This window comes from Monomorium pharaonis, chromosome 4, assembly GCF_013373865.1.
Source record: "Monomorium pharaonis isolate MP-MQ-018 chromosome 4, ASM1337386v2, whole genome shotgun sequence".
Classification (NCBI taxonomy): domain Eukaryota; kingdom Metazoa; phylum Arthropoda; class Insecta; order Hymenoptera; family Formicidae; genus Monomorium; species Monomorium pharaonis.
The window spans coordinates 13,855,930-14,306,872 of record NC_050470.1 but is presented as its reverse complement, the minus strand read 5'-3'; the positions used below and the strand labels follow the sequence as shown (position 1 = coordinate 14,306,872).

The 450,943-nt window shown below is 34.9% G+C and overlaps 15 protein-coding genes, 3 long non-coding RNA genes, 1 other non-coding gene and 1 pseudogene across 52 annotated transcripts in view; 13 read left to right on the top strand and 7 right to left on the bottom strand.

Annotated features, from left to right (window-relative positions):
* The window catches only part of LOC118645059, a 23,229-nt gene extending 17,352 nt beyond the window's left edge, over window positions 1–5,877 (top strand). The window contains exon 3 of the mRNA XM_036285385.1: window positions 4,857–5,877. Coding sequence (XP_036141278.1) covers window positions 5,316–5,849 — 534 coding nt within the window. The 5' untranslated portion in view covers window positions 4,857–5,315 and the 3' untranslated portion in view covers window positions 5,850–5,877. The remainder of the gene's footprint in view (window positions 1–4,856) is intronic.
* Window positions 5,878–18,084: 12,207 nt separating this feature from the next.
* Window positions 18,085–383,803, bottom strand: LOC105832409 (fasciclin-1-like). 5 transcript variants are annotated; one of them, XM_036285356.1, is made up of 15 exons: window positions 383,686–383,803; window positions 374,610–374,958; window positions 351,779–351,914; window positions 210,467–210,660; window positions 195,534–195,664; window positions 182,349–182,442; window positions 141,995–142,160; window positions 120,721–120,881; window positions 107,611–107,850; window positions 101,352–101,387; window positions 78,635–78,849; window positions 60,295–60,451; window positions 46,336–46,477; window positions 23,946–24,239; window positions 18,085–18,253 (listed from the first exon to the last, which is right to left on the bottom strand). In XM_036285356.1, exons 2-14 carry the CDS (start codon window positions 374,838–374,840, stop codon window positions 24,049–24,051), a joined length of 2,094 nt encoding a protein of 697 aa, XP_036141249.1. In that variant the 5' UTR covers window positions 374,841–374,958; window positions 383,686–383,803; the 3' UTR covers window positions 18,085–18,253; window positions 23,946–24,048. The 5 variants fall into 5 exon arrangements, with proteins under 5 accessions (XP_036141249.1, XP_036141248.1, XP_036141251.1 ...); XM_036285355.1 differs by lacking the exon at window positions 383,686–383,803 and having other exon boundaries at window positions 374,610–375,360; XM_036285358.1 differs by lacking the exons at window positions 351,779–351,914; window positions 374,610–374,958; window positions 383,686–383,803 and adding an exon at window positions 283,177–283,927.
* On the top strand, window positions 184,821–194,204 carry LOC105829668. Of its 7 annotated transcripts, none has more exons than XM_036285361.1 (10): window positions 184,821–185,087; window positions 187,076–187,549; window positions 187,682–189,118; window positions 189,280–189,490; window positions 190,187–191,134; window positions 191,950–192,098; window positions 192,392–192,491; window positions 193,354–193,571; window positions 193,681–193,861; window positions 193,974–194,204. In XM_036285361.1, the coding sequence occupies exons 4-9, from the start codon at window positions 189,373–189,375 to the stop codon at window positions 193,846–193,848; spliced, it is 1,701 nt and encodes a 566-aa protein (XP_036141254.1). In that variant the 5' UTR covers window positions 184,821–185,087; window positions 187,076–187,549; window positions 187,682–189,118; window positions 189,280–189,372; the 3' UTR covers window positions 193,849–193,861; window positions 193,974–194,204. The 7 variants fall into 7 exon arrangements, with proteins under 7 accessions (XP_036141254.1, XP_036141255.1, XP_036141253.1 ...); XM_036285362.1 differs by having other exon boundaries at window positions 187,076–187,939; window positions 188,054–189,118; XM_036285363.1 differs by lacking the exons at window positions 184,821–185,087; window positions 187,076–187,549 and adding an exon at window positions 185,118–185,231 and having other exon boundaries at window positions 188,725–189,118.
* Window positions 205,130–205,236, top strand: LOC118645446. Its single transcript, XR_004963139.1, has one exon. It is a non-coding gene; the product is annotated as a U6 spliceosomal RNA (small nuclear RNA).
* LOC105830832 lies at window positions 238,627–244,982 on the top strand. 3 transcript variants are annotated; one of them, XM_036285378.1, is made up of 9 exons: window positions 238,627–238,986; window positions 239,083–239,297; window positions 239,355–239,450; window positions 239,523–240,240; window positions 240,935–241,148; window positions 241,361–241,735; window positions 241,801–241,994; window positions 242,056–242,218; window positions 242,495–244,982. In XM_036285378.1, exons 5-9 carry the CDS (start codon window positions 241,121–241,123, stop codon window positions 242,638–242,640), a joined length of 906 nt encoding a protein of 301 aa, XP_036141271.1. In that variant the 5' UTR covers window positions 238,627–238,986; window positions 239,083–239,297; window positions 239,355–239,450; window positions 239,523–240,240; window positions 240,935–241,120; the 3' UTR covers window positions 242,641–244,982. The 3 variants fall into 3 exon arrangements, with proteins under 3 accessions (XP_036141271.1, XP_036141270.1, XP_036141269.1); XM_036285376.1 differs by having other exon boundaries at window positions 238,629–238,986; window positions 240,960–241,148; XM_036285377.1 differs by having other exon boundaries at window positions 239,355–240,240; window positions 240,960–241,148.
* Window positions 250,165–289,257, top strand: LOC105840373 (zinc finger BED domain-containing protein 1). 4 transcript variants are annotated; one of them, XM_036285369.1, is made up of 8 exons: window positions 250,168–250,904; window positions 252,125–252,183; window positions 253,227–253,811; window positions 279,567–279,764; window positions 286,407–286,618; window positions 286,956–287,036; window positions 287,247–288,926; window positions 289,001–289,257. In XM_036285369.1, coding segments are annotated over exons 7-8 (1,506 nt in total). In that variant the 5' UTR covers window positions 250,168–250,904; window positions 252,125–252,183; window positions 253,227–253,811; window positions 279,567–279,764; window positions 286,407–286,618; window positions 286,956–287,036; window positions 287,247–287,421; the 3' UTR covers window positions 289,002–289,257. The 4 variants fall into 4 exon arrangements, with proteins under 4 accessions (XP_036141263.1, XP_036141262.1, XP_036141264.1 ...); XM_036285370.1 differs by lacking the exons at window positions 252,125–252,183; window positions 253,227–253,811 and having other exon boundaries at window positions 250,165–250,904; XM_036285371.1 differs by lacking the exons at window positions 252,125–252,183; window positions 253,227–253,811; window positions 279,567–279,764; ... (2 more) ...; window positions 287,247–288,926; window positions 289,001–289,257 and adding exons at window positions 265,014–265,267; window positions 267,561–267,612; window positions 267,753–268,085 and having other exon boundaries at window positions 250,172–250,904.
* Window positions 259,170–275,835, top strand: LOC118645052. Of its 2 annotated transcripts, XM_036285353.1 has the most exons (4): window positions 259,170–262,430; window positions 262,589–262,862; window positions 275,342–275,386; window positions 275,765–275,835. In XM_036285353.1, the coding sequence occupies exon 1, from the start codon at window positions 259,208–259,210 to the stop codon at window positions 261,836–261,838; it is 2,631 nt and encodes an 876-aa protein (XP_036141246.1). In that variant the 5' UTR covers window positions 259,170–259,207; the 3' UTR covers window positions 261,839–262,430; window positions 262,589–262,862; window positions 275,342–275,386; window positions 275,765–275,835. The 2 variants fall into 2 exon arrangements, with proteins under 2 accessions (XP_036141246.1, XP_036141245.1); XM_036285352.1 differs by having other exon boundaries at window positions 259,170–262,862.
* On the top strand, window positions 291,043–294,184 carry LOC105834728. Of its 5 annotated transcripts, none has more exons than XM_012677404.3 (5): window positions 291,043–291,070; window positions 291,444–292,168; window positions 292,301–292,543; window positions 292,712–292,910; window positions 293,784–294,184. In XM_012677404.3, exons 2-5 carry the CDS (start codon window positions 291,873–291,875, stop codon window positions 293,970–293,972), a joined length of 927 nt encoding a protein of 308 aa, XP_012532858.1. In that variant the 5' UTR covers window positions 291,043–291,070; window positions 291,444–291,872; the 3' UTR covers window positions 293,973–294,184. The 5 variants fall into 5 exon arrangements, with proteins under 5 accessions (XP_012532858.1, XP_028047284.1, XP_028047285.1 ...); XM_028191483.2 differs by lacking the exon at window positions 293,784–294,184 and adding an exon at window positions 293,110–293,256; XM_028191484.2 differs by lacking the exon at window positions 293,784–294,184 and adding an exon at window positions 293,110–293,256 and having other exon boundaries at window positions 292,712–292,927.
* LOC118645062 lies at window positions 366,433–368,473 on the bottom strand. Its single transcript, XR_004962818.1, has 2 exons — window positions 366,804–368,473; window positions 366,433–366,717 (listed from the first exon to the last, which is right to left on the bottom strand). It is a non-coding gene; the product is annotated as an uncharacterized LOC118645062 (long non-coding RNA).
* A 7,774-nt stretch (window positions 383,804–391,577) lies between the features above and the next one.
* On the top strand, window positions 391,578–395,933 carry LOC118645328. Its single transcript, XM_036286200.1, has 5 exons — window positions 391,578–391,851; window positions 392,193–393,273; window positions 393,359–393,988; window positions 394,136–395,524; window positions 395,648–395,933. The coding sequence occupies exons 1-5, from the start codon at window positions 391,578–391,580 to the stop codon at window positions 395,931–395,933; spliced, it is 3,660 nt and encodes a 1,219-aa protein (XP_036142093.1).
* Window positions 395,934–396,239: 306 nt separating this feature from the next.
* LOC118645054 lies at window positions 396,240–397,770 on the bottom strand. Its single transcript, XM_036285372.1, has one exon. It carries the CDS (start codon window positions 397,752–397,754, stop codon window positions 396,438–396,440), a length of 1,317 nt encoding a protein of 438 aa, XP_036141265.1. The 5' UTR covers window positions 397,755–397,770; the 3' UTR covers window positions 396,240–396,437.
* Window positions 397,771–404,315: 6,545 nt separating this feature from the next.
* LOC118645327 lies at window positions 404,316–405,515 on the top strand. Its single transcript, XM_036286198.1, has one exon. It carries the CDS (start codon window positions 404,316–404,318, stop codon window positions 405,513–405,515), a length of 1,200 nt encoding a protein of 399 aa, XP_036142091.1.
* A 732-nt stretch (window positions 405,516–406,247) lies between these two features.
* LOC118645057 lies at window positions 406,248–407,795 on the bottom strand. Its single transcript, XM_036285382.1, has 2 exons — window positions 406,952–407,795; window positions 406,248–406,847 (listed from the first exon to the last, which is right to left on the bottom strand). The coding sequence occupies exons 1-2, from the start codon at window positions 406,996–406,998 to the stop codon at window positions 406,265–406,267; spliced, it is 630 nt and encodes a 209-aa protein (XP_036141275.1). The 5' UTR covers window positions 406,999–407,795; the 3' UTR covers window positions 406,248–406,264.
* A 2,213-nt stretch (window positions 407,796–410,008) lies between these two features.
* Window positions 410,009–411,633, top strand: LOC118645063. The gene is made up of 3 exons (XR_004962819.1): window positions 410,009–411,098; window positions 411,192–411,354; window positions 411,439–411,633. It is a non-coding gene; the product is annotated as an uncharacterized LOC118645063 (long non-coding RNA).
* A 1,018-nt stretch (window positions 411,634–412,651) lies between these two features.
* On the bottom strand, window positions 412,652–418,082 carry LOC118645177. The gene is made up of 2 exons (XM_036285781.1): window positions 417,599–418,082; window positions 412,652–413,662 (listed from the first exon to the last, which is right to left on the bottom strand). Exons 1-2 carry the CDS (start codon window positions 417,901–417,903, stop codon window positions 413,278–413,280), a joined length of 690 nt encoding a protein of 229 aa, XP_036141674.1. The 5' UTR covers window positions 417,904–418,082; the 3' UTR covers window positions 412,652–413,277.
* Window positions 418,083–420,398: 2,316 nt separating this feature from the next.
* LOC118645178 lies at window positions 420,399–429,988 on the bottom strand. Of its 5 annotated transcripts, XM_036285785.1 has the most exons (8): window positions 428,698–429,608; window positions 425,914–426,119; window positions 425,263–425,388; window positions 425,008–425,097; window positions 424,763–424,882; window positions 421,083–421,128; window positions 420,848–421,007; window positions 420,399–420,747 (listed from the first exon to the last, which is right to left on the bottom strand). In XM_036285785.1, coding segments are annotated over exons 2-7 (435 nt in total). In that variant the 5' UTR covers window positions 425,966–426,119; window positions 428,698–429,608; the 3' UTR covers window positions 420,399–420,747; window positions 420,848–421,006. The 5 variants fall into 5 exon arrangements, with proteins under 5 accessions (XP_036141678.1, XP_036141676.1, XP_036141675.1 ...); XM_036285783.1 differs by lacking the exon at window positions 428,698–429,608 and adding an exon at window positions 429,622–429,988 and having other exon boundaries at window positions 420,848–421,128; XM_036285782.1 differs by having other exon boundaries at window positions 420,848–421,128.
* A 1,871-nt stretch (window positions 429,989–431,859) lies between these two features.
* LOC118645224 lies at window positions 431,860–432,785 on the top strand. Its single transcript, XR_004962998.1, has 3 exons — window positions 431,860–432,020; window positions 432,308–432,397; window positions 432,709–432,785. It is a non-coding gene; the product is annotated as an uncharacterized LOC118645224 (long non-coding RNA).
* Window positions 432,786–432,862: 77 nt separating this feature from the next.
* Window positions 432,863–436,393, top strand: LOC118645326 (annotated as a pseudogene).
* On the bottom strand, window positions 434,330–449,719 carry LOC105840333. Of its 10 annotated transcripts, XM_036285210.1 has the most exons (15): window positions 448,612–449,215; window positions 447,296–447,366; window positions 446,604–447,152; window positions 445,918–445,980; window positions 444,653–444,856; window positions 444,268–444,589; window positions 443,724–443,942; window positions 443,540–443,596; window positions 443,344–443,448; window positions 441,981–442,025; window positions 440,211–440,255; window positions 439,871–439,918; window positions 438,571–438,630; window positions 437,633–437,925; window positions 434,330–436,635 (listed from the first exon to the last, which is right to left on the bottom strand). In XM_036285210.1, the coding sequence occupies exons 2-14, from the start codon at window positions 447,344–447,346 to the stop codon at window positions 437,639–437,641; spliced, it is 2,055 nt and encodes a 684-aa protein (XP_036141103.1). In that variant the 5' UTR covers window positions 447,347–447,366; window positions 448,612–449,215; the 3' UTR covers window positions 434,330–436,635; window positions 437,633–437,638. The 10 variants fall into 10 exon arrangements, with proteins under 10 accessions (XP_036141103.1, XP_036141101.1, XP_036141104.1 ...); XM_036285208.1 differs by lacking the exons at window positions 447,296–447,366; window positions 448,612–449,215 and adding an exon at window positions 449,222–449,719; XM_036285211.1 differs by lacking the exons at window positions 447,296–447,366; window positions 448,612–449,215 and adding an exon at window positions 449,222–449,719 and having other exon boundaries at window positions 439,871–439,888; window positions 440,226–440,255.
* A 196-nt stretch (window positions 449,720–449,915) lies between these two features.
* LOC118645325 lies at window positions 449,916–450,635 on the top strand. The gene has a single exon (XM_036286197.1). It carries the CDS (start codon window positions 449,916–449,918, stop codon window positions 450,633–450,635), a length of 720 nt encoding a protein of 239 aa, XP_036142090.1.
* Window positions 450,636–450,943: the final 308 nt, after the last annotated feature.

Below are 450,943 nucleotides of genomic sequence, written 5' to 3'. Positions count from 1 at the left end.
AATGGAAGACCTACAAAAAATAATACGAGGTGGAATGCAGGCGTCAGCGGAAAATGTGCGCGGCAGTTACAGTGAGGCAATAAAGAAAAAGAAGGAAAACATCATAATCATCAAACCGAAGACTCAGCAAGAAAGTGAGACCACTAAAAAATAGATGTGAAAAATGTGAGACTAAAAAAATAATAAAAGAAAACGTTAATATTAAGAATATGCCAATGGGGATAACAAAGGTACGAAAAGGAAGAGAAGGAACAGTAATTCTAGGATGTGAGACCGGAGAAGAAATAGATAAATTAAAAGATGTAGTACAGTCTAAACTAGGTGACAATTATAATGTTACAGAATCACTACAAAAGAAGCCGAAAATAAAAATTGTTAATATTAGCGAGAAAGAAATAGAGTTGGATGACAATGAGCTAATAGATACAATAAAGAAACAGAATAGTATTGGTGAATCTCATATAAGCATAGTTAAGAAAATCCCGAAAAGAAAAAATATGGATGATAATCAATCTAGAAGAAAAGGAAAAGTAGGTAGATCTTTAATAATTGAAGTAGATGAAGTAACACATGAATTGATGTTAAAAAAAGAAAAGTTGAATATAGGCTCGAGAAAATGTCCCGTGTTCAATCACTTTAGCATAAAGAGATGTTTCAAATGCTGGGGATTCTACCACATTGCAAAAAACTGTACGAGAGATGAAACGTGTCATAAATGTACAGGAAAACATAAAGCAAGTGAATGTAGAGAGAAGCAGAACAAATGTGTAAATTGTATGTTTAAAATAAAAACATATAATTTAAAAATAAAAGACGATCATGATGCTCTGGATCCGGAATGCCCGACATACAAGAGGGCTATCAAAGAGGAGAAGAGGAGAGGTGGATGGGAAGCCAAAAAATAGCAATGACAGAAAGAAGAAGATCAGATAATATATACAAACGCGCAAAGTTTAATGGCACATAAGGACGAGATACAGCATCAGATTATGAAGAAATTAAATCCGGCAGTTATTGCATTGTCGGAGTCGAGACTGATTGCGGAAATTGAAGACAGTGAAATAAGTGTACCGGGATACAGTGTAGTTAGATGCGACGCGGAAAATAGAAATACAGGGGGGTTGCTCTGTATGTAAGAGACGATATCAAGTATGAAATAGTAGTATTGAAAAAATTAGAAAGGATTGTGTTGTGCGTTGCAATAGAAGTAAAAGAGAAATCGTTTAAAGGAGTGTTAATAGTAATATATCATTCACTGAGTGCGTCACATGGAGAGTTTATAAGATTCTTAGAGGAGGTAGTAGAAGAATTAACGATAAAAAAAAAGTGTATAATATGAGGAGACTTTAATATAGATTGTATGACAGACTCTTATTATACAAATAAACTGCTAACGACTATGCAAAGTCTAGGTATGAAGCAATATGTTGATAAACCAACGAGAGTTACCGAAAATAATAAAACAATTATAGATCTAGTTTTTGCGAATAAAGATATAAATGTAGAAATCAAGTACGAACCTAAGATAACGGATCATGCGTGGATAAAAGTCGTGATAAATACGAACAAGATTGTAAATATAAAGAATTCAGTGGCAGGGATTATAGTAGATATAATGCGGATGAGTTTATTAAGCTAGTGGAGAGTAATTTAGAAAAAGGATATGATTTAGATATTAATAAGTTAGATATTAATGTAAGGGCAAAAAATTTAATTAATAGTATTGTAGATGCGCTAGACATCTCAGCACCTAAGAAAATTTTCAGAATACCGAAAATATGGGAAAGGAAAAATGGTATTCAAAGGAAATAGAAGAGCTAGCGACTAGAAGAGATGAGGCTTATAGAAAAGCACTGTACGATAGCACGGAACAAAACTGGCAACAATTTAAAATAGAAAGAAATGCAGTAGTTAGTTTAATTAGAACAAAGAAAAAAGAATATTATCAAAACATGATTGAGCATAATAGTAACAATCCCACAACTATGTGGAAATCATTAAAAAAAATTTATTAGAGGAGGACCAATAGGCGCGAAAATTGTAGGAAAAATAGATTTTGAAATATTAGACAATAATATAGAGTGTGATATAGCTGATAAATTTAACTTATATTATATACAAAGTATTAAAGACACAATAAAATCTATAGGTAAGAATTATACAACGAGCACAAATAAGAGAACTATTTATTGTATTGAAAAGAAGGGAGAGCTAGAAAAATTTGAGTCAATTACAACAGAACAAGTAAGAAAGTTCATTAGGGAATTACCAAAAAAGAAAGGTACAGAAGAAGGAATAACTAGCAATATGTTAAAAACAGTGTTTTGTGTCATAGAAGAAAAATATTGTGGTATAATGAAAAATGTACAAAATTTTAATAAAATTTTCTTTTCCCCCAAAAACAACAAATAATTTAATTTTTCTACAAAAGTAATGATATGAAGAAAATGCGCCAACCATGAAAATGGATGTTTATACAAACTAAAACATCCACTTTTACAAATAATTATTTGTACAAATATTATAAATAAATATTTTAATACAAATTTTACTACAAAAACTTGGCGCCGCTAAACCGAATAATTTGCCAGCTCTCTTTCTTTTTCTTTAGGTTTAGCGGCGCCAAATTTTTGTAGTAAAATTTGTATTAAAATATTTATTTATAATATTTGTACAAATAATTATTTGTAAAAGTGGATGTTTTAGTTTGTATGAACATCCATTTTCATGGTTGGCGCATTTTCTTCATATCATTACTTTTGTAGAGAAATTAAATTATTTGTTGTTTTTGGGGGAAAAGAAAATTTTATTAAAATTTTGTACATTTGTAGTGCCAAATTAAAATTATTTTGTACAAAAATAGATCTTTGAGGGCGTTTCATGCGCGCGTATACTTGGCGCTTTTTTATACCTTTTTTTTAAAAAGGTAATTTTGTTGGGATTTCACTCATTTTGTAGTGTCAGATATCTCATTTCTTTTTATAATATATATAAAAGTTAACGTTACTTTAAATAATATTGGAATATTAAATATATTCTAATTTTTTAAATATAAATGTATAATAAGTGTGCTAGAAGGATTTGAAAAAGAGAGAGGGAAGGCGAGAGAATAATATTGCGTAGTAAATCTTTTAAAAAATGTCTATCCCAAAACACTTTATTATAATACTTTTATAATTATGTTTATTGTTCTCTTACAATTATTGGCAATAAACCTATTTTGTCTGTGTTTCACTTAATGCTCTTGGAACATACATATGCCGGCTTGTAATGGTGAACAATTTACACATATTTGTTATTTATACGTATAAATAAATTATAATTATTGTGCTAGAAAAAGTATTATTGTTAAATTAAGAAAGAGAAAGAGAGAGAGAGAAAGAGAGAAAGAGAGGGAAGGAAGGGAGAATAATATTGTGTAGTACTGTCTATCCCAAAAAACAATTTATTATAATTAATGCAATTCTTTTCATGCATTCAAAAAGACATTAAAAAAATTTTTTATTTGTAGTTAAATTATAATTGTACTTTTAAAATTATGTTTATTGTCTTTTACAATTATTGATAATAAACCTTTTGTCCATGTTTCACTTAAAGCGCTTGCAACATATTTTGTCCATGTTTCACTAAAACGCTTGCAACATATAATCATGTGCCGGCTTGTAATAATGAACAAAGCGTGGCTGTCACAGAAACTTCTCAAGTTTGCCAAGCTGACATGATTATATGTTCGAAGAGCATAATAAGAACAAAATAGATTCATTAACAATAACTGTAAAATTTTGAATATGATCTGTGAATGTATGAAAATTTTTCTTACCATATAGAAATTTTAAATCCAAACTAAATAGTGAGCATTGTAGTATTAAGAAAGAGTAACAAATTATTACTATCCAGTACTAGTAGCTTACTCAGTAACATTGTAGAACTAGTAGCTTTGTAAGTAATGTTGTAGAATTAGTGATTTTGAACGCTTCCTGCTGCTCTTCAGTCAACTTCAGCTTCTTTAAAATTGGCTTAAGTCTAACAAGGGGACCTTACGGGTCATGGAACACCGATTTTTTTTATACTTATAGGATTTGAAGATCAGTACCCGGACTTCAATTTCCTAAAGCAGTACGATGCGCTTCTCAAAAATACTCGAGAAAATCGATTTTGAAGATTTCCGATATCTGTAAGTACAGAAAATTTTAACCTATTGTCAGAGCCGCTCGTAGCCAAGCGCACAGAGCTCTAGTTTCGTAAGCGCGGAGTCGCTGGTTCGATTCTCGTTCTGGCCTCAATTTTTTTTTCATAAGTTTGTTATGAGTGACACACTCATAACGATAAGGTGTCAGTAACACGATGACGTAAGTCGGTCAGCTGCAGTCAGCATCGAGCGCATCGCGCGAGGTTTCGCGCAATCCGCTCGACAATTAGCGCAATGCTCCTTAGACAGCACTTGCTGTCTAAGCAATAATTTGGAATACTGACCGATTTACGCCCTCACGCAATCCTCCCCTTCTTTCGATCCAACTACCGAATTATCGGATATATAAACCGGCGAAAGAAGGTGAGGATCGGGTCAATCCGAAGTAGACAAACTAAGACTACACACGACACTCTGCTTTGCGGGGTCGTGTATCGCCGAGATAACTTATACTAAATATACAACCACGACACTCTGCCTTGCGGGGTCGTGGACAACAAGTTCCTAGACGCGACACTCTGCCTTGCGGGGTCGCGATCTAACTATTGTAACTGAATACAAGAATAAAAGTGTTCAAGACAAATAACGGTGTATGTGACGAAATACCTTCCTCGCGAGATCTCTGGCAGCGATCCCAAAATCGTACTCACAACGAGGGGTACAACAGTGGTGGCAGCGGTGGGGATTTGCACTGCCAAAAGGAAGATCCAAGAGGAACCAAGCGTCACCGAGCAATCAGCTGTACAGGCCAGGAAGCCAGCCACGCCGGAGCGTACATAGCGCGTCAGCGATAAGAGTAAAACTCGAGACGACGCCGAGACCTACCACGACAAGGCTCAGCTGATCGCCGCACCATGCAGCTCATCGTACTTATGTAAGTCCGACAAACATTAAATTGTAACGCGAAACAAGCGTAAGACGACATAAAATTGTAACACGAAATATCGGTTGACCCCCGGTAACTGCAATTACCGTAAAAGAAATAGCTAGGATAGCTGCTGTAATTCAAAGGCATACGCACTAGCACAACGCGACATACGCGATATTACAAAATAAGCCGTAACGCGAACTCAGCACGCACGCTTATAACCAAACGTAAATGTCCACCAAGTAAAACATTGACAATATGGACACACGTTCATTAACGGGGACAGACGTAGCGGGACGGTCGGCACGCTCTCCGTTACATGCGTTACCCCGCGTAATCCGGGAAGAACCCGAAGAAAAAGCACAAGAGCTTCAGGACTCACACGAGCAAAATGGAAATACACCGGCAACGCCACAAATAAATAGGCGACCGATATACCCCATGGAGAACATGCTCCATGAGCTATTAATTGAAATTCGCAAACTTCGTTCTCAACTTGGAAATCAAAACGAAGTCCACTCTCCGCCGAGGAAAATGGCCAGGAATACGCGACGCCTTACTAGCCACACGCTAGATCCTTCACATGGGCGATCGTTCAGAGATTTACGGCACCAGCACGGATCACACATCCAATATTCAAGCTTAAAAGAAGCACGAAATATAATCCCCGAGATTAATAAGACTTCGAGGGATTGGACAACTCAACATTATGAAACAATCGCAAAAGCAAGCGCAGAAGGAAAGGTCAAGGGACCTAATCCACGAACCAATGGACACAAGAAAGAGGTCTAAACTGAATCTCAGCAGAATAATCATAAACCGACTTCCCAATGCGAAAAGTGCGGGAAAACTGGCCACAATGAACGAGAATGTCGAAACAGTCGACATGCCAAACAGTTTAAATTACCGAGACCGAAAGGACGCTCTCGCGTAAATACATTAAACGCATACTGCGATTATTGCAAAAAATCCGGACATGCCCGGAACAAATGCTGGAAATTACACGGGCACCCTAAAAAAGAAGGTGACCCTTGGCCCAAAGAAAGAGCCAAAGACGATATAAAGGCTAAAGCTAAAAATAGCAAAAATAAGAATAAAGAAATTAAAAAGTCAAAATGCTCGGAATCAGCGAGCAGCAACAGCGATGAGAGCTCGAGCGATAACTTGAGTTCGGCGCACACAGCCGCCGCGTATCAAGTTACGCATGTAAAGCGAGACGCACACAAAGATAGCGGACTCGACTTAGTCACACTTTCAATACGAGAGACCAAATCAGGCAAAATCGACATGTTATTCGATTCCGGAGCCACACTCTCGTTAATAAAAGTAAAAAATTTAAAAGGCGAAACCAAAATACGCCATAAAAGAATAGCCCTCGTTGGGATAACAGGCCACAAGGTCTACACCATAGGAAAAATACAGGCAACAATAGAGCTAGGCAAGCATAAGATAAAACATCCGATGTACGTAGTAAAGGATGATTTTCCGCTAGAATACGATGGCATCCTAGGATTAGATTTCCTACGAAAGCAACAAGTAACGTGCGATTATAACCAGAAAAAGTTAACGATAAGAGACGTTACTCTGAAATTCAAATCATATCAACAAACCGTGTTAAAACCTCGCAGCGAAACAATTGTAAGGGCCGTGACTAATCGAAACAAAACTGGAGTCGTACGGGCCCAGGAACCAGCTCCAGGGGTTTACATTGGCAGATGCCTTGTAAAACCAAAAAATTTTTCATGTCCAATCAGTGTAATCAATACCACTGATAAGACAATACGAATTTAAATTTGACACACCCATACTTTTTAGGTTAATGAATATGAATCCGGATTCAAATTAATTTGAAAAATTCATAATTGCGGATCTAATATGGCAGATAAAATTATCAAAATAGACTGGGGGCTCGATTCTTGAATTCATTCGCAAGAAAACGTATGCGCAAATACCCGCTCTAACAGAAAAGTTGCAAGTTTATTGGTTAAAAGTCATACGATAGCCAATAAATTTTCAACTTTTCTGTAAGAACAGAATTTGCGAATACGTTTCTCTTGCAAATGAATTCAAGAATCGAGCCCCGGATTCGCTTGAAATTTATTATTTATGAATTTTCGTGGTCGCTGATCACACAGGCACACAAAATTAAAAAAGTGGTTGGTCCTGCGGACCAGACTAGTCAATTCCTATGTATTTTGATCCGCTGAATCCGAATCCAAGGTCAGAATTGCAAAGTTAGCTCGCATTTTCTAACCTAAAAAAAATTTTTTTTTTTAATGTTGGTCCGGCAAACCAGACTAGTTTATTCTTATGTATTTTGACCCGCTGAATCCAAATCCAAGGTCAGAATTGCTGAATTGGCTTATTTTTTCCTAACCTCAAAAAAAAATTTTTTTTTAATGTTGGTCCGGCGGACCAGACTAGTCTATCCTTATGTATTTTGACCCGCTGAATCCAAATCTAAGGTCAGAATTTCTGAAGAAGCTCATTTTTTTGTAACCTCAAAAAAAATTTTTTTTAGGTTAAGAAATGCGAGTTAACTTTGCAATTCTGACCTTGGATTCAGATTCAGCAGGTCAAAATACATAAGGATTGACTAGTCTGGTCCGCCGGACCAACTACTTTTTTTTGTGTGCCTGTGTAATTAAAAAAGAATTTTTTTTGTGGTTATAAAATGCAAGCTAACTTTGCAATTCTGACTTTAGATTCGGATTCAGCGGGTCAAAATACATAAGGATTGACTAGTCTAGTCCGCCGGACCAACCACTTTTTTTGTGCCTGTGTAATGATAGATCGGAAGTTTTCAAAATTATGCATTTGTTTCCGATGACCGAAGAATCATTAATTAAGGTGGAAGATTGGATTAACGCATCAATCGATAATGCAATAGCATTGGTATGAATAGACTTTCTATCTTAATTTTTATATAAATTTTGTTTTTTATAATAACAACTAAATATGTACTAAAGTTTAATGTTGATCTCTCTATAATAGCCTTTATTTAATAAACTTTTTATATTTTAGACTGAAGAGTTGAGTCGGATAGGGGGATCTAACTTAAAAGAGTTGATTACAAGAATGATGTATAGAATACTACTAAACGAGGTCGGAATGCTATACTCTTGGGAAGGTGCGAAAAAGAAAAAAGTATTCAAAAATTTAAACATTGCAGCTGTTATTTTAGATAAAAATCATAATATAAGTTAGATAGAAATTGTGAATAATTTCATAAATTAAAAAATCTTATTTTATAAAAGTATACATTATTTATTTTTTCACGATTTTCAGATGTCGTTCGTAAAAATCCTAAATTTCCTAGCGCCACTGAGGTCGAGGCAATAAACTATATAAAATCTTGGCTCGTCAAAAGTAAGGATCGATACATTAATGCACAGAAGAAGACTAACCAAATTCAACCCAACACTCTTGATGACAATGATACGTAGCCATTTGCCACTAGTATAATAGTGTGCTTATATTGAACGTATGTCATTTTATTTTCTTTTGAACAGACTGATAGTCTAGTCTCGACTTAACAGTTATTACTTCTACACGCATTGTTATTACATGTCTAAAATTGTTTTAATGTAATCTAATTTTTCCAATTTTTAATAATTAATATTAAATTTTGTATGAAAGGTTGAACTACGAGATATAGGTTTTTTTAGTTTAGCTAACAAGCTTTGTATTCAATGGGTGTGTAGGGAATTAGCTATTATTTATAATATTTGTGGTTATTAAAGCTTAGTTTTGTTAAGTATATATGTTCGATATTTCAAGTGAAAATGAATGAAACAAAGAGTTTCCGAGAAAAACGTTCTAGATATATTTAAAAAAAAGTAAACCAATCTGTAGCAATTATTAACAGTACTTATCAATCTCATGTTCAAAATTTTACGGTTGAGAATACAATTGATGAAACCAATCGTTACTACTCAAATAAAGTTGATTATAATTCTGATACCAAGAACATTGGTTCAAGTTATTTAGACATTGATAACTTGACGTTCAACGAACAACCCTTCTATAATTCTGACAGCACAATTAGAGATACAAATTTGCGTTTGGACCATGTCGAAAATAGTAAGCAATTATCTTCAAAAATTGCTGAATGGGCTGTAAAAAACAGCATTAGTTTCTCTGCACTGAGAGAGCTGCTTACCATTCTGCGCGAAGATCCTTCTTATTGCACCAACAATTTACCAGTAGATCCTCGCACTCTTTTAAAAACGCCTAACAAATCATATGGTAAAAAATTGGGATCTGGTTTATTTCACTATTTCGGGGTAGCTGATGGGCTCCCCCTGAGTAAAAGTTCTGCCAGTTCGTTTTGGCCTATTTTGTGTTCAGTCAAATCAATCATAGCCCTTAAAAATGAAATTTTCTTAGTAGCTCTCTATCATGGAAATGAAAAACCAAATCCAAATGATTTTTTACATGATTTTGTTAACGAATGTGTAAAGTTAACAACAAATGGCATATTAATCAAGATTGTTAAATGCAAATTTAAAATTGAAATGTTAATCTGTGATACACCTGCAAAATCATTTGTTCTATCACTTAAAAGTCATTCAGGTTACTTTTCCTGCACAAAGTGCAATCAAGAAGGAGAAATGATTAACAATGTTATTTGTTTTGTTGAAACGGAAAATCTTGTAAAAAGAACAAATGATTCTTTTAAGAATAAACTTCATCCAGAACATCACATTGGTGAAACTCTTTTCATTAACATTTCAGGCTTTAATATTATTGATAATGTGCCATTGGACTATATGCATAATTTTTTGTTAGGCGAAATTAAAAGATTGCTATGCAGTAAACGCTATGGATGGATATTTGGTAGACCTCCTCACAAATTACGTGCAAAGGATGTCAATGATATTTCTAACTTCCTTCTTAAACTAAGAAAATATATTCCCTGTGAATTTTCAAGGAAGACTCGATCTATTGTAGAATGCAAGCGATATAAGGCAACTGAATTTAGACTTTTTTTACTATATACAGGTCCAATAGTCTTAAGGCAAGTGCTGCCTCGTAAAGTTTACAATAATTTTATTACACTTAGCTTGGCAAGCACTATCTTAATTAATAATTATTATTCAATGTACATATGAACATTTTATTTCTTACGCTCACGAGCTCATGAAGCATTTTATTACTAATTCTATTCAAATTTATGGTCCAGATTTTATTTCGCATAATATACATAGTTTTCTGCACTTAAGCGATTGTGTAAGATTATTTGATTCACTAGATAATTTTAGTGCTTTCCCATTCGAAAATTTTATGCAAAAGCTAAAGAAAAAAGTTCGTAAAGCTTCTCAACCCTTGCAACAAGTTGTTCGTCGAATCGTTGAAGAAAATAATATTTTAAGACCTATTAAGAATACTGATAATAATTTGTCTACAAAATTGTTAATGGAACATTCTGATGGCCCTTTAATAAATACTTGTAATCCTCCTCAGTACAAAAAGTTCAAAACTACTGAATATTGTTTAAATATTAATAGAATTGCTGACCGATTTGTAGAGTTGAATAATATGTGACGTGACGTTTTTCGTCAGTCACAAGGGCCGGATGGCCCGACCGGGAAAAGGTCATTTGGGGCCGCTCATTACCCCGAGCGGGGGAGGAGCGGCCTCTCCTTTTCTAAATAAGATTTCTGTAGTTCTTAAGACACGTAGGTATCCGCGAAGCGGAAGTCGCGACCCGCGGGAGAAGTGGTGCGCCAAGATGACCATTTGTGATCAACGGAGCAGCCGTCGAGGGAAGATGAGTAAGAAGCATAGACGATCGAGCGGCGGGGCCCCGGACAGCCGGAGGACAGCGCGAGCAAGGGCAAGTTATTGCGTACAGTACCGAGGTACGTTGGAAAAGTCAGGGGACAAACACTGCCGTTATACTGTATTGTAGAGAAAGGAGCAGCAGTCCGGTGCAGCCGGAGGCGACGCCGGGGAGGAAGCATGCGCACTTACATCCGACTATCAGGGTGGAGGAAGCCCCAGCCGGCGCGGTAGCCACGGCTCCGAGGAGTAGGCCGGACGGGGCCTGATCAACCCCGAGCCGGCCCAGCGGCAGCCGACACAGCAAAGGACATTGCGGCGTGCAATCCGCGGCCTTCAAATTAGGCGGCGTCACGACCAGAGGCGCCCTCGGACGCTGAGATCCTGCAGGACGGGCGTAGGACCCCCATCGACTAGCGATCGGTGTGCGCAAATCGAAGCGCGATCGATGCGCGGGACGCTGCCGGCGTCCGCGGCGCCCCCGACCGGTCACGGTTCGTCACTGTTCGGCGAGATAGCAACGAGAGCGGTTCCACGGCCATCGACGACGCTACCCTGCTTGTAAGGCCACCACTTCGACCACGCGGTAAGAGCGAAGCCGGCCGGCCCGGCCTTTAGTGAGAATTAATTACCCTACCGAGCGTTCGGTGGGCGGATCTATTATCCTCGGGATACCGAGAGTCGAATCACCGCCCAGCAGGGCCGTGTCGATCTTCGCCTCGTATAGATTAGTTATTACGCCCATTGTCTCCTCCCTGGGGGAATATGTCGAGCAGACAGTCGATCTTTGTATTTGCGTAAGAAGTATAGTCTCGCGACGGGATAGCGTGTAAAGTAATATTCGCCGGGATTCATCTGCCGCATACCGAGAGTGTGAGCCGGTTGCGCAGTACCGAGGCGGGCTTCCGCAAAGGAGAATTTCTGTACGGAATGCGCAAGTTACGTAGCGGCCTATCCCGTTCATTGCCTATTAAGTATTGTTAACGTCGTGTGCCGTCATATTGAACGTAGATTGTAGTCTGTGCAGAGTAAGCTTTGAGCTATTGTGAATGTTGAGCTAAGTACGCTACAGCCGTACCAGGCAGTCATGTATCACGATTAGATTGTACTCGATGACAACGTTGTTGCCATTCTAACTTCAATACATACTTATTATATTTATTCAGTCGATCTAGTTATTCACATGAGACCTCTCCTCTCCTATTCCGCGTACCGAGAAAGAACCTCGCCCCTCTGCCATTTCGTGTGGAGGCGGGCTAGCCGGCATTCGGCCGTCGTGCGAAGTACCGAGAGTATTGCGAGTTTTGTGCGGCGCGGATTACGCGCCTGGCGCCCAACCCTTTTGTTGAGAAGCACGGCAAAGTTGTAGACGCGAAGAAAAATAACGTCGCAAATAAAACAATAATTGAAATAAAAAATTTTATTTTTCATGAAAATTCAGCAGTCTTCTTAGGTTATAATTACAGTTTACAAAATGATTTTTACTCCAAGCCATGTAAATCTTCTTTCTTTGACATACAATATATAAAAAAAAGTAATAATTTACTGGAAATGTGGTCCATTGATGACATAAATAGGAAATTAGTAGTTCTACCATTTAGAGATCAATACGTTTCTTTTCCACTATTACACTTATAATCAGAGTTAAAAATAATTTTAAAAATTGAAAAAATTTAATTGTTAATATTTTATGGAATTAATACATTTTAATTAGTAAATAAGTTTAATTATATTTGCAATCCTTAACAGTATTTTAAATAAAAATAGAACGTTTTTTCCAACTTTTTTAATAAAGCCAATTAAAGTAATGTTAATAAATCTTTATTAATATAAGGAACATTGTAAACATTAAAACCTATATTTTTCAGTGCAATCTTTAGTTTTTATGTAGTGAGAGCTTTTATGAATATACTTAGATAAAGCGTTTCGTTCACAAACTTGTCTCATGCATTTTTTAAGAAAAATTAATTAAATGTGCATTTTATTCAGATTTTTGAGTTTTATAAAAGTCAGAATCTTATGTAAAATTATGTTCATAATTATATTTTTTTTTAAATGCAATTTTGAAAAAAATTTCCAAAGTTTATTTATAATTATTTATAGTTTATTATTAATAAAAGAGATGTTACACATGTTTTGGACTTTAATATCGAAATATATTAGACAAGTTTTGAAACAGATCGCCTAAATATTATATTGATATTATTTAATAAATACTATCTCAGATAGCAAATATACGTCAAAATAATGTATGCTTGCTATTAGGATATTAATAGAATATAAGTAAAAAGTATGCCAATTATCGTTATTTTTTCTATATTATAAACATAATTTTAATTATTGTACAATTGCTGTTTCCATACATATATATAATCTTCGTTTATTTAATTGGTAACGTGAATTTTTTTGGCTTCATACTTGGAATTAAAGTTTGTAAAAAATGCTTAATCTAAATATTTGTAAAATTTTTGTAAATATTTGGTTTATTTATAAAATATTAGAGAAATTATACAAATTTTTTTTGGTAAACTACATTGAAATGAATAAGATTTTTCGAATGCAATTACTCGATAATATAGATTAATGAAAACCACCGAACACTCTTTTTGATTCGTAAATCTGTAAATGTTGCTCAATCATCACAAAGTTCACGTTTACTAAAACTGTAGAACATATGCAAATGAGTTACACGTGTATTTATTAACAAGAAAGAGAGTTTGGTTGATTTTACCAATTCATACTATCAAACACGAATGATCGCATTCAAAAAAACTCATTTATTTCGATATATTACACAAGAAAAAAAGTTATGTCATTTTTGATGTCATAATTCAACATAGCTGTAGTGAATCAATAGCTTTAAACAACACAAAGTTAATTGTTTTAATTTTTTACAGCATATCTGTATTAATTATTAATAGTATTATTTTACAAACATTTTGATTCATTTAATATTTTTTCAAATAGATAAAGTCCTTTTTAGAACGAGCTTCTTAACATTGTAACTTAGCATGCTTTTGTCTTTTAATTTTTTTATTTATGGAATTCTTTGACCAAAGAAATGTCTAATTTTATGTTGAAAATAATTCAAAGTTTAATTTTAATCTAATATTAGTAAATGTAATACATTAAAAATAAATAAATGTATATATATTATATATACACATATATTCGTAAATATGTATATTTCATTGCATAAACCTTTAATCCTTTCTCATTTTAATATACAGAATATATAGAGAAGAGGATCATAATATGGAATGCTATCTTTATTTTGTGTGATTGCCGGAAGTCTATGAGTAGAATTTAAAAACGTAGTAGCTCATTTTAAAAGGAATTTAATAGGCCTTAAGATGCTGAAATGGAAAAATTTATTTAAATAATTTTTCTGAAAATGAGTAAAATGTGAAAAATGAGAATCGCTTTATGCAGAATCGTAAAAGTGTGCTCCTAATATATGGGATACCTCGAGAAAACGCTAATAAAGTGCAAAATTCATGTGTATTGCAATTACAAAATTTTATTTAATATTTTTCAATACATATAATGTAATATTTATTTGCAAAAGCTTATATATTTCAAAAATCATAAAGATACTTATATCTTAAATTGCCAGTACAGCTAGTGTGCGCCCAACATGAGTATGTGGTATTGCATCCAGGGCTCGTCTTTGGATTATTTGAACAAAATATCTTAAAATATTCTCCCGACATTTAAGTCTGGGCGTTTAAGGAATTCGTCGTTTGTTTGCACCCTGAATATCCTATATTACGGACACCACGGCTTGCGATTTCGCGATCATCAAATCCAACCTCTACAATTAAGCAAGTCAATATATCTGTTATTTTCCTATTAATAGGAACTTACTCTATCGCTGCATGCAAAACTCATTGCCAAATATTTATTTATTATTTAATAAATAAGACTTACCTGTCGAGTGTTTTACAACCTTAAAATTAACAATTTTCACGTTTCCAACGAGTGAACGCATGATCGAACAATGAATTTTACACTAAATAGGTTTTACCGCAAGGATAATAAGTTCATGATGGAACCAAAAAATTGGACGTATTTGTTTAGCAGAAACCCCGCTATCCCATATTTAGCGTATGTAACATATTAGGGTCCTCTCCTCTATATATAAAAGTACCTATGTCTGTAGATACAAGTATATAGAAGTATATGTAAGGTATTTTCGTAAATTTATAATGTAAATATACAATGTAAATGTATAGTATATATTCGTGTATGGCTATGACATATGCTATGTACGTATAGTGCCTCGTTTGTAGATCACTGTATATACATACAATGTCATCCATAGATGTATATGCAATTTACATACATTGGATATGAAATAAATATTCAGTGTAGATGTAAATTATCTGATACTTTTACGAATATATATGGAATGTACCTCACTTATACATATGTATATTATACGGATATACATTGCACATACATAGGATGTGTCATATCCACTCATATATATGCAATGTATATACACTGGATATCTAATAAATATTTATTGTACATATGAAAAGATATCTGCTATATGTACTTCTCTGTATGTACACATATACATATACGTAGAATATTTGGCAAATATACACATGTATATTTCGTGAATATACACTGCACATACATTGTGTTGCATTTGCACATACCTACGATATCCAATGTATGTCGTTTGTATTTTACTGTATGTTCATAGGATATGTCATATTCACTGATGTATATGCAGTGTATATACATTGGATGTCTAATAAATATTCATTGTACATATGAAAAGATATCTGCTATATGTACTTCTCTGTATGTACACATATACATATACGTAGGATGTTCAGCAAATATACACATGTATATTTCATGGATATACACTGCACATACATTGTGTTGCATTTGCACATACCTACGATATCCAATGTATGTCGTTTGTATTTCACTGTATGTCCATAGGATATGTCATATCCACTGATGTATATGCAATGTATATACATTGGATGTCAAAATGTTTTCTGGGTTATTGAGAAGTTTGAAACATTTAGTTTATTATATAATTCAATTTGTACAATATTTAAAGTTTATTATATAATATTCAATTTATTATATAAAATACACGCGCATAATACGCGCGTACACGCGCGCGCGTGCGTGCCACATTTTGAAGTACCGCCAATTTCCTCCACCACTTATTTTAGTTCATATTTCTGAGTGCATGTCATAGGCGGTGCTGAAAGTGTCTCCCACTTCCCCAAGATAGAAGTTTGTACCCCCTGCACGATATCATGGATTTTGTTAATCATATCCTCCGTCGTCACCTCAATCGGACGGCCTGGGCGCTCTTCATCAAAAACGGACCACGCTTGAATTAATTAAACCAATATCTGATGGTAGTCATTGAAGGTGCATGGTCCTTATAAACAGCATGCAACTTTACTTTGATTTCCTCACATGTCTCCCCATCCAAAAAAAGAAATCGAATTACTGATCGATATTGCTCTTTCTCCATGGTTGCAAACAAACACAAACTTGACGACTTTCAACAGTTATCAAAACAAAACTACTCGATAAATCTGTCTGAAATTTTGATAGTCATCGTTTTAAAGATGGCGTTAAATGATGGCATCATAGAGCTTGTATTAATCATAAACCTTATAGATATGGACCGGCAATTGCCTACAGTTTGTGTATAGAAAACGGTGTCCAGAAGAGGTGCGAGAGAGAAACAGACTTTTTAGTACTTCTTTCTCTAAAGTTACCGGAAATAACTATCGCGCATGTCAGCACACATGCATACATATGTATATACATATATATACACACACATAAGTTAAAACACGTGACCAAAACGTATCCAATCATTGGATTTCAATGTATAATATGTACAAGCATGCGCGAAACATATTTCCGGACTCTTTAGAGAGAGAAGTATGGACACGGTTTCGCTTGGTATTGCCAGTCCATATCTATAAGGTCTATCGTATTAATGGAGGGGCCTTGGTGCATCGCGACGCGCGCGGGGAGAATCGACAAAGAGGTGGATATATTCTGTCTTTTTTCGTGTGGGAACAGGTTTGCAACTATACAATCTGAGGCCCGATTCTCGAACTCGTACGAAAAAAAATTGCTTACAAAGATAACACTGTGCATTCATTAAGTGGTACATAATTTAGAATCTAAAAGATGCATACCAATCAATGAATGCACAGTATTACTTTTGTATGTAAAAATTTTTTGTACTAATTGTAACAACCCAAAGCCCAAGTAGGTAGGCTCATACCTGTCGTATGTGTGCTTTTTTCTTTCTAGAAAACGGAGTGGTGGGGATATCCAACACGAAAAGAGATAGAATATATGAGAATATATTCATGTCTCTGTTGATTCTCCCCGCGCGGACTCCGGCATATAACAATGACTCCTCCATTAATACAAGCTCTATGGATGGCATACACATTTTGCGTCAGTGGTGCCATCAGTCGGTAAACACGGGTACTTATCATACAGCCCTCGTATGTATAAACATATATGGATATATTTTATATATGTATATTTATATATATAATATTTACGGTAAATAAAAAATGAAAATTTGTATAAGTAATATTTTGTAAATATTTATAAATATTTTATAAATATTTTTATAATATTTATGATAAATCTTTATGATTTGTCAAATCTAAGACCACAAAGATATTTATAAAATATTTGGATAAAATATTTAAATAAATATTATGAATATTTTATAAATATTGCGTGCTGTCTGGGGTATAATTTAGCTTTATCGAAAGAACAAAGCAAAAACATATTTTTATAAGTTATTCCACATGTTATTTTGCATATGTAAAAATCAGGAAAAAACTGCAAATTTATATTTATTTATAAAAATATTAATTAACTACAAGTTTCATGTTTCTGACATCTATTAAACTGATCTATAACAAATATGTATTTATGAGCATCAAGTGTTCATGGATCATCATGAAGTACTAGGTTGCGTACGATTTTCGAAGTCAAGCAACGTCGACGGTGATTCAAAGTTGGATGGGTGACCGCGGAAGTAGGCAGTCCCAGATGTGTAACTATGGATTTTTTTACATTATAATTATGTTATTTTGATATTTTTACAATGCAATATGTTATATATTTATTTTATTACAGTTATGTTTTTATTGTGTCAATAATATTACATATACGTAACTGTTACAATTAAATATATAGCTGTTATATAACATTGTTGTTTCCTTGAGTGGGAAATTACGAGGAATGAGTATATTACAAGTTACAACTCTATTATATAACTTGTTATATTCGATTATACTGAATTATGTAATTGTTATAGCATAGCATAAAAGTATGTTTGCTGGATAAAATAGTTTATGTCCTTGTGAATCCTGACTTCTTTAGTCCTGAAACAGAGGAACATAACTGAAAATTTAATGAAAAGGGAAAAAGAAAAAAAAAGAAAAGTTTTAAGACGACGTCACATGGCCATTCTGAATGTGGCCATTTCGGACGTGGCTGTTTCGGATGTGGTCAAATTTACGCGTGGCCATTTCGAATGTGGACAAATTATATCCACTCAAAAATATCCAATAAGAAATTTCCAAGACTTATTTACAGCAACTAACATAAAAGTTAAAACCTGACTAGCTGTTTTATCATAATGACCGGTATCTATATCTACTAAACCATAATAACGATGGCCATTCCACTCAACATATTTGTGAATAAACATTTCATCAAATGGATTTCCGTTTTGACGCATTGGATTGGGCGACCGTAACCGTAACTAACTAAATGAAGTATGTGATTGGTCAAAACGTTACTGGTATGTTTTACGGAAAGTGTGTGTGCCACAGGCCTATTTTTTCTCACTCTAACTTATTACACCAGTGCAGCAGTACAGCAAAAAAGAACAGGCCAATTAATAACAGTATGCTGAGAAAACTCGAGAATCAGATCAAGCTTACTGTCTTGCTCGCTCGCGTAATGCAAATATATTATATATGCTTAAAACCGACACCTTTTTTACTTAAAAAATGTATAATTTCTCAAAGATTTTTTTAAAAATTCGTAAAATTCTGGACACACACACATAGCAACATACACACACTTTATATGAACGAAATCACGACACTCGAGTTAAAGTGTCGTGCTAGATAGTTATAACAATTCTGTCGACAATTTTCCATAATTTTCGTATAGTTCTGTGCTTCGATATCGTTTATAAACAAAGTTCTGGCATTTAAACGTGTGCACATAATTTTATATATTCTGTTGTAGCCCAAACTACAACGTAGCTCACAAGGGAACCTCGCGAACTCGAAAATTCTGATTTTAATGAAACTTGGCATAAATGTAGAGGGGGTAAATACATGAATTTATAAATTCATTGTAGCTGCCCATAAACGGTTTGAAGAGGTGAAACCACCCTTCAAAGATTGAGACATTTTTCGTTTTCTTGATATATCTCGTAAACTAAACAAAATATTAAAAAATGTTTTATACAAAAGTTTTACAATAAAAGTACTTCTATCTAACTACAATAATTAAATAAAAAAAAAATTTTTTTTAACAATTTTTTTTTAATTAAAAAAAAAAGGTTTTTAATTCTATTAATGTAGTTAGATAGAGATATTGTTACCATAAAACTTTTGTATAAAACATTTTTTGATATCTCCAATACTTTTTGAGATATATCGGAAAAAGCAAAAATCTGCTCTACACTACGCACTGAAAAAAGCATGAGAGAATGCTATAGCACCGCGACGGAGGGCGTTAAAAAATATTTTAAAGAAATTTTTTAACGCCCTCCGTCGCGGTGCTATCGCATTCTCTCACGCTTTTTTCAGTGCGTAGTGTAGAGCAGATTTTTGCTTTTTCCGATATATCTTGAAAAGTATTGGAGATATCAAAAAATGTTTTATACAAAAGTTTTATGGTAACAATATCTCTATCTAACTACATTAATAAAATTAAAAAAATTTTTTTTTAATTAAAAAAAATTGTTTAAAAAAAAATTTTTTTTTATTTAATTACTGTAGTTAGATAAAAGTACTTTTATTGTAAAACTTTTGTATAAAACATTTTTTAATATTTTGTTTAGTTAACAAGATATATCGAGAAAACGAAAAATGTCTCAATCTTTGAAAGGTGGTTTCACCCCTTTAAACCGTTTATGGGCAGCTACGATAAATTTCTAAATTCATGTATTTACCCCCTCTACATTTATGCCAAGTTTCATTAAAATCAGAATTTTCGAGTTCGCGAGGTTCCTTTGTCAGTGACGAAAGACGTTGCAAAAGAAGTCATTGTTCGTAACGTCTTTGGAATCCGCCGTGCTCACGAAAGTTCATGCTAACTTCCGTGATCTCACAAAATTTAATGAGTGAGTCCCAGATGCGCACAGTAATAAACGGACATAGCAGGCTGAGTGAAACGGACACAGTAACAAACGGACACAGACCAAACGGACACAGTAATAAACGGACACAGTAACAAACGGACACAGTAACAAACGGACACAGTAACAAACGGACACAGACCAAACGGACACAGTAATAAACGGACACAGTAACAAACGGACACAGTAATAAACGGACACAGTAATAAACGGACACAGTAATAAACTGACACAGTAATAAACGGACACAGTAATAAACGGACACTGCACATGCGCACGGACCAAATGCACACACGAAAAGTCGCAAACCCATGTGATGCAGTGAATGCTTTGCACGCGCGCGCGCGCGCACACACACACACACACACACACACACACACACGGGGAGATGCAAGGGGGACTTTGCCCCCTCCTGCACCCACCCCGTCGGTAGAGGTGCCCGAAAAGTTGCAACTCATGTGGTAAGTTTGTAGGTTACTGTGTCCGTTTGGTTTGTGCGCATTTGGTGTGTGTCCGTTTCACTCAGCCTGCTGTGCCGTTTATTACTGTGCGCATCTGGGACGCTCCCTTTTGGACAGCAAAAGGAGTAAGGCAAGGATGTCCCCTAAGTCCAATATTATTTAACATGATCCTGGCGGACCTAGAAGAGGAGATGGGCAGGATAAGATGGGGAGGGGTGGCATTAGGGGAAAGAAGAATTTACTCGTTTTCATATGCACGACATAATGTTGATAACGGAAGGGGAGGATGAGATGAGAAGTATGTTGGAAAGATTGGAAGGCTACATGGATAGGAAGAGATTACAATTAAACGTGGGAAAGACAAAAATAATGAGGTATAGAAAGGGGGGAGGAAGGAGAAGGAAGATGAGGTGGGGATGGAAAGGAAAAGTGATTGAGGAAGTGAGAGTTCAAGTATTTAGGATATACAATGTAGGCGAACGGAGGGCAAGAGGCGCATATAGAGGAAAGGGCAAAAAAAGCGGCGGCGGTGATGGGAAAGATGTGGAGGATAGGGAAAAGAAGATATGGAAAGGACTGGGGCAGGAGAGTTTAATTATTTGACAGGTTGGTGTGGACGGTGATGGGATATGGGGTTGAAATATGGGGGTGGAAGGAGAGAGAGAGGAGATGCAGAGAGTGCATAAGAGATTTTTGAGATGGGTTTTAGGAGTAGGACACCAGAGTATCTGATTAGAGAGGAACTGAAGAGGGAAAAAATGAGAAGTAGAGCGGGAAGGAGAGCATAGGGTTATAAGAGAAGAGTGATAGAGAAAAGGAGGAGAGTTGGTAAAAAAATGTTTAAGAGAGATAAAGAAAAGAACGAGGAGAGATCGAGAGCTGTCCAAGTGAGAGATAAAAAGGAAAGATTATTTTGGAGTGAGAGGAGTGAAGGTAAAAAATATAGGGATGGAAGAGATGGAAAGAGAAGGGATGTGGGAGGGGATTGAGAGGGAAAGCAAGATGCAGAGGGAAGAGAGGGAGAAAAGGATAAGGAACGGAAGATGCAATATATGGTATAGTTGGATTAAGGAAGAGCGTATCCCGCAATATCTAAGAAGAGGTTATGGAGGAGAGATGAAAAAGGGTGGCGAGATATAGATTAGTAATGAGGTGCTAGAAAGTAAATATTGGGAAGAAGAAGGGAAGAGGGTTTGCAGGTTGTGTGGAGGGGAAAGGGAGAACACGTATGGGAGAGATGTAGGGGGTGGAGAAGGAAGTTGGCAGGAGGAATGTGGTAGGATTTTGAGAAAGGTGGGAGGAAGGGAAAGATGGATAAAGGAGGTGGATAAAGAGAGGTAGGTTTAGTGAGGGAGGAGGAGGGGGCAGGGGGAAGATGAGGGGAGTAGAAGTGAGAGTAAATGGAGAGGAGTGAGAGAGACAAACTAGCAAAAAATTGTAAAAGGAAACGAAAATTCCTTAGAGCGAGGATAGGTAGGAGCGAGGAAAGAGAGAGGCAAAAGTAGGCAGGTCCAAATAGGGCTTAGGCGTGCGTTTGGATGAAAGAGAAGAGAAGTATATAAATAGGCGAGATAAGAGGGAGAGAGAGAAGGGTGAGATGCAAGATGATGTAAGCGATGCGGATAGAATAAGTGAAACGAAAGTTGTAAAATTTTCGTAAGAGTTGCGTAAAGATATAAGAGAAGTTGTAAAGGTTTGGGTACGTTTCTAATATAAAAAACGCCATTCAATCCCTCAGGGGAAGAATAAAGTTCATATATATATTAAATAAAATACTTTCCTCCCAATTTAGTATATATATTCTTACTATTAAGTATATATATTCTTATATTAAGTATTTGTATTTTTATATATTAAGCAGGGACCCGGACCGAATGAAATTAAGGTTCGGTTACGGTTACGGTTTAATAAAAAGATTTGAAAACCGGTTACGGTTTCAGTTTCGGTTTCAGGTTCGGTTTCTTAGCAAATGCAAAAACCCAAAACCGTTTAATTACGGATTTTTTCGGTTTTTTCCAGTTACAGTTCCGGTTCTTCTAGTATTATTATTTAATAAGTATTTATATAATAGTAATTATTACATAATTTCTATTTATATTTAATAATTTATAATATTTAATATATTATTAAGTATTATAATATTTAATAACATTTAATAATGTTTAATAATAATTTATAAAAAATTATTTCCGTATGAAAAAAGAAATCAATTTGAATTGTGTTACCAATAAATCTATTGAAGGAAAAGGCAAAAAAAGTATGAGTAATTAGACAAGAATTCGCAAAGTTGCGAATAAAGAGTAATAAGTAAAATGTGTACAATAATTTTTTATATCCAGAATATATACAGGGTATCCCGCATCAAGTATGCAATACTTCATGGAAAAATAGACGGGATCAAGGTGAACATAAAAGTCCACTTAGTTTTCGGATATCTCCAATGATAACCGAGATATTAATTTTTCAAATTGTACAAATGAGAGCCGCTTGAGCTATAGCACTACTGTGTTAATCAGTAGTTGCCGGTAGCAGCTTGAGCGGCTCAGCACTTTCCTCGGCGTGCTCTTATTTGTACAATGTGAAAAATTGATATCTCGGCTATCATTAGAGATATTCAAAAACTATAGTGGACTTTTATGTTCACCTTGATCCTGTCTATCTTTCCATAAAATATTGCATATCTGATGCAGGACACCCTACATAAAAAAAAATATACAAATATGTAGTAATAAGACTAAATGCAGTGGTAATAAAACTAATATGGTACGCTGTAGTACATCTTAAACTAAAAAAGTTTTAATTGAAAACACTATGTTCATGTCACATACGATTGTTGCAATTTCATAATTGCAATCTCAGTTCAAGGATGTCACATTAAAAACCAGTCAGATATAAGAAACAGTAATATTTAATTAGACTCGAAGTATTATTAAGTAAAAATAATGAAAAGAAAAACGACAAAACATTTAAATTAAAAATATATAAATATTATGTAAAAGTAAATTAAAAAAACCAAAAAAATATACCGAAAAAAACCGTAAACCTAAAAAAATTTAATGGTTTTCGGTTATAGTTCCGGTGCTATAAATTTAGCAGAATTCGGTTGTGGTTTACGGTTTTGGTCCGGCTAAAAAAACCGGTTATGAACAAGTTATCGGTTTCGGTTTCGGTGTGATCCGGGTCCCTGGTTGAGAATATTTTCGGTGTGTGGAGAATATCATCGACTGTGCTTACCCGCTCTGCCTTCTCGCGTTGCGTCGTCATTATCGTTGAAGTACAATCACAGGCGGCTCCCAAAAAGAATTGCTATGATGATGCGACGCGGCGATGAGGGTTTTTACAGAATCCATTTATTTATCAGTATCATGATTAATTGAGGTGCAAAGGTGGACAGTACTGCACCGCTTGTCATTTGGAAATCACTCTTCTTAAAAAGCACTTCACTGATGACGTGGATGACACCGTCAGTACACACAATATCTGGGTAGACAACTTGGACAGTTGTGTTTCCCCATTCAAGATAATAAGCTAAAAAAAAACCTTTCGTTAGTTGCTGCAATCGTGTATTATTTTCTCTTTTATTGACGACTAACTGGATCGCGTTTCTCGCTAGCGGACGTCTCCACAAAAATTTTACAGTCACGTAACTCCAAGAATTTTATTATCCTTATTTTACGTATCGCATTAAGCACGTTTGAGATCTCGCAAAAAGTTGCATATGATAAATTATCTATAAAAAAACCGTGTGTGTGTGTGTGTGTATGTGTCCGCGCGCGCGTGCGTATGGTGTTTTTAAGGAGAATGCTATTACATAAATCTGACAATAAGTAATATTTTATTTTACTTTTATTCTTTAACATAATACTTTTACATATTACTTTTATACTTTTACATAATACAAAATAAATTTAAATGTGGGAAATCACAAAAAATTGTGTAACAGTAGCCCCCGCTGTAATCACGTTCGGCCGTCCAACCGTCGGAACCGTCGTCCAGGAGACGACCAGGGCGCTCCGCGCCCGCCTAAGACTCCCCACTACCGCGAACGTTTGCACCGCCGAACGACAGTACTCCCGCCGCGCACTAGCTGACAGCTCGCGCACCCGCCCCACGTCAACAACAAGCCGCGCAAAGCAGAGCGGAATAACAACCTCCGCAAACAAAAAACAATACCAGGCCGTTAAAAATTCAAATTTCGCGTACCCGTGAATAATGAGACAATTTTCCCCGGTACAACATCCCCCACGACGAAAAGATCAGCCTCCACCGCACCGGAGGTATAAAAGAGCGGCAGAGACGGGGGAGCGCTCAGATTTTTCTGGCGAGTTAAACTTGCCTCCTTCAACCAGGTTCGAGATACCTAAGGTCTGCGAATAGCGGCCCTGGCCGGATATTACTGGCAGACTCGCAACATAGTCACAAATTCTCTCCTATACGGCATAGCGTGGGGCTAGGGCTATCCCGCCTCCGTCGGACATTACCGGCCCGCCAAACCTTACCTTCCCGTTGATTCCCGGCAAAGGCTATCGAGGTAAAAAGACTTCCTGCCCCGGCCGGACACTTCCGGCTAGCCACCGCCGAAACGATACATTCCAGCCGCCTGACGCGCGCATCGCTCACTGATCGGCGCACACGTGCGCGCAAAGTTTGCCGACGGCCACCTGATTCGCCGAACGCCCCGCACGCGTCGCATTCGACCAATCACGGCACGGAACCGACAATTCCACGTTTTCGGTATCTGCGATAAACGAGCTGTAATCAGTTGTATATTATACGAAGTTCGGCAAGCTTCACATTATATCTTACCATTCTTATATTATATTTCTTATCGTATCTTAACATCTCATATTATATTTCATTTTGTACGTTACTCTTTAATATAATAAAATTATACAATTAAATAATGGATTCTAAAGTGTCTCTGGACTTGTCTTCTCTGACCCCGATCTCGACGCACGACCGCACGGAAAAGACGGGTCGTTACATAGCACCCGAACAGGGACCGTCCTACTCCGTGAGACACTTTTAGAGAGCACCGATGCCGAAAGCATGGATACAGACGCTATGTAAAGACGCGCTAATCAGAATCGCGTGCGAACTTCGACTCGAGACCGACGGAACGATCGACGAATTACGTCGCTGCTTACGTACATATTCAGATAGCCATCCGGACATGGCTCAGCCAACACTATCATACGCAGCGGGGCCGTCCACCGCACCCACGATTGCCATCGTACCAAGCCCGGATGAAGAATCACCTGCACCGCCGGCTAAGATAATAAGCCAAATCAGGAAGTGGGACTGTCATTTCGAAGGCAAAGATCCATGGGCCTTTCTCGAACGGCTAGAAGAACTCCAGCGCGGATACGGTTTCACGGATCAACAGATGTTACTGGTACTATCCGAGCTATTATGAGGCAAGGCCCTGCTATGGTGGCGTAATAACCGCGACACGTGGTCCTCCTGACTGGACTTCGTGGAAGATTTTAAAGCAACCTCCTGCCGCCGTGCTATCGCTTGCAGCTCTGTAACAAGATTTGAGATCGAATGCAACGAACCGACGAAGGGTACGCACGGTACGCCACCGCCCTTACCACATTAATGCGGCGAGCAGGGGGCTTCACTACGGAAGCGCAAGTAGAGCAACTTTATAACAACATGCACCCCGACTATCAATTGTACATATGACGTGACGAAATCCGGCAAACATGAGAATTATTAAAGAGGGCCATGGAATATGAACAAATCCAGCTCCGCTGCCAGACCGCCGTCAAGAAGAAAGAAGTCGCCAGAGACGCACCCGCCATAGCCGTTGTATATAACCAAGACTACTGGCGGTGCAAGTAGCGCGGCTGCACCAGATTCGACTGTCGACGGCCGCCGCCGCTTCTGCTCGCAATGCGGCAAAGATGGCGCATTCATCAAAGACTGCTATCCGCCAGCGGAAAACGCCGATCGGACCGGGGAGAGTGCGGCCGTCGCCCGGTCCCAGAAATAGACTATCAACCACAACCGCACCTGACCGTAACAGTAGCAGGAGTCCTTGTACGAGCCCTGCTGGACACTGGCTCCAAGGTGTCCTTTGACAACGACATCACCGCTCGTAAACTACGTGCATTGCAGTTCACCCCGAAGGCCTTGGAGGGTCGGGTGCAACTAGCGGACGGCACCAGCGTGCGTATATCCGGGAGTGTCGAACTACCAATACGACTGGCTAGTCGGACGCATGATATAATAAGAAAGGTGAACCAACATCACGTATGCGCAGTAGTCGACCAATAAGAATTGGGTCCAAATGTTCAAAAGAAGAAGATTATTTGCGCGGTGCATTTGGACCCAAATTTCATTGGCTCCGCTCATCGTGCCGCCATCGCTATATGCGCAATGATACACCTTTCTTATTACATCATGGTCGGACGTTGACGCACCGTTTCTCAGTGATGCCACGCTTGGAAAGCGAAATGCTCATCGAAGTCAACTTGTGGACGCGCACGAACATCATCCTTCGACCTCCACCGACATCTCGACATTGGCCGGCCTTCGGCCACCTGCATATTCGCAACCAAGCCCGACCTCAAGACCACGCAGAAGTGCGACGCGCTACAACGATTCCTGCGGGACGAGCTAGTCAAACTCGACAAAGTCAAAGGGCCGACCACAAAAGGCGAGCACATAATACGCCTGAAAGCGAACAAACCGATTGCCCCGATCAAGCAGAGATACCGGCCCCACAATCCAGCCATGCAGGCCATTATCGACACAGAAGTGGACAAAATGATAACCGAAGGGGTCATCGAGCCGTCCAATAACCCATGGAGTTCACCCGTCGTGTTAGTACAGAAAAATGATGGCCGACCTCGTTTTTGTATCGATTTCCGGAGAGTGAACGATGTCACCGAGTGCGACGCGTACCCCCTGCCGCACATCTCAGCCACGCTGGATAAATTGCGAGGGGCACGATATCTGTCCACGTTGGACCTAAAAAACGGCTACTGGCAGGTACCACTAGCGCCAGAAAGCCGACCAATTACCGCTTTTACGGTACCCGGCAGAGGATTGATGCAGTTTCGAGTAATACCCTTCGGGTTCCACTCCGCACCGGCCACATTCCAGCGACTATTGGACAGGTTCCTCGAACCGGAACTCGAAACAAAGGTCTTCGTCTACCTTGACAATATCATTGTTGTCAACCAGACTTTCCAGGAACACTTGGACACATTAAAGGAAGTGTTCGCCCGACTGCTGAAGGCACGGCTGCGGCTTAATCCCGAGAAGTGCGAATTCTGTGTTGATAAACTGCGCTACCTGGGTCACGTGGTCAACCGCGAGGGCATACACACGGACCCGGAGAAGACCAGCGCCATAAACAAATGGCCCGCGCCGAAGACCGTAAAGCAAATACGACAGTTCTTGGGGATAGAATCGTGGTACCGGCGCTTTGTACCCAGCTTCGCTATCTTGGCTGCCCCGTTGACGCGGCTAACGAAGAAGAACGCACGATGGCAAGAGGGGAAGGACGAAGAAAAAGCCTTTCACCAGTTGAAATAAAAACTGACCACCATCTCCGTGCTGGCCTGCCCCGATTTCACTGAGAATTTATCCTGCAAATAGACGCAAGCGTGCATGGACTGGGCACTGTCCTCACGCAGTTCTTCCCGGAAGGAAAAAGAGTCATCGCCTACGCCAGCCGGACGCTAAACGACGCAGAAAAGAACTATAGCGCCACCAAGTTGGAGTGCCTGGCAGTCGTGAAGTGCGTGGGGCTAGAGCTATCTCGCCTCCGCCGGACATTATCGGCCCGCCGAACCTTACCTTTCCGTTGATTCCCGGCAAAGGCTACCGAGGTAAGGAGATATCCTGCTCCGGCCGGACGTTCCTGGCTAGCCACCGCCAAAACGATACATCTCAGCCGTCTGACGCGCGCGTCGCTCACCGATTGGTGCACACGTGCGCGCAAAGCCCCGCGCGCGTTGCATTTGACCAATCAAGGCACGGAACCGCGCCGACCGACGGTGTAATTTTACGTTTTCAGCAATTGCGATAAAACGAGCTGTAATCAATTTTATATTATAGTTCGGCAAGTTTCACATTATATCTTACTATTCTTATATTATATTTCATATCTTATCGTAACATCTCATATTATATGTCATTTTGTACGTTACTTTTTGATATAATAAAACCATACAATCAAATAATAAATTCTAAAGTGTCTTTGGACTTGTCTCCCCTGACCCCGATCTCGACGCACGGAGTGGCACACGTTTGCCCACGTCAATATTGACCACGGTCCCGATTGGCTACGTCAATATTGACCACGTCAACATTGACCACGCGTCCATATTAGTCACGTCAATATTACTCACGTCAATAATGGCCACAATCCCGATTGACCACGGAGTGAATTGGCCACGTTTATATTGCCCACGTCAATAATGACCACGCGTCAATATTGGCCACGTCAATAATGGCAACGTCAATATAGGCCATGTCAATATTGGCCACAATCCCTATTGATCACGGGATGAATTGGCCATGTCCATATTGGCCACGTCAATATTGGCTACGCGTCAATATTGGACACGTCAATATTGCCCACGTCAATAATGGCCACGCGTCAATATTGGCCACGTCAATAATGGCCGTGTCAATATTGACCACGCGTCATTATTGATCACGTCATTATTAGCCACGTGTCAATATTGGCCACGCGTCAATATTGCCTACGCGTCATTATTGCCCACGTCAATATTGATCGATTTTTTTTTGTTTAGCCTGGAAAGTCGCAAACCCATGTGGTGCAGAGAAATGCTTTGCGCACGCACACACACACACACATACACACGGGGGAGTGCAAAGGGGGCCTTCGGCCCTTCCTCTCGCACCCACCCCGGCCAAGTCGCAAACTCATGTACAGTAATGACGTGGCCAATAGTGACGCGTAGGCAATAATGACGCGTGGCCAATATTGACGCGTGGCCAATATTGACGTGGCCAATTCACCCCGTGGTCAATCGTGATCGTGGCCAATATTAACGTGGCCACTATTGACGTGGTCAATGTTTACGTAGCTAATATTGACGTGGCCAATCGGGACTGCGGCCAATATTGATGTGGGCAAACGGAACGCTCCCTGAAAATTCAATACGTATGACAAGTCTGAGCTTCTGTTAATGAATAGCGTAGAAAATTCACTCCTCTTTTATATCTAACTTTTTTTATTCTCGAAGGTTTTATGCAATGGCTTTCTCTTATATTTCTTCCCTTTTACAGAGACATCTCGTTTGAGCGTCAAGCAGAAATCAGTTATCATGTTCACATCCCATTTGCCTTGATATCGATGCTCCATCTCCTCGTTTTTCACTATAATCACCTATATTTTCTGGGAAGTAGTCAATATAAGATTCCAAGAAATGCAACTTAAGATTCATTAAGCAACCTAGTTTCTATAATTTTCCATTATTTCCGCCATTTTTTCTCTGTAATCTTGACTTTTGTGGTTTCCTTGAAAATTTTTTGTGACACCTTGAAAACTCAGCCACGCTGCTCTTTCGTCTTCATTCATTTTAGTAACAAAATTGTCGTCTTTTAACATTTTACGTATTTCAGGTCCATCGAAAATTCCTTCCTGCAATTTCACACTAGAGATGTTAAAAAATTTTTCTTGTAATTACTGATAGCATTCACCTTTTTTATTCAAAGCTTTCACTTATTGTTTCACGAGTCCTAATTTGATATGAAGAGGTGGAAGAAAAACTTTTGAAGGCTCAACTAACGGTTCATTTGTGATATTTTTAGACCCTGGTTGCAGAGACGTTCTTGTCGGCCATTCTTTTCTTATGTAATGGTTCGTTCGATTTCTACTATGTCATTTACATAGAAAACATGGATTTTTTGTGTAACCTGATTGTTGACCCATAAATATAGTGAGAATTTTCAGATTCCCACAAATTTGTCATTTATGTATTGTATATTTAATTTTTTCACGAATTGTTTTTAGGTTTGTGTACTTTTCTTTTATCACTACCGAGTGCGATACAGGAATGGAGGCATATACATTAGTATTATACAGCAACACTACTTTCAAGCTTTTCTTAGAAGAATCGATGAATATTCTCCAGTCATCAGACTTGTAACATCCAGGTTTTAGTTTGTTCATTAATCCGATAACATCGTGACAATAGATTAATGAATGTTATTCATCTGCAGAGAAATATTGCCAATATTCTCTTTCTCTGTCACGATAATAGGAGGTTTTTACATTTTTCGCCTCCCTAGCATTATGTTTCAACCAGGACGCCAGAAACTCTGCTCCATCCTCGGGAAAACCCAAATCTTGAACGAGATCGTTCATTTTTTCTTGTGTTATTTTTCCTGGCTTTTTTGAAATATTATACGGAACATAGTCACAATCAGTTGATTTACTTTCACTCTCAGTCTTGCTCTCAGTTTCACTCTCAGATTCTTCCAAACTTCCATCAATTTCCATTCGATTGAGTTTAGAAGTAATACTTATATCCATGACTTCATCGTTAGTTTTGTCGGATGCTGATACATATATAGGTTTCGTTAAACTCGAAACATTGACGTAGCATAATGCCGACTTTTTTGTGTTGTTTATTCCATTCAGACTTGTCATACAGAAATAGTAATCTTCTCTGGTCATCAGGTTCTTTCATATGGCAGGTACTTTCATTTTCAGTTTTGTCTTGTTTCTTTTACAAATTCGCAACATTTTATAACGAGAACTACATATTTTCTTTGGGGCCCAATCGGATTCTTGGTTCGCGATTTCAATACAGAAGTAATTTTTGTAAAGATCTTCAATTTTGTCATTAATGTTTCTCCAGTTTTGTGGTATCTCATATTGAAGGTTAGGAAAAAACAAGCCAATTCAGTAATTCTGACCTTGAATTGGGATTCAACGGGTCAGAATACATGAGGATAGACTAGTCTGGTCCGCCGGACCAACTTTTTTTTGTGTACCTGTGTAATTTTTCGCCCCGACGGCCGGAACACATTCGACACAACCGCAAGTACGCACACAAAAGTACGAGGGATCGCGGTCGATCCGCGATTGATACCGCAAATCTTCACTAGAGACTGCGCGTTGGCTCTCGCGCATCGCGTGGCCCCAATCACAATAGGGCGAGCAGTCCTGTTACCGCAGAATCATTGCGCGTTCTAATCCTACCGGGACCCTACGGGTCCCCCGCGAAGACAGAATTTTCCGCCGGCATCCCCCGACGTTTCTCGACGGCCCTCGCTGCCCTCCACTTCTCACGAGGGAATCACACAGTCTGCGGGGGCGATTCCGCAACTCTGGTTCCTATATCGCCACCTCCAGTGTGTCCGCCGTCCTGTTATTAGCCGAGCGCGCCGATTTTCCATCTGCCGGTAGCGTTACACCCGCTCGAGCTCCGCCCGCCCGCTTTGCCTCTCTGGCGGTCCCTTGCTTTTGGCTGCCGTTAGTCGGGCCGACGAAATTCCTTCGGCTTGCTTCTCTTTCCGCACACGTCCCTGACTTGCTCTCAAAATCCTTGCTGATCACGTGGCGAGGCATCCGCCGCGTTAACCGAAAAGAAATAAAATACTTAAACGTAATTATTTTACAGTCGTCGCAATTCTCCGGGAGATCTCTTTTTCGCCTCTCGTTTCTCCACCTGGCGCGAATTTGCAGCCCGTAACGGGGGAGGGACGCTGTTCGTCGCGGTAGCGGAATTGCTACGTCACTATATATATATATATATGACTATTTTTCCCACGCGGTGTTACGCCGCTCACACGGGCGAGGGCTTTGCGACGCACGCGCTCGTCACTCTTTAGGAGAACCGCCAATGGGATCCGCTCTCCTCCTTGGCCACGATACCCGACGCAATGCAGCCCCTTTCGCTTGAGTCTGACAATGCACCAAAATCGCGAGGCCGCCCTGCGGCTGACGCAACACTAACACAAAACTATGTCGGACGCAGAACGAGAATGGGGTGGCTCGCCGGCCAGTGGCTTTACAATACACGTCGCAAATAAATGGGCCACCCCATCGGTAGCTCTCCTTGCTGGCTTCCACTTCTCCGTCACCAACGGCTGTCCTCAGGGCACCAAGCTCTCTCTCTTTACCCCGGGACGGGCTCGATTGCCGAAACCAATATTGCGCTCAAACTCGATAACGCCGCAAATGCTGAGCACGTTCGCCCCCACTACAAGTACGCACGCAAAAAGCACGGAGGATCGCGGTCAATCTGCGATAGACGCCGCGAACTTTTACTACGGACTGCGCGTTAGTCCTCGTGCATTGCGTGGCCCCAATCATAGCAGGACTAGTAGTCCTGCGTCCGCAAGACCGTAAGCGCTCTAATTCTTCCGGGGACCCTACGGGGAAGAACTCCCCTGCGAAGACAGAATTTTCCGCCGGCAACCTCCGACGCCTCCTGGCGGTCCTCGCCGCTCTCCGCTTTTCGCGCGGGAGTCCCGCATACCGCGGGGGCGATTCCGTGGCTTCAGTCTCCATGCCATCGCTTCCAGTGTGCCCGCTGTTTGGTTATCAATTGGGGCGCCGATTTTTCTTTCGATGGCCCCACCTTTCTTAGTTCTCGGTACGCTCGCTCACGCTTTGCCCACTAGCCTCGTCCCTGGCTCTCGGCCGTTCCGGGTCGGCGAAATTCTCCTGACACGCCTCTCCTTTCGTAATTGCCGCTGTCTCTCCTTTGAAATCCTTGTTGCTCGCGCGGTGAGATGCTCGCCGTGTCACCGAAAAGAACGCAAAATATTTACACTAACTATTCTATTGGCGTCGCGATTCCCCCGGAAGATTTCTCGATCGGCTCTCGCTTTTCCGTCCGGTGCGAATTGGCAGCTTGTGACGGGGGAGGGACGCTACTTGTTGTGACAGCGGAACTGCTACGTCACAATATATATATTATATACAGGGTGTCTGTAATTTTTCGGCACAACGCTTGCATAGAGGTAGAACGGACCAAACCGAGTAGAAAAGTCCTCTACCATTTTACAATTGTGCCATAGTTAACGAGTTATTAATTAAGAAAAAATAGCCATTTTGCCCGGCCTACCGCCGAATGCCGGCAAGCGCGCGGCAACGCGCTTCGTGCGTTGGCGTAGCTATTGCTGCTTGTAAACAATTCTCTGCGTGCTTAGGACCGCCGGGCCACGCGCCGTGGCGTCTCGCTGGGCGGTTTTGTCTTGCCGCGCGTTGCCGCGCGCTTGCCGGCATTCGACGGTAGGCCGGGCAAAATGGCTATTTTTCTTAATTAATAACTTGTTAACTATGGCACAATTGGAAAATGGTAGAGGACTTTTCTACTCGGTTTGGTCCATTCTGCCTTTATGCAAGCGTTGTGCCAAAAAATTATAGACACCCTGTATATACCGCTCAACAAAATTAACGCATACAAAAATTTGTGTTACGCATACAAAAATTGTGCATAACTTTAAATAAGTATAACACCGCAAAAGATTATCGCATTTTCATTTTCTAAACAGCATTTTAAAATTTGAACTTTCTACTTTTCAAATGAATTTTGGCGATTTCAATTACTTTTTTTTACATAAGACAGCACAATAATAAAGATTGACCCGTCAAGATAAAAATTCTTATGCAACTTTGCTAAAATGTACTTGATGTAGAAAAAATTGCAAAGACTTTTTGCTACTTGCATCTTACAGCGGATTCTTTTTTCTTTATATTGAGTGGTCGTTCATCGCTGTGCGATTTTTTTGGACCAAGTTATCGGGAGCGCTCTAGATGCGCACAGTAATAAACGGAAACAGTACACTGAGCGAAACGGACACAATACGAAATGGACACATTGCGAAACGGACACAGTCGCAAATCCATGTGGTGCAGAGAGAACTTTGCGCACGCACATGCACGCACACATGCGCGTACGCATACACGCGCGCACGCACATACACACGTGTCCGCGCGGTGAGGTGCAAGGGGGACCTTCGTCCCTCTTTTCTGCATCCACTTCGTCCAAGTTGCTAACCCATGTACATTGTACTGGAAATCTGCAAATACGTATAAACTTCACTTTGCCTGATTGACACTGTCCGTTTCGCACTGTGTCCATTTTGCAGTGTATCCGTTTTACTGCTGTATCCCTTTATTACTGTGCGCATCTCGGACGCTCCCTTAAAAAATGCGATAGTTTCTTGCGCCTAATATAGAAAGACACGCGAGATCTTTCTCAGACAAGTTAAGTTATTTTTGTAAACATAAATAAATATGTAATTATACATTGTGACGTGACAGCTGCGGTCTGTCGTTCGTCCCAAGGGCCTTAGTGGCCCTTACGCGTTTTCATCACGCAGACCACCGCGGACACTCCCTCGGGAGTGGACGCGCAAGCGTGGCGCGTCTGGTATTATCTGTGTGTTTTCCCGTGTATTGTTCCTTCTTATCTCGTTAAGATTTTTCGAGCGTTATTTCGTCATTTTGTGAGTGTGGCTGAAGTCGGCGACCGATGGGAGTTCGATTTCTGCAATCTTGACGCCTCGTCCTGCCAGATGACATCCCAGGAAGCCACGGTGCGGCAGGGATGGACGAATTTTTGCCGAGAAATCTCAGGGAGACCCCATTTTGAGGGAAGCGTCCCAGATGCGCACAGTAATAAACGGACACAGCAGGCTGAGTAAAACGAACACAGTAACAAACGGACACAGACCAAACGGACACAGTAATAAACGGACACAGTAACAAACGGACACAGTAATAAACAGACACAGTAATAAACAGACACAGTAATAAACAGACATAGTAATAAACGGACACAGTAACAAACGGACACAGACCAAATGCGCACACTGCACATGCGCACGGACCAAATGTAATCCATGTACATTGCAAGCAGAGTAAAGTCCACATAGGTTAGCGACTTGGACGGGGTGGGTGCGGGAGGGGCGCCGAAGGCCCCATTTACACCCCCCTCCCCGTGTGTGTGTGTGTGTGTGTGTGTGTGTGTGCGCGCGCGCGCGCGCGCGTGCGTGCAAAGCATTCACTGCATCACATGGATTTGCGAATTTCCGTGTGTACATTTGATCCGTACGCATGTGCAGTGTGCGCATTTGTTACTGTGTCCGTTTATTACTGTGTCCGTTTATTACTGTGTCCGTTTGTTACTGTGTCCGTTTGTTACTGTGTCCGTTTGTTACTGTATCCGTTTGTTACTGTGTCCGTTTGTTACTGTGTCCGTTTATTACTGTGTCCGTTTGGTCTGTGTCCGTTTATTACTGTGCGCATCTGCAACGCTCCTAAAGTGAATTAATTTCGAGCGATCATCGGTTCATCGTACAATTGTCACCGCAAAGTATAGTCGCCACTTAATCGTGCGGCCGAAGCCACAATGCAATTATAATTGCTCTTGCCTATAAATATAATCATTACTCTTTGTTATCAAAATAATTATGTGTGACTGTTTTTTTGCCTTCCCAATTCTACCCGCCCACATCGAATTCCACCCGCCCACACCCAATTCCACCCGCCCACTCTCCCTCTACCAAGTTTTAGAACTGGGTAGCCGGCTGTTGAAGCCGACGACGCCCCGATCGCCTACAACTGCTCGCCCTTTTCTCGGCATTATCGCTTGAAAGATCATTTTTTGTTTTTACGCGAAAGAATGTACCTGGCGCTGAATCTTGCACCTTAGCGAGATTTGCGAAGACACTTGCCCCATCACTCGGATGACGCAGGGCCACAACCGGGAATGGAGGCGAAGTTGGTCGTCGCTCGCGAACACGGTTACAACATATATAACTACTGGACAAAACTAAAGGAACAAAAGTTTAAAATAGCGCCAAGTTTGTAAAAGTTAAGCAAAAAATCTGAATTTTTTAATATGATGTAGTCCGAAGTGTTGACTTGACCATTACAAAATTTCCCCGCTGTGGATTTCGTAGTTTTGTAGTTACGTCCCTCGAAGCAACTCTCTGTCAAAAACAAAAGTTACAAGGTTGCAGTTTGGAAGGTACAGGGCAATCTGATGCAGAAAACGGCCAGGAAAAATTCGGAAATGGGCTAAATCGGTTCTGTAAGTGCCTCTTAGTGTCCCCGTTGCGTCCTGACACTCCTATCCTTTTTCAATCTTAATTCGCTATCTCTTTGTTCTGACAATGGAGACAGCGTTTTGCATCGCGTCTGTCTGATAACTCTCTAACACCGCTCGGTTTTAAAACCGTTAAATGTCGAAGGTTCTATCCTTCTTGACCCCTTCCACCCCGCAAGGGTGCATTGAATAACTACCCCTAACACCAATCAGCCTCCGCTTGTGTTTTCATGCGTCCGGAAAATTTGAAAATAGGCCGAACTGCTGTAGAGGTCTCTGGTATGTCTGACCACGCACGATATTTATTTTTTTAATCTCTACCTGCTACTTGTTACTTGTTTAATTGGACAACGAGTCACAGTTGCGTCAAGCTACAAGTGATTGCTTCAAGGCACGATTTGCATTTGAGACAAAAAAAATCATTTGTGTTCTCTCCAGCCATCTTGTTTTTATCCCTTTTTTTGTGTTAAGCTTTTTCTTCCCTAGATTTTCTTTATATGCATTTTTCTTTGCTTTTATACCTCTTTCAGCTGACTTTTTGTCTGCGTTCTTTTCCGAGGCGACAGCCTCGGAATCCGCGCACCAGAACGCCCGGTCAGACTCTCGAGCGACTGCCTCGGAATCCGCGCACCGGAACGGCCGGTCGGACTCTTGAGCGATAGGCTCGCATCCGCTAACTGGGGGAAAAAAAAGGGATGAGAACTCTAAGAAGGAATTATTTATAAATAATAGGAGCGTGTCTTAAAGAATTAAAACAGAAGGGAGTAGATAAGCAACGTAAAAACAAAAGAAATTGTGATTGTGGGACTTACTCATTACTGGTTTTCGAGCAAATCTGTCGGAATCGAAGAGCCTTCTTGACCGGATGGAACTAAAGTTTATTCGCGCACTGATTCTACATGATTATTTCTTTTACTAACTAACTACTAACTGAGGAAAAAAACTACTAAACTATTGAAGTAGTGAACTAGACTGAACTGAACTCATTACTGATTACTTACTTGTTTACTGAATACTGACTAACAACTGACTATTAACTGCCTGTTAACTAACTATTGACTAACTAACTACTGACTGGTTCTCTTCAAGATTTGGCATTATATATACGGAGTCTTACAGGGGGCGGATCCAGATGTAGGTGGTTCAAATATTTTAATTGGTAAGACTCTTTTTCAGGATTGTGTGGTGAACAAATTCTAACAAGGGAACGGACAGAACTGTCCCTCACCGATTTTAATGAGCTTCGGATATGTTATAGAACATAAGAAAATATTAGACCCATATTTTTTTTTATCTGCGTATCTCGACATTTAGGGGTTGAAACCACCCCTCGAAAATAACGCATTTTTTCGTTTTTTGCGAATATCTTTGAAAATATAAGGTTTATGAAAAAATGTTCTATACGAAAGTTTTATGGCATTTTATACTCTTTACAACAGTATATTTATATTTTTTAAAAATTTCAAATTTTTTAATTTAACCCACCCCCCATCCCTTTTTTTCAACATTTTAAAAATTTTGTAAGGACAAAAATTAAAGAGCATTAAAAGCCGAATCCACCCATATATAATAACATATGGGTTCCATCATTCTCAATTATTAGCAAAACGAGATAGTAATCTCGCGCTATAGGTGCTGCGCTAGAAGTAGTGTCGCGTTATTTCTTTAGTCGCGTCACACTCAATAACTGCCTCTTCTGCGTATATTTTTATATTAAAACATAAAAATGGATTAATCTTAATTATATAATACGCAACGTATTACACGATATAAAGCATAAATGCATATATATAACAAAAGTAGCATATATATACGTATGTGCCTACGTACATTTTCATTGTTACAAATGCGAATATAAATTAATATGAAGCAAAATATTTTTTAACATTTAAAACTGCAAATACAATATAACAAAATATATAATATCAAGAGAAAAATATAAAACATAAACTGCAATAACTATTTGCATAATTATATTATTTACACTATATGCACGTAGCACGCTCTGAGAATAAAGATAATGTAAGTATATAAGTATATAATTTAATTTAATTTGAAGTTTGAAAATACATTTATACAGATGTATATATACATTTTGCATACGACACGGACAAATAACTTTAATATCAGTGTTGATAGAGGGACCGGTTGTTTTCGCGCAAGCACATCACGTAAGGCTTCAATAAAATATCTATTAGTAATAGGAAGGAGATCTTTGATCGTACATCTTGCACACGACGTATAAATATAGTAACAGTGATAGACGGATCGGTTGTTCTCGCGCAGGCGAGAGGCTTCAATAAAGTATCTATTAGTAATAGGAAGGAGATGATGCTTTATTGAAGCCTCACGCCTGCGCGAGAACAACCGATCCGTCTATCACTGTTACTATATTTATACGTTGTCGTGTGCAAGATGTACGATCAAAGATCTCCTTCCTATTACTAATGGATATTTTTTTGAAGCCTCACGTGATGCACTTGCGCGAAAACAACCGGTCCCTCTATCAACACTGATATTAAAGTTATTTGTCCGTGTCGTATGCAAAATGTATATATACATCCGTATAAATGTATTTTCAAACTTCAAATTAAATTAAATTATATACTTATATACTTACATTATCTTTATTATCAGAGCGTGCTACGTGCATATAGTGTAAATAATATAATTATGCAAATAGTTATTGCAGTTTATGTTTTATATTTTTCTCTTGATATGATATATTTTGTTATATTGTATTTGCAGTTTTAAATGTTAAAAAATATTTTGCTTCATATTAATTTATATTCGCATTTGTAACAATGAAAATGTACGTAGGCACATACGTATATATATGCTACTTTTGTTATATATATGCATTTATGCTTTATATCGTGTAATACTGTTGCGTGCGTCGCCCGGTATACTCCGCGACCGCGACTCAGCTGTTCGAAGACGGATCAATACTATTGATTTCCTGGACCGAGCGTGGTCAGCTGACGAGCGCTTGACGACACGTGTAAACAACGAGTTGAATCTCGGTCTCGAGCCTGGTCGGACGTGTGAATAAAGCTGCTTGGTTTTACATTATAAAAAGTGTCTTTCATTTCCGCGGCGCGCACGCTACATTTTGGGGGCTCGTCCGCTTGTCGGACCTTGAGGAACGCGCGCGGATCTAGTGATAAGTGCGCGGAGTGAACAGACGAGAAGGAGCGGAGAATTCGAAGGATGTCAATCCACCGTTCTCCTGTGATGACCCGATCTCACGCTTCTGCCGCTGCGGAGGGAGACAGAACGGATGTTCGAAACTCGGAGCAGGAGACGCCGGGGATCGTAAAGGCGCTCCTAGAGGAGATGCGGTTGCTGCGCGAAAGCCTGACTCAAAGGGAGGAGGAACAAGCCGCGACGCTGCGACGGCACGAGGAGGAGCTGCGCTTTTTACAGCTGAGTCTTTTGAATAATATTCCGCAAAACGGAAACGCGGGCAGTGAGTCGCGTGTGTCCGGGGCGGGCGCGGACGCGCGGCGAGAGGACGCGTTCGGTGCGGACGCGGACGCGCGGCGGGAGGATGCGCGAAGTGAAGCGCGAATGTCCGTCGGTCTAAAATTAAAGCCCGATACCTACGACGGGACGGCTCCGTTACGCGAGTTCCTCGCTCAATTTTCGCTTATCGCGAGTGCGAATCATTGGAGCGAGTCTGAGAAGGCGGTAGTTCTTGCTTCCTGTCTGCGGGGGAGGGCGCGTTCACTTTTGGACTCGTTTCCGGCTGACGAGGGCTCCATTTCGTTTGCGGAGCTCAAGTCAAAGTTAGAACTTCGATTCGGGGAAAGTGAGCTTGCGCAAAACTTTTATATGCAGTTCACGAATCGGAAGCAAGGGGCGGGGGAAGATTTCGCGACGTTAGGCGCGGATTTGGAGCGCCTATCGCGTAAAGCGTATCCCGAGTGCTCGTACGAAGTGCGCGATAAAATTTCTTGTTCGCAGTTTATCGCTGCGCTGTCGGACGGGTTCGTCAAACGCTCCCTTCAAGTTGAAGGGGTAACGTCTTTACGAGTAGCGGTTGAGCGCGCGAAGATGTTAAAGTCTTTTAATTTAAATAGCTTTTCGGAAAAAGGAGGGAGTGAAGCCGATGTGAGTTTAAATCGAACCGATACGAATCCGAGCCCGAATACGAAATAGGGGGGTTTATTCTAATGTTAACACCGTTTTGAAGTTAATTTTAGTTCATGTTTTTGTGTTTTTGTTCTGTTTGTTTTCTTGTGTGTTTCAGTTACTCTTCGGAGAGCAGTTTCTTTTTAGAAGAAGGGCGGACGAAGAGGGATCTCTTTCGGAAGGAGGTCGCTACTTGTAGGGAAGAAGACTGCCTCATCCACGGTTTTTGACCGTGGTTTTCCCGTGGAACTTAGGGCAAATGCCGAGGCAGAGGACGGGGAGCTTTTTAAAGCGTTGGGTCCACGGAGATAAATTCCCCCCCCCGATCCTGAAAAGAGAAGAAAGAAGTGCACAAGATCCGACGTCGAGGGACAGTATCGCAAGGGGAGTGGAGCACGGGGACGCGGAAGGATTCGGGAGATCCTGCGTGAGAGCTGGATGAGCTCGGCGTGAGAGGATGCCCGTGATAGTCCTTGCAGGGGACGAAAAACTTCGGTGGACGTGGCTCGGGAACCCGTTGCAGCAGCTCGGGAAGAGCAGGAAATCGTCCGGGAACCGAGGGAGTCTTCTGCGGAGAGCGCTAAAACTGTTTCCCTGATTGTCGGGACGACAATCTAGAAGAAGGGGGGCAGTGTTGCGTGCGTCGCCCGGTATACTCCGCGACCGCGACTCAGCTGTTCGAAGACGGATCAATACTATTGATTTCCTGGACCGAGCGTGGTCAGCTGACGAGCGCTTGACGACACGTGTAAACAACGAGTTGAATCTCGGTCTCGAGCCTGGTCGGACGTGTGAATAAAGCTGCTTGGTTTTACATTATAAAAAGTGTCTTTCATTTCCGCGGCGCGCACGCTACAATACGTTGCGTATTATATAATTAAAATTAATCCATTTTTATGTTTTAATATAAAAATATACGCAGAAGAGGCAGTTATTGAGTGTGACGCGACTAAAGAAATAACGCGACACTACTTCTAGCGCAGCACCTATAGCGCGAGATTACTATCTCGTTTTGCTAATAATTGAGAATGATGGAACCCATATGTTATTATATATGGGTGGATTCGGCTTTTAATGCTCTTTAATTTTTGTCCTTACAAAATTTTTTAAATGTTGAAAAAACGGGTGGGGGGTGGGATAAATTAAAAAATTTGAAATTTTAAAAAAATATAAATATACTGTTGTAAAGAGTATAAAATGCCATAAAACTTTCGTATAGAACATTTTTTCATAAACCTTATAGTTTCAAAGATATTCGCAAAAAACGAAAAAATGCGTTATTTTCGAGGGGTGGTTTCAACCCCTAAATGTCGAGATACGCAGATAAAAAAAAATATGGGTCTAATATTTTCTTATGTTCTACAACATATCCGAAGCTCATTAAAATCGGTGAGGGACAGTTCTGTCCGTTCCCTTGTAAGTTTTCTTATTGAAGAAATAGTTTTTCCTTTTTGACCAATCATACGTCGAGTAATTTGTTGAAAGTTTCTCTGTTTCCTCCCACATTCCTTTAATTTTATCGAAGGAATCCGACCTATTGCGTAGATTATCTTCCCTTTAGGTTTAAAAGATAAATAATTGTTTATCGTGCTAGACGTGTGACGGTATTGTTTGCAGATGGAGGAAACGGTTATTTATTTTTTGCTAATGTTTGGATTCTTTATTGCCCTTTTTTTGTGAGGAAACGTGAAACTTTGCTTCGATCTCGAGTTTGTTTTTTGTATTTCTACCTTCAAAATTTATTGTTTGTTGACTCGATATTCAAAAGAAGTTGAAATTATCATCTTGGTCGTTTCATCTATCCATGTTGGTCGTTACGTTTCTAATGGACTAATCCTAGATGCATAAAAAATTATCGGGGACCGTTGAAACGGAATTTCTTTTGTAATCTTATTTATTTCTCTGACGAAGAGAAATTGTGGAGTCTGCCGGACGTAACAGTTGTAACATGTACACGCACCGGCAGAAATGGTGTCCCGCGACGTTCAGCGCTCGGCGATCACCCACACACGCGAAGCGCCGTACGTGTTACTGGGCGCGCGGAGGAGCCGAGGAGATGGGAGAGGAGCGAAAAAAGTGGGGATCGCGCCGGTGTTGCATCCTTCACCAACGTCGCACGTTGAAGAAGGATAGAGCTAAGATGAGTGAGAAGACGTGATACCGACTCGATGGTGTCCCAATATCCGTTTCACTCGCACTCGATACTAATATCGTCTCTCGCTCGCCAATACCATATTAATTATGTTAAATGTTAGATGAACAAAAAATTAACTTACAATCTATCTTACAAACTACAATTAACTTACAAACTATCAACATTAAATAAATCTAAATGTTAAAATAAAATTTTTATTATCTTTTAAAATTATTATTTACACAATTTTGCACACACTTACTTACAATACAAGAAATTAATCTTATACTCTAAATTTGTAAATGGATAAGAAACTCTTATAGTGAGTCTGAAAATTATCCGTAACGATGGTTATAATTTCACACAAAAATTTGTTACGGGATGAAAAAGAAGCATTATTACGCAATCATAAGTGAATCAATAATTAATTGGGATAAACGTTAATTTTTTTCTTTCTATGTATAACATAATTAATATTTCAATAAAAATTTGTGTTTTTTTAAATTAAATTTTATCACTTTACATAATATAAAGTAATGAATGACATGCTAATAGAATAAATGTCGACGCTTCGTGCACTCGGATAGCCGTCTCTCAAAGAAAAAGGAAAGCACGACGCATCGGTATTGGCGAGCGAGAGACGATATTAGTATCGAGTGCGAGTGAAACGGATATTGGGACACCATCGAGTCGGTATCACGTCTTCTCACTCATCTTAGCTCTATCCTTCTTCAACGTGCGACGTTAGTGAAGGATGCAACACCGGCGCGATCCCCACTTTTTTCGCTCCTCTCCCATCTCCCCGGCTCCTCCGTGCGCCCAGTAACACGTACGGCGCTTTGCGTGTGTGGGTGATCGCCGCGCGCTGAACGTCGCGGGACACCATTTCTGCCGGTGCGTGTACATCTCGAGAACGGTTGGTGATACGAACTTGGAATAAGCACTAGTATTATCAGATGTCTTTGGATTAATTAATTAATTAATTAGTTTCTCTCTACTTCCAATTAACATTTATTTATTGACTATCCTACAGTATTAAATAAATAGTACGTAATTATAAATAATTTTAGATACGTATTGATTCTTTGAAGTGTTCCGATAATGCCTGTACTTATCTCAAGTTCGCATCTCCAATCGTTCTAAAGATATGCATATTTTAACATTAATTAATTTTAGAGATGTATTGACTCTCTGAAGTGTTCCGATGATACTAGTTCTTATCCCAAATACGCATCTCCAACCGTTCTCGAGATATGCATGTTTTAAGGTTTAATTAATTAATTAACTAATTTTAGATACATATCGATTCTCTGAAGTGTTCCGATGATATTAGTGCTTATCTTAAGTTTGCATCTCCGTTCTAGAAATATGCTGTAACCGCGCTGATAATGACGGATAACTTTGCCTTCGTCCTCGGCACGGCCCTGCGTCACCCAGGTAGCGGGGCAAATGTAATCTAATTATTCTTGAAAAAAAAAAAACGAAAAGTTAGGCGCCAGGTACGAGGGAGCGTACCAGTCGTTCGTTAAAATCAATAGGAATTAACATTCCAAACGATAGCGCTAATCAACGGGCGGAAAATTAAAAGTAACGTAGACGTCGGCTCTGACAGCTGACTACTTATCCCTAAAATTTGGTAGAGTGTGAAGTTCGATGCTGGCGGATGGAATCGGGAAGACGAGAGAACTATCGGGAACACTTTATCATTTATACAATAAGAAATAACAAGTATATTTGTCAAATCAAGGAATTACAGAATCATAACGCTCGGTCGAGTGGTGACTACAATCCACGCACGCGACGAGCCGGTATTTGCTGAGTTCAAATCGAGCCGAAAGGCGATTTGGTATATTAAATTGAAACAATTTTTGTGCTTAAATATTGAGAGATACATAAAGATTTCGAGCAAGTCATGCATTTCAGAGACTTCAGAGTCGACAGTTCCGATGGATAATTGGAAGCAAACTTTATTGGAGTGGGAGTTACGCACGGCAGGTTTATCCACTCGCGCGCACACAGCATGACGTTACGGGTACGCATGTACACGCGATGCGTAACGCGGTGCGTAGGAAAAGTGCACTCCTTCGTTACTCGCAATCAGTAACTATGCCGCTTGTATAAAGTAAAAGCACTCGCATCGTCGCATGTCAACGACGTTTAAACATATGGCTCACTCATCGGATATATTTCGGCGGATTGTGTTTTTGTCGTACTTCTCAGCCACATGTAATCACCCTGCTCAAAAAATCCGATAGAATCAGATAAGAAAAAGTTCTATCTAATTGAATCGTGTTTTTGGTTCGTAAATATTAGATCGGTTATTATATAGTAATAAGTAGATAAGATCATATAGAAAAATAATCGTATTCAGATAAAGTTTTAATCGTTTAATTCAGATACGATAAAAAACGATAGAACTTTATGTCCGCCGAAATTGTAATACATCTGATAGAAACGTATAGGAACAATTTCAGATTAATTCATATAGAGTCTTATAGACCTTGAAGCGTAAATTTCATATTCAGTACGATAAGTAGATAAGATCATATAGGAAAGTAATCGTATTCAGATAAAGTTTTAATCGTTTAATTTAAATACGATAAAAACGATAGAACTTTATGTCCGCTGAAATTGTAATACATCTTATAGAAACGTATAGGAACAATTTCAGATTAATTCATATAGAGTTTTATAGACCTTGAATCGTAAATTTCATATTTAGTACGATAAGTAGATAAGATCATATAGGAAAGTAATCGTATTTAGATAAAGTTTTAATCGTTTAATTTAGATACGATAAAAAACGATAGAACTTTATAACTTTTCTATCTGGCAGGAAATCTAGTGTCCGATAGAAACAATAGATTCAGGTAAAATCATATTAAATTTCTATCAAATTTCTATGCTTCTATCAGTTTCTATCGTACTTTTTGAGCAGGGCAGACAGTAACCGCCAGGTTAAGTTTGAGAGTATCAATGATAGGCTTTTGCGACGCAACGGTTCGAGGTTTTGGTCGCTTGCAAGGACAAACGTGAGCGAGCGCATTGTAAGAGACGGTAGCAAAACAGCTAAATATGTTTGAGCGACAGAACACGTTTGCTTCTAGAAAACTCTATGCTTTTACCGTAGCTGCGAATTTGCGCGTCTAGATTACGCTTGCGTGTGAATAAGACGGACTTCGCACCGTACAGACAAATAAAATTTTCGTGAGACGTCCGTCACCCTGAGGTGACATTAGGATATCTACGCGATAAACGCCAATGAGTACGCGTACAGTTCTAAAATTTATCTACTCACAATTGTTATATACCCGGATGCAGAGGTCTAGGTTGCCTCTTATTGATGGAAGGGTGAAGTATTGATTCATTCTTACCATTTTTGACATCGTATATGTCACCTTGTCGGCTATTACGAGGTGTCGCGCCAATATCTGTTTCGTCTGTAAACAAATTACATATATTTTTACAGTTAAGAGACATCTTTTTGGGAAGGTCTTTTTGCGTCATGGGTATTTAAAAAAAATAATAGAAAGGAAAATGTTTAATCGTTTTTGACTATCGTATTTGAATATTGTTGATTCTTTTTAACGTGTCAGTTGAAATGAAAGAAAGAATGAAATTAATTGATTCTTAATGTTATAAAGTAGCCAAAACAATTTATTCAGATAATAATATTAATAGTAGTAATTTGAAGTTATTATAAAAAGAAGAAGGAAAACACAGCTGTACAAATTTATGTTAATTATACTTATGTTTAAATACTACAAGCAAGCGTCCCTTTTTTACTTAATTTCAATTTAGATAGAAAAGACTTAGTACTATTTTAATTATACAGTACGCTATTAAGAGAGAAAGAAAAAAAAATGGAGATGAACAAGACAAATATAACTTAATATTAAATTAGTGTCTCAGTCGGTTACGTCTCGAAACAGAGAGTGTATGAGACTAGAACAATTTCAATAGAATTTTAACATTTTTTCTTTTTGCTCTGTTTTATCCGCGAGTAGTGAGAGCTGCTGACAGCCATCGCGCTCCTTGTAATTCATTCCTTCGATGCACCCAGTCGCGCGGCGCTGTCACTAGCTCATCACGCGCGCGTCTTTCGTTTTCTCGCATCGTGGTAACTATGCAAATAAACATGCCCAAAAAAGGTCACGTCAAAATCAATGCCCAAATAAGTCTCGAGATCTGTTCCCTTACCGCCCCCTTTTTCGCCTCCAAGATCATAATTGTCTTACGACAAAAAATTAACCAGTCCCTCGCAGCCCGGCACCGACATTAGATCGTCCCGCAGATCTCTCGCGTCATCCGCCGATCCTAGCTGCGGGGATTTACTTCTTCCATCCCTAATTCGGCAACTTATGTTAATTCATTCTTAAGTTCGAATATTCGTATGAATGTGTGAGTGCATCACGTCAATGCACGGGTGACCGTACCTTTCCCGCGAACGTCCTCTACCTCGTGCACAAGATCTCCGTCGGATCGCGCGCAAAATTTCCGGATTTGCGAGAGCTTCGATCTAGAGGCTCTTCAAGATTTTGCCGTCGATTACAGGCAGCGTAATATCGGAACGTGTCAAGATTTCCGTAAAATTGTAAAAAATACGGTTCGCCCTCGCTCCAAACGTCCGTTTTTTAATAAATAATTAAAGTGTGAGTGACACCATCGCCTCCTTCTTCTTCCTATCACCCCCCGTGAACCTACCGCATTCCTCTCCACTCGCTTCGCGTCTCTATCGGGACGGATCCCGGCATTCTCTCCGTGCGATTGCGTTTCCCCTACGCACGCACAAACAAAGAGATAGGCCCAAAATTGCAATAGCAAACAAGTAAACGTACGTAAACAATAAACAAGAAATTGATAAATATAATATAATAGATAGCAATATAAGATATAGAAAAATTAAAACGTACGTGGGTATTGCAAAAAAGCAAGTTCGCTTAAAGATAATATTATTATACATACGGGTTTCAATCAGGTAATTCGTGTGTGTTACATAATTTTTACGCTTGTACTTAATAGCAAAGAAGCAGATGCTATGCAAGAAGCAGTACTATGTTTACGTCTTTTGTTATGTAAATCAAGATGGCCGTATCGCCACGCATTAGACTGCCAGCCTCTAGAATGTGCGTTTACTGTTCTGCGCTTTGGTTCGTCAATTGACTATTCTGGTGGCCACCGTTGTAAAACAGGCTAACAGCCTCAATCAATCTGCAAAAAACTTGGGCTAGCAGCCCCAATAAACAGGCTGACAGCCCCTCGAGCTCGATAAGATATTCACTTTGTTTTGTAACTGAATAAGATCACCGGTCGTAATTTCGTCTTAAGTGCACTAACATATTAGACAAATAGGGCGTGAAACAATCGTTAAGATTGTTTATGCTGATCTACGAGTCAATTAATAATGTTCTACGACGCGACTGGAATGTTCTAGAATGCGCGATTAGAATGTTTGATCAAGACTATGCGAAGGCGAGCACGTGCGACGCAACAGTGCCGAGAGCGTGCGTAGGAAACCGCAGCCGGACCTACGGCCCTTCCGATCTTGCCCGAATAGCCCCGACTCGCCCCGAAGCATTGGCAAGCGTATGAGAGCGCAAGCTGACTGCTGGGCCGATCGATGTTGCCACATAATTCTATGACCCCTACCAGGGTCCAGTGATTAAACTTATTTTTTTTTATTTAACATTCCGCCCGCTCGTTAACCGGTGTTACCGAAATAAACTACAATGTTTCTTGGTGAACAGGAAAAGAGAAGATTTTGTGTATAGATCGTTTGATGGTAGAAGTCTGGGTTTTCCGTTAATGCGTTAATGGCCCAGAATTTAGGACATTTTCGACCTGAGTCAAAAGAGTGAGTGTTGTAAGCGACCTCCTAAACGTAATAATTTGTTAGAGTCTAGAAACGGAGTGAGTCTAAGCAGAGAGTTGGAAGTCGGCAAAGATCTTTTGTTACGACGTACGTCAAGCTCGGGACGAAAGTATGACCCTTGAATTGATTTTACCCAGAAAATTCTGGCTTCTTCTAATTCTCTCGTAGTACTCGTAGATGAGGATGAAGTTGCAATTCTCTTGAATTTAGAAATCGCCCTTTGAATTTGTGCCGTAATACGCAGAAGTTTATTGAGACTAGAATATCTGTGTATAAACTCCCATATCGTAGGTGTGTTGCGAGCAACGTTTACATTTACCGGTCTCTTATCGAGAAGTTCCAATTGAGGAAATAAGACAAAGTTAGAAGGCCAGTCAGTGGATGGCTGTTGCAGCCACGATGGGCCGCTCCACCATTCTGTTTGTTCTGCGAGGTGGGAAGGTGTCAACCATTTAGTGACTAAATCTGCTGGACTCTCTGTACCGGATACAAATCTCCATATCGCTTGAGGCAAAATATCATGGATGCAGCAGACTCTGTTGTGGACAAAGTCTTTCCATCTTGACGGATGATTAGTCAGCCAAGTAAGCGTTATGGAAGAGTCGGTCTACAGGTAGATTGGTATATTTTTCATTTCCAATGTATTTAGTAATTGTGAAACAAGCTTTGCCAACAAGAACGCGCCAGATAACTCCAAGCGTAGAATGGTGAGCCTCTTTGGTGGAGCTACTTTAGTCTTAAAAGCCAAAAATCTGATAGTAAGTTTTCCTTTCGTATTGATCGTGCGCATGTAGATAATGACAGCAATAGCCTGTTGAGACGCGTCACTAAAACCATGAATCTCACCGCGTGATTGGACTCGTAGTTTATCCATCGACGAATCGTAATAGACCGAGAGCTAGCTACATAAAATAGCATCAATAAGCATTGTAGAATATCTCTATCTAAAAAGAATTCTTTGGTATTGTCGAACACTAAATCGCCAGTCTGCCTGAGCGGTCAGAAAGATTAAGGGGGAGGGCCCCAATCAGCAGGCAATATTTTATAAATGTTTTTTAAATATTTATTTTTGATTATATTATTTTTACATTATTAGCGTTTATTGTACAAATAATATTTATTTAATATTTATTAAACATTTATTTTATATCAATTATTTATTTTAAATAATGATAAAAAAATATTTATAAAACATTTATTCAACGTTTATTTAATATTAAAAAATTATTAATTTTTATTAAAAATAATAGTTTAAGAAAATTATTTATTTAACATTTATTTAATGTTTATTCAAAATTTATTTTAAATTTAAAAAAGTATTTAAAATAATATTTAAAAAATTAATTTAATATTAATTTAATATTTATATTTTAATAATTAATTATTTAAAATAATGATTTAGGGCAAATATTTATATAATATCTAATTAATATTTATTTAATATTAATTTAACATTTTAATAAAACGTTTAAAATAATATTTACATAACATGTTTGCGCGTGCGTAGGGTAAACGCGATCGCACGGAGAATGTCGGGATCCGTCTCGATTGAGACGCGAAGTGAGTGGTGAGGAATGCGGTTGGTTCACGGTGGGGATGTAGGTGGTGGAGAAAAGAAAGAAGAGGCGATGGTGTCACTCACACTTTAATTATTTATTTAAAAACGGACGTTCGAAGCGAGGGGCGAACCGTATCTTTTACAATCTTACGGAGATCTTGACACGTCCCGATATTACGCTGCCTGTAATCGACACGGAAATCTTGCGCACGATCCGACGGAGATCTTGTGCACGAGGCAGAGGACGTTCGCGGGAAAGATACGGTCACCTGCGCACTGACGTGATGCACTCACACATTCACACGAATACGCGAATTTAATAATTAATTGACATAAGTTGCCGAATTAGGGACAGAACAGAAGTGAATCCCCGCAGCTAGGATCGGCGGATGACGGGAAAGATCTGCGGGACAATCTAATGTCGGTGCCGCGCTGCGAGAGACTGACTAATTTTGGTTACACGACATTTTCCCGAAAACTAGATGAGAAAATGTTGGTAGTAACAAATTTTCTAGGCAATACAATTTCAATTTCCGCAGGTTAGTAACACTATTGAAGTAGTAAATCTGTGTGTGCAGAGTCGTTTTGACGTATGAGTGCGTATGTAACCGGTCACAGTGTTACTAACCTGCGGAAATTGAAATTATATTGCCTAGACTCTAGGCTTGCCGCCCTCTTTTTTCTCCTTCGCGATCGTAATTGTCTTAAGACGCAAAATTAGGGTTACACGACATTTTCTCGAAAACTAGATGAGAAAATGTCGTGTAACCCTAATTCTGCGTCTTAAGACAATTACGATCGCGGAGGAGAAAAAAGGGGGCGGCAAGGGAACTGATTTCGAGTCTTATTTGGGCATCGATTTTGACATACCTTTTTTTGGGCTTGTTTTGCATAGTTACCACGACGCGAAAAAATGAAAGACGCGTGCGTGATGAGCTAGGGACAGCGCCGTGCGACTAAGTGCATCGAATGAACGAACCACAACGACGCGATGGCCGTCAGCAGCCTTCACTACCCGCGGATAAAACAGAACAAAAAAAAAACTGAAATTCCAATAAAATGGTCTGATCTCGAACATAACATTTAATATTTATGTAGTAACGTTTCATTAAACATTTAATATTTATTTAATATTTATGTAATATTTATTTGAACCTTAAAAAAATTTTTTTTAAAATATTTAAAAATGTTTATTTAATATTAATTTAATATTTTTGTTACAATAATTAATTATTTAAAATAATAATCTAGGACATATATTTATATAATATATTTAATTAATATTTTTTAATATTAATTTAAGATTTTAATAAATTGTTTAAAATAATATTTACGTAACATTTATTTTATGTTTTTGTATTAATTATTTCACATTTAAAAAGTTGTTTAGAATAATATTTTTAAAAATATTTAAATTATGGTTGGAAAGCTTTATTAATTATGTAGCGTAAATCAAGTGTAAAGAGGAAGTGAATCTATGTAATGAATGAGTCACAAAAACGTATAAATAAAACCTCTGAGGCACAAATTGAAACATCGAAACATAAAGAAAATGGAGATTAAGATAACATTGCACTTATTGAAACAATATAGCATGTTAACAATACTTAAAAATTATAAGAAATGACACCTATTTTTTATTTTTTTACGAACAGAGTAAAAATAAATCTTTTCATATTTCACATAATATTTCGTATATGTGAAAATCAGTAAAAAATTGTAATAATTTATATTTATATTTATTTATAAAAATATAAGTTAACTATACATGTTTCATCCTTCTGACAACATCTATTGAAATAATCTATAACAAATATGTATGCATTAACATAAAGTATTCATAGATCATCACGAAGCATTAGGATGCGTACGATCTTTGAAGTCGAACAATGTCGGGAGTGGTTGGCACTTGGATAGATGATCGTTTTTTTAGGCGCAGAAATTAAACATGTTCTAACAGGTACTGTGGCTTGGCTGAAACATGTATAGTCTTCTCCCCTTTATAAAATTATCGTAGACATTTATTAGATTGGTGAGGTTACGTTGAATATATCAAAATTATTTAATAATGCAACCAATTTTTTGCTTTTGTTGTAAATATGTTTAGTAAATATTTAAAAAATCATTAACTAAATGTTAAAAAAACAATTTTCTTAAATTTTAAAACAAATATTTATTAAATGTTAAAAATATATTTGTCCAAACATTTCAAAAAACGTTTTTCTAATTTAAAAAAGGGAACTTATTTCATTACTTTTAACGTTTTTAGAAATGTTTTTTAAAATGTTTTTTTAAATATTATTGAAAACATTTTTTAAATATTGTTTTGCTGATTGGGACAAGCGGCTAAAGATAGTAAATTTCACGACAAAAAAAAAGAATAAGATTCAAGCATAAAATCTGTGGGAATGTTTAGTGTTTATTGAAACAAAATATCATAATTATTGGCAGACTGTTTCCTGGAAGATAAAGTGTCGGCAGACCGCTTCAAAGTAGCGAAAAATTAGCAGTAAAAGAATTAATAAAATTCAAGGCTAAAAATTAATATAATAATTGTTTATACGTTTAGAAAACGATATGCAAAAAGGCAGATTGAAAAGTGAAAGATAACATCGAGGCAAACTGCGATAAAGAGCGCGAATCGTAGTTCGGGTGATCGCAGCGTACGCTTGTTGCGTTTAACAAATAATAATAAATAACAACAGAGAATAGCAGAGACTGATAAAAGTTAAGCTAAAAACTTACACTACCTCCTCAATAATTTTAAAATAAGTTTAATAAAGCAGATCAAAATTCAGATGCTAATATATTCGTAGGGTTAAATGAATGTAGTAAGTGCTCATAATAATACGCGATCTCATGATTTTACCATTCTCTTTACACTGAAGTATTCATTTTTTAAATCATTTTCTAAACCTGGATGTGTGAGATGAACTTGTAACAATACATCACAGACGCGCGCTAATTAACTTTTCATTTTGTACTTTTTAAAAATAAATTGCAACGATGATTGTATAGATAATCATCTATAAAAATTTGACAGCTGTCAAAATTCAATGTGTTTAACGTTAATTGTAACAAATTAAATGTAATTTATTCAACGTTAGCAGTTTTTAATAAACACAAAAAAATTTGCAGAGAGTCAAAAGTAAAAACATGATAAAATTATATATTTGACGAAATCGGAAATTTTTTGGTGTTTCTCTCTTTTCTCTCTTTTGCTATCTCTAGTTAAATTATTTTTTTTATAATTATTTTCGTTTTCTCTATAAAAAAGTAGATATTATATAATAATGCTATCAAATATAGATTTCTAAAATTTATTTAACAATTGAACTGTAACAATCTTTCTAGCATTTTCTGAGGTATTAAATTATTTATTTACATATTAATTATAATTTATTTACATATATAAATGATTTACTTTATTTTACTTTTTTTTTCTTATTTCTTCTTAAGTATTTTTAATTTTGTTTTTCTCGCAACTGTCAATAATGAAATTACTTACATGACTTTTTAAAGAAAGAATTTATTCTTATTTTTTAAGTAAATTGCAACAATAATTTTATAAATAACCATCTACACTCACTCGAAAAAAAGCGGTACACCTAAAATTTGTCAAAAAATCATTAAACTTCCAATGACGATAACTACGCGAGTAATAAAGATAGAAAGGTTTCTAAAAAAAGAAATTAAAGCTTCAAATGTCTACTTTAAGAATTGATTTAATAAAATTTTGCGTAATAATTTTTTTTTAAATGGCGTATGACAAAGTGAGAGCATGCAAAATTGAAAAATATTAGTCCGAGTTTGCGACGATCCATGGCGTGAGGCAAGTATCGCAACTTAATGGGATAAAAAGCATGCAATAGTACAGAGTTTTCCCTTCAAAATGCTTTTTTACTCGTCTCAATACGATGATTTTTCGCTGAAATATGCGCATTTGAATAAAAAGGCAGTTTTTTACTTTAAATGCGCATATCTCAGCGAAAAATCATCGTATCAAGACGAGTAAAACAGCATTTTAAAGGGAAAACTCTGTACTATCGCATGTTTTTTATCCCATTAAGTTGCGATACTTGCCTCACGCCATGGATCGTCGCAAACTCGGACCAATATTTTTCAATTTTGCATGCTCTCGCTTTGTCATACGCCATTTTAAAAAAAATTATTACGCAAAATTTTACTAAATCAATTATTAAAGTAGACATTTGAAGCTTTAATTTCTTTTTTTAGAAACCTTTCTATCTTTATTACTCGCGTAGTTATCGTCATTGAAAGTTTAATGATTTTTTGACAAATTTTAGGTGTACCGCTTTTTTTTCGAGTGAGTGTATATAAAAACAGCTGTCAAAATTCAGTTGCAATGATAGTTACTCTCGCAGCTCGAAGTAAGCATAGCAAAAAACCAATCAGCATCGTGAAAAAACGGCAACAATAAAATGGTAACATTTTCTTTTTACAAAGTGGATTGAGGCAGTAATATTCTTGTTTAAAAAATTTATTTTACATGTTTGGTGATAATAAATCAAATTATTTTCTTGCACAGTTTCAATTTTTTCCAAAGTGTTTATATCATTTAAAGCAGCCGATTAATCAGCTTCATCATCTACGAGCAAGTACTTCTGTTTTCACATTCCACGTCTGACGTATTAATAGGAAAAATATTTTCTAATGCTATTGCTTTAAATATGTATAAACAATTATTATATTAATTTTTAGCTTTGAATCTTATGACTTTTTTTTTACTGCTAATTTTTTGCCACTTTAAAGCGGTCTGCTGACACTTTATTTTCCAGGAAACAGTTTGCCAATAATTATGATATCTTGTTTCAATAAACACTAAACATTCCCACAGATCTTATGCTTGAATCTTATTCTTTTTTTTGTCGTAAAATTTACTATCTTTAGCCGCCCCCCCCCCTTTAATCTTCCTGACCGCTCAGGCAGACTGACGATTTAGTATTCGGTAATACCAAAGGACTCTTTTTAGATAGAGACATTCCACGATGCTTATTGATGCTATTTTTATGTAGGTAGCTCTTAGACTATAATCCTATTTAGGTCCTGTAAATTATTCACAAAATCGTTCCAATTTTGTTATCGGCTCAGGTAGAGAATCATTCCAGTTGAGCTTAATTGACCACAACTCTTATATCAGGATCTTGGCGGAAATGATAAATAGGTGAGAGAAAGCCTAGCGGGTCAAATAATTTAGCTACATTGGATAAAATTGTCCTTTTAGTCGTTCCTCTGTTAATAGTCATTTTTGTTGAAAATTGGAATGTATCAGCGTTAGGTTAGGTTGCCAACACAGTCCGAGAGCGTGTACGACCGAATAATCATCAAAATTGATGACTGTGGCAGTTATCTGTTTTTCTCATGGAATGAACTGAAGCACGGAAGTTTCGTTGCTAGTCCATTTTTGCAAGCTAAATCTGCCCGCCTTGCAGAGTTGTACCAGTTATTTAACAGACTCTTGAGCTTGTTCTATGGAGTTGGCTCCACCAAATATGTCGTCTACGTAGTGCCCTTTAAAATGTATAGGTACCGCGAGGGATATTTTGAACCCTCATTTTCTATTAGCTGCTAAAATAGTCGTAACGACAAATAGGGCGCACAAACCAATCCATAAGTAACTGTCGAGAGCTCGTAGATGTGAAGTCCATTGACGGGATCCATTCAAAGTATTCGTTGAAAGGATGGACCTTGATTTGTCTAAATATTTTTTCCACGTCGATAGAAAAGACGTACCAAAACTTCCTAAAACCAGTGAGCACGTTAAAGATTTACGTTTGCAGTTTAGCTCCGTTGTGCAGAATGTCCGTAAGAGAGTATCCAGATGTAGTGGGACTGGATCCATTAAAAACTACTCTCAATTCTGTGGTGGTACTCTGCTCCTTCTATACGCTATGATGGGGTAGATAATAGGGAGCGGTGCACTTGCACACGGTTCAAATGGACATGGTGCATTTGGACACGGTGCTTTTGGACACGATATTTTGCGCACGGTTTAAATGACCACGGTGCATTTGCACACGGTGCATTTGAACACTGTGGATTTGGACACAAAAGAAATTTTATTAAAAATTTACACCAGTTACATACAAACGTAAAATTTGGCCACCAGATATTTGCACACAAAAAATGCTCACCGTTGACTTGGACATGTAAAAGTTGCGCACTATTCATTTGCACACCGCTCACTTGCGCACCATTCACTTACACATTGTTTACTTGCCCACTACTCATTTGCACACCAAGAAACGCGCACCAATCGATTGCACATGGAAAGATGCACACCGATCATTTGCACACGGAAAGATACGCACTAATCATTTGCACACTAAAAGATGTGCTCCAATCATTTGCACACCGTTCATTTGCACATCGTTCAGTTGGGGTGACCTCTTTTTGGACACGTAACGATTGGACACCGCTTGATTGGACACGCACAATTGGACACGGCTCGATTGGACACCGCACGATTGGACACCACACGATTGGACACCGCACGATTGGACACCGCACGATTGGACACCGCATTATTGGACACCGCACGATTGGACACCGCATTATTGGACACCGAATTATTGGACACCGCACGATTGGACACCGCACGATTGGACACCGCATTATTGGACACCGCAGTCTTCTAGTGAATAACATTTATATATCATATGACAGATTATCTAATCTTAGAAACATCTGGCAGAAAAAAGCTTCGATTTGCCAGAAAAAAAATTGAATTTTAAATATCTATATACGTATTTTTACTCGTTTTGCGTGGAAAGTTTCAAACCTATGTGGTGCAGAAAATGATCGCACGCACACACACATACACACACATACACACACGGGGGGGTGCAAGGGGGGCCTTCGGCCCCCCTCCCGCACCCACCCCGTCCAAGTCGCTAACCCATGCAAACTGTATTAGAAATCTGCATACACACACGTAAATGTGTGTGTGTGTCCAATTGTACGGTGTCCAATAATGCGGTGTCCAATAATGCGGTGTCCAATCGTGCGGTGTCCAATCGTGCAGTGTCCAATAATGCGGTGTCCAATCGTGCGGTGCCCAATCGTGCGGTGTCCAATAATGCAGTGTCCAATCGTGCGGTGTCCAATCGTGTGGTGTCCAATCGTGCGTGTCCAATTGAGCGGTGTCCAATCGTTACGTGTCCAAACGGGATACTCCCGTTCAGTTGCACACCGTTCAATTGCACACCGTTGAATCAAACGCGTATTAAATATTCATACATTATGGCTGCGTTTGCAATGTGTACATGGGCTAGCGACTTGGACGGGGTGGGTGCGGGAGGGGGGCCGAAAGCCCTCCTTGCACCCCCCCCCGTGTATGTGTGTGTGTATGTGTGTGTAAAGCATTCACTGTATTACACCAGTTTGCGACTTAAATGGTGTGCAATTGAACGGTGTGCAATTGAACGATGTGCAATTGAACGGTGTGCACTTAAGCGGTGTGCAAATAATTAGTGTGCATCTTTCTGTGTGCAAATGATTAGTGCGCATCTTTCCGTGTGCAAATGATCAGTATGCATCTTTCCGTGTGCAAATGATCGGTGCGTATTTCTTGGTGTGCAAATGAGTGGTGTGCAAGTGAATGGTGTGCAAGTGAGCGGTGTGCAAATGAATGGTGTGCAACTTTTACGTGTCCAAGTGAACGGTGGGCATTTTTTCGTGTGTAAATATTCGGTAGTCAAATTTTACGTGTGCATATAACTGGTGTACATTTTTAATAAAATTTCTTTTGTGTCCAAATGCACAGTGTCCAAATGCACCGTGGCCGTTTAAACCGTGCGCAAGATATTATGTCCAAAAGCACCGTGTCCATTTGAACCGTGTTTAAGTAAGTGCCACCCAGATAATAGACATCTGTAGGTACTGGTTGTTTTTATAATCCAATTGTGCGCTGGGTAGGACGGCAAACGATCCAGCCTAATTTGGTTTGTTGAGCAAACGGAGAGTCGTCTGTTGGTCCTGTTTTCCAGCTGGATTATCGACTGATTCTTTAGATTCCTTGGAAGCGGGCTTGACCTTATTTTTTACATTACACACTTGATGTATTGTGGTGCTTTGCGGCACAATTCTGACACCGTCTAGTGGATCTACATTGAGAAGACCGTTGTGGTTCTAAACAGTCGTAGCATAGTTTGTGTTTTTTGAAGAAGTCCAATCTCTGCTGTGATAATTTGTGAGTGTATTCTGAACAAGCCCTGACAAAGTGTTTCTCTTTACACATAAGGCATGATGTTTGATCGGTAGGGCCTCCATCGCCTACTTTTCCATGATAGTGCGACTTAAGAAAATTCTGATGGGGTTGAAAACTAAGTCTCCCGTAGCGGGATTCTTTGTATGCCTATAATGAAAGTAAGCGCAACACAAAAAACTCATGTAACTAAGACCATGAAGGCAATTCCTTTGAGGAACCTAGATGTTGTTCCCAAGCTTCAACGAATTCAAAATCTATGGCCAATATTGACGCGTGGTCAATATTGACGCGTGGGCAATATTGACGCGTGGCCAATAATGACGTGGTCAATAATGACGTAGCCAATAATGACGCGACCAATAATGACGCGTGCAAGGCTGCCAGTTTTGATGCTTTGCCACCTAGTCGGTGTGACGCAAAGCTGTAGTGGTGGCAACACACACGGAAGAAGCCGTGTACATGTGAGCGCCGAGCAGCACACGTACACAGTTTCTTCCGTGTGTGTTGCCACCACTACAGCTTTGCGTCACACCGACTAGGTGGCAGAGCATCAAAACTGGCAGCCTTGGACGCGTGGCCAATATTGAGGTGGCCATTATTAACGTGACCAATATTGACGCGTGGCCAATTCGCTCCGTGGTCAATCAGGACCGTGGCCAATATTGACGTAGGCAAACGGGTGCCACTCTGGGTTTCAGTCAGGTAATCCATGCGTGTTACATAATGTTTACGCTTGTACTTAATAGCAAAAAAGCAGATGCTATGCAAGAAGCAGTACTATGTTTACGTCCTTTGTTATGTAAATCAAGATGGCCGTATCGCCACGCATTAGACTGCCAGCCTCTAGAATGTGCGTTTACTGTTCTGCGCTTTGGTTCGTCAATTGACTATTCTGGTGGCCACCGTTGTAAAACAGGCTAACAGCCTCAATCAATCTGCAAAAAACTTGGGCTAGCAGCTCCGATAAACAGGCTGACAGCCCCTCAAGCTCAATAAGTTATTCACTTCGTTTTGTAACTGAATAAGATCACTGGTCGTAATTTCGTCTCGAGTGCACTAACATATGTTAGACAAGGCGCGGAACAACCGTTAAGCTCGTTTATGCTGATGTGCGAGTCAATTAATTAAGTTTTATGACGCGACTGGGATGTTCTAGAACGCGCGATTAGAATGTTTGATTGAGACTATGCGAAGGCGAGTACGTGCGACGCAACAGTGTCAAGAGCGTGCGTAAGAAACCGCAGGCGAACCTACGGCCCTTCCGATCTTACCCGAATATCCCCGACTCGTCCCAAGATATTGGCAAGTATATGAGAGCACAAACTGACTGCTGGGCCGATCGGTGTTGCCACATAATTCTATGACCCTTACCAGGGCTCATTGTTTAAACTTTTTTTTTATTTAACAGAAAACTTAATTTCACTTGTGCACGGACTTGAAAGTAAAACGGTACAGTCATTTAAAAGACTGAAGAATCCAACAAGACAAGAAGAAGATTAAGGAATACGTGGTTTCTGACGACTCGAAGATAATTTTGGAAATTCAAGATCAATAAAAGTTCAAGATTTTGCAATATGCATTTGAGAAGTTTACTCACGTAATAACTGTACTCGGGTTCGAAGACTTTTTTAATGGTTAACGAATCATTTTTCGGATTCGTCCAGGCCTCGTTAAGTGGAACAAAGTAAGTAAGGTTTTTAGTACTGTTCAATTGGTCGTTAAATCCGCATTGCTGGCCCAGGAAGTGTGTCAACCTGAAAAAGACAGAAAAAAACATTGGCGAATTAATTTGATAAAATGTTGACGATCTTGTGAAAGCAATTTCGAAGACAGAGAATTATAAATAATGCCTGATAATGCTCATCCGCGTTGCTTAAATCGTTTTAATTAAATTTGGGGGGCGTGTAAGGTAAGCATCACGTGGAAATTTTTCAGCGACAACTAGAATTGTGAGAGCAGACCGTAGTAACAATGCGGTGTTTATTTTAATCCTCGCTTCCCTGGGGGCTCTTACTTTCGCGCTGCCTCTTACAGGATTTAATCCGCCTTCTACTATGGAGTTGATCTCTTTGCTTTTTATAAAGCCGCGAACCCCGCTTGTCGTCGTCGTCGTCGTCGTCGTCGTCGTCGCACAGTGGGGCGAACGCATCATTTTTTGGACATTTGCTTATAATTTCTATATTTTTCAATGGAATGGCTTAAAATTTGACGTAAATGATGTACGATTAGTGTATTTTTAGTATATGAAATCAAAATTAATATATAATATTTTTTTAAACAAAAAACGAAAATTGAAATTAATTTAATTTTTAATTACGGCCTTGAGTTAATAAGATACAAAAATAGAAGTATTCTACTAAACAATTTAGATGATAACGTATTAAAATTCACACTTTCATTTTTTAATACTTATGTCCCGCAATTTACATTGTTTGCCCCACTGTGCGTCGTCTCTCTCTCTCTCTCTTACTCTCTCTCCCCCCCCCCCCGCACGTGAGTACATAGACATGTTCACTTTTGCTCGTATTTCTTGGCTTTCTTTTGCCGCTTTCTGCCCCCCGGGGCTTTTTTTTCCAGATTATTTGTCGAAAGCTATTTTGTTCGACCCAATTGTTCCACAATTGTAAGTACCTTTACTTTTTTAAAGTCTTTTTTAACTTGTTTTTGGACCTGGTCATCTTGAATTTTTTACGAAAGTTTCTGAAAACGTGTCGGTTGGTGTTTCGCGCCTGCATCTGATAGTTGTATTCAGGATCCTCGACTTGTCAACATTGTCGAAGACGTGCGCGCTCCCCACTCTGTGAGTTAGCTGTTTCGTTTGGGATCCTTGACTTGTTAACATCGTTGGACATGTCTGTGCTTCCCACTCTGTAAGTCTATTGTTTCGATCATCATCGACGTTTGGTGATATGATTCTCTCTTGCGGAATGTATAAGCGCTTTATTGCGGCTACCAATGCGCTCCACTGCGAGCGTGTCTCGAAGCATGTCTTCCACAAGGAATGCTACTGAGACTCGCTTGTCGGACCTTCCCGACGCTGAGAATCTCCGATAAAAATAGCTCTCTTTTCTCTGTAAAATTAGCAGACTCTTCCAACAAACCGTAAGCATCCTCTTAGTGCTGCCGCCAACTGGTCTTCGGCTTCGGACGCCTCCGACGGGGAGTCTGGCTTGCTTCGGGATCTTATCACCTCGCTCCTCGGAAAAATAACCAACATTAAAACTAAACTGAAAGATTTAACCACCATGAGATCATTAAATTCGAGGTCCTCTCCGCGCGGACCGACTGTCTTTCGGCTTCAACGTCGCGCCTTGTGGACTAGCAGAACGACCTTCTTAAATGGGTTGGCGCCTTTGAATCTCGACCTTGCCGACCAAATGGCGACGGAGTTCGGGCCGACTTTGAGGCGGGATTGGATGTTCTGGAGCGTGACAAGTTTAATACCGAAATTATTCTTTCATCGTAAAGGTTTCGCGCTGTCACCTCCAGTATTGGTTCAGATCTGCCCGTTGCTGTTTCGCCGGGTGACATTATCTTCTGCTACCGAATCTCTGCCAAGGTTAATCACTCCCGTCCTCTGGTGATCAGACTCTCCTTCAATGATGTTCACAATTGTTGGATCGACGGCAAACGGGTTAAAAAAGTTCTCGGAGAAGCGGTAATCTCTAAGTCTCTCGTTAGGTCCACTATAAAGGTCAATGAGAGACTGGCGGCTTTCACCAGAGGTATTCTTCGTGAGGCGTGACGTGCTGTCGGGGGGAGGGGAAGGTCGACTTCACCACGCATGAGCCCGCAATGGCTCCGTCTTCGTGAGGCTCCAGAGTACGGTCGCACCAATCAGGTTGCATTATCTTGGTCATTTTGCTAAGGTTACTGCTAATGCCCCTCGGCCACGGGAGCGCCCCGATTGACCATCCCGATTGTCCCAATTAATCGTAACTTTTCTAAATGGCGGTTCAACAGAAAAACTTTAAGCATTCATAGCTGTAAATAATTGTGGTCAATTGCAACGTGGTCAACCGGGACGCTTCCTCGGCCACCATCGACTCACTCTGTACCTACTCTGGCTGATGCTGCAGACCAATCTGCTTCATTCTTTTGGGATGGTACGGCGTCTCTCCGCTCTTCAAGCGCGGGACAAACGAGCGATCGTTTTCCGCTGCAGTGCTCCCGAAGCGTTCCACCGGCACTGGCTTTATGACTAAACAACCTTTTCAAAGAAATGTCTGACGCGACTCTTGCGTGGCGCACCTCGCTCTCCATGGGCCCCTTCGCCTCTGTCATGTCAATTGCCAATCTCTCTTCCCGCACTTTGCGAAGTTTTCTAATTTCTTTCTACAAAATTCTTATGATATTATCGCTATGTCTGAAACATAGCTAAAACCGTATGTTTCTGATTCCTTTGTCGACCTGTATGACTACCGACTTTTCAGGCTCAATAAAAAGAATAAACTGAGAGATTGGCCTTTATGTGCGTCGTGGGCTCAGAATACGGATTCTCGTCGCGTCGCCTAATCATTATTGTTCTCGGCCGGAATACTTGCTTCTCTCCATTTTCGCGGACAACTGCTGGTCTTTCTTTTAGATATCGTTTATCGAGCCTCTAAATTAAACTTCCTCTCCTTGTTTCAAGCAGACTTTGAGCGATTTTATCCTTTGTTTGCAGCTGCTGTCGTCATCGGTGATTTCAACATCGACATAAACCAAAGCTGATTCGACTTTGATATTTTTCTTGACTTTTGCACTAGCGATCATTTCCACATTGTTTCTTTCTCCAACACATATCGCATAGCTACGTCTCTTTTCGTATCAATCACGGGATCAATGCATTTGCACACGGTTCAAATGGACACGGTTCTTTTGAACACAATATTTTGCGCACTGTTTACTTACGCACTGTTCAGTTGCATATTGTTCATTTGCACAACATTCAGTTGCACATTATTCATTTGCACACCGTTCAATTGCACACCGTTTATTTGCACACCGTTTACTTGGACACAGTGAAAAATAACTATTGGTCTGTTTTTTTCGCTGCATTACTGCTAAATTGGAATGAAAAAAAATATGTTTGTCTTACTTTAACTTATTGCATCAATGCAGCGGTGCAGCAAAAAAATGCCTTTTACGCCGAGGGCATCCTATCGACAGAGTGGGTGCGGGAGGGGGCCGAAGGCCCCCCTTGCACCTTTCCGTGTATGTGTGTGTGTGTGTGTGCGCGCGAGCCCGTGTGTATGTGTCCGTTTCTGTTCGTGTCTAATTGAACGGTATCCAAGTAAATGGTGTCTAAGTTAACAGTGTCGAAGTGAACAGTGCACATTCTTTCATGTACAAGTGAACAGAGCGTATTTTTTTGTGTCTAAACAAACGGTGTCCAAATGAACGGTGTCCAATTAAACCATGTCCAAAATTTCGTGCTCATTTGCACCGTAGCCACTTGCAACGTGTTCAAATAAACGGTGTCCAAATGAAGGTCTTTCGGAAAGTGCAAAGGGGGCCTTCGATCTCCCTCCCGCACTAATCTCGCCGGTAGAAACGCCGTAAACATAGTGAGAGTGTCCCAGATGCGCACAGTAATAAAAGAACACAACAGGCTGAGTGAAACGGACACAGTGTGAAACGGACACAGTGCAAACGAGACACATTGCGAAACGGACACGGGAGTGGTTCACTTGGACACAATACAATTGGACACAGTGCAAATGGACACGGTGCAAATGGACACAAAATAATGTACACGTTTTAAATGGACATGGCTCATTTCAACACAGAAATTTTGTACACAGGAAAAATGAATTCTGGACAAATTAAAATTTAGACACGATAAAAATGTACACCGTGCAATTGGACATGTAAAATTTGTACACCGCAAAGTTGTACACCGCAAACTTGTACACCGTGTATATTGTATTGGAAACCTGCTAATACATATAAATTTTACTTTTTTGCAATGTACAACATGGGTTAGCGACATCGACGGGGTGGGTGCGGGAGGGGGGCCGAAGGCCCCACTTACACTCCCCCCCCCGCGCGCGCGCGTGTGTGTGTGTGTGTGTGTGTGTGTGTGCAGACCATTCTCTGTACCACATGGGTTTGCGATTTTCCACGCAAAACTTCGTGGTGTACAACTTTGCGATGTACAACTTTACGGTGTACAACTTTGCGATGTACAACTTTGCGGTGTACAAATTTGCGGTGTACAAATTTGCGGTCTACAAGTTTGCGGTGTACATCTTTGTGGTGTACAAGTTTGCGATGTAAAAGTTTGTGGTGTACAAGTTTGCGGTGTACAAGTTTGCAGTGTACAACTTTGTGGTGTACAAGTTTGCGGTGTACAACTTTGTGGTGTACAAGTTTGCGGTGTACAACTTTGCGGTGTACAAATTTTACGTGTCCAATAGCACGATGTACATTTTTATCGTGTTCAAATTGTAATTTGTCCAAAATTTATTTTTTCTGTGTACAAAATTTCTGTGTCAAAATAAACCGTGTCCATTTAAAACGTGTACATTATTTTGTGTTCATTTGCACCATCCATTTGCACTATGTCTAATTGTACTGTGTTTAAGTAAAGGCCACTCACGGACACAGTGCAAAACGGACACAATGCAAAACAGACACAGTGCAAAACCGACACAGTCCGAAACGAACACAGTAACAAACGGATACAGTGCGAAACGGACATAGTAACAAACGGACTTACTACATAGATTTGTGTCTTTTCAGGGCACCCCTACTGACGAGGTGGGTGCGGGAGGCGGGGCCGAAGGCCTTTTTTAGCACCCCGCCCGCGCGTATATATGTGTGTGCAATAGGATTCTTTGCACCACACGGGTTTGCGACTGTGTCCGTTTTGCACTATGACCGTTTTGCACTGTGTCCGTTTGGCACTGTGTCCATTTTGCACGGTGTTCGTTTCGTTCTGTGTTTGTTTCGCATTATGTCCGTTTTGCACTGCATTCGTTTCACTTAGCCTGCTGCGTCCGTTTATTACTGTGCGCATCTGGGACTTATTCGACTTATAAGGGAACCTCGCGAATCCGAAAATCCTGATTTTAATGAAACTTGGCAGAAACGTAGAGGGGGTAAATACATGAATTCTGAAATTTTTAGTTGGTGTTTATAAACGGATTGAAGGGGTGAAATCACCCTTTAAAGTTGAGACGTTTTTGCATTTTCTCGATATATCTCGCAAACTAAACAAAATATTAAAAAATGTTTTATACAAACATTTTACAGCATAAATACTTTTATTTAACTATGCTATTTATTTTTTCAAAAAATTAAAAAAAACATTTTTTTAAAAAAAGAATTTTTTCTGATAAAATAAATGGCATAGTTAAATAGAGGTATTTATGCTGTAAAACTTTTGTATGAAACATTAATATATATTTTTTAGTTTGTGAGATATATCGAAAAAACGCAAAAATGTCTCAACTTTGAAGGGTGGTTTCACCCCTTCAAGCCGTTTTTGAACCAAAATAGAGTATTTCAAAATTAATGTATTTACCTTCTCTACATTTATGCTAAGTTTCATTAAAATCAGATTTTCCGTTTGGTCTTATAAACGGTTTGAAAGAGTGAAACCACCCTTTCAAAGTTGAGATATTTTTACCTTTTCTCGATATATTTTGTAAATTAAACAAAATATAAAAAATGTTTCATACAAAAGTTTTACAGTATAAATACCTTTATTTAACTACGCTGTCATTTTTCGAAAAAAAAAAAAAAAATTTTTTTTAATTAAAACAAATTTTCAATAAAATTGACTTTTATGTATATAGCATTTATAAAGTAATTATATCATCTTATACTACGTTTTATTTATATTATCTATGTGTATATTATGTATGTTATATATTATCTACATTATAATACTATACATTTATATTATCTGCATCTCTGTATGTATTAGTTTTTATCTAACAGTTGCGCAATATTAGAGTAGTCACGTTGCTTTCACACAGTGTTCATTCTGTCTACGTCACATATTTCGCATTCAAGTTTTATATTTGTCATGTCACGGTATGTATCATATATGAAATGGAAATCACGTATTAAGGGGTTACATGCACCTAGAAATTTTGAAAAAATGCATTTTTCGTTTTTTACATATTCGTAAAGTATAAAGTTTTGAGAATATTCCCTGCAAGTTTCAAAGTGATTTTTTGAAAATTGTCGGAGATATAGCGAGAAAGGTCCAAGTGCGTTCAACGACACTGGAGCGCGATGGGCGCCTTCTAATCCTTCGCAGCAGGTAGTTTACGCAAGAATAATACACCGGCAAGTTAAAATTGGAGCCTTTGATGCCGCTACATCTGGAGAGAGTTCACTGTATGGCCCTGGAGTAGATGACTCCATGTAAGTTCGAAAAAAAGTTATCTACGTTTTAACCGAATGTCAAACTTTAAACGCGTTTTTCTCGAAACTATGTTTTCAAAACGCGTGCCAAAAATATCTTGGAAACGGCTGGACCAATTTACTTGAAATTTGGAGGGCTTAATCTACACAAAAAAGGCAGTCTTTATCGTAGCGGTTTTTTTAGAGCCCTTACTTTTTTTTAAAGTTAAAAAACGACCGATTTTTATCCTAAAAAATTGCTTCTTTTCTTTAAACGGCTGCCATTTTGCCAAAAATCGATATTTAAAAAATTGGCTACGGCAAAGACTAGATAATGTCATTCAGTTTATAATGACGCGTGGCCAATATTGACGTGGCCATTACTGACGTGGGCAATATCACGCGTGGCCAATATTGACGTGGCCAATATTGACGTGGTCAATAATGACGCGTGGCCAATAATGACGTGGCCAATAATGACGTGGCCAATCCACCCCGTGGTCAATCGGGATCGTGGTCAATAATGACGTGGCCAATATTGACGTAGCCAATATTGACGTGGCCAATCGGGACCGTGGCCAATATTGACGTGGGCAAACGGGACACTCCCGTTGTCTTCGCGTGGATCTTGCACGTATAGCAAGTTAGCATGTTTCTCCTTCTTGTCGTTAGAGAGTCGCAGCGGGAGAATTTTATACGTTTCAATTTGATCCTTTTGGATCTCGTAGACGTTGACTGAAATGTTATTTAGTCTCTCAAATTTCTTAATGTCTTTTAACACGATTGGAAACTTAATGTCCTCAAAATTCAGAACCTTTGTATAATGAGGGTACAATAACTCTCTTTTACAATGTCTTTCTATGGGATATAGAGTGACTACCACCGACCATGCGAAACACGCATTGTCCATCGATTTCACGTTAACAACCGCATGCTTTGTCACTATTTTTTGCGGTAATGTCACGTGACATTCCGCATGCATAGAATTGTATTTATTCACGTTTACAGTTAAATTCTGTATACGCGACAGCGCCCACCCACTATCGCGTTCTTGAAATTTTTTGAGCAATGCTAACGTGGGCTTAATAACACACCGTTTGTACCACTTATCCAAGTCTGATGTTCTAAAGAGATCACTGTTTTTCGTGGTAATACGACAAGAAGGAGAAACATGCTAACTTGCTACTTTTATTGGCGCGTTTGTCGCCCGTTACAAATACGCCATTGAACGCGGTGTTCACTTTCACACAGTTGTGTTTTCGATAGCGTCCCGCACTCGCTCGAGTACTATACCACCAGCGTCTTCTAAAAACTTTTGCGGTTCAATATAATTCGCATTGATAACCGCACCTGTCAAAACGCGATTCTCGAACGCGGTTTCAATCTCTCGCCACACAAGTCTGTCCGCGTTATCACTCACGTAATTACCACCGACGTGCACGAAACGTCGTTGCAGTCGTGTCTTTTCACCCGCGAGTCGCGCGATTCTCGCCACCAAAGATTGTCTTTGTCCAACGTTGAGTCGAGGGCGCTTGACGTGACTGTGTTCTTCGAGTCGTTCGATGCACTCGTCGCACCGCTGCAACCACTCAAAACACTCGCCCAAGGTAGCAACCCTGTTAATTTGGTCCAATAGCTCGTGCTCAAAATGTTCTATTTTTTAAGCGTCTTTTCACACTTTTTAAATTACATTACATTCTTCAACGGGGCACTTGCACGTGACACGTCCATGTGACATGATTTGCAGTATCGCACCGAGTTTTGCGTTTTATAGTGCATTTTTTTGTATTTTCTTTCGCGCCATATAAAAAAATATGCTTTAATCCTATGCTCTAATCAAAATTATCATTATTATTCTTATCGTTTTTATAATCGTAATGATTGTAAGCATAAAAAAAGTGGGAGCGTCCCAGATGCGCACAGCAATAAACGGACACAGCAGGCTGAGTGAAACGGACACAGACCAAATGCGCACAAACCAAATGCGCACAGACCAAATGCGCACGGACCAGATGCACACGGACCAAATGCGCACAGGCCAAACGGACACAGTAACCTACAAACTTACCACATGGGTTGCAACTTTTCGGGCACCTCTACCGACGGGGTGGGTGCAGGAGGAAAGGGGGGAGCTTCCTCCCCCTTGCACCCCTGCGCGCGTGCGCGCGCGTGGTGTGTGCGTGTGTGCAAAGCATTTTCTGCACCACATAGGTTTGCGACTGTGCGCATTTGGTCTGTGTCCGTTTCACTCAGCCTGCTGTGTCCGTTTATTATTGTGCGCATCTGGAACTCACTCAAAAAACTTGTACGTGCACAACATATTTGTTATTTTAGGATTTTTAAAAGACCCTTTAGCCATGTTGTTTATCACCAGTTCGATACACCTTCCAATACCAGCAGGAATTTTAATGTACATGGCATCGAATGTATATAGCATTTCTTGAGCGACTTGCTTTGCCCAATAACGATTACAATGTTCTGGATACACGATTTCATCGTTCCGACACTGGTTCAATATCATGATATATATTTTCCGCCTCACGTGATAAGGTCAATTATAAATATATTCATTGTTTATATACACTCTATGTATCGTAACGCGTTCAAGCGTTTCACATATACCAAGTTCTCGATCATGTATAAATTGCACTGGTGATATTCGTTGCACATTCATGTCTTCTTCTTCTTCCCAATCTTCTAGCGGTTCATTGTTAAGAACATGTTTGATATCTTCAATGTCTTCCTCATCCATGTTTTGCAGTTTCATACTAAAAGTCTGTACAGTGCGCACTCTGGGCATATTGCATGGAATTATTACATACACGGGTTGACGGCAGTTCGAGCAAGCCCGATAATTTAAATTTTCGAGACGATCGGTTTGATGCTCCTTAATAGCACTCATTCCCTCTCTAATGTCCCACATATCAATTATACACTCGGCACAGAAGGCCAGAGCACCATCCGTAGAATAATAGAAAAATATTGCGCAATGTTTAGTGCGTTTGTTTAACGTAAGAAAGTCCGCATGTGATACAAATTTCTCTACGTGGTCGGTAAAGCCTTCGCTGAAATAACTCGCGGAATCGCTAATAATTGAAAATTCGTCTTCATCGCTTATCATATCTTTATCGGGATTTTAAAAATCATTGTCCATGATAATGTCTTTGTCATTAGACACAATCATGATGCCTTCGTTGTTTGAAACAATCACGACGTCTTCGGTTGTTAACAGGATCGACCGTATTCACGATCCTTAGGTACGATTTGCACGCATCGTAAGCTTCGCACCAACTGTGGTACCTCGCGCTTCAAAACCAATTATATATTTCACAGGGTCGGGAAGTAACGCGTTATTCGTAACGTCGTTACCGTTATTGTTACTTTTAAATATATGGCCGGTACATAAACGTGGAAATATTTGCCGTCTGATAGAAAGTAAGAAGACGAGAAAACAGAAGAATTCTAGTGGTGGGAGTGGGTCAAAATATGGCACGCGCTGTTTGCAGTATGGTCGCTGGTCAATTCATAAACTACGAACTTTAAAGTTATATTGGTCGACAAATTCCGCCTCTGCCTCCGAAATTTTGTCGTCTAATATATAAACAGTGTATACTGAATTTGTTCAAGATGGGTTGCATCGATTTTTAATTTCAAAAAATACTAAAATTGACATGCTAAATGGTTTTCCTCAAATTAAAAAATTATTTATTAAATACATCACTGCACTACCCAGTAGTGCATATCTGTTAAAAATAAACAAAGGATATTATTAAATTTTATTATATAATACATGTGATCTATATTTTTACATATTAGAGATTTATATATAAAAATATAATAATTACTTAAAAAATAAGTATACCTAGATAGCATAAAGATCGAAAAAGAATTCATTTTTATGTCACCAATTGTGAATTTTTTTTAAATGAAAACAGAATTCTTCTTAAAAGAATTTTTTTAATCTAAAAAAAAGAATTCATCTTAGAAAAAGATTTCTTTTTACATTTAAAGAATTCATAATTGGTGACATAAAAAAAATTACTAAAAGAATTATTTTGGATTCTTTGTGCTATCTAGATATACAATAGATATATTAAAAATAAACGTTTAAAGTGTACAAAGTATATAAAAAATTTAATATGTAATATAGATATGTACTGAAAATACACTGAGCAACAAAATTAACGCAACAAAAATGTTTACCAAAATTTCACTCAACTTCAAATAATCATAATTTCGCGAAAACTTATCGTATTGGAAAGTTTTTTTTTTTTTTCATTTTAAAGCTTGAAGTCTCTACTTTAAAGAACATTTGTCAGATTTTGATTCTCTTTGTTTCTCTTTTCGGCATCTCTTCAAAAGTAATAACGTGTTTTGTCTTCTAAAAATTTTCATACTTTGATGCGTTCCACGGGGTGCAGTGAATTTTTCTCGTATAATTTTATAAAAATTATCGTAAAATATAAATTTTTCCCTACAAATTGAAAAAAAATTGAAGTCTGTATGATTTTTTTGGCGGAGTTATTAAGATTTTAAGAAAAAATAATCATTTTGATTTTCATCGCTTATTACTCGTAAATAGATCAACGTACAGCTCTCCGCAAAAAAACAATGAAAAACTGAAAATTTGCATTTTTAAATATTAATTGATAAGTTGGGAAAAGCACTTAGGCAAATTTGGCACAAAATTCCGCAGGAAATTGAGAGTTGCATAAACATATGAGAACGTTACAAGCAGTAATTGATCAAAGAACGTTAGTATTCATTACTGGAGAGTAATCGTACTATAAAACTTTGCTTTAGCGATATGATTGGATCTTTCTTCACGACAGTATATTGAACTAAATGAAAAGCGTAAAATATGTGATTTTCTACATAGTCTTTGAACGCGATTTGTTGTTAAAAAAATAAATCTATAAAAAAATTAATAATAACATTTGAAAGTGCAAACTTTCAGCATGCCAATGCTTTTTTGTTGAGCGCTGTACGTTGATCTGTTCACGAGTAACAAGCGATAAAAGTCAAAATGACCATTTTTTCTTAAAATCTTAATAACTTCGCCAAAAAAATCGTACAAACTTCAATTTTTTTCAATTTGTAGGGAAAAGCTCATATTTTACAATAATTTTTATAAAATTAACGAGAAAAATTCACTGCACTCCGTAGAGCGCGTCAAAGTATGAAAATTTTTGAAGACAAAACACATTCTTACTTTTAAAGAGATGCCGAAAAGCGAAAAAGAGAGGATCAAAATCTGACAAATGTTCTTTAAAATAGAGACTTCAAGCTTTAAAATGAAAAAAGAACTTTCCAATACAATAAGTTTTCGCGAAGTTACGATTATTTGAAGTTGAGTGAAATTTTGGTAAAAATTTTTGTTGCGTTAATTTTGTTACTCATTGTCAGTATATATAAAAGTATTTAAAGATAAATATCTTCCAATTTTATATTCTGTACGTCTTAGACTGGTATTCATAGTCGAATCTTATTTGAAGATCGTCTCAAGCAATGTCTTAAGATGCTAATACGGGTCTGTGATTGGCTGATGGCATTTTAAGACAGTACTTAAGATAATCTTAAATATAAGATCCGACTATGAATATTGGCCTTAGTATCCTATTTTATAAATCTGTCTTATCATTAAGAAAAAAGTAACGAAAAGTAACGATTTTTCGTTATTTTTAAAGTAACGGTAACGAGTTACTTTTAAAAAGTAACTTTCCTAACCCTGATATTTCATCTATAACCCTTTGTCTCTTTGTCTCAACCGGAGCATTTGCCATTTTTTATTTATACTTATACAATTTCAAAGCGAGTTGCTGTTTCTACAAACAGCCTGATATAGGCGCTAGACCGTGAATCGCATCCTGCAAATCGTGAGGTACTAAAGTGCGATCTCAAATCGTGTTTACAAATTTTTTTAGCCGCCGGGCGACACATTTTGTCTATCGCTAATAGCGGAGGGGTTTTAAAGACTTATTTCCCCCCTCCCCATACATCTTTTCTTATTAAAATATCGCGAGCACGATAGTGAGTACCGCATGGGTGGGAGCGAGAGCGTGCAATGGGTGGGAGTGAGAGCAAAGGTAGCATAAGAGAAAGAACGCGTATTATATGCCGCGACAAATGCTCTTCTTCCACCATCTCGCGTAACCAACATAGTATATGTATGAGGGAGAGAGGGTAAAAAGCGGTATTTTTTGATACCCCTAATAAAAACATGTCGGCTTTTCAAAGGCGTAATAATTTACGTCTAATAAGCAAGATATATCGGCTTTTCAAAGGCGTCCCCGAAATTGTTTACGTCTGATAAGCGGGATATTAGTTTACTTCTGATAAGCGATTCTTCCCGGAGCCCCGGGTAACATCATCCCTCCCCGCTGTAACACCCCCCGCGCCTACAAGTTCCCCCCGCACACCTGCACCCCCCTAGGAGCTCCCGGCCAGAATCCTCCTTGTATTTCTACTAACTATGCTATTTATTTTTCAAAAAAAAAAAAAAAAAAAGTTTTCCAAAAAAAATAAATAGCATAATAAATATAAATGTATAGTATTATAACATAGATAATATACAACATACATAATATACACATAGATATAAATAAAACGTAGTATAAAATAGTATAATTGCTTTATAAATGCTATATACCATACATAAAAGTCAATTTTATTAAAAATTTATTTTAATTTAAAAAAAATTTTTTTTTTTTTCGAAAAATAAACAGCGTAGTTAAATAGAGGTATTTATACTGTAAAATTGTAGTATGAAACATTTTTTTATATTTGGTTTAGTTTGTCAAATATATCGAGAAAGCGCAAAAATGTCTCAACTTTGAAAGGTGGTTTCGCCCTTTCAAACTGTTTATAAGCACCAACTAAAAATTTCTAAATTTATGTATTTACCCTCACTACATTTATGCCAAGGTTTATTAAAATCAGAATTTTCGGGTTCGCGAGGTTCCCTTGTTAGTTATTTTTCATTGTGTTCAAGTGAACGGTATCCAATTAAACAATATCCAATAAACGGTGTCTAATAAACAGTGTTCAAATGAACAGTTTTCAAGTGAACCGCTCCTGATTTACTGTCCAGGTACTTTATCGATACTCAAAATCACCACGTTTCTCTGCGCTCCTTCATAGCCAAGCGGCCTCCTGCTTCTTGGCTTAACTCATCCATCCGGTCACTTATGCGCAAGAGAAATGCCTTGCGAATGATTCTTCTTTAACATCCATCACCCGCTAATCTCTATGTCTTCATCTCCTTGTGGAATAAAATCAGCCTTCTCATTACCACTGCCAAGGATAATTATCTCTTGTCGCCCCTCAGCACCCGCTCCTCCCCTTTTTGCCTCTAGGTAAAAACCTACTGCTCTTCAGATGATCTCGATGACCATTTCTCCACGACTCACCTCCCTTCCTGCACTATCCCACTACTACCCGTTTCTCTCTGTTTCACTCCTTCTTTGTCTTCCCCCACTTTTTCCGATCCTACTTTTTATTTTGAGCACATTACTCGGAAGCGATCCATTTGCCCATGTCAATATTGGCCACATCAATAATGGCCCAATTAATAATGGACACGCATTTTTGCCCAGGCACCCCTACCAACGGGGTGGGTGCGGGAGGGAGAACCGAAGGCACCCCCTTGTGTGTGGGTGTGTGCGTGCGTGCGTGCGTGCGTGCGTGCGTGCGTGCGTGCGTGCGTGCGTGCGTGCGTGCGTGCGTGCGTGCGTGCGTGCGTGCGTGCGTGCGTGCGTGCGTGCGTGCGTGCGTGCGTGCGTGCGTGCGTGCGTGCGTGCGTGCGTGCGTGCGTGCGTGCGTGCGTCCACCCAAAACAAAATCCTTATTGGCCAATATTGACGTGGGCAATCGGGACCATGGCAAATATTGACGTGGACAAACGGGTGCCACTCTATTACTCTAGATATTTTGCGCAAAGCTCTCATTAAATATTATTTCAACGCTGTTGATTCTGATAATATCAGCCGACGGCTTCTCCTCAATAGCCTTCCTGTCACCTTCCCTGTAATCCTTGACCTCTTCAACTCATCCCTAAACACCTCTATTTTTCTTTCCTCCTGGAAATACTCCTACGTTATCCCTCTTTCTAAAATCAAAAATCCCTCAGTCTTTGCCTTTTATCCTATCCTGCCGTCTTTGCCTTTCGTCCTATCTCTCTTTTATGCTTTCTCTCCAAGGTTCTTGAACGCATAGTTTACGATCAGCTTTCATCCCACTCTCTATTATCCGCTTGATTCCTTTTAGACCGGCTTTCGACGAGGTAATAGTACCCAAACCGCGCTGGTTAATCTTGACGATGTTAGGCTAGCGGTGGACAAAGGAATGGTCATCCTTCTCATCCTATTCGACTTCTCCAAGGCCTTTGATTTCGTTCATCACTACCTCCTTTTATACAAGCTATCCAATCTCCGTTTGTCGATAGTAATCGATAGTCTCTTCGTGAACCCTTGTCTTTGCTGGTATTCCCCAGGGTTCCGTCCTTGGCTTGCTGTTTCTCGTCATCTTCATCGATCACATTCAGCATTCTATTTCCTACTGCTATCCTATATGCAGATGATTTGCAGATATACATACATTTTCTTGACCTTGACTTTGCTTCAGTCGTGTCAGGAAAGATATCGCTTCGTTGGAGCGCTGGTCAGCACGCAATGGCCTTGTGCTCAATGCGGATAAAACTAAGGCTCTTCTTTTAAGCAGTACTTGCTTTGTAAGGTCTATTCGCGAAAATGCCCGCCTCTGTTTGAATATCAACGGTACTCCAATAAATTTCGTCGACCATGCGACCGATCTCGGCGTTTGTACCTTCAGCATCTTAGTTAAACCGAACAGATCAGGGTCACGTCAAACAGCATTATCGGTACTATATGGCAACTAAAACCTTATCAAAGCTGTCTTTCAACATCCATGCGCACACAACTTGTTACATCGTTGATATTTCCGCTATTTGATTACTGCTCAGCTGTGTTTTCTGATCTGACCGGTCAACAGTGGCTCAAACTGAAATAACTGATGACACCTGCATCCGCTTTATTTTTAATTTACAGGACGAACATGTTTTCTATCACTATAATTCTCTGGGATGGCTGACTGCCAATGATATAAGAGCCTACCTTACCGGATGCTTATTCTTCACTATTCTACAATCGGGCTGTCCTTCTTATCTAGCGTGCAACTTTTGTCCCTGCGTCGCACAGTGGGAAAAAAGCTCATGTTTTGGACAAAAATCTACCGACAGTGCAATTCTCAACCGATTTTAAGTTTGTTTGGCTTGTTTTACTCGTTAAGGTTTGCTCTTTGACGTAGTGCTGCGGCATTACCGATATAGAATTGAGATACAAAATGGCGGATAAGAATAGAGCGTCAAAAGCACTAAAATGCTATCAAATGATACTTTTTGTCTATGATATTAAACATATTTACCTCAAAATGGGTACATATGTTTTTTGGGCCGCGGAACACGAATTTGAGGTCAAATTAAACATTCAATAATTACAATTTATTATAACATTTATTATAATAGTCAAAAATACTAAATCTTTACAAGATTCATGGATGTACAAGAGAGCAATATTATGCACTTGATGTATCATTATTTAACAAGTTTTCATATAATTACATTAAATTTTTTACAAAATGGCAGAATTTTGTCATACTGCTTTATAACTTTTTAAATAATAAAACAATATTTAAGTTCTTATACCACGTCAAGGTATCTGCCATTATAAGAGTTCTTTTTATTTTTTTTGTTTTTGTATTTTATCTTTTTTTTTACTCTTATTGTGTGTGTGTGTGTGTGTGTGTGTGTGTGTGTGTGTGTGTGTGTGTGTGTGTGTGTGTGTGTGTGTGTGTGTGTGTGTGTGTGTGTGTGTGTGTGTGTGTGTTAACACGCGCGCGCGCGGATCATCATGAAGCGTTAGGATGCGTATGGTCTTTGAAGTCAAGCATCGTCGGCGATGGTTGATACTTGGATGGGTGACCGTTTTCTCGGGTACAGAGATTAAACATGCTTTAACAGGTACAACTGTCGCTGAAACATGTATAGTCTTCTTCCTCTTACAAAATTATCGTAGAAATAATTAGAACTTTTAATTTTTTGTTAAAGTTTTTTTTCAATTCTCAAAAATTGTTAAAAATACTTAGAAATATTTAAAAAATTTTCTAAATTAATCGGAATTTTTTATTTTTTAAATTTTTCTGAGAAACGTTTCAATTCTTATAAAAAATCGATACATTTATCAAAAATCTTAAAAAAAAAATTTTAAAAATCTGACAAAAAGTGGTCATTGTTTGCTATTCCTGAGGATGTCCTGAGGAAATCCTATGGTATCCTCAGGACGTCCAATGGACTGTCCTCAGGATGTCCGATAGACTGTCCTCAGGATGTCCTGAGGACTAAAAAGTGACGCTCGTTTGCTATTCCTCAGGATGTCCTGAGGACGTCCCGGGATAAAATCAGAACGTCCTCAGGATATCCACGAAGTCCGTCCTGGACGTCCTAAGGACGTCCGTATGCTATCTGGGAAAGTACAAAGTTCAATTTTACATATGAATCAAGAGTAAATAAAAAATTCAATAATGAATAAAAGAATTCAGAGTTTCTTTTATCTTTAATTGCATTATTAATTACGACAGATTTTCAGTGACTTATAATGTATTAACAATAGAAGAAATTTGAAGTTCTCTATCATATACAAGAGAAAATCATTTCTAGTTAACCATACTAACGATACTTGACATAACATTGATCTCTAATTACCTATAATTACCGTAGAAGTTGCATCGAATAATTTATCCTGAAGTCGTCAGATCAAACGTGAATATTTTTCTATCGTGTTATTTTACAAAGAGTGCATATTAAGGATAGTATTTCGTGCATTTCGTAATTTTCTAATAAGATGGTTACGAAAGGAGAATGTATAAAGAATCAATCGTGATAAATCTTCGTTAATTTAATATTCTATAAAAAACGAGAGAATTTGATGCGGCAAATATTATATTATTTGCAGGTTCCATACGTTTCCATCGCTTTCTCTCTTTCGACTTTCTTATTTACAAAAGTTTATTACGATTTAAATTTGTCCTATTTTTATTAATAATTTATAATCTCGTCATGTAATCGCGAGTGTGCGTAGCAGCCATCGACGCGAGCTTAGGCGCGGTGCGGCGAGACGTGGGAACGGCGACGACGCCACGCTTCTCCTTCTTTCCCCCGCCGCCGCCGGCAGCCAATGCTTGAAACAATAGGCCGTGCTATGGCTCGAGCGGCTCGAGCCCTTCCTTCGGCGCGCAAGGCGCGCTCTCATTCGCATAATTAAAAAAATTTATATCTCGATTATTAGCAGACCAAACCCACAACAATATTGAACTTTTATGTTCATCTCGATCCCATCTACCTTTTTATGAACAGTGACCAGTATGCTCTGGGACTCCCTGTATATATTTTACGCGTCGTCCCCTCTTTCCGCGTTTGCTTTTTGTGTTTTTTAAAATGCAACCCAGGCGCGACCAGAAACCCGATAATCCAAGTCGCTTTGTATGAAGATAAATAAAGATGAAGAAAAAGATAGGAGACTCACTCGAGCGCCGGATAGGTCCTGAGTTTCTCAAGAACATTAGTATAGGGTACCCCGAGAACCCTGTCGATTATATGCACAATTCCATTGGTAACGGCGATGTTGGGGATGATAATAGTGGCGTTTCTACCGCCGCCCTCTACGGTGAAGGTTTGAATCTCCCTTGATCTCTCCACTACGTCGAAGTAAAGTTTTTTATTGTAGATGGCGGTTGGCTCCTGCAAAAATTCAAGCCGGGCTCTCTGAAGGAAAGGTTTGCGACCCTTTAAGAGTTACATTAAACATCGAAACTGCGCCAAAAAGCAAAAGACAGAGAGACACGTAACGCTTCACGTACAAAAAAACATGCACACAGACAAAACACTACACAGAAAAAGAGGACATTCTTTCTTTGAAAACATTCGTATTTTTTAAATATTGTTACACGCACTCCCGATTGAAATAAATTGTAACACCACTGAAAACTCACACGGCTCTTTAATGTAACACAAATACAAGAACACAGTGATAGAATTGCAAGAAATACGTCCGAACAGTTTGACAGCTCGGAATCTAGTCGCAAAGGCACTTGTTTGTAAATAGCAGCCCGTCGTCAAGGAACGCCACGCGGCCTTCTCAGTAATCGTACAGCAGCGCGGGCGTAACACTACCCTCTCTCTTCAAGATTGTCGTCCCGACAATCCGAAAGGGTAGTACCAAGGCAGTCTTCCGTTTCCCCGATTAGGACACAAAAGTTCCAGGACGGCCTCCTGCTCTCCCTGAGCTTTGTCCCAGGTTACCGAGCGCCGCTCCTAAATAAGTCCTAATTGTCTTCAGGGAAATCCAGGACCTCCATCCTTTCCAAAAGTCCTTTTAGAACCACTATTCGGCATTCTCTGAGGAAGAGACGATCTCCCTCTCCCTGGGCCGACTCCTGAGTGAACTCCACTCCTCTAGGTTCTCGTCTACTGGATTTGATCCAAACGCTGCCCTCCACGCTTTAACCGACGTCGCCGTTCCTCTTCGGACAAGAGGGGGGTAGCCACCGTGGACCCGTCGTCCTGAAAGGACTCCTCTAGTCCCTGCCTCGGCATTTGCCCTTCGCCCCACGGGAAAACCACGGCTCAAAAACCGTGGGTGAGGCAGTCTTCATTTAATCACAAAGAAAAGAAATTGATCCCCCGTCGAAAGGATTTCGCTCACTTTCCAGGAAAGCTTGTAAAGCATCTCTCGTTTCGTAATTTTTTTTTCTTTTCCTGAAAAGAAAATAAAACAACAAGCAACAAACTTCTCCAATTTCCAAAAAAAAAAAAAAAAAAAAACAATTCCTTTTTTGTCAACGTCTCGTTTCCTTTTTTTATTTTCTATTCCGGGCTCCGACTCACCTATCGCACCAATTTCCTCTCATAAAAAGGAGCTAACCTATCTGAATGAACTATCTTTCTTCTATGTTTCGGAGTTTTCTGAATACAATAAACTACTTCGCTCAATTTCCTAACAATAAAATAAGGTCCCTCCCAATCACTTTGTAATTTAGGAGCCTTCCCCTTAACTCTTCGGGGATTGAAGAACCAGACCTTCTGCCCCTCCTGAAATAAAATATGTCTAGCTCTGCGATCATAGCGAGACTTAACACGTGAAGATCGAATATCTAATCTTTCCTTAACACTCGCATGAAATCCCTCCATTTTTCGTTGAAAATCCTTAACGAAACCTTCCGCAGTATGAGGGTCTTCCTTACAAGATTCAGGCGGTTTCCCTCGTAACAAATCCAAAGGCAATCTAAGATCTCGCGCAAAATACAACTCTGCCGGAGTCACTCCAGTAGCCTCATGCTTTGAGGTTCTATAGGCCAAAAGAAACATAGGAATCCAACGATCCCAATCCTTCTGATTTGAAGAAATATACTTCGCCAAATAATTAGTAATGGTTTGATGCTGTCTTTCAACCTGACCATCCGATTGAGGATGCAAGGCAGTAGTTCTTGTCTTTCTAATTCCGAGAAGTTCCATGAGTTCAGTAAAAAGCTTGGACTCGAAATTCCTTCCCTGATCCGTATGAACTTCGAAAGGTGTCCCATGCCTGGAAACAATTTGATTAACAAAAACCTCCGCCACTGTTTTTGCTCTAATATTTCTCAAGGGAAAAGCTTCTACCCATTTGGTAAAACAGTCGACTACAACAAGCAAATACTTATTTCCAGAAGAAGTAATGGGAAAAGGACCAAGAATATCCATTTGAACTCTTTCAAACGGAGTTCCAACATTGAAGATTTGCAAAGGAGACTTTCCCTTTCCCAAGGGGCCCTTTCTTGCCACACACACTTCACAGGATTTACACCAGTCCTCTACATCTTGTTTACATGAAGCCCAGTAAAACCGCTTCCTAATTTTCTCCAAGGTCTTATTCACCCCGAAATGTCCTCCCGACAAAGAATCATGGGCTTTCTCTAAAATTTCCTTGACTCGTTTACGTGGAACTAATAATTGAAGGAAGCTAGATTTCAAATTTGGAGCATACCAACTCTTATAAAGGACACCGTTCTTAAGATTTATAACGTCCCAATACAACAAGTAAATACGGGTAGAAACATCCGAAACTTCCGTGCGTAAAGGACGTACTCCTGTTTCCTTACCGCGAAAAATTACCGACAAACTAGGATCCTCTTTCTGTTCCCTTTGCCATTCTTCTAAATTTTCTTCAGCCAAGGTAATACGAGCCAAGGTAATAGTTTTCCTCGACTCTCGAGCACAATTTTCTTCGATCTTAGCACAATATCTACAACCTTGAGATTCACAGTGACGTCTAGACAGTCCATCGGCATTTCCGTGAAACTGTCCTTTCCGAAAAACAATTTCAAATTCAAATTGTTGGAGTCTCTCCAACCAACGCGCGAGCTGTCCTTCAAGATCTCTGAAAGACAAAAGCCATCTAAGGGAAACGTGATCTGTACGAATCAAAAATTTTTGTCCCAAGAGGTAATGACGGAAAGCTTTGATTGCTTCAACTATCGCCAAAAGTTCTCGACGCGTAACGCAATAATTCCTCTCGGCTTTATTCAAAACGCGACTAAAATAGGCTATAACTCGTTCCTTTCCATCCTGTTTCTGGGAAAGAACTGCACCAATACCGATATTAGAAGCATCGGTATCTAAAATGAATTTCTCCTCCTCCCGCGGAAAAGAAAGCATAGGAGAAAAAGATAACACGCGTTTCAATTCGTCAAAAGCATTTTGACATTCTTCTCCCCAAGAAAATTTAACTTTATCTTCCGTTAATGCATAAAGAGGTTTTGAAATAAAAGAAAAACCTTTAACGAATTTGCGATAATACGAACAAAAACCTAAGAAGCTACGCAATTGCTTCTTAGTATGCGGAACTGGCCAGTCTTTTACTGCGGAAATCTTTTCCGGATCTGTAACTACCCCCTCGGCAGAAATTATATGGCCCAGATATTTAACATTTTTTCTGAAAAAAACACATTTCTCCGGATTAATTCTTAAATTTGCTTCCCGAATTCGCCGAAAGACTTTACTAAGATTCTCTAACATTTCTTCAAAACTTTTTCCAAAAATAATCACGTCATCAAGATAAACTAAACAAATTTTCGTTAACATGTCTTTTAAAATTTTTTCCATTAGGCGCTGAAAAGTTGCGGGGGCATTACATAATCCAAAGGGCATTACAGTAAATTGCCAAAGCCCTTTACCAACAGAAAAAGCAGTTTTTTCCCTATCCTCCGGACGAATTTTAACCTGCCAGTAACCACTTTTCAAATCAAGCGTAGTAAACCAAACATTACCTGAGAGTTGATCAAAAATGTCATCGATCCGAGGAAGAGGAAAGGAGTCTTTAATCGTAACCGCATTCAATTTTCGGAAGTCCACACAAAATCTCAATGCTCCATTTTTTTTCCTAACTAACACCGCAGGAGAAACCCAAGGACTTTGAGATTCCTCTATTACGCCATGTTTTTTCATCTCCTCTATTATTCCATAAACTTCGTCTCTCATATGATAAGGAATACGTCGGGGAACCTGTTTTATGGGAGGAGAATCTTCAACATTTATAGAATGACAAATAATATCACAATTTCCTGCAATTATCTCTTCAGAAAATATATCCTGAAATTCATTCAATAAACCAGCAAAAACTTCCTTCTGAGAATCAACAAGATTTTCAGAATTTTTTTCAATGAGCTCCCTTAAGACAGAAGGGACAGAAACAACACGAGAACAATTAAAATTCTTTTCTTTTTTTGATTTAAAATTTCCGAAGGCGGATTCAAAAACATTTTCTAAACTAACCTTTTTAAGAAAGTCAACCCCTAGTAAACAATCGTCATGAATTTCCGCCACGAACATAGGAATCTTCAAAGAATATTTACCAATAAGAATATCAACTAAAATTTTATTTTTGCAAAGAATCTTTTCTCCGGTAGGATATCTCAAAAAACAATTTACCGTTTCCAACTTTTCTCCATAATCTTTCACTAATTTTCTATTTACAATAGAGATGTCAGAGCCCGTATCAATCTTAAAGGAGCAACGTTTTTCATTAAGCATTCCTTCATAACAAAAATAAGAATCATTATCATTATTAAAACTAAGAGAACGATAAACACAATAATCTTTATTCAAATTATAATTAGAACGAAAAATAATCGGGGCATTACCCTTCGGAGTTGAACTCGCCCCAAAAAGCTCAACTAAGCCGCGTTTCCCTTTGCGTCGGGACATTCAAAACGGAAATGTCCTGTTTTTCCACACGCCCAACATTCTTTATCTTTGGCTGCAGATTTGAGACCACGCCAATTTTTTCGGGGCCCCCCTTCCTCCGATTTCTCACCCCCAACACTCCGCGCGTCCTTCCTCTCCTCCCTCTCAAAATTCCTCCCAAAACGATCAAAATTTCTCCCGAATTTTTCTTTTCTTTCAAAATTCGCCCCCTGAATGATTTCGATAGCTTTGGCTCTCTCCACGGCCGCTTTCAAAGAAGAAATCCCTTCCAGCTGGAGAGTTCTTCTAAGAAAATTATTGGAAACGGCGGAAATAAATTGCGAACATGCGATCTTGTCCCGCACCGAAAAAGGACACTCCGGATATGCTAAACGCGAAAGCCTTTCCAACTCAGCTCCAAAAGCAGCCAGGCTTTCCCCAGATTTTTGTTTTCTATTGGTAAAAAGAGAATAAGAATTTTGAGTAAGAATTCCCTCCCCAAAACGCAACTCGAGCTTTGATTTTAATTCTTCAAAACTAAAAACCTCTACGTCCTCTAACGATTCTAAGACTGTTCGCGCTTCCCCCCTTAAACTCGCGGCCAAAGCTACAGATTTCGACGCGTCGTCCCAAAGGTTCGCGCGCGCGATTAGGAGAAATTGAGAGAGGAACTCCCGCAGCGGAACCGTCCCGTCAAAAGTGTCAGGCTTCAATTTGAAACCCAATTCCGTTCGCGCACGATTCCCGCACGTGTCCCCCGCGGACGCGGCCCCCAATACATTATCGCCCGAGGCTCTATTATTAGAAGGACTTAGCTGGAAATTTCGTAAACGAGAAAGCTCTTCTTCTCTCTGCCGCAACAACATTGCAAATTCCGATTCCCTTCGTGCTTGCTCCTCACGTATCGCACGCATCTCCTGGAGAACGGCTTGCAGTACCGCCGTCTCCGACATCGTAGATTCAGAAGTCTGCTCTCGAGCCCTTTTCCTTGTAGTGGGCATTTCGGTTCCCTCCTCAACGGAAATATCTCGCGGGCTCGGACGTGTCGGGGTCCTCGAAACCATCCGGACTCTCTCCCTCTCTCTCCTTAAAGCTCGTTCCGATATCCGCTCGTCCGATCCCGGACGAGCCCCCAAAATGTTACACGCACTCCCGATTGAAATAAATTGTAACACCACTGAAAACTCACACGGCTCTTTAATGTAACACAAATACAAGAACACAGTGATAGAATTGCAAGAAATACGTCCGAACAGTTTGACAGCTCGGAATCTAGTCGCAAAGGCACTTGTTTGTAAATAGCAGCCCGTCGTCAAGGAACGCCACGCGGCCTTCTCAGTAATCGTACAGCAGCGCGGGCGTAACAATATGCTAAACATTAGAATAAAATTATACAAGCATTAAATAGACATAATCTGCTTATACATGATCTGCTTATTACATGAAAAATAAGTAGTTTTATCAAGAAAAATATATTTTTATTATTCAATAATAATTTTCGTAAAAGAAAAGAATTGAAAAAAATGTCGAATAAAAAATGACATTTTTAAAAATTAGAATTTTTAATATTATTATTTTAAAATAAAATCACATATTATGCTTGTTAAACTAATATAGAGACCCTTTACTAAGAGACGCGACAATTCTGTATTCTGAAACAAAATGGCGACAATGTATATAGCAAACTGCTATAACTGATTGTAATTGTAATTGTAATTGAACGTTTGAAGTCATAAATAAGTTTTAACTCATAAATAAGTAAGGCCATAAAACAAAAAAAACATTTAAAACATAAAACATAAAACATTTAATAAAACATTTAATTATTTTTATGAAATGGAAGTAATTTTTCGAAGATATATTCCTTATTTAAATAACATAAACTGTAATTTAATTAAATTTTTCACTCAGAAAATAACTCATGTCCGATGTGACTCATTACAAAATTGTCATGGCTTATTTGATAAAATAATGAAATATTTTATTCGATTTCGAACTAGAATTTTGTGCAAAAAACAACCAATGTTTAAAAAAGCAGTGTATAGCAGTAAGACTATGGCAATGCATTCTATTGTTAAATAATAAACTATCTTGTAATGTTACAATGTACTTTTTTGTATCTTTGCCCTAGCTTTTCCATATCCTACCGCACGCTAATAATATTTAAAATGGGAATATGACAGTTGATTGGTTCCGCCATATTGTTTCACACCCAATAAAAACATATACAGGATTGTTGCGTCTCTTAATAAAGGGTCTCTAGACTAATATAATATTAGAAAAATATACTTTTTGTTAAAATTAAAAATTCTGAAATTCTTTAAATATTATTGTACAAACAAAAAATTTTTTAATATAAAACAATAATTGATAAATAAAATATTAATTTAATACTGTTTTAAGTATTGCAATTAAATTACTGTTTTAATATTTGATATTAATGTTTGGAACTATTTTTTCCGTGTAGTCGTAATACAATAGACGTCGATTCTTCGAAAGCACATGATTTTTACCGTTTAGATCATGATGTTTTTTAATGTATAATTTGTTAACTAGATTAAAGAGATTTTAATTCACGTAATTTGAACAAGTTTTATAATTTAAAGAGAATATTTCACTCAAAAGATAAATTAAGCGTACAGAGATTCAAGTGTAGGAATCTGTTCAAACTAATTAAGCCTAATCAAAGTGATTTCGTCTTCTTCGGAGAATTGGCACATAAGTCGATCTCGTGCACAAATAGGAACCATCACACAGCACAGACGTAGATTCTCAATCGGAGAGGCAACAGGAATTAAAAGTTATGTGCGTTCCCGTGTCCTCGCACACCTAGAGGTGACACAAAAAAGCGAAGCTTGAAATGTCAGACAGTTAGAAATGAAAGAAATTTTGTACAGAGTTACGTGCACGGGATATATAGATATAACAGTGACACGCCAATATTGATGGAAAGGATTAGGAATCCAATCGACGAGAAAAGCGACGAGACAAGAGCAAAAGTCGGCGTGTTATGTCTTTTTACGGTTTACAGTTTTTGCGTTATTTTTGTTGTTTTATTTGTTTGATAACGTGATGGCTTCCCGTAATCGTCGCGGGATAAAGACCGGTCCGGGAAAAAAATCATAAAAGAGTGCTTTTGTTCTCTTCGTAACAGGGTTAAACATTTGATTGATGAGGCGAAGGCCGAGTACTGGAAGAATCGGCTGGACTCAATTACAAATACTGCTCGTCTCTGGAATGAACACAAGTCTCTTGGTCTCGCTAAATCCAAATAATTTCTAGTCATTGACTCGAGATGAACTAAATGCCTTTTTTACCACTGTTCACTTTTTTGATGAACTAAATGCCTTTTTTACCACTGTTTACTTTCCTGGTTCCTCTCCTGATCCTAATCTCGCTCGCCTCTTTTTCATCTCGACCCACTCTTTTTTCCGACTCATTATCATTCTTCATCTTCTCCTACCTTCCCGTGCTCTTTTTCCAGACTTGATACTTCCTCTTAGCTGACCCCTCTATCTTTTATTTCTTTCATATCACCCCCTTCATAGAGCTCTAATCAGATCCACTTCGTACTTCACTGGACCGGATAGCATCAGTCGTAGACTAATTATGGATAGCCTGCCTGTTACCTTCCCTGTCATCCTTGACTTGGTCAACGCGTCCTTGAACTCCTGGAAACTTTCCCATATTATTCCAATTCCAAAAACTAGAACTTCTACATCGTTCTCAGATTACTGTCCTATCTCCATCTTCTTCCATTCTCCATCCTCTCCATCCTCTCTCATTGATAAAAGGATGGTCAGCCTGTTAGTTTTGACTTCACGAAGGCATTTGATTTGGCTCGACACAACTTGTTTTTTCACAAACTAGGATATCTTTTAGTCTCTTCCTCTGCCTTAACTTGGTTCAAGTCCTATCTCTTTGGGCGCTCTCAATGGAGTTAGTCCCAAATGCGCATAGTAATAAACGAATACAGTGCAAAACAGACACATTGCGAAACAGATACGTTGCGAAATGGACACAGTACAAAACGGACACAGTGTGAAACGGACACAGTGCGAAACGGACACAGTCGCAAACCCATGTAGTGTAGAGAATGCTTTGTGCGCGCGCGCACACGAACACACACACACACACGCGCGCGCGCGCGGGGTGTGTGCGTACAAGAGTGGTCTTCGCCCCCTTCCCGTACCCACCCCATCCACGTCGCTAACCCATGTACATTGTATTGAAAATCTGCAAATACATATGAATTTCACTTTGTCTGATTGACACTGTATCCGTTTCTCACTGTGTCCGTTTTGTACTGTGTCGGTTTCGTACTGTGTCCGTTTCGCAATTTGTCCGTTTCGCACTGTATCCGCTTCACTCAACCTGTTCTGTATATTTATTACTGTACGCATCTGGGACGCTCCCTCCCAGTGTGTGTTCGGCCCTGACGGTTTCTTTTCATCTTAGGCTCATGTCTCATCGAGTGTTCCTCAGGGTTTTGTTTTTGGTCCCCTTTTCTTTGCAGTTTTCAAAAATAATCTACAGTACTCGTTGCAACACTCCAAACACATTCTATATGCCGACGATCTGCAGATTTATCCTATATATACTTATGCTATTTGTAAAGTCACGTGACTATTGAAAAGTCACGTGACTATTGAAAAGTCACGTGACTTTTGAAAAGAATTTCAGAAAAGGGGAAAACTGAAATTTAACATGTTGCTGCACGTTCAATTGTTTGAAAGAAATTTTTTTTCAGGAGGGGGATAATATTAAACGCAGACTACAGTATCCGAATGTTATATTTTTATTTTTTAATCTAATATTTTTTAATATTTTTAAAGTTTATAATATCTAGCAGCCTGACATCGACGCTCGCTAGCAGCCAAGATAACGGCGCTGCTTATACGAATAGTGTAGCGGGAGAGAGATAGAGAGCAAACCGTAACTGGGGTGGAATATACGTAATATAATTTTTATTATTTAATTATTTATAATTTAAATTAGAGTACATATAAATATATAATCTAACTCAAATTATAAGTAATCAAATAAAAATTACATTACATATATAAAATAATAATAAAGTCTCTTTACCTATGTACTTGAGCGGCGGTGGTGGTGATGAGGACAAAGGACTTTGAAAAACATGTTGAGACAAGTTTCTCATTTGTTAAAAAAACAATAAACAAAAGAATTTTGAAATTTGTGACAGATCATTTGTTACAGAGAAATAATAAAGAAAAGGAATTTTTTAATTAATGACAGTGTCATTTTCTATAGAGAAACAAAGGAATTTTGAAATTTGTAACAGGGTCAATTGTTACAGAGAAACAATAAACAAAAGAAAAAAAGAAAGTTTGAGATTTATGACAGGGTAATTTGTTAAAAAGAAACAATAAACAAAAGAAAATTTATGACAGGGTCATTTGTTATAGCAAAACAATAAACAAAAAAAATTTATGATAGGGTTATTTGTTATAGTGAAACAATAAACAAAAGAAAAAAAAACAATAAACAAAAGAAAAAAGAAAGTTTGAAATTTATGACAGGGTAATTTGTTAAAAAGAAACAATAAACAAAAAAAAATTTATTAACTTAAAATTTAGGTGACAAGTTAACCCCCCCCCCTGATAAATTAATTGATACCCCTCCTCCTTTCGCAATAGATTAATTAATCCTCTTGATTAATTTCCTTTCCCCGATTAATAAATTAATACTCCCTCCCCTCTATTAATTACCCTCTCCCCTACAATTAATTACCCTCTCCACCCTCAATTAATTACCCTCCCCTCTATTAATTACCCTCTCCTCCTCGATTAATTATCCTCTCCTCTACAATTAAATACCCTCTCCCCTCAATTAATTACCCTCTCCTCCTCGATTAAATACTCTCTCCCCCTCAATTAATTACCCTCCCCTCGATTAATTACCTTCCCCTCCCCTTATCCCCACTCCAACTTGGGTTAAAACGGCCTAGTCCTACTACTATTGTGATAAGAGCAATTGCTGATCTGGATGATTCAAGGTGCTGTAACTTGCGCTTTTTTTAAATCTTTCAGTTAAAAATGATAAGATAGCTGTAGTACTGGCATTAAATCATGGCAATTAAATAAATAAAACTGACATCTAAATTATTTTCTTCTGCAAATTCTACCCATAGTTTTAATGCGCTTTCGTATTGTTTGAGAGTTGACGGCATTATTGATGCGATCATGACGTCCGCCAATTCTTCTTTTATTCCTTTTCTGAGAAAAGCTTTTCTGATAGTCGCCCTGCCACCAATGAAAGCTTTGTTACTAGTGAATGGACCTTTTGCCTACAGGGTGACAATAGAAGTTTTTTATCTCGTAAAATTACAAGTGGTTCCGAAGATAGAAGCAAATTAAAAAGTGGATACCAAGATTGACTCGCCCACAAAGGTACTATCATCGTGCCTTCTGCTTTATCTGTGATTATTTTTCGTAATGTTCGCAAAATTAGTGCAAAGGGAGAAAAAGCATAGATATTTTTATGCTTCCACAATATTATAACCGCGTCTACGTATGTTGCTTCCGGGTCCGGAAACCTGGAGCCAAATGTCTTACATTTTTTATTTAGTCGCGATGCAAAAAGATCTATAGTGAATGGGCCAAATTTCTTATTAATATTCCGAAAAACCTTATTAAATAATTCCCATTCTGTGCCCATATTAGTAATTCTTGATGCCGTATCGGCTTCTATATTTTTATTCGAAGGAATGTATGATGCTACTACCCATAGCTTCCTCTTTTCGCACCATTACCAAATTTTTCGCGCTAGATCACTTTGGTGGGGGAATTTTATTCCGCCTGTCTTGTTAACGTAGGCTATTGCCGTCGTATTGTCTAATCTTAGCAAAATTTCACAATTTGATAAGTCTGATGCACAACTTTTTAAGACTAATAGGGCTGCTAAAAGTTCTAAATAATTTATATGATATTCTTTTTCTTCCTTGCTCCAAAACCCATGAATGCTAACTCCGTTGCAATGGGCTCCCCATCCGGTCAATGAAACATCTGAGTAAATTTCTATCTTAAATTTATAATTTTTAATCGGGTTAAAACCGAGATCTATATTATTTTTTCACCAACTTAAATTTTTTATCACTTGCTTGTTCATATACATTTGTCCTTCAAAATCATTACCGTTAAGAATTAATGCTAGGAATTTTTCCCGTTCTAACTTTTTTGTATAATACAATGCCATATGCCATTGCAGGACATGCTGCTATTAAAACACTAAGTAATTTTGCAACATCGCGAATTCTGTACCATTTTTCTTTGATGTATTGACTTAATATACCTTTAATTTGCTTCTTCTTTTTCTCTGTTAATTCAAGGCAGAATTTTTTTGAATTAATATTAAAGCCTAAATAATTGCATTCTTGACTGGGTATCAATGAACTTTTTTAGTAATTAATGATAAATCCTAGGTATTCTAATAAATTTATAGCGCGGTTAATATTACTTTGGCAAACCTTTTTGGATTTATGTATAAAAAGAATATCGTCTAAGTATATTACTGAGATTATTCCTTGTAGCCTTAAATGGTTGATAACTGATTTTATTATTTTTGTAAAAACATAGGGACTGGTGCATAAGCCAAACGGTAAACATGTAAATTGATATAATTTATCCGAAAATCTAACTCTGAAGAATTTTCTATTATTTTCTCGTATCGGGATCAAGTAATATGCGTCCTTAGGATCTAACAGATCCATGTATGCTCCTTTTAATATAAAATTTTTTGCTGTACAAATATTTTCCATTTTAAAGTGAATGGGATCAATAAATTTATTTAAATTTTTTTAATTATATATAAATCTATTTGTACCGTTTGTTTTTTTAACAAAAAAATACGGTGAGATAAACTGTCCTGTTGATTCTGTACATTCTTCTATCTTTTCCAATAACATTTTTTTCTATTTCTACCGCGATCTCAGCTTGATCACTCAGACTACTCTTATATTTTTAGGAAGTTTGACATAGACTTTCTCGAAATGGGATTCGATATCCATTTAACCAGCTTAGGATATGCCTATTAGACGTGATATCTCTCCAGTTCTTTCTATATTTATAAAGACGACCTGCTATGGTTTTTACCCTCTTTATTTCTTCGATGATGATCGGTTCGTCATCCGATTGTTGGACTTCCCTGATTGATTCGTCTTTTGCGTTTTAGGTTTGAATAAAGTTCTTCGGCTGGTACATATTTCGTTGATATGCATTTTGATATCCGTGGTAGCCCACCTGCCAGTATCTGATAGGTGGGTATCTTACGTTTCCCTGGCTCCAACCAAAAGTTTTTACGGTCTTCTGAGTACTTGATTTTTTATCCTGAGCTTTAATGTTAGCGCAAGCTTTCTCCAAGGATTTTGTCTTTTTGACTCGCTCTGCAAATTTTCTTTCGTACAACCATTGGTCTGATTTTTCTATTTCCAAGGTTGGCTTGACGGTTTTATTCATTAAAGGCGTAATAAACACCTTTCTTGTTATTGATTGTTGATAAAACATCTCGGTTAACAGCTGACCTGTATCACAGAGGTATTTGGTGAACTTATCCTGGTCGATGCCTTTCTCGGGAATGTCCAACAACATGGAGATTTAAGGCCGTCTGAGCATTCACGGTTGGAACTCTCGTGTTCTGTGTTTTGCGCGACCAGCAGACACGCACATGGCAGCTCGTGGAACTCGGCGGCTCGAACGTTTTTCTTTATTCGTAATGTACGACAGACGCACAATGTAGCGGGGCCTTTCATTTTATCGCTATTGAATACGACTGACATTTGCATTCAGATTTAACGCAACTAAAACTTTAGAAAGTTATGCGAAGGAATTAATGATCTATTTGCTATAGAAAGATTAAATTGTTACATTTTAGTTTAATCTTGTCCTGCAGAGATGATTGCGATTCCATGATGTAATTAAGGTTTAATATCTTCTTGAATTGAAAACGGTTTCTTCAGTTCTTAAAATTTTCTGTGTGAGATTTATTTATGCAGGTATATTTAATAATAAACGGATATATAATGTCCATTTAATTGTTATTACTCATCATTAAAGGATTGGATAAAATTATTGTTCCCATTCTGCAGCGCTGACCTGGCGCGTGCCTCGCGCCAAGTGTACGCGCAGCGCGAGGCACCACCGCTGCTTCTTTTACGCGAGACGTCGTTTGCGAAAATTCGTAGTTATCGGATTCTCAATAACGACTAAACCGATAGATTTCTTAATAGGCTTAATGAATAGTTTGCATCCGATTTATATAATAAAAGTGTTTTTATTTTTCCGCTATATGACTTACGAGCGGAGATATCGCGATTAAAATTTTTCGCTCAAGAATAAATTTGTTTAAGAAACGTAGTCGTCGTCATCGTCGCCCGGTGCCTAGGACGAATGGTGGAGATTTGTACTGTTGTATCCTCGTTTAACGTTTGACAAACAACAAGGATGAATAAATGCACCATGCGCATGAAACTGAACGCACCCTATGTATTCCCAGCGAGAAACGGTAAATGAATTCGACATCAATTCGACGTCGAATCGACATCAATTCGACGTCGAATCGACATCAATTCGACGTCGAATCGACATCGAAATGATGATTCCGATGTCAAATTGATGTCGATTCGATGTACTATTTCTTACTGGCTTGTGATTGGTGATCGAATGCGCGCCACCGCGTGTCGATCAAGTGACAGTTCGAGATTAGAGACGTGTTGACGTGCGCGAGGTTAGTTATAATTTTAGTTTTATGCATAATTTGCATATTGCATCGTGGATTTCATCGTGGAAGGAAATACTGCTGTGCCTAACTTGAAGATTGGTATAACACTGCATTGTATAATCAGATAAGTTGCACAAAATGTTTATTTTTTGTATGAAATAAGTATTCTGAGATAACAGTAATACTTTGTGTTTTATTTTTAGTTATTAAAGAAAAGAAGAAACGCTTGATTTGAATCGGAAAAAAAAATAGAAAAAGAAAAGAGTGGATGTGTAAAATATCAAAGCTCGGAATTTACAGTGTGTTGATAAGAATTCACCGAGGTTCATCCCCTTTTGAATTGAGTGAATTATTATATAGAGAATTGGCAGGGCAATTCATATTGAGCACGTTTACACCGTACGTTTAGTCCGCGACCTATACACTACATTCGACCCAACCCGATAGTTCACAATGGTGTAAACGCTTGCAGACTTGTTTGGGTCAGGCCACTTTTTGACGATCCCTGACCCATCTTAGGCCACACAACATAACGCGTGTAAACAGTTTATTAGTAGCCTACTTTAGGTCGGGGTATAGGTTAGGGCATAGGTCTGGTCGCGCGGTGTAAACTAGGCCATTGAAAGGATTTAAAGGTGTTGTTGTACCCCTCGTTGGGAGTACGTTAGGGATCGCTGCCAGAGATCTCGCGAGGAGGGTATTTAGTCACTACACACCACTCTTTGTGTTGATCACTTTTATTATAATGTCCGTTTTACAGTGTGCGGTTAGATCGTGACCCCGCAAGGCAGAGTGGCCTAGTTTACACTGCGCGACCTGACCTATGCCCTAATCTATACTCCGACCTAAAGTAGGCTACTAATAAACTGTTTACACGCGTTATGTTGTGTGGCCTAAGATGGGTCAGGGATCGTCAAAAAGTGGCCTAACCCAAACAAGTCTGCGAGCGTTTACACCGTTGTGAACTATTGGGTTGGGTCAAATATAGTGTATAGGTCGCGGACTAAACGTACGGTGTAAACGTGCTCAGTGTCGTGGTTGTATTTATTACAATGTTTTGTGTCGGCGATACACGACCCCGCAAAGCAGAGTGTCGTGTGTTATCTCGGATTGTCGACTTCTGATTGACCCGTCCCTCACTTTCTTTCGGCAGTTTATATATCTGTTAATTCGGTTGTTCGATCGAGAAAAGGGGAAGATTGCGTGAGGGCGTAAATCGGCCAGTATTCCAAAATCTTGCTTAGACAGCAAGTGCTGTCTAAGGAGCATTGCATTAATTGTTGAGCAGATTGCGCGGAACATCGTGCAATGCGCTCGATGCTGACCGTTGCAGCTGACCGACTTACGTCATCGGTGCTACTGACACCTTTCTTATCAGTATGAGTGTATCACTCATAATAGTGTGCTTTTTAGTTCTTTAAGTATGTCATTATCTTATGGGCAGGCCAGGTAAGAGAATAGTTACAAATTTTATATTTTCATTTTAAAAAATATCGTATTGCAACTGTGTGGCTCTTAAAGATATTGTACAACCATCTTTTTTAGATTTTAAAATAGGTAAAATACGTGAAATCGTCTCTAAAACTATTACAAAGTATACAGTCTAATAATGTTGCTTAGCTAGCCTATCGATGAAGTGGTCACAGGTTGTAATATTGGAGATATGTTAATATAGATGTTTATATGCAGGATTCTCTCTACGTCTGTCTATTTAGTAACTGTCATGCATTCTATATGAGTTGGATATACGGATAAGGCACAGAAATATACAGATATAGCTTTTAATCAAATCGAAAACTAAAAAGTAGGTGTTATGTATTATCTAGGTAGTATACGTTTTCAAATTGAGCGCGCGTTTTCAAAAAGGACTAAGAAGATGTGGCTATGTTACGATTACTCAAAATCCTGCAAACTCACGCCGGAGAGTTCACGCAGTTAGTCCGTGCCGCTTCGTCTCCGAGAGCGCACGCTCTTCTCCGATTAAATAAACGTTACAGAATAAATGTACGGTGTCTTGTTCTTGACCGAATCTTATTACCAATTCCGGATAAAATACGACAGCTGGCGACGAGGACGAGATTTTTTTTTTACGTCCCACACTTACGAGGAAGACGGAAGAAAACGGAGCAACGCAAAGATTTTTTTTCTTTCCTCGGCGGGCGGTATGAGAAAGGAATAGGCGAAAACGCCACGTGGCAGGTAGAACGTATAAGTGTAATTTAAAAATTAGAAGAAGAAATAGAGGTATTGGAAACCAAGGATGTTGACACGGGCTAGTTCGGGCGGACAAACCCCAGTATCGGGAACAAGTGCGGAGCAAAAAATAGCGATCGCAAATCCACTGCAAGTCGATGTGTTTGATCCGGCGCGCCAGCTTTTGGGACGATGGTTACAACGGTTGGGGATGGTGCCTTTCGAGTTTTTCAAATCCGAGAAGATGCCGATTGAGTAGCCTACCTGTTACATTTTGTGGGCGTAGAGGCATTTGGAATATTATGTGATCGGCTGGACCCTATGGACCCATATACGCAGTCATACGATGCGTTGGTGGAAAAATTAAAAGAATATTACGAGCCAGAGCCATTGGAAATCGCGGAAATATATATATTTAAAAAGCGTTTACAACGCTCAGACGAGAGTGCGCAAGAATACATGGCAGCCTTGCAGAAATTATCTTTACACTGTAAATTTGGAGAATACCTGCAAACGGAGCTTAGAAATCAATTCGTTTTCGGCTTAAGGAATCAAAAGATACAGTCCAGACGAGAATCACTCAGAAACCACATTAGAAAATCTTGACTCTGATTGCTCGGGATGCTATCCAGAAAACCAAAAAACCATGAACTGCGAGGAAGGGAATATTGCTAAAGCCGATGTCCCACACGCGATTACCATGGCACAAACACGAACACGAGCATTAATAAGCAACAATCGAATGCGATTTCCGTGGGTCGACCACAACGAAATAGGAAACCCCCGGAAAGATATGGAGCGTACTTATCACCGTTTTAAAAATGTATTATTTTCTTCTTCGTTTTTCCCCTTTTGTATTTTGAGTTCCAAATTTACATGGGGAAGAGCTGTTATGTATTATCTAGGTAGTATACGTTTTCAAATTAAGCGCGCGTTTTCAGAAAGGACTAAGAAAATGTGGCTATGTTACGATTACTCAAAATCTTGCAAACTCACGCCGGAGAGCACACGCAGTTAGTCCGTGCCGATTCGTCTCCGAGAACGCACACTCTTCTCCGATTAAACAAACGTTACAGAATAAATGTACGGTGTCTTGTTCTTGACCGAATCTTATTACCAATTCCGGATAAAATACGACAGTAAGTATTTAAATACTTTGTTCCCGAAATAATTTATTCTAATTAAGACAATTTTTTTCATACATCCATAAAAATCACATTAAAAATTTCTATTTATATTTTTGATTCTCTAACTTATTTTTTTGTAAATGATACAATACGTTATCCCATATTTTACTTTTCATTCTCTTTGCATCAATTTAATATAGCATTATATTTATTGTTATTTTACAGTTAAGATTGTAGTTAAATTGTTATGGTACATTTATAATTATATTGATTGTTCCTTTACAGTTATTGATAATATGCCTATTTTATCCATGTTTTAATTAATGCTCTTGGAACATATAATCATGTGCCAGCTTGTAATGGGAAATAAACGTATAGCTCTTACAAAAATTTCTCAAGTTTATTAACTTTGCATGTGATAGCCTATGTTACTTAAAGGCTATAGACCACATTCACAATAAAAGCTACTTTTGTTTCCCATTACAAGCTGGCACGTGAATGTATGTTCTAAGTGCATTAAATGAAACATGGACAAAATAAATTTATTATCATTAACTGTAAAAGAACAATAAACATAATTATAAACGTACAATTATAATTTAGCACATTAACAAATAACAAATTTTTTAAATGTGATCTTTATGAATACATGGAGAGAATTGTATTAATTATAATAAATTGTTTTGGAAACAACAAAGTATTTAAATAATTACTTTTTAGTTTTTCAATTTGATTAAGAGCCTTATCAGTATAATTCTGTGTCTTATCCATACATCTGGCTTGCATAGAATGCATGACAGTTACTACATAGACTAAGATCTTGGGCATCCATATAAACATATTTCCAATATTGCAGCTTATGATCACATTATCGACAGATCAGCTGTGTGGCATTATGATCTCTATACTTTGTTGCCCTGGTGGAAAAATTTCTCATATTTTTTCAAAAATTTTTTCAGAATTTTTCATTTTCCATATTTCTGAAAAATTCTAAAAAATTTGAAAAATTTTTTTTAAATATTAAAAATTGTTCAAATTTTTTCAGAAATAACTGAATCGGAATTCTCAGAATATTTCAACATCTTTATATATGACAATTTCTGAGAAATATAACAAATTTTTCAAATTTTTTCAGAAATGACTAAATAAGAATTTTTTAAATATTTTGATATTTTTATGTATGACAATTTCTGGGGAATATAAAGAATTTTTCAAATTTTTTCAAAAATTATTGAATGAGAATTTTCAAAATATTGCAGTATTCTGTGGAAAAAAAAATTTCTGAATAATACTAAGAATTTTTTAGATTTTTTTAGAAATGATCGAATAAGAATTTGCAGTGTTGTACCCCTCGTTGTGAGTACGATTTTGGGATCGCTGCCAGAGATCTCGCGAGGAAGGTATTTCGTCACATACACCGTTATTTGTCTTGAACACTTTTATTCTTGTATTCAGTTACAATAGTTAGATCGCGACCCCGCAAGGCAGAGTGTCGCGTCTAGGAACTTGTTGTCCACGACCCCGCAAGGCAGAGTGTCGTGGTTGTATATTTAGTATAAGTTATCTCGGCGATACACGACCCCGCAAAGCAGAGTGTCGTGTGTAGTCTTAGTTTGTCTACTTCGAATTGACCCGATCCTCACCTTCTTTCGCCGGTTTATATATCCGATAATTCGGTAGTTGGATCGAAAGAAGGAGAGGATTGCGTGAGGGCGTAAATCGGTCAGTATTCCAAATTATTGCTTAGACAGCAAGTGCTGTCTAAGGAGCATTGCGCTAATTGTCGAGCGGATTGCGCGAAACCTCGCGCGATGCGCTCGATGCTGACTGCAGCTGACCGACTTACGTCGTGTTACTGACACCTTATCGTTATGAGTGTGTCACTCATAACAGCAGATTATTTCAATCTCTGTATATATGAAAATTTCTGAGAAATTAAAAAAATTTTTCCGATTTTTTCAAAAATAATTAGATAAGAATTCTCATAATTTGTAGTATTTCTACAAATGAAAATTTCTGAATAATAATATGATTTTTTCAGAAATAACCGAACAAGAAATCTCAGAATATTTTAAAATCTGTGTATATGAAAATTTTTGAGAAATATCCTGGGTAGCAAAGATTAGAGAGCCTCTGAGGGAGAGAGCGACAAACTGATCATGTGACTGCGTGCTTAACGCCCGCATCGAATCAGAAGAGACGCGGTTTGCCACTTTCTCCCTCAGAGGCTCTCTAGCAAAGATAAGTCAAATTTTGGTCATATTGGTATGAATGATTCTATGATCAAAATGCGACCATGACATTTAGGCTGCGTTTCGATATTCACTGCCAGTACTGAAAATCTATAGTTTACGTCACATACACTGTAGAATTTCAGTACTGACAGTGAATATCGAAACGCAGCCTATAATGACGGCATATTGACGTTATTTAATGACGTCTTTATGACGTAATATTTTGGTCCTATTTGTCGCCGTCATTCCGTGACGTTATTATGACATATTAATTCGATCCTGCTTCTCGGTTAGCAAATATATTAATTTGAATTTTATGCGTTTATTTTTTATTAATTTGTATGAACATAATCCAACATATAAACATATAAACAAACATAAAAAAACTATTAATTCTAAAGACTATATATTAATCATTATCAATCTCTATAATATTTAGAATTATCCTAGACAGCACACAATATTTATGATAAATATTTATAAATATTTATAAATATTTTTTAACATTTATTTTTAAAAAATGTTATATAAATATTTTATACATATTTTATATATAGTACATAAAGAAAAAAATCTGTATTCAACATATTATTAAAATATAGACTAAATATTTTATACAATATTTATGGTAAATAAAAAATAAAGATTTGTACAAGTAATATTTTGTAAATATTTACAAATATTTCATAAACATTTTTATAACATTTATGATACATTTTTATGATCTGATAAATCTAAGACTACAAAAATATTCATAAAATATTTGGATAAATATTTATAAAATATTCAAATAAATATTATAAATATTTTGTAAATATTTTATAAATATTGTGTGCTGTCTGAGATATAATTTAACTTTATCAAAAGAACACAACAAAAACATATTTTTATAAGTTATTCCACATGTTATTTTGCATATGTAAAAATCAGTAAAAAAACTATAGATTTATATTTATTTATAAATATTATTTAACTATACGTTTCATGTTTCTGACATTTGTTAGGCTGATCTATAACAAATATGTATTCATGAGCATCAAGTGTTCATGGATCATCGCAAAGTGATAGGTTGCGTACGATCTTCGAAGTCAAGCAACATCAACGGCGGTTGAGAGTTGGATGGGTGACCGCAGAAGTTAGGCAATGCCAGATTTGACTATGGTGTAGTGGGGATAACGATGCTTGTTGAGAAACAACGTAAATTTATATATTTTTTTTTATTATAATTATGTTATAATGTATCATCATGATACATGAAATGTATCAATTCTCAGAATTTTTTTAGAAATATTTAGAAATATTCAAAAATACTCTAAATTAATCAGAATTTTTCATTTTTCATCTAAGTTTTTCTGAGAAACGTTCCAATTCTTATAAAAAATCGGATAAATTATCAGAAATTCTGAGAAAAATCTAAAAAATTCTGAAAAATTTTTCCACCAGGGTGTAATTATTTTTGACAAGATTTCATGCTTTTGATGTATTTCAATACATTAAGAAAAAATAATAAACCGTTCACTTCATCCTATTATTTTTTTGTAAGACTATATTTGGTACCTTTAAGTTCACATTCAGTTAGCCACATTGTTAATTCCGAGTTTTGAAGTTAATTAGATTATATAATTATAATATTCAAAGGAGAGAATCACTTACACACACACACACACACACACGCACGCACGCACGCACGCACGCACGCACACACACACACACACACACACACACACACACACACACACACACACACACACACACACACACAGAGAGAGAGAGAGAGAGAGAGAGAGAGAGAGAGAGAGAGAGAGAGAGAGAGAGAGAGAGAGAGAGAGAGAGAGAGAGAGAGAGAGAGAGAGAGAGAGGGGGGGGCAGCATTGTGTAATAATGTCTATACATATACGCGCGCGCGTGCGCGTGTGTGCGTGTGCGTGCGTGCGTGCGTGCGTGCGTGCGTGCGTGCGTGCGTGCGTGCGTGCGTGCATGCGCGCGCGCGTGTGTGTGTGTGTGTGTGTGTGTGCGGAAATGAATTAAAATATAATCAGAAAAATAACAAAACCAATATGACTTTGTTTTGTCATTTTAATTCAATCTCGGTTTCGACCTTTAATTTGATATGATGTGGACTTCAAAATTGTTTTATGAACCTTCATGTATATTATAAAAAAAAAAAGATACCTGTCTCTACAAAATGAATGAAATCACAAAATTATTTTTTTAAAAAAAGTTATAAAAAAGCGCCAAGTATACGCGCGCAAGAAATGCCCTCAAAAATCTATTTTTATACAAAATAATTTTAATTTGGCACTATTGTAGGAAATTTTAATAAAATAATCTTTTCCCTAAAAAGAACAAAAAATGTATTTTCTCTACAAAAAGTAATGATATAAAGGAAATGCGCCAACTATAAAAATGTTCATACAAACTAGAACATCTACTTTTACAAATATTAATTATACCCCAAAAAGAACAAAAAATTATTTTCTCTACAAAAATAATGATATAAAAGAAGTGCGTCAACTATAAAAATGGATGTTCATACGAACTAGAATATTTACTTTTACAAATAATTATTTGTACAAATATTACAAATAAATATTTTACTACAAAAACTTGGCGCCGCTAAGCCGAATAATTTGCCAGTTTTTCCTTTTTCTTTTAGATGTGCATTTGAATGTGTGTGTGTGTGTGCGTGCGTGGGTGCGTGTTGTGTTATATATACTTTGTTTATACTTACCCCTACTAGGTACCAGTGCTTCTTTAAGCTTTTCCCCTTTAAAAGAAAGAAAAAGGATGGGTTAATTAAAATGATAATATACCTCACGTGTATAAATATATCAATAATGTGTCGAGCTCTTCTTGTAAGAATACACGAAGAAGAATCTATCTAACAAGGAAACCTCGCGAACCCGTAAATTCTAATTTTAATGAAACTTGGCATAAATGTAAAGGGGGTGAATACATAAATTTAGAAATTTTTAGTTGATGCCCAAAAACGGTTTGAAGGAGTGAAACCACTTTTCAAAGTTCAGACATTTTTGCGTTTTCTTGATATATCTCGCAAACTAAACAAAATATAAACAAATGTTTCATACAAAAGTTTTACAGTATAAATACCTCTGTTTAACTATGCTATCTATTTTTTCAAAAAAAATTTAAAAAAAATTTTTTAAATAAAAATTTTTTTCTAAAAAAATAAATAGCATAGTTAAATAGAAGTATTTATGTTGTAAAACTTTCGTTTGAAACATTTTTTTATATTTTGTTTAGTTTGCAAGATATATCGAGAAAACACAAAAATGTCTTAACTTTGAAGAGTTTCATCCTTTCACCCCTTCAAGCCGTTTTTGAACCAAAATAGAGAATTTCCAAATTAATGTATTTACCTTCTCTACATTTATGCCAAGTTTCATTAAAATCAGAAAATTTTCCGTTTGGTATTATAAACGGTTTGAAAGAGTGAAACCACTCTTCCAAAGTTGAGACATTTCTACCTTTTCTCGATATACCTCGTAAATGAAACAAAATATAAAAAAATGTTTTATACAAAAGTTTTACAGCATAAATACCTCCATTTAAATACGCAGTTTATTTTTTAAAAGAAAAAAAACAATTTTTTTTTTATTAAAATAAATTTTCAATAAAATTGACTTTTATGTATATAGCATTTATAAGGTAATTATACTATCTTATACTACGTTTTATTTATATTATTTATGTGTATATTATGTATGTTATATATTATCTATGTTATAATACTGTACATTTATATTATCTGCATCCCTCTATTAGTTTTTATCTAACAGTTGCTCAATATTAGAGTAGTCACGTTGCTTTCACACAGTGTTCATTCTGTTTACGTCACATATTTCACACTCAAGTTTTATATTTGTCATGTCACGGTATGTATCATATATGAAATGGAAATCACGTATTAATAAAAGTTTGGTGTCTTTATTAATGATGTTACGCGTCATTTTCACATCAGTATTAAGTTTAACATGTGCTTGATCAGTACATCAGTACCACATCTAACGTGTGCTTGATTTTTCCGTTAGATTGTTTTTAATTAAGCGAAGCATAATGTTACACATAAATGTTGCGAATGTTCTTAATGTGTTAATTATTTTATTTCAAATTATACATATTCCACCAATAAATGAAAGCCTATAAATGAAAGATGCAGATAATATAAATGTATAGTATTTAACATAGACAATATATAACATACATAATATACACATAGATAATATAAATAAAACGTAGTATAAAATAGTATAATTACTTTATAAATGCTATATACATAAAAGTCAATTTTATTAAAAATTTATTTTAATAAAAAAAATTTTTTTTCCAAAAAATAAACTGCGTATTTAAATGAAGGTATTTAGGCTGTAAAACTTTTGTATGAAACATTTTTTTACATTTTATTTCATTTACGAGATATATCGAAAAAAGATAAAAAATGTCTCAACCTTGGAAGGGTGGTTTCACTCCCTTAAACTGTTTATAATACCAAACGGAAAATTTTCTAATTTTAATTAAACTTGGCAGAAATGTAGAGGAGGTAAATACATTAATTTGGAAATTCTCTATTTTGGTTCAAAAACGGCTTGAAGGGGTGAAGCCACTCTTCAAAGTTGAGACATTTTTGAGTTTTCTCGATATATCTCGCAAACTATACAAAATATAAAAAAATGTTTCATACAAAAGTTTTACAACATAAACACCTCTATTTAACTATGCTATTTATTTTTTCAGAAAAACAAAATTTTTTTAAGAAAAAGTTTTTTTTTTTTTTTTTTTTTTTTTTTTTTTTTAATTAATAGATAGCATAGTTAAACAGAGGTATTTATACTGTAAAACCTTTGTACAAAACATTTTTTAATATTTTGTTTAGTTTGCGAGATATATCGAGAAAACGCAAAAATGTCTCAACTTTGAAGGGTGGTTTCACCCCTTCAAACCGTTTTTAGGCATCAACTAAAAATTTCTAAATTCATGTATTCACCCCCTCTACATTTATGCTAAGTTTCATTAAAATCAGAATTTATGAGTTCGCGAGGTTCCCTTGTAAGTAAAGCTATAAATGATATATACGTTAAAAAATATATAAGCAAAATTGCAATATAACATAAACCTTAGGTTTTATCATGACATTTAAATAAATAAATATACTGGCGCAAAAAAACGAGACAAAAATTTCGACCAAATTTTTAGGCTATCTTCAAAGTGATGCAACTTTTGCGAAAAATCATCCAAATTACATCTACTTTTTTTTAATTAAAGGGCAAAGATTCTACTTTGAGAATCCTTAGACAAAAGTTTGATTTGTTAAGTGCGAACTTTCTATATCGCATAAAAACCAAACATATTATTTTAATTGAAAAAAGTAAAAGTGTGTTAACATTTTTCACAAGTTTCTCGTTAAAATCTTGCTAATATTAATCCAGATTCTTAAAGTTTATTTTTTTCTAATCAATTAAAAAAAAACATGTTGATACAATGTTTTTTGTTGATTGCAAGTTTGAAATTTGCACTGCATTTTAGGGTATTTTAGCGAATAAATATGGTATTTTTTGAATATCATGAATTTTGAGTATCAATATGATATTGCACATTGATTTTATTTGGGTTTAACTCAATCATACCGCTTTTATCAAAGTAACTCGACGTGTACTACGTGGAGGTTGACGGTTGGATTTTGCACATCATGTGGCCTTGAAAAGGCTGATTTTTTAAATAAAATTTGAATTTTTATTTTTTATGTAAGAGTATGTGTATATGTATGTTTACGTATATGAGTGAGTTTATGAGTATAAATGAATGTGATCTTCTGTTGACTTCAATGAAATTGGTACGTCAGCTATCCGTTACATTCAGATCAGTAGGTACAAATTTTCACCGATGTATTTCAGAGCCACATAATGTGCAAAATTCGACCGTCAATCTCCACGTGGTGCACATCGAGTCACTTTGATGACGGCGGTATGATTGAGTTAAACACGAATAAAATCAATGTGCAATATCATATTGATACTCAAAATTTATGATATTCAAAAAATACCGTATTTATTCGCTAAAATGCAGTGCAAATTTCAAATTGGTGTGCAATCAACAAAAACCATCGTATCGACATTTTTTTTTTTTAATTGCTTAGAAAAGAATGAACTTTAAGAATCTGTATTAATATTAGTAAGATTTTAACGAAAAACTTTTGATAAATTAAGACAAACTTTTACTTTTTTCAATTAAAAAAAACATGTTTGGTTTTCATGCAATACGAAAAGTTCGCACTTAACAAATTAAACTTTCGCCTAGAAATTCTCAAAGTAGAGTCTTTGCTCTTTAATCTAAAAAAAAAGTACATGTAATTTGGATAATTTGTCACAAAGTTGCATTACTTTAAAAATTACCTAATAAAAATTTGGTCAAAATTTTTGTCTCTTTTTTTGTGTTAGTGTATAAAGGGAGTCCCAGAGCATACTGGTCACTGTTCATAAAAAGGTAGATGGAATCGAGATGAACATAAAAGTTCAATATTGTTGTGGGTTTGGTCTGCTAATAATCGAGATATAAATTTTTTTAATTATGCGAATGAGAGCGCGCCTTGCGCGCCGAAGGAAGGGCTTGAGCCGCTCGAGCCATAGCACGGCCTACTGTTTCAAGCAATGGCTGCCGGCGGAGGCGGGGGAAAGAAGGAGAAGCGTGGCGTCGTCGCCGTTCCCACGTCTCGCCGCACCGCACCTAAGCTCGCGTCGATGGCTCCTACGCACACTCGCGATTACATGACGAGATTATAAATTATTAATAAAAATAGGACAAATTTAAATTGTAATAAACTTTTGTAAATAAGAAAGTCGAAAGAGAGAAAGCGATGGAAACGTATGGAACCTGCAAATAATATAACATTTGCCGCATCATATACTCTCATCGTTTTTTATGGAATATTGAATTAACGAAGATTTGTCACGATTGATTCTTTATACATTCTCCTTTTGTAACCATCTTATTAGAAAATTACGAAATGCACGAAATACTATCTCTAATATGCACTCTTTGTAAAATAACACGATAGAAAAATATTCACGTTTGATCTGACGACTTCAGGATAAATTATTCGATGCAACTTCTACGGTAATTATAGGTAATTAGAGATCAATGCTATGTCAAGTATCGTTAGTATGGTTAACTAAAAATGATTTTCTCTTGTATATGATAGAGAACTTCGAATTTCTTCTATCGTTAATACATTATACGTCACTGAAAATCTGTCGTAATTAATAATGCAATTAAAGGTAGAAGAAACTCTAAGTTTTCTATGGTTATAAAAGAAAATCCTTCGTTGTGTTAACAATACATGATATTGAACATTAATTTTTAAGCATAATTATCGTAGCATCGCGCCTAAGCTATCGTGAAATCGTTACATCAAGAGGGAATATTTTTTTGTGTTATTACAAAGAGTGTAACATACTATGGATAAGTATTTCGCGCATTTTAGTATGACACCTCCCCCCTCCCTCTCTCTCTCTCTCTCTCTCTCTCTCTCTCTCTCTCTCTCTCTCTTTCCCTCTCAAGCACTACGTAGTACACAAATACAATAAATATTACCACGTTTAACAACATCTTTAGTTTGTACTATTCTACTTTCATTATGTGTAATTTGAATAAAATTTTAACAATTATCATTTCTTTATATTTTTAGTGTTACACACGATCGAAAAAAAAATTATCAAAAGTTATCACTAAAACTGCGATAAATAATCAGCACGATACTTTCTTTCTGAGTGTCGTATCGTGTTTAATGTTAAAAATGTTAAAAAATAGTAATCTTGTTAAAAAAATTTTATGACATTTAATGAAACTCTAATAATATTGATTGGAACTGTTATTGAAAATGTCGTTTATCGTGTTTCTGTAAATACTTTAGAGGGAAAGATATTCCTGCTAAATTACAAAGTATAAAAGTACAAAGTTCAATTTTACATACGAATCAAGAGTAAATAAAAAATTCAATAATGAATAAAAGAATTCAGAGTTTCTTCTACTTTTAATTGCATTATTAATTACGACAGATTTTCAGTGACTTATAATGTATTAACGATAGAAGAAATTCGAAGTTCTCTATCATATACAAGAGAAAATCATTTCTAGTTAACCATACTAACGATACTTGACATAACATTGATCTCTAATTACCTATAATTACCGTAGAAGTTGCATCGAATAATTTATCCTAAAGTCGTTAGATCAAACGTGAATATTTTTCTATCGTGTTATTTTACAAAGAGTGCATATTAAGGATAGTATTTTGTGCATTTCGTAATTTTCTAATAAGATGGTTATGAAAGGAGAATGTATAAAGAATCAATCGTGACAAATCTTCGTTAATTTAATATTCCATAAAAAACGATGAGAGAATTTGATGCGGCAAATGTTATATTATTTGCAGGTTCCATACGTTTCCATCGCTTTCTCTCTTTCGACTTTCTTATTTACAAAAGTTTATTACAATTTAAATTTGTCCTATTTTTATTAATAATTTATAATCTCGTCATGTAATCGCGAGTGTGCGTAGCAGCTATCGACGCGAGCTTAGGCGCGGTGCGGCGAGACGTGGGAACGGCGACGACGCAACGCTTCTCCTTCTTTCCCCCGCCGCCGCCGGCAGCCAATGCTTGAGACAGTAGGCCGTGCTATGGCTCGAGCGGCTCGAGCCCTTCCTTCGGCGCGTAAGGCGCGCTCTCATTCGCATAATTTAAAAAATTTATATCTCGATTATTAGCAGACCAAACCCACAACAATATTGAACTTTTATGTTCATCTCGATCCCATTTACCTTTTTATGAACAGTGACCAGTATGCTCTGGGACTCCCTGTATATTTAAGCTCATAAATATGACAAGAAATAAGCAAAGTTAATTACTGTAATTTTATGTTAATCTTGTCATAATTTTTAATAATTTCACACATAGAAAGAAAAATGGACTTACTATGATGGTTTTGGCTTCGATATCCTCGAGGGTCAGCCGCTTCTTGACGTAGTGAAGTTGAAGGATTTCTCTCAACCAGTTCTTGTCCTGCAGCATCTTCTTTACAGTCAACTCATCCAGCGCGTCATTGCTGGGCGCAAACAAGGTAACATCATTCAGGCGATTGATCGAACTCATAATCTTGCCTCCATAATTGCGAAGTATCTCGTAAAATTTGCCCACCGGTCCATTTTTGTTTTCCTGCACAGCGAGAAGAAATGTCTGTCGATCATTTACGTATTGCTTGTTGCGCCTCAGTTCTACGTACGAAAAGTGGTGTCGAGAAAATAATATATGAAAAAACGGAAGTGGTTTACTTGGACACAGTGCAAATGGACACGGTGCAAATGGACACAAAATAATGTACACGTTTCAAATGGATACGGTTTATTTCGACACAGGAATTTTGGACACAGTAATTTTGTACACAGGAAAAATAAATTCTGGACAAATTACAATTTGGACACGATAAAAATGTACACCGTGCAATTGGACACGTAAAATTTGTATACCGCAAAGTTGTACACTGCAAAGTTGTACATCGCAAAGTTGTACACTGCAAAGTTGTACACCGCAAAATTGTACACCGCAACCTTGTACACCGCAAAGTTGTACACTGCAAAGATGTACATACGTACTGGGCCATCGACGCTCGCATTTATTATTCTTAATTTGCATATTTTATTTGCAGGAAAAGACAAAACGTTCGCAATTTTATTACAGGTGATTATCTTCCTTTCGCGGAAATTAGAAAAAGTAATTCTGCAATTTACAAAAACCGTGTGCGCATAAAGAAATTGCGAATAACACAGGCACACAAAAAAAGTAGTTGGTCCGGCGGACTAGACTAGTCAATTCTTATGTATTTCGACCCGCTGAATCCGAATCCAAGGTCAGAATTGCAAAGTTAGCTCGCATTTCCTAACCTAAAAAAAAATTTTTTTGCAGAATTGCTGAATTGGCTTATTTTTTCCTAACTTCAAAAAAAAATTTGTTTCTTATAATGTTGGTCCGAAAAACCAGAATAGTCTACCTTTATGTATTTTGACCCGCTGAATCCAAATTCAATGTCAGAATTGCTGCATTAGCTCATTTTTTCCTAACCTCAAAAAATATTTTTTTTTAATTATGGTCCGGCGAACCAGCCCAAATAGCACAAGGACATCTATTGTATGTCCAATGGATATCCGCTTCTAGACATTCGAACGTCCATTAAGAGTCCAAATAAGGTTCGTCGGACATTCGATGGACGTTCATAGAATATACGTTTGGGACAACTTTGTACGATCATAGAAAGTCCTTTAATGACATCCATGGGATATACGTTTGTCACAATTTTGGACATTTATAGAAATAAACCACATTTTGGACCTATTATGGTTTGATTATTTCTTTTGGGCCTTTTTCAATTAAAAGGCTTGCTGCAATAGTGGGTTAATCCACATTTTGTAAAAATCATCGACATAAAGCATAGACTGCGCATTTCCTGCAAAAAGCTCTTGAAAAGTGTTCCGGCAGAAAGTCAAAGGGGAGACATGGTCCGGGTCAATTTCTTTCTCTGTCTAGCGCCCATTATGCTACTGGTTAGATAGAGACAGCGCTTGACCCAGACCAATTGCTGTGTCCCTCTTTTGGTCGGAAAAAGAAACGGAAAAAAAAACAAAAAAGAAAAAGAAACGATAATAAAAAAGAAAAAAAAACGAAAGTAAAAAACGAAACGATAAAAAACAAAAAAAAACAATAATATATTATAACAAACATTTAAAAAAATACCAATAATTAATAATGTTAATAATAAATAAAAAAATAGTACGTATTATTTCATATTATTTCATATTATATCTAAAAGTAGACCAATTAAAATAAACCTTTTGAAAATTAAAAATAATATAATTTATTATTATTTATAAATTAATGTTAATTAGAAATATTGTAAATAATACATATATATATAATTTACAATATTTCTTTTAGATTATATAATAAAAATAATAAAAATAAATTATATAAAAGTAAGATCCAAGTGCGGACATAAATCAGATATCCAGCATAGGACGTTCTGAAGGAATAAAACATCTGTTTTAATTTCAATAATGGACATCCTATGAATGTCCATTTTATGTCCATGAACATGCGGACCTGAATTGGACTTAAAATGGACGTCCTTGAAACATCCAGTGCTATTTGGGAGACTAGTCTATTTTTATGTATTTTGACCCGCTGAATCCAAATTCAAGGTCAGAATTGCTGAATTGGCTCATTTTTTCCTAACCTCAAAAAACACCTTGTAATAGCAGTTTGGATCACAAATGTATAATCTGGAACGTGCAAGCTTGCGTAACCACATTACCCAGGGAAAATTCAATACGTATGACAAGTTTGAGCCTCTGTAAATAGCGTAGAAAATTCAGTCTTTTTTTCTATTATATCTCTTTTATTCTCGAAGATTCTGTGCAATGGCTTTCTCTTACGTTTCTTTCCTTTCACAGAAACATCACGTTTGAGCGTCCAGCAGAAATCAGCCATCATATTCACATCCCACTTGCCTTGATTATCGATACTACCCAAATAGCACTGGATGTTCCAAGGACGTCCATTTTAAGTCCAATTCAGGTCCGCATGTTCATGGACATAAAATGGACATTCATAGGATATCCATTATTGAAATTAAAACGGATGTTCTATTCAGAACGTCCTATGCTCGATATCTGATTTATGTCCGCACTTGGATTTTACTTTTATATTATTTATCTTTATTATTTTTATTATGTAATCTAAAAGAAATATTGTAAATTATATATATTGTTACGCCCGCGCTGCTGTACGATTACTGAGAAGGCCGCGTGGCGTTCCTTGACGACGGGCTGCTATTTACAAACAAGTGCCTTTGCGACTAGATTCCGAGCTGTCAAACTGTTCGGACGTATTTCTTGCAATTCTATCACTGTGTTCTTGTGTTACATTAAAGAGCCGTGTGAGTTTTCAGTGGTGTTACAATTTATTTCAATCGGGAGTGCGTGTAACATTTTGGGGGCTCGTCCGGGATCGGACGAGCGGATATCGGAACGAGCTTTAAGGAGAGAGAGGGAGAGAGTCCGGATGGTTTCGAGGACCCCGACACGTCCGAGCCCGCGAGATATTTCCGTTGAGGAGGGAACCGAAATGCCCACTACAAGGAAAAGGGCTCGAGAGCAGACTTCTGAATCTACGATGTCGGAGACGGCGGTACTGCAAGCCGTTCTCCAGGAGATGCGTGCGATACGTGAGGAGCAAGCACGAAGGGAATCGGAATTTGCAATGTTGTTGCGGCAGAGAGAAGAAGAGCTTTCTCGTTTACGAAATTTCCAGCTAAGTCCTTCTAATAATAGAGCCTCGGGCGATAATGTATTGGGGGCCGCGTCCGCGGGGGACACGTGCGGGAATCGTGCGCGAACGGAATTGGGTTTCAAATTGAAGCCTGACACTTTTGACGGGACGGTTCCGCTGCGGGAGTTCCTCTCTCAATTTCTCCTAATCGCGCGCGCGAACTTTTGGGACGACGCGTCGAAATCTGTAGCTTTGGCCGCGAGTTTAAGGGGGGAAGCGCGAACAGTTTTAGAATCGTTAGAGGACGTAGAGGTTTTTAGTTTTGAAGAATTAAAATCAAAGCTCGAGTTGCGTTTTGGGGAGGGAATTCTTACTCAAAATTCTTATTCTCTTTTTACCAATAGAAAACAAAAATCTGGGGAAAGCCTGGCTGCTTTTGGAGCTGAGTTGGAAAGGCTTTCGCGTTTAGCATATCCAGAGTGTCCTTTTTCGGTGCGGGACAAGATCGCATGTTCGCAATTTATTTCCGCCGTTTCCAATAATTTTCTTAGAAGAACTCTCCAGCTGGAAGGGATTTCTTCTTTGAAAGCGGCCGTGGAGAGAGCCAAAGCTATCGAAATCATTCAGGGGGCGAATTTTGAAAGAAAAGAAAAATTCGGGAGAAATTTTGATCGTTTTGGGAGGAATTTTGAGAGGGAGGAGAGGAAGGACGCGCGGAGTGTTGGGGGTGAGAAATCGGAGGAAGGGGGGCCCCGAAAAAATTGGCGCGGTCTCAAATCTGCAGCCAAAGATAAAGAATGTTGGGCGTGTGGAAAAACAGGACATTTCCGTTTTGAATGTCCCGACGCAAAGGGAAACGCGGCTTAGTTGAGCTTTTTGGGGCGAGTTCAACTCCGAAGGGTAATGCCCCGATTATTTTTCGTTCTAATTATAATTTGAATAAAGATTATTGTGTTTATCGTTCTCTTAGTTTTAATAATGATAATGATTCTTATTTTTGTTATGAAGGAATGCTTAATGAAAAACGTTGCTCCTTTAAGATTGATACGGGCTCTGACATCTCTATTGTAAATAGAAAATTAGTGAAAGATTATGGAGAAAAGTTGGAAACGGTAAATTGTTTTTTGAGATATCCTACCGGAGAAAAGATTCTTTGCAAAAATAAAATTTTAGCTGATATTCTTATTGGTAAATATTCTTTGAAGATTCCTATGTTCGTGGCGGAAATTCATGACGATTGTTTACTAGGGGTTGACTTTCTTAAAAAGGTTAGTTTAGAAAATGTTTTTGAATCCGCCTTCGGAAATTCTAAATCAAAAAAAGAAAAGAATTTTAATTGTCCTCGTGTTGTTTCTGTCCCTTCTGTCTTAAGGGAGCTCATTGAAAAAAATTCTGAAAATCTTGTTGATTCTCAGAAGGAAGTTTTTGCTGGTTTATTGAATGAATTTCAGGATATATTTTCTGAAGAGATAATTGCAGGAAATTGTGATATTATTTGTCATTCTATAAATGTTGAAGATTCTCCCCCCATAAAACAGGTTCCCCGACGTATTCCTTATCATATGAGAGACGAAGTTTATGGAATAATAGAGGAGATGAAAAAACATGGCGTAATAGAGGAATCTCAAAGTCCTTGGGTTTCCCCTGCGGTGTTAGTTAGGAAAAAAAATGGAGCATTGAGATTTTGTGTGGACTTCCGAAAATTGAATGCGGTTACGATTAAAGACTCCTTTCCTCTTCCTCGGATCGATGACATTTTTGATCAACTCTCAGGTAATGTTTGGTTTACTACGCTTGATTTGAAAAGTGGTTACTGGCAGGTTAAAATTCGTCCGGAGGATAGGGAAAAAACTGCTTTCTCTGTTGGTAAAGGGCTTTGGCAATTTACTGTAATGCCCTTTGGATTATGTAATGCCCCCGCAACTTTTCAGCGCCTAATGGAAAAAATTTTAAAAGACATGTTAACGAAAATTTGTTTAGTTTATCTTGATGACGTGATTATTTTTGGAAAAAGTTTTGAAGAAATGTTAGAGAATCTTAGTAAAGTCTTTCGGCGAATTCGGGAAGCAAATTTAAGAATTAATCCGGAGAAATGTTTTTTTTTTCAGAAAAAATGTTAAATATCTGGGCCATATAATTTCTGCCGAGGGGGTAGTTACAGATCCGGAAAAGATTTCCGCAGTAAAAGACTGGCCAGTTCCGCATACTAAGAAGCAATTGCGTAGCTTCTTAGGTTTTTGTTCGTATTATCGCAAATTCGTTAAAGGTTTTTCTTTTATTTCAAAACCTCTTTATGCATTAACGGAAGATAAAGTTAAATTTTCTTGGGGAGAAGAATGTCAAAATGCTTTTGACGAATTGAAACGCGTGTTATCTTTTTCTCCTATGCTTTCTTTTCCGCGGGAGGAGGAGAAATTCATTTTAGATACCGATGCTTCTAATATCGGTATTGGTGCAGTTCTTTCCCAGAAACAGGATGGAAAGGAACGAGTTATAGCCTATTTTAGTCGCGTTTTGAATAAAGCCGAGAGGAATTATTGCGTTACGCGTCGAGAACTTTTGGCGATAGTTGAAGCAATCAAAGCTTTCCGTCATTACCTCTTGGGACAAAAATTTTTGATTCGTACAGATCACGTTTCCCTTAGATGGCTTTTGTCTTTCAGAGATCTTGAAGGACAGCTCGCGCGTTGGTTGGAGAGACTCCAACAATTTGAATTTGAAATTGTTTTTCGGAAAGGACAGTTTCACGGAAATGCCGATGGACTGTCTAGACGTCACTGTGAATCTCAAGGTTGTAGATATTGTGCTAAGATCGAAGAAAATTGTGCTCGAGAGTCGAGGAAAACTATTACCTTGGCTCGTATTACCTTGGCTGAAGAAAATTTAGAAGAATGGCAAAGGGAACAGAAAGAGGATCCTAGTTTGTCGGTAATTTTTCGCGGTAAGGAAACAGGAGTACGTCCTTTACGCACGGAAGTTTCGGATGTTTCTACCCGTATTTACTTGTTGTATTGGGACGTTATAAATCTTAAGAACGGTGTCCTTTATAAGAGTTGGTATGCTCCAAATTTGAAATCTAGCTTCCTTCAATTATTAGTTCCACGTAAACGAGTCAAGGAAATTTTAGAGAAAGCCCATGATTCTTTGTCGGGAGGACATTTCGGGGTGAATAAGACCTTGGAGAAAATTAGGAAGCGGTTTTACTGGGCTTCATGTAAACAAGATGTAGAGGACTGGTGTAAATCCTGTGAAGTGTGTGTGGCAAGAAAGGGCCCCTTGGGAAAGGGAAAGTCTCCTTTGCAAATCTTCAATGTTGGAACTCCGTTCGAAAGAGTTCAAATGGATATTCTTGGTCCTTTTCCCATTACTTCTTCTGGAAATAAGTATTTGCTTGTTGTAGTCGACTGTTTTACCAAATGGGTAGAAGCTTTTCCCTTGAGAAATATTAGAGCAAAAACAGTGGCGGAGGTTTTTGTTAATCAAATTGTTTCCAGGCATGGGACACCTTTCGAAGTTCATACGGATCAGGGAAGGAATTTCGAGTCCAAGCTTTTTACTGAACTCATGGAACTTCTCGGAATTAGAAAGACAAGAACTACTGCCTTGCATCCTCAATCGGATGGTCAGGTTGAAAGACAGCATCAAACCATTACTAATTATTTGGCGAAGTATATTTCTTCAAATCAGAAGGATTGGGATCGTTGGATTCCTATGTTTCTTTTGGCCTATAGAACCTCAAAGCATGAGGCTACTGGAGTGACTCCGGCAGAGTTGTATTTTGCGCGAGATCTTAGATTGCCTTTGGATTTGTTACGAGGGAAACCGCCTGAATCTTGTAAGGAAGACCCTCATACTGCGGAAGGTTTCGTTAAGGATTTTCAACGAAAAATGGAGGGATTTCATGCGAGTGTTAAGGAAAGATTAGATATTCGATCTTCACGTGTTAAGTCTCGCTATGATCGCAGAGCTAGACATATTTTATTTCAGGAGGGGCAGAAGGTCTGGTTCTTCAATCCCCGAAGAGTTAAGGGGAAGGCTCCTAAATTACAAAGTGATTGGGAGGGACCTTATTTTATTGTTAGGAAATTGAGCGAAGTAGTTTATTGTATTCAGAAAACTCCGAAACATAGAAGAAAGATAGTTCATTCAGATAGGTTAGCTCCTTTTTATGAGAGGAAATTGGTGCGATAGGTGAGTCGGAGCCCGGAATAGAAAATAAAAAAAAGAAACGAGACGTTGACAAAAAAAGAATTGTTTTTTTTTGGAAATTGGAGAAGTTTGTTGCTTGTTGTTTTATTTTCTTTTCAGGAAAAGAAAAAAAATTACGAAACGAGAGATGCTTTACAAGCTTTCCTGGAAAGTGAGCGAAATCCTTTCGACGGGGGATCAGTTTCTTTTCTTTGTGATTAAATGAAGACTGCCTCACCCACGGTTTTTGAGCCGTGGTTTTCCCGTGGGGCGAAGGGCAAATGCCGGGGCAGGGACTAGAGGAGTCCTTTCAGGACGACGGGTCCACGGTGGCTACCCCCCTCTTGTCCGAAGAGGAACGGCGACGTCGGTTAAAGCGTGGAGGGCAGCGTTTGGATCAAATCCAGTAGACGAGAACCTAGAGGAGTGGAGTTCACTCAGGAGTCGGCCCAGGGAGAGGGAGATCGTCTCTTCCTCAGAGAATGCCGAATAGTGGTTCTAAAAGGACTTTTGGAAAGGATGGAGGTCCTGGATTTCCCTGAAGACAATTAGGACTTATTTAGGAGCGGCGCTCGGTAACCTGGGACAAAGCTCAGGGAGAGCAGGAGGCCGTCCTGGAACTTTTGTGTCCTAATCGGGGAAACGGAAGACTGCCTTGGTACTACCCTTTCGGATTGTCGGGACGACAATCTTGAAGAGAGAGGGTAGTGTTACGCCCGCGCTGCTGTACGATTACTGAGAAGGCCGCGTGGCGTTCCTTGACGACGGGCTGCTATTTACAAACAAGTGCCTTTGCGACTAGATTCCGAGCTGTCAAACTGTTCGGACGTATTTCTTGCAATTCTATCACTGTGTTCTTGTATTTGTGTTACATTAAAGAGCCGTGTGAGTTTTCAGTGGTGTTACAATTTATTTCAATCGGGAGTGCGTGTAACAATATATATATATATATATATATATATATATATATATTATTTACAATATTTTTAATTAACATTAATTTATAAATAATAATAAATTATATTATTTTTAAATTTCAAAAGGTTTATTTTAATTGTTCTACTTTTAGATATAATATGAAATATGTAATATGAAATAATATGTATTATTTTTTTATTTATTATTAACATTATTAATTATTAGTATTTTTTTAAATGTTTGTTATAACATATTATTGCTTTTTTTCGTTTTTTATTGTTCTGTTTTTTTTATTTTCGTTTTTTTTCTTTTTTGTTTTTTTTTTCGTTTCTTTTTCCGACCAAAAGAGGGATACAGCAATTGGTCTGAGTCAAGCGCTGTCTCTGACCTAGTTTACACTGAGCACTTGGTACGCATATCAAATAGTAAATAACTAGTGAATGTGTTTAATCATTGGCTGATCAGCTTAAATTCACTACTTGATACGCGTACCCAAGTGCTCGGTGTAAATTAGGGCTCTGTCTAAGCAGTAGCATAATGGGTGCTAGACAGAGAAAGAAATTGACCCGGACCATGTCTCCTCTTTGTCTTTCTGCCGGACACTTTTCAAGAGCTTTTTGCAGGAAATGCACAGTCCATGTTTTATGTCGATGATTTTTACAAAATTTGGATTAACCCACTATTGCAGCAAGCTCTTTAATTAAAAAAGGCCCAAAAGAAATAATCAAACCATAATAGGTCCAAAATTTGGTTTATTTCAGACTTTCTATGAATGTCCGAAATTGTGACAAACGTATATCCCATGGACGTCCATTAAAGGACTTTCTATAAACGTACAAAGTTGTGCCAAACGTATATCTTATGGACGTCCATCGAATGTCCGACGGACCTTATTTAAACTCTTAATGGACGTCCGAATGTCCAGAAGCGGATATCCATTGGACATACAATGGATGTCCTTGTGCTATTTGGGTACATCTTCTTGATCTCCTGATGAAATCTTTCTTCCTGTTCTTCACTATAATCACCTAGATTTTCTGGGAAGTAGTCGATATGAGAATCTAAGAAATGCAACTTAAGTTTCATTAAGCAACCCAATTTTCTATAATTCTCTATCATTTTCGCCACCCTTTCTCTGTAATCTTCACTTTTGTGATTTCCTAGAAAATTTTTTGTGACACCTTTGAAACTCAGCCATGCTGCGCTCTCGTTTCTTATTCATTTTGGTGACAAAATTGTCGTCTCTCAACATTTTACGTATTTAAGGTCCATCGAAAATTCCTTCCCGCAATTTGGTATTCAGAGACGTTGGAAAATTTTTTTTGTAAATACTGATAGCATTCACCATTTTTATTCAGAGCTTTCACCCATTGTTTCATAAGTCCTAATTTGTTATGAAGAAGTGGAAGAAGAACTTTTGAAGACTCAACTAACGGTTCATTTATGATATTTTTAGACCCAGGTTGCAGAGACGTTCTTGTCGGCCATTCTTTTCTTATGTATTGGTTTGTTTGATCTCTACTATCCCATTCATACACATAGAAAGCATGGATTTTTTGTGTAACTGGATTGTTGACCCAATAATATTGTGAGAATTTTTAGATCCCCACAAATTTGCCACCTATGTTCTGTGTATTTAATTTTTTCAAGAACTATTTTCAGGTTTGTGTACTCTTCTTTTATCACTACCGAGTGCGTTACAGGAATGGAAGCATATACATTAGTATTGTGTAGCAACACTGCTTTCAAGCTTCTTTTAGAGGAATCGATGAATAGTCTCCATTCATCAGATTTGTAACATACTGGTTTCAGTTTGTTCATTAATCCAAACCTTCGAGAATAAATGAGTTGTATATAATAGAAAAAGGGAGTGAATTTTTCACGCTATTTACTCACACAAACTCAGACTTGTCATACGTATTGAATTTTCCTCGGATAATGTGGTTACGCAAGCCTGCACACTATGGATTATACATTTGTGACCCAAACTGCTTTTACAAGGTGTTTTTTGAGGTTAGAAAAAAATGAGTTAATTCAGCAATTCTGACCTTTAATTTGAATTCAGCGGGTCAAAATACATAAAGATAGACTAGTTTGGTCCCCCGGATCAACAATAAAAAAATTTTTTTTAGGTTGGAAAATGCAAGCTAACTTTGCAATTCTGACCTTAGATTCGGATTCAGCGAGTCGAAATACATAAGAATTAACTAGTCTGGCCCGCCGGACCAACATTAAAAAAAATTTTTTTTGAAGTTAGGAAATGCGAGCTAACTTTGCAATTCTGACCTTGGATTCGAATTCAGCGGATCGAAATACATAAGGATTGACTAGTCTAGTCCGTCGGACCACTTTTTTTTATGTGCCTGCAGGCCTGCCAGATTTCCAGATCTGGTACCACGTTTTGGCCGTGGAGGGGGTAACTTATACCACAAGAGGTTGAGAGTTGACACAGCCAGGTTTTAGATGTCCTTTAGCGCCCTCATGATATTAACGACGTGGACATGTACTACGTAACCAATGTTCACGTTAGGGCCAAGGAGTAACGCGTATCTGTATAATGTTGGTCCCGTTCCGTGCTATTGTGCACGAAATGTCTTTGCGATAACACAAAGTTATCATGCAACATAATCTCGAAGATCCATGATCGGATTGATCCTTGCACGCTTTTATTATCACTTTGTTCGATTGTATTATTGTCTCGCTCGTTAACATAATTACGTTATAAGACCGGCATATTTTTAAAATAGAAATCAAATAAATTTTTTATTTTTTTTTTATACATTAAATGTATGTGTGTGTGTGTGTGTGTGTGTGTGTGTGTGCGTGCGTGCGTGTGTGTGTGCGCGCGCGTATATTAATATCACAATTACATTAATATATAATCTAAAACAAATTATTCATAAATAATTCTGTGATTTAATGCAAATAGAAAAGTGACAATTTTTTGAATTAACTCTTACTGATTGTTATTATTTTGTAAATAAAATGTTGTAAAATTGTATTCAGTCTAATAGTTATATTCTTGTTGTGCTCTCTATTAGAATTAGGAATATATACAGTATTAAAATAAAATAATATATATATTGACGATTATTTAACAACACGTTGCAGAATGTCAATGATAACGATTTGTAAACGATTAAATGCACAATTTCCAAACATTTATTAAATAAAGAAATAAAGAAAAGAAAGAAAGTAAATGATAGAAATCCACTCTTGGCCAATGTGTACATCTGCCTAAAAAAATTAACTGTTAATTTAAAAAGATTTACGATTTGTGCGAAAATAGAAGATTAAATTATGTTATATCTGTTTTAATTAATAAATTAATTAATTTTTTTACTCTTTACGGAATGGAACCAACATTCTACACATATGTGTTACTCCTTAATCCTAATGTGAATTGGTTACGTAGTACATGTCCACGTCGTTGATGTCATGAGGGCGCTGAAGGGCACTTAAAACATGACTGTGTCAGCTCTCAACTTTTTCTAGTATATGCTGGTACCAAATCTGGAAATCTGGCAGGCCTGTGTGCCTGTTATTAATTATTCGGCCCAATACTACGAGACAGAGCGTTCTCTATCTCTCCGAGAATTCTCGGTACCGACGCCTTCTTTTCCCGAAATCCTCAAGACACAAGAAATCATCGGACGGAAAGAAAACAACACCTGCCTCGCGTCCCGTACCGCGCACCACCAAACTCGAGCACGAGCAAGTACCGCCCATCGCGCCGCACACCGCGCCGCGCTACAAAACGCGAGTACCTCGCCGCAGGGCATTACTCGCCGCCGTCGCGTCACCAGACCCCGCGACCATCACAAACGCCGCACGCGACCGACACACAGCTAATCAGAGCAAAACTCACGTTTCTTTGTATATATCTTGTAAATATTGTACATACGACTTAATTTCTGTTAAAATATACTGTAATTTTATAAACGTAATTAACCTATTGTCTCAGGAACCCTTTCCTACACCCTAGATCCCGGCGAGCTAGTCAGAGTGGGAAATACGGTCGTTACACTATACTATAAACAAGTGCCAAAAAGTTATGCATGGGTGTACCTAAAACATATTTCTTGCTATATTATCCATTTTTGTGGACCAATTGAAACCAAACTGCAACAGATAATCTACTATTATCTAAAGGAACAACAACGACTTATCGTTACCTTATGCTTTCTTGAAATTGTATTATATACATGAAAATCATTGAATGATTTATTGTAGTCCTATTTAACAACTTATTCTAACAAGATGCAGTCGTGTTTCAATGTATTGTAATCGCTTTAATGATGTCGATAATGAAGCCATGCAACGTGATGCGACAACATAACGCACCGTTCATATTCATTGTATTTGCTATCTATTAAGCCGACCAACAATATTTTCATTACTCTTAATATTTAATAATTGAGCGATATTATCGATTAACGCGTTAATTAAAATGCAGAATTCTATTTTATTACGAAAGGACTCTACAGATAAATTGAAAGAATTAATATAACGTCTGTGACCAAAAATTAGTGATTTTGGCGTTAATAAAATCGACTGTCAAAGCGTAATTTTAAAAATCCGTACAGCTGACCGTGGCAGCCGAATGTATTAATGCCAATAATTTGATATGATTCTCGTGAGCTCGGATCGGGTACTAACCTCCAGAAAATCCTTAACGGTGATATCAATTATCATTAGAGGTCGTTGAATTAAATGAACGACTCCATTCCGTACTGGGATATTAGGTCTAATTATCTTCGTAATCACTCTTCCTCGTGGATGGAAATGATCGCCCACCAATGTGTCCGATTGCACGTAGACTGAAAATTAAACTATGAATTAGTCATTGAAACACAATACGCGCGAGGGAGGGTTCTATCTTTGGCGCTGTCTCTAATAGTATTAGTACGTTTTTGATTGGAAGTAGTTATACTATGGGAGTTCTAACCCAAACAATAGAATGGGGGAAGGAGGAGGGGGTAATTACCTGTCACATAAATTTCAAAATTCTGTTGTTTATTGTTCTTTATAACAATTGACCCTGTCATAAATTTCAAAATTTCTTTTGTTTATTGTTTTTTATAAGAAATGAGAAACTTGTCTCAACATGTTTTCGAAAGTTCTTTGTACTCAGGAGTCGCCGCCGCCGCTCAGATACATAGGTAATTTGACTTTGTTATTATTATATATATAATGTAATTTTTATTTGATTATTTATAATTTGAGTTAAATTATATATTTATATGTACTCTAATTTAAATTATAAATAATTAAATAATAAAAATTATATTACGTATATTCTACCCCAGTTATAGTTTGCCCTCTCTCTTTTTCTCTCTCTCCCACAACACTAATCATATAAGCAGCGCCATTATCTCGGCTGCCAGCGAGCGTTGATATCAGGCTGCTAGATTTTATAAATTTTAAAAATATTTTTAAAAAATGTAACATTCGGATACTGTAGTAATGATAATATGATGTGAGAAAGAAAGACAAAATATCAGAATATCTTAATAAGCGAAAGGATATATATTTATGTTCTTTAAATTATTTTACAAGTTTAACGCAAGATAAAAACTTTTGGCTCGCGACTCGCGCTGTCGTTATTGCTCCGGTGTCTCGTCGCGAACTGCCTGGACCCCCGAATCACCGAACGTTCCGGCGCGAAAGTACAATGTAAAGCAGACACGAATTGTTCACGTGAAAACATACAGTCAGAGCGTGTACAAGACTTCGGAACAGCTGTGAAGATCACGCATGTACATATTCGCTCCTACAATACTGTAGTCTATGTTTAATATTATACCTGAAAATTGTCTTTCAATTGAACGTCTTGCAACATGTTAAATCTCAGTAGGACTTTTTCTCTTTTTCTAAAATTCTTTTCAAAGATCACGTGACTTTACATATAGCATAAGTACATATAGAAACTCTTAGAGCACCCCTTAGACGTTTTCAAGTCAGTTTTCGAGCCACTTTGCCCAAAAGCTTGTGTATTCTAAATTTTTTTTCCAAGTGCGATTTAGTGAACATTTCAGTTTTTCCGCAAAATGGCAAATTTCGAACGAGTGGAACGCAAACTTTTACAACAAGCAAACGGAGTCGCTACATTACGTGAATTTTTTACATGGTTACAATAATGTGAGGAATGCATCGAACAACTCGAGGAACGTAATTGTATCAAGCGTCCTCGACTTGCCATTGGACAGAGACAATTTTTGGTGGCGAGAATCGCTCAACTCTTGGGTGAAGAAACGCTCCTGCAAAGACGTTTTATGTACGTCGGCGGCAATTACGCGAGCACTAGTGACGATAGTAAACGCAAGACTTGAGTGGCGTGAATAAATACTGCATTCGAGAGCCGTATTAACCGGTGCAGTAATTAACGTGCGTCACATCGAACCTCGTCATTTTTTAGAAGATGTCAAAAACATTGTGCTCGAGCGAATGCAGGAGGCAATAAACATACACAGTAGTGTAAAAGTGAACACCGCGTTCAATGGCAAATTTATAGCAGGAGATAAACGTGCCAACAAGAGTGTGAATAAAAAAAATAATGCACTTTTCCAGTTATCAGATTTGAACGAATGGTATGAGCTGTACGTTATCGAGCCTACATTAGCGTTGCTCGAAGAATTCCAAGAACGCGATAGTGGGTGGACGTTGCCGCGTATACTAAATTTAACTATTAATACAAATTTAACTATTAATATAAGTACAATTCTATGCGTGCGGGATGTCATTTTACATTACCACGGTCTATTATATTGAAAAAAGCGGTAATCAACGTGCAATCTGAAGACAATGCATGCTTCGCATGGTCGATGGTCGCCGTTCTACATCCTGCAGAAACACACAATGATAGAGTGTCGTCGTACCCTCCCAGCTAGCCAGGCCTGTTAAAATCACATATTGTGAAAGCTTTACAGCAAGGATTGTTTCAATTATTGTTTCAATTTTAACAACAATTTTATGACAAGTAATTGTTTGTTGCTTTGTCTTCTAAAAGTTTCGAGCAAATTTACGGAAAAAGTTTTCATCACACGTGGCTGCAAATAACAGAGAAAGACTTGTACAAAGTCTTTCTCTGTTATTTGCAGCCACATGTGATGAAAACTTTTTCCGTAAATTTGCTCAAAACTTTTAGAAGACAAAGCAACAGACAATTACTTGTTATAAAATTAGTAGCAAGAACAAAATAAAACTTGCCGAGCACACTTTTGCAACAAAATTGCGACAAGGTATGTCCGTAAACAGCTTAGTTTTTGCTCGCAAGGCTTGTCGCAAATAGTATGACGCACATTTCATACAAATAACAGGGTTGCATTATCGGGTTTTAAACTTTATTTCTGGGTGACTTTACTATCTATCTCGAGATGGCGCATTTTCCGTGAAAAAGATTTACCTACTGGATTAATAAAAGGGGCTCGTCGAGAACAGAAAACCAAGTATAATTGCACCATTCACATATGATATTGGACTAATCAGTCCAATATTCCATTTTTGTTGATCTTAATTTCGATAAGATTTGTCCTGTTTTTGCCACAAATTTGCTATCATATTGTGTACAGCAATGTTTGCCTTGTTCTTGCTGCAAATTTGTTGTTTACTTTTTGCTTTATTAGCAAATTTTACCCTGTTATTTGCATAAAATATGCGTCATACTATTTACAACAAGCCTTGCCAGCAAAAGCTAAGCTTAATGCGGACATACCTTGTCGTAATTTTGCTGCAAAGGTTTTCTCGAGTTTGCAGCAAACTTCGCGCAAAGTTTGCGTTATTTTACTATCTGGGCTCATTACGGTACTGTTTGGAATTTCGGAGATATAGATTTTCCAATCGCTCTGAAATACATTAGAAAATTCGAGCAACTTAATAACAATATTTCCATCAACGTATATGGCATCGAAGAAAATAGATTTGTCCCCCTGTGACTCTCAAGTGAAAAGAAGGAGAAACATGTAAATTTATTATACAAGATAACGAAGGCAACGTGGGACACTTTGTGTGCTGATATAAAATCTCTCTCGGCTCATAAGCTCACAATTGAGCAAACGCAATGGGAAAAAATACATTTGCGATCGGTAAGTAATAATTCTTTTATAAACATATTCATAAATTTTTATCAGATAATAGTAAATTAAATTTTTTTTCTTTGTTATTCACAGGTGCCTACATTACTTCTATTCCGAGGAAAAATTACAATCATACGCTGTAGACTGTAATCGGATGAATGACTGCGCCATTCTATTACCGAGTGAAAAGGACAAGTGGTTGAAGTTCCGTAACCCAAACAATAAGGAGCGACTTCCCTTTGTCGTATACGCTGATTTGGAGTGTGTACTGCAGAAGACGCAACCTGACACAGAGCAAAGATCGTACAAATATCAACATCATCAGATATTCAGCATCGGATACTATGTGCGATGCTCATATAACGACATGTTATCCATGTATCAGTTTTGTCGCGATCCCAATTGCATATCATGGTTTACGAAATAATTGAAAAAATTGACGCATAACGTTAAAACTTGTTTATCCGCTAATGTTTCCATGAACGCGTTGTCAAAGAAACAGTGGAAGGCGTACCGTAGCGCAACACATTGCCATATCTATGATAAACCGTTCGCATCAGACGATACGCCAGTGCGCAATCATTGCCATATAACCGGTAGATATCGTGGTCCCGCGCATTCAAATTGTAATCTAAATTACAAAAATTCATATTACATTCCAATAGTTTTTCATAATTTATCAGGCTACGATTCGCATTTTATAATAAAAGAAATAGCAACCGCGTTCAAAGGTAGCGCCAGTTTGCTACCAATAACAAAAGAAAAGTACATTTCTTTTACCAAAATTGTTGAAGATACCACCGAAGAATACTCGCAAAAATATATGCAGTTACGATTCATAGATTCATACAGATTCCTTAACACCAGTCTCGACAAATTGGCGTCATATGTATCTTAATAATGACAAATTAAAAATTGTACGGTCTAAATTTGTAAACCTATCTGATGAAGAAATTAGTTTATTAACTCGAAAAGGTGTGTTCCCGTATGAGTACGTGAATTGTGTGGACAAGTTGCAGGACACGTGTTTACCGTCGCGCGAATTATTTTTTAGTTCCTTGACCGATGATACGGTATCCAAGAGCGATTATGCGCATGCCGAAACTGTTTGGAAGTGATTTTCTATCAATACCTTGGGTAAATACAATGATTTATATTTAAAAACAGATATTTTATTATTAGCAGATATTTTTGAAAATTTTTGCGACACGTGTATCAAAAGTTACGGTCTCGATCTCGCACATTATTAAACATTACCAGGTTTCACGTGGGACGCTATGCTGAAATATACACGTGTCAAGTTTGAGCTACTCATGGGTATCAATATGGTATTGTTTATAGAACGCGTTATACGCGGTGGTGTCAATGTACAGGTAGATATGCGCGAGCCAATAATAAGTATATGCAGTCGTACAACTTATCAAAACCATCGTCGTACTTGATGTACTTTGACGTCAATAATTTGTATGTATGGACAATGTGTCAACCTTTGCCTTACGCTAAATTTCAATGGGTCGAGGATGTCTCAAATTTTAATGTAAATGCAATCGCTGTGGATTCGCCTACGGGTTACATTCTCGAGGTCGATCTCGAGTATTTACAACATCTTCACGATGCACATGCCGATTTACCCTTCTGCCCAACGCGTGACAAACCGCCCGGTACGCGGGAAGAAAAACTGCTTGCAACTGTTTACGATAAGAAGTGTTACATTATCCATTACCATAACCTGCAGCAATGCCTGCGCCACGGTCTTCGCGTAAATCAAATACACCGTATATTGCAATTTGTTCAATCTGCATGGCTCCGCAAGTACATAGAATTAAATACACGATTTCGAACCCTCGCGAAAAACGACTTTGAAAAAAATTTATACAAACTCATGAACAACGCAGTATTTGTTAAAACGATGGAAAATGTGCGCAATCACGTTGACGTAAAACTTTTAACAAAATAGGAGGGACAATATGGCGCGGAGGCAAAATGATCGCAAGACCTAATTTTCACAGTAGAAGCGTATTTTCAGAGAACTTAATTGTCGTTGAATTGCGTAATCTCGAGGTGAAATTCAACAAGCTGATCTATGTAGGAATGTGTATACTCGACATTTCAAAAATCTGTTTGTATGAATTTCACCACGAGTACATGCTACCGCTGTACCGCGACAAATGCGAAGTAATGTATACCGATACCGACAATCTCATATATCACATCGGGTGTAAGAATATTTATGAAAATATGAAACGCGATATTGTAAGATTCGACGGAAGCGATTATTCGATCGGCAATGCGTACAGTATGCCTCTCGAAAATAAAAAAGTGCCGGATCTAATGAAGAATGAGAACAACGGTGCGATAATGACCAAGTTTGTTGGACTCAGAGTGAAAATGTATACAATGGGCGGAAGAAGGATACCAAAAAAGCTAAAGAGTAGCGTCGTCGCGCGAACTATAACGTTCGAGGATTACACGCGCTGTCTCCGCGAAGAGATTGAACTAACACGTCGCCAGTCGTGTATGAGATCTAACTTGCAGGAAGTATACACAGTTTCCGAAAGGAAAATTGCCCTAAGTCCGTACGACAACAAACGATGTATCGTACCGGATTCGGTTGAGACGTTGACGTGGGGACATTGGGGGATACCTTTGTAATATATTTAATATTAAACACATATTTCGTATTTGTATGTATTTTACATTGTGTATTTTACATTTTACATATATTTTATAGTTTTACATTTTTTGTACCGTATAATACATTTTACACATATTTTATGTATTTCATATTTCTGCGTCTTTTGTATTTCATATTTCACGCGTATGTTATTTTTATATATCTAAAACTTGTACGAAATAAAATTTTTATATATATTATGTATTAAGGATAATGGAAGGATAATAAAGATACTCTTTATTATGTATCATAAAAATTTATTTGCATGTTTTATACATTATACTTTCATAGGTTTCAATAAATAAACTTTTTTCTATATGAATCAAACGATATTGTCTTTGTGTATCCATGAATTGTGTAATCCATCGAATCCCAACCACTTTACGTGGACCTCGTCACTCTTCCTGCGTAATACTTTCTCCACAAGAAATACATCCGGATGAGTTGCGCGATGCAATTCGTGCTCATAGAACGCTCCAGCTATAGATTTTTCGCGATAATCCTCGAGTAGATAGGTTACGGGATTGATATGCTGGACTTTAACGGTCTTAAACACCTCAGTCGTCCAATTTGGTGTATACTCCTTCTCAAAGACAGTTTTGTACTTGCTTATGCGTACAGAGTCACCGACTTTAAATTTCGCCGGACCGGCAATCTTTATAGCGTTGTATACTGTAGTCAAGAGTTTTTCAGCTACCGCAGACGTTATGTCAACGGGTCGCATGCCAACTGTTTGATGCTTTCGAGTATTATAATTTGACACGAGACGTGGTAACAAGTCGATCCATTTGTAATTGCCGTTGAATGTAAATTGCTTCTACATGTCGTTTTTCAGCGTGCGATTAAACCGCTCAACGACCGGCGCCTTCATTATAGAGTACGTAGAATAATGATTGATATCATGTTTTTTCAAGAGTTTCTGCACGTCAGCGTTGTAAAACTCTTTCTCCATATCGATTTGCAAGTTTTTCGGATGTCTACTGCCCTCTCGAATTATTTTTGCAATAACGTTAGCCGTCTCGCTTCCGCCCTTGCTCTTGAGTGGTACAGTCCACGCATACTTGCTCAGCACATTGATGACAGTGAGTATATAGTGATAGCCTTTGTTGAAACGCGAATACGGATGCATCTCGACGATATCAGCCTGCCACAAGTCGTCGTATCCTCGAACTATAACACGTCTTCGTGGAAAATTTCTTCTTGCTGGAGCGTGCAGTTCCTCGACGAGTCGCAGCCTCCCAGAACTAACGCGTCTATTAAATTTCGATGATTTCATGTTTCACAAACTATCGATCAAGTAATAACGCGTGCGATGAAATTACACTACGATTTATTTTATTCATTTATTCATATTTTCTTTACGTTTGTTTCGCGTTTTTTTTTACGTTCTTTTACATTCGTTTCATGTTCTTTCACGTTCGTTTCACGTTCTTTCACATTTGTTTCACGTTCTTTCACGTTCGTTTCACGTTCTTTCACGTTAGTTTTACGTTCTTTCACGTTCGTTTCACGTTCTTTGACGTTCTTTCACATTCTTTCACGTTCGTTTCACGTTCTTTCACGTTCGTTTTACGTTCTTTCATGTTTGTTTCACGTTTTTTCATGTTTGTTTCACGTTTGTTTCATGTTTGTTTCATGTTCATTTCACATTAATTTATAATAAGACCAGCCTCGCAAAGTTCCTCAATTATTGACAGCATCTCGTTGTGATGTGCATTGTGACCAGCTTGACGCGAAGCTTCAAGCAAACGTAAGCGATCCACTAGCTCGTTGGGATCATCCCAATGCACGTAATCGATCGCGTTATCATTTAATGTCACAGCGTTAGGTAATCTTTTTCCAATCGTAAATTTATCATTTAATAACGGTGCAATTATATATTTATACTTATATTCCTTGTTACTCAATAATCGACCGTGTGAAACGTTATTTTGTTTATGCGCGTTTGTAACCAACAATATGTTTTTATACTTTTGTTTATTGTTTTCTATGTAGAGGGAGTCATCAAGATATCTCTTAAAGATCAACTCGTAAAGACCGGGTGTGCCAACATATCGCATACCGTCGACAATTATGTTATCTTTGCTGTCCACGTCAAACATTTTACTACCAAGCATCATTCCACATTCTATCCTTGCCCAGACAAACACCATAAACGATATCTATAATTTTCTCTTTTTCACCATTACCGCTGAGGAAATCTACGATGTACTCAAGAGTAGGTCAAGACCTAGCGGACCAAAATGCTGCGACAACGCTTTTTGACCCTTTAGTATTTGCAAACGATTTCGAACAATTGCTGCAAACAAATCGTCTGCGGTTTCGAAAACATCTTCGTTCTCGAGCGACTTGGATATTTGGTTGTACAAGTACCGTACTCGGCGTGGATACTATCGCTAACGAATCCATCACTGGTGAATCCATTGCATCGTTTGACGTATGCTGCTGCTGCTCTTGCTGTATCGATGGTAAATCTACCGCATCGTTTAATGTATGCCGCATAAGTTTGTACGATTCGTTTAAGACGTGATCCATCGAAGTGTTTTTTTCGTTTCCTCTTTATCTTACTCTGTATCATATCCTTCTGGACAAACGACATTTTAACGTCATCGTCACGAGACTCCTCTTTTATTTCGTACTAGAATTGTCAACGATCTTTTGCAGCAGTTTAATGAGAGGCTCAAAATGTCGCGATATCCTCCTCGATCCTACCGGTCTTCAAGGCGCGATGTTTTTTTCTAATTGATTCACTCGTTTTCTCAATCTCCTTTGCGATTTTTTGCTCGTGTATATCTTTGTTTTCAGCCATGTTGACGTTTGTTTAACGTTGATGTATCGATAACGACTAACCGTTCCGCGGTATCGCGAACTCGTTAAATCCTCTTCTATATCGTCCGTTAGCAAGCTCACTGTCCTTGTCTATCACTAGAAATCCATAATCACGCTGCTAACAATCGCGGCACAATGCACAAAAATAATCGTACGTCATATCGGTATTCATGTGATCGTTGTACACATGCTTTAGGTTGGTATTATCCTGCTTGAACAGGATCAATAAGTTTGCGTTGTCACGTATAAGATGTTTAGGTATTCTAGCATACGTCTGACACAGATAAAAACTATCAACGTTTGAGTGTCTACCCATTGAAAAATATTCTCTTATCGTATTTTGCTTGTCGCACGCCACGTCATCAAAAATAAAGATTGAGTTTGGATGCACCTCGCTCGGAGGAATGACGTCACTGTTATTAGAGAATGTAAAGTAACCGATTTCATCATCGATCGATGTTAACAAATTCTCCAAATATCGATATTTTGACTGTTGCAACGACTTCGAGTACACGTACACGTTCTCGAAACGTACGCCGTGCGGACTTTCCAACAAACTCATGGTAACATTGGTTTTACCACAATTCGAGGGTTCGCAAATAATCGCACGTATAGTATTTCTCCGCAGTATTTCACCATGCTTACGCTTCTTACCACTGCAACCCATCAGTGACAACTTGTCGTCGTAATTTGTAACGCCTATCGCCAACGGTTGTCGCACGAACTTTATTTTCTACTAAATAAAAAGGTAGGATCGAACGCCTATTTATATGCGTGCAAAACTGCGAATCGTTCAGTAGAAATTTGTGCTGTTATCACATCTCTTTGATATTCCTGATTTAAGCGCTATTCGATGGTCCCGCACCGTTGATAAAGAATTGTAGCGAATGTCATCGGGATGTGGTTTGTTAAATCGCTTGATAAACGCGCTTCCTTTCGAGCTACATATCCCTGGATATCAGTTTTGCGGCTCGGGAACACACTTGAAAAAGCGATTAGCCACAGGCGATCAGGGTCTAAATCCATTGGACGCAGCGTGCCGCGAACACAACATTGCTTATTCTCAAAACAACAATCTCGCTAAACGACACGCGGCGGATAAGGTACTCGCCACGAAAGCGTTAGGACGCGTAATCGCAAAAGATTCGGCTCTAAAAAAGGAAGCTGCTGCTGCAGCCGTTTGGGTAACTATGAAAGCTAAAACAAAGATCGGCATGGGCATGAAAAGGACGTCGATAAAGAAAAAGACAACAAAAAAGAAACGAGTACTTCCAACAGTGAAACGAGGCGGCACGTTATCATTCTACCGATATTGGGTGCACTTGGATCCATGATCGGTGGAGCGGCTAGCGTGTGGCGAAAGCAGTAAATGATAGTAAAGTCGCGCGAAGTCAGCTTGAGGAGTTACAACATCATTATCACACGATGGAAGGTCGCGAGGTGTATTTTGGTCCGTACACAGGAGGAAAGAGACTCTATCTCGCTCCATACAAATACGGAAAAGGTGTAACTGCGAAAGGACAAAAAACGTCGAAAAAACGTTAAAAATGCCTGCGGGTGCAATGACAAATGTGCAACTGCAGCAACTGACTATTTGTATTCGTATTCCATACTTTAGAGATATTTTCATGCGTAACGCATTACCGATAAGCGGTCCATGACGAAACAAAAGCGGTATCGTAAACTTGAATGATGTGACGGATCCCGTTACTCATTGGATAGCGTACGCAAAGAGAGACAATCACGTGATATATTTCGGTAGTTTTGGTAATCTTCGGCCACCTAAAGAACTTGTACAATATTTCAGAGACGGTGTAAGAAAGATAGAGTACAATCGAACGTTCTATCAAATCTATAATCAAAGCATTTGTGGACAACTGCTTGCAGTTTCTCCAAACGGTTGATGCGTATGAATTTAACCTTTTAACTGCACACTGGGTTAGCCACACCTAAGCCGATTTTCAAACGTGCGCCATTTTATAACGAGCAGTAGTGGGGAGATGGAACATGGGGGAGAAAAGAGTTAGGTGTCTCTTTTATCTTATGCGTGCTTGATGCGGTCATTACTCGCTTAGTGCTTACAGCAGCGTAAATGAAAGTTCGATTCTGGGTGTGATACACCCAGTGTGCAGCGAACGTTACAAAATTGTGCAGAGCGGAAATTTGAAATGTAAGTAAAAGTAATTGCATTCAACTATAAATTACTTTTTTTTAAATAAACCAAATAAAAGAACATTAGTGAAGTATATTTTCGTGTATGACAAATTAATTTTTGTACACGAAAAAAAATTACTCTCAAATTGAAACTTATGTATTCAAATTAACGCGATCCTTGTTTCATATGTAAGCAACAATATATAATCTTAGAAGAATTTGAAAATCTTGAATTTCAAAATATTATAATCTTATTTCAATACTATAAGTATTATTTTAAAAATATGACATAATTGTTTTGATAATTTCAGTCTAAAAAAATTATAATCTTCGATTTAAACATGTAGTATCTTTATCCGATATTTTTTCTTTTGCATTAAAGAAAATTATTCTTAAGTAACAAGAATATTATTTTCTTGGTTAAACTATATAAAATTTTGAAATAAATCTTCGTTCAAGTAAATCTTTTTGATTTAACAAAAATATTCCCTTACTTTTTGTGTGTTTCTAGAGAAGTGAATACACGAAAGAGTGGATAGTTGAACTTTCATTTCTTTATATTTGAGTTAAATAAACAATAAATAATAATGAAAACAATAATTGTTGTCATTTTGTTCACAAATATTTCGATGATTTCGATTTTACGGTATTAACCGTCAAATCGAAAAATAGTAAATATTCATATCTTAAAAAAAATATACTTTTTGGTACAAATTAAAAAATTGATAATAGATTCTTAAAATATAACTCTTCAGCTTTCCAATTACTATATTTTGAAGTTTTTTTTTTCTACAAAATGCAACCGTTTGAAAAAAAAAACAATTTTTTATGCAAAATTTTTTTATTTATTGTCTGTCTATTAAATATATCTTTTTCCAGTTTATATTACATACGACTTTCTAACCTATTTTATCACAATTTTGAGAAATTTTCCTTAGAATTAAAAAAAATGGATTGAAATTCGTCGATTCTTGTCCAAAATACAAATCGTCAAAGTTTCCCGGGTGTCGTACACCCATGTGTGCAGTGAACGTAACTTTTTGATAGCGTGCAGTCAGAGGGTTAAAGCTCGACAAGAGCTTGACTAACCAGGACTAACCAGGAAGAGCAGCATCCTCACTACAACGTACTTTCCAATTATAGATTTGAGCGATGACAATTACGAGCTCGGTCTAATAAACTTTGAGACTTAAAACACGATTTTGAACGTAAATGCTTCAAATAATAAGTTTTACTTTGATGAAGAAGACGTGGAAATTACGATTCCCGAGAGATTGTACGAACTACAAGCCATAAACGAGTTTTTGAAACACACAATTCTAAAACGTTTCGAATATGTAGCTAACGATGATGATGAAAAACATGACGATGGTAGCGCCACACTTATATCGCGCGGTGACATCTCAATTGAAGACAATGATGTCGATAAAGACAACGGTGACAATGATTTCCCGATAGTACTGCGCGAATAACAATACGATGAGAAGCGAGATAAAATGCGCCTATAAAATAAATTTTACCAAACCCAACAATATTAGATTGTTGCTAGGATTTTCTTCAGATCGTATATTAAAGCCGTGGAAATGGTACAAAACTGACTTATCAATTAACATTATCAACGTAAACATTATCCGCAAAGAATGTAACGTGACCTCAAGCGCATACAGTAACGACAAGCGCGTGCATACGATACACGAATTTTCTCCGAACGTGGTACCAGGATATAAGATTTCAAAAACATCGAAGCAGATCATTTATCTGCCAATCACCGCACGGAGCATTTCGAATTTGACGATACGCGTCGTCAATCAGCACGATTGCTTAATTTTCGAGAAGAAATCACCGTCAGATTGCACGTACGACAACTATGACGATAACGCTTGTGTAGATGCAGCGTGAGATGCTCGTGTTGAACAGGCACGTAAAAGATAACGCATGTGACGTGGCGCGTCCGGCCGCGCTCGTCACAAGGACGTAAGCCCGACTGAGGGGGTCGGTCTGGGGCTCCTCCTCGCCGAGTCGAGGGGGATACGACTTTGTTGTTTTATTATCCTTTTCTTTTCTAGCTTCCGTGTTACCGTTTTTCAATTTTAGCTATTAGTTATTTAGAGTTAGGGCGCCGAGTGTGAACTCATTTCAAATTGTATAAAAAACGGAGGAGGAGCAGCCGTCGGGGGAATTTTGTCGCGAGCTATCGACAGTGGACGAGGTGCCTCGCAAGGAGTTTCCCCGCCGAGCCGTGCATCGGGCCCCGCTACGCGTTGCCGCCCCTGAGCTACGAGGGTACCGACCACACAGAGATACCACGTTGCGGCACGACGATTCTCTGCAAGGATCACACCGAGGGCACGCCACCGGGCTGCAGACCGGGGAAGCGGCCATATCAATGCCACCCGCCCTCCACCAAAATCGGTTTGATCGCGGCCTGGCCAGCCGGACCAGCCGAAACGGCAGGGCAAGAGAGATCCCACCTGTGGAAGTCAACACGTGCTGATCACGGGAAATTTCGAGGGGTGAAGCGGCGCAGCGATAGACCGAGGATCCTGCGACGCACGCGGATCCACCATCGAAAATCGAAGCGCGCACGCGCCTGCGCGGCGGCTCGAATCGGCCGGCGCGGGATCGGGGCTCCTCATTGTTCGGAAAGCCGTGCGATAATACGTATCGACGAGGACGAGCCTGGGTTACCGCATTTTGGAGAACCAGCCACTGCTACCGACTCTGGTGGACCAAGTTACCGCATTGTAAGGCCATCACTCGGCAGCCACCCAGATTTACGTAAGATTCGGTTAAGGCGGTCGACTCTCGTGCGGGTCCTGATAAAGGATACCGTTTCTTGTTGTGCTACCGGTAATCCGGAATCCGTTACCGTATTGTGTTTACTTGTGCTTTTGGGAGAAACTCAAAATAAAAGTAGAGTCTCGTGGCCGCACGAGAGATTGAATTGACCAGCCCCGAATACTGGTTAAATAAATACGTCCCTCTCAGACAAAGCCGGCACCGACAGTCATATTTAGTTATAGTAGAGTCGATTGTTACCGCGAATACTATTTCCGAATAAATTATCTTTGTTGTTTGAGCAGAGAGTCTCGCTGGTCTCTCGCCTCGTATAGTAGATTTTCTAAGTTTCCGCATTTTCTTTGTCTTGAATTCGTGTTTTCGTCTCAATCAAATATATCTGTGGATTTATTGTGTTTTGATAATTCGAGTAAAGTCCATTATTTTTGTTGTTACCGTATTCTTTAATCACTTAAGAAATATAGTTTGATTCTTTATTTATTTAAAAATTGAGTACCGAATCTATTCTGCGACCTGCCTCGATCCGACATCTCCACACGTCTCATCTATTTAAGAATTACGCCCCTCTACCGCTTTGAGTAAAAGAGTTACCGGCATTAGTAACGCTTTCTCTTTGGTTACCGCATTATCGCTAATTATTGTGTGGCGCGAGAATTCGGGCCTGGCGCCCAAAATATAGAGTACTGTGAAGATACCGTTTACGCAAGTTACCGATATCGTTGAAAGGGCATTCTCGAGCGATATATTGAAGATACCGTTTCGCGAGCTACCGATATCGCTGGGGGAACTTCTCAAGTTTCATTTGGGGGACACCGTTTTCATAAGCTGCCGATTTGAGTTGAAAAAGCGTTACTCGTTACTATTAATCAAAGTTACCGTTTAATTGGGCGTAGCCCCCTCGGACCTAGCGGTTCCAGAAAGAAAGCAACGTCGCACGCAACATTTACGAAACCGACATTTAGTAGTAAATTTTAATCACCAAAAAAAGAAATTTGCACCGAAAAAAAAGCTTACCGCGTCGAACGTTGCATTTCTACAATCTTTGGGATTTGCAGTACGACAATGACGGACATCTTGAACATTGAGAATGAGCCGATCTTCGATGATCGCATCATCAAGATCGAGACTCACACGTACAATCCGTTCGCCAATACAACGTTTGATTATAGTGATGAGATAAGAATACATATACAACATCAAGATTTACACGCTACCGTCTGAAAGTTTTCTATACATCAAGAAGAAACTTACAATAAAAAAAACCAGTTGCGGGATCTGATGTGACATTGGGGAATAATTGCATTGCGTTTATGTTTGCTGAGATTCGATATGAACTTGATGGCGTGGAGATTGATCGCAACAGAAACGTTAGAATAACCAGCACGCTCAAGAATTATATAATCATTTCATCCAACAGAACCAGAATCGCGAATAACGCTATTTGAAATCCGTGGCATCCTCCAAATGGATACTTTAATTTTTGTGTACCGCTTAACATGCTATCGGAATTTTGCGAAGATTACATACGCGTGGTGATTAACGCTCGTCACGAGTTAATCTTGATACGCTTGCGCAACGACAATAATTGTCTAGACGGTGATCCAGCGCGGAAACCGGAAATTGAATTATTCAAAGTACAATGGCGAATGCCACATGTGCTTTTGAATGAGAGAAATAAACTGTCGATGCTGCGTGCTCTGGAAAGCGGGCGATACATTAACATGGCTGTTTCGCTCGTGGGATTTGTACGAGTTTCCATTATTGTAACGCACAACCAAACATTCGTGGGCTATCAAGACCACTATTCAGCTTGAAAAACCGCGTTACGTCTTCGCTTTGCAGACTGGTAGGAAAAACGTCATGCTTGAGGATACGAGCCGATTTAATCATTGTAAACTGACAAATGTGAAACTATATCTAAACTCGGAATGTTATCCGTATGACGATATGAATCTGGATTTTGAAAAAAACAGATGGTCAATTCTGTATGATATGTACACGCGTTTCTGTAAAAACTTTATTATGGGTACGATAATCTTGAGCCGAATCAATTTGTCACGACTTTTCAACAAAAAGGTCCGTTTGTGATTATCGATTGCTCTCGACAAAATGAATCGATCAAAACTGCAACTGTAGATGTACGCATAGAATTTAAGTGTAAGGAGAACGTGCCCGCGAGTATCACCGCGTACTGTCTTCATTATACACGATCATGTAGTTCAATACAATCCGTTGACCAACGTTGTACGCAAAATTACCTAAGACGACGATGACGCCGCTCTTTTCCCCTAAAAATACATTTGAGACGATATAAAAATCTATAACGCATCAATGTGGACCACAGTCTTCTCAACGATAACAGTTATCTCTGTATTATGTTTGTAGACCTGCAAGGTTTTCTCGTTGGGAGAAGCTTTGTCGTGGAAGAATTTGCCTCTTTCAAAAATGGCATCGAACTCTCTCACTATATTTCTGGCTGCTGTGAATCCTAGAACAATCTCACTAAGGTAGAGAAACATCAGGCATGTGATTGATTAATAATCATCACGGTATACAATGGGAGGATGGGATGATTCCATACAGCATGGCTAGGAGTTTGATTACAACGGCGGTGATAGATGCAACGGCGGCCAAAGATGAAATTACTGTATACGTTAAGAGACGTAAGAAACGAGAATGGCTATGGGATTTGCTCCTGGATGAAGCGATACAAGAAGTCTATGTCGAAAACATCGAGACGCATTATGAAAATATTGAATCTCTAAACAAAATGGATGTTACGTATACCTTACGTTGTCAGAAACATGTAAACAATTGCCCTCTACAAAATGTATTTAAACTATTCAATTGGTGGTCTAACAATAAAAAATAAAAAACATATATGGAACGTTTTTTGTAAAATCGCCTCTCTTCCCCCCTGCACATTTTATTTCTTGAGATAAATAAATGGTCAAGTGCTGAACATTTTCGTTGATCCTTCTACTTTTAAATGCCATTTGGCAAATTTGGAAATGTAAAATGGCGAAACCAAAATGGCGGTCAAAACAAAAAAAGAAGCCATTATTTATAATATAAAACAACTAGTTCAAATTATATTATTTGTTCGTCGCAATAACTATTGAAAGTGGCTTTGGGTTATTTTGATCCAGTGTATTATACCCATGTCTCATACAGGAAGTGTATTTTAAGGGTTAAAAATAGCATAATTTTTCTAATCTGTAGCCTATAAGATATGGTATTTCATATTCCATAAAATGAAAAAATATTTTGTTTTTAACAACTCTACTCTCAGGTTACGTAACATATATACTTATTACTTGTATTAATATGGCCACCATGGCTACTTTACTTTCATCATTAGAGTACCTTTTTATAAGTACCTTAGTGACAAAATTCATCACAAATCTGTGATTTTATAGAATATGTGGTAACCTCGGAGCAAAGTTATTAAAACAAAATATTTTTTCATTTTATGGAATATAAAATACTATAATTTATAAGCTATAGATTTAAAAAATTATGCAACTTTTAATTCTTAAAATACACACTTCCTGTATAAGATATAGGTATAACACCTACTAAGGTGTCAAAATAAAACAAAGCCATTTTTAATGTTACGGCAAAAAAAATAAATAATTCTAAACTAAAAATTATGTGTATTTTTTTAAACATTTAAGATTAAGATTAATCCAATTGTTTCAAAATGAATATCAATAAATTTTTATTTTTATTTTTATTTTATAAATTTCTTTTCGAGTTATTTTAAATCAGAGTATATTTTAAAGGTTAACAACACTGCCTAAAATCAGGATACACCTGAATTGCCCTTTTTAAGGTCCAATAATGTGCAAATGTTATTTTATATTATAAATAATGGCTTTTTTTTGTTTTGGCCGCCATTTTGGGTCTGCCATTTTGCATTTACAAATTTACCAAACGACATTCAAAAGTAGAAGAATCAACAAAAATTTTCAGCACTTGGCCATTTATTTATCTCAAAAAATAAAATGTGCAGAGGAAGGCCGATTTTACAAAAAACGCCCCATATACAATTTTTTTTTACTTTATTTTACGCCCTCATATTTTTTCTACCCTATTTTATTAATTAAATTAATTTTTATATATTAGGATAATTGGTAGAAGATAGAAATAATTCTTAAATAATTTTTTTTTAACTTTTATACAAAATAAATATTTACTTATCACACAAAGCATTATATATAATATTATTAGAAGCATAAGTCACCAGTTTGCAATCTATCATACAAGTTTTATCGCATATTTTATTTAATAATTTTACTGCGTCACACTCGGTATGAATATTATTTTTTTGTAAGCAGTTTACAAATTTATTATATTTTTCTTTTACTATATACATATCATGCCACAACTTAAAGTATACATTATTAATAACATTTTCAAGTTTTAATAAAAATTGTACAGTTGATGGTTTCATATATATAATTTTAGTTTAACGTGAACTTCATAACACTCTCGTTATGTATATTTACAAGTTCGATTAGAAGATTATTAATCCACAGCGATGTAGTTGAATCCATAGTGATGGTTGACTGCAGGAGCCGCTCGATATCCGTACGTTTCTGATTCATCATTACCCAGGTGTCACGTGAAAGTGGTATCTCGTAGCCTTTGTTGTCGCCAAGCATTATTTCCACAAAAGGCTCAGGCCCCACGTTGATTTCCCATATCCAAATATTTGAATGAAGTAGCCGTAAGAGGAAATCTCCTTTTCAGGATGCGGGGAGTATGGCGTGACTGTGATATTGTTCTGTAAAGAAAAAGATAATGCAAGTTAGAAATAAAATCCAAATAAATATGTAATAAATTTTGATTTAATGAAAAAAATACTTACGGTTTATCACAAGCTTTGTTTTCGTGGATTGGAACGTAATAGTTCATGTCGTACATTTTTCAAAAAATCTTCCACCGATCGACTCCAGCAGTCAACGTTGTCAGGAACCCTTCCGATGTCCGTAATGAGCGACTGTAGTGAGGATGTCCGTAATGCGCGACTGATGTATGGAACTCTTCTTATATGATGCGCCCCTCCATGTCTTAATAGTGGTAATAGTAATAGACATGATCCCATTGGTCTTCCAAATTATTTTCGTAATTATAAATAAGCATCATGATTTCTTGTTGGCTGGTAAAAATATGGTAGGTGTTTTCTAACTGATTGTGACTGTGGCTATGGTTGTGACTTGGCTATGGTTGAGATTGTAACTATTGTTGTAATTGGTTTTTAGTGTGTGCAAACAGGGCAGATGTTGCACGATATTAAAATAAAAACTGTTCTTCTGCAATTTGAACAGTATTTGCCGTTAATTGCAGAAACCGTGTTTGTTATATGTTCGCGCACGACGAATAATTTGCTGACATCTGCGTCCGCCACTTTCAATCATGCATTCGGCACATGCTATGTATGGACCAGATGCATATTCTTCGGTTTTATAATATGAAAAGATGACACAATGTTTACTTTCCATATTCAAAGCCCGCCCTTGTGACATTGAGATGTCTTTCTCGAGCTTCACGGAACTCCTCACTGCAGTCACTCATATATTGATTGTCTTCGGACACCACACTGTTGTGATCCTCTTCTTCGAGATCATCCATATTTTTATTATCCATGTGTTCAAAAAATTCATTGACAATGTCCATAGCATTTTCATTATCCGTATGGAGGAAAATATCGGCGATTCTTTGATGACGATTGTTGTGTTCATCAAAGTGTTCATTATTTACAATATTATTTACATTTTCATTATTAATATTATTTACATTATGTACATTATTTACATTATGTACATCTATAATATTTATTATTTCGACTTCTCTATCCTTGTCCGCGATAATTTCAATATTATCTTCCACTCGTTTGAAATTTTCCATTTTTGCGGAAAAATTGAATCGTTCACTTGACTTTGAAAAACTAATTGCACACACTAGCTTTTGGATAAACTGACTCGAAAACTGACTTAAAAACGTCTAAGGGATGCTCTAAGAGTTTCACCTATAAATACTTATGCTATTTGTAAAGTTACGTGATTTTTGAAAAGAATTTTAGAAGAAAGAAAAAAGTTATACTGAAATTTAACATGTTGCAAGACGTTTAATTGAAAGAAAATTTTCATGTATAATATTAAACGTAGACTACAGTATCTAAATGTTACTTTTTTTTTAAATATTTTTAAAGTTTACAAAATCTAGCAGCCTGATATCAGCACTCGCTGGCAACCGAGATAACGACGCTGCTTGTATGATTAGTGTAGCGGAAGAGAGAGAAAGACAGAGAGCAAGCTGTAACTGGAGTAGAATATACGTAATATAATTTTTATTATTTAATTATTTATAATTTAAATTAGAATACATATAAATATATAATCTAACTCAAATTATAAATAATCAAATAAAAATTACATTATATATATGAAATAATAACAAATTCTTTCTCTTTACCTATGTACCTGAGCGGCGACGGCGACCCTTGAGCACAAAGAACTTTCCAAAACATGTTGAGACAAGTTTCTCATTTCTTAGAAAAAAACAATAAACAAAGGAATTTTTAAATTTATGACAGGGTCAATTGTTATAAAAAACAATAAACAAAAGAATTCTAAAATTTATGTGACAGGTAATTACCCCCCCCTCCTCTCCGGTGACGTCCTCCCTCCCCTTCCCCCATTCTATTGTTTGGGTTAGAACTCCCATACTATAACTATTATTGAATTACGTTATTACTCTCTGAATCAAATCGAGGGCCTTAAGAGGATGCTAAACTGCCCATCAAACTTGATTAAGGTCGATAATGCAGAGTCATTATTTATCCTTGTTCATGAAAAAATTTGCTTTAAAATACAAGTTATATAGCTTATACTTACAAATAAATGGTGTCTCGCAGTTTGGAATAGAAGGAATAAAACTATATTTGTCAAATTACGTTTACAAGCCGTAAAAAAACATATTTATGTGATCAAAAATTTTATTCATTTAAGCGCTTTTATTTTTAAAATATCTTTTTTGTACGGCTTGTAATCGTAATTTGACGATTATAATCTTATTCCTCAATCTATTCCGGACCCGGAAACACCATTCATTTGTACGTATAAGCTACATAATTTGTATTTTGAAGCAAATATTTTTATGAACAAATAAACTTTAAAAAATTTTTTGCATTTTTGGTCTTTATCTAATCGTCCCTGGGTTTATTTGTGTACGTACTTTGAAAGTGTAAAAGGATTATCAATTCTGTAAATTCAATTCGAAATTAAGTGATAAATACAGAATGTCGGTAAAATACACTGCTTTAGCATCCTCTTAAAAGATCTGAATATCCCGGACGTCGATTGAGACGTGGGGTGCGAAAATTAATGATCATCACCTTTATTTTGTGACTTGAAAAAACTGACGACGACTGACAGTTTGTTGGAGAATGCGAGAGTCTCATACGACACTTTCTCCGGTGTCGGCGCGGTGAAAAGGACCGTGTGGGGTAATACATGACCCTTGATTACCAGTTGATCGATTTTATGCAATCTCTGTTCCGGCTGTAACACAGAAAAGCGGAGGTTATGTAAAAAGTTCTTAATCGCAATAGGAAAAATATTATTTCATAACTAAAATTGGAAAACGTCGCTTTCATCACTTCAACGTCGCATTTTTGCCGCTCGCCAAAAAAGAATCTTACAAGGTAACGGACAGAACTGTCTCTCACCGATTTTAATGAGCTTTGGATATGTTGAAGAAAAAATATTTGGACCCATATTTTTTTTAGCAGCGTATCTCAATGTTTAGGGGTTGATACTATCCATTGAAAATAACGCATTTTTTTGTTTTTGGCGAATATAGTTCGGCAAAACATAGCTCAGATTTTATACTGGTGTCGATGAGGTAGATGAGATGTTGCGTGATGTAAAATGTGTATTATTGCTGTAATTGTCAAATCATATAATTTAAATTTTTAATTTAATGAGAAATTTTGAAGCGAGTTTCTTAATTTATTGATTGATTTTTGTCTTATGTGTAAATGCTTAAAGTTATATTTGTGGATTCAGCAAAGTATATATTCTTAATTTAATATAAATGTAAATTTTTATAAATATTTAAAAAACTGAGAAATTCCGAAGTGAGTTGTTTAATTCATTGATTGATTATTTGTATTATGTGTAAATGTTCTTTTTACACAATCAAGTTGTATTTGTGCATAATGCAATTTATTAATCAATGATTAAAATATTCGCTTTACTTAATCTATGTTACATCATAGGTTAAATTTGATGAAAAATATTTTATCTTGGATTTATTTGATACATAAATAAATGTGATATGTATGTATTTAGGTTGAATCAAAAGTGTGATTTTTTTGTTTTTTGAAAGAAGCTCACTCATATATATTACCTAGGTTGAATTTCATAAAAAGTATTATCTTGAATTTATTTGAAACATCCCACAAAACATAAAAATATACTCAGTACATACATTGTACATACATTTATGTATATTACATATTCCAGGTATATACTTTCTTCATGTAATTTATATACATTGGATGTGAAAAGTATGTGCAAATGAAACCGGGTTAATGTACATAAAAGATCCATAGTATATACATATGTATATAATATGTATATTGTATGTATGTATATTCTGTATATACATTTTTATATGTAATATGTATATATTATGTATATACATAAAAATATACTCAGTACATACATTGTACATACATTTATGTATATTACATAATCCAGGTATATACTTTCTTAATGTAATGTATATACATTGAATGTGAAATGTATGTGCAAATAAAACCGGATGTGTATCTAAATATACCCCACAAAACAATTTGATATACAATGTATATATTATGTATATACATTTATGTGTGTTGTATATACTATGGTTCTGTATTACACGGTACATCCATTGCATATGAAATGTTACAAGGAAAATATCCATTGCAGATCGGAAGTATATACACATGTATATGATTCGTATATTACATGTATATACATAATGTATGTCCATTTATCATTCATTTTATATACATAACATGAACATAGAATGTACATAATACATGCATAATATTATACATATGTCCATAGTATATATACATAAGATGTACATAGAATATACATGATACAAATTTGTGGAGATTGTGTGTTGGTACGGTACCGTACTCGAGGCACGGTAGCTAATAAAAATCAGATTCGAGATCTGATTGCGGAGTTGCAAGTAACCTCCTTATATATGCAAGAGAGAATCACTTGACTCCGGAGAAAGGGCTAAGTTGCACCGTCTAGCGGTGATTGCGAGAATTACTCCTTACACGTGAGCGTACAAGTTTATGTTATAAAGGAAAAATATCTTGCATATGAAATGTACATACATTTAACATTGTGCGCTGTATATACATACTAAATACATTAATGGATATGCACTTTATATACCATAATGTATATTCGAATCATGTATGTGAGATGTATATACATTTAACATTGTACGCTGTACATACATATCAAATACATTAATAGATATACACTTTATATACCATAATGTATATTCGAATCATGTATGTGAGATGTATATACATTTAACATTGTACGCTGTATATACATATCAAATACATTAATGGATATACACTTTATATACCATAATGTATATTCGAATCATGTATGTGAGATGTATATACATTTAACATTGTACGCTGTATATACATATCAAATACATTAATGGATATACGCTTTATATACTATAATGTATATTCGAATCATGTATGTGAGATGTATATACATTTAATATTGTACGCTGTATATACATATCAAATACATTAATGGATATGCACTTTATATACCATAATGTATATTCGAATCATGTATGTAAGATGTATATACATTTAACATTGTGCGCTGTATATACATACTAAATACATTAATGGATATGCACTTTATATACCATAATGTATATTCGAATCATGTATGTGAGATGTATATACATTTAACATTGTACGCTGTACATACATATCAAATACATTAATAGATATACACTTTATATACCATAATGTATATTCGAATCATGTATGTGAGATGTATATACATTTAACATTGTACGCTGTATATACATATCAAATACATTAATGGATATACGCTTTATATACTATAATGTATATTCGAATCATGTATGTGAGATGTATATACATTTAATATTGTACGCTGTATATACATATCAAATACATTAATGGATATGCACTTTATATACCATAATGTATATTCGAATCATGTATGTAAGATGTATATACATTTAACATTGTGCGCTGTACATACATATCAAATACATTAATGGATATACACTTTATATACTATAATGTATATTCGAATCATGTATGTGAAATGTATATACATTTAACATTGTGCGCTGTATATACATATCAAATACATTAATGGATATACACTTTATATACTATAATGTATATTCGAATCATGTATGTGAGATGTATATACATTTAACATTGTGCGCTGTATATACATATCAAATACATTAATGGATATACACTTTATATACTATAATGTATATTTGAATCATGTATGTGAGATGTATATACGTTTAACATACAAGATATTTTTTTCACATTATGGAAAAAAAATGCATATACATAGAATATCCGATGTTATATGGGATAAATAAATGTGATTTTTTTCATCTAAAAGTATACATATTATTTAAATTGAATTTGATCAAAAGTTTTATCTTGGATTTGTGATTTTTTCCTTAAAATAAAATATCACTTATTGTTAGTCTATGTTACATCAAATAACGTTTTAGTGACTAAACATAATTATTCTTTAAAAAAAAGGTAAAAAGGTGTGGACTTCTTTAAGGAAAGACACAAATTCAAGATAATCGTTTTGATCAAATTCAACTTAGGCCTGGCTCCAAAACATGCTCTAAAGGAAAATTTTATTTAAAAATTTATAGCATTATATCCGTTATATAAACTTTAGTTTTTTAATAAAATTTTTCTCAAAGAGAAAGTTTTAGAGTGTAACCTTAAATGGTCTATAAACCTAAGTAGTTTATAAAAAAATATAAAATGCGTGTTATTCAAACAAAATTACCTTTTTAAAAGGGGTAAAAAGAAGCGCCAAGTGTGTGGTTTTTCTCTAACGAAAAATTTACAAAATTCAAGATAAAACTTGATCAACTTCAACCTAAGTGATACATATATGGAATAGAAAAAAATAATTTACTTATACATATACGTGCATATACTTATCGAAATGTGTACAAATGTACTTTCTGTGTATATTGGATGAATATACTTTCGTGGATCAGTTATGTATATTTTTTTGCCGGTGAAGGGTTTGAAAACTTGGCGCTGCAAAAAACCCCATTTGAAGTCTGAACATATATGATCTATATAGTTAACCATCTAATTAACCATTTAAACGCTTCAAAGTATTAGTGCTAAATAGATCGCAATTTCCATCAAATTATGAAGGTTACGGAAAAAGATAAATTTAACAATGAAATTAATAAGTAAATAAATTAATGCTATTTATTTTTAATGTTTTGCAAAATTTAATTGCTTTTATAAAAAATAATATAATTGCGACAGTTTATAACATATAGGTATATGTAGACAATAACAAGATCCATATCGACGAGTCAAATTGGCGTAGCAGATAGAGTACAAGGTTCGTAATCCTAAGGTCCCGGGTTCAAACCTACCAGCGGCAAGTAAGAATATAAAATAGAATAATATAATTTAAATTTAATTAATTAATAAAAATTTGTCCTAAATTTAGTATGTACTGTTAATAAAAATAATTAAAAAAAAATTTATTTTATTTTTTTAACAACATATTTTGTGACAACATATTGTTCACTGGGTATATATATATGATATACGTAGAACGTGCAGCTGTATGTTTTATGGATAAACAATAGATCTCATATGGAGTGCATTTGCTGATACAATGGATATACTATAAATGCTAATTTAAGTACATGTGGATATTCCATGGACATCCAATATCCATGAACATATATATAATGTATATACATTGTATATTTTTGTGCTATTTGGGACGTTTCTTTAGATTTTTATTATCTGCTTTACTATGATTTAATACTACTGGGAGGGTTAGCACAATTTTTGAAGAGACGACAAAGATATTCTCTTCTTTCTACAAAAACCTTTCAAAAATTACAAAATAACAAGATTTTACAAGCGTTAAGAATTCCAATTTTAGTAATACCTTTATTATTTATAAATGCATACACATACCCAGCTAGCCAGGCCTGTTAAAATCACATATCGTGAAAGCTTTACAGCAAGGATTGTTTCAATTTTGACAACAATTTTATGACAAGTAATTGTCTGTTGCTTTGTTTTCTAAAAGTTTCGAGCAAATTTACGGCAAAAGTTTTCATCACACGATGCTGCAAATAACAGAGAAAGACTTGTACATAAATATTACGTATAGAAATTACAAGATTTGTTCCGACACGATAAAATACAAAATTTAAGCAAATAACAGAGCAAACCTTGCTACACGACATAACAATAAATTTATGGCAAAAACAAGAAATTTTGTTAAGCACAGAATAACGGCAAATTAGTAGCAAAAACAAAATAAAACTTGCCGAGCATACTTTCGCAACAAAATTGCGACAAGGTGTGTCCGTAAACAGCTTAGTTTTTGTTGGCAAGGCTTGTCGCAAATAGTATGACGCATATTTTATGCAAATAACAGGGTTGCATTATCGGGTTTTAAACTTTATTTCTGGGTGACTTTACTATCTATCTCGAGATGGCGCATTTCTCGTGAAAAAGATTTACCTACTGGATTAATAAAAGGAGCTCGTCGAGAACAGAGAACCAAGTACGATTGCACCATTCACATTTAATATTGGACTAATCAGTCTAATATTTCAGTCTAATAATCATTTTTGTTGATCTAAATTTCGACAATATTCGTCCTGTTCTTGCCACAAATTTGCTATCATATTGTGCATAGCAAGGTTTGCCTTGTTTTTGCCACAAATTTGCTATCATGCTATGTACAGCAAGGTTTACTCTATTCTTGCCACAAATTTGCTATCATATTGTGTACAGCAAGGTTTGCCTTGTTCTTGCTGCAAATTTGTTGTTATGCTTTACTAGTAAATTTTATCCTGTTTGTTGCGCCTTGCGGTACAACAAAATATTTTTGCCGTACCTTGCGGTGCGACAAAAGATTTTTTGGGATTCGTTGCTGCCCAAGGAGTTAGAACTCGCGGAAAGAGGCGGTTTTGTAGGCAGGGTCCTCAAATCACTCACTCACTGATTTTAATTTAAACTGATATAAGATTTATTTCTGTTGTTGTACACTGGTTGCGGTCGGCGAAGGTGCCGCGTCGTGTTACAATAGATTAGATACGACGCGTGACTCGGAGTTAACGCGTCGTCTCGTTGCTCGCTTGAGGCTTGCTAGCGGCTAAGTCCCGAACTCTTAATACACTTGTACGGGCCGTACGTATCGGCTTGATTTCCAATTACTGATCCCGCTGGCCGCTGTTCGGCAGCGGCTTAAATAATGTCGCGGGTTTAATTGTTAGTGGGGGCATCGGGCCCTCCGCATGACCATATATGGTCATTCCCGCGCGCATCCGGCGCGCGGGAAATATTTGCGAGTTTAGCAACAATTGCCAAAATGCAGGTATGCATTTCCGGTGGCATGATTGTTGCTAAGCTGGCTTCGCTACTTCTTTAAGGTGGCTGGTGCGTTGCCCAGTGCGATGACCGGCCGGCAGCGCACGAGGCATGTGTCACCTGACACCTTGTGATAGCGAGCCTTCCTCGGCGAGCTATTTTAATATTTTATTTCCTTTATTCTATAATATAAATTTATTGGTTGTGAGTGTTTCGCTCACAACATCCCTCCCCCGTTGAGAAAACAAAAACGGAGGTACGAGGTTTTTGTATATTTAATTAAAAACGTGTGCTACTGCTACGCTTTAGAATAGATCTGGGAATTGTATATTCCGAATCTATGTCTAGTGTGACTCGCTTCTCATGGCTGTTTCTCTTTTTCTTTTTTATTACAACAACAGTTATTATTATTGCTAGTATTATTACAATCACTGTTCCGCTGGTAGCCGTTGGATAGATAAAGTGTGGTGACTGAAAAATTGTATTCGGTTCATTCAATTTTTTGTCCATTTCGATAATTTGTTTGTTTAATTCCTCTAACTTTGAGGAATGTAGGACAATGTTTTGTAATTTTATCGGCTGCACTGCATTTATGTTTAGCTTTGTTTTGTTCTTTAGTATAGAAATATTGTACTGTGGTAAAAATGTTTCTATTTCTGTACTGTGTGATAACTTAGGAGACTTTATTATCGTGTCTTTCGTCATTAATTTGCAGTTGTTCTTCAATGTTATTTTTCCCGTTTTTTCAATCACTTCCTTTATCTGTCCGTGGTCTTTACAGTAAAATGTTACAGTTTGTTTTTCCTGTACGGAATATAGCCATGAGTGCGAGTCGCCTAAGGCTATCCAAAAACTATGATTAGACGCTATGTTTTTAATGTTACAATTTTCGTGATATCTATCGGTTTCTAAAAACGTTTTAACTTCACACACGGAGTGTGGATTAATCCTGTTCGCAGGATAATTTCGCTCGCATAGGTAATCTTTATTTATCTTCATACAATTTTGTAAATCGTTGCGCGGTAAGGTTATATACGTGTGCTGATCCCCGTCTATCGCTATGGTCGGATACCTGATGTCTATTTTTATTTATTTATTATTATTTCTACTTCCTGCGTTAGCATGTGTGCATGAATGTGTGTATATATTATTTTATACTCTCTCTCTCTTTTGTTTTTATTTTCGCATTATCCCTCAATAAACGGTTTAATGCGATTTACGTGTACGCGAACTGTCCGTCTTCCCCTTTTTACCGTATAATTAACATGCGAATGTCTTTCGGTAACTGTATAGGGTCCGGTCCATTGCGCGTCTAATTTTTTAGAACGTCCTCGGCGAAGCGTTTCGTCGAAGAGTAGAATTTTATCGCCAATTTTATAATTAGTTTCCTTCACGGATCGATCGTAATAATCTTTCGATTTTTGCTTTTCATCTCTTATATTATCTTTGGCGATACTATTAGTGGCACGTAGTCTCTCCCGTAACTCGAGCGCATAGTCATCGTAGCTGTACGTCCTTTTAGGCGGCTTGGCTAGCGCTGTAGGTAATTCGGGGGGATGCCCGTAAATTAATTCGAAGGGAGTATACCCTGTTGCGGTGGGGGGTGGTATTATAGGTGTAGTTAGCATACGGAATCCACTCGTCCCAGTCCGTCTGATCTTTATTAATGAAATGCCTTAGATACTCGGCTAAGGTTCGATGCGATCGCTCTAATACGCCGTTGCTTTCAGGGTGATAAGCAGTCGTCTGTATCTTCTTAATTTTAAGCAGCTTGCAAGTATTCTTAAATACTTCGCTCATAAAATTAGTTCCCTGATCCGTTAAAATGCATTCTGGAATTCCATATTCTAAAACGATTTTCGTCACGAATGCCTTACTTACGGTATTCGCTTCTTGGTTAGGAAGGGGCATAGCCTTACTAAATTTTGTTAGGTGGTCCTGAAATGTCAGCAGATACCGATTTTCGTTATTTGTTATGGTTAACGGTCCGACGATATCCAGCGCGCACTTTTCAAAGGGTCGGCTTGGTGTATCGGTGATAACTAGCGGTGCTTTAATTCTGCGAGAGAGTTTGTTCTTCTGGCAAAGCTCGCATTTCTTTATGTATCTTTCTACGTCGGCTGTTAATCCATGCCAGTTGTGTTTTAGGCGTATTCTTCTTATTGTTCGCTCAATTCCCTGATGTCCTCCTGTCGGGGCATCATGGTATTCATATAGAATTTGTTTCTTTTCTTCTTCAGTATACTCCTGTATACTTTCATTATTTTTTATCGGCGTGCTTAGTTGTGTGTGTACACTGTCTTCTTCGAGCGCGAGGATCTTATCCGAGTCTTCCGTAACGTGAGCCTCCCGCTTCACGTTTCGACTCAGCGCGTCGGCGTTCGCGTTCGCTCGACCGGCCTTGTGTATGATCTCGTAGTCATACTCTTCTAATTTTAATCGCCATCGAATCAGTCGCGATCCGGGGTCATTTACGCTAAATAACCATGTAAGTGGCTTATGGTCTGTCACTATTTTAAATTTTACGCCGTACACATATGGGCGGAAATGCTTAACAGCCCATACGATTGCTAGCAGCTCCTTTTCGGTAGTGCTATAATTTTGCTCCGCGCGATTTAACACTCGGCTTGCGTAAGCAATAGGACGGTCGCTACCTACCGGTCCCTGTGACAGGACTGCTCCGATTGCATAGTCGGAAGCATCCGTGGTCACGTTGAATTCCTGGGTGAAATCCGGATATTGTAGCACGGGTGCCGTCATCAATTTTTCTTTCAATGTATCGAACGCTATCTACTGTTCGGTAGTCCAGACGAACTTTTCAGTTTTCTTTGTTAGCTTCGTCATTGGCTTAGCAATTTTAGAAAAGTCGCTGATAAATTTCCGATAGTAACCTGCAAGTCCGATGAAGGATTGAATATCCTTGACCTTGCGTGGTTCTGGAAAATCTTTGATTGCCTGTAATTTTCCGGGATCGGGTGCTATCCCGTCCTCAGAAATAATATGGCCGAGGTAATTCACCTCTTTTCGAAGGAACTCGCACTTATCGGGTTGTAGCTTCAGATTAGCTTCCCGTAGGCGTAGTAGCACTTCTTCTAAGCGCTTGTTATGTTCCTTTAGACTTGAGCCGTATATGACAATGTCATCTAAATACACGAGGCATCTAAGTCCTTGCATTCCAGTAAGCACAGAATTCATTAGCCTCTGGAATGTGGCTGGCGCATTTTTAAGTCCGAACGGCATCCGATTGTACTCGTAGTGTCCATACGGTGTCGAGAATGCGGTTTTCGGCTTATCATGCTCAGCCATGGGTATCTGATGGTACCCCAACGCTAGATCTAGCGTCGTGAAATATTTGGCATTTCCTAACTGGTCTAATATTTTATCAATATTCGGCAGTGGAAATGAGTCGCCAATAGTTAAATCATTCAACTTTCGAAAGTCAATTACTATTCGAAGTCGTGATTTTCCAGTCGAGTCAGCTTTCTTCGGCACAACTAACAAAGGTGCGTTCCACTGGCTCGTACTAGTGCGGATAATGCTATTTTTCAGCATTTCCTTTATTTGTGTACTCACTTCCTCCTTATGTTTGGCGGGGAGGCGATACGGTCGCACGTTTACAGGCGCGGCGTCGGCTCGCGTGCTGATCTCGTGTTTCACCGTCGAGGTACACGTCAGAGGTTCTCCGTTTAAATGAAATATATCCTGATATTCGTTGCATATCCGATTTAGTGCCTTTCGTTCCTCAGGATTGAGATGCTGTGTGCGTAATAGTAGTCATATGCGTTCTCCGCGGGGAAGCTTTGTCTCGCAGTCCTTTTCGGAGTTCACGACATAGACTTGTTGCATGACATCTTCTTCGATATCTTCTACGGTAACGATCGGTGTGGTGATTTCCACTGGTTTATCCGTGGTGTTAATTATGCTTATAGGACACATAAAATTTTTTGACTCTACCATGCATCTGCCAATATAGATGCCGGGCGAAGTTTCTTTGGCTCGGATTACTCCGGTTTTATTTCGGTTCGTTACTGCACGAACGATGGTTTCGCTGCGCGGTTTTAAAATAATTTTATTATATGGTTTAAGTCGCAGGGTGACATCTTCTATAGTCACTGTCTTATTTTTATAGTCGCATGTTACATGCTGTTTGCGCAGGAAATCGAGACCGATTATCCCTTCGTATTCCATAGGGAAATCGTCTCTCACCACGTATATGGCGTGTTTAATTTCTCGCTCGCCTATCTTGATAGTGGCTTGCATCTTTCCTATAGTATGCACTCGGTGGCCAGTTATTCCTACCAATGATACTTCTTCGGGATAAATTCTTGTTTTTCCCTTTAGGTTTTTTACCTTTATTAATGATATCGTTGCGCCTGAATCGAACAACATGTCGATTTTACCAGCGCGTGTTTCTCTGATTGGGAGCGTAATTAGGTCAAGACCGTCGCATCGTGTGCCGTCTCGTCTTACGTGTGTCACTTGATACGCTCGAGCGCGCGTACTCTGCGTGCGGCTCGTCGCTCCTTCTTCCTCGCTACTGTTTTCGGAGTCAGAGTTTCTTTTCTGCGTTATCGCTTTCTTTCTCGCTCCCGTTATCTCGGCGCTTTGCATCTTTCCTTGCGCGTTTGGTACCTTTGCTTTAGGCCGTCCGTGTAGATTCCAACACTCGTTACGAGTGTGTCCGCGTTTTTTGCAATAGTTGCAATGCTTGTCGATTGCATTTATACGTTTGTCGGGTTGCGGCAGGGCGTATCTATTACTGCTCCTGTTATTCCGGCAATCCTTACTGTAGTGGCCATACTTGCCGCAATTTCGGCAACGAGCATCGGACTTGTCGTAGTGTCTCGGCGGGTCGGGTGTCCGTCTCGTGTTACTCACGGCGGGACCCTTGATTCTTTCCTCTGCGCTTGCGGCTGCTATCGCGTCCTGTAGCGTAACGTATCCGCGCGATCGGACTACCGCCTTTGTATCTTCGCGTAGCCCTATTTGATAGTTTTCCAATGCTTGCTGTTGCAGCATTTCTAAAATGATGCGCTTATGTTCGGCCGTGTATTGGTGTCGGCCTTCGATCATCGACTCGTACAGGTCTATCGTGAGCTTATCTGTACGCAGTCCGTAGGCTCGAGCGCTTTCTCCTGGCTTTTGCTTCAGGGTATTGAAATCGAGCTGTAAATGTGTCGTACTTCGCTTACTCGCATAGCACGATTCTAATTCCGTTCTTAATTGCACGAAATCGCTTATCCGTCGTGTCTGAAAATCTAACATGGCGCGTCCCTTCAGTTTGGTACACAATATCGCGCCTAGTAAGGATACTTCATCCGACGGATCTATGTTCTCGATCGCGTAGGTCATGGCACTCAAGAATTCCTGTAATTTACTCGCGTTGCCGTCGAACTCGGGTATCATTCCTCGAGCTTCTTTTAGTGACAATATTCCGCGACCTCTCTGTCGGCGCACGTCGTCGTCCGGGTACTCGAACGCGGTTTCTCGCCGGCTATATCGCGTTTGTCGAGGCGCGTGCGTACGTAGTGTTCGCGAATTTGTTTCTCGCACCTCGTTGACTTCAGTGGTCAGTCTCCGGACCTCGTGCATCATTGCACGTAAGGCTTCCCGTATTTCCTGCACATCGTCTCTTTGCGTGACAGTGCGGGCAAGTCGTGGCGCATTAGCACTTAGTTCGTGGTGCAGGTTCTGTAGTTCCTGTTCTGCACCGGCGATGTACTGTTGAGTCTCTGCTTGTTCGTCGTTATGCATCGCGTCCGTTTGAAAAAAGTCAGCTGGGTCGAAAATGTCGGACTCGTATGACGTGAGTGAGAACTCGCCTCGTGACGAAACGCGACTAGGGGTGCGACTCTCGTACGGTCTTGTTCGTCGTTCTACACGGTGTTGCCGTGTCGCGTTGAATTCGTTTTGAAACAAACTCGCGTCGAGGTTCGCGAATGGAAATTCTCGTTCGCGGACGACGTTTTCCGGTAACTCGCTATCGTACGGATCTAGTTCTCTACGGACTCTATCGCGTGCTTCTATGACGGCTTGTTCGCAGTATTCGATAGCTCGAGTGGCTTGCTCGCTATGCAACCACGAGTCGTTTGCTATAGCAGCGTTGTTGTCTTTCGACATTCACGCCTATCCTACGCTTACGATAATCGTTATGTGATTACCGGGGGATCAGCACGTTTTTTACTATTAGTAGGGCTTATCGCTTTGCCCTTCGTATTTCGCTTTATACAATATTATTTCGACTTACAGTAACGCTGCGCTTCGCTTCATGTTGTCAGCTGTGTTTTGCGGTAGGTCGGTACTCCGGTGTCGCTGATTACGCTGCGTCGAGTGTTGAGCCGTGGCTGAGTTCTGCTCGGCGGGCTCGTCCAGCCAGCTGGTCCTCGAGGTCGTTCAGCTGCTCTCGACTCGTGACGTCGGTCCCTTGGCCTTGTAGGTAGTTCCTCGTTGGAGTTGTTTGCCTTCCTTCCTGGCAGTTGATCACACCGCTGCCACCAATTTTGTTGCGCCTTGCGGTACAACAAAATATTTTTGCCGTACCTTGCGGTGCGACAAAAGATTTTTTGGGATTCGTTGCTGCCCAAGGAGTTAGAACTCGCGGAAAGAGGCGGTTTTGTAGGCAGGGTCCTCAAATCACTCACTCACTGATTTTAATTTAAACTGATATAAGATTTATTTCTGTTGTTGTACACTGGTTGCGGTCGGCGAAGGTGCCGCGTCGTGTTACAATAGATTAGATACGACGCGTGACTCGGAGTTAACGCGTCGTCTCGTTGCTCGCTTGAGGCTTGCTAGCGGCTAAGTCCCGAACTCTTAATACACTTGTACGGGCCGTACGTATCGGCTTGATTTCCAATTACTGATCCCGCTGGCCGCTGTTCGGCAGCGGCTTAAATAATGTCGCGGGTTTAATTGTTAGTGGGGGCATCGGGCCCTCCGCATGACCATATATGGTCATTCCCGCGCGCATCCGGCGCGCGGGAAATATTTGCGAGTTTAGCAACAATTGCCAAAATGCAGGTATGCATTTCCGGTGGCATGATTGTTGCTAAGCTGGCTTCGCTACTTCTTTAAGGTGGCTGGTGCGTTGCCCAGTGCGATGACCGGCCGGCAGCGCACGAGGCATGTGTCACCTGACACTTTGTGATAGCGAGCCTTCCTCGGCGAGCTATCTTAATATTTTATTTCCTTTATTCTATAATATAAATTTATTGGTTGTGAGTGTTTCGCTCACAACATCTGTTATTTGCATAAAATAAGCGTCATACTATTTACAACAAGCCTTGCCAGTAAAAGCTAAGCTTAATGCGGACACACCTTGTCGTAATTTTGTTGCAAAGGTTTGCTCGAGTTTGCGGCAAACTTCGCGCAAAGTTTGCGTCATTTTGCTAGCTGGCTACATATACACGCGCGCATGCATACACACTTATATATACATATATATTATATAACAATCTATATGTATTTTATCATTTTTTAAAATTATTGTTATAGCTACTTAATTATCAGTATCTGCGAATAAAAGTGGAACATGGATATGTGAAAACATTTTCAAATAATGATGAAGTTAACATTGCATTACAAAATGAAAATAACGAGGATATCAATATCATATTTAATCCAGGAGACTCCTTATTAATCGATTTAGTGCGAAGTTATCCTCATCCATACAATAAATCATCATTAATTCTTTCTATATGTCTTCTTTTTCTTCTTAACCTAATCTAACCTACTAAAACCTAAAACTTTTCTTCGCGCCTCGACCTGTCCAGGGTTCAAGGCTAAACTCTCTTTTATATTATAAACTATATTTATATAGGTATATCTTTTATATATATTAATAATCTTTTAATATTTTGTAAAATATAAATAAAACATTTCACAACTATTTATATATATTTTTTTCTATTTCTTTTATCTTCTAAAAGTCATTTATACCCAGCTAGCAAAATGACGCAAACTTTGCGCGAAGTTTGCCACAAACTCGAGCAAACCTTTGCAACAAAATTACGACAAGGTGTGTCCGCATTAAGCTTAGCTTTTGCTGGCAAGGCTTGTTGTAAATAGTATGACGCATATTTTATGCAAATAACAGGGTAAAATTTACTAGTAAAGCATAACAACAAATTTACAGCAAGAACAAGGCAAACCTTGCTATACACAATATGATAGCAAATTTGTGGCAAGAATAGAGCAAACCTTGCTGTATATAGCATGATAGCAAATTTGTGGCAAAAACAAGGCAAACCTTGCTATGCACAATATGATAGCAAATTTGTGGCAAGAACAGGACAAATATTGTCGAAATTTAGATCAACAAAAATGATTATTAGACTGAAATATTAGACTGATTAGTCCAATATCAAATGTGAATGGTGCAATCGTACTTGGTTCTCTATTCTCAACGAGCCCCTTTTATTAATCCAGTAGGTAAATCTTTTTCACGAGAAATGCGCCATCTCGAGATAGATAGTAAAGTCAGAAATAAAGTTTAAAACTCGATAATGCAACCCCGTTATTTGCATAAAATGTGCGTCATACTATTTGCAACAAGCCTTGCCAACAAAAACTAAGCTGTTTATGGACACATCTTGTCGCAATTTTGTTGCGAAAGTATGCTCGGCAAGTTTTATTTTGTTCTTGCTACTAATTTGCTGTTATTCTGTGCTTAACAAGATTTCCTGTTTCTGTCATAAATTTATTGTCATGTCGTGTAGCAAGGTTTGCTCTGTTATTTGCTTAAATTTTGCATTTTATCGTGTCGGAACAAATCTTGTAATTTCTATACGTAATATTTATGTACAAGTCTTTCTCTGTTATTTGCAACATCGTGTGATGAAAACTTTTGCCGTAAATTTGCTTGAAACTTTTAGAAAACAAAGCAACAGACAATTACTTGTCATAAAATTGTTGTCAAAATTGAAACAATCCTTGCTGTAAAGCTTTCACGATATGTGATTTTAACAGGCCTGGCTAGCTGGGTAATAGGTCAAATTATATTTTATGTTTACTGTTACGGATAATATCTTATGGATGTTCTATGATTGGTTGAATTGTTCTATCTTCTGATTCCATTGGCTAATTCTTACGTTACGTCTTATGCTTATGGTTACGGAAATTCATGTGCGAGGGCCTTAGGGCCACCGCACAAACTCTTCCATAACGCGTTACGTTACGTTAAGTACTCCATACGAACCTAAGTTGTACTTAAAATTTAACTTAAATCAACGCACAAAGAAATCCTTAACGTAAGAACTTAAGAACTTACGTTAAAAGTTTCTTTGTGCGTTGATGTAAGTTTAATTTTAAGTACGAACTTAGGTTTATGGAGCACTTAACGTAACGTAACGTGTTACGAGAAAGCTTGTGCGGTGGCTCTTAAGGAGACGTATCTTCTATAGTGTTGAACGAAAAAGTTGGTTACGAAAAATGTTCCGTATGTGGCCACGTTTGCCAAATGGAAAAACCTGGACCATTTCGTCGCCATCTTGAAATTTGTATATGTACATAGTATTACCCCAGACGGCACCTAAGACTAAAATATGACGAAAAGTTGACATTTTTAAGTCATCTTTTCGTCAAAGTTAAAAGACGTCAGTAAGACATCTTTTCGGCAAGTCAAAAAAGCCAACATAAAACTGATATTTTTTTGTCATCTATTTTTTGTTACGTTTTCGGCAAAGTAAAAAAACATGATAAAAATATATTTTTGACAAATTTAATATAGTTATTATTTTATATTATTATTTTAAATTTATATTTGACAATAAAATCATTTTAAAAATTACAAGAATATTCCATCGTACATGTGTTTACAAAGATAATATAGAATTCACTTGTATTGACCGAGTACTTTGTGCCTGACGATTTGAGAAGAAAGCAAGTTTAATTTATATTTATGGTGCAGTCGAGTGGAGTTAAACTCTGTCGCGTGGTTAATTTAAGTCTTTCGGGCGCGCGAGTGTTTACGGACATATTTAAAGCCGAACAAATTTTTAAACGTGCTATTTTGGCAATTGGTAATGGCATAAATTACTCCATAGTTTGCGTCGCTGTGTGACTCTATTCACTCTGCCATGAGAAACATAACCTCCAAATGACAGGTACGTTTTTTTTTTTTAATATGCTAATCTACTTTGTTTACTTTCTTGATGGATCAAGCCTTAATTCTTATTTAATCTATCTCTTATCTATTTTTATAACTGATTGTCAATCAAGTAGATCATGTCCATAATATTGTTTTACAGTTTCCTCAATGTGGTGGACTATATAAACAATTTATTTCCCATGGAGCAGTCACTATCAAACATCAATGATGTGGTGAATAATATAAAAAATATCTCTATTAATAGGAAGATACGCTCAGTTGTGCGTGGACAGATAAACATGGATCAGGATGATAGAACAGCATTGGAAGATGCGCAAAAGGTGATAATGCAATTTTAGTTCATTTATAATTAACTTAAGTTTAGCACGCATTACATATAAATTAATGTCTAATTTGCAATCGTATATAATGAGATCAATACAATTGTAGAAAATATAAATGTATTAATAAAATTAATATGGCATCAAGTAATCTTAAAGTAACAGCGAGATAAATTTAATCTAATTGCATTTTAGGAGAGGAAAGTCATTGTTCAGAGAGCAATCTGCGTGCATGTCTATTTGAAATAGCAATAACAGATCAGAAGATGGAGATGCAAAGATAAATGAAACCGAAGAAGTCAGGTCAAAAGATAAAGAAACAGTGGAACCAGAAGAGGAACCTGAAGGTAACAAAGTGTCTAAGATGCAAGAAAATTTTATGTGTATGAATGCAACTCCAATAATCTTTTTGTAATATTTTTTACAAATTATTTTATAATTTTTTATAATTATCTTATTAATTCTTTCAAAGTTTATTTCTATATAAACCATTATCAATCTTGCAGAAGTGGTTTCGGACTGGAGCTTGTGGTACCATGGCGATGGAATTAAAATGATTCTAAGTGAAGACCGTGAAGCTGTCGGCACCTTATCTTCGATCATTTGCATATGCTGGTGGAAGGAGTAGAGGAAGGAGTGAGTCCCAGATACGCACAGTAATAAACGGACACAGCAGGCTGAGTGAAACGGACACAGACCAAACGGACACAGTAACAAACGGACACAGACCAAATGCGCACAGACCAAACGGACATAATAACAAACGGACACAGTAACAAACGGACACAGTAACAAACGGACACAGTAACAAACGGACACAGTAATAAACGGACACAGTAATAAACGGACACAGACCAAATGCGCACACTGCACTTGCGCACGGACCAAATGCACACACGGAAAGTCGCAAACCCATGTGATGCAGTGAATGCTTTGCACGCACACACACACACACACACGGGGGGTGCAAGGGGGCCTTCGGTCTCCCCTCCCGCACCCACCCCGTTCAAGTCGCTAACTTATGTGGACTTTACTCTGCTTGCAATGTACATGGATTGCATTTGGTCCGTGCGCATGTGCAGTGTGCGCATTTGGTCTGTGTCCGTTTGTTACTGTGTCCGTTTATTACTGTGTCCGTTTATTACTGTGTCCGTTTCGCACTGTGTCCGTTTCGCACTGTGTCCGTTTGTTACTGTGTCCGTTTATTACTGTGTCCGTTTGGTCTGTGTCCGTTTATTACTGTGTCCGTTTCACTCAGCCTGCTGTGTCCGTTTATTACTATGCGCATCTGGGACGCTCCCAGAGGAAGGAGTAGATAATCTTAAAGTACGCATATTAAAAATATATAGACTCTATATTATTTAGATATTGTCTTAAAATTATGAAATCTACTGCGGATTTCTTTGGTTTCAAAGTATTAACACAAAGAAAACAATGGAGAAATTATTTTACCATTGCAAGGAGTGATGCAGATGATGCAACATTTTAACAGCTACATAAATATACCATAAGTGAAGCAATTATCTGATCAAGTACCCAGGTAGCAAGGTGTCGTCTAATTCACGGCATTTTTTGGTCATTTTATGACGAACCAGACGTCATAATGTCGACATAAAATGACGTCTAAATGTCGTAAAACTGACGTACATTTGTCTCATCTTAACGACGTCATATATTGACGTCAAAAATACGTCATTATTTTCATATTATTGACGTCATTTTCAAAAAGCTAGTATCGTACATTTGACGGTATTTTACTGTTATTTTTATGACAAAACATACGTTTTTGGATTACATTTTATAAAGACGACATTTTAACGTCATTTTTATGACTATCCCAGGTAGTAAAAGCCGTTACCATTATTTTGACACTTTAGAAAATATTTCGGGTAGATGTCCTATACAGGGTGTTTGGTAAAGATTTATGCAATTTTTATAAGCAGGTAGAGCGCATTAAGCTGAACATAAAATCCTCATCGTTTTTCCATTTTCACAATATTTAACGAGTTATAGACTTGTAAAATTTTCTGTATTAGCCCGGCCTACCGGCAAATGCAAGCACGCCGAGCGCCCGACCGCGGCGGCCGCCCCTCCCTAGCGCTTGAACCTTGTGATTGCTAGGCGCGCGGGGGAAGTTGTTACAACAAGCGGCAATGGCTACACACAATGTATACGTGTACATGTGTACAAAAAAATATCAGTTCTAATGCTTAAAGAAGCAATTACTAAATTTATATTTTTTTAATAAATAATGATTATTTTTAATAAAAAATTTTTTTGTGATAGTCTTAAATGTCGTAAACTGTCATAAATTTTAAAAGAAGCTATTATCATGTGCTCAAAAACAAATTTATCCTTCTTTAAACAACATTAGAAAATTTTATCGATTTAAATGGAAATAACAACCAAATAAAATGTTTGTTTTAACTTTATATTCTTAATTAAAAATTAAATAACGAGGATATTTATATTTTTAATAAAATTAATCCTTGTGATAGACTTATAATACACGGAAAAAACTTTATGGTAAAAATTACTCTGGTAAGTAATAAACGCGTGACAAGGAGAAATTATGAAAATTTTTATTACGTTTTTCATCAAATTACGATAATATTTACATTACTTATATCATATAATTCTCTGAAATTTCTTCTTACAGTTCGTGGTTACTATCATAAATAATAAATCATACATAATTTTACTTTAAAATTTCTCCGTGTAGATTTACGAATATATGAATTTATTAAATGTTTGAAAACTTATAAACAATATTTATTTAATTCAAGAAAATTTAGTATGTAATGTGTGTGTATTTGGTGTGTGTGTGTGTGTGTGTGTGTGTTTGTGTGTGTGTGTGTGGTGTATGTACGTATACATACGCGAGAAAAGAATAATCACTTTGTGACAGTAAAATGAATAATCATTCCTTAGTTCGCGATTTTACATCACTATTATTATTCATGCTGATTACTATACAATACACGCACACGTAAAAAAATATGATTCTAGTTTTAAGAAAATCAATTATTCATTTTTAATTCTATTCTTTTTTAATAATTATCTTATTTTTAATGGTTGAAAAGAATATTCTATTGATAATAAACATCTCACTTTACACAAAACAAATAATGTTTAACATTTTCGTGTATGTATCACACACACACACACACACACACACACACACACACACACACACACACACACACACACACACACACACACACACACATTACATACTAAAATTTTCTTAAATTAAATAAATATTGTTTATAAGTTTTCAAACATTTAATAAATTCATATATTTGTAAATCTACACGAAGAAAATTTTATAGTAAAATTATGTATGATTTATTATTTATGATAGTAACCACGAACTGTAAGAAGAAATTTCAGAGAATTATATCATATAAGTAGTGTAAATATTATCGTAATTTGATGAAGAACATAATAAAAATTTTCATAATTCCTCCTTAGCACGCGTTTACTACTTACCATAGTAATTTTTACCACAAAGTTTTTTCCGTGTATTATAAGTCTATCACAAGAATTAATTTTATTAAAAATATAAATATCCTCGTTATTTAATTTTTAATTAAGAATATAAAGTTGAAACAAACATTTTATTTGGTTGTTATTTCCATTTTAATCGATAAAATTTTCTAATGTTGTTTAAAGAAGGATAAATTTGTTTTTGAGCACATGATAATAGCTTCTTTTAAAATTTATGACAGTTTACGACATTTAAGACTATCACCAAAAAAAATTTTTTATTAAAAATAATCATTATTTATTAAAAAAAAATAAATTTAGTAATTGCTTCTTTAAGCATTAGAACTGATATTTTTTTGTACACATGTATGTACACGTACACATTGTGCGTAGCCATTGCCGCTTGTTGTAACAACTCCCCCCGCGCGCCTAGCAATCTCAAGGTTCAAGCGCTAGGGAGGGGCGGCCGCCGCGGTCGGGCGCTCGGCGAGCTTGCATTTGCCGGTAGGCCGGGCTAATACAGAAAATTTTACAAGTCTATAACTCGTTAACTATTGTAAAAATGGAAAAACGATGAGGATTTTATGTTCAGCTTAATGCGCTCTACCTGCTTATAAAAATTGCATAAATCTTTACCAAACACCCTGTATATACACACACATAAGTTAAAACACGTGACCAAAACGTATCCAATCATTGGATTTCAATGTATAATATGTACAAGCATGCGCGAAACATATTTCCGGACTCTTTAGAGAGAGAAGTATGGACACGGTTTCGCTTGGTATTGCCAGTCCATATTTATAAGGTCTATGCAACCAGCTCGCCGTCCAAACCCTGAATCCCGCAGCTATCCGCAGCCAATTAAATTTGAAATTTACGGTTACAATACAAAATATCCCTTTTTTCAATAAATCAAATAAGACTAAAATTATCGGATATATGCCTGACATAGTATTGCGTATAGATTTTATAAACACACATTTTTTCATGGTTCCTACATTTAGGACAATCGCTTTTGTTGCATTTCGTCCAAAATTACCCAGCAGACACAGAACATTACAGCAACATTGCGGCAATTTTGTAATATTGTTGTAATGTTGCAACAACGTTATAAAATTGCTCCAATGTTGCTGTTATGTTCTGTGTTTGCTGACTAAGGACGGAATTCATAGACCGAGTCTTAAGTTCAAGAATTGTTTTAAGGGGATGCTAAAGCTATCTTGTCTTATCGATTTTTTTTTTTCAATTCACTCACAATCAAAATAATCGGTAAAACAGAAGGAAGTGTCCCAGATGAGCACAGTAATAAACGGACACAGCAAACTGAGTGAAACGGACACAGTAACAAACGGACTTACCACATGGGTTTGCATCTTTCCAGGACACCCCTACCGACGGGGTGGGTGCGGAAGAGGGGGGCGAAGGTTCCCCTTTGCACTCGTCCGTGTGTGTGCGTGTGTGTGCGTACGCGCGCGCGCGCGCGTGCACAAAGCATTCTCTGAAGTGAGTCCCAGATGCGCACAGTAATAAACGGACACAGCAGGCTGAATGAAACGGACACAGACCAAATGCTCACAGACCAAATGCGTACGGACCAGATGCACACGGACCAAATGCGCACGGACCAAATGCGCACAGTCGCAAACATATGTGATGCAGAAAATGCTTTGCACACACACACACACACACACACACGCGCGCGCGCAAGGGGGGCTTTGCCCCCCCCCCTCCCGCACCCACCCCGTCGGTAGAGGTGCCCAAAAAGTCGCAACCCATGTAGTAAGTTTGTAAGTTACTGTATCCGTTTGGTCTGTGCGCATTTGATCCGTGCGCATTTGGTCCGTGTGCATCTGGGGCCCGATTCTTGAAGTCATTCGCAAAAGAAACGTATACGCAAATACTCGCTCTAACAGAAAGTTGTAAGTTTATTGGTTAATAGCCATACGATAGCCAATAAATTTCTAACTTTTCTGTAAGAACAGAATTTGCGAATACGTTTCTCTTGCGAATAAATTCAAGAATCGAGCCCCTGGTCTGTGCACATTTGGTCTGTGTCTGTTTCACTCAGCCTGCTGTGTCCGTTTATTACTATGCGCATCTGGGACGTTCCCATTCTCTGCATCCCATAGGTTTGGGTCTGTGTCCGTTTCGCACTGTGTCCGTTTCACTCACCCTTCTGTATCCGTTTATTACTGTGCCCAACTAGGACTCACTCAAACAGAACAGCTTTAAGTCCCCTTAAGTCTAGCCACAAGCAGACTTAAGACTTACTTAACCAATATGTAAAATAAAGCCGATATAAAGGCACAAAAGCCTTTAGTACACTCTAAAAAAATTATGTAAAATTACAACTACAATAGTGAGTGTTTGAGATCTCGATCGCGACGCGATCGTCCCGAAAAGAGCACCGGAACTCGCTCACGATTAGAGCGTGCGCCGTGGGTGGCGCGGAAATTAGTATCCGCTAAAGGAACGAGGAAGGAAGCGAAGTTACGTAATGTGGTTCAATGTGTCAACAAATTCAATTATTTATTCTCATTATAAATTCTAAGGCGATCGACGTCTCGTGTCGCGCAAGGATGATCGGAAATCTTCCTGTCTGTCTCTTTAACACAGCCGGAGTCGCGGATTGGAGATTTTGTTGAGTCTCGGCTTGAGGCTCACGCGGCAACAGAGATCTTGTTCGCGATCGTGACAGAAATCTTATCCACGAGGCTGTGGACGGTCGCGAGCGCTCCACGAACGTCGATGCACTCACTTAATATAATCACTCATGCCGTTAATACAAAAGTTTCCGTGACAATAAGAACACAAGAGTTTAGACTTAGATTAATGCTCTCGGCGGCGCGGAACGATATTCTCGAAGCGGCGGGCCGGCGTCAGAAATAGTCAGGGTTGGGAACGTTACCTTAAAAAAGTAACGCGTTACCGTTACCGTTACTTTTTGTAAAAAGTAACTCGTTACCGTTACTCGTTACTTATTTTAAAAAGTAACGCGTTACCGTTACCGTTACTTAGAAAGTAACGATTCGTTACTTTTTTCGTTACTTTTTTGAAATGCTAAAGTAAAATGTTAGATTATAAAATTACATTATTTAATAATCAATATTAAAACTTAAAACTTTAAACTAGTTTCTAATATATAGCAAGCTTTTTTATATTAAACTCAATTAATAATTATTCTAATTTTTTATATTAATATCTTTATATTTTTAATATACTTATCTTTATAAGAATTTATATTGTAATTCACAAATGTCATTTTGTCAAAAATTTTTAATAAACCTTGTTTTTAAAAATTAATGTTATATAAGCATTCCAATATTCATTACCAGTATTGAAAATCTATAGTTCAGTTTCATATACATATACTATAGACTTTTAGACTTTTAATACTAGCAGTGACTATCGGAATGCAGCCTATATAAAGTAGAGAATATTTTTCAAACATATATTTAAAATATATATTATAAAATATGGAAATAAATATTTTATAATTGCATTTATTGCACGTAACCTATAATCTAGCAGATAGGTTATACATATTGTATGTATTTGCGTATTGAAGACGACTATCTACAGTCTTTTAAATCTCAAAATAAAAGGTTTACGCATCGCATTAACAAGATATTTCAACAGGGCATTCTCATGTGACATTGACTTCCAGCGCCCTATATCGGAATATTTTTATCCAATTAAGAATAATGCGCGCGACCAGTACGCGATCTATTGAACAGATATAAAAAATATAGGGAACTAAAGTAACGATAAAAGTAACGGCTGAATTCGTTACCGTTACTGTAAAAATGTAACGTTACCGTTACCGTTACAGACATAAAAAAGTAACGAGCGTTACCAAAAAAACGTAACGAAAACGGTAACGGCGTTACAAGTAACGCGTTACTTCCCAACCCTGGAAATAGTACGGGTTACTTCGCCGTTATCCCGACGGGGTAGCTTAGCGAATTATTCGTCGCGCACTTGCACCCGTTCAACTGACGAAAGAGAGACAAAGCGAGGCAAAGAAACCACTTCCCGAGCGAGACACGCAATGTTCGATTGAGTCGGAGAGCCGACAGCTCTTGATTCTGAGAAGATAGCGGTGTTCCGTCGTCATGAAAAGATTGATCGACGGGGACCGACTGACTACTGCCAGACGATCATGAAAACGTACCACACCGTCCCGTGCTCTCGCTCAGGGATGCTGTTCACCCGCCACGCTCTAAACGCTCGCTAGCAACGTGAGATCCAGAGTATCGATGCGTGATAGTGCGTCAGCCGATTTCACGCCGCGAGCGAGTTGTTGCGATCGACGATCTCGGAATCGCCGAGTTTACTCCGAAGAGATTTGTTTGAATCTCAAACAGTGAGTAATTTTAAGACTCACTATAATAATTGTAAATTTTCTCGTGTCTATAATTTTGCAGTGTACAAGTAAAAATGATTTAAATTGTAATAAATTTGTTTACAGTGTATACACAGGCTTAAAAAACAAATTAAAAAATTGTACCCGTGAATTTTGAATATGATTGGCTAACGGATACCCGCGGGATTTAGGGTTCGGGCGGTGGACTGGTTGAGTGACGAGACAGTGGTTTCTATAACTAATGACAGTGATTTATGAACCCTTTGAGCCTCGAATTATTCTTGCTTACCAATTTCCATAAAACTTAGTATCTAGAGGTTTTTGAGGTCACTAATTACGAATCCGTTGTCAGATTTTCAAAATTCAAAATGGCGGATCCAATATAGCGGGCATAAAATTAAAACTTGACTAATTTTTGTGAAACTTAGTATCTAGGAGTTTTTGGGGTTGCTGATTACAAATCCGTTGTCAGATTTTTAAAATTCAAAATGGCGGATCTAATATGACGGGCATAAGATTAAAAATTTAACTAATTTTTGTGAAACTTAGTATCTAGGGGTTTTTGGGGTGCTGATTACAAACTTATTGTAATCAGATCCTGGATGATCTTATTGTAATCAAATTTTTAAAATTTATAATAGCAGATTCAATATGGCAGTTGTCAAAATTTTACTTATTTAAAATCAGGTATTTAGAGTGTTTCAGGTTTCTGACGGCATATCTGTTTTCAGATCTTTTTATTATTGTTTAAAATTTACCTCCTTCATTTTTCTTTAACAATAATAAAAAAATCTGAAAATAAAAATACCATCAGAAACCTGAAACACCCTAAATACCTGATTTTGAATAAGTAACATTTTACGACTGCCATATTGAATCTACTATTTTAAATTTTAAAAATCTGATTACAACGGATCTAATTACAATGAGTTTGTAATCAGCACTCCAAAAACCCCTGGGTACTAAATTTCATGAAAATTAGTTAAATTTTTAATTTTATGCCCGCCATAAATCCGCCATTTTAAATTTTGAAAATCTGACAACGGATTCGTAATCAGCGACCTCAAAAATCCCCAGATATACAGTTTTGTAAAAATTGACGCTCTTCTCTGAGAGCAAATGAATTTAAAAGAAAACAGCAAATTTTTGGTATATGTTTATTTATAGCAAGTAAATAAATACAAATTTGTGGTCATATATTGTTTGCGACTCGGCGAAGAGTTCGCTAGTTAACCCCTGAGGATGGTAAGCAGGGTGAGAGGACATTCGAGTAACAGGTGTTAAAATGAAATGCACTGCAATTACATGGACTCATCATGATGTCCGAGTCGTACCGTATATTTATCACAGATATTGGTTGATACACATTACACGCGTTTACTGTTTAATGAGCACAAGAATGAGTCTCTGGATGATAATACTGTCTTGATCACTTACGCGGAAGAGATTATATTATTCTGTTAAAGGTGGTGATGATAATGCCCGTGAGCCGGTACCACGCGGCGCCGGCGTGCGCGTTGCGTGGTGAGCGTGAGGGTACCGTCACATGCGGCGTAACTTGCGTAAGAGCCACCGCACAAGCTTTTTCGTAAGGCCGGATCTACAATAGGTGTAGTAAGCCTTATGCCATAAGAAATTGACCAATTATAATCGAATATGAGAAGAATAATCGAATATAATTGGTTAATTCCTTATGGCATAAGGCTTACTACACTATTGTAGATCCGGGCTAATGCTAAAACTCCATGTCTGCGGTGAGCTCCGGCAAACGCATGCGGTGACCAATCAGAATTCAAGCGCTTGCTGTGACTTGCCGGAACCCGACCTGCGCCTGGTTGCTGATTGGTCACCGCATGCGTTTGCCGGAGCTCACCGCAGACATGGAGTTTTAGCATAACACGTTAGCCCTAGTCTACAATGAAAGATTTAAGCTTTAAGCCGTAAGAAACTGGCCACTCACAGTAGATTTTTATAAGAATACTCGATTGTGATTGGTTAATTTCTTACGGCTTAAAGTTTAAATCTTTATTGTAGACAAGGGCTTACGTTACGTTAAGTGCTCCACAAACCTAAGTTCGTACTTAAAATTAAACTTACATCAACGCACAAAGAAACTTTTAACGCAAGTTCTTAAGTTCTTACGTTAAAGGATTTCTTTGTGTGTTGATTTAAGTTAAATTTTAAGTACAAACTTAGGTTCATATGGAGTACTTAACGTAACGTAACGCGTTATGAAAGAGCTTGTGCGGTAGCCCTAATGCGTAACTTGCGTCGACCAATCACATCGTTGTAGAACACGTTAAAGCCGTCTTTAACGTGCCCCACGACGATGTGATTGGTCGACGCAAGTTACACATCACGCAAGTTATCCCTAATAAAAAAAATCGATAGAAAACGATAGAAACCGATACGATTTGCAAAAAATCTTATCGTTTCCTATCGTAATCCATCATTTCATATTTAAAATTCCGAAAAAAATGTTATTGTTTCCTATCGTTCTTAGTTGAAAGCGGATTTTATCGTCGGAATACGATAAAATTATTATAGTAAATTATTGTTTTTTATTGTTTTGTTGGAATTTATCAAGAAAAAACGATTGAAAATCTATCGTAATCAATTTTATATTTATAATAAAGAAAGTTGTAAGTTTTCTATGATACAATAACAAAAAAAAAACATATAATTATTAATAGTGCATCAACGATAGCCGATTCAAAACGTTTCTTATTGTAAAGTTACAACAGAAAACGTTTTGTGATTTGTCGTAAAGTAACGACGACATAAAAGAATGGTTTTCTATCATGTAATTACGACAGGAAACTCATTGTTCTTTATTGTGCATTAACGATAGATGATTCAAAACGTTTTTTATTGTAAACTTACAATAGAAAACGTTTCATGATTCGTCGTAAAGTAACAACGGCATGAGCAAATGGTTTTCTATCATGTAATTATAATTGGAAACTCACTGTTATTTATCGTGCGTCAACGATTGACAATTCAAAACGTTTCTTATTGAAAGTTAAAGTAGGAAACGTTTCGTGATTTGTCGTAAAGTAACGACGGCATAAGAGAATGGTTTTCTATCATGTAATTACGACAGGAAACTCACTGTTCTTTATCGTGCGTCAACGATAGATGATTCAAAACATTTTTTATCGTAAATTTACAATAGAAAACGTTTCATGATCTGTCGTAAAGTCACAACGGCATGAGCGAATGGTTTTATATCATGTAATTACGATATCAATTTTTATCCAACTTTTTAGTTAGTACGCGATGCCGCCGATAGGCTGGTAAGTGATTGAACTCTTTCGGAAGTCAGATGCAGCCGACCCGCTATATAAAGACCACCTTAACACGATTAAAATAAGCAATAATCTGTTTCTTTTGTTACGAGAGGACGAGGTGGAAAAAGACTGCCACATATTACTTTTATGATTTACTCATTTTAATTGAGTAAACGATTCTGTAGAAGAAAAGTAAAACGTTTACATAAAAATAAGATATTTACGAAAGAAAACGCTAAAGAATTAATCGTACATTTACAATAATCTTTGGTGAATTTCTGATTCATAACAACGATTAAAAACGATTCAATTTTTTTTCTATCAATTACGAAAGATAACAATAAAAGATTAATCGTTAATTTACGAAAGGCTTTTGTATATTCACGATTATTAGATACGAAAAGAAATGATAAAAAACGATAACATATTAATAAAGTATTCACGTAAAGAACCGTTAAACAATTAATCGGACATTTACGATATTTTTTTGTGAATTTCTGATTCATAACAATGATTTAAAAAGATTCAATCGTTTTCTATCGATTATTTTTATCAGGGATGTGACGGCACCCGCAGTCTCTCGTTGGTGATGTACCTGAGCGATAATTATGAGTCTCTCTTAATTACCAAATGAGTCCTTCCGTGGAGCAGTCTCTGAGTAATTATTTGAAGATCCCACGAATAGACGTGAGCACAAAACTACGTTGAAACGATCGCACGAAATAAAACTTGAACTGCCGCCATAGAGCACACGAGTGAGTCCCAGATGCGCACAGTAATAAACGGACACAGCAGGCTGAGTGAAACGGACACAGTAACAAACGGACACAGACCAAACGGACACAGTATAAAACGGACACAGTAACAAACGGACACAGTAACAAACGGACACAGTAACAAACGGACACAGTAACAAACGGACACAGTAACAAACGGACACAGTAATAAACGGACATAGTAATAAACGGACACAGTAATAAACGGACACAGACCAAATGCGCACACTGCACATGCGCACGGACCAAATGCACACACGGAAAGTCGCAAACCCATGTGATGCAGTGAATGCTTTGCACGCACGCACACACACACACACACACATACGCGCGGAGGGGGGTGCAAGAAAGGCCTTCGGCCTCCCTCCCGCACCCACCCTGTCCAAGTCGCTAACCTATGTGGACTTTACTCTGCTTGCAATGTACATGGATTGCATTTGGTCCGTGCGTATGTGCAGTGTGCGCATTTGGTCTGTGTTCGTTTATTACTGTGTCCGTTTATTACTGTGTCCGTTTATTACTGTGTCCGTTTGTTACTATGTCCGTTTATTACTGTGTCCGTTTATTACTATGTCCGTTTGTTACTGTGTCCGTTTCGCACTGTGTCCGTTTGTTACTGTGTCAGTTTATTATCGTGTCCGTTTGTTACTGTGTTCGTTTCACTCAGCCTGCTGTGTCCGTTTATTACTGTGCGCATCTGGGACGCTCCCGAGCACACGTACCAAAGTAAAGTATGGCGCTGCGCACGCGCCAGCGCGCATGCCGCGGCGCTCCGTGATCTACGCGGACGATGATCGATAACTGCTGCCATCTGACGCGATGGCGCAAGCTCAGTATTTACTGAATCCCGAATGTATATATTTTTTAAACATACTTTACGGTATCCCAAATTATCAGAAAGAAAAATAACTGATTTTAAACGGTTAAAAAATTGTTAAAATAATTAAAAACTGGAGAGACCTTGGTGTGCTACTCAGTGATACGCCGTTGTTGTACCCCTCGTTGTGAGTACGATTTTGGGATCGCTGCCAGAGATCTCGCGAGGAAGGTATTTCGTCACATACACCGTTATTTGTCTTGAACACTTTTATTCTTGTATTCAGTTACAATAGTTAGATCGCGACCCCGCAAGGCAGAGTGTCGCGTCTATGAACTTGTTGTCCACGACCCCGCAACGCAGAGTGTCGTGGTTGTATATTTAGTATAAGTTATCTCGGCGATACACGACCCCGCAAAGCAGAGTGTCGTGTGTAGTCTTAGTTTGTCTACTTCGAATTGACCCGATCCTCACCTTCTTTCGCCGGTTTATATATCCGATAATTCGGTAGTTGGATCGAAAGAAGGGGAGGATTGCGTGAGGGCGTTAATCGGTCAGTATTCCAAATTATTGCTTAGACAGCAAGTGCTGTCTAAGGAGCATTGCGCTAATTGTCGAGCGGATTGCGCGAAACCTCGCGCGATGCGCTCGATGCTGACTGCAGCTGACCGACTTACGTCATCGTGTTACTGACACCTTATCGTTATGAGTGTGTCACTCATAACATCCCTCCCCCCTGATAAAAAGAAAATGAGGGGACTGAATTTTCGCTGTTAGCTTAAGATACCCGCTGTATCGGGCCCTCGTATATCGGATTGCTTATGAATTTAGTTTTTCTACGCTTATTAACTATTACAATAATAATTACAATACTAATGATTACTATGCTTATTAGTGTTGCTGATCCCATTGGATATGCAATTGTCTCTATAAAGTTAGTATTGTTCGTTTGAGACGTTATTTCGTCCAAACTTTGGCTGAGTGCCGTTAGTTCGTTAGAGTCTTTTATAACTTTTTGTAACTGCGGTACCGACACTGGTTTTAGTCTTCTTTTATCCTGTTCGCGGAGTCGCGAGAGATTGTAGCCGGGCACGTGGGCTACGATCTGGTGTGTTATCTCTTGTTCTGGTGCTCGTAATATGACGAATCTTGAGGTCAGGGAACATCCAGCATTCACTGTTATTTTGCCCGATCGATTGAGGGTATGCTTTTCTTCTTGTTGATCCGTGCAGGTTAGTGTTATCTCCTGCTCTTTTGCCGTCGAAAATATCCAAGCCCTTGGCTCTGTTAGAGCTATCCAGATAGTTTCGTTTGTTACAAGGTGTCGGGTTTCGCATTTTTTATCAGTTATTTCTATGTAAGTTTGCACTTCGCAAGGTGCATTTTCTTGCACATGGTAGATAGGCTGACCTTGGTCGCACGTGTAGGTTTCACGTTCCTGTACACATGTGCTTAGTTCGTGTTCTTTTAATACGAGGTAGTGGCGATTAGCTTTGTCAATTCCCAATGTTGGGTGTGTAATTTTCGCTATTGTGAATACGTTGCCATGCTCGTGTACAGGCAGTGGTATCACGTTGACGATATCGTACTCTGGTTGAGTAATCATTGGAAATTTCAGGATCGTATATACGAAGGGGCTGTTGAAATATGCGCTTGTTTTTACATATTTTACGATGGTTCGCCAGTTTCCAAGTTCCACCTTGAAAGGGAAATGCTTTTCTTTTGCCAGCTGTAGAGTGGCTTCATCCAATTCCTGGATTATTTGATCGACAGGCAGTAGGTGCGTCATAATGGTTGCATCCCGTGTGTGTGTGAGGTATTCGATGATGTCCTCCATGTCGTTGGTTAGATCCATTATTATTGCATTGATGACTGTTAGGTATTCATTGATTTCTTCTCGTAGTAGGGTGTCAGCTTGCTTTTGGCGGATTTGGTTTGCAATTTTGGCCAGCAGATTTTCGTTGTAATTTAGTGTTTGCTCGAGGGATTTCAAGTGCCCTATTGTGCCGTTTATTATCTTTAATTGATTTTTTATGACGTGGTTATTTATCCTTTGATTGTTTTGCAGCATTTTCATCTGCTCTTCTATTCTGCTTGCGTCTTCGGAGTCCATGGTCCCGAACAAGGTTTTTCCTATAGTGCCAATGGCGTTTATTAATCCTCGTTTGCTTCTAGGGTGTTCATACATGGACATTAGCCGTATCATCGTCGCCATGCCTTTTGCGTTTTCTTTACGTAGTATTGTTAGTGTGTTTTGGCACATCCTGTTGGTGCTTCCTGTTGTTTTCTTGCAGTATTCTTCCGCTCGTTGGATGTACTCTTGTAGTGCGTGCCATCGATGGCTGATGCTAATAACGTCAGTCTTGATCACTATTTTCCATGTAGATTCTATTAATTGTAGTTTTCGATCTTCTCAAAGTACATTCCTGGCTCGTGTGCAAATTTTTCAATTTTGCATGGTATGGCGTTTTTTGTTTCCGCTACTCTCGTGCAGCTCCACGTGAGGAGTCCCCTGCAACGATAGTGTAATTTTATGCGGGTTTTTATTTCATTATCACATTTAATTCTATCGCCGTTGATGCGACTTTCTTCAGTCCGCGTCCGTCAGTTCTTGTCGTCTTTACGGTCTTTACGTTGTGTTTCGCGTCATGTGTTTCCGAAAGCCTTTGTCTGACGCGTCTACCGTTCGTGACGGTGAAGAGGAGAATCCGGACGTATTTTTTTCTCCTCTCGTTAGTGACATCGAGAGTGATGACGAAGATGATTTCTTCGATGAGTTTTTTGTAGTTGACGACGATTTTGCTGTTTTGACAGCTATGGATTTGTCGACGGTGCTTCCCGCGGATGCTGAGTCTGATTCAGACTCTATTCATAGTGCTGAGACTGTAGTTTTGGTGCCACGATCTTCGGATGAGGAGGCGTCTTCTTTGCCTGAGCAATTGTCCGAGGTGGACGCTTCGGCTTCTCTAGCCGATTTTATCAGTGACCTTGAGTGGGGTCACGAAGAGATTTTTGGATTGGTTATTAGTTTGGACGGTGCCTTGCCCCAGGAAGGAGGGGAACCGGATATTGAGAAAGTCGACTAGCACTTTTTCCATATATACTTTTATAGTGTTTAGTGTAGTTTTAATTAGTGAATAGTGTTCTTATTTGGGCCCTTTCTTGGCGATTTCTCTACGTACTGGTGAGTCTTTCCTTACTTATTTTTATTTTCTTTCATTCTTATGCTTCTATGAACGGTTTCAATCTATTTGCGTGTACGCGTGTCGACGTCCTGCCCTTTTTTATTGTATAATTTGCGTCTGAGTGTTTTTCAGTGATTGCGTAGGGTCCCATCCATTTCGCGTCTAGTTTTTTAGATCTCCCGCGGCGGAGAGCCTCATCATACAGGAGTACTTTATCTCCTATCTTGTATTTTATTTCTTTAGTAGTTTTATTATAATATTTCTTGGCCTTTTGTTTTTCTTTTTTAATTTTTTCCCTCGCGATCTGGTTCGTTGCCCTTATTTTTTCTCGCAGTTCCTGTGCGTAATCCTCGTAGTTATACGTAGGATTCGGGGGTCTGCTCAGGGCTGTCGGTAGTTCGGCTTGTCTTCCGAAAACTAGCTCGAACGGAGTGAATCCAGTCGCCGTGTGGGGAGTAGTATTATACGTATGCATTGCATACGGGATCCATTCGTCCCAGTCCGTCTGCTCTTTATTTATAAAATGCCGCAGATATTCCGCTAATGTTCGGTGCGATCTCTCAAGGGTGCCGTTGCTCTCAGGGTCGTAAGCAGTGGTTTGGATTTTGTCTACCTTTAGTAGCTTACACGGGTTTTTGAAGATTTCGCTTGTAAAATTTGTCCCTTGATCTGTCAAGATACATTCAGGTGTACCGTATTCTAGGACAATCTTTGTGACAAACTCCTTGCTTACCGTGTTTGCCTCTTGATTTGGAATCGGCATCGCCTTGCTGAATTTTGTCAGGTGATCTTGGAACGTTAGCAGGTACTTATTTCCATTTGCTGTCTCTGTCAGTGGTCCCACGATGTCCAGAGCGCATTTTTCGAATGGTCGGCTGGGGGTATCCGTAATTACTAACGGTATCTTATTTCTTTTAGATAGTTTGTTTTTCTGGCAAAGTTCGCATTTTTTAATATGTTTTTTTACGTCTGCCGTTATTCCGGGCCAGTTATATTTTAACCGTATCCTTTTTAGGGTTCTTTCGACCCCTTGATGTCCTCCGGTGGGTGCATCATGGTATTCGTATAATATTTTTCGCTTTTCTTCTTCCGTGTAGCTTTGCACGGTCTCATTATTTTTGTTTTCTTCGTTGCTCATGTGTATTTGATTGTGCTCTCCGTCTTCTTTTAATGCGAGCATTTTATCAGCCGTCTCCGTAATGTGAACCTCTGGTTTCACATTGCGGCTCAACGCATCGGCGTTTGCGTTCGCGCGTCCGGCCTTATGTACGATTTCGTAATCGTATTCTTCCAATTTTAAACGCCACCGGATTAATCTCGATCCAGGGTCGTTTACACTGAATAACCATACAAGGGGCTTGTGGTCAGTGATAATTTTAAACTTGGTGCCGTATATGTACGGTCTGAAATGCTTGACGGCCCATACTATAGCCAGTAATTCTTTTTCTGTTGTGCTATAGTTTTGTTCTGCACGGTTTAGCACTCGACTCGCATATGCTATGGGGCGGTCTTTGCCTATCGGTCCTTGCGATAGTACGGCTCCCACTGCGTAATCGGAGGCATCCGTTGTTACGTTGAATTCTTTTGAGAAATCCGGATACTGAAGTACCGGTGCGGTCATTAGCTTCTCTTTTAGTATGTCGAAAGCAATCTGTTGCTCTGTGGACCATACGAATTTTTCTGACTTTCTTGTCAGCTTAGTTAGCGGCTTAGCTATCCTCGAAAATTCGTTGATGAACTTTCGGTAATATCCGGCGAGGCCTATGAAAGATTGCACGTCTTTCACCTTCTGAGGTGCCGGGAAATCTTTTATCGCCTGTAATTTGGCGGGATCAGGGGAGATTCCCTCTTCTGAGATTATGTGTCCCAGGTAATTTACTTCTTTCCGCAGGAACTCACATTTGTCCGGCTGCAGTTTTAAATTGGCTTTTCGTAAGGGCTGTAGTACTTCCTTTAGACGTTTATTATGGTCTTCCAGACTTGAGCCATAAATAACTATATCGTCTAAGTATACAAGGCATTTTAGCCCTTGCATTCCCGTGAGTACTGAGTTCATCAGCCTCTGGAATGTTGCAGGTGCGTTTTTTAAACCAAATGGCATTCGATTAAATTCGTAATGTCCATATGGAGTGGAGAACGCTGTCTTTTGCCTATCGCGTTCTGCCATGGGTATTTGGTGATACCCTGACGCTAAATCTGGCGTAGTAAAATACTTGGCGTTTCCTAGTTGGTCCAAAATTTCTTTGATATTGGGCAATGGAAACGAGTCGCCGATCGTTAGATCGTTTAATTTTCGGAAGTCGATGACTATCCGTAGTCGCGGTTTTCCGCTTGAGTCAGCTTTTTTGGGAACCACTAATAAGGGTGCATTCCACTGACTCGTGCTTGCTCTGATTATTCCGTCCGTGAGCATCTGCTTCATTTGATTATTTACTTCCTCCTTGTGCTTGGTGGGGAGGCGATACGGCCGTACGTTTACAGGTGCCGTGTCAGCGCGCGTGTGGATCTCGTGTTGCACGGCGGCCGTGCAAGACAGGGGTTCTCCGCTCAGATGGAAGACGTCTTGATAATCTTCGCATAAGCGCAGGAGGGCTTGCCGTTCCTCTGAGTTGAGGTGTTGCGTTCGTAGCAATTGTCAAATCCGCTCCTTCCGAGGGAGGTGAGATTTGTTTTTTGGTTCAGCGACCACGGTGTAAATCTCGTGAGGATTTTTCTCGCTTAAATCCTCTACAGTAACGACCGGTGTGTTGATCCGTATTGTCTTATCAGTGGTATTGATTACACTGATCGGACATAAAAAATTTTTTGGTTTTACAAGGCATCTGCCAATGTAAACCCCTGGAGCTGGTTCCTGGGCCCGTACGACTCCAGTTTTGTTTCGATTAGTCACGGCCCTTACAATTGTTTCGCTGCGAGGTTTTAACACGGTTTGTTGATATGATTTGAATTTCAGAGTAACGTCTCTTATCGTTAACTTTTTCTGGTTATAATCGCACGTTACTTGTTGCTTTCGTAGGAAATCTAATTCTAGGATGCCATCGTATTCTAGCGGAAAATCATCCTTTACTACATACATCGGATGTTTTATCTTATGCTTGCCTAGCTCTATTGTCGCCTGTATTTTTCCTATGGTGTAGACCTTGTGGCCTGTTATCCCGACGAGGGCTATTCTTTCATGGCGAATTTTGGTTTCGCCTTTTAAATTTTTTACCTTTATTAACGAGAGTGTGGCTCCGGAATCGAATAACATGTCGATTTTTCCTGATTTGGTTTCTCGTATTGAAAGTGTGACTAAGTCGAGTCCGCTATCTTTGTGTGCGTCTCGCTTTACATGCGTAACTTGATACGCGGCGGCGGTGCCCGTCGTGCTCGAGTCATCGTCCGAGCTCTCGTCGCTACTTGCCGTATCGGCATGTTTTATAATTTTGACGGCCTTACTTGTACGCTGTTTAGCGTCCTTTTCTATTTTCCTTTTTGGTTTTGCTTCCGGGCGATCCTCGTCTTTCGGTGGAGGTCGTCCATGCAGGGTCCAGCAGTCGTTTCGGCTGTGGCCCGTTTTCTTGCAGTAACTGCATTGTTGTACTGCTGTATTTACTCGTGGCCGTCCTTCCGGTCGGGGTAATTCGAACCGGTTGGCGTATCTGCTGCTTCGGCAGTCTCTTCCATCGTGCCCGATTTTTCCGCACTTTCCGCAACGGATGGTCGGAGCACGGTTATTGCGTTGGGCATTTGGCATATCCCGCCTATTGCCGTTGAGGCGCGTGCTTGCCCCCTTAACTTTTTCTTCCGCACTAGCTCCTGCGATTGCTTCTTGAAGCGTGTTGTACCGTTGGGCTCGAACTAATAGCTTTATTTCTTCGTGTAGCCCTATCTGGTAGTTGTAAAGGGCTTGTTCCTTGATGCTCTCAAGTATCGCCCGCTGCTGTTCTATTGTATAGTTTTTTTCCTTCCTCCATGGATTCGTATAACTCCATGGCCAAGTTGTCTACTCTTCGTCCAAATTCTTGAGCGGTTTCGTTTGACTTTTGTTTCAGGGAGTTAAATTCGAGCTGCAAATGGGCGGTGCTGCGCTTGCCCAGATATTCATTTTCTAATTCCCTTTTTAACTGGTCGTAGTTTTCTATATCGCGAGTGTGGAAATCCATCATCGCCTTGCCCTTGAATTTGGTACATAGTATCGCGTCGAAGAGTATGAATTCGTCCGACGGATGTATGTTTTTCATCGCATAGGAGCTGGCGTTTAAAAATTCTCGTACTCGTTCCCTCGAAGTTCCATTAATTTCGGGGATCATATTTCGCGCTTCTTTCAAGCTTAAATTGTAAGTGTTGGTCCCATGCCGATGTCGTACATCTCGGGGTGAGTGCCCATACGACAGATCTAACGCATGGTTAGTCGGTTGTCGCGTATTTCTAGCCGTTTCTCGCGGCGGCGGCTGTGCTTCGTGTCGGTTTCCAAGCTGGAAACGAAGCTCGCGAATTTCGAATAGCAGGTCATGGAGCATCATATTCTCCATGGGATGCGTCGGTCGCCTATGAATTTGTGGCGCCGTCGGTGAACTTCCGCTTTGTTCACTTAAATTATTACGGAGCTCTTGTGCTTCCTCTTCGGGTTCTTCCCGGATTACGCGAGGCGACGCATGTGGTAGGGGGCGTGTCGACGGTCCCGCTACGTCTGTCCGCGTTGGTGAACGTGTGTCCATATTGTCGTTATTTATTAGACTAAAGTCTGGTCCCTGTATCGGGAACGCGCGTTCAGTCGTGATATTTGGCGAATTTGCTCGACTATTCAAAAGTCGAAGCGCGTTATTGAATATTTCTTCTAACGCGTCTTGAACAACGTTAAGCGCTGTATCAGTGTTTTGGTCGGACATTTACGTTTGAGTGTAAGCGCGTGTGTTGAGTTCGCGTTTTATTTCGCGGTATCGTATGTCGCGTTGCGCTAGTGCGTTTGCATTTGTATGCCTTTGAAGTACAGTAGCTATCTTAGCTATGTCTTTTTACGGTAATCGCGGTTACCGAGGGTCAACCGACATTTTGCTCTATTCGTGTTACAGTTTTATGTCGTCCTACGCTCGTTTCGCGTTACAATTTAATGTTTGTCGGACTTACATAAGTACGATGAGCTGCATGGTGCGGCGATCAGCTGAGCCTTGTCGCGGTAGGTCTCGGCGTCGTCTCGAGTTTCACTCTTATCGCTGACGCGCTATGTACGCTCCGGCGTGGCTGGCTTCCTGGCCTGTACAGCTGATTGCTCGGTGACGCTTGGTTCCTCTTGGATCTTCCTTTTGGCAGTGCAAATCCTCACCGCTGCCACCACTGTTGTACCCCTCGTTGTGAGTACGATTTTGGGATCGCTGCCAGAGATCTCGCGAGGAAGGTATTTCGTCACATACACCGTTATTTGTCTTGAACACTTTTATTCTTGTATTCAGTTACAATAGTTAGATCGCGACCCCGCAAGGCAGAGTGTCGCGTCTATGAACTTGTTGTCCACGACCCCGCAACGCAGAGTGTCGTGGTTGTATATTTAGTATAAGTTATCTCGGCGATACACGACCCCGCAAAGCAGAGTGTCGTGTGTAGTCTTAGTTTGTCTACTTCGAATTGACCCGATCCTCACCTTCTTTCGCCGGTTTATATATCCGATAATTCGGTAGTTGGATCGAAAGAAGGGGAGGATTGCGTGAGGGCGTAAATCGGTCAGTATTCCAAATTATTGCTTAGACAGCAAGTGCTGTCTAAGGAGCATTGCGCTAATTGTCGAGCGGATTGCGTGAAACCTCGCGCGATGCGCTCGATGCTGACTGCAGCTGACCGACTTACGTCATCGTGTTACTAACACCTTATCGTTATGAGTGTGTCACTCATAACACCGTGGCTCAAAGGGTTAATAATACTGAACGTCCCTAACTAATATGTACAATAGTCCTTGCGCTAATATTTAAGTATATGGATTGCCTCGTCTTGTAAGGTACGCAGTGTTTATAGTTGGCGACGGGTGTTTCGGCGCGCGTGTGCACGGAGTATTTCGCAGTAAGGCCGGATCTACAATAGGTGTAGTAAGCCTTATACCATAAGAAAGTGACCAATTATAATCGAATATAATTGGTTAATTCCTTATGGCATACGGCTTATTACACTATTGTAGATCCGGGCTAATACAGCGCTCGGAATGGTTGCAGCGGTGCGCGGCTGTGCGGTACTGCGCGGAGCTCCGTGGTGTGTTCGTGGAGACGCTATTAGCGCTATCAGCATCAGTTTGTTCTACTTTTGTTCTACTTTTAATGAGTAATGAAGATGGACTGATGCTGGTAGCGCTAGTAGCGTCTCCCCGAACGTACCCCCGGTCGGCTGTTGCGGTGATCAGCTGTTGACGTCAATGGCCTAGTTTACACCGCGTGTAATTTACCTGTCCTATGCCATAATGTATACCCCGACCTAAAGTAGGCTAGTAATAAACTGTTTACACGCGTTATGTTGTGTGGCCTAAGATGGGTCAGAGATCGTCAAAAAGTGGCCTAACCTAAACCTAAACCTAAACAAGTCCGCAAGTGTTTACATCGTTGTGAACTATCGGGTGGGGTCGAATATAGTGTACAGGTCGCGGACTAAACGTACGGTGTAAACTAGGTTAATCATCCCGCGTGGATGATTGTTCGCGGCGTCGGTTCCCCCTCAGTACGGTTGTGTGTTGGTCCGCTCAGTACGCGGCCGAGAGCAGGATGCGGGATGCGTAGAGGATATTCCGCTCAGTGCGCGGTCGTGAGACACTCAGTGCGTGTCCGGGTAGGATCGGGCTTTTTTAGGTTAGGCGCTTAATACGCGCTCAAGAGTGCCTGATTCAGCCCGTCAGGAAGAAACGACCAGCTCATTTCGCTCGGTCGGAAGGGCTTCACCTCTCTCAGCATCCTGACGCTCTGCTCTTTTGAAATCGGTGAAGGGCTTTTATACCCTCCATTCGATGGTGAGAAGAGTAAAAAACGTGAGAAGGGCCCACACGAGGTGGGGGATAATGGCCCTGTGACGTACCTCCGTAAGTAGCGGCGGATAGTTTGTTTCAAAATTATTGCAAAATTTATATACAAAATTATATACACATAAAAATTTACAACTTTTATAATGGATCTCAAAATTACCCACTATTATAGTTGTAATTGTAAAAAAATTTTTTATAGTGTAAAGTGAGATTTACGAACAAAAAGTATGTGAACCTATTTTGGATAGACAGACCTGCGTCGCATGGATTAAGCGTTAATGTATACGCGCAGTAAATTATTTGAAGTCTATGCATTACCCAAGAGAAAAAGAGAAAGTGAGAGACAAACATCAGGCAACCGAATGCGAAAGGAAAATGTGCTGCGTAAGTTTAGTTTTTTGGCAGCAGCCATTATGACAAAGATTTATCATTTTTTGTACACTTAAATAATAAAATTAATCTCTAAATTAATTCTTTGCATTCTACTATTAAAACCTCAGCACAATAAAATAACAGTATTGACGTCTCAAGATCGTACTTAAGATGGATCTTGAATAAGATCGGTCTATGAATTTCGTTCTTAACTTTGGACGAGATGCAACGAATGTGATTATCCTCGAATTCTATAAGGGAAAAATCGGTCACAGCGAAAGATATTACAACCACATCACCTTCAAATAAATAATTTGCAAAAGTCGCTAAAGCTATTTACCTTGAAACCCTCATCAACGGGGATGAAAAAGGTATAACGACCCTCGGCCTTAAAGATATCTTCATTCTGTTGGATGATCTCCTGTCGGAAAGTACTAGAAAGAAAAAAAGAGTTAATTATAAAGGTGTGGTGTACGAGACGCGTTGACGTTAACAAATAAGACAAACGAGAAAAGTTTAGGCATTTATTTACGTTATTCAAATACAACATAAGTTTTTGTATTTATATTTAAATTAGGGAGAGGAGGGGGAGACTGCACATTAATTGATGCCAGCGTTATAATACTTTAGAATGGTACGCAGAATCACTCGAAAGAAAGAAGATAATTAATATATGATATCTTTGCAAAAGATATGTGAGGAAAGGATGCGTAAATATCGTCACGACTGCGAGATTATTGAACAAATTATGTTTTATTGATATTGTTGCGCCGGATCGCCGAAAGACACTCCGTGCACACACACTCACTCGCGTCGAAAGAAAATCAATTCGCTTAAAGATCTCAAGAACTTTATTGCTATATGAACTCAAACAGAGAAAGCGCGTGACACGTCCTCCTCGGCAGGAGTCCGACGTTAAACTGTCTACAATTCTTGTTTACAAATATTTCCCGGCAACCAGCCGTTTAATTCAATTATTTTAATAACAAATTCTTCCGGCAACCGGCCGATCGAAAATATCGATCGGTCCGTCAGCTGACTGGCGCTTCAGGGATGTATCGGGCGACACGCGGCGCGCAACAATATATTGTCCACAATGCCCTATGTAGTATGCCCTTCAAAAGAGGATGTTTCTGATTTTCTTATGAATATGTTGTCACTAAATTCTAAATATTTAGAATTTAATCAGTGGCAACGTATCTTTTGCAAAGTCGAGTACACCCAAAGTCTAATAATAATAAACCTCGTGATTTACCGAAACTTTGGTCAAATATAATTTTAATTAAATTTAAGATTAATATTTTATTAATTTACTATTTATTATTATTTAAAATTGTATTATTTAATTAAAATTAAAATTGGTAATTATTGCACTAAAAAAGAAATTTTTCTCATATTTAAATAAATTATTATAAAGTAATAAAATACATTTTTCATAAACTTGAAAAATAATAAGATAAATATGTGTTTAATAATAAACTATTTTTTAGTGTATCAAACAGTTGGTTACTATTAATTATTGATCATTATTGTACTTGGTAATATATATTGAATATTGCATAACGTACGCAAAACAAAATAATTACTATTATAAGATTTGATTATGAGTGGCTCGTGATATTGAAAAATTCTTAAAAATTTTTGAATTAAAAGATTAAAAAAAATAGCAATAACTATATTGAAATATTTAAGGAAATTGTCAAGTTTTGAGAGACTTAACAAATAGCAATAACCGTTTAAAGATCTAAGAATAGGTGTAAGGGTATTTTTAATCTTTTAAAAGTCACGCTCGAAGAACGCGAAATACGCGCAGGGATGGATTATCGCTTCGAGATTCGAGAGCGTGAAGAGTCCTCTTCCCTTTTTTTTCCGGTGCAATAAATGTTCTTGTGAGTGAGTCCCAGATGCGCACAGTAATAAACGGACACAGTAACAAACCCCAGGGGGAAATGGCAAGTCGGATCGACATTGATCAGACGTCGATGGCGTCTACAGCTTTCTTAGATAGAAATAGTAAATCAGATCGATGTCGATTAGACGTCGATAGCATTTACGCGGTTCCATGAAATGGTAACAGAGGGTGCATATATGTATAACTATGCGATATGTGTTGCAACTGTATATGTTCATTTTCTCTTTGAATTCTCTTTGAAATCTCTATCAAACTGGCAAACATAGCACTTATGAACTTAGTAATAACAATGAATATTTTGTTTTTTTTTAATATTTTTATTGAAAACGTTTATATGTAAAAAATTATAAATTTTTATAAAATTTATATAGAGTTTATATAAAAGATAACCCAGATAGCACAAAAAATTTATAAAATATTTATAAAAAAAAAAATATTTATGATAAATATTTTGTACATATTTTTATGTTTGAGTTTGTCAGGTATAAAAAAAATATGATAAATATTTATGAAAGTATGTAAAATAAATATTTATACTATTATTATCAAAGAATATAAAAAATATTTCGAGTTCATATATCCTAAATTATTGGTTAATATTGGTTAATAGCCATACGATAGCCAATAAATTTCTAACTTTTCTGTAAGAACAAAATTTGCGAATACGTTTCTCTTGCGAATAAATTCAAGAATCGAGCCCCAGGAGCGCAACCGCTCACTGAGCGGCTAAGTAGCAATTGAAGGTGATTGGGTCTTACCTTTGGATCCAACAAATCACCTTCAATTGCTACTTAACCGCTCAGTGAGCGGTTGCGCTCCTGAATGCACCCAATGGGGACATCCAGGAGCGCAACCGCTCACTGAGCGGCTAAGTAGCAATTGAAGGTAATTTGTTGGATCCAAAGGTAAGACCCAATCATCTTCAATTGCTACTTAGGCTCTCAGTGAGCGGTTGTGCTTCTGAATGCACCCATTGCTAGACACTCTATGCTGAGCGCACACGTGCATCCGTATAGTTTCTCTTGGCGTCTATTTCGTGCTAGTTCCTATATCTTCTCGACCGTTTCACGAAGCCGTGTCCTGCACGGTGTGGCATTTCACTGGAATCGTGCTATTCAATAAAAAATTGTCAGCAATCAATCATCGAAAATGAGTGACAATCCACCGGTAAGTGCTTCGATATAAGGTGCGTTCGGGGAAACGCTAATTAGCGTTATCAATATCAGTCTATCCTTGGTTTATTTTTTATGCGTAATGAAGATAGATTAATGCTGATAACGTTAATAACGTCTCCCTGAATGCAACTATAGTGTGAGTTCTCATTTATCTGTCTTCAATAACTTCGCAAGAATCTCATTTTCATGATCTATATATTTGATCGATTCAGATTATTTTATTTACTCAATAGTAAAATCTTATTGTTCGATGCAGTGTTATCAGTGATATCAATAATAGTCATAATTGGTTATATATAATGCCAAAATAACATCTGTGATATAATGACACAGCTTATTTGAGTTTTGCATCCTCGAAGAGTATATATTAGATAATTATAATTACTTTATAATTAAATAACTTATAAAATTTAATTTCTATGTACTTTATAATTTATTAATAAATTTTTGTTTAGGTTTAGGTTTAGGTTTACTTAATTAGAAACTATGTGTGCTCTCATATGCTTTTCTTTATAACCTCATTGTGCAGATTAAATGTTACCCCGTTGAAAAGATGAGATGGAAATCCAGATGGTTATTTACATGTATATGCATTCCCATGGATTTTTGATATAATTTTGTATGAATTCCATGTAGATAACCATATGGAATTTATACAAAATTATCTAAAATCCGTGGGAATGCACATACATGTAAATAACCATCTGGATTTTCATTTTATCTTTTCAACGGGGTATCAATCATCAATAATTCCACTTTATATTTTTTGCTTTTGCTATGATTTATATAAAGTTTTCATACTATCTAAACTTTTATTGTAAATGCATCATAAGCAACATTTAATATTATTGTTTTTATTTATTATGTTCTTTATATAATAAATATTTTAATCAAAAAATGAGAATTCCCAGACAGCATACAATTATTTATGATAAATGTTCATAAATATTTATCTACATTTATTTTTTAAAAATATTATATAAATATTTTACACATATTTTATGCACATGAAGGAAAAATCTTTAAAATATTATAAAAATATAAACTAAATATTTTACATAATATTTATAAATAAAGATTTGTAATATTTTGTAAATATTCATACATATTTATATATATTGTACAAATCTTTATGATTTGTCAAATCTAAGACCACAAAAATATTTATAAAATATTTAAATAAATATTATAAATATTTTGTAAATATTTTATTAATATAGTGTGCTGTCTGGATTAGAATATCAGCAATAAATTAACAATAATTGTAGTGTTTGACAACAACTGGCTATAATTTATTTGTATTATTTGTAGTTTATATTGTTTTATTTGTATTTTGTATCATTGACACATCAGACACATAAACATTTTTTTCTTTATTTTTTTTCTTTTGTAATTAATTTTATTTTCTGACGTTTATTTAATGTTTAATTTAATTTATAATTTTCTGTTTACCAATCTATGTTAATTGTTAAATACTTATTTTTTATTTATCTAATTACTTTAGTTTCAATATGTTAGTTTCAGCAATTTCCCATGTTTAAGGGATGTTCTTGATAGAATGAGATATTTTTTTATATGTATACTATAGGTAACCTTTCTTTACTTCTTGTTAAATTTACATCTTAGAATTTTGTCACATATTATTTTTATAACAAAGGAATCATATTGTTTTCTAGCTGTACTGAAAAGGACCCAAACCAAGGGTCGTTGTACCTTTTTTTATTGTGAAATAAATTATAGCCAGTTGTTGTAGACGAACACTACAATTATTATTAATTAATATTTTATATTTTATGTATTGTTTTTACATGTGCATATTGAAGTATCATAGAAATGCGAAGGAGCAAGCTATCAAGGAATTAATTCGCCAAAATAGGAATAAAGCAAAACTAGATGATTTAAGAAGACGAATAACCAATATCTACGAAGCAGAAACTTTGTCCGATGATAATGAAGAAATTCATATGCTATCTATTCCAGAGATCAACAATGGAGATATTCTTTTAGAAACGAATAGTTCGGAATTATCAACAGTATTATCAACAGGATCTGATGCATTTAATGATAGTTCTTTTGAAAATGAGAACAATATAAATCTTAATAATAATTATAATGATGTTAATGATGAAGTACATTTTGAAGATGAGGACAGCGACAGTGATGGAATTGGTGAAATGGATAATGTTGTTAATATAAACAGATGTAGTGATTATGAAGATAATGACCTAATGATTCAATTTGAAAATGATGAACAGAGAGGTTTTTATGCTTTAAGAACATTAAGAGAGTGGGCCCTGCAAGGAGGTGTGTTATCCATGAAAATGTTACAAAATTTACTTATTAGATTGAGAGTATTGTTTCCTGTTTTACCTAAAAGCTACAAAACTTTACTCGAAACACCTTCACACTTAGGTGTTCAGCAGTTACCTGATGGGTCGCAACTGTGGTATAAAGGTATAAAAGAAAACCTCGATAACATGCTTCTTGCTGAATATTTAAATGTTTACAATTCAATTATTATCGATGTAAATATGGATGGCCTTCCACTGTCTAAAAGTTCTAAATTAAAATTTTGGCCGATTTTAGGTTATTTGGTAAATACAGAAAATGAACCTTTTATTATTTGTTTGTATTTCGGTGATCATGATCCTGCTGATTTGAATTCTTATCTGCACGAATTTGTCAATGAATTGGAGGATTTATTGGAAAATGGGTATGTTTGGAATGACTACACATACTCGTTCAGAATACGAAATTATATTCTTGATGCACCAGCTCGCTCATTGGTGAAATGCTGCGTTGGTCATGGAGGTTATGGAGCTTGTGAAAAGTGCACCTGTGTTGGTGAATATGTTGCTGATCGTATAATCTACACAAATTTGAATGCTCCATTGCGAACTGATCATTCGTTCACCACTCAAGAAGATCCACTTCATCATATAGGTTGTTCTATTTTAGAGAGAATACATACAGGAATGGTTTCCCAATTTAGATTGGATCCGTTTCATTTAGTCTGGCATGGAGTCTTCAGACGATTATTGATGACATGGATGAAATGGAATGGACCATGGAAACTTAACAAGCTTGCCAGGAAAAAATATTTCTGACAATCTGATTTTTTTAAAGGATTTCTGTCCAAGTGATTTTTGCAGACCACCGAGATCAATTAATGACTGGAAGATGTACAAAGGTACAGAAGAAAGGCGATTGTGCCTTTATGATGGACTCCTAGTATTTCGTAATAAATTGCAGGAAAATGTTTACAAAAACTATCTCTTACTTCATGCTGCTCTATATATTCTCTCTAGTCCTTTGCATTTCAATGTACTTAATGACTTTGCTAATGAATTACTCAGAACCTTCATTCAGCATTCTATTAATTTATATGGAAAACGTTTTGTGGTGTATAACGTTCACTCACTCTGTCATTTGGCTGAAGAATGTGCAGAACACGGACCTCTGGAGAATTTCAGCTCTTTCAAATTTGAAAATCGTTTAAAATCAATCAAAAGTAGCCTGAAATCTGGATATAAACCACTACAACAAGTTGCACTACGAGATTTGGAGCGAACCAGAAGAGTAGAAATTAAATTAAAAGCTAAAGAAAAAATTGTTTACCTTTTTTATAGACATGAAGATGCAGAAGAACAATTACCAGGAATATATTTTCAATGTCTTTCTATTGATGATGTGGTTTTCCGAACTAATATAAAGGACTCTTGCTTCTGCACAACAGATGGAAATGTTTATATGTTGAAGAATATTATACAGCAAGAGAGAAGAGTGATGCTTGTTTGTAACAAGTTTCAGAAAATGGAAGATTTCTATACATATCCTTTGCCATCATCTAGACTAGGCATTGTTACAGTTTCAGAAATAGACGAAGAAAGGCTTGTTGTGCCATTGCAGAGTGTTCACGCTAAATGTTGGTTAATGCCTTATTCTGATGATTACTCTTTTTCATGTGTTCCTCTTCTCCACACAATGCTATTGTTTTTATAATATTTAATATTTTCAGCTAAGGTATTGTATATGTGTATAATTTTTGATATATATACAATTGTATGTAATGCAAACAATTGTAAATATTTTTCAATTAAAAACATTGCCATTGCTCAGAAAGAAATTTGTGATATAAAAAAACGTGATTATTTAATTTTATTTTTTACCTTTTTATTTTATAGTTTGTGGTCGTGAAGTTCTTACCTACCGATGGTGACGAAGATGAATATTACGAGGTAGCTCTCTCAAAATGGATTCAAGATTTAGATGAAAATATGATCGGGAATATACTCTGGCCAGGAGATAATTCTGCAGCAGGAATGTTAGTTCGAACTCAAGCAAACGCGCAATCAAATTGGTCCACTTATATAGTGGAAGTTAAAAGATACTATGGTAAGCAATTTTCCTTTGTTTTTGTTTTACTTAAGGATGAGACGGTACAGGTATTTTTTCCTTGCTAAACGTTAAATTGCATATTTTAAGAAGTAAATCATTTTTTGGATTTGACAACATTGCATGGCATTCCATAGTGTACGTGTCACTTATTAAATAAAAAAACACTATTAAACACTTAAATGAAAAAAATATTTTCTACTTAAGCTAAAAATTGGTATGGACAATTATATATAATCTTAATTGTTTATAGTCTTAATTATATAGTCTTAATTGTTTTGCTTGCAAAATTTCATATTTTTTAAATCATTTTTCACTGAGATATAATTTTTCTCTTATTTTCCATAAGACTAAATGTAATTTTATGTTCTAATTAAGCTAAAAATTGGTACGGATAATTATTACTTGGTCTTAATCGTTTTGCTTACAAAACTTCATGTTTTTTACATGTTTTTTACACAATTTCATTTTTTTACTGAAATATAATCATTTTTCCCCTATTTTCCATAAGATTACGTGTAAGTTTATTATTTAATTTTTTTAGTAACAAGTTTTCTAAACAGCTTTAAACTTTGACAGAATTCTTTTTACGATGAAATTTACAGAATCTAATAGGTTTCAGCAAGCTTTTATTATTTTAATCTAATGCCTCAACATTCTTAAAAAAATCTTAGTAATAATGTTTCTCTGCTACAGATACATACTTTAATGCACGAAAAGGATTGACAGGAATAATGGAATATGCCTCAGCCTATGAGACTGATACTGGAAAAGAAATGAGAAAAGGAAAAAGGAAGAAAAAAGTTAAACAAATTTCATCTTCATCAGATGAGTCTGATCAGTGTATAGAAAATCAATCTAAGAAAAAAAAGTCAAGCATTCCTTCACCACCAGCAATTCATGTTCCTGAGGCTTCTATTTCACTTAATAAAATTTCTGGTCAAAAGTGCAAAAAATATATTATTCAAAATTCCTCAAACGTCAAAGAATTGAAAGTTGCGAAACACTTAGGTAAACCATCAGAAAATAATCGTGAGAAATTGCTTGAAAAAATTATAAATGAAAGGAAGAAGGCTATGAAGAATACTGAGGAGAAAAATAAAGCTATGTTACTCAGTGCATCTTCAAAAGTTCTACAATCATCATCACAAAAACAATCTAAATCTGAACTTGGCACCTCTTTTTCTGGACATTATATGAAGAGTTCATGTACATTCAAAAATGTGAAATCTCCAGAGAAGACTCTATCTAATAATCTCAGAGAACTAAATAATAATGCTAAGACAAAGACCAAAGAAATGGTCAAAAGCTTTAAAAACTCCACATCTTCTGCAGTTTCCTCACAAACTTCATTATGTGCTTCGGAAGATGAGTTTACATTACTTCTTTCTGAAAAAGAACCATTAATTGTGAGCCCCTCAAAAGTGTCCAATATTTCAAAGCAATCTGACGATTCACCTAGAAGTCTACAAGAATCTCCCTTGTTAAATATGGAATTAAAGAAAAAGTGTAAGCAGATAAACCCTTTGTTTCAGTCACCAGTGAAAGTTGATACTTTGGTACCTGCACAGGAAGAGCGTAGCCCACTTTCCTCTAAAGAAAATTTATATCCACCTGTTCGTAATTTGTTAAATCTTAGTGCAGGTACGTTGAATATTCTTTTTGCACTTACACACGAACGTGTAGGAATGCTTAGTTTAGATATATGTCAACGACATATATCTAAACTAAGCATTTCTATGCTTTTGCTATAGAGAGAGTAAAGCCGGAAGTTGGCAGTTTATGATTAAGAGAGATTGTTTGCAGGGCCCACTATTTCATTTTATCAGTAAGACGGCCAATTGCATCAGCCATCTTGCCAATGAAATGAGACAGTGAGCCCTGCAAACGAACTATCTCTTTCAATTAAACATACACACACATATATGGAGTGATTCAGAACAATTGTTCCTAGTGAAATCAGCTTACTTAAAATGATGTCAATATGATGTAAAAACCGTCATTTATTATCACTTTTTCTATTTTATCTGAGGGTCTATTGTATACTTTAAAAGTTAATGAAAATTACAAAAATGAGTGGATTTACTAGAATATTTAATAATTTCATTGGTAAATACCTAGTGAATTCGCTCATTTTTGTAATTTTCACAAAGTTTTGAAATACACAATTGACCCTCTGGGCTGCGTTTGAAAATCCTACTCAACGGGTAGAGTAACATAATTATTATAACCAATCATTATACAGAAATCTTTGCCCTTTTCATCCTGATTGATCAATAAATGCTATTCTACTCATCGAGTAGAGTTTTCGAACGTAGCCCTGAAATATAAGCAAAATTCGGTGTTATTTATGTGTAAACATATATTTTGATTCGTCAATTAATTATTATATATATGTATGTGATTAATATATAAGTCCTATTAATTTAATTCTGATATAACGGAAACTGGTTCTTCAGATGCAAACGAATCTGTAGAGAAAAATGACATTCCAAAAAATCCGTCAATATTGTCTAGACCATATTTAAGGAATAAGAGACTGAAACAATGTCGACTTAACATTAAAGCTGACAGAGTAAACGGCTGGGATTGCTGGGAATGCAGAAATGTAATACAATAGTAACAGTACAGTTATATGTATATAAAATATGAATAAATAAATAAAATATTAATATAGATAAATATAAAAAATAAATATAACCTTAGTTCGACTTAATTGGCCAATTTATTGAACAGATCAATCACAGCACTTCTGCTGTGATTGATCTGTTTAATAAATTGGCCAGTTAGATCGAACTAAGATGTTATTTGCGTTAATTATTTACTGGCAAGAGTACATTCATACTTAACTTAAATATAAATTTTTTCATAAAAAAATAATTCATGATATTTAATGTTTAGTATTATAACAATTTATTATTGTCGAAAGAAGAATTACAAAAACGGAAGAATCAATGCTCGCGACATCGACATAAACATAAGCGACCAAATACACCAGAAGGTATAATATTTTATTTTATTATCACTTTTATGTACATATAATAAATATAATTTTTTAAAGGTTTTTGGGATCCGGAGTTTCCTCAAACATTATTGTAATATCAACTTATTGTACCGTATGTAATATATTTTATTTTTATTTTGCTCTCATTCGATTCAATTTAGTTTTAATCGTGCATTTATATTCTTGTACAGAGCGACTGCCATTTCGACGTCTGTTTGACGTTAAGATGACCGTCATCTTGTATAAGAAATATAAATGCACGAACACCATCATGGTATGCTTTGCCATCATTTTCATCACTCATATGAGGGATGTTTTTCCATCGTTTTCATCACTCATTTAGACATTATACTTCTCATGAATTTGATGTCACTTTGACATTTTGACTAGGTTGTTTTCACTGGGTTACTCCTTGAAACGTCATTTTCTTAGGCATATTTCAAGACGTTTTTTCCTTTTGTCAAATATATTTAGGTGTCTGCAGACGTTGACATATAAGGCTCTTATGTACATGTTGATTATAGGTTGTTAAATTAAATAGTCAAACTAAATGCAAAAATCCTGTACCATTTTCCAAACAATTATGCAATATTTTCAGTTATTAATTAAACAATATTGGTAATTGATTGCATAATTACATACCAATCTTCTTTAATTAAAAACTAAAATTTTACATAATTCCTAAAATTATACAAAAATTTTTTATTCAATTTGACCTAAAGTACACTTACATAGTACTTACGAGAGTTTCATATGCATCGTCAAACATCCTATGTATATATTATATATAAAATAACATTTTATTACAACTTGTACAAGTGATAATAACTTATGTCATTTTATGTTAATACATTTTCAGATAATGAACGTTTTATAAAATTTGAAAAAAATTTGGAAAACATTAGTAGCAAGCTTGATGTTGTTATTATGAATCAAGCAAACTTAAATAGAAGTCTGCTTCCAAAACAAGCTGTCATCAATAGACCTTCAAATTTACCTTCTCTGCCTCTGAGTAATATGAAAAGTCTTAAAGAGTTTGAGAAATTTTTATCACAAGATGTAAATCTTTCAGCAGCGGTAAGTAACATTTTAATATATTTATACAACCTAATATATTTTTACTGTTTGCAATGTGCATTATAAATACTGATAATTCTTTTACATTTTGCTTGTTCCTTTCTTGCAGTGCTACTATTTAAAGAGTTTGGCTTTGGGGACTAATGAGAAAATTGCAACGTCAAAACTTATGACCAAATTGATGACCAATTCTTTAGCTATACACTTTAATTTTGATGGTCATAATTCTCAGAATACTACGAAAATTAAAAGACCCTTTAAAGAGCTGAAACTGTAGGAATTATTTCAAGGTATTTTATCTTCTTTCAGTATTTTGTTTTTTAAAGTTTTTGGTTTATTGTACAATTGGTGAATCAGAGACTCGCAGATTATTAATTTTTCTTTGTTGTACTTTTGTTCTAGGAGTGATGCTATTAAAATTTCCGGATAGTGATTTATCAGAAGCTTTAAATGCAATTAGAAGTTGGCTACGAAATGCTGCTGGGCGTAAACACGATTAAAATGGAAAATTTTATGATTTTTAAAAATGTGCAATTTGTAAAGCCTTATGTTATTGGTTCTCTTTTTTATTTTATTGCACTAGAGCAACTATATAAAAGTTAAATGCGACTATTTGTTATTACTTTTTTAAACGGGTTTTAAAACGGTTTAAACAATTATACTATACTGAAAATTTATACTAGTCGTTTTCATAAATGTAATTCATAAATTTTTAATTTTGATAATAAATGCTATGTTCACGAAGCCATATACAGTATAGTAGAATTGTTTAAACCGTTTTAAAAAGTAATAACCCGTTTAAAAAAGTAATAACGAATAGTCGAATCGGGCAGCGTACAAAATCATACTGTTTATTTTTTGTTATTTTCCTTATAATTGTTTATTTACGTATTGAGGAAGATTTTACTTGAAAAAATTTTTTATGTGCACGTATTTGTGTTAATGTACTGCGTACTCTGTCAAATATGATACTGTCGATATTGTTATTAATTAACGTATAATTGAAATATATGTACAGATAAAGTTATGTAAAATAAAAAATTTTTCTGCACCTGTCGTTTAAAAAATAATTAATATAATTCCAATCAAAATACTAAGCGGTTGCATTACCGAATGCAGCCATTATATTCAGTAGATGTCTACTAGATGTTGTACAGACGTCGATATTAACATCTAGATAGCGTCGAAATTCAAAGATTTGAACGTCTACATAGACGTCAAATTAGATCTTATTTAGACACATCTAAAAGACGTCGATTCAATGTCTATCCGACCTGTCATTTCCCCCTGGGACGGACACAGTAATAAACGGACACAGTAATAAACGGACACAGACCAAATGCGCACACTGCACATGCGCACGGACCAAATGCACACACGGAAAGTCGCAAACCCATGTGATGCAGTGAATGCTTTGCACGCACACACACACACACACACACACATGGGGGGGGTGCAAGAGGGGCCTTCGGCCCCCCTCCCGCAACCACCCCGTCCAAGTCACTAACCCATGTGGACTTTACTCCGCTTGCAATGTACATGGATTGCATTTGGTCAGTGCGCATGTGCAGCGTGCGCATTTGGTCTGTGCGCATTTAGTCTGTGTCCGTTTATTACTGTGTCCGTTTATTACTGTGTTTGTTTATTATTGTGTCCGTTTGTTACTGTGTCCGTTTATTACTGTGTCCGTTTGTTACTGTGTCCGTTTCGCACTGTGTCCGTTTGTTACTGTGTCCGTTTATTATTGTGTCCGTTTGGTCTGTGTCCGTTTGGTCTGTGTCCGTTTGTCACTGTGTCCGTTTCACTCAGCCTGCTGTGTTCGTTTATTACTGTGCGCATCTGGGACGCTCCCGTTCTTGTTACTCCTTTATATCTGCCGCCAGACACTCTTACCAAAAACAATCGGCATGTAAATAGCGAATTTCTCGAACAGTATTCTGATTTACCAACCAGTCCACTTACCGTACGTGACAGTCACACAAATTGAGATTCTCAATCGTGCTTAAAAATTCAAAAGCGTTTGGATTATAAACTGATCTGTTTCTCGAGTTGTATTGTAATGGCTCCAGCACTTCGTTTATGATATGCAGGATCTGAAATCACATAAAAGTGTCCATTGTTATTTAAGAATGGTACCAATCTTGCAGAATATTAATCCCTTTGCTGGATGATACATATATGTGCAAAAATAAGATATGCCACCAGTGTGGATGACATATATGTACATCTCACCGCTGGGACCGGAGCCGGTTGTCGGGATCTCCTTCTGTTTGGGCAGGGGGAGTATTAGAAGCTGGCTCAGGGAACAGCACCTTGAGTATTAGAAGAAAGAAACGGAGGTCAAGTGCAAACAAGCCAGAACTTTGCTGGAGGAGTGCCCTAGCGGGGGTTTGACCAGAAGCATAAGATCTCTAAGCAGAATGGACGCCAGGCTCGCGACGCAAATGCTTACGGGTCATGGCAATCTTAACTATCACCTGCACAACTGGGCCGTAACGATACGCTCGACTGCAGGTTGTATGGTGAAGAGGAGGAAACTAGCCACCACATTCTTGGGTACTGCCCAGTATTGGTCAGACCAAGAACACGCCTGCTGGTTTTCTGGAATCAGACCAGGTGAGGCAGTTGCCTATGGGGTGTTGTACCCCTCGTTGTGAGTACAATTTGGGGATCGCTGCCAGAGATCTCGCGAGGAAGGTATTTTGTCACATACACCGTTATTTGTCTTGAACACTTTTATTCTTGTATTCAGTTACAATGGATAGATCGCGACCCCGCAAGGCAGAGTGTCGCGCCTATTAGCTCGTTGTCCACGACCCCGCAAAGCAGAGCGTCGTGGTTTTGTATTTACAATAAGTTATCTCGGCGATACACGACCCCGCAAAGCAGAGTGTCGTGTGTTGTCTTAGTTTGTCTACTACGGATTGACCCGCTCCTCACCTTCTTTCGCCGGTTTATATATCCGATAATTCGGTAGTTGGATCGAAAGAAGGGGAGGATTGCGTGAGGGCATAAATTGGTCAGTATTCCAAATTATTGCTCAGACAGCAAGTGCTGTCTAAGGAGCATTGCGCTAATTATTGAGCGAATTGTGCGAAACCTTGCGCGATGAGCTCGATGCTGACTGCAGCTGACCGACTTACGTCATCGTGCTACTGACACCTTATCGTTATGAGTGTGTCACTCATAACATTCCTCCCCCCTGATAAAAAGAAAATGAGGGTACTGAATTTTCGCTTTTTCGCTTATAGTTATATTGCGTCGTCGTGTATCAGATTGTTTACAATTTTTGTTTTTCAACGCTTATAAACTACAATTACAATAATAATTACAATAATTACATTAGGTGTCAGATGTCGTATACACAATCTTTCGCAAAAAAAAAAAATTTTTTTTAACTTAAATGGCACGATTTATGCGCAAAATAGAATGTTTAATTGTGTGTGCCCTATTATAAAATTTGTTTCTGTCTTCTTCTGAGGTGTTCTCCTCGTTTCGGTTTTACCTTTTTTCTTTTTCGTTATGCTTCTATGAACGGTTTTAATCTATTTGTGTGTACACGCGTTGACGTCCTGCCCTTTTTTATTGTATAATTTGCGTCTGAGTGTTTCTCAGTGATTATGTAGGGTCCCGTCCATTTCGCGTCTAGTTTTTTAGATCTCCCGCGGCGGAGAGTCTTATCGTACAGGAGTACTTTATCTCCTATCTTGTATCTTATTTCTTTAGTAGTTTTATCATAATATTTTTTGGTCTTTTGCTTTTCTTCTTTCATTTTCTCCCTCGCGATTTGGTTCGTTGCCCTTATCTTTTCCCGCAGTTCCTGTGCGTAATCTTCGTAGTTATACGTAGGATTCGGGGGTCTGCTCAGGGCTGTCGGCAGTTTGGCTTGTCTTCCGAAAACTAGCTCGAACGGAGTGAATCCAGTCGCCGTGTGGGGGGTAGTGTTATACGTATGCATTGCATACGGGATCTATTCGTCCCAGTCCGTCTGCTCTTTATTTATAAAATGTCGCAGATATTCCGCTAATGTTCGGTGCGATCTCTCAAGGGTGCCGTTGCTCTCAGGTGGTAAGCAGTAGTTTAAATTTTGTCTATCTTCAGTAACTTACACGCGTTTTTGAAGATTTCGCTTGTAAAATTTGTCCCTTGATCTGTCAGGATACATTCGGGTGTACCGTATTCTAGAACAATCTTGGTTACAAATTCCTTGCTTACCGTGTTTGCCTCTTGACTTGGAATCGGCATCGCCTTACTGAATTTCGTCAGGTGATCTTGGAACGTTAGCAGGTACTTATTTCCATTTGCTGTCTCTGTCAGTGGTCCCACGATGTCCAGAGCGCATTTTTCGAATGGTCGACTGGGGGTATCCGTAATTACTAACGGTATTCTATTTCTTTTAGATAGTTTATTTTTCTGGCAGAGTTCGCATTTTTAAATATGCTTTTCTACGTCTACCGTTATTCCGGGCCAGTTATATTTTAACCGTATTCTTTTTAGGGTTCTTTCGACCCCTTGATGCCCTCCGGTGGGTGTATCATGGTATTCGTGTAGTATTTGCCGCTTTTCTTTTTCCGTGTAGCTTTGCACGGTCTCATTATTTTCGTTTTCTTCGTTTCTTGTGTGTATTTGGCTGTGCTCTCCGTCTCTGTCTAACGCGAGCATTTTATCAGCCGTCTCCGTAATGTGAACCTCTGGTTTCACGTTGCGGCTCAACGCATTGGCGTTTGCGTTCGCGCGTCCGGCTTTATGTACGATTTCGTAATCGTATTCTTCCAATTTTAAACGCCGCCGGATTAATCTCGATCCAGGGTCGTTTACACTGAATAGCCATACAAGGGGCTTGTGGTCAGTGATAATTTTAAACTTAGTGCCGTATATGTACGGTCTGAAATGCTTAACGGCCCATACTATAGCCAGTAATTCTTTTTCTGTTGTGCTATAGTTTTGTTCTGCACGGTTTAGCACTCGACTCGCATATGCTATGGGGCGGTCTTTGCCTATCGGTCCTTGCGATAGTACGGCTCCCACTGCGTAATCGGAGGCATCCGTTGTTACGTTGAATTCTTTTGAGAAATCCGGATACTGAAGTACCGGTGCGGTCATTAGCTTCTCTTTTAGTATGTCGAAAGCAATCTGTTGCTCTGTGGACCATACGAATTTTTCTGACTTTCTTGTCAGCTTAGTTAGCGGCTTAGCTATCCTCGAAAATTCGTTGATGAACTTTCGGTAATATCCGGCGAGGCCTATGAAAGATTGCACGTCTTTCACCTTCTGAGGTGCCGGGAAATCTTTTATCGCCTGTAATTTGGCGGGATCAGGGGAGATTCCCTCTTCTGAGATTATGTGTCCCAGGTAATTTACTTCTTTCCGCAGGAACTCACATTTGTCCGGCTGCAGTTTTAAATTGGCTTTTCGTAAGGGCTGTAGTACTTCCTTTAGACGTTTATTATGGTCTTCCAGACTTGAGCCATAAATAACTATATCGTCTAAGTATACAAGGCATTTTAGCCCTTGCATTCCCGTGAGTACTGAGTTCATCAGCCTCTGGAATGTTGCAGGTGCGTTTTTTAAACCAAATGGCATTCGATTAAATTCGTAATGTCCATATGGAGTGGAGAATGCTGTCTTTTGCCTATCGCGTTCTGCCATGGGTATTTGGTGATACCCTGACGCTAAATCTGGCGTAGTAAAATACTTGGCGTTTCCTAGTTGGTCCAAAATTTCTTCGATATTGGGCAATGGAAACGAGTCGCCGATCGTTAGATCGTTTAATTTTCGGAAGTCGATGACTATCCGTAGTCGCGGTCTTCCGCTTGAGTCAGCTTTTTTGGGAACCACTAATAAAGGTGCATTCCACTGACTCGTATTTGCTCTGATTATCCCATCCGTGAGCATCTGCTTCATTTGATTATTTACTTCCTCCTTGTGCTTGGTGGGGAGGCGATACGGCCGTACGTTTACCGGTGCCGTGTCAGCGCGCGTGTTGATCTAGTGTTTCACGGCGGCCGTGCATGACAGGGGTTTTCCGCTCAGATGGAAGACGTCTTGATAATCTTCGCATAAGCGCAGGAGGGCCTGCCGTTCCTCCGAGTTAAGGTGTTGCGTTCGTAACAATTGTCAAGTCCGCTCCTTTCTAGGGAGGTGAGATTTGTTTTTCGGCTCGGCGACCACGGTGTAAACCTCGTGAGGATTTTTCTCGCTTAAATCCTCTACCGTAACGACCGAAGTGTTGATCCGTATTGTCTTATCAGTAGTATTGATTACACTGATCGGACATAAAAAATTTTTTGGTTTTACAAGGCATCTGCCAATGTAAACTCCTGGAGCTGGTTCCTGGGCCCGTACGACTCCAGTTTTGTTTCGATTAGTCACGGCCCTTACAATCGTTTCGCTGCGAGATTTTAACACGGTTTGTTGATATGATTTGAATTTCAGAGTAACGTCTCTTATCGTTAACTTTTTCTGGTTATAATCGCACGTTACTTGTTGCTTTTGTAGGAAATCTAATCCTAGGATGCCATCATATTCTAGCGGCAAATCATCCTTTACTACGTACATCGGATGCTTTATCTTATGCTTGCCTAGCTCTATTGTTGCCTGTATTTTTCCTATGGTGTAGACCTTATGGCCTGTTATCCCGACGAGGGCTATTTTTTCATGGCGTATTTTGGTTTTGCCTTTAAAATTTTTTATTTTTATCAACGAGAGTGTGGCTCCGGAATCGAATAACATGTCGATTTTTCCTGATTTGGTCTCTCGTATTGAAAGTGTGACTAAGTCGAGTCCGCTATCTTTGTGTGCGTCTCGCTTTACATGCGTAACTTGATACGCGGCGGCGGTGCCCATCGTCCAAGCTCTCGTCGCTACTTGCCGTATCGGCATGTTTTATCATTTTGACGGCCTTACTTGTACGCTGTTTAGCGTCCTTTTCTATTTTCCTTTTTGGCTTTGCTACCGGGCGATCCTCGTCTCTCTGTGGAGGTCGTCCATGCAGGATCCAGCAGTCGTTTCGGCTGTGGCCCGTTTTCTTGCAGTAACTGCATTGTTGTACTGCTGTATTTACTCGTGGCCGTCTTTCCGGTCGGGGTAATTCGAACCGGTTGGCGTATCTGCTGCTTCGGCAGTTTCTTCCGTCGTGTCCGATTTTTCCGCACTTTCCGCAACGGATGGTCGGAGCACGATTATTGCGTTGGGCATTTGGCATATCCCGCCTATTGCCGTTGAGGCGCGTGCTTGCCCCCTTAACTTTTTCTTCCGCACTAGCTCCTGCGATTGCTTCTTGAAGCGTGTTGTACCGTTGGGCTCGAACTAATAGCTTTATTTTTTCGTGTAGCCCTATCTGGTAGTTGTAAAGGGCTTGTTCCTTGATGCTCTAAAGTATGGTCCGCTGCTGTTCTATCGTATGGTTTTTTCCTTCCTCCATGGATTCGTATAGCTCCATGGCCAAGTTGTTTACTCTTCGTCCAAATTCTTGAGCGGTTTCGTTTGACTTCTGTTTCAGGGAGTTAAATTCGAGCTGCAAATGGACGGTGCTGCGCTTGCCCAGATATTCATTTTCTAATTCCCTTTTCAACTGGTCGTAGTTTTCTATATCGCGAGTGTGAAAATCCATCATTGCTTTGCCCTTAAATTTGGTACATAGTATCGCGTCGAGGAGTATGAATTCGTCCGACGGATGTATGTTTTTTTATTGCATAGGAGCTTGCGTTCAAAAATTCTCGTACTCGTTCCCTCGAAGTTCCATTAATTTCGGGGATCATATTTCGCGCTTCCTTTAAATTTAAATGGTAAGTGTTGGTCCCGTGCTGATGTCGTACATCTCGGGGTGAGTGCCCATACGACAGATCTAACGCGTGGTTAGTAGGTTGTCGCATATTTCTAGCCGTTTCTCGCGGCGGCGGCTGTGCTTCGTATCGGTTTCCAAGCTGGAAACGAAGCTCGTGAATTTCAAATAGCAGATCATAGAGCATCATATTCTCCATGGGGTGTATCGGTGGCCTATGAATTTGTGGCGCCGTCGGTGAACTTCCGCTTTGTTCACTCGAATTATTACGGAGCTCTTGTGCTTCCTCTTCGGGTTCTTCCCGGATTACGCAAGGCGACGCATGTGGTAGGAAGCGTGTCGACGGTCCCGCTACGTCTGTCCGCGTTGGTGAACGTGTGTCCATATTGTCGTTATTTATTAGACTAAAGTCTGGTCCCTGCATCGGGAACGCGCGTTCAGTCGTGATATTTGGCGAATTTGCTCAACTATTCAAAAGTCGAAGCGCGTTATCGAATATTTCTTCTAACGCGTCTTGAACAACGTTAAGCGCTGTATCAGTGTTTTGGTCGGACATTTACGTTCGAGTATAAGCGCGTGTGCTGAGTTCGCGTTTTATTTCGCGGTATCGTATGTCGCGTTGCGTTAGTGCGTTTGCATTCGTATGGATTTGAATTACAGTAGCTATCTTAGCTATGTCTTTTTACGGTAATCGCGGTTACCGGGGGTCAACCGATATTTTGCTCTATTCGTGTTACAGTTTTATGTCGTCCTACGCTCGTTTCGCGTTACAATTTAATGTTTGTCGGACTTACATAAGTACGATGAGCTGCATGGTACGGCGATCAGCTGAGCCTTGTCGCGGTAGGTCTCGGCGTCGTCTCGAGTTTCTCTCTTATCGCTGACGCGCTATGTACGCTCCGGCGTGGCTGGCTTCCTGGCCTGTACAGCTGATTGCTCGGTGACGCTTGGTTTCTCTTGGACCTTCCTTTTGGCAGTGCAAATCCCACCGCTGCCACCACTGTTGTACCCCTCGTTGTGAGTACGATTTGGGGATCGCTGCCAGAGATCTCGCGAGAAAGGTATTTCGTCACATACACCGTTATTTGTCTTGAACACTTTTATTCTTGTATTCAGTTACAATGGATAGATCGCGACCCCGCAAGGCAGAGTGTCGCGCCTATTAGCTCGTTGTCCACGACCCCGCAAAGCAAAGCGTCGTGGTTTTGTATTTATAATAAGTTATCTCGGCGATACACGACCCCGCTAAGCAGAGTGTCGTGTGTTGTCTTACAAGGAAACCTCGCGAACTCGAAAATTCTGATTTTATCGAAACTTGGCATAAATGTAGAGTTGGTAAATACATCAATTTAGAAATTTATCGTAGCTGCCCATAAACGGTTTAAAGGGGTGAAACCACCCTTCAAAGATTGAGACATTTTTCGTTTTCTCGATATATCTCGTAAACTAAACAAAATATTAAAAAATGTTTTATACAAAAGTTTTACAATAAAAGTACTTCTATCTAACTACAGTAATTAAATTTAAAAAAAAAATTTTTTTAATTTTTTTTTAATTTTGCAAAAAATTTTTTTTTTTCAAAATTTTATTAATGTAGTTAGATAGAGATATTGTTACCATAAAACTTTTGTATAAAACATTTTTTAATATCTCCAATATCTTTCAAGATATATCAGAAAAAAGTAAATCGCAAAAATCTGCTCTACACTATGCACTGAAAAAAGCATAAGAGAATGCGATAGCACCGCGACGGAGAGCGTTAAAAAATATTTTTAAGAAATTTTTTATTAAGGTTTATTTATGATATTAAATATAGTATGAGATACTAAAAGTATAATAAAATAAAATAATATAAAATAATATTTTGTATAATGTAATAATATGTAATAATATAATATAATAATGTCGCACATGAATGCATGCTGATGTGAGTGAGAGAGAAAGAGTAAATAATATTAATAATAGTAATATAATAATATAATATAATATAAAATATTTATATCCAGACTTCTTGGTCCGGATCCATTAGCGGTGACATGCCAAAGAGTCGACGCAGATCGACGACATCTGCCAATCCAAATCGGCCATATGATTCGTCAATTAAGGCATTATTTCGCTCTCTGTCGATCTTGCAAAAGTATCGCGTCCAAAATCTTTTTCTTATATTGATAAATCCATGTATGTGGATGTTATCGAGATATATCCATGTCTAGATACAAAATTAACATATTTTAGTGTGGCATTATACATTGAACCACAATATACTTCGAATCAGGGTAACGAAAATGCAAATTAAAAAATAATGCATTATTTATTAATTTTTTAATAAGTAATTATTTCTTTACTTATTAATTATTAAAACAATAATACGTAATGAAAAAACTCGCATTAATTATTTCAAAAGTAATGCGTAATAAAAAAAATCGCATTACTTATTATAAAAGTAATGCGTAATGAAAAAAATCGCATTACTTATTTAAAAAGTAATGCGTAATGAAAAATATCGCATTACTTATTTCCAGTGTTGTAATAAATCATTAAATAAATAATCTAGATCAGATCAAGATCTTTATCAAAATATTAAATCTAGATCAGATCACATATCATTTTTCATACATTTGATCTAAATCATAGATTACATTAATTTTGATTCAGATCGAAGATCGTTTCTTTTTTTTACTTGACAATTTGGTAGGAGTATTAATCGAAGTTTTTTAAGCTTCTTTAATGGGCTTTTAGGAATGTCCCAGAAATCTTCTCTAATGGATCCGGACCAAGAAGTCTGGATATAAATATTTTATATTATATTATATTATTATATTACTATATTATATTAATATTATTTACTCTTTCTCTCTCACTCACGTCAGCACGCATTCACGTGCGACATTATCATATTATATTATTACATATTATTATATTATACAAAATATTATTATTTTATATTGCTTTATTTTATTATATTTTTAGTATCTCATATTATATTCAATATCATAAATAAACCTTAATAAAAAATTTCTTTAATATATTTTTTAACGCTCTCCGTCGCGGTGCTATCGCATTCTCTAATGCTTTTTTCAGTGCATAATAGTGTAGAGCAGATTTTTGCAATTTACTTTTTTTCGATATATCTCGAAAGGTATTGGAAATATTAAAAAATGTTTTATACAAAAGTTTTATGGTAACAATATCTCTATCTAATTACATTAATAAAATTTTGAAAAAAAAATTTTTTGCAAAAATTAAAAAAAAATTAAAAAAATTTTTTATTTTATTTTAATTACTGTAGTTAGATAAAAGTACTTTTACTGTAAAACTTTTGTATAAAACATTTTTTAATATTTTGTTTAGTTTACGAGATATATCGAGAAAACTAAAAATGTCTCAATCTTTGAAGGGTGAATTCACCCCTTTAAACCGTTTTTGGGCAGTAACGAAAAATTTTTAAATTCATGTATTTACCCCCTCTACATTTATGCCAAGTTTTATTAAAATCTGAATTTTCGAGTTTGCGAGGTTCCCTTGTAAGTCGAACTTTTCGAGGAGAGTTCGATTAGTAAAAATTATTCCCCGAATGTTGAGCGATCTTTTAATATGAAAGTTAATAGAATTAAAGAAAATTATGATTATTTCTTGTTTAAAGGTAGAGCGGATGGAAAAGAATGTTCTTTCAAGGTCGATATGGGCTCTGGTATTACAATTATAAATGGTAAATTCGTTTTGAAGGAAAAGAGAAAGATTTTGTCGGAACATTTAAATTTTAAGTATCCCACTGGTACTTGCTTCGGCAGTACATATACTAAAATTGGAACGATACAGAGAAGATTAGCATGGCCCCTGCGCAAGGATGACACGCAAAATCGTGAAGCGTTCCACATTTTTAATTTTATTGGAACATAACTAGCCCAATTGCCCCAAGGGTTAGTTTTGGGTTGTAGACCCAGTTAACGCATGGTACTGTGACCCTTCATTGGGTCGGAAATCCATAAGGGGCCTTTTAAGAAGAAGAAGTATCCCACTGGGGAGAACGTTTCTGTTAAATTTCAAGTCGAAATAAAGGTGGAAATAGGAAAATATGTTATTCAAGTTCCGATGTTCGTTGCGGAAATAAATGACGATTGTCTTCTCGGAGTAGATTTCTTAAAAATTGTTAATTTAGAAGGAACTTTTGAAAATGTTTTTGGTTCTCCTGATTTAATTGAAGGAGTGGCTCAAGTTGAAGTTTCTTGTGAAATAGTCCCGATTTCGAAGACAGGTCTCCGGACTCCGATTCGCCCCAACTTTATTAAAAATCTCTCCTCAAAAAAGGAGCTCCAACCTATCCGCATGAACCACCTTCTTTTTATGCCTGGATGTCTTCTGAATACAATAAACATCAACTTCTTAACCACCAAAAAGTGATCTTCCCAAAGAGAAAATCATTGCATATTTTAGTCGTGTTTTAAGTAAAGCCGAGCGCAACTATTGTGTAACTCGGCGAGAACTTTTAGTGATAGTGGATTCAATTAAATGTTTTCGTCATTATCTTTTGGGACGTAAATTTTTGATCCGTATGGATCATGTTTCGTTACGATGGCTTTTGTCTTTTAGAGATTTGGAAGGACAATTGGCTCGCTGGCTAGAAAGGCTCTAGCAGTACGAATTTGATATTGTTCATCGGAAAGGACAGTGTCACGGAAACGCGGACGGATTGTCCAGACGGTTATGTGAAACGCATGGTTGTGAGTATTGTGCTAAAGTTAAGCAAAGAGATGCTGAAGTTTACGGTAAGGCAGTCGCTCGCATTGTTTTTGAAGGGGAAAATTTAGAAAACTGGCGTAAAGATCAGAGACAAGATCAAAGCATTTCGATTTTTCTTCGAGGCAAAGAAGAAGGTATTCGCCCGCCTCGCACAGAGTTTACTTCGAGAGATGTTCCTTTTCAGATTTACTGGTCGTACTGGGATGCCTTGGTTTTGAAAGACGGGATTCTCTATAGGAAATAGGAAGCTCCAAATCTTAAATCCAACTTTCTTCAGCTTATTGTTCCTCGTAAACAAGTTAAGAAAATTTTACAAGAAGCACATGACTCTCCTTTTTAATGGACACTTCGGAATAAATAAGACTTTGGAAAAGATCCGCAAGCGTTTCTTCTGGACTACCTGCAAACAGGACGTTGAGGAATGGTGCAGAACTTGCAAGATCTGTATTTCTAAAAAGGGTCCCTTGGGTAAAGGAAAATCTCCTCTTCAGATTTATAATGTTGGAGTTCCCTTGGAGAGGGTTCAGATAGATATTCTTGGTCCTCTTCCGGTGACTAGGATTGGGAATAGATTTTTGCCCGTCATCGTTGATTGCTTTACAAAATGGGTGGAAGCTTTCCCTCTGAAAAATTTTAAAGCGAAGACAGTGGCTGATGTTTTTGTTAACCAGTTTGTTTCTAGGCATGGAGAGCCTGTGGAAATCCATACGGATCAAGGGAAAAATTTTGAATCCAAGCTTTTCCCGGAATTGATGAGACTTCTCGGAATAAGGAAAACAAGAACTACGCCACTTCATCCTCAGTCTGATGGACAGGTCGAACGTCAGTATCAGTCAATAACGGATTATTTAGCGAAATTTGTTTCTGAAAACCAGAGAGATTGAGATTGTTGGGTTCCTATGTTTCTTTTGATTTATAGATCATCGAAACATGAATCTACCGGACTCCTGCAGAGCTTTATTTTGCACGTGATCTTAGATTACCTTTGGATCTATTACGAGGAAGTCTTTCAAAACTTCAAGAAGTGGAGTCGTCTTCGGGAGGAAATTTTGTGGAAAATCTTCAGGGAAAGTTGAAAGAATTCCATTCTTGTGTTAGGGAAATGATGAATTTAAAATCTTCTCAAATGAAAGCCCGTTATGATCGAAAAGCTAGGAAGATACTTTTTCAGGAGGGAGAAAGAGTCTGGTTCTACAACCCTCGGAGGATTAAAGGTAAAGCTCTAAAGTTGCAGGGCGATTGGGAAGGTCCCTTTTTGGTGGTTAAGAAATTGAATGATGTTGTTTATTATATTCAGAAAACATCCAGGCATAAAAAGAAGGTGGTTCATGCGGATAGATTGGCTCTTTTTTGAGAAGGGATTGTTGTGAGCGAAACACTCACAACCAATAAAATCATATTATAAAATAAAGAATATAAAATATTAAAATTATCAGATAGCTCGCCGAGGAAGGCTTGCTATCACAAGGTGTCAGGCGACACATGCCTCGTGCGCTGCTGGCCGGTCATCGCACTGGGCAACGCACCAGCCACCTTAAGGAATTAGCGAAGCCAGCTTAGCAATAATCATGCCACCGGAAATGCATACCTGCATTTTGGCAATTGTTGCTAAGCTCGCAAATATTTCCCGCGCGCCGGATGCGCGCGGGAATGACCATATATGGTCATGCGGAGGGCCCGATGCCCCCACTAATAATCAAATCCGCGACACTATTTAAGCTGCTGCCAAACAGCGGCCCGCGGGATCAGTGATTAGCAATCAAGCCGATACGTACGGCCCGCACGAGTAAATTACGAGTTCGGGACTTAGCCGCAAGCAAATTTTGAGCGAGCAAAGAGACGACGCGTTAACTCCGAGTCACGCGCCGTATCTAATCAAGTGTAACCCGACGCGGCACCTTCGCCGACCGCCGCTATTGTACATTACAAGCAGAATAAATCTTTTTATTAAATTCACGTAAAATCAGTGAGTGAGTGATTTGAGGACCCTGCCAACAAAAGCCGCCTCTTTCCGCGAGTTCCTACTCCTTGGGCAGCAACGAATCCCGAAAGATCTTTTGTCGCACCGCAAGATACGGCAAAAATCATTTGTTGTATCGCAAGGCGCAACAGGATTTTTAATAAAATTAGGACGAATCGGAGTCCGGAGCCTTGTCTTGGAAAAGAATTACTTTTTTTGGGGAAGGGAAACTTGAACTTTTAACTTTAGCAATTTATTGCGGAAAATTTTGTTTTTCTTTTTTAGAAGGGAGGTCTTTGGTCCTGGAAAGGGTATTCCGGGAAGGTTTTTCTTCGAATTGTTTTGAAAATGTCGACATTGAAGTCTTTCTAAAAAGAAGGGAATCTAAGAAGACCGTCATGGTTTTCGACCGTGGTTTCCCGTGACACTTTGGGCAAATGCCGAAACAGGGACAAGGGTGCTCTTGTAGGGCGAGAAGGATCCACAGGAAATTACTTCCCCCTTGTTCGAAGAGGAGCGACGTCGGCAGCGGATACGAAGAGCAACAGCAAAGAGATTCACGCAGTCTTTGGAAGCGGAGTTGTTGAGGAGTTTTCCCTGAGCTGAGGAGGAGAGCCTGGCTGGTTGCCTCAAGGAAAGGGAACGAAGATTCCGGAAATGCAGAAGTACAGGAATGGAAGTGTAGCCCGGTAACCTGAAGCCGCAGCTCAGGGTAGGGCAAGGAATCACTGACGGAATCTTGACGCCTGCTGGGAAACGTGTGACCGCTTGAAAACTGCTTTCCAGGATTGTCGGGACGACAATCTGAAGAGGAGCGGGACAGTGTTACGATCGCGCTCGGTGCATTTCAATTCTCAGCTGCGCGGCGGCCTCCTTAGCAACCGTGTTGCTTACGCGGGCGCGCTTGTCAGATTTGTTCCAGAGCTGTCAATCCGAACGGACATGATCCGTTTCTTTATCCGTAAACGATCTTTATATTTTAAAGCCTCATTAAAGAGTTTTACGAAAGAGAGTGTCTTTGTTATTTCGTGCGGAAGTGCGCGAGTGATCGAGCGAGGCAGACTTGTCGGGCGAACACAACAATATATATGTGTGTGTGTGTGTGTGTGTGTGTGTGTGTGTGTGTGTGTGTGTGCGCTGTATATTTATATGAATGCATATGTATATTATTACTGAATTAAAAATAGCGCGCCTGTTTTGTTCTAGTTCCACATAAAAAAACAAAACTTATTTCCATCCCATATAATTATGAGGTTTCAACTTAAAAATATTAATATTATTAACAAAGTTATTGTGTAAAATGTAAATGGTTGGTTATATTAGCACCTTCTCGTCTATCTATTAAAAAATCGGGAAGAAAAAATAAGATGTGCGATTTATAGACCGACATTTTCATGCGCTGGTGACGAACAGGTAGTAGCCGGAGCATTGAAACTTGCGGGTTAAGTAGATGAGAACATTTTTCTTGATGAGAAATGGATTCTGAATGAGAAAATATTACTAGGAAGGAAGAAAGAGATTAATTTGCAGGCGAGCTCGTCAAAGGGATTAGTCGCAGCTTTGGCTAATCCCATGCGATTTTCATCAGATAATGGTACTTTAACTATAGATTAAAGAATTTATCCGACAACCTAAAATAAAATCTTCCCTACGAAATCAAAAACTCAAATCAGGCCAAGACGGATACGGGATTGACAACAAAAGGAATATATTTGAAAAAGATTCCAGTTTCATCCCCGCGAAACCTTCAATGAGTCCACTCGGCTGCATTTGCGCAAACACATCGCACGATATATTTTCTTGAATAAGCACGCATTAATATAAGTTCGCTGCAGTTCACGCTCGACGTTCAATTAAAAGAGACACGAGTATAATAGCTTACAGTTTGACGCGCTGATTATTATAAATTGAACCTTTAACACATCGGGTTTAATTTGCAAGGAGCGTTGGACGTTCCATTGATAACCGAGTTGATGACTCTCGTGAGAGAGTGCAAATGCCAAGAAGCGCCGTTCGACATTATCGAAGCCCGCAATCTCCATTAGCCTAATAGTCTCGCGGCTAAAGTGAGCGTCTAAAGCTCATTAAAAGCTCATTAAAAAGCCGCCACCGACACGCCAGGACAGTTAAAGTGGCTGTTGGAAAAACGGTAAAAAAAGTGAAAGGTCAAACGCGAGAAAAATAAAAACGATTGAGATAAACTCGCAATTTACCGATTCCGTCGTTAAACAAGTCTACTTGTACATACTTTTTGTGTAACGGCGGCAGTCGTTGCTTTGTAGCCTGTATACAGTGTTGCGTACATAATTTTATACATAATAGCATAAGTTATGTATATATATTTAAGATTCACTAACGTTTTACAAGTAAAATATAAGTAACGTAATATAAGTAACAAAATCAAAATAATACCTGAATCACGGTTTTGCCGTTGACATTTAACGTTGATTCAATGTTGCTCTGGTTAAAGGAGATCATTACGTTGTTGACGTACACGTCATTGTGTATATGTTTTCCTGGTCTCATAGTAATCCATAAGGGTTTGTGGTCGTCTTCGGTGATTATCGAAGTCTCCTTCCACTTGTCGGTCATCCTAGACTCTTTTGCTGAAATTGACAAAGACAATATTTTGTTAGTATTTAGAGCACCAGAGTATCGTAGTTCCATAGAAATACTTTGGATATTTGAAATGGTGTTTCTCAATTTTTTTTATGTCGTTGTGCAGATGAATATATTTCAAAAAATCTGCTTAAGTTTGGGTTACTGCTGAGATCGCAATTTAGTTATTTAATTGAAATTGCAAAACTTTTAGCTCTTCAAGATTTTTATTTTTGGTAATAAAAGAGAAAGCGAAAAATAGAATAAAAAAAAGGAGGACGCAAAGAAAAATGCTGTAAGTAACATAAATGGCGAGTGGGATAAAAGAACAACTTCAAAAAATCTATGATAAAGCTGCAATGCTCGTCACTTTATTTTTCCGTTACCGGAGAACGTCCTCGTAATCTTGAGGTTAATTTTTTCTCTCGTCCTCGACATTTAAGATGTTCGTCATTGTCGCACCGCAAATCCCAGAGATTTCAAAAATTCAACGTTCGACGCGGTGAGCTTCTCGTTCTTGGAACAACCGGATGATCAAATATTCCTGAAAGATATAGCAGGGATATCGGATGTCTGTTGTAATGTTGATGTTTTCGTCGTAAAGATGTTTGCGTTTATTTTTCTTGCGCGTTCCGACACGTTTAGTACGAGCATCTCACATCCGCGTTATCGTTGCAGCCGTCGTTGCAGCCGTTGTCGCACGTGCAATCTGACGGCGATTTCTTCTCCTTAAAGATCAATCAATCCTTCGTACTAGTCGACAAGTATTGTTAGATCCATAACGCTCCGCACAATAATTGGCAGATAAATAATAATCGGCAACGGCCTTTCCGAGACTTTATATCCAGGTGACACATTCGGTGAGAAAACTCGTGTATCACGTGTACGCTTCTATCGTTGCTGTACGCGCCCACGGTTACGTTGCACTCTACGCGGATGATGTTCACGTTTATTATGTTGACACGTCCGACTCATGCCATATTCACGGTTCTAATATACGCTTTGACGTAAATCCCAGCAGCGAACCGATGTTGTTGGATTTACCAAAATTTATTTTGTATACGTATCTGATCTCACATCTTATCGTATTGTAGTTTGCACGGGGAGCGTCCAAAATGGCCACATTCGGATTGACCACAGCCATTTACAAATGATTGCCACTATACCTTTTCTCTTGTATCCACCAATTAGAAAACTGTATTTTAAATTATCCAATCGATGGACGTGGCTATTCTGGTGCCGGCCGTTTGCGCGGCTCGTTATCGGGTCTTCATCCCCACCATTATTGTCTTTAATCGCGATGTTATCGCGCGTAACATTTGAACGGACCTCATCGCGTCGCGGACGTATTTGAGAAATCTTGCGTTTTAAAAACTTGTTTATGGCATGCAGTTTGTACGATTCCTCGAGAATCGTAATTTCCGTGTTGTCGTTGTCAAAATAAAATTTGTTATTTAAAGCATTCACATTCAGTATTGTGTTATATGTTTCAAAGATCGCTAGACCGAGCTCGTAGTCGTCGTCGCTCAAATCTATAGCCGAAGGGTACCTTGCCGCGAGGATACTGCTTTTGCCGCTCAGCGTAAGCGTTAGCAACATGTTTGAACAAATACTGAGTTTAAACAACGCAACGTCAATCTTTAAATCGAGTGTAAAAATAGCAAATAAAGTTGTCCGCAGATGCTCTGATCGTAAGTTTGATAGGACGTTTAATTGTACTCTATTTTTGTCAGACTGTCTCCGAAATATCGTACCAGTTCTTTAGGTGGTCGAAGATAGCCCAAAATATTGAAATACAATAGAAGCTTTGCATTGCCACTCTCCGATTTATTGCGTTTCCCCTCAATGCCTTCTTCATTGTCTCACCAAAGTGTTTTTAATTGCTTTATATCATGGTTCAGGAAAGCCTACTAATGAGTTTTTCAAGGATTTTGTAAATAAATGCATCCATTTATCGACCAAGAAAATATTAATAAATTATTTTAGACATATATATTTTTCGAATTTTTATTTTAATATGTGATTTACCTGCAAAATCATTTATATTAAGTATCAAAAGTCATACAGGTTATTTTTCGTGCACGAATTGAGATCAAGAGGGTAAATTTCTCAATAATGTATTGTGCTTTACCGAGACTAAAAATTTACGCAAAAGAACTGATAGTTTATTCAGAACTATGGCTCAATTAGAACATCATATTGATAAAAGCTTACTATTAGATATACCACATTTTAACATGATTAACAATGTACCTATAGACTACATGCATACTCTTTTATTACCAATATAGCACATGATATCGTTCAAATATTCTGTACTCGTACTATAAATATACGTACTGTATATAATATACTTCAAACATTTCTACAACATCTCTAGTAGTATATTGGTTCTTGTAATTTCTCAGAGTGTACTTGTAATATCTCACAATAGTATATTATTTTTCGTAAATTCTCGTATATTACTCAGAATATATAAATTGAATATTAGGAATCAGGGGATGACTTTCAAGACCGACGCGCGCGCGTAAAATATTTTCGGCTTACGGCGCCCTAACGGGCCGGGCTGTCCGTTTTCTTGTTGATAATTAACTGCAAAACAAACTGTCCTGGGGTCCAATTCTGTACACGGTTACCGATAGTTGTCGGTTCGGTAAGTGTTGTTGCGCATATATTTTTATGTATGAAAAAATATGCGCAACGACAGTTATTGAACTGACAATTATCAGTAACCGTGTACAGAATTGAGCCCCTGGCTTTTTGCGTATACGACAGCGCCGAGAAGTCCGCTCTCGGCGTGTTGCTTTTGCTTGGGCCTGGGATAGTTCTATCATCATATCACAGATTAATAGACAGATAGCCAATGGTCCCGATTTAGGCGAGACCGGCACTTTTCACTGGTTTCAGCGCCATATCATGGTAGCGGCCAACACAGTAACTATTCCTAAGATAAAACAGGTCAAAAATGATATTATATTGGTAAAAGCGCATCAGCGAAAGATTTTAATACCCAGTCAGAAAGAGTGAGTCCCAGATGCGCACAGTAATAAACGGACACAGCAGGCTGAGTGAAACGGACACAGACCAAACGGACACAGTGCCTAGTGACGTCAGTCGAACGGGAGCGCGCTAGTGCGCAGCACCTTAGAACGCGGTCGCGACCCGTGGTCGCCGGCGAGAACCGGCGGGCAGGGCGGCCAGGTAACCTGCCTCGTTGGGGATGACAGGGACAGCCGAAGGCCGGCAAGAACCGGGCGGCAGAACGGCCAGGTGGCCTGCTCCGTCGGCGGATACAAGAATAGCCGAATGCCGGCAAGAACCGGGCGGCAGAACGGCCAGGTGGCCTGCTCCGTCAGCGGACACAAGGATAGTCGAATGCCGGCAAGAACCGGGCGTCGGAGTGGTCCGGAGACCTACTCAGTCGACAGGACGGGACTGGTGTCAGGTCTAGATTGCGCCCGGCTTATATACCCACCGGGGCGATCCCCACGCGCTCTCAGCTGCGTGGTGGGAATGGTTTCCCGTGGGGGAACTCTAGACTATCGGGGAGGGCGTCCGTAAACGCCGAGTCCCGTAGTGGGGCGAATGGTCGGCCCGGGACTCAGTGACGTATCGTCACAATATTTTACAAAATAATTAATGGACAGTTTTTGTACGCACAATATATCTGTACAATTTTCAATTCAAGACATAATTCAAAAAATTTTTATAATAATTTTTGTGCACACTTTTTCCACGTACAATTTTTTTGTGTACAATTTATTTATGTACAATATTCTAATTGTGCACAATTATTTTATGTAGAATATGATCAGTGATTTTTACTCTTGATACCTTGTCGCGCTCCCGGCGTTTAAGTTGAAGCGGTGTCTAAACCGAACGAGCACTTAATTCGCCGTTTATATATCTCAAAATAATACTAAATAAGAAACATTTTGATACTAATAACAATAAAACACTTAATTTTTTAATACCATTTTACTCTTGTTTTGGAGTTAATTATCGCGTTCAACCGTCCTATTCAAATCCATACTAATCTATTAGGAACATTTATTGTACAACTATTTAAATGTATTTAGAATATTTATCTCGAACATACATTGATCATTTATAATTAAGCTCCCCATTTATAATTAAATGGATTCGTTGAATTGAACCATTTAGTTAAATTATAATTACATTGAGACATTTAAAATACTAATTCTTTCTTCATCTTTTGTACGTGATATTTTAAAATGTTGTCATATTTTTTTTACGGCAGATTTCTTAGAATTTTTTAAAATAAAAATTTTAATACAAAAATAAAGCTGTAAAGTTTTTAAATAAAAAATAATTATAATATAAGTGACTAATATAAACTCGACATAAATTGATGTAACACGATAATTGGAATTATAGATTAATGATTAAAATTCTACATATTAATTAAAAATAATCCAATTTGTGTCACGTTTAGTGTCATATTTTAATCACAAAAATATTATTAATCCGTAAAAATTATCGATGTGAGCCAGATTGGATTTTATCTTTAATAAGGTTAATAGATATTTGTACGAAAGGACTTTATTGTAAATTATATTTTTAAAAGAATGTTAACAAAAAATTAGTATAAAATTACTTTGGCAGATTAGTGCATTAAATTTAGAATTTAAAATTTAATAATATATAGGTAATAATTATAAATTATGAGCATTATTTATTATTAAATTTTATTAGATTATTTATAGTTATAGTTATTGTTTTAATTGGGATTGCATTTTTAACTTTATTAGAGCATAAGATTTTTGGATATATTCAGTTACGTAAGGGACATAAAGGTTGGGATAGGTGGAATTTTACAACGGAATTGGAATTCTTTAAATCGATAAAATATGAAATAAGAGTTTTAGTTTTTATATTATTCCATTTTATAGATAATGGAGCCCTTTAAATATCTCCGATGCTAGACAATCGCCAAGAGCGTGAACGAGAACCAGTAGTTCAGTCAAATTAGACTTTGAAAATAAACTAATTGTAAATGGCACTTCTTTTTATCAAAATGTTCGGAAGGTGATTAGAAATAAAATATGTGTGTTTGAGACGCGCAACTAGTTTTGGAAAGTTGTAAAAAATAGGCATAAAGGTGCAAGAAACAAGTTTTTTGCATGTGCAACAAAAACATTTTACAAAAAAGAAGTTTTAAATAAAAAATGTAGGTTTTGGAAAAACCTACAAAATGAGTCGCAACAAGTTAAAATTCGTTCATGCGTTTAATTGCAAAGAAATTAAAACTTTGAAACAGGCCTTTTTTAACTTATTTATTATTCATTAAGATTTAAACATGTGGCTTTAAAAATGGTGTACGATTGCCTCTCGTAATGATAAAAAAGTGTATAAAATTTTAAAATTTTAGCCCAAAATCTTCATTAGTTTTTGCAAGAAGCTATTTGTTTATTACAAACTCATCTCCAAAGAAATTAATTTCTTCAGCTTTGGCAAGTCACACAGCAACAACTTGGGTGCCTTTTATTCTTTAAAAGTTGTACTATCATGTACAATTTGGAACAAAGTGATTTTTATAATTTAAACTATTGAAAAATGGTTCCAAAAAGTAGGTACATTTTTTCTTGCTAACAAATGGAATAACTCTTTTAATTTTTGTCATAGAGAATTGGCGCAAAAACCAATCAATAGTTTTTTTTTTTATACAAATTTTAAAAAAAGATAATTTACTCTATCTCAATTTACAACCAAAATAACTTTTTTTTAAATTAAAATTTATTGTAACTTTAATTATTAACATTAAAAGCCGAAACTTGCACCAAATCTAGAAAAAGAGTTGAATTTACTGTTTGTAAATTTTTAAATAAATATCTTTAAAAGTTTTGTTTATATAATTGTATAAAGTTGCAATGTACGAGCAAGACGCCGCCGCCGTATGGCGATGGAGTGAGAGATGCGACGCTCGACGCGGCTCTCCGCTCGTGCACGTGCGTGATATTGAATTTGCGCCTTTAAATTGTTGAAACTTACAATATCTCAGCAATAAATTAAAGAATAAAAAACACCCAAGTTGGTTGCTGCGTGACTTGCCAAAGCTGAAGAAATTAATTTCTTCGGAGATGAGTTTGTAATAAACAAATAGCTTCATGCAAAAATTAATAAAGATTTTGGGCTAAAATTTTACACACTTTTTTATCGTCACGAGGAGCATATTGTATCACATTTTTAAAGCCATATTTTCAAATCTTTATAAATAATAAATAAGTAAAAAAAAGGCTTTTGACGGTTTTAATTTTCTTGCAACTAAACGTGTGAATTTTAACTTGTCGCAGCTCATTTTGTAGGTCTTTCCAAAACCTACATTTTTTATTTGAAACTTTTTTTCGTAAAACGTTAAGTTTAATTGCACATGCAAAAAACCTATTTTTCGCACTTTTATGCCTTTTTTTACAACTTTCCGAAACTAGTTTCAAATCTCGAACACACACATTTTATTTCTAATCACCTTCCGAACATTTAAAAAAAAAAGTGCCACTTACAATAAGTTTAAATTTTGGCCCTTTTTTAGCTAATTTGACTGGACTATAAGAAGCAAGCAAGATAACTAACATTAAAGAATTTCTAAGTCTTGCTTGCAAGGCTTACTGTGTCTTCAATTTTTCGTATTGTATTTTATCTTACCACAAAATATCCAACTTTAATATTTAACATTTTATCGATCCAAAAATAATTCTAATAGATTAATGAGATTTTTGCAATTAAAATAACACTAAAAATGATACAAATTGGATAATTTTTAATTAGATTAATTGACAAATAATTAATTTATTTTAATTATTAAACTAATCAAAAATTATCCAATTTATATTGTGTTTGATATTATTTTAATCACAAAAGTCTCATTAATTCTGAAGCTGTTTATTCAATAAGATACAAACAATTATTAATAAATTTCTACCCAAATAGCACAGAGATTCAAAAAGAATTTAATTTTATGTCACCTATTATGAATTCTTTTTGAGATACAAAAAGAATTATTTTTATGAAAAAATATTCAAAAAGAATTCATAATTGGTGACATAATTGGTGACATACAATTAAATTCTTTTTAAACTCTCTATGCTATTTGGGTAATCTCTGTTTATATTTAATGTTCCCACACAGCACACTTTATCCTGAGGATATCCCAAATTATCCCAGACAGACGAAGGCGATCCCACGGATATCTCAATGAGTAGCTCCCGGGATATCCTACAAAAATATCTTAAAATATCGTAAAATATCTTAAGATATCATATGATATCTTATTAATATATTTCGATATCTCCAAAAAATATCTTAAAATATTATAAGATATTGTAAGATATTCATTAATATCTTACGATATCCTATTACATCCAAATAATATTCCATCATATCTTTTTTATCTCTACAATTAATGGAGCATAAATCAAGTGTAAAGTGAAAGTTAATTATAATGTAACAAAAGAGTGACAGAAGTGTAAATTAAATCTTTAAGAAACGTAGATTAAAACGTCAGAACATAAAGAAAATACACTTATGAAAACAATGTGGCATATTAATAATATGCCACATATACTAAAAAATTATTAAAAAATGACATTAAAAAAATTTTTTTATTTTATACAAACAAAGCAAAAACAGATTTTTTAATAAGTTAGTCTACATAATATTTTGCGCGCATATATAAAAATAGTAAAAAAAGTAAAAAAAATTGTAAAATTTCATATTTATTTATAAAAATATAAGTTAACTATACATGTTTTATCCTTCTGACAACATCTATTGTAATGATCTATAACAAATATGAATCTATAAACAAGAAGTGTTAGTGGATCACCACGAAGCGTTAGAATGCGTACGGTCTTCGAAGTCAAGCGACATCGGCGAGGGTTGACACTTAGATGGGTGACCGTTTTTTCAGGTATAGAGATATTAAACTATTAAACATGCTTTAACAGGTACGACTGTGGCTTGGCTGAAACATGTTGTATTATAGTCTTCTTTCTCTTACAAAATTGCCGTAGAAGTAATTAGAATTTTTTATTTTTTGTTTAAGTTTTTTTCAATTCTTAGAAACTCTCAAAAATACTTAGAAATATTCAAAAATTTTTTAAATTAATCAAAATTTTTTATTTTTAAAGTTTTTCCGAGAAACGTTTCAATTATAAAAAATCGAAACATTTATCAGAAATCCTGAAAAAAAATTTTTTAATTCTGACAAATTTTTTCACTAGGGTATATTACGATATCTCAGGAAATCCCTTGGACATCCTCTGGATATTGTTTGAGATATCTACAGGATGTCAAATCGGTGGACATTTGTGCATCCCTTGGATATCCCTCGGATATCGCAGACGGTCCACGGATATCCAACAATATTGCGATATCCCAAAATGACATCCCAGGGACATCCCTAGGATAAAGTGTGCTGTGTGGGTTGTTTAATTTTAAAAAATAGTTATTTCTAAGAGATGTAGCATATCAAATGGTCTTAACGTGACGTCTTGTAGAAAAATATTCTATACATTTATATAACTTGATATGACTTTCATTGTGTCATAAAAATATGTAAAATTTATATATATAAATAAGGATTAACAATATAAAAAATATAAATTATACAAATTGTAAAGCTATTTTATTTTGCAAGAATTCTTTTATTTAGTACAATAATTTATACTTTTATATTAAATTGTAATATAAACTTTTATATATTTAAACTCTTTTTGAATATACATAAAAATATGTTAAATGTAATATGTATAGATATATAGATATGTATATCATACCATATACTTAAAAATTATGAAACTTAAATACAACACATAAAGAATATTTTCTGCAAATTTCAAAATGGGGAAGCAAACAATTTATTGTTGTTAACCAATCAATCGCGCGCTAGACAGCTGGCTGCGCGCTCAACATGACGTCTTAAAAAATTTCTTATTAGAAAACCATACATTCCTTTGTTTTAAAATTTACAGAAGATATTCTTTATAAGTTGTATTTTAGTTTAATATCTTTTATTTTGATTTCAAGGATGTCATATTTTCAAAAAATAGCAATAAAGTTTAAATAAATTTAGTTTTACTTAAAAAGTAAAATTAATTAAACTAACAGCACCATTAGAAAATAGAAAAAATCTATCGATTTATATATGCAACATATTTTTCTAGTTTTATATAATCTCGTCATTGCTCAAATACTAATTCTACATGTTATATTTACTAAATTATCCATAAAATTATTACGGATAATTTAGTAAATATTGTAGATCTATAAAATGTAGAACGAGGCGTAAAAAACGTTTGACTAGAGAAACAAAATTAACATTTTAGAACTAACTTTTCTTCGCAAATTTATATCCGTAAAATAAATTACTAATTTGTAAGTGCTGTATTGGAACAATCATATATTGGAGTTTTTAATAGGGCAATATTGCTTTTAAAACTAAATGTATGTACAAAGGATCCCGCAGAAAACATGGAAAATGGCTTTCGGTAAAATTGGGTGAAACTTTGCCATTTTGTACTTCAAGTAATGCTGATCAAAAGTTAGCATTGTCATAATTAAGTCAATCCTACGAGCCGTTTTCGTTCTGAAAAGACTCAAAGTTCCATAATAGTACTTTCTTGTTTTCAGCGTTATCCACGATCAACGATGTGGACGTAGCGAGTATCTGATTCTTTTAAGTATGTGTATGGGTGTGGATGTGTGTGGATGGGTGTTGGTGTGGATGCCAGCAAAGATAAGGATGCACATGGTTCGTCACTTCTGCGGTAGTTAACTCCAAACTCTCTCTGCTCTGCTCTGCTCTGTGTGTGTGTGTGTGTGTGTGTGTGTGCGTGCGTGCGTGCGTGCGTGCGTGCGTGCGTGCGTGTGTGTGTGTGGGGAGGGGGTGTGGATGATATTTATGTTTCTCTGATCAACACTGAATCCCGCAGATCAAGAATCTTCAGATGATCCTCAGGATCCCAGAAATATTGAGATTATTAATCAATAGATGTACGTCATAAAAACACAATAATTAATACATATACGCATAATATGTTATAAATATCATGTACGCACGCATCCACCCATACTGATGCACGCGCACACGCACGCGCGCACGCACGCGCACACACACACACACACACACACGCACACACGCACACGCACGCACAGCAGAGAGGGTTTGGAGTCGTTAACTACCGTGAAAGTGATGAACCATGGGATTTTTATCTCTGTTGACATCCACACCAACACCCATCCACACACATCCACACCCACACACATACACAAAAGAATCAGAAGGCAGAGAACGAGACGTAGGTGTCGCAGTCGTAGTCGTAGGGTAAAAAAATATAACGCAGTTGTAATATACTACTATTCTAGAGTCTCGAATAGGAGTGAGTCCCAGATGCGCACAGTAATAAACGGACACAGACCAAACGGACACAGTAACAAACGGACACAGTAACAAACGAACCCAGTAACAAACGGACACAGTAATAAACGAACACAGTAATAAACGGATACAGTAACAAACGGACACTGTAACAAACGGACACAGTAATAAACGGACACAGTAATAAACGGACACAGTAACAAACGTACAGAGATCAAATGCGCACACTGCACATGCGCACGGACCAAATGCACACACGGAAAGTCGCAAACCCATGCGATGCAGTAAATGCTTTGCACGTACACACACACACACACACACGGGGGGTGCATGGGGGGCTTTCGGCCCCCCCTTCCGCATCCAACCCGTCCAAGTCGCTAACCTATATGGACTTTACTCTGCTCGCAATGTACATGGATTACATTTGGTCCGTGTCCACAGACCAAATGCGCATGTGCAGTGTGCGTATTTGGTCTGTGTCCGTTTGTTACTGTGTTTGTTTATTACTGTGTCCGTTTATTACTGTGTCCGTTTATTACTGTGTCCGTTTGTTACTGTGTCCGTTTATTACTGTGTCCGTTTATTACTGTGTCCGTTTGGCACTGTGTCTGTTTGTTACTGTGTCCGTTTGTTACTGTGTCCGTTTGGTCTGTGTCCGTTTGTTACTGTGTCCGTTTCACTCAGCCTGCTGTGTCCCTTTATTACTGTGCGCATCTGGGACGCTCCCCCTACGTCTCGTTCTCTGCCTTCGGCCAGATACTCGCTACTTCCACGTCGTTGATCCTGGATAACGCTGAAAGCGAGAAAGTATCATAGACACTATTATTGAACTTTGAGCCTTTTCAGAACAAAAACGGCTCGTAGGATTGACTTATGACAATGCTAATTTTTGATCAGCATTACTTGAAATACAAAATGGCAAAGTTTTACCCAATTTTACCGAAAACTATTTCCCATACGTTTTCTGCGGGTTCCTTTTTTAAGACCTTGAAATTTTTTCCGGTGCTCAGAATTTTAGTCGCAAAATTGATCTAGTTAACATGAAATGACCTATATAATATATTATATATGATCAATAAATAAACAATTTCTTTATAATTTTTTATTCATTTACAAATTTGTTATTGCTGGTATACAACATATTAAGTTAATAAGAATATTAATAAAAATATTTTGGTTATATATATAATATAAAAATGTAAATTATATAAAAATAGCAATAAATATTTTTTATTTGTAATTAACTTTTATTCATATAAATTTTACAGAGTAGTAAAAAAATATTATTATATATATAAAACATTTGTTATTTATAAAATTTTTATTGTAAAACATTAATATTAATATTATAATTTTTATATTATAAATTTTTATCATATATAATTTGCTTGATTTGCTATTATCATTTCTATATAATACGTACGTTAACGTACACAATTTGTACACAATTGTGTACAATTAATGTATATTATACATATATTATATTATAATATTTATATATGCATATATGAATATTTGTACATGAAAACAAATATTTATATAATAAGATCGAGAATCAGAGAAAGAAAATATTCTATAACAGCTGGCTATTAAAGGCAAGGGACAAAGTCTGTTGAGGAGTTTAGCACGGATTCGAATTAGAGGCAAACTCAGTTTAGCCCGGATTCAAACCAGGGGCAAAGTCTGTCGAGGAGTTTAACACGGATTTGAATTAGAGGCAAACTCAGTTTAGCCTGGACCCAAACAGAGGCAAAGTCTGTTGGTAAGGGGCAAACTTTAAAGCACTGAAATGGTGGCACGCCTAAATCGGGATTAGCTGTCTATTAATTTGTGATAGCACTACCCAGCGAAAAACGATAATGAATTCGACACCAATTCGACGCCGAATCGATATCGAAATGATGATTTCGACGTCGAATCGAAGTCGATTCGATGTACTATTTCTCATTGGGTAGTGTGTGATGAGGCCTTTGATAATGGACTTGTTTTTTTTCGCTGCACTGCTGCACTGGTGCAACAGGTTAGAGTAAGACAAATATATTTTTTTTCACTCTAACTTATTGCACTAGTGCAGCAGTGCAGCGAAAAAGAACAGGCCATATATATATACATAGAGGAGGAATGCCGGCACTAAGGCCCGTATTCATAGTCGAGTCTCAAGTCAGTACTTAAGATGATCTTGGTCAAGTCAATCTTATTCAATCAAGACCGTCTTAAGAACAATAGATTTCATAGTCGTGAAATAAGACAATCTTCACGAAGAAGATTGTGCTCAAGTAAATCTTATTTGATTCGAGATCATCTTGACGAAGATGTTCTTAAGGTTGAACTTGTTTGATATTCGGCAACTTCCGTAATATTTCTGTTGGATTTTCCAATAGGAACGTTGCATTTATTATCATCTGCTCATGTTTTTACGTTATTGTCATAGTTCATGGTGCAATAAGCAGTCACTGCAAAAAGACACTACTAATTATATTATTAAGTTTAATATTAATATTAATTTATAGAATGCTATAAACAAAATAAGTCGAATATTTAACTTAATAAAATTTATTAAAAAATTTTCCTAATTGAATTATGTATTTATTAACAAAATGTCGTGCAAAGAAAATGTAAATTCAAGCAAAAATAAACACAACAATGGAAAAAAAAGTATTTAAGTATTTAGTATTTTTTTTTAATAAGCATTTTATAAGCATTCTTTATTGTACTAAAACCTTATGTGATACATATGCGTTTCATTTATAATTTATCAATTTAATAAATGTGTTTTTATATAAAAAAATATATCAACAATTATTTATAATCAAATCAATTTATATATTATTCATTATTACAATAATCCATTTATTTGTAATAGTAAATCCTCTGTTATTTATTTTAGCAAGTCCTTCCTTTATTATTAGTAAAATTCCATACATAATGGATTCTTTCAAAAACCAGAATCTTTTTTTAAACTCATTTTTATTTCAAAAATTAAAAGGATTGTGACCATCTCGATTATATCTTTTTGGAAATTGTATTTGTAATTCGTTTTCTTCATTTTCTTCCTCCTCTTCATTAGATAAGTTAATATCTAGGATTTCAATATTTCTTGGTTTTTCAAAACTCATTATAAATGTACGTAATACTGTCGCAACTTATATAAATTAGGTTAGCGTTCACTTCTTAAGTTCACTACAGACACGACTTGGCGAAGATCGTCTTATTTGCCGATATATGTATCAAATAAGACGATCTTAAATGACTATGAATACGTATCATCTTAAGCCTATGCTTATATTAAATAAGAAAAGTTTATGAAACACATTTAGGCGTTCTGAAATAAGATCGTCTTGGTCAAGTCACGACTTGAGATTTTGCTCAAGTCTTTGCTTATTCGTCGACTATGAAACTAGAGGGCATCTTAAGACCAAACTTAAGACGGTCTTGGAAATAAGTCTCGACTATGAATACGGGCCTAAAAGTGAGTCCAAGATCTGCGCGAAAGGTATCTCTGCGCATGCTCAAATTATGGACGCTATCCCAAGGAGAAATGAAAGATTGGATGAACGTCTATTAGACGCCGGAGCCATCTATATCTAAAATAACATTTAGAAATATCTGATTTGGTGTTATTGTGTTCGTTTAAAACCTTACAATAACAGTCTTATACAATAACAATAAATTATTAATAAAAAATTATTTTAAGCTGCAAATCATTTCTCGACGTCTAATAAACATCTAATAAACGTCTAAGTAAATGATAATAATTTTAAAGAGACGTCGCATTACTTTTTAAATAATTAATGCGATTTTGTTCATTCCCAGACAGCACACAATATTTATAAAATGTTTAAAAAATATTTATAATATTTATTTAAATATTATTTTATAAATATTTATCTAAATATTTTATAAATATTTTTGTAGTCTTAGATTTGACAGATCGTAGAGATTTCATTCCCAGACAGCACACAATATTTATAAAATATTTACGAAATATTTATAATATTTATTTGAATATTATTTTATAAATATTTATCTAAATATTTTATAAATATTTTTGTAGTCTTAGATTTGACAGATCGTAAAGATTTATCATAAATATTATAAAAATATTTATAAAATATTTATAAATATTTACAAAATATTACTACAAATCCTTATTTTTCGTTTACCATAAATATTGTATAAAATATTTAATTCATATTTTAATAATATGTTGAATAAAGATTTTTCCTTCATGTATACCCAGGTAGCAAACTCACGTCATTTTGACGTCCCAAAATGATCATTTACTGACTATTCTTGACGTCACGAAATGACGCCCTTATGACGTTAAAATGACGGTCGAATGTCACAAATTCCTGACGTCATGAAATGTACCGTATTTTGACGTCATAGAATGACATGAACAATATGTTGTCAAAAAGATCTCTAAAAGATATCCTGTTTCTGAAAATCTGAAAATAACATAAAGAGACTTTTAAAAGATAACATATAATGTCAGAATGTTAACCAATGCGTCGTTTTTTGAGAACAGAAAGATATCATGAAACTAATATCTAAAAGATTTCTTAAATCGGATATCTTTAAACTGCAACTAGAGATAAAAAAATAAAATAAAAACTTCTTTTTTTTTTATTATTATTCTTATCAACAGTACATACTAAATTTGGGACAAATTTTTATTAATTAATTAAATTTAAATTATATTATTTTATTTTACTCTTACTTGCCGCTGGTAAGTTTTGAACCCGGTTAGGATTACAAACTTTGTACTCCATCTGTTACGCCAGTTTGAATTATCGATATGGGTACTTGTTATTGTCTACATATACCTATATGTTATAAACTGTCGCAATTATATTATTTTTTATAAAAGCAATTAAATTTTGCAAGACATTAAAAATAAATAGCATTAACTTATTTACTTATTAATTTCATTGTTAAATTTAACTTTTTCCATAACCTTTATACCCAAATAGCATTGGATGTTCCAAGGACGTCCATTTTAAGTCCAATTCAGGTCCGCATGTCCATGGACATAAAATGGACATTCATAGGATATCCATTATTGGAATTAAAACGGATGTTCTATTCAGAACGTCCTATGCTCGATATCTGATTTATGTCCGCACTTGGATCTTACTTTTATATAATTTATCTTTATTATTTTTATTATGTAATCTAAGAAATATTGTAAATTATATATATATATATATTATTTACAATATTTCTAATTAACATTAATTTATAAATAATAATAAATTATATTATTTTTAATTTTCAAAAGGTTTATTTTAATTGTTCTACTTTTAGATATAATATGAAATATGTAATATAAAATAATACGTATTATTTTTTTATTTATTATTAACATTATTAATTATTGGTATTTTTTAAAATGTTTGTTATAACCCAGGTAGCAAGCCCACGTCATTTTGACATCCCAAAATGGTCATATCTGGTCATATGTCGTCAAAATGACCATTTTTTTACATGACCTAAAATTGATGTCATGATGTGACGTCATTTCGAAGTCATATTTCAGTCATGATCTGACGATTATTTTCCCAGACAGCACGCATCCAAAATCGGGACATTAAGACGTATTTTAGACACGGTCTAAAGCGGTGTCTACATTTAAGGCGTAAGGCATAAGCATATTATATAAGCATATTATATTCAACTTTAAGAGAACTTTTTTAAGAAAACATTTAGATATCTTGAAAATGATGTCAAAATGGTAACATTTATTAGAGACGATCTACTAAGAGCGGTCTTTGAGATATCTCATTGAAGAGTTTCATTTAAGTTTCTTAAAAATGTTATCCTTATAATATCAGCTTATTGTCTCATAAAAGATATCACAATGCTGTTCGATTTTTGAGCCATGCACGTCGTAGTTGACTCAGAAATCAGACAACACTATGGCTGCGTTCCGATATTCACTGCCAGTACTGAAAATCTATAGTTTACGTCACATATACTGTAGATTTTCAGTACTGATCAGTAAATATCGAAACGCAGCCTATAACATCCTGAATGAGATCCATTTGATATTAAAAAAAATTATTATAAAGATAATGTTTTCAAAAATAACGGCTTGTCTACAATTACTGCGCACAAAAAATGCACAAAATCTAAATTCATCATGTACTGTAAAAAACAGGATAATAAATGTACTATAAGTTTTCTTAGAATGTATGATCTATATAGTTAACCATCTAATTAACCATTTGAATGCTTCGAAGTGTTAATGCTAAATAGATCGCAATTAATTTCCATCAAATTATTAAGGTTATAGAAAAAGATAAATTTAACAATGAAATTAATAAGTAAATAAATTAACGCTATTTATTTTTAATATGTTTTGCAAAATTTAATTGCTTTTATAAAAAATAATATAATTGCGTCAGTTTATAACATATAGGTATATGTAGACAATAACAAGTACCTATATCGATGAGTCAAATTGGCGTAGCAGATAGAGTACAAGGTTCGTAATCCTAAGGTCCCGGGTTCAAACCAGGGTTGCAAAGATTTAATTCCTTTTTAGACTTAATTCACAAATAATTAAAATTCCGAAAGGGTTTGTGAATTAAAAGTGAGTTTAATTCATAATTCCGAAAAGGCTCGTGAATTAAAAGTGAGTTTAATTCACGATTCCGAAAGGGCTTGCAAATTAAAAGTGAGTTTAATCCACGATTCCGAAAAGGCTTGCGAATTAAAAGTGAGTTTAATTCACGATTCCGAAAGGACTTATGAATTAAAAGTGAATTTAATTAATAATTCTGAAAGGGCTTTTGAATTAAAAGTGAATTTAATTAATAATTCTGAAAGGGCTTATGAATTAAAAGTGAATTTAATTCACGATTCCGAAAAGGCTTGTGAATTAAAAGTGAGTTTAATTCACAATTCTGAAAGGGCTTGTGAATTTAGTTTGAAACAAGTCCAGATGATTGGATTAGAAAACAATGAATTAATTCACAGATGATTGATTTAGGTTCCGTGCGAGGAATGAATTTATATTTATGAATTTTTATAATATAATATAATATAATAAATACAAATATTATAAATAATAATTTAATAAGATAAGATAAGATAAGATAGACTTTATTGTGTCCCAATATGGGGTTACAAGGCGCTTTTTCCACGGAGCGTTCCCGAACCGTTCACAGTTGTATCCTCTCTACTCCCGAACCGACCTGGCCATTTGCGACCCTTACATTCTAACACCCTCCCCCCCCTCGCACGCCCTTATCCCCTTTTCCCCACCCCCTAATCCCACTCTCTCCTCTCTTTTGCCCCTTCTTCATTATCCTTCTTCTATTCATCTCTCTTCATCTCTGCTCTCTTCCTTCTACTTCTCCTCCTTGATTTCCTCTTTCCGTTTTTCATCAAGGGGCCTCTCCTCCTCTCCTCTTTCTCCTGTCTCCCTCTGCTCTCTCCGCCTCTTCGTCTCTTTCCCCTCATGCTTTCTCGCCGTCTCTCCTTCTTTCCTGCCTCTCCTCCTAAGACAATCAATTAAATCATTATTCTCCTTCCACCTCTCATTCTTCCCAACTTGCCGTCTCTCTGTCATCTCTCTACTTTCCGTGCTGTTGAGCCCCCCCGACTCTTTACGCTCTTCTCTGCTCTTTTCACTCTCCTGCTCTTCTTAACCTCCTCTCCTTGTCTCTCTTTCTCCTTCTCTGATCTCCTCGGCTCCTCTCTCTTCCATCTGTTTGACCGTTCTTCTCTTTCACTAGCAAGCCGTTTATCCATACATTCATACTCTACATATCAGCCATACATATAAAGATATAACATATATAAAATATATAATACAACACAGGAACAAAATATACAATAACAAGACAAACACAATTGTAAACGAAACGGAAGTCCACCTGTCCCCCAACTTCTTCCCTATCAATATCTCATTATAATATATTACATGTCTAATCTCCTCCTACCAACCTGGCCCTTGAGCAGCCTTACAGACGTATACCCCTCCTCCCCTCCACGGCCCTTCTATACCTCTTTCTCCCTCTCTCCCCTTCCTTATCCTTCTTTATCCCCTCTCGCTCCCTTCTCCAAATGCCTTCACTGCCGCATCCAAGTTAATTCCTCTCTGCTCCCCTCTCATTCCATCTAACTGTCCTCTCCCGAACTCCAATTCTTCTGGTTCCGTCATCCTCTGCCTCCTCCTCTACCCTCTGTCTCTCCTCTCTCCAGTTTCTGTTCCTGTTCTCACCTCCTTTTTAACTCCTACCTGTCACTTCCTCCCTCCTCCTTGCCGTCTCTTCCTGTCCTCCTTGTCTCTGCTTCCTTCCCCCCACCAGTCTCCATCGTCCCTCCACTCCGCTCCCTCTCTACACCGACTTTCTTTGCTCCTTGTTCCCTTTCCGCCTCTTCTCCGCTTGTCTCCATCCGACCGTCTTTTCTTCCCCTCTGCTTCCTCTTCTTTCTCCCTGGCCGCTTCTCCATACCTTTCTTCCCCTCTTTTCTTCCTCGTCTGGATCCAAGTCCTCTTCTCCCGTCTGCCACCTCTCCAGTCTCGCCTCCAGACTTCTAAATCTTTTCCTAACCTCTTTTAACCCTTTTGGCATTTTCACTCTGTTTTCTTACTTCTCTTCCAATCTCTTCTATCCTCCTCTCGACCGCACTTTTTTCCCTCACTCTGTCCTTTTCCGTCTCCTTCATTATCCCATTCTCTTCTCCTCATTATTACATTTCATCTCTGTCTCTATTTTCACCTCATCTGCTTTCTCTCACTCTGCTATTACTGTTTCTGCGTCGGCTATCTTTTCCTTCGACGGACCACGTGCTGTGAGAATCTGCGTTCCCAAAGCTCGCTACCGTCTGCCGCCTCACTCCTGCCAACCTGTTTTCCACCATCTTCTCCATCCTCGCCATCTCTCCTCTCCTCGTCATCTTCCTCGTTCTCGTCTTCATCTCCTGCCAACCGGCTTTTCCTTTCTTCTCAGCGCCCTCTCACTGTCCTCTTCTTCTCCACGGCTACTTCACTCCACATTCTTTCCTCTCATCTCCCAAACTCCACCACGATATCTTTTCATATCTTTTCTTTTCCGCCGTCTTCCTGCTTCCCTCCAATTGCCCGACCACCACTCGTCCTCTTCTACCCGAATTTTCACTTTCCTACTCTCCCTCTCACCTCCATTATCACTTCACTGCTCCTTACTTTGGAGCTTCCAAATTCACACCCGTTCTCACCGACGCCATTATTCCCCCTCAATAATAATTTAATATAAACACAAATAAATATATATAAATATAAATAAAATAAATATAAATATAAATAGCGATTCTTTTTAAACAACTGCAATATATTACCATCACTTATAAATATATTGTTAATATAAATAAATAAATATAAATAATATAAATAAATAAATATAAATAATATAAATAAATATAAATAATATAAATTAATAAATATAAATAATATAAATAAATAAATATAAATAAATAGATATAAATAAATAAATATAAATGATATAAATAAATTGTACAACAAAAATCTAAACAAAATTAAATTTAGAAACATTTTATATATATTTACAAATACTTTTTCGTTGCATTAACTTTATATAAAACTTGTTTTTCGAATTGCGAATCGCTTATTCTATTGAATTTTGGCAAATTTTGTAAAGTTGCAAACGAAAAAAGTCTCTCTACTGGCGCAGAGGATGGCAAAGCTGTGTTGTATTTTAAAAATACTTTTTTAACTTCTTTAAAATCCTGCAAAATTTTTAGCTCTGTTGATTCTTGTTGAAAGAATCTCAATAATTCATTTTTTTTTCTCCTTGCGGTATAAAATTTGTTTCAAGGAAACTGCTGTCGTCATCGAAGTCAAAAAAGTCATCCGATTTCTTCTGCGTTATTGAAGTTGATGGCTCTTTCTCTATTATAAGCTTTTTAATTAAGTCTTTCACTTTGAGTTGTACTGTATTACTCAAAGCGGACATCCAATTTGTCTTAAATCTTGGATGTGTGAATGCAGCTATTGCTACAAATTCGCCTTTATTGTCAATGTTTAACACATCTCTAATACTTCTTTCTAAATCATTTATTAGAATCTCCACTATTGGTTTATTTGTAGGGATGTTTTGACCTTCCAGTAATTTTTTCCAGCTTTTTCTAATAATTAGCAATGATGGTAAGAGATATCCGTAGTGGCAGTATTCATCTCCTTGTAAAATGTCAATTGCGGTTGCCAATGGTTTGCACCATAGCAAAAACCCTCATTTGAAGTCTGAACATATATGATCTATATAGTTAACCATCTAATTAACCATTTGAACGCTTCAAAGTATTAGTGCTAAATAGATCGCAATTTCCAAATTATTAAGGTTATGGAAAAAGATAAATTTAACAATGAAATTAATAAGTCAATAAATTAATGCTATTTATTTTTAATGTTTTGCAAAATTTAATTGCTTTTATAAAAAATAATATAATTGCAACAGTTTATAACATATAGGTATATGTAGACAATGACAAGTACCCATATCGATGAGTCAAATTGGCGTAGCAGAGAGAGTACAAGGTTCGTCATCCTAAGGTCCCGGGTTCAAAACCTACCAGCGGCAAGTAAGAATAAAATAAAATAATAATAATATTATTAAGAATTTAATTTTATAAAAAAAATTTAATAATTTATAAATTAAGAGTTGAAGTAATTTTAAAAGTGTGGGAGTTAATTATTTAAGAAAATATTTATTTAAATAATAATTAAATAAAGTAAAAATGATAGTATTAGTAAAAAAATATTTATTAAAATTTTATTAAATAGAATAAATTAAGTTAAGGAATTAGGCAAATTTTAGGTTCACCTGTTTAATAAAAACATGGTTTTTTGATTATAATATAAGATTGGTCCTGCTCAATGAAATTTTTAAATAGCTGCAGTATCTATGACTGTGTATGAATTTAAATTTAATTAATTAATAAAAATTTGTCCTAAATTTAGTATGTGCTGTTGATAAAAATAATTTAAAAAAAATGAAATTTTTATTTTATTTTATTTTTCTCTAGTTGCAGTTTAAAGATATCCGATTAAAAAAATCTTTTAGATATCAGTTTCATAATATCTTTCTGTTCTCAAAAAACGACGCATTGGTTAACATTCTGACATTATGTTATCTTTCAGAAGTCTCTTTATGTTATCATTTTCAGAAGCAGGATATCTTTTAGAGATCTTTTTGACAACATATTGCTCACGTCATTCCAGGACGTCAAAATACGGTACATTTTATGACGTCAGGAATTTGTGACATTCGACCGTCATTTTAACGTCATAAGGGCATCATTTCGTGACGTCAAGAATAGTCAGTAAATGACTATTTTGGGACGTCAAGATGACGTGAGCTTGCTACCTGGGAATATATTATTGTTTCTTTTTTGTTTTTTATCATTTCGTTTTTTTATTTTTGTTTCTTTTTCTTTTTTTTCTTTTTTGTTTTTTTTTTTTTCGTTTCTTTTTCCGACCAAAAGAGGGATACAGCAATTGGTCTGAGTCAAGCGCTGTCTCTGACCTAGTTTATACCGAGCACTTGGTACGCGTATCAAATAGTAAATAACTAGTGAATGTGTTCAATCATTGGCTGATCAGCTTAAATTCACTACTGATACGCGTACCAAGTGCTCGGTGTAAATTAGGGGTCTGTCTAACCAGTAGCATAATGGGCGCTAGACAGAGAAAGAAATTGACCCCTCACCATGTCTCCTCTTTGTCTTTCTGCTGGACACTTTTCAAGAGCTTTTTGCAGAAAATGCGCAGTCCATGCTTTATGTCGATGATTTTTACAAAATTTGGATTAACCCACTATTGCAGCAAGCTCTTTAATTGAAAAAGGCCCAAAAGAAATAATGAAACCATAATAGGTCCAAAAATTGGTTTATTTCGGACTTTCTATGAATGTCCGAAATTGTGACAAACGTATATCCCATGGACGTCCATTAAAGGACTTTTTATGAATGTACAAAGTTGTGCCAAACGTATATCTTATGGACGTCCATCAAATGCCCGACGGACCTTATTTGGACTCTTAATAGACGTCCGAATGTCCAGAAGCGGATATCCATTGGACATACAATGGATGTCCTTGTGCTATCTGGGTAATTTGATGGAAATTGCGATCTATTTAGCACTAAGACTTTGAAGCGTTCAAATGGTTAATTTGACCATTTTAAAATTATTTCCAAGATATCTAAATGTTTTCTTAAAAAAGTTCTCTTAAAGTTGAATATAATATGCTTATATGATATGCTTATGCCTTACGCCTTAAATCTCATTGTATAGACACCGCTTTAGACCGTGTCTAAAATACGTCTTAATGACGTCTTTATGTCCCGATTTTGGATGTGTGCTGTCTGGGAAAATAATCGTCAGATCATGACTGAAATATGACTTCGAAATGACGTCATCATAACGTCAATTTTAGGTCATGTAAAAAAATGGTCATTTTGACGACATATGACCAGATATGACCATTTTGGGACGTCAAAATGACGTGGGCTTGCTACCTGGGTATAAAATATGTATAAAATATTTATATAATATTTCAAAAAAATAAATAGAAATAAATATTTATAAATGTTTATCAGAAATATTGTGTGCTGTCTGGGTTACACATTACTTTTTAAATAATTAATGCGATTTTTTTCATTGCACATTACTTTTTTAAATAATTAATTAATAAAGAAATAATTACTTTTTAAAAAATGATAAGTAAACTGCATTATTTTTTAATTTGAATTTTCATTACTTTGCATGGGAGTAATTTATTTTCTAATTAATTTTAATTAATTATTAAAAATAAATTAATTTTATTGATATTAATTAAAATTAATTAAAAAATAAATTACTCCCATGCAGGGTTGGGTAATATGCGCGTCAGGGAGCTATTATGCACAACTCTCGCATAATAAGCATAATACGCATAAAATGTAGAAAACGCGCAGAATACGCAGAAAACGCAGAAAATCCATGAGATACCCATTCTAACCCTAAGGCCTGAGGCACACGCTTTTCATAAGACGTAACAGTAACGTTTTGACGCATTGAATTGGGCGACCGTAACCGTAACTAGCTAAATCGAGTATGTGATTGGTCAAAACCTTACTGTTAAGTCTTACGGAAAGCGTGTGCCATAGGTCTTACAATTCTACTGGTCACTGACGCTCATGCTCATCGTGCTTGAATTAATTTCATTAATACATCTGCATATTAGACGTAGTCTACAATAAAGACTTAAGCCTTGAGCCGTAAAAAATTAACTAATCACAATTGAGTATTTAATAAAAAATGACTGTGATTGGTCAATTTCTCATGGCTTAAGGCTTAAGTCTTCATTGTAGACTGCGCCTTAAATACATAAAAATTAAAAAATAGGAAACAGCAAGGAAGAACTAAATACACAATTTCATGTTTTTCATGAACATGGACAAATGTTTATGCTTTGTCTTATCCTAACTATTGTACGTACCGATGAGTTTTCGCGTTCTACTGCAGTACATAACTTTGTATTGCTCAATTCGCAAATTGAAAAATATTTTCTATTTTCTTTAATTCTGATAAACTGACCTTTATTGTAATAATCATGAGAAGGTCTTCCTCCTGTATTTGACATTTTCACTAAAAAACCATAAGTTTTTTTTGTTGATCGTTATCCCTGCAGGCACCCTAGGTTTTCTGCCTAAATAGGTGTTTTATGCAGGAAAAAATCTCGCTTCGTTATCTGCGCAGATTACTTAGTTTTCTGCGCATACATTTCTGCGCATAAAACGTGAGGTATTATGCGTACCCAACCCTGGGGCTCGATTCTTGAATTCATTCGCAAGAAAACGTATGCGCAAATACCTGCTCTAACAGAAAAGTTGCAAGTTTATTGGATAAAAGCCATACAATAGCCAATAAATTTTCAACTTTTCTGTAAGAACAGAATTTGCGAATACGTTTCTCTTGCAAATAAATTCAAGAATTGAGCCCCTACTTGGTACGCGTATCAAATAGTAAATAACTAGTGAATGTGTTTAATCATTGGCTGATCAACTTAAATTCACTATTTGATACGCGTACCAAGTGCTCGGTGTAAACTAGGTATTGTTATTTTTATTGTTTTAGAGCAAAAAAATATTTATCGTAGCAAAAAAATTAGTAAAAAAGTGGAATTTATACATATTATATTATATTATAAGATAATAAAAATTTTTTTTTAATTAAAAACAATTTTGATGTTAGAAAATACTCTTCCGATTTCCGTAAAAAATTTCTAGATCGATGATTTAGGCCCGGTTCCACAACTCACGGTTAACTGCTAACGGGAGGTTAATAGATTTTCTGTCTCTCCTTAGATAATAATATAGAGAAAGATAGGTAGTCGATTAATCTCCCGTTAGCAGTTAACCGTGAGTTGTGGAACCGGGTCTTAGGCCGGTATTCATAGTCGAATCTTATATTTAAGATCATCTTAAGTATTGTCTTAAGATGCCATCAGCCAATCACAGAGCCGTATTAGCATCTTAAGACATTACTTGAGACGATCTTAAAATAAGATTCGACTATGAATACCGACCTTAGAGGTTTAAGCTCCAAAGTTCACGTATCCAGAGCATATGGTTCTATATATGGGATACGAGTTTATAACCTAGTATTTACATCGTGCATTTGATACGCGTATCAAGTAGTGAATTTAAGCTGATCAGCCAATGATTCAACACATTCACCAATTATTTACTATTTTAACGTTTTCGATTTGTTGACTCGACCCGACTCCGGGTCAATGGTCTGTTCCTTTTATTTGCATTTCTTGCAGTTTATCACTTTTTTTGCAGTGGAAAAGAACAAACCATTGACTCGGAGTCGAGTCAAGTCAGCAAATCGAAAACGCTATTTGATACGCGTATTAAATGCACGATGTAAACTAGACCTATAGGCTTGACCACAGTTTAGCTATAACCAGTTAAGCCCTGTGTACACGATGCAAGAAATTGGATAAAGAAATTGAACCAAGTTCTTCGTGCAAGAACCAACATCTTGCATGGAATCAGATGGCGCTAGAGTAGAAAACTGTAATGAAATGTCGTACATAACCTACATATAGTGGATATCTAAAGAAAATATTGTGTATAAAAATTTTGAACTTGTAAAATCTTTTTATTAATTCTACTGCCATTTGTTAACACTCTTTTTGGACTTTGGCACATTCTGACTCTTTACAGAGATCATAAATCAGGCAACGCTCATGTAAAAATTCTTGATTATTTGTACTCGTTAAGAGAAATATGCCCAAAAGGTACATCTGATAGACAAGTGTATTGAAGAGTTGAAAAATAATGACAAGTGGGCTATTCCTACATTGAAGCAAATTTGGGAAATATGTTGCCTTTAAACCAAATCCCAACCTAAATCATAGTCAGTGTAGCCATCATTTGTATTACAGGTTTATGGCAGATTAATAATATTTTATATTTATAAACAAAGATATATAATCAAGCGTAAAAATAGCTTATATTGATTTACATGTACAATAACAAATTTGTTATTATTAGACACAGAAAAATTATTATTAAGCTTCAAGATCTACTGTAGATTGATGTGATTGTAAGCTATTTTATCTTTATTGTTGATATTTTTGTTAATCTTAATTTTACTCTTTATTGTTGCTTTATAGGCAAGAAGTAATAGAGCATTTACAAAGTGAACATTCAGTAGTAATTCTTGTAACAAATAGCTTAATAAATTATATGAATAAAGTGCGGCAGTTGGTGAAAGAAAATCCTGATATTGACGCAAATACTTGTATGCCTGATTGTCAATATAATCATATTGTGCAAGTGCAAGAAAGATTGCATTTCTTACATTTCTTATTAAAAGGAGTGAGTCCCAGATGCGCACAGTTATAAACGGACACAGCAAGCTGAGTGAAACGGACACAGTAACAAACGGACACAGACCAAACGGACACAGTAATAAACGGACACAGTGCGAAACGGACACAGTGCGAAACGGACACAGTAACAAACGGACACAGACCAAATGCGCACAGAGCGAAACGGACACAGTGCGAAACGGACACAGACCAAATGCGCACACTGCACATGCGTACGGACCAAATGCATACACGGAAAGTCGCAAACCCATGTGATGCAGTGAATGCTTTGCACGCACACGCACACGCACACACACACACACACACACACACACACACACACACACACACACACACACACACACACGCCTTCGGCCCCCCTCCCGCACCCACCCCGTCCAAGTCACTAACCTATGTGGATTTTACTCTGCTTGCAATGTACATGGATTGCATTTGGTCCGTGCGCACGTGCAGTGTACGCATGTGCAGTGTGCGCATTTAGTCCGTGTGCATTTGTTCCGTGCGCATTTGGTCTGTGTCCGTTTCGCTCTGTGCGCATTTCGTCTATGTCCGTTTGTTACTGTGTCCGTTTGTTACTGTGTCCGTCTATTACTGTGTCCGTTTGTTACTGTGTCCGTTTCACTCAGCCTGCTGTGTCCGTTTATTACTGTGCGCATCTGGGACGCTCCTATTAAAAGTACGTTCCAGATTTTATAGTACTATAGAGTATTTATAGACATGATATAGAATTATAGAATTTCTGTGAAAAATGTGGATAATATAATTTTTTATAGGGTGGACAATTATGGCTATGCGCTGATCAAGCTAAACAAATCTGGCAATATTTAACTAAGCAAGGTATATTTGTTTCGGATCATAAGGCATGCTTTGGATGTTTTCTAAACTTATGGGAAACAAAACGGATTTATTTGAAATAAATGTTAAAATATTACACAATTAAAAATAAAATACATAGAGATGAACAACAAAATGTTTAATATATTTATATGTAAAAGAATTGATATGTAAGAGAAATTATTATGTAATATATTAATATATTAAACTATACTAAATTATATTTATATGATATTAAATTAATTTTACTAATAAAACATTTTCCAACTTTTTTTTCCAACATTTTCCATCTAGTTTTTCGGGAAAATGTCGTGTAACCACCTGATGTATGATCAGACTGAGTATGATCGTAACTTTTCAAAATATTTTCTTTATTTGCCATTACTTGCACAATTAACTTTACCTTTAAAAATGAAATAATAATATTTATTCAAGTTAACTTATAGATTTAAAGTGTTCTTGTTTTACAAATCAGCTTTTTTTGATATATAAATTGCAACATGCTGCATTCGACTTTTCGCTTGGTTTGGTGCAATTTCTTGGCCAAATTCTCGACAAAAAAATTTGATTCAAGTTTTATGCGACAGTTCTTGCATTGTGGACACTATCATAATAGAACTGTGTTCAATTTATTGTTAGAAAAAAACTAGTGTACACGATACAATTCTAGTTCCAAAAACTTGGTGCTATAACTTTGTCCAATTTTTTGCATCGTGTACACAGGGCTTTACGACAGTCAGCGAAATTCTTCGTATAATATTTTACGACGCATGCGTCAACTGTACTATCTAAAATATAGCGGACATGGCGAGCCACGCAGAGCCACGCGGTACAAAGGCTGCGTTCCGATATTCACTGCCAGTTGCTGCCAGTACTGAAAATCTATAGTTTACGTCACATATATTGTAGATTTTCAGTATTAAAAGTAAATATCGGAACGCAGCCAAAGCTATGAGCTAGACATGTGATAATTGCGTGTTAGAGGTTATATTGTGTGAATAATTTTTCAGTGATATTAATTAGGTATTATTTTGAAAAGATTATTAATGAAGATCATCTTCAATGTGTTTTTTTTCAATATTATTTATTTTGAAATAAATTATAATAATGAGTAAAGTTAGTAAAGGTGGATTTTCCTGTGTCATGTGTAAAAACATATCTGGACGAAACGCAGGAATAAAATTTTTTCGTTTTCCAAAAAATCCAGAAATGTAAGTTAAATATTTTTTATAAATAATGCAGATTGCGATGTAGTATATTAAGTTTATATAATAATATTATAATTGTGTAATTACTTTTTTGCATAGGTCTAAATTATGGCTTAAAGCTTGCAATCGTACGATAAAAAAAACAACCGAAGAACTTTATAAAAATTATCGAATTTGTAGTGCTCATTTCAACGAAAACATGTATCTTAATGATTTAAAAACTAGACTCCTACCTCGAGCTATACCCAATGCGATACAGACCACCTCAAATTTTATGGCAAATCCAAATGGTGACACTAACGTTATTTTACAAGGTAATGTTTTGCTTTATTTTTTACTTAATTGAGGGTACTAATAAATTTTTATCACAGAAAGTACAGGATATGGATAGGAATTCTATCACAAATTAGAGACAAATAAATTATCATTAGAGGGACAAATGGAATTAACTGAAAATAAGAATTCCAGTAAGTTTCAAATAGCAGAAATAAATACAATAATTTAAAATAAATTAATGATTAGCAATGTATTACTTTTAGTTAGTACAGTGTAACACATAATAAAAATAATTGTGTATTGATGTTATTTGTAACTGATGGAATGCTAATGATATCAGAAGAGCGCAATATTTTAAGAGAGGAAATTGAAAATCTTGAGTCTTCGAAAGCATTCAGTAAACAAATACAAACGCCTCTGAACCCAGGCAACCAGCTGACGTCGAAATGACGTAAATTTACGTGATTTTTGTCACTAATTGGTGACTATGACCTAAAAATGACGTTATTTTAAACGTCATAACAATCACGTCAGTATATACGTCATAAGTATACGTCATATATGACGTAACTATTGGTTTTTGGAGTAACGTCAGTTGGAAAAAATAAATAAGACGTCATAATGACGTTATTTAAATGACGTTATTTATAAACTTTATTTAAATTTTATCAAAACACGGTTTTGTTAAAAAATTGTGTATATTTATGTATTATACGTAAATATTTTGTACATTCGTTGTTCGTCCACCCACTGTTGAGAATTAACCACCTTTCATGCGCACTCTCGACAGGCAAAAGGGCTGCGCGACGCGCAGCGTGAGTCTGGACTCGTCGCTGCCGGAACCATGTCGTATATCTCAACGGTCTCAACTTCGTTATAGCACTCGTAATGTTATCAATTGATGTTGGTTTTATCACATTCGTTATTCGTCAGAGTGGATGTAATTATTTATTTTAAGTGTATAGCCGTGTCTTTATTCAGGTATGTATATCTTAATTATACTTATTCTTAATATTTTGGTTACAATCAGAAATAGATGCATGGGTGCACGTGGTTCATGGCAAAGTAAGATATATATATATATATATATATATATATATATATATATATATATGGCATTCACGTGCTATTCATTAAATCAAAATTCTTTACAAAAAGATTTTGGCAAATTTATGCAAGCAATTATTACCACTAAAGTTATTTAACAGCTAAATATCTTTTTAAAACTGTTCAATATATTTCAAACAGGAACATAACCTCAATTTTTTAATCCAACGGTTATTAAGTGCCTATCCAGACAAATGTGTATAGACATAAGTAACTCATATGCACAGAAAAATTAACCAATCACGCGTCTAATATACGAAGAACAATATACTATTTTTGTATTAGACACTTGATTAGTCAATTTCTCTGTGCATATGCATTATGCGACTATGCAAGTTTGTCTGGATAGGCTCTGACTGTTAATTCTTAATAATGGTACGTTTTGCTTCTATGAATTCATACAGCAAAGTAACGTAACAATAATGTTATAATTTCTCACTCAACAATGTAAAATGGTTTGTACGTAGCAGTTATATTGTTAAGTAGGAAATAATAACATTAATATTGTTACTCTTACTTTGTGTTTGCATTAAAAAAAATTTAATTTAATTTAAATCATTATTTTTAGATTAACATGAATAAAAAATATTCAGTTATAGAATTTAAAGGATCCTTGGAAGTAGCCGTAGTGTGTACAAAGTGACTAACACCAAGAAAAAAAGAAGTTTTCTGGCCACCATACAAAGAGAATGGAATCTTTATTAGAGCACTCAAAAAAGAAGAAAAACTCGATCCAAAGACATGGAAATTACATATGGTCGAAAGAATATTTTATGAAACTGGTAAATTACCATTTAATATGATGGTTTTTCTTTTTTGATATACCAACCAACGTTTTTTTTATCACAGTCTATATTATATTTTTGAAAATAATAAAACAGCAGTAAAGGCTTATATAGCTTTTATTTAGGCTAGAACTGAAATTTATCTAATTTTTAATTTAAGGTTGAACGAAAGTACAATATTTACATTTTTTAAACAATTTTTTTTACAGATAATCTAGACGTAGCATTTAAGAAAAGGAAAAAAGTGGAATACACATCTAACGTAGACACCGACAGTGAGAAGGAGAGAAAAAGGCGAAAAATAATAGCGAAAAAATTAGCTTTTAATAATAGCAGTTCTAATTCTGAAGCTGAAAAAGTTTCCTCAGTAAAACAGCCAAAAACAATAAAAATTTCTCAGAAGAGTAATTCTTCGATTTCTTCAAATGAAGAGGGGGATGTGAGAATGACATCACCTCAATCAATCTCCAGTCTTTCGACTAGCCTTACTCCACGTTCTATTAATAATACTCCTGCAGAGCCTACTCCATCAAGAAATCGTCCAAGGGATGAAGCCGGCCAAGATGTGAGATTTAATAAAAAAGGTTAGTACTAATTTATTCTTTTTTATATTAACAAAATGTTTACTGGTTCTTGGTTAATGTTATAGGTTTTTATTTATTACTTGAACATATTTTAACAATTAAGGAGCAAAACAAACAAATGTTGGCATTGTTGACACAGATACAAGCAGAACGGCAAATTTATCCAGATAATCCTTTTGATTTACGTCTTAAATCATACGATGACGTTAAGGCATTTGAAGAATATTTAAAAGCTTCAAAAGAGAACTGTGAAAAAATGGTAAGAAATTATTTATTTATTAAAAAATTTAGTTTAACCTTCTTATGTTTTTTGTTTATAGATATCTTACCTTGCTACTCTCGGAGGAAGCGGAACAGTCTCCATAACCAATCGGATTTTGAAGTATCTTATCAGCGACTTAGCAGCAACAAAATTTAATTACTTCGGGTCACGATCAAACAAAGAACCGTTTCACAAATTAGAAATAAAGAAACTTATTTTATGTTAGTAACTATTCTAATAACAATTATAATTTCTAAGAACATCTATAAAAAAAATTAATGTTACTAGTACTTGCGTAATCAATGTTTACCTATAGAAAATTTTGATATTACAATATTTATTTTTAATGAGTTTAAAGCAAAATTAAGATGTTAATGCAGTTTTAAAAGTTATTAAATTTGACAAGACAACAAACAATATAAAATATCTTATTTCAATCGACTTTAGTTTTATGAAAACATTTAACAATGAATTTTAATAATTTTTTAAATTTTCAGCTGCAGTTTTGAAAAATAGACAAGGGATACGAGATATTGAAGTAGAGAATGCAATGAAAGTTTGGCTCAAACACGCTCCTCAGAGGCATAAGAATATGTTAAAGAAGCAAACAAGAAACGATGATCCGGAAGCTCAATCGACCTAAGCTATGTTGACTGCTGCAGTAAGCCTATACCACCAAAGTATTACTAGTTTTGTTATGTACATTTGACTTTACATAAATATTTCCAATTTTTATTTTTTCTAAACTACGTTTATTAAAAAAGTTAGTAATAGTAGTTTTTAAAAGTATATTTGTTATTATTCTTTATAAGTGTAATTATACAATGTTTAAGAAAAAATTTAAGTTAAAAGAAATTGTTAGTAAACGACAATTAAATAGGAGAATTAATGCAACTGTCCAGTCGGAAACGCAAGTTGTGTGCAATAAATCTTTGCGATTTGGTAATAGCTGTTATAATGAATCTACGCAAGTTGACAATAGTCTCAATCATTCTTTACGCTTTGAAAATAATTGTTTTGAAAATCTTTTACAAGTTGACAATAATTATAATTGTCCATCTAATAATATTTTAGAAGGCTATGATTCAACTACAGATAACATATCACAATTAACAAATTTTGATAATAAATTTCACAATCAATCAAATCTTCAATATTCATCTGTTGTTACATCATTTGAACATTCCAGTTTAAAAGAAAGATTAACATGTTGGGCTTTATCTGAGAAAATACCACATACTTCAATTACTAATCTTCTACATGTTCTTTATGACTTTCATCCAGATTTACCATTAGATTGCCGTACATTGCTAAAAACTCCTCGAAAAATTAAATTAAAAAAGTTGTTTAATGGCGAATACATTCATTTTGATTTAAACGATACTTTGACTAACATAATAAAAGTAAATAAAAATTATTTGTATAATCCTTTGAAAATCAGTTTTAACATTGACGGTTTACCTATTTTTAAAAATTCGAATAGTCAATTTTGGCCTATTTTAGGTCTAATAAAACAAAAAAAAATGAAGCCATTTGTGATTGGAATTTTTTGCGGTGAATCGAAACCAAATACTTTAAAAATGTTTTTAGAAGATTTTATTGCAGATTTAAATTTTTTATTGCATAATGGAATTAGCTATGAAGGTATTTTTTTTGCTGTAGAAGTTCATAGTTTTGTTTGTGACGCGCCCGCAAAAGCATACATAAAATGTCACAAGTCACATGGTGGATATTCTTCTTGTGACAAGTGTACAGAGTACGGATCTTATGTAGATGGACGAATAATTTTGCCAATTAAAAACAATGCTAGTAAAAGAACTGATTTAACATTTTCTGAACAAACAGATGAAACTCATCATTTAGGTGTCTCACCTTTAACAGACTTAAAAATTGGCTTAGTTAGCAATTTTCCAATTGATTATATGCATGCTGTTTGCTTAGGGGTTATGCGAAAACTTCTTAACACTTGGACTGGGGGTAATCTTAAAGTTAGACTTAGCAGCAGGTTGGTAAAAACATTATCTGATCAATTATTGTCATTAAGAGGTTATATTCCTGTAGAAATTAATAGAAAGCCCAGAGCTATTAAGGATTTAGCAAGATGGAAAGCCACTGAGTTCCGAACATTTTTATTGTACTTGGGACCTCTCGTTCTTAAATATATTCTTGACATTGGAGTTTATGAAAATTTTTTATTATTTCACTGTGCAATTTTAATTCTTTGTTCTAACTATTTGATTAAAAAAATTGGGGTGAAAACTGCTAATAAATTATTGAGAGAGTTTGTAATTCATTGTGAACGGATATATGGAAAACAATATTTAGTATATAATGTACATATTTTAATACATCTTTGTGATGTAAACATATTTGGTAATCTTGATATGTTCTCGACATTTCCATTTGAAAATTTTTTAGATCAATTAAAACAACTTGTTAAAGGTCCATATAAACCTTTACATCAAGTTTATGGTCGTTTAGTTGAAGGAATGAATAATATTCAAGCTATTTCTCAAAGTTCAATTGAATTTCTTTACGAGCATAATTCTGGTCCATTACTAAACTTTAATACAAGCTATAAACAATTTATGAAGGTTATTTTCAATGATTTTTTATTGACCAATTGTGACTCCTCAAAAGCAGATTGTTATTTTTTAACAAAGGACAGAAAAGTTGTAAAAATATATAATATTGTTAGTAACAAGTGTGATAACTTTTTGATTGGAAAATATTTTACTGAATGTTCTTCCTTGTACGATTATCCATTCTCTTCAACTTACTTAAATATATATAAGTTACGAGGTGGTTTTTCAAATTTGCAAAAGTGGGCGTTCTCAGATATAGCTACTAAATGTATTATTTTTCCTTTGAGCCAAAATAATAATTTTGTATCGTTTCCGCTACTTCATACAAGAGAAAGCGACAAATAACTGCGTGAGAGTGATTAAGCTTGCTTTTGAAAATTTAATTTTAAGTAAAAAAAAATTTTTTCAAACTTTCTACGATGTTTACTTAAGCCTTGTTCGTTTTGTCTGTTCTGGGTCTACTCGAAGCAAACCCAAGCAGACCAACGCACTCTAAGGCCGGATCTACAATAGGTGTAGTAAGCCTTAAGCCGTAAGGAATTAACCAATTATATTCGATTATTCTTCTCAGATTCAATTATAATTGGTCAGATTCTTAAAACTTACTACACCTATTGTAGATCCGGCCTAATAGGTTGATTCCAATGACGCCAACCTATTAGAGTGCGTTGGTCTGCTTGGGTTTGCTCTGAGTAGACCCTGCTCTGAACAGACAAAATGAACAATAATTTAATTAAGACTTATTGATGTAGCCCTTATGGTATTCGATTTTCAGACACGTCATGATTGCAAAATTAATTGTTTTAAATTTATTCTTTTTATTAATTGTTTTAAATTTATTCTTTTTATTAATTGTTTTAAATTTATCTTTTTCATTACGTTTGTTTTAATTTAAAAAAAATAGAATTTGAACATTGCATATGTAATAAAAAGGGTTCATTTAGGGCTTTTAATTTTGCAATTATGTCAAATAGCTGTATTTTATTGAAAGTAGAATTTTAGTTTTGTGATAAATGTTCTTTAAATCAGTTCGGCCGTGACATTTTCCATTAATTGTGCAACAGTTCATATTAAGTGTTATTAATCTTCAATTTACGTACCGATCTATCATTTCAATTTTTTAAAACTATATTTTGTTTTTTATTTCATTAATGTTCCTCGATCTCTGTAGTAAGGATTTCTGCAGCTATAATTTTTGCTATAAAATTTGTGATTTTTTATTTTACTTGAAAGCGTTATTTTTATTTTATGTTATGTTTCTTAATAATCGCATATAACACATAATGCAGCAATATTGCAACAATATATAACAATGTTGCAGTAATAATGCTGCAATATTTGTAATATTGCTGCAATGTTATGTGTTGTATGAGAATAAAGTAATTATAATTACGCTAAAAGTAGTGAATTTTTTTTGTTTATTTTACTTAGCCTGCGTTTCGATATTTACTGCTAATACTGAAAATCTACAGAGTAATTGAAAACATACTGGTCAACGCTCGTAAAAAGGTAGAAGGGATCGAGATGAACATATAAAAGTCCAATATTGTCTTGAGTTAGGTTCACCAATAATCGAAATATTAATGTATGGAATTGGCAATAATATTTAATTTATTTCTATATCGTAATTGTGAACAGTAAGATATATTTTTTCTTCCATGTTATGGCTCGAGCGGATCGAACTCTTCTCTCGGCGTGCTCTCATTCACATAATTTGAAAAATTAATACCTCGATTATTGGTGGACTAACCCAAGACCTAATCCAAGACAATATTGGATTTTTATGTTCATCTCGATCTCTTCTACCTTTTTACGAGCGTTGACCAGTATGTTTTGGGACACTCTGTATAGTTTACGTCACATATACTGTAGATTTTTAGTACTGACAGTAAATATTGGAACGCAGCCTTAAATAGTATTTTTATGTCATTTTCCTCCCGACTATTGTCAACCGAAGGTTAAGAAGGATTGAGTATGCGTTTCACTGAGAATCGATCGGTAATGTAATATGATAAAACTGATATTTTATTGTTTGTTAATATGATAAAACGGATACTTTATTGTTTGTTAATATTACTCAATAAATATATTATAATAAAACATTTCATGCTGTATTTTTAATTATTACCTATGTTTTAATTACGTATAATATTAGGTCTTTATTACGTGTTATATGACGTCATTATAACGTATTATATGACGTTTTTATTACGTGATTTATGACGTTTTATAACGTGATTTATGACGTAAACAAGACGTCAAGTTAATCACGTTACGTCAGGTTAATGACGTTTATTTACGTCATTAACCTGACGTCATTTTTCACAAGACAAACTCACGTCGTCATTACGTCAATTTGACGTCATAAACTGACGTCGAACGGGTCAAAAACTGACTTTATATTCACGTCATTTCGACGTCAGCTGGTTGCCTGGGAAGTTGTCTCACAATACACCAAGAAAGAATAAATTAAAGAGAACAATAATACGATTGCAGCGAGAAAACAAAAAGTTAAAAGAACAGTTGAAGAATGCACTAAAAAAACAGAAATTAAAGATAATTTAGAATACTACTGTCAGCTAACCGACAAATTTTGATCTCCTTCTATAGCAGCCTTAGTAAAAGAACAAGCTAAATTAAACCAACAGTCAATAAAAGGCAGGAAATATTCTATGCAATTTAAACAATTTTGTCTTAGTATCTATTTTACTAGTCCAAAGACTTATAAAGTATTGCATAAGGAACTAATATTACCAAGTCCGAGAACTCTTCAGCGTTCAGTTGAGTTGTTACAAATATATCCCGGACTTAATGATTTAGTCTTCGATATGATTAGTAAAAAAATTGTTAATTTCACATGTTTGGACAGGCTATGCGTAATTTGTATCGATGAAATTTCGTTAAAAGCTAGTCTTTATTATAATATTAGTTGAGACGAAATTATAGGATTTGAGGATCTTGGACATGAAAAAAAATTTTTGCCAGCATGTAACGCGGCTGTAATTATGATAAGAGGAATCTGTACATCTTGGAAACAACCAATCGCTTATTATCTATTAAATTCAACTTTTAATGAAGTAGACATACAAAATGCTATACAAGAAACGATTAGGAGATTACAGATTATCGGATTAAAAGTTCTTGTACTTGTTACAGACATGGGTAAAAACTTTTAAAATATGACAAAGCGGCTTGGTCTAAGTTTTGAAAAGTGTTATTTTGACATTGATGGCAAACATATTCATTATTTGGCGGATCCACCACATTTGATCAAAGCTACAAGAAATAATGTTTATATTAACAATATTAAATATAATGGTCACCAAATTTCTTGGCATTATATTATAACTCTTTACAATTACGACAAATACCAACCAAATCGATTAGCTTATAGACTAACAGATACTCATGTTCAACCATCAGGATTTGATCGAATGAAAGTAAAATATGCTGTACAGGTCTTAAGTGCTACTGTAGCAGCTGCCTTGAAAACATTATACGTTCTAAATATCCTATTAGCGAGCGTTTTGGCGACTGTCGAATTTATTGAAAAATTTGATGCTTTGTTTGATATGTTCAACTCCTCCATGCTAACAGATAAGAAAAGTCATAAGCGAGCTTTTACTGGCGCTCAAGATCAAATACAGTTTTTACAAAGAATGTTATATTACGTGTCAAGCTTAAAGGTTTTTTCAAAAAAATTAGGAAAAGACATCTCGAATAAAGTGCAGGTTTTTAAGTTTTGGATATTTAACATAAAATCTCTGCAGTCACTGTGAACTTATATACGAAGCACTCTGCCAGATGTTAAATTTTTGCTTACTAGACGTTTAAGTCAAAATGCATTGGAGAATTTTTTTGAAAAAATTCGAACTTTAAATGGCGCAGCGTATACAGTTACGCCTGCACAGTTTCACTTTGGGTTTCGAAAATTATTTTCTACAATTTATTTGACAACAGGAACCGGAAACTGTGCTGAAGATCGCGACTCAATGATTATGGACGTTGCTAATTTTAAAGCTCAAAATGTACACATTAATGTAAATCAGCAGGATAAAGGAACAGCAATTTTAATCGATGATCATGATTACCGCCAAATCAGTCTACCAAAGGAAAATGCTTTACGTTATCTTTGTAGATACTTAATGCGAAAGTGCATTATAAAACATTCCTGTGATATTTGCCTCAAGTATGCGAGAGAATATATAGACTTGAATAATAATTCGTATTATTGTTTTTTCCGAGCTTATGAATCAACAGAGAATGATTTGTTTGGTAGTTTGTTTATGCCAAATAATGATTATGTTACATACATAAAAGTTTTGGAATACAATTTCTTCCAAAATATAAATACCTTGATATTGCAAAAAGGTGTTGTAGCTAATTTAATTGAAGTTTTTTCTCATGTACCATTTGAACATCCATGTTCAAATTTTTCTAAAGAATATTTGATAAGGCTGTTTGCTCGAGTCCGTCTTTTTTTTACTTTAAGAAATATTAATAATACATTTAAAACTCAACGAGGACACAGGAAAGTAATAATTTTGAAACATTAATTACTATTTTATATTTAATTATAAGAGGTAATTATTTATATCTGGGAAACTTTCAACTCGTTACGTATTGAAAATTTTATTAATGTTGCACCTACTTTTAGTTATGTATGTATCTACTTTGTAGAATATTTCAGTTTTATATGTGATATTTACTTTTATGTTTCTTACTATTTTAATTTTTTTTAAAAGAGATATATATGTATATGTGATATAGTTTTTATGTTAAATACATTATTATATTATTATTTTTTATATGAGATAATTTAATGTTGAGACACACATTAGAAACAAGATGTACATGCATGAATAATAAATATGAATTAAATACTTTGAAATATAAAATTAATTCTAAGGCCGGTCTTTATAGTCCGGTCTACAGATAAAGAAAAATATAATGTTTTCATAGAAAAATTCAGTAATAAGTATACTATTCCCCACTGCCACAATGATAAAGATCATTTCAGGTTTATTTTAAGATACTATGTAGTCAATAAGAAATTCTATTATCATCACAGATTTTAATTAAGACAATTTTCAATGTTAGATCCTAGGTCTATAAATGCTGACTTTAGTATTATATTTGAATTAATTTTTCCCTTCTCATTACAGATAAAAAAACATGATAATTGGAACACCAATACAATCAAGAGAAAATACCATTCATGGTAACAATCAAACAAGTAGCTTTAGATCGAACAAGTAATTTAATCAAGGATAATTTTTAATAATCGTGATTTAATTTTTATTACAAAATTCCTACGTGTATTTTGTTATTATATTTGTAAATTACATTATTAATATTTCGATTTCTTTACAATAATTATCAGTTATATAAGTATTTTTACATTACAATTTATATTTACTCGTTACAATTGTAAATATTTTTTAGCATATTGTCCACCACAACTAGTTTAAAATAGTATTTTTTTACAATCTAAAATGTGTGTTTTATTTATTATTGTTTAACCTCATTTCAAAATTTAACTTTTTTTAACTTTTTATGTCATTTTTTTTTTTTTATTCACTTATCTCTTTAATAACAATTCGACACGAATCATAAGAAATATTTTTACTAACTTTTTTTGTTTTATATCTTCGAATAACGCGCTTTCTTACAATCCAAAACATGGCGGATGATCACGTGACTAGGTAACATAAACATCAAAGGTTCCAACTGTACTGTCGTAAGGGGTTATAGCTAAACTGTGGCTTGGCGTATATGGGACTAGGATTAATAGACTTGAGGGCTTATAGGAGGGAGATCGATTCGAACAGCCGACCCGTACAGACGTAGACTGCGTTTCGATATTCACCGTCAGTACTGAAATTCTACAGTGTATGTGACGTAAACTATAGATTTTCAGTATTGGCAGTGAATATCGAAACGCAGCCGTAGTCCTCTCGCCTCTGTTAATAAGTGCTAGGCTATTCGCCAGGATTAAGATTATAATTAATATAGTGGGAACCATCAAATTCAGTGAATATACGGGGTCGGTTTTGATATCAGGCTAATCAGACATATTCCAAGGATAACCGCAAAAGATAAAAGAACTTCTAGCTGTGCACGTGCACGGCCATACAAGCCATACATTGGATGGATGAACTTGGACGGCCATTTTATGGAAGTATCACGCATAAAAGAAATGAGATGGAGTAGTAAAAATCTACAAGAAGATTGAATTATATCCAAAACATCACCTCCGGAGAATAGACTGCTAATCATTTTATGACTATAATTTGAATAATCTAGCCCTCGACTAAAAGAGGTAAGTCTGGAGGCTTAAAACCCGATAAGATTTTTATTGCTTGATCCGCATGACTTATTCTATTTCATACTTTTCAATTTTGCCTAGACATATATACAGTAAGCTTATAACCACTGCCTTATCAATCTTTATATGAATTGTGATATATATTGCATCACGTGAGTTCGCGGACTTAGTACTAACAATCTAATGCGAAAAATATTAACGGTGCGTCACGATATATCCGTATGACGCCGTAGTGGCATTCCTTTTCTTTGTTCAATAATAGGGTTTTAAATATAATTTTTAATTACATCCACATTGGCAATTCTTTATAGTTCCTATAGGAAAATTATCCTCATTTATAATAAAAAAAATATATATATATAATAAAGAAAGAGGAGGCTTAAATGAAACTGATTACATATAATATAATTGGAATAATTGTTAAGATAAAACCGAGTCAATACATAGTGCAAAGTATTCTGGAAACTTAAAATCAAATGTAACTGTTATTTCGACTTACAATTAGATGGATTTCACCTTGTTCTTTCACGACTCTCATACGTGAACTTTATATACACAAATAAGAATAAGGTCAACACATATTTTGCTTCTCAAATTTATCCATAATACAAGACCCTGTGAAAACCCAAGTCTAAAAGAAACTTAATATTCCATCTGTGATTTTTGAAGTACCTTACATTTACAACAGTAATCGATAAACATTATATTGAAGAATGAACTGATTTAAAGCGATCTCACATATTTTCAGTCTTATATAAATTAACCCCAAACCTGTTAGAACATTGTTACAAAATTAATTTATAATAAAAAAAAAGATATTAATTGAATTCAAAATTAATTCTACAACTATTTATTAATTAAAATAAATAAATAAATAAATAAATAAAATAAAAATTTAAAAAAAAGGAGAGAATTAACCCTATAAAATATTAATATAGTTTGGAATAAATTTATCTATTTTGTATTTATTTATTTGTTATATTATTGATGAATGTCATAATTTATAAATTGTTAATTATTGTGGATTTCCTAACTTATTGCATGGTTACTTAATGCTGGAAGAATCTTTCAGCTGTATTTTCGTAAGTCGTTTATCGTGTTATTTATTGTATATTCAACAGGGTAATAATCCTGACAATTGTATATACAGAGAAATGAGATTTTTATAATAATAATAGTAAGTCACTTCTCTGGGGGGTGTTATTCTCTTGCAGAAGTCACCAGTTAGCGGGTGCTGGTTGATGATCGAATTTATCTCTGTTGATTGATTCTAGTGAGTAATTTTTGGTTATAATTTTACACCCTTCATTTTTCATATAGTTGATTGGTTATCTGAGAATCATTAATTAGATTTATGGTCGACTCGTGTATGAATTAATATCATTATCAAGATAAAGTAAACAATAATTAACTTATTCAATAACATACTTAACAAATCTAGTTCAAACGTCTAAGAGCAGCACTAGATCGGCTAGCAAAAAAGCCTCCTCGAATCTAAAACTATTGATTCCTGGAAGAGCTGATATGGAGATTCCAAGCAATCAAAAAAATAAAATCGTATCCCCATCAATTAAAGAACTCAATAAATTCACTAGTACCCAGGATTGTTCGCTATCTCAGCAACCTTTAATTGACGTATTCCCTACTGAGTTTGATCGGGAAGTTATAGTCTCTACAATCCTGGGTCCTGGTGATGATGACAATCGAGATCCTCCTAATACTATAGAGGAATTGGCAAGAATGAGTTTCATTAAAAGTCAACTAAACAACCGTTATTCGGTGGAAAATGGGGGTTCATATCTAGTATTTATAGAATCTCAGGATGCAAGTTCAGAGAAAAACATTGGTAATCTTCATCCGAATACTATCGGTCAGAAACTATTTAAAAAGAAAATTAAATCCAAATATAAATTTATCTATGATAATATTCTGAATATCAGTAGGAAGGGGAAAAAAGTAATTAGTATCGGCTTTAAAATTCTAAAGGAAGCCAATAATTTCCTAGATCACAAAGAACTGATTCCGGAAGATTGGATTGCGTATATCCCCAATTTTAGAATTTTCAGAACCGTAATAATTAAGGATGTATCGGTTGACCTCTCAGAGATGGACATATTGGAGGGGTTAGAATTTTCTAATAGTAATAACTCTTTTAAAATAACCAAAGTGGAAAGACTGAAGGTCTTAGATCGAAGAAGTAATAACTCTCTTAAGTCATCAAATAGTGTCAAAGTTACCTTTGAAACCAGTCTTTTATCCAAATTTGTATATATGTGTATATAAATATAAACATAAAGTACTTCCTTTTGTTAATAGACCTAGAAAATGCACCAGATGTTGCCGTTGGGGCCACTCAAGTAGGATGTGTAGAGGGGATGAGAGATGCTCGAGATGTGGGGGAGGGGGGATCACCCTCTCGAGGAATGTAACCAAGAAACATTCAGATGTGTCAATTGGATTTCGTTCTGGGCTGCCGTATTGGAAGGACGTGGTCCGTCTTTGCTCTCCATTTGTATATAAGTGCTAATATCAATATATAATTTTGAAGTATCTCAAGCTAAGGTGTTCGGCTTGATTAATCTGATCTTATTCGGCGCCCAATTAATCGTAAAACTTGAGGGCATAGTGCTACCTCGTTCATCACCGCCATTGCGACGCCTGTTATTTGGAGAGGCAGGTGACGTCTCTTGGAATACAATATTTCGGCCATTTTGTATGGGTAGAACTAAGGAGTTACCGCATGGTGATCACGTTTTTTTAAAACCGTCCTTTGGAGAGGAATCGCACCATCAACATCTACAAGGAAGTAATAACTAAGAGACGAGATCTACAGATTCGAGCTCAATCTTAAAATCCAAATAAAGGACGAAATAAGGACTCTTCACACCTAGAATCGGAAAGGTTAGTCCCTCAAGGTAGCATGCTCAGCAATTTTGAGTTTTGAATAATCAAAATTTAATTATAAAAATTATCATCTTCTGTTAATCAACATAAGTTGACATTGGCTTCTAGTATATGATTATATTTGGATTGTAAAGAAAAAAAAATCATTAATTAATATGACTAATGAATGATGAAAGTATTATATAATTAAAAAAAAATTAATTAAATAATTTAATGTAATTTTTTAAATATCATTATATTCAAATTATTCACTCGTCTAATGCCTAAATGGGTTAAAATTCATATTAAATTTTTGTATTTAATTTATTGAGCTGAAGATTCACGAAACGAACTTAACAGAGTATTATATCTCTCTCGAAGGTCATAAAATAAACAGCGAATAATCACCCTGTTGTGGAACGCTTTTTCCATGCTGGGTACATGTACAAATATTTTCTCGCTTGTGACCAAGGTCGAACATTGAACTCACAGAGAGTCATACACTTTCCAACGAATCTACCATGCTTTTCACAAGTACAATGTCATCAATTAATACTCTTTTTGCGAATAACTCAATTTGATTTGATGTAATCATCTACACCAAACATTATTTGGAGTCATATTGAATTCCAACAAATTTACTTGCAAGTAATTTAAAAAAAAAACGTACATTTAAAGTGGTAAATTGAATTTTTGACTCTATTTTGGTATATTCTGAATTTTCTACCTGGTCGAAACCGTACTTGATGTATATAATTCAATCTGTGATACTATTCTGTATAATGTGATATATTGAACAATATGTGATTTTACAATATTATTTATATTTATGTGATATTTTGTTTATATCTTTAGAATTAAGAGTATTTATTAAATAAATATAATAAAAAATTAAAATACAAAGAGAGTTAAATTTAAAAAAAAAGGATTTTTCATTATTTGCTATTTTATTATACAATTTATTTATCTTTTTAGAGATCTAAAAAGATAATTTATTTAATCTAAATGTTAAAAATATATATAATAATAATAAAAAGAGTAAAGAGTTAACTTTGAAGAAAGATTATTTATATATTGATTTATTTATTCTAGTATAATTAACCTTCACTATAATCGAGACAAAGTTTATAATTGATATGTTGAAGAAGTAATAATAGTAATAAATATTATGTATTTATTTAATAAATTAGTTAGAACTAAACTTTAGAGATTTATTAATTTTGGTTGAATAAAAGTTTTTTAACTTATAATTGGTAGAAAAAAAAAATTTTTTTTTCAAAGCTAATTCATTAAATTAAAAGCGTATATCCAGCAGATAAGTTAGTAATTGCCATACGAGAAGCTATTTATTCTGTGATTTTTTTTTATTAATGTAAGAGAAGTTTTGCTTATTTAAAAATTATCTTTGAAAAAAAAAAGAGAGGCTTTTGAGTCGATCATTGTAATTGTTTAGGCTCAAATAAATTATTTATACTGTTTACAATTGTACATAATAATTTTATATACTAATTTAAATTAAGGTGGGGATCAATTTCTTTATACCAGTGTTTTGGGATCCCAGCTCATATGTATATTTAAGAGATCTTGTCTTATTCAGGTGGGATTACAGTTTTGATCCTCAAACCCTAGCTAATGTTGAGCCGGATTGATAAATTGTAATTAAAAATAAATAATAAGTTGTATTATTTTAAATATCATTGGAGCGAAAATTCCCGCTCAATTTAATTTAATTTAATATCTCGCGCTTTTTAATATTCGTTACATATAATAATTTATTCAATTTGAAATTTAACCTAAAGTGCATTAAGATAGAGATTGACAAAGGCAGTCAAGTTTGCGTATATATCCTGGGTCTTTAATAAGTTTTCTGCATTCCCCGATCTTCGCAATGTCGAAACAAGAAGGCAGAAGCGCTAGCAAACCCTCATCTACAAGCACAAGTAAAAGTGTTAGAGCGGTTTCAAACAAAGAAAGCAAATCAAGCAAGAAACGGAATCAGGGCTCTCCAACCAGAGACATTTTTAATAAAGAGACCTACTTCTTGGATCCATCTCCTTCTATAGATCAGACTCTGGCTGAGCAGTTTCCAACTACTGTAGATCAAGAGGTAACAATCTCTAGTGAGAATGAACCCATCATCGCTACCCAAGATGACGATATGGACTCGAATAGAATTGCCTTTATAAAATCAGCTTCGAATAACAGATATTCATCATCTATCTCTGGTCCGTATGTGGTCTACATTGAAACTCTGAGGGGTAATTCCGAACTGAATATAGGTAATCTGCACCTAATGAGCATAGGACAAATGATATTCAATAAGACCAATGAGGTAAATATGAAACAACTATATAACAACATTTTGAATATAAGAAAGAAAGGGAAGAATATCGTGAGTATTAGCTTTAAAACCTACGAAGAGGCCAATAGCTTTCTGGATAATAAGGAACTTCTTCCAACGGACTGGATGGCATATATTCCGAATTTCAAGCTATTCCGGACAGGAGTTATTAGAAATGTTTCAATGGATTTCAGTATAAAAAATATATACGAAAGTTTGGAGTTTGCTGTGAATCACCAAAGGAAAATAAACATCAAGAATATTGAAAGACTCAAATATATGGATAGGAAAGATAAGATTCTTAAAGATTCATCAACCGTTAAAATTGTCTTTGAAACCAATCTGTTTCCAGAGTTTGTTTATCTGTACAAGGTCAGACATAGGATTCTTCCATACATAAATAAAGTACGAAAGTGTAATAATTGTAGCAGATGGGGTCACCTAACGAGAACATGTAGGGGAAAAAAGAGGTGTGAATATTGCGGTCAAGAGCACGACTCAAGTGGCTGTAACGTGATTAACCCTAAATGTGGTAATTGCGGAGGAGAACATTCCTCGTTGGACAAGAATTGTATGGCTTTTACTTACCATCAACTGATTAACCATGTTATGGCATATGCTAATTGCACTCAATATAATGCTAAAAGACTCATAAAATCTAAAAATATTTCAAGCATTTCTCAAATACCACATCTTTTCAGATCGCTAACATATATTGGATGGTCATTTCAAAATCATACAGATAACTTCATTAAGGATAACAAAATGAGAAATAAAGAATTAGCAAATTCAAACAGAAGCCTCAATAGCATACCTAGACAAAGGTCTAAATCCATTGATCAGAACTTACTTATAGACATTGAATCTCCAATGCGTGAAGTCAGTGAGTACCCTATCCAATCCTATGAAGAAAATACGTATTTAACTCAAATTGAAAGAATTCTGGATAATCCGACCTCTGAAAAAGAGCCGAGTCTTCCACCGAGTTCCCGCAGGGGCTCACAAACATCAAAAATTTCCACAATTTCATCAAAGGATAAATTTAGTTCTTTATCTCTGCAAGATCTCACCAGAGCTCGTTTATCCAAAAGTTTACTGTATAATAAAAATCTAAATACAAATATAATAATGAATGACGTTACAAAGTTAATTTACGCTGACCAATCAAATGAGAAGAAAGTCAAAGAATTGATTTATTATATAAACGCCATTCAGGAAGGCTTCAACAACAAATAATTACTCTCGTTAATTACTTAATTAATGGCATATCATATATTATATTCTTTCTCTCTATTATCTTCAAGGTGCTACAGTGGAATTGCAGGGGTATCATTGGTAAAAAACTTGAATTTTCCAATCTTATGGGCAATTTTGATGTGATATGCCTTCAGGAAACTTGGCTTTTACATAGACATAAGTTTGAATTTGCTAATTTTTTCACTTCTAGAAATGACAGACCTAATAATGCTATAGGAGGCGGAACGGCTATTCTTGTATCAAAAAACTTAGATGTGAAAAAACATACCGTATTAATCCCTCAGGAATTGGGTTTTGAATGTACAGCAATTTCAATATTAAACAAAAGGAAAGAAAAAGAAATAATAATTATATCATTATATAGACCTCCAAATATACATACTAACAGGGTTAAGTGGACTGAACTTTTCACTTGCATAATCAATTCAGCTGGCCATTCTAATTTCTGCATATGTGGTGATTTCAACGCTCAAAATCCCTTGGGGGTTCATCTTACGTAAATGCTGTAGGAAGGTTCCTGGGAGAAGTGGTAGATGTTTCTCCATTTATCATCATAAATAATGGTTTAAACACAAGGATATCAGCGAACTCTGATTGTGTTAGCTGCCCAGACTTAACACTGGTCTCGGAAAGTCTTCGGATATTCGAATGGTCAACAGACATGGATCCAATGGGAAGTGACCATCTGCCTATCACTTTTGAAATTGAAATCGGAAATATGAATTATACTTATAAATGCGAAGCTGGCATAAATGATCGAACTAGAGGAAAACTAGATACCTTAAATATGAGTAAGAACCTCTTTATTGAAGGAATGGTAGAGGAGATAAAGATTATAACAGATTCTCAGTTGTCAGGAAAGGATTTATATGCCCAATGGTACAATGTAATTTTAAATGGAGCATTAAGAGCAGGTGCCAAACTTATGGATGGTAAAGGTGGAATTAAAATATTCGATTCAAAAACAAACAATTTTAAAACTAATAAGCAGATTATTAATAGGAAGATCAGAAATAAACCCTGGTGGGACAACGATTGCAGGAAAGCTGTTGAAAATAGGAAGAAAGCATATAATTTGCTTAAAAACAATTATTCCCGTCTCAATCTCGCTATGTATAGAGAAGTTGCAGAAGAAACAAGGAAAACAATCGGAAGAAGAAAAAAGTGAGAATTTTAAATCATTGGTTAATAGTCTAAATTCAAACGTGGGTCTAAAAGACTTCTGGAATACTGTCAATCCTTTCAAAAAAAAGTGCTACGTTGAACCCAGTTAAACCTCCTGATTCCTATAAAAGAATAAAAATTTGGAACACGATTAACAACATTACTCCTCCTTGGACACATCAAAGTTTTGAGGATACTATTGTCTTTGAAACTGAAGATGTTTGGAACCTTCCATTAAGGCCACATGAAATTCAATCAATAGTGTTTGCGACTAGAGATAGGTGCGCACCGGGCCCTGACCTGATAAATAACCCATTATTAAAATGCCTTCCAATAGAGGCTCTGGAGAGTTTAATATTAATATTTAATAGAATAATTGAGGATGGATCATTTCCAACTGAATGGCTCAATATAGACATAACGTTAATTCCGAAACCAAACAATAAAGATTTTAGACCTATCTCATTGACTTCTAATGTTCTCAAGATCTATGAAAAGTTGCTATTAAAGAGAATCGACAGATTTATAGAAATAAACAGAATCTTGCCCAGATGTCAGTTTGGCTTTAGAAGGGGTGCGAAGGGGTAGACCGTGCGAAGACTGCTTGGCATTGGTTAACCTGGAGATTTATAAAGCGTTCTCTGAACGGAAAATGACAGGAGCTGTATTCCTAGATATAAAAGCTGCATACGATAATGTTAATCGGCAAATATTATTTTCTGTTATCGACAGCTTTTCGATTCCAACTAAGATTAAAACAGCCATAAAAAACTTGTTGTATCCTAGAAGTGTAGATTTTTATGAATCAGGATGTTGGATAGCGAATAGATACATCCAAAAGGGGCTACCCCAGGGGTCTGCACTAGGTCCATTACTATTTAATATTTATGTTAAAGACATTCTCTGGCAAATTCCTCATAATTGTAAAACGATTCAGTTTGCGGATGATATAGCGATACTTAGTACAGATGGTGATTTAAACATTATTAAAAATTCCTTGACAACAGCTTTCATAAATGTGGAGAAATGGCTCAATTCCTTAGGATTGGATATATCAATCCCTAAAACTCAAGCTATTATTTTCAATAGGAAAAGGTCAACTCCAAATGAAGGAGAATTAATTATAGATACAAGATCACTTAAACTACAAAAAGTAGCTAAATACCTAGGAATGACACTGGATGAGGGTCTTCGATGGAAAAACCATATTCAATCGCTTAGAGTCAAAACTATGAAATACAATAATATTCTGAAATGGCTAGCTGGATCGTCATGGGGAGTTAATCTACGTCAAAGCTTAAGTTTCGCAAACGCGACCATTAGATTAGGAGCACAATTAGATTGGGGAAGTATGTGGTTCATTAATGCTGCATGCTCCAATATAAAAGTTCTAGAAAGAATATTATGTAATGCTTTCAAGATAGCTATCGGTCTTCCCAGGTCGACCCCTAATAGAGTAGCATGGAAATTCAGTAATCAGAACTGTCTTTTGAATAGAATCAGTGCTAAAACAGATAAATATATGTGTAAACTAATTCAGTTGAAAAGTAACGCCATAATCAATAAAATTAAGAATTTTCACACAGTAACACAAGTCAAACAAATAGCTAAAAGAAATATACCATTTATAGTCAAAAGATGGCCAGTGATCAAGCCATATGAAAAATACCTGGCCAAATGGGACTTCCATCCTACGCATATCTGTCCTTTCCAGCCTGATTTAGAGGAAGTTGAAGTGGACGTCAGATCGGGTTACCTATCTTTACAATGTAACAATCCTAATAATGCCTTTGTCAATCTGATTAATCTTAACTGCACGTTTAATGATGAGATAACAATATATACGGATGGATCACGTACGGAGTTAAACGATGGGAGCTTCCTAGTTGGAAGCGGTATATTCATATATAATTTCAACACTTGTTTTAAATATAAACTTAATTCGTATTCAAGTAGTTTCTCTCCAGAATCAATAGCCATTAAAAAAGCAATAGAATTAGCAGTTGCAAATAATTGGAGTTATATTAATATTTGCTCGGATTCTCAAAGTAATTTGGATATTATTGGGTCATCTTCTGAAATTTATAGAAATACAATTAAAAAACTCAATCCCACAATTGAAGCAATTAGATCGGAAATCTTGCGTTTTAAGGATTCGGGGGGCTCAATAAGATTTACTTGGTGCCCCGCCCATAAAAATATTATTGGAAATGAGAATGCAGATAATGCGGCTAAAGAGGCCGCTTTAATAGGTGAAGTAGTAGATAATCAAATTACTTATTCTGAAATTATTTCATCATTAAAAAATAGTTACGCACAAATTAACTTGGATTATCTGCACAGTATTAACATCGGTACAGGAAATTATTATATGAATAGTTTTGCGAATATTAATGTAAATACATTATCTAAATTTGGACTATCTAGGAAACATCAGTGTATATTAATAAGAGTCATAACGGGTTACCCATATACTAATTCGGTTAAAAAGAAATTTGGTTTGAGAGAATCAATGGATTGCAAATGTGGATTTGAGGCCCAAGACTCTAACCATATCTTTTGGGCGTGTCCTAATTATAATGATTCAAGAAGAGTTCTATATGGAAAACTTTTAGATTATAAGTGTCAAACTCCGTTTTCAATTGAATATATAATATCTGTTATTAATAAGAGAATAGCCAAAGCCATGGTCAACTTTGGTTGGCAAGCTGTCAAACATGTGTTGGTAGCAACGCCTCGCGCAAACGGACAGGTAGAACGTTTCAACAGAGTTATTACGCCGATGCTAGCGAAATTGTCCGAACAGCCAAATCGTTGGGAAAAGACTTTAAGCGCGGTAGAATTCGCATTAAACAATTCTGTGTGTCGATCGACCGGCGAAACTCCAAGTCGCTTACTATTTGGAATCGATCAGTTAGGCGAAATTAACGATAATTTGCGTCTTGAGTTGGAATTGGAGGAAGAGCGAGATTTGTCCGCGTTGCGTAACAGTGCCGCTGAAAAATTGCAAAAGGCCAGCGAGCAAATGGAAAAAAATTACAATTCAAAACGTAAACCAGCAACCAAATATCAGGTTGGCGACTATATCATGATTTCGAATCGTGATACTACACCGGGCGTAAATAAGAAATTAATTCCAAAATTTAAGGGACCTTATGTAGTAACAAAAGTTTTAGATAACGATCGCTACGTCATAGAGGACATAGAAGGATTTCAGGTGACACGCGTGCCGTTTACTGGAGTTGTTAGCCCCGACCAGATGAAGCCGTGGATACGATACTAAATTATGTATATTGAATATTTATTTATTGTGACCGAGGTCGGCCACGGTGTCAGGACTGGCCGAGCTGTGAGCGATATTATAAGTTTGACGATGATCATCGATGATGATCCGAGATACCCATTGTCACGCGTATACATCTGTGTCGTGCGTGATCGTGTTTGCTCATTCCCGTTCGAAAGCAACAATGCGCGGTGTAGATTCGCTCTCGACGAGCGGATATCCACACATTCCGACGCGAGCTTGACTCGAGACCACTTGACTTTTGTAACATTACTAAATAATGAATTCGCCTACAATATAATATCTGTTATTAATAAGAGAATAGCCAAAGCCATGGTCAACTTTGTGGACACAAGTAATATTAAGATTTAATATAGTTAGTTACTATTGATGTTGAGCTGTTGCCAGGGGACTTACCTTGCAGGTGTAACGGAGGAGAGAAGACTCCCAATCAAAAGAAATATATTAAGAAAAAAATTTGAATATTCAAGACGTGATCTACCCCAACGGTCATTGTCTTGCAAGATTAGTAATTTTGGTACTGTGTCCCGCTGGGACAGAAATCCAAAGGGTAAAGAAGAAGAAGAAGAAGGTGTGTCAATTGTGGGGATCCGCATGGTCCCTTTAAAAGTTCTTGTCCCTCATTTCAATATCAACATTTAGTGGCTCATGTAATGGCCTATGCCAACTGTTCTAATTTTAAAACTAAGAGAATTATAAAAAAATAGGGACATTTCCGACGTTTTTCAGGTTAGCCAGTTGCTTAGGTCCCAGGCCTATGCTGGATGGAATTCACGACTTGATTTGGGTGTACTTCGCGGTCTGGATAGAGATGTGCGTAAGGAGGTGTCGATTGAAGGATCAAGACGTGGTTCATTAAGAATAACTGGAGAGGTTTATACTAACAATAATACATCGTATAAAAATCGGATCCCTGATCGTTCACTAATTAATCTAAACAATAATCAGGCGGCTCCCTCTCAGGATTCAATGGTTTCATCCATTCGACACAAGGATTTAGGTGGTAAGGGGTCTAAACGTATAGATTCATTGATATATTTGGCTACATCTCATAATTCTGGTGATGGACAAGCATCGCTACCTTCCCAGAGCCAAGTCATTTTACCACCATCTAGGGTTATACTTGATAACCGGGCAATTGATGTGGATATGTTGTTTTCTCATATTACTCGACTGTTGTCTTCGGACAGTTCCAAAGAGGAAAAATGGAATGAATTTAATTATTATATGATTGCTTCTAAACTTTTTAAGGAACCATAATTCGATTTCTTTACTTCTCTTGCAGACATACTTGATTATATTATACTAAAAAAAAAAAAGGATATTAAATTATTACAATGGAATGCCAGAGGCATCTTTGGGAAAAAACAAGAATTTTCAAATTTATTATTGAATTTTGATGTAGTATGTCTGCAAGAGACATGGTTGCAACTTGGAGTCAATTTTAATTTTAAAAACTTTATTACATATAGGTCGGATAGAAATAACGGTAGACCAGGTGGAGGCACGGCAATTTTTATTAATAATAAATATGAATCGGTTAATATAAATCTAAGGTTACCTGAAGACATAGGATTTGAATATACGGCAATCTTAATCAAATTTGATTTCATGACTAAAAAAACAATCCTAGTATCATTATACAGACCTCCTGACGCTAGGATGAATGAACTTAAATGGACTCAATTTTTGGAATTAATTTCTGGGCTTTCCGTGAATCATGGAATAATAATATGTGGAGATTTCAACGCCCAAAACGAAGTATGGGGATCCTCGATCGCAAGTTCGGCTGGGAAAGTATTGGCTAAAATAATTGACGACTCTCCCTTGTGTATTCTAAATGATGGATCTCAGACCAAATTATCGGCAAATGATAACTATATCAGCGTTCCTGATATCTCCCTGGCTTCAGTTGACTTTTGCTCGACGCTGTCTTGGGAAGTCTGTGATGACACAATAGGTAGTGACCACATTCCTATAATTATTAGAATTAGGGATTCTTTTAGAAATAGTATTAGGTTTGTTGAATCAAATGGTGAGACGACTAGAGGGAAACTATCGTTGATTAATGTGGACGATGATATATTTATTGAGTTGGTGAATGAATCAATGACGGGGGGGCCTCTTATTATGAGAAATGGGCTACGGTAGTTCTGGATTGTGCAGTATCATCTGGAGCGAGACTTTTTGACGGAAAAGGAAATGTAAGGATCTTTGACTCCAAAGGAAACAGAATAAAAAATCTAAAAAATAGGAATAATAGAGGGAATGGAAAAGTTTGTTCGAAGTTATGGTGGGACGATGAATGCTCTCAAGCGGTTGCTGAGAGGAGAAAAGCTTTTAAGAATTTAAAGGAATGTCATTCTCGAACTAATCTATTGTCATATAGAAGAGTCTCTGAAACTACTAGGAAATTGATAATTTAAAAAAAGTGTCAGAACTTTAGAGATTTTGTTAGTGGACTCAGCTTGTCGGTCCGGGTGAATTTTGGCAATCTATTAATAGATTTTTAAAAAACTAAACTTAAAAAAGTGCGTATCTCTCTCCGCTAAACCCTCCGAAATCATTTAGAAGTCACAACATGGAAACCTTCCTGGATGGAAACTTCCCGGCTTGGGTCTCTAATGCATTCCAGACTCCATCTGAACCACTTACTAATAACGATAATTTTACTTCATTTATGGTACAGGAAATTTTAGATTGCGTTAATTCTTTAAAAAGCAAAAGCTCTCCGGGACTGGACCTTTTATCCAGTTCGTTGATTAAGGCTTTACCGATTATTGCACTGGAAAAATTAACTACTATCTTTAATAAAATCATCACGGATGGATCCTACCCACCGTCGTGGAGAAAGGTTGACATGATTCTGATTCCGAAACCCCATAATAAGGGTTACAGAACCATATCTTTATCATCGGTTACGGCTAGGATCTTTGAAAAGTTGATGCTTAAGAGACTTGGTAGATTTGTAGAAAAAAATAGTTTGTTACCAAATATACAGTTCGGTTTTAGAAAGGGCAGGTCATGTGAAGATTGCTTGGCACTATTTAACATTTTAACCTATAGAGCTTTTGCTAGAGGAGAAATGACGGGAGCTATACTACTTGATATAAAATCAGCATACGACAGCGTTAATCCGCAAATTTTGTTTCAGAGTATCAATCGGCTGGAGATTCCTATAGGCTATAAGTATACACCTAGGAATTTTTTAGGTCCAAGGGAAGCTAATATATTTGAGGCAGGTACATGGTACGGAAATAAAACACTTCAAAGAGGACTACTTCAGGGATCCGCCCTGGGTCCAATATTGTTTAATATATACGTCAAGGATATACTGTGGAATGTCCCATATAACTGTCAAACGATACAGTTTGCGGATGACATAGCTGTCGTATGCTCGGACAGAAGGTTGGATAATATCAAGAGAGCAATTTCATCGTCATTCTTAAATTTGGAAAAATGGTTAAACTCCATTGATCTGGAGTTATCATTAAACAAAACGCAGTGTATCATCTTTAATAGCCCGTATGGAAAGGAACTATTGAGAACTATTAAGAACTATTCAAATTTTTATAGTTATTATTCAATTTCTGTAATAACTTGAATAGTAACTATTGGTGACTACATGCATAAATAGTAATTGAATAGTAAATACAATTGTTGATGAATAGTTCTGAATAGTAACTATTCGTGACTATGTAACCGAAGAGTAATTGAAAAGTAACTACGACTATTGGCGCATAGTTCCGAATAATAACTATTTACAACTACCTAACTAAACAGTAATTGAAGAGTAACTACATGAATAGTAACTATTTGTGAGTAATATTACTAATGATTTGATAATAATTGTAAATCCGAACACATGATATTTTTCTATATTTGGCTTCAAAATATTTCAAACACACGACACACACGACACATGCCACACACACACACACACACACGCGCGCGCGCGCATATATACTCTGTAAATTATAAGATTTACTTATTCATGGTAGAATTAATAAATATTGGATTACGATTTATGTATTTTTACAATTATAAAAATTTTAATTATAAAAATTGTACATTTTGCAAAACGTATATATACACATATTACACATATCTATTATAATAAATTTGTTTGGTGTGCCTGTCTGTTTGTTCGCTGTGTAACTCGAAAGCGGCACAATAACATTTACAAATTATTTTTACATCACCATCTTCACTATGAGCTAATCAAGCTGTATTAAATTTGAACCCACTAAGACTGTGCCATCCCTTGAGATGGCTTCGCTTTCTCGTTTATCATATTTACATATTCTAATATAATATATTAATGTATAATATATTATATATTATATTATTATTATTATTATTTAATATACAGGGTGTAACAAAAATACCTAACACAAAATACACGAGATTCTTTGTATAAAAGTGAGTAAAAAATGTTTTGTGAGTAAAAAATAAGCTATTAAGAAAACTACAAATTTTGGCCAGTATTCATAGTCGGATCTTATATTTAAGATCATCTTAAGTACTGTCTTAAGATGCCATCAGCCAATCACAGAGCTGTATTAGCATCTTAAGATATTGCTTGAGACGATCTTGAAATAAGATTCGACTATGAATACCAGCCTTTAAGTAGTAAATTCGAACATTACTATTCATTACTATTGACGAACGCCTATAGTTACTATTCACTTTAATAGTAAACTATTGACGATTCCAATAGTAATGAATAGTAAACACCTACAGTTACTATTCACACCAATAGTAAACTATTAACGATTCCATTAGTAATAAATAGTAAATGCCTATAGTTACTATTCATTTTAATAGTAAACTATTGACGATTCCAATAGTAATGTCCGAATTTACTACTTGAAATTTCAAATAGTTCTCTCAATAGTTTTGAATAGTTATTTTTCAAGAGTTTTTAATAGTTTCTTTCCGTACGGGAGAAAGAAGAATCAGGTTAATGAGGGTTGTGTTCATCTCGATAACAGATCCATAGGATTATTGAATAAGGTGAAATATCTGGGTGTAACAATGGATGCAGGCCTTAGGTGGAAGGATCATATAAACGAGTTGAAAAGTAAATTTAAAGCATATTCAAACATTTTAAAATGGATATCGGGTTGCTCATGGGGGATAGGACCACTGGATAGTATTCGGTTCATTAATGCCACAATAGGGGCCCAAATAGAGTGGGGGTGTTTGTGGTTTTATAGTGCAGCAAACTCTCATATAAGATCCTTGGAAAAATTGCTATGCCAGACATATAGAATTGCGATAGGACTACCTCGCTCCACACCTAACAGAGTGGTATGGAAATATAGTAGGCAGGATAGTCTCCCTAAAGGAATTAGAATAAAATCGGATAGATATTTATGTAAAATGATTCAACTAAAAAGATTCGTGATCATTAATAAGATCAAAAATTTCTATGACCTGACACTCTCTAGGAGGATAGCCAAGAGAAATATACCATTCATTATGAACAGATGGCCACTTATCAAACCGTTTGAAAAATTCTTGTTTCGGTGGAGCATACACCCTGCATTTTCCTTCTCAAATGATTCTATTTTTATGAAAACTGAAATAGACCTAAGATCGGGTCCTATGGCTCTTCGTTGTAATAATCCAAACATCGCTTTTAATAATTTAATTGAATACTTTAGACCCTCAAATAATGAAGTTACAATCTTTACAGATGGTTCAAAAACTCCTCTGGAAGGTGAAGGCTCATTGGTGGGTTGCGCAGTGTATGTCCCCCGCTGGGATTGTTCCTATAAGTTTAAGCTATATCAGTATTCTAGTTCATTCTCCGCAGAATCCATAGCAATTTTGAAGGCTATGGAGATTGCTCTAAATAAGGAAACTAAGGAGATTAATATTTGTACAGATTCCAAAAGTAATTTGGAAGTAATGAGGTCTTCGCTGGATCTCCATAAAAACACATGTAAAAAGTTGAGCCCATGGTTTGAGAAAATTAGAAGACTGATGATTTCTATTAGAGATAAGGGATATAAAATAAGGTTTACATGGTGCCCTGCGCACAAAAATATATATGGTAATGAAATAGCTGACAGGGCTGCTAAAGATGCAGCACTGACGGGGGAAAGTGATAATGAAATTGAGTTTGTCGCTGCTTCGGAAGTGATTTCAGCATTGAGTAACAACTATGACTAGGCGGATCGGGATTTTCTAGACCGAATAAATGTGAATACTGGTAAATATTTTATGGACAATTTTTCAGAGTGAAATATAAAGCATATATCCAAATACAAATTCCCTAGAGCTTTTTCCTGCACTCTCTCAAGATTAATTACTGGATATCCCTATACTAATACAATAAAATATAAGTTTGGACTAATAGAATCTCCGGATTGCGAATGTGGTTGCCAAATACAGGATATTAACCACTTATTTTGGATATGCCCTAATCTTTCACAGAATAGAAATGACCTTTATATTAAACTGTTTGAATTAAATCTATATGCTCCCTTCACTGTAGAATATCTAATTAAAAATTTAAATAAACAGATTGCTAAGGCAATGATCGGGTTTATAGTGGATAGTAAAATTAAGATATAATATTAACTGTTCGAGACTATAACAATCATTTTAGAGTTTTAACATTTCCTTTTATTGGCTCTGTTTTATCCGCGCGTAGTGAGAGCTCCTGACAGCTATCGAGCTCCGTGTAGTTCATTTCTTCGATGCACCGAGTCGCGCGGCGCTGTCACTAGCTCCTCACGCGCGCGATTTTCGTTTGCTCGCATCGCCAGTAACTATGCATCTTGGTAACTATGCAAATAAACAAGCCCAAAAAAGGGCACGTCCAAATCCATGCCCAAATAAGTCTCGATATCGGTTCCCTACCGCCCCTTTTCTCGCCTCCGATCGTAATTGTTTTACGATGCATAATTCTTCAGTCTCTCGCAGCCCGGCACCGAAATCAGATCGTCCAGCAGATCTCTCCCGTCTTCCGCCGATCCTAGCTGCGGGGATTCACTTCCGCTTTTCCCTATCATTCGCGCCGTGATAGTGCGAGTGAATTATTAATTAATCCGCTCCGGCCAAGCAATTCTTAATTTTCATATCCGCGTGAATGTTGTGAGTGTATTACGTCCGTGCGCAGGTGACCGTATCTTTCCCGCGAACGTCCTCTGCCTCGCGCACAAGATCTCCGTCGGATCGCGCGCAAGATTTCCAAATTCGCGAGGGCCTCGATCTCGTGGCTCTGCAAGATTTCCGCGTCGATTAGGCAGCGCAATATCAGGGCGTATCAAGATATCTGACACAGTGTAAAAGATACGGTTCGCCCCTCGCTTCGAGCGTTCGTTTGTGGAATAAAGAAATTAAGTGTGAGTGATATTTACGCTTTCACCTTATTCCTATCACCTCCCGTGAACCTCCCGCATTCCTGCCCACTCACTTCGCGTCTCTATCGGGACGGATCCCGGCAATTCTCCCCGTGCGATCGCGTTTACTCTACGCACGCGCGAACATTAACCAATGATATCGTTCGATATGTGAATTTTTCTATATAATTATGATAATTATCAATCTTATCGAGATCAAAAGCCAAAGGACTCTCCTTGCTAGGTGGAGGGTAAATGCAGTCTCTGCATAAAAAACAAAAGAAAAAGAGAAACGAAATCAGGATTACAATACCGGCAACAAGGGTGCAGTCACTCCCCCACGACTGTTACCCATTGTCAATATAAAGCGTGGTACTTTGTCCTAGTGGGACAGAAATCCATTGGGCGATAAGAAGAAGAAGAGGGCTTATAGTATTAGGGTGCAGTCCCATTAAGCACGGATCGGAATGACGGAACGGATTCTGCTAGAGACTTCTAGTGAATTCTTGATCCGGCTGTTCCGTCCGATTGGAACGTGTATATTTCCTCAATTCCGGACGGATCGTGCGAGCGTTTCTGACCGCACAAGTGAAAAAACATCATTAGTAGACCTATTCTGTAACTCTTAACGACAGTTCGGTATCGTTATATTGTTATAACGATACAAATACGATACGATACGACACGTATTGTTATATTGTTATGTTGAATGCTTTCGCACTCTCTCGAACACCGATACAGCATGCCAAGTTGGCAAATTCTTCGCCGTTTGCAGTTTTTTTAACATAATTAATAAGATGTTTTTTCATCCATCGTTATGTGTTTCAAAATATATTTTCATACAAGCTCCAGCAAGCTGATATTCAGCAATGTCCAGATATAAATGTAGAATTGTCCAGACAATACGACTTCTCGCCAAAAATATGTAGTTGAAATCACAAACTTTGAGTCCAAAGAGCACGTGCGCACTCACACGTTAAAATTAAACCTGTCTAATATTACAAAGTATTTTGTTTACGTTTCTTACAATATATTTCTTCTTTCAACCACGCATGTTCCGTTCCGTAAAAAATTTCTCTACCCGTCCCATGTAGCAAAAACGGAACGGAATCTGGTTATAAAATATATTTTATTCTTACAATTCAGTATTTCAGAGTACTCACATCAATGTTATTGGCAAGATAATTAAACAAATTATGTATGTTATCGCTTCAGTCGCATCAAAATAACGAAATATCGATGGATTAAGCATATTAACCTGCGACCGATGTGACATTCCGTTCCGTTTTGGCTACATAGAACTGGTAGAGCAAACTTTTACGGAACGAAACTGGAACGGATCGCTCAATTCTAGTGAGAAATCCGATCCGTGCTTAATGGGACTGCACCCTGAATTGTGATATATATTGCATCACGTGAGTTCGCGGACTTAGTACTAACAATCTAATGCGAAAAATATTAACGGTGCGTCACGATATATCCGTATGACGCCGTAGTGGCATTCCTTTTCTTTGTTCAATAATAGGGTTTTAAATATAATTTTTAATTACATCCACATTGGCAATTCTTTATAGTTCCTATAGGAAAATTATCCTCATTTATAATAAAAAAAAAATATATATATAATAAAGAAAGAGGAGGCTTAAATGAAACTGATTACATATAATATAATTGGAATAATTGTTAAGATAAAACCGAGTCAATACATAGTGCAAAGTATTCTGGAACCTTAAAATCAAATGTAAAGTGCAGTTTTTAAACTGCAACTAAAGATAAAAAAATAAAATAAAAATTCATTTTTTAAAAATTATTTTTATCAACAGTAACATACTAAATTTAGGACAAATTTTTATTGATTAATTAAATTTAAATTAAATGATTTTATTCTTACTTGCCGCTGGTAGGTTTGAACCCGGAACCTTAGGATGACGAACCTTGTACTCTATCTGCTACGCCAATTTGACTAATCGTTATGGGTACTTGTTATTGTCTTATACATATAATACTAATATGTTATAAACTGACGCAATTATATTATTTTTTATAAAAGCAATTAAATTTTGCAAAACATTAGAGATAAATAGCATTAATTTATTTACTTATTAATTTCATATTGTTAAATTTATCTTTTTCCATAGCCTTAATAATTTGATGGAAATTGCGATTTATTTTTCCCATTAATAGTTTGAAGCGTTCAAATGGTTAATTAGATGGTTTTTATTATTCTGTTTTTGTTTAGTACATGATAAATTTAGATTTTGTGCATTTTTTGTGCACAGTAATTGTAGGCAAACCGTTATTTTTGAAAACATTATCTTTATAATAATTTTTAAATAATATCAAATGGATTTCTCATTCAAGATATTATAATGTTATCTAATTTATGAGTCAACTACAACGCGCATGGACGGCTCAAAAATCAGACAGCATTGTGATATCTTTTATGAGACATCAAGCTGATATCATTTAGCTAATGTTATAAGGATAACATTTTCAAGAAACTTAAATGAGACTCTTCAATTAAATATCTCAAAGACCTCTTAGTGTTGTCTTATTTCTGAGTCAACTACGACGCGCATGGACGGCTCAAAAATCGGACAGCATTGTGATATCTTTTATGAGATACCAAGCTGATATCATTTAACTGATGTCATAAGAATAACATTTTCAAGAAACTTAAGTAAGACTCTTCAATGAGATATCTTAAAGATCTCTCTTAGTAGACGTCTCTGGTAAATGTTACCATTTTGACATCATTTCCAAGATATCTAAATGTTTTCTTAAAAAATTTCTCTTAAAGTTTTCATTCTGACAAGCGTGTTGTCTGGGTATAATATGTATGTTTATAAATGTAACTATTAAATATTGTAAAATGGGGAAAAATGTTATTTACAAAATATTAAAATGTTTATGTAAAAAATTAAATTTTTATTGTAAAATAAATATTAAATAAATGTCAATTAATAATTACAAAAAATGAATATTTGGTAAAACAATGTTAAAACGTTTATGTAAAACACATTTTTTTACATTTGTTTATTATATATATTTATATTATATATGTATTACATATGTTAATATCGATATACGGACCGCAATACAGATTTAACAAAACTTATTAATTAGCACAGGCGCAGTGTGTGTCGCGCGCATTGGCGCATATCGATTCATGTGTCGATCAATATTTCGGTCAATATTCTCGCACATGTATTGCACGCTGATGGTCGCAACACTCGCAACGTGAGACACTACCGGTTGTTGCTGACTGCTTTCTGTTGCTTTCGCACTATTCTTATGTTCCTTTGTTCTGTGAGTTGTGTTGGGCTGCGTTCCGTTTTACACATAATGTGCATAATGCAACCATCCTCGTTTAACATTAAACAAACAACAAGGATGGACGATGCACTATATGCGCATCATGTGTGAAACGAAACGCATACTTGGTTATGTTTTTACCGTTGATGCGATTCCGTTGATGCTTAATGAACGTTGTGTGACTTGACGTTTTACACAAGTAGTTTGAGAGTGAGTTCGTGGTACTGTGTCCAAGGGACGGAAAACCATTTGGAAAGAAGAAGAGAGTGAGTTAAGTCACACCAAGTCACACTTTCAATTTATACGTCATCTAACTAGGTTCACGACGTTTTTTCTAAAACCCCTCCTACGTTGTGATACAACTACTACAAAGTTAAAAAGGATCGAAGAATTTCTCTATTCTACTGTCATTTGTAAGTGTTACGCTTTAATTACTGTGTGTCTAAATTGAATAATTTCCACCTTTCTTTGTTGTACATTTTGGAAGATTCTATAGGCAGATTTCTTACAAGAAACTTGCAGTACACATACTTGCTGCAAATCTTGCAGTCTTGTGACAGATTGCTGTAACAATAAGACACTATCAAACTATTACATCAGTGTAGCATATTTTGTCCCAATAAGATTTGCGCAAGTTTGTTGCAAGAATCTGCCAACAATGTGCTTTATTATTTATTTATTCATTTGTTTAATAATGAGATAAATTCCAATTACCAAATACTTTAACAGAATTAAGTACCGTTGATGAGAAAAGTAAAGAAAAATGTCTATAATTTATCTTAATATCTGAATCAGTGAAAACTGACTTATGAAATGTGTATTGTATACATATATCAGGGTTGAGAGAAAGTTTCTTTGTAAAAGTAATTAATTACAGTTACAGTTTTTCATTAAAAAAGTAACTAGTTACAGTTATAAGTTACCAATTTTGAAAAATAACTTGTTACAGTTACAGTTACTAAAAAAATAACAAGTTGTAACTTCAGTTTTTTTTAAATATTTTTATATTATTTTAAATATAAGAAATAAGAATCTTAATTTTATGCTTTACTAATTGTTGTATATTATATGCTTAATTATGTGCTTTAACGAGTTATTTTATGTACACTAAATGAGAACTTCATAAAGGTAAAAGACTAAATCATATGTTACTGTTACCAGAATTTAATGAAATATAATGTTACATCAGCTATCATACATTAATTTATATGTTCTCTTTGTTACAAAATTTTGATAAAAATTTTTATTAATTTTATAGAATTGATATTCAAATACATCATCATTAAGATGATCTCTTTGTAACGTTATTATAGAGCCACCGATGCTAAATATATGTTCCATAGATGAACTCGGAATACCTGTTATATTTAATAAAAAGTTTTCTTAATCATAGTGTAATTATTTAGCATATTAATACTGCAATTATTTAATTTTAAGAATCGATATAATTTCTTTTGTGTAAACTAGACTTTTTTAATGAAACTATATTTGGCAGAAAAGCCGGAATATGGTTGTCTCAAGCCCCATCACGGATACAAAAAAAAAAGTGGGTTTTGTGTGTGATTAATGAGTATTTATAATTTTTCATACCTACATATTTTTTTATCATTACAGATGTAATAATAACGGCAGCAATAAGGAAGATGTAGAAAGCGACAATAATTGCGATGCAGACACATGTAACAACAACGACGATGAAGAAAAATATATGAAAAGCGACGACGATTGCGATGCAAGTAAAAGTAGTAATGCTTCTAAAAGCGATAATAGAGAGATGGATCTCTAAAAATCGACAAAAAAACTGGGTTCTAACTAAGCTGTTTATATTATATAACGTTATTATAATTACATATAATTATATGTAATTTATGTTGTGATTACCTTTTGTATTCATAAATTGAAATTAAAAAAATTGTTTATACAAACAAATAAGTATTTAGCAAATACAATACAAAAACTAGTTAAGTCTGATTAATATTTTTTTCAGATTTTACACTCAAGCGGTTTTGGAAGTTCGGAATATAAAAATTTTGAATTTTTTAAGACTAAAACACCTTTTTTATTAATAACAAACGTTTTTTTTATGTTAAAATAATATTACTTTAACATTTAAAAAACGTTTTTTAAATGTTAAAGTAATATTATTTTAACATTAAAAAAACGTTTATTTAATAAATAAAAAAGGATCTATCTTATTGATTAAACGTTTTTAAAGATATTTTTTAAACATTTTTTTTAAAGAATAAAAAAGGATCTATCCCGTTGATTAAACGTTTTTAAAAATATTTTTTAAACATTTTTTAAACGGTTTTTAAATGTTTTTTGCAATGAAAAAAAACGTTAAAAAAACATTTTTTTGCTGATTAGGGTGGCCAAATCTAACTTTAAAATTGTAGATATGACCACAATTTTCAATTCTTAATTTTAATCTTTATATAATTACATATGCGTATATTTTTACGAATCATAATAACTTTAAGCTAAAGTTTATTTTGTACGTTTTAGTGATGAAAACATTATTATATTCTATATATCTTTATTATTTATTATACGCTGAAAGAAAATAATGTGTTCTATTTCACACATAATGTACCTGGTGTGGTATTTCGTTCCCATTCTTGTTGTTTGTTAAACGTTATGTTAAATGAAGATAAATGATGCATTATGCACTCATGCGTGAAATAGAATGTACCCAGAATAATACTTTCAACACAAAAGCATGCAAGATGAGTTTAACCTTGATAGTATAAGTATGTTTAAATCGTAATATTTATATTTTTACACAAAAAATGTCTCTTTTATTTTGTTTTAGATATACACTGATACGAGGACTAGAGGTGGGTTCACGAGGTACAAGGTACATCGTACAGATACAATTATATATATCTTTATTATTCATTATACGCTGAAAGAAAATAATGTGTTCTGTTTCACACATGATGTGCCTGGTGTGGTATTTCGTTCTCATCCTTGTTGCTTGTTAAACTTGCTTGTTATGTTAAATGAAGATGAATGATGCACTATGCACTCATGCGTGAAATGCAGAAGTGAATAACATTGTGTAATAATATTTATATATAGATATGTATGTATGTACATGTATAAATATAAGTATGTATGTACATATACAATATACATATATATGTATATGTATATTTTATCCTTCTTTCTTTTTCTTTGTGTAAGTAATGTTTTCTTCTGAATATTATATAATATAATTTTTGTCTTTTGATAGTGAAAACGAAGAATATTCTAAAGATAAATTTGACTAGACTGACTAGAGATAACGAGAGAAAAAGAGAGAGAAAAAAATACAAAAGAGAATTGATACAGTAAATAAATAAAAGAAAAACCGAAAAAGAAGAGAGAGAGAAAAAGAAAGAGAGAGAAAAAGAAAGAGAGAGAGAAGAAATAAGAAAGAATATTAGGTAACAACAAAATAGAGAATAACGTTGCTAATAATGTGCTTATATGTATGTATTTATTTTTATATGTATGTATGTATGTATGACACATAAGGATGTACGTACCTACATGTGCGTGCGTGTGTGTGTGTGTGTGCGTGTGTGTGTTTTTTATCTCTTTCTCTTTTTTCTTTATATAAATAATGCTTTCCTTCTTTTTTTTTCTTTATGTTATACATAGTTCTAATAATTATTTGTTATTACTCGTATACTATATTTATTACGAGCAATTATTTAAATTATTAGAACTATGTATAACATAAGGAAAAACAACAAAAAAAACATTACACAAAGAAAAAAAGGGAGAGAGATAAATAAAATTTACAAACAACACACACACAGAGACACACATACACACACATATGTAGATATATACATCTTTCTATATACATATGAACATATGAAAATACTTACTTATATATATAAACATACTTATATGTATATATAATTTAGACAATCTAAGACATTATTTTTTCCATAAATTAGCATGTAGAAATATAATATGGATATATGTATACGGTTTTTTTTTTTTTTTTTCTTTTAAAGAACCTTCGAATCATTGTGATTGTTTCTCGATTATCTGCTGAAAGAGAAGAAAAAAGAGAGAAAAAGAGAATAATAAGCACAGCCATAGAAAATCTTTTTTTAAATATATAGCCACAAAAAATTGACAAATTACAAACAGAAGTTGATAAAAGTAATATAAAGAATAAAACTCTACAGGAAATTACAAAGCATGCAGTATTAGGTAGTTATATAGTAACAAATGCTTGTTGCTGCAGTTATAAATATTTAGAGTCTATGTATAAAACAATATAAAATTATAAGTGTTGAACAATTACAAAAATTTGATCTATCTGGCAAAAGTAATAATTTAGGAATACCTTTGTTTCTCTATTTTAAAAAAATGATTTAGCAAAATGCCATCGAAGTTTGTGAGGAATTCAAGACGCTACGCAAGTAGTATAGGGGCAATATATTATTGTTAGACATTTAAGAAGACAAAAATTTGATACATTATTTACTACCGCATTTCACTCTTTAAATCTTAATTAGTGGATATTCACTGATTTGCAGTGGCATACTTATAACTGTGATAATTAGTGAATATTCACTGACGCAGCCTAAATAAAATGCTTAATACTACAAAATGCATGATATCCGAACAAAATTACCTTTTTAAAAAAAGGTAAAAAAGGCGCCAAGTATGTGTATGTGCGCCCGTAAGAAAAAAACTATTATATTAGGTAAAGTGTCTTACTGTTCTATTGTTTCATTGTTTTTTCTACTAAAATAATGATATAAAGTAAATGCGCCAATTATAAAAATATTTGTACAAAATTTATTTATTATAACTTTTTATTAAAATATTTAATAATAAACGGGCTTGATGATCAAATAATTAAATAATTAAAATTAACCAACGGGATTATAGTAAAACAAAAACTTGGCGTGCTCGGCTCGCATTTTTTCTCTTCTCATTCCAAGAATAACTTGCTTAGATAGTATGGGTAATGGACAATATTGTCATACAGGATTTGCTGAAGCTATTAAACAGACAATAATGGAACGACTAAAATTAAATCACATATTTAATGATCTTAATTTTTTTATTAATGTTAATGGTGCTTCTATAGGATTATCTAGTGAAAAAGTTTTATGGCCTATATTATGTATGGATGATAAATTAAAACGGGTTAAAGTTGTAGGTATTTATTATGGAACCAATAAACCTGACAATGCTAACGAATATCTATGTCCTTTTATTGAAGAAGTAATACAATTTATTGAAAACGGTTATAAATTACAAAAAAAATCACAATATTAAAATTAAAGCTTTTGTTTGCGATTCTCCAGCAAAAGCTTTTATTTTAAATGTTAAATGTTATACCGGATATAACAGCTGTTCAAAATGTATCATTGAAGGTGACTAAAGAAAATTGATTATGTTTCCCGACACCTACATCTTATCCATTAAGGTTAGATGAACACTTTCGAAATCTACAATATGACGAATATCAATATGGAGATACTATTTTGACTAAAATACCACATTTTAATCTAATATCAAATATAGCATTAGATAGTATGCATCTTGTTTACTTTGGTGTAGTAAGACGTCTTATTATGCTGTGGATGACAAAAGAACCGTTATGTTCGATTTTCAAGTCTACAAAAACATAATATTTCAATTCAACTTGAAAATATTTTGAAAATTTTAACAAATGATTTTGTAAAACGTTCTAGAAGATTAACATATTGGTATCGTTGGAAAGCCGTTGAATTTCGGTACTTTTTACTTTATAGTAGATCTGTCATTTTAAAAGACATTTTGGCTCCTGATGTTTACGAAAAATTTATAATATTGCATACAGCCATTACAATTTTAAATGATTTTCTGTTAATACAAGATGATGATAATTTAAAATCAGTTGACATTATGTTAGAAACTTTTGTTAAAGAATTTGCAAACATTTATGGATCCGAAAATGTAACATATAATGTACATAATCTGACTCATTTATACGACGAAGTAAAATTTTTTTAAACTACTTTAGATTTCTTTTCATTTGAAAGTTATATTGATAAAATTAAAAAATGTTATGAAAGGGAGGCACTTCCTTACAACAAATTGCACGGAGGCTTCAAGAATGTAATAATGTAGATTTCGTAATTTCTTTTTTACAAAATAAAAATTCTTTTCAATTAGAGAAACGTTACATAAATATGATTACAGTCAATTTAAAGATATTCAATACTCAATTTGAAATATTAAAGACACCTCAATATATACTTAATTGCAGTGAAAATAAAAATGATTATGTCATGTGTAAAAATGGAGCTGTAATTAACATTCATAGTTTTGCAATTTATGATTCTCAAGTAATTGTAATAGGAAGAAAATTAAAACCTGTACGAGCCTTGTATGATAAACCATTATCGTCTGATTCATTAGACATTCAAATAATGAAAGATGAGAACTACCCGTTAAACGAATGGAATTGTAATAATATTTTAAGAAAAATGTTTAAGATACCATATAAAAATTATACAGTTGTTTTTTCTATATTACATACTTATCAAGATTTATGATACTCGGAAATATAAAAAAAAAGCATTATATAGTCTGTATTTTATATTCAATTTTATTAAATAACAGACATAACATAATATATTAATTTTAATCATTGTTTTTTTACTTTTATACATAATTGTAATGTTATATTTACTCACTCCTCTTTTTAATCTCTTTTTTACAACTATTGTTTTAGCCAATATGAATACGTTATGCAATATAACTTAATTAATTAAGCATTAAGACAATGAACTCATTTATACACTTATTTATGTATTTATAGATTTATATTAAAAAATATTAATATATTTTATATAGAAATGGCACAAATAAAATATTTTTATTATTTCTTTATAAAATATCATTTTAAACATTTATGACATTTAAATAATAGGTAAAAACAATTTTATATTTGAAATGTGTATAATAAATGTATAATGTAATATACAATTACATAATGTATATTGCAATATAAAATTACATAACTTTTTTTTTAGTTGGAAATGTTTTCTGTATTAAAATTTGAAGACCCGGAGGCGCCCGAGATAATACCAACCATATGACTAAATGAAAGAAAAAAAAGTGATAAAGTGGTCACTATATAATGACAAAAAATCAATATTAAAAGCGATTATGCATTTGGAAGAATGAAAATTGGAAAAATTTTTCATATGAAAAAATCCTGTTCCAACACGGTAAGATTATTTTTTCCTCTATGTAATGAAATAATAGATAATTATACAGTTATATCCTTCACCTTTAATATCACTGAAAGTATATTTAATCGACACATTTTTGCACGTAGAAAAGGAATCTGACAACAGCAACGAACTATATACCATACTGGAACAAGCACGGCTCTGCTGATTGGCGGCCAGTAATGTGCGACTGCGATAGCTGTTGCGTTTCAGACCTGTCCTTGTCTAACTAATTACATTGATCACGTGACCAGATGTACTATTCGTTCTAAAAACATTTACTATTTATATGTTTCTTGTATACAAGTAAAATGTAAAATATACATTTTATATAAATTATAAAATGTTTTAAAATACATTTTACCATCTTTAACAAACCACAACAAACCACAACAAGCAACAAATAAAAAATGGTTTGCAGCATCGCAGCCAAGAGATCACATGTGATTGCCATAGAGATATATAATATAGAGTCAACCTTCTGTGAGCGGAGCTGTCCGCATCTTCTATGGGATAGAATGATATGTAGTAAGGTGTTGTCTTCGTCACTCAGCTAGTCTGGTGGGAGATTCAGAGGCGCGCCCCCGCTCCCCGTATCCCACGATGCCCTTCGTATCCCACGCACGCTTCGTTATACGGGGAGCGGAGAGCGCTCTCCCACCAGACTAGCTGAGTGACGAAGACAACACCTTACTACATATCGTTCTATCCCATAGAAGATGCGGACAGCTCCGCTCACAGAAGGTTGACTCTATATTATATATCTCTATGGTAATTGCGCAGAACAATGTTTTCAATCATGATAGTACACGGTAAAAAGAGATAGCACTGAAACGCTGCAGCTATCCTTTAGTGGCCGCGGTAGTAGTGATGGGGGTATGGCTGTGCTTATTCCAGTATGATATATAGTTCGTTGGACAACACTGTCATTTAAAGTTATCCAGTGAATAAATCTCAAGCTTAACCAATTACGTGCATGGATCTAGTTTATCTCTTAGATATTTAACCGCAAGATAACTGGACGTGAAGAAATTGCCTACTCGGCAAGTAATGTTGTTGAAATATTGTAATATTTGAAAATGGTACATAAATATTTCGTTAATATTTTAATTGTAACTTTGCATGTGAAATATTTTAAAAATAAATCTGCACCATATTTTTATAATAATGCAAATGCAATATTTCTGAAATCTTTGAGAGAAGATAAAAAAAGTTTGCTTTCATATTTGTATGGCTCTGTAATATTACAAAAGAAATGTGACAAATGCATTATTTCAAAAATATTTCTGGAAAATTATAAAGTAATATTAATATTTCTTACACAATAAATATTTCTGCAAAATATCAAACGCAACATTGCATTTAAAGTATTTCTAAAAAATTTCTGAACGATTGCGTAGGTAATAAAAATTAAAATTGCTGAAAAAAAATTTCTGCAATACTGCACAAAAAATATTGCAAATATAATAATTTAGAAACATTTCTGAATGTTTAAAATTGACATAAAAACATTCTCTATATAATTATATAGTTAATAATGATAACATTAAAGTATACATGAAATAAACAATAAAAAAGAACCTTATTTTAATGTGCATATATTATTTTATTTAATACTTTATAAATATTTAATACTTTATTGCAATAATTATTGAGATATTACCTTTTCGAACTTATAGTTTCCTCGATGCGTTCTCATTCATATAAGTTAAAAAAAATTAATATTGACTATTGCAACATCGCAAAATAATATGAGACTTTTACTTCAATTCTTTCTATTTTTCTAGTTATTGTACACTTTAGAGCACTTACTCTAAATATTTATTTATTTATTTTTATTATTTTCTCATGTAACAAGTCTCTTTTTACGATATATTACTTTTTTGTAATGTTATAAAATGAATATCTTTTTTTTAATATTACTAAAACGAAATAAAGTTTTAAAAAATTATGACAAAATGGAAGTGTTCTGTTACAAATTTCTATAATAATGCAAATCTATAAACTTTTATTAAAGTAAACCTTTATTAACATAATCAATGTATTAAACGTTTTTAAAATATATTTATTTTAAAACTGTTGTATTACATAAAAATAAGATTGCTTACATTTAAAACATATTATCTTTTTATTATTTTTTGAAGATAAGTATGTTTATTTTGTAAAAATTAATAATATATAGCTATATATAGGAACAATATATTATTGTATTGATTATTTATATGTAAAAATTATTACAATTTTTTATACTTATATATAAATATTTATTGCTTCTATGTATATATAGTTGTATTTTGCAAGAAATGGTATTCCAGAAAAATTTTTTTAATAATATACATACATATAATTAATAATATTAAAGTACAATTTAAATAGTAATTATATGTAATAATAATAATTATATGTAATTTTGTATTTTTCTTATTGTAAATAAAACGAAGAATTAATATGTATGCAATAAAAGTTTTTACCGATGTTTTTGAAATACGCGGTTTTTTACATTTATCGAACTTGAGAAAGACGGAACGGAACAGAGGATTGACTAATCAGAGACCAACAGAATTACTCTGATTGGTCAATTCTCTGTTCCGTTTCTATTCCGTTCCGTTTATTCTTCTTCATTGGGACGCACCTTTAGGGCCACCGCACAAACTCTTCCATAATGCGTTACGTTACGTTAAGTACTCCATACGAACCTAAGTTGTACTTAAAATTTAACTTAAATCAACGCACAAAGAAATCCTTAACGTAAGAACTTAAGAACTTATGTTAAAAGTTTCTTTGTGCGTTGATGTAAGTTTAATTTTAAGTACGAACTTAGGTTTATGGAGCACTTAACGTAACGTAACGTGTTACGAAAAAGCTTGTGCGGTGGCTCTTACGCTGCTTACGCATACCATAAACAAGTTCATTGTGCATATATCATTTCGTGCTTCTAGAAATCTGACAGTATTTCTGCAAATTTGTTTGTGTTCTGTAAAGAGGAATTAACAATAATATACTACTTAAGAAGCATCGAAAATAAATATATACTAAGTATATACAGGGTGATTCCAAATAACTATATGTCCTTGCATACACATATTCTTAGTAATATTCTGAGTCAACTTTTTCTATCGCAAAAAATTATCCAGAGCTTAGATTTCTAGATATAATAAGAAATAGTTTACGTATCCTGAATCAGATACAAGAGGTAAGCAGGGGTGGCACAACTCACCGCTGCTCGCGGGCACCACGAGGCGTCTGCTGCGCTCAATAATCGATAATCATCTCAATTATCTTTAACGATGGTATTTAGTATTTTGAATCATCCGAATATTATGTAATAAAGAAATGAATAGGTGACAGAGAGAGAGAGAGAGAGAGAAAGACTGAGAGGAGAAAGAGGGGAGAAAGAACCTGTTCGAACCTGTTTACGCACGTACCATTCCGCAATCAATTGATTGTTCTCACGATCCATCCTTCAGTTTATCGGATTAAATCTTTCTTCTTTCTTCTTACATTTTATCACTTCACTCGTTTACACAGCCATACACACGCGCACATACACACACACACTCTGTTCACTCACTTGATCGAATTTATTTACACATCAAAAAAATAGTACGAAACATTTAACTATTAAACATTACTAATCACTCGGCACGTCAAAATTACTCGAAGAAAGAAACACGTATTTACTCGACGAACACACAACACGTGTTTACTAGTTACTCGATGTCAGCTGACATCGAGCTCAGCTAAGCAAGCAAACAACTGACTTTATTGGTTATTGTGTGGTAACACTGTCGAATATGTGTCTGGGAACGCGGCAACTTAAAAATAAAAATATTGATTAATATTTGATTTACTATTATAATTTGTTGAAGAATATTGTTGCAAACGTGAGCTTCGCGAGCGTGAGCTTTGCGCGCATTGTGAGCGCAAGCTTTACGCGGAAAAATCAATATATCGATTGCTTCAGTCAGCTGAGTCTATCGGCCCCGGCGTTGCTTAGTTATGTATAAACAAATGGTTTTGTTGAGAACTTCATGAGACGTCAACTCGTGCGGACGTGCTCGGAATAGTTGTAATCGTGTTCGCAGCTTTTAATAAAGTTTTCCTTTTTAAGTTCTCCTCTCAGTCTCTCTCTCTCTCTCTCTCTCTCTCTCTCTCTCTCTCTCTCTCTCTCTCTCTCTCTCTCTCTCTCTCTCTCTCTCTCTCTCTCTCTCTCTCTCTCTCTCTCTCTCTCTCTCTCTCACCGTCACCTATTCATTTCTTTATTACATAATATTCGGATGATTCAAAATACTAAATAACATCGTTAAAGATAATTGAGATGATTATCGATTATTGAGCGCAGCAGACGCCTCGTCGTGCCCGCGAGCAGCGGTGAGTTGTGCCACCCCTGCTTACCTCTTGTATCTGATTCAGGATACGTAAACTATTTCTTATTATATCTAGAAATCTAAGCTCTGGATAATTTTTTGCAAAAGAAAAAGTTGACTCAGAATATTACTAAGAATATGTGTATGCAAGGACATACAGTGGAACCCCGCGTTAGCGGACTGTTCGGGGCTCTGGTCCGCTAACGCGGGGTTATCTCCTATTGCTTGGTTTCACTCCCACTCCGTGAAATTCAGGGACGTAACGGTATTGCCATCTAACCAGTTAATGTTTACGCTTAAGACTAAATGTATTCGATCATAAAATTGCAAGCAGAGCGTCTCAGATTAAGTCAATCGTATCTATAGCCGTCCAAAAAACTTTCATCTCGTACCTCTAAATTATATTCCCGAATATTTTATATTCCCCACACTTCTAATTTATTATTATTTTCTAACATATAATTTATAAATAAAATATTATCAAATTAGAAATCCAGCTTTGATTGCAATCGGTGTTCTTTTTTTTATGTGATTGCATTAAACAATTTATTTTAAATTAGTGTTGGCTATTTTATTTACATGTGCGTGAATTTTTCAAATAAAAATTTATATAAAAATATATTTTTATTTATATTACACGAATAATATTTTGAAACAACTTTTTGAGACAATTTTTAATGACCATGTAGACAAAATAATAAATTCTTAAATTTAAAAAAATATTAGCCATTTCTTAGTCTTAAATGAATTTAATACACATTAAAATCTTGCACAAATCTTTAAGAATACGTCGTAACTGCTTACATACTACGTGACTGCATTGCTATCCCTACACACGCTACTCATGTGGGCCGAGTGCATATGGAGGGGATAGTTTCCGCTAACGCGGAGTACGCTAACGCGGGGTTCCACTGTATTTGAATTTTATCTGGCTGGCGTTTGGAGTAGAATAAACGGACCGGGCTGGCCTTTTGCACTGAAGACTTTTCCCCCCCGAGGTTTTTTTTAGTATAACTTTGATGGCGCTAGCATCGTGGTTATACAAGAAATTAACAATAGTAGTTTTAAGCAGGACGAAAACGACCCATAGGGAGGGATTGAGGGTTAATAATAAAGTAGTTTAAGATAAAATAATAACAACTAATGACAATGCAAAAACAATTTCACATGATTTAACTGACATTAATACAACTCAGGCTTCAGAAAATGAATCTTTTATTGTTAAATTTATCAATAACAGTCATGTTGTCCTTAATGATGAAAGCAGTTCTTTTTTTGCTAAATAATTGCAGTGATTTTCAAAAAATCGATAATTTCAGTGATGAAAATGATTATGAGGAATCTACAAGTAATTCAGAGAATGATAATAATAATGATAAAGCTCATAACAAAGAATTTCAAAATCTTTTAGCAGATTGTTTAAAAAAAAATAAAATATCACATATAGTTGGTAAAGACATCTTGAATGTAATAAGAAGTCATAAATGTTTAACTTATCTGCCAAAAGATTCAAGAACGTTACTTAAAACTTCTCGGGAAATAACAAATATTACGATTGAGCCGGGAGAGTATCTTTATCTTGATGTAAAAAAAGGAATTTATTGAACTCTTGCTCAAACATTTGTTATACCTGAAATCCTTTAATTTATTTTAATACTGATGGCATGGCATTAGATAAAAGTGATAATAATGAACTTTGGCCTATACAAATTAGAGTAGCAAACATATGCGATAGTAAGCCAGAATTAGTAGGTATTTATAAAGGTCCTAAGCCGTACAGTGCTGAAGAATTTTTTGCTGCATTTGTTACCGAAATGAAAGAAATCTTACTAGAGATGTTTATCGAAAATCGATATTATCGAATATTCAATATTTTTTTCACTTTGATATAAAAATATCGAATAAAAAAATATGAATAAAATATCGAATAAATACTTTTAACCTATTTCAACAACAACATTAAAGACGAATATTTTTTTAAAGAGATCATTTTAGAATACAAGTCCTTAGGGCCATCACACACGAAATAACATAAGCTGCATATGCATAGCATAAGACCGTTGAACCAATGAGCTCCTAACATAAAGTCGCCATATTGATATACATAAGATGCTTATTGGCCTAGCGTTCTTATACTATGCATATTAATGCAATAGCTTATGTCATTTCGTGTGTGATGGTCTTTAAGGACAGCCGCACAGACTTTTGCATAACACATAACGTATGTACGCATACGTATGTACGTATGTACTAACTCTACTCTATTGTACAGTTCGTGTCGTTCGTGACATCAAAATGTTCTGTGTTATTATCTGCATTCGAAAATGAGCTGTGTATGGAAATATTTTACAAAAACCGAGAAAAATGTTGCTAAATGCACATTATGTTCCAAAGAAGTGAAAACTTCTGGAATGACATCCAATTTGTTTACTCATTTAAAAACAACATTTATTTGCATTTGACGAATGCATGAAAAAGAAAAAGGTATGTGTTACTTGTACTGTTTTTTTAAGATAAAGATATTCTGTTACTAATTTGTATTTATATAAAAATTTTAATGAAATATTTATGTATGTAAAATTTATTACATTTCTTTAGGGTTACATCATGTACTCTTTCTCTCCCCCTCTCCCGTTTATTCATCTTATTCTCTCTCTCTCTCTCTCTCTCTCTCTCTTTTTTATTTTAATCAAATATCAAATTATTTTTATTTTTACTTTTTAAGTTTATAATTTATAATATATAAATTAAGCTTTTAATTTAAATTAAAAAATGTTATGTAATTATATATATAAGTTCTGTATAAAAAAATTTATTGCAGAAAAAAATGAACTCACAATTAAAAAGATAATTTAAAAGAAAATGTAGAAGGATCCAACACTTGTACAAGTAGACGTAGCAGGTAATGTATACTTATTGTTGGAAATTAACTTAACATTAAACTTGTTTTATACGATAAAAAATTCTGCTCAGAATTCATATAAAGCAGTCATGATGAAATAAGTTAAGATGAAATAAATTTATAATAGATAGAAAAATGTCTATAATTTTTTATAATAGAACAGAAAATGAGAAATGTAAAAAAAATTATTTTTTATTTTTTTCTTTATAGATCACGAAGTCCACTGTCCAAGTCCATTGACAATTTATCCTAAAGTTCTACGTCGTCACACTCTTTGCAAAATACATTGTCAGAAGTCTTAAATAAAAGAACAAGTTTTGAAAAAGGAGGTTCAAGAAATATAGCGATCACAGAAGCATTAGTAAATATAATATGCAAAGATAACATGCCTACTAGGACTGTCGAGAAAGGGGGTTTTATACAATTTGTTAAGACTCTTTGTCCTCTATTTAAAATTCCTTCAAGATCTACGTTAACAATTCTTTTAGAAGAAAAATATAAAGTATGCAGGTCACAACTGAAAGAAATGTTGGATCACGTACATTACGTATCTTTGACATCAGATATATGTACCATAATGAATTTAACTAGAAGTTTCTTAGTGATAACTGGACATTTTATCAATACAGAGACTTACAATCTTGAATCCGTTTGCTTGGAAGCAGTGCCTCTAACAGAAAGACATACAGCAAATACTATAACTGAACAATTTAATCAGATTTGTGAGGAATATTATCTGAATCCATTAAAAATAATTTCAATTACTACAGATGGAGCTTCTAATATGCAAAAGGCAGTTGAATTGTTCTCAAACTCTTCAAAATGGATTTGGTGTTTTGCACATATAACTAATTTAGTTGTACAAAATTCTTTGAAGAATACACCTGAACTTGATAAAATTATTGTACAAATTAAAAGAATTGTTACGTATTTCAAGCAAAGTACTATTGCATCAGATGAACTTAGAACAGAACAGATAAAGCGTGGAAAAAGTGAAGGCAACATAATGTATCTGACACAAGACATTTCTACTCGATGGAATTCTACCCTTGAAATGGTAGAAAAATTTGAGAAACTAGCACCCATTCTGGGAACTATATTGGCTAATAGAAGTCATAAAGATGGTCCACAAATGTTAGCAGGATATCATATTGAAGTAGTATCTGAAATTATTCACCTTTTAACACCTTTTAAAGAAGCGACTACTCAAATATCAGGTGATAAATATGTAACTGCCAGTATCGTTTTGCCATTGTGTCATAATGTATTAGAGACATTAAATGATTTGAAGCCTGCCACCAATGCTGCAATGGAATTTAAAAAAAATTTATTAAAGGAAATCGAAGTAAAATATATACCTCTTAAAAAAAATAAACTTTTAACAATTGCAACTCTACTTGATCCTAGATTCAAGAGAGTGTACAGCTTTTCTTCTCTCTGCCAGGCAGCAGCTATATCACAAGTATGCTGCGAAATTAGAGACGTAGCAAGACAAAAAGGCGACACTTCTGCAACGTTAGAACAAAGTCCATCCAAAGAGACTCAAAAAAATTGTATTTCTATTTGGACAAAACATACAGAAAGGCTAAAAAAACATTCAGACGAAGATGAATCATATACACATCAAATGCCACCTGAATTAAAATTATATTTTAAATCTGCAATACTTCCATTATCGGAGGATCCTATTAAATATTGGTACAATTATAAAACAGTATCTCCTGAATTGGCAGAAGTTGCTCTAAAATATTGTGCAATAATGGGGTCATCCATGGCTTCAGAGAGAATTGTCTCGGCTATTAACAATGTCGTAACTGATAAAAGAAGTAGATTAACAAATCGTCACATAAAAGAGGCTGTTTTCCTTACTAATTTTTTTAGAAATAAATAGTAAGTGTAATATATGTATTTTTACTATACATATGTATTTTTAAGATAAAATATACTTTTTTGTTTTATTTCAGATTCTTCGATTAATGTTTGAAATGTCACAAAGTGTTATATATACATATTCGAGTACAAATTGAACTCTAGTGCAAAAAATATGCATAATTATTTTTATTTTAATTATATATATATTTTTTTTATTTTATATAATATAACATATGTAATTTTTGTTCTGTGATGCAATACTTATGTGTAATACTTATATGCAATACTGTATTTTAATACTTTAATGTAAAAAAAATAAAATGTTTTCTTACACTTTTTATTAAAAAAACTAAAATCATTATAATAAAAAGTTTATAATAGTTTTTATAAAAAAATATGGATTATTCGATATTTTATTCGATATATTAGATATTTATTCGATACGAATATAAATACTTTTTAAATTAATGAATATATTCACATTCGATATTATTTTTCGATATCGACAACTCTAAATCTTACAGAAGGGAGGCATCATATTTAACGGAAAAATTATACCTGTTTCTTTGAGATGCTTTATTGCTGATATGCCAGCTCGTTCATTTTCTTTAAATCATAAGGGTCACATGTCTATTAAACCTTGTTCAAAATGCAAAGTTTCTGGCAAAATGCGTGAAAGACGGCTTGTTTTTCTAGGTTTAAATCATCTTTTGAGAAGTGATACAGAGTATGAGAAAAGATCCGATGCTAATTATTACAAACCAGGCGCTATTCCGCTATCTAGTCTCCCAATGGGATTAGTTTCTCAAGTACCTTTTGATTATATGCACTTGGTATGCTTAGGTGTGGTTAAAAGAATATTACGGGCATGGGTTGATGGTGGATTTGAATCAACAACTCGTCTTTCTGCCAAGTCTCTTGAAATTATATCTACTAGACTGGCGATCGTAAAACATTACTGCCCTCGCGAATTCGCTCGTTTACCTCGCTCAATTATAGATTACGATAATTTCAAAGCCACTGAATTTCGGCAATTTTTGTTATATACTGGGCCTGCAATAATGTATGGAATTCTTCACGAAAGTATTTATGTTCATTTTCTTATTTTACATTCTGCGATTCGTATTCTTGTGTCACAAAATCCTTCAGAGAATTTATTAACATTTGCAGAAATGGGATTGCAAATTTTTGTAGAACAATGCCCTTCTTTGTATGGTTCCCATTTTGTTTCGTATAATATCCATGGATTATTGCATCTTGTTCAAGATTTTCGCAATTTTGGATCATTAGATACTTTTTCTGCTTTTCCGTACGAAGACAACATGACTGGTATTAGAAGATTGTGTAGAAAGCCGGATCAAATTTTACAACAAATTAGAAGTAGAATGCGAGAAGGTAGCACTAGAAAACAAATTGTTTATCCACAACAAAGCTTTATCAAGATGTTTGACAGTCATAAAAATGGACCTATTACGGATAATTTTTTATCTGAATCTGTACAATTTCGAAAATTGAAAACTGAGAAAATGTTTTTATCTATTTTTCCACAAAACAATTGTTGCATTTTACACGACCTGACCATTTGTATAATTGTAAATTTTGTCAAAGTACAAGGCAATCCTTATTTGATTGTAAAAACATTTACAAATGTAGAAAATTTTTATGACGTTGGAATTGACTCAGCATCTGTGGGTGTTTACAAATGCAATAAATTATCAGACAATATCCATACAGTTCCTCTTTTGAATGTAATGAGCAAGTGTTATGTTGTACCTTATTGGCCAATCTCCAATTTGGAGGAGTCTTTCGACAGTTGCAGTCAACCGCTAGAAGATCAATTTATTATTACTGTTCTTAATATTTAATAAGTGTATTTATTTTACTGTTAACAATGCAATGTGCTGCTTGGTATTATCCAGTATATTTCGGACATTTAGTTGTTCATCAATTTTATTAATAAAAATTACTAATTTTACATAAGTTTTATTAAAATTTTGACTAGACAAATATATTTACACATTACTGTATGTATAGAAAACTTGTAAATTTCTTTTATTAATTTAATGTGTAACAGAATAAAGTAATATATAATGTATTAAATATTAAAATATTCATATATATGCTGCTCTACAAGACAACTAGCTGGAAAAACAAAGAATGTTGTAAGTAAATACTTTTTTTTTATTGAATTGACATTGCATGTGTAAAGAATATTATCCATTATAATACACCTGAAATACCTTTACTTCGCTTACATTTTTTTATTTTAATGATTTATTTTATTGCATTACGGGTACTTATACATCTAAATACATGTATGGGTATATTTTTCGTTATTGTTTGTTTACAGAAATAGTTTACAGAAATATATATACTCTTCATTTTTTCTCTTTTTTAAATGAATGCTAAATTCAATCTGTTTTATCCTTTATTTGATGATTAATACTTTGCTAGCAGCACATTAATAAAACATTTTTTATCTTTATGTTTAGAAACTCCGTGGTATTATTAATTTTTATTATTTAAATCTTTCAGCAAATAACACATTAAATTTGAAAAATGTCTTCAATACGCCGGCCTCAAAGAAATATTTTAAAGCCACGAAGATTTCGATCTTCATTTAGTGAAACAGAAAAGACGGGGACGATTAAAAAAAGAGGCAGGCGAGGACAGATTACTGATGCACAAAAGCTTAAAAATCAAGCGGATTCCGTTAAGGAAAATGTATCAGTTATAAAAAGAATTCTTCAACTTCAGAATTTACAAACTTATAATCCAATTCCTTTTGGCTCGTCTAATTCTTTATTCGTGCCTACAACTCAGGAAACATCAAGTTCAAATATTTTACGGAAAAAAGCAATCACAACTATTGCGCAGAATCACGCAAGCGCATCCGTTAGAAATAGTTAATTACCCACAACTGAAACCGCACTTATTTCTAACGATAATTTAGGATGTGCAGCTATGAATCATGAAAACTGTACTTCATTTTCACCGATGCAACGTTCAACAACTACGACTTCTCAGCATATTTCAACCAACATAGTAAGCACGAAATCTGGGCCGAATACCGAAAATTATTTGTCAGTTTCATCGCTGCAGTCTCCAACTTCTACATTTGTCACTTCAAGAAATTTTGCTACACCCGAAACAACACATCGTTACGATTGCTTGACTACAGACACAATAGAACGTAATCCGCCATTTACAAGTTCAACATATGTATTACCGTCATTAAAACCGACTTTTCAGCAATCCACGTAAGTTGCATGTACGACAGCTTGTAATTCTACAAATTTAACTTGTAACCCAATGGTATATGCTGTGAAAACATGTTTGATGTCAAACACAAATTATATAGATGACCAATTCAATGTCTCTATGACACACAGGCAACGACTTGAAGACAATCAGAATCTTGCCGAATTAGAACCGATAGAAACAAGTACTCCAGAATCTCACGAAGACTTATCTAACAATCGAATTAACGAAACAGATAAACAAGATGAAAGTGATAACAATGAGCAAAGCAAAGATACAAATGAATTAAACGACGAAGAAGATGAAAGTACCAACCATTTTGTAATATCCAACACTGAACATTTAAATCCTAATGCCGATGATAGGCAACTTAAGTAAGTATATTAGATACATTATTATTCATAAAAATGTTTAGAAATTACATAAATTTCAAAAATAAAAAAGAGTACAATGTATTCACTTGTTATGCAATATATTTGAAGAAGTAAATATTTATACATTATATATTACATATTTAAGTAAACTAAATTTTTTTTTTCTAGTCTCGGCGATGACTTTAAAAGACTATTTGATCTCTTGGAGAACATTTGCACAGAAATGAGAACTGGTTTCAACAGAATTTGTCTAGAAATGAGAAGTCAAAAAAGAACCGTTATCAAACCTGATATCTTGCCAAAGAAAACAATACAAAATGTTGAGGAATTTAACCATTGCGATGATGATCAATTATATACTGACGTTGTAAGGTTCCAAAGAACGTATTAAAATTATACAGTAACATGCAATAATGTATTCTATCATCCTTAACAATATAAACTTTTTGTTTTATTTCAATTTTTTTAACTTCTTCAAGATGTTAACAAACTTTAGGAAATTTTAAAACAATATTATCATTTACACAATACTAATATTCCAAATCATTTGTGTTTAATTTTTTCAGGTTGATTTTCTTACATTTGGAGGCTTTGATTTAAGAAATGCTTTTAATTTGTGTATGAAAGAAAGTATGACAGATGAACTGTCACTTTCTTATTCGTGGTAGGGAAATCAATTGGATAAGACATTGCCATTTCATTCAACTAAATTGTCTAATGCTATGCAAAGTATGAACGCTACTTTAAAGCTTAAAATAATATTTTAATCAGCAAATAATACTTAAAAATTTTTGTAATTAAAAAAATTTTTTTTAACCGTTTTCAAAAATGTTTAAAAAATGTTAAAATAATGAGTTAAGGTCTTTTATATTTATTAAAAAAGTACTTATTTTAATATTTATAAAATAAATATTTCTTAAACGTTAAATAATTATTTTACAAATTTTACCTACAAATAACTTGTAAAAATAATATTTATGTTTATTAAATATATATTTTACATAAACATTAAAATAAACTTTCTTTAATAAATAAAAAGGGACTTAACCTATTTTATTTTACATTTTTTAAATATTTTTGACAATGGTTTTTAAAAAATTTTTTAACACTTTAAAATATTGCTGGTTGAGATAATATTTTATAATTATATTTTTTGTTAATTATTTATCGTTATTTTTTAATTATTTTAATATTTATATGCAGGAATTAAATTATTAACTTCTTTAAATATATTTTTCAGATGCTATGGCCAATAATGAGTACTTTCAGCCTCCAACACAAGCTGAATATAAAGCAGGAATGCAGGAGACTTTGCGTGTTGCAAAGCAAAGATTCCGAAACGCTCAACGAAGAACGTTTCGACATGCTGAGAACCAAAGAAAAGAATAATGTGATATTAAAGAGTTTATATTATATGTTTGATATATGAATAAGAAAAAATATTTTATATAACTTTTAACTTTATATAATATTTTATATAATTTTTATAATGATTTTTGTTGATAATAGATATAATATATATATGTGTATAAGTACAATTATAAATCACGAAAGAAAATTAGTAACCTTTACCTTAAGCGCACAGATAATAATTATTCGCAACAGCGTTATAATAAATTTAATTAAACGTAAGATAACATATTACGCGTTGATTCAATTGAGTATGTCTCCAATAAAAATTTTCCCCAAAGCTGATAATCTTTAGGGCCGTTATACATAAAAAAATTTAGTCGTAATCTTAAGGCTGTAAGCAAATTGACCAATTATTGTGCGAAGTAATGATTTCGCTTGTTTTACTACGCACTGTGATTGTTTTGTTTACAGCCTTATTATACGATTATGATTAAAATCTAGGCTACAATAGTCATAAATTATAAGAAATTAACCAATCACAGTTAATAAATCATACATAATCAAATATTTTTCTCTAAATTCAACTGTGATTGATTAATTTCTTATAAAATTTACGATTCTATTGTAAACTAGGTCTATTAGTATTTTGTCGGTAATACAATTAATGTTAAGCGCATTGCTACCAAATACGGCCAAGAATCTGATAGCAGCCTCGTTGAAAAGTTGAGATAGAAATCCAGATGGTTGTCCACATGTATGTGGATTTCCATGGATTTTAGATAGTTTTATATAGATTCCATATGGTTCCATACGAAACCATCTAAAATCTATGGAAATCTACATACGTGTGAATAACCATCTGGATTTTTATCTTATCTTTTCAAGGAGGAATATGCTCAAAATTAATGATGTAGCTAAGCATTTAATGATAGCATAATGTTTGGAAAGTGCAAATATTTTATTTCCGACATTGAATGCTAGCAATATGTTCAAAATTAGTAAACAAGATCAGTGATGTAGCTAAGCATTTAATGCTAGCATAATGTTTGAAACGTGCAAATAATTTATTTCCGATATCGAATGCTAATAAACAACAGCACAATGGACGACATACGTGCGTAGCAAGATGCTAACATCTTTATTAACAATATGAAAACAATTTGTGTTCATACTGGCTATCTGGGTTTAGATCATTTGTCAATCTCAGGTCTATATCTGACATTAATATTAAATTAAAATCAAGGTTGGTAACAAAGGTTGTGTGTGTGTGTGTGTAAACTTAAGTTTATCTCAATCATACCTAACAGAAAGGTGATCGTGAGCTGAGTTTTAGATTCGTGATTAGGTTTAGAATACATCAGGCGACTTTGGACATAGCTTTAAATTCATGATCGGGTTTAGCATAAAGTTAAACTTGGGTTTACATTGGATTTCATCATTGGGCCAACTAATGAAACGAATTTTGGGGTTAGATCAATTGCGATCTCGAGCTGTATATAGTTACGGTCCATTGTTCGTCCGACAATTGGCCGATCATCGCTGCCAACATTGCGGGCCCGGTTTGCGAGCTTGGGCATATGTTCGGCCACATTGACTACCCCTACATAGGTTGCCACTCTTGCCAGTCGCCGTGTTTAGTCAGTGGCGTTTGGTTATCATCATCTACTCAAGTAGTGGTTTCATGTGTTTGCGCCGCATGTTTCTGAGATAATTATCTTTTCTCTTATCTGCGTGGTACACAGAAGAAAAGAATATTGTTTTGACAATATCTCCAGTTTCAAAACGGAAATCTTGAAATAAGATTATATCGCGTTAAATCAAAAAGATTTACTTGAATATAAAGATTTATTTCAAAATTTTATATAGTTTAACCAAGAAAATAATATTTTTATTATTTAAGAATAATTTTTTTAAATGGAAAAGGAAAAATATTAGATAAAAAATACTACATGTTTAAATTAAAGATTATAATTTTTTTAAAATAAAATTATCAAAACAATTATATTATATTTTTAAAATAATACTTATAGTATTGAAATAAGATTATAATATCTTGAAATTCAAGATTTTCAAATTCTTCTAACAAGGGGACCTTATGTTAAGATATAGGATTAAAAAAAAACTTTATTAACTTATTAAAAAAAAATTAAGGCCAGAGCGAGAATCGAACCAGCGACTCCGCGCTTACGAAACTAGAGCTCTATGCGCTCGGCTACGAGCGGCTCTGACAATAGGTTAAAATTTTCTGTACTTACAGATATCGGAAATTTTCAAAATCGATTTTTTCGAGTATTTTTGAGAAGCGCATCGTACTGCTTTAGGAAATTGAAGTCCGGGTACTGATCTTCAAATTCTATAAGTATAAAAAAAATCGGTGATCCATGACCTGTAAGGTCCCCTTGTAAGAAAATTATACATTTATTGTTTCTTATATATAAAACAAGGATCGCGTTAATTTGAATACATAAGTTTCAATTTGAGAGTAATTTTTTTCCGTAGAGAGTGTACTTAAAACGGGTGTATCTTGATGGCGTTTACGCCAGTCGCAGAATACAAAGTGTTTCTCTGTCCAAGATAAGCGATACGACCTGTTGCGTACGACCTGTTGCGTGCGACTAGTTGCATGCAATCTGTTGCGTGCAACCTGTTGTTACCGCCGGCTTAACCTTAAAGTGCAAAGTTAGCGCGGAAATGCCAAAGAGTAAAGAATCACTGTTTATCACATGTGTTTCTTCACTTAATAGGACATTCACACCGAATAATGATTCATACACTGCAAAAAATTGGCGTGTTCAACGTACCCCAATCAGCAGACAATGACCTAGTTTACACCGAGCACTTGGTACGCGTATCAAATAGTAAATAACTAGTGAATGTGTTTAATCATTCGCTGATCAGCTTAAATTCACTACTTGATACGCGTACCAAGTGCTCGGTGTAAACTAGTAGAATGTGTAAAACCAGAGAGGAACCTGAGAGCGGCCACCGCGGCTTTTTTCGTGCGACCAATATTTGACTAGCATCAGCGCCAAACGTGGATGTAAAGCCCGTTCTACATTAATTGCAGTCGCCGGTTGCAATTTGCAACACCCAATAAATGTCGAGCTTTAACTAGAAACTAAGCGCCTATTGGATGTCGCAAGTCGCAACTAGCTGCTTGCGATTAATGTAAAACAGACTTTACATCCACCTTTGGCGCTGGTGCTAGTCAAATATCGGTCGCACGAAAAAGGCCGCGGTGGCCGCTCTCAGATTCCTCTCTGGTAAAACATTTTGTTAAAATTAAAATAAAAAAATAATTAATATTTTAATTATTTGTTTTTTTATGATGTTTTGTGTTGTGGTTAATTCGATCTTCAGCGTGTTGTAGCCAATTCTTAATTACAGTTTGAATAGAGTGAGAAGAAATTTTCCCACTAATACTGATAATTACTTCTGAAAAAATATATAATTTTGTAAAAAATTAAAATTATGAAAATTATAAATTTTTTAATAAATATTTATTATTTTTTATAATTAATTTATAAAAAAATATTATATTATATCTAAAAATTATTAATTACTTTCTAAACTTCAAATGAAAATACTGCCACTTTACACAATACAATTTTTCGAGTAATTTTCCACTCAATAAGAGTTAAAATTCATTTTAATTGAGTAAATTTTTAACTTCTATTAGAATGGAAAATCACTCGAAAAATAACTTTTATAGAATGGAAAATCAATTGAAAAATTATAGTACGTGGCAGTATTTTCACTCTAAGAAATTTCCCTAGTAGCAAAAAATATTGGCGCAATATTCCCACATAGAAATTGGCATCCAGTGGATGTCCAATGGACGTCCATTAAATTTCCATAGATCCATGGGACGTCTATGTCCATGGTGGAAGTCAGGTGGACGTCCATTAGAAGTCTAGTAAACTTCCTTAGCTCCATTGGAGGTTTACCTCTATGGCGGAAGTTAGATAAACGTCCATTAAAGATCCAGTAAACTTCCATGGCTCCATTGAAGGTTTACCTCCATGGTAGAAGTTAGATAGACATCCATTAGGGATCCATTAAACATTCATAGCACTATGGAACATTTACTTCCATGATGGAAGTTAGATAGACGTCCATTAGGAATCCATTAAACTTCCATAGCTGTATGGAACATTTACTTCCGTGGTAAAAATCAGATAGACGTCCATTACCTAGCGAGAAACGATAATGAATTCGACATCAATTCGACATCAAATCAACATCGAAATGATGAATTCGATGTCGATTCGATGTACTATTTCTCACTGGGTAGGGATTCACTAAACTTCCATAGCTCTATGGAACATTTACTTCCATGGTGGAAGTTACCCAGACAACACGCTTATCAGAATGAAAACTTTAAGAGAACTTTTTTAAGAAAACATTTATATATCTTGGAAATGATGTCAAAATGGTAACATTTATCAGAGACGTTTACTAAGAGAGGTCTTTGAGATATCTCATTGAAGAGTTTCGTTTAAGTTTCTTGAAAATGTTATCCTTATGACATCAGCTAAATGATATCAGCTTAATATCTCATCCCATACAGCACAGAAAGATTGCAGCAACATTGTGGCAACATTTCAACGCAAGATTGCAATATTGCATAAACGTTGTGAAATGTTGCTGCAAGGTTGCTGCAAGATTGCAGCAATGGTAAAATGTCCGCTTTTAGAAATATTGTTACGTAATATTGTAGCAATATTGCAGTAAAATATGTATGCAATATTATTCAGAAAAAGATTATTCAAAATAATTCATCTGATTTTAAATAACTATTTTGAATTTAACAAATACAGAGTGATTAGTGAAACTTCAACCAAAAGATAAACTTTGCAAGTTTTGTCTTTTATCTTATATAAGTACATTATAAGATGAGAGAGACAAAACTTACAAAATTTATCTTTTGGTTGACGTAATCACTCTGTTGTTAAATTCAAAATATAGTTATTTAAAACTGAATGAATTGATCGGATGATCGTTTAGTTGATGTCACTATAATCACTCTGTATTTGTTAAATTAAAAAATACAGTTATTTAAAATAATTTTGAATAACCTTGTACTCTGTTATACACAAATCTACATAATAATAGTTTTACAAACAAATTAAAACTACTCCAGAATGCATGTATCTCTATAGATGAAAAATTTTAAATAATATAGAACGATCACTTTTACATTATTTTTGAAAAGTTACTGTAATATATTTATTCAAACTCTATTGAATATTAATTTTATCTATTTTCACTATTTTAATAATATTTTAAAATGTTGCTGCATCATTGCTGAAGTAATATTGTAAAATAATGCCTTTGCAATATCTCTGAAACATTACATCGCAATATGCAATGTTGCAACGTTGCAGCAATGTTGCTGCAAGCTTTTGTGCTGTATGGGATAAAAAATATCACAATGCTGTCCGATTTTTAAGCCGTCCATGGGCGTCGTAGTTGATTCAGAAATCACTCAACACTATAACATTCTGAATGAGAGATTCATTTGATATTTAAAAAAACTATCATAAAGATAATGTTTTCAAAAATAACGGTTTGTCTACAATTACTGTGCACAAAAAAATGCACAAAATCTAATTCATCATGTACTGAACAAAAACAGGATAATAAATGTACTACTCAATTTTTCTTAGAATATATGATCTATATAGTTAACCATCTAATTAACCATTTAAACGCTTTAAAGTATTAATGCTAAATAGATCGTAATTTTCATCAAATTATTAAGGTTATGGAAAAAGATAAATTAATTAACAATAAAATTAATAAGTAAATAAATTAATGCTATTTATTTTTAATATGTTTTGCAAAATTTAATTTCTTTTATAAAAAATAGTATAATTGCGTCAGTTTATAACATATAGGTATATGTAGACAATAACAAGTACCCATATCGATGAGTCAAATTGGCGTAGCAGATAGAGTACAAGGTTCGTAATCTTAAGGTCCCGGGTTCAAAACCCACCAGCGGCAAGTAAGAATAAAATAAAATAAAATAATATAATTTAAATTTAATTAATTAATAAAAATTTGTCCTAAATTTAGTACGTATTTGTCGATAAAAATAATTTAAAAAAAAACGAAATTTTTATTTTAAATTCTTATTTCGTCAATCATCTATTGAGGCTCCATGAAGTCTCTACTAATGATCCACGAAACATCCGCCAGTCATCCACCGAGGTTTCGTGAAGCCTCTATCAATAATCCACACAATGTCTAATAACTCTAATAGACCTCTTTGACGACGTCTAATGGAGGTCTAATAGACGTACGCAGTGCGGAACTATGGATTTTTAATGGCTCTATACTGGACGTCTAATGGACGTCCACTGGAAGTTCAAACTTCCATGGCAGACGTCTAATGGACGTCTATTAGAGGTTTCATTTCTATGTGGGTTGGAAAGTAATATAAAAACAATATTCCCAATATTGGTCTAATATTGTAAAGTTGACGCTTCATCTTATTTAGCCAATTTGTCTAAGAAGAAATATTGGTTCAATATTGGTTCAGCATTGGGCCAATATTGAACCAATCGATTTTTCATATTGGACATTAATTGCATTTTAATTTGGAGCCAACATTTTATAACCAATATTGGCATTACATTGGGAAAACATTGGCCAATGCATTCCCAATATAACCAATATTTAACCAATATTAGCCAATAATGGCCAATATACTGCCAATATATTTTGCTACTAGGGTTAGATAGAAAGAAATTTAAAAATATAATTCACAATATTTGATTGTAACACTATATAATACTTATCAATTGAATTATTCCTCGACCTTTTATAATTATTCTAATTTCTAATTGACTCCCACAAATCCTTTCTTCACAACAAACGGTGTTACCCTTACGGAAAAAACACTAAAAATAACACTTAAAAAAATACTCAAGTTGAGTACAATTTGGGACAAGGGGTAAACACTCAATTCAGTGTTAACATTCAACTTGAATGTTCGCTTTTTAATTTACTTTTAGACTGTTATTACTCTTAACTTGAATGTTCGCCATCTAATTGAGTGTTAATTTTAATGTTAATCCTAAATTTAAGAATAACATTAATAAAATTAACACTCAATTAGATGGCAAACATCCAAGTTGAAAGTAATACTCAAATTAATACTCAAAGCCAGCTGAACACTCTAGTTGAATGTTTATTTTAGATATTCGTTTTATGTCCATTTCTACCAATGCAGATTAATTTTAATCTTGGTTGAACTTGCTTTTTTTGCTTTTGTTTTTATTTAATATTTTCTAATCCAATGTTTGAGAGTGCACACTCAATATTAAGTGTATACCTTCAACCGATAGATGTTGAGTGTACATCCCCAACGTTTCAGTGTTCACACTTTATGTTGGAAGTATACACTCATTTATTGTGTGTCATATCCAAATGTTGAGAGTATACTTTTAAATATTCAGTATTCAAATTCAAACTTTAGTATGAACACTCAATCATTGGGTGTACACTCAATGTTCGAGTATAAACACTCAATCTTTAGTGTAAATACTCAAGATTTGAGCGTATACACCTAAATTTGGGAGTAAACTCCCAAAATCGAGTATTAACACTCAATTTTGAGTGTAAACTCTCAAAATTAGTGTTTTTTCCGTAAGGGTAAAAAAGTATTATTCTCTGTTTGGGCTCTTTAGCTCTTTAGCATTGAGTTTATGTTTTTAGAGAAACCCCTTGCAAAAAGATAACTACTTATTGATATCATTTTCAAGAGAAATTAATGAGATTTTTTAAAAGTCCTCTTAAACCCTTACGGAAAAAACACTAAAAATAACACTTAAAGAAATACTCAAGTTGAGTATAATTTGGGACAAGGGGTAAACACTCAATTCAGTGTAAACACTCAACTTGAGTGTTCGCTCTTTAATTTACTTTTAATTAGAGTGTTATTACTTTCAACTTGAATGTTCGCCATCTAATTGAGTGTTAATTTCGAGTGAGTCCCAGATGCGCACAGTAATAAACGGATACAGCAAGCTGAGTGAAACGGACACAGTAACAAACGGACACAGACCAAACGGACACAGTAATAAACGGACACAGTTTCTTAAATCGGATATTTTTAAACTGCAACTAGAGATAAAAAAATAAAATAAAAGTTTCATTTTTTAAAATTATTTTTATCGACAGTACATACTAAATTTGAGACAAATTTTTATTAATTAATTAAATTTAAATTATATTATTTTATTTTATTTTTGCTTGCCGCTGATAGGTTTTGAACCCGATTATTAAATGTTATGACATAACATTTATTAAATATTTAAAATATTGAAAAAACAAGAATTAAAATGATTTTTAATATGTTATTAACACATTTATTAAAAATAAGAAAAATATCAATTAATATAATTCATTGATGTTGTAATTTTATCGGTTCTCTATATATAATGCGTGTTCAAAAACTTTTTTACAATTTTTTTAATCTAAATATCTAACATCAAAATACAAAAAAAAGTGTATTTAAATTTTAAATTAAAATTAATTAAATTAATGTTTTTTATTTTTAATAAATGTGACAATAACATATGAAGAACTATTTTGACTTATAAATATGTAAAATGTTTCAAAAATATTTGAATAACAATTTATGTCATAATGTTTAATGATATTTAAAAAACGTATTAACATATTTAAACAATTTAAAAAATATTTTAAAAATATTTGTAAAGTAATGTTATCATATAATATTTTCACCATATATTTATAATTTTTTTGTATTTTAACCCTTCGAGGTCACACTTTTTTTTTCTAACGTCGAGGTCACACTGGGTGGTTACCACCCATCGTCATCTTTTTGTTGTGAGTGTGATGCACTCACACAAGAAATGTCGCAAGCGATATAAGGTGTCAAATGACACCTCGCGCGCGGACATCGCCCGGCCTACATACCGGGCGTCGCACCGGGCAATACACCCGATTGCTTAATAAACAACACCCAAAATCTCCTAATTTTGGGGTGGAATCTGCATAGCTAGCAATTGCTGGCTAAGCAAGAACATTGACCAAAGGCCAGTGACCGGGAAGTACCCTCTCCGGTTATACACCAAAAATCGGTGTATATAAACACCGAGGTACAGACAACGAGCGGGCTTTGCTACACATTATACAGCGACGAACGTATGTCGCTCATCCTTTTATATTTGTCACGGGTATTAACGAATTACGTCAGTGTAACTCAGTGTAATCAAGATAGAAAATATATACACATTGTTATATGACAATCGGCTACAATCTCTCAAGAAACCTGACCCGAGGAGTATCGACGGACGATCCCAAATACCTGTGACCCTTTATCCACCAAAGGGCCACAACATTTTAAATGCTGTATTTATGTAATTATCAAAGATATGCTAACAAAAAAATTTATGGATAAACTTGAATGTTTGGAAAATGTATTCTGATATTATTTAAGCAAAAATCTAAAACCGTTAGTACCTAAAAAATTTTTTAATTTTCCAACATTAGAAAAAAAGTTTTTACAAAATAAATCATAACTTTTCTAATTTTCAATATTTTTAATTAAAAATTTAGACTTTTATTATTCAAATCTTATACTTTAAGAAAAAAAAGTCTTTGACTATTTTTTCAAAAAAAGTATTTATTTTGCATACTAAACATCGAGTATTTTAGTATACTAAAAAACAGGTATTTTCATAGAAAAGTCATGTTACGGTAGTATTTACTTGAGCGTCACTTTTTTGTATGTCACGCAAAACCATTTTTTCCTCGCAAAATAGATTGCGGTCTACCGCGTGCACGCAATGTTAGAATGCGTTAATCTAACGTTACATTTTCAAGATCACTGTCCATCTCGTCCACAGATTGCTCTGAATCGTTTGAATATGATTCTTTGAATATGATTTTCCTCGACATCCAAATTAACATTGTTGAAATCATTACGTACATTATTTTGTAAAAATTGTATCTTACATCGGCTGCTGTCGTAAATTATAGGCCATTATGCTGCATATTTTTGAAGAATAAATTAGCATAAAGATTTTTTAAAAATTCTAGGCATAAGAATCTGCATTATATCATACTTTTACACTTCTTAGACCACAAAAAACACAAAAATTCGAACCACTAAAAAACACAAAAAACTTACACAGAGGTCACACAGAGGTGGCTATCACCCTACCTTGTCTTTGGACGACTGCCAAAAACAAACCAACGCGACTTTCAGTTACAGAATAGTACAAGAGCATAGATGAAACCTTGAATTACAATTAAATGGCGTTACTAGTATCATTTTTTCTTAAATCGGAAAGATATAATGTGTTGAATTTAAGCGATGGGTGGTAACCACCCAGTGTGACCTCGAAAGGTTAAGAAAAGTTAAATTTTTAGGTAAAAAATTTGGAAAAAGTTTTCCAACATGCATTATAAAGAACCAAGATAAAATTTTTTATCAGTACTTTTATATTTTGCTTTTATGATATTTCGTTCCTAAATTACATAAAAGCATTAAATAATAATGTTTAAAAAATCTATAAAATATTAATATTTAAAAAATGTTGTTCATATATTTCTTGCTGAGTAAACATCTTATCCATCTTGTACCATTAATGTCGTATTATAATTATATTTAGTTTTTGAGAAAGAAAATATTAATTTAGAAAACTTAATATCAATATTTTCGATATTGAAAATTTTTTTCTATATTTAGCAATTTTTACATAAAAATAACTTATTGTTATTATTATTAATATTATATTACTATATTGTATTATAATTATTATTACGTATTACTATTGTTTCTTTTGTTTCAGGAAGACGTTCAAGAAGCTCTTAAGAAGACATTCATATAAAATTATAAAAATTATTTTTTATATATAAGTATTAATATTATAATTTGTGTTTAATTAAATGATATTGTAAATATTAATGCAAAGTTTACGTAATAATGAAGTAAAATTAAATATTTAATAATTATATTTAATTATTATTAAATAATTATACTATTATATTATAAAGTATTGTTACCATATGTTACATGTCATATATTTATTAAATATTTCAATATATTAATATTAGAAAATTATATCTCATTGTATTAAATTTTGAAATTAATAAATTTCATTATTGTAATAATAATGATTATAATGATGACAATGATGATAATAATGATGATGAAATAATGATAATAATGATAATGATTATATTGATGAAAATAATGAAAATAATGACAATAATTATGATAAAAATGATTATAATAATGATAATGACAATAATAATAATTACAGATATTTATGACTAATTATTACTAATTTTTGTTATTTTATAAATAATACAATTTATTTAATATAATTACTTATTACATATACAAAATTATGTGTAATTATTAATATAATATTTTAATTAAATTAACATATAAAAATTATATATAATAAACAAATACATAAGCAATTAATTTCTATTTTATTAAGTTTTTATTAATATATATTTATATATTTAAAGAAATATATTTTTTTTAATTTAAATAAGATATCTTCTAATTTAATTTGCAAAATGCCAAGATGTAAAGCAAATTGTACTTCAGAAGAAGAAAAAAAATTTAATCAACACCGCCTAGAAAAAAGTAAAGAAAATCAATGTCGTTGTCGTCAGACGTCAAAAACATTAGCTATCAATGTCCATTATGCCTAGGGTCTTGTCCGGATGGACTTTTAACTATGTAGTAGTGCATCCCTGCACGTCGTATCAACGGAATTTTAAAAAACAAAAATAAAAACGCGTCCTAAGGGCCTACTTTGATCCGTGCGCTCCTTACATATGCGCGCGTCCATAGATACGCGTACGTCCGCCATAATTCTTCATTGTTTTTCTGTTCGTCGATCAACACACATTGACACGTCGGTCTTTTCGTTTCTATTTGCCAAAGTTATTCCTTTTCTGAGACCCATTATGGGTAAGTTCTTGCGGAGATACCGTTCTAGATCTCCTAGAAGTCACAAGTGGCACAAGCGTGGTTCTCCTCGGGATTTTTCAGGCGATGGAAGAAGATCGCGTAATCCGGAGAATATCGGATCGCATTCCCGAGAAGCCTCTCTCTCTCTCAGTTTCTCTGGATCGTATCCTGGAGCTCCTAGCAAATCAAGGAAATCGGATCGCTGCGATCGAGGCGAATTCGCATGTTCCCGCGGTATCTCCGTCTAATGCTCCGGCGAATACTCCTCCCTTTCCTTCTCAAGGTCAGCGTCCAGCGGACGACATCATGGTGTCGCAAATAGATCCAGAGCCTGTAGAGTTCGCAGCTGAGCTGCCTCAGGCCCCTGTTTCTGTCCCGTTGCAGCCCCAGCCGGAAGAGGCTGCGTTGTCGCAAACGATTGCCTCTGTGCTGCAAACGGAAGGTAAGCGCTTACATGAGGTCTCTGACGGTTCCTAGGAACCGGAACGTCATACCAGGTGCATTCCCTCGTCGACCCTTTTTGTTGGTCTATTCACAAATTGGCATAGAGGGAACGATTCCGATCGAGTTCTCGATAGCGTTTATTTATTACACCTTCCTTCCGCTTTTTGCTCGTGACACCGTTCACAATGGTCTTCCAGACTCTCTGAGAACTCATTTACTTTCCGAGCACAAGGTTAAGGGCGATCTTTCGATTCGGGCCCTCCTAAAATTAATAAGGTTTTACTGCCTACCTTGAAAATTTCAGTATCCGCTCTGAAGTGAGACGAAACCCAGGCTTCGCATCAATTTTAGCTTGCGGCGGCCTTGAATGTGCTCGGCTCAAGAATTTCGTCGGTGATGTTAGAGAAGATGGGCCAACTATTACCGGAAGAAGGAAGGAAGGCCCTTCTACATGTTGCTGAAGGAATCCTCTTACTTGCTGACCTTTAGTATCGTCTCTCGTTGCAGAGACGAGCTTTTATCAAACCAGCTTTGAACTTTCTGGGCAAAAATACAGTAGACTCGGCCCCGAATGACGAGTGGCTCTTTGGCTGCTCTTTTTCAGAGGAAATCTAGGAGGCCAAGGCCTACGAGAAGATTGCCAGAGAGCCCCAAGCCCAAACTCCTCTTCAGCAAAGCAGCCTCTCATCAACCCTCTCGAGTACAGCCACAACCTAAGTCTATTTCGACTCCAGGAAACTCGAAGGGCCCCACTCGCCGGAACAATCCTCCACCTCGACGGAGTGAAGCTCGGCAGTCGAGGGACAGGTCTCGGAGACCAGCTTTTCACTCCCGTCATCGTCGTTAAAAGAGGTGAGACTGGCCGGTAATCTACCGGATTTTGTTCATGCCTAGGAATGTATTACTTCGGTTCCTGAAGTTCTCAACGCCGTACGGAGCTATAACATTCCTTTCTCTTCTCCACCATCAATGCGCCCGTTTCTCAACAAATCAAGCTTTACCTTTTCAATCAAAGCCCATTGCGACGCGGAAATCCAGCGTCTCATCAATAAAGGTGCCATTGCTCAGGTGGAGCTATCGAAGGATCAATTCCTGTCTTCTTTTTTCTTAATAGAAAAAGCTTCAGAAGGGATGCGCTTTATTTTAAATTTAAAAGATTTAAATTTTTATATTTTCCCGCCACATTTTAAGTTAGAAGATTGGCGTACGGTTGTTCGCCTCATGCTGCCGAGATCTCAGATGGCCTCCCTCAACCTTGAAGACTCTTGTTTTTTGGTCTTGATCCTCCCGGAGCACAGAAAATTTTTACGTTTTCAATGGAGAGGGAAAAACTTTTCAATTTTCAGTTTTACCCTTCGGACTCGCTACGGCTCCTTATATCTTCTCTAAGCTACTTCGTCTTTTTGTGGCTTTCCTCCGGGCCCAAAGTCACGAGTCAGGCCTCTACCTGGATGATTTTCTTTTACTTGCCCTTTGCAATGCAGCCTGTCGTCTTAATGTCCAGGCTCACATCATTAATTTTCTTTCTGGGCTTTACTATCAATTTCCGCAAATCGGAGCTCGAACTTTGCATGAGCGAAAGTATCTGGGCTTCATCTTTAACTCTACTCAGCAGTCGGTTGCCATTCCAGAGCAACGTCGTCGTAATCTTTACTCTCTCGTGTCTAGCTTATCGAAAAAGTCTTTTTTTTCGTTTTAAACCTTCGCGAGCATGATTGGCTCTCTTGTGTCTGTTTGTCCAGCAGTTAAATACGGCCTTCTTTATACTAAGGCCTTTAAGAGAAAAATTTTTTGCCTTAGAAAAATCCTCCAATAACTTCTCGGTAGAATTGAAATTATCCCTTTCACTCGAAGAGGATTTTCTTTGGTGGTTTTCATTTTTACCGGATCCTCACCAAAAGAATTTTATTTGTTCAAGCAATTATGCCTTGGAAATTTTTTCAAATGCGTCTTTCACCGACTGGGGTGCTTCATGCTTTATTAATCGTATCCATGTAAGGTGATCTGAAGAAGATCGTCATCTTCATATTAACGTTCTCGAATTAAAGACAGTTTTTTACGCTCTCAAGTCCTTTGCGTCCGCATGCAGACACTGTGATATTCTTCTGAGGCTCGATAACACGACTGTTTTATCGCATATCAATTATTTTGGTTCTGTTAAATTGCCTCTCCTTCCGTCGAAAGGTGAGGAAATTTCTTTTCTTGCAAAGGATATCTGGCAGTGGTACGAGGAGAGAAATATTTTTCTTTTTGCATCCTATATATCCTTGTCAGAAAATGTTTTCGCGGATAGCAAATCTCAGCGTTTGGATACAAATACCAAATGGCCTTTGTCAGAATTAGCCTTCTTTTTTCTTGGAAAGGTTTTTTCTTTTACGTCTTTCCTCCTTTTATCTTACTTTCCAAAGTGTTACGAAAAATTTTTGATGACAATGCTGTAGGTGTTGTTATTATGCCATAGTGCCCTTTGCAACCCTAGCTCCCTCTTTTCCAGCGTATGTTAATTGAGAAATCTCGAATATTTTCTCCTTTTAATAATCTTCTCTTCGCCCCTCTTAGGTCCCAACATCCAGCGGCAAACTCCCTTTCCCTGGCGGCAGGGAATTTATCCGGCAAGCTTTTGAAGCGCGACAAGTTCCAAAACCGGCACTGAATGCGATGCTTGCCTTACTCGCCCCTTCAACTATTCAGCAGTACTCTCGCCCTTTACGAGTATGGTGGATTTTTTGCCATAGTCGCTCGACCGATCCATTCTCCCCAGGAGGAGAAGACGTCCTCGCCTCTTTTTGGCAATGAATATAAGGGTGCTGTCCCATGGCAGCCGGAATTCGAAAAACGGAATCTCGGAAAAGTAATAAAGAGGGGATCAGCCAATTAGAAATTTCGCGCGTTTCTCGGCACGTTCAAAAAACACAACAAAGATTAATCATTTACGAGGTTAACGAGGTTTATTTTTTAGAGAGAAAGAGAGAGAGAGAGAGAGAGAGAGAGAGAGAGAGAGAGAGAGAGAAGCAAGTCGCACGATCCTCCCGCGTGCCGCGAGCGAACGCTGAAACGCGCTCTCTCAGCGGGTGACGAGGGCCGCTACGCTCCTTATGGAACTGCAGCTCTAAGCTATGGTTCACCACTCTTACCGTCTATGAATGGAGAAAGAAAAAAAAATAAAAAAAAGGGGGTCGAAGCACCACCGATCGTCTCGCACACACGATTCCGCGACGCGGCGAAAAAGAGGAAGAAAAAGAGAGAAAAAAAAGTCTCTATCTTAATTATACTAATTTTAATAAACAAAAAAAAATTGAAATAATAGAAGAACTCGCACCTTCACAATTTCCCGGGTTCACACCTATACGGTTTGCACGCACGTCGCTCGCTGTGATCGCTAGTCGCGGTCTATAATAATAAAGAAAATTAATTAGTAACGGAAGGGAGAATTTGCCATCTCAAGTCTCTCTTGAAAGTCTGAAGTAAAATTGTGAGAATATCCTAAGGTTAAGTTAAATCAATTGAACCAATTTTGAGTGCCGATCAACGAAAATAATCTGAGTCCAAAATACCAGAAATATTCTAAGTTCAAATCGCGTTATTTGAAATAATTCTAAGTTCCGAATCCCGAGAAATATTCTAAGTTTGAATTTTAAAATGCGAAAATACTCTAAGTTTGAATTTGAAAATGTGAAAAATATTCTAAGTTCAAATAGGTTCGCGGAGTGACTCTTACAGCCTTTCGGCGCAAGAGAAGGAGGCAAAATCTCTTATTTCGCCCGAAAATCACGGCTTATATACCCGCAAGTGAGGGTATTCGGAGGTGAAGAGCGCGGAAAGAGGAGCAATAAATCATCTAATGCCTGTCACTTAATTTGATAATTAGTTAATTATCGTGTTTGATTTCGTGGTCATCAGATGAAGTTTTGCTCTCTTATTCATATTTTCCAGTCGCGGGGCGCGCAACTATCGCCCGCTTCTTCTAATCGCTCGCATTCCTTAATTGAGTTTTTCTAAACGGAGTTGAGGATAGGAGATTCCTGTACAACGGAGGTACAGCGTGCTCCTTCTCGTGTTCGAATTTGATTTATGCCGTTTGTTAATTAATTAAGGGTGTTCGGCCTTTACTACCCTACCCCAAATGGTCCCACGCGAATGCAAATGCACCGGCGCTAGTGGGAGCATAGGTTTGCCTCCTCTCCAAGGAGTAATTAATTAATTGAATCAATTAATCGGTTTGCGCGAGTACTACTAATAATCCAGAGTCGTGGCGCCTCAGGGGGGCCCGGCACCGAGAGCGCGTGAATCCGCCAGCGTTCGGTTACCGTGGTAACGCGTCATCGCAAGGCGCGATCCTTGCTTAAATCGTGACGGCCGGCGCGAAAAATCGGCCAGACGTAACATCTTACTGATAAGTCAGGTTTAGATTTTGAAATTGTACATAATCTTGAACATATAATAAGAGAATCAAATGTATTTGTTCAATCTTATCAAATAATGGGTGAAAAATTAGAGAATTAACGACGATTAGAAATAGAATCTGGAGAATTGATGCCAGAATTACAATTATCATTTATATTAAAACCAGGTATGGATCGACGTCGATATAATATTCGAAGGACCAATAAAGTTGCTACTGTTTTTCGTACAACTGTCGATGGAGAAATTCCAGAATCATATGTAACAATACGTAATAGAAATATTAAAACTTTGCAAAAGGTTAGTTCTATAGATCCAAATGTTGAACCATAATATCCATTATTTTATCCATATGGTACTCAAGGATAGCATCGTGACTTAACAAAGTTAAATAGTAATAAACGAATATCTAGAAGTCAATATATTAGATATCGCATAGCTATTCGTGACAAATTTAACATTTTTTTATCAGGCCGTCGTCTATTTCAACAATGGCTTGTAGATAATTATGTTAAAATAGAAAAAGACAGAACAAATTATTGTGAAGATCATCAAAAAGAATTACGCATTGAAACATATCAAGGTTTAAAAGATTATATACAAAAACTAGCAAATAATTTAAATGGACGTGTTGAAAAGGTAATTGTACTTCCATCCACATTTATAGGGTCACCACGTAATATGTTGCAAAATTATCAAGATGTAATGGCAATTGTTAGTGAATTTGGTAAATCAGATCTTTTTATTACTATGACTTGCAATCCTAAATGGCGAGAAATTGAAAAGAATCTCTTGCCTGGTCAACAAGCTTCTGATAGACCTGATATTTGTGCACGCGTTTTTAATATTAAAAAAGATTACTTAATTGATTTAAATGTAAAGTTAAATTTTTTTGGAGAAGTAGCAGCCTTCGTATATGTCGTAGTATTTCAGAAACGCGGTTTACGACATGTTCATATGTTAAATTACTTTAAAATACGATTACAAAATAACAACTTTCCAAATCGTTGACAAATATATTTCTGCTGAAATTCCTGATCCTCTTGAAAATCGAATATTACATAACATAGTTATGAGACATATGATTCATGGACCTTGTGGCGATTGATGTTTGATAGATGGAAAATGTTTGAAATATTATTCTAAATCATATCTCGAAGAAACTAGAATAGATGAAAATGTTTATTCTTATTACAGTCGACAAAATAATGATAAAAATTATGAATGTCTAGGTGGATATATAGTTGACAATTGTCATGTAGTTCCATATTGCCCTATTTTATCAATTATATTTAATTGTCATATTAATGTTGAAGTTGTTTCAAGTATCAAGTCGGTTAAATATTTGTATAAATATATTTATAAAGGACATGATGTTGCTGCTATAACAATTGAGCCAACAACAAACAATATAATTATTGATCATGACGAAATACGTAATTTTATAGAGACTCGTTATGTTGATCCTGTAGAAGCCACTTGGCGTATTCTCGAAAAAAAGTTACAAGAAAAAAGTCATGCTATAATACGTTTGCCAATGCATCTTCCTCATCAACAAAACATTATAACTAAAAATGAAGTTATTGAAGAAGCAATAACGTCTACTTTGAATCAAGTTACAATGCTAATTGATTACTCTTCCTTAAATTTACGCGATAAAGAAGCAAGACAATATTTATATGTAGAAATTCCATAATATTATACGTTTAAAAAAGAGAAAATTAATGGAAAAAGTATTTCACATTGGGTTAAACGTAAAAGTCATTATAATTGTATAGGACGAATGTATTCTGTTAGTCCAACACAAACAGAATTATATATTTCATTTACGACTATTATTACTTACTGTAAAGAGAGCTACAAGTTTTGATGATTTAAAAACTGTAAATAGAGAAGTACATCAATCATTTTCAACGACATGTCTAGCTTTAGGTTTAATTGAAGATGATGATGAATGGGAACGAGTAATGAATGAAGCTGTTGGATGGATAATGCCAAGACAACTTCGAAGATTATTTGTACATATATTATTACATTGTCAACCGTTATATCCTGAGGAACTCTGGAAAAATTTTAAGGTAGCAATGTCAAAAGATTATGTTCGACAATTTGGTATATTACAAGGCCAACAGAAAACTTATGCACAAATTGGTTCTATACTTTCTATTGAAGATAAAAGTTTTAATGGTTTTCCACAAATAAAACAATTGACAGAAATTTATGAGGAAGAAGATTACGTAATATTTGAAAAAACTATGGACATTGGTATCAATCAATACGAACAGTTAAATAATAAACCAAAAAAAGTAGATGTTGTATTAGATTAGATAATAGTAATCATAATAGTAATTATTTCTATATCAATGGTCCTGGTGGTTCAGGTAAAACATTTATATATACAATTATCTATTATTTAACCAAAATTTGTAATAAGCATGTATGTACAGGGTGTTGAGGCAACATATAGGTCAGTATGACGGGTTGCCTATTCTTGCAGGCGCGCACGGTAATCCACAACTGCGTAAGCTTTGACGCATTATGATGTCATTTTGACTTCATCATGACTTCATGTTCTGCTTGTGCAAATTTACTGTCGCTACTCTCGCGACATAATGCGTCGAAGCCTACGCAGTTGTGGATTACCGTGCGCGCCTGCACGAATAAGCAACCCGTCATACTGACCTATATGTTGCTGCAACACCCTGTACGATGGCTTTCACGGGCATTGCAGCAACATTATTACCAGGAGGAAAAACAGTTCATAAAACATTTGGATTACCAGTTTCATTATTTGCTGATTCAACATCTAACATTAAAATCCAATCAAATGAAGCTCAATATTTAAAGAAAACAGACATTTTTATTTAGGATGAAGCGCCAATAGCACCACGATATACTTTAGAAATTATAGATTGTACGTTATGTGATATCAATAATAATTTACCTTTTGATGGAAAAATTATTATATTAGGTGATTTTAAACAACTACTTCCTGTTAAAAATACATAGTATTTGAAATGAAATCGTGAATCTTTCGATTAAGTTTAATTATACTTGGAAACATTTTCTAAAATTTTCTTTAACAGAAAACATGCAAGTTTTTCCAGAAGAAACTGAATTTGCAAAATTTTTATTGGATATGGGAGATGGCGTATTAAATGAATGTAATAATAATATACATCTTCCAGATTATTGTATAAGAATCGGCTGATCCCGGGCCTATCTGTCACTCCAGAAGCGCGTGCCATAGTCTTAGGGAAGGGGGGGGAAGCAGCTCATCTCTCTCGCTATCCGGTTTCACGTGTCAGGATCGTGAAAAGCGCGCATGCTTAGTGCTCCGAAAACCGCACGTTCGAATGTACTGACGAGGAATCGGCCTCTTTCGTTCCGGGGCGGTCGTCGGACTTCCATCTGCAAGAAGCCGTTCGTACTGGTGTTTTCTCGAGGTTGGCGCCGAGGTCCCGATCATCCTCGAAATATATGGATTATCAGGGAAAAATCGATTAAACCATCCTTTCCTGCCCCAAAGAAGGAAGGAGGGAAACTCCGGCCGGAGTCCGATCGAGATCTGCTCTGAGGAATCTTGTGCTGCCGGTAGTAAGGAAGAGAAAAACGGAGTCCGACGGCGCGGCCTAGGAACAGGTGAAAGAGCCAACGAGGGACATAGCTGGCTATAACAAGCGTTATATAAGTATTTTACTTTTTATTAATATTGACATCGCGCAAGTAGGGCGTCCGACGAGATATCGAATTCGATCGGTGAATTTTATGGAATCTGGAGATTTTTAGGGTATGGAATTCCGACTTTAATAAGTGACTCGAGAGCTACGCGAATAATGGTCGAATGTTCCAAAATTTGTAATATGAAACAGGATATTTTTGTGTGTTAACGTAGATCGGACCATCGGAATTATATCGAGTAATAAAGGCGAATATTACTATCCTGAACCGCGAGTATTTCATCTGCTTTACTATATCTCCGTGCTCATTCTTTCCTGTGACCGATAGAATTTAATTATTCAATAAAAGAAATTGTAGAAATCTTACAAATGGCGCCCAACGTGTAGGGTACGATGTAGTTTGGCATCGTAAACCCATAAGATAAAAAGAATAAGAATTAGAGCAAACGGGAAATAGTAATTTGAATGGCTGATGAAAAAAAAAAATATACGTATTTGACAAAAGCCGGTAGAGAATCGAAACAAAAATTTAGTAATTATAATTTTGTAGGTAAGAGAGTAAGAGACGATAAAATGCCGAATCTCGCGGACAAGCGTCCCAACGAAATGGAGGAGAGCGATGTAGGAGAGAGAGAGCGGGACCAGGAGAGCGTGAACGCATTGCGAGAAGAAATAGAAAAAGCGCGCCGGGACCTTGAAACATTGAAAGCAAACATCAACCAACAACATGTGCTTATGAACCGAATTGATAACAACCAAGGGCAAAATCAGGTAAACGCTGATGAGATTGTGACGATTATGAGTAACGTACAAAATTTCAATGTAGAAATTAGAATGCCGAATTTTAAAGATGAATTAACTTCGAATCCGGTGGAATTCTTGGAGGAGCTGGAAAAGTTTTTTAGAACAAAAAATGTAAAAGAAGAAAAGAAAATGCTAATAGTAGAACACGCATTAGAGGGAAGGGCAAGTTTGTGGTTTAAGATACAAAATATTCAGGTTTTTGATGAATTTAAATTACGGTTTCTAGAGGAATTTTATTCGGTGCCAGCTCGCGTGCAGTTCAAAAATAAATGGATGGAGAGACACTATGATTCGCGTAGGGATTCATTACAAACGTATTATTACCGTCAACTGAAAGAATCACAGTATTTTGTACCAAAACTTTCGGAGTACGAGATTAATTATAATATCATCCAACAATACCCACTCTGGGTTAAAGAAGCCTTAGCAACCGTAAATTATAGTGACGCGACGTTGATTGTACGAACATTGGCGAATTTAGACGGAATTAAGGGAGAAAGGGAGCGCGAATATAATAATGATTTGCGACATTCAAATCCGAGAATACGGCAAATGAATTATTCGGGACCGCGAAGGGAATATAGAGAATTTTACGGAAATAGAGCATATGGGGGAAATGCATATAACCAGTATCAGGAGGCGTCGAACGGTTACCGTCCAACATATAATCAAAATTGGAGGAGGGGGTATTCTAATAGATTGCCGGATACGCGTTTTCCACCACCGCATGCACGGACAGAAAATAATGATGAAAATATAACGCGAATTCAAGAAATACCAGATGATAATAATTTAAACTAAATATCGGTGCGTTGAGAATGGGTCCGGCAACGCATCGTGGTAGTTTTGATTTTTGTGAAACGATAGCTCAAGAAGTAATAAGAGGCGAGGACCAAAATAATTATGAAAATATAGATCGGATAGCCAAATGTCCGTATGTGCGGGTGGAAATTGGAGAAAAAAAAATAACGGCGTTATTGGACTCGGGCAGTCAAGTATCCGCGGTATCAGAGTTATTTTATAAAGAATTAATATCGAAAAATCTGGTTAATGAATTGCCAGTCACGAATTTGATTATCTCAACAGCGATCGGGAAAAAATCAACGACTATCAAACGACAAATTTATATTCAATTAAAAATCGAAAATATGATGTTTCGGGACGCCTTTTTAGTTGTACCTTATTTAACGTCAAAAATAATCTTAGGACATGATTGGTTGTCAAAAAATAGCGCGATTTTAGACTATAAACGAAACTGTTTAGAGATTCGGGGAAAACGATTAGCGGACACATCGGTGATTTTCGAAAAAGGTACATTAGAGGCTTTGGTATGTACACAGAGACATAATGCGGTATATGTTTACGTGGTAGAAGTACAAGAATTTGAAGGGGAGGATAAAAGAACGAATGACGTAATAAGTAAAGATAATATAGTAACTAAGGAAAATAATAAACAGATACATGAACATAGTAGGGAAGTTGCCAAAGAAAATAAAGAAATAAGCGATAAGAAAGATATAGTTTTAGGGGATAGGGAAAATTGGGAAAGTGAATTCCAAATAGTTACGGGCAAAAAATCGGAACTAAATACGTCGCAAACGATCGGTATTTGCGGGGTATTGGAGGAGTTTCAAGGATTATTTTCGAAAAAGCCGGGATGCGCGAAGGGATATAAACATCAATTGAAACTTACAATAGATAATCCAAAAATTCGCCATAACTATCCGATACCATACGCGTTACGCGAACCGACGAAGAAAGCAATAAATCAAATGATTGAGGACGGGATAATAGAAAGAGGAATTAGTCAGTATTGTAATCCGCTGAGAATCGTAAAAAAAGAGGACGGTAGTGTAAGAATATGTTTGGACGCGAGATTTTTAAATAAAGCAATAGAAGATGATCAGGAATCCCCGCCGTTGATTAGTGAGTTAATGCAAAAATATTATGAGGTTGAATGGTTCACAAAACTCGATTTGACACAAGGATATTGGCAAGTAGCGTTGGAAGAGAGTTCACGTAAATTTACAGCATTTTTATTCGAAAATAAAACATATCAATTCTGTAGAATTCCGTTCGGAATAAAGACAGCGGGTAGCGGATTTATACGTGCGTTAAGTTTCGCCTTGGGCGATGAGTTCAATAAATATATCTCTTGTTATATTGACGATATCTTAATCGGGACAAAAACTTTTGAAGAACACCTCGTGATACTAAGAAAGATATTTCAGAGATTAATTGACTATAATTTTACATTAAACTTAGCCAAATGCGAGTTTTGTAAAAAACAGGTATCGTTTCTCGGTTTTCAAGTATCAAAGGAGGGCATTTCCCCACAGCAAAATAAACTGGAAGCAATTATGAATTTTGAGGAGCCAAAAAACAAAAAACAATTACAACAATTTTTAGGAATTTGCAACTATTATCGGCAATTTAATGTAAAACATAGCAGGGCAGTGGATTCTCTTCGGGAATTGTTAGGAAAGAGCGAACTATGGATCTGGACAGACGTTCATGCTTCGGCTTTTGAATCGCTCAAAAGAGATTTAAACCAATGTATCGCGTTAAAACATGTCATTCCAGAAATACCATTTAGATTACAAACGGATGCTAGCGATCAAGGAATAGCAAGAATTCTATATCAAATTGATAAAAAGGGAAATCATAATATTATAGGAATAGTGAGTCGATGTTTATCACAAGCAGAAATTAGATATACAACTACAGAGAAGGAATTGTTAGCGATTGTGTATTCGGTAGAGAAATTTCGAGTTTACCTTATAGGTGTGCATTTTGAGATCGTCACAGACCATAAAAGTCTTACATTTTTGCAGTCGGCACGATTTCTAAGTAATAGAATTACGCGTTGGATTTTGTTATTGCAGCAGTATTCTTTCTCGGTGTCATTTTGCCGCGGAGTGGATAACAGGGTAGCCGATTTTTTTAGCAGAAATCCGGAAAATAAGTTTAAAAATGGATGCGAGGAAAGAGTGATGATCTCGCCGTTGCATCAGTGTTTCCCACCCGCAGATAAAGGGGAGGCATTAGGCGCGATGATTTCACTGCTTCGTAGCGATGCAAAATTTGCTCGGAATCTAAAAAGATTGGGGGAATTGCAGCGCGGCGATCCGGAAATTGGGCGTATTATAGATGCGAACGACGAGATGGGGGAGAATGTTATGTATACGATTTACAAGAATATCTTATTCCATCGTGATAAAAACAGTACGAATTGGAGAATCGTAGTACCGGGGGAGATGCGGCGAGGGGTAATGGAAGCAGTACATACAAAGTTAGGACACCCGGGGGTTTATAAAACAAGCGTATATTTAAAACAATTCTATTTCTGGAAGGGCATGGCAGCCCAGGTTAAGAAATTCGTGCTGCATTGTGACTTATGTCAACGTGTTAAATATCTTACAATTCCGATGGAGGGAGAGTATAGATTGGTCGAATCAAAGGAGCCTAACGACTTGATAACGGTAGACTTTTATGGCCCTCTTCCAATAGGACGCGGGGGTATACAATATATATTTGTGGTGTTGGACGCCTTTACAAAATATGTGAGCCTCTACCCGATGAAAAAAGCAACGATGCGTATGTCTCTTAAAAAAATATTCGAATTGTTTATTCCTAAATTTGGAAAGCCGAAGCGTATATTGTCAGATCACGGAAGTCAATTCACAGCTACTGCATGGAAAACACGACTCGAAGGGGAGGGTATCAAGGTTTTATACAGCTCGATTAGACATCCACAGTCGAATCCCACAGAACGTGTTATGCGCGAGTTAGGCCGATTATTTAGAACTTTATGTGCAGATCGACATACCAAATGGGGGGAATTTATACCAAAAATCGAGGAAATGTTGAACGTGACGGTTCATCGCAGTACGGGGATGGCGCCGTGTGAATTACAGTTCGGAAGACCGGTTAAAGACGAAATCCACAAGCTTGTCCAATTCCCAGAAAACACAAGACCGACCCATGAGTACCTAATAACGTTGGCTAAAGAAAATATAAAAAGAAATTTTCACTATCGCAAAAAGGGACAAAAGAATACTTCGAGGGTCGTGCTATCGGTTGGGGATTTGGTGTTATTAAAAGTAAAACATTTGTCGAACGCATGGGATAGGGTAATTGGAAAATTTTTCCACCTCTTCGAAGGTCCGTATCGGATAGGCCAATGTAGGGGAAAAAATGCGTATACTTTGGTGGACTCGGAAAATGACAAAATTAACATAGGCACTTATAATCGTCTCAATCTCAGAAAGTATTACCAGGAAGAAAAAATACAGAAAAAGGGTTGTATAAAGATAATCGCACTCTCTAGCGAACGCTCTCTCTCAATCAAATAAGATCGGAAAGTATAAAGCGTAGTTATGTTAGGGAAGATACGTTTTACTTTTTGACGCGGATTGTCATTAATTGGCGCCTAATTATATGTAGTGGTAAAGTTGTAAATAGCCAGCGATTTATATTTATATATTGTATGTATTATGTAGTAGGCATAGTAGCAAAGGGAGGTTCGTCCGACGCTACGCATAGCTGACAAAACACTTGGATAATTATTTTATGCTCCCCCATCCAAAGGTGTCGCATAAAAGGGGGAGAAATATAAGAATCGGCTGATCCCGGGCCTATCTGTCACTCCAGAAGCGCGTGCCATAGTCTTAGGGAAGGGGGGGGAAGCAGCTCATCTCTCTCGCTATCCGGTTTCACGTGTCAGGATCGTGAAAAGCGCGCATGCTTAGTGCTCCGAAAACCGCACGTTCGAATGTACTGACGAGGAATCGGCCTCTTTCGTTCCGGGGCGGTCGTCGGACTTCCATCTGCAAGAAGCCGTTCGTACTGGTGTTTTCTCGAGGTTGGCGCCGAGGTCCCGATCATCCTCGAAATATATGGATTATCAGGGAAAAATCGATTAAACCATCCTTTCCTGCCGAGGAGTGAAGGTGGGAGATGTGAAGGTGTGTACGTTAGCATATGCAGACGACTTGGTGTTAATAGCGGAAGACGAGGATCAGATGAGAAGTATGTTGGAAAGGCTAGAAAGATACTTGGATGAAAAGAACTTAGTTTTAAATGCAGAGAAGTCGAAAATAGTGAGGTTTAGAAAGGGAGGAGGTAGGGAGAGTAGAAGAAATTGGTGGTGGAAAGGAAATAGGATAGAGGAGGTGAAAGAATTTTGCTATCTAGGGTATGTGTTTCAAAAAAATGGGGGGCAAGAAGCGCAGATAAAAGATAGGGTGAGAAGGGCGGCGGCAGTGATGGGTCAGGTTTGGGGGATTGGGAAGAGAAGGTACGGGGGAGATTGGGGAAGGAGGGTGTGGCTATTTGACAGGTTGGTATGGACGGTTATGGGATACGGAGTGGAAATTTGGGGTTGGAAGGAGAGAGACGGTTTAGAGAAGCTAGAGGGGAGGTATCTGAGATGGATGTTAGGCTTGGATGGGCACACGCCGGGTTATATGGTAAAAGAGGAGATACAAAGGGATAAATTGAGAGGGAAAGCGGGAAGAAGGGCGTGGAAATATGAAAGGAGGTTAGAAGAAGGCGGAGGTAGCGAGTTGGCAAGGAGGTGTTTAGAAGAGATAAAGGAGAGGTGTAGGACAAAAAAAGTAGGGAGTGGTTGGGAAGGGGAAAGAAGAAGTTTTTGGGAGGACAGGGGAGGGAGTTTGGAAGAGTTAGGCGAGGAAAGAGAGGAGGATAGAGTAGAAGCGATATTTAGTAAGGAGAGAAGAATGCAGAGAGAGGAAAGATGGGAGAGAATTGTAGGTTCGGATTATAATAGGTGGTATAAAATGGTAAAGGAAGAGGGCGTACCAGGATACTTGAAAAAAGGGTGGGGAGAGAGCAGGTGGAGGAGAATTATAAGGTGTAGATTAGGTAACGAGATGAGAGGCAATAAATATTGGGAGGAAGAGGAGAAGAAAAGATGCAGATTATGTGGAGGTGGCGTAGAGACATGGCAGCATGTATGGGAGGAGTGTAGAGATTGGGGTTTAGGCAGAGACAGTTGGCAGGAGGTGGTAGGAAGAATTTTAGGGGCAGATGGAGAGGGAGAGAGTTGGTTTAGGGATTTGATGAGAGAGAGGGAGGGGATAGAGAGAGGCGAAGATAGTATGAAGAGTGGAAAAATCGATAATTAATTGAAGGAAGGCAGAGGAAACGGAAGTCCACAGATAGGCGGTGTGTGTGTGTGCGTAGGATAGGTTGTGGAGGCAGCAGCGGCTGCCAAAGCAACCAGGAATTAGATTTAAGATAGAAATAAGTTAGTATAAGATAGAATAAGTATGTTGAGATTGTAAACCCCAAGGGGATTCAATAAAATTCATTTACAACATCCTTTCCTGCCCCAAAGAAGGAAGGAGGGAAACTCCGGCCGGAGTCCGATCGAGATCTGCTCTGAGGAATCTTGTGCTGCCGGTAGTAAGGAAGAGAAAAACGGAGTCCGACGGCGCGGCCTAGGAACAGGTGAAAGAGCCAACGAGGGACATAGCTGGCTATAACAAGCGTTATATAAGTATTTTACTTTTTATTAATATTGACATCGCGCAAGTAGGGCGTCCGACGAGATATCGAATTCGATCGGTGAATTTTATGGAATCTGGAGATTTTTAGGGTATGGAATTCCGACTTTAATAAGTGACTCGAGAGCTACGCGAATAATGGTCGAATGTTCCAAAATTTGTAATATGAAACAGGATATTTTTGTGTGTTAACGTAGATCGGACCATCGGAATTATATCGAGTAATAAAGGCGAATATTACTATCCTGAACCGCGAGTATTTCATCTGCTTTACTATATCTCCGTGCTCATTCTTTCCTGTGACCGATAGAATTTAATTATTCAATAAAAGAAATTGTAGAAATCTTACAATTGTATTGCATCTACTAATGCCAATATTGCAGAAGATACATATGTTGATATAATACGAAATAAAGAATATTATAAAATGGCTAAACGTGCAATACTTTCTGCAAGAAATATTGATGTAGATGAAATCAATAAACAAGTTGTCAAATTATTAGATACATTTAAAGAACGAATTTATACAAGTATAGACAGTACTGAAAATTGTGGTGATAATGGTGATATTAGTAAAGTTTTATTACCAGAATATTTAAATACTTTATCTCCATCGTCTTTACCTCCTCATGAATTATGTTTAAAACCAAATTGTATCATTATGTTAACTAGAAATTTTAGTATTAGTGAAGGTCTTTGTAATGGTACTAGATTAATGATTATAGAACTTGGTGATCATTTGTTAAAATGCAAAATCTTAACAGGTGATAAAGTAGAAAATATTATTTTCTTGAATCATATTACACTGTATTGCAAAAATGTATATCCTTTCACTTTTAAGAGAAGACAATTTCCAATAAAATTAGCTTTTGCAATGACTATTAATAAATCACAAGGCCAGACATTTGGTAGAATAGGAATAAATCTTCGCAAAAATGTTTTTAATCATGGACAACTTTATGTTGCCTTTTCACGTGTTTGTTCTTGGCAAGCATTAAAAGTTTATCTTGGTAATTAGCGTGATGGTAAACAAGTTAAAAATTATGTATATAAAGAAATATACATATAATTTTTTTAATATAAAAATGAAAAATTAAACATTAATAATGAAAGATAATATATACTGAATGGGATGATTGATCAATAATTCACATGCGTATAATATAAATTTGTTACAGCAGAAAGTGATAAAACGTAAATTTGTAATTGCAACTTTCAATCACAACGATAACAAATTTTATTATTTTTCTTATAGTTGCGAATTAATGTTGTGAATTATCTATATAAATCATTTTTACCAACATTAATAAAATAAAATATTTAATTGACAAAGAATAAAAAAATATCGCTTTAAAAAATTTAAATTAGTAGTATTAACAACTTCTCATATAAAAATTTATAGCGCGCATTTATTTTATTTTATGTACATTATATATATTTTATATTCTCATATAAAATATATATAATGTACATAAAATAAAATAAATGTGCGCGCGTAGCGCGCGCTTGTAATGTACTAGTTTCTTTAAAATCTTTGTTTTTAAATAATGACTATTAGTGACTACTGATAATCTTTAAACATATTTTAGTTTAAGCAATAATTAAAATTTTTAAATATGGCAGACTGGGGCTAATTGTGACGGGGTATGTTGTTACAGCTGTCTAATAGATATTATGTTATGTTACAAGGGCGTTGTATGCGGTCTTCGGTATATCCTCTTTCGCGACCGGTGTCTAGTGATACGCCCTTACCAAATATATTGTGAAAATTTTACATCTTTGTAACGTTTGCATAAAATCTTCAATATGGCGTATGGGATAACGGTCCGGGATCGTCCGTGCATTTAACACGATAGTCACCACATGATCTCCACTCCTCGTCTTTCTTCGATACTTAATGCAAAGGAGAGGACCAGCTATTTTTCGAGAGTGCTATATCGAATTCAATCAATCTCTGGAATTCGTGCTTTGCGGCCGCCAAACGTTCCGGGGCCAGCCTCCGCGGTCGGCAAACCACGAGAGATCCCGGCGTCGTTCTAATAAAATGTCGCGTGTCGTGTTTTATTTCGTCCGGTCGTCCTTCCGGTCTCGTTAAGTTCGTAGTATTTACTCGTGCGGTTTACTGTTTTGACGCTTGGGGCTTTGTACCGTAGATATTGTCCGTGCACTGGGAATGGGCAATACAGTATCGATATTTAATAATGTCGATATTTTTAAATAAAATATCGATAAAAAACATCGATAAAATCAACACCGATATTTTGGTATATCGATCTAAATTAACTTATATTGTTGTTTGATACACATCAGAGAAGAACCTGAGAGCAGCCACCGCGGCCTTTTTCGTGCGATCGATATTTGACTAGCATCAGCGCCAAATGTGGATGTAAAACCCGTTTTACATTAATCGTAAGCAGCCAGTTACGACATCCAAGAAGTGCTTAGTTTCTAGTTAAAGCTTGACAGTCATTGGGTGTTGCAAATTACAACTGGTAACTGCGATTAATGTAGAACGAGTTTTACAGCCACGTTTGGTGCTGTGCTAGTCAAATATCAGTCACACGAAAAAGGACGCGGTGGTCGCTCTCAGATTCCTTTCTGATACACATACACCCAGAAGCGCCACCGGTCATTAAATTTTACACACTTTTCAAATCGTACCAACTTTAACCAATCGAGAAAATTTACTAAGGCCCGAATTTATAGTCGTCAAACTTGGCACTTGGCACTCAGTCGCCTTGTTTTACGGAACGTGGACGAAAAGCAACAAGATGACGGCGACTGAGTGCCAAGTACCAAGTTTAACGACTATAAATTCAAGTCTAAGACGCATAGACATAATTTGACCCGTTTTTTTAGCTACACTACTGCTGTACTGGTGCAACAAGTTAAAGTAAGACAAATATATTTTTTCTCATTCTAACTTATTGCACTAGTGTTGCAGTGCAGCGAAAACAGCCTATTAAAATAAACTGCTTATAAAGACTGAAACTTTAGATGAGAGTTTCTTTAAAAAAAAAAGAAGATAGAATTAACAAGTTATTAAGTCATTTTCTCTGTAACATATATCATTAGGTTAGAGAAAGAAGCTGCCCTATTAATTTGTTCTTTCCTTTTCTTCCTCACGTTTTTATTTTAATATATTAATGCTAAAACAAAATTAAACCTATATATTTATATGAAATAATTGCAATTTTTAATAAATTATAAAAAATCTCTTAAAATAAACGTTATTGTATTAATTATACCTATATCATTAGTCTGCAATTATTTGCAATAGAATTGCTGCATTTGCAAAAATTGTGCTGTAAAAATTGTAAATCTGATCGATGCATGTTTTTAATTTTGGCCGAACCTGAAAGCATACCAATCAGATTCATCAAGAAGCACGGTAGTGCCTCGCGCCAAGTGTACGCGCGCGAGGCACTACCATGTCTCTATTTACGCGAGACGCCGTTTACGAGATTCCGTAATTTATCGGATCTCAATAATGGCTGAATCGATTGATTTCTAAATAAGCTAATGGATAGCTTGCATCCGATTTATGTAACAAAAGTGTTTCTATTTTTCCGCTACGTGACTCACGAGCGAAGATACCGCGATTTAAAGTTTCGCATCAAAAGTAAAATTTTAGAAAACGTCGTCATTATCGTTGCCCGGGACAGATGGTGGAGATTTGTACTTTTGCTTTTCGTGCGACAGATGGTTACGAACATGACAGAGGCACGAGAATTGACAAAAAATTTGTGTCCGCGGAAGAACAGAACGAGAAATTACGTGTCTTGATTGGCGATCGAGTCCAGTCGAGTCCGCCTGTCGGGGTAATGTCCGCGGCTAGTTTTACGGCGGTAAGGTTACCATATTAAAATTTTTGAAACTATATAGGACTTACAGGTCTAAAACCCCGGACGTTTCTGTTGCAACCCCGGACATATATGATATAATGAATTAGTTAATTACACATAATAAATATTATAAAATTATACAATAGGAATGTAGTAAGCAAGGAACAATTTAAAGGAAAAAAAAAATTATACAAAACTTTTTTTTTTTTAAGTAAAATAAGAGAAATACTTATTTTAAAATACTTAAAAATAATCAACACATTTATAAAAATTAAACATTTTTTACGCTTAAATAACAGAATTATGCAATTAATGATAATTTTCTGTTATTACCATTATTTTGAAATAAACATTTTATAAACATTGATAGTATTTAGTAATATTTAATAATATTTAATAATAAATATTTGTTAATAAAATTATAATTACATTCTTTCACTCGTTTTTATTTAAATATTTTTTAGATTTTCCAATATCATCCAACAATTTTTTATCACACTGTAGAAGATACAAATAAATCTATTGGTATATAAGAGTCTTTATTAGCGTAACACAAACGTTACTGAGCCACTGAGGCAATAACAGTAATCGAATGTGATTGGTAAAAAAGTGAAAATGATTATCCCCAATTATATTTAATTGTTACTCAGTCGCTCAATAAGTGGTCGTGCCATTGGAAAAAAGCATGGTGAAGGAAATAAATAATTAAAATGTTTAAAACCCCGGACGCACATAATTTTTCCGGACAAATTTTCAACACTTTCAAAAATCCCTCTGGACGTCCCCGAATGCCCTAAAAAAGAGGACAGTGTCCGGGGAAGAAAGGACGGATGGCAACCCTATATACACGGCGGTGATGTGACAGTTCGAGGTTAGTGACATGTTGGCGTGCGCGAGGTTAGATGTGATCTTAGTTTTATACATAATTTGCATATTACATCGTGGATTACATCATGGAGGGAAATATGGCTGTGCCTAATTTGAAGAATAGTATAACACTGCGTTGTATAATCAGATAAGTTACACAAAATTTTCATTTTTTGTATAGAATAAGTATTCTGAGATAAGAGTAATACTTTGTATTGTTTTATTTTTAGTTATTTTGAAAGAAAGAGAGGAAGAATCACTATTAAAAATTAAAGTAAAAGAAGAATGGATAAAAAAAAGAATGAATGATGAGAAGAGAAATATAATTAATTTCAGTGCTTAGAATTTACAGAGTGCTCAACAAAATAAGTGGACCTCGAAGGTATGAAATAACGTAATTTTTCCCCAAATAATGATAGGATGAAGTTAACGGTTTATTTTTTGTGTCAGGAAGTATTTGTAGTTATAATTTTATTCTAAAAAATACTAGTGTGTGGCTCTTAAATTAAGATATTTTATAATCTTTTTTTTTTTTTAGATTATTGAAATAGATGAAAATTGTAAAATCTTGTCTAAAATAACAAAATTACAACAAAACTACAGATTATAAAGTCACCCAACTGGTTTGCCGATGACGTGGTCACAGACTGTAATATCGGAGACATGTTTATATGAATACCAAGGATTATCTGTATCTCTTATTAGTCTATTTAGTAACTTCTATGGATTCTATGCGAGTTGGATATGGATAAGGTATAGAAATATACTAATAAAGTATCTTATCAGTCAAATCAGAAACTAAAAAGTAAGTATTTTAATACTTTGTTGTTTCCAAAACAATTTATTCTAATTAATACAATTTTCTTCATATATTTACAAAGATCATATTCAACATTTTTAACCATTCAACTTATATTTTTGATTCTCTAATTTATTTTATTGTAAATTGTAAATTAACGAGGCATACATGAAACGAAAGACTACAAAATGATTACGAGTCAACTTCTTAAATATGGAACGACACGTTATATTTTACTTTTCATTCTTTTTGCATTAATGTAGTATTATATTTAATTATATTTATTGCAATTTTACAGTTAAAATTTTAGTTAAATTGTAATTGTACATTTATGGTTATATTTATTGTTCTTTTACATTTATTATTGTAGATAATAAATCTATTCTGCCTGTGTTTTAATTAACACTCTTGGAACATATAATCATGTATTGGCTTATAATAGAAAAAAAGCGTGGCTTTTACGGAAATTTTTCAAGCTTGCCAACTTTGCAGATTACTTAAAGACCATAGATCACATATACATATTCTGTAAAGAGCCACGTTTTTGTTTCTCATTACAAGCCGGCACATGATTATATGTTCCAAGAGCATTAAGTGAAACATGAGCAAAAGTAGGAATAAGAAGAGAGTTCTAACTACTGGGCTCCGAGGGGGGGTGCGGGTGTGCGGAGAGGACTTGTAGGCGCGGGGTATGACGTCACGTGAACGGGGTAGGCGCATGGTGACGAGTTCGGGGAAAATGTTGGTGGGAGTGGGGGATCCCTTTACGACGTTTAGACACTTATAAGGTGTTATAAACAAGGGTGGCATGCGCTAGTGAAAAAATATCGATGGCGCATAATAATTTGGAGAATTCTTATTGCGTTTTTTGTCAACTTATGTTCTTTCTCTTTCTCTCTCTCTACTATCTTCGCGATACTTGCGTTCACAGCGATCCATCGCTCTCTCTCGCTCTCACCCATCGCGCTCTATTCCTCGCGGTACTTGCGGTCCATCGTGCGTTTTCGCTTGCTCGCGATATTTTTTATTTAGAAAAAAGGTATATGAAATAAAAAAATATGGAATATACGTTTACTAAATTTTTTATTGTCGATTTTTCACGGCGTAGCGTCGATACCTCGGCTGTTAAATTTTTTAAAGTAAACGCTTCATTTTTCGATCTAGCGTCAGTATCTCAATCGCTCGTAGATTTGCGCGGACATTGCACAGGTGTAAACAAATACCGATGCTCCGGTTGAGACAAGAGATATAGACGAATTCTCACGTCTTTAGCGTCGATACCTCAGCTTAAAAAATTTTTTAATAAACACTTCATTTTTTGTCTCGCGGTCTAGCACCGATATCTCGGCCGCTCATAGACTCGCGTTGACGCTGCACAGATATAAACAAATACTGATGCTTCGATTGAGACAAGGGATATAGACGAAATATAATTTAGTTAGGAAGCGTACGACACCACAGTTGGTGCGAGGTCCGCGACACGAGAGAATCAGAAAAACGCAACTGCAAAGACGTTTCGTGCACGTCGGCGGTAATTACGCGTGTGATAATGCGTAAAGACTCGTATGGCGAGAAATAGATACCGCGTTTGAGAATCGTGTTCTGACCGGTGTGATAATTAACGCAGACTATATCGAGCCGTGGCAGTTTCTCGAAGATGCTGGTGGTACAATGCTCAAGCGTGTGCGGGACGCTCTAGAAAAATACAACAGCGTGAAAGTGAACATCACGTTCAATGGTGAGTTTGTAACGGGTGAAAAATACGTCAACAAGAGTATTACTACGAAAAATTGTGAACTATTTCAAACGTCAGACTTGAATGAGTGAAACGAGCAGGGCGTCATTGAGCCCACGCTAGCGTCGCTCGAGGAGTTTCAAGAACGCGATAGTGGGTGGGCTTTGTCGCGTATATTAAATTTAACTGTAAACATAAACAAGTACAATCCTCTACACGCGGGATGTTACGTGACATTGCCGCGAGAAATAATGATAAAAAGAGCGGTAGTGAACGTTAATTCAAAGGACAATGCGTGCTTCGCATGATCAGTGGTCGCCGCTCTGCATCCTGTGGAAAGAAACACGGGGCTGGAGTCGTCGTACCATTATTATACGACGATCTTAAAGTTCGACGACATCAAGTTTCCCATTACACTAAAGGACATTGGGAAATTTGAGAGACTTAACGATGTGTCGGTTAACATCTATGAGATCTAAAAGGAAATGGCGATGCTAAAGATTCTTCCACTGCGGCTTTCCAACAACAAAAGGGAGAAGCATGTCAATTTATTGTACGTGCAAGATCTGCGCAAAGACAGCGTAAGTCACTTTGTCTGGATAAAAGATCTATCCCTCCTAATGGGCTCGCAACTGAGCAAATATAATGAAAAAAAATACATTTGCGATCGGTATGTATATTATACAAAAAAATAAATACTCTCGTGTCCTCTTACAAAAAAAGTAATTAAAATTTTTTTATTACAGGTGCTTGCACTATTTTCCATCATGTGAGAACCTGCAATCGCACGCTGAAGACTGTCAGAAAATGAACGACTGTGCCATCGTATCGCCAACTGAAAAGGACAAGTGGCTGAACTTCCACAACGCAAACAACAAGGAGCGAGTATCATTCGTCATCTACGCTGACTTGGAATGTGTGCTGCGGAAGACGCAACACGATACGGGGCAAACGTCGTACACATATCAGCATCACGAGGTAATCAGTATCGGATATTACGTGCAATGCTCGTAAGACGACGCGTTATCCGCGTACCGATTTCGTCGCGATAAAGATTGCGTCGCATGGTTCGTTAAGCAATTAGAAGAATTGGCGCATAACATTAAGGTTTGTTTATCCGCCAATGTCCCCATGGTAACTTTAACGAAAGAGAGCAATGGGAGGCATACCGTAGCGCGACGCATTGTCATATTTGTGAAAAACCGTTTGAGGCGGATGATAAACGGGTGCGCGATTATTGCCATCTGACCGGTCGTTACCGCGCTTCCGCGCATTCTCCTTGCAACTTATTTTATCGAAATGTATCATACATATCGGTAGTCTTTCATAATTTATTTGGATACAATTCACATTTTATTATTAAGAAAATAGTGACAGTATTTAAATGAAACATCAACGTGCTCCACAAAAGAAAAGTATATTTCTTTCTCCAAACATGTCATAAGTACCGCTGATAAATTAGACCCATACAATCACATAAAGTTATGGTTCATAGATTCGTATAAATTTCTCTATTTCAGTCTTGAAAAATTAGCATCATTTCTGGGTAAAGAAAAATTAAAAATTATACGTTCCGAATTTTCACACTTATCCGACGAAGAATTTGATTTATTGGCACGAAAGGGTGTATTTCCGTACGAGTACGTTGACCGCGTCGAAAAGTTAGAGGACACGTGTTTACCACTACGCGAATCATTTTACAGTTCTCTGACAGTGTCTGAGAGCGATTACGTATGTACACGCTGTCAACGTATGGCATCGGTTCTCAGTTCGAATGCTTTCGAATGCTGGGTGAATACAGTGATCTGTATTAAAAAACAGATGTCTTGTTATTAGCCGACGTTTTTGAAAATTTCCGCGATAAATGTATCGAAAGTTACGGTCTCAATTCCGCGCATTATTACACTCTCCCCGGATATACGTGGGACGCGATGTTGAATATACCAACATTACTTTTGAATTGCTTACCGACATTGACATGGTAATGTTTAATGAATGCGGTATACATGGCGGTCTAAGTCAATTCCAGGGGGAAATAACAAGTCGGATCGACATTGATCAGACGTCGATGGCGTCTACAGCTTTCCTAGGTAGAAATAATAAATCAGATCGACGTCGATTAGACGTTGATAGCATTTACGCGTCTCCATGAAATGGAGATAGAGGGTGTACCGATATAATATGTGTTGCAACTGTATATATTTCATTTTCTTTTTGAAATCTCTTTAAAACCTTTATTAAATTAAAAAAAAAGATAAATAAATGAACGAATGAATAAATGTGTGAATGAAAAATGATATGATATGATAAATAATATTATAACTAAAAATATTAATAACCGATGTCAGATCTGGCTCGGTGAACGCTCATGGAGCACATAAAAAGGAGAACGTATCCCTTCTAATTAACCTGTGATCTATATAAACTCAAGGACATCCTTGCCAATACTTGGGTACTATTTCAAGAAAATATATTAAAATATTTATAATTGTCTGAAATAATATCGTAAGAATATATAGCGGCTTTTAGCTAAAAGTATTTACTACAATGTATGTAAGTAGCGGCTGTTAGCCAATAACATTTCCTTTGTCTATATTGAATGTAATTTGAAGGCGCATGTATTTGATTGATGTTAAAAAGCGTTCATATCCTACTGTTTATCGTTAAACAGCCTAAGTATTCGTATTTATAATTAACCACGTAATTAAATTTTCCATTAGTGTATTAAAATTATGTAATACAATAACTATTTCCCTTAATTATAAAATAATTAAACTACATATTTACAATAAAATAGTTAATAAATTAATTTTTTTTCGTTATTATTTAATATTATTAAATAAAATTCACAATAAAACAATATAGTATATTAAAAAAGAATAAAATATTTAAAAATTTGAACCTATTTTACCGGTAAATTCAAGTATGCTATCGAACATTTTCGAACATTTTTTTCGAATATTTTTTTTTACATTTCTGGTTAATACAATTAATCTCCAAAATGTTTATTTAAAAAAAATATTTATTATTAAAATTTATTTGGACTTTTAAAATATATTAATTATTTTAATGCTTAAATAAAACGTTTATAAACGTTTTTTTAATAAAAAAAATAAATTGTCTCTTTATTTTTAACATTTAAGAAAATGTTTTTTCAAATATTTTTTAGATATTATTTAAAATGTTTTTTAAATATTATTTTTCTACTCGGACAATATCAGACTGTCCGCGCACGCAATTTCAATTCGATTTCTATCGTTAATTTGCTGCCAAATTCTATGAATCAACTTTGCTAACAAATTGTATTGCTAAAATAACGAAATAAATAATTTACAAGCAACTTGTAAGGAAATCTGTTATTCCGTTAATGTAATGCACGCTAATATTTTGTTTACAAGATGTTTACTATGTTGTTTGTTCTTTTTTATTTAAATTTATAATTTTAAGATAGTAATAAGTGTAAGAATTATACAAATTATATAATTATTATATATATAGTAGATATACAGAGTGTCTCAACGCACGTGGACCATTACTCGTAAAAAGGTAAAAGGGATCGAGATGAACATAAAAGTCCAATATTATCTTGGGTTAGGTCTTGGGTTAAGTCTCGGTTAGGTCCACCAATAATCAAGGTATTAATTTTTCAAATTATGCGCGTGAATGATAGCGCGCCGAGAAAAGAGCTCGATCCGCTTGAGCCATAACACGGAAAAAATCTATTATGAATGTTTGATAAGCTTTTATTATTTACTGTTCACAATTACGATAGAAATTAATTAGATTATTTGAGAATTCTATACGTTAATACCTCGATTATTTGCAGACCTAACCCAAGACAATATTGAACTTTTATGTTCATCTCGATCCCTTTTACCTTTTTACGAGTAATGGTCTACGTGCGTTGGGACACCCTGTATATATATATATATATATATATATATATATATATACTAATTTAATTGTATAACGTACTATAATTAGAATAATAGTTATTTGATTTTTTTATATATTATTAGATATAATAACTAGGATATTACGATACTTTTTGTAATGTTCTATTTGTAAATACATTTTTTTACATATATTAATTGCTAAATCAAAAACAGATTAAAAAATTCAATATTTCTTGTAATGTAATCTATTGACATTGTATTTGAACTTAATTGGAACGAATCGTTGACGCACAGTGTACAGATAAAAGTTATGTAAAATGAAAAATTATTCTCCTACATCTATCGTTTTAAAAGTAATTAATATAACACTCCAATTAAAATACTGAGCGGTTGTAATACCGAATGCGGCCATTGTATCCAGTAGACGTCTATTAAATGTTTTATAGACGTCGCGCGTCGATATTAACATCTAGATAGCATCGAAATTCAAAGATTTGAACGTCTACATAGACATCAAATTAGATCTTACTTAGACACATCTAAAAGACATCGATTAAATGTCTATCCGACCGGCTATTTTCTCCTGGGATGTTCCGGCAGATACGCGCAGGCTAACAACAAGTACATGCAATCGCACGACCCGTCGAAACCATCCTCTTATCTTATGTACTCTGATGTTAATAATTTGTACGGATGGGCAATGTATCAACCGTTGCCGCGTGGAGAATTTAGATGAGTCGAAGACGTCTCGAATTTCGACGTAAACGCGATCGTTCCGGATTCATCCACGGGATACATTCTCACGGTCGATCTCGAGTATCCTCAAAACCTTTACGACGCACACACCGACATATTCTTCTGCCCGACGAGCGACAAACCATCAGGCAAGTGAGAATATAAACTTCTTGCCACGCTCTACGACAAAAAGCGTTATGTCATTCACTACCTTAACCTGCAGTTGTGCACGCGCCACGGTCTTCATATCGCGAAAATACACCGCGTGTTAAAATTCGCGCAATCTCCATGACTTTATAGATACATAGAGTTAAATACACAATTCCGGACCCTCGCTAAAAGTGATTTTGAAAAGAATTTATATAAATTAATGAACAATGCAGTTTTCGGAAAAACAATGGAAAACGTACGCAATCACGTTAACGTTAAATTATTAACAAGATGGGAGGGTCGGTACGGTGCGGAGGCAATGATCGCGAAACCTAATTTTCGCAGACGTAGCATTTTTTCTGAAAATCTAATCGCCGTTGAACTCAGAAAACTTGAGGTGAAATTATATAAACTGATTTACGTAGGCATGAGTATCCTCGATATTTCTAAAACATGTCTATACGAATTTCACCACGAGTACATGCAGCCTCTATATCGTAGTAAATATAGATTTATGTACACCGACACTGACAGTCTTATATACTACGTCGAGTGCGAGGATGTTTATGAGACGATGAAACGCAATATCCTTAGGTTCGACACAAGCGATTATCCAATCAACAAAGCGTATGGTATACCTCTCAAGAATAAAAAAATGCCGGGCTTAAATGAAAAACGAGAACAATGGCTCGATAATGACTGATTTCGTTGAACTCAGGGCAAAGATGTACGCGTTGAAGGTGGACGGAAAAAAGGACCAAGAAAGCGAAGAATGTCAAGAATAATGTGGTAACGCGAACCATAACATTCGAAGATTACACCCGCTGCCTGCGAGACGAGATCAAGATGACTCGTCGCCAGTCGTGTATAAGATCTAAGCTGCACAAAGTATACACGGTGTCCGAAACAAAAATTGCCCTAAGTCCGTACGACAACAAGAGATATTTCGTACCCGATTCGGTCGAGACGTTACCGTGAGGACATTATCGAATACCTTTGTAATATTATATTTTTACGTTTTCTCATTTTGCGTTTTGTTTTATAGTTTGTGATTATGTATTTTATATTTTACATAGTATATTTGTTAATATTACATTTCGCATTTTATAAATTTTATAGTTTATATTTTACATATTTTACATTTTACATTTATAGTTGCACATTTTGTTTCATCTATTTTTACATTATACACATATATTACATTTTATGTATTTTTTATATTTTGTAATTTATACTTTATAGTATGCATTTTGTTTTATTTTCTCTTTAAAAAAATGTATGAATTAATACTAAAAACAATGTGTTAAGGATGATTATCTTTTATGCATTATAGACATCTTATAGTATTTTATATCAAAAACGTGTATGTATTAAAGACTATATATAATAATAATATTATTATATATATAGGATAATAAAGAAGCTATTGATATATTATTCAAAAAAATGTATTTTATCTTCATATGGTTATATTGTACTTTTATATGATTATAATAAAAACAATTTTATATGAATTAAATAACATTGGCTTTGTGTATCCACGAATTGTGCGATCCATCGAATCCCATGCAGCCACTTTACATAGACCTTGTCTCTCTTCCTGTGCAATACTTTCTCCACGAGAAATATGTCAGGGTGAGTTGCGCGGCGCAACTCATGCTTGTAAAACGCTCTAGCTATAGATTACGGGATTGGTACGTTATACTTTAATAATTTTAAACACCTCGGTTGTCCAATTCGGCGTGTAACCTTTTTCAAAGATTGTCTTGAATTTGCTCACACGTATAGAGTTACCGACTTTAAATTTCACCGGACCTGCAATCCTTATCGAACTGTACACCGTATCCAAAAGTCTTTTAGCCATAGCGGGGGTTACGTCGATGGGTCGCATACCAATCGTTCGGTGTTTCCGAGTATTGTAATTTGACACGAGATCCGGTAACAGATCAATCTACTTGTAATTGCCTTTGAGCATAAACATCTTCCACATGTCGTTTTTCAACGTACGGTTAAACCGTTCGACGACCGATGCCTTCATTGCCGAGTAGTGGAATAATGACTGATGTCGTGTTTTTTAAGTACTTTCTGCACATTGGTGTTGTAAAATTCCTTTCTTTTATCGGTTTGCAAGTTTTTCGGGCATCTTCCGCTTTCTCGAATTATCTCAGAGATAGCGTGGGCCGTTTTGCTTCCACTCTTGCTCTTAAGCGGAACGGCTTACGCGTGCTTGTTCAACACATCAATGAATACATAGTGGTAGCCAGGGTTGGGAAAGTTACTTTTTAAAAGTAACTCGTTACCGTTACCGTTACTCTTAATAAAAAGTAACTTGTTACCGTTACTCGTTACCGGTTGTAAAAAGTAACGCGTTACCGTTACTTTAAAAATAACGAAAAATCGTTACTTTTCGTTACTTTTTTCTTAATGATAAGACATATTTATAAAACAGGATACTAAGACGTACAGAATATAAAATTGAAAGATATTCATCTTTAAATACTATTATATACTTTCAGTACATATCTATATTACACATTACATTTTTTATATACTTCGTACACTTTAAACGTTTATTTCATATACCTATTATCCAGATAGCACGAATAATCCAAAATAATTCTTTTAATAATTTTTTTTTATGTCACCAATTATGAATTCTTCTTTAGATGCAAAAAGAAATCTTTTTCTAAAATGAATTCTTTTTTTAGATGCAAAAAATTCTTTTTCTCTCCTGTTCTCTAGTCTTCTTGCTTTCTTAGCAAGACGGTAAGTATTTCGTTTATGTACCGGCCTTATATTTAAAAGTAACGATAAAAGTAACTGCGTTTCGTTACTTGTTACAAAAGAAAATATAACGTCGTTATTTTTTCGTTACTAAAAAAGAAAAATAATAGTGTTACCAAATCGTTACAAAAAAAAGTAACGGTGACGGTAACGACGTTACAAGTAACGCGTTACTTCCCAACCCTGGTGGTAGCCCCTGTTGAAACGTGAGTATGGAATCATCTCAACAATATCGGTCTGCGATAGATCGTCGTAGCCACGAACTATGACACGTCTTCGTGAAAAATTTCTTCTCGCCGGAACATGCAGTTCCTCGACGAGTTGTTGCCTTTCGGAACTAATATTGGATTTCAGCGATCTCATGTTATTTACTTTATTATTGATCAAATAATAACGAATCCGTTCTTTCGTATTCTTTCACGTTCTTTTGTATTTGTTTCACGTTCTTTCTTGTTCCGTTTCCGTTTTTCCCCGTTCCATACCCGTTCTTTTCCTGTTCCGTTTCTGTTTTTTCTATTCCGTTTCTGTTTTTTCTATTCCGTTCCCGTTTTTTCCCGTTTCGTAACCGTTCTTTCCCTGTCCCGTTTCTGTTTTTTCTGTTCCGTTCCTGTTTTTTTCTGTACCGTTCCTGTTTTGTTCCTGTTTTTTCCTGTTCAAAGACGGGCGAGGGCTGTATCTCGCCTCATACAAGTACGGAAAAGGTGTAAAAGCGAAAAGAAAAAATACTTCAAAGAGGCGTTAAAAATACCTGTGGATGCGATAACGAACGTGCAATTACATCATTTGGCTATTCGTATGCGTATTCCATATTTCAGAGGAGTGTTTATGGGTTACCGATAAGCAGCGCGCGTCTAAACAAAAGCGGTATCGAAAACCTGGACGATGCGGCGAGCCCCGGTACTGGGCTAGCATGTAGCTGGCTATAGATTTGAACGACTACGAACTCGGTCTAGCAATCTTTGAAACATGTAGCACGATACCGAACGTGAATGCTTCAAACAATAAATTTTACTTTGGTAAAGACAACGTGGAGATTACGATTCCCAAGGGATCATACAAGCTGCATGCCATAAACGAGTTTTTGAAACGTGAGATTTCGCAAATACGTCCGCGACGCGACGAGGCCCGTTCAAACGTTACGCGCGGTGACATCACAATTAAAGACAATAATGGTGGGAATGAAAACCCGATAACGATCCGCGCAAACTACAATACGATAAGATGTGAGGTCAGATGCGCATACAAAATAAATTTTGGTAAACCCAACAACGGCTCGCTGTTGGGATTCACGTCAAAGCGTATACTGGAACCACGAAAATGGCACAAGTCGGACGTATCGATCAACATAATGAACGTGAACATCATCCGCGTAGAGTACAACATGACCGCGGGCGCGTGCAGCAACGACAAAAGGGTGCACGTGATACACGAGTTTTCGCCGAACGTGCCACCTGAATATAAGATTTCGGAAAAGCTGTCGCAGATCATTTACCTGCCGATCATCGTGCGGAGCGTTACGGATCTGACGATACGCGTCGTCGATCAGAACGAACGATTGCTTGATTTTCAAGGAGAAGAAATCACCGTCAGATTGCACGTGCGACGATTGTAACAATACCGTGATCGTGAAATACTCGTACTAAACGCGTCGGAACGCGCAAGAAAAATAAACACAAACATCTTTACGACGAAAACATCAACGTTACAACAGTCATCTGATATCCTTGCTATACCTTTCGATAATATTCAATTACCCAGCTGTTCCAAGAAAAAGAAGCTCACCGTGTAAAACGTTGAATTTTTGAATTCTCTGAGATTTGCAGTGCGACAATAACGGACATTTTAAACATCAAAGACGAGCCGATCTTTGACGATCGCATCGTCAAAATCGAGACTCACACGTACAATCCGTTCGCCAATACAACGTTCGAACACAGCGACGAGATAAGAATACCTATACAACAGCAAGATTTGTACAGGTTACCATCTGAAAGTTTTCTATACATTGAGAGAGAACTTACAATAAAAAAACCAGTTGCTGATGTGACATTGGATAATAATTGCATCGCGTTCATGTTCGATGAGATTCGATACGAGCTCGACAGTGTAGAGATTGATCGCAACAGCAATAACCAGCGCGCTCAAAAACTATGTAACTATGTCATCCAATAGAATTATGATTGCGAGTAACGCCGGAATCCGTGGTATTCTCCAAATGGATACTTTAATTATTGCATACCGCTCAACATGCTACTGGGATTTTGCAAAGATTATACACGTGGTGATTAACGTTCGTCACGAATTGATTTTGATACGCGCGCGCAACGATAACAATTGTCTAGTTGGCAATTCGACGCGGGAGCTTAAAATTGAATTATTCAAAGTACAGTGACGAATACTACACGTGCTGCTGAACGAGATAAATAAACTGTCGATAAATAAACAGCTGCTGCGTGCTTGGAAAGCGGGCGATACCTGAGCATGGCTTTTCGTTTGTGGGATCTATACGAGTTTCCGCTATTGCAGCGCACGACCAAACATTCGCGGGCCATCAAAACCGCTACTCAGCTCAAAAAGCCGCGGTACGTCATCTTCGCTCTGCAGGCTGGTCGGAAGAACGTTATGCTCGAGAATACGAGCCGATTCAATTATGTAAACTGACGAACGTGAAACTGTATCTAAACTCGGAATGTTATCCGTACGATGACATGAATCTGGATTTCGATAAGCAGATAGTCGATTCTCTACGACATGTACGTACGTTTCTGTAAAACCTATTACAGATACGATTATTTCGAGCCGATTCAAACTGTCGCGAATTTTCGACATAATGGTCTATTCGTGATTATCGATTGTTCTTGACAAAATAAATCGGTCAAAAGCGCAACCGTGGACGTGCGCTTAGAGTTTGAATGCAAAGAAAACTTGCCCGCCAGTACCACCGCGTACTAACTCATCATACACGATCGCATGGTTCAGTACAATCCGTTGACAAATATGCAGAAAGTCACCTAACAACTTTGTCTCGCTATACATTAAAGGAGAGGGAATGGAAATGAGACAATATAAAACCTACGATGCGTCAAAAGTTGAGTGCAGTCTTCTCGGTTACCGATAGAGAGTTCATCGTGTCTATACCAACGTTCGTGGACCTGCAAGGTTTTATCGTTGAAGAAAAGTTTATTGTTAAGGAGTTTGCCGCTCTTGGAGATGGATTCGTCCTTACATTTTTCGAAATTCCGTGCCGTGGCATCGACTCAATAACGCAGACAAACGCCAGGCATTGTGGTTGTTTACGCGTTATCACGGATTACAATGGAACGACGGAATAATTCCATACGGCATAGCTTATAAGAAATTGATTACAACAGCGCTGACTAAGAACGAAACACCGCCCGTCATCAAGGGACACGAGAAACGAGAATGGCTGCGAAATTTGCTCCTGAATGACGCAAGAAAAGACATATACGTTGAAAATATCGAAATGCATTATAAAAATATAATATCTTTAAATGAGATGGACGTTATGCATACCTTACGTTGTGCACAGCATTTAACAAATTGCGTTTTACAAAATGTACTTAAAGTAATCAATTGGTGGCATTGTCATTAATAAAGGTCTTTTTTTAAATAAATATATCGTTTTTTTTTTTGCTTATTATCCCTGTCCTCGGAATCTACGTTATTTTTTGACGTTCTTTTAGCGTTTTTTAACGTTTGAATTGGAACATGTTACGACACGTTCGAGATTATTCCCTAAAGGGAAGATATTAAATTTTAACGTTGCTTCCCTCTCTCTTCAAAAAATTACCCCCCTATCGTAACTTATAAGTCGGATTATTTTTTCATACGATCAGTATTGTGTCAGCCGCTCGAACGAAATGTTCTCCGCCAAAGAAAGCAGCAGTAGTGCAAAGCGTTGCTACGATACTATGACGTGCGAGAAGAAATGCAACGCGTAAATTTGATTTTCTTTTAAACTCTTTTTATTTTTTCAACTTTTATATTATTACTTTTATATTTTATTATTTTTATATTATTTTTTTATACAGTACTTTGTCGGAGCGTCGCGCGGTTCACGTACTAAGCAAACGTTACGCGCTTACGAGTACGGTGTATAAATATCTCGAGATTGGCATCAACGTTGGTCCGCCGAGTTACGTGGAAATCGCCATAGGAGATCATCATGGGAACGAACTGATAATGTCTCTCGAAACATGGAAGGGACTTTATGAACAGCGACTGAACATTCTGAATCTCCTTCTAACCAATTATAAGGACTTGTACAATTTTATAAGCGTTGGATCGCTAACGGCCAGAATTTGTGTAATCAGTGACGTTAACTTTATACGTTTAGAATCACACGTACGCATGATAATGACCGATTTGACGGTACATCGTATGTTTGATCTGGACAATTGTGTCGATTTAATGTTCGATCGACTAATTAAAATCACTGATAATGTCGATATGCAGTTTATGCAGTTCTCTAATATTGCGTCCACCACAACGAATCCCGATCAAGTACCCAACGCGATACGCATGAACGTCTTTAATAAACATCGGCTTCTCGATTGTGAGCTTTTGGCCTTAGCGTTTAGTACGTAAGAGAAAAATTATTACACCGTTTATATGTCTAAATTAAACATTAAAAAATAAAAACTTATATTACCTATTTTTCTTTATTTTATATACCTTTTTTTCCTTAATAAAAATATCGCAAAGCAAGCAAAAGCGCACGCGATGAGTGAGAATCAGAGCGTGTAAAGATGGCGGCGTACGGGTAGGAGCGAGAGCGCACGAGAACACGTACGCGATGTGTGGGAGGGAAAGCGTGCAATAAGTGTGAATGAGAGCATGCAAGAAATGAGTGCGAGTATATTCCATTTTTTAAATTTCATATACTTTTTTCTAAATAAAGAAATATCGCGAGCAAGCGAGAGCGCGTGATGAACCGCGAGGAATAGAGCGCGACGGGTGGGAGCGTTTGATTTGACTAAGAACTGTATCGGTAAGTTTAAATTGTAATTTTAAATCATTATTATTCCAAGCTATAAGTTAAATTGTAAAAAGCGATTTTGTATTAAAGCAAATTATTCGGTTTAACGGTGCCAAGTTTTTGTAATAAAATATTTATTTGTGTCAAAATATTTATTTGTAACATTTGTACAAATAAGTATTATATTTGTAAAAGTAGATGTTCTAATTCGTATAAACATTCATTTTCATAGTTGGCGCATTTGGATTTTTTAAGAGGTCAACCTTCTACTAACCTAAAGAAGAAAGATGAAGGTGATTTTGTTTCTAGACTCAAGGATAGGCTTGATTTGATTTATCGTTTTGCACGACAACGTCTTCAAATCTGTTTTAAGAACGCAAAATCTTGGTACGATCGTCGGCAACTTTGAGCCAGGGCAGAAGGTTTGGTTTTACAATCTTTGTCGTGTTGCAGGAAGAGCTCCTAAACTGCAAAGTCCTTGAGAGGGACCATGGAGAGTTAAAGAGAAACTGGGAGATGTTTTATATTGCAATGAGAAGTCCTCTTGTTCTAAAAATAGAGTTGTTCATGCAGAAGCTTTAGCCCTTTTTCAGGAAAGAGATTAGTTTGGTTAATTTAGAACTCTTCTTTTTCTGGGCCCGATACGAATCTGAGCCTGTACGCGTGCGAATTAGAAGGAGAAAAAAAAGTTTCGCTTTAAAAGTTATCGTTTGTTGGTTTTCTGCGTTTATTTTTTTGTTTTGTTACAGTTACGGAAAGGAAAGCTGGACTGAAAAGGAAAAAGAAATTTAAAAATACTTCCGAAGAAACTGCCTCTCTCACGGTTTTTGACCGTGGTTTTCCCGTGGGATTTTGGGCGAATGCCGAGGCAGGGGACAGAGAACTGAAAAACCTTGGGTCCACGGAAGTTATTTCCCCATCTGATCCAGAAGAAAGAAAAAAAAAGCGCCCAAGACCCGGCGCAAGGAAGCGAGAAGTGCTCAAGGCTCAAGATAGAAGGAGAGCACGGGCAGCGGAGTACTGGGATTGTGCGTGGAAGTTTCCGCAAAGGAGCATTGCCATCTCTACAGGGAAGGACGCACGAAGAGGTCCAGTAAAGAGGAGGCATGCAAGGGTGGACGTGGCTTGGTAACCCGTTGGAGCAGCACGGGGAGAGCAGAAAATTGTCCTGCACTGCAAACCCAAGTGTGTAGTTTTTACACACTTAAGTGTGTAAACTTATGTATAGTCACTTTTTACGCGTTTGTATGTGTGTAATTTTTTTACACGGTTTATCTGTGTAAAATTACACAGATTTCTGTAATGCGTATTTTTACATGTTTATACATTAAATCATATATTTAAATGTTTATATAAAAAATTTTACTACGCTACGGTAAAATTTTTTGTATGACCACTATATAAAAAAAAATTTCCCAATTTAATACAAACCACAATTAGATGATCTATAAACGCTTGATGTTTATAAATACGTATTACCCTTCGAGGTCACACTTCTTTTTTTCTAACGTCGAGGTCACACTGGGTGGTTGCCACCCATCGTCATTTTTAAAGTGCTGTATTTATGAAATTATCAAAGATATGGTAACAAAAAAATTTATGGATAAACTTAAATATTTGGAAAATGTATTCTGATATTATTTAAGCAAAAATCTAAAACCGTTAGTACTTAAAAAAATTTTTGAATCTTCCAACATTAGAAAAAAGAGTTTTTACAAAATAAATCATAACTTTTTTAATTTTTAATATTTTTAGCTAAAAATTTAGACTTTTATTGTTCAAGTCTTGTACTTCAAGGAAAAAAATATGTCTTTGACCATTTTTTCAAAAAGAGTATTTTGCATACTGAACATGGAGTATTTTAGTATACTGAAAAACAAGTATTTTCATAGAAAAGTCATGCCACAATAGTATTTACTTGAGCGTCACTTTTTTGTATGCCACGCAAAACCATTTTTTCCTCGCAAAATAGATTGCGGTCTACCGCGTGCACGCAATGTTAGAATGCGTTAATCTAACGTTACATTTTCAAGATCACTGTCCATTTCGTCCACAGATTGCTCTGAATCGCTTAAATATGATTCTTTGAATATGATATTCCTCGACATCCGAATTAACATTGTTGGAATCATTACGTCCATTATTTTGTACAATATCTTATATGGTCACTGCCGTAAATTATAGGCCATTATGATACATATTTTCGAAGAATGAATTAACATAAAGATTTTTAAAAAATTCTAGGCAAAAGAATCTGCATTATATCATACTTTTACACTTCTTAGACCACAAAAAACACAAAAATTTGAACCACTAAAAAACACAAAAAACTTACACGGAGGTCACACAGGGGTGGCTACCACCCTACCTTGTCTTGGGACGACTGCCAAAAACAAACCAATGCGACTTTCAGTTACAGTATAGTACAAGAGCATAGATAAAACCTTGAATTACCATTAAATAGCATTACTAATATCATTTTTTCTTAAATCGGAAAGATATGTGTTGAATTTAAGCAATGGGTGGTAACCACCCAGTGTGACCTCGAAGGGTTAATACATATGAATTAAATTTTATATTTAATTATGAGATACTAATTTTTTGCCATAATCAAGTAAAAAAATTTTTTTATATATGTTTTACTGTACTAAATTAATAAGTTTATCCTGTTTTTTTTTGAAAAATTAATCTAGTTGAAATTATGCATAACAAATAGTAATTTTTTTTTATTTCTTTACCACTAAATTTACACTTGACGTTTGTATTCGGTTTATAATGTCAAGCATGATACCTTTTTCATAATCTTTTTTCTCCGTGCACGGAGAAAATTTTATATAAAAAATTACTATGCTCGATAGTATATAACGGACCATCAAAGAATTAGAAAAGATTTTTTCTATGTTTTTATGTTTAAGTATGTGTTCATTAATATTGTTCATTAATCAGAAACATGTTGAATTTTACGAATAAAATATCTTTTTTCCAAATATAATAAACCAAATATATATACATATATAATAATTTTACACATTTACACACTTATATTACACACTTGGTTTGACTAGTTACACGTGAAACTCATGTGTAACAAGATTTAAATGTGTAAAGTTATATTTTGCGTGTATTTTTACACATTTAAATTATTTGGAGGTACACGTTTTTACATTTAAATATGGAAACGTGTACTGCTACACGGTCAAATATGTAAATTCATTATCTTTACGCAGCATAATGTGTTATTGTTACACAGAAAACTGAATTACACACATAAATGTGTAATTTTACACATATAAATGTATAATTTTGCACACTTACACACTTATATTACACATTTGGTTTTGCAGTGCAGATGTCTGGAGCCGGGCAACGGGATAAATTTATATAAATAAACAGTTGGGAAGTGACCGCGAGCCTGTGAAGACGTGTATCGAAAACGCTACCAATAAAATTGATTTGAACGAAATAATGTCTCTTTATTTCCAAGACCGCGCGCGTTACAATACTAAACACATACACACACACACACGCGCGCGCGTACATTCAGTACACGCATAAAAGAAAAAGAGAGCTAGTAAATTATTCAGTTTAACGGCGCAATAGATACAAAATTAACACTTTTGTTAGATGTAATTATTATCTCGCCTTCTCAGTATTGAGTCCAGCAATAAAAAATTTTAACTTTTATGTTACTGGTTTTTAAAAGAAAATTTTTTGTATCGATATTGATATTATCAATACTTCTTTTATTGATATTTAGGTACATTGATATTATAATTTACGATACGCATCAATACAATATATCGATACTATTGAACTATATTGTCCATCTCTATCATGCGCCGTGAAATTAGTTACTCCGTCCATTTCCGGATGTCAACTAACAGTCCGTAAAACGATAAGAATGCCCGACAATCGGCCTCGTAACATCTGCCACGACGAATCGCCTGCACGTAAACACACGCCACAGTCCAAAATTCAACATTAGCGTCTCTGTTCCGAATGTGTAAATCGAAATTCCGTTCGCGGCCGAAAGTTCGTATCTGGATTTTTGTCACGGTCCGTGCACTAACCGTCGCGGATACATGCACAGGTCCACGCCGGTATCCACTAGAAATCTGATCTTGCTGTGCCAGTCGGTAACGAACAGGCGCTGACGCGTCATTTGGCTTGCATCAACGGCCGCCTCTACTGATGTGCCACCGTTTCCCGTCGCTTCTAAGCACGGCGGTTCGCATTGCTTAGAATCCGGGCCGAATCGCCAATGGTACCAGGATAATCCGTTGCTGCAGTGTCCTCTGCCGCGTGAGCGCGAACGTGAGCGCGGTCGTCCACGAGTTCCGCTACGGCCACGTTCTGAACGTGCGACTGCTTCGACGGATTTTTGCCAAGTGGTAATCCACCGCTTCCTTCTGTATTGTTAGACGCACAGCTGGGCCATTTGCAAATTTATCCGCGCTTCGAGAGCTGCTGTATCCGTTTGCGCGCCCCGGGATATCGGTAATGCCGTTCGGTCACCTGCAGAGAAGAAGCGCGTATTGTTCCTACAAACACGTCCGCGATGTCCATTAACTAATCAAGTAAATCCTCAATGCGCGTCACGAGATACGGCTGAACATTCGCAGGAAACCGACTTAACCAAATCGTTTTCAAGATGCTATCCCCGATTGCCTTATCGCTGAGCCGGCCGAGCCCACGTAAATGACGCAGAAATTGTGAGGGCTTGCGATTTCCGATCTCCTTGTGTTCTAATAAGCGGCGCGTTTTATATTCCTAGGATATACTAAATCGCTTTGTTAATTCGGTTTCTAATATTTCGTACGCGCGTTCCATAAGCGGACTTATCATCATATCGCGTACCTCGGTAATGTACGTAGGCTCTAATGCCGTGAGGGCGTAACCAAACTTAGTGTCGTCAGTCGTAATTCCGGGAGTTCAAAAACTTTGATTGGCTACCTGAAACCAAAGCTCCAGGTCGTTCGGCGTGAAATCTGGCACTCATGTTTCCACGCGATTTACTACGCTATTCGGTAGTAGCATTGGTCTCATTTTAGTCGCTCCTTTGGGCTCCGACTCGGTTGGCTCTTCCGGTTGTTGCCTCGCGGTGTTGTCATTTTGAACCGACGGCATGATTTTCTTCACACTTTCACCATACTACCGAGAAAAATGCGTTCTGATTTTCGTGGCCACGTTCTTTCGAATCACGTCGGGGTCACTACTTTGAATATCAATGTAAAGAATTAATATCGAAATGCCTAACGGTAGGAAGACCAAGATAAAATGACTTAAGGTAAAAGTAACACTGAGTTTATTGCTGTCTTTGAATACACCGGTAGTCCGCACAGAAAAAGTTGTAACCAAAATAAATCATGTATCGAGCGTCGTGTACGGAAGAACAGTGAACATTTTACTAATGGCGAATTCGGTTGGGTGCACCAGTGCGCACTAGTGCGCACTCGTTTAGTGTTTCGTATTCTGTTGGCTTGTATTCAAAATGGGAAAAACTAAACTGCACTAAACGAGAGCGCACTCAATGCGCACTAGTGCACACTGGTGCATCCAACCAAATTCGCCATAAATTTTCTTCTTTTTATATACTTAAGAACCGACGTTTCTAGATTTTTCTTTCACCTTCCTGTGCAGGCAATAAGATTACCTGACTCAGAAAAATTTTTCGATATTTCTGTGAACACGCGGTAGTGGCAAAATAGTTTTGCTACAATATTAAAAGTTATTAACTTTTTAACTTTATTATTAATTTTCAACTTTTTAAATAGTTAATATCCAACCATGGTAACAACTTACCCTGCATATGGAGTTAGTTGTTACATGTGCAGTCATCTCATATTTTTTATTAATGCGTTTGAGTCAGTAATACTATTTATTAAAAAAATATTTTCCTTTAGTTTAAGGATGTAGCTATTAAAAAATATTTTTGCGGTTTGCATTCCAGTTTAATTTTGTGTAAAAATAAAATTATGAAAGAAGTGTAACAACTAGCCCCGGTCTTCCCTGTATCAAATGCGACTTTCAATCCGAGCACGGCTTTATAGCTCGTCGACAACGGATGCATTACAGATGCATGCGCGGTTGCGGCCGTTCAATATCAAAGGGTAAAATACTGACACTTGATTCGGCAAAGCTAGTGCACTCCGACGAACGAAAACTGAACAAGAAATGGAAATAATGCTGATGCGTTACGATGCATCGATGGCGGGGATGGTCTCCGCCAAACCGTGAAAATTGAATTTCAACGACTGTGTCGAAAATTTTCTTCGCGTTTCTCTGACACAGCTTATCTCAGGAAATGCCGTATGAAAAAGCAACAGAATTCTCGATTTAATTGTTTGTTGATTTTGCAGATTTGTAGTTTCGATTTGAGTATTGCATTACGATTACTTTGTTCTATTGCACATTATTAACTTTTATGAAATATTATTTTATACTTGTTATTAATAGATATATTTCCAGTTTTTTGTGTAATTGTACACAAAAAAATTTTATAGTACAAATTATTATGTATGATAGTAATCGTAGATCATAAAGATAAATTTATATTATATTGTACCATAAGTAGTGTAAATGCTACGATAATTTGATGAAAAATATAGTAAAAATTTTTATAATTCCTTTATTGATCCGCGATTAATATTTACATAGCTATTTTTAGTATAAAATTTTCTCTGTGTAAGTTTTATAATCTAGCTGCAGCTATTACCCCAATAAAACAGTACGTGATATCCATATTAATGCTACGTGAATCGGCATCCACGTGGATGCCACGTAACTGTTTTTTGGGGTAATCCTTGACGGGTATTCTTTTTATTACATAAAAAACATTGTTATTGATTCTAATATATTTTAGAATGCACTGATCCCATACAGTACAGAAACTTTCAGCAACAGTGTTGCAACGTTACAATATTACGAGTTGCAATGTAATATTGCAGAGACGCTTTAGAAACATGCAATATCAATATTACGCCGGAACATTCCAGTAATGTTGCAGAAATATTATAAAATTCCAAAAATATACATATTAAAAAATATGCATCAAGTGTTCCAATATACGTGCAAATTTGTGTAAGAAGACATTTGTGACATTTTTAAATAGTTTTGTGAGATTTACATATTTGGATTTGTGTGCAATATTTATACCAAGAATTATAATCTTTTTGAGATTTATAATAGAACAATAAATTAAACAATTTTTTTAATAAAAAATAAAATTATCATATATGATAATTTTATTCTTTTATTTGAAAAATTTTTTAATTTACTATTCTATTATAAATCTCAAAAAGTGCAATTAATCGGCTATAAATATTAATGCTAAAAATTTCATATGTATTCATTAATATTATTGCTTTTGACAATAACTAAAATAATGCTACATAATAAAAATAATGCTACTTAGATAATAGAATATTATGTAAGTTTTTATTCTTATATAAAATGTAATAATAATTTTCTAATTTTTTACTACGCTTCTAATATATTTTAGATTTTAATAGGTAAACTTTGAAAATGTATAAAAATATTTCAGAGAAATTTTAAAAAATTCATTGCAATTGCGTAAATTCACAATTTTTTATCCGAATTTTGAATGGAAAGAGAGATTATAAAGTTACATAAATTGCAACAAATTTCTTTTTATCTCTCTTGTCTTTACATATTCTCAAAGTTTATCTATTAAATTTAAAGCGTTATGCATATTTATAGCAACGCGTTTTAATGCATCAAATACATTGCACCGTAACATTGCAGTAGTCTTACATTGTAATATTTCTCAGGGCGGACATTTCAGCGTTGCCGCAAGCTTGCAGTAACATTGCAGAACATTTTGCAACGTCCATGCAATATTACAATATTTCAATGTACGGTTTCTGCAATGTTTTTGTAATCTTTCGGTGCTGTATGGGATCATATTCTACACAAATAATTGTGCACGATCAAAATATTCTACACAAATGTAGATAGATATATATTTATTATACTGCGCCCCCTCAGGGTTTGCAGTCTCTTCACATTATACATATTTTCTAAACATAGGATGTCTCTTTAGCCCTACACGCCCTGATCATTCTGCAACCTCACAATTAACACTTCCCTCCCCGTTCGACCCTCTATCAACATCTTCTTATACCCCGTTCTACTACATAAAATCACATCTGTGCTGCGCGCGCGCATCCGTATCTCCATATCTCTCTCTTATCAAACTCTTTGCGACTTGACCATGTGCAACCTTACAAATAATACCTCTCCCTCCCTTCCACGCATATTTACCCCTCATTCTTCCCCCTTTTTCATGATCATCCTCATACAGTCTTCCTTCTTTTCCGAGTTACCACCTTCAACCCCTTTCCAAATAATACACCTTTCTCTCTTCTTCCTTCTTGCCTCAATTACTTCCTCGAACCAACTTCTCTGTCTCTCCTCCCATTTCAACCTCTCCCTATCCATCCTCTTCTCTTCCAGCCGCCTCTCCTCCATCTTCTCACCCATTCTCTTGTACCGGAACTGTGCACCCTCCTCCTCTTTCTCCCCCCTTGAACCCCTCTCGCTTTCAATTTTTTCCTCCAGTCCGTCCTTGTATCCACTGCGTTCCCACCTTTCTTCTCTCTCATTCTTCCTGTTTTCCATTCTCTTTTTTTCCTACTGTCTTCCTTCTCCTGTCCTCTCACCTATTTTCCTCTTCTCCCTATCTTCAAATGTATTCCCCGATTTCTCCAACCTTTATCCCCTCTCCTCTTTCTCGTCATTTTCTTTTCTACCTTCGTCTTCTCGATAATCCTCCTCATCTCCACCTTGCTCTCTCCTCCAGCCGTCATCTCTCTTTCTCTCCGTCCATCTCTCCTCTTCCTCCTCTCTTTCTCTCTCTAGCTTCTTCGCGTTTACCTTCAGCTTTCTCTTCATCTCTCTCTTTCCTACCATCCTTTTCTTCCACTCTCACTTGGATCCTTGTGGTCAATCTTCCTCCTTCTTCTCTCCCTTCACCGTTTTCTCCACACCTGCTCCACACTCCTCAACTCTTTCTTCCTCTTTCTCAACTCCACGCAGGTCTCCTTTCTTTCGATCATTCTCCTCCTTCTTAACCTCTCTGCCAATGCTCTAATCTCTCACTCGATACCTCGACTCGTCTCACATTTTGCACTCTCTTCCAACCACCGCTTTTCATCATTCATCGCGATATATCGATGCGTCAATCTCCCAATCGCTCTCCAACACCTGCTCCTGCCGTCATCTGCACAGTTCTTCTACACACACTCCGGCCAATCTCTCGCACCCATGCGTTCACCTCGCTCTTACATTGATCTGTGCATCGATCTCTCGTCACAACTCCTCTTGGCTCCATCTCTCACCAGCCGCTACTTGCCATCCTCCGCCACTCTCGCTCTTCACCAGCGTCCTCCGAGCACCTCCTCCCCTCTTCTCCTTCAGCAAACGCTTACTCACCTCGCCATTCTTCTCAATTTATAGCTTAAAATCTTTCTTCACTTTTTTTGTAGCTCATTCTTTCTCCTTTTCCTTTCCTCCAATGACCCGACCTCCTCTCACTGTCCACCTCCTTTCCAATCACCTCTTCTTTTACTCCACCTTCCTCAACTCTCATTAACTCCAAAAAACTCCAGAACTACAATCCTATCCAACTATTTACTCCGCCATCTTAACCCTCTCTTTCTATTCTACATAAATATATTGTACACACAAAAATTGTACGTGGAAAAACTGTACACAAGAATTATCCTTGAATTAAAAATTGCACACGAATGTATTGTACGTAAAAAAACTGTCCACTAACAGTTTTTCTACATACAATACATTCGTGTGTAATTTTTAATTCAACGATAATTCTTGTGCAGTTTTTCTACGTACAATTTTCTTGTGTACAATATATTTGTGTAGAATATTTTGATTGTGTACAATTATTTTATAGAATATGATCAGTATAGATAAAATATGATCAGATAAAATATGATCAGTACTTTTTAGAATGTATGATATATAAATACAAATAATCTTTTTGTATTTAAAATAATTTAAATATATAATTTTGAAAAAGTAAAAAACAGCTGAACAAAAGTAAGGCTGATCTTAGAGAAAAATTAGACTAACTAGAATCACTGATAAGTCTAGAATATCAGTAAAGAATTAAATTTTCTTCTAAGTTGCTAACAAATTGTTCATGTCTGTATATTTTAAATTATCAAATGTGACATAAATAAATGTAAAGTTTCTACTTACCCATGTGATACAAAGCCAAGTTCTCCAAGCTCCCATTATACTTCTCAAACGCTTGATTAGTAGGTGCAAATACAGTTAAAGGCATATGTGTAAGCTGAAAATATGCTGCTTCATTAGTTTTCAGAAGGTAATAAAACTGCAACACAGAAAAGCAAAATATGGCTTTACAGTCTGTTTAATCTGGTCGTCTCTTTGCTAATTGATCACCAATTATCAAATATATTGACAATAATCACAGATATCTAAAAAATAAAATAAAATTGTATTTTATTACATTTTACGATATTTCTACATTTTCTTAAGTGCGGACATTAATACATTCCAGTAACGTCTAATGGCTACTCAGACGTTCATCAAATATCTTTGAGATATTGCAATATCTTGACAAGATATCTTGAGAAGAGCCCACAAATATATTTTGCTGTGTGGGATATATGTGTATAAAGTATTAATAAAATCTAGAATTCAATATATATAATTACAAAAAGAAACGTTTATCACATTCTTTTGAGTAAACACTTCTGCATCCTTTAACGGCACATTTTTTTAGTGTTATCTTTCTGACTTTTGGTATCACTATTTTTATATAAAATTATTACATATGTATCAATTTCACCTAATGTTATCCCTCCGTTATACAAGGTGTTTGGTAAAGATTTATGCAATCTTTATAAACAGGTAGAGCGCATTAAACTGAACAGAAAAGTCCTTTACCATTTTAAATTTTTGCAATAGTTAATAAGTTATTAATTACACAGGCACACAAAAAAGTGGTTGGTTCAGCAGACCAAACTAATTAATCCTTATGTATTTTGACTCGCTAAATTCAAATCCAAGGTCAAAATTGCTGAACTGGCTTATTTTCTTCTAATTAAAAAAAAAACACTTTTCTGTGTACCTGTGTAATCAATAACTCGTTAACTATTGCAAAAATGGAAAAACGGTAAAGGACTTTTTTGTTCAGTTTAATGCGCTCTACCCGTTTATAAAAATTGCATAAATTTTTACTAAACACCCTGTATACTCAGTGAGTTAAAACTCGCACAACATATAATATTGCTATAGTATCACAGTAATATTATAATATTGTAGTAATATTACAACGGAAATGTAATATTATAAAAATCTTGTTGACATATTGCATTGCGATATATTTTAATGTAAAATTTAGTTTTATCAGAAGAACAGATTAAAAACAGATATTTTTATTAGTTATTTCACATGTTATTTCGCATATGTAAAAATCAGTAAAAAACTATTTATATTTATTTATGAAAATACTATTTAACCATACATGTTTTATCTTTCTAACATTTATTAAACTGATTTATAACAAATATAAATTGGAAGAGGCGCTTCATACAATTATGATAGAACTTCACTTACAGGTAAGTTCGTTTAATCATACAATTATATTGCTCCTGTACGTTATGAAATGGGCAAAATATTTCGTGCTACGAAAGATAATGTTCCAAGAAACGCAGGCATAATTTTATAAAGAATATTCTTGAAATATCCTCGAACGTGACTGTAACCAAAGTGTTTAAAAAATTATTGAAAACTATTGGAACTAATAGTAATACTATTAGACACACTATTAGTTCTAATAGTTTTTTGGTGAGTTCAATAGTATTTTTTCATGAAGGATTTACACAGCATTGCGCGCACGTGTATATTATATATATATACACACACACACACACACACACACACACACACACACACACATAAAACATTTATATAGATTAGGTAACAATTTTATTCTTTACACTTTATAAGTATTTTTATTTTTATTTTGTATATATAAAACATAATGTACATACGTATGTACATAATACACTAAAATCATAAAATACATATATAAAAAACAATACAATATATTTATTTAAAACATTTTTCTTTTAATCATATTACTCTATCAATCAAGTCACTCTATTTCTCTTCCTTTTCCTCTTTCCCTTTTCATGCGCTCTTTTGCATGAGCAAACCATATTTTTAGTGGAGTTGACATTTCTTCGTCGATTGCGTTAGCATGTGCATTTCTTAACACCCCTGCAAAAATAATAGATTTTTAGATTATTTTATTATTTTATTCTTTTTTATAAATAAAAAATATCTCTATCAACAAATGTGTAAAATTATTTTACCAATTATTAACATGTAATGTAAATAATAATAAAAATAAAAATATAGTTTATCAATATTTTACTTACTAATAATTACTTTGCATATCATCAATTTCGAAAAATTTTCTTTTTTTTAGCATCATACCAGCTGTAATGAATTGCTACCTCATTTGAAAATGTTTGCTTCATTATACGCAAATACGAAGCTTTCAAATCTTTACATGTTGAATATGCCAATTGTTTAATCTAAAATTATTTTAAATTAATATTATTAATAGTTAATTTCAAAAAATATAAAATTCAAATTTATTACTTGAACACCTATTTTTTAATCTCTTGTTAGGACAATCCTAATAATTAAAAAAAAAAGGATATTATCTTATAATCTGCAATTCTAAATTAAAATACTACTGTAAATATATACATACATATGAAAACGCTCTGTCTCTTCTACAAAAAATTATATATATATACATATACAGGGTGTCTGGTATTTTTTTATGGGATGTTTATGAGCAGGTAGAGCGCATGAAACTGAACAGAAAAGACCTTACCGTTTTTCCATTTTCGCAATAGTTAACAAGTTAGTGACTTGTAAAATTTTCTGCATTAGCCCGGCCTACCGGCAAATGCAAGCGTGCTGAGCGTCCGGCCGCGGCGGTCGCCCCTCCCCAGCGCTTGAACCTTGAGATTGCTAGGCGCGCGGGGGGAGTTGTTACAACAAGCGACAATGGCTACGCACAAGCGACGCGTAACGCTAAATTCTCCCTTTGAGTTATGATAGTTCCTTACGTTTTTTAATGAAAATAAAATGTTCTAACGACAAAAAGTATGTGTGTACGTGTACATACATGTGTACAAAAAATATCAGTTTTAATGCTTAAAGAAGTGATTACTAAATTTATTTTTTTAATAAATAACAATTATTTTTAATAAAAAATATTTTTTTGATGATAGTCTTAAACGTCGTAAACGGTCATTATAAATTTTAAAAGAAGCTGTTATCATATGCTCGAAACAAAATTTATGCTTCTTCAAAAAACATTAGAAAATTTTATCGATTGAAATGGAAATGACAACCAAATAAAATGTTTGTTTCAACTTTATATTCTTAATTAAAAATTAAATAACTAGGATATTTATATTTTTAATAAAATTAATTCTTGTACGTACATACGCGAGCTAAAGAATAATCACTTTGTGACAGGAAAATGATTATGCCTTAGTTCTGCGATTTTATATCACTATTACTATTTACGCTGATTACTATACATGTACACGTAAAAAAATATGATTCTAGTTTAAAAAAAATCAATTATTCACTTTTAATTGTATTTTTTTTAATAATTATTTTATTTTTAATGACTGAAAAGAGTATTCTGTTGATAATAAACACCACACTTTACATAAAACAAATAATGTTTAACATTTTCGCGTATGTACACACACATACACACACACACACAAATTACACACAAATTACAAACCAATTCTTGAATTAAGGAATAATCATTTTCCTGTCACAAAGTGATTATTCTTTAGCTCGTGTATGTATGTATCCCCCCCTCCACACACACACACACACACACACACACACACACACACACACACACACACACACACACACACACACACACACACACACACACACACACACACACACACACACACATTACAAACTAAAATTTTCTTAAATTAAATAAATATTGTTTATAAGTTTTCAAACATTTAATAAATTCATATATTCGTAAATTTACACGAAGAAAATTTTATAGTAAAATTATGTATGATTTTATTATTTATGATAGTAACCACGAACTGTAAGAAGAAATTTCAGAGAATTATATCATATAAGTAGTGTAAATATTGTCGTAATTTGATGAAAAACATAATAAAAATTTTCATAATTCCTCCTTGGCCCGCGTTTACTATTTATCATAGTAATTTTTACCATAAAGTTTTTTTCGTGTATTATAAATCTATCACGAGGATTAATTTTATTAAAAATATAAATATCCTAGTTACTTAATTTTTAATTAAGAATATAAAGTTGAAACAAACATTTTTTTGTTTGTCATTTCTATTTTAATCGATAAAATTTTCTAATGTTTTTTGAAGAAGCATAAATTTTGTTTCGAGCATATGATAATAGCTCTCTTTTAAAATTTATAATGACAGTTTACGATGTTTAAGACTATCATGAAAAAAATATTTTTTATTAAAAATAATCGTTATTTATTAAAAAATAAATTTAGTAATCACTTCTTTAAGCATTAGATCTGATATTTTTTGTACACATGTATGTACACGTACACATACTTTTTGTTGTTAGAAAATTTTATTTTCATTAAAAAAGGTAAGGAACTATCAAATATTCAAAAAGGTAAGGAACTATCAAATAATTCAAAGGGAGAATTTAGCGTTACGCGTCGCTTGTGCGTAGTCATTGCTGCTTGTTGTAACAACTCCCCCCGCGCGCCTAGCAATCTCAAGGTTCAAGCGCTAAGGAGGGGCGGCCGCCGCGACCGGGCGCTCAGCGCGCTTGCATTTGTCGGTAGGCCGGGCTAATACAGAAAATTTTACAAGTCACTAACTTGTTAACTATTGCGAAAATGGAAAAACGGTAAGGACTTTTCTGTTCAGTTTCATGCGCTCTACCTGCTCATAAAAATCCCATAAAAAAATACCAGACACCCTGTATATATAAGAATGTAAATATGTGTGTGTGTATAATAAAAGTTTAAAACATTAATAATATTATAATTTCAGATACCAATAATACACAGCCAATATCCAATGAAAATAATGACATTTTTGATAAACAATCTGCTATCGAAAAAGAATTAATTGTTAGCGAAAACAATGTACAGAATTTAGAGATAAATAGTTCGTACAGCGATAATCCATCCATAAACGATGAGAATTCAGAATCATATACTCCTAATCAAAAAGAAAATTTTGAAAAAAATAACTTTGCAACATTAATAACTAAAATAAATGGATTAAAGTATGTACTAAAATTTTTTTTAATAAAAATAAAAATGTTATATTATTTTGCTACTTTTTTACTTTAATACTTGATCAATTTAAATAATATTTATAAAATAATATTAAAATATGTAAAATATTTGTAAAATATATAAAATAAATAATATATTTGTAAAAATTTAAATTATGAATAATTTTTTCAGGCATTTGTACAACAATCTAAATGAAAGACAATTAGCTCTTGTTGAAAAACTGGAGTGAGTAAATCTAAAATGGAAATATTAAACTCGTTTTTTTTAAATTTATTAATGTATTTGTAATTAAAGTCACTAATATAGAATAATATGTAATATATAAAACAAAATAGTAAGTAGTTAAAAAGTTAAAATAATAAAGTTAATAATAAAGTTAAAAAATGAATAATTTTAACTTATTTAATTTTTAATGATTTAACTTTTAATTTAAACTTATTTTTAAAACACGTAAACTTTAACTTATTAATTTTTTTCTAAGTTAAAAATTTATTTCTGTGAAAAGAAATATATTCCAACACACTAAATAATATATTCTTTGTTGTTTTATGTAAATTTTATTTGCAAAGAAAAGTATTAATAAAGTATTAAAAATATTTAATAATCTATATTCTAATTGTTTTGGTAATCAAACTTAAATACATGACTTTATAATTTAATATAAATCATACTATACAAAATTAATTTTTAATTTAACTTGAGTGTTACATTAATCTTTAACTTTTAATCGGATTAGTTATTTATTCATGTAACTTTTATTTTATCTGAATTAATTTTATAAGTCATTACCTTCAGATTAATTTAGTTAAAAAATATATCAACTTACTCAACCCTGATATAAAACAATGTAGTATATTAAATAAAAGTATATTACTATAGTGTACTTTTCATAAATATGCATAAATTTATTATATCTTTTTTTAAATCAGAAAGTTTTATGGAATTTTATCTTACAGCAATTTTATCACAGAAGTGCGACAATTAAAGAGAAGTAAAAGAAAACCTACTAAGCCGTCATATTTACCAATAAATAATGAGGAACAACTTATGGCTTTGGAAGACATCTCAGATGAAAAATATAATAAACTTGTGAGTTTGTAATTTTACTACTGATGAATAAATAAATTATTGATATATTATTATGATTAATAAAAATATAATTCTAGGTAGATTGCTTTCTTTTCTTGGGCGAAGTAAATCTATTTGAATTTATAAATTTTATAACACAAGAAGCATTGACAAATAATTTTTGCAATAACCTAACATGGTCAAAACAAGCAGTTGAAAATATCAAAACAATTCCCATTCAAAATACAAAATTATGTGAAGCATTTTATGGTAAGATATAATATTATTATTCACAGTAAAGTTTTAACATTGTTTAATAAAATTTTTAATAAAATAAAGTTTATTACAGAATCATTGTCAGGAAATTTATATTATCCAGCTCTAAATGAGCAAGAACTCCAAAATTGCGTGACAGCAGCATTAAATAATGCAAAACAACGATTTAGAAATGCTCGTCTTCAAATTTAGCAAAATTTTTCCAATACGTCTGAACGTGAATAAAAACTCCACTCAACCAAAGATATAAGAAAAAATATTCCAAGAATTAATTTTCTTAATATTACTTTACTTAATATTCTTTAATGTTACGTTAACATTTAATTTCTAAAAAATTATAAAAATGGTAGAAAACTTTCTAACCTACGTATATATTAAAATAAAAGTATTTTTAATAAATTTTATAAAAAATGTACAATTGTTTTACCTTTATTATTTAATTCAATGCTAAAGAGCTATATACATATACATATATATAGTTTTTAAAATTTGTCCACTTAAACAACTTGTAATTAATACAAAATTGACATTTTAAGATCATATTGCCATTAATCTATTATAAAGTTACAATTGATTTAACAATTTTAGTTAAAAAATCTTTAACTCAATTGATGCAGAATTGGGCCACAATTAAGAACACTTATGTTCAGCTTGAGATTGATTTAAAATTGTGTTATTTTGCGAACATATTTAGACCAATAGTTGACCAATATTCTCAATTGTGTTTATCAATTTTGTAGGAATTTTAGAGATATTTTGCTATTTGGGGATAATTTATATAAAAATTAATATTGGCATCAAGATCTGCTTTGACCAAGAAATTGCAATTATTCTTATTTTTTATATAAGAAATTTAGTAATACAAATATATATATAAGAAATGAGAAATATAGATAAAAGTTTTACAAGTTACACATAAAATGTTTTGATAATTTTAGTTAAAAATTATTAACTTACATAATCCTGGACATAATTATACTCAGCTGTGTACAAATCCGTGGGATTAAACCATCAGTGGTATAATAATCGAATAAATCCTGTCTTTAGTGTCGGTCTCGCCGCGCTAGACGATAGCTGAAAAAAATCATTTCACACATCTGGAAGCTATTGCGAGAAATGAAGTATAATATCTGTTGAATACGCTGAGATGCGTTGGGAAATTATGCTCAGATAATTGTAGGTTATAACCTACATTTTATATATATATATATATATATATATATATATATATTATTATAGTTTACGTTACTATATATAATATTATATCTTATGTGCATACCAGAGTTATCTGAACGTAATTCCTGAACGCACGTCTGAAAATGATTACGCATCACCTTTATGTTGCCTTTAAGCTGAGAACGTTTTGCCGGCTGATAAATAATCGCGACGTGATTTTCGAATAGCGATCACAACCCTGGTAAAAATGTAAAATCGGAGCGTAAGTCGAATGTAAAGAGAGAGTAATAGAAGCGTTAACGATTACATTCAATTTACGCTCCGACTTTACATTTTACTAGAGATTGAATTCAAGCGCGACAGCGTCACCCATTACTGTAACAAATTCCGTATTGTCCTAGACAGAGGTATGGTGGAAAAATATAAAACGGATTTACTTACCTCTAATGAAAACCACGTTGTCCTGCGTTGTCCGTAATGCCCGTGAGCTTGTGTTTGCACATTTATAAATTCACACCCCACACTTTACCACGTGTCTGCGTCACATGGCAGCCGAAAATGCGTAACGTTACAGATCACAGATGGCGTTAACATGATTTACTTTCGATATTACGCGGATATTTTAAAAATATGTGATAAATATACATGAGATATATCACAGGATATTCTACGGATGTTTTGAGTATATTAGATATAATCTCAGTACATTCAGTAGGAGTTGCGAAGTTTAATCGCTATATTCTAAGTTTATCTTGAGGATATACCAAAATGACATTCTACTGAGACGTTATATGAATATTTTACGTATATTCGGTACGATCACAGTACATTACGAATGAGAGTAGAATATTCGCACGATATCTGATGCTGTCTGGGATAAAAAAACGAAAATAAAAAATTATTCTTATAATAACTTATGCAGCAAGTGTGTGTGATAATTTTTGACAAAAGACTTTAACGAATAAGTGAATTCAAGTGAATTTTTGCAGCGATATTTTTTTACATTTTAATATAATTATACATCTTAATGTAAGAAATTTAATTTAACTCGTAATGCTACTTTTTTATGGAATTTACAAAAAAAGTACAAAGTATAATTTTACATAAGAATCAAGAGTAAATAAAAAATTCAATAATGAATAAAATAATTCAGAATTCAAAATTTTACACATAAATTTAAACGTAATAATAGAACAAACCGTAAAATTTTTATATTTTTCGGTAATGCTTTGAGATGTGACTTACTTAATATCAAAAAAATAATTCCACTAACACTTCTACAATTTTAGAGTTTTTAAAAAAAATAAAGCAGAACGTTGCTGCAATTTTTATATTAAAAAGACAAAAATAAAAAGATGTATTTCGCGAATTTAGCAGAATATTTTTCCCTCTAAAGTATTTACAGAAACACAATAAACGTCATTTTTAATAACAGTTCCAATCAATACTATTTGAGTTTCATTATATGTCATAAAAGATCTTTTCAACAAGATTACTATTTTTTAACACTTTTAACATTAAATACGATACGACACTCAGAAAGAAAGTATTGTGCTGATTATTTATCGCAGTTCTGATGATAATTTTTGCTAATTTTTTTCTTCGAGCGTGTTTAACACTAAAAATATAAAGAAATGATAATTATTAAAATTTTATTTAAATTACACATAATAAAAGTAGAATAATGCAAACTAAAGATGTTGTTAAAAGTGGTAATATTTATTGTATTTGTGTACTACGTAGTGCTTGAGAGGAAGAGAGAGAGAGAGAGAGAGAGAGAGAGAAAGAGAGGTGTCGTATTAAAATACGCGAAATACTTATCCATAGTATGTTACACGCTTTGTAATAACACAGAAAAATATCCTCTCTTGTAACGATTTCACGATAGATTAGGCGCGATGCTACGATAATTATGCTTAAAGATTAATGTTCAATATCATGTATTGTTAACACAACGAAGAATTTTCTTTCATAACCATATCATAGAAAACTTAGAGTTTCTTCTATCTTTAATTGCATTATTAATTACGACAGATTTTCAGTGACTTATAATGTATTAACGATAAAAGAAACTCGAAGTTCTCTATCATATACAACAGAAAATCCTTTGTAGTTAACCATACTAACGATACTTGACATAACATTGATCTCTAATTACCTATAATTACCGTAGAAGTCGCATCGAATAATTTATCCTGAAGTCGTTAGATCAAACGTGAATATTTTCCTATCGTGTTATTTTACAAAGAGTGTATATTAGGGATAGTATTTCGTACATTTTGTAATTTTCTAATAAGATGGTTACGAAAGGAGAATGTATAAAGAATCAATCGTGATAAATCTTCGTTAATTTAATATTTCATAAAAAACGATGAAAGAATTTGATGCGGCAAATATTATATTATTTGCAGGTTCTATACGTTTCTATCGCTTTCTCTCTTTCGACTTTCTTATTTACAGAAGTTTATTACGATTTAAATTTGTTCTATTTTTATTAATAATTCATAATCTCGTCATGTAATCGCGAGTGTGCGTAGCAGCCATCGACGCGAGCTTAGGCGTGGTGTTGCGAGATGTGGGAGCGGCGACGGCGCTCTTCTCCTTCTTCCCCCTGCTGCCAGCAGCCAATGCTTGAGACAGTGGGCCGTGCTATGGCCTTTAAATATATATACATGGAGGAGGAATGCCAGCACTGAAAGTGTGTCCAAGATCTGTGCGAGAGAGAAAGATATATCATGATACTCGCTTTCTCTGCGCATGCGTTAATATCATTATCTGCACCGCAGTTTCAACACTTCTTGTGCACTTCTTGTGCACTTTTGTACTTATTTACGGATTGTATGTGTGTGTGAAACATACAATGCCAGTCATTGTACATATAGCGTTTGACTCATTCTGATTATGAAAACCGGACACTCTTACGTGGCGCAGAGTTTTCGGGCTCCGCGACCTTTTGACCATTGATAAGCCTCAGAATATTTCTAACTTATTTATTTCTAAAAGATCAGCGTATGATAAAATGTGAAGTCCCCCGGACGTAACAAAATAAATCAATACATTCAGAGGTAAGAAAACGTGAACATGAAATATTTACTATCTTTTTTTTAGAAACAAAAATAATTTCCAAATTATGTTGTTTTCTGGTATAAAATCACTAATCCTCTTATAATCCTCTTATAAAATAGCCATGTAACCCTAAAGTTGCCTGCTAATCGCGATTGCATTGTTGCCTCTTTATTCCGATCGCGATTGGCTGTCTCGCGCTTGACTCGCTTCGTTCGTGTGTGAAGTTTGACAGTTTATAGTTGACAGTTTTTGACAGTTTGACTGTCATTAACGAGAGACGGAAAGACACAAAAAGAAGCAAGAAAAATACCGGGAAAAAATTACTTAGACTGGAAGATTATAAAATAGCAGAGAGTATTTAGCCGGAGCATCAGCTATTATTATTGGAGCAACGACTTTTGATATAAATGTTTCATTATTTTCTGGGTGAATCCAAGTAATACCGTGTTCAAAACATTTTTGAAGTTTTATGCTAAAGGGATGCAGAAAAGTGTTCATTGTCGGTTTGCAGCTATCGTACCATAGCCCAAAGACCACGATAAATGAGTTCCTTATATATGGTGGTAATTCAGCGATTGTGAACATCAATGACCAAAAGCTGGCTTTTGAACTTTTCATAAGGAATATTCCATCTGTATTCATAATTAGAGTCAAATCAAACGGTCCTCTTCCTCCTTCCCTTTCCAAGTAGTTAACTCGAATATATTCTGATCCATCAGTTACATCGCTTATAATATTGGAATTAACAGCCACCGCCCGAGTAGAAATTTAAACTCGCCGGCGTCCAGTCATTATCTAGCCAAATGCGTGTCTTATCTAGCCCTTGTCTGGTAAATGTAACGCTTAGAAGTTTTAGCTACTCGACAAATTAATTGTCTCATAGCGAGCTTAAGAAAACTATCTAGCTACAAGATAACATTGTAACGCTCATTTTTTCTAACAGTAATACAAAATAAATTGGTTAATCGCTAGACGCAACAACTATCTAGTTGCTATCTAGCCTGGGCTAGACAGCGATTATATACAATTGCTAGACAGTTTTTTTTAAAACAATTCCTTTTTTTGTTTTTCCGAAGAGGTAAATGCCAATACTTTCTATTCCTGAAAATGTTAACCATCACAATTTCATTTAAAATGTACTTAGAAAAAATTCACTTATGGTGAGACTCGAACCTGGAACTCTTGGTCACAATCAGCAAAACAATATTTAAAAAATGTTTTTTATAATATTTAAAAAACATTTTAAAAGACATTTCTAAAAACGTTAAAAATAATGAGATAAGTTCCCTTTTTTGAATTAAAAAAATGTTTTTTTAAATGTTTGGACAATATTTTTTTAACCCTTAATAAATATTTGTTTTAAAATTTAAGAAAATGTTTTTTTAACATTTGGTAAATAATTTTTTTTATATTTACTAAACATATTTACAACAAAAGCAAAAAATTGATTGCATAATTTAATAATTTTGATAAATTCAATGTAACCTTACCAATCTAATAAATTTCTACGATAATTTTGTAAAGGAAAGAAGACTATACATGTTTTACCCAAGCCACCACAGTACCTGTTAGAACATATTTAATTTCTGCGCCTGAAAAAACGGTCACCCATCCAAGTGTCAACCATGCCCGACGTTGCTTGACTTCGAAGATCGTACGCATCCTAATGCTTCGTGATGATCCATGAATACTTTATGTTAATGCCTACATATTTGGTATACATTATTTCAATAGATGTTGTCAGAAGGATAAAACATGTATAGTTAACTTATATTTTTATAAATAAATATAAATATAAAGTATTACAATTTTTTACAAATTTTCACATATGCGAAATAGTATGTAAAATATAAAAAGATCTATTTTTGCTATATTCGTAAAAAAATAAAAAATAGATGTCATTTCTAAAAAATATTAATTAAATATTATATAAATATATATCCTAGATTATTATTTCAAAAAATTAATTATTGTAACATAAATTTTAAATTAATATTAAATAAACATTTTTTAAATACCTTTTTAAAATATTTTTTTAAGGTTTAAATAAATATTACATAAATATTAAATGAATGTTATGTAAATATTATTTTAAACGTTTTATTAAAATGATAAATTAATATTAAATAAATATTAATTAAATATTCTATAAATATTTGCTCTAAATCATTATTTCAAACAATTAATTATTGTAACATAAATATTAAATCAATAATAAATAAACATTTTTAAAATATTTTTTTAAATATTTTTTTAAAGGTTTAAATAAATATTACATAAATATTAAATAAATCTTATGTAAATATTATTTCAAACGTTTTATTAAAATGTTAAATTAATATTAAATAAATATTAATTAAATATTATATAAATATTTGCTTTAAATCATTATTTTAAATAATTAATTATTAAAATATAAATATTAAATTAATATTAAATTAATATTTTTTTAATATTATTTTAAATACTTTTTTAAATTTAAAATAAATTTTGAATAAACATTAAATAAACGTTAGATAAATAATTTTCTTCAACTATTATTGTTAATAAAAAATTAATAATTTTTAAATATTAAATAAACGTTAAATAAACGTTTTATAAATATTTTTTTAAATAATTATTTAAAATAAATAATTTGTATAAAATAAATGTTTAATAAATATTAAATAAATATTATTTGTGCAATAAACGCTAATAATGTGAAAATAATCAAAAATAAATATTTAAAAAACATTTATAAAATATTGCTTGCTGATTGGGTTATTTCATAAAAAATATATCTAGTGACTGCCTACACTGAGAAAAATGGTTTTATTATAATAATAAAACGGTTCTGGTTGAGCGTATTCTTATTAAACGAAACAGAATTTCTGGTTATTATAACAAGATTTTCCAGCTTATAACTACACCGTTTGGTTAACTGTACTATAAGGATTTGATTAAGTGTTTTCTTGTTGGATCTACAAAACTTCTTGTTGAATCTACAAAATAATACAAAACTTCTTGTTATATTTACAAAAATAGCGATAATGCTGGCACCTTCGTTCTTGCAGTGCAAGTCGGTGCATGCCAATCTCGCGCAAACCAACGCGGTATCGATGCGATACTAATATCACGCGGTACCCATAAGGTAGCTACATGCTTTATATTTGTTTCGTGTATCTTACAATCGTGTATTTACATTATTCTATTCAACGGCATGGCGGACGAAAAAACGTCTTCTCTTCTGCGCGAATGGAATTTCGACAGCTATATAGAGATTTTTAGAGGTTAGTAAAATATATGTAAAATATATGCAGTGTACTTTAAACCAAGATATATTGTTATTATTTTAAAAACTCTATCCGAACTCGTTTTTTAACCAAAAAATTGTGTTAACCTAATAAAACAATATAATAAGATTAACAAGAAATTTTTGTAGAGTTTTGTAACCCTAACAAAACGATGTAGTAAGATTAACAAGAAATATTGGTAGATTTTTGTAAACCTAACAAAACGATGTAGTAAGATTAACAAGAAATTCTGATAGATTTAAACAGTATGGAATTAACCAGAATCCTCTGGTAATTTCAACTACAAAATTTGTATCGTCCATTTTCGAACAAACGGACAGGTTGAATCAACCAGAATTTCTCATAAAACAACAAAACTTTTTTTCCAGTGAGTTGATCGATTATATCCAACTTGTAAAAAATACCATTATGTTCAGTTGATGAACATACTTGACACTCGCGGACCGATTTATTTTTATCGCCATAATAAAAATGACACGATTTGCAATAAAAATGTTTGATAACGTCACGTACAGGGGCTTGACTTTCTACGTATTGAAATAGTTTAAATACTGTTCTCGGCATATTATTAGGTGTCGGTAACAAGTCGCAAATTACTTTGAGCGTATTTTTTAAGCATGTTTTTGTCATTTTGTTGTCGAGAAATAATTGCAAGAGTAATAAAACACTTTCATCAGTGCTTTTAGTACTTTTTTCGTATAATAGCATACTTTGATTGTCTTGTTGTTCATCATCGTCGGAGTCAATTTCATTTTCTTTCGCTGCATAATTGTCATCATCATTTATTCTATCATTTCGAGCATCGTAAAATTTTGATTCATTGCTATCTGATGGATCACTGATTTTACTAGCAGTTGGCTCGTTATCGTTGTATTGATCTGATGCATACGAGTTCATATTGCTATTGAATGTATCTGGGGTAAAATTAAATCAATTATCATTATTTAAATATTTTTATAATATGTTTTTATCTATATTTATTTATATTTATTATGTATACCTTGAACATTTTTGTTTTCCGTTGCATCTAAATCAACATAAGAAATGTTATTTTCTTTTTGTTTCCACCTTGAGAGGGTCCTTACTGGTATCAAGAGAACAAATATATATTAGGAATAATTTATATTTAAAAAACAAAATAAAAACTATTTGGCAATAGTAACTTAATTATGATTACAAGTTTAAAATATTTAGTAACATAATGTTTGTATATAACAGATGATTGATCAGCTATTCGTATATAGCAAATATTTGATCAGCTATTTGTCCATGCAAGCATCAATAAACAAGAAAATCTTTTTCAATTTATATAGATATTTATAAAACTGTAATTTAATTACCTGAAGGTTTTTATCCTTGATGTAAGTTTTATATTTTCCTCTTGTAAAAGAGGGGGAATCTTTTTTTCTTTTATCAGACATGTTATTATTTGTCACTAATAATATACTTGGCACAGTCGATTGAAAATCAAAAGCAAATCATTTCAAAAGTTTTATCTGTACATTTGTTCAACACGAACGGCCTGTTCGTTTTGTCCGATCTGGGTCTACTCGGAGCAGACTCAAGCAAACTTGGCCAATCACCGTCTTGCTTTCTGTTAATACTAAATTAGTATTTGCTTTGGTGCTTATAGCGCTTGAAGCATCATTTCATCCTTATTGTTTATCAAATATTAAACAAAAACAAATGATACTCTTACAAGCGCTGTGAGTGCCAAAGCGAACGCAGCCATACACTCGCATACATATATATATAATGCATGCGCAAAGGAGAACGTATCATACGTATGGATAGACGTAGCCGGTCTTTGTTTCACGCGTGTTGTCTCGGCATCCGTAATTTTGTTGATTCTGTTATTAGTGCCACAGATTTTCACTGTGCACATCATGTTTATTATTAATTGTAAGAACGATGGTTCTTATTGCCTAGTGAATGATAACGCGGTGATTTGTGATTACAAAAGTGTAAAGTTAAAGGAGATACAGTCACATTTTTTTACAATCAAAAATCATACCAGGAAGTTGTTATTATGCGATCTGGTAAGCGAATTTTTAGTATTTATGATTATATTATTTCTGTATTTATAGGTTAACAAATATTAGATAAGTCCGTATAGAGGTTATATGTAAAAATGACAAATTCACTACGTGCTGTAGTAAAGTATAAAAGTATATTTATTTTATTTCACACACTGGAAAAAGTTTTGTTGTTTTATGAAAAATTCTGGTTGATTCAACCTGTCCGTTTGTTCAAAAATGGACGATACAAATTTTGTAGTTGGAATTACCAGAGGATCTTCTTATAAAATAGCCATGTAACCCTAAAGTTGCCTGCTAATCGCGATTACATTGTTGCCTCTTTATTCCGATCGCGATTGGCTGTCTCGCGTTTGACTCGCTACTGATGAAGAAAATATCGAAACAAGAAAGGTAAAAAATATTGAATATTAATTGTTTTTAAAACGAAATATTATACGTTTATACGTTGACGTAAATTTTGTCGAATTATGTAGACTCAGTACTCAGCTACAAAGAAAGCTGACATTAGCGCTTTAAAGACATTGAATGTCACAAAAAAAAGGGAAGGCAGTCCTACAGAATATTTTGAGAATTCTTATTCAATAATTTCTGAAAAAAATTGAAAAATTCTTTGTATTTCTCAGAAATTGTCATACATAAAAATATTAAAATATTTTAAGAATTCTCATTTAGTCATTTCTGAAAAAATTTGAAAAATTTGTTATATTTCTCAGAAATTGTCATATATAAAGATGTTGAAATATTTTGAGAATTCCCATTCAGTTATTTCTGCAAAAATTTGAAAAATTTTTAATATTTTTTTAGAATTTTTCAAAATTTTTCAGAATTTTTCAGAAATATAGAAGATAAAAAATTCTGAAAAAATTTCTGAAAAAATATGAGAAATTTTTCCACCAGGGTGAAGCTCTTTTGCGGTATACAATAACAGGTCAATCTGTTCGATCGCTAGGAAAGACTCAATATGAAGAAAAATTCGATTACCTTGATCCTATCGCACGAGATGTTATTATTGGTAAGCATTATAATTTGCAACAGCAAAGAATTAACAACAATTTTCAAAAATTAATTTACTCCTTCAGATTATTCTATAAAACATGGAGTTGCAAAACAGTGGCCGACACAAGAAAAAAAAACTATTATTGCTGCAATGTCCCAGCGGTTGGGGGAAATGCGGAGGACGGAGAAACTTAATAAAGCTGAACAAAAATAACGAGCGACTTCTATACTCGCATCTTTAAAGACATTTTTTTTAAATAAAAAATAATATTTCCTTTTTTATTCCACACAAAACATTCCATTCAATGATATATACACTACCGCTCAAAAATATTTATCTATACTTATTTATCTTTTTTAATTCAATGATGAGAATTTTAAAGAAGAGTGAATTTCAATCTTCTCTCCTAATGGTCTGGATGTTAATAATAATCTTGATGGCTCAAAATATTACATTAAACATATACAGGGTGTTCCGAAATTCGCAAATAAAAATACTATACCAAAAATTTCAAATAATTAAGTAAAATAGTTATTTGCATGTATTTTTTCAAACAGTAATTTTTGAGATATTTTAATTTTATATCTCAAAAATTACTGTTTAAAATAATACAAATAATTATTTTAATTAATTTTGTCGAGAACTTTTTTGCTACATCAGTATTTTTATTTGCGAATTTCGGGACACTATACATGTTTAATGTAAATAAGCCATCAAGATTATTATTAAACATTTTTTAATTAAACATTTTATTATTAAACATTTTATTTTTAACATTTTATTATTAAATAGGAAATTAGGAAAGAAGATTGAAATTCACTTTTCTTTAAAATTTTCATCATTGAATTAAAAAAGACAAAGTGGGCAAATACTTTTAAGCGTATATGATACAAAATTTGACAATTTATTTTATTTTTTTCATTTGTCATTATTACACAATTGTGATAAAAAAATTTTGATTTATTATAAAACATCTTCTAGCTATCTTATGATCTGCTTTGTAACGTAACTAGCAATTACATTATTTTGTTTTTATGCTTATGAAAAAATGATAGCAGTATTTATTTCATAAGAGATTATTGTAGCGGTAAGAAATTTAATAATTGTTATGCAATTTATGCTATATATAATTTTTTATGTTTATACATTAATTTCTGTTGCATGGGATGCTTTGTGTAAAAATATACGTGTATTAAGTATAAAATATATTTGTATTTACTTTGCCTAAAAATGTAATATTTATACTTGATAAGACTAAAACATGTTTATATTATTTTTATTGCAGTATAATATAATAATGTATAATGCATGAACGGTGATGCATAATTATGCATGAATTTTATCAATGGTATAATCATATATCGTAATGCACGATTGTACATCGTAATGCACGATTGTACATCGTAATGCACGATTGTACGTCGTAATGCATGATTGTACATCGCAATGCACAATTGTACATTGTAATGCACGATTGTACATCGTAATGCACGATTGTACATTGTAATGCACGATTGTACACGGCCAAAATTTGTGCATGATTATGTATCGTCGTTTATGCATTATTTTGCATTATTATGCATTATTATTTTTAAACGGGCTCATTGATAAACATAAGTTCTTTACTATAGAAATATTAAACGAAAGGATTTGTACTGTCAGTTCAAGTTATGATAAAAACGTAACTCCTGTTTTAAAACATGTAGCTATAAAAAATGGGAAAATTATTTTTTCTGCCTCAGAAATGCATTATCGTGTCGATAATTTGGTTATTTTTGTTGACGATTTAGTCCTTATAGAAAATCCGATATGGCAACTGTATCTTATGATGCGTCAAATCACTAATATTGTTTTATTCAATATTATTTCTGATGAAATAATAGATTTTCTTCATCCACTGTCTTGCAATATTTGAAGTTATACTTGAAGCTTTTTAAGAGTAAACTTCGAATAAAACATCATAATTTACTTCATTATGGTCAGGTTATGCGTAAATTTGGTCCATTAAAGTATATGTCTTCCATTCATTTCGAAGACAAGCATAAAACGTTTAAAAATAATAGTAAAGTGGTTACATCACGCAAGAACTCACTTTATACTTTTGCTGTTAAGCATTAATTGTATCTTTGTAATAGATTCATTAATGATAAAGGTTTTTTATTACAAGTGATTAAAGGAGCAATACAATCAGAAACATTTTTAGTTGAAAATTTTGATAATATTAAGCAGATTCTACCTTCGGAGTCATTTTATGATTATGATTCAGTTTCATGGGTTACAATTAGTGATACGTCTTACGCAATCAATAATATTATAAATACCAATAATAATTTTTGTTTTTCAGTTGCAAAAATTAAGCATATATTAGTAAATTCTTTAAACAAAATTTATTTTTAATGCCAAACATATTCAAATATTTGTTATTGCAATCATTTTCAGTCGTTTGAAGTAAAACAAAGTAACAATTAGATTATAATACAGCAAAATATCCTCGTAGATTATAAAATTTATAAAAAACGTTTCTCATCTAATAAAAAAAATTATATTCCATGCATACTTTTTTCGTAATGTAAGCTTTTACTCACTTTGATTAAGTTTTTCTTGTTGGATCTACAAAACTTTTTGTTGAATCTACAAAATAATACAAAACTTCTTGTTATATTTACAAAAATAGCGATAAACGGTAGATCAACTGTTCATCGCATTCATTTGTTACACTGCTGCTGGCGCTTTCGTTCTCGCAGCGCAAGTCGGTGCATGCCAATCTCGCGCAAACCAACGCGGTATCGATGCGATACTAATATCACGCGGTACCCATAAGGTAGTTTTTTATATTTGTTTCGTGTATCTTACAATCGTGTATTTACATTATTCTGTTCAACGGCATGGCGGACAAAAAAACGTCTTCTCTTCTGCACGAATGGAATTTCGACAGCTATATAGAGATTTTTAGAGGTTAGTAAAATATATGTAAAATATATGCAGTGTACTTTAAACCAAGATATATTGTTATTATTTTAAAAACTCTATCCGAACTCGTTTTTTAACCAAAAAATTGTGTTAACCTAATAAAACAATATAATAAGATTAACAAGAAATTTTTGTAGAGTTTTGTAAACCTAACAAAACGATGTAGTAAGATTAACAAGAAATTCTGGTAGATTCAAACAGGATGGAATTAACCAGAATCCTCTGGTAATTCCAACTACAAAATTTGTATCGTCCATTTTCGAACAAACGGACAGGTTGAATCAACCAGAATTTCTCATAAAACAACAAAACTTTTTTTCCAGTGTATTAAAGTTCTGTTTCTTAATATAACGACAACTTGCATTATACTTACACATGGACGGAAAATTGATTTCAAATTGATTGTATAATAATTTTATTTTATATATATCAAATTGAATAAAATGTTGTTACACGAAGAAAATCTTATAATAAAAATTATTATGTATATAGTAATTGCGGACCGTCGCAGGACCGTATTTAAGTGTTATATAAAACTGTAAAAATTATGTCAATTACGCAATTTTTGTAGTTTTACATAGCACTTTATTTTAAAATAGTCCTGTAATAGTTCGCAGCTATAACATCATATAATAATTTTTTATATAAATTTTTTTCTGTGTAACATTTTATTCAACTTGAGATTTATTATATTAGATAAAATTAATATAAAATTAATTTGAAGTCAATTTTAATTATTTTAAATAAACAATATATTACCTTTCAATAAATATCTAGTAAAGTTCATAAAATATTTACTGAAAACAATCTTATTTGTATATGTAATAAAATAAACATTAATTTGAAAGAAGATAATGTTTTCTTATTTTTACAATCAAACGTTAAATTTTAAGTAAATATTTAGCCTATTTTAAGTTTATAAGAAAGTCTTTACGAAACAACTAATTAAATTTAAGTTAATTTTTTATCAACTAAAAAAGAAGCGTTTATTAAAATTTTATTTGTAAATTGCTTAAATTAAACAATTATTTATTAAAATCTAATTAATAGTTATTTAATTTTAGTAGCACAACATTAAAAAATAGTTAATAATTATATAAATAAATATTTTTTATACTGTGATAAAAAAATAAGGTATGAAAGTGGATGTTCATACGAACTAAAACATCCACTTTTACAAATTATTCGTTTTAATATTACAAATGAATATTTCAATATAAATTTTATTACAAAAACTTGGCGCCGCTAAACCAAATAATTTGTTTTAATACGAAATAGCTTTCTTATAATCTAACTTGCATAATAAAATGATAATTACTTGAAATTACAATTTCTCACAATAGAAATCGTAATGGCAATTTATACGTGTAACATTATACACGTATTGAATGCCATTACGATTTCTATTGTAAGAAATTGTAATTTCAAGTAATTATTATTTTATTATACGCGCGCACGCGAGACAGAGAGAGAGAGAGAGAGAGAGAGAGAGAGAGAGAGAGAGAGAGAAATTGATTGATTACAATTTATTTAAGCGGAGGGTAAACCCTGTACGGCTCCCAAAAATAATATATACATGATAGTAAACATAAAATATAACAGTGGTACAATTGAAAGAAAATGATACAAAAAATCGATAGAGATAACAATACGTAGCAAAATAATATAGAAAAAGTAAAAGTGTACAAAGATGAAAAACAATATTACAAAGAGTATGTAAAAATATAAATACTAACAAAGGGAAGAGAATACAAGAAAGTAGTATGATGCAGTGCAAGTGAGTAACTAAAATGAGATGTAGCAGTAAAATACTAAGATAGAGCATAATGCGCGTCTATTACGCTATAGAAACTACAACGAAAGAATAGTAACAGAAGTGGAAATACAGTAGTAATAATAATAATAATAAAGATCGAATGATGAAATGATATGAAACAAGTATAGCAAAAGTGATACAAGAAGCAATACAAAAAATGTGCCACTCAAACGTAATAAGTCTTCTACTTGAGTGATGGCATGTTCGCTGTAGTAGCAAGGCCCTCGACTTCCACTAGGTGAGCCTAAGCTACACTGTCGCATACAGGAGGAAGGAGTGAGATATAGGCCTGAGGTATGTATGTCAAGCAATGGAAAAATAAAAGAGACGGAGAGATAAAGAAAGTAATCAGCGAGAGAGAGAGAGAGAGAGAGAGAGAGAGAGAGAGAGAGAGAGACATTCGAACGTACGCACGCATAAGAAACTGAGATATTAAAAATTGCTTTCTTATAAACAAAATTATATACTAACACACATACACACATACACGCAGCGCGCGCACGCACGCAAACACGCACTTACACATTCAGATGCACGCACAAAAGAAAAAGAAAGAGAGCTGGCAAATTATTCGGTTTAACGGCGCCAAGTTTTTGTAATAGAATTTGTATTACTGTACAGTCCAGTAAAAGGTTTATAAACAAGTAGTTAAAAAGGGACAAAAATACCTCTTTAGAACGCTCTCACACAGTTATTTTACTTTATTTATTTTAAATGTTAAAAATAATTCATTACCCTTTAGCAGACAATCTCTCATTCTAAACAATATTATAATTTAATTCCAATTAATTAACCTTTGGTATTATTTAATCAAATTATTTATTCAAAACAACTTTTTTTTGGATTGACTACATTTTTTTTCTTTTTTTTTTTCTTTTTTTCCCATTTTTTTCAATCATTAAAATTTATAACAATCACAATAAAATATTAATGAGTATAATAATACATGTATATATAATAATTAATCGCTGAACAGCGTCTTACCTTAGATAAATCCTTGTTATACTGGATTCTTTGCTCGACGCTTTCGCTGGCGACGAGCACCACAGTCATTAAATTAAAAATGATCATGGCTTGTGTAGGCCTCTCTCTCTCTCTTCCTCTCCTTGATCTCTCTTTCTTTTTCTCCACACTCTTTTCGCTGTACGTATTCACAATACGGAGGGTAGCACGGTACTGCTGCTCCCGCCATTGAGTTCTGGCCAGTAAATACATGTCGCACCACGAGCGCTATCAGGCATATTGATTGACTGTTACGTAATGCGCATGCGATCATTCAATTTAATTCTACCAGATACTTGGTAACTATTACAAAACTATTTAGTTCGGCCAACTATACTGGAAAAATTGATTGTTAATAGTCACCAAATACATTTAGTTGTGACTATTAATTAAATGTTTAATAATTATTACTATATTTAGTAATAGTTACTGAATCTTTGATTGGTCCATTTATACACGCGAATCTAATGTGAAACATAATAGCGCCGCGAGCTATCATTACTGAAGCAATCAAGCATCGGTTAATGTCGTGTTCCTGCCTGTCGTGTATTTTGAACTTACAAGAATAACTATCCCTCATATATTGATTCGATTGCATTGTATCATTTCTATGTATAAAAAAATAAAGAAAAAGAGGTTGTTGTAGCGCCCCAATCAGCAAAACAATATTGAAAAATTGTTTTTAATAGTATTTAAAAAACATTTTTAAAAACTATTAAAAAATTGTTTTTAATAGTATTTAAAAAACATTTTTAAAAACATTTCTAAAAACTTTAAAAATAATGAGATAAGTTTTCTTTTTTAAATTAAAAAAAACGTTTTTTTAAATGTTTAGACAATTTTTTTAACATTTAATAAATATTTGTTTTAAAATTTAAGAAAATGTTTTTTTGAGATTTGGTAAATAATTTTTTTAATATTTACTAAACATATTTACAACAAAAGCAAAAAATTGATTGCACTATTAAATAATTTTATAAATTCAACGTAACCTCATCAATCTAATAAATTTCTACGATAATTCTGTAAAGGGGAGAAGACTATACAGAGAATCCCAGAGCATACTGGTCACTGTTCGTAAAAAGGTAGATGGGATCGAGATGAACATAAAAGTCCAATATTGTTATGGATTTGGTCTGCTAATAACCGAAATATAAATTTTTTTAATTATGCGAATGAGAGCGCGCCTTGCGCGCCGAAGGAAGGGCTCGAGCCGCTCGAGCCACAGCACAGCCTACTGTCTCAAGGATTGGCTGCTGGCAGCAGGGGGAAAAAGGAGAAGAGCGCCGTCGCCGCTTCCACGTCTCGCAGCACCACGCCTAAGCTCGCGTCGATGGCTGCTACGCACACTCGCGATTACATGACGAGATTATGAATTATTAATAAAAATAGGACAAAAAGTATAGCGGAATAAGCAGGTGAAATCTGCCCCCGCACTAATCAAGCTCAAATTGATATCATTAGTTGGCACCTTTGAGATGTAAAACTTTCCCAAATATTAGCTACAAAATTGCATTTTTTGGGGAGTTATGGAGGGGAAATAAAAATAAAGAAAGTGGTTTTTTTCGAAAATGGTTGGACCAATTTTAATAAAAAAAAATATATGTTGTAAACATCGTTTAGACAAGTTTAAGAAAATTTTAAGTAATTTTTGTGATAAAAAAACCCAATAAAAAAATTTTTTAATTTTTTATGAATTTTTTGGGGGGTGATAGTTCTGAGATACCACGTTTATATTTTCACAAAAACATCTCTAGATTTTCTTCTTTAACACATTTTTTTCAAATCAATCGGAGTGGTGGAACATGGTTAAAAATAATAATTCACACCGCGCCGTTGTGCCGCGCCGCGCCGGCTGGGCGACCGCGCCGCGGCGCACGGCGATTGTTGTCATGTTGAACTTACATACTAGTTGCAGTGTTGCAATGTTTAGTTGCCAAGAAAAATTATGATATAATAATATAAAATATAATAACACATATAATATTTCCAGGACGTTTGCAGTTAGCCTATAAAACTTATCGTTTCGGCAGTTTATCACGAGGAGATTGCAGTACGTTTTTAAATTCCATATGTTCGGGGTGCTTTTTTAACGTGAGTTCCCTTGCCTCTCACATTATTTATCATCGGGGTGCTTTTTGAAAGTGAGTTCTCTCGCCTCTCACATTATCTTTTTGGCGAGTGGACTCACATTAAAAAAGCACCTCGATGATAGATAATGTGAGAGGCGAGGGGACTCACTTTAAAAAAGCACACCGATGATAAATAATGTGAAAGGCAAGGGGATTCACAATAAAAAAGCACCCCGAACATATGGAATTTAAAAACGTACTGCAATCTCCTCATGATAAACTGCCGAAACAATAAGTTTTATAGGCTAACTGCAGACGTCCTGGAAATATTATATGTGTTATTATATTTTATATTATTATATCATAATTTTTCTTGGCAACTAAACATTGCAACACTGCAACTAGTATATAAGTTTAACATGACAACAATCGCCGTGCGCCGCGGCCGGGTCGCTCAGCCGACGCGGCGCGGCACGGCGGCGCGGTGTAAATTATTATTTTTAACCATGTTCCACCACTCCGATTGATTTGAAAAAAATATGTGTTAAAGAAGAAAATCTAGAGATGTTTTTGTAAAAATATAAACGTGGTATCTCAGAACTATCACCCCCCAAAAAATTCATAAAAAATTCAAAAATCTTTTTATTGAGTTTTTTTATCACAAAAATTACTTAAAATTTTCTTAAACTTGTCTAAACAATGTTTATAATATATATATTTTTTTTTTATTAAAATCGGTTCAACCATTTTCGAAAAAAACCACTTTCTTTATTTTTCTTCCCTTTTCCATAACTCTCCCAAAAATGCAATTTTATTGTAGCTAATATTTAAGGAAGTTTTACATCTCAAGGGTGCCAACTAATGATATGAATTTGAGCTCGATTAGTGCGGAGACAGATTTCACCTGCTTATTCCGCTATGTCCTTTAAATCGTAATAAACTTCTGTAAATAAGAAAGTTGAAAGAGAGAAAGCAATGGAAACGTATGAAACCTGCAAATAATATAATATTTGCCGCATCAAATTCTCTCATCGTTTTTTATAAAATATTAAATTAACGAAGATTTATCACGATTGATTCTTTATACATTCTCCTTTCGTAACCATCTTATTAGAAAATTACGAAATGCACGAAATACTATCCCTAATATGCACTTTTTGTAAAATAACACGATAGAAAAATATTCACGTTTGATCTAACGGCTTCAGGATAAATTATTCGATGCGACTTCTACGGTAATTATAGGTAATTAGAGATCAATGTTATGTCAAGTATCGTTAGTATGGTTAACTACAAAGGATTTTCTCTTGTATATGATAGAGAACTTCGAATTTCTTCTATCGTTAATACATTATAAGTCACTAAAAATCTGTCGTAATTAATAATGCAATTAAAGGTAGAAGAAACTATAAATTTTCTATGGTTATAAAAGAAAATTCTTTGTTGTGTTAAAATACATGATATTGAACATTAATTTTTAAGCATAATTATTGTAGCATCGCGCCTAAGCTGTCGTGAAATCGTTACATCAAGAGGGAATATTTTTCTGTGTTATTACAAAGAGTGTAACATACTATGGATAAGTATTTCGCGTATTTTAATACGACACCTCTCTTTCTCTCTCTCTCTCTCTCTCTCTCTCTTTTTCTCTGAAGTACTACGTAGTACACAAATACAATAAATATTAGTACTTTTAACAACATCTTTAGTTTGTACTATTCTACTTTCATTATGTGTAATTTGAATCAAATTTTAACAATTATCATTTCTTTATATTTTTAGTGTTACACACGATCGACAAAAAAATTATCAAAAATTATCACTAAAACTGCGATAAATAATCAGCACGATACTTTCTTTCTGAGTGTCGTATCGTGTTTAATGTTAAAAGTGTTAATTCTTGATTTTTTTAACAAGATTACTATTTTTTAACACTTTTAACATTAAACACGATACGACACTCAGAAAGAAAGTATCGTGCTGATTATTTATCGCAGTTTTAGTGATAATTTTTGATAATTTTTTTTTCGATCGTGTGTAACACTAAAAATATAAAGAAATGATAATTGTTAAAATTTGATTCAAATTACACATAATGAAAGTAGAATAGTACAAGCTAAAGATGTTGTTAAAAGTACTAATATTTATTGTATTTGTGTACTACGTAGTACTTCAGAGAAAAAGAGAGAGAGAGAGAGCGAGAGAGAGAGAGAGAGAGAGAGAGAGAGAAAGAGAGGTGTCGTATTAAAATACGCGAAATACTTATCCATAGTATGTTACACTCTTTGTAATAACACAGAAAAATATTCCCTCTTGATGTAACGATTTCACGACAGCTTAGGCGCGATGCTACGATAATTATGCTTAAAAATTAATGTTCAATATCATGTATTTTAACACAACAAAGAATTTTCTTTTATAACCATAGAAAATTTATAGTTTCTTCTACCTTTAATTGCATTATTAATTACGACAGATTTTTAGTGACTTATAATGTATTAACGATAGAAGAAATTCGAAGTTCTCTATCATATACAAGAGAAAATCCTTTGTAGTTAACCATACTAACGATACTTGACATAACATTGATCTCTAATTACCTATAATTACCGTAGAAGTCGCATCGAATAATTTATCCTGAAGCCGTTAGATCAAACGTGAATATTTTTCTATCGTGTTATTTTACAAAAAGTGCATATTAGGGATAGTATTTTGTGCATTTCGTAATTTTCTAATAAGATGGTTACGAAAGGAGAATGTATAAAGAATCAATCGTGATAAATCTTCGTTAATTTAATATTTTATAAAAAACGATGAGAGAATTTGATGCGGCAAATATTATATTATTTGCAGGTTTCATACGTTTCCATTGCTTTCTCTCTTTCAACTTTCTTATTTACAGAAGTTTATTACGATTTAAAGGACATAGCGGAATAAGCAGGTGAAATCTGTCCCCGCACTAATCGAGCTCAAATTCATATCATTAGTTGGCACCCTTGAGATATAAAACTTCCTTAAATATTAGCTACAATAAAATTGCATTTTTGGGAGAGTTATGGAAAAGAAAAGAAAAATAAAGAAAGTGGTTTTTTTCGAAAATGGTTGGACCGATTTTAATAAAAAAAAAATATATATATTATAAACATTGTTTAGACAAGTTTAAGAAAATTTTAAGTAATTTTTGTGATAAAAAAACTCAATAAAAAGATTTTTGAATTTTTTATGAATTTTTTGGGGGGTGATAGTTCTGAGATACCACGTTTATATTTTCACAAAAACATCTCTAGATTTTCTTCTTTAACACATATTTTTTTCAAATCAATCGGAGTGGTGGAACATGGTTAAAAATAATAATTCACACCGCGCCGCCGTGCCGCGCCGCGTCGGCTGAGCGACCGGGCCGCGGCGCACGGCGATTGTTGTCATGTTAAACTTATATACTAGTTGCAGTGTTGCAATGTTTAGTTGCCAAGAAAAATTATGATATAATAATATAAAATATAATAACACATATAATATTTCCAGGACGTCTGCAGTTAGCCTATAAAACTTATTGTTTCGGCAGTTTATCATGAGGAGATTGCAGTACGTTTTTAAATTCCATATGTTCGGGGTGCTTTTTTATTGTGAATCCCCTTGCCTTTCACATTATTTATCATCGGTGTGCTTTTTTAAAGTGAGTCCCCTCGCCTCTCACATTATCTATCATCGAGGTGCTTTTTTAATGTGAGTCCACTCGCCAAAAAGATAATGTGAGAGGCGAGAGAACTCACTTTCAAAAAGCACCCCGATGATAAATAATGTGAGAGGCAAGGGAACTCACGTTAAAAAAGCACCCCGAACATATGGAATTTAAAAACGTACTGCAATCTCCTCGTGATAAACTGCCGAAACGATAAGTTTTATAGGCTAACTGCAAACGTCCTGGAAATATTATATGTGTTATTATATTTTATATTATTATATCATAATTTTTCTTGGCAACTAAACATTGCAACACTGCAACTAGTATGTAAGTTCAACATGACAACAATCGCCGTGCGCCGCGGCGCGGTCGCCCAGCCGGCGCGGCGCGGCACAACGGCGCGGTGTGAATTATTATTTTTAACCATGTTCCACCACTCCGATTGATTTGAAAAAAATGTGTTAAAGAAGAAAATCTAGAGATGTTTTTGTGAAAATATAAACGTGGTATCTCAGAACTATCACCCCCCAAAAAATTCATAAAAAATTAAAAAATTTTTTTATTGGGTTTTTTTATCACAAAAATTACTTAAAATTTTCTTAAACTTGTCTAAACGATGTTTACAACATATATTTTTTTTTATTAAAATTGGTCCAACTATTTTCGAAAAAAACCACTTTCTTTATTTTTATTTCCCCTCCATAACTCCCCAAAAAATGCAATTTTGTAGCTAATATTTGGGAAAGTTTTACATCAAAGGTGCCAACTAATGATATCAATTTGAGCTTGATTAGTGCGGGGGCAGATTTCACCTGCTTATTCCGCTATACTTTTTGTCCTATTTTTATTAATAATTCATAATCTCGTCATGTAATCGCGAGTGTGCGTAGCAGCCATCGACGCGAGCTTAGGCGTGGTGCTGCGAGACGTGGAGCGGCGACGGCGCTCTTCTCCTTCTTCCCCCTGCTGCCAGCAGCCAATCCTTGAGACAGTAGGTCGTGCTATAGCTTGAGCGGCTCGAGTCCTTTCTTCGGCGCGCAAGGCGCGCTCTCATTCGCATAATTTAAAAAATTTATATTTTGATTATTAACAGACCAAACTCATAACAATATTGGACTTTTATGTTCATCTCGATCCCATCTACCTTTTTACGAACAGTAACCAGTATGCTCTGGAACTCCCTGTATACATGTTTCAGCCAAGCCACGGTACCTGTTAGAACATGTTTAATTTCTGCGCCTAAAAAAACAGTCACCCATCCAAGTTCCAACCACTCCCGACGTTGCTTGACTTCGAAGATCGTACGCATCCTAATGCTTCGTGATGATCCATGAATACTTTATGTTAACGCATACATATTTGGTATACATTATTTCAATAGATGTCAGAAGGATGAAACATGTATAGTTAACTTATATTTTTATAAATAAATATAAAATATTACAATTTTTTACTGATTTTTACATATGCGAAATAGTATGTGAAATATGAAAAGATCTATTTTTGCTCTGTTCGTAAAAAGATAAAAAATAAATGTCATTTCTTATAATTTTTGAGTATTGTTAATATGCCATATTGTTTCAATAAGTGCAATGTTATCTTAATCTCCACTTTCTTTATGTTCCGATGTTTCAATCTGTGCCTCAGAGGTTTTATTTATACGCTTTTGTGACTTTTTCTTTACATAGATTCACTTCCTCTTTACACTTGATTTACGCTACATAATTAGTGAAACTTCCCAACCATAATTTAAATATTTTTTTAAATATTATTCTAAACAACTTTTTAAATGCAAAATAATTATTACGTAAACATTATATAAATGTTACGTAAATATTATTTTAAACAATTTATTAAAATATTCATTAATAATCAATAAACATTAATTAAATATTATATAAATATTTGTCTTAAATTATTATAATTATTGTAACTTAAATATTAAATCAAATCAGATAAATAAATATAAAATATTATTTTTAATATTTTTTTAAAGATAAAGTAAATATATAACATAAACATTTAATAAATGTTATATAAATATTATTTTAAACAATTTATTAAATTGTTAAATTAATATTAAATAAATATAAATTAAACATTATATAAATATTTGTCTTAAATTATTATTTCAAATAATTAATCATTGTAACATAAATATTATATTAATATTTAAAAAATATTTTTAAAGTATTACTTTAAATATTATTTTAAAGATGAAATAAATATTACATAAACATTAAATAAATAATGTTATGTAAATATTATTTTAAACGATTTATTAAAATGTAAAGTCAATATATTAAATAAATATTAATTAAATATTATATAAATATTTGTCCTAAATTATTTTAAACTATTTTAAATAATTAATAATTGAAATATAAATATTAAATTAATATTAAATAAATTTTTTTTTAAGTTTCATTTTAGATATTTTTTTTAATATAAAATAAATATTAAATAAACATTAAATAAATATTGCGTAAATCATTTTTTTAAACTATTATTTTTAATAAAAAATTAATTATTTTTAAATATTAAATAAACGTTAAATAAACATTTCATAAATATATTTTTTAAATCGTTGTTCAAAATAAATAATTTGTGTAAAATAAATATTAAATAAATATTAAATAAATATTATTTGTACAATAAACATTAATAATGTAAAAATAATTAAAAATATTTGAAAAACATTTAAAAAATATTGCTTGCTGATTGGGGCACGACGATTCACCGTTTCGCGCGCGTGTGAACGTGTGTGGCTTAAACTCTCGGAAATAATCTTATATATGGAAGAAATGGATATTTTTTTTAAAAATTGTGAATTGTCTCATCTCTATATTTTTCAAGGTAAGTCTAATTTATTATTTCCCTTCATTATTTATTTTCTCGAATGTTTGTCACAATAAAGTGATAAACTTTTATGAAGTTTAATCTGTAAAAAAATATGTAAAAATATATAATTTAAAATATAATTATATAAATATATAATAATTATATTAATTATATAATAATTATATATTAATGGACTCAATAATGATATTATTTTTGTATTACTTGTTTTTCTCTTATTTTAATTATTAAAGTCTGATATATATTTGTTATTATATATATTTGTTTGATATATATTTGTAATTAACATGTCCAGAAATAAGATTAATTTCAAGTGATTCGGATGCGCACTTAATAGCACTCATTCGTAACAAAACTTTGTCCTCAACTCATCCCAAATCAATTTTTACGAATATATTCCAAATATGCTACTTTAGGTTTAGATATTTATTTTAAAACTTACGAAATTAAACTACCGCACGAAAATAATTCGTATGACATTTATACTTCTTCATGCTTCTATTTTATTTGGTACAGATTTTGTTTCTCGGCTGACAATGATTTTAATACGAAGAACCAGATTTCAATTATAAACCTTGACTGTCAAGGCACATAAAAAAAATTGAAAATTATTTTATTAGTAATTAATTTAATATAATATAAATATAATTTAGTATAGTTTAATATATTAATATATTATATAATAATTTATTCTCTTACATATAAATATATTAAACATTTTATCTTGTTCATCTCTGTGTATTTTATTTTTAATTGCGTAATATTTTAACATTTATTTCAAATAAATGTCATAATTTACTTACTCACAAGGGAAGTATCACAAGTGTCCGACGCCAATTTGATTTCCCTTGAAATATGTTGTCAAACACACAAATTTAAGAGACACGTATTTTTTTTATGAGCGGAGTTTTATGTTTAGAGGGTGAACACCCCTTTGAAAAAAAAACAATTTTTTTCTTTCGAAGCAAATATCATTAGAAGTATAAAAGATAAAAAAACATTTTTTAAATAAAAGTTGTACGATTTCAAGAGTACTTTGAATTGGTAAAGAAAAAAAATGTTTTTAATTTTTTTGTTTAACAAAAACACCCCCACCATTATTTTTTTTAAATTAAAAAAAATTTTTTTGCTATATTAAAGGATTGCTTTTTTCTAAATTCAACCATGTATATTACAGTTATGTTACGAAATATCATTTTTGAGAATTAATTATAAAGATTTCCGTATATAAGCTATCCGTGCTCATATGCGCTTTGTATTATAATTTAAAAACAATTTAACAAATTGCACACACATTTTAATTGAAAACATATGATTTATACTTATCTTGAATATACTTATCTTGAATGTAAATCTAATAAGAGATAAAGATTAATTATATTTGATGAAAACATATAAATTGAAAACATGTAATTCATCACGTTCTTGATATGAGGGATACGTGACTAGTTCATTATATATATAAAAGAAAACGTACAAAAATGATTGCTATATATATACAGGGTGTAATGTAATCGGAAGCCATCCCGTAATGGAAAGATAGACGGGATCGAGATGAACATAAAAATCCAATATTGTCTTGGGTTAGGTCTATCAATAATCGAGATATAAATTTTTCAAATTGTACGAATGAGAGCGCGCCGTGTGAAGAGCCGAGACGCTCGAGCTGTAGCGCGGCCCACTGTGTCGAGCATTGGCTGCCGGCGGCGGGGGGAAGAAAGAGAAGCGGTGCCGCTGCCTGTGCTTCGCCGCCCTCGCGTCTCACTGCACCGCGCCAATACTCGTGGCAATGGCAGCTATGCACATTCGCGATTACTTGACAAATTAGGACAGTTAGCAAAGATATGACAAATTAAAACCGTAATAAACTGCTGTGATTAGGAAAGTCGAAAGAGCGAAAGCGATAGATACTTATGGAATCTACAAATAATCTAATTTCTATCGTAATTGTGAATAAGTAAATTAATAAAAGTTTTTCGTACATTCACGAAAGATTCTTTCTTTTTCTTAAATATCTTATTTACAGTATCATACAATTCTAACTTTGTTTCTTATCGAATTGTGTCGTACTGTTAAATCCTTGATGAAAACATTAATAAAAAATTAACATAAATTTACAATTGATTCTTAAAGTAATAATTTTCTTTTATAAGTGTATTATAATATTTGCCGCATCAAATTCTCTCATCGTTTCTTATTGTTTTTTTTCCATGGAATGTTAAATTAACAAAGGTTTATCACAATTAATATCTACGATTGATTCTTCATACATTCTCATTTTGTAAATATTTAATTAGAAAATTATAAAATGCGCGATATATCCATATAATATGTTACACTCATTGTTCATAACACGATAGAAAAATATCTCTTGATGTAACGATTTCACAATAGATTATGCCTTCTACGATAATTATGCTTAGAGATGTTCAATATCAAATGTTATTAATATAACGAAGAGTTTTTCTTTCATAACGATAGGGAACTCGGAATTTCTTTTATCTTTAATTACATTATTAATTACAACAGATTTTTACTGATTGATTCAGAATAGATATCAAGAAAAATACAAAAATCTAATTGGTTTCTCTTTCGTAATCCACTTGTCTGAAAAAAAAAGAATTTCAAGAAGTGATATCATTGTCTATCGTTCTCTCGTTTCCTGTTAGGAAAGTATATTTTCTCGTTGGAATATGACAAAATATCTACGGAGACATCGTGTTTAATAGTTCTGTTGGAATATTTCGTAAACTTAAGTTCTCTATTGTATAATAACGAAAGAAAACGCTTTGTTGTTAACCATACTGGTGACATTAACATCTCCAAGTATAATTACGATCGTATCGTATAATTTAATCACGAAATCGTTAGATCAGGCATGATACAAGATATTTAAGAAAAAGAAAGAATCTTTCGTGAATGTACGAAAAACTTTTATTAATTTACTTATTCACAATTACGATAGAAATTAGATTATTTGTAGATTCCATAAGTATCTATCGCTTTCGCTCTTTCGACTTTCCTAATCACAGCAGTTTATTACGGTTTTAATTTGTCATATCTTTGCTAACTGTCCTAATTTGTCAAGTAATCGCGAATGTGCATAGCTGCCATTGCCACGAGTATTGGCGCGGTGCAGTGAGACGCGAGGGCGGCGAAGCACAGGCAGCGGCACCGCTTCTCCTTCTTCCCCCCGCCGCCGGCAGCCAATGCTCGACACAGTGGGCCGCGCTACAGCTCGAGCGTCTCGGCTCTTCACACGGCGCGCTCTCATTCGTACAATTTGAAAAATTTATATCTCGATTATTGATAGACCTAACCCAAGACAATATTGGACTTTTATGTTCATCTCGATCCCATCTATCTTTCCATTACGGGATGGCTTCCGATTACATTACACCCTGTATATATAATAAACTAAAAGTCACGTATCCCTCAAATCAAGAACGTGACGAATTACATGTTTCAATGAAAATGTTTTCATCAAATATAATTAATCTTTATCTCTTATTAGGCTTACATGTACACTCAAATAAGTATAAATTGACAGTATAAATATAGTCATGTAGCAGTCTTACGTTCAATCAGTGCAATCGTTTTGTAATAATCATATGTGTGCAATTTGTTAAATTAATTTTAAATTATAATACAAAGCAAAGTTTAACATCTTTACAAATGATTTTCAATCCGCTTAATGTTGTTAGACTTTTATTGGCATATAAGTTCAATATATCTAACAGAAACGCCTGTAACTGAAGCAGAAATACAATTAAAAGAAAACATACAAAAATTATTGCTAGATAGCATTTTTCACTATAATGGATTGGAAGTGATGGAAGAAACCTATCTCGATTATCAAGAACCTTATAAATTACACAGTTTCGAAATAATTGAAGATGACGAAGAAGCATGGAGTGAAGATAATTTAAATTCTCATCTACAGTGTTCAAACAGTGAGGTAAATTTTGACAGTACTTATAAAAGACGAGCTGTTGAATATTGGCGAAATTTGGACGATAATAAAGAAATTAACCACAGAAAAAGGCATCGTTCTCTAAAATCAGTATAAAGTAATTTTAAAAGAGTTTCATCTGAACGTCAGTTAAGACGATGGGAAGAACAACTACAATCAACTGGATAGAAATCGTTTGGAAAAATTATCTTATATCTCCAAATTTACACACAATAAATTTACTGCAGCTATTGAATCAGGATTTATGGTTCATGATATCGATTTAAAAAGATGGGCTTTACAAGCTCAAGAAGAAATAGGAAATGTAATTCCTATATTTAAAGCATCTCACAGCTGGATATCAAGATTCAAGAAATCCCACCGAATTGTTTCAAGAAAAGTTACAAAGTTTGTAACTAAAAGAACAGTGGAAGATTCTATTGATTTACAAAATTCAGCAAATAATTTTTTAAAAACAGTAAAACCACTTATTGAACAGTTTGGAGCAGAAAATGTTTATAATTTTGATCAAAGTGGTTTTCAATTAGAAATGCATTCTGGAAGATCATGATCTCCTAAAGAAATAAAAAAAGTAGAGCGTATCGTACAATCTGTGTCATCAACAATCCATTCATACACGATACAACCAATAATATCATGTAATGGTAATTTGCTGTCACCTTTATTTATTATTTTGAAAGAAGCTAACGGCGAATTTGGACCAAGAGTACAAGAAACTTTATTTAAACCAACAAATGTTATTATAAAAGCATCGAAATCTGGTAAAATGACATCAGGTAATATAAATTTCCTTTTATAAGATTTTAGATTTTTAAATATTAATAATTTAAAAGAAATATAAATTTAGATAAACAATTACATAAAATTATATAATAAAATTAATCTCTGATACATAATCAATTATCATCTTTATGAAATTTTATATTTAATTTAACAATCTAATAACAATCATAAGAAAGTTATTAAATTAATTTATATTTGTTACAGATCATTTTAAAATGTAGTTAGAAGAAACTTATTTTCCAAACATTGGTTCTAATAGCGTTCTTCTTATCGATTCATGGACCGGACATTGTCTCAATATCATTTCGGATTTAACACCTTTAGATAAACATATTATTACTATGATTATACCGAAAGGTACTACAGGAAAAATACAACCATTAGATGTTTACGAATTTAGAATTTGGAAAAATTTTGCTAAAAGATTTTCAGATATAGTTTTATTATTGGAATGTGATATAAATTTGCATGAACGAAATAATATAATAAAGTTGTAATCTTTGATACATAATCAATTGTCATCCCCGCGATATCATAACTTATTTAAATATTCGTGATTTAAAAGTGGTTATACAAACGAAAGACCACAGGAATTTGAAAATCCAGTAAAATTTAGTTTGGATGATACTTCAACAACATGTGATATCGAAGGTTGCAATAATGTAGCTATAGTAAAATGTTCATGGTGCAAAAAATCATTATGTTTAAAACATTTCTTCGTTGAGTATCATTATTGCAATGAGTATAATGAGTAAATGATACAATACAAAATGTATAAATTTATTGTATAAATATTTAAAAATTATTTTATTAATAAATCTTTAGAAATGATTGTGATAATGTAAATCACAATCTTATTAGGTAAATAAACAAAATATAAAAGCATAAGACCAAAAATAGCTTTAAGAAAATAATCACAAAATATTATAAAGAAATAATGTACAGAAATTAGTAAAATTAAAAAATTTACTAATTTTAAAGAGAAGTAATAAAAACCATTATAATTCTTAAATATTATTATTTATAATTTGTGATGCTAAAATCAATTATATAGATTTCTATTATATATCTTATCAAAATTATGTATAATCTTGTTTAGACGATAATTATTTGCGTACATGAGCACGGATAGCTTATATACGGAAATCTTTATAATTAATTCTTAAAAATGATATTTCGTAACATAACTTTAATATACATGGTTGAATTTAGAAAAAAAAAATCCTTTAATATAACAAAAAAATTTTTGTTATTTAAAAAAAATAATAGTGGGGGATGTTTTTGTTAAACAAAAAAATTTTTAAAAATTTTTTTTCTTTACAAATTTAAAGTACTCTTGAAACCGTACAACTTTTATTAAAAAATTTTTTTTTATCTTTTATACTTTCGATGATATTTGCTCCGAAAAAAAAAATTGTTTTTTTTTTCCAAAGGGGTGTTTCACCCTCTAAATATAAAACTCCGCTCATAAAAAAAAATACGTGTCTCTTAGATTTGTGTGTTTGACAACATATTTCAAGGAAAATCAAATTGGCGTCGGACACTTGTGATACTTCCCTTGTCAGTATTTATTATTTGACACTTACGGACACATACGTCAAAGCGACTCCGCACACTCGGATTTACTATTTCGACAGTGTTACTAACCTGCGGAAATTGAAATTGTATTGTCTAGAAAATTTTGCTGGTATTAACATTTTCCATCTAGTTTGTCGAGAAAAAGTCGTGTAACACAAGTACATAAAAAATCTTGCCGCATGACGCAAACTTCACTGCGCAAATGTCATGGCCGCTACTAATAAGCTTTATCTGGAATTTAGCTGTCAAATTCACTTTCAGTTGAAATATCTCAAAAACTAAAATTATAATCAAAAATCTAATAGCAATTTTATTATGTAATATTAATATGAGCTTCTAGTAGGAATAGAAGGGTGGTTCTGACCCATGGGATCTCAGGGGGGGGTGAGGGGCGGGGGGGGGGTATGACGTCACGGGGGGGGGGGGTATGACGTCACGGGGGGTATGACGTCACGGGGGGGTATGACGTCGCGGGGGGTATGACGTCACGGGGGGGTATGACGTCGCGGGGGGTATGACGTTGCGGGGGGAGGGGGGGGGCTTATCAGTGTAAACATTTTTATATAAACTCAGTTGTAACCTGATATAAACATTTTTATATAAACTCAGTTGTAACCTGATATAAACAAATCCCAGCCGCTTATCAGTACAAACTTTTATGTAAACAACATGCTAGTTGTAACCTGATATAAACAAATACCAGTCGATAACCGTTTATCGGTATGAGCATTTATGTAATCTCAGTTGTAATCTGATATAAACAATTACTTAAATCTTTCTAAGTAAAACTATATGCGAGCTGCAACCTGATATAAACAATTAGACCCTGCGGCTAAGGGTAGGTATAAACAATTTTTATCTATGGGTTTTTCTGTCACTTATCAGTATAAACATTTTTAAGTAAAATAATATGCGAGTTGCAACCTGATATAAACAATTAAAAATTTCTAAGAATATTTATTGCACGGAGCGCCGAATCGTCGGCAGCTGATAAATTTATTTGGTAGCTCTTGGAAGCTAAAAAAACAAATAACGTTAACCATATCCGGTAGCTGCTTGTTATAAACAAATTTTTTATCTCACGGAGCGCCGAACCGTCGGCAGCTTAAATTTCTAGATAATGAATCGGCAGTGAGCACCGGTAGCTAAAGTATTTAAACATTTGATCGACATTTATCACCCGACAGCTCTAAGCGGCTATTTATGCATAACTATAAACAAATGTATGAGACAAAGGGCTAAGGGTGAAATATAATTGGTCTGGAAGAGCACGGTGCCACAGTAAGCGTGAAGTCTTCAACCTGAACGAATCAAAGTCTTGTGAATTAATTTCTAAGTATCGTGAAATTTATAACTTGAAGAATGGCTAATCAGTTAAATAAAGTGGAAATTATAGATATCGCGGACGATACAGAAATTATAGATATCGCGGACGATACAGAAATTGTGGATATCGCGGACGATATAGAAATTGTGAATATCGCGGACGATATAGAAATTGTGAATATCGCGGACGATATAGAAATTGTGAATATCGCGGACGATAAAGAAGATATTGATATTGCAGGCAGTGATTACGAAAACTCCAACGATGAAGATATGATAGTGATTGATGATTTCGAAAATTTCTACGAGGATGATGAAGACAGCTTAGTATCCGATGCTAGTGATTCTACGAGCTATTCCATTGATGTTGTCGATCGCGTGGAAAAATGTGTTTCACACGAAGATTTTCTTAACTTGAACGAGCGTTCCGAACATTGCGCATTATTTTTCTTTTATTCTACGGGTGGTGCTCTAGCTCTCTGTGCCGAGTGTATGATTGACATGTGGGACATTAGAAAAGGCATGAGTGCTGTTAGGGAGCATCAAACGGATCGGCTAGAAAATTTGGATCATAGGGCTTGCTCGAATTGCCGTCAATCCATGTACGTGATAATTCCGCGCAACATGTGCCCAGTGTGCGGCTTGTAAAGACTTTAAATACATAACCGTACAACATGGATCAGGAGGACATTGAAGATATCAAATATGTTCTTAACAATAAACGAATATCACCAGTGCAATTTATACGCGATCGAGAACTTGGTATACGTGGAACGCTTGAACGCGTTGCGATACATAGAGTGTATATAAAGAATGAATCTATTTATCCCTGGCCTTATCACGTGAGACAGGAAATATATACCATGGCATTGAATCAGTGTCCGAATGATGAAATCGCTAAAAAGATGCTACGTGAATACGATACTATGTACATTAAAATTCCTGCTGGTATTGGAAGGTGTATCAAATTGTTGATAAATAATATGGTTAAAGTGTTCTTAAAAAATCCTAAAATAACAAATATGCTGCGCACGTATGATGATTTTTTTAATGCATGCAATCGTTATGCTTATAAAGACAATGAGAATAATGATCATTTTGGGATCATGATGAGAACCTCTGTTTACATTCTGCATGAAAAAGAATGCAAAAAAATGCACTATGAAGTGCAAGATTCGGTGCGACGCTGCAAATCATGTAGACGTGTCACGTGCAAGTGCTCCGTTGAAGAATGTAACGTGATTTAAAAAGTGCGAAAAGACGCTAAAACATGGAACAATTCGATTTAGAGGAACGCGAGCTCTTGGAGCAAGCGAACAGAGTCGTTACTTTGGGCGAGTGTTTTACGTGGTTGCAGCGATGTGATGAGTGTGTACAACGGCTCGAGGAACATAGCCGCGTCAAGCGTCCTCGGCTCGCCGTCGGATATAAACAATCGTTGGTGGCGAGAATCGCGCGACTCGAGGGTGAAAAGACAAGATTACAAAGATGTTTCGTGCACGTCGGCGGTGATTACGCGAGTGATAACGCGGAAAGACTCGTGTGGCGCGAGATAGATACCGCGTTTGAGAATCGCGTGCTGACCGGTGCGGTTATCAATACTAACTATATCGAGCCGCGACAATTTCTCGAAGACGCCGGGGGTATAGTGCTCGAGCGTGTGCGGGGCGCTCTACAAAAACACAACTGTGTAAAAGTAAACACCGCGTTCAACGGTGTATTTGTGACTGGTGAAAAAAGCGCTAATAAGAGTATCACCACAAAAAATTGTGAACTCTTTCAAACGTTGGATTTAGACCAATGGTACGAGCGGTGTGTCATCGAGCCCACGTTAGCGTCACTTGAAGAGTTTCAAGAACGCGATAGCGGGTGGGCGCTTTCACGAATTCTCAATTTAACTGTAAACGTGAACAAATATAATCCTCTACACGCGGGATGTTACGTAACATTGCCGCGAGAAATAATGTTGAAAAAAGCAGTTGTGAACATTAAATCGAAGGACAATGCGTGCTTTGCATGGTCAGTGATCGCCGCTCTATATCCTACAAAGAAACATAGTGATAGAATGTCATTGTACCCTCATTATACGACAGTCTTAAAGTTCGACGACATCAAGTTTCCCGTTATATTAAAAGACATTGGGAAATTTGAGAGACTCAACGATGTGTCGGTCAACGTGTACGGGATCGAAGAGGATAAAATTTTTCCACTACGGCTCACGGATAACAAGAGGGAGAAGCATGTCAATCTTTTGTACGTGCAAGATCCGGGGGATAACAACGTGGGTCACTTCACATGGATCAAAAATCTGTCCCGCCTGGTGGGATCGCAATTGAGCAAACATGTATGCAAGAAATACATTTGCGATCGGTGAGTAATAATTCTTAATGAATGTGTTTATAAATTGTTTCAAATAACAGTAAAAAAAAATATTTTTTTCCTTTGTTATTTGCAGATGCCTACATTACTTCAGTTCCGATGAAAAGTTACAATCGCACAATGTGGACTGCCAAAAGTTGAATGACTGTGCTGTCGAACTACCAGATGAAAAAGATAAGTGGCTGAGCTTCCGTAACATACACAACAAGGAACGAGTGCCCTTCGTCGTATACGCCGATCTCGAATGTGTGCTGCGGAAGATGCAACCTGACACGGAGTCGACGACATACGCCTACCAACAACACGAGGTATATAGCATAGCGTATTATGTGCGATGTTCGTACGACGATACGTTATCCGTGTATCGGTTTCGTCGCGATCCCGATTGCGTGTTGTGGTTCGCTAAGCAACTTGAAGATTTAGCACATAACGTTAAGATTCGTTTATGCGCCAATGTCCCCATGGGGATGTTATCGAAAGAACAATTAGAGGCATACCGTAGCGCGACACATTGCCATATTTGCGAAAAACCGTTTGCGCCGGATGATAAGCGGGTGCGCGATCATTGCCATCTGACCGGTCGTTACCGCGGTCCCGCGCATTCGCTTTGCAACCTCTATTATCAAAATGTGCTATACATACCGGTAGTCTTCCATAATTTATCCGGATACGATTCTCATTTTATTATCAAGGAAATAGCCACAGCGTTCAAAGGAAAAATTGATTTATTACCCATCACGAAAGAAAAGTATATTTCTTTTACAAAGCATGTCATAAGTACCGCCGATAAATTAGACGCACATAATCACATAAAGTTAAGATTTATAGATTCATATAAATTTTTAAATGCTAGTCTTGAGAAATTAGCATCATTTCTGGATAAAGAAAATTTAAAAATTGTACGTTCCGAATTTTTACACTTATCCGACGCAGAATTTGATTTATTGACACGGAAAGGCGTATTTCCATACGAGTACATTGACCGCGTCGAAAAATTGGAAGACACATGTTTACCACCACTCGAATCCTTTTATAGTTCTCTGACCTCCAATACAGTATCCGAGAGCGATTACGCACACGCCGTCAACGTCTGGCATCGGTTCTCAATTCGAACGTTGGGTGAATATAGCGATCTATATCTGAAAACGGATGTCTTGTTGTTAGCTGACATTTTTGAAAATTTCCGCGATAAATGTTTAGAAAGTTACGGTCTCAATCCCGCGCATTATTACACTCTCCCCGGATACACGTGGGACGCTATGTTAAAATATACCGATATTACTTTTGAATTGCTTACGGACATAGACATGATAATGTTTATCGAACGCGGTATACGCGGTGGTCTGAGTCAATGTTCAGGCAGATACGCACAGGCTAACAACAAACATATGCAGACGTACGACCCATCGAAACCATCGTCGTACCTTATGTACTTTGACATTAATAATTTGTACGGCTGGGCGATGTGTCAGCCGTTACCCTACACTGAATTTCAATGGGTCGAAGACGTTTCAAATTTCGACGTGAACGCTATCGCTCCGGATTCACCCACGGGATACATTCTCGAGGTCGATCTCGAGTATCCTCGAGACCTTCACGATCGGCACACTGACCTACCTTTCTGCCCGACGCGCGATAAACCGCCCGGCAAGCGAGAATGTAAACTTCTCGCCACGCTCTACGATAAAAAGCGTTACATCATACATTACCGAAACTTACAGCAGTGTACGCGTCACGGTCTTTGTATCGCAAAGATACACCGCGTATTAAAATTCGCGCAATCTCCATGGCTATGTAAATACATAGAATTAAACACGCAATTCCGAACTCGCGCCAAAAATGATTTTGAAAAAAACTTGTATAAATTAATGAATAACGCGGTATTCGGGAAAACCATGGAGAATGTGCGTAATCACGTTGACGTTAAATTATTGACGAAATGGAAAGGTCGGTATGGTGTAGAGGCAATGATCGCGAAACCGAATTTTCATAGTCGTAGCATTTTTTCAGAGAATCTTATTGCCGTTGAACTAAAAAAACTCAAGATAAAATTCAATAAACCGATTTACGTAGGCATGTGCATTTTAGATATTTCTAAGACGTGTCTGTACGAATTTCATCACGAGTACATGCTACCTCTTTATCGCGACAAATGTAAAGTCATGTATACTGACACCGACAGTCTCGTATACCATGTCGAGTGCGATGATGTTTATGAGACGATGAAACGTGATATCGCTAGGTTCGACACGAGCGATTATCCGGTCGACAACGTGTACGGTATGCCTCTTAAAAATAAAAAAATACCGGGTCTAATGAAAGACGAAAACAATGGTGCGATAATGACCGAGTTTGTCGGACTTAGAGCAAAAATGTACGCGTTGAAGGTGGACGGGAAAAAAGACACCAAAAAAGCAAAAGGTGTAAAGAATAACGTAATAGCGCGAGCCATAACGTTCGAAGATTACACCCGCTGTTTGAGAGATGAGATCGAGATGACGCGTTGCCAGTCGTGTATACGATCCAAGTTACACGAAGTATACACGGTAGCCGAAACGAAAATTGCTCTAAGTCCGTACGACGACAAGAGATATCTCGTACCCGATTCAATCGAAACGTTACCGTGGGGACATTATCGGATACCCTTATAATATATAGTTGTATATATTTTATCTTTTGCGCATGATGTACTTTTAATTTACCATGTATTTTATATTTTACATATATTTATTAATTTTACATCTAGCGTTTCATATATTTTATAGTTTATATTTATTATTTTTTACATTTTACACTTATTTTATAATTTTACATTTAGCGCTTCATGTATTTTATATTATACACATATATTACATTTTATGTATTTTTTATGAACTTTTTTTTATACTATTGTAATTTGTATTTTATAGTACGCATTTTTTATGTTAATTTTCTATTAAAAAAATTAATACTAAGAATAATTAAAGTTGGTTACATTTTATAGTTTTACATTATACATTTTATAATACGTATTAATAAGAAAATGTATTAAGGATGATCAATGGATGGATAGGTAATAAAGAAGTCTCGTATATACTTATTATTAAAAAAAACTGTATTTTTATTTTTATAAATTTACATTACACTTTTATATGATTATAATAAAGAAAATATTCTTATATGACATTGTCTTTGTGAATCCACGAATTATGTGATCCATCGAATCCCAACCACTTGACGTAAACCTTGTCACCCTTCCTGCGCAATACTTTCTCCACGAGATACACGTCCGGGTGAGTCGCACGATGCAACTCGTGCTCGTAGAACGCTCCAACTATAGATGTTCCGCGATAATCCTCTAGTAAATAAGTTACGGGATTGGTATGCTGTACTTTAATAATTTTAAACACCTCGGTTGTCCAATTCGGTGTGTAACCCTTTTCAAAGACTGTCTTAAATTTGCTCACGCGTACAGAATCACCAACTTTAAATTTCGCTCGACCAGCAATCTTTATCGAACTGTACACCGTATTCAAGAGTCTTTCAGCCACAGCAGGGGTTACGTCGACGGGTCGCATACCGATAGTTCGGTGTTTCCGAGAGTTGTAATTTGACACGAGATCCGGTAACAGGTCAATCCACTTGTAATTGCCGTTGAGTGTAAACTTCTTCCACATGTCGTTTTTCAGCGTACGGTTAAACCGTTCGACGACCGATGCCTTCATTACCGAGTACGTTGAATAATGATTGATATCATGTTTTTTCAATATTTTCTGCACATCGGCATTGTAAAACTCTTTTCCCTTATCAGTCTGTAAATTTTTCGGGCATCTTGCGCTCTCTCGAATTATCTCGACGATAGCATCAGCTGTATCGCTTCCACCCTTGCTCTTGAGCGGAACGGCCCACGCGTGCTTGCTCAACACATCGATGACGGTGAGTATGTAGTGATAGCCTTTGTTGAAACGTGAGTACGGAATCATCTCGACGATATCAGCCTGCCATAGATCGTCGTAGCCTCGAACTATGACGTGTCTTTGTTGAAAACTTCTTCTCGCCGGAGCATGCAGTTCCTCGACGAGTCGTCGCCTTTCGGAACTAATATTGGATTTCGGTGGTTTCATGGATCGCATACCGATCGTTCCTGTTTTTTCTATTCCGTTTCCATTCTTTGTCTGTTCTGTTCCTGTTTTTTTCTGTTCCGTTTCTGTTCCGTTTCTGTTCTTTTCCTGTTTTTTCTGTTCTGTTTCTGTTCTTTCCCTGTTCTGTTCCCGTTTTTTTCTGTTCCGTACCCGTTCTGTATCCGTTCCGTTCCTGTTTTTTTCTGTTCCGTTTCCGTTCTTTTCCTGTTTTTTCTGTTTTGTTTCTGTTCTTTCCCTGTTCTGTTCCCGTTTTTTTCTGTTCCGTACCCGTTCTGTATCCGTTCCGTTCCTGTTTTTTTCTGTTCCGTTTCCGTTCTGTACCCGTTCCATTCCTGTTTTTTTCTGTTCCATTATGTTCCGTTTCTGTTCTTTTTCCGTTCTGATACTGTTTTTTTCTGTTCGGTTTCTGTTCTGTACCCGTTCTTTCGCGTTCGTTTCACGTTTGAATTATCTTTTATCACTGCTTTCTATCGTCTTTCAGCAGTGGTTCTTTGTCTTCCGGTCTTACCGATCGATCAGACAATCGTTCGTAACTATTCCTGACTTGATTTACAACCGTTCGGTAACCGTCCGACAATCGTTCCCGAGTCGTTTGATAGCGATCCTGCACCGTTCGATAGCTATCCGACAACCGTTCCTGAACCGTCCGCTGTTGATTCAGGAACCGCTCAAAATTATTCGTTAAACGTTCGTAACCGTCTTTTCGCCGTTCGTTATTACTCATTGTTTTTAATCTTGATACGATATGGGTGACATCGATCAATCGACTGACACGTTTCGCGATTACGCAGATTAATTTATAATAAGACCCGCTTCGCGAAGTTCTTCGATGATGGACAGAATCTCGTTGTCGTGCGCGTTGTGACCGGCTCGACGCGATGCTTCGAGTAACCGCAGACGATCTACCAGTTCATTGGGATTGTCCCAGTGCACGTAATCGATCGCGTTATCATTTAACGTCATAGCGTGAGGTAATCCCTTTCCAGATTTCTTCGTTTTCGGCGTAGGTTCGATCGACATTAACGGTGCGATCAGGTGTTTGTACTTGTATCCTCTGTTGCTTCGTAATTGACTGTCCTTGGTGTAATTGCGTCTATGCACGTTTGTAGCAAACAATATGCTTTTGTACTTTTGTAAATCATCATCTGTGTAGATGTCATCGGCGGGGATTTTCTTGAAGATCAATTCGTAAAGACCAGGTGTACCAGCGTAACGTACATTGTCGATAATTATATTATCCTCGTTGTCCACATCGAAATGTTTATTACCGAGCATCATTCCATTATTCTCAAGACGAACACCGTATATATTGTCTATGTCTACATCGCTCTCTCGGTTACCGCTCAGGACAGTCACGACATATTTTTGACTCAGCGGACCAAATTGAGCTTGCAATGCTTTTCGTCCTTGCGACGTCTGTAATTGATTTCGAACAATCGTCGCAAGCGAGTCATCCGTCGTTTCGAAAACATTCTCAAGCGATTCTATCGGTTGTACGGTTGTAGGACGCGGTGTAGAGGTTATCATTGGTACGTCGTTTGAAATTTGTAAATGATTAGATTTTTGCGGTGTTGCAGAGATATCGAACGAGACGTTCGACCGTTTTTTCTTACTGGCATATTCTTCCCCCTCTTCCTTCTCACGTTTACGGGTGAACGAAACGTTACCGATCGGCTCCTCTTTTATCGCGCGTACGCCGGAATTGTCAATAATCTTTTGCAGCGGTTTGATCAACGGTTCAAAGTGTCTCTTAGTCACGATATCCTCTTCGATCCTGCCGGTTTTTAGAGCACGATGTTTCTTTCGAATCGATTCGCTCGTTTTTTCAATTTCTCTCGCGATTTTCTCGCGCTCACGCATATCTTTGTTTTCAGCCATGTTAACAGAGAGTGTTGATCGCACGTTTCACCCCGACAAGGTATCAATAACGACTAACTGTTTCGCGGTATTGCAAACTCGTTAAATCCTCTTCTGTATCGCCCGTTAGCAAGTGCACTGTCCTTGTCTATCATCAAAAATCCATAATCACGCTGCCAACAATCGCGACATAATTCACTAAAGTCATCATACGACATGTCGGTGTTTACATGATCGTTGTACACATGTTTCAAGTTGGTACCGTCCTGCTTAAAGAGGATCAGCAGGTTGGCGTTATCGCGTATAAGATGTTTAGGTATTCTCGCGTACGACTGACAGAGATAAAAACAGTCGACGTTCGAGTGTCTACCCATTGAAAAATATTCTCTCACGACATCCTGCTTATCGCAAGCAACGTCATCGAAGACGAAAATCGAGTTTGGACGCGCCTCGCTCGGTGGAATGACGTCACTGTTATTGGAGAACGTAAAGTAACCGATCTCGTCCATCGACGACAACAAATTCTCCAGATATCGATATTTCGGCTGTTGTAGCGATTTCGAGTACACGTACACGTTCTCGAAATGTACACCGTGTGGACATTCCAACAAATTTATCAGAACGTTGGTTTTACCGCAGTTCGACGGACCGCAAATGATGGCGCGTATAGTATTCGGCAGCATCGCACCATGCTTACGCCTCACCCCGCCGTCTCCCATCGATTGTAATTTATCGTCGTAATTCGTTACGCAAATCGTCAAAGGTTGTCGCACGAATCTCATGTTTTCCGAATCTGATTACACATCGGAATCGAACGTCCTATTTATAGGTGTGTGAGTGCGGTGTACGATCTATGGAAATACGCCTTTGTATGTTTGCACATGCGTGATAGAGGTGTGTGCGTGTGTTTGTGAATGCAGCGCACGGAGAAAGAAACGTATGCGCGCGTCGTGTGTGCTAGAGAGGCGCTTGATAGAGAAAGACGTGTGTGTGTGTGTGTGTGTGTGTGTGTGTGTGTGTGTGTGTGTGTGTGTGTGTGTGTGTGTGTGTGTGTGTGTGTGTGTGTGTGTGTGTGTGTGTGTGTGTGTGTGTGTGTGTGTGTGTGTGTGTGTGTGTGTGTGTGTGTGTGTGTGCTAAAAAAGGCACTTACGCATGTGTATACGTAACAGAGAAGACGGTTACACGTGTATGCGTGCTAGAGAAGGCATGAGTATGTGCGCGTATGTGTGAACACAGCGTGTAGAGAAAGAAGCGTATCGATGGTCGCGTGCTAGAGAAAGCGTGAGTATGTGTGCGTATGTGTGAACACAGCGTGTAGAGAAAGAATATCGACATCAACGGTGCGACATCGCATATCGACGGTCGCGTGCTAGAGGTGTGTGTGCGTGCGTGTGTGCGTGCGCGAGTGTGTGTAAACGCAGTGTATGGAGAAAAGGAATGTATCGACGGTCGTGTGATGAAGAAAACATGCAGGATTGAGGGGTGATTAAAAAAAGATACGCGATATATCTATTATATATATATATATATATTTAAAATATTAATAATAGAATTATAATGTATCGACAGTCGTGTGATGAGGAAAGCATGCAGGATTGAGGGGTGATTAAAAAAGATACGCGATATATCTATTATATATATATATTTAAAATATTAATAATAGAATTATAAACTGTATAAAATAATTATAAAACTAAAAAAAGAAATTGTATAATACATTTTTTAAATACTACATATAATTATATCTAAATATAATCATAAAATATATCTAAAATAATATAAAATCTAAAATATAAAAAGTACTATATAACTATAAAAAATATATATATTTTTTAATTTCTATAAAAAAAATGTATTTTCTATTTGATCTAAAACGTAATTTGCGTAACCATTATAATCCCAGTTTTCCGGGTTTTTTTGCTTTTCCACCACCTCCATTCCGAATAAATATCGTAAGTCAAAAATATCTTCGTAATTGTAATCGTTGTCATCTTCAATATCCCCCCATATCCAGTCATGATATTTTCGATCTATCCGGCGGCTGCACTGCACCCGCAATCGGTGCTGTTGAATGTTTACGTGCTGCGGAATGGATATCTCGGTTCTTAATATTACGTTGCCGGAACACATGCACTAAAACAAGCACAAAGTATATTATTTAATTATTTATTAAAAATACGCAATATATACGTTGAAATATAAAAAATGGTACTTACAATGATTGCAGGCAAATCGATGTATGCAGCCGGGTCTAATGCGGGAAAAGTTGTTGGATGGCGATGAGCCGTGCGCACCGCCTGCCGGCTATGGATATATATATATCCTATAGCCGGGAAACTTTTTGGAAGTGCTATATGCACCTCTTCCTCACAGCAAAGGCACTGCAAAAATGAATTAATATTAATATAAATTAATCTAAATGATATAAATTAATATAAATTAATCTAAATGATATAAATTAATATAAATAATGTAAAAATAGGTAAGAAGTACTTACAACCAGTGCCATTGTTTCGGAATTGTAAAAGTCCATTGTGTCTTCGCAAAACTTCAGACTGAACTGACGGTCAGTCCGACTTCGAAGGCTACTGTTTATGATTTTGGTACTTATCATCCCCACGCTGTGGAGATGTCACTTGAGCCTATCGTCGATGCTCGAGTAAACTATAGCCCTGTGACGTTTCACTCATGGCTTGAAAACTATTTTTTCATAATAGTACTCGCACAGTTTTTTAAAGCAAATAATAAAAGAATTACTAGGAAACAAAAACCTCGCAGGAACCACTATTTATAGGCATGCAAAATCGCGCATCGCTCAGTAGCAAACATGTATCTCATACTATCACATCCCTCCAATATTATAAATTTGAGCGCTGAACAGTTACAATTCGTACCAAAGATCGTTCTGTTACGCGAGTGCGCCAACTATATCGAACACGTGTGGGACAAGCTCCCGGAATATATAAAGACTGATTTCGAAGTTCAACAATATCGTCGCTGCAACGAGCATTATAATCAGCCGTGGCAGCAAACGCACATCGACGGACCCGCGCCGTTGATCAAGAATTGTACCGAATGCCAGTTGTCGCAAAGGTAAAAAGCGGCTGCGGTCATCTTTTGAATCGCGCGATAAACGCGCTTCCATTCGAGCTACATATCCCCGGTTATCAATTTTGCGGACCGGGAACGCACTTGGAAAAACGATTAGCTAGAGGCGATAGGGGTATAAATCCGCTGGACGCGGCGTGCCGCGAACACGACATTGCGTATTCTCGCAGCAACGAGCTCGCCGACAGACACGTGGCGGACGAGATACTCGCCACGAAAGCACAAACACGCGTAATCGCGAAAGACTCGGCTCTCGGAGAAAGAGCAGCCGCCGCTGCCGTCTGGGCAGCCATGAAAGCCAAGACAAAGATAGGTATGGGCATGAAGAAGAAAAAAAAGGTAACGAAAAAAAAACGTATACTTCCGACAGCGAGACGAGGCGGCATGTTACCAATTTTACCGATATTGGGCGCGCTCGGATCATTGATCGGCGGCGCGGCCGGTGTGACAAAGGTGGTAAACGACAGCAAAGCTGCGCGACGTCAGCTCGAGGAGCTGCAACGTCACAATCGCGCGATGGAAGGGCGCGGAGTATATCTCGCCCCGTACAGAGGCGGACGAGGGCTGTACCTCGCCCCGTACAAGTACGGAAAAGGTGTAAAAGCGAAACGAAAAAATATGTCAAAGAGGCGTTAAAAATACCCGCAGGTGTGACGACGAACGTGCAACTACATCAATTGGCAAAACGATTGTGTATCCCGTATTTCAGAGGAGTGTTTATGCGTAACGCGCTACCGACGAGCGGTGCGCGTCAAAACGAGAGCGGTATCGTAAATCTAGACGATGCGGAGGGCCCCGGTACTCACTGGGTAGCGTACGCAAAGAGGAGAAATCACATGGCGTATTTCGACAGTTTCGGCAATCTGCGGCCACCCAGAGAACTCGTACGATATTTTGGGGACGATGTGACAAAGATAGAGTACAATCGAACGTCGTATCAAACTTACGATCAAAGGAATTGCGGACAACTTTGTCTGCTATTTTTACACTCGATTTAAAGACCGACGTTGCGCTGTTTAATCTCAGTATTCGTTCAAACATGTCGCTGACATTTACGCTGAGCGGCAAGAGCAGCATTCTCGCGGCAAGCTACTCTCCGGCTATAGATTTGAGCGACGACGATTACGAGCTCGGTTTAGCGATCTTTGAAACATATAACACGATACCGAACGTGAATGCTTCAAACAATAAATTTTACTTTGGCAAAGACAACGCGGAGATTACGATTCCCGAGGGATCGTACGAGTTGCATGCCATTAATGAGTTTTTGAAACGTGAGATTTCGCAAATACGTCCGCGACGTGACGTCGCGGCTGAAGATAGTAATGGTGGAGATAAAGATCCGATTACGATCCGCGCAAACTATAATACGATGAGATGCGAGATCAGATGCGCACACAAAATAAATTTTGGCAAACCAAACAACATCGGCTCGCTCCTGGGATTCACATCGAAGCGTATACTAGAACCGCGAATATGGCATGAGTCGGACGTGTCAATCAACATAATGAACGTAAACATTATCCGCGTAGAGTGTAACGTGACCGCGGGCGCGTACAGCAACGACAAAAGCGTGCACGCGATACATGAATTTTCACCGAACGTTCCACCTGGATATAAGATCTCGGAAAGACCGTCGCAGATCATTTACCTGCCGATCATCGTGCGGAGCGTTACGAATCTGACGATACGCGTGGTTGACCAGAACGGACGATTGCTTGATTTTCGAGGAGAAGAAATTACCGTCAGATTGCATGTGCGACGACAGCTGCAACGATAACGCGAACGTGAGATGCTCGTACTACACGCGTCGGAACGCGCCAGAAAAATAAACATCTTTACGACGAAAACACCAACGTTACAGCAGTCATCTGACTGTTCCAAGGAAAAGAGGCTCACCGCGTCGAACGTTGAATATCTACAATCTCTGGGATTTGCGGTGCGACAATGACGGATATTTTAAATATCGAGGACGAGCCGATCTTTGACGATCGCATCGTCAAGATCGAGACTCACACGTACAATCCGTTCGCCAACACGACGTTCGAATACAATGATGAGATAAGAATTCCTATACAACAACAGGATCTTTACACGTTACCGCACGAAAGTTTTCTATACATTGAAGGAAAACTTATAATAAAGAAACCAGTTGCGGGATCTGATGTGACATTGGCAAATAATTGCGTCGCGTTCATGTTCGATGAGATTCGATACGAGCTCGACGGTGTGGAAATTGATCGAAACAGAAACGTCGGAATAACCAGCACCCTCAAGAACTATGTAACTATGTCGGCCGCCAGAAGCGTAATCGCGAGGAACGCCGGCTGGGATCCGTGGAATCCTCCGAACGGATACTTTAATTTTTGCGTACCGCTCAACATGCTGTTGGGATTTTGTGAAGATTACAGACGCGTGGTGATCAACGCTCGCCATGAGCTGATTTTAATACGCGCGCGTAACGATAACAATTGTCTGATGGGAAGTTCAGAATTGGAGCCAAAGATTGAATTACTCAAAGTTCAGTGGCGAATGCCGCACGTGTTACTGAACGAAATAAATAAACTGTCGATGCTGCGTGCTCTGGAAAGCGGGCGATACCTCAGCATGGCATTTCGCTCTTGGGATTTGTACCAGTATCCTTTATTGCAAAGCACAACCAAACATTCGTGGGCCATCAAGACCGCTACTCAGCTTGAGAAGCCTCGATACGTCGTTTTCGCTCTGCAGGCTGGTCGGAAGAATATCATGTCTGAAAACATGAGCCGATTCGATCATTGCAAATTAATCAACGCAAAACTCTATTTAAACTCGGAATGTTATCCGTACGATGATCTGAATCTGGATTTCGATAAAAATAAATGGTCGATTCTGTACGAGACGTATGCACATTTCTGTAAAAACTATTACGGATATGATTATCTCGAGCCGAATCAATCCGTCACCACGTTTCGACATAATGGTCCATTCGTGATTATCGATTGCTCTCGACAAAACGAATCGATTAAGAGCGCAACCGTGGACGTACGCTTAGAATTTGAATGCAGAGAAAATGTACCCGCGAACACTACAGCGTACTGTCTCATTATACACGATCGTGTGATTCAGTACAACCCGTTGACCAACGTTGTGCGCAAAATTACCTAAGTGCGGCGCCACTTTTTCTCCAAAACAATATCAGAATGATATAAAAATTTATAACGCGTCGAGACGGATCACAGTATTCTCAACGACATCTGTCATGTCTGTACCAACGTTCGTGGACCTGCAAGGTTTCATCGTTGGTGGAGAATTTATCGTTAAGGAATTTGCCTCTCTCAAAGATGGATTTGAACTCACCCACTACATATTTACACCCACCTATCCATGGGAATACCTTACCAAGGCAGAAAGACGTCAGGTGGCGTGGTTGAAAGTGAATCATCGCGGAATATCATGGGAGGATGGATTGATTCCGCACAGCATGGCTAGAGATTTAATTACCAAGGCAGTGATGGGTACAACTGCAACCGATGATGAAATTGTCGTGTACGTAAAGGGATGTGAGAAACGAGAATGGCTGCATGACTTACTCCTGGACGAGGCGAAAGAGGAAGCTAATGTCGAAAATATCGAAGTGCATTACGAAGACATAAAACCTCTAAATAAGTTGGACATTACGTACACCTTACGTTGTCGAAATCATGTTAACAACTGCGCTTTACAAAATGTATTTAAACTGTTTAACTGGTGGTCTAGCAATAAAAAATAATTTTTTTATGTGTTGTGCATTTTTTTTATATTTCCATTACCCCCGTTTATATTTCCTCTTCTCCGTTTTATTAATTAAAATAGTTTTTTAAGTTAGGATAATTGATAGAAAAAAATAATTCTAAAACGTTTATAGAAATACATATTTATTTATTATTCAAAGCATCATATACAATATTGTCTGATGCATAAACCATTAGTTCGCAGTCTACGAGCGAAGTTTTTACACATATTTCATCTAATAGCTTTACAGCATCGCACTTATTATTAATATTATTTCGCTGCAAGCAGTTTACAAATCGATTATATTTTTCTTTCACTACAAACATATCCCGCGACAATTTAAAGTATACATTATTGATGACATCTTCAAGATTTAGTAAAAATTGCACGGTCAAAGGTTTCATATACAAGGCTTTGTTATTTAATGTAAATTTTACGACACTCCCGTTATGTAATTTGACGAGTTCTATAAGAAGATTATCAATCCACAGCGATGTAACAGTGGTTGACTGCAGGAGTCGCTCAATATCCATGCGTTTCTCGATCATTATTATCCATACGTCACGTGACAGCGGTATCTGATTGCCTTTGTTGTCACCAAGAATCATCTCCACAAAAGGTTCAAGTCCCACACTGACTCCGATATCCAAATATTTGTAGGCAGTGACGGTTAAAGCAAATCGCCTTCCCAGGATGCGAGGAGTATAGCGTGGCTGCGATAATGTTCTGTAAAAAGAATATATCAAGTTATAGAAAAATATAAAAAATATATAGGATTTAAATATATAGGATTTAAATATATAGATTTTTTTTTAATTAAAAATACTTACGATTTATCGCACCCATCATTCTGTTGGATCGGAACGTAATAGTTCATCTCGTACGGTTCTTTCTTCAGACACTTTACAATCTGACTTCCACCAATCAACTGCTGCGGTAACGTAGATGAAGCTTTACCGTTCGTATTCCACTAACTGACTGATGTAATAACGTTGTCGAGGGCTCTTTTTATGTCATTATCCCCTCCACAAAATATCTCATTTTTTTATCCCCCTCTACAAAATATCTAATTTTTATCCCCTCCACAAATATCTAATTTTTAACACGTTCACTGCCGATTCATTATCTAGAAATTTAAGGTGCCGACGGTTCGGCGCTCCGTGAGATAAAAAATTTGTTTATAACAAGCAGCTACCGGATATGGTTAACGTTATTTGTTTTTTTAGCTTCCAAGAGCTACCAAATAAATTTATCAGCTGCCGACGATTCGGCGCTCCGTGCAATAAATATTCTTAGAAATTTTTAATTGTTTATATCAGGTTGCAACTCGCATATTATTTTACTTAAAAATGTTTATACTGATAAGTGACAGAAAAACCCATAGATAAAAATTGTTTATACCTACCCTTAGCCGCAGGGTCTAATTGTTTATATCAGGTTGCAGCTCGCATATAGTTTTACTTAGAAAGATTTAAGTAATTGTTTATATCAGATTACAACTGAGATTACATAAATGCTCATACCGATAAACGGTTATCGACTGGTATTTGTTTATATCAGGTTACAACTAGCATGTTGTTTACATAAAAGTTTGTACTGATAAGCGGCTGGGATTTGTTTATATCAGGTTACAACTGAGTTTATATAAAAATGTTTATATCAGGTTACAACTGAGTTTATATAAAAATGTTTACACTGATAAGCCCCCCCCTCCCCCCGCAACGTCATACCCCCCGCGACGTCATACCCCCCCCCTGACGTCATACCCCCCCGTGACGTCATACCCCCTCCCCCCGTGACGTCATACCCCCGTGACGTCATACCCCTCCCCCCGTGACGTCATACCCCCCTCCCCCAAATACCCCCCCGCCCCTCACCCCCCCTGAGATCCCATGGGTCAGAACCACCCTTCTATTCCTACTGCTTCTGATTGCGACCAGTCCGATTAAAATTGGTACACTCAATTCTGAGATCTCGAGCTCTCTTGCGCAAAAAAGCTCACTTGAATTATTTTCCTTAGATTCACAATACACACACACGTAAAGCCAGTGTGCCGTTCAAGGGGCTTCACAATGTGCCTACATACAATTTTATAAAACTAAAATAAAATTATTTTGTAATGTAAGTGGTGAATATTGGTACGCGAAAGAAATATAATAAACTTGATAATCCTGAGATCTCGAGATTTCTTGCGCAAAAAAGTTCACTTGAGTTATTTTTTACAGATTTACATGTACACACACACACACACACACACACACACACACACACACACACACACACACACACACACACAAAGCCAATTTGTCGTTCAAGGGACTTCACAATGTGCCTGCACACAATTTTATAAAACCAAATTATATAAAAAATTATTTTATAATGTAACGCAAAAAAAGTCTAATAAGTTAATAAAAATGAAATAAATACATAACATAAACAAATACATGATATATATGTAAATGTCAAAAATATTAATAATAAAATATTAAAAATTAATAAAATTACAAGCTTCTAAATATTCAAGCTATAATTACAATTATATATGTATAATATATATTTATGTGTATATATATACGCATATACATATATACATGTGTGTGTGTGTGTGTGTGTGTGTGTGTGTGTGTGTGTGTGTGTGTGTGTGTGTGTGTGTGTGTGTGTGTGTGTGTGTGTGTGTGTGTGTGTGTGTGTGTGTGTGTGTGTGTGTGTGTGTGTGTGTGTGTGTGTGTGTGTGTGTGTGTGTGTGTGTGTGTGTAATGTAAGTAATAAATATTGGTACGCAAAAAATTTAATAAAAGTAATAAAAATAAAATAAATAAATAATAATAACTTAAACAAATAATATGCATAATATATATGTAATAAATGTCAAAAATATTGATTAAAACATTAATAAAATTACAAGACTATTTACAAAAAGGAGTGAAATTTCATCAAAAAGCCTTTAAAGGTAAAAAAGGTACGCCAAGTACATAATAAACAAGTGCTTTTCAAACTAAATTTGAGATCAATACAGTTAGTCAAAAAATTGGGCATGCCCGATTCGTTAAAACGCAATGACCCATCAATGTTATACAATATGAAAATTATTTGTACGAATAGAATAATAAAAAATAATAACCTATCAAAAACTTTACAAAGCTAAAAAAGATATGTCAAGTATATAAACGCATTCAAAAATGGTTCTTAAAACCATCGCACATGAATTTCCGTAACCATAAACATATAAGCTAAGAACCAATCAGGAAATAGCTAAAATAAAAACACTTTTATTATATAAATCGGATGTAAACGATCCATTAAGCTTATTTAGAAATCAATCAATTCAGTCGTTATTGAGAATCCGATAATTACGGTCTCCTCGCAAACGACGTCTCGCGTAAAAGAAGCACGATGGTGCCTCGCTGCGCGTACACTTGGCGCGAGGCACTACCGTGCCTCTTGATAGATCTGGGCAGCGATTATGTAACTTTTTCATTAAGGTGGAAACGTGAAAAGTAAAAAGTTTCATGTAACTGTCTCTTTCTATTGGTGTTGAATAGAAAGAGACAGTAGCTTGAAATTTTTCACTTTTCACGTTTTCGCCCTAAGGGAAAAATTACACGATCGATACCCTGAACACCTCAGTAACATTAGAAATAGCTGTAAACTTAAACATAAGATAAATTCCAATCGATTGAACTTTTTATTTACAAAGAATTGATAACACAGAAAAAAAAAGTAATATAGCCAATGACATATGTGATTGCGGGCTGCCAACTATAATAATAATATTTGCTATTAATGCAAGTACAATATTGATACTGCAATAGCATATATTATTGTATTTAGTATATCTGTAGTTGGCAGCCCGCAATAACATATCTTATTGAATATATTACTTTTTTTTCAGTGTATATGTGTATATGTACATGAGTGATTGCTACTAAAAAGTTGTGGCACATCTTTATTTTATTCGATTTATGGTCATTGCATTGAGATGTGTATACATACATATATCTGATTTATGTATAATAATTTAATATTTAATAATATTAAAGTACGTATATTTATATGTAATTTGAGTGATTGCGTAAACATTTTTTTATTATAATACGGATCTGTTTTGCACAAAAGTATAAATCTAATTATTAATGATTATTTCGAATACGGGTTCCACCTCAAACATCGATAAATTTATGTTCATTCGACGCGTTTTGACACGAAACGAAAGAATCTGGCAAAAAATGTGGCAGTCTGCTTCGTGAAACAAAATATTAATTGTTAAAGTTGATGACTTGACAAGTTATAAAATAACTAAAGCTTTAGTTATAATTGTTTGTAGTTTTGGTTAAAACAGAATATACTTTCTGCTTTAACCAATTATAAATACAAAAAGTACAATATATTTTGGTTAAAGTAAAGAATAATACTTTGCATTGAACTGTTTGTGCTTTTGTTTGAATTTATTTTGTCAGTATGACAGGTTTCATGACCTGTCAAGTGTCAACTTTAACAATTAATATATCTTGTTTCACAAGACAGACTGCCGCAGTTTTTTGCCAGATTCTTTCATTTCTTGTCAAAACGCGTCGACTGAGCATAATTTAATCGATATTGGAAGTGAAGTCCGTATTCTAAATAATTACTCCACTTATACATACATATGCTTTATAAAATACATGTTATATATTATATAACAATCTATATGTATTTTTTCATTTTTTTTAACTATTGTTATAGTTACTTATTAGTATCTGCGAATAGAAATGGAACGTGAATATGCGAAAACATTTTCAAATAACGATGAAGTTAACATTGCATTACAAAATAAAAATAACGAGAATATCAATATCATAGTCGATCCAGGAGATTCCTTATTAATCGATTTAGTGCGAAATTATTCTCATCTATACGATAAATCATCATTCAATTTTAAAGATTCAATAATGAAAAAAAATTCATGGAATGAAATTGGAAAAGTAATGAATTGTCCACGTAAGTAGAACTTTTTAAATAAAAATAATTTAATTGTTTTAAATATTTTAATTTTAAATATTATTTTATTGATGATTTTAATAATATTTTTAGCTACTGAATGCCAAACTCGATGAGTTAGATTAACAGAAAAATTCTCAAAAGAAAGAAGAGAAATTAAAGTTGAAAGTAGAAGTGAAAGTGAAGTATTCTATCGGAAAAGTTTTCCACTGTATGAAAATATGAAATTTTTGAATAATCATGTAAAACAAAGAAAGTATGTATTATAAAAAAATTGTAAGCTATAATTTTGAGCTTAACTTTTATTGTAATCTATTATTAATTTTTCTATTTATTACAGGACTATTACAAATATTTCACGAAATATAAGAGAAAATAAAGAAAATGTTCCTTCAAAATTGTCAACTTCGCTTAATTGAGAAAGAAATTTCGAAGAAAATTCGTCTCAATCTTCTACATTACAACATTTGAATCCGACATCGTCAAGCAATCTACCTCAATCTTCTACATTACAACATTTAATGAGTCCTACATCACCATCAAGGGAAGCGTCCCAGATGCGCACAGTAACAAACGGACACCACCAATCAGATTGCTGGGTTGATTAGGGTTAGAATGAATTTATAGAATTTGATTGGTGGTGTCCGTTTATTACTGTGCGCATCTGGGACTCACTCTCACCAAGCATACAGCAAAAATGTTACACACCAGTACAGAAAAATCACGTTACATCTAAGAAACGTAGATCAGAATCAGACAATATAGAAAAATCACTTTTGTCACTATCCAATACAATTGCAGATAAAATACAAAACTATGATAAAGATATTAAATCAGATATAAAGAAAGATGAAAAGGAGAATTCAGAAGATAAATTTTTAGATCTAATAGCTGCAGAAATAAAAAAACTTCCGGGAAACGAACGTAAAAAAAAGAAAAAGGACATAATTAATATTTTGTGGAATTAAAAAGGTATATAAGTAAAACTTTATGTTATAAATTACGCATTATATTTTTAAATATAACAAAATGTTTTTCTTTTACAGGTGATCTATTTTTTAAAAAAACCTAGTCTTATGTAGCCAACAGTTTTTTGGATGCATGCTGTATGGGTAGGCATTACAAAACAACATTAATACAAATATAATTTTTTCTTATGAATACAAATTAAATTTATTTCCCAATGTGATATAATGATAATGAAATGTGATAATTTGTTTTATGATTAAATAAGTTTGTTTTTATTATTCAATATGACATAATTATAAAAGGCGAGAATTTTTTTATAAGTACAAATAAAGTTTGTTTTTATTATTCAATATGATATATATAATTATAAGAGGCGAGAATTTTTTTAAAAGTACTTACAAATAAAGTTTTTATTGTTCACTATAATATAATGAGATATAATAATTGTTATATAAAAATAAAATGTCAAAACAAAAAATAATTATAATTATTTTTTTAAAATATTGATAATTTATTTGATAACGTCGTTTTATCTAATTCTAATTTTAAAAAGTGAGGGAAGAGAGAATAAAGTTTTTAAACATTAATTTTATATTAATATTAAAAACTTGTTTTTTTTAAATATGTCGTTGTTTTGTCCTTTTCTTACATATTCATATTGCCAAGGAATTTCTCCTTCTGGAGTTAGAAAATAATCTGCAAGTTTCTTTCGTACTTGATAAACTTCAATTGTAGCTCGACGAGCATTACATGGCGGAATGTTTTGAATTTGTACATTGTCAGCTCTCCAAGCACCGTTTGTTATGATTCCATCAATTTTATTATCAATAAAATTTGGAGGACAATAAACTCTATTTGTTGCGGGTTGCTGTTCTTCGAAACTTTTTAAAAAATTATGCAGACACACTGTGCTTAAGATTATTTTATCAATAGTATTAGGCTGCATACATATTGGTTTTTGTAATACTCTCCAACGAGATACTAGAATTCCAAATGCATTTTCTGTTCTTCGTGCACGCGATAATCTATAATTAAAAATTCTTTTTTTTTTATCTAAATTTTTTCCCGGAAAAGGTCTCATAAAATTTGTTGATAATGGAAATGCTTCGTCTCCAATAAAAAAATATTAAGTTAATTTATCACTTCCTGGTAGTTTAACTTTTCCTTTTGGCACATTCAATTTTCCTTTTTTAAGAGATTTTTCAAATTCTTATTCAGAAAATATGCTTGCATCATTTTGACTACCATAGAATCCAACATCAACTAAGGTAAATTTATAATTGTAATCGCAAACAGCCATTAATACTACACTAAATGTTTTTTTATAATTATAGTATAAACTACCAGATTGTAAAGGAGCTCGAATAATGCAATGTTTGCCATCAACTGAACCAAGACAATTTGGAAAATTCCAATTATCAAGAAATCCTGTACTTATTTTTTTATATTCAGTTTCAGATGGCGGCTGCACAAAACAAGGTAATAACACATTTACAATAGCTTCAGTAGTTTCTTTTATAATAGCATATGCTGTTGATTCTCCAATACGATATGCTAGTGCTATGGATAGTATATGATCTCCTGTTGCTAGGTATCTGAAATTATATAAATATATTGTGAGGGTAACTAAATGGATTTTGCTTGACCGAGTTAGGCACTGCACATAACTTTATTTCACACAAATGAGTTACATAAACGAGAGTTGTTTCGCACGCGTCCACACGCGTCTTCCATGGCTGCGTTCCGTTTCAACGCATGATGCGCATAATGCATTGTTCATCCTTGTTTAACGTTTGACAAACAACAAGGATGAACGATGCATCATGCGTATTATGCGTGAAACGGAACGCACCCCATGGGTGCCGGTCCGCGTGGCTCTGCTCCTTCTCCGTCTGTGGATCGCGCGTGCGCTGTTGGAATAGGTCTTACAATATAATATATACATATGTATACATATTGTTACGTTCGGGTGTGTTTTCGCGTGCCTGAAATCGCGCGCGGTAAGTCAGGCGCGCGAGCCGTGTTTCATACCCGTACAGTTGCGCGTAAGAACGAGAAAGAGAGAGTGTGTGTTCGCAAGGAAAGGGAGCTTGCGAGACGTCGCGGTGTCGCTAGCCGAGCGGTAATACCGCGGCACCGGGAGAAGGAAAAAAAAATAAATAAAGATGAAAGAAAAGAGAATACATGAAATTTCTTTTTATTCGCTAATCGTGAGGTTTATTCATATGTCTTGGATACGATAGATATCTTTCCAATTTTCTTTATAGTATATGTAGGCTGGGGGAGTGGAAGAGGTGGGATCCACCGGACGATTATATCTTGTTGGTGGTTCCGCATTAGCTGGGACGGGTTTTTTGTGGCTGACGCGTCGGAAGTGCTCTGGAGATTTAGTAGTCGTCTCGGGGAGAACTTGCGGGGGCGGATTCTTCTTGGGGATTACCAGGGCTCCCGTTTTATTCCGCTTCAAAATGTTCACGGTTTCGTCGGCGCGGATTTTGGAGCTGGGAAGGCGCGCAAGGTCAGGAGCGTATGTTGGTGGAGCCCGCGTCGGTCCCTGAGGCGTAGGGTCCTCGGTTTCTGAGGGAGACAAGGGCTCCTCGATGTACTCTTGTTTAAAAACGGAAGGGTCAAACTCGCCGCCCTGATAAATCTGGCGCCGTAGCCTTTTTATTTGGTGGGCCTTTCCGGCTCAACGTCCCCTGCGTTTTCGGGCCATCTAGTATAATGAGCCATTTTTATATATCTATATATATATACAGGGTGTTTGGTAAAGATTTATGCAATTTTTATAAGCAGGTAGAGTGTATTAAGCTGAACAGAAAAGTCCTTATCGTTTTTCCATTTTCGCAACGTTTACTACTTACCATAGTAATTTTTACCATAAAGTTTTTTCTGTGTATTATAAGTCTATCACAAGAATTAATTTTATTAAAAATATCCTTGTTATTTAATTTTTAATTAAGAATATAAAGTTGAAACAAACATTTTATTTAATTGTTATTTCCATTTTAATCAATAAAATTTTCTAACGTTGTTTAAAGAAGTATAAATTTTTTTTTGAGCACATAATAGCTTTTTTTAAAATTTATAATGACAGTTTACGACGTTTAAGACTATCATCAAAAAAATATTTTTTATTAAAAATAATCTTTTTTTTTTTTAAATAAATTTAGTAATTGCTTCTTTAAGCATTAGAACTAATATTTTTATGTACACTTGTATGTACACGTACACACATACTTTTTGTCGTTAGAAAATTTTATTTTCATTAAAAAAGGTAAGGAACTATCATAACTCAAAGGGAGAATCCAGCTTTACGCGTCGCTTATCCGTAGCCATTGCCGCTTGTTGTAACAACTCTCCCCGCGCGCCTAGCAATCTCAAGGTTCAAGCACTAGGGAGAGGCGGCCGCCGCGGCCGGGCGCTCGGCGCGCTTGAATTTGCCGGTAGGCCGGGCTAATACAGAAAATTTTACAAGTCTATAACTCGTTAACTATTGCCAAAATGGAAAAACGATAAGGACTTTATGTTCAGCTTAATGCGCTCTACCTGCTTATAAAAATTGCATAAATCTTTACCAAACACCCTGTATATATATATATATATATATATACATATATACAGTATATATATATATATATATAAAGAAAAAAAAAGAAAAAGAGAGTGAGTACGCGGGGGCGGAAATCAAGAAAAAGATAAAAGGATGCGGTGATCCCTTTTCTTTTGTAGGCACCCGGGATAGGTGGGAGGATCGACAAGCAATGCTATTAAGTTGTGGGCTGAGAAAAGAGAGAGAGAGAGAGAGGGTGGTTTGGATTCCAACTGAAAAGAATCGCCCTCAGGGAGGCGTCAATTCAGGGGGAGGAATGAGTAGGGCCTGAAAAAGTCGCCTTCAGGGAGGTGCCAATTCAGGGGGAGGAATCGGTGTAAGGATGCCGAAGCTGCCCTCAAAGAGGCGTCTCACTGACTCAAGGAAAGAACGAAGGGTTGTTGCATTGCCGGGGGTTTAAAATGGATTAAGCTGATTGGAGTACTCACAAAATAATGATGTAAAAGATTTTAATATAAGTATTCTTTTGATTAATGCGCGTGCGTGGTACCGAAAGAAAATAAGTTTACGTACACACGGAACATTACAAAAAAAAAAGAAAAAAAAAGAAAAAATGTGATTTACTTATTAAATTTTAATTCACTCACTTATGTGCACTATATAACAAATACGAAATTTATATAAAAAGAATTTTCGTAGCACCGTTTAGGCAAGAACAATTCGCGGAAGAGAGGCTAAATGCACGCGGCGGGGGGGTCGACTCACTCGCGCAGAGACTAAGAAATTAGTTCGTGGAAATAATCGATAAATAGGTAAAATTTACCTTTAAATTCCGCGAGTTTGCTCGAAGAAGGCACTTCCTGGTGATTCCTGATAATTTTGCTGATGTGTTATAGTCACTGTCGTCACGTCGTGTCTGTTCGTCCGTCTACGAGAAAACGAATAATCTCACGATCTTTTATTTTTGCTTTCTTAGTGAAAATGCGCGAATGAATTGATTTACTATAAGCAAGTCTAAACCGACGAGTCGAAAAAGAGAAGAGCTTATTGAATGAATCTATTTACTGTAAGTAAGTCTAAGGTCGACGAGTCGGATCAAAGAAAAACTCTGCGGTACCAGGATTTCGCAGGTTTATATATGATTGGTTTGGTGACCCCGCAGGGTGCGAGGGGATTTCAGCCCTCGGGACCCGGTCGGAGTTATCCTTGTGATTTTCATGTTTCACGCGCATGTACTCGCTAGGTACTCGTATTTAGCGCGTGATACATGATTCACTGTGCAAATATCGTAACTCCTTGCTAATAAATAATATTCTTCTGAATATATTAGAATTTAAGGGGAGAAGAAAATTAATATTTGAAATATAACTTGTGTTTTTAAGAACACACACACACACACACACACACACACACACACACACATATATATATATATGCGCACACATGCCTTCGTACATATACACAATTTGATGTATTTGTCTGTGGCCAGAGCAGGCAGTCTCGCCCATACATCCAGTCATGGGCCCATTGTGGCGTGTGGCGCGTATTTTGGCGCTGAACGTAACAATATAATTCTTATTTTTATTAAAAATAAATTATTTATAGCTATAACTATTTTAACAAATTGGAATTTATTATATTGTATTTTATTTATAAAAAAACGTACAAAAATTATATCTACTACATTGTATTGTACTGTACTGTAATTACACTAACATTTTATTAAAATATTACATATTTTATAATGTCAACAACAGTTTAATGTGCTTAAAGTATAATTTTAAAAAATGTAACATTTTAATAACTTTAGTAGTAACATTAATATGATATAATCAATATAATAAACGATAAATATACTTTGAATCTAAAGATATATATTATTTTAGTATTTTTGGATTTTTAAAAATAAATGTTTGAAGTTATAACAATACCTCATTTTGAGTTATTTACAAAAATATGTAGATTTATAGTAACATACCTAAGTGTTACAGACAAACGTAATTCAGGTGGTAAAGCTCTCCAATGATGTTTCTGAAGTTTTGAAGATATCATTTCTAATAACATGTAAAATGTATCTACTGTCATTCTAGTGTAGCAGAAAAACATTATACTATCATCTTTTAGTTCTTGAAATAATGCAAGATAATCTTCTTGTTGAATTCTATTTTCATTGATAAGTCTCACCCAAAATCTTCTTTTACGTCGGTTTCTCTTCCATGCAATGCATAGTGTACACCATCGAATAATTGTTAAAAGAAATTTAGTATCTTTCCAAATGTCCATCTCTATAAATAAATTTGTTTAATTATTAATGTTAGATAATTATTTACATAATATAATTTTAATATTATAATTTTTTTTTATTTAACGTACCATCAACTTAACGTAGGTTCGTCCTTTGACACATATCCCAGATAGCACAAAATATTTATAAAATATTTATGAAATATTTGTAAGAATAAAGGATAAATATTTATGATAAATATTTTGAACATATTTTTATGTCCGAGTTTGTCAGGTATAAAAAAAATTATGATAAACATTTATGAAAATATTTAAAACAAATATTTATACCATTATTATCAAAGAATATAAAAAATATTTCAAATTCATATACCATAAATATTTTTCAGTACATTTTAAAAATATATTTTATATATTGTTGATAATAATTTTTGTATTATTTCTAAATAGTTTATGAAAATAATTATATAATCTTTAAAAAATATTTTTTAAAAATAAATTTGTAAAATATTTATAAATATTTATGATAATATTTTGTGCTATCTGGTATGTTTCTTCTGACTACTTATTATTTTCTTGTTAGTATCTTGTATAGAATTCTCTTTTTTATATGCTTTCCTTTTCTTCTTTCTATGCTTCTTTTTCTTCTTAACCTAATCTAACCTAAAACCTAAAACTTTTCTTCGCGCCTCGACCGTCCAGGGTTCGAGGCTAAACTCTCTTTTATATTATAAACTATGTTTATTAGGTATATCTTTATATATTAATTAATAATCTCTTAATATTTTGTAAAATATTAATAAAACAATTCACAACTATTTATATATTTTTTTTTCTATTTCTTTTATCTTCTAAAAGTCATTTATAATTGGTCAAATTATATTTTGTTTACTGTTACGGATAATATCTTATGGATGTTCTATGATTGGTTCAATTGTTCTACTTTCTGATTCCATTGGCTATTTTTTACGTTATGTCTTATGCTTATGGTTGCGGAAATTCATGTGCGAGGGCCTTTATTCTATTGTTACGCGCGCTGCCTGGTATACTCTCCGTCCGCGAGTCAGCTGTCGAATCAGCGATATCGATCGGCGGCGACGGTCAGCTGTCTGGAACCGGGGCAACGGGATAAATTTTAATAAACTGTTGGGAAATTACCGCGAGCCTGTAAAGACGTGTAACAATAACGCCTATAATAAAGTCGCTTTGTTTAAAGGAGTATCCTTTCATTTCCGCGAGCGCGCGCGTTACAATATTAATGCTAGGAAATTCATATGCATGTACTTATTAATATTATTTTGTATTAATTAATATTATATAATAACATTATTTAATATTATACAATATAACATTATATAATAATAATATTATATAATAATAATAAACATTAATATTATATATGCTTTTGATAGAAGAGGTGGAATATGGCCAGTGCGGATAATGTGGTCACTCATATTATCTCCGTTATTAGCTAACGAATTCTAGTAATTATGTTTAGTAACGTACTGTTATATAATCCCAGCAAACACAGAATATAGACGCAACATTGTACAGAAGTAACATGTGAGATAACAGATGTTACCTTACAATCATGTTAATACAATCTAGATTGTTATCTGAGTACAATATAACGGTTTTATATTAATTTTTACATTTTTTTGTTATTTACTCGCAATATTGAAATAATAGTAACATAACAACACTTATATAACGGATTTTATATTGAAGTTATATTGATATTATATAATATTTTATATAATATTTGTATTGCGCAATAAAGATCTATTATATTGATATTATATTTAAATTACGCGAGAAAGCTTTCGGCAGTGCCATATCTGCTGCCGCTGTTCCGGCAGAACGATTCTGATGGTACCGGTGTACTCGAGCGGTGTTGACTTGTTGAGTGTGATTGTGATTAACGCAGCGGTGCGACGATTCTGAGTTTCAGCGCGATCCAGACCATCCACCAAGCCCAAAGAGGTCTTATCGCTGTGTCTTGCTGCATGAGACATAAGATCTATTTTATCCGAGGCAATCCTTTTTATTTTTCCATTAAATATTGTACTAAATTTACAATTTAATAGTATATTGTACAGCTATATTTTGTTATTATTTTCAATAATATGTAATTGATCATTCCAGATATTCAGTTTGCAAGATTGAGGTTAGTCTGCAAATTCATAGCAAATTTATTAAAACCATTAATCTCAATATGAGATTACAGTCATATAATTAAAATATAATTGTTGCATAACATTTATGTTTTATCTCAGTTACATGTTATATTTATATAATATAACTATAACATTGTATGAGTGGAAAATTACAATTAACATAGACGTTACATGTAACGCACATATTATATTGCGTGTTATTTCCCGTTTTATTGTGCCAACATTGATGTTATGTAACTGTGTTTGCTGGGAATAATGATAATATGACAAAACACAACAGTCAACATTTGTTGTAAGGCATTTTTACTTTTAAGAATTTCAAAAATTTTTTAAGGTACATTTTAACATTTAATTACACATATTTTCTCATTCTTTTTAAACTTAACCGCATTATCACCCAAATGTATGTACACTCAAGTACTTTCTTATTATTTAACTCTTTATTCGGCTGTATATATTTCGAATTATACAAAATTAAACGATGATATAGGATGTTGTCGATATGGCCATCTAAAGGTACGAATTCATGCAGCGAGAAATCGCTGGCGACTTTCCCCCTCTACGTAGATATTGTGTAGTAGCGACAAATCGTCGGAAGTTCGTCCTGTCTGAACAGCATCGACAAGTTGCCACATCACGCCTTTCAAGGAGCAATATTCGAATATCCACAGGGGAAAGGAGAAGAAGGAGCAATATGAATAATCATCTAAAAAGAAGTCAATATTTGTAAATTAAAAAATAAAATTAATAGAAAATAGAATATAAATAATATATAGCAGATATTTTTAATTAATGATGTAATTTACTTTTTAAGCACATAATTAATTTTAAATCTTTTAATTTAAAATTATTTGTGACTCCAGTCCAAGAACACTTAGAAGCGAGATTATTTGAAAATAATTTTTGCAATGCCCTCTTCATTGCATCTTTTTCGGTTGTACCACCAATCATGGTTAACATATTAATCTAAAATATAATTATTTATTAATTATATTCTCAATGCGTTTATACAAAATTAGAAAAACAATTTTGTATACATACCAACTGTGATTGTGCTTCCTCAGATAATAATATCCCATAAAAAAACCTTAAAAAGGTAAAAAAAGATACGCCAAGTACATAAACGCATGCTTTCCAAAATAAATTTGAGATCAATACAGTTAACCAAGTATATTTTAAAAGACTTAAAGAAATTTATTAAATATTTATTTAAAAATTGCTTAAACAAGCTTGATGATTAAATGATTAAAATCGACCAATGGGATTATAGTGAAGCAAAAACTTGACGTGCCCGGCTCGTATTTTTTCTGAATTTCCAAGGCTCTATGTTACTGATAATGATAAATATATATACAAGAATACAATTAATGTGACTTGGATATTGCTTTACTATCTGTCAGTTTCTGCTTTATTATATGTTATTACTTATATTCCCATTTTTCAAATAATTTTTGAATAGAACCATTTTTGAATGCGTTTATATACTTGACATATCTTTTTTAACTTTGTGAAGTTTTTTATAAGTTATTTTTTGCAAGAATGCAATTAATGTGACTCGGATATTACTTTACTATCTGTCAGTTTCTGCTTTATTATATTGTTGCGCTTGAACGCTTCCGCGACACTTTCACTTCCACACGCGAGCGGGGCGGAATAAGTAGACGCTTTTGGCGAACAAAAAACTTTATTTAAAGCTGCGAACACGTTTACAAATATTCAGAGAACGTCCGCACAAGACGACGTCTCTAGAACAACAACCTTTCATTTATTTACAACTCCCCGGCAACGCTATTTACGCTAAGCTCAGCTGACCGAGGCGATTGATACTATTAATTTTTCCGGAGCGCAGACTAAAGCTCGCGCTCACAACGTGCGCGAGATCATACCCGCAACAATATGTTCCCACCAAACACCAAGTTACATGTAACGTACCTGTTAGTTGTAATTTCCCACTCAACAATGTAATTGTAATATAACACGTGTGTTATATTGCAATTATATTATTGAGTGGGAAATTACAACTAACAAGCACGTTACATGTAACTTTGTGTTTGCTGGGTTATTACTTATTTTCCTATTTTTCAAATAATTTTTTAATAGAATCTTTTTGAATGCGTTTATATACTTGACATATCTTTTTTAACTTTGTGAAGTTTTTCATAATTTATTAATTTTTTATTATTTTATTCGTACAAATAATTTTTATATTGTATAACATTAATGGGTCATTTTAAGTCAGGCGTTTTAAGCCGGGCACGCCAAGTTTTTGCTTCACTATAATCCCGTTGATTGATTTTAATAATCATTTAATCATCAAGCCCGTTTAAGCAATTTTTTAATAAATATTTAATAAATTTTTTTAAGTCTTTTAAAATATACTTGGCTAACTGTATTGATCTCAAATTTATTTTGGAAAGCACGCGTTTACTTGGCGTATCTTTTTTACCTTTTTAAAATTTTTTTATGGAATTTCACTCCTTTTTGTAAAAATTAAAGAATTACTTCTTTTTTTAATTACTCTTTCAGAAATTTATAATTAAAAAAATTTTTTTTAAATTTTTTATTAATATTTTTAATATACTATATTTATTTTATATATATATATATATATATTATGTACATTATTTGTTTATGTTATTATTTATTTATTTTATTTTTATTAATTTTATTAAATTTTTTTTGTGTACTAATATTATCGCTTACATTACACACACACACACACACACACACACACACACACACACACACACACACACACACACACACACACACACACACACACACATATGCACACACACATATGCGCACACACATGCACACGCACACGCACCGCACACACACACACAAATATGTATTATACATATATAATTGTAATTATAGCTTGAATATTCAAACGTTTATTGTAATTTTATTATTAATTTTTATATTAATTTTTTTGACATTTACATATATATCATGTATTTGTTTGTTATATATTTATTTTGTTTTTATTAACTTATACTTTTCTTACATTACGAAATAATTTTTATTTTAGTTTTATAAAATTATATGTAGGCACATTGTGAAGCCCCTTGAACAACAAACTGGCTTTGCGCGTGTGTGTACATGTAAATGAAAAAAATAATCCAAGTGAGCTTTTTCGCGCAAGAGATTACGAGATCTCAAAAATGAATGTACCAATTTTACTTGGAGTGGTCGCAATCAAAAGCTGACATCAATATTATATAACAAAATTGCCATTAGATTTTTGATTATGATTTTAGTTTCTGAAATATTTTAACTGAAAGTGAAATTGACAGCTAAATTCCAGATAAAGCTTAGTAGCGGCGTAACATTTGCGCAGTGAAGTTTGCGTCATTTACATCATGCAGCAGGATTTTTTATGTACTTATGTACTTTAATTCAAGAAAATTTAGTATGTAATGTGTGTGTGTGGGGGGGGGGTGTACGTACATACGCAAGAAAAAAATAATCACTTTGTGACAGAAAAATAAATAATCATTCCTTAGTTCGCGATTTTATATCACTATTATTATTCATGCTGATCACTATACAATACACGCACACGTAGAAAAATATGATTCTAGTTTTAAGAAAATCAATTATTCACTTCTAATTTTATTCTTTTTTAATAATTATGTTATTTTTAATGGTTAAAAAGAATATTCTGTTGATAATAAACACCTCACTTTACATAAAACAAATAATGTTTAACATTTTCGTGTATGTACACACACATTATATACTAAAATTTTCTTGAATTAAATAAATATTGTTTATAAGTTTTAAACATTTAATAAATTTATATATTCGTAAATCTACACGGAGAAAATTTTATAGTAAAATTATGTATGATTTATTATTTATGATAGTAACCACGAACTGTAAGAAGAAATTTCAGAGAATTATATCATATAAGTAGTGTAAATATTATCGTAATTTGATGAAAAACATAATAAAAATTTTCATAATTCCTCCTTGTCACGCGTTTACTACTTACCATAGTAATTTTTACCATAAAGTTTTTTCCGTGTATTATAAGTCTATCACAAGGATTAATTTTATTAAAAATATAAATATCCTTGTTATTTAATTTTTAATTAAGAATATAAAATTGAAACAAACATTTTATTTGATTATTTCCATTTTAATCAATAAAATTTTTTAATGTTGTTTAAAAAAGTATAAATTTTTTTTGAGCACATGATAATAGCTTCTTTTCAAATTTGACAGTTTACGACGTTTAAGACTACCATCAAAAAAAATTTTTTTTTATAATCTTTATTTATTAAAAAAAATAAATTTAGTAATTGCTTTTTTAAGCATTAAAACTGATATTTTTTTGTACACATGTATGTACACGTACACATTGTGTGTAGGCATTGCCGCTTGTTGTAACACCCCCCCCCCCCCGCGCGCCTAGCAATCTCAAGGTTCAAGCGCTAGGGAAGGGCGGCCGCCGCGGCCGAGCGCTCGGCGCGCTTGCATTTGCCAGTAGGCTGGGCTAATATAGAAAATTTTACAAGTCTATAACTCATTAACTATTGCGAAAATAGAAAAACGATAAGGACTTTTCTGTTCAGCTTAATGCGCTCTACCTGCTTATAAAAATTGCATAAATCTTTACCAAACACCCTGTATATACTTTTTTTAAAAAAAGGTAAAAAAGTGCCAAGTGTGCGGGCTTGCGCACGCGCGCGCGTGCGCTATATATATCTTACTATTATTATCCGCAGGAATATCTTCTATAAGAACATTGTCTTCTGCTTTTATAAAAATAGGAATTTCATTAATGTCTAAGATTTGTGAATTATTATCATCAATATTTTCATTAATGTCATCTGAAAAAGTATATTTATTATATAAATTTTACGTCTTTATTTTTCATGCGTTTTCCTATAAAAAAATATAAAAAATGTACAATAAAAACCAGATATAAAAAAGATTAAATGCATCGTGCTCATACCTTGTTTGTGTAAGTTTTTATTTAATTCAGGAATGGAATCATTAGACTCGCTAGAATCTTTTTCATTTTCACTTGAATCACTGGAATTATCTGAAAAATATGTATGTTTAGTATTGACTGATAATATATAAGTTAGCTAAAAATATATTTAATATGATATTAACATAATATCTAAGAGAATTATACATATACTCATTTCAAGTATAAAGAAAATATAACTTTCTTTTCGAAACTTTATCAAAAAAATTTTTATACCACTTTTTCTTGAAATGCAATGTGAAACTTTCTTTCTAAATCCACGACCTAATTGAGATTCCGATTCGGTATTGCTTTTTTCTTCCATTAATCGCTTTTCTTTCTGGAGAGCATGTTCATATAAATCTATAAAAATCTTTTTTCTTAATATTAATATGTTATACGCACAATTAGTCCAAAATTGAACTTATTCCTCATATATACACCGCAATGTCAAATGTTTTAGTTAGAATTCAATCTAATAGAAAATTCAATTCTAAAAAAAATTCCAATAAATATATAAATATAATCCTATTTTATAATCCTTTATAATTCTTTTTAATTTTATAATTCTTTAAATAATTAAACATATCCAAAAATGGTCCGCTAAAAGAATGTTCCAGTCCTAACTTTTTAATGAAATTTAAGGATTAATACTCATTGAAAACTTTTTACTTAAAATTAAATTTATCACAAAAAGTATGACTGAATTATTTGATGCCACCTTACATATATCTATATTATTACACACATGTACGCACACACACACACACGCACGCACGCACGCACGCACGCACGCACGCACGCACGCACGCACGCACATACACACACACACACACAATTTATTATTAATTATTATGTATGTGCTTTATTATTATAAAAAATATTTACCGTATGTAGCAAGTACAGTAACCGGGTGTCGCCGGGTAAATATTCCAATCATTTTGTGGTCTTTTACGTTTTATGATACAATTCCGTGTGTCTTTTTTCGGCCAATAAGAATATTTATCATGTTCTTTTAGCCATATACTTGGGATCACAGAATATGTTTCATCATCTTCGTATTCAGCATTAAATTTTACAACTGAATAAAGTAACTGCAAACAATATTGTTTAAAAATAACTCTTTTAAAAATTTATTTAATTATTAACTTAACGTATATGTAATAATACCTAACTTAAAGAGCCTTTTATATAACTATTGCAAATATTATAAGACGAGAAAGAACAATTACTGTTATTTTGCATATAACATTTGCATAAAATAAAATAAAATTTTATTGTAATAAATCTTTACAAAATGATATATTTAATTAAGCATAAGTTATAAAAAATAATTACAATAATTACAAAATAATATTTACATGTATGAGGATATCATAAAATTAGTTTTTTAATAGTACTACAAATTATTATGTAATAATGGAATTACTGCAAATTTATTATCTACTGGTAAAATTAAACATTTTACTTTAATATCTTTACAATCAAATGTTGATGTAATTGATCTTTCATGCACATCAATAACTATTATAGCTAAATTAAATGAAAGCTTTTCTATGAAATCATACGCATTTTGGAAAATTTTTCCAACTATTTTTACATTATTTTCAATTTTATAAATATTCAAAATAAGCATATAGCTAGAATTTTTTAAAAGAACACAGTTATTTCTTCCAGCTAATAATATTGTAAAATTTTTATAAGAAAATTTTGTATAGTATTTATAAATTTTTCCATTTTTATATTCTGTTAAAAGTTCCTCTTTGTTATTTAAATTAAATTTATTTATAGTTTAAAATTTTCTACCTTCAATAATTCTATTATATATTTATTGCAAAGGATACCGTGAATTTTTTACTTTTCTTTTTACTTGATTCATGTAGCTCTCAAACTTAAACGCACTAAAATTTTTCCAAATAATAACACATCATCACAAAGATGCAACAGATTATGTACGTTATATGTAATATATTCATTGCCATATAATTTTTTGTACTTTTCAATAAAATATCGAATTAAAGATTTTACATATTTATTAAGCCTGATACATTCTGATAAACATAAAATTCTTATAACAACATGTAAGTATAAAAAATGTTTATATTGAATTTTAGGCAATATTTCTTTTAACGCAATGGGACCTGTATATAATAAAAATTGTCGAAATTCTGTCGCTTTCCAATATTCTACATCTTCTATAGCTCGAGGTAAACAACAAAATTCTTGAGAAATATATTTTCGGAAAGTTTTCATAATTTTTGAAATAGATTATATATTATGGTCACGTAACTTGAACCGATTATTTCCCTTTTTTCCAATCCAATATAAGCGTTTTTATTACGCCAAGGCATACTAAGTGCATATAATCAAGTGGTACATGACTGACTAAACCGATTCCTATTTTTTTCTAAAGGAGTGGAACTTTTATGATGTTCTTTTTGTAAATGCAACGCCAAACTTTCATCAGTCCTTAATGCTGCATCAAGTTCTGGAAATGTCATTTTGCCTCTAATAAATTTACCTTTTTGAATACATTCATTACAAGCAAAGTAGCCTATATGAGATTTTATTGATAGAACAAATGCCATAGCAGGTGCATCACAAATAATTTTTGTTAATATTGGTCTGATCCTTTTATTGTTTATAATAATACAATTTTTTCTTAAAAACAAATATTCTTTTACAAATGCATCTAAAAAATTTATTACTGATTCAGGTTTTTTAAATCCATAATAAATGCCCACAATAAAAGGTTCTGAAATTTCTAATAAATCAATTGACATCAAAATAGGCCAAAATTGATTTCTTGATAATTTGCTCAATGGTAAACCATCAATATTAATTGTTACCGGAATTTCTAAATTCTCTATTAATGTATTCTGCATTTTTTCAACTATGCCATTTTCAATACCTAAATGTATATATGTGCCAGGTGGCATATTTACAATATTATTATATGAAGGAGTTTTTAACAATGTTTGACAATTTTTTGGAACAGGCTAATTTTCTGATCTCATTATTAATAATAATTGGTTTGCAGAATTATGCGAGAATTATGTTATTTGCAATAATCCAATGTGCAATTTTATCTGCAAAGATAATTTTACTCTGCGACTTAAATATATTTTTATCAATATTAAAATCTATTGGTTTATTTTCAGAATAGTTGCAAAAACTAAATTAATGTTTTTATTTGCATCATTATTTGTAGTATTATCAATACTATTTGTATCTGTATTGCTTGTGTTCAAAATATCTTTATTATATTTTATTTCGCAATATTCTTTAGTATTAAAAGAGTGCTGTATTTTATTAACATGCAATAATTGTTTTTTGGTCTTAGAAAATTCATTATTAACAATTCTACGAAAATGTCTATTTGTAACATTTGATATATCTTTCTTCTTTCTTGATACCTAGAATAAAATTAAAATATAAATAAATAAAAATGACCTATTTTTATATGATGTATTTTCTAATACATTTTATTATAAACAAGAGATCATAAATTGAAGTAATCAACTTTTAGGTTAATATCAATATTTAGGACAGATGCAATTTGTAAATTTTTGTTTACAATACATTAATGTATTAGGAAAAATAACAGAAATTACAATTAATATTTCTATAACAATACTGTATAATATGAATATATAAAAATATTATACATACCGGGACAGATAATTGGCTCGAACTTGCATTATTATCACAATTCTGCATTTTCTTGCACTTCCAATAATAATATCACCAAATATTACACAGAAAATGTAAACACTTATAATAGAGACTGCTATTATTATGTTTTGTCGGGGTGGTGAAATTACTCCTCACTGCGTGGTTTCGCGTTTGTATGTAATAGTTTATTTGAGTTTATTAATACTACACCTCTTTTATGTACACTTGTTCGCATTTGGGGGCGCGTTCGCTTTCCAATTAAATGTTTTTAAATAATCGATTAAGTGCGTCGCCGTTATGGCCACGTGGTGACGGAGCCTGTGAAATCCAGCTCCTGGATTACTTATACACGGGTACTACGCGTTCTCGACTATTGTAAGCTGCACGTGGAGCTCATCGTACGATACTGAGATGCTACCTGCTCGAATATTTCGACGGAATTTATATACTTTTAAGAAGGGTTTCTAGAAAAATCTGGTATGTTCTCGTGACGTTACCGGAAGATGACGTCACGGAACACGTGTGTATCGTACGACTTGCCCATGCATGTCTATTCGTTTGCGAGAACGATTGATTGTCCGACGCCTCGTGGTTAATATATTTTTATGTTGATATATTGAATATTGCTATATTATTGGAAGTGCGTGATTATGGACGAAATAATTACGTTACACATACGACATACGACACGTGCTTCTCACAAAGCAAATAATAAGATCAGCTGTACATTTGGGTGCGTTCAGTAAGCGCTCTGTAATTCTCTAATATGATTGGTTCTTGCCTTTAGTTCTTTGTTGGAGTTAGAGGCAGAAATCAATCATAGTACAGAATCACTGAGTGCTCACTGTTTCGCTCCGTCTGCTGAACGCACCCATTGGGTGCTCATACACAATAATTCTAGCTGTAACTGTAGGAACGTACATTTATTTTATCAAATATATCTAGCAGAAAGAAGCCTGAGAGCGGCCACTGCAGCCTTTTTCGTGCGACCGAAATGTGGATGTAGCATCGGCGCCAAACGTGGATGTAGAACTACGTACCACGTCTACTTTTCGACCCTGTCAATAAAATCGTTCGTTTGGTGTGCGTCCGTGCTACCTAGTTGTGTTCCGTGCTATGTGGACGAAATGGCGGTAATAGAGTTATTGATTTTTCGTAATACGTGTGCGAGCGAGAAGATACAAGAGCAAACGAGACATTCAATAAGAACGAGCGAAACAGTAAAAGGCGTGAGCGAGAGATCATTAAGAACGAATGAGATAGTAATAGAAATGAGCGAGATGAGAATAACAGCATGCTGAAGCCCGAGAATCGGATCGAGCTTCCTTGCACGTTGTTATTCTCATCTTGCTCGCCTCCCTTACTGTCTTGCTCGCTCGCGTAATGCAAATATATATATTGTGTTTTTGAGACCGACACCTTTTTTACTTGGAAAATTTAGAATATTAACAAATTATTACATTTAATATTTTTTATATACATCATTAATGTCATTTTTTTAAATTAATTAAAATAAATTAAATAATTTGGTAATAAAATTTTATTTTGTGGGTTTTTTAAGCTTTAAAAATTTTGTAACAAATTGTTATAAACATATTTATTTTTAGCATAATCAAAGAACAACAGTAGTAGAGCTATGAGAGTTCTAACTCAAGTTGGAGTGGGGATAAGGGGAGGGGATGGGAGGGTAATTAATCGAGGGGAGGGTAATTAATTGAGGGGAGTGGGGATAAGGGGAGGGGAGGGTAATTAATCGAGGGGAGGGTAATTAATTGAGGGGAGAGGGGATTTAATTGAGGGGGAGAGGGTAATTAATAGAGGGAGAGGGTATTTAATTGTAGGGGAGAGGGTAATTATTTGAGGGAGAGGGTATTTAATTGTAGGGGAGAGGGTAATTAATAGAGGGCAGTATTAATCGGGGAAATTAATCGAGGGGATTAATTAATCTATCGCAAAAGGAGGGTTATCAAATAATTTATCGGGGAGGGGTGGGGTTAACCTGTCACATAAATTTCAAATTTCTTTTGTTCTTATTGTTCTTTATAACAAATGTCTTTGTCATAAATTTCAAACTTTCTTTTTTTTCTCTTCTTGTTTATTGTTTCTTTTTAACAAATTACCCTGTCATAAATTTCAAACTTCCTTTTGTTTATTGTTTCTTTTTAACAAATTACCCTGTCATAAATTTTGAACTTTCTTTTCTTTTTTCTTTGTTTATTGTTTCTCTGTAACAAATTACCCTATCATAAATTTCAAACTTCCTTTTCTTTATTATTTCTCTATAACATATTACCCTATCATAAATTTCAAAACTCTTTTGTTTATTGTTTTTCGAACAAATGAGAAACTTGTCTCAACATGTTTTCGAAAGTCCTTTGTGCTCGTCACCACCGCCGCTCAGGTAAAGAGACTTTATTATTTCACATATGTAATGTAATGTAATTTTTATTTGATTATTTATAATTTGAGTTAGATTACATATGCATATGTATTCTAATTTAAATTATAAATAATTAAATAATAAAAATTATATTACGTATATTCCACCCCAGTTACGGTTTGCTCTCTATCTCTCTCCCACTACACTAATCGTATAAGCAGCGCCCTTATCTTGGCTGCTAGCGAGCGCCGATATCAGGCTGCTAGATTTTATAGAGTGGCACCCGTTTGGCCACGTCAATATTGGCCACGGTCCCGATTGGCCACGTCATTATTGACCACGATCCCGATTGACCACGGGGTGGACTGGCTACGTCAATATTGGCCACGTCAATATTGGCCACGCGTCATTATTGACCACGTCATTATTGCCCACGCGTCAATATTGATCACGTCATTATTGCCCACGCGTCAATATTGGCCACGTCACTATTGGCCACGCGTCAATATTGACCACGTCACTATTGACCACGCGTCAATATTGCCCACGTCATTATTGCCCACGTCATTATTGCCCACGTCATTATTGCCCACGCGTCAATATTGGCCACGTCACTATTGCCCACGCGTCAATATTGACCACGTCAATATTAATCCTTTTTTTTAAATTTGTTTGTAAGTTATCAAATGTTATTAAAAAAGTTTTTGAGTGATCCAAATTTATTGAAATAGTGAAACATTTTATTTTTTCAATACATAAATATTATTTTTTCTTGCGTAAATCGATTCGAAATTATTTTCGAAATAATAATTTCGTTGTAATAATAAAATAAAGTTACTGAACGCATCTATTCACAGTCTTACGGGCAATGTTGGTATAACGTTTGTATTCGGTGTCATCTGCCATTCGGTGCGTGGTTCGTTTATCGCTATTTTATCAGGTAATCCTCTTTATTGTATCAAAAATTATATATTCATAAGCATTAAATACAGTTTAATAATATATACTTGTATATGTATATGTTGGCAATATTCTTTGCATAACGATAATTGACGCGATAAAATAAATTTTAGGTTATGCTTTTTGAACGCTCTATCGAAAATTTTCATTATTATATGAATAGACAGCTAGATTGTTGTTACTAAATATGTTAATATATCTTATTGCTATCTTGGCAATTATGTATCTTTTTTAAATATAATTATTCCATGTAAAATTTTATTGCAGCATTGCCAAAAAAGTCTTCCTTTATCATATGGCATTTAAAAAATTGGACGAAAGAAAATGTGAGAGACCAAAATGAATGCAGAGAGACTGGTGAGTACTAAATTACGATTACTAATTTAGGCTGCCTTTTTTTTATGAGACACAAATCAACATAGGTTAACGAATTTAGTTGCACGCTCGAACCTAGTTTGCTAATTAAAATTTTATTCCAAACTTAAATCCTATTTTTAAAAGTACAAAGATTGTCAGTAGCAAATTAAATACTTTTACATAGAGTTATATGTCATTCTGGAGTGTAGCTTTTAATTTTAAAATCTTAAATACCAAATTGAGCAAAATACTTTTCCAAGATCAATCTTTGTTCTGTCTTTTGAAGAAATAACTTGGTTTTTTTTTTTAAGCCACCATTGGAATCTTTGACTACTGTGGAGGAAACAGTGATCCGACAGAGCTGTGGAGAGAGAGAGAGAGAGAGAGAGAGAGAGAGAGAGAGAGAGAGAGAGAGGGAGGGAGGGAGGGAGGGAGGGAGGGAGGGAGGGAGGGAGGGAGGGAGGGAGGGAGGGAGAATTCTTGAGAAATGTCGCGGCCCAGCACAGTCCTGCAGATTTGGTAAAGCACTTTGTGCCATTGGTGCCATGCTTGGCTTTAGGGGACTGGATCACATCAATAACATCGGCATGTAGCTTGTTCAGCATTTGTTACCCAAGGATGAGCTCAGCCATCAAAAGTAATTATCTTATAATTCTCATAGATCCATGCTAGTTTAGTTTTAAAAAAATATAAAATAATAACTGTAACATTTGGCGCACTCGAATATTGCAGCGGAATGGTGAAATCACTTTCGTAGTTTGTACCAGGATGACACATTTATGGCGCAAAGATAGGCCGCTCCTACATTAGGCGAATTTACAAAAGTTGTGGAAATCGAGTACCTTAAATCTGATTTAATACCCATGTTTGTTATACTTGCTCAGGACGAACAAGTAAGTGCATCAAAACAATAAAACTTTATAAATTCTCCATTTTGTCAATCAGATTGTTATACGGAGCAACTCGTAATTTTACAGGATTCAGTTCGTCTTTTGGCTGTTGAAGCTTGCATCAATATTGCAGCATTGTTACTAGAGAATGTTCAGCAACTAGTTATGCCTATGCTTTGACAATGCACCAGTGATGAATGATGGCTTGTTCGTTACATGGTGGCAGATAAGTTAATTTACAGATGTAAGTATTATAATTTAAAACTCTTTTACTCATCATTCCTTTTTTAAGAAACTTAAATATATATTTGAGATATTTATTTTAAGAAAATTTTTATCATACTATAAATTATATATTTAAATATTTTGTGTCTGCGGTTTCGAAAGGCTGTTAGTCCAGAAATAACGAAAACGAATCTAGTGCCAGCATTTTAAGTATTATTGAAAGATATTGAAGCAGAGGTGTGGGCTGTAGTTGCTGATAAAGTCCGCGATTTTTGCCAGATTTTTGATCAATTTAATCAGGTGTCTATAATAATGATAAATGCCCACTATATTATAATAAAGTTTAATTTAAACATTGATTTATTATAATTTTACTTACCTGTAACTATTAATTACTCTCATTGAAATTAATATATTCGATCTCGCTTTTCTCCTTGGGCTAACTTCAAAATGTAACTTTAAAATCTTTTTTATCAATAATTTAACTAATTTTAATCAGTTATCTAATAATAAACTAAATTTCTCTTTATTCTAATTTACAGAGCATTCTTAAAGAAACTGCTACGAAGTGAAATTCTGATTGACAACAAATTGTCAATCAATATCCTCAATACTTCCCATATCTTATTCATTTAACAATGCAATTTCTGGTTTCATTGACGCTACACGTTATACTGATCCCATAAATTATCCAAACGCTGAGCCATGGTATACATGACACTTTGCTGAAATTGGCAGTTAAGATGTGATTATATTACAAGTATCTTTTACCGATGAATCTTTGAAAATTTAGGTGTTTATAGAGAAATATATCTAATTACAGTTAAAATTTTAATTCGATTGACTACATTATATTTGAGATATTATTAACAAGATGTTCAAGCACACATTTTTGTTTGAAGGAAATTACTAGAAATTTATTAAAATATATTATTATATTGCAAAGTATCACAATCAATGTACCTTAACTTTTAATACAAAATCATGTAGCATCCCAGATAGCACAGAGAGTTCAAAAAGAACTCAATTGTATGTCACCAATATTGAATTCTTTTTAAAATGCAAAAAGAATTTTTGTAAAAAAAGAATTCTTTTTGCTTCTTAAAAAGAATTTATAATTGGTGACATACAATTGAGTTCTTTTTGAACTCTCTGTGCTATCTAGGATATATAGAAATTACATATTGTCTCAACTACACTTTGCTCTCAGGCTGATGTTGCTACTTACATTTGGATATAAATATATGTCACTATTTGCGATCCGACGTCAGTCAATGTAAATTAGCTTTTTAACCAACTTATGTTGATACATATACGAACATGAATGTGACGTATTTTCTATCATTTCCTAACATCTAAAACTGAAAAGAAAGTAAATTGATCTAAGTAGCAACGATGATAACCTGAGAGTAAGGTGTATCACTCGGTAGTAAGTCACAATTTTGAACAAAACACGAATATATGTGTATAAAACCCATAACTTATTTGTTACGTGAAGAATACGTAAAATGAAAAAACTTATTGACGAGAATAGAGAACAACGACCAATGGTCAATTGCATTATATGCTTAAATGAGAAATATCATAAATGAGAAATACATTTGTCCCACACAGACGCACGCGCGGGTGTACGTGTGTGTGTATGCGGATATGCGTGTGTGTATTTTGCGCGTGTGCATGTATGCGTGCGTGCGTGCGTATAGTACAGAGTTAGAAAAAACATTCACGTAACAAATAAGTTAAAAGTTTTACATGCAAATTATTACAATCAATGTAACTTAGATTTAATATATAAAATTACGTGTAACTTAGATTTAATATAAAATCATGTAACAAAAGCTTACATATTGTCTCAACTACACCTTGCTCTCAGTCTAATGTTACTAATAAGATTCAGATATAAAACTATGTCACTACTTGTAACAATGTTAGCCTGGGAGTAAGGTGTATTACTCGGTACCCAGCAAACACAGAACATAGCAGCAACGTTGTGGCATTGTTATAACATTGTATCAATATCAGAGCAATATTACAACATTGCCGCAATGTTCTGTGCTTGCTGGGTAGTAAGTCGTAATATTGAATAAAACACGAATACGTGTATAAAACCCATAACTTATTTGTTACGTGAAGAATACGTGAAATGAAAAAACTTATCGATGAGAATAGAGAACCACGATCAATAGTCAATTGCATTATATGCTTAAATGAGAAATACTATACATTTGTCCCACACGGACGCGCGTCCGTATGCGTGCGTGCGTCCGTGTATGCGCTGTAGTACAAAATTAGAAAAAAACAATCACGTAACAAATAAGTTAATGGAGTTTACATGCGATGTATCATAATCAATGTAACTTATAGCGAATTCGGTTGCTTGCACTAGTGCGCACTGAGTGTATATTAAGGCTTGTTTATAATCAATTTTTATATTTAAGAATCATCTTAAATTCTTCTTAAAATACTTCGTAATCAATAAAATAATCTGTACAACATTCATAGAATTATTTTTTTGGTTAAATAGTTTTTGAACATGTATTCTTAAATATAAGAATGCTGATGTAAAGTATGTAAACAAGCCTTAGTGTGCACTAGTGCAAGCAACCGAATTCGCTATTACTTTCAATACAAAATCATGTAACATATATTGTTATCATGTAACTTATATTAAGGTTTACATATTGTCTCAACTACACCTTGCTCTCTGGCTGATGTTACTGTTAACATTTGGATATAAAGCTATGTCACTACTTGCGATCCGACATTAGTCAATGTAAATTAGCTTTTTCATTATGTTGATAGATATATCACCAATAACAAGAATATAACATGTTTATTTGTATTTGGCTAACTTCTAGATTTCAAAAAAGATGGAAAGTAAATTAAAACCGAAATAAAGCTTTTTTACATTAACTAACGTCAGGTCGCGAGTAGTGGCATAGCTTTACAGTTAATCGTAAGTACCAACGATATTAACCTGAGAATAAGATGTATCGCATAACGATATAATAAAATTAAATATGTAAAAAAATGAACAAATACTACTGAGACTTATTTTTATAGGTACTGCGTCGAAGTGCCGTTTTCTTTGTGGGAGATGAAGTTGACGACATGCCAATATTTCTGTAAGAAAATTAATGTATTAGTTTTTTTAGGTATAGAAGAATCATGGCATATTTCATTGTTACTCTGTATATAAATTTTCCTTATTAATTTTGTGGATTTAAAATAAGAAATTTTTTGAATATAATTTTTGAAATAGATTTTAATTCTCTCGTGTAAATCTTTAATTCATATAAATAAAAAAATCGTAATATAATAACACATTTATATTTTATTTTATTTACAATGATTTTGTTAATAATCAATATTTTAAATTAAAACATAACAATTATATTCATCAAAGTGTTGCCCAAGAAAATGTATATACAAAATAATGAAATTTTCATTATTATGAATTATTTGTTATACAGGATTGCTGTTTTAAAAATATAGCAATCCTGTACAATAAATAAAGAAAACGAGGTAGTAATATGGCCAAAAAATAAATTTAAAAATTTTATGTAAACGAAATCGCAGTATTTTGTTACAAAATACATATTTGTTTAAAATAGAATATTATGATATACGTTAATTAAAAGTACTTGTATACGTTAATTAGAAAAGATTACATAATCTGCCAAGTAGAGTTTTACGAAATAAGCTTTTAGACTTTTAATTGTTTTAACTAAAAATAAATTTTTGTAGTAATTAATTTAATAACTTGTAGTCTTTTTTTGAGTAAAATTAAAATAAAAAAAATTTACTATCAATAAAAATATAAAGTAAAGAAAAAGTGTTTATTTCTTATAGAAAATTAACCCAACATTTGTGAAAATCGCAAACGTAATTTTTTTCCTTTCCAAAACGAACAATTTGTATTGGATATTGCAAAATGTACATAATCTTTTGTCACGATACTAATAACTTATATGTGATTTATACATTAAATTATAAGTTAATAGTAGAACGATAATAAAATTATCAAAAAATTTCTTTGATAGAGATGTCAAAAGTGGTCATATTTCCAGCACGCTTAAATAATAATATATAAATTTATATGCTTCTCATTTTTACTTACCCTTTTTTACGACGTAATTATTTTTATACAGTTGTCGTACTCTGTGTTGTACAATGGGCATCTTTTGTGCTGCAATTTTGTGCTGCAGCTCTCACACACACATAGATGTCCACACGGAACAAATACATATGATGCTTTTTCCGTTAAGCATACAATACAAGTATCTACTGGTCGTATTTCTCTATTCTCATCAATAAGTTTTTCCATATTCCCCACTTCATGAAACGTTTCCGAGGTGATGCTTTCGTTCAAAAAACAAAAATCATCCTCCGGTATTCTATAATCTTCGTCATCTATAAAAAATATTAAAATATTTGTAAGCTGAAAATTAGTTATTTATACACATATATGCAAATAAATATTTATATTCAACATAAGAGAACATGGTACTATGGCTACTTATTTTATAAAATCAATAATTCTCATTAATGAATATAAAAGATAATTTTGTTAATAATCAATTTTTATTAAAAAATTTGAATTAAAACTTAACAGCTACATTCATCAGTGTTGTTTAATAAATTTTAGGTTTAAAATTATAAAATTAATTATTATAATATTGTAATATTTATTAGATTACGTATTATTAAAAAAATTTTTAATAAAGCCAAACTGCATATAACGGGTTGAAAAAAAAATGCTAATAGGACCATCACAAAAATAAATTTTTCAATTTAGTTTTGTTTAAAAAAATTACAGTAATTTGTTACAGTTACATATTTGTATAAAATAAATTCTTAGGTTAAAAATTGTAATATAAAAGCAAAAAGATAAAATTAAATAACTTATTTTAATTAAAACTGTCGAAAAAATAGTTTTTACAAATAATTTGAACTTTAAAATTTTAGAATTTTAGATTTAAAATGTAATAATTATATTTTTAATTTTATTTTTGTTATAAAATATTTGTTAATAAATAACTATTATTCATACATTACCGCTTATTATATATTCATTGTTTTGTTCTGTCACGTTTTCAAAATACTCTATTGGATTGCCTATAATAAAAAATCCAATTATTAGGTAAATAAGAAAATAAAATATTTAAAAATAATGAAAAATTAAAATTATGTCAGTTCATTACTGTTACAAGAATAAAAAATTAGTTTTATTTTAACAAAATTTTGAAAATCTATATAAAGGAGTGTTGTCAAATGCGTACTATGTTTGATTACATTTCGCATTTGATACTATTTGGGGTGCGTTCGGGAAGACGCTATTAGCGCTATTAGCATCAGTCTATCTTCATTACTTATTAAAAGTAGAATAAGGATAGACTGATGCTGATTTTAGGAAACTATAAATTTTATATAAAATTTAATGTAATTTTTACAAAATTATAAATAAGCACATATGAATGCAAAATTTCACAATAAACTGTTTTAAAAAAGTCTAAAAATTCAATGTAACTGCATGATTATAAATTATCAGTTATATAAATTGATCAAAAATTTACATCAGTTATACCTAATTTTCGAAAATGCTGATAACATGCACAAAACAAGATGTAATATACGTGTATTAATATTTTAACTGTATTACTAATTTTTTATTTACTTTATAATTTATAATTTAAATAAGTTATTAAATGCTGCTTATGTTAAGTAAAATTATAATATTAAAAAGATACGATTTAGATAACCGATACGCATTCAGCAATTCTCCTATATGTGTGTGTGTAAATATATATAGGCTGCGGTCCACTTGACGCTACAAATGCTTCAAAGCGTTTGATTGACCAATCGAAACAAATCTGTGGTACATTTGTCCCACACAGACGCACGCGCGCGCGCGTGTGTGTGTGTGTGTGTGTATATAAAAGGTGGTTCTTAATGGCTATCTCGGCTTTTTACCATGGGAAATGAATTATCGACTGCAACCTTAATACACGGCATATGCACATACATGTCGTACATGTGTGTATTAAAGTTGCAGTCAGTACTTCATATTTTCCATGGTAAAAAACCGGGACATCCATTAAGATTCACCCTAAATGCACTAAAAAAATTTGTGAATTACATGATTATACTGGGTTAACTTTGTTAAGTAAATAAGTAATTAGTAGAAAAATATAAAAACATTTAAAAATGATAAAAAATTAAGACTAAATTGTGTTAATTTTTCGATTGTTGTAAGGCTAACACATAAAATTTTATTGATCGTTTAACCTTACAATAATCAGTAAAACTAATCTTTTAGCCTAAACATTATCGCTTATTATATTTTTAATGTACTCACTGTTTTGTTCTGCCACATTTTCAAAATGCTGCTCGTTTATTAGATCATCTATAATAAAAAAAATTTTTAAAACATTTAAAAATAAAAAATGAAACTAAATTGTGTTAATTTATTGATTGTTGTAAAGGAGAATTCAGATCTTGGCAGAAAAGTAGAAAATAAACAAAAAACCAATTACAACTCGCGTTGGTAGTCGATAGTTTCCGAAACAGAAAAGTAGAATGTATTGTTTGATACTAGTACGAACTTTGATCGGTTTCTGCTTTTCTGGTTTTTTATCAAGGTCTGAATTTTCCCTAAGGTTAAAAAATTAGTTTTATTTCACGTTCAATGTACTCACTGTTTCGTTCTGCATTTTCAAAATGCTGCTCGTCTATTAGATCATCTATAATAAAAAATACAAGTAATTAGTAATTAAGCAAATAAAAAAAATAAAAACATTTAAAAATAATAAAAAATCAAGACTAAATTGTGTTAATTTTTCGATTGTTGTAAGGCTAAGACATAAAATTTTATAGATCGTTTAACCTTACAATAATCAGTAAAACTAATCTTTTAGCCTAAACATTATCGCTTATTATATTTTTAATGTACTCACTGTTTTGTTCTGCCACATTTTCAAAATGCTGCTCGTCTATTAGATCATCTATAATAAAAAAAATTAAAAAAACATTTAAAAATAAAAAATGAAACTAAATTGTGTTAATTTATTGATTGTTGTAAAGGAGAATTCAGATCTTGGCAGAAAAGTAGAAAATAAACAAAAAACCAATTACAACTCGCGTTGGTAGTCGATAGTTTCCGAAACAGAAAAGTAGAATGTATTGTTTGATACTAGTACGAACTTTGATCGGTTTCTGCTTTTCTGGTTTTTTATCAAGGTCTGAATTCTCCCTAAGGTTAAAAAATTAGTTTTATTACACGTTCAATGTACTCACTGTTTCGTTCTGTATTTTCAAAATGCTGCTCGTCTATTAGATCATCTATAATAAAAAATACAAGTAATTAGTAATTAAGCAAATAGAAAAAATAAAAACATTTAAAAATAATAAAAAATCAAGACTAAATTGTGTTAATTTTTCGATTGTTGTAAGGCTAAGACATAAAATTTTATTGATCGTTTAACCTTACAATAATCAATAAAACTAATCTTTTAGCCTAAACATTATCGCTTATTATATTTTTAATGTACTCACTGTTTTGTTCTGCCACATTTTCAAAATGCTGCTCGTCTATTAGATTATCTATAATAAAAAATTCAAGTAATTAAGCAAATAAAAAAAATAAAAACAATTAAAAATAATAAAAATTTAGACTAAATTGTATTAATTTATTGATTGTCGTAGGTATGAAGACTAGAACCAGGAGACTGATCTCCATGGTTTTGAGTGAGGCGAAAATCTGTTAGAAATGTAGTATCAAATGGTGACGCTGACGATGCTGATACACCGGGATTACGCCGGAATATTGGTATAAGAAAACTGAGATAAGTACTCTAAAATGTAAAATTGCTAAGATTTTTACTAGAAATTTGCATTTATCGTCAAATATTTGAGTTCTTACTATTATTCGTCGTTATACTTCATATTTTTCGGTAAATCATTGTCGCCAGCGCCACCATTTGGTACTACATTTCCCAGATAGCACAAAATATTTATAAATATTTATAAGAAAAAAAAATATTTATGATAAATATTTTGTACATATTTTTATGTCCGAGTTTGTCAGGTATAAAAAAAATATGATAAACATTTATGAAAATATTTAAAATAAATATTTATACCATTATTATCAAAGAATATAAAAAAATATTTCAAGTTTATATACCATAAATATTTTTTAATATACTTTAAAAATATATTCTATATATTGTTGATAATAATTTTTTGTATCATTTCTAAATGGTTTATGAAAATAATTATATAATCTTTAAAAAATATGATTTGAAAATAAATTTGTAAAATATTTATAAATATTTATATTTTGTGCTATCTGGGTTCTAACAGATTTTCGCCTCATTTTTGGAGGCGAAATCAGGCTTAGTTCTCCTGGTTCTAGTCTTCATAGTCGTATGATTAAAAACTTAGTTGCATACGTTTAATGTACTCACTGTTTTGTTCTGCCACATTTTCAAAATGCTGCTCGTCTATTAAATCTATAATAAAAAAAAAAAATTAAATTGTATTGATTTATTGATTGCTGTAAGGCTAAAAGATAAGTAGAACTTCATTTTTAAATTAACTTCATTGTTTTAAAATAAAAACTTATTTTTTATTATACATATTTATTTTATTTGTCACTCTTTATATAAGCTTATTCTTTATAAATATTATATTGAGGTAAGTTCGTTAAAAAATAAATTTTCTTCATTTATAAGACATAGTATTTCTAATTGTGATAATTACTTTTTAATATAACATGTAAAATATCTAAAGTTTTTATTTTTAATAATGTTATTTTAATACTTTTGTATACAAAAATACAAGTTAAAAAAATGAATTTGTAAAAAAACGAGTTCCTATATTAAACTACAGTTAACCTGAATTTTAAAGTAATCTAAAAATCAAAATTTAAAAAATAACATTACTTGTACTATGCAATCTTTATTCAAAATTTTCAAAGTTACATAGAAGATGTGTTGCTGTAATTATAAATTGGGCATTGCCTAATACAAATACAAAGTTCATATTATTAAAAATGCTTAATTGTGCAACAAATTTTGTTGAAATTATACAAAATTATGCGATTTAAAATAAGTTGGATTTTAATGTGTATAATTTTATTTTTGAGTAAATATTTTAAATACTATTTTTTTAGGACAAATTGTCTAACAGTAAAAATAGAGTTTATTACAATAGAGTTTAGAACACATAAAAAAAGAAATAAAAATACAGAAACAACAAAAAATCCATCTACGGAGACAGTTTAAAGAAATAAGCTTCAAAATCCATAAATCTTTATACCCGAGGATTAACTCCTTTGAGCATTGTAATAGTTTGAAGAAATTTTTAAGCCTTTTTAAAAACCATTTTATTAAGTATTTCTTGTTAACTCAATTTCTTTTTTATTTTTAACAAAAATGTTCAAGCTTTAATTTAAGCCTTGTTATACTTCAATGTGATAATTTTTTACTAAAGCCTTCGACACACGATACGATTTTTCATCCTGACATGCATACGAGGCGTCTTACGATTAGCTTACAATTGGTAATATAATCATCCGAGCCAATCAGGACACGTAATAAGACGTCTCATATACAATCTAGCATGAAAAATTGTATCGTGTGCCAAAGTTTAAGTTTTAAGTTATCGCTAAAATTATTTAAAAAATTATGGTCAAATTTTGGTGATCCAGTTTTTTTGCGAGTGTGTATTTGATGTAAAATTTTTTATATAAAATATTTTATAGAAAACTATCTTTTTTTTTAATTAAGTTGTAACAGAAATGTAATGTCAATGAAATTACAACTCTACCTGAAGATTTAGATAGAAAATTTTCCTGTTGCCTTGATGAATTAACAGAAGTATTGCGAAAACGACGTCGTCTTCGATTAAAATTTTGCGTATATCCAGTTTCTGCTAAACATAAAATAAGAAAAGATATTAATTTATAAATCAAATTGTGCCCATGTACATAATTGTTATATTAAGTTAATTAGTTTATATTAACCTGATTCTGGATTTCTATCTGAAAGTAAACTTGCATCTACTTCTTCATGATCATTGACTACAATCAAAAAGTTATATATATATGTATATTATTTTATAAATAGTTACAGAAAAAATTAAATTAAAATTTCTTAAAGTTCTATTATTAATAAATTATAATAAAAATGTTATATGTTAATATTTACCCTCAAGCGGCAATTCTTGCTGTTCATAGGGATTAAAGTGTGAAAACATATGTAAAAAATGTTCCAACGTAATATCACCATTTATAAGAGCATATTGTCTATCTTTAATTTTATTATTTCTTTCTTTATTGAATCGTGTACGTGGTCGCCTAACACGTATATTATTTTGCAAGCGAGCATAATCAATTTCTTGATTTGTTACAATTTCCGACAAATGTTCTATAAAAAAAATTATTGTACACGCAATATGTGTGTGCGTGTGTATATGTACATACGTACGTATATATATGCGTGCATTTATGTGTATAAAAATACATAGGCCGGTATTCATAGTCAAATCTTATTTTAAGATCGTCTCAAGTAATGTCTTAAAATGCTAATACGGCTCTATGATTGGTTGATAGCATCTTAAGACCATACTTAAGACGATCTTAAATATAAGATTCGACTATAAATATCAGTCATAGAATATTGTGTAAACAAAATGTTAAAATATATATGCATTGTAGAAAATTAAAAAAAAAACACGTAAAACAAAACATACCTAAAAATACCCATAAATTTGGATTAATTGTACCAATTTTTTGGTTGGTAATATGATGGAAACTTTCCACTAAATTATTTGTACGAGCTGGACAATTATGTACAGATACTTTAGGTGCTATAGGTAGCCATGTATTGCGTAGATAAGCCATAAATAATAATACATTTGGATAATTAGCAGAAATACGATCTGCAATATTTTGCATAATATTTAATGAATCCACAAATAAATCACTAGGTGCTAATGCCATAGACATTGCCATAGACAAAAATTCACGCGATACATTATTTAACTGCAGACGTCGCCATTTTCTATATAATGCCTAGAACAGAAAAAAAACATTATATATAAAACATTAAACTTTTTTTTATTTTACTAAATATACCTGGCAATAATAAAACCAGCAACCATGGATAGAAGCAGCTGGAAATTGTTGACTCATTATTATTAAAGCTGCCTTTTCATAATCCGCCATAATAAATTTTAGATTTTCTTTTAGACCCGGTGCAAGTGAAATTATTTTTTCCCACATTCCCTTATACAAAGGGATGGAACGTCCTTCACATAGTACGAAAACTACTGCTATATCCTATATTAATAAGATAGTTTATAAAATTCATGTCTTTTTATAATAGATCGAGTTTAGATGAAATCGCTATGCAATTGATTATTTGGTTGTTTCACTGAATAAGTACTAAAGAAAAAAAAAGAATAAAGCAATAAAGGTAAAAGTACAAATTTTAATATATTTGTTTTTATTCTTCAAAATTTAATAATTTTAATTTGTAATAATAATTAAAAAATACACAATATGCAAATAATACTGTAATAATAATAGTATATTTTTCTTACACTTAAAAGTTTTGGTTATTATAACTTTATTATTTATTTTATTACATTGTATTTCTGATATGTATTGTACATGCAATGTATTTTAATGTAAAAATATTTTTAAAAAATGTTTCAAAATAAATAAGTCTTCGTGAATATAAATGTAAAAATGTGCTGTTTTTATATTTTTATATTTGATCAAATCTATTTTCATTTGTTAGTTCCTTTTGCTTGCTATTTTGTTTCACCTTATGAGAAATTTTTGAAAATAATCTCTTCCTATATTTTCCATAAAAAAAATAACTTGTTTAAAACATTATGTACACAAAGCCTGTGTCATAATCAGGAAACCAAATGCATTTAAAAAAACATATTCTTTCTTAAGATGTACAGTTTGTATAGAAAAAGATTATTTTGAGCACCTTCTTTAATAAAAACAAAACAGCAATTTAAAAAATTAAACAAAAAAAATTTTTTTTTAATAAAAATATAAATGTATTTATAAAATAGAAAAGAAAGATTTGTTTGTAAAACCCATATTTATTTAGATATATTTTTTAATATATTAATTTTATTCAAAATATATATTTAATATATTTTGAACTGTACAGTATACTAAAAATAAAAGTAGAAATTACAAAAATGTTGAGTTATATGAATACATTAAGAAAAATTTTATATTTTTGCCTTATATTATTCTATTTCTGTTTGATAAAAGATAATCATAATTAGCATAAATGTTTAAATAGTGAAATATAATAATTTCATCTAAACAAATATTTCATATATACTTTACAATAAAAGTTTATAGTATCATACCGTATCAGCATAGCGAACATGTATACTGTATAATTGAGTAATGTTTGGTTTTTTGGGCACAATCTAAAAATATGTATATAATTGATAAATAATAAAAAATATCTTATACATAATAATGTATATATCTATTATATAACATCGGCTAAATTCTTAAAACAACTTATATATTGATATATAAGATATATAAGATTAGGTTAGGTTAGGTTAGATTATTTTTTTAAATTTCCCGGCAATATATTTTATTATATATATATATATAAGCACTCCATAAACTTCCATACACTTCAAATATGGGTCGGTTGTTCCAACTTCTTGGTAAATTTACCTACCAAGTAAGCATGTGTCTATCTTCATTTCTTTTCTTAAATAAAGACAAATATATATTTACCTGATAGGAAAGTTTACCAAGAAGTTGGAATAACCGACCCTGTCTTTCAAATTTATCAAGTAAAATAACAATATGTATATGTAAATGTTCAAATACACAATTTAAAAAGTTCAATGTATTTTAATTAAATATAACTACATTGTTTAGACTATATTAAATAAAAAATTTTTGAATCGTTGACAAATCGGCACACTGCGTACGGAAATTTTTGGCCAATGCATATATGCAATATACATATATATGCAAAATATATATGTACATTTGTGTGTGCGCGCGCGCGCACGTGTAAAATACTTACGGAAAATGTTCCATCCACAAAAACTTCACGCGCTTCAGATAACAACTTTAATAATGTATCACTACTGAAGATAAGAGCTACTTTATTATCATTCGATATTGCACAACCTTTATAGATTCTATGTATAGGTTCATATATTTCTAATTGTTGATGTAAAGAATATAAATTATTTGGAATCTTTGGACGCGATTTGATTCTTTCACGACTTAAAATGGATTTTATATTATTATATGATATATATGAAGCAGCTAATAAATTCTTGCGGCAAACTGTGTCAAATATATCTTTAAAAGATTTTGTTGTTTGTTTGGATAATTGAATCATTTCTTTCTTCATATTATTAATTTCTAAAATATATAGCTCTTCTGAATGATTGTGTGGTATTTCCAAAGTAAAAGATTCCCCTTCTTTCTTCAATACTCCAGAACATTTTTCAGTTTTTCGTTTTGAGCACCGAAATATGTGATCATATCGCTTGTCCATACAATAAGAGTAATTCTTATAAACAAACAATTGACTTCCATTTTGTTTTCCTTCTATCATTTCCATCTGAAACCAAAATAGAAATATAATAAGTTGAAATAGAAAAAGAAAGGCCAATATCGATTAAAATAAACTGAAAAGAGAATCACTGAATCTCGATAACAAAATAATATTCATGTGTAAATTTTTATACATTTTTTCAAAATTACCATGAGACCTATTACTTTAAGATCAGGTCTTTCCAACTTATAATATAACATTCATAACTTATGTAACAGTCCTATGCCAACATAGTAAATATATTTTAACTAATATATTAAACGCTATTAAACTAGTGTATTAAATAAATATTAAACAAACAATTAGTTTAATTTTTAATGCTAATAGGTATTTAATATTATAAATTATAATAGAAATATATTCGAAAAAAAATCTCAACCAAGATTTGATTTCAGATCTCTACAATCCATGCGAGTATTCCAACTTAACTCATTAAGACATGTGATAATATTTAGAAATAACTGGTAAGTAATAAAAAAAACCTTTTTCAATAAACATGCATTAAACATTAACAAAGGACGTATATCTTTAAGATATACTGGTTATTGTGAAGAATATCATATGCCTTGGTGGTCGAATTAGCTAGAATGTTCTTATGGAATAATGGGAAATCCGAGTTCAAATCCTGGCTGAGATATTTTTTGTAATAAATTTATTTACAGTTTTTCGAGGAAGAAAGGATTTTAAGATGCTTATGAGCATTGATATTTAACTTAATAACTATTGCAAATCTGATAAAACCTGTCGGCGCGCAGTTTAAAAATTCTTTAAAAATTCTAATAGAAAAATTGTATTTATCACTAAGATCCGATGCAGACCGTTAGGCAATCTACTTAATTCATTGATATGTTTAAATGTTAAACATTAAGTTAAATATTAAATTAATGCGTGGTCTAACAGATCAAAAGGAATATAAATTATCCAATCATGTTTAGCAAAAATTATTGCCAATAATAAATTAATAAATTAACAAATTATACTTGCATTTATCAAAAATTTAAAAGTTAATGACCGAATATATTAAGAAATCATTATTTACTAAATATTGATTTTTGTTTAACTCAAACATTATTTGTTAAAGAAATTACTTATTTTAATATAACTCTGCATTTTCAAAAAGAAATAATAAATTTTCTCAAATTATAAAAAAATTAAACAATAATGCAAAAAATATGCCACAAAAACTAAAATAAAATTAAAGTAAAAAAATATATACACTTTAAATTATATAAAACAACATATCTCCTAATTCATGTTTGAAAAATTATAACATATAAAATTGGATCACACAATCAAAGAATAGAAACTTGCAAAAAACAGCTTAGAAGAAGTGTAAATATAAAATTTATACTTATAATGAATGTACTTTAATAAAATATTGGTTCACTTCTTATTAGTTTTGACCTTCCAATGCTTCTTGCAAAAAAAATATTCATTCTTATTATATTTATTTCACTTATCTTACCATTATTATATTGTAAAGCAGTTAGATAATATAAGCTGTGTTTCGATATTCATTTTCAGTATTGGAAATTCATAATTTATGTCACGTATATATTTTTTGTCAAGACTAGTAACGAATGTCGAAACGCAGTCATATTTGTGTAATATACGAAAAACGATAATGACAAAGAAATGATTGTCGTTAATCATTATTTCAGATTAGGATAGGATAGGTTAGAAACACGATGATTCTTAATCATATATATAAATATTACATATGTGCTCTTAATTCACTAAAACAGTACTATTCAGCACATAGAATTTTTCATTCTGACATATCTTTTGCGAGATATCTAAATTAAAAGCATATATGTAATACTTATACATATGATTAAGAGTCATCGTGTCTCTATTCTAAACTCTGTATTGTTCCAATTTTAATATATGTACTGCCGAGGCAAATACAAAATTCTAATCTGTAAAACGTGAGCCCGTTCAAACCCGCGGTTAGAAGAACAAGGGCTAGAGTCAGGAAGTTAGGAGGGAAGATAGGATTTGTTGGCGGGTTTTCTCAATAAGGCTCTAGTTTCCCTTTTAGATACGTCTTTTACTATATCCGCTTAACAACTTACTTCTTCTCGCCACCACTTACACTTCTGCCAACCGCACGCGCATAAATCTAGATGGCGCCTCGGTACGGGCGACATCGCCGATAATGACATAAGCACTCGAGGGACCGCGCGCAATTCAAATAGGGCCGGCGTCCCGTTAAGGAGTTTACAGCTCGGCCATTCCTGACATGGCAGTCGACCCGAATGCTCTGGGATAGCGCATTGATTGGCGCTATGAGAAAATCCATATCAATTATAGCCAAGTATCGGTAGGGATTAATCTAAACGCAACAACAGAAATTATGAATTAAAACGAACAGTATAGTACGTATACGTATTAAATATCACTAGTGGACTTTATATCTAAGAGCTTCAGAAAACATATAATATCATAATATCAATCGGAGCAATATAATAATGTCTAGATAAGTATGATTTAATGAGTTAGCATATAATTAATAAACAACTACTGAGTAGTCGTGAAGAAAGAAAATTAACCTTATACCTAAATGAGAGTAACTTATTAAAGAGATTATCCTGTAACAGGTTTAATCCAGGGTTTAATTCTATCCGGAGATAGAATAGAATTGTACGGTTTCTGAGTTATATTAAACCCGGGGATATCAGTGATGACATATCTATTTTTATTTAGTACTTTAGCAAATGAATTTCGCAACGTGAAATTGGCTGCATTCTGGCGAAATCGGCCAAAATTATGGTTCGCGGCATTGAATGCGAATTTACTGCCTACCGCATACGCTCAGACGAGATCAAATATAGTGCAGTCGTCAGACATCTTGACGAACATTCGATGATTGCAGTAGCCGACATCCTGGAACAACCGCCAACGATAGGTAAATATGAAACACTTAAAGCCACACTAATAGAACGTTTTTCAGATTCCCTCGAAAAACAAATGCGGACATTGCTCGATGCCACGGAATTGGGTGACAAGGCCCCTTCCGTTTTATTAAGGGAAATGCGTACGCTGGCAGGCACAAACGTTACCGATAGCATGTTAAGGACGCTATGGCTTCAAAGACTCCCTCCCAGAATCCAAGAATTGTTAGCTGTGTTAGATGAGGTAAGCCTTGACAAACTCGCAGCTTGTGCCGATAAAGCACACGACAGAGGAGCAGGACACGGCACCATAGCTACAACAAGTGTCTCGCAGCCGGACTCTATGCAGACTTTAAACAATCAAATCAGTAAACTCACTAAGTCCGTAGCCGCTATAGGAAAAAGAAGAGCACGTTCTAGATCTAGAGGCAAAACAAATAAGAGATCCAACAGCCAAGATAAAGTAAAGGATACCTCACAAACTACATGTTATTATCATCGGCATTTCGGCGAAAAAGCTTGGAAATGCCTACTCCCATGCGACTCGAAACATCCCTTAGCCAAACGGGAAAACTCCAGCAGCCGCCGGCAATAGGAGCCGTATCCGACGGTTATAATCAGCGCAGGCTCCATGTCAAGGACCAAAATAGTGGATTACGTTCTTGGTAGACACCGGTGCAGACATCTCGTTGTTGCCAAAGAAAGCTATAGACAGGAAAGCAAACAATCAGCATTACAACTGTACGCAGCTAACGGGCTACCCATTAAGACCTACGGAGAGAGAATACTCACACTTAACCTAGGTTTGAAACGGTCGCTTACATGGACATTTTGCGTAGCCAATGTATCAACACCAATAATGGGAGCTGATTTCTTGTACCACTATAATTTGTCAGTTAACCT

Bases quoted from the DNA above. Each gene is read 5' to 3' on its own strand.
- LOC105829668 (XM_036285360.1), top strand. The intron at 192,099-192,391 runs GTAATACAATAG...TTTAATGTTTAG, and splicing joins ATTGCTGGGAATGCAGAAAT to TATTATAACAATTTATTATT. The intron at 193,572-193,680 runs GTAAGTAACATT...CCTTTCTTGCAG, and splicing joins ATGTAAATCTTTCAGCAGCG to TGCTACTATTTAAAGAGTTT.
- LOC105830832 (XM_036285378.1), top strand. From the start codon at position 241,121: ATGGTCGAAAGAATATTTTATGAAACTG. The intron at 241,149-241,360 runs GTAAATTACCAT...TTTTTTTTACAG, and splicing joins AAGAATATTTTATGAAACTG to ATAATCTAGACGTAGCATTT. The intron at 241,995-242,055 runs GTAAGAAATTAT...TTTTGTTTATAG, and splicing joins AAGAGAACTGTGAAAAAATG to ATATCTTACCTTGCTACTCT.
- LOC118645052 (XM_036285353.1), top strand. From the start codon at position 259,208: ATGACAGGAGCTGTATTCCTAGATATAAAAGCTGCATACGATAATGTT.
- LOC105840373 (XM_036285370.1), top strand. From the start codon at position 287,422: ATGCCTACTAGGACTGTCGAGAAAGGGGGTTTTATACAATTTGTTAAG.
- LOC105834728 (XM_012677404.3), top strand. From the start codon at position 291,873: ATGAATCATGAAAACTGTACTTCATTTTCACCGATGCAACGTTCAACA. The intron at 292,169-292,300 runs GTAAGTTGCATG...TATGACACACAG, and splicing joins CCGACTTTTCAGCAATCCAC to GCAACGACTTGAAGACAATC. The intron at 292,544-292,711 runs GTAAGTATATTA...TTTTTTTTCTAG, and splicing joins GCCGATGATAGGCAACTTAA to TCTCGGCGATGACTTTAAAA.
- LOC105832409 (XM_036285356.1), bottom strand. From the start codon at position 374,840: ATGTATTTACTGGCCAGAACTCAATGGCGGGAGCAGCAGTACCGTGCT. The intron at 78,850-101,351 runs GTAAGTATAAAC...GAATTTTTGCAG, and splicing joins AGCACTGGTACCTAGTAGGG to GAGCCAACCGCCATCTACAA. The intron at 24,240-46,335 runs GTGAGTAGATAA...GTTTTTTTTTAG, and splicing joins CATCCGGGTATATAACAATT to CTTATTATCTTGAATGGGGA.
- LOC118645328 (XM_036286200.1), top strand. From the start codon at position 391,578: ATGGATCAGGAGGACATTGAAGATATCAAATATGTTCTTAACAATAAA. The intron at 391,852-392,192 runs GTATTGGAAGGT...AATTCGATTTAG, and splicing joins GTACATTAAAATTCCTGCTG to AGGAACGCGAGCTCTTGGAG. The intron at 395,525-395,647 runs GTTCGACACGAG...TGTCGGACTTAG, and splicing joins ATGAAACGTGATATCGCTAG to AGCAAAAATGTACGCGTTGA.
- LOC118645054 (XM_036285372.1), bottom strand. From the start codon at position 397,754: ATGGAACAGAAAAAAACAGGAATGGAACGGGTACAGAACGGAAACGGA.
- LOC118645327 (XM_036286198.1), top strand. From the start codon at position 404,316: ATGACGGATATTTTAAATATCGAGGACGAGCCGATCTTTGACGATCGC.
- LOC118645057 (XM_036285382.1), bottom strand. From the start codon at position 406,998: ATGAACTATTACGTTCCGATCCAACAGAATGATGGGTGCGATAAATC. The intron at 406,848-406,951 runs GTAAGTATTTTT...TTCTTTTTACAG, and splicing joins AATGATGGGTGCGATAAATC to AACATTATCGCAGCCACGCT.
- LOC118645177 (XM_036285781.1), bottom strand. From the start codon at position 417,903: ATGGACATTTGGAAAGATACTAAATTTCTTTTAACAATTATTCGATGG. The intron at 413,663-417,598 runs GTATGTTACTAT...ATATAATTTCAG, and splicing joins CGTTTGTCTGTAACACTTAG to ATACCTAGCAACAGGAGATC.
- LOC118645178 (XM_036285783.1), bottom strand. From the start codon at position 425,965: ATGATTGGAATATTTACCCGGCGACACCCGGTTACTGTACTTGCTACA. The intron at 424,883-425,007 runs GTATGAGCACGA...ATACTTTTTCAG, and splicing joins TAAAAACTTACACAAACAAG to ATGACATTAATGAAAATATT. The intron at 421,129-424,762 runs GTAAGATATATA...TACCTTTTTAAG, and splicing joins TATTCCTGCGGATAATAATA to GTTTTTTTATGGGATATTAT.
- LOC105840333 (XM_036285208.1), bottom strand. From the start codon at position 449,311: ATGTCATTATCGGCGATGTCGCCCGTACCGAGGCGCCATCTAGATTTA. The intron at 447,153-449,221 runs GTAAGTTGTTAA...TTTTGGTTTCAG, and splicing joins GTAAGTGGTGGCGAGAAGAA to ATGGAAATGATAGAAGGAAA. The intron at 438,631-439,870 runs GTGAGTACATTA...TTTTTATTATAG, and splicing joins AAATGTGGCAGAACAAAACA to GCAATCCAATAGAGTATTTT.
- LOC118645325 (XM_036286197.1), top strand. From the start codon at position 449,916: ATGGTTCGCGGCATTGAATGCGAATTTACTGCCTACCGCATACGCTCA.